Here is a 509,814-nt window from a genome sequence, read left to right as displayed (position 1 = left end):
TCCAGCTGTAACCCAGAATACAGGCTCTCCTTCATGGCATGGAGACTAGACAGGGAAACAGATCAGACAAATACGGATATAATCACAAGAGCCAGGTGCCACAAAGGAAACTTATCCAGAGCCTAGAAGCAAGCCTATTCGTTTTTATTCTAATAAATAAAATAGTGGAGAGTTAGCTGTCGGGTGGTACCTTATTCAGACACAGTGGCCAGAGGAGGTGACTGTGATTATGATATTCATGTTGGGACATGAACCTTGAGAAAGAATCAACCAGTAAAGAACCTGTAAAATAGAATCCTACATGGAGAATATAGCCAACTCAGACAGAACTAAGTCTTGACAGTGTGGGTAGTGTGGAATGCAACAGAATGTAATTGCAATAAAGCAGCCCCACTCTCGTTTGTGGTAGAATGTACCAACTTCCACTGACATTTCACTGGGTAAGAAAAATTTGCCTTGTGGGCTGGCGCTGTAGAATAGTAGGTTAAGCCTCCGCCTGTGGTGCCAGCATTCCATATGGGTGTTGGCTGAGCTGTTCTACTTCCAATCCAGCTCCCTGCTAGTGGCCTGAGAAAACAGTTGAAGACTGCCCAAGTGCTTGGGTCCCTGCACCCATGTCGGAGACCCTAAAGATGCTCCTGGCTCCTGGCTTTGGATTGACCCAGCTCCAGCTGTTGCAGCAATTTGGGGAGTGAACCAGCACATGGAAGATCTCTCTCTCTCTCTCTCTCTCTCTGTAACTCTGCCTCTCAAATAAATAAATAAATCTTTAAAAATAAATAATTTGTCACTTCTTCTGAAATTAAAAAATAAAAATTTGCCTGTCCTATCATACCCTAATGTGCACCCTGGAAGGCATCAAATGATGGCTCAAGTACTTGGGTGCCTGTCACTCACATGGGAGACCTGAATGAAGTTCCGGACTCATGGCTTCAGCTTGACCCAGGTCCAGCCATTGTAGGCATCTGGGGAGTGAAACAGCAAGTGGAAACACTCTTTTTCTCCCTCCCTCCCTCTCTCTCTTACTGTCCCTCTGCCTTTCAAATAAAAATAAACTTTTTTTTAAAAAAAGTCTGTAGGTTCTGCAGTGATTTGAGATCTAAGGTTTTCACATAGTAAAATTTCTGTGGGTACTTGTATCTATTTTGGACCATTGAATCTGTTACACCGATCTGTCTATTCATATGCCATACTGGAAGGAAGCAGGTGATGGCTCCATTATTTGGGTTCCCACCCACCTAGATGGCAAACCTGGTTTTAAGTTCCTCCTTGTGGGGAGCAACTGCGAGCAACTCGGACTAGACTAAGTTACTGGAATTAAGACTTATTCTATGCATCTGCTCTCCCACAATATGGCGCTGAGAAGGGAGTAACAGCTTCTACACAGCTGCCTCCAGTTCAACCAATAAACTGTAGGACTTGCTCCTGATTGGAGGAGAGCAGCGTACTCGGCGTGTGGGTAGCAGAGTTGGGATTGGTGGAAAAGGACTATAAAGGAGGAGAGAGACAACATGCACCAGGGAACATCTAAGGGGAACATCTCTCTGAAGGAACACCTGTGCAGCCCCCGAGAGAGCCGGCCGGCGGTGTGCCGCTCCCCCGCGGAAGTGGGGAAAGTGGCCAGGGGGAACCGCCCTTCCAAGGAGGTGGAAGGGATGGTAGCCAACCCGGGAAGAACCAGCAGCAAACCAGGGGAGGGCCGAGCAGACAAAAGAACAGTGCAGGGTCCTGTGTCGTTCCTCCATGAAGACAGGGAGCGACACTCCTATTAGCTTTGACCTGGTCCAGATGCAGCTGTTGTAGGCATTTGGGCAGTGAACCAAGGTATGGGAGTTCTAACTGTCTCCTCTTTCTCAAATGAATAAGTAATTTTAAAAAGAGTAATTTCACTGTCCTTAAGATGTTCTTCTCCATCTATTCATCCTGTCCTCCCTCCCTCCTAACTCTAGGCAGGCACTATTATTATTTTTTTTTGGCTCTATAGTTTTGCATTTTTTAGAATGTCATATGGTTGGAATCATGTAGTATTGACATCTTTCTCATAGTAATATGAACTTACATTTTGTCTATGTCTTTTTGTGGTTGTTTGCTTGCTTATTAGAAAAGCAGAATGAGGGAGAGGAAGAGGGAGAAGAAGATGGAGAAGGAAAGAGGGAGATATTCTATCCTGTGGTCATTGTCCAAATGCCCACAACACCAGGACTAAGCCAAGCCAAAGCTAAGAGCCAGGAACTCCATCCAGGTCCTGCACGTGGGTAGCAGGAACTCAAGCACTTGCTTTATCATCTGCTGCCCCCCCACCCTGTACAATAGTTGGAAGCTGGATCAGAAGCACATTATTTTAAAGATTTATTTATTTATTTGAAAGTTGGAGTTACACAGAGAGAAGGAGGGACAGAGAGAGAGAAAGAGAGAGACATCTTCCATCTATCTGTTGGTTACTCCTCAATTGGCTGCAACGGCTGGAGCTGTGCAGATCCAAAGCTAGGAGCCAGGAGCTTCTTCTGGGTCTCCCACGCAGGTGCAGGGGCCCAAGGACTTGGGCCATCCTGCAATGCCCTCCTGGGCCACAGCAGGGAGCTGGATCAGAAGTTGAACATCTGGGACTTGAATCGGCACCCATATGAGATGCCAGGACCCCTAGGTGGTGGCTTTATCTGCTACACCACAGCGCCGGCCCACTTTTGTCTTCTTTTTCTACTATCAATCATTCTCTTCATCTCTACCAACTCTTACATCTTTCAGTCAGAAGTCTGGCACTCAGTTTTCCCTTTTCTCCATCCCTGGCTTACAAAACATCTCTCAGTCGGGCTGCTCTCCTTCACATCTCTACGAGTCTCTCACATGCCTGAGTCCTGGGCCCTGACCTCAGCCTCTCAGGCCCAGGCAATAGCCTCCTGTTCTTTCTTTAGTGACTTTATCTGATCAAATCTGTTCAGCTACCATGGCAATCGTTCTAAAACACAAATCTTAGGGTGGGCATTTGGCACAGCAGTTAAGCTGTTGCTTGGAACACTCATGTTCCATGTCCCAGTGCCTGGGTTTGATCACCTCTGTTTCCCATTCAGCTTCCTGCTAATGCACACTCTGGAAGGCGCCAGGTGATGGCTCAAGTAATTGGGTCCCTACTACCTCCGTGAGAAACCTGGATGATTTTCCTGGTTCTTGGCTTCAACCCAGATGTTGGCGGGCATCTGGGAAGTAAATCCGTGGATGGGAGATCTCTGTCTCTCTGCCTTTCAAATAAAAAAAAACAGAAAACAAAATGTTAAAAAATAACATTTTCTCTTTGTCTTTTATTAGGAGAGACTCATGGAATGACTGGTTTGGGTTCAAAATTATATAAAATAATATATCCTTGCTTTGTTTTATTTATTAAATTTAAAAATTTTTCCTGTGTTTTCTTAAACCATCATTCTAAATTATGAGTATGCAGTTTGAAATCCCATGTATACTTCAACTGGACTACATTAACATTTACAGTTTGTTCAATAAAGTCCCCCAGTATTTCTACATAAATTATAATAAAGTCAAGTTCATTCCTTGAATTTATAAGTGATTTTTTTTAAAAGTTTTTTTTTTTTTATTTGAAAGGCAGATTTACAGACAACAAGGGAATTAGAGCTAGATCTTCTATCTGCTCGTTCACTCCCCAAATGGCCAAAATGACTCCTCTGGGTCCCAGCAACATGGGTGGGCCATTTTCTGCTGCTTTCCCAGGCACATCCGCAGGGCAGGGAGCTGAATCAGAAGTGGAGTAGCTGGGACTAAACCCAGCACCCATGTGGGATACCAGCACCGCAGGCTGTGGCTTAACCTGTTACACCACAGTGCCAGCCCCACAAAAAGGATTTTTAGAATCAAAATAGTACATCATTCCCATTGCATTTTATCTTAGAATTTTAACTGTATTTTGTATAAATCATTTAAAATTTCAATTCTCTTTCATGGAATTTGGAATCTTGAAGAAACTGTAAAGATTGGTCAGTCTCAGTAGCTTGCTTTATTGATAAGGAAACAAACACAGAGAGATCGAGGGCCTTATCCAGGCTTGCAAATGACAAAGCTAGGTTAAGAACACTAGCCTTGGATTTTCTGGTACCTTTTCCAGCATCTAATAGACAAGTGGTCAGTTGCCAAACTGCCTCCATTTCTCTTGTAAGAACAGCACTAGGAGATTGTAGTAAATTTCTTTATGGAGGCAGAACTAGTAGGATGCATACAGAATATGAAAGGGGATTTATTAGGAAAGTGGCTCACATGATTATGGTGGCTCAGAAGTCCCATGACTGGCTGTGTTTAGGCTGGAGATCCTGAGATTCCAGTAGCATGGCTCAGTCTAAATTTGAAGACCTCGGAATCAGGAAAGCCAATGGTATTACTCTCAGTTCAAGGTCAAAAGCTTCAGTACTCAGGCATGGAGCTGCCAGTGTCATTCCTGGTATTCAAAGTCTAGCAAGCCTGGAGTTCTGATGTTCAAGGGAGGGAATGAGCATGTTTCAGCTCTGGAGTTTGTCTCCAGGCCCTAAGCTGATTGGATGTTGCCCACCGATATTTGAGGGTGGTGGGTCCTGCCCACCTACTCTATTCAGACTCACACGCTAGCAGCCACCCCCCCCCCCAAATCCCCTGATGCAAAATAATGCACTGCCAGGTTTCTAGGAATACCTTACTTAATACAGTCAAGTTGACACCTAAAATTAACCATCAGAGAGTCATGAATACTCAAAAATAAACTAGTCCACAGAAACATAAGACTCAAGAAAGGTCTCTCGATTCAACTTGGCCTCTTCATGCTCCAACAAACAACTCCCCATAAGACTGTCCCTGACTTTCCAGTCCAGGGAATCCCAAGAACAAAAGCATTCATCAGTCACATGGCATGGTCAGAACTGCAGCATCTGCCCAGTGGTTCCTCTGCAGCTCCTTCAATGTTTCCTGACTTTTGGCTTCCCACGTTTTCTCCCCTTGACCACCAGAAAGTCCAGTTGCTAACTTAAGCCTCTGTGTCTCAGGCTCTCCCTTAACCTTGAAAGGAACGACCTCAGGCACATACGTGGCTTGTTATGCCCTGATTGGTCTTCCTTTCAAGGAGGTGGAGGTAGTTTGTGAGATGAGGGAAAACTGCTTCCTTGCCACCTGATGGTCATTTCTGATGCTGTGGGAAAATGAGTATCACTATAAAATCCAACAAAAATCATTCCTCAGTGCCATCTAATATTCATCCTATGCTTAAGTTCCTCGTTGTCTCAAACAAAATCTTTCGTGCAGTTACTTTGAATTAGGATCCAAACAAGGTTAACGTATTGTCTCTTAAGTATCCTTTATGACAAACGATGCTATTAAAAAGATTCCGTGAAGATATGGGAAACTTTAATTGCTGAGCTTTTTCCTGAGTGATTGTACCAGTTTCACTCTTGTATGTAGAGTTCATAAGGATTCTGCCTCTGACTTTTGGTATTGTCAGAAATGTTCTTTTGCCTATTTTACAGTCAGTTCCATTCTGGAAAGCAATGAGATGCGAGCCTGGTCTTCAAATATTGTATCATCAACTGTTTTAGATGTAAACATTTCTTACTCAGTGAGATAATGATATACTCCCACACAACCTGAAAGTCATTATGTTAGCTCCTGAGTATGTCAGGGTTTTTCTATTATATTTTAAAGAAGGAATAAAGAAGATAGGTAATTATGTGGTATTTATTTCCTAGGAAGGGTATGACTGGTACTGACTTTTTTCTGCTGAGATTCGTTTAATACATGTGAAACCCAAGGGACTAGAAATTGGTTTCACTCTGTCAGAATTCTTGTGACCACTTTTCTTCCTTATTAGTATCTGTCCTGGCATGTTTGCTGTGACGATGCCATAATGCTTTGTTTGTTGGGTCAGCTGATGTCACTTATTATACCTTTAGGAGATATCAGCTTGAGGCAAAGTGAAAAACTTAGATGGCAAATCTAATATTCTGGAACAATCTTCTGAAGTCGCAGGGATAAAGATCTCTGGATTTTTCTATAAGCTTTCCTCTTTCATTGGGATGTGTGGATTTTGCTCACTGTTGTAATATTAACAACACAAACAGGCTAACACCTGATATGCTTCTAGCTGATTCCTGGCTGCTAAGAGCATCCAAACATTTCTCAAGGACACAGTCATCCTGAACAAAAAGGGAGGGCCAGACCATTTCTGGCAGTAGAGTGGAAGCCTGGGAGACGGAAGCATATACCAGTATGACTTCCTTGTGAGAGATGAAGAGCAGTGTGTTTCATATTCTGCCATAAAATAACCGGCAAAAGATTTTAAAGACCTTTTCCCTTTTTGAACACATTTCACATAATGGAAGACCCAGAGAACAGAATGATATTTCTTAAGAGTGTCAAGAATAATATTCTACATTGCCTGTTAGAGAAATTTCTAAAAAGAAAGCCAAGGTCAATAAAACTACAGATTTTAAACTTTCATTCCTGTCAAGTAAAAACCTACTCAGTGTGTCAGCCACCTTAATATGTATCACGAGGTGCAAGCTTTTGGCTTCCATTTTCCTCTTATAAACCAATGACATCTTCGGTACCGGAATAGCTTTTAAAAACACAGCTTCTGATAAGTGTTGGCAGAACTGGTGCATTCCTAGAATAAATTCTGTATGCTCAGCTTTCCCCGCCCGAATTCAACCCTAAGTGGTATAATCACAAAACTCACGACCGCGAACTGGGCTGAAGGGAAGTCTAGACGTGACAGAAAGGATACGTGTTTAGCACAACGTGACACCGGTACGTGTGAAAAATACCTCATGCCTGAGGTCAAATCGCTCGTCAAATGTAGAGTGAGGTAACAACCGTAACTATTACTGATACACCTGAAGTTCAAAACCGAGGGGCTGGCGTAAAGAAGGGTAAACTGCACACAAAAGGAAAACTTCAAAATTCTTTTTTCTCTTTCAGGCAAGTTTCGGGCTCAACAAAACCAAGTGTCCTTGCCTTTAACGATCCGTGTTGCTCCGCTTCCCATTCTCATCCCACGGACACGGAAACTCGAGCCTCTCTTTTCCAAATTAGGAATGCGAGCAGCATTCCCGGTCCGCGAAGACCACAGACCAGCCAAAGGGGAAGTCTGATCTGGCCCCAAGGGTGTGAAAGCGGGTTTGGGGGTGGGGAAGAGATCTGAAGGGAAAAATCCGTAAACCTGTGGTTGGAAAAACAAAACGAAACAGAAAACACACACACACACACACACACGGACCCAAATATCATCAGAACCTCGCAGTACAGACGGGAAAATCAACAACCCAGGTCAAAACCGGAGCGGCGACTCCTTAGCAACTGATATGGGGGTGGCCCAGACGCAGACAGCAGCTGCGATCTAGGGTACCGACGAGCGCCATTTGCCGCGCCCCCATCCCTCCCTCGGGCGCCCGGCCCGCTAGCCAATCCCTGTACGCCATCCCCTTCCCAGCGGAGGCCCCGCCCCCGAGGCCGGGATGTAGGGCCCCCGCGGCGTGACGCGAGCACGGCGGCTCCGCCCCCTGCGTCTCCGGCCTCGCTGGCCTTGGGGGGATGGTTCCATCATGGCGTCAATGCAGGTGAGAGGAGTTTGCTGCATCTGGGCGGGCAAGGGAGCCGCCAAGAGGGTGCGAGTGTTCGGGCAGGGGCGGCGTCCGGGACTTGGGGACATCCGGGCAGGCTAGGGAGCAGGCCCTGTGGCCGGTTTTCCCCCAGACTCAGGGCGTTGGGAGGGGTGAGAGGCTGCGAGAGGAAGGGCGGGTTGGGGAGGGGGGGGTCCTCGGTCGGTCGTAGCGGACACCAGCCGGCCGGGAAGTTGGGGGGATAAAGAAGGCTTAAGGGAAGAGAGGGCAAAGTTCGGCGTTGGCTCCGTGGTGGTGGTTTCGGAGTCGCCTGTCCGCTCACACATTCACGGGGCCGCTGCCGGCCTGCCAGACAGCCCGAGGGATGCCTTTTCCACCCCGCGGTCCCCGGCCCCGCGGAAACAGCTGCGCTCGCCGTTGTCGCCTGGGCAGGGGCGGCCCTGAGAGGGGCTCAAGTGTAGGGGAGCCGACGAGGCGTTCCGGGGGAAGCTGGCTCGCTGCAGACTGCGCTTGGCGGCCTCTGCTCGGGCCTCCCACGCCCGGCCTCCGGGACTGCTCGGCCCCTTCGCTCTCTTTTCTCTTTTTGACCCTTAATCCTCCGCCCCGTGGGTATCTTCTCCTTGCATCGGCCGCGGCAGCCCCACGAGCATTCCGGCAGCAGCCCACTTCCTCGGACGCCGGCATCCTTTGCCGCCTAAGGTGCAGCCTCCTGAGGATCGGGTCCCTAGCTCCCTAACACCTCTCGGGATAGCTCGCCCTTTGCTTTTTTTTTTTTTTTTTTTTTTTTCCTACGATGCCCCACCCTTGCGGTCTCGAGGAGGCTACCGACAGCTCTTTGCCCTTCTTTCCCAGACCTTTGATGGAACCTTAATTTGCCGGGAGGCGGCTGTTAACCCGTGTCCTATCTACCTGACTTGGCAATGCGTGGTTTTCTGGTTCTGCAACTAATTTACTCCTTTTTCTAAATCAAGGGAGTTTTTTTTTTTTTTTTCCAGGCAAAGATGGCAACCACAATAGTAGTTTTGTAGCGATTGCCTGCATAATCTATAGCTCGCATTTAATTCACGGAAAAGATTAACAGTATCCAAACATGTAGGAAGCGAAGGCAGAACCATCTTCGGGAATATCACCTGAACTCTTTTTAGAGGTTTAATAACATTCCCTTAAGAAAGAGACCACGTTTTTCTTAGAAACATTTTTTTGGGGGGGTGCTTTTGTTTGTGGAAGAATAAGCCCATGTCTGTCTTCTCTGGTTCTTTTTTCTCATTTCTTTGCTAGTTGTGTTTTTCTGCCTTCTGTTTTCTGCATCTTCCTCTTTTTGTGAGTTTGTACGTGCGTGTGCCCCTCACATTTTCCTTCTATGCGTTTATGGTATCCCTTCCAGCGTGTTTTTCTCCTTTGCTTCTCCCTCTGGACTTTTCTGCAGAACAGAGAAGTTGTGTGTATTCTGTCTCATTGGAGAGGTGTCATGAAATGGGGTGTGTGTGTGTGTGAAAACAAGAACAATTTCAGGAAACGTTATACTTTACACTAGCCTCTGGAGAGACATTAGAGAAGTTTCGTCATTGGAGGCCAAAAAAGGAACTGTGGGACACTAGTTGAACAGTAGATGTGCTGTATGAATGCAGTAAGGTTTTTACTGTGTTAAGATTAAATATTACTTAAAATATTTAGATGTGTTCACTCTAAGATTAAATATTGTTATGACCAGTTTAGGATTATTGTCTGAGGTGAAAATATTAAGATTAAACTCATGATACTTGTGATATATTTGACAAAGGATAGTATTAGTTGGTTAGATTTAGACTTGAAGTGTTTGGGAAAGGCAGATTCATTTTTAAGAGATGTTGATAATCTTGAATTTTTTATGGTGACTTATGCAATGGGGAAAAAAATAACTTGGCAGTGCAGTGGGGTGTTTTCCCATGCCCTATATACTATATCACATCACCTTTATTTATTCCTTTGTGCTTAGAGGAATGGAAAACTGATGCTTCCTATTTTAGTGAAAAAATGAAATTTTGCCGGCGCCGTGGCTCAATAGGCTAATCCTCCACCTTGCGGCGCCGGCACACCGGGTTCTAGTCCCGGTTGGGGCGCCGGATTCTGTCCCGGTTGCCCCTCTTCCAGGCCAGCTCTCTGCTATGGCCAGGGAGTGCAGTGGAGGATGGCCCAGGTGCTTGGGCCCTGCACCCCATGGGAGACCAGGAAAAGCACCTGGCTCCTGGCTCCTGCCATCGGATCAGCGCGGTGCGCCGGCTGCAGCGGCGGCCATTGGAGGGTGAACCAACGGCAAAGGAAGACCTTTCTCTCTGCGTCTCTCTCTCTCACTATCCACTCTGCCTGTAAAAAAAAAAAAAAAAAAAAAAAAAAGAAGAAAAAATGAAATTTTAACTTTTTATTTGTATTAAAAAATATCTGATACAGATTTCCTGATAGTGTGTTTAACAGTATTGTAGTATGGTAAATCATACTTTTTTAAAGATTTATTTATTTGAAAGAGTTACACAGAGAGAGAAGGAGAGGTGCAGAGAGAGAGAGAGAGGTGTCTTCCATCTGCAGGTTCACTTCCCAGATGGCTGCAACAGCTAGTGCTGTGCAGGTCTCCCACGTGGGTGCAGGGGCCCAAGCACTTGGGCCGTCTTCTGCTGCTTTCCCAGGCCACAGCAGAGAGCTGGATAGAAAATAGAGCGGCCAGGACATGAACCTGCGCCCACATGGGATGCTGGCACTGTAGGCAGAGGCTTCACTAAATCATACTTTTTCAAACACCACACTCCTTTATGTGTGATTATTGGATGTACAAAATTTGTTTCCTGACCATATTAATAGCAAAGTTTAGCTCTTTGGAACAACTAGATTATGCATAAAACTACAACCAAATTACCAAATTTGTTCACTCAGCAAGTATTATTTGAGGGCTTGTTGTGTCAGGCATTTATCTGGGTGCTCGGGATACAAGATTTCTACCCTTGTGGATTCCGTAGTCTGTCTAGAGGGACAGAAACAATTTTTTTTTTTTTTAAGATTAATTAATCAGAGCATCAGAGAGAGAAAGAGGGATATCCTCCATCCACTAGTTTACTCCCCAAATACCTTCAACAGCCAGGTCTTGGTAAGGCTAAAGCCAGGAGCCGGGAACTCCATTTGTGTCTGCTACATGGGTGGTAGGAATCCAAGCAGTTGGGCCATCTTCTGTTGCTTTCTCAGGTGCATTAGCAGAAAGCTGGATCAGATGGAAGCAACCAAGACTTCAGTTTCAACTCCAGTATGGAATACTGGCATCCCAGGTGTGGCTTATCCCACTATGTGCCAGAGCTGGCCCCAGGAACAGAATATTTAAGTTAATCATGTACTATAATAATATGATAGTGCAGTGGAGAAAAAGCATGGAAGGAGGTTAGGAAGTTGGTGTTTTGGGGATTTCAGTTATAGTGGTTAGGATAAAATATGTAATAACACAGGATGCTCTGACCATGTCTTAATCTAACAAGCTTTTATTATTATTATTTTAAAAATTTACATCAGGATATTAACTGCTTCTGAAGAAGAGGTAATTTAAGCCCCAAGAGGAACTACATTTTTTAAAATAGGCCATGTCATGTGAATGTAACATGGGATTTGATTACTTGGTAAAAAGTCTTTAGGCAATGCAGTAAAATTAAATAAGGATAGTCTTTGAAATTCTTATTAGAGCATGTGTTTTTTTCACTCATTGTATTTAAAAGACAGAGACCTTTCATCTGCTATTTCACTCTTCCAAATACCCTCAGGAGCCAGGAACTCCCAGGTGGGTAGCAGGGACCCAAATACTTGAGCCATCATTTGATGCCTTTCCTGGGTGAGCATTAGCAGGAAGCTGGATAGGAAGCAGAATTATGACTTGAATCAGGCACACTGATATGGGATGCAAGGGTCACAAGGCATCTTTTTTTGTTTGTTGTTAAAAGAATTTATTTATTTGAAAGCATTACAGAGAGAGCTTCCATCCACTGATTCACTCCCCAGATGGCAGCAATGGCCAGAGCTGGGCCAGGCAGAAGCCAGGAGCTTCTTCTAGGTCTTATGTGGGTAGCAGGGCCCAAACACTTGGACCATCTTTTGCTACTTTTCCCAGGCTATGAACAGGGAGCTGGATTGGAACTGGAGCAACTGGGACAGGAACGGTGCCCATAGGGGATGCCAGCAATACAGGTGCTGGCCAGACCCTCTACACTACAGCACCAGTCCTAAGGCATCTTTTTTTTTTTTTTTTTAAGTTTTATTTTATTTATTTATTTGAAAGGTGGAGTTAGAGAGGTCTTCCATCTGCTGGTTCACTCCCCAAATGGCAGCAACGGCCGGAGCTGGGCTAAGCTGAAGTCAGGAGCCGGGAGCTTCTTCTAGGTCTCCCATGTGGTTGCAGGGCCCAAGGACTTGGGCCATCTTCTACTGCTTTCCCAGGAACATTAGCAGGGAGCTAGATAGGAAGCAGAGCAGCTGGGACCTGTACCGGCTCCCATACAGGATACCAGTCCTCCAGGCTGGGGCTTTAACTCGCTTCACCAAAGCGCCAGCCCTCCAAGGCATCTATTTTTAAGACTGACTTACCTGAAGGGCAAAGTGACAGAGATATCCTCTATCCACTGATTCGCTCCTCAAATGGCTACAATATCCAGAACTGAGCCAGACTGAAGCCAGGAAGTTCATCCAGGTCTCCCTAGTGGGTGGTAGAAGCCATCTTCTGCTGCCTTCTTAGATGCATTAGCAGGGAGATAGATTGGAAGCAGAGTAGCCTGAACTCAAATTGGCAGTTGAACCAGTGGCTTAACCTGCTGTGTCACAATGCTGTCTTCATCGTAACACCGACCCTGAGAGTGTACATTTTAAAGTTGAGGTTGTAGCTACTTTAATAGATTGCTTCAGTGCGTCTCTGCCTTCTTTTAGATAATGTCACACATAAATGTGGTTTTTGAATGGTGCGTTAGAGTGGATGTGATCACTGGAGGCTATAAGCATCTGGCCAGGCAATGCCTTCTGAAACATGTGGGATGTCTGTAATGCCTGTGATGCTAGGGAAGCTCTCCTCCATAATGTTGCTAGGATTCTTCATTATACAGTTCAAGGTGGTGATTTTCAGACTTCAGTGAGTCCTTTGAGACTTCTTTCCCTTGTTTTTATCTTTTTTTTTTTTTTTTTTTTTTGACAGGCAGAGTGGATAGTGAGAGAAAGAGACAGAGAGAAAGGTCTTCCTTTTGCCGTTGGTTTACCCTCCAACGGCCGCCACGGCTGGCGCGCTGCGGCCGGCGCACCGCACTGATCCGATGGCAGGAGCCAGGTACTTATCCTGGTCTCCCATGGGGTGCAGGGCCCAAGCACTTGGGCCATCCTCCTCTGCCTTCCCGGGCCACAGCAGAGAGCTGGCCTGGAAGAGGGACAACCGGGAAAGAATCCGGAGCCCCGACTGGAACTAGAACCCGGTGTGCCGGCGCCGCAAGGCGGAGGATTAGCCTATTGAGCCGCGGCGCCGGCCTGTTTTTATCTTTTTTTATTTCTTCCTACTGTTTCTTCCTAGAACAGTTCTGAATCACCAAGTAAGAGTTGTTGGATTATGCTTTAAGAAACCTTTTTTTTTTTTTTTTTTTGACAGGCAGAGTGGACAGTGAGAGAGAGAGAGAGAGAAAGGTCTTCCTTTGCTGTTGGTTCACCCTCCAATGGCCGCCGCGGCCGGCGCACCGCGCTGATCCGATGGCAGGAGCCAGGAGCCAGGTGCTTTTCCTGGTCTCCCATGGGGTGCAGGGCCCAAGCACCTGGGCCATCCTCCACTGCACTCCCTGGCCACAGCAGAGAGCTGGCCTGGAAGAGGGGCAACCGGGACAGAATCCTGCGCCCCAACCGGGACTAGAACCCGGTGTGCCGGCGCCGCTAGGCGGAGGATTAGCCTAGTGAGCCACGGCGCCGGCTTAAGAAACCATTTTTAAGAGAATGGTACACTCATGGTGACACTTAAAATTGGCAGGAGTTAGAGTGAAGAAATAGATCCACATTTCATTTTGGTGATTTCAGGAATCTTAAAATACTAAATGGAAAGTTGTTTGTAGCAAAGTTTAGTTTTGACATGGTAGACTGATTATTTTTTGGCCCAAACTTTAATCTCCAAATCGCAAACACATTATCCTATTAAAATGAATTTATGTGATTTAAAATATTTCTTAATAGTTTAGCAATATTAGAATGTTCTGTTTTCAGCTAAATCGTTCTTTTACTTTTGAGAGTTGGGGAGAAACAGAGCTCTTTCGTCAGCTAGTTCACTCTCCAAGTGCCTGCAACAGCTGGGGCTGAGCCAGGCCAAAGCCAGGAGCCCAGACTTCAGTCCAGGTCTCCCTTGTGGGTGGCAGGGACTCAAGTATTTGAGCTCCCACCTGCTGCATCCCAGGGCACACATTAGCAGGAAACTAGAATTGGGAACAAAACCACGGCTTGAACCCATGTACTCTGATATGAGACAGGCGTCTTAACTGCTGTACCAAACACCCAATCCTCAGCTAAATTTTTGAATTTTGCTTTGTGTATGATGTTTCTTTTTTCATTTTATAATTTTTTTCCGGTGACTCATTTCATGTTATGAAATACTTAAATACTTTGGTATCCTGGATTTGTTTTCCAGTTTTAGAATTTGGTTGTTTCATTTAGAGTTTTCTTAAGTTAGAAGTTTTAATGTATACCTGGTATACTTTTCTACATTGACACTCTGTAGATTTACTCACTTTAGATATGGACTACCGCTACATTTATTTATTTATTTGAAAGAGTTATGGAGATAGAGGGAGGGGGAGATCTTCTATCCACTGGTTCACTCCCCAATTGGCTGAAACGGCCAGAACTGTGCCAATCTGAAGCCAGGAGATTCTTCCAAGTCTCCATCTTCTACTGTTTTCCCAGGCAGAAGCAGAGAGCTGGATCAGAAGTGGAACATCTGGGAATTGAACTAGTACTCATGTGAGATGCCAGGACTGCTAGGTGGTGGCTTTACCTGCTTTGCCACAGCGCCGACCCCTACATTCTTTCTTAAGGTCTTAGAAATGCAGTGCATAATAGTTGATGTTTGTCAGCTCTGAAAGCAGTGACGTAATTGAGAGAAATATTTGAATTACCATCATGTGCTGCATTATAACATGTCCTTGACAGCCAAAATACAAAAGTGGTCCTATAATGCCTAATGAGGTTGATGTAGCCTCTTAGTTTGTATAAATACACTCTAAGATACTCTGTTAGCACAATGACAGAATTGCCTAAGGACTGAATTTTACATTGTATCCTCTTCATTAAGCAACACATAACCGCACTCTTGTGAATTCTATTGCTTACCTAAGCCTTAGACTTTTGATATAGGTAGATGCAAGGAGGTGGAGATAGTGAATGAATGTGTGCTTATTGTACAGAGGACTTAGAAATAATTATTTTGAATTATTTATAGCTCTACATTGCTTTTTACCTAAGTAATTGATAATAGTTATTGAGAGAGGTGGAATTTGGGCTCTTACTGACATTGCTTTTTTAATAGTTATGTTGCATTGACAATTAAATACTTTATAACTGTTAATGTTATGAAAGGTTGCAGTATAATCTGAAGTAGAAAAATGACTGTCATCTTGGAAACTGAGACCCACTGATTATTGGGAACCTGTGGAGTATGACTAGCTTTATATCTGAGAAGGCAAGCTGCATTCTGAATAATATCTGCATCTGGCTGTCAGAGTTTTTGAAGCAAGGGAAAAGGGAAACAAACAGCAGAGGATGGAATTTAGGGTGGTGTTTTTAGATTTATTTATTTAAAAGGCAGAGTTACAAAGAGAGGAGAGACGGCAATCTTCACCTACTGTTTCATTCCCCAGATGGCCGCAGTGGCCTGGACTGGGCTAGACAGAAGCCAGGAGCCTAGAACTTCAATCAGGTCTCCCACATAGATAGTAGGGGCCCAAATACTTGAGCCATCTTCTGCTTCCCTCCCAGACACATTACTAGGGAGCTGGATTGGAAGTGGAGCAGCTGGGACTCCAAACTGGCGCTTATCTGGGATGCAGGTGTCACAGGTAGTGGCTTAACCTGCTGCGCCACAATGTCTGCCCCATTTAGATTTTTATTTAACTTTTCATATCTCTTCTACCACTGGGCCATAGATTTCATGCAAACAGGAAAAATACTTTTCCTTTGTCCCTTAACTGCATGTACTGAGTACAGTAAACATTTGTCACTTGACACTTAAGCATTCCTAACTAGGAAATTCTGCGTTTGTTTAATTTCATTTCAGGGAAATATGTTAAGCAGTTCTGCAATAGTAAGGTTGAGTACCTATAAGGGAATAATGTAAAATTCCTATTTATAGAGGCCGGTACTGTGGTGTAGGTAGCAGGTTCAGCCAACATCTGCAGCGCTGGTATCCCATGTGGGCGCCAGTTCAAGACTAGCTGCTGCACTTCCGACCCAGCTCCCTGCTGATGCACCCAGTAAAGCAGCGAATGGCTCAGGTGCTTGGGCCCCTGCACCCATGTGGGAGACCTGGGGGAAGCTCCTGGTTTTGGTCTGGCCCAGCTACGGCCTTTGTGGCCATTTGGAGAGTGAACCAGTGGATGGAAGATTTCTCTGTCTCTCCTCCCCGCTCAACTCTGTCTTTCAAATACAAAATTTTTTTTTTTAAAAAAAGAATTCATATTTATAGATCCCAAAAAGCTGCTTCTTTTCTTGATTTGTTTGCTGTAACTTAAGTGTTTTTCAAAGTATTTTCATATTTTCTCTGGATTTTTATTGCACCCTTGTGGAAAGGAAAGTCAGATAACCTTATTATATTCTGCTAGAGAAAGAGTGATTTTTGGTAAGTAATTATTTATTTGGGTAAAGACTTACCTAAATTTACATAGTAAGTGAGTAGTGAAAATGGAATTAGAACCCATGCTCTGAAATCTGATGCTGTAGGTAATAAACATGAAGATGTTTAGTGTTGGGGCCTACATAGCAGATAAAGCTGCCACCTGCAGTGCCTGCATCCCATATGAGCACTGGTTCAAGTCCCGGCTGTTCCACTTCTGATCGGGCTTTCTGCTATGGCCTGGGAAAGCATTAGAAGATGGCTCAGGTCCTTGGGCCCTTGCACCCACTTGCAAGGGAAAGCCTTGGAAGAAGCTCCTGGCTTCTGATCGGCACAGCTGCGGCCGTTGCGGCCATCTGGGGAGCGAACCAGTGGATGGAGGACCTCTCTTTCTCTCTCTGCCTCGCTCTACCTCTCCTTCTCCTCTCTCTGTGTAACTCTGACTTCCAAATATATAAATAAATAAATCTTAAAAAAAAAAAGATGTTTAGTGTTAAATAGAAATCATTTGGATAATTATTTAACATTTCAATCAGGAATTAAATATTTACTATAATTTATATTCCTTTAAGAAAAAGGAAGTTTTTCTTTGAGCTTATAATATAAAATGATATATCAGCTTTTACTTTATTTTTTAAATATTTATTTATTTATTTGAAAGTCAAAGTTACACAGAGAAGGAGAAGCAGAGAGAGAGAAAGGTCCTTCATCCACTGGTTTGCTCCCCAGTTGGCTGCACCGGACGGAGCTGAGCCATTCTGAAGCCAGGAGCCAGGAGCTTCTTCTGGGTCTCCCATGCGGGTAGAGGCCCAAGGACTTGGGCCATCTTCCACTGCTTTCCCAGGCTATAGCAGAGAGCTGGATTGGAAGTGGAGCAGCTGGGACTCAATCTGGCACCCACATGGGATGCCAGCACTGGAGGCGATGGCCCTACCTACTATACCACAGTGCCGGCCCCATATAGATCAGATTTTAAAAGGAGATTCTTTTTGTGCACTGAACAAAATTGTAATGATAAATATTTAATGATATTTTAATTTTAATGATAAATTTTTAAAAGATATTTGTTATTTTCTTTTAAAAAAAGATTATTTGAAAGGCAGAGTTACAGAGAGGCCTCTAGAGGCAGAAAGAGAGAGGTTGGTTTTCCATTCACTGGTTCAACTCCACAAATGGCTGCAACTTTTGGAGTTGGCTGATATGAAGCCAGGAGCTTCCTCCAGATCTCCCATGTGGGTGCAGGGGCCCAAGGATTTGGGCCATCTTCTGCTTTCCCAGGCCATAGCAAAGAGCTGAATAGGAAGTGGAGCAGCTAGGACTTGAACTGGTGCCCATATGGGATGCTAGCACTGCAGGCGGCAGCTTTACCTGCCACGCCATAGCGCTGACCTCAAAAGATTTCTTTATTTTCAAGGAAAATTTTGTAAATGGAGTGATCTGGTATTTTATGGATATATGCTTCTGCTTAATATTTACCTAAATTAACACTTATTGGGTGAGTTTTATTGCACCTTTATATCAATGCTGTTTCCATTATGAATATTATCTGAAAAATACTTGTTTATGTTTGTCAGATGTTTTAAAAATTGGTAGCCTTTATTTGTGAATTTAGTTTTTGGATCGTAAACATAGTGCATGCCTTTGAATTGTTTTTATTCTGAGAAAAGACTCTAATTTAGTCATTTGCCTTTATAAAACTTCTGTAGAAATAACGCAAGATCTGGAATCTAAAGACCTGGGTTCAAGTCCTGTTTCACTACTTAAAAAGCTGTATTGTGGATCAGTCAGTGTTTAGTGTAGTGCTTAAAACAAGATCAGCAGAGAAATAAACATGTTTAAAATTTTTCTCCCCAAACCTACTTTATTTTGTTCAAAATATTTACGACTCTCTCTCTCTCTCTATATATATATATATGATTGAAATACAGAGAATGAAATCTTCTATCCACTGGTTGACTCTTCAGATGCCCACACAGCTGGAGCTTGGGCAGGCCAAAGCCAGAAATCCAGAACTCAATCCAAGTCTTTTATGTGGGTGGCAGGGACCCAAGTACTTGAGCCATCACCTTTTTTTTTTTTTTTTTTTTTTTTTTTTTTTTTTTTTTTTTTAATTTTTTTAAGATTTATTTATGTTGAAAGAGAAAAAAGGAGAGACAGATCTCCCATCCACTGGTTTACTCCCTAAATGGCTGCAACAGCCTGTACTTAGCCCGTTTCTTCTGGGTCTCCCATATGGTGGCAGGAGCCATCTTCCACTGCTTTTCCTGGACCATTAGCAAGGAGCTGGATTGGAAGTGGATTAGCTGGGACATGAACTGGCACCCATATGGGATGCTGGCATCCCAGGCAGTGGCTTAACCCACTGTGCCACAATGCCAACCCCAACTCATCACCTTCTTTCTCCTAGGGTGCTTGTTAGTAGAAAGCTGGGATCACGCGGATGTTTCAAGCTTTGTCTTAACCACTGCATCAAACAGCAGCCCCTGCCAAACCTATTTTCTGCATTATCCTCTATGTGGGGTGTGACAATTTCATTCTTCCCTTTTCTCAAGCAGAAACCTTGGGTTCATCCTACCCTGCAGTCAAACCATTGACGAATTCTGTCTGTTGTACCTTCAAAAATCTATCCAGAATCAACTCCTGGTCCACGCTCCTGGATTACTTTTTTTTTTTTTTTTTTTTTTTTTTGACAGGCAGAGTGGACAGTGAGAGAGAGAGACAGAGAGAAAGGTCTTCCTTTTTGCCATTGGTTCACCCTCCAATGGCTGCCGCAACCGGCGTGCTGAGGCCGGCACACCGCGCTGATCCGATGGCAGGAGCCAGGTGCTTCTCCTGGTCTCCCATGGGGTGCAGGGCCCAAGCACTTGGGCCATCCTCCACTGCACTCCCTGGCCACAGCAGAGAACTGGCCTGGAAGAGGGGCAACCGGGAAAGAATCCGGCGCCCCAACCGGAACTAGAACCCGGTGTGCTGGCGCGCCACAAGGCGGAGGATTAGCCTAGTGAGCCGCGGCGCTGGCCGTCCTGGATTACTTTCTAAATCAAATCATCACTTACCTAGATTGTCTCAACAACTTCATGACTGGTTCCCTGCTTCTGCTCTGGTCTTTTGTCTTGTTTTCAACCCAGAGAAAGATTCTTTTAAAATAGTCAAATGTCACTTCACTCAAAACCCAACTATGGTTTCCCTATCTTCTCAGATATTACCCAAAATCACTTTTAAGACTAAAAGGGCTTACTCAAAAAAAAATTATTTGAAAAGCAGAGTGGTGACAGAGAAAGAGAAACTGAATGGTTCACTCACCTAATGACCAAAGCAGCCAGATTTGGGCCAGTCCAAGCCAGGAGCTTCAAACTCTGTCGTGGTCTCACATGGTGATAGAGGCCCAAGTACTTGAGTCATCTGCTGCTGCCTGCACAAGGTTCATTATCAGGAAGCTGAAATGGAAACAGAACACTCCAGTGTGAGATGCAGCTGCTCAAGTTGCTGCACTCTTTCTTGAATTCCATGGAAACTGAAAGATCTAAAACTCTCCTGTGTCTGTCTTACTGGCCTCCTTGCTGTTCCTGCCTGAGAGCCTTTGTCCTTGTTTCTTTGCTCTTTTCTTATATGAATGGCTCATTTCCTTTTGTTACTCAGATCTGTGTTCAAGTGTGATTTTTTTTTTTCCCCAGAAAGGGCTTCTCTGACCACCTAATATAAAATGACTCTCCCATCTCAGCAGTAGCAATTCCTGTACCCTGCTAAATTCTTCATGCCCTTGACTTAATTAATTTGCTTATTTACTGTTTTCTGAATGTAAACCAAGGACTGACATACATGAATCTCTCAATAAAAGTTGAATGAGTGAAGGAATCCAGCCTTTGGGTCAGATAAAACTTGGATTTTAGTTCTTGTTTTGCCACTTAAGTGTATAGCCTTTCCTCCTCCTCCCTAACATAGGAATGATAAAACAATTGTATGGGGTAAGATTGCAGATTATTTCATTTTGTGGATCTTTGGAGTTGCTTGTGAATTATAATCTGTAGGTCTCCAGTTTAAATTAACTACCACATACTATTTTTCTGCCTGATTCCTAATCGGTCCGTTGGCAATCCATGGAAAAAAAAACCAGATTCCTTTTATCTTCGTGTGTCATATGAGGTCTCTCTGTATTTCCATACCATGGGGAAGAGGGTGGAAGTATGATTTCTGATTAATGTGTATTCTTTTCCAGTCCAGTGCTCATTAGCTAAGTAAAATCGGAAGCCTTCTAAATCAGTTCTAAAAAGCAATTTTTTCTTTCAGTTGAAATGTAATTCACATACCACAAAACTTAAGCCTTCTAAGTGTACAATTCCGTAGTTTTTAATCACTCAAAACTTCTGTTGAACATTCTCACCTCCCCAGAAAGAAACCCCTTATCCATTAGCAGTCTCTCCCAGTTTCCCCATTCCCCTAATACTAATGTATTTTCTGTCTCTATGGATATACCTGTTCTGGGCATTTTTTTTAATTGGAGTCATATGTGAGTGATTTATAACTAGCTTCTTTTACTTTTGGGGTCATTCATGTTGTTTGTATCAGCACCTAATTATTTTTTGTGGCCAAATAATAGTTCATTTTATAATTGTACCATACTCATAATTTGCTTATCCATCAGTTGACATTTGGACTTTTTCTTGAACCTAGTCATCAGTTGATAATTGGATAATTTTCACTTGGTTATTATGAATAATGTGTCTCTGCACATCCATGTACCTGTTTTTGTGTGGATGTATTTATAATTTGATTTAGCTATAAACCTAGGAGTGGAATTACTGGGTCTTATATATAATTCTAAGTCTATAGATAAAAAACCAGCTTTTTTCTCTTACTGTATACTCAAAACACTTAATACTTCTTTTTTAAAAATGTGTTTATTTGAAAGAGAGGAACAGGCAGAGAGAGAGAGAAAGAGAGATCTTGAATCCACTGGTTCACTCCCCAAATGGCCACAATGGCCAGGACTGGGCCAGGTCAGAGCCAGAAGCCAGGAGCTCCATCTGGATTTCCCATGTGAATGCAGGGACCTGAGTACTTGGACCACCCTTCTCTGCTTTCCCAGGTGCATTAGCAGGGAGCTGAATCAGAAGTGGAGCAGCCAGGACTTGAACTGGCACCCATAAGGGATGCAAGTACTGCAGGTGGTGGCTTAACCCACTATGCCACAGTGCTGACCCAATACTTCACTTCTGATACCAGATGTATGGGCTTTTCCCACACAAAGCAATTCTGGGTGCCCTATAATTCAGACACTAATCAGAGTTAATGCAGATACCACAGAAGAAGGCCTGAGTCCCCCAAGATTGTACTTTGCTTCAGACATCAGTCAGAAGTAGGAGGTTCCCAGTTACCACAACTTTTGTTCCAAGTTGGCTCCAAATTGGAGGTTTTCTTGATCCCCTTTCTTGGGTATGATACTTGTCTAGATGAGCTCGTAGAACCCCAGAGAACAATGTATTCATAATTGTCAGTATATTGCAAATGTTATTTTAAAGGGTCCAAATGAATAGCCACATGAAGCTTGTCATAGGGTAAGGTTCATTACAAGATTATATTTTCACTGGAAATTATTGACCTCAGAACAACAAAAATGGTGATAATAATGCTGTACATCTTTTAAAAAGTAAGTTGTTAAAATAATGTTCTGGGGCAGGTGTTAAGGCATAATGGATTAAGCCTCCGCCTGGGATGCCAGCGTCTCATATAGGCACCAGTTCAAGATCTGGCTGTTCCACTTCCAATCCAGTCCCCTGCTGATGGCCGGAGAAAGCAGCAGAGGATGGCCCATGTGAGAGACCCAGATGAAGCTTCTGGCTCCTGGCTCCTGGTGACCATTTGGGGATAGGGGCCAGCCTTGTGTTGTAGTAGGTAAAACTGCTGCCTGTGAGTCTGGCATCCCATATGGGCACCAGTTTGTGTCCTCACCACTCCACTTCCCATCCAGCTCTCTGCTAATGGGCCTGGGAATGCAGTGGAGGATGGCCCAAGTGTTTGCCACTCACATGGGAAATGTGGGTGAAGCTCCTGGCTTTGACCTGGCCCATCCCTGGCCATTGTGGCCATCTGGGGAGTGAAACAGCAGATGGAAGATCTGTCTGTCCCTCTCTGTAACTTTGACTTTCAAATAAAAAAAAAAAAGGTAAGCAATGCCTTTATTTTAAAGCTAGGAGAGACCCTATTGAAGACCAATAAAGTTATTAGAAAGAAAATCAGTAATTATGACTGGATGCTGGATGAATTGATAGTACATAAGTTCCTGAAGAGAGAGATGACAGAATTTCGAAAAGAGGAAAAGAACATACTTTGGCTGGGATTTAAGTGAAAAACCACAGATTGACCATAGGGACTGGGTGTGATAATGTTTTTGTTTTGGAGTTCAGCTAAAACTGAGAACAAGTTAGTAATTGAATTATATACATATTTAGAATTTTTGTTCTAAAAGGAAGTTTTTATTTTTAAAAAACTTTGGAGAACTTAGAGAACATGAGGTTGCATTTTATGTGTTTCAGCTGAAAGAAAAGTTGAAGATTTTTATTTAAAAATACTCCCCCAAAACAATTGAAGCTGATACAGGCTTAGATAATATTTTCATTTTCTTATACAGTTGTTCAAACTCTTTTAGGAGAGTTACCTTTAATTTCTTTTCATTTTTCATTTTTTTATTGTCATCTGAATTTTAATACTACCTTATGTTTATTTGTAACTTTAAACTTTCTAAATTATTGTTATATTTGTTGGCCTATCTCATTCTATTTTTAATAACAATCTGAAGTAGAGTTTAGTTATGAAGATACAGGTTATTTATCTAAAGTTGCATATTACAGGGGTACTTCATAAAGTTCACAGAGGAGCAGATGTTTAGCCTAGAGGTTAAGATGCCCAAATGTGGGGCTGGCGTTGTGGCATAGCAAGTAAAGTGCTGCCTGCGATGCCAGCATCCCATGTGAGCACCTGTTCAAATCTTGGCTGCTTTACTTCTGATCTAGCTCCCTGCTAATGCACCTGAGAAAGCAGCAGAAGATGGCCCAAGTAATTAGGCCTCTGCTGCTCACGTGGGAGACTTGGATGAAGCTCCTGACTCTTGACTTCAGCCTGGGCTAGTCCCGGCTGTTGTGCTATCTGGGGAGTGAACAAGTGGATAGAAGATCTTTCTCTCTGTGTCCTTTCCTCCTCCCCCAACTCTGCCTTTTAAATAAGTAAATCTTTTAAAAAGTAAATTTTTAAAAATGTCTGCATCACACATGTGAGTGCCTGGTTTTGCTTCCCAGTTCAGCTTCCCATGAACCCAGGCCCTGAAAGGCAGGGATGATGGCTCAGTAGTTGGATTCTTTCCACTCACATGGAGACCTAGATCACATTCATGGCTTCTGGTTCTGACCTTGATACAACCCTGTCATTGTAGGCATTTGGGAGTGAACCAGTCAGTGGGGGTGTACCTATGCTTTCTTTCTCTACCCCCCAACCCCCCTTTTTTTCTCTCTCATGCTCACAAAGAAAAGTTCATGGAAAAGCAGAATTAAAATATGAATTTGTCTTGGTGCAGAAAGTTTTTTAAATCCATGCATAGTTTTTATATAATATGTATTTTACTTGAACTTTTTGAAGACCCCTGTATTAACACCCATAGCAATCAAGGATTGAGGTTTCTAAGCTGCCAAAGCAAAATACCTTAGATTGGGTAATTTATTTATTTATTTATTTATATTTGACAGGTAGAGATATAGACGGTGAGAGAGAGAGACAGAGAGAAAGGTCTTCCTTCTGCTGGTTCACTCCCCAAATGGCCACTACGGCTGGCACTGCGCCGATCCGAAGCCAGGAGCCAGGTGCTTCCTCCTGGTCTCCCACGCGGGTGCAGGGCCCAAGCACTTGGGCCATCCTTCACTGCCCTCCCGGGCCACAGCGGAGAGCTGAACTGGAAAAAGAGCAACCGGGACTAGAACATGGTACCCATATGGGATGCTGGTGCCGCAGGTGGAGGATTAACCCAGTGAGCCATGGTGGCAGCCCAGATTGGATAATTTATAAGGAACAGAATTTTGTTACAGTTCTGGAGGCTGCAAAGTTCAAGATTAAGCCATTGGCAGATCTGGTAGCTTATGAGGGTTGGGGCCTCATAGAGAGCACCCTTTTAAAAAAAAATTCATGGCCTGCACCGCGGCTCAGTAGGCTAATCCTCCGCCTGCGGCGCCGGCACACCGGGTTCTAGTCCTTGTCGGGGCGCCAGATTCTGTCCCAGCTGCCCCTCTTCCAGGCTAGCTCTCTGCTGTGGAGGATGGCCCAAGTGCTTGGGCCCTGCACCCGCATGGGAGACCAGGAGAAGCACCTGGCTCCTGCCTTCGGATCAGTGTGGGGCGCCAGCTGCAACGCGCCGGCCACGGTGGCCATTGGAGGGTGAACCAATGGCAAAAGGAAGACCTTTCTCTCTGTCTCTCTCTCTCTCTCACTGTCCACTCTGCCTGTCAAAAAAAAAAAAAAAAAAAAAAAAAAAAAAACAATTGGAAGTCAGAGTTACAGAGAGGTAGAGGCAGAGAGAAAGAGATCTTCCATCTGCTGGTTCATTCCCCAAATGGCTGCAGTCACCGGAGCTGAGCCAATCTGAAGCCAGGAGCTTCTTCTCGATCTCCCATGAAGGTCCAGGGGTCCAAGGACTTGAGCCATCTGCTGCTGCTTTCCCAGGCCATAGCAGAGAGTTGGATCCGAAGTGGAGTAGCCCAGTCTCAAACCGGTGCCCATATGGGATGCCAGCACCGCAGGCAGAGGCTTTACCCACTACACCACAGCATCGGCCCCCGAGAGCACCCTCTGTGTGTATCTTCACATAGTGGAAGGGACAAACAAGCTCCCTCCAGGCCTCTTTTATACAGGTACTAGTCTGTTCACCAGAACTCTACCCTTGTGACCTAATTACCTCCCAAAGGTCCTGTCTCTTAATACCTATGCACTGGGGATTAGATCTCAACATGGGAATTTTGATGGGACACAAATGTTTAGACAATACTATATTCCTTATAGTATCTCCCTTATACTCCTAATGTTTGCATTTTACTTAATTTTGAATAATATGTGACATGCCCTAGTGCACCAACACATATTGTTTCTTGTGTTAGATTTGAAGTTAAAATTGTAAGCCATACCAAACTTTTCACTGGCATTGAGGACAGAATTATCATTTTATCTAAGACTTGTTGTATACCAAAACCTGATTGTAGTCTACATTGCATATTTACGACATGTGATTTGCTTTAGTAACTTATTTATTCGTATTAGAATTTCCAAAGGTAGCCTAGCCAAACCAAATCTGTACATTATAATTTGAGATCTTAAACAAAGATAGAATGTTCTTCTGAAGTAAAAAAAAAAGAAAGAAAAAAGGTTAGCTTAAAAAAAATCAACTCCGTTAGACTTAGTGTTGATTACTTGCAGCTTTTCATCTGTGATATAAAATCAAGAGAAGAAAGTAGACACTGAAGTTATTTTACTTCATTCTTAATTAAGGTTTCTTGGTAACTTAAATATTTTCTTTGGAGTGTTAATTTCCAGAAACACCAAACACATAAGTTGTAGACTAGCTTAAGTAATTAAGTTGTGTGTGTTTTTTTTTTTTTTTTTTTTTTTTTTTTTGGACAGGCAGAGTGGACAGTGAGAGAGAGAGAGGCAGAAAGAAAGATCTCCCTTTTTGCCGTTGGTTCACCCTCCAATGGCCGCCGTGGCCGGCGCCCCACGCTGATCCGAAGGCAGGAGCCAGGTGCTTCTCCTGGTCTCCCATGCGGGTGCAGAGCCCAAGCACTTGGGCCGTCCTCCACTGCACTCCCGGGCCATAGCAGAGGGCTGGCCTGGAAGAGGGACAACCGGGACTAGAACCCGGTGTGCTGGCGCCACAAGGCAGAGGATTAGCCTATTGAGCCGCGGTGCCGGCCTACTAATTAAGGTTTGATTCTGGGTTGTAAACCCTTTGTCTACTGGAGTCAAGCAGGTTTAGGGTACATATGTATTGAGATCATGGAAGAGAGCATACGCACCTGAAGAGGGCAGCTTCGTGGACAGGGAATAGTCAGTTTATTTGAAAGAATGGCAAAGAAGGACAGAGACAGAGATTTTCCATCTGCTGGTTAACTCCCCAAATGCCTGCAACAACTAGAGCTGGGTCAGGCCAAAGCAGAGAGCCAGGAACTCAATCCAGGTTTCCCATGTAGGTGGCAGGAACCCAAGTACTTAGACCATCATCTGCTGCCTTCCCAGATGTATTAGCAGGAAGCTGAATCAGAAGTGGAGCACTCTATACTTGAACCTACACTTTGATATAGGACACCAGTGTTGAAAGTGGCAGCTTAACCTACTGTGCCACAACGCTAGCCCCAAAATGACTTTTTATTAAAAGAAATTTTATGCATAATAATTATTGAAATATTAGAAAATATCAAGTATTAAAAAGAAAAACGTCACCCTAAGAAGATCAAGGAATGGTGAGATTAAGCAATGATTTTCATTTTTAAATATTTTGCTTTGTATTTTTTCACCTGTGTAAACGTGATGTTTACCATTGAGAAGACAATCCTTTGTAAAGTCTCTAATCCTAAATTCTAGATCTGACTGCTCTCCTTCAGTTATTTTGTATGTTTGCCACCTTCTTTTCTCCTTGATGCATATGCTTATGTTTTTCCTCAAAAAACCTCTTTTCCTTAAACACCACATTTATGCAATTACCAATGTGTTGCTTTGCCTCCCTTCATAACTAAATTCCAATAGCTTAAAAAAAAGATGCAACAAGGATCAATATAGTTTTTAAGTTGTAAGTGAAAACTTTAAGGCTTAATGAATATAAGTTGCCATTACCTTTGAACCCTCCTATGTCATCTTCTGATTGTGTCTCACTACTTCTGTTTCACAGTAGATTTCTGTCCTGGATTTCATGTTTGTCATCCTTTATTTTTCTTTAGATATAGAGTGCTTTGTTTTTGTTTTGTTTTGTTTATTTATTTATTTGAAAGAGAGAGGTAGAGACAGGTCTTCCATCTGCTGATTCACTTCCCAGATGGCCACAAAGGCTAGAGCCGTACGGATCCGAAACCAGGAGCCAGGAGCTTCCTCTAGGTCTCCCACGTTGGTGGAGGGACCCAAAGACTTGGGCCATCTTCCACTGCTTTCCCAGGCTGTAGCAGAGAGCTGGATCAGAAGAGGAGCAGCCGGGACTAGAACTGGCACCCATATGGGATCCTGGCGCTTCAGGCCAGGGCTTTAACCCACTGTGCCACAGCGCTGGCCCCAGAGTGTTTTGTTTTTGAACATTAAATAAGTGGAACTATACTGTTAGTATTCTTTCCTAACTTGATTTTTTTTTTAAGATTTATTTTATTTATCTTAAAGAGTTACAGAGAGAGGTAGAGACAGCAAGAGAGAGGTCTTCCATCTGCTGGTTTACTCCCCAGATGGCTGTAACGGCCAGAGCTACGCCAATTAGAAGCCAGGAGCCAGGAGCTTCTTCTAGGTCTCCCACGTGGGTGCAAAGGCTCAAGGACCTAGGCCATCTTCTGCTGCTTTCCCAGGCCACAGCAGAGAGCTGGATTGGAAGAGGAGCAACTGGAACTACAACCTGTGCTCATATGGGATGCCGGCGTTTCAGGCCAAAGCTTTAACCTGCTGCGCCACAGCCCCAGCCCCATCCTGACTTGATTCTTTTAACATTTTAAGATTAATCTTATTTTGATGGATGTAGCAGTACATTTTAAGTCTAAGTGGTATTTCATGGTATGAATCTATTAGTTTACCAATTTTACTTCTAACCTGTTGTGAACAGTGCTTCTTCAAATATTCTAACTCATGGGACCAGCAACGTGGGTCACTTGGTTAATCCTCTGCCTGTGGCGCCAGCATCCCATATGGGCGCCGGGTTCTAGTCCCAGTTGCTCCTCTTCCAGTCCAGTTCTATGCTGTGGCCTGGGAGGGCAGTGGAGGATGGCCCAGGTGCTTGGGCTCCTGCATCCGCATGGGAGACCAGGAAGAAGCACCTGGCTCCTGGCTTCACATTGGCGCAGTGCCAGCCGTAGTGGCCATTTGGGGGGTGAACCAACGGAAAGAAGACCTTTCTCTCTTTCTCTCTCTCTCACTATCTATATCTCTACCTGTCAAATAAATAAACAAATATTCTAACACATTTTCCTGGTGTGCATATGCATGGCTGTAGGAGTACAGATCATGGGTTATGGTCCATCTACTTAGCTTTACCAGATAATGCCATACTTTTCTAAAGTAGTTGTATTAGTGTGTATTCCAGGGATATCCTGTACTCTCCCAACACTTGGTATTATCTGACTTTTATCAAAGGTGTCATATTGTGGTTCTATTTTACATTTTCTTGAAAATAAAGAGTGCAATATAATTTTATGTGTTTGTGGGCCATTTATGTTTCCTCTTCTGTGAAGTGCTTATTCTTGACTTTCAATTTGACTCTCCTATATTGGTATATAGGAGTTACTTTATATGGTTCATTTCCCCATTTAAAGTTTAGGTTTTCTTTCTTCACTTTTTTAATGTGTCTTACAAATATATTGGTATTTTCTTTTTTTGATTGGCGCCTTTTGTTTCTTAAGAAATCCTTTTCTGAAATGGGTGTTTTGCCTAGTGGTTAGGATGCCCACATCCCTCATCATAGTACCTCAGTTCAGTTCCCAGCTCTGACTTCTGGTTCTACCTTCCTGCTAATGCAAACCCTTGGAGGCACTGCTGATGGCTTGAGTGATTATATTCCTTCCAACTGGGAGACCAGATTGTGTCTGACTCCCAGTTTCTGCTCACCCAACCCCAGCTGTTGCAGGAATTTGGGGAAGTGAACCAGCAGATCAAAGCATTCTCTCTCGTTTTTAAAAAACCTTTTCTATTCTGAACTCAATTTTTCTCCTATTTTAAAAATCTTCAAGTTGGACCTTTGATCTTTATGAGTTGAAGTAAAGATCCCTTTTCATTCTTTGTGAATACCCAATTATTTCAGTCCTGTTTCTAAATACAAGAGGGCTTCAGAAACTTCATGGGAAATTCACATTATCTTGTAATTCCATTCTTCCATGAACTTTTTCATTTTCTCTTGTATGTGTGTATTTCCATTTGGGTTTTCTTGTTTGTCCCATTGATGTATATGTGTCTGTACTTCACTGATTATTACAATTTATGATGTAATCAAGTTATCAAGCAGGGATATACTGCCACCTTTCAAATCTATGTCTTTTCTGAAGCCAAACATTAAAGAAAGTTAAAAATTTGCAACAATATAAAATAATGCCACTTTTCTCATAATTTTTGTTTTGAAAATAGTTACTTTCATAAAATATAGACTTCACTGTTAATTTGAAGCAATTATTAATAGGTTAACATTCAATAAAGATAATGTCAGTGGTATATATTAGGCTTTAGAAAGAGTTTTTGTTGTAGTCATTTCTTTAAATGTTACCCAAAAATGTTAATCTTTTTATTTATCCATTATAACTCATTTCTTGATCTTGCCAGGAAGGCCTTTTGGCATATTCAAACTTGGTTTGACTTTTTGAGTTTATATTTGTATAGGCTTTGGCATTTTGAGTTGAGGGAGCAGAAATCAACTGAATAGAATTTACAGTTAACCCTCTATATCTGTGGGGTTCCACATCTCATATTTAACCAGCCACATATCAAAAATACTAAAAATTAGAAATTGTGTCTTATCCCCTAAACAATCAATATAGTATAACAACTATTTGCATAGCATTTATATTGTATTAGGTTTTTTTTGTGTGTGTGACAGGCAGAGTTAGAGAGAGAGAGAGACAAGAGAGAAAGGTCTTCCTTTTCCATTGGTTCACACCCCCGAATGGCTATTATGGCCAGCGCGCTGCACCGAGCTGAAGCAAGAAGCCAGGTGCTTCTTCCTGGTCTCCCATGTGGGTGCAGGGCCCAAGCACTTGGGCCATCTTCCACTGCCTTCCTGGGCCACAGCAAAGAGCTGGACTGGAAGAGGAGCAACCAGGACAAAATCCGGTGCCCCAACCGGGACTAGAACCCGGGGTGCCAGTGCCGCAGGAGGAGGATTAGCCAAGTGAGCCGCGGCACCGGCCTGTATTAGGTATTATAAGTAATACAGAGATGATCTAAAGTATTCAGGAGTTATATGAGAATAGTACATCATTTTTCATAAGAGACTTCAGTATGTGGGGATTGTTGTATCCACAGTGGTCCTCGAACTAATCCACAGCATCTATGCAGGGCTGATGAAATGTTTCAGTGATTACATTTTTAGAGTGATTACTTTTTTTTTTTTTTTTGACTTATTTATTTGAAAGTCAGAGTTTGTGTGCTGGTTCACTACCCAAAAGGCCACAACAGCCAGGACTGGGTCATATGGGAGCTAGGAGCTTCATATGGGTCCCCCAGGAACTCCATTCAGATCTCCCATGTAGGTGGCAGGGTCTCAAACACTTTTCCCAGGCCATTATCAGGGAGCTATGTTGGAAGTGGAGAATACGAACTGGCACCATGTGAGATGCCACTGTCACAGGTAGTAGCTTAACCTGTTGCACCACCACGCCATTCTTGAGTGATTACTTTTTAAATCGCTTGTTTTATTACTTTGTCCTTATGTTCCCACATTTCACCTTTTGTGGGAAACTACTGTAGTGGTGACTTGAAAAGGCAACAGGGGAAGATGGGAGCAGATAGTATATTAATCTGAGCAGCACTTTGATGTTGTTATCTCCTTAACAACCATAGGGAAGAATAAATCTCAGTAATCCCTCATGTGCACTGAGTTGGGAAAAAAAGTTTTAGGAGAGGTCACATATCCTTGGCTGTTGTAATGATGGAGTAGAGATTCTCAAGTAATATATAATGACATACTAGAGTGTTAATTCAGTTTTCTGATATGTCCTAAGACCTTGTCATTGATAATAGTAAACTGGATAATTTGTCAGGTATTTTTTCTAAATTAACATGGTTTCGTGTCTCTTCATTTTTGTAATGAGGAAGGAGAGAAGGGGAAGTACTAGCTGGACTACAGAGCCACTGAAAAGCTAAGCTAGTTTTGAAAGTGTTAAATGACCTGTCTTCAGTGGTTTTTAGATGTTAGGATCCTTCTTACTAAACAGGAAAACTCACATGGGTCTCCTATTAGAGCTCAAATTCCTGTGCACTTTCCAGAGTTGAGCCAACGTGTTGAAGATTAGGTGTTTTCAAGGTTTGCGTCAGAGTTGACATGCTTCAAAACATTGGCTTTCTAAGTCTGGCCATTTTTGATGGATGAGTGAGATAAAGAAAATAAATTCTTTTGCTAGTAACTTTAGGTCATTTTTTGCCTAGAAAGATAGATGTCTGTGTACTGCTGTGGAAATTCTGGGCATTAAGTGCACATTTAATAGATTGACTAAAGTCATGTGTTTTAGGGTAGATGAGATAAAATAGGAGATAAGAATCATTTCAGTTGTTACATTTACTGAAACTTAATTGAAATTTTATTTTTCAAGTTTTCTTGTACCTAAAGGTTAGGAAAGTTAATTTTATAATTCTATATTTTATAGATTTTTTAAATGCTTATTTTTATACTTTAATCTTTCAAATCAAGATATGTGCTATTGGGGCCGGCACTGGCACAGTGGGTTAACGCCCTGGCCTGAAGCGCCGGGATCCCATATGGATGCTGATTCTAGTCCTGGCTGCTCCTCTTCCAATCCAGCTCTCCACTACGGTCTGGGAAAGCAGTAGAAGATGGCGCAAGTCCTTGGGCCCCTGTACCCACGTGGGAGACCTGGAAGAAGCTCCTGGTTCCTGGCTTCTGATCAGTGTAGCTCTGGCCGTTACGGCCATCTGGGGAGTGAACCAGCGGATGGAAGACCTCTGTCTCTGCCTCTACCTCTCTCTGTAACTCTGTCTTTCAAATAAATAAAATAAATCTTTAAAAAAGATGTGTTATCAATGCATGTCATTGAATAATTGGCAGGAATTTTCCTTTTCTAGTGTTGTATAAAATAATGGCATATCTTAGAATTGATGGCATGTCTCAGATTTGGGAGACAGTGGCATGTTTGTGATTATTTGTAATTTTCCCATACCTCACCATCTTAGGGACTTGCAGGAAGGATACTTGGCTGTGAACCACTAGAACTAATATCCTCTTCCTTCTTTCCCCCCATCGTTTCTGGGTGTTTCTCCTGCTTTAGTTACAGTGGTTCCCTTCTGCATTTATTTTCCATTGTGTAGTTACCTCAGTTTATAGCTGGCATTTTTACTACTGTCTGGGAAAGCAGAATGGTATTATCATGATTGATTTATTTTTTAATTTTCACTTATTTGAAAGGCAAAGAGACAGAGATATTCCAAGTGCTACTTTATTCCCCAGATCCTCTCAATATCCAGGGCTGAGCCAGGCTGAGCCGGAAACCCAGCCTGCCATCCAAACCTCCGACAGGAGTGGCTGTGACTTGAGCCTTTGGGATGCAAATCCAGGCATTCTGATGCGTGCATCCCAAGTGGTATAGTAACTGCTGCACCAAACACCCACCCTGCCACGATGGCTTTAAGAGCAGGTGGCTCAGTGCTTATGCTAGTGTTCTGTCTTAATGCTAGTGTTTCAGCTGCTTTTGTTTACACTTTGTCTTCAAAGTTAGAAGGTGAATATCTTCTCACAGTTAGGCTGCTTACAGTATGATAGCTAGATTTTTTCCAGGACAAATGCTTTGAGAAAGAGAATGACCAAGGTGGAAGCTGTAATGTTTTTTATAGTCTAATTACCTCTAAAACATTATAGTAGATCTTCAATGAAGATGAATTTTAATTTGTCTTTACATTCAATTCTTGAATGTCCACATTCAAGGAACTTAAACCTAGCTTTCCAGAAGAGCCAAAAGGATCATATGAGGCAAATTATTAGTTTCATTAGGAGGCACTCCTTAACTCAGAATACTAGCCCTGCTGTCATTATTGAGAATATGCAAGGTAGTTTACTCCCTACTTAGACAGCAAAGGGCTGGCATGAACTGTTTTTTTAAATGTAGTGACACCATTCCTTCAGTCAAAAACATGGTCCTGTGCATGCCTTAAATACTAGCTTGGTAATATTGAAATGAAGAATTGGAAGGTTGGCCCATCTCATGGTACTAATGGGAGGGGGCAGAGAAATTTGATATTATTACTGTCTAACAAACGCAAGGTGACATACCATCATTACAATATAGTGTAACAACTATTTACATAGCATTTATATTGTATTAGGTATTATAAGTAATGTAGAGATGCTCTAAAGTATTCAGGAGTTATATGAGAATACTACATCATTTTACATAATAGACTTGAGGATTGGAAGTGGAACAACCTGGACACAAACTGGTGCCCAAATGGGATGCTAACATCATAGGTGGAGTCTTAGCCTGCTATACCACAATGCTATCCCATAGTTACTTGGTTTTGAAGTCCATAAATTGGAAGCTGCTGTGGTTTTTGTTTTGCTTCATCATTGTACACTGAAAAAGAATACCCATCAATAACAAGGAAGAAGTGAATAATGAGAGTTGTGCAAATTAGAATGCAAAAAAGTTATTTTAGGCACCTAATATGTGGAAAATACATATTCTAGACCTTGATGTGTTATATTTTAATGTTGTGTAATATATACTGTCCATAACAATAACTTATCTTAAGTATGTACAGGTGATCCTATTTAAGAAATATGGGCAGTAGTTTGTAAACTAAAATTACTTAAAATTTTTCAAAGGCTTTCAAGTTCTCTGGAAAGCTTATTTGTGTATAATGACTTTCTTTTTTCTTTTTTTAATGATTACGGAGAGCTGTTTTTTGTTTGTTTGTTTGTTTTTTAAGTGGAAATAGCAGAGGAAGCACTCTAGGCTATTAAGACCTTGCAACTTCAAAAGATTAGCTATGAAGTCCTAAAGAAGCTGATGTTTTGTAGGTAACTAGCTACTCTTATAACCACTTTACAGTGTCAGTGTTGAAATATTTTGACAATAGATTGTGGGTTATAGGATAGACAATTTAAATTTTAAGAATTAGGCATATATGATAAGTACAAGATAACAGGGTTTGTAGAGGGAAAGGGATTGAGCATTGGAAGGAAGTTTAATCAGTGAGTTCATACTATAATTTATGTTATAAATTTCATGTTATAAAGGAAAAAAATTGCAAATAATTGTTGGTGGTCTTTTCTAGAAACGACTACAGAAAGAACTGTTGGCTTTGCAAAATGACCCGCCTCCAGGGATGACTTTAAATGAAAAGAGCGTTCAAAATTCAATTACACAGTAAGTGTTTAATATTTAAAGTACTTCTTTATTATTGACATAGTCTATGAATTTATGTTCAGATTTTTGAATTATGATATTTTCATATTGATCCCATTTTCGTACGTCAAGGAGTTAATATATTTAGTCCTTGCATTTACAGACTTAATTTCTTGTATCATGTATCATTATACACATTGTTGCAGAATTATAAAGCCTTTTTTTAAAAGCAGTATCTTTCGTAAGTTTTTGAAAATGACAGAGCAGCATTAAAAATTTTTGTCTGACTTTGTATGAAATAATCCTAATCTGTAATACAATGATTTGGTATGAGTTATTTAGCCACTTTTTTCTTCTTCTTCTTCTTTTTTTTTTTTTTTTTTTGACAGGCAGAGTGGACAGTGAGAAAGAGACAGGGAGAAAGGTCCGCCTTTGCCGTTGGTTCACCCTCTAATGGCCGCTGCGGCCGGCGCACCACGCTGATCCGATGGCAGGAGCCAGGTGCTTCTCCTGGTCTCCCATGGGGTGCAGGGCCCAAGCACTTGGGCCATCCTCCACTGCACTCCCTGGCCACAGCAGAGAGCTGGCCTGGAAGAGGGGCAACCGGGACAGAATCCGGCGCCCTGACCGGGACTAGAACCCGGTGTGCCAGCGCCGCAAGGTGGAGGATTAGCCTAGTGAGCCGCGGTGCCGGCCTAGCCAATATTTTAAAAATATTTATTTATTTATTTAGAAACAGTTACGGATAGAGATGTCTTCCATCTAATGAGTCACTCCCCAGATGGCCTTAAAAGCCAGGGTAGGGACAGACTGAAACCAGGAGCTTCTTCTGGGTTTCCCACTTGTGTGGCAGGGGCCCAAGTACTTGGGCCATCTTCTGCTGTGTTTCCCAGGCTATTAACAGGGAGCTGGATCAGAAGTGGGGCAACCTGGACATGAGTGGTGCCCACAAGGGTTGCCGGCATCGAAGGCAGCAGCTTTACTTCTATGCCACAACACTAGCTTCTGTCAAATTTTTAAAGAGACCATTTAGAGCTTTGAAGATAATAGCAATAATAATGAGTTATTTCTTCCCATCTTCCAAACATATTAACTGCATACTGTATAACTGCATACTGTATAGAAGGGTAACTATGAAGGTCTGACTGCGCAGTCTCCTTTAATAGATAAGAAATTTGAAATAATTGCTCCTCTATATTAACAACAACAACAAAATCTCTAAAAATATAAAAGGAGAGGCTGGCGCTATGGCTCAGTGGGTTAAAGCCCTGGCCTATAGCACCAGCATCCTGTATGAGCACCAGTTCAAGTCCTGGCTGTTCCACTTCCAATCCAGCTCCCCTCTTATGTGCCTGGGAAAGTAGTGGAAGATGGCCTAAGTCCTTGGGCGCTGGTTTCAGATTGACTCAGCTCCGGCCACTGCCACCATCTGGGGAGTGAACCAGCAGATGGAAGACCTCTCTCCGTAACTCTGTCTTTCCAACAAAGTAAAATAAATCATTAAATATATAGTATATATTTAATATATTATATATATGTATATATATAATAAGGAAAAGAAGCCAGTAAGATAGAAATTTCTGTAAATCAACTTGTAACATAAATACACCAAGTGAAATATTTATTGAATTCTAGATGCAGGGAGTAAAAGTGACCAAAATTCACATAATAGTGGAAATATTTATCCTTTCAGAAGGAAGCATTTTGGTTACCTTTGACTTTTGACATTTGAGTCCGCACCTTAATGACTAGAGCTCTAAGAACAGGAGTGTTGAGAATGTGTATATTGAGTGGATAGACATATTGAATTCTGAAATTTTACTACAAATCTTTGGATATATAATATCTTTAGAATATTGATGAATCTCAAGTGATTTTTCATTTGTAGCAAATAAATTTGAAGCTATTTTAAAAGAGTATGATAATCTATAAAATCAAACAAAATAGAACAGTCTGACTCTGTTTTTGCCCTGGTGCAGATTGAATCTCATTTTAAAAATTTGTTAATTTGAAAGAGACAAAGACAGGTTTCTCATCCATTGGTTCGTTCCCCAAATGCCAGCAATAGCCAGGGCTCAGCCAGGCTGAAGCCAGGAACCAAGAACTCTGAGTCTTTCATGTGTTTGGCAGGCATCCAACTACTTGAACCATCACCTGCTTCCTCCCCTTAGCAGGAACCAGGAATTGGGAGTGGAGATGGAACTTGAAACCAGCCACTCTGATACAACTGCTAGACCAAATACCCATCCTTAATCCCATTTTTATCTTTTTTTTTTTTTTAACCCCTCTCTGTGTTAATCCCCCTCGGAGTGTTCTGTAATAGTCAGGCCTTGTAAACCTCAATGAAGTCGATCATCCTCAGACTGCTTCCTTTTTTAACCTTTACTCTTTTTGAGGGAGTGAGGAACCACATTAACACAATGACTAACAAATTGTTAAAGCTAGGGCAGCATTTAGTCTAGCAGTTAAGATGTAGGTTGGGATGTTCACCTCAGGCCAGTGTCTGGCATCCCACGTGGAAGTGCATTTCAGATCCTGGCTGCTTTGCTTCCAATCCAGCTTCCTGCTAATGTGCCTGGGAAGACAGCAGAAGATGGGCTTCTACCACCTATGTGGGAAACCTGGCTGGAGTTCTTGGCTCCTGGCTTTGGCCTAGCCTAGCCCTCGTTGATGCAGACATAGGAGGAGTGAACCAACGGTTGGAAGATTGATCTCTGTCACTCTCATTTTCTCACTCTGTCACTTTGCCTTTCTAATAAATTAATTAAAGTTAAAAAGTCCACATCAGAGTACCTGGCTTCTGTTCCTGGCTCCGACTCCTGATTCCAGCTTTGTGCTAGACAGCAGTGATGGCACAAGTAATTGGGTTCCTCTCACCATGCAGGAGATCTGGATTTGAGTTTCTAGCTTCAACCCAGCTCAGTTCCAGCTGTTTGCAAGCATTTGAGTGAGTCAGTAGATATCTGAGAGCTCTCTCACAAAGAAATAAATGCAAAAATGTTTAAACAGTTCTCTGAAACACTGGTAGTCTGGTAGACTATATTAAGACCTTATAAAATGTGAATATCTTAACCTTTGAATTTATAAATATACCCTAAAACTCTTTTAAGAAGGGTACAAAGAGGAAAAGATTGACTTAGAACTAGATATATGCATATCAGTGTTACTAATTTTAAGGCTAATTTGGAAACAATGTAAATGTCAGTAATAGTTATAGTTAGGATATAAGGCAAAAATTTTATATAGTCATAATTACCTTGGCATGTCTCCTGTCTCAGTAAACTCAGTTTGTTTTCCAGAGTAAATTAGATAAATACTGAGGCTGGCATTATAGCAAAGCAGCTTAAGAGATGCTGCCATTTCAGAATGCTAGGTCAAGGCCAGCGCCGTGGCTCACTAGGCTAATCCTCCACCTAGCGGCACCGGCACACCAGGTTCTAGTCCTGGTCGGGGCGCCTGATTCTGTCCTGGTTGCCCCTCTTCCAGGCCAGCTCTCTGCTGTGGCCAGGGAGTGCAGTGGAGGATGGCCCAAGTGCTTGGGCCCTGCACCCCATGGGAGACCAGGAGAAGCACCTGGCTCTTGCCATCGGATCAGCGCGGTGCGCTGGCCACAGCGCGCCGGCTGCGGCGGCTATTGGAGGGTGAACCAACGGCAAAGGAAGACCTTTCTCTCTCTCTCACTGTCCACTCTGCCTGTAAAAAAAAAAAAAAAAAAAAAAAAAAAAAAAAAAGGAATGCTAGGTCAAGTCCTCCCTACTCCACTTCTGATTCAGCTCCCCACTGGTGCACTTGGGAGAGCAATGGAGGATGATCCAGGTACTCGTGTCCCTGCACCCACATGAGAGATCCAGAGGAAGCTCCTGCCTTCTGGCTTGGGTCTGGTCCACCTCTGGCCATTGCAGCCATGTGGGGAGTGAACCAACAGATGGAAAAATCTGTGTGTGTATGTGTATGTGGCTGTGTGTGTGTGTGTGTATGTATGTGGCTGTGTCTGTCCATCTCTCTTTCTCTTTAATTCTGCCTTTCAAATAAATATTAAAAAATTGAATAAGAGCTCTTTTTGTGTCAATACACCTGAGTTTGAGATTTTATGCTGTTTGTTTTTCGTTTTTTTCATGCCTGGATGAAAATTTGTCTCTGTCCTTTGCTAGTCATCTGATCTTGATTCTAGTGTCTTAACCCCTGAGTGTTAGAGGAGGGACTCAGGGTGTTAAAGCCCACTCAGAGTTGTTGGGAGGGTGAAGTATGCTCCTGTCCCACTACCTGCCCTAGAGGATGTTCTCTGTATTCCTTCTTCTGCTTCTCATCTTAATCCCTTTTATGTTAAGTTTTAAATTTGTTTTTTCTGTTCTAGGTGGATTGTAGACATGGAGGGTGCACCAGGTACCTTATATGAAGGGGAAAAATTTCAACTTCTATTTAAATTTAGTAGTCGATATCCTTTTGACTCTCCTCAGGTAATTGCCTTGCTTTTTAAATTTTTATTTTTAGTAATAGCAAAATGCTAAATTAGTGATTTTTAAGTAAAAATGTACAAAAGAAAATCATTATAAATACGTGGAATGGATTTACTCATTCTCATTTGTAGTATAATAAAGATCTTATGAATATTTCACTGTTGCTATTAGGGCTTTGTTGCACTGGTAGTTTCAAGAGTTTTAGATTGTTGCTTCTCTCTGGATATTAGCAGAAAAGGGTAAAAGTCTGACCTTGGCCTCTGATTTGTAGATGTTAGCATTTTGGAATAGCTGGAGGTACTTTGTGCTAGATATGGTGACAGAGTGACATGATAAAGAGGTGAGCACTCAGTTGGAAGCAGCACTTAGAATTTGCATTGACATGCTGTTTTTGCAGTCTTTTAGTATTGCAAGGACAGAGTGGTGCATTACCAGTGTTACATATTTGTACATCAACTCCAAATCTAATTATTGTAATTTAAGACGCAGTTTAGTCAGTGGCTTAATACTCAGTTGATAATGGTACTAGAGGAACATTTTTGAGAAGTATTTAACTTTGGTAAATGAATAATCAGAAATTGGAGAAAGGGAGACTCTGGGATAACTCCCAGGTTTCTGGCTTGGTAGGTTGGGTGAATGAGTTACTAGAAGTACTTATTCTTTAGAGAATTATTACAACAAAGTACTTAATTTTTAAATTTGAGGTTTGTGACATCTTTTGGCTAAAATGATAAGACTTAATGCTAAATCTGGAGTATTGTTAATTAATGGGAAGTCTGAAAAATGAACCAAATACCTGAACTGTTTCCCAGATACTTGAAATTCAGCTTGTTAGGTGCTAAAATAGGAAAATCATATTTCATTGCCATATTAAAGAATATATCAGACATAGCTGAATCTTTTTTTTTTTTTGATCATGTGGGAGAATAGTTGGATTTTAGTTTTTGTGATATGGATAGAGAAGAGAGATGTTTAAAGGCACAGGATTAAATGGATACTGACTCCTTGAGTTCTGAAGATTTCCTGTAAGCAGAAAACTGTTAAGGCTTTTTACCATTTTCATAAAAAGAAGTGAAGGGAGTTTACGCTGTCTATAATAGATCTCAGTCAACTATAATCAAAAGACAAAGCAAAAATCGTTCTTTCCTCCAGAGAATTACCTTCACTTGTTTCCTGCCTGCTTGTAAGTGTTATTTCTGGCTGTTAATACATGAAGTAATGAGGGTCTTAGACTCCATTGCCTTGTCACCTTCCATCTGTTTTCCATCTTACTTTCTGTTTGTTTGAAGGTATGTGAAGGAAGAATACAAAACACCAATTCAGAACTTTTGTCTAGGAGAATACTTGGAAAAGGTTACTCTAGGGGCTCACAAATTTTTCATCAGAGAAAAGATTTTTTTTAAAAAGGTGTATTTATTTTTATTTGGAAGGCAGAGTTTCAGAGAAAGAGGGAGAGACAGATATCTTCCATCTACTACTTCATTCCCCAACAGCCAGGAACCCCATCCAGGTGTCCTAAATGAGTGGCAGGGACCCAAGTACTTGGGGCATCTTGTACTGCTTTCCCAGGTGAATTAGTAGGGAACTGGATTAGAATTAGAAGAGTAGGACTTGAACTGGTACTCATGGGTTGCAAGAGGTGACTTAACCCACTGAGCTACAACACCGGCCCCAGAAGATAGGAAGTCAAGTCAAGTCAAAAAAAAAAAAAAAAAAAAAAATCCTCTAAACGTTCTTAATAGCATTTAATTCTAAATCAAAAGTCAAATGTCATTTTGAATTTCATCTTTTTTTTTTTTTTTAAGATTTATTTATTTACTTGAAAGTCAGAGTTACACAGAGAGAGAAGGAGAGGCAGAGAGAGAGAGAGAGAGAGGTCTTCCATCCACTGGTTCACTCCCCAATTGGCCAGAGCTGAGCCAGTCCGAAGCCAGGAGCCAGGAACTTCCTGTGGGTCTCCCATGTGGGTGTAGGGGCCCAAGGACTTGGGCCATCTTCCACTGCTTTCCCAGGCCATAGCAGAGAGCTGGATCGGAAGTGGATCAGCTGGGATTTGAACTGGCACTCATACGGGAATGCTGGCACTGCAGGTGGCAGCTTTTACCCGCTACATTACAATTCTTCCCTTTCCATCACTATTTTACAATTTTTTTCCAAATATTTTTGCAAATACTTTAGTCAGTTCACTCCTTTTTTTTTTTTTTTTTTTTTTTTAAAGGTTTATTTTATTTATTTGAAAGGCAGGGGTGGGGCAGGGAGAGAGAGAGAGATCTTCAGTCTGCTGGTTCACTCCCCAGATGGCTGCAGCAGGGCTGGGCCAGGCCAGAGCCAGGAGCTTCTTCGGGTCTTCCACGTGGATGCAGGAGCCCAAACACTTGGACAATTTTCTGCTGGTTTTCCAGAAGGATTAACAGGGAGCTGGATTGGAAGTGGAGCCGTCAGGACTCAAACCAGCACCCATTTGGGATGCTGTTGCCCATATGGCAGCTTAACACACTATAGCACAATGCCGGCCAGTGTTCACTCCTTTCTTACTTTACTATTAGTGCTGTAGTCCAAGCTTTTATCTTTCAGTTGGACTGTTATGTTAGCCTCTACTTATTTGTACTCCTTTATGTCTTCTCTCAGTGCCATTAGATGTCTTTGAAGACATAATTATCTCATTTTTTTCCTATACAACCTCCCTCCCAGCCCCCACTCTTAGCAGTAAAACATCGTAATGGTTCTTTATTTTCTGTTCAGTCATTGGCTTGACATGCAAGTTCCTTTATTGTCACCTCTGACGTAACCATTTCTACACACATTACCTCCATTTATAGTATTAATAATATTTATATCATTTTGTAATTTTTTTTTTTTGACAGGCAGAGTGGACAGAGAGAAAGGTCTTCCTTTTGCCGTTGGTTCACCCCCCAATGGCCGCCGTGGCTAGCGCGCTGTGGCCAGCGCACTGTGCTGATCCGATGGCAGGAGCCAGGTGCTTCTCCTGGTCTCCCATGGGGTGCAGGGCCCAAGCACCTGGGCCATCCTCCACTGCACTCCCTGGCCACAGCAGAGAGCTGGCCTGGAAGAGGGGCAACCGGGACAGAATCCGGCACCCCGGCCGGGACTAGAACCCGGTGTGCCGGCGCCACAGGCGGAGGATCAGCCTAGTGAGCCATGGCGCCGGCCCTCATTTTGTAATTTAACTGCCATTTTGATTTTATTGTCTAATAGGTTTCTTTTTTTTTTTTTTTTAAAGATTTGTTTGTTTATTTGAGAGGTAGATTACGAAGAGGCAGAGAGAGAAAGAAAGATCTTCTCAAATGGGCACAATGGCCAGGACTGGGCCAGGCTGAAGCGAGTAGCTTCTGGGTCTCTCACATGGGTGCAGGAATCCAAGCACTTGGGCAATCTTCCACTGCTTTCCTAGGCACATTAATGGGGAGCTGGATCAGAAGTGGACCTGCTAGGATTCAAACTATGCCCATATGGGGTGCCAGCACTGCAGGCAAGCAGCTTTACCCGCTATGCCACAGCGCGAGCCCCTGAAATATCCCTTTTTAAGTGATGACATTGAAGTTTTTTAAAATGAATTGTCTTGTTCATGGTTTAATAAACCCAAGGCTTTTCTCTCCCTTACCTCATTTTGCTAATTAGCTATAAGTACCAACATGAGGAAAATACCTGTTTATCCATGTAGCAGTTTTCTCTGAGGTAAAAGATGATATGTAGAACAATATCATTTAAGGCTCTGAGAGAGGTGGTTTAAGATTTAAAAGAGATTTAAAATTCTGTTTGAGACACCCATGTGCCATGTCAGAATGCCAAGATCCAAGTCCTGGCTCTGCTTCCTATTCCAGATTCTTTTTAATGTACAACCTGCGAGGCAGCAGCTGATGGTTCACTACTTAGTTCCCTGATAACCACATGGGAGATTTGGATTGAAGTATCCCTGGAATTGACCGATTTCTTTTCTACATCACTATTTTTGTACCTGTAAATGAGATCTGTAAGACTTTTACACACCTTTATAGTTTTTCTTTCACCTTTACCAATTATTAATTTCTCATGTGATAGCTCCCTTACAGTAAAAAAGCTATCTAAATACAATGTTTCGCTCAGTGATTTGCTTTAAAAGAAAGAACAATAACAACAAACAGTTTTCAGTTAATATGGGAATAGAGATGAAACATTTTTTAATTATTTTTCCCATTAATGTTTATCTTCCCACGTATGTTCTATTCCATTCCCTTGCTAGGGTATAGGTATATGGTTGGTTAGCTCTACATGTATTGAGTATATATTGAATGTAGGTACTGTTATCTGTATTTGAGAGATGGGGGAGAGTATAGGGATAAAAAAAGGACATTAGGCTTGCCTTTAAACAGCTTATAATCTTTTTTGACATTTGGATAGGCAGACATTTATTCATTCATTCTCTAGAAATTTATTGAGTAAATGTCATAGGAAAGACACTGTGCTCTACATACACTGGTAAATTCAGTGGTGACCAAAACTACAAAAACAACAAAAAGTCCTTCTTATTGAAGGTTTGCATTCTTGCAGGCAGATTCAGCCATAATAAGTAAAATAACTTCAGTATGGAAGATGGTGGGGGAAAAGGGAGGAAGAGAGATGAAGATGTTGAATATAGGGTAGAGTTGTCTGGAAAGGTTTCACTGACAAGGTGACATCGAAGGAGGACCTGAAAGGACCTGAAAGGAGTTGAAAGAACAGGTGAAGACAAAAGCAAAGATCCTCAGTTTACAGCACACACAGGAGTAGGTCCCTAGAGTGATGTATAAGAATGGGCAGTATAGGGCATAAGTTAAAGACTTAATTTGGCCTGGAGTATCCACCACTGATTGTAAAGAACAATGATCGTTGTTGTTGTTGTTTCTTAAGATTTATTTACTTATTTGAAAGTCAGAGTTAAACCGAGAGAAGAGGCAGAGAGAGAGAAAGAGAGATCTTCCATCCACTGGTTCCCTCCCCAGTTGGCCTCAGCTGCCGGAGCTGCGCTGATCTGAAGCCAGGATCAGAAGCTTCTTCTGGGTCTCCCACATGGGTGCAAGGGCCCAAGAACTTGGGCCATCTTCTTCTGATTTCCCAGGCCATAGCAGAGAGCCAGATTGGAAGTGGAGCAGCTGGGTCTCGAACCGGTGCCCATATGGGATACCGGCGCTTCAGGCCAGGGCGTTAACCCGCTGCATCACAGCGCCAGCCCCCAATGATTGTTATTGTAGTAATTTTTGACTTAGAGTAAATGGGGAAGGCTTTGGAAGGTTTTGAGCAGAGGAATGGTGTGATCCTATTGAAAAGGAACAATGTGGCTATAGCAGATAGACTGTTAATGCAAGGGCACAGGGAGACCTGACAGGCTAATTTGGTAATCCAGAAGAGAGATGCTAGCAGCTTTCTACAGAAGGGTAGCCATGGAAATTATGGAAGGTAGCCATATTTTGGACTTAACTTTAAAAATTGAATCAACATAATTGTTGATAGATTGATGTGGACTATGAACTAAGATCAGAGTCAAAGAAGACCTCACAATTCTTGGCCTATGAAATTGGGAGGATAATAAAAATAGTAATGTGCTTCGGGAGGAAAAGGAAAGGCAGTGACCAGTTTAGAGTAGACTAAGGTGACCTTTGAACTGCTTTAAAGATCAAGGGTAAGAGGAGTATGTGAAAAGTATGGGATAAAATATGAAAGGACCTGGCCTCTTCTGAGATATGTGAGCATATGCTCTTGTAGTTTTAAGTGTAAAATACATGGAGGACTGTAACTATAGCAGGAAATATGAGTGGAGGATTGTTTTGAGGCTGAGAGGGTCATGCACTCTGCGGGAGTTGGACATTGTCTCATAGGCATTGAGACGTGTGGTTAGTTTCCATAGAAACAGTGAAATCCTCAAGCTTAGTACTTTACCCTTTTGGTTTTTTCCCTTTCTGCCTCCTTCATATTAGGAGTTCTTCCTTTCCTTCATATATCTACTATTTATTCCTCTTTCTCCTGTCAAAACATTCTTTTTGAATGAGATAAATCTGAAATGCATCTTTATGGCCTTAAGTGGACCAGTTACACTTGGTTTTAAGCCTTTCAACTCTTAATTTTTGTTGAAGAAATTTTAGGTATTTTAGAAACAGGAAAAATATTTATTTTAAAGGTCTATATTGATGCTAAAAGCAGTGCTTAACACTTGCCATGATTACAAAGTTTTAGAAGTATTAGGGCAATGGGGCAGCACTATAGTGCAATGGATTAAGCTGCTGTTGTCTGCATGGGCACTGTTTTGAGTCCCAGCTGTCCAGTTCCGATCCATCTCCCTGCTAATGTGCCTGGAAAGCAATGGAGATGACCCAAGTGCTTGGGCCCCTTTACCCATGTGGGAGACTGAGAAGAAGCTCCTGGCTTCAGCCTGGCCCAGCCCTTTTGGCCATTTGGGGAGTGAACTAGCAGATGGAAGATCTCTCTCTCTCTCTCTCTCTCTCTCTCTCTCTCTCTCCCTCCCTCCCTCCCTCCCTCCCTCTCTCTCTGTCTCTCTCTCTCTCTCTCTCTCTCTCTCTCCCTCCCTCTCTCTCTGTCTCTCTGTCTTCTGTCTTCTGTCTCTCTCTCTCTCTCTGTGCTTCTGCCTCTACCTCTCTAACTCTGCCTTTCAAATAAATAAATCTTTATTAAAAAAAAAAAAAAGAGGGGCTGACTCTGTGGCATAGTAGGTTTAAGTCACTGCCTACGACGCCAGCATCCCATATGGGCAGAAGTTCAAGTCCCAGCTGCTCCACTTCTGATCCAGCTCCTTGCTCTTGGCCTGGGAAAGCTAGGAACATGGCCCGAGTGCTTGGGCTGGCCTCTCCACCCATGTGAGAGACCCAGAAGAAACTCCTGGCTCCTGGCTTTGGATGGGCCCAGCTCCACTCTTGAGGCCATTCAGGGGGTAAACCAGTGGATGGAAGACTCTCTCTGTAACTCTGCCTCTCAAATGAATAAATCTTTTTAAAAGAACCAAAGAAGTACTAGGACAAAAAGTGCTATTTCCTGTATCCTCTCAGTTAATGTTTCCTATTCATGCTTTCTTAATATATTCCCTTCTTTTCTTCCTCAAAATTCCCTTCATTGGAAAGATCCATAACCTAATTTCATGATATCTTCATCATTGCTTTTATTCTTGGTCTGATTCTCCCTACTCTTTCATGTAATGCTAGTCAAACTTCACAAAGTCTTGAATAGCAATTTTTATTGCCTTAAATGGTCTAGCATCTAGGATATCTGATGAAGTGATAAACAGTTAACCCTTTTCATTGAAATCTTAGGAGTAAAGCAAAGGGAAAATAAAGGAAAAGACTGGTAGGCTAGAGAAACACAGGTATAAAGAAAATAGTTGACATCCAAGGGAATCTTAATTTTGGTTTCCTTGTGTTTAAGAATTTTTTTCAGGGGCCAGCGCTGTGGCTCACTTGGTTAATCCTCCACCTGCGGCGCCAGCATTCCCTATGGGCACCAGGTTCTAGTCCCGGTTGCTCCTCTTCTGGTCCAGCTCTCTGCTGTGGCCCAGGAGGGCAGTGGAGGATGGTCCAGGTGCTTGGGCTCCTGCACCCTCATGGGAGACCAGGAAGAAACACCTGGCTCCTGGCTTCAAATCAGCACAGTGCCAGCTGTGGCAGCTGTTTGGGGAGTGAACCAACAGAAGAAAGACCTCTCTCTCTCTCTCTCTCTCTCTCACTGTCTATAACTCTACCTGTCAAATAAATTTTTTAAAAAATGAATTTTTTCTTCAGGGCCAGTATCGTGGCCAAAAAGGTAAAGCCACAGATGCTCTGCTTCTGATCCAGCTCCTTACTAATGGCCTGGGAAGAGCAGCAGAGGATGGCCCAAGTGTTTGGGTCCCAGCCACCCTCATAGGAGATCCACATGAGGCTCCTGACTTTGGCCTGGCCCAGCCCTGGATGATGCGGCCATCTGGGGAGTGAATCAGTGGGTGGAGGCTCGATCTCTCACTCTCGCTCTCTGTAACTGACTTTTAAATAAATAAATCTTAAAATAAAGAATTTTGTTTTTGTGATACATATGTACATGGTGGTAGTGGTAATTCTGTAGTATTAGGGAAAACTATTAGTATTGCTGCTACTCATACACGTGTGAAGACTAACAGGGAGAATTGGATTGAAAGCTATGCGAAAATCCCAATCTCCAGTCATTTTGTCAGATATTTATCATTCATGCTATACTGGTCATACTATGTTCTGTACATAATTAAATACCTGATTTCATTTTTCAAACTTTCCTTGTGTACTCTTTTTCTTGTAGTTACCGTTAAGCACTGTCAGCTGCCTGTGATTTTAATAAATGAAAACATTTCCCTCATACTGTTGTTGGATGTATTATAGATTAGCATATATAATTAAAGACTTTGTACTGCTCACTGCATGGATATGGTGTTTTGACCTCACTTGACACAATCTTAAATGACTCTGCATCTCCTAATAGTCTAAACATAGCGGTAGTTTGCATTCTTAATGGTACAATCTTACCACGTCAGTGTAAATATCGGTAACTCTAAGATTGAACTATTCTCAAACTATGTCAAATTCAAATGGTATTCATCCTTATTCTAGATTTTTTTTTATCATTATGGTGACTTTCAGTTTAGATTTTAGTGAACACTACATTCAGGGTTCCCCAAAAGTTACCCAGGAGTTACCCTGCTTAGAATTTTAGATTGGTTATAGAATATGCATGCTTACTCCAGAATTATAAATGGGTGAGCATGGTAGTGGTTAAGATGTCTGCCTCCCATATTGGAGACTTGGCTTTGAGCCCTGTCTCTGCTCTCTGGTACAGTTTCCTGCTAATGTGTACTTTGGGAGGCAGTAGGTAATTCTTCAAATACTTGGGTCCCTGCCACCCATGTTGGAGACTTGATTGAGTTCCCTGAGACTGACTTTGGCCTCTCGACCACCCCCAGGCTGCTGCAGGCATTTGGGGGAGTGAACAAAAGCAGATGGGCGTTCTCAGATCTCTGTGTCTGTCTCTCTCCCTGACTTTTCAGATTTATTAATTTAAAATAATTATAGATATGCTGAGCATAATTTTGTCTTAGCTCTCATTTGCTCTTTGAAATAAGCTGCACTGCTAAGGAGATGTTTGGAAATTTAGAGACATTTGAGGACTGATTCTAATGCAGACTCAGAACTTCAATATGATTCATGTACATTAGAGCTAAAATCCTTTTCTAAGTTTCAAACTTTATTTCCATAAAATAGTTTTCTTTTCCTCCAAGATTGTTTAGTTCATTTTACTCAGGTGGTTTATACACTGGGGAATGTGTGCAGTCTCTGGTTATAAACTGTTTATATGACAGTTTGAGTCTGAATTGGCAAAGTTCTTGTGGTTTAACACACAGTGGTCACGTGAGCTGATTGTTTTGTTTTTGATTTTTAAAATGAATACATTTAAATTAATTAATTTTTTTTTTTTATTTGAAAGGGAGACAGAGGTAACACCTGTCCTCTGGTTCACACTTCAGATGCCAGCAACAGCCAGGTGCCTAGAACTCAATCCATGTCTCTCACGTGGGTGGCAGGGACCCAAGTAGTTGAGCCATCATCTGCTGCCTCCCAGGGTGTGCATTATTAGGAAACTGGAATTGGGAAGAGAGCCAGGACTTAAACCCAGATCCTGGCATCTTAACCATTGCACCAAATGTCCAATCCCAGAGTTCTAGTTTTATTGCCTACTTGAGACTCCAAATTTTTTTTAACTCTAGAAACAATCTCTTTTTAGTTTTCAGAATCAATTTGGTTCCATTTTAAAAAAACTGAAATTTCACTTCTTCCTTTGGCTTCTGCTAAATGTTAAATAAATGGGAATGGAAATTGAGCTTGGTTACTGTCCCCCATAACATCAGGCAGAGAGCTAGAGCTACAAGGATTACTTTAAAACTGGCTGTGAAAACTGCCTACCAACCTTTAACATGAATAAACTGTTGAGAAGATTTTATTTCAGGAAGTTACCTCTGGCATGTAAAGTCAGCCTTCCCTTGTTTAGACAAACTTCTGAAATTCTATTTCTGGCAGGTTAGGCCCTAGGGGTTACTTATAATGTGTACAAATAATTAATTCCCTTGCTTTTGGTTGCCCAAAGTTTCAGACAGGCTGCATTTGCTTTGCATGAAGCATGTTGAAAAGCCTTTACTTTTTTATTTGTGATTGAAGTCTGATTTATTTCAGCCTCCTCCTACTTCATAACTTTTCTGTCTTGATTTTTGAGCTCTCTTCTCTGCTTATGTAGAATGTCTGCTACTTCTGCTCTCAGTATCTTCCAGTGCCACTCTCTCTTTCCTTTCTCTCCTGATTTCCTTTAAATTCATGCATACTTCATGGCTCTGATTGCATGATTAAGTATATAATAATTTCTCTCCCAGAAAAATACTACTTTCCTTCTGTTCTGTGAATTGGTTAGTCAAAGCATGTGGTGATAACCTTTGCATTTGGTTGTCAGTGTATTTTTCTTGTAGCTGATGATCCATAGATTCATTTTTTTCCCAAAGAAGATAAGTGACAGTTCTTCATTTTTTGGACATTTCATAACAAAAGCCTCCTGGAAAAAGTATCCTTCAAAAAACAATTACAGCCAGGGAATAAACTCTTGGGTATTGTTTGTGTTCTTAATGAAAATGTCCAATTAGTCAAATGTGTTTTCATGGCAAATGAATACCCTAAAGTAGAAACATGTTCTGTGGTACTTATAAGCTCCCATCCTAGACATCCACAACACATTTTAGGAATATTTAATGGATACAGTGTAATAAATTGTAGTTCATATTTGTGAAAAGTAAAGTTTTATTTTAAAAACTGATGGACAGACTTAAAGCTTGGAACTGTAAGACCTATGAGCAGCTGTTTCCTTTTGCAGAGCAGCACATTTTTAGCACAAGGTGAAGAGAGCACCAGCATTCATGGATGCAGTTGAAAGACTTGGCATGGTTAGCACACAACTGGTCCAAAGTCAGGTTCTTTTTGGGGTGTCTTCTGCATTCAGAGTAGGACAAGTTACTTGATTTCTCTTATTTTGAGACTTGACTTTTATTTTCCAGCCTTGTTTTAGCATTTTATAGTGAAGATTTGGGGTGGATGGCCAGAATTAAACAAAAGAAATGAAGAATGTGCAAATATGGAAAATTCCTTTTGCTGCCTTATATTAGTGTCAGTCAAGGAAATGAGTTCCACATGTTAGTGTATTTAAGATATTAGAAGACTCTTAACTTGTATGAAAAATTGCTTTGTTAATATGTAAAGGTTTGTAAAATTATAAAATCAGAATTATAGCTGCATATTTTAATTATCTGTAAAACCTTAGCTTTCTGTGGCTTTCCATAATATGTTTCATATTAAACCAACTTACTCTGACCATACTTAGTTCTCTGGCTTTCTTTTCTGCTTTAGAAAGAGGAGGGGAAAGGGTATGCCTAGGAACAATATGTAATTTATCAGTTTCTGTAATAAAACAGGATTCCTTTTTATTGATACCCTATCTTCAGGTATGAGGCAGTTTTCAGGGCTGAGTGGTACTTTCAGCCTAGTTTAGAAGCTGTTGCTTTATATATATATCACATTACCTACCTTTGAAAGTAGGACACTGTGTGTGTGTGTGTGTGTGTGTGTGTGTGTGTGTGTGTTTAAAGATTTATATTGTTTGAGAGTCAGAATTACAGAAAAGGAGAGAGAGCTTCCAACTGCTGGTTCACTCCCTAAATGGCTGCAATGGCCAGAGTCGGGCCAAGCTGAAGCCAGGATCCAGGAGCTTCATCCAGATCTCCCAGGTAGGTGTAGGGGCACAAGGATTTGGGCCATCTTCGACTGCTTTCCCAGGTGCATTGGCAGGGAGCTGGATCAGAAGTGTTGCAGCTAGAACATGAACCAGATGGGATGCAGCCACTGTAGACGGCAGCTAACCCACTGCGCCACAGTGCTGGCCCCCGATTTTGTGTTTTTAACTAGACTATCAAGTGATTTTTTCTTTTTTCAAATGACAAGATCAGGAGTTAGGAATTACTGCAAATTGCAAAATAAATGTAGTATTGTGATATAAAATTTGAAAGACTTAAAGTAGCAATCTTTTAATTTTTCATGTAAAAATAATTATTCTGGAGAAGGATATATATAAAAACATTCCTAATCATAAAAGTTATTACTGTTTTCTTTGAATTATTTTTGACTATGCTTACAGATGCTTTATGCCTATTCAAATGCTTAGATAGATATTTGAGAAACACTGTTAACGGTTTTTTTCCCATTATTAGGACAAAGGAAAAGGAGTAATGGATTTATTACCATTCAAAACAGTGCTGAAACAAGATAGAGAAAGGGAAAACTGTTAGAAGAATTAAGTAAAAGGAAAAGCAGAGATGAACGTAATTAGGAGAATCAGTCAAACTGTGTTTTTCATCTAGGAGCTTAATTATTGCCAATTAATGACTAGTAAGTTGCCCGTAAAAATGGATATGAGTTTAGAGGATGTGGAATATATGTATTATAGTGGAATATACATATATGGAATATGTATATATATATGTATTGTCATTTTCCTTTGCTTAGGTGCTGGCATTTGTAGCTGAGGTAGAGGTGATCCTAACCACCTGTGGTTCATATTGTTTCAAAATTGAATACTTTTTTGTTTGAAATTCTGGTGAACTTGGTTTTTGTATGCTGAGAGCAATGAGAGGAACCTGTAAAACTATTCTTATAAATGTAGTTGTCTTTCACTAGTCAAAAAATACCTAGTAATTTAGAAATTCTAATGGGAATTTATTAAAAGATAATTGAAATATAAAGTAACTTGGGATTTCCCCCGTACTACATGGTTATTCTTACAATGAAACCCATACTTAACTGAGAAAATGAGAATAAACAAATAGTTATTTATCTTGTTCCGGACACTGATTTTGGTTTGTTTTCATTTTGTTCTTAGAAGTCAATACTTATTACTTGTGTACAATATTTTCTTTTTTGGTAATAGAGAATATTTGAGTGTTAATAAAATTTTATTCTTTCTTAGGTCATGTTTACTGGTGAAAATATTCCTGTTCATCCTCATGTTTATAGCAATGGTCATATCTGTTTATCCATTCTAACAGAAGACTGGTCCCCAGCGCTCTCAGTCCAGTCAGTTTGTCTTAGCATTATTAGTATGCTTTCCAGCTGCAAAGAAAAGGTAGGACTTTTCAGAATTCCTACAGGTAATATTTCTTCTTTCAGTTTAGTTAGATAAACAGTTTTAATATAAAATTATTTTTATTTGATGAAAAAACTCATGCTTTTTATTTTATAATAGTAGGGAATGTCATGTTTAGTAATAAATTAGAAAATTATTTTGAATCTTTCATTCCAAATAGAAGTTTTAATGTTGAATGACTAGAAGTCATACTTAACTGTTTTACATTTTTAAAACAGGAAATGTCTGCACATGTTCTTAAATTATCTGAATTTTATTTTCATAGGCATGCATAGGGCAAAAGTATACAAGAAATTTTTATTTCCAGATTTCACAGTGGAAAGGCCCAGCCGCATCATAGCTTCCCTCTCTCATTTCCCAGCTCCTGCCCTGTCAGTTTCTTTTAGAAGATTTCCTATACTAATGGTTAGTTTGAAAGGAGAGCCAGTTTACCTGTAGAACTGTTAAGGATTTTCCTCCTGTTCTGCATTCCTAATCCACAGATTCTATGTCTGAGGGAGGTAGGAAAAAAGACCAGAAAGAAAAATCACATTAGTTAAATTTAGCATACCCTTTAATGGTGCCAGAACCCCTTATGTGTTTTTGGCATTCTTATTCCTACTTGAGGATTGGTGTAGCATAATATTCATGTATTTCTACATTTAATTTTTTTATAATTTATTTTGTTTATTTGGAAGGTAGAAAGAGATCTTCCATCTACTGTTTTACACCTCTGATGGCCACAATGGCCAGGGCTGGACCAGGCAAAGCCAAGAACCTGGAATTCCATGTGGGTGGCAGGGTCCCAAGTACTTGGAACATTTTCCTCTGGTTTCCCAGGTGCATTAGCAGGGAACTGAATTAGAAGTGGGGCAGCCAGGACTCAAACTGTGCACTGCAGTATGGGACACCAGTGTCTGAAGTGATGCTTAACCCACTGTGGCACAACGTGGGTCTCTAGTTTTTTTATAATTTATTTATTTGAAAGGCAGAGTTACAAAGAGAGAGGAAAAAGAAAAAGATATCTTCCATTTGCTGGTTCACTCCCGAAGGGCCCACAATGGCTGGGGCTGGGCCAGGCTGAAGTCAGGAGCTTCTTCCAGGTCTCCCACAAGGGTGGTAGAAGCCTAAGCATGTGGGCCATCTTCTGCTGCTTTCCCAGGCGCATTAGCAGGGAGCTGGATTGAAAGTGGAGCAGCCGGGACTCCAACTAATGTCCATGTGGGTGTTGGCGTTGCAGGCAGTGGCTTAGTCCACTGTGGCCACAGCACTGGCGCCAAGTCCCTGCATTTTAAAGCCTCTTCTTAGGGCAGGCATTTGATGCAGCAGTGAAGACTCCACTTGGGATGCCACATCCCAATTGGAGTCCTAGGTTTGAGTCCCACTTCTTCTTAGCATGCACTCAAGTACTTGGGTCCCTGCCATTTCTCTGGAAAACTGCTTGAGTTCCTGGCTCTGGCTTCTGATTCTGGCTTCAGCCTAGCCCAGCCTTTGCTGTTACAGATATTTGGAAAGAAAACCAGCACTTAGAATATCTTATGCATTTGCTTTCGCGCTCTCAAATAAAATGAAGTAAATAACAAATTTTAAAAATAAAAATAAATAAAACCCTTTTTCCCATGAAGTTTTAGCTTTGTATTCTGTTTAAAGGAGAAAACAAATTTGCCTTAGAAAGGAACCTATGTTGTGTTTGTGTGTTTAGCAGGCCTTCTTTTTCCTTTGTTCTCCAAGTTGCACTGCCATTTTTTATTAAATTTGTGTTTAGAGAACTTTTAAGATAGTGATTCATTTTTATTATTGCTTTTTTAAAGATTTATTTATATGAAAGGCAGAGTGACAGAGGGAGAGACAGATCTTTCATCTACTGATTCACTCCCCTAAATGCCTATAACAGCCAGGGTGGGGCCAGGCAGAAGTCAGGATCTGGGAACTCCAGCTAGGTCTCCTATGTGGGTGTCAAGGATGCAAGTACTTCAGCTATCATCTGCTGCCTCTCAGATGTGTTAGCAGGAAGCTGGATCAGAAGTGGAGGCAGGACTCAATTTGCCAGGCATTTTGATAATAGGATTTGTGCATTCCAAGCATTGGCCTAACCTGTTGCAGCATAACGCATGCCTTGTAGTTCTCTTTTTTTTTTTGGACAGGCAGAGTTAGACAGACACAGAGAGAAAGGTCTTCCTTCTGTTGGTTCACCCCCCAAATGGCTGCTATGCCCGGTGCGCTGCGCTGATCCAAAGCCAGGAGGCAGGTGCCTCTCCTGGTCTCCTACGCGGGTGCAGGGCCCAAGCACTTGGGCCACCCTCCACTGCCTTCCCGGGCCGCAGCAGAGAGGTGGACTGGAAGAGGAACAACCGGGACAGAATCCGGTGCGCCGGGGACGGGACTAGAATCCCGGGTGCCAGTGCTGCAGGCGGAGGATTAGCCAAGTGAGCTGCAGCTCCGGCCTTGTAGTTCATTTTTAAATGATAGGTTATTTAGAATCTGAAACATTTAGACTCTATTTCAACAAGTGAGTGTCTTGGAAAAAAGCAAACAAAACAGTTCTTGTTCAAATAATCATGGAAAATAATGGATTACATTATATTTCTTCAAATTATAAGATTAAGAGCCCTTCATATGCAATTTTATGTACCATAAAATAAAGAAAAAAATAGAAAATTGCACTATTATTTAAAAGACATATCCCTAGTCAGGAATATTAAAATTTGCAGAAAAAAATGTACCTGTGTATTGTTAACATCACTTTTTAACTTTCATTTCCTCTTTATTGTTGGTGTTTTTCATGCTACATTTTCAGGCTGTAATTGAGCTCTTATTAATCCCAAAGACTTTAGAAGCAAGTCTTCCTCATTTATTCCTTCCATATTTTCTTTTCTCACTCACTCCAACACACTCATTTTAAACTTTTATATGTACTACAGTACTACAGAGCAGTTTGCTCATAGTTTGCCTGTGCCTTATGATTATTAGCTTTTGTTTATATTTAAATATAGTAATTTACTATTAAAAACTGGAGAATCGCTATGCTCTTTCTATTTGTGAGGGTACTTCGAAAAAATTGTGGAGGGAAGGCAGCAAATGATGGATGCCCCAAGTACTTGCCTCACCCTCACCCCCGATACCCCTGTAGTAGAGCTACATGGAGTTCCTGGCTCTTTTTTTCCCTTCAGATTTATTTTTTATTTATTTGAAAGGCAGAGTGAGAAACAGAGATCTTCCATCCATTGGTTCACTCTCCAAATGGCTGCAACAACCAAGGTTGGGCTAGGCGGAAGCCAGGAAGCTGGAACTCCATCTGGGTCTCCCATGTGAGTGGCAGGGGCCCAAGTACTTGGACATCATCTGCTGATTTCCCAAGACCATTAGCAGGGAGCTTTATAGGAATCAGAGCAGCCAGGACTTGAACCGGCATTCTGAAATGGGATGCCAACATTGCAGCTGTGGCTTAACTCATTACACCACAGTGTCAGCCCCCAGTCCTGACTTTTGCAGCCATTTGGGCAGTGAACCGTCCCTCTCCCTCCTCTCTCCCCCTCCCTCCCTCTTTCTTCACTCTCCCTCCCTTTCTCTCTTTCTCTCCTTTCCTCTTTCTCTCTTCTCTCCCTCTCTTCTCTCTGGAAGACTGAGCTCCTCTCCTCTTCTCCCCTCTCCTCTCCTCCCTTCCTCTCCCCTCTCCTCTTCTCTCCTCCCCTCTTCCCTCTCCTCTCCTCTCCCTCCCCTCCCCCTCCCCTCCCTTCTTCTCCCCTCTCCTCCTCTCCCCTCCCCCCTTCCCCTACCTTCCCCCTCCCTCCCTTTTTCTCCCCTCCCTCTCTCCTCTCTTCTCCCTCCCCTCCCCTCCCCCTCCTCCCCCTCCTTTCTCTCCCCTCCCTCTCTCCTCTCCGCTTCTTCCCCTCCCCTTCCTATGCCTCCCCTCTTCTCTCCTCTCCTCCCTCCTGTCCTCCTCCCTTATTCTCTCTTCTCTCTCCCTCCCTTTCTCCCTCTCTCCTTTCCTTTCTTCCCTCTGCCTCCTCTCATTCTCCTCTCCTCCTCTCTCCCTCTCTCCTCTCTGGGAGACTGACCTCCTCTCCTCTCTCCTCTCTTCTCTCCCCTCTACTTCCCTCCCCTCTTCTTTCCCTCCCTCCCTCCCTCCCTCCCTTCTCTCTGTTGCTCTGCCTTTCAAATAAATAAATAGTAAAATTAAGTGGTCCTGGATAGTCAATAAAAAGTCTCCAGAAAAATTGAATTAAAAAATACTTATTTTTTGCAGAAAAATTTTGAAGTTCACGCATGGTTTTTCCATAATACACATTGAGAATCCATTGTGCCTCCTTCATCCTTCTAACCTTTGCCATTCTCCTCACATTGTATTTGTCTGCTACTAGTGTTTCTTGCATGATTAGTTTTAAGACTTGCCATGCTATATAAAGTATCAATAAATTTTTTTTTAAAGATTTGCTTATTTATTTGAAAGTCAGAGTTACACAGAAAGAGGAGAGGCAGAGAGAGAGAGAGAGAGGTCTTCCATCAGATGGTTCATTCCCCAATTGGCCACAACGGCCGGAGCTGTGCCGATCCGAAGCCAGGAGCCAGGAACTTCTTCCCGGTCTCCCATGTGGGTGCAGGGGCCCAAGGACTTGAACCATCTTCTACTGCTTTCCCAGGCCGTAGCAGAGAGCTGGATCAGAAGTGGGGCAGCCGGGTCTCAAACCAGTGCCCGTATGGGATGCCGGTGCTTCAGGCCATGGTGTTAACCTGCTGCACCACAGCGCTGGCCCCAATAAACTTTTTTTTTTTTTTTAAGACTTTATTTATTTTGGAGGGCAGAGTTACAGAGGGAAAGGGGCGGGGGGGGGGAAGGTCTTCCATCCACTGGTTCACTCCCTAAATGGCCACAACAGCCAGGACCGGGCCAGATGGAAGCCAGGAACTTCATCTGGGGCTCCCATGTGGGCACGTGCAGGAGCCCAAGGACTTGAGCCATCTTCTGCTACTTTCCCAAGCACATTAGCAGGGAGCTGGATCTTAACTGGAGCAGCTGGGACTGGAATCGGTGCCCATATGGGAAGCTGGTGTTATAGTCAAAATGTCTGTTAAATATACGATTTAACAAACTTTTATTAGATGTTTGCTGTTTTTACTGTGCTTAGTGCTATGTTATAAAGATGAGAAGGAAATGTGCTTCAGACTGAGGAGATACAGCTCCAAATAAGCTTTCAAAGGTCTTTTAGGTACCCACCTTAAAGCTCTGCTGTTAAAACAGGTCATCTGTGGTAGACTTTGGTCTGTGGGCTGTACTTAAACTCTGAATATACACGTCAGTTTTCACTAAAGGTATTTAGGACTTTGATTCAGTCATTTATTTTGTTCTAGTTCCCTTTTACAAGAAATGGTTCCCTAGGCTGAAGGCTTTCATTTGTTTAAAATTTATTTATTTATTTTAAAAGTCAGAGTTACATAGAGACAGAGACACAGAGAGATCTTCATCTACTGTTGAACTTCCCAGATGGCTGTAATGGCTGAGGTTGAGCCAGGCCAAAGCCAGGAGCCAGGAGCTTCTTCCAGGTCTCCCATGTAGGTGGCAGGGGCCCAGAAAGTTGGGCCATCCTCTGCTGCTTTTACCAGGCACATTAGCAGAGACCTGGGTCAGAAGTAGACCAGCCAGAAAGTGAAGCAGCATACATGTGGGATGCTGGTGTCACAGGCAGTAGCTTTACCCACTACACCACAGTGCCAGCCCTGTGGAAGTCATTTAAATGAAGTCTGTATAAAAAATAATGAAATCTATCAGTAGATTTCAGTAGATTAAATACTGATAATGGGACCAATGGCCTTTTAGTAATCTATCCTTTATTGTCAATGCCCTTATAATATTCTTACACTGCCCAGCCTTCCCAGCCTTGTATTCCGTTCCTGAAACAATTTGATAAAAGATGCCTGTCTAAACACTATGAAACATTTAAGGGCAGGAAAAAAAAATATCCATCTCTTGGTAAAGTTACTTTTTTTTTTTTTTCAGAACTGTATCTCCCTGATCACTTAACAGATTGGTTATATTCCAGACTTAAGCAAATAGAATGAGTGTTTTTATTCCTTCTTAAATATTTTTAAAGGCTGTTATAATTCTTGGCTTCTAAACAAAATAGATAAATTCTTGGCTTCTAAACAAAATAGATAAAATGAGTTTGAGATGATTTGCTATAATAATAGAAGTTTATTCCATTGTTCGAACCCTGGTTTAACTTTGCATGACAAACAACAGAGGACCATCTCTTCAAGGTAGTCAGGTATCTAATTACTAAATTTTCAGGAATTTTCTCAGATTATGCCAACAGAATAATCTTAGGATAGTTGTTGAACACCTTATGTGACAATGTTCCTTTTGTTAAATTAAATTACTATTAAATATTAACACAAACGTGAATCAAGTGTGTGAGTTTTAGTTACAGTCAGGTGGATTATTTACCTTCCTGCTATCTAGGTAGTCCTATTAACTTTGCTTTCTGGTTGGACCTTCCTGAAATAATATCTCCATTCCACTTCATTTTTTTTTTTTTTTAAGATTTATTTATTTTGAAAGTCAAAGTTAGGGGGAGACAGAGAGAAAGAGATCTTCCATCCACTGGTTCACTCCCTAGCCAGTGGAGATTGATTATTTGGGTCTCCCATGTGGGTGCAGTTGCCCAAACACTTCAGCCATCTTCTGTTTTCCTATGAACGTTAGCAGGGAGCTGGATAGGAAGTGGAACAGCCAGGAGTTGAACGAATGCGCCTGTGGGATGTCTGCCTTACAGGCAGCAGCTTTTCCCCCTTATGCCACAGTGCTGGTCCCCCATTCCATTTCTTTTGATTAGACTTAGAGGAAAGAATTCTCTTAGTCTCTTGTCTTTAGTAGGTTAGCTGAACAGTTGATGAAATCTGAAAAGATGCCTGTCTAAACACTATGAAACGTTTAAGGGCAGGGAAAAAAAATATCCATCAGAACAGTGCTGAGAGTAGATGAAAAGAAAACTAAAAGATAGGAATATCTATCATATTATCTCAAACCTTCCCTTGGTAGTTTTAATGTGAACTTAATATGTTTCCTAATCTTTGTAGAGTCATTTTTTTTTTTTTAAAGATTTGTTTATTTGAAAGAGTTACACAGAGAGAAGGAGAGGTGGAGAGAGAGAGAGGTCTTTCATCCGTTGGTTCACTCCCCAAATGGCTGTGATGGCCAGAGCTGCACTGATGTGAAGGCAGGAACCAGGAGCTTCTTCCAGGTCTCCCACACGGGTGCAGGGGCCCAGGGCCTTGGGCCGTCTTCTACTGCTTTCCCAGGCAATAGCAGAGAGCTGGATCGGAAGTGGAGCAGCTGGGTCTTGAACCAGTGCCCATATTGGATGCCGGCACTGCAGGTGGCAGCTTTACCCGCTACACCACAGTGCTGGCCCCAAGTCAAATTTCTTGTGTCTGGTCAGTATCCAAGGGTTTTCAGAAAGAACTCTGTTGTATTATCTACTTTCAGTGTTGTTGGAATCATGGCTTCTAACATAATTCCCTTGCAGAGCTGTCTTGTTTCTTGTATTGTTCTAGTCCAGAAAGGCCAAAATATGTTGTCTTTTTTTTCCTCTTATATTTTGTTTAGGAATGGAATCCTTTGATCTTTCCTCAATAATACTTTATTACACTAAAACAGTAAGACTTTGGAGGTGTGGAGATTTTAAGTTGTTCTTAGTTCTTTAGACAAACCTAGTTAAGTAGACTTTTCCATTTTAATTAGCTCACAGAAGTAGTTATTATTCCTACAGAAATTATAAGATACATGAAACTAAAATTCCTTTATCTTAATGCCATCAATTTTGGTTGATAGTCATTCTGTTAGTGATCCCACTGACTGCAGCCTAACCAGGACCATACACATACACCACCATCTCCTTTTAAAAACAATTTATGGGTCAAAAGTATATATTTCTCTGGCTATATTTATAGTTCTTGTTCTTTTAGTCATGCTGTTAGTGTTGACAGTGTTTTTTATGCTTTCTGTAATAATTGTGCATGAGCTTTTCCTCAAGCTATCTCCCCTGCAAGTTTTCTATGTTACAACTTCTTAGCTGTTTAAACTCACTTCTTTTGTTTCAGAGACGACCACCAGATAATTCTTTTTATGTGCGAACATGTAACAAGAATCCAAAGAAAACAAAATGGTGGTATCATGGTAAGCAGATTTAATTTGGGATGGTAATTGTTTTTGCATTTTGACTTGATATGTATCTGTTAGGACTTAGAAAAAAAGAGCAGAAGATATAATTGATCCTGTTTTTATGATATCAGTATGGAAAAAGTTCTTGAAAACATTGTAGGATATTTTATGGATGAACTATATACTACATTTTATTTTTATTTTTATTTATTTGAGAAGTAGAGAGACAGAAACAGATCTGTTATCCACTGGTTCATTACCCAGATGCCCACACCCATAACAGCCAGACTGGACTGGGCTGAAGCCAGGACCTCAATCTAGGTCTCCGTGTAAGTGGCAGTAATTCATTACTTGTACTGTTACTGCTGCCTTCTTTCCACATTAGGAGAGAGCTGGGGATAGGAGTGGGAGCAGCGTATCTAACCCAGTACTGATACAGTTTCTAAATCACTATGCTAGATACCTGCCCTTCAGTCTAGATTTAGTGGGCAAGCAAAATCACATCCATCATACAATACAACTAAAATCTAAAATTACGTTAACATTATGAGACTGTACCACTTTTTTTAAAAAATAAATTATTTACTCAAAAGAGTTAGAAGAGACACAGAAATTGTCCATCTACTGTTTCACTCCCCATATGGCTGCAGCAGCCAGAGTTGAGCCAGGCCAAAGCCAAGAGCTTCGTCCACGTCTCCCACATGGGTAGCAGGGGCCCAAATACTTGGGCCATCCTTCACTGCTTTTCACAGGCCATGAATGGCAGGGAGCTGGATCAGAAATGGAGCAGCTGGGAAACAAATTGCACCCATATGGGATACTGGCATTGCAGGTGGTGGCTTTACTTGCTACATCACAATGCTGGCCCCAGTCTGCTGTTTTTAAATTTTTATTTATTTATTGGAGAGGCAGAGAGAAAGACAAGAGAGATAATGATAGCTTTATAATTCAGAGCTGCTAGCATCTTTTCTGAACTAACCTTACAGCTTCCTCAAAGAAGTATTTGAAATGAAAACAAAACATTTATGTTCCATAATGTTCATTTTAAAGAGGAAATAAAACCACCCTGTGTGATTTTGTATACATAGAAGCATCTGCCTGTGTTTTCCTGTTTGTTTTTGTTAACCCAATACAAATTAGAACGGGAAAAACTGAAGGAATATGACCTTTCTCCTTTTCTATCCAATATGAAACTTTCTGTATCCTCACTTAAACTGAATAAATTATAAACTTAAGAGTTCTCCAGGTATTGAAATAAAAAGTGACCAGAGTCAATGAGGTAGTAATGCCATGCCAGCTGATACATAGTAGAAAGAGTGAAAGAAGAATGGTATTCTTGGGGCCAGTATTGTGGCATAGCTGATAAAGCAGCCACCTGCATCTCCAGCATCTTGTATGGGTGCCAAATCATGTCGAGGCTGTTCCACTTGTGATCCAGCTCACTGCTAATGGTCTGGGTGAATCAGATGAAGATGACTCAAGTACTTGGGCCCCTGCCACCAATGTGGGAGACCGAGATGAAGCTCCTGGCGCAGCCCTGGCTGTTGCAGCTATCTGGGAAGTGAACCGGTAGATGAAAGGTATCTCTCTGTCCCTTTCCATCTCCCTCTCCCCTCCCCCCCTTTCTCTCTAACTCTGACTTTCAAATAAATAAATAAATCTTTTTTAAAAAACAAGAATGCTATTCCTGAGAGACACAAAATATGAAAATTTGTGAAGTTAATGAGATGTATGACCTAGAAGAAGAAAGTAAAAAAACCCTTGAAAAAATGAAAAAATATTGAGATACTTTAATGAGAAACTACTTTTCTTAGGTATATATTATTTACAAATTTGGGGTTTAATGTAATTCAGTAAAAATCCAGTGGAATGATGAGGAAAGGTGCTGGAAAAGTTGGAGGGGGCCTGGGTTGTTGCTCTGCAGGTTAAGCAGGTGTGGGTCCCAGCTACTCATCCAGCTTCCTCTTCTCGTTCACTCTCTGTTACTCTGCCTGTAAAATAAATAAATAAATCTTTTTTAAAAAAGAAAAGTTCAGGGGGCAAGCATTGTGTCACATTAGGTTAAGATGGTGCCTGCGACACCTGATTCCCTGTGGACTCTGGTTCAAGTCCTGGTTGCTCCACTTCTGATCCCCCTCACTGTGGTAATGTACCTGAGAAAGCAATGGAAGATGGCCCAAGTGCTTGGGACCCTGCAACTTGTCTGGGAAACCCAGCTTGGAGCTCTTGGCTTCAGCCCAGCCATTGTGGCTGTTTGGGGAGTGAACCAGCAGATGGAGTGTGTGTGTGTGTGTGTGTGTGTGTCTTTGTCTAACTCTGCCTTTCAAAAAAAAAAAATGTTTGAAAAAATATAGATGAGGAGAGCAAAACTTGAACTACAAAGGGTAACAGAGAACAAAGTCTACCAGATGGTAAAACATATTAATGTAAGAGTACATCACTGAAAATAGAATTACTGTTACATAGGCCTTGTTGTATATAACATTTGGGAAATCCGTTGCAAGTCAGTGAGAAGGGGAAAGAAATAGTCATCATCTTAGAAAACTGGTAATTTAAGAAAGAAATTTATATAGTCACTTCATATAAAATGTTTCCTGTGGATTAGGTATTTAAGAAAAAAACAAACATTTTTTTTTAAAACAAACTTTAAAACACTGGACATTCTCTAGAGGGAGATTACTAAATTTAAAAGGAGCCACAAAAAATTTAAGTTATATGAAATTTTTAAATTTTTTTGAAAGCTTTTTTTTTTTTTTTTTTTTTTTTTTTTTTTTGACAGGCAGAGTTAGACAGAGACAGAGAGAAAGGTCTTTCTTTTTCCATTGGTTCACACCCCCCCCCCCCAAATGGTTGCCACGGCCGGCACGCTGCGCCAGTTCCAAGACAGGAGCCAGGTGCTTCCTCCTGGTCTCCCATGTGGGTGCAGGGCCCAAGCACTTGGGCCATCCTCCACTGCCTTCCCGGGCCACAGCAGAGAGCTGGACTGGAAGAGGAGCGACCAGGAGAAAGCATTATCATTATAAAGTAGTTTTGAGATTTATTTCATTTGAAAGGCAGAGTTATAGAGAGAGAGATCTTCCATCCACTGATTAACTTCCCCACATGGCCACAATGACTGGGGCTTAGCCAGGCTGAAGCCAGGAGCCAAGAATTCCATCCAGCTCTCCAATGGATGGCAGTGGCAGAAGTACTTAGACCATCTTCTGCTGCTTTCCCAGATACATTAGCAGGGAACTGGATCAGAAACAGAGAAGCTGAGACTCAGACTAGCGTTCATAAGGGATGCCGGCATCTCAGGCAATGGTTTTACCTGCTGTACCACAACACCGCCCCCATATGAAGTTTTAAATACTTTGAAAAATATGTGTACCTTATTAAAATTAAGACTTATTTCAAAGTTATCTAAGAGTAAATAACAACATAGGCAAAAAGTGCAGCTCATTAAAATTGCAAATTTAAGATTTTTGGAACTGTGAATAATTGAATTGGTAGGGTTTTATAAAATGAATGCAATATTGAAAGATAGTAAAGAGTAGAATACAGCTTTTATATCTGCTGGTGTTACATAGAAAATTTAGTGTAATCCTTTTTGTTTTTGTTTTTTTAAATTGATTTATTTATTCTAAAGACAGAGTTATAGAGGGAGTAGGGAGAGATCCTCCATCTGCTGGTTCTTTCCCCAGATGGCCACTAAGACCAGAGCTGGGCCAAGCCAAAGCCAGGAGTCTGCAACTCCTTCTGGGTCTCTGGCCCAAGCTCTTTGGCCATCATCTGCTGATTTTCCAGGCACATTAGCAGGAAGCTGGATCAGAAGCAGAGCAGCTGGTTGCTCATATGGGATGGTGAGGAAATATTTTAGCAGTATTTAAGAAGCTGAAATTTCAAGATCAAATCATTTGTCTCAGTAAACTGAGAATCCATTCTAAGAAAATAATTATTTTTTTTAAGATATTGGAATCTTTTTTCTCCCTCACCAGCCATGTATTGTGTTGTGATTTTAAATGGCTGAGTCTTAGAATTCCCCAGGAAAACAACACTACTAATGACTGTGGCATCCTATGAAGAACTTCGTCTTTGGTAATAGCATTAAGAGCTCCTGGTTTCACAGGAAACTAATACGAGAAACATTTTATTCATGAAGTGGTCAGTGGAGCACTATTTGTAATGTACACTCTATTCCACCATCTATTGCCTTTGCACATGCTGTTTTCATGGAATAAATCCTTCTGCACATATACACACACATACATTCACTCCATACCTGCCCCTCCCCCACACCTCTCTTGGGAGCTTCTTCATCAAAGTCTTGTCGAGTACTACTTTTTTGAGGAACCTGAAAAACGTTATTACTGTGCCCAAAATAGGGTTTTTAAGATATCCCCTCATATGGCTAGTCATTTAAGAGCTACTGTTTCAAGTATTCTTAGAAAAACAGGTTTCCAAATAGACTCATTAATAATCTAGCTTAAAGAATTCCTTGTAGGCACTGAGGATCCCCTAAAATATTTAATATGACCCTAATGCAATTAAATGGCTCTCTACTTCAATTTGCATTGAATACATACATTTATATTTATATTTACTTATATATTTGAATTTGAGAGGTGGAGGGAAACAGAGAAAGAGATCTTCCATCCTCTGATCCACTCCCCGAATGTCTGTAGGAGCTGGAGCTGATCCTGTCTGAAGCTGGGAACCAGGCCAGACTGAAGCCCAGTGGCAGGGACTGAAATACTTGAGCTCTCCCAGCTGCCTTCTGTTTTGCAGTAGTGGGAAGCTGGAGTCAGGAGGCTGAGCTAGGCTAAAACACCCACCCCCAGAGATCTTTTGAAAATGTCAAAATTGCTAACAAAGTAGTCATTCTGTTTCAGATCCATTCTCACTAGTAATAGAAACATTCCTCTTTTGTGTTTTTTTCCACAAATGTTTTTATTTTTTTATTTTTTTATTTTTATTTTTTTTTTTTTTTTGACAGGCAGAGTGGACAGTGAGAGAGAGAGACAGAGAGAGAAAGGTCTTCCTTTTGCCGTTGGTTCACTCTCCAATGGCCGCCGCTGCAGCCGGCGCACCGCGCTGATCCTGGCAGGAGCCAGGAGCCAGGTGCTTTTCCTGGTCTCCCATGGGGTGCAGGGCCCAAGCACCTGGGCCATCCTCCACTGCACTCCCTGGCCATAGCAGAGAGCTGGCCTGGAAGAGGGGCAACCGGGACAGAATCCGGCGCCCCAACCGGGACTAGAACCCGGTGTGCCGGCGCCGCAAGGTGGAGGATTAGCCTATTGAGCCACGGCGCCGGCCTCACAAATGTTTTTAAATCATCTCTTTTTTAAAACAAAACTTTGTAAGACATTGTCTTAGAGTGATGGATTTTTTTTAAATCTTCCCATAGTTGAAGGTAACAATTCTTTTTTTTTTTTTTTTTTTTTTTTTTAAGATTTATTTATTTGAAAGCCAGAGTTACAGAGAAAGAGACAGAGAGAAAATCTTCCATCCACTGGCTCACTCTCCAAATGGAGTGACCCAATAGCCAGGGCTGGGCTAGGCTGAAGCCAGGAGCCAGGAGCTCCTTCTGAGTCTCCCACAAAGGTACAGGGTCCCAAGTACTTAGGCTATCTTCCGCTGCTTTCCTAGTCTCATTAGCAGGAAGCTGGATCAGAAGTGGTACAGCTGGGACCCAAAACAGCATCCATATGAGATGCTGGCATCAAAGATGGTGGCTTTTACTTCCTACGCCACAGCACTGACCTAGTAGATGTTTTGTTTTGTTTTGTTTGTTTTAGAGTTTTATTTATTAATTTGAAAGAGAGAGGAGGAAAGAGGAAGATCTTCCATCCACTGGCTACCTCCCCAAGTGACTTTAATGGCCAATGCTGGACCAGGCCAAAATCAGGAGCCTGGAGCTCTATCTGTGTCTCCCATATGGGTAGCAGAGGCCCATATACTTGGGCCATCCTCTGCTGCTTTCCCAGGCCATTAACAGAGAGCTGGATCCAAAGTAGAACAGCTGGGTCTCAAACTGGTGCCCATATGGGAGGCTGGTATTGCAGGTGGTAGCTTTACCTACCATGCCACAATGTCAGCCCCAGTTTTTTTTTTTTTTTTTTTTTTTGTTAAATCAGAGAGGGAGAGAAAAACATCTTGAAAATCTGCTGGCGCTGATTCACTCTGCAGATGGTCCCAGTGGCCAGCACTGGGCTAGACTGAAGCCAAGAGCTTCATCTGGGTCTCTCATGTGGGTGGCAGGTGCCCAAATACTTGAGCCATCTTCCAGTGCTCTTCCCAGGCCATTAGCAAGGGGCTGGATTGGAAATGGAGCAGCTAGGACTTGAACTGGCATCCATATGGGATGCTGGTGTTTGCCCAGCTATGCCATAATGCTGACCCTGAGTAATTTATTTTTAAAATGCATGTTTTTTGAAAGTACAACTCTCTTACCCCACTGTTAGAGGGTATTCATAATTTTTCTTTCCTAACTCCCCAGTAGGAAAATTTGAAAAAGATAATCAGTTTTCAAGACCCTGTAATTCTGGCTTGTACAGTTGAAAGGATTTATGAAAAGCCCTTTATCATTTTGAATAACAAATGGGGGAAGGTCACATAGTGAGACCAGAAATAAGAACTAATTATTTAAAATAAAGTATAATTCATAGTAGAAATGGCTTTTTATACAGTTACACTTTTTAGCTATTATGGAGAAATCTCTACTATTACAGATGGGGCAGCTTTTGTGGTATAGCTGGTAAAGCCACTGCCTGCAATGCCAGCATCCCATATGGGTGCTGGTTCGTGTCCTGGCTGCTCCACTTCTGATCCAGCTTCCTGCTAATGGCCTGGAAAAGCAATGGAAGATGGCCCTAGTACTTGGGTACCTGCTACCCATGTGGGAGACCCAGAAAGGGTTCCTGGCTTCCACCTGGCCCAGCCCTGACCATTGTGGCCATCTGCGGAGTGACCCAGTGGATGGGAGATAGCTCGCTTGCTCTCTTTCTTTTTCTTTCACCACTCCCTCCCTCCCTCCCTCCCTCCCTCCCTCTCTCTCTCTCTCTCTCTCTGACTTTCAAATAAATAAATAAATAAATCTTTTTTAAAGTAATTCTTTATTTTTTTTATTTTTTTTTATTTTTTGACAGGCAGAGTGGACAGTGAAAGAGAGACAGACAGAAAGGTCTTCCTTTGCCGTTGGTTCACCCTTCAATGGCCGCTGCGGCCGGCGTGCTGCGGCCGGCGCACCGCACTGATCCGGTGACAGGAGCCAGGTACTTCTCCTGGTCTCCCATGGGGTGCAGGGCCCAAGGACTTGGGCCATCCTCCACTGCACTCCCTGGCCACAGCAGAGAGCTGGCCTGGAAGAGGGGCAACCGGGACAGAATCTGGCACCCTGACTGGGACTAGAAGCCGGTGTGCCGGCGCCGCAAGGTGGAGGATTAGCCTAGTGAGCCACGGCGCCGGCAATAAATAAATCTTTAAAAAATAAATAAATGATTTGGAGAGAGTGAATCTCCAAGTAAGCCCAGAAGTACCAAAAAAATAGTGGAGCATTTCAAGCTAACATCTTACCTAAATTAGTCTGGAGTTTGTTCAGGAATTCATTTTCCCAATAAACAAATTTAAATATTTTTTTTCTCCCCCCCCCCCCCCGTACAAGTAGTCATTTTTAGAAAGCCACTGAAATTTAATTCATCCTAATCATGAATTTCTTAGTCCAACCTCCAATCCTAGGTACAGATAAATTTTTTTATTTATATATAATTCTGTTTAAAATATCCTTGGTTCAGTGACTTACTGTGAGAAATTCTTATCTTCTGATATACTCTCTGCTCTCCTTTTTTTAAAATTTATTTCAGAGGCAGAGAAACAGAGACAGACAGGAAAAAAAGAGAGAGATCCCATGTGCTGACACCCATACCTCAAATGCCTGTAGGATCTAGGGGACTAAAATACAATGTAGGTCTTCCAGTGTGGGTGGCAGTAAGCAAACATCAGGATCTCAGAATCCAGTCTTGATACTCCAGTGTGGGATGTGGGCATCCTAACTGGAGTCTTAATCAGTAGGCCAAATGCCCACCCCTCTGTTCCTTTTTGAACCCAAAATGCATGAATCATTCACTTCATCCATTCTCTCTTTAAGGGAAAACTTAGTTCCATAAGTGAATTTCATGGTCAGTCTACAGGGGCTATGAAACAGAATTTTTTTGAACTTTCCCTTCAATTTTAAACAAATCATTTTCACTTTGTAGCATATACTGTCTTCTCCTTCATACATGATCAGAATAGCTTTCACAAGTATATGAATAATAAATTATCTTGGCATTATAGGTGAACTTGAACAGTCTTATCAAAAAGGTAATTGGATGTTCTCTTGTATAATATTAACTCATCAACTATTTTTGTTAGAACTTTCCAGATGTTGGCTTATCTTTTTTCTACTTACCTATTTTTGTCACAGAAGATCTTTGTTGTGCATGTTCACCTTATATAAAACGAGGATACCAAGAAATATTGTTCTTTCTTAACAATTCTCAAAGGTTTGATACAGAGACCAGCTTTCACGTGATTTGCAAAGCTAAACAAAAAGATTAGACATTGAACAAAGGCTGACTTAGAACTGGATAAACTCAGTAGAACATGTAGCAGTTTGGTTTCTAGAAACCAAGTGGAATTTTATGTCTCAGGTATCAAGTTCCACAGTCCTCTGAGTGATACAATCAGAATACTTGGGTCAGTGTATTTGTCGGGTGTAAGCAGAAATGTGAGGGAGGTTTTGGTGTAGATTAGTGTTATTGTTATATGTATTTTCCAAGGGGCTTCCTGGATACACAGTGTATTCATAAAAAGCAAAAGATCTGAAATTTCACTTCATCTCTTTTTTTTTTTTTTTTTTTTTTTGACAGGCAGAGTGGACAGTGAGAGAGAGAGAGACAGAGAGAAGAGAGAAAGGTCTTCCTTTTGCCGTTGGTTCACCCTCCAATGGCCGCCGCGGCCGGCGCACCGCGCTGATCCGATGGCAGGAGCCAGGTGCTTTTCCTGGTCTCCCATGGGGTGCAGGGCCCAAGCACCTGGGCCATCCTCCGCTGCACTCCCTGGCCACAGCAGAGGGCTGGCCTGGAAGAGGGGCAACCGGGACAGAATCCGGTGCCCTGACCGGGACTAGAACCCGGTGTGCCGGCGCCGCAAGGCGGAGGATTAGCCTAGTGAGCCGCGGCGCCGGCTTCACTTCATCTCTTATTACAAGAGAACTCTGCCAGCACACCAAAGCTAAGCTGCCAGATACCTGTGTTGAATTATTGAAAACAAATTTTCTTCAGCTTAAATTTGTGATCTTTCACATTATTTATTTATGTTCTCTTAAGAATTTAGTCACTGCTATCCTATTGTTTCTGTTTCATACCTTATATTGTTTTTGTAGATGTTTTCTTTAGCACATTCAAGTGTAAAAAAGTCACCCCATTCGTGTTCAGAGATCTTTGGATATAAAAAATTGTATTGATATGTGAGTAAACATTCCGTATTGTAAATTTGTTAGCAATGTTTTTTAGAACTATTTTAATAGTTTCTATACACTAAGGAATTAACATTGGGGTTGGCCCTGTAGCATAGAAGGTTAAGCCTCCATCTGCAGTGCCAATATCCCATATAGGCACTGGTTCAAGTCCCAGCTGCTCCACTTCTGCTTCTGATCCAGCTTCCTGCTAATGTGCCTTGAAAAGCAGCAGAGGACCGCTCAAGTGCTTGGGCCCCAGCACCCATGTGGGAGACTGGAGGAAGTTCTTGACTCCTGGCTTTGGCCCGGCCCAGCCCCAGCAGTTGCGGCCATTTGGGGAGTGAACCAGTGGATTGAAGATATTCTCGCTCGCTCGCTCTAACTCTACCTTTTAAATACATTTTAAAATTAATTAATTGATTAATTAAGGTCATACTTGCATTGGAATGGAAATACCTTGTGTGCCAGTTGAGGCAACAGTCCATTGCTTTGAAAAATCGATTAAGAAGCCGGCGCCGCGGCTCACTAGGCTAATCCTCCGCCTAGCGGCGCCGGCACACCGGGTTCTAGTCCCGGTCGGGGCGCCGGATTCTGTCCCGGTTGCCCTTCTTCCAGGCCAGCCCTCTGCTGTGGCCAGGGAGTGCAGTGGAGGATGGCCCAGGTGCTTGGGCCCTGCACCCCATGGGAGACCAGGATAAGCACCTGGCTCCTGGCTCCTGCCATCGGATCAGCGCGGTGCGCCGGCCGCAGCGCGCCGGCCGCGGCGGCCATTGGAGGGTGAACCAACGGCAAAGGAAGACCTTTCTCTCTGTCTCTCTCTCTCACTGTCCACTCTGCCTGTAAAAAAAAAAAAAAAAAAAAAAATCGATTAAGTTCAGAGAATACAGTTAAAAAAATTAAGGAACCTAAGCAAAATAGGTATATGAAATAGACAGTTCATCCTAACATAACAGATGGGCTGAGGGATTTGCCTTTGATTCAGAGCTAGAATCTCCCTTGTAAAATAGACCTGCCTCCAGTTCATTTCAGAAATTAATGAATGATGAAGTTTGACATAATAGGTAAAATACAGTGTTATCCTTTTAGGCTAGAGATTTGAGTATGATTAGTCTTAGTAAAAATTTAGGACCCAAGTGTTATAAAATGCTCTTATTATAGAGAAGTGATGTTGTAAGGAACTTCTTCATATTCCTAAGTTTGTTCTGTAGTCATAAAAAAATTCCAAGTTCCATGGTAATTTAAGATTCAGATACTTTCTTATGAAATTTAGGAGATATAAGCTCCCAGTGTTTTCTTAAAAATATTCTTATTTAAAGCATTATGATGAAATTAGGTATAATATTTAATTTATTATTTCAAATAGAACAAATAAACTACATCACTTTAAGGTTTGTATGAACTACTAATTTCCTTAAAGAGTAAAACTTGATTAGTTTATTCCTGTATAATAGCAGTTTGGAGTTTTTATTTCCAGGGATTGAGAGAGGCAATTATGTAAACCATATTCTTTTTGCTAGTGAAAATATTTCTACATTAGATTAATTTGTAGATTTTATTTATGCATGCTTAACTTTTTAATTCTCTTTTTTCTCCTTTTCTTAAAGATGATACTTGTTGATGATGCCACTGTTATCATCCTCCTAGCAGAAGATAGTCCTACTGAGAAAATGAGCACTTTGATCATTCAGTCTTTGAACTTTAACCTTTGACTGGAAGTGACCTATAGGCAATGAAGACTACTTCCTTTTACTGCATTTTTACTCGTGTGCATTCTGGGCGCATGTTGATCGCTGGTTCAGTCCAGGCAACTGACATGCTTTTATTAGTCATACAGTATCAATGCAGGTGTCAGGAAATGTCAAATATAATTCCATTTTTTATTTTTATTTTTTTAAGCTTTTGGAATAGTTCCAGGTCCTCATGTATTGTGCAATAACAATGACTTCCCTGGTGGTTTGAAGACGTTCATTGCCGGCAATGGACGTTGTAATAGGAAAAGTTTTCATTAGCTTCTGCCACTCGATGATTAATGCATGATAGGGCCTATGAAATGAACTTAGCGGTTATAGTGGGATTATAAATAAAGTGAGGGATCCAACATTACTTTGAAAGGCACCCCAACTGTTTATATTTGGATTCTATGCACTGTGATCCTAAGGTTAACAGCATGAATTAACATGCGTCTTCAAAGGACTGTAATGAAAGATCATTGCGTATTTATTTAATTGTTTATATCTGCTGTCAAATTGTTTTGACATGGAAGGTTTTCAAGTAACATTGGCAGAGAGGTACAATATGTTATCCCTATGGTGAAAATAAATTCATTTGTTGTATATAATTCCTCAATCTCTGAAGTAAAGGTGTGAGTAATATAGGGTATGAATGGTTTAATCAAGGCTTTATTTTGGAAGTAAGAGAAATGGCAGTGATGATTAAATTGCTGCAGTCCATAATTTGGGCTTGTTATTTGTACATTAAAGGTTTTTTTCCAAGTAGATTACACTCTGTTACTTCCTACTAGCCATCAGCATGAGCCCTACTGCCTAAACACTATTTCATTTATTTATGTTTGGAAAATCCATAAACATTTTTGTTTGCAATCTTGTTTCTTTTGTTATGTTTTAAGTTGTTTGAATGTTATAATACTTTAATTGAAAAACTTTTGTCAAGCTTTTTCTTGTAAATTTTCTTTACTTGTAAGTATCATCTTGTCTTCAATCCTGTATCCTAAAATAAGAAATACATTTTTGACAGAGGCTTAATGTTTTAACAAAAAGTGTGGACATTTTTATTTTAATTTTAGGCAAAAGTACACTATAAAATGGTGTGTTTGCTTATTTGTCTCCACAACCATACAGCTTTTTCCTGAAGGGATTTAGTTTGTTTTCTTGTTGAAAAGACTGTGCTTATAGCTAGATGAAATTTTTCTATAGAAAAAAAAGTTTGTTGAAAGGTCCAATTCTCAGTACCATGTAAGTTAATGATGCTACAACTAGGTTCTCTTTTTAAAAAGTGATTAATGTATTTTATAAATTACCTTTTCACATATGCAAAATCTGTTTCTACTACAATGTTATTTTTACTAATGCCTTATTGTTGCACTCTTTTTGAAATATCCTGCATTGAATATGTGGATCAATTTGGGCTTAACAGTAAAAGCCAATTGGCTGAACAGTTTGAAATATGTACCCCAGTAAAACCATCCAATCAATAATTGGTAAATAATATTTTAAAAATTGTTTTTAATCTCTGTATAGATGACATTTTGTAGCTTTGTACATGTTGTTAATTAAGGGCATATAATTTTACACTCTAAAAGTATAATTGCTGAACTCAGGGGTGGGTAGACTTCAAAATTATGTCTGCTGTAGAAATAACTTGAAAAAAAATTAAAACCATGGCCAGCCACCAAATTGTGGACACTGTTAGTTAATATTATCAGTTAGCAACTACCACTTTTTAAAAATTAGAAACATTTTTGTTCAATTTTGACTAGATATACATAAGTTCTCATAGTGATCTCAATCAATTGTATTAGTTGGCTGTTTAACCAAGATAGAAAATCTTGGAATTATTCTTAGTTTTTAGTTTTTAACTGCTTTTAATATGAAAATTGCAGCTATAAATTATATAGTTTCATATTTTAGAAAACTGGTCTAAACTACTGAGTGAACTTCATCTTTTTCCAGTTGGTTAGCGAGAAATCTCTCTCCACATTGCTGGTCCTCCTCACTAAAATCCTCTTACAAGGAAGTGACCTGTGACATTCATTCACCAAAGGAATTAATATACCAGGTCTACAATTAGCAATGCTATTAACTATAGATTAATAGGTCATATACAGCCTGAATTTGAGTTTTTTATAACAGTATTTTAACATACCTCTCTCTCTACATATAGATAACTATAAAATGAAGTAATGCAGAGGAAAACCAAATAATTTCAGTACATTTAATGTTTTAAAGAGAAGAAAATAAGATGAAATATCCTAACAGGAGTATCAACCATTCACAGTTCATAATCAGGTTAACATTCCTCCTTTGAAAAATAAGTCATTGAACACTGCTTTACACTTAGATTTGATTAATTTTATATTAAAATTATTAGAAGTCATCACATTATTAGAAGTCATCATTTATCTGACTCATTGCTCTGCAGAGGGCAGTAAATGGCTTTGTAATAATAAGCAGAATGTTTCTCTGTAATGTGTTGTTGAAAGACAACCAGAATACAAAGAAAATGTACATAGGAATATGCTACTTCCTCCTTCCCTGCTTTTCCTCCATGGGCACTAGGCCTACAGAGTTATGTTTTCATATCGAAAATAGGTATTCTCTTCTTATTTATTTATTTATTTATTTTAGGCCATTCTGCTGGTTTGCCAAATTCTGTTACAACAGTGATACATTCAGTTTCTTATTTATGCATGCTTAGTTCATGAACTTGGTGCCCTTTCAGAATTTTTCTTTTTTTGTCAAGTAGGGATTAATGCCATAGGTTTTAAAGAGAAAGATTGTTTTCAGTTTTTTAAGGAAAATTTTTAAAAATATATTTTATGGCCATTCTCAATCTTAAGGAGTTAATAATATTCACTTTTACTGGATTTACTTGTAATATGTAATTCTTCCTTTTAGCCCGCAGGGAAATAAAACATTTTTAATTCCCCAGAAGAAAGTGCTACAAATAGCTTTTATATAGTCAACAACACAATTGGAGAAAGATCTGAATCCTTGTTGTTTTGATTGGGTATATAAATATTTGGTATAAAGTAACTAGAGTAGTTTATTACACTCACCCTTCTGAAATTTTAAATATATGCAAATATATATCATTAGATTCCTGTGGTGGGTAATTCTTCAGATTCTAAAACAGTTATCTAGTGGCTGTTAATTGTCCCCAGATTGCATCGAAGATGAATTGACAAATAATGGAAATGAGTAGTGATAATGAAAATGGTGTGTAACTACATATTGTTTCTAGTAATCAAGTCTTATTTTTTAAAAAGTCTATTGTTTCTGAGAATTGAGATATTTAAAACTTGTTAAAACTTCTTCCTAAAAATAGAAGAGAAGAGGAGGTACTATGTGTTCAAAATTTTTTTAAATAAAGAATTCAGTGTCACTAGTTCTAAGCCTTTATGGTTACTGCTGCTTATATTTCTCAGATTCACTTTTATTCATTTTTTGTGCATACTTTAGCTTGAATGGCTATGGTTTATATTTATATATAATTGTGTTTGTAAGTTGGCTTTTAGAAAGAATGAAGGCTTAATTAACCATATATTACTTTTTGTTATCAAAATAGGTAGTGCACTATTTGGTATGTCAGTGCCTTTACTGCCTTTGCATGTTTGTGGCCTGTGGAAAAGGCGTCTTTTAGTCTGCAGCAACTAGTCCCAATCCTTTTCTGATTTGTTCAGTCACTGTGCTCTTTCTCCTTCCTTCCTATCTCTTCCCACAGATCTCTGAATGTGGATCAGTCTTCAGCGTTTTCCTTTTCTGACTTCTAAGTTGTGCTTTTTTTTTTTAAGTTGAGGAATCCAGAGAAGGAAGATTATTAAAATTACATCAGAAAGTTTTAAAAAACTAAAAAAGACTGTCCTACAAATAAAATACATTGAATTCCTGATATTCCCCTCATCAGTAGATTGTTAATTTTGTGAATAATTGACTCCTTCATTAATGAGCTGTTAGTTGTAATTTACTTCTAAAAAACTAATAAGAGAAATGTATTGACTTTTGAGTGGGAACTCTCCCAAAGCCTGATTATTGCTCAAATGAATTAAATTTTTTTTCCATTTAAAATTTTTAAGTCATTTTGAGTTGTGGAATTATTTTTCTTAAATTACTTGTAAAGAGTCTTGCTTTCTCAACATACATTTTGCATTAGTTTAAGCGTAGGATTATATACATTATCATCATTACAAACATGTGGGCTCTTAAATGTGTACTTCAAGCCCAGCCCTATCCTGAAAATTGAAAGTGTGGTTTTGACTGTGATACCCTGGGTAAGATGTTAATTGTAATTTTAATTCTCAAATGTTAGCACTGAGACTTGTATTTGGTAATGAGTTATCAGAATGCTATGACTTTTTTTTATATTGAAAAATGTTTTGTTGATAAAATAGGATCTGAAACTATTTTGAATGTATGGAAAGAACTCCTGAATAGAAGCTGTTGCAAGAACTCTGGTTTTACATGTTGAGTGAAAGAGTTCACTGGAAAACAGGATCCAGTTCTTGCTCTGTTTCTTGGCACATCCCCTATCTGATTTTCACAAAAGATTAATCCCATAATAATTCTAAACTGTTTTCTCAAAGTCAAAATCATGTTTTCAAAACATACTAGGCTTTGAGTTAATTGTGACATAACTTGTCAGATTTCAGGGCATATGGAAAAATTGAATAGACTTGCGTCTTCTAAAAGCTTGAAATAGGACTGTTAAGGAACTCAGTAGATTTTGTCAGGTATGAAAATGTGTCTTTTCGTAGTTAACCACAAATTGCTTATGTAAATTAAAATTGTCAGGTTTGAGGTAAAAAAATTATTTTAATGAATTGTTAGGTTAATTATATGGTAGCCAAGGATTAAGTACATGTTCAGGTCAAAATGAATTTTTCATTTCAGTTGGTACCATTTTTTTCTCTTACAATTCAGAAATAAAGATTGTGCTTGAGAATTTGAAATAGGGTGAATGTATGTATTTTATAAATTCAAGTTGCAAAATATGTAAAGCTATTACTTTTTAAATAGAATATAAATGTTAAGACAGACAAATCTGTTATATTTTTAAATACATGTAACAAACTTTTGTTAGTTGAATATAGATTACTTTGTGTGCTTTATGGAATTCAGTAACTTTTAATAATAAAGCAGTTGTCATTTGATTTTTTTCTGTAGACTTGAATACTAAATGGAATGGATACTAGACTTTGTAGTTTATAGTAATGTAAAATTATTTGCATAGTAGTTCCTCTTTATGAAAGATTTGTGATCCTTTAAGGATTATGGAAACATAACATGTCCATTTCCAAAATGAGTACAACAGAATGAAGCCTACAGCTGCTAATTTACAGATCCTGTCTACTTAATAGAATACCTGCTTTGTTTTAGTGGATCTTGATGCTCTAAGTCCTGAACATTTTCAATGAAAATGGTAATCAACATTTCAGAACTTCAAGTTGTTAATGAATGAGATCATTCTGTAAAATCTTCTGGTTGCTTTTCTGACAATACAAACAGATAAACTAATTTATTTCAGTGAATGACTTCTGAAGCTTCAAGAAAAGACAAGGAAATAAGCAGAGAAAGGGAATGTATCTGCAGCTGTTACCACAGCAGGAAGAAATTAAATACACTCTGCTATTTCTACGTTTTCTTTTCACAGGGACTACTTGCCTTAGGAGCACCTTAGTCTCATTTAAGCAGCCTTACTACCATAGAAACTGTTGTATCTGAGCAAGCTCTGTGCAGGTAGACTAGTGAGTGGTTAGATAAATGCAAGATCCATCTTCCTTTGTAATTTAATGGCACTTTTTCTTTTGATTATAATCCTTAAAATAATGTTTCCCTCACATAGTAGGTATGAATTTCCTGCTTATGGGTAAGTGATTGTGTTTCTAAAACTCCCCTCTATTCCTTAGTACTTTTCACACTAACATAACATCTTAACAAACAAAATATACATGAGCTTACTTGTAGGCTCGGATGACTCAGTAAGGGTTGTCTGTGTTTGTTTAATAATTTCCAAATAAGTGGTTCTGTATGTGCTCTGTTGGGAACCCATCTCACTATATTGTTTAAATTGCTTACGAGATTTTTTTGAAAATGTTTACCTGATAAATGGGAAATGTGTACGCTGGGAATACCACTGTGCCCTTAGTTCAGTGGAAATGTCTTCATAAAATTGAAATAAGAAACAGATTATCTTCTTGTGTCTATACCTTCAGAGACCTAATGTTGGTGGATATATATCATCAGGCAAGAAGCTAATATGGATGGTTATATCCTGTAGATATCCAGCTGAACAAAATTTTTATCGCCAGTCTTGCCCTGATAAAAGCATACTTCTCTTTCCCAGTTGTAGTTTAATGGTATTCCTAGCCAACATAGTTTATCCAAAACAAATGAGACTTTTTGCTAGTCCTCTCCCTGTCATCAGTTCCTGTTGAGCCCTTGTTTAAAAACACTCCTTATAGTTCTCCCTCCTTTCCAGTCCCCTTGCTGTCACACTCTTCACCTAGACCTGGTGTTTCCCAGGCTGCTCTTCAGCCGTCAGTAGATGTGACACAATCCACTTAGACTTGTTCTTCATCACTTAGACTGTTGTTCTTCCCTGTTTCTAAAAGTTTCACCATACATTTTTCTACCTGAAAGGTCTGTTCAGGTATGATTCAAAGATTATTATCCTTGTCCCTTCATCCCTCCTCACCCTCGACTAGCCCTCTATCCTGAACTCTAAGGACTGTGTCACTTTATATTTTTATCCCCAGTGCATAGCACAAAGGACCTAGTGTATAGCTTTAACAAATGTGTTTAACTTGATTATACCTGTATATTTATACTAGCTTTTTCAGAGAAACATAGTCAAGTGCCAGCCATTTCTTTTTAAAGATTGATGTATTTGACAGAATGACAGAGCTGGAGAGAGAGCTGTTCATCTGCTGATTTGCTCCCCAGATGCCTGCGACAGCCAGGGCTGGGCCAGGAGCCAGGAACTCCATCCCAATCTGCTGCATGGTTGGCAAGGGCCCAAGCACTTGGGCCATCTTCTGCTTTCCCAGGTGTATTAGCAGGAAGCTGGATTGGAAGTGAAGCAGCTAGGACTTGAACCCACACCAATAAGGGATGCTGTATTGCAAGCTGTGACTTAACCTGCTGTGCCACAATGCTGGTGCCCCAAGTGCTAGCTGTTTTGAAACATTCAGACCATCATCTGAGTGAAATTTTATAGCAGAATGCTGTACCCATTTTGTCCCAGAGTTTGAGAAAATATCTTTTAAATAAAGCCATTAATCCTTCACTGGTTTTGGCTTTTTCATAGGTTTTTGTCATATCTTTACCTTATGTCTGAGCCAAATTGTTAAAAATATTCACAGATGAAGAACAGAAATGTTTTAAACTAGATACATCTGAGGAGCCATCAGGTCATGGAGGTGGTGGGAGGTGGCGGGGGTGGGGGGGGAGAGCAGCATATTCCCAAATCTGTATATATTAAATGCATGGAGTTGTATTCCTTAAACAAAATAAATTTTTAAAAGATGGACACTAATCAGGTACATTTCTGAATACTCATATGCCAACAAAGAGGCAGATAAGGCAGTTTCTGGTTGTCAGAGAAACCTGTTCACAAACAGTACTTTCATGGCTTGAAAACTGTACTTTGTCAGTGGGTTTCAGGCAAAAACAAAGGTCTCAAGTACCAAAGAGCTAGGATGGGAGCTCAGAGGTCAGCTCAGAGGACGACATGACTGGTTCTGAGTGCACCAAGGGCAGGTGCTGTGAGTCAGGGTGAGGTAGAGGTTATTCAGTTTCTACTAGCAGAGAATGGACCCGCCAGCACTGCTTTATTCTTGGGGCATTTTTTTTTTTAACTGGGAGGAAATTGCTACAAAATTAAGAAGTCTGAACCACTATACCATTGTCCCATCAAGAAGATGAAGCTGGAATTCAAGTAGGGCCTCGCAATAAGCCTGATTCATATTTGCACCCTGGGGTTATTCAAGGGATATCAAGCCAAAATAAATCTGAGTACTAGAAGTGGTATTTTACAGAGCAGAAATCTGTCTCTAAAGTGTCCTTCTGAATTGAAGTGTGTCCTAAGAACTGGAGAAGAGACCCAAAACAAGAGGCCAACACCGTATGACAGTAGAGGAGTGCATCTGCAGGCCAAGGAGGAGCAGGTTGCTGGAAACCAGAAGGAGCTGGCAGAGACCCAGAAGGATTTTTCTCTAGAGAAGTTGGAGAGAGCATAATTCTGTTAACATTTTGATACTGCAGTGTAGCCTTCAGAACTGAGGTGGTTGTTTTTTTTTTTTTTTAAGTGATCCAGCTTACGGTACTTTGGTACCACAACCTTAAAAAATAAATACCATCTCTTATCTAGATCAGCCTTTTGGAGGCACAAAGTCCTACTTTCTTTCCCAGATGCCCTGAGAGCATACTTAATGCTATAGTGAGGAAGTGCTCTCCCTCAACGTTTTTGCATGATACATTTCCAAAGCATTTTATCATTCTTTTGTAGGGTCACAATTTGCAGATTCTTTAAAATGTGATAATGAAAATTGATCTTACTGTTTCTAATAGTCTAATATACAGAGTAGAACTTGCTGTCTGATTGAGGTCAAGGATTTTCAAGCTGTTTGTCAGAGCTTTAGGAGTTTTTTGCTGGGGACATTTGACTAATGTTGATGTTCTTCATAAGTAGGCATTAGGAGGAAGGGTTCGCTGCTTAAGCTTGAAAAACATACCTAAGATTGAATTCACTTTGACCGCCACATCACAGATTATTTTGATAGATAAAAGCCATGTCCTTTGCTTTGGTCAAATCATGTGATTTTGTTTGTTTTGATCTTTAAAAAATTACTCTTAAAATATTTCATCTTATTTGGTTCTTCCATTCTGTTGAGCATTTTCATTTATTTTCTTACTCCATCATGCTATACACTAACTCTCCCTCTCCTACTCAGTATCACAGCAAGGCATTTGTTCTGTTTTCTCAGTGTTTAAAGAAGCAGACTAGGCCGGCGCCGCGGCTCACTAGGCTAATCCTCCGCCTTGCGGCACCGGCACACCAGGTTCTAGTCCCGGTCGGGGCGCTGGATTCTGTCCCGGTTGCCCCTCTTCCAGGCCAGCTCTCTGCTGTGGCCAGAGAGTGCAGTGGAGGATGGCCCAAGTACTTGGGCCCTGCACCCCATGGGAGACCAGGATAAGTACCTGGCTCCTGCCTTCGGATCAGCGCGCAGTGCGCCGGTTGCAGCACGCCGGCCACGGCGGCCATTGGAGGGTGAACCAACAGCAAAGGAAGACCTTTCTCTCTGTCTCTCTCACTGTCCACTCTGCCTGTCAAAAAAATAAATAAATAAATAAAAGGCAGACTAAGTACGTGAGCCTATAGCAAACCACTTGGAATCCTCAGCTCAGCATGCTATTTAAATATTGTAACTACTATCTCCCTAATATTTCCCCATCAAACTTCAAACCACTGTCATGCAAGCCACCTTGCTATAGCACTGCATCAGAGGAAGGAGATGCTGGTTGTGGTACAGCTTGTGAGCCAAAGCAGGTCCCAAATGGTCATTCCCTTGGTTTCTATTTGAATCACTGAATCCCACATGATGCTTTAAATTTTCTGAAATTGGAAAGTACATATTCCAATCAAAAGTCCAGGGTAAGCATGGTGAGTATATAGGCACACCTCTCAGCTCTCCCTTCATGAGAAAGCTTCCTGTTCAGCCCCAAGCTCTGCTTTAGAGCCAAGGCCACACCTTTCCCAAGTAGTCCCCAAGCTATTTCTGCCTAGTGTGTGACTCCAATAGATCTACCCAATGCTTTAGCTCTCACAAACTTACCCCTCCCAAACTTCTTGCTTACCTAACCTCAGTGTATTGTTTACTGATTATCCAAACCCATATACTTGGCATTGGGTATGGTAGAAGAAAATGCCTTTGTGACAATGATAATGAAGACTCCATCCCTGGTGCATGTGGGGCATGGATCGTCCCTGCCAGCACTGTTACTATGGCTCAGTTGCTAAAACTTTTACCAACGGTGACTTGGAAGAATGCTGCATTGGAAGGGACCACCTTGGTCTCTGCAACAGACAATACAATGGTTCAGGCCTTTGACAAAGGAGAACAATAAATAATGAAATTGACAGTGACTTTTTAATAAATGGCATTGACCCCCAGTCTTATACTGCTTAATAATATTTTCCTTAATAATAATGCTGACAGAATTATTGTTGTAACAAAATACAATAGACTGGGTGGACAAAACAACCAAAATTTATTTTTCATGGTTCTCGAGGCTCCAAGTTTAAGAATGAGGTACCTACACGATTAATTCATTCTGAGACCTCTTCTAGTGTTGTATAGGTCATTGCCATCTCGCCATGCATTCTCCTAGCCTCTTTGTGTGCCTCTCCCTTACAAGGATGCCAACCTTATCATGTTGCCTCATCTAATTACTTCTCAAAGACCCCACCTTCAAACAGCACCACAGTGGGGATTAGAACTTTTTTTTTTTTTTGGATTAGAACTACATACGAATGGGGAGAGAGAGGGGACACAGCTAGTTCATAGCATCCTCTGAAAAGCTGAGGGCAATAGCAAACTATAGAAAGCCAAGAGCCAAGTCTGAATACCATAGGGCCTCTTTGGTAGCTAGAAAAAAAAATCAAGAAAAAAAAAAACTCATCTGCTGTAGGACAGCAGGAAAAGTTGAAGACCAAACTCAGCATGTAAGTCTTGAGCTTCAAATAAGTTTGAAGGCACAGCTGAGGCAGGTCTGCTATGCCAGGGTCAGGCCCTAGGTTGGCAAAATGGACACATGGGACAGAGACATCTGGGTAGATGACTCCAAAGATTCGGGCTCTCTTGACTCCTCTGAAACCTGAAGAGTTTGTGGATGTGGCCCATTCCTTCCTCCCCATGAGAAGATCCATCAGCTGCCCCCCCCCCCGCCATGCTCTGCTTCTGCCTCGTTCCCTACCCTTAAGACACAGCACAGGGGACATTGTTGTGGTATAGTGGGTTAAGCCACCACCTGCAATGCTGGCATCCCCTGTGGGTACCAGTTCAAGTCCTGGCTGCTCCACTTCCAATCCAGCTCCCTGCTAATGTGACCGGGAAAGCAGCGGAGGATGGCCCAAGTACTTGGGCCCCTGCACCTGTGTGAGATACCTGGATGTGGCACCTGGCTCTTGGCTTCAGCCTAGCCCAGCCTTGGCTGTTAAAACCCATTTGGGGAGTAAACCAGCAGGTGAAAGATTTTCTCCCTCTCTCTCTCTCTCTCTCTCTCTCTCTGTAACTCTTTCAAATAAATAAGTCTTGGAACAAAGCATACCTCACCTGGGACACCCTGGGCCTAATTATTGGAGATGTCTTTGCCCATTTTCTGTTGCTATGACAATATTCCTGAGACCCAGCAACTTATATAGAAAATAAATGTATTGCCCACAGTGCTGGAGGCCAGGAAGTCTAAAAGCCTGCTCAGTGTCTGGTGAGGGTTTTCTTGCTACATCGTAACTTGGGGGAGAGCATCACACAGTGAGACAGAGAAAGCATGCATTGGCTTAGGTCTCTCTTCCGCTTATTAGTCATCTCCCATGGGGACACCACTCTGATAACAATATCTAATCCTAACTTCCTCCCAAAGGCCCCCCCAAATGCCATCAATAGAGGAACTTGGGGGTTAGATTCTGACATGAGTTTGGGGAGGGATATTTAAACCATGGCAGGGGGAAAAAATACTCCCAAAGCGACTGCAATAATTACCAGCAGATACCTGCAGGAGCTGGGGGTATATTTGTGGGACTGGATTTTGGAAGTCCTTGGAATAGTAGGCTGGAGCAGGAGACTGGTAAGAAGAATGTGTTTTCTGGGGACATTTTCGTGAGCTATGGGATTTAATACCCTAGCAAGTTATCAGGGTACAAAATCCCTACTGAGGTGGGTTGTAGTAGCCAGGGGTGGGGGAACTGAGTCAAATTGCAATGCCTGAGTTGCCATTAGATAGGGTAGAGGAAGAGAATAGAAGCATCAGGAAGTGAGCACACCAGAGTAGAGGTTAGGTGAGATCAGAAGACTCCCCAGATCGTAATCCATGAGCAGGCCTACGGGACAACTGGTCATCAAGGCCATCAGTAAGGAGTTGATGAGGTGGATACGAAAATATTGAAGAAACTCAGTGGTGACTACCCCCAAACTTGAATCCTGGCTAGCAGTGGGGAAGGTGGAACAGGAGGTGGTGCATAACCATTAGATTCCAGGAGGTTTAATCATTGTAGTAACTGGCTAAGTCAGAGTTGCAGCCAAGGAGACTTGAGTTGCAAAGAATCCTCGAGAGAGTTAGAACACAGCTCACCAACAGGGCAACACAGAGGCAGCCAATGCAGGGACTTAGCACACTCAAAAGAGAGTGAGAATGGCTGCAGGGAGTCAGCTGAATAAAATTCCATAGTTGTACCATTTTCCCAGACATGAACAAATTTTTAGACTCAGAATCTATTGGCAAGAGAAGGTGCCATCCTCTGGAGAAGGAAACCTGCAGGCATAATCTATAATTAATGAGTGGCCAGTTCTCCCCAAGAGGTACAGATTGCTATGGATTTGGGGGATTATACAGTGAGGAAAGGAGAGCACGCATGCATTTCAAAAGCAGTTCAACACAGGGGACCTACAGTGGCAGCGTGGCTCCAGTATTAGAGAGAGGACAAGTGAGGCGCCAAGCAACGAAGTCCTTGGCAGTGGCCACCCGCAGTGGGTCTGCCAGCTCCATGGCCTCACTCCAGTTGTCCCTGCTCCTCCACACACCTTGCCTCCCCAAATACCTGGAGGTATCACTGGGATCCACATATACAGCATTTGAAGAAAACTTTACAGCAAACTCTTGGTCCGTGGGGTCAAGGCCATCATGTGAGGTAAGACCAAAAGGGAACCCTGGCTGTTTCTCCCCACTACTTTTTAAGTGCTGTGTAAATATGTTTTTAACTGCAAACTTCTATATCTAGGCAAGATGAAGTAACAGGGACTGGATATAAGGAACAAAGAGGACTGAAATAGCTAAAAAGCCAGATGAACTATATGAACTCAGTTTCCAAAACACTGGCTGTCAGACGAGGAAGGACAGTGGCCTCGAAGGAAGACCAATGGAGTGGACCCTATGACTGCTCCCCGCTTCCTGCCACGCAGTGGGTAGGGACACTGGATGGTGTCCAGCAGTCTCCCGGCATTGGGGAGACAAGGCTGGAAGTCCTGGGAGGACAGCTGGAGCCGTGGAGCCTGAGTACTAACACACAGGGGCGTGCCATGCAGATGGCAGCCAGCAAGTGTGGTTCAGGAGAAAGAACCGCCTAGAAACAGCCATGTGCAGAGGAGTTGGGGCTGTCCCCAGTCAGAGCTGAAACATTCGTTCATGGGCTATAGGCTGCACGGTTCAGAAAGGCATCGCTTTAGTAGCGAGAAAAAAAAGTACTCTTCAACTAAGCACTGTTCTGAAACAAAGCGAAGCTCGAGAGGAACACCCTTTCCAGGTGACCGGCTTGTACTGCAGAACCGAGCTCTAGAACTCACGTGTACGCTAGCTACCCCGCCCCTGCGTCCGACTGACAGCAAATGGACTAGGGCGGGACCCTCGTGTCCCGGAAGGCAGTTACAGGGTGAACTGTGTAGCCCTCATATTCAAACACACCTCCAGGGATGACCTTATTTGGAGACAGAGTCTTTACGGAGTTAAAGTTAAAATGAGGTCCTTAGAGTGGGCCCTCAGGCAATCTGACTGATGTCCTTACAAAAGGGAAATTGGACACAGATACACACACACACACACACACACACACACACGCATACATACAGAGAGAACAAATGTGAAGTGAAAATACAGACCGGGTGGCCAGGGAACAGGAAGACAGCCTCCACAGCCCCCAGGAGAGCTCAGGAACCCCTCCTTCCCTCCCGACCCCGCCCACACCTTGATCTTGGACTTGTAACCTCCAGGACTGCGGGAAAACAGGTTTTCATCATTTCAGCTACCCAGTTCGTGGCGCCTGTCATGGCAGCTCCAGCACCTGCTCTGGGTGTCGGTTTGCCTTTCCTGCCTGCAGAGTGTATCAGCCAGCATTGCTGTCTGCAGTCTCACAGACCCCAGGGTTTCAGTTGCACAATGTTCTGAGTTGCAAATGCACCCTTTGTATGCTGCCTGTCCACTCCGCAGAGCACTGCTTCTGACCAGGAGACCCGCTTCACAGCCAAGCTGCTGCGGGAACGCTCCTGGGGTCTACTGGCCGTATCACACACAGGGGATGTGTTCCAAGACTCCCAGTGGATGCCTGAAGCCACAAGGAATAATGAACCTTATTTAATGCCTTTTCCATACCAACTAAGCACTTAGCAAGCACTGTGGGTACGACTGTTGCAGTTAACAGAACTAGCCTAAGGGGTCGGGGTTGTGGCTCAGCAGGTTAACCCGCTGCTTGTGAGGCCTGAGTCCCGTATCCAGGGCCAAGTTTAAGGGAAGGCAGCGGAAGATGGCCCAAGTACTTGCGCCCCTGTCCACATGGGAGACCCAGATGAAGTCCCAAGCTTCAGCCTGGTCCAGCCTTGGCCATGGAGGCCATTCGGAGAACGAACCACAGGATGGGAGACTTCTGTGTGACTCTACCTTTCAAATAAATAAATAACAAATCTTTATGAAAAACTAGCATAATTTTCTGCCTTTCTTCACAATGTCACAAATAGAAGCCTTGTTCTTAGCACACATGGTTGCACCCTCGGCATCCCACTTTCATCTTTTCCGTTAAAGGAAGCATCTATGGATTCTTCCTTGTGTATATCTTAGCGAGCAGCATCACTACTCTCTTCATGCAGTAAAATCAGGAACATAAGCACAGTGATACTGACAACCAACCTGATAGCCAAGACAGCTACTAATTTACTAATGGGCAGGAAGCAAATATACAGTGGATACAAAGATGATTCATGGGGCTGGTGCTGTGGCTCGGTAGGTTAATCCTCTGCCTGCAGTGCCGGCATCCCATATGGGAGTCAGTCCCAGCTGCTCCTCTTCTGATCCAGCTCTCTGCAATGGCCTGGGAAAGCAGTGGAAGATGGTCCAAGTCCTTGGGCCCCTGCACCCACCTAGGAGACCCAGAGGAAGCTCCTGGCTCCTGGTTTCAGATCAGCTCAGCTCCAGTCTCTGTGGCCTTTTGGGAAGTGAATCAGTGGATGGAAGGCCTTTCTGTCTCTCCCTCTCTCTGTCTGTAACCATACCTCTCAAATAAATAAATAAAATCTTAAAAAAAAAAAAAAGAGATGGGGGCTGGCACCGTGGCTCACTTGTTTAATCCTCCGCCTGCAGCACCGGCATCTCAAATGGGCGCCAGGATCTAGTCCCGGTTGCTTCTCTTCCAGTCCAGCTCTCTGCTGTGGCCCCAGAGGGCAGTGGAGGATGGCCCAAGTGCTTGGGCCCCTGCACCCACGTGGGAGACCAGGAAGAAGCGCCTGGCTCCTGGCTTCGGATCGGCTCAGCGCCGGCCGTGGCGGCCATTTGGGGAGTGAACCAATGGAAGGAAGACCTTTCTCTCTGACTCTCTCTCACTGTCTATAACTCTACCTGTTAAATAAAAAAAAAAAAAAAAAAAAAAAAAAGATGATTCATGTCCTAGACAGTACAGAGCAGAATGGCACAAGATTTCATCCTGCAATTTAGAATGATGTGCAATTTATTTTTTAATTTTTAAAGGTGCATTTATTTATAGTTGAAAGGCAGAGATACAGAAAGAGAGATCTTCCACCTGCTGGTTCACTCTCACAAATGGCCACAACAGCCAGGGCTAGGCCAAGATGAAGCTAGGAGCCATAAACTTTTTCCTGGTCTCTCACATGGGTTCAGGGACTCAAGGGCTTGGTCCATTTTCTGGTGTTTTCCCAGGCACATTAGCAGTGAGCTGGATCAGAAGTGGAGCAGCCAGGTTTCAAACTGGTGCTCATATGGGATGCCTGTGTCATAGGCAGTGGCTTTACCTGCCAGGCCATAACACCGGCCCCCTATATTAAATATTAATCTGAAACTTACAGATTTGTTTTTGACAGTTTCACTTTTGTTGGAATTGTCCAAAGCTCCCAGCTTTGGATTGGCCCAGCTCTGGCTGTTGCGGCCATTTGGGGAATGAACCAGCAGATAGAGGGTCTCTCTCTCTCTCTGACTCTCTGTAACTCTGCCTTTCAAATAAATAAATAAATCTTTAAAAATATATAAAACTATTTATGAGTTTGCAGAATAGGATAACGATAACAGGCCAGTTGCAATGAATTATTTCCAGAATCTAACAATTCAAAAACAAAGGGCTGGAGGTGAAGTGATTATACGGTAAAAACTACGCAGATGCTACTAAAGGCTAATTCAAATGCATTTTCAAATTTTTCCTACTCTGATAAATGTTGGACAAGACAGGTTAAACAGGATGGTAACTGAAATAAATTTTTAAATGTATTGATGGCTTTACTCCCAACCTGTGTACTGATGGTTGTATGATTGTTCAGAATTTCTCTACAGACAAACCCTGCTACCTGCAAAAGTTAAGTGGCCTTTTTTCCCAGTCTTGGCTGGGATCAGCTTTAAGCCACATCATCAAACTGTCCTCACAAGGGTCCAGAGACACCCCCCCCCCCCAATTTCCTCTCCTCTATGAAATCCTCCCATTACCTGGTTAATGCTACTCTCAGGATCATTGGTTACTATTCTCACCCTGACTTTTATACTACAGTGTCTGTTTAAGTGTTTACAGCAGGTGATAATGGAAGGAACCAAGGCCTTCAGCAACGAGATGGTCAACCAAAGGCTGCTACAGGGATATACTCGGCTCCCCACCCAGGAGACAGCAGCTTGAGACATTGCCCTCTGCCAGCAGGGAGTAGCTCTAAAGACAGCTCATCCTCCCTCTACCCCTCCTGGACTTTTGGGACTAATGTAATTCCATACCACTCCTGCTTTATAAAAAACGAAGGGGTGGAATGTTAGGAAACTGGTGTAGTTTTATCTATGGTTCGATCTACACCCTGATTTACATCCTATGCCCTGGTTCAGTTGCCATGGCTGAAAGCCAGGTGGCCACAAGGCCCAACTACCTGTGCCAAGCTCCACCCCCATCCTAATGGGATTCCTTGCTCCTGCTTCCCTGCCTGCCCTCCGGCAAAGTTTTAAAAGGGCCTGTTCCTGAACACATGGCTCTCTTGGCTCCTCTCGTCTGCACTCCCCTCTCTCTTTCTCTCCTACTCTCCTTTTCCCTCTTTGTCCCTTTCCCCCCATTCTGCTGGGTTTCCCCCAATAAACCCTTTCCCTTAAAAAAAAAAAAGGATGCTAAATACCAGAGTTTGTATAAAACATAGTTATACTGCAGAGTATACATTAGTGTACTATACATTACTTGAGGATTATTTCATTCTTTGCATCAACTTATATTTTATAAACAATAACTATATGACAGGATGTATATTAACTAGTAACAAAATAACTTCCAAATTATTACTGTCATAATTAAGAATCGTATTTCAATCAGCAAATATTATTGAATAAAATATTAGGAGAAAGTGATTATGCACATATCAGGAAAAATCACAAAATGTGAGTTCACTGAGTGAACGGCTGGTGGTGCTCAGAAAATACTCCTGTTTGATTTTCAGATCTTGTGTCCAGATTTTAAAAAGAATATTTCCAGACGTTATAAACCTTTTACCTTGGCATCAATATTTAGGAACTTTTTAAAAAAATTATTTATTTATTTGAAAGTCATGGTTATAGAGAGAAAGAAAGAGACGGAAAGAGATCTTCCATCTGCTGGTCCAGTCCCCAAAAACTCACAATGAACAGCACTGGGCCAGGCCAAAGCCAGAAGCCAGGAGCTTCTTCCAGGTCTCCCACACTGGATACAGGGGCCCAAGGACTTGGGATACCTTCCGTTGCTGTCCCAGGCACATTAATAGGGAGATGGATTGGAAGTGGATTACCTGGGACTTGAGCCAGAACTCATATGAAATGCGCCGGCTTTACCTGCTATGTCACAGTGCTGGCCCCTAAAATAATCTTAAAAATAATTTTCCTGCTGATAACTTTATAAAACTTATAAACTGCGCTGGTGCTGCGCCTCAGTAGGCTAATCCTCCACCTTGCGGCGCCAGCACACCGGGTTCTAGTCCCAGTCGGGGCGCCAGATTCTGTCCTGGTTGCTCCTCTTCCAGTCAAGCTCTCTGCTGTCGCTTGGGAGTGTAGTGGAGGATGGCCCAAGTCCTTGGGCCCTGCACCCCATGGGAGACCAGGAGAAGCACCTGGCTCCTGCCATCGGATCAGCGCGGTGCGTTGACCACAGCGCACCGACTGCCGCGGCCATTGGAAGGTGAACCAACAGCAAAAGGAAGACCTTTCGCTCTGTCTCTCTCTCTCTTACTGTCCACTCTGCCTGTCAAAAATAAAAAAAATAAAAAAATAAAAACTTATAAACTGCAACATGTACAAGGCAGCAAAGTGCAAAGTAGACAAAGAAGACAATAAAAGCCACCCTAATTCTACTTCTGGGAGGTAACATTGTAAGTTTAGTATGGAGCCACGTATTTTTATATGACTATAGGAATAAATTTGGCATTATTTTGAAGTCAAGCACACACCAAAAAGCAACACCACATGTCATTACAACAACAATGAGATACCACCACCTCCTCATTGGAGTTAGCTCAAATCTCCCAGCATCGCAGACTTTCTGGAAGGTGGAGCAGCAGCCGAGGCATGACGGGCTCACGTGGGGTGAGCGTCCTGGGGCTCAGATCCCTGCCATTTTGCCTCCGCTGCAGTTACATTACTTACTCTCTGCAAATTGTTTCCAAATACTACAAAGACATAGCAACTATTTCTACTTACTTCATAGGATTTGTCATAAGATGTAAGTGAGCAGCAATGTATTAGAGCACTTACGGTAAGAGTATATGTTAGCCATTATTCATAAAGCACATTTCTCCCCCACCCGACACTCATAAAAAAGATTAATAAAAATTTCTCATTCTGTTTTATTCATCTTCTGCTTTAGTCTTTTAACTTCACTGTAATCATAGCATATTGCGGGGGCAGTGTTGTCACACAGTGGGTTACTGCACCTGGGAGGCAGCAGATGATATTCTTTTTTTTTTTTTTTTTTATTTTATTTTTGACAGGCAGAGTGGACAGTGAGAGAGAGAGACAGAGAGAGAAAGGTCTTCCTTTTGCCGTTGGTTCACCCTCCAATGGCCGCCGCTGCAGCCGGCGCACCGCGCTGATCCGATGGCAGGAGCCAGGATCCAGGTGCTTTTCCTGGTCTCCCATGGGGTGCAGGGCCCAAGCACCTGGGCCATCCTCCACTGCACTCCCTGGCCATAGCAGAGAGCTGGCCTGGAAGAGGGGCAACCAGGACAGAATCCGGCGCCCCAACCGGGACTAGAACCCGGTGTGCCGGCGCCGCAAGGTGGAGGATTAGCCTATTGAGCCGCGGCGCCGGCTAACAGATGATATTCTGAGTACGGAAATCCCTGCCACCCAGGTGGGATGGACTTTCTGGCTCTTAGATTCAACCTAGTCCAGCCCGGCTATTGTGGTCATTGGGGAATGAACGTGTGGATGGAAGATCTCTCTCTCTCTCTCTCTCTCTCTCTCTCTCTCTCTCTCTCTCTCTCCCCTCTTCTCATTTGGTGGGTCTCCCTCTCTGTCATTCTACCTTTCAAATAAATAAACTAATTTTTTAAAAGATTATCTGATTTATTTGAAAGGCAGAGTTACTGAGAGAGAGAGAGAGAGAGAGAGAGAGAGAGAGAGAGAAAGATCTTCCATCCTCTGGTTCACTCCCCAAATGGCCACAATGCCCGGGGCAGGGCCAGGCCAAAGCCAGGAGCCAGGAGCTTCTTCTGGGTCTCCCACAAAGGTGCAGGGGCCCAGGGATTTGGGCCATCTTCACTGCTTTCCCAGCGGAAGCATTAGCAGAGAGCTGGATCAGAAATGGAGCAGCCGAGACTTAAGCTGGCACTCATACGGGGTATCAGTTTTGCAAGCTGCAACTTTACGGCTTACACAATACCAGCCCCAGAATAATTCTTAAAAAAAAAAAAAAGGTACCAGCTAATGAGGTGGGCATTGTGGCACAGCAGGTTTAGTTGCCCACATTCCATATCAGAGTGCCAGCTTGGAGTCCCAGGTACTCTGTGTCTCTGATCCAGCTTCCTGCTAATGTACATGAGAGCAGCTGATGATGGCCCAAGTACTTGGGTTCCTGCCACCCTCATGGGAGCCCCAGATGGAGTTCCTGGTTCTTGGCGTCAGCCTGACCCAGACCAGTGGATGGAAGATTCTCATTCTCTCTCCCCTGCCCCCACCCCATCAGTCTGCCTTTTAAATAAATAAATAAATAAATACAAATATTTTTGTAAAATATGCCAGGCAATGTATCAGTCAGAATATGCTGTGGTAACAGATGACCCCAAAACTCCACTGACTCACAAGAGCAAAGGGTTTCGTTGTGTGTGTGCTTTTGCTCGTGGTAGAAATCTATCGTAGTTTGGTGACTTGGCATCTCCACTTCAGGACCCACACTAAAGAGCAGCTCCTTTTGGAATATGGCTGGAATTGTGGCAGATGGAAAAGAGCACTTGGCAGACCACGCACTGGCCCTTAGAGCTTTTGCTAGAAAGTGACTCATCCCTGGGGGCTGGCACTGTGGCACAGTGGGTTAAAGCCCTGGCCTGAAGCGCCAGCATCCCATATGGGCGCCGGTTCTAGTCCTGGCTGCTCCGCTTCTGATCCAGCTCTCTGCTACAGCCTGGGAAAGCAGTGAAAGATGGTCCAAGTCCTTGGGCCCCTGCACCCACCTGGGAGACCCAGAAGAGGATCTTGGCTCCTGGCTTCTGACTGGCGCAGCTCCGCCCATTTCGGTCATCTAGGGAGTGAACCAGTGGATGGAAGACCTCTCTCTCTCTCTCTCTCTGCCTCTGTCTCCCGGTAACTCTGCCTTTTAAATAAATTAATTAATTAAAAAAAATAATCTCCAGAGATGGTGCAGCTGGTAAAGCAGCCACTTGTGACACCACGTCTCATATTAGAGGGCCAGTTCAAGTCTCTCTCTCTCTGTCTCTGCCTCTCTCTATAACTCTCTTTCAAATAAATAAAATTAATCCTTAAAAAAAATTCATGTTCTTCAGATTGGAGAAATTTGCTTTTATCATTTCTTTGATAATTTCCTCACATTCTTTTTCTGTTTTTGGAATTTACAATAGAGAGAGATTGCACTTTATTGATTAATTCTCTAAAATTCTTTTCTTTTTTAAAAATATATTGTATGGGGCCAGCACTGTGGTGTAGCAGGTAAAGCTGCTGCCTGCAATGCCGGCATCCCATATGGGCACCGGTTCGAGTCCCGGCTGCTCCACTTCTTTTTTTTTTTTTAACTTTTATTTAATGAATATAAATTTCCAAAGTACGACTTATGGATTGCAATGGCTTCCCCCCCATAACGTCCCTCCCACCCACAACCCTCCCCTTTCCCACTCCCTCTCCCCTTCCATTCACATCAAGATTCATTTTCGATTATCTTAATATACAGAAGATCAGCTTAGTATACATTAAGTAAGGATTTCAACAGTTTGCTCCCACACAGAAACATGAAGTGAAAAATGATAGATGATTTTTTAAATGATGATGAAATCAGATCAGACCTATTGTCATGTTTAATCCCAGTGAGAGTCAAGTTGGGAATTGATAATTTCTTTTTTTACAGAAGATCAGTTTAGTATGCATTAAGTAAAGATTTCAACAGTTTGCACCCCCATAGAAACACAAAGTGAAATATACTGTTTGAGTACTCGTTATAGCATTAAATCTCAATGTACAACACACTAAGGACAGAAATCCTACATGAGGAGTAAGTGCACAGTGACTCCTGTTGTTGACTTTACCAATTGACACTCCTGTCTATGGCATCAGTAATCTCCCTATGCTCCAGTCATGAGTTTCCAAGGCTATGGAAGCCCTCTGAGTTCTCCGACTCTTATCTTGTTTAGACAAGGTTATAGTCAAAGTGGAGGTTCTCTCCTCCCTTCAGAGAAAGGTACCTCCTTCTTTGAAGACCTGTTCTTTCCACTGGGATCTCACTCACCAGCTGCTCCACTCCTGATCCATCTCTCTGCTATAGCCTGGGAAAGCAGTAGAAGATGGCCCAAGGCCTTGGGCCACTGTACCCACGTGGGAGACCCGGAAGAAGCTACTGGCTCCTAGCTTCAGATCAGCACAGCTCTGGCTGTTGTGGCCAACTGGGGACTAAACCAGCGGATTGAATACCTCTCTCTCTCTCTGCCTCTCCTCTCTCTGTGTAAATCTAACTTTCAAAATACATAAATATTAAGTGTTCATCAACAGTCAGGACAAGAGCTGATCAAGTCACTGTTTTGATTTGCATTTCCCTGATTGCTAGTGATCTTGAACATTTTTTCATGTGTCTGTTGGGCATTTGGATTTCCTCTTTTGAAAAATGTCGGGCTGGCGCCGTGGCTCACTAGGCTAATCCTCCACCTAGCAGCGCCGGCACACCGGGTTCTAGTCCCGGTTGGGGCGCCGGATTCTGTCCTGGTTGCCCCTCTTCCAGGCCAGCTCTCTGCTGTGGCCAGGGAGTGCAGTGGAGGATGGCCCAAGTGCTTGGGCCCTGCACCCCATGGGAGACCAGGAGAAGTACCTGGCTCCTGCCATCGGATCAGCGCGGTGTGCCGGCCGCAGTGCGCCGGTCGTGGCGGCCATTGGAGGGTGAACCAATGGCAAAGGAAGACCTTTCTCTCTGTCTCTCTCTCACTGTCCACTCTGTCTGTAAAAAAAAAAAAAAAAAAAAGAAGTCTATTGAGGTCCTTGGCCCATCTCTTAAGTGGGTTGTTTGTTTTGTTGTGGAGTTTCTTGATCTCTTTGTAGATTCTGGTTATCAATCCTTTATCTGTAGCATAGTTTGGAAATATTTTTCCCATTCTGTCGATTGCCTCTTCATTTTCCTGACTGTTTCTTTTGCCATACAGAAACTTCTCAATTTGACGCAATCCCAATTGTTAATTTTGGCTTTGACTGCCTGTGCCTCCAGGGTCTTTTCCAAGAAGTCTTTGCCTGTGCCAATATCTTGCAGGGTTTCTCTGATGTTCTCTAATAATTGACGGTGTTGGGTCATAGGTTTAGATCTTTAATCCATGTTGAATGGGTTTTTGTGTAAGGTGTAAGGTAGGGGTCTTGCTTCATGCTTCTGCACATGGAAATCCAGTTTTCCCAGCACCATTTATTGAATAGACTGTCCTTACTCCAGGGATTGGTTTTGGATCCTTGATCAAATATAAGTTGGCTGTAGATGTTTGGATTGATTTCTGGTGTTTCAATTCTGTTCCTTTGGTCTATCCATCTGTTTCTGTACCAGTACCATGCTGTTTTGATAACAACTGCCCTGTAGTGTGTCCTGAAATCTGGTATTGTGATGCCTCCAGCTTTGTTTTTGTTGTACAAGATTGCTTTAGCTATTTGAGGTCTCCTGTGCCTCCAAATGAATTTCAGCATCATTTTTTCCAGATCTGAGAAGAATGTCTTTGGTATTTTGATTGGTATCACATTGAATCCATAAATTGCTTTTGGGAGAAAGGACATTTCGATGATATTGATTCTTCCAATCCATGAGCATGGAAGATTTTTCCATTTTTTGGTATCCTCTTCTATTTCTTTCTTCAAGATTTTGTAATTCTCATTGTAGAGATCTTTAACGTCCTTGCTTAAGTTTATTCCAAGGTATTTGATTGTTTTTGTGGCTATTGTGACTGGGATTGATCTTAGAAGTTCTTTCTCAGCCATGGCATTCCCTGTGTATACAAAGGCTGTTGATTTTTGTGCATTGATTTTATATCCTGCTACTTTGCCAAACTCTTCTATGAGTTCCAATAGTCTCTTAGTAGAGTTCTTTGGATCCCCTAAATAAGATATCATAACATACTTTATCCCTTTTAGTATTTTTTTTTGTTCTACTTAATACTATTGGTTGAACTCCTTAATTAACACACAATTATTCTTAGGTGTTTAAATTTAACTGAAAAGTGATCGCTGTTCAATATAAGAGTGGGAATAAGAGAGGGAGGAGATGTATAGTTCGGGACATGCTCAATTGGAGTTGCCCCAAATGGTAGAGTTAGAAACCTGCCAGGGGATTCCAATTCAATCGCATCAAGGTGGCCTGTACCAATGCCATCTCACTAGTCAAAGTGATCAGTTTCAGTTCACAATTAATCATAATGATAGGATTAAGAGTCAAAGGGATCACATAAATAAGAGTAGCATCTGCTAATACTAACTGACAGAATTAAAAAGTAGAGAACGATCCAACATGGACAGCGGGATATACAGCAGACTCATAGAATGGTGGATGTCCTAAACAGCACTCTGGTCTCAGAATCAGCCCTTAAGGCATTCGGATCTAGCTGAAGAGCCCATGAGAGTCTTTTAAGCATGGAAAGCCAAGACACTCTGGCAAAAAAAAAAAAAAAAAAAAAAAAAAAAAAACCCTAAATGAAAGATCTCTGCAAGTGAGATCCCAGTGGAAACAACAGGCCATCAAAGAAGGAGGTACCTTTCTCTGAAGGGAGGAGAGAACTTCCACTTTGACTACGACCTTGTCTAAATATGATCAGAGTTGGCGAACTCAAAAGGCTTCCATAGCCTTGGCATCTCATGACAAGAGCCTAGGATGATTACTGATGCCATAAACAAGAGTGTCAACAACAGGAGTCACTGTGCACTTACTCCCCATGTAGGATCTCTGTCCTTAATGTGTTGTACAATGTGAATTAATGCTATAACTAGTACTCAAACAGTACTTTACACTTTGTGTTTCTGTGTAGGTGCAAACTGTTGAAATCATTACTTAACATATACTAAATTGATCTTCTGTATATAAAGATAATTGAAAATGAATCTTGATGTGAATGGGATGGGATTGGGAGCAGGAGATGGGAGGCTTGCGGGTGGGTGGGAGGGAAGTTATGGGGGGGAAAGCCACTGTAATCCAAAAGTTGTACTTCGGAAATTTATATTTATTAAATAAAAGTTAAAAAATCATAAATAAAGAAAAATAAATAAATATATTAGTGTCCATGGTGTTGGGCTGCAGCTTGGGTCACGAGCATCCCATATCAGAGCACCTGGCTTAAGTTCTAGCTACTCTGCTTCTGGCTTCCTACTACTAGACATCTTGGGAGATAATGGCTCCCGTACTTGAGTCCCTGCCACTTATGAGGAAGACTCAGATAGAGTTCCAGCCTCCTGGTTCAGCCTGGTCAAGCTCTGGCTGTTGTGGATATTAGGGAGAGAACCAGTGGATGGGACCAGCTCTCTCTGTCATTTTGCCTTCAAATAAATAAAAATAAGTATAAATAAAATGACTATTAAAATAAATTATTGTCCATTTCTTTGCTCATGTGTTTTTCTTTCAATTATTCTTTTTAAATATTTAATCCAGTTATTTTTAATTTCTAAGGATTTATTTTATCTATTTTTAAAAGATTTACTTATTTGAAAGGCAGAGCAGAGGCAGAGAGAGGCAGAGACAGAGAGAAATCTTCCATGTGCTCGTTCACTTCTCATATGGCCACAACAGCCAGGGCAGGGCCAGGCCAAAGCCAGGACCCAGGAACTTCATCTGGGCCTCCCATGTGGGTGCAGGGCCCAGGTATTTGGGTCACCTTGTGCTGCTTTCCCATGCACATTAGCAGGGAGCTGTATTTAAAATAGAGTAGCCAGGATATGAACCAGCGCCAATACAGGATGCTGGCCCTGCAGGCCACAGCTATGTCATGGCGCCAGCCCCATAAGAACTTATTTTATTAAGATGATAACTTTTCACAAAAGGCAATTCTTTTTTTCAAGGGCACAATGCACAGTTTATGAAAAAAATGCAATTAGGCCGGCGCCGTGGCTCACTAGGCTAATCCTCCGCCTGCGGCGCTGGTACTCTGGGTTCTAGTCCCAGTTGGGGCGCCAGATTCTGTCCTGGTTGCTTCTCTTCCAGGACAGCTCTCTGCTGTGGCCAGGGAGTGCAGTAGAGGATGGCCCAAGTTCTTGGGCCCTGCACCCCATGGGAGACCAGGAGAAGCACCTGGCTCCTGGCTTCGGATCAGCGTGGTGTGCTGGCCACAGCGGCCATTGTGGGGTGAACCAACGGCAAAAAGGAAGACCTTTCTCTCTGTCTCTCTCTCACTGCTCACTCTGCCTGTCAAAAAAAAAAAAAAAAAAGGAATTAAAAAAATTTAGACGCCCATGAGGTTTTCCCATTTAAACATTTTCCATGAACTTTTTTTTTTTCAAATATTTATTTATTTATGTATTTGAAAGGCAGTTACAGAGGGAGAGAGAGAGAGGGAAGGAGAGAAAGAGAAAGAGAGAGGGAGAGAAAGAGAGAGAGAGGTCTTCCATTCGCTAGTTCACTCCCTAAATGGCCACAACAGCCGGAGCTGCACCAATCCGATGCTAGGAGCCAAGAGCTTCCTCTGGGTCTCCCACGTGGGTGCAGGGCCCCAAGCACTTGGGCCATCTTCCACTGCTTTCCCAGGCACATTAGCAGGGAGCTGGATTGGGAGAGGTGCAACCAGAACTCGAATTGGCGCCCATATGGAATGCCAGCATTGCAGGCAGAGGCTTAGCCTACTATACCAGCCCCTCCATGAACTTTTTGAAGATTCCTGTGTTCTCTCAACACAGATTAGTAAATTCTTTAAGTTTCATTTCACTTTTTTAAAAAAGATTTATTTTATTTATTTTAAAGAGTTACAGAGAGAGGTAGAGACAGAAGAGAGGTCTTCCATCCACTGGTTCACTCCCCAACTGACCACAATGGCTGGAGCTGCACTGATCCGAAGCCAGGAGCCAGGAGTTTCTTATCGGTCTCCCATGTGAGTGGAGGGCCCCAAGGACTTGGGCCATCTTCTACTGTTTTCCCAGGCCATAGCAGAGAGCTGGATGGGAAGAGGAGCAGCCGGTTCTAGAACTGGTGCCCATATGGGATGCTGGTGCTTCAGGCCAGGGCTTTAACCCACTGCGCCACAGCGCTGGCTCCTCATTTCACTTTTTAAAGCAAACTTCTATTTCTTGCATTGCCTGTCTTTCATGTCAGTCCTTGTTATAATCTGAATGTTTGTGTCTCTTCAAAGTTCATATGTCGAAACCTAATGTCTAAAGTAGTGGTATTAAGACATGGAGCCTTCAGGAGATGGTTAGGTTATGAGAGCTCTGCCTTCATGAGTGGGATGAGTGTCCTCATAGAGAGGCCCAACGAAGCTTGTTCCCCCCACTCCCACCAAGTGAGACAGCTAGAAGGCCTGGCTGTGAAGGGAACAGGAGCCCTGAGCAGCCACCCAGGAGGCTCATGCATCGACCTTGGAATTCTCAGCTTCCTGCCCTCTGAACAATAAGTGCCTGTCATTTGTAAGTTGTCCAGTTTATGGTATTTTTTGTCATAAGCAGCCCCAATAGAGCAAGAGAGTCCATTAAAAAATCATTTTCACTTTTAGTCTTTGTTTTTTGTGTTAGTTGCTTTCTTCCTAGGCGCAGAGGCATTAAAGCTGACCAGAGTTCTCTGAGCTTGGGCATTGCTTTTTTTTAAGATTTATTTATTTGACAGTCAGAGTTACACAGAGAGAGAAGGAGAGGCACAGAGAAAGAGAGAGAGAGAGAGAGAGAGAGGTGTCTTCCAACTCCTGGTTCACCGCCCAATTGGCTGCAAAGGCTGGAGCTGTGCTGATCCGAAGCCAGGAGCCAGGAGCTTCTTCCGGTTCTCCTGTGCAGCTGCAGGGGTCCAAGGACTTGGGCCATCTTCCATTGCTTTCCCAGGCCATAGCAGAGAGCTGGATCGGAAGAGGAGCAGCCGGGACTAGAACCGGCACCCATACGGGATGCCAGCACTGCAGGCGGCAGCTTTACCCACTAAGACACAGTGCCGGCCCCCGGCATTGCTTATTAACATGGAAGATTTCCTGTGGTATGAGGAGGAGGAAGCCCGATTGTTGTTGCTGGGATACTCCAGAACTCATTATCTATAAACTGTTTCTCTGCAGACAACCAGGTTCTCCAGAGAAACCTCTAGCCTCTTGTCTAATTGTTAGCTACGCCTCCAGCAGCTGGGCAAGACTATTTATTGATTAGGATTGAATGCAATGTTGCTGAGTGCTGGTCTCTACCTGGTTTCCTTCTGTGGAGGTACATTCCTAGAGCAATGGTTCTCACAGTAAGGTACCTGGGATATTGTTGGAAATTCACAGTCCCCAGGCTTGGCATTTGACAAAGAAGTCAATGCTTCTGATGCCTGCATCCTCGATCGGAACACCTGGTTCGAGCCCAGGCAACTCCATGTCCAAGCTTCCTACTAATGTGCACCCTAGGAGGCAGCAGAGGATGGTTCAAGGGCTTGGGTCCCTGTTACCCATGTGGGAGACCCAGATGGAGTTCCCAGCTCCTGAATTTGTGTTGGTCTTACTCTAGCTGTTATGGTCATTTGAGGAGAGAAGCAGTGGGTGGGAGATCTCTCTTGCTCTCTCACTCTGCCTTGCAAATAAAAATGAGAATACATTTTTAAAAAAGGAAAATAATTCCCAATTTCAGTTCTACCTAAAACTCAGTCAGAAGCTCTGAGGTGGGGCTTAGAATTTTGCAAGGTCCTCAGTGATTTGGATTTACATCAAAGTTTAAGAACCACTGCCCTGGGACATTGTCCTTTTCTGTGTGGTAACAACAGGGTCTCAAGGTTCCAGTCCGAGGAAAGAGGAAGAGCAGGGAGCGGTTGAGGTGCAGCCTGTGTTTATTTCCCTCTGTTCGGAGCTGAGCTGTGTGGTCACACTGAGCTGCTATGGGGCCTGAAATGTGTTCCCCACCTAACCTCCCAACTGCCCAGCCACTCCATGCACACAGCGGTCTGGAGAGTGGAGTTTGGTGGGCAGTGAGCAGTGGTGAGCAAAGGGCTCAGGGCACTTCCATGGGATCTCCAGCAATCAGGCCCTTCACTCTGCCTGTGTTCCTGGGCCCTGGCCTTTCTCCAGAGTCAGTTTCCCCAGGGAATTAACTTCTTGTCTCCTGGTGCTGGGTGAGTGGGGGAAACTGAGCAGAAGAGAATTGCGTGGCTCTTTTGCTGTAGGAGTGGAGACTCATCTCATGGCTTCATAGTACAGATGCTTTGATCAGTTCTTCTGTCGTCAGCCCAATGCCTGGCCCTTCTAACACTAACTGGACCTTTTGCTCATGAGCTGCGCTGGGCTCCTCTTGCAAGGTCAGCTCTGTTTTCATTGGTTACTTAGGCTTCAATTTCTGGGAACATTAGGTTAGTTACTACCTCTCTGTTCACTTCGTTTTTCTTCTCTTTGTCTTTCTGTGCTGCTGCCTTTATTTATTTATTTTTTAAAGATATATATTTTTATTTATTTGAAAGACAAGAGTTACAGAGAGAAAGAGAGATCTTCCATCTGCTGGTTTATTCTCCAAATGGCCGCAATGGCAGGAACTGAGCCAATTAGAAGTCAGGAGCCAGGAGCTTCTTTTGGGTCTCCCATGCGGTTGCAGGGCCCCAAGAACTTGGGCCATCTTCTACTGCTTTCCCAAGCCATAGCAGAGAGCTGGATGGGAAGTGGAGCAGCCGGGATGAACTGGTGCCTATATGGGATGCCGGTGCTTCAGGCCAGGGCTTTTAACCCACTGCACCACAAGGTCGGCTCTTAGTGCTGTGCCTTTAAATTTTTGGGCTTCATTACCAGAGGATTTTGAAGGAATGAGAGATAAATGGATTTGTCCAGTCTGCCATTTTAAACAAGAAATACAATTTTTTTAAAAAAGATTTATTTATTTGTTTGAAAGTCAGAGTTACAGAGAAAGAGACACAGAGAGATCCTCCATCTGCTGGTTTATTCTCCCAGATGGCCACAATGACCAGGGCTGGGCCAGGCAGAAGCCATGAGCCAGGAGCTTCTTCTGGGTCTCCCACACAGGTGCAGGGGTCCAAGGACTTGGGCCATCTTCTTTACTTTCCAAGGCACATTAGCAAGGAGCTAGATTAGAAGTGGAGCAGCTGGAACTTGAATTGGTGCCAATGTGGGATGCTGGTCTTATCTGCCAGGCTACAACGCTGGCCCCCTAGAAGTACCATTCTGAGAAAATAGTTTCTGTATGTCATTCACATTGAGGAGAGCGGTTTACATCTGCTAGAGGATCTCTCCAAGGAAAGAGAACGTAAACCCTTAAAGCTGCACTGAAATGGTTAAAGGGTACACACTATCATTAATCGTGTAATTTAAGCTTAAATTAACAAAATACACTGTGAAAAAGACACATTGGATACTGAACTAACACCATCTTTCATTTTATCTTTAAGTAAGGATCAGTACACTTTTCTAGAAAAAGTCAGATAGTAAATATATTATTCCTTTTTTTTTTTTTCTATTTGACAGGTAGAGTTGTAGACAGTGAGAGAGAGAGACAAAGAAAAAGGTCTTCCTTCCGTTGGTTCACTCTCCAAATGGCTGCTATGGCCGACGCTGAGCTGATCTGAAGCCAGGAGCCAGGCACTTCCTCCTGGTCTCCCAGGTGGGTGCAGGGGTCCAAGCACTTGGGCCATCCTCCACTGCCCTCCCGGGCCACAGCACTGGAAGAGGAGCAACTGGGACTAGAACCCAGCACCCATATGGAATGCTGGTGCCGCAGGCGGAGGATTAACCAAGTGAGCCACCGCACCAGCCCCTCCTTTTTTTTTTCAAAGATTTATTCATGTATTCGAAAGACAGAGCTACAGAGAGAGGTGGAGACAGAGAGAGGTCTTCCATCCGATGATTCACTCCCTTAAATGGCCATAACAACTGGAGTGGGGCTGATCTGAAGCCAGGAGTCAGTAGCTTCTTCCAGGTCTCCCACGTGGATGCAGGGGTCCAAGCACTTGGGCCATCTTCCACTGCTTTCCCAGGCCATAAGCAGAGAGCTGGATCGGTAGAGGAGCAGCAGGGACATGAGCCAGCAACCATTTGGGTTGCTGGTGCCACAGGCAGAGGCTTAGCTTACAACACCATAGCACCGGCCCCTAATCTCTTCTTTTTTTAAAAAAAAAAATTACTTATTTGCTATTTATTTGAAAAATACAGAGAGAGAGAAAGAGAGAGAGAGAAAGAGAGGGAGAGAGAGGTAGACAGACATATTGCTCATCTGCTCGCTGACCTTCCAAATGCTCACAATAGTTGGGGTTGGGCCAGGCTAAAGGTAGGAGCCAGGAACTCAAACTGGGTTTTCCATGTGGTTGGCAGAGACTCAAGTACTTGAATTGCTGCCTCCCAGGGTGCACATCAGCAGGAAGCTGGAATTTGGGGCACAGCCAGGACTCAAGCTCAGGCACACTGATACGGAATTCGGGTCTCCCAAGCAGTGCCTTAACTGTTGTACAAAACACTTGGCTCAGGTCAGTGGTCAGTTAATTCTTCAGGAGAGGTGTAGGTCTTCTGCCTCCAGAGCTGGTGTTGAGACATCCTCCACGGTCCATTAACAGTTCTTTCAACAAGACATTTAAGAGTTTAGAATTAAGAAAACAGAGCTGCTAAACAATGGAGTTAAAGGCCTATACGATACGGTCAATGATGATGAAAGACAGAGAGGGATCTTACAGACAAAATCAATCATGCAATGATCTTTCTTTCTCTCTTTTTAAACCAGTAATCTTCCAATTCCTCACTGACTGCATGTTCTCTGTCGCATGTTACTTACTGCCTGGGTGTTTCCTCCAATTTCCACCTTATCTCTTCATCTCCTCTGCTGGAGCCACTGCTGAACTCATCTAAAGCGTTCCCTTTGACCTGGGAAGAGAGTAGAAACTGTTACTCTTAAATCTGATTTCTGCCATCCCCATAGCTCAGGTGTGTTTCTCTCTGCAGTGGGTAAGGAAGGTGTCAGGTGAATGAAGTCAGTGCTATGACTGCTGTAGATGCTGGCCTCACAGGAGCTGGCTGGTACTCTGCTGTGCCACAATGCAGCCCGCAGACTCCCAGGCTTGGTGGTGCCCTATCTGATACTGCATGAAATAAAGACAATATTGAGTTTAAAGCAATAAATGTATTAGTGAACACATAAATATGTTAGGTATTTTCAGAATGGCAGCCTAATATAAGTAAAGTATTTGGAAGTGTTTATTTCATGTGTTTATCCATTTCTCTGTAAGCCTCTGAGGACAAAGACTGCAGATTTTTTTTTTTTACATTGCTATATAGCCTTCAGCCAAGAATAGTACTTGATGTATAGCTGATATTCAGTAAATGCATGTGAAATTCAATAATCCATTCATCCCAGCCGGCGCCGCGGCTCACTAGGCTAATCCTCCGCCTAGCGGCGCTGGCACACCGGGTTCTAGTCCCGGTCGGGGCGCCGGATTCTGTCCCGGTTGCCCCTCTTCCAGGCCAGCTCTCTGCTGTGGCCAGGGAGTGCAGTGGAGGATGGCCCAGGTGCTTGGGCCCTGCACCCCATGGGAGACCAGGAAAAGCACCTGGCTCCTGGCTCCTGCCATCGGATCAGCGCGGTGTGCCAGCCGCAGCGCGCCAGCCGCGGCGGCCATTGGAGGGTGAACCAACGGCAAAGGAAGACCTTTCTCTCTGTCTCTCCCTCTCACTGTCCACTCTGCCTGTCAAAAAATAAAAAAAATTAAAAAAAAAAAAAAAGAATTAAAAAAAAAAAAAAAATAATCCATTCATCCAATAAGTATTTATTGAGCACTGGCTATGTTCTGTATAAACAAAGATGAGGAAATCATTGTTGTTGCCTTCAAGGAGCTTAAGGCATAGTGGAAAAACCACATAAATAGTTGTAGTGATAAGAACGTGTTCAGATGGAGATATAATGGAGAGTCACTGAATGATGGATGCTGGAGGTTACATGCATTTTATTGGAACACAGATGTCAAGAAAACGATGTTATAAGAAAGGAGAGGACGTGGCTGCAAGAGGAACTGCAGTTTGAGATTCTGCAGTCTGTCCCATTCAAATTGCTCAGCCCTAACCATGATGAATTTGAAAGCATTATCTTTTTTTCCTAATGGTTGCCTGAAATGGTGCCTGGTGCAGGGGTGTTGATAAATCCATAGCTTTGTGTGTGTGTGTGTGTTTAACAGGCAGAGTGGACAATGAGAGAGAGAGAGAGAGAGAGAAAGGTCTCCCTTTTTCCATTGGTTCACTCCCCAATGGCCGCTGCGGCCGGCAGACTGCGCTGATCCGAAGCCAGGAGCCAGGTGCTTTTCCTGGTCTCCCATGGGGTGCAGGGCCCAAGCACTTGGGCCATCCTCCACTGCACTCCTGGGCCACAGCAGAGAGCTGGACTGGAAGAGGAGCAACCAGGACAGAACCCGGCGCCCCGACCGGGATTAGAACCCTGGGTACCGGCGCCGCAGGCGGAGGATTAGCCTAGTGAGCCGCAGCACCGGCCCCATAGCTTTGTTTTAACCTGCTGCTCATAGATCTACTGCTCTTTAAAAAGCCATGGTTTTCAATTCCTATACCAGTATTTTATCTTAAAGTAAATCCTAAAATCATCACAGATTCACGCGTAGGTTTCCAGGTAACTTAGGTGTTTTTTTGAGGTACTGATGCTACTCACCTTGAGCAATGGGAAGTGCTAACTTCCTCTTGAATAATTATGACTGGCAAAATTTCATTTGGAATTTACCAATGACTTAAACTGTGTTATAAGAAAAAATTGGGGGCTGGTGCTGTGGTGTAATAGGCTAAGCCTTTGCTTGTGGTGCCGACATCCCATATGGGCGCCGGTTGGTATCACGGCTGCTCCTCTTCTGATCCAGCTCTCTGCTTATGGCCTGGGAAAAGAGTAGAAGATGGCCAAGGTCCTTGGGTCCCTGCACCCTCATGGGAGACCAGAAGAAGCTCCTGGTTTCTGGCTTTGGATTGGCTCAGCTCTGGCCGTTGTGGCCATTTGGAGAATGAACCAGCAGACAGGAGACCTTTTTCTCTGTCTCTCCCTCCCTCCCTCTGTAACTCTCTCAAATAAATAAATAAAATCTTAAAAAAAATAGAAAAAATTACATGGGGTTGCCACTGTGACACAGAAAATTAAGACTCCACTTATGATGCCAGCATCCCATTTGAGAGTGCCAGTTTAAGTCCCAGCTGACCTGCTTCTGATCCAGGTCTCTGCTAATGTTCCAAGGAAGGCAGGCGAGGATGGCTCAAGTGCTTGGGCCCCTGCCACCCATGTGAGAAACTTGGATGAGGTTCTGAGCTCCTGGTTTTGGCCTAGTCCAGACCCAGCTATAGGAGTCATTTGGGGAGTGAACCTGCAGATAGATCTTTCTCCCTTTCTCTTTGTTGCTCTGCCTTTCCAATAAATAAATATAAAAAATAATAGGGGCCTGTGTGTGGTGTAGCAGGTTAAGCCTGCGCTTGAGATGTTGACATCCCAAATGGGTGCCAGTCAAGACCTGGCTGCTCCACTTCAGATCCAGCTCCCTGCTAATGTACCCGGGAAAGCAGCAGAAGATGGACCACATGCTTGGGTCCCTACACCCACATTGGAGTCTCAGAAGCAGCTCTGGGCTCCTGGTTTCGGCCTGGCCCAGCCCTGGCCATTATAGCCATTTGGGGAGTAAAACAGCAGATGGAAGATCTTTCTGTCTTCCTTTCTCTGTAACTCTGCCTTTCAAATAAATTTTAAAAAATCTTTTAAAAAATAATTTAAAACAAGCCACAGCAGGGATAACATTTTTGATTCACTTTAATGAACTGAATTAAAGACAATATATCTGCACACTTTATAGTCACTTTCAAAAGCATAAACTCATTCACTTATTCCAAAATCATTTACTGTATATTTACTTGCGATTAGCTGCTGGGAGCACAAAAATGAACGAGACAGAGTTGTAGTAAGTTAGAGAGGAGAGTAACAAGAGAAGTGCACTGGCTTGCTCAGAGAAGTCAGGGAAAGCCTCTCAACGAGGGGATTTTTTTTAGTGATGTGAAAGATAATTTATCATCAGGTGAGAGGAAGATGGACTGCAGGGAGAGGGGATAGCCTACAGAAAGGACAGAGGTGAAAGGCTTGTCCCTGAGAGGGCCTGGTGTAAGGGGCTAGCATTTATTCAAAATACTCAAAAGAATTAGTCCACCAGGTGCGAGGCTTGAGCAGCTAGAATTCATTAATCAAGGAGCAATGGGAATTAGGGAGGGTGCCACAGTAAATTTGATGGAACTGACAGGGTGAAAAGGGGGAAGGAGCAAAGCCCAGTGCTGGGAGGAAAATGTAGCAAATAGCTCATGTGTACCACAGCCTGTCTCCCAGGCCTTAACAGGGGCCGGCACCTGTGGCAGTGGCTCAGACTCTGCTTGCGAGGCCTGAGTTACTGGCTGTGCTTCTAATTCAGCTTCCTGTTAAAGCACACCCTGGGAGGCAACAGGAGGTGGCCCAGGACCTTGGTTCCCTGCCACGCATGTGGGAGAGCCACAGAGTTCCAGGCTTCCAGTCTCTGCCTGGCCTACTCATTGCTGTTGCCAGCACTGGGGAAGTGACTCAGTGGGTTGAAGATGTCTGTCTCTGGGCCTTTCAGATAAATGAAAACGTTTTTATTTAAAGGTTTATTTTATTTATTTGAAAGGCAGAGTTAGAGAGAAGGAGAGGAGGGAAGGAGAGAGAGAATATCTTTCACCCGCTGGTTCACTCCCCAAAGGGCTGGGCCAGGCTGAAGCCAGGAGCCAGGAGGTTATTCTGAGTCTCCCACACGGCTGCAGGGCCCCAAGCACTTTGGCCCCCTTCCGATGCTTTCCCAGGCCATTAGCAGGGAGCTGGATCAGAAGAGGAGCATCTGGGACTCATATGGGATGCCTGCGTTGCAGGCTCAGGCTTCACCACCATGCCACAAGGTTGGCCCCAATAAAAACATTTTTAAAGACCGCTTTCTGTGTACCATCATGTTTACCTATTATCCCATTCAGCCTCCTCCTGAACAAAGGAATAAACTGACAATAGGGCAAGAAACAGGCCTTCGGCCTTCCTCTCATTTAACAAGTAGTGAGGCTCCTAAACACTGTTGCGTACTCTCTGCCTAGGTATAGATAGAGTTATTGGGCTGGTGCACATTTCTTGGGCAGTTAAGAGAAACTGAGCAGGAACCCTGGAAATAACATAAATGAATGTTAGTGAAAACATACAATGTAGTCTCTTTTAGACTTTTTTTTTTTTTCTAAAGACTTATTTTATTTGACAGGCGCAGTTAGAGAGAGGGAGAGACGACGGGAGCTTCCATCAGCTGGTTCATTCCCCAAATGGTCAAAGCCAGGAGCCAGGAGCTTCTTCTGGGTCTCCCATATGGGTGCAGGGCACCAATCACTTGGGCCACCCTCCGCTGGCTTTCCCAGCTGTTAGCAGGGAGCTGGATCGGAAGTTGAGCAGCCAGGACCCAACAGGCCACAAGCCAGGTTCTTCTAGACTCCTTCTATAATCAGGTTATTTTTGCAATTTACTTACTTGAAATGATTAAGTTCTTTGAGCACAAGTGGGTTAAAGTTACCTGCACATAAACATCCCACGTCCAGGGAGTAATTGGAGTTTTCTGGCACCCACGCCTCAAAAATCTGATCTAGGGTACCGTGTGAAGATGGTTCTCCTTTTCAGTTACATTTCTCCTTCATGGGACCACGTACGACTGGGGGGCGGAGAGAGTCACGCCGCACGGCGACCTCGCAGATCACCCGAGTTTTCGAGGCGAGACACTCCACTCACCTCCTCCTCCCCCGCCCCCTCCCCCCGTCTGGAAAGGTGCAGGATCCGCTAAACCCTGCGTCGCACAGCGGCGGCCGGAGCAGACGCGGGATGGTCGCGCGTCCCCGGCGCAGCCCAGGGGGACAGCCAGAGCGACTGGGGAAGGTAGGTCTCAGGAACGGGGCCCCGACCCCTGTCTGCAAACAGCAGAGGCCCAGCCGGGCGGGGAGGAAGCTGCCGACTGCAGGTGTGGAAGGGGCTGCCCCAGGCCCACCCTTAGCAGCCGAAGGGGCGAGGAGCCGCGCGTGCGAGCAAGGGGCTGCGGACGGGGTGCGCTCCCCACGCACTAGCTGGCCCGGCTCCGAAGGCCCAGGAGAACGGCCTTCGCCCCGGGGCCCGCGACTCGCGGTGCCAGCCCCGCAGCGCGCGCTGCTGCGCGGGGCCGGGCGGCCGCCAGGGGGCGGGAGCGGCGTCGTGAACAATGGCCGCGCTCGGGCGGGAGGCGCTGTGGGCCGCGCGCACGCGCGTGCGTGCTGGGCGCGGGAGCGGCTGGGCAGGCGGGGGCGCGCGGCGCGAGCCCGGGAGGGCGCGGCGGGAGCGCCGGGGAGGCGGGCGGAGGCGGGGGGCGGGGAGCCCGAGGGGTGGAAGCTGGCGGCGGCGGCGGCCGAGCGGGGTCAGTTCTCTGTAGTGTTTGCCAATGTTGGAGCCGTCTGCTAAGTGTCCCTGGCAAGAAGGTAAATACCCTCGTGGGGGGCGCGCGGGAGGCCCCGACTTCCGCCCCGCTGGCGGAGGAGGCAGAGGGCGCTGAGGAGCCCTGCAGGTCCGCGGCGCGGCGAACCCCGAGAAGAGCGGCCCCCTTTGCGGCCTCCCCTCCCCCGCGCCATCCCTCCCTCCTGGGGCTCGCTGGGGCGGGAGGGGGGAGGGGAGGCCTAGGGGGGCAGGGCCGGGGAGGAGGAGGTTGGGTGGGTGGGGGGGCGTGTGTGCAGGGGGTGGGACAACACAGGTGTCCTGAGGGGAGGAGCTGAGAGGAAGGCGAAGGGACGCGGCCAAGGGGGGAGGGGGTGGGGGAGGGCGCAGCGGGGTGGGGGTCTGGGGACCCCGGTGGGACTCGCCGGAAGACGGAACGGCGGGTGTAGCGGCGGGGTGGGAGAGGGCGGGGGAGGCGAGGGGAGGCCTGGGGAGGGGGCGAGGCGCGGAGGCAGGCCCTGGGGGTCTGCAGGGGGTGGGCCTGGGGGCGGCGCGGCGGGGCCGGGCGCGCCGCGGGGTGGCGGCGGTGGCTATTTCTGTAGAATGGGCAAGTGGTAGAGACGTAACTCGCCGAAACGGGGAAGGTAGGTGGGGCCGAGGGGACAAAATATATCCTATGACAGGCGAGTTCTGCTGTGGCTCTCACGCACTACTACCGTGAGGGCTCGGCTTAAAGGGGTAGTTGGCAGTAGTGACCTTGCCGGGGTGAAGGGACAAAGCTCAGTTGCAGAGTGCACGGTGCGAGGCCGGGGGCCGGCCGGGGACTGCGCCGAGGGGGGAGTGTTCCGCAGAGCCGCTGAGGAGGGCGCAGAGCTGGCCTTCCTGGGCAGGGGGCGGGGATAGTAATGGCCGTGGGGTTCTGGAAGTCCCTGGAAAGATGTGCAGCGTTTTGCGTTTGTGATTAGTTTCGTTTGGAAGGGGACCGTATTTTGTACTGGTGTACCCCTCCCTCCGAAACAAACAAACAAACAAACAAAAAACAACTACTTGGGCAGAGAAGGGTGTACCTGGGATTTACTGAAGGCTGTTCTCAAGTGGATCCTGCGAAAGGATGGAACCGATCCTGTACAGTACTTCACTGTTGGTTAAAAACCTTTATTACTCATATTTAACGCCTGACTTCACAATCTTGGGGAAGTTTTTCTGAGTTTTACTTGGCTTCTCATGCACGGTTGTATTGTAGAAAAACATGGTCCACACTTGAAATCAGAATTGTGATGGGCAGGCAGGATGGTAGCAACCTCATAGGAGAAAAGATTGCAACACTTTCCCAGCAGGAGATTTCTTCCCCGTCCTTGCTTTCCTAAGATGACTCAAATACACAGTTGTGAGTTGTGCCCTGCAGTGGAAAAAATCTTACTTCATAAAACCATCATAACCCAGACTTATTCTGCATCTTGATTGTTTTGTACTATGGCAAGTTTTTCATTGTTCAGTGTGTCTGTATTTTACTGAAAACCAGCGGTATCACATAACACTTGAATTGTAGATTTGCTGTGTTTTGCAGCAGGCCTGTATTAAATTTGTGAAGCAGTTATGCCAAACTATGTGGTGTATGTGCGTTTTTTTGTATGCTATGGTTTCAGCTGAAATCACCATTGCCTTACTTCACTGCACATCACTAAGTGATAATTAGCTGGTAGGCTGTGATGCATACTTCCTCACGTTTCAGTTTTTTCCTTAAAAACCAGTGTTTTGTATTTGTAAAAATGTCGCTGTATAATCCAGGTATGTATTGTTCATTTCAAATAGCATGTCATGTAGTTTTGGCATTTTAACTCTTTATTTGAAATCATTTAATTTCAAGCTTACAGAAAAGTGGTGAGAAGAATCCAAAGAACATCCCTGTAACTTGTACTCAGATTCACCTGTTACCACTGATGGAACAAGGCTCTCCTCCTAACAGCCATTTTGCTCATTTTTCATTTGCCCACTGTCACACATAGAAAGCATTTGTTTTTTTCCTGGACAATTTAATGACACGGCCCTTTGCTCCCAAATACTTCAGCATGGAATACCATGTAAGTTTTACATTTTAACTTCTTGACTTGCCTGGAATGAAGTTCTAGGGAAGTATGATCTTGAGAATAGAGGTGGGCATTTGGCACTTAAGACACCTGCATCACATATGAGAATGCCCTGGGTTCCAGTGTGGGCTTCTCTTCTGATTCCAGTTTCTTCCTAGTGCTCACCCTGGGAGGTATTAGATGACGTTGGCTCAAGTACTTGGGTCCCATAGGGGAGACCTGGAATGAGTTCCAGGCTTTTGGCCTTGACCTGACCCAGCCCTAGCTGTTGCAGGCATTTGGGGAGTGAATCAGTGGATGGTAGAGATAGCACTCTCAATCTCTCTCAAGTGTGTAAATTAAAAAAAGTTTAAGTAAGAATACAACAAAATCTACACTATTAAAAGTATAAACAAGAGAAGATGAATGATTTTCCTGTTTAGCCACTGAAGATTAGTTGGCTTTTTTTCTTTGTACTTAACTTCTTTACTCCTCATTAGTCTTAATCTCCTTTTCTTTTGTATTCTTTGCTAGGTAGCTGATTGTTTATATGTACAAGTTATAATAAAGATGGAAAATCTGGATACAGCAAAACCGAGTTCTTTGTTAATATTAGGTTGTAATTTGAGTTTGTAGTTTGAGACATGTACAATGTGATCAGTCACATAGAGATGTATTTGTGCCTCTCAGGGATTCAATGAAATATTAGAGGGACTGGTATTGTGGCACAGCTGGTAAAGCCATAGTCTCTGATGCCAGCGTCCCAAATCGGACTGTGGGTTCAGGTCTCAGTTGCAGTGATCTGATCCAGCTCCCTGCTAATGTGTCTGGGAAAGTAGCTGATGATGGCCTGAGTTGCTTGGGCCCCTACCACCCAATGAGAGACCTGGATGGAGCAGCTGGATCCTGGATTCAGCCTGGCATAGCCCCAGCTGTTGTGGCCTTTTGAGGAGTGAAGCAGTGGATGGGAGATCACTATATCTGTCCTCTCTGTCACTCTGTTTTTCAAATAAATAAATAAATATTTAAAAAAAGGATACAGGAAATCTCAAAGTGAGTCTAGATTGCCTTTAAAGGCAGAGGTTAACTTTTAAAGAATATTAGGGGTCGGCGCTGTGGAACAACCAGTTAAAACCCTGGCCTGCAGTGCCATGGCCCTGCCGGTTGAGTTCCAGCTGCTCTACTTCTGATCCAACTCCTGGCTAATGTGCCTGGGAAAGCAGAGGAGGGTAGCCCAAGTCCCTGGGCCCCTGTACTCACGTAGGAGACCCAGAAGAAGCACCTGGCTCCTGGCTTTGGCCTTGTCCAGCCCCAGCCATTGTGGCCATTTGGGGAGTGAACCAAGGGATGGAAGACCTTTCTCTTTCTGTCTCTGCCTCTCTCTAAAACTCTTCCAAATAAATAAAAAGAATATTACATGAGAGCCTAGAATCCTTATCAATTACAATTTGTGTATATGTGTATATCATTGTTTGAGTTTGGATAACTTCCCAAAATTCAATATAGGAGTCTTCTAGTTTTTTTTTTATCCAAGTGTTAAGTCCAACTTTGTTAAAAGAAACATTTTACCAAGGCTTTAAATCCAGCTTTACACTGATTTTTTTTAAAGATTTATTTATTGAAAAGTCAAGAATTTACAGAAGAGGAGAGGCAGAGTCAGAAGAGAGTGAGCTTCTGTCTGCTGGTTCACTCTCCAAATGGCTGCAACAGTCAAAACTGGGCCAGGCCAAAGCCAGGAGCTTCATCCAGGTGTGGGTACAGAGGCCCAAGTCCTTGGGCCATCTTCTACAGCTTTCCCAGGTGCATTAGCATTAGCAGGGAGCTGGATCAGAAGTGAAGCAGCCAGGACACGAACCAGTGCCCGTATGGGATGCTCAGGCAACAGCATCCCCAATACGTCACAACACTGGCCCCAAAGGCAAGTCTTTTTTTTTTTTTTTTTTTTTTTTTAAGATTCACCTGTTTCTTTGAAAGAGTTACACAAAGAGGAGAGGCAGAGAGAGAGAGAAAGAGAGAAGGAGGGAGAGTGAGGAAGGTAGGTCTTCACTCCTCAATTGGCCATAACGGCCGGAGCTGTGCCAATCCAAAGCCAGGAGCTTCTTTCAGGTCTCCCACATGTGTGCAGGAGCCCAAGGACTTGGGCCATCTTCCACTGCTTTCCCAGGCCACAGCAGAGAGCTGGATTGGAAGTGGAGCAGCTGGGACTCGAACTGGTGCCCCTATGGGATGCCAGACTGCAGGAGGTGGCTTTACCCCTACAGTGCTGGACCCTGCCCAAAGGCAAGTCTTATATAGTGAAGAGGACTTTGAAAACAGGTCAAACTGGATTTTAATGCTATCAATGTGTCCCAGCCCCTAGCAAAATGGGGATATATGACACCTGCATCTCAAGGTGATAAGGATTAAATGAGTTAATGTGAAAGTGACATACTATAAAACTGATAATTTTTGTTTTAGTAAATATTAGTTCCCTTGTTTTTCTAGACAAGTAGTAATATGGGGAGTTTTTCACTGGAATAGTTTGGGGGTAAGACTTCCTTCCTTATACTTAGGATCTTTGATAGGCTTTTAGAAGATAATAGAATTTTGGCTGAAATTTTAAAATTTTTCTGGGGTTGCTGCTTTAAAAAGTTAGAATGAAATACATTTTTAAAAAGCTTTTTAAAGGACAACTGAATTTATTTAGGGTAAGAAGTTTTGAATTGGTAGTTAGGGTCCCCCCCCTAAATTTTTTGTTTGAGAGGCAGAGTAAGAGAGAGAGAGGCTAGACAGAGAGAATTCCCATTCTCTTATTCACTTCCCAAATGCTCTCAACAGCTGGGACTGAGCCAGGCTGAAGCCAGGTGCTGGGAACTCTATCCTGGTCTCCCATGTGGAGTCAGGGACCCAGGGACTTGACACATCACCTGCTGCCTCCCAGGATGCATATTGAGAAACTGGCTTTAGGAGCAGACCTGGAACTTCAACCTGGGCACTTCAGTATGGGATGTGGGTGTTCCAAGTGGTGTCTTTTTTTTTTTTTTTTTTTAATTTTTCTGACAGGCAGAGTGGACAGTGAGAGAGAGACAGAGAGAAAGGTCTTCCTTTGCCGTTGGTTCACCCTCCAATGGCCGCCGCGGCCGGCGCGCTGCGGCCAGCGCACCGCACCGATCCGATGGCAGGAGCCAGGAGCCAGGTGCTTTTCCTGGTCTCCCATGGGGTGCAGGGCCCAAGCACCTGGGCCATCCTCCACTGCACTCCCGGGCCACAGCAGAGGGCTGGCCTGGAAGAGGGGCAACCGGGACAGAATCCGGCGCCCCGACCGGGACTAGAACCCGGTGTGCCGGCGCCGCTAGGCGGAGGATTAGCCTAGTGAGCCGCGGCGCCGGCTGCCAAGTGGTGTCTTAACTGATATACCAAATACCTACCCTGATACTTGGTTTGGAGTAGCTGCTAGTCTTAAGAATAGGGATAGTAAATATTTTTTGTTTTTCATATTGTCAAATAAGACATTGAAGTGAGAATTACCTATCAATTGTGGATGAATGCAATTCTAAAAAATTTACAGTTATTAATAGTAATGCCATTTTATAAATTATAAATAAATTGCCATTAATTATTGAGGATTATATATAGATTTGGCTTGTATAGCTTTTAATTTGTCAAATGGGCAAAATGTAATTTATAATAAGATCAGTGGGTTCGTTCTATCAGCAGATTCAGGTTGGACCTTTAACTTGGCATGAGCACAAGTCATCCTCAGTTTGCAGTGTCCTCTCTTCATCAACTGTCCTGCCCGTTTTAGTAGCTTGGATCCTAGAATTGCGTGTCCTTATGTGCTGAATGGATGTCACTGTAGGGCACTTTGGGGACATGTGAATAGGTTTCTCTAAAAGTACTTAATTGTAGTTGGAATAAACTGTTACTTGGAGCTCTTGTCAGAGGAGGGAGAGTGGACTTATGAAACCTCAGATAGTATGAAGCTGTATTTTGCTGATATGCTTTGATATTTTATCAGATTTTTAAAAATACAGGCCAGTAGATCTGACACATCTTCATAAAGAAGAAACAGGGTCCGAAAGTGCCACTGTGGGCATTCTAAATTGTCCACGGTGTGGTTGCAAATTATAATTTTTGCACTGACTGTAAATCTAACTTGTCTGATAAAAACGAATCTCAGAATGCTATCCAGTTACCTCTCAGTGCTGTTTATAGCTGTACTAGTGTCATATATTTTAACTTATACAGCTCCTTATACTTGTGAAGAAAAAGCTTATAGAATATTTAAAATTGTATGATCAATTTTAAGTGAATAGGTGTTCTTGTTTCTGTTGCTGCATAAATATCTTTTGTATATTAGAAGATTAGAACTCTAAGAAATGTACCCTGGTATCTTACTGTGCCTGCTTCTTGGAATCAGCCCCAGTGTTATCAGACTGTGATATGGAAAAATATGAGAAGGACTGTAGATGAGTACTTTTGACTTTTTGAGAAGCTTATGCCAAATACAAACAAAAACAAAACGATGCTTCGCGGAGAGATGGTGAATACTTAGAAGCAATGCTAAATTCTAAAAAGTAAGGGACGCTAAATTACTGAGAAACTTTTAGTGGTTTATTCATACTTCACCTTCCAAATGAATTCAATAAAAAAATTGGTTGGATTTGTATTTTTGTTTCCAATGTGTTTTTTTAAAAATATTTATTTTTGTTTGAAACAGACACAGACACCAACACATGCAGATCTTCCATCCTATGGCTCACTCCCTAATGCTTGCAATAGCTGGGGCTAGGCCAGGTTGCAGCCAGGAGCCTGGAACTCTATTTGGGTCTCAAATGAGTGGCAGGGGAGCCATTGTCTGCTACCTCCCAGGACTCCATTAGCTGGAACCTGGATTGGAATCAGAGGCACCCTAGTATGGAATGGGGGCATCCCAAGTGGTAGTTTAACCTGTGCCACAACACCTGACTATCGTATTTTAACATTATTTGAATAAAGCCACACTTTTTAAAAAAGATTTTATTTATTTTAAAGATTTTATTTTGAGAGTCAGAGTTACAGAGAGGGAGAGACAGAGAGAAAGGTCTTCCATCCGCTGGTTCACTCCCCAAATGGCTGCAATGGCCGGAGCTGGACTGATCTGAGGCCAGGAGCCAGGAACTTTTTCTGGGTCTCCCACGTGGGGACTTGGGCCATCTTCTGGTGCCTTCCCAGGCCATTAGCAGGGAGCTTGATTGGAAGAGGTGCAGCTAGGACAGGAACCAGCACCCATATAGGATGCAGGCACTGCAGGCAGAGGCTTAGCCTACTATGCACAATGCTGGCTCCAAAAGTTATACTTTTTAAAGACCTTAGCTCTGGAGTTAAAAATGTAAATGTTTGTTTCACAGTTTACGACATTCAAATTCTAGTGTTACTTATTTCCTCATGTCGAATGGGGAATTGATTTATTTTTGACCTGCCCAAATATGTTAATTAATATCCAAAGCACCATAGGAGTATTGAATTTTTTTATTTCAATTTGCTTGTATTTGCTGTTTATTATCTAGCCAGATTACAAAAATACCATAGCAGAAACATAGAGTTACAGAGAGAGGGAAAAACAGAAAAAAACTTCCATCTGCAGCAATGCCTGGAGCTGGGCTGATCTGAAGCCAGGAGCCAGGAGCTTCTTCTGGGTCTCCTATGTTGGTGCAGGGACCCGAGCACTTGGGCCATCCTCCAGTGCTTTCTGAGGCCATTGCAGAAAGCTGGATTGGAAGAGGAGCAGCTGGGACATGAACAGGCACCCATATGGGATGCTGGTGCCATAGGCAGAGGCTTATTAATTAGCCCATTATGCCGCAGCATGGGGCCCCAGGAGTATTGAATTTTAGAGTTGAACAGGGTTGTCTTATTTATTGTTGTATGACAAATTACCCCAGAACTTAGGCCTTAAAACAGCAAACATTTATTATCTCATTGGTTCTGTGGGTTAGAAATTTGGGTGCAGTTTGGCTCGGTTCCTGTGGCTCAAGGTGTCTAAGGAGGTGGCAGTGACATCAGAAAGCTTGCCCGGTGAAAGATCTGCCTTCAGATTCATGTGGCTCTTGGCAGAGTTCTGTTCCTTGGGGCCTCAGATTGTACTGGCTGCTGTCCGGAGCTTCACTCAGTCCTCTGCCATGTGGGCCCCTCCAAAGGGAGGCTCACAAGATGGCATCTGGTTTCCCTCAAAGCAGACAAGAGAGTGGGAGAAGGCGATATTCAAAACTTGATAGCCTAATCCTGGCATTGGGGTCTTGGTGTTTCTTTTGTATTCTACTTGTAAGAGGCTGCCCGCTGCAACAACTTGAGTTTAATTTTGAATGATTAAAAAAAAAAAAAAAAAAGAAGAAAAAGAATTTAATGATACACAAAGTAATTTGACCAAGGAGCCTGAAGAGCTTGGACTAAAATTTTTTTTTTTTTTTTTCCAGAGAAGTTTGTATTTGGGCCTTAAGCTTTTGAAAATAAAGTTTAGAGACATAGCATATGAATACCACTGTAATACACATGAAATACTCTATCAGACCCTAAAAATTAACATAAACTTTCTCATAGTCAACAAAATAGTGGCTGGTTGCCAATTTTATTAGATGGACTAAAATTTAAATTCACCATTACTCAGGCCTTGTACATTTTCTAAACTTCCCATTCCTTTAGGAGGTGTGAAAATAACTATAAAAGAAAATAAAAATTAATACAGGTACTGAGGACACTATTGTAAGAAGTATACTAAAAATGTTCAAAGTCATTTTGAATTGCTTTCGGTCTGTCATATTGAAAACATTGTGGCCAAATATTTCTCTGTGTGTGTGTGTGTGTGTGTCTTTATGTATGTATCTGAAGAATACTTGCTTCTGAGGGAAAATTCAGTATTTTACAGCATTCTACACAAGTGATAGAATTTAGTCCTTTTGCCGTATGTCCAGACTGTTGTTGCTTTGCAGATAATTTTTTTGAGGAAATGTATAATTTATATTTTTATGTATTTTTTTCCTCATTACAAGATCTTTGGATTTATTTGTCAATTTAGGTTTGCCTGCCCTGGTTTGGCATCTTTAAGGCTAGGAGAGATTTAATGTGTGAGAATAGGGGCTGGTGTTATGGCCTAGTGGGTAAAGCTGCTGTCTGCAACTCTGGCATCCCATATGGGTGGCAATGGCCGTTTGATTCCCGGCTGCTCCACTTTCTTTTTTTTTTTTTTTTAAAGATTTTATTTATTTATTTGACAGGTAGAGTTACAGACAGTGAGAGAGAGAGAGACAGAGAGAAAGGTCTTCCTTTCGTTAGTTCACTCCTCAAATGGCTGCAACGGCCGGAGCTGCGCCGATCCAAAGCCAGGAGCCAGGGGCTTCCTCCTGGTCTCCCATGCAGGTGCAGGGGCCTAAGGACCCGGGCCATCCTCCACTGCTTTCCCAGGCCATAGCAGAGAGCTGGATTGGAAGAGGAGCAACTGGGATTAGAACCGGCGCCCTTGGCTACTCCACTTCCAATCCAGCTCTCTACTAATGGTTTGGGATAGCAGTGGAAGATGGCCCAAGTGCTTGGGCCCCTGCACCCATGTAGGAGACCTGGAAGAAACTTCTGGCTACTGGCTTCGGTCTGGCCCAGCCCTGGCCATTGTGGCTGTTTGGGCAATGAACCAGTGGATGGAAGTCTCTCTGCTTCCGCTCCTACCCCCTCTCAACCACCCCCACCTAACTCTGATTTTGAATAAATAAAAATAAATATATTTTTTTAAAAATGTGAGAATAAACAAAACCAAGGGGAGAGTGTCAGCTTAGAAGGAAACAAGCTCAAGTATAGCAACAGGACGTACGTATAGGATTGTGACTTTTTTAGAATGTTGCACATGAAGGGTGAGTGTTTCTTGTAGCTATTGGGATGCTGCTTAGGAGGCTGCATCACATGTTGGAGTGCTTGGATTCAAGTCCTGGCTCTGCTCTCTCTCCAGCTTCCTGCTAATACACACACACACTGGGTGGCAGCAGATGATGGCTTGAGTGTTTAAGCCCTTGCCACCCTCGTGGGAGACCTGGATTGAATTCCAGGCTCTTGAGCATTTGGGGCATAGATCAATAGCTGGAAGAATATTTCAAGTAAAAATTAAATAAAAATAAAGTTTTATGTGAAATTTTAATGTGCACACTATTTTTATACTGATGACAATAGACTGACAACAGAGAAAAATAAAACAGCTAGGTAATCTTACTGTGTACTTTTTTCTATACCCACTAAAAGAGTACTTGTGTGTATTACATTGTTTTTAAAGTTTTTCAAGATTTTTATTTATTTGGAAGAGTTACAGAGAGAGATCTCCCATTTGCTAGTTCATTTCCTGGATGGCAGCAATGGCCAGGGAGCCAGGATCCAGGAGCTTCTTCCAGGTCTCCCACATGGATGACAGGGACCCAAACACTTGGACTCTCCTCCAGTACTTTTCTGAGGTATTAGCAGGGAGCTAGACTGGAAGTGGAGCAGCCAGGACATGCATTGGTGCCTAGGTTGGATACCAGCATTGCAGGTGGCAGCTTTACCCTCTATGCCACAATGCTAGACCTGTATTTCATATTCTTTAGGAGTAATTTATCATATGGCAGGTGGGAACAAAGCTGTTGAAACCATGACCTGAACAAGAGGAGTTTCTGTGACTTTTTTTTTTTTAAAGATTTATTTAGTTATTTGGAAGTAACAGAGGAAGAGAGAGAGAGAGAGAGAGAAAGAGAGAGAAACATCTTCCATCTGCTGGTTCACTCTCCAGATGGCAGCAATGGGCGGGGCTGAGCCAGGCCAGTCAGGAGTTGAGAGCTTCATCCAGGTCTCCCACATGGGTCAAGGGCCCAAGCACTTAGACCATCTTCTGGTGCTTTCCCAGGCACATTAGCAGTGAGCTGGATCAGAAGTGAAGCAGCCAGGTTTCAAACTGGTGCTCATATGGGATGCCTGTGTCATAGGCAGTGGCTTTACCTGCTAGGCCATAACACCGGCCCCCTATATTAAATATTAATCTGGAACTTACAGATTTGTTTTTGACAGTTTCACTTTTGTATGAATTGTCTTTGAACTTCAGAACCAAAGGGACCTCATTCAGCAACCTAGATCTACTTTATTCTGTAGGGTAGCCACTAGCCACATGTACTAATTTAAGTTCACCTTAAAGAAAATTCAATATTTTCTCTCTTGGTTGCACCAGTCACATTTCAAATGTTTAGAATCCATATGTTGTCGGTGGCTATTGGGTTGCATGGTGCAAATAGAAGACGTGTTCATCCTCGTAGGAAGTTCTATGAGGATCTGGATCCAATTCTGTTTTATATTTGATTTTAATCAAGAGCATGTGTTTAAAGTGCTAGTTGTTGAGGTTTCTAACTAACTTGACTTTCTTTCTGTTTTATTTTCCAGTTTTTGGAGCTGTGAAGGATACAACAGTTTAGGCACTATTGTCTTAACATGCTTCAAATAAATCAGGTGAGTTTGTGTTAAGATGTGTCTTGTGCTGTCATAGTGCTTTGGCCTTAAATTATGCAACATTTTAACTTAGCTTTCCTGTAACCAAAACCTGACCATTGCTTTATGGAGCAGTTACATACTATGTCATCTGTGAAGATCTGTGCAGGGCAGATTGTTTAAGAATTACAGTGATAGTCCTGAAAGTTGGTAACTTCCCAGTGTTTTCTGTTCTTGATGCCACATCCTTCCAAGACTTGATGTGTTCAGAAGGCTGGTGATTGTGATACAGCCTCAGTAGATGGCAGTTGCTCAGACTCAAAGAATTTCTAGGGAAGTAATTGTATCAGTGTGTTAAAAAAAGATTCCTTTTCTAGGGCACTGGAAAAGGCTGGAAGAAAGGGCTCTGCTAAATAACCTACAGCCCATAATATTCAGACTCCCTGAAAGATGTATTTTTCTTAGGTCTTGGTATTTTTCCAAGAACTTTATAATTTAATTTTACCTTTTCCGAACAAATAAGAGATTGTATCATAACTTTAATATTCGGAAATACTTCATTTTTTTGGTTGCAAAGAGAGAAGTCACTAAAATGGTTTTCTATAATTTGAGGAAGTAATCCTGCCTACCTGCTTCCCGCCCCGACATAGTCCTGCTCACCTCACCTTACCTGAGAAATGTCCAGTTCCTGTGTATCACAGGCCATCTCTAAGCAATGACTTCTAGCTTTATACTTGATGTGCCCCTCTTTTTTGATCTTTGAACTCATGTAGCAGTTACCAACTTGACCTCTTAACTTGAATGTTTTTGTGCATCCAGACTTGATGTGTGCCTAAGGAACAATCTAAGTGCTTCAGTTATTTTGGACTTTAAATTCCTAGTTGGGCAAGGTCATTCTGGCTGCTGAGGCTTTGTGCAGATTACCTCTGCCTGCATCTCTCTTCTACCCTGTGCTTGGCTCGCCTGACTCCAGAAATAACATACGTTCTCATAGCTCCCTGCCCTTTTATGTAATGACATCATGGCATTCACAATTACAGTCAAATATGTAGTTAGGAAACAGTCATTCTTGTGTGTACCTGTGGGTCATGCATCTGTGGATACAATTATCCATGAATTGAAAATATTTGAAAGAAATTGTGTCTGTAGTGAACATGTACAGACTTTACTTTCTTATCACTGTTCCCTAAATAATACAGAATAACAACTACTTTTTTTGAGATTTAGTATTTAATTGAAAGGCAGAGCAATCGAGAGAGAGAGAAAGAGAAAGAGAGGGAGATATGAATCATGAGATACCAAGAGCTCTTCTGTCTTTATTCCCCAAATGGCTGCAATAGCCAGGCCTGGGCCAGGCCAAAGCCAGAGCCAGGAACTCCATCCTGGTATCCCCATGGAGACCCATGTAAGGGCCCAAGAACTTGGTCTGTCTGCTGCTGCCTTCCTGGGCACACTGGCAGGAAGCTGGATTGGAAGTGGAGCATCTGGGACTCTTAATCAGCATTCCCACATGGGATGCTGGTATTGCAAGTAGTGGCTTAACTCAGCTCACTATAATGCCAGATCCTGTAACAACTACTTATATAACATTTATATTTTATTAGGTTTTCTAAGTGATCTAGAGATAATTTAAAGTATATGAAAGAATATTTATAGGTTTTATATGCAAATACTATGCAATTTTTAGAAGAGGCTTGAATGTCCATAGATTCTAGTGTTGTTAGGGGTCCTGGAACAAATCCACCAGACACTAAAGGATGATTTGGTTTAACATCTTTCTCCCTTGCTAGTGTGCTCCATGAAGACAGTGACTGCCTGTTACTGTTAGATTTGAATTCCCAGAGTCAAAAGTAAAAAATGTACATAGTTTTCATAAAATAACTGATTGAGTAGATGACTGCTGCTAGAATTATTCCTAAAGCCAGGAAATTTCCATTATTTTTGACAATAACTGTTAAACTGTATTGTCAGTTTTGGTATTATATGGTGTTTTTTTTTTATTTTTTTTTTTATTTTTTTATTTATTTTTTTTTTTTTGACAGGCAGAGTGGACAGTGAGAGAGAGAGACAGAGAGAAAGGTCTTCCTTTTTGCCGTTGGTTCACCCTCCAATGGCCGCCGCGGCCGGTGTGCTGCGGCCTGTGCACCGCGCTGATCCAATGGCAGGAGCCAGGTGCTTCTCCTGGTCTCCCATGGGGTGCAGGGCCCAAGTACTTGGGCCATCCTCCACTGCACTCCCAGGCCATAGCAGAGAGCTGGCCTGGAAGAGGGGCAACCGGGACAGAATCCAGCACCCCAACCGGGACTAGAACCCGGTGTGCCGGCGCCGCTAGGCGGAGGATTAGCCTAGTGAGCCGCGGCGCCGGCCCCGGTATTATATGGTGTTTTTTTTTTTGTTGTTGTTGTTACCCAATATCATTAACTTGAAATATCCTTTATACAAAGTTATTCTTTTGAGTTTTTTCTATACTAGAAAACTTCCTTATGCACCAAAAATTGCTTTCATAAAAGACATTGCTAATATAGGGTTAAAAGAATCTTCTTTTAATTTAATTTTTATTTTTTAAAGATGTATTTATTTATTTGAAAGGCAGAGTTACACAGAAGCAGAGGGCTACAGAGAGAGAGAGAGAGAGAGAGAGAAAGGGAGAGAGAGAGAGAGGGAGAGGGAGGTCTTCCATCCGCATGTTCACTCCCCAGATGGCTGCAATGGCCAGAGCTGTGCTAATCCAAAGCCAGGAGCCAGGAACTTCTTCCAGGTCTCCCAAGTGGGTGCAGGGGCCCAAGACTTTGGGCCATCTTCCACTGCTTTCTCAGGCCACAGCAGAGAGCTGCATAGGAAGTGGAGCAGCCGAGATGTGAACCGGTGCCCATCTGGGATGCCAGCACTGCAGGCGGTAGCTTTACCCATAATGCCACAGTGCCAGCCCTAAAAGAATCTTAAATGCAGTGTGCTCAGTGCTTTCTGTACCCTCATAGCTGCTCTCAAATCCCTTTGGAAGCATCAGTGGTGCTTTATGAGACTTGACTTGTAAATTGTAGTAGGTGTAAAGTTGCCACAAAATGACTTTCTGTGAATACCTGCCATTAATTATATGAGTACAAGTAGAATAATTTATTTCATATTCTGGTAAAGACAGATGGAAATGATCATTCATTTTATGCTAGACAAGTTCATTGAAAGCTGTAGTTTATGGATTAGTCCTAATAAGGATTTGTTAACTGGTGATTTTGCAGGTCATGTTGAATCAAGCGTTGTACACAGTTCTTGAGCAGTGTTCTAAATGCCCATATTCCCTGGGCTTTGGCTGGAAACTGTACACACTGCTCACAGATACTGAAAAAAGACATGTATTTCTAGAGTCACTTATAGACCCCTTTTGGTTATTTGATTATAAATTTCATTGCTCAAACTGTTCAAGTCTGAAGGGGAAAAGTTAACAGAATTAGAAATACTAGAAGCTGCAAAGACTTTGTCTTCAGTCAAGTTATTAAAGTTATTTTTGTTGTTGTTGTTTAAAAGAAGTATTTATTTACTTGAGAGGCAGAGTTTCAGACAGAGAGAGGAATAGAACAGAGAGGTTGTTTTTCCATCTGAGATCTGTTTTCCATCTGCTGGTTTACTCCCCAAATGGCCACAGTGGCAGAGCTGGGCTGCAAGCCAGGATCCAGGAGCTTCTTCCAGGTCTCCCACATGGGTATAGGGACCCAAGTAGTTGGGCCATCTTTCACTGCTTCCCTAGGCCATTAGCAGGGAGCTGGATTGGAGTGGAGCAGCCGGCACCCATTTGCCCGTGTCTCAGGTAGAGGCTTAACCTACTATGCCACAGCACAGGCCCTATGAGTGATTTTTATCTTTTGTTATTTATATGGTAACTGCTTTCTTATGAGAATGAGTATTTTCTGTTATATGCTTTTCAACCATGTTTCTAGGACTAGTATTAAATTTTTATTTGTGAAGTCTTTTGTTTTCTTAAAGTGCATGAATTACTATATACTTTTCTGGTGCTAACAGTTTCTTCCATGTATGTTCCTGAAATTAATTATAAACCAGGCTATTGACTACTAAATTATTTGACATTTTCTTTCAAATTAATTCTGCCTGATAATTTTTATAGGACGTGGGACTGTTCCATGTTCTGTTATGATAATGGCTCTTTTCTGTCCTGCTTACTGTAGAAAAATTAGTTGTTTAGATAAACCAAAAAAATCACAAAAAATTCCACTATTCTTTTACAGAGATATTCACTTCTAACATTTTGGGGTGTATACTTCTAGATTTTTTTCTATACAGGTATGTTTTTATGTGAATGTATGTTATTTTTAAAAACTGGGTTTATACAATATGTAATATCTCAAAATGACTTAATAATAACGTTAGTTTGGAAGTACTAAAATTGTTTTAACCAAGCCCTTATTGTTGGACAGATTTTTATATTGCAGTTAGTGCCACAGTGAATTTTTTCATATACATCTATTTTTACAGTTATTTTATGATAATTAATTTTAAGAAATTAAACACTGGTTAAAGGGACATCTGGATTTTAAAGATATTTGATGCTTAAATAAAAAAATACAAAATTATATCTACCAGAAGTGTGTGGGAATACCTGTTTCCTTTCATTGACAAGTTTTCAGTCTTTGTCAATCTGTCTGACAAAAAGTGGTATTTTTGTTTGTATTTCTGTGATTTGCTTATATTTGTTGTTCTTTTGTGGTTTGCCTTTTATGAGTTGTTTATATATGTCCATTGTCATCTTTCTTCCTTTATTTATAAATTATATCATTTAGATTATATACCTTGCTAAGCTAGTATTTAAAATTCTTGCTTTATGATTTTTCGTTCATTCAACACATAACTAATGGGAGTCTCATAGTTTGAGGGTACCCTAGTAGATAGGGGTTTAGTATATTTTGGGCCTTTCCTCCAAAGATAAATCGAGTCTCTGGGGAAAGGAGACTCACTTTAACATTAAGCTGTAAGAAATATGAATAACAAGGCACATGTACTGTGAAATCATGTATTTTTTTAAAGATTTATTTGTTTATTTGAAAGAGTTACACAGAGAGAAGGAGAGAGAGAGAGAGAGAAAGAGAGAGAGAGAGGTAGAGGGGTAGAGGTCCTCTGTCCGCTGGTTCACTCTCCAAAGGACCACAACAGCTGGAGCTGTGCTGATCTGAAGCCAGGAGCCAGGAACTTCCTCCAGGTCTCCCACGTGGGTACAGGGGCCCAAAGCCTTGGGCCATCTTCCACTGCTTTCCCAGGCCATAGCAGAGAGCTGGATCGGAAGTAGAGCAGCGGTTCTTGAACCGGTGCCCATATGGATGTTGGCACTGCAGGTGGTGGCTTTACCCGCTATGCCACAGCGCCAGCCTCGTGAAATCATGTTTTAAAATGAGTGACTAAAACAGTTTTTTGTGATTAGCTGGTGAGGCCGACTTGGTCTTCTGGGAGATTGGGGAAGTCTAGATTAGGCAGTTGCAGCATTGGGAGCGCCTGGCAGCAGGGACTTTATGGTCTAAGTAGTTGGTGGTTCCTTTGAATAAAATTTGGTAATAGATGTTGGGAACATGGAAGCCAAGAGCACACTTTCAGGCCTGGCTAAAGTAAAATGGGAGGACAGGCAGGACAAAACAGAATTTCAGTGCCAGGGGAGTAGGCGACCTGGCAAGAGCCAGGTATTACAGGAAGAATCAAAGTTGTTTTACTGTATAGTGTAAGGTTGGGGCATGACTGTCAGGAAGCAAAGGCCTAAAGAATATTGATGCTCATCTCACAGGTTTATTGTGAGGAATAACTGGGGTAACAGAGGCAAAATGCTGAGCATTGGTCTTGGTACCACTTGCGTTGCTAGTCATTTTATTTTAACTCAACTGTTGCTGTTGCTGCCTGACTCGAGATTGTTTGAAATGGAGTTGAAAGGCAGTCATGTAGTGAGTGCTTGAGTAAAGTGTTTGGAGGAATGAACCACTTGTTTCTCAAACCCAGGTTGGCTTTAATCAACTCTATTTTCTTGGCATAAGCACCAGGAGCTTTTTTCTTTTCTTTTAGAAGTTGATTCTACTACACTTAACTTTTTCCAAGTCTGGATTTGGAGTAGAATCTACAACCTTCCCAAAGTGTATAAAGGGTATAGTTAGTCTACTGTTGGGAATAAGAAGCATAGTAAGCGAAAGGAGGTTGAAGTGTGTTAAGAAGGACTCCTGCTTTCTGCCTCCCCCTTCCTCTTGTCTGCCTCCCCCCTTACTCATGATCGTTCCCTCTGAGAGTGCTGAGTTGTCATGTTGTGTATGACCAGCCCTTTGGAGCGGTCATGTGATGAGAGAGTGAGCCTTCCTGCAGGTAGCCAACAAGGAACTGAGGCCTCCAGGCAAAAGCATGTGCGTGAGCTTTCTTGGAAGTGGACCTTCCAGCCCTAGGCTGCTCCCCGCTGACAACTTTACTGCAGCCTCAGAACCACCTAGCTAAGTTGCTCATTGATTGCTGGCCTCAGAAACTGGAAAAAAAATGCTTTAAAAACAAAACAAAACACAACACTAAGTTGGAGGCAATTAAAACGTATATTTTTATTTGAAAGGCAGAGTTACAGAGAGAGAGGGAGAGGGAGTGGTGGGGGAGGATATATATAAATATATATATATGAGAGAGAGAAAGAATATGAGTGAGTGAGCATGGGTCCATCCTTGGTTAACTTCTCAAATGGCTGTAAAGGCTAGGGCTGGACCAGGCAGAAGCTAGGAGCCTGGAATTCCATCCAGGTCTCCCACATAGGTGTCAGGGCTTCAAGTACTTGGGCCATCTTGTGCTCCTTTCCCAGGTACGTTAGAAGACAGCTGGGTCAGAAGTGGAGCAGCTGGGACTTGAACTGGCGCTCACGTGGGATTCTCACATCATAGGCGGCTGCTTAACCTGCTGGCCCAGTCATTTGTTGTGCAGCAGAAGTATGCTCTTCCTCCTTGAACACCCTGAGAACATTTGAAGTGTGTAAACAAAAGTTTCAGATATTAGATGACGGGCAGCAGCAGCAGACTGTGATCCCCAGGAGAATTGCAAACCAGTGTGGTAAAGTCCTTCAATTGTACCAGCTTACAGTAAAGCGTAAGGCAATTTACCTACCAGCTGGGGTGTAGGGAGAAGGAACCAAAACAGCTTACTGAGATAAGGAGACAAAGATTAGAATTTGGGAAGGCCAAGTTGTGGTTAGAATTGTAAAGCAGAGTCCCTGACAGACAGGCTTGGGGAAGAGAGCTGGGGCTGGGAGAGTTCACAGTAAAAAGGATGCATGCAAGTGTGCGTGCATTCTGGAGATCAGTAGAGGGTTCTCAAGTCCCTGCTTCTGATTTGTAGATGCTTGACAGGACCACCCAGAGCCCGAGGGGAAAACTCCTGGAAAGCAATAAGAAAAACAATTTCCAGGGCTTATTATTTCCAGGATGGAAATAGTTTGCATTCCCACAAAACTGAGTGATAACATGGGCCCTTGGGAAGAGTCCTCAGATGGCTAGAAGTGACTCCAGATAACTTAACCATGTGCTAGAACACTATTTTATTTTATTTTTTAAGATTTATTTTTATTTATTTGAAAGAATCACAGAGAGATGTAGAGAGGTAGAGAGACAGAGAGATCCTTCATCCACTGGCGTACTCCCCAAATAAAACACAATGGCCGGAGCTGAGCTGATCTGAAGTCAGGAACCACGAGCTTCTTCTGTGTCTCCCATGTGGGTGCAAGGGCCCAAGGACTTGGTCCATCCTCTACTGCCTTCCCAGGCCATAGCAAAGAGCTGGGTCGAAAGAGGAGCACCAGGATTCAAAATGGTACCCATATGGTATGCCGGGGCCTCAGGCCAGGGCTTTAACCCGCTGTGCCACAGCGCTGGCCCCTAGAACACTATTTTAGAGCAGAGGTGGGGAACGTCTGTCCTGTAGGCCTTGTATGTCCTGCAGAATCATTAGGTGTGGCCCTGCCAAGGCAACCATGGGTGGAACATGAAATTTAGTGTGTCTACAGCAGGCAGGCTAATACTTGTTGATGATTTTGTATAGCCCGTGAATAATGTTCTAAATATGCAAATAGCCCATGGTAGAAAAAAGTTTCTGCACCCCTAATTTAGAGGAATAAAACACAATTCAGAATCTGTTGATGTAAAATTTATAGTTATTGTCATCTGTCAAAAACTAAAATGCTTGCCTCACCTTCGGTAATGGATAGAACATTCGGACAGAAGATCGGTAAGGAGGGACAGCCCTTGTGGCATAGCAGGTTAAGCTGCAACTTCTAACACCTGTATCCCATATCAGAGTTCCTGGCTTTGAGTCTTGGCATCACTTGCAATCCAGCTTTCTGCTAGTGTACAACCTGGGAGGTAGCAGATGATGGCTCAAGCATTTGAGTCCCTGCCACCCACATGGGAGACCTGGATGTCCAGCCCTAGCTGTTGTGGGCATTTGGGAAGTGAACAAGTTTATGGAAGACCTAACATACACTCACACACTCTCTCTTTTGCTCGCTCCCTGCTGTGCCTTTCAAATAAACATAAAATTAAAAATTGATCACTAGGAAGTTAGAGGCATTGAACAGCAGTATAAAACAATTAGACATAACATACTTACACAGAATATCCAGCAACAGTCAAATATTCATTCTTTTCAAGTATGTGTTCATAAAACATTCTGTAGAATATGTTAGATCCTAAAACAAATTTCAATAAATTTTAAGACTGAACTCATACGAATTATCTTTCCCAATTGGAATAGAATCAAGTTAGAAATCAGTAATAGAAGAAATACTGGAAAAGTAGTTAGCCCTCTGTATCTATCCATTCTGTATCTGTGGATTCAACCAGCCATGGATTGAAAAATTTGGAAGAATAATATTGCATTTGTACTGAACAGACTTTTGGGGATCATTAGTCCCTAAAAATACAGTGTGACAAATATTTACATCACATTTATATTGTATTAGATATTACAGTAATCTTGAGATAATTTAAAGTACTCATATATAAGAGGATATGCATAGATTATGTACAGATATTTTGTATAAGGGACTTGAGCATCAGAATTTAGTGTCCTTGAGGTGTACTGGAACAAATCTTCCATATTAATGAACAACTATATATGGAAATTAAACAACATACTCTTAAATAACTAGCAGGTTGAAGAAGAAATCACAGGAGCATTAGAAACAATTTAAAGGTGAATGAAGATGAAAACAATATACATTACTTGTTTGATACAGTAAATGCAGTGCTTAGAGGAAAATTTCTTTTTTTGTGTGAGAGGCAGAGAGATAGAGACAGGGAGGTGCCATCTGCTGGGTTCACTCCTCAAATGTCTACAACAGCCAAAGTTGGCCAGGCTGAAACCAGGAGCCAGGAACTCAATGTAGGTCTCCCACGTGTGTGTTAGGGGCCCAGACATTTGATCCATCATCTGCTAACTCCCATGGACTATATTGGTAGGAAGCCAGAATCAGGAGCAGAGCTGGCATTCAAACCCAGGCACTCTGATGTGGGATGTGGGCTTCCCATGTAGCATCTTTTTTTTTTGGACAGGCAGAGTGGACAGTGAGAGAGAGAGACAGAGAGAAAGGTCTTCCTTTGCCGTTGGTTCACCCTCCAATGGCTGCTGCGGCCGGCGCACTACGGCCGGCGCACCGCGCTGATCCGATGGCAGGAGCCAGGTACTTCTCCTGGTCTCCCATGGGGTGCAGGGCCCAAGTACTTGGGCCATCCTCCACTGCACTCCCTGGCCACAGCAGAGAGCTGGCCTGGAAGAGGGGCAACCTGGACAGAATCTGGCGCCCCGACCGGGACTAGAACCCGGTGTGCCGGCGCCGCAAAGCGGAGGATTAGCCTAATGAGCCGCGGCGCCGGCCCTCATGTAGCATTTTACCTGCTATGCTGAACACCAACCCATCAAAGGGAAATCAGTAATGTAAATACCTATATTGAAAAATAAAGAGCTCAACTAAATAATCCAACTTTATATTTTAAAGAAAGTAGAAAAAGGAAATTAAACTCAAAGCTTGTAGAAGAAAGTAAATAATGAAGATTAGAATAGAGATAAACGAAATAGAGAATGGGAATACAATGTGGAGAATCACTAGAACCAAAAATTAATTCTTTGAAAAGATCAACAAATTGACAAACTTTTAGCTAGACTGACAAAAAAGAACAAAGATACATATAATGACTGATTTAAAAAAATGGATTATACAGAATACTATGTACAATAATATGCCAATAAGTTGGACAACTCACATAGAAAGACACATTACCAGACTTACTGAAGAAGAAATAAATAACTGGGAAAGCGTTCCTGAGCAAGAAAAACCAAGCTGGAGGCATCACAATACCTGACTTCAAAGCATACAACAAAGTTAAAGTAATTAAAACAGCTTGGTACTGGGATAAAAACTGATACACAGGTCAATGGAACAGAACAGAGTGTCCAGAAATTTTTTTTTTTCAGAAATTAATCCATGTACGTGCAACCAACTGGTTTTTTAAAACGAGATCTTGCCTTTTGATATTTTTTAAGATTTTATTTATTTATTTGAGAGAGAGAGTTGTGGACAGAGAGAAGAAGAGACAGAGAGAAAGATCTTCCGTCAGTTGGTTTTCTCCCCAGCTGGCCGCAGTGACCAAGCTGGGCTGATCTGAAGCCAGAAGCCAAGAGCCAGCTTCTTCCAGGTCTCACATGTGGTTGCAGGGCCCATGCTTTTGGGCCTTCTACTGTTTTCTCAAGCCATAGCAGAGAGCTTGATTGGAAGAGGAGCTGGTGCTGCAGGTAGAGGCTTAACCCACTATGCCACAGTGCCGGCCCTACCAACTGATTTTTTTTTTTTTTAAAGATTTATTTATTTTTTCAAAAGAGTTACACAGACAAAGGAGAGGTAGAGAGAGAGAGAGAGGTCTTTCATCCGCTGATTCACTCCCCAGTTGGCCATAATGGCCAGAGCTGTGCTGATCTGAAGTCAGGAGCCAGGAGCCAGGAGCCTGGAGCCTGGAGCTTCTTCCATGTCTCAAATGGGTCCAAGGGTCCAAGGACTTGGGCCATCCTCTACTGCTTTCCCAAGCCATAGCAGAGAGCTGGATCAGAAGTGGAGCAACCGGGCATCGAACTGGCGCCCAAATGATGTGCCAGCACTGTAGATGGCAGCTTTACCCACTACACCACAGCGCTGGCTTCAATCACTAGCTGATTTTGATAAAAGTGCCCAGACCATCCAGCAGGGTAAGGATAATCTTTTCAACAAATGGTGCTGGCAAAACTGGGTCTATATATATAGAAGGACGAAATTAGCTCCATGTTTTTCATCACATACAAAGATCAACTCAAGATGGATCAGAGACCTAAATTTAAGACCTAAGACTATAAAGTTGCTGTAAGAAAATGTAGGAGAAACAGTCCAAGACATTGGTGTAGGGGATGACTTCCTGGACAAGACCCCCAAAGCACAAGCAACAAAAGCCAAACCAAACAAATGTGACTGTATCAAACGCAGAAGCAATGGAAATGATCCAGAGAGTGAAGAGACATCCAACAGAATGGGAAGAAATATTTGCAAACCACCTGTCTGACAAAGGATTAATATCTTGAAAATATCAGCAATTTAAAAAATTCAACAGCAACAACAAAACAGCCAGTCGAGTTGAGAAATGGGCAGATGACTTCAATAGATAGCTCTCAAAAGAGGAAATATAAATGGCCAATAAATGTGAAAAAATGCTTAATATCCTTAGCCATCAGGGAAATGCAACTCAGGACCACAATGAGATGTACCTCACCCCTGTCAGAAAGATTAAAAGCCAAAAGTCAGAGAGTAACAAGTGCTGGTGAGGATATGGACAATATTTATACACTGTTGGTAGAAATGTAAATTAGTGCAGCTACTGCGCAAAACAGTGTGGAGATTTCTTAAAAAAAAAAAAAAACAGAAATAGACCCATTATTGGGTATATAAGCAAAAGATCTGAACACAGTGTATCAAAATGATAACTATGGGGCCGGTGCTGTGGTGTAGCGGGTAAAGCCACCTCCTGCAGTGCTGACATCCCATATCTGCACTGGTTCCAGTCCCAGCTGCTCCACTTCTGATCCAGCTCTCTGCTATGGCCTGGGAAAGTAGTAGAAGATGGCCCAAGTCCTTGGGCCCTGCACCTGCATGGAAGACCTGGAAGAAGCTCCTGGCTTCAGATCAGTGCAGCTCTGGTTGTTGCTGCCACCTGGGGAGTGAACCAGCAGATGGAAGACCTCTCTCTGTGTCTCTCTCTCTTTTTGTCTGTAACTCTGACTTTCAAATAAATAAATAAATCTTAAAAAATAAAAGAGAGATATATGTGCACCACCATGTTTTTAGTAGCACTGTTTATAATAGCCAAAATTTGGAATCAACCAAAGTATCAATAATCAGATGAATGGATAAAGAAAATGTGGCATATATATACAATGGGATATTATTCAGCTATAAGAATGAAATTCTACACTTAACCAGCATAATGGATGCCTCTGGAGGACATCATGTTGAATGAAATTAGCCAGACCCAGAAAGAACATGCCGCATGTTCTCTTTTGTATGTGGGAACTAAAATTAAAAAAAAAAAAAAAAAGAGAGAGAAAGAGAAAGAAATGACTGTGTGTATCAGTATTGCTGCAAATATAGTTTTGTAAAACTTTGTTTTATACCTTTGTCAAACCAATGATTAAAAATGTTATAGTACTATAGTTTTAATGATTATGATTACTTTAACATTTACTGTATGTGGGTGAAATGGTCATTTTTCCATTGTTTATAGCCATTGTCTGTATTCCCACTAAACTAAGGTCCTTTTGCTTTTTACTTGTTAAACTTATTTTGTGAAATATTAAGCCTCTTTACTGCAATATAATTTTAAAACATGTTATCTCAAAAACAAAAAAAAAAGGGGCAAAGGAAAGAGGACTGGAGTGAGGGAAGATGAGGGAGAGGGGGAGGGAGGAAGGGAATATAATGTTCATAGAATTGTATCTACAAATCTCATTGAATCTGTTAAAAACTAATTAAACATTAAAATTTAAAATAGAAAAGAAATAAGCTGCAACAGACATATAACAGGTAAACAGATTGAATTAGTAAAAAAAAAAATGAAAAGAAATAAACTCCTCAACAAAGAAAACTCCAGGACCATATGTCTTTTCTGATGAATTTTACTAAACATTAAAGAAGAATTTATAGCAACTCCTCTGAAACTCTTCCAGAAAATTGGAGGGGAGAGAATAAGAATACATTTTCACTTGTTCCTTGAGGCTAGTCTTACCCTGATATTGAAACCAATAGTAGCATGAGGAAACTAGAGATCAGTATTTCTTATGAATACAGATGTGAAAATTCCCGAGAAAATACCAGCAAACTGAATTTAATAGTGTATTTAAGGAATAAACACCCTGGCCAAGTGGGATTTATCCCATGGATGAAAGCATGGTTCAACATAAGGAAATCAATTAATGTAGTACACCACATTAATAAAATGAAAGGAAAAAAGCACGCAGTGATCTCATTTGGAGCATAAACTGACAAAATCCAACAGCTGTTCATGTTAGCAGGGAACCCACCATTTCCTAGCATTCAACATTTATGAAAAGCCCACAGCTAACATCTAACTCAGTGGTAAAGGGCTAAAAGCTTTTCTCTTGTGATCAGGAACAGGATGAGGATACTTTTTCTTACTGCTGTTATTCGTAATGAGTGGAAATTATAGCCAGAGCAGTTAGGCAAGAAAAAGAAATAAAGACATGCAGATGGGAGAGGAAGAAGTAAAATTATCTGCATTTGTAGATGACACGATTCTTTGTGTAGAGAATCACAAAGACCTCCCCCCCAATAATCTAATAAACCAATTGAGCAAAGGTGTAGGTACCAAAAATAGTTACATTTCTGTATACTAACAATGAATAGTAAGAAAAAAAAAACCTTAATAAAATCTGTTTATAATAGCATCCAAAAGCATAAAGGAGTATACTCCTTTATGAAAATCTATACATTGAAAACAAGATGTTATTGAAAGAAATTAAAGACCTAAAGAGAAGGGGTCTTCAGAAAGAACATGGAAAATGCATACTATGAAAACCTGTGCATGGATTTCAAAATTTTTTGTACCAAAGTAAACTTACCTTTTATTTACATTTTTCCATGAGCTCCTTTTTTCTTTCTTTTTTTTTCTTCAAAGCTTTCTTTCAAGTCTGTGACAGAGACAAGGAGAGAGATTGGGCAGGATAGGGGGTGGGGATGGGGGTTGGGTCAGGCTGAAACCAGGAACCCAGAATACCATCCGCTACTCCTATATGTGTGAATGGGACCCAAGTACTAGGGCCATTATCTGCTGCCTTCCCAGGTGCATTAGGAGGCTGGATTGGAAATGGAGTAGCTGGGGCTTGAATTGGCACTTTAATATTAAATATTGGCTTGCCACATTGCTGCTGCTTAACTTAGTTTGCCACAGTGCCTCCCCGCCACCCACCCCCAACCAGTGAGCTTGCTCTTTTTCTACTACTTTTTATGCTTTTGTTTTGTAACTCAACTTAAGAGGCAGGGAAGGAAGGCAGGAGAGAGAGAGAGAGAGAGAGAAGGAGGGAGAAGGAGGGAGAAGGAGGGAGAAGGAGGGAGAATGGACTGGGGCCAAAGCTAGGAGCTAGAAACTCTATCCAGGTCTTCCAAATGGGTGGCAGGAGCCCAGTTACTTTAACCGTCATTGCTACCTCCCAGAATCTTCAATAGCAGGAAATGGGAGCTAGTAATTGAACATAGGTACTCTGAAATGGGATGCAGACATCTGACTGTTAGCCTAAATGTTTACCCTCACCCCTACCCGAGATTTGAAGTAGCCTCTTAAGTAGAAAGACATCTTGTATTCATGGTTTGGAAGGCTTAATACTGTTCAGATGACAGCACTATCCAAAGCAATCTATATTTTCATATCCTATAAAGATTCCTGTGGTAGAATTATTCTTAGGTGTTTAAACCCAACTGAAAATTGATCCCTGTTAAAAATAAGAGTGGGAATAAGAGAGGAAGGAGTTGTACAGTTCAGCCTGTGCTCCCTCAGACTTACCCCTAAGGGTAAAGCTAAAAACTTGCCATGGGAATCCAGATCCCATTAAGTTGGCAGGTACCAATGCCACCTTACTAGTTAAAGTGATCAGTTTAAGTTCATAACTGGTCAAAAAGATAGCATTAAGTGTCAAAGGGATCACATAAATAAGACCAGTGTCTGCTAATAATAATTGATAAGATTAAAAAGGAGAGAATGATCCAACATGGAAAGTGGGATACACAGCAGACTCATAGAATGACAAATGGCCTAAACAGCGCTCTGGCCTTAGAATCAGCCCTTAAGGCATTTGGATCTTGCTAAAAAGCCCATGAGAGTATCTCAGGCATGGAAAGCCAAGCACTGGCAAAAAATGACCTAAATGAAAGATCTCTGTGAGTGAGATCCTAGTGGAAAGAATGGGCCATCAAAGAAGGAGGTACCTTTCTCTGAAGGGAGGAGAGAACTTCCACTTTGATTATGGCCTTGTCTAAATAAGGTCAGAGTTTGAGATCTCAAGAGGCTTCTATAGCCTTGGCAGCTCCTGACAAGAGCCTTGGGTGATTATACATAAGAGGGTCAATTGTTGAATCAACAACGGGAGTCACTGTGCACTTGCTCCCCATGTAGGACCTCTGTCCTTAATGTGTTGTAGTATGAGAATTAATAGTAAAACTAGTCTTCATACAGTACTTTATACTTTGTGTTTCTGTGTGGGTGCAAACTGTTGAAATCTTTACTCAGTATAGAGTTGATCTTCTGTATATAAAGAAAATTCAGAATGAATCTTAATGAAGAATGGGATGGGAGAGGGCGTAGGAGATAGGATAGTTTGTGGGTGGGAGGGTGGTTATGGGGAGAAGAACTGCTATAATCCAAAAGTTGTACTTTTGAAATTTATATTTATTAAATAAAAGTTTTTTTTTTTTTTTTTTGACAGGCAGAGTGGACAGTGAGAGAGAGAGACAGAGAGAGAGGTCTTCCTTTGCCGTTGGTTCACCCTCCAATGGCCGCCGCGGCTGGCGCGCTGCGGCCGGCGCACCGCGCTGATCCGATGGCAGGAGCCAGGAGCCAGGTGCTTTTCCTGGTCTCCCATGGGGTGCAGGGCCCAAGCACCTGGGCCATCCTCCACTGCACTCCCTGGCCACAGCAGAGGGCTGGCCTGGAAGAGGGGCAACCGGGACAGAATCCGGCGCCCCGACCAGGACTAGAACCCGGTGTGCCGGCGCCGCTAGGCGGAGGATTAGCCTAGTGAGCCGCGGCGCCGGCTAAAAGTTTTCTATTAAAAAATAAATAAAGCTAAAAAAAATTCCCGTGGTAAAAAGGTTGATCTTCAGATTCATGTGGAATTGCGTTAGGCAAAAATAGTCAAAGCAATCTTGAAAAAGAACAAGGATAGAGAATTCATTCTTCCCAATTTCAAAACTTAATTATAAAGCTACAAAAAGCAGTATGGTACTGGCCTAAGGACTGAAATATAAGTATAGGCCAATAGAATTGACTAGAGACCATAAAATAAACCAATAAATCTGTAGGCAACTGATATTTGAGAAGAGTGCCGAGACCATTCAATGTAGAAAGAAGAATCTTGAATAAATGGTTCTGGGACAACTCGATGTTCACCTGTAAAATGATAAAGTTGAACCCTTACCTCACACCATAAACAAGGGATCTTTGCAACATTAATAGAAGGTGCATATTATGAAAACACTGTTCATTGATTTCCAAGATTTTTGTTGTATCAAAATAAACTTACTGGGGCTGATGCTGTGGTGTAGTGAGTAAAGCCGCCACCTGCAGTGCCGGCATCCCAAATGGGCGCTGGTTAAAGTCCTGGCTGCTCCACTTCCAATCCAGCTCTCTGCTATGGCCTGGGAAAGCAGTAGAAGGTGGCCCAAGTGCTTGGGCCCCTGACCTGTAGGAGACTCTGAAAAAGATCCTAGGTCCTGGCTTCAGATCAGCCCAGCTCTGGCTGTTGTGGCCATTTGGGGAGTGAACCAGTGAATAGAAGACCTTTCTCTCTGTCTCTCTCTCTCTCTGTCTGTAACTCTACCTTTCAAATAAATAAATAAATAAATAAATAAATCTTAAAATGAATCAGTGGCTGCCAGCGCCGCGGCTCACTAGGCTAATCCTCTGCCTTGTGGCACCGGCACACGGGGTTCTAGTCCTGGTCGGGGCGCCGGATTCTGTCCCGGTTGCCCCTCTTCCAGGCCAGCCCTCTGCTGTGGCCAGGGAAGGCAGTGGAGGATGGCTCAAGTACTTGGACCCTGCACCCAATGGGAGACCAGGATAAGTACCTGCCTCCTGCCATTGGATCGGCGTGGTGTGCCGGCCGCGGCGGCCATTGGAGGGTGAACCAACGGCAAAGGAAGACCTTTCTCTCTGTCTCTCTCTCACTGTCCACTCTGCCTGTCAAAAAAAAAAAAAAAAAAAAAAAAAAAAAAAAATCAGTGGCCTAAATATGAGAACTGAATACAAAACAAAAAGTATCCAAAATGATTCTTATTTTTAGGAACCATCCAAAAAAATTGTTGACGCACCTCCAAATGACATATTCAGAGAGCCAGTATGCTCAGCATCACTAGTGATCAGGGAAATGCAAATGAAAACCACAATGAGGTGTACCTACTAAGAAGGCTAGAATAAAAAAATCAACAATAACAAGTATTTCATGATGTGAAGAAACTGGAGCCCCTCATATAATGCTGGTGAATGTGTAAAGTGTTTTAGCCCTTGTGAAAAGTTTGACAGTTCATCAGATTAAAGCATAGTTGAATTACCATTTTGACATAGCAATTCCATTCCTGGTTGTAAAACCAAGAGAATTCAAAACAGGTGCTCAAATAAATATATGTACATGTATGCTTATTTTAGCACTATTTACAGTAGCCAGATGATGGAAACAGACCAAATGTCTATCAGAGGGTGAATGGATAAACAAGTTGTGATGTCTACATTTCATTGGTAATTATTTTTATTTAGCCATGAGAAAAAGCAGTGATCCATGCAAGGAAGCCTCAAAAACACTATGTAAAGTGAAAGAAGGAGTCAGAAACAAAATGTATCATTCTGTGTCTATGTATTTCTATGTATAATTCTATTTATATGGGGTATCTGGAGTGGGTAGTCAATAGAGATGAAATGAAGGTTGGTGTTTGCTTGGGCCTGATGTAAGGGGAAATGGGAACAGCCACATGCAATGGGTGTGGAATTTTCTTTGGGAATAATAAAAATGATTTGGAAATAGATACAGGATGCTAGTGCTGCAGAATATAGCTTTACCTGCTACACCACAGCGCTGGTCCCTATTACCTGTTTTTTGAAAAGGATTTATGGGGCCAGCGCCTGTGGCGTAGTAGGTTAAGCCTCCTTTTGCAGTGCATATGGGTGCCAATTGCTCCAGCTGTTCCTCTTTCTATCGAGCTCTCTGCTAATGGCCTGGAAAGCAGTGTAAGATGGCCCAAGTGCTTGGGCCTCTCCACCAATGTGTGAGACCCAGAAGAAGCTCCTGGTTCCTGACTTCAGATCAGCCCAGCTCCAGCTGTTGCAGCCATTTGGGGGTTGAACCAGCAGATAGAGGACCTCTCGGCCGGCGCCACGGCTCAATAGGCTAATCCTTCGCCTGCGGCACTGGCACATCGCGTTCTAGTCCCGGATGGGGCGCCGGATTCTGTCCTGGTTGCCCCTCTTCCAGTCCAGCTCTCTGCTGTGGTTTGGGAGTGCAGTGGAGGATGGCCCAAGTCCTTGGGTTCCGCACCCGTATGGGAGACCAGGAGAAGCACCTGGCTCCTGACTTCGGATCAGCGTGGTGCGCCGGCCACAGCAGCCATTGGAGGGTGAACCAACGATAAAGGAAGACCTTTCTCTTTGTCTCTCTCACTGTCCACTCTGCCTGTTAAAAAAAAAAAAAAAAAAAGACCTCTCTCTCTGTCTCTCCCTCTCTCTAACTCTGCTCTCAAATGAATAAATAAATCTTCAAAAATATATTTTATTTGAATGCAGAGTTACAGAGAGAGATCTTCCATCCACTGGTTTATTCCCCAGATGGCTGCAATGGCTAGGGCTGGACCAAGCAGAATCCAGGAGCCAGGAGCTTCATTTGGGTCTGTCACAAGGGAGCTTGATGGGAAAGTGGAGCAGCTGGGACTTGAACTGGCGCGCTATGGGATGCCAATGTTTCAGGTGGTGGCTTTACTTGCTTTGCCACAATGCTGGCCCTGATAATCATTTTTTTTTTTAAAAGATTTATTTATTTACTTGAAAGTCGGAGTTACACAGGAGAAAAGCAGAGGCAGAGGCAGAGAGAGAGAGGTCTTCCATCTGCTGGCCCACTTCCCAATTGGCCCCAGCGGCTGGAGCTGCGCTGATCCGGAGCCAGGAGCCAGGAGCTTCCTCCAGGTCTTTCACATGGGCTCAGGGGCCCAAGGGCCTGGGCCATCTTCCAGTGCTTTCCCAGGCCACAGCAGAGAGCTGGATTGGAAGTGGAGCAGCCGGGACTGGAACCAGTGCACATATGGGATGCTCGCACTGCAGGCAACGGCTTTACCCTCTATGCCACAGCACCGGCCCCTGATAATCATTTTAAAAATATTTATTTTATATATTTGGAAGGCAGTTACCTTGGTGAGGGTAGGGTAGGGGAGAGAGGAGAGTGAGGGGTGGAAAGAGAGCAAGAGCGATCTTCTGTCTGCTGGTTCACTCCCAAAACACCTGCAGTGGTCAGCATTGGGCCAGGCTGAAGCCAGGAGCCTGGAACTCCATCTGGACCCTCCATGTGGGTGGCAGGGACCCAAGTACTTGAGCCATTTTCTTTAGCATTCCCAGGCACATTAGCAGGGAGTGGGATTGGAAGTGGAGCAGCTGGGACTTGAACCAGCGCCCATATGGGAGAGAGGTGTCTGAAGCCGCATCTTACCATGGGCTCTTGTTACAATAATTTTAAATTGTACAGTTCTGTGGCATTGGGAACATGTACATTATTCTGCACCTGTCACCATCATTCATCTCCAGACCATTTTCATCTGCCCAGATTAGAACTCTGTATCCATTAAGTACTACCTCCAATTCTTCTCTCTCCCCAGGCCCAGGCAGCTATCTGCCCTCTGTCTCTGTGAATTTGATTTCTCCAAGTACCTCATATTACTGGAATCATAACATTTGTTCTTTTGTGACTGGGTTATTTAGCATAATGTCTTCAGAGTCTATACTTGTGGTAACATATATCAGAATTTCCTTTTTTAAGGCTAAATAATATTCCAATTCACATATGTGCCACGTTTTGCTTCTCTCTCTCTATGGACACATGTTGCTTCAGCCTTTTGACTGTTGTGCATAATGTTGCTGTGAACATTGATGTTTGAGTCCATGTTCTCTGTTCTTATGAATATATAACCAAAATTCTAATTGCTGCATCAGAATTTAATTTTTTTAAATTTAATTATTTTTAAAGATTTATTTATTCAAAGGCAGAGTTACAGAGAGAGTGAGAGTCGGGGGGCGGGGGAGAGAGAGAGTCAGGGAGAGACAGGAGAGAGAGAGAGAGAGGGAGAGAGGGTATCTCTCATTTGTGGTTTACTCCCCAAGTGGCCTCAATGGCCAGGGTTGGGCCATGCTGAAGCTGGGAGCCTGGATTTTTTTTTTTTCTTCTTTCTTTTTTGACAGGCAGAGTTCTACAGTGAGAGAGAGACAGAGGGAAAGGTCTTCCTTCTGTTGGTTCACCTCCCAAATGGCTGCCACGGCCGGTGCACTGTGCCGATCCGAAACCAGGAGCCAGGTGCTTCCTTCTGGTCTCCCACATGGGTGCAGGGCCCAAACACCTGGGCCATCCTCCACTGCCTTCCCAGGCCACAGCAGAGTGCTGGACTGGAAGAGGAGCAACCGGGACTAGAACCTGGAGTGCTGGTGCCGCAGGCAGACGATTAGCCTAGTGAGCCGCGGCGCTGGCTGGGAGCCTGGATCTTCATCCAGGTCTCCCATGTGAGTGTCAGGGACCCAAGTATTTGGGCCATCTTCTGCTTCCCTAGAGTATTAGCATGGAGCTGGATTGGAAGCAGAGCAGCTGGGGCTCAGAATGCTGGTCCTTATATTTAATTTTTTTTAGGAACCACATGTTATCTTTCATAACAGCTGCATATACTAATGGGCAAGAGCTTTACTTTGTTTAATTCTTACCAGTACTTATTTCCTATTTGGTTTTTTACTAATAGCCAGCCTAATAGGTATAAAGTAGTAGCTCTTTCTTTTTTCTTTTGAAGATTTTATCTATTTATTTGATAGGTAGAGTTACAGACAGTGAGAGGGAGAGACAGAGAATTCTTCCTTCCGTTGGTTCACTCCCCAGATGGCTGCAATGGCAGGAGCTGCCCCGATCCGAAGCCAGGAGCCAGGAGCTTCTTCCAGGTCTCCCATGCGGGTGCAGGGGCCCAAGGACTTGGGCCATCTTCTACTGCTTTCCCAGGCCATAGCAGAGAGCTGGATTGGAAGAGGGGCAGATGGGACTACAACCAGTGCCCATATGGGATGCCAGTGCTGCAGGTGGAGGATTAACCTAGTGCGCCATGGCACTGACCCCCTCATTGTGGTTTTGATTTGCCTTTCTCTGATGATTAGTGATACTGAGTATATTTTCATATGCTTAGTGGCCATTTGTATGTCATTTTTGGAGAGAGATGTATTCATGTCCTTTGCCCATTTTAATATTGGATTTTTTAAAATTGTTGAGATCTAACAGTTCTTGGTATATCATGGATAAGAATCTCTTGTTGTATATATACTTTGCAGAATAAGTGACTTTTTAGATAAGCAAACCTGAGGTAATTCATTTTCAGCTGATCTAAATCATAAGTTTTTTTTTTTTTTTTCCTTAAGAACAGTAAACACCTTTATTACATGGTGGAGGACTTGTTTGCCTTTCCAGGCCTTGGTTTTCCTCGATAGAACTCCAGCCCCTTGCCCTCTGCTTGGCCAACTGGCCAGGTCCTGATGTGATGCACGCAAGAAGCTTGCCCCGTTGGAACTGCTCCTCCAGAAGACCACTGGTGTTGGCATTCTTTTTCCTCTCATTCTATTTCTTCTGAATTTTCTTTGATTGTTTTTTGTTTAGAATTTCTCCACCTCAGGAGTCAGTGGGGCCCCCTTCTTGGCAGCCCAGGGGCAGTGCATAGTGGGCTTGTACCACTGTTTGTACGGCGTGCTGTCTATAAGCACGATGCAGTTCTTCACTAGGGTCTTGGTGCGGACCGGCTCATTATTGGAGGCATTGTAGACAGCATTGATGATCTTGTTTTACGAGTACAACACTCAGAGCCACAGGAGAAGTTCCCCACATCCAGCCTCAGGGCACGGTACTTGTTGCCTTTTCGCACTAGTACTGTATGTATGCACTGGGGGCCTATCTTAGTGTTGGCAGCCAGGCTAAGCAGCTTCTGCTTTTTTTTTTTTTTTTTTTTTACAGATAGAGTTAGAGAGGACAGAGAGAAAGGTCTTTCCGTTGGTTCACTCCCCAAATGGCCGCTACAGCCGGCACTGCGCTGATCTGAAGCCAGGAGCCAGGTGCTTCTTCCTGGTCTCCTATGCGGGTGCAGGGGCCCAAGCACTTGGGCCATCCTCCACTGCCCTCCCGGGTCACAGAATAGAGCTGGACTGGAAGAGGAGCAACTGGGACTAGAACCTGGAGCCCATATGGGATGCTGGCGCCGCAGGCGGAGGATTAACCAAGTGAACAACAGCGCCGGCCCCATGCTTCTTATGGTAGGGCTTTCTTTTGCTCCCTGTCTTGTGACGCTTGTGCCAGTTGTCCCAAGAGATGCCCATCACTCAGCAGCGCTGGCTGGAGAGAGTAAACTGTAAGGTTTTTTTGTTTTGTTTTGTTTTAAGATTTTGTTTAGTTGAAAGAGTTACAGAGAGAGGGAGAGACAGAGGGAGAGAGAGATCTTCTATCTGCTAGTTTATTCCCCATACAGTTGCAACAGATAGAGCTGGGCCAGGCCAAAGCCAGAAGCTTCATCTGGGTCTCCCATGTGGGTGGCAGGGACTTAAACACTTGGGCCATCTTCCGTGCTTTTCCCAGGCCATTAGGAGGGAGCTGGGTGGGAAGTGGAAGAACTGGGACATGAACCGGCAGCCGTATGGGATGCTTGTGTCATAGATGATGGCTTAACCTACTGCACTGCAATGCTGACTCCCAAGCCATAAGTCTTGAAGGAAAATATTAACGGATCAAAGCTTGAATCTTTGGAAACTACTGATAAAATATGGGATAAATATAAAATATATTTTCTTAGGTTTTAAGCTCTTTATACAATAATAGACAAAAGCAAAAATACTAACATTGTGTTGTGGCTTATACCACATGGAGAAATGAGTTGATGTCAGTAGTATAAAGAGTGTAAGTAGTGTGAAAAAGGGAAGTATACAGTTGTTAAGATGTTTATAGCATACATGAAATAGTGTGGTATTTATTGAAGGTAGGCTGTGTATATTTTAGAGCAATTGCTATAAAATGAAATAAAGGAAAATAACTAATAAGCCCATAGGAGGATAAAATGGCATGCTAAGTCTAAACAGTCATGAGGAAGGTAGGTAATGTTGAAAAAAGGAAGTTATAGATGGGACAAAAATAGCAAACAGTAGATTTAAATCTAACCGTATTATTACAACAAATAGAAATGAGGTAAACATCCAAAAAGGCAAAGAATGTCAGCTTGGAAAAGCAGGATACAAGAAACGCACTTAAAATGTGAGACACAGATAAGCATACAAAGATGGATGGAGACTTCTGCATCTGGTTCATGTAGAGTAACAGGGATGGTATTGACCTGCCTCTTTTTTTTTTTTTTAAAGATTTATTTGAAGACAGAGTTAGAGATCAATCTTCCATCTGCTGGTTCACTCCTCAAATGGCTGCAAATGGCCAAGGCTGGGCAGGGCCAAAGCCAGAAGCCCAAGGACTTGGGCTGCTTTCTCTGGCACATTAGCAGGTAGCTGGGTAAGCAATGGAGCAACTGGGACTTGAACTGGTGGCACCAGCATTCCAGGTAGCAGTTCAATCTGTTAATCACAACTCCCGTGCTCTCCCCCCCGCCCCAACTTCTTGCAATCATACCCTTCCTGCCCCTAAGACAAAATACATGGAAACCACAGTTCTCAGGACATTGGACACCATGCAGTGAGGATTGCTGATCTCTGAGAGATGAGAAACAAAACAAGCCTTACATTGCCCCAGCCTACGACATTCAGAGACTTCCCAGGATCTGGTGTAGGGAGTATAAAAACTAAGCTGTGGAGCCTGGCAGACTCTTGCAGCTGAGGAAAAATTGCTCCTTTGGAACCAACTAGCATATTAGAAATATAAGATTTGAAAGAAGCAAACTATTTCCTCATTACCGAAATGAAGCCCAGAACAATGTTCAGCAAGATTTATAGGAATAAAGACCTAGTCCAGAACTTGGTAAAATTTGTGGTGTGTGTCATTCAGAGATTACTGTGTGGAAATAAGCACGAAAGTAAAACCCACAATGAGGAGAATAATCATAACAGAAAATACTACATTAGCAGATCACATTAAAATCAGGTATTATAACTGTTTCATATTTTCAAAAATTTAGAGGTATAGAAGTACAAAAAGATATCCATCAAACCTGCATAGTTTTAAACTATACCTGAGATCAAAAATATACTAAATGAGATTAATGACCAATTGAACATTGCAGCAAAAAAAAATGATCAATGAATTTGAAGGCATAGTAATAGAAACCATGTAGAATGAAGCACAAAAAGAATAAAAAAATATGGAAAGCATCAGTGAGCTGTGGGACACCTTCAGGCAGCCAAATGTATGAATAATTAGAGTTTTCAAAGATGGCAGCATGCAGAAAAATGTATTCCAAAAAATAATGGTCAAAAACTTTCCTGACTTGCTGAAACCATAAACCTACAGATAAAGAAGTTCCATGAACTCCAGGTACGAGAAACAAAACAACTCCCAGGTGTATCGTATTCAAATGATTGATTGAATGCAGGTGACGAAGAGAAAATCTTAACAGTAGTCAGAGAAAGAGAAAAAAGAAAATGGTCATGGTATGTGCAGAGGAGCAGAGAAAAACACAAGATTTTTTTTTTTTTTCCAGAAGTAGTATAACCAAGAAAACGGTGGAGAAGCATCTTTATTTTATTTAAGCATTTAATTTTTAGTTATTTCCAACACAGAGAGAGAGAGAGAGAGAGAGAGAGAGGGAAGGAGGGAGGGAGGGAGGGAGAGGAATCTTCCATCTGTTGATTGACTCCCCACACACCTGCAACAGCCAAGGCTGGGTCAGCCTGGAGCCAGGAGCCTGGAACGCAATACAGGTCTTCCATATGGGTGGCTGCCTATCAGAGTGTGCATTAGCAGGCAGCTGGACTGGGAAGCAGAGTCAGGCACTCCAGTATGGGTTGGGATCATCTTAAGTGGCTGCGTAACTGCTGTACCAAAAACCCACCTTGAGAAGAATCTTTGAAGTACTGGAAGATGAAAAATGTTCTTTAGAAAACACTTTTTAAAAGAATTCTTTACCCAGCAGAAAATGTTTCTCTCTCTCTCTCTCTCTTTTTTTTTTTTTAAGATTTATTTATTTATTTGAAAGGCAGAGTTATAGAGAGGCAGAGGCAGAGAGGGAGAGAGAAGTCTTCTATCTGCTGGTTCACTCCTCAAATGGCCACAATGAAGCCAGGACCCAGGAGCTTCTTCTGGATCTCTCATGCAGGTGCAGGTCTACTGCTTTTCCAGGCTATATCAGAGAGCTGGATCAGAAGTTGAGCAGCCAGGACTCGAACTGGCACCCATATGGGGTGTCAGCACTGCAGGAGCAGCTTTATTGTTTGGTGCTGGCCCTGAAAATATGTTTCAGCAACAAAGATGAAGTAAGGATATTTTCTTTATTTATTGGAAAGGCATAGTGAGAGAGCAAGAGGGAGAGAGGGAAAGAGAATCTTTTACCTACTGCATCACTCCCAATTGTCTGCAATAGGTGAGGTGAGGTCAGGTGGAAGCCAGGAGCCGGGAACTCCTGGGTATCCCATGTTGGTGACAGGGTCCCAGGTAGTTGAGCCACCTCCTGTTGTGTCCCAAGGTATGCATTAGGAGGAAGTTGGATCAGAAGTGGAGGCAGGAGTCAAACCGAGGCATTGGCGATGCAGGCATCCAGTGTAGTGGCTTAATCAACTGTGCTACAGTGCCCTTCCCTAAGATGTTTTCTAATACACAAAACCTGAAGGAATTAATTACTAATATTCCCTAATAGGAGAAAATTTAATTCAATTTTTATTTACTTTTCATTTTATTTTGAAAGGCAGAAAGTGATCTTCTGCACATTGGTTTAAACTTGAAATCCCAGGCTGCAGCCAGGAACTTGGAACTCAACCTGGGTCCCAAATACTTGGGCTATCAGCTGCTCCCTCCACGGGTGCACTTTAGCAGGGAACTGGATCAGAAGCAGAGGTGCTGGATTTGAGTCAGACACTTTGATATGGGGTACAGGCGACTTACTTGCTGTGCCAAACACCTGTCCCTGAAGAAAACGTTATAGCAGACCTTCAGATATCAGGAAAGTGATGACAGATGTAAATATGGATTTAGGTAAAAGAAGAGCACTAGAAATCATAACTACTTTGGTAAATATGTAAGATTTTTTTCTTACTGAATCTCTGTAAAAGATAATTAACTTTATTTTCTTTTTATGTTTAGAAATAGGTTTGCTGGATCATATAATAGTTCTATTTTTACTTTTTAAAAAAGATTTTATTTATTTGAAAGGCAGAATGATAGGGAGAGACAGACAGATCTTCTATCTGTTGGTTCAATTCCCTAATGCCCATAACATTTGGGGGTGAGCCAGGCTGAAGCCAAGAGCCAGGAACTATGTACTTTTAGGCATTTTGGCAGGAAGCTAGATTGGAAGTGGAGGTGGTCATGATCCCAGGCACTCTGAAATGGGATGTCGGTATTCCAAGTTGGGACTTAACCCACTGCACTACAATGCCCATGCCACATAATCAACTTTCTAAAGCAAAACTATTAACAAGACAGGGTGGTAACAATAGCTTAATGGCAGAAATGGACAAATGGAGGTACAGTATTATAAGGCTGGTGGTGGGGTGTGCCTTGGGGCACAGGGGGTTAAGCTGCCACATGGGATATCCACATCCCTTATTGGATTGCCAGTTCAAGTCCTGGCTGCTCATCTTCCAACCCAGCTTCCTGCTAATGTGCCTGGGAAGGCAACAGATGATGACCTAAGGACTTCGAATCCTGCCGCCCATGTGGGAGACCTGGATGGAGTTCCAGGCTCTGGGGTCAGCCTGGCCTAGCTCCGGGAGGAATCTCTCCTCCCCTCCCCCCCTTTCAAATAATTAAATAAATTTTAAAAAATAAAATTAAAAAATTTTACTTGAAAGTGGGTTGTGACCAATTAAAGATATGTACTGTGTACCTTACAGCAACCACTGAAATAGTGAAGCAGAGTTATATGTAAGAAAACAAAAAAAGGAGGAGTTAAGATAGAATAGTAAAATTAATCTAACAGGAGAGAATGTGGAAAAAAGAAGAAACCAAAATGACCAAATATAAAATAGTAAGAGGATAGTCTCAAACTTAATCATTTGAATAATCATGTTAAATGCAAGTATTCTAAAAGCCCAGTTCAGAGGCTGGGTTTGTTTAATTGGATAAAAAAGCAAAATCCAACTATATACTTATTTCCAAGAAATATTTTAATTATAAACACAGATTAAAAGCAAAATATGGCCTGGAAAAGCAGTGGAAGATGGCCCAAGTCCTTGGGCCCCTGCACCCACATAGGAGACCCGGAGGAAGCTCCTGGCTCCTGGCTTTGGATCGGCTCAGCTTGGGCCGTTGGCAGCCATCTGGGGAGTGAACGAGCTGATGGAAGACCTCTCTCTCTGTCTCTACCTCTCTCTGTAACTCTGTATTTCAAGTAATAAAATAAATCTTTAAAAAAAATTAGGAGAACATAACAGTGTTGTGTTGATGCACCTAATGACAGTTTCAAAACACATGAAGCAAAAACCTGGTAAAAATGCACGAAGAAATTTAGAGATCCACTATCATTAGATTTCAGTAACTCCTTTTAATTGATATAGCAGGTATGCAGAAAATCATCGAAGATATATTAGACTCAAATTAACAGCCAGCGTGATCTGACCTGTTAAAAATTGCGTGTATAGAACACTTCAACTAAAAGAGCAGGATACTCCCAAGTCTGTACAGAACATTTACCCAGATAAACAACATGTATTCTGAACCATAAAATCTCTCTTTTTTTTTTTTTTTTTTTTTTTGGACAGGCAGAGTGGACAGTGAGAGAGAGAGACAGAGAGAAAGGTCTTTCTTTGCCGTTGGTTCACCCTCCAATGGCCGCCACGGCTGGCGCGCTGCAGCTGGCGCACCGCGCTGATCTGATGGCAGGAGGCAGGTACTTCTCCTGGTCTCCCATGGGGTGCAGGGCCCAAGTACTTGGGCCATCCTCCACTGCACTCCCTGGCCACAGCAGAGAGCTGGCCTGGAAGAGGGGCAACCGGGACAGAATCCGGCGCCCCAACCGGGACTAGAACCCAGTGTGCCAGCACCGCAAGGTGGAGGATTAGCCTAGTGAGCCGCGGCGCCAGCCACCATAAAATCTCAATGAATTAAAAAGGATTCAAGTCAGAAAGATTATTCTCTGAACAGTGGAATTAGAAATCATTATTAGAAAAATTATTGAAAAAAAAATCCCTGAGTACTTGGAATTAAATTAAACACACATGTAAGTAGTCAATGTTTAAAAAATAAATGAAGGGACTGGCGCTTTGGCGTAGCGGGTAAAGCTTTCGCCTGCAGTGCCAGCATCCCATATGGGCGCCAGTTTGAGTCCCGGCTGCTCCACTACTGATCCAGCTCTCTGCTATGGCCTGGGAAAGCAGTAGAAGATGGTCCTAGTCCTTGGGCCTCTACCCACGTGGGAGACCTGGAAGAAGCTCCTGGCTCCTGGCTTTGGATCGGCGCAGCTTGGGCCATTGTGGTCAGTTTGGGGGTGAACAATCGGATGGAAGACCTCTCCCTTCCTCCCTCCCTCCCTCCCCTTCTCTCTCTGTGAACTCTGACTTTCAAATAAATAAATAAATAAATATTTAAAAAAATGAAAAATGAAGTTAGAAAATACTTTAACAACAGTTGGCAATGTGACATTATAAGACAACACTAAAATAGTTCTTGGAGGAAGTTTATAGCATTAAATGTCTATATTAGAAAAGAAAAATGTCAAATAAATGACTTTAGTTTCTACCTGAAGGAAACAGATAAAGAAGAGCAAATTAATCCCAAAAGGAAATAGGTAACTTGAAAAGCCCTGAATTAAATATACAGAAATTATTATTAAAAATCTTCCTACAAAGAAAACTCTAGGTCCAATTGTTTCTCTGGTGAACAACAGACATTTAAGGAAGAAATAATATCAGTTTTTAAATGTATGTATTTATTTGAAAGGCAGTGTCACAGCGAGAGAGGGAGAGACAGAGATATCTTCCATCTCCTGCTTCATTCCCAAATGGCTGCAATAGTAGGGGTTGGGCCAGACCAAAGCCAGGAGCCTTGAACTCCTCCTTGGGTGCAGAGACCCAGGGACTTGGGCCATCTTCCACTGCTTTCCCAAGCACATTAGCAGGGAGCTGGATTGGATGTGGAGCGGTGAACACACGAAACATTGCCGTTATGGGATGCTGACATTGCAGTCAGCAGCTTAACCTGCTGTGCCACGACACTGGCACTACAGATAATTTTCAGAGTGAAAGCATTGTTAGGTGCTGGTGCTGTGGCGCAGTGGGTTAATGCCCCGGCCTGAAGTGCCGGCATCCCATATAGGCGCCGGTTCTAGTTTCGGCTGCTCCTTTTCCAATCCAGCTCTCTGCTATGGCCTGGGAAAGCAGTAGAAGATGGCCCAAGTCCTTGGGCCCCTGCACCTGCGTGGGAGACCTGGAGGAAGCTCCTGGCTCCTGGCTTCAGATCGGCACAGCTCCGGCTGTTGTGGCCATCTGGGGAGTGAACCAGCAGATGGAAGACCTCTCTCTGTCTCTACCTCTCTCTCTAACTCTGTCTTTCAATAATAAATAAAATAAATCTTAAAAAAAAGTTTAAAAAAAAAAGCATTGTTAGAGGCCTCTTGCAGGGAAGACGGGTGAGTGTTTCACAAAATTTGAAATGATGGAAATCTCCAGCTGCCTCTTCTATCTCTTTTTGTTTTCTAAAATTTATTTTATGTATTTGAGGGAGAGGGTGCATGAGAGAGACACAGATAGTTCTGACAGAATTGTCGTCCTCTGGTTCATTCCCCCAGTTGCCACAGTGGTTGAGGCTGGGCTGGGGCTGAAACTGGGAGCTGGGAACTCAATCCAGATCCCCCACGTAGATGACAGAAACCCAACCATGTGTCATTACCTGCTGCCTCCCAAGGGTGCACATTAGCAGGAAGCTGGAATCAGAAGCCGAGACAGAATTGAAACCCATGGACTCTGATCTGGAATGTAGGTGTCCCAGTGGGCATCTTAACTGCTAGACCAAATACCCACCCGATCTCTTGCCTTTTACGTAGAGTCCAGTGATAAAGGGCTGCAATCCAGAAACATCTGAATGTGGGAAAACCCAGCATTGCTTTACATAAGTGCTTTGCAGAGACTTCAGTTCCTGAGTTCCAGTTTCATTTTGTGAAGCTAGTGTAGGGTTCATATGAAAATCCAGGAAGGAGAGTAAATGAAATAAACTGTTTAGGTTAGTGAGTGACACTGCTTTCTTTTTTTAAAAATTTTTTTTTCATTTTATCTGAGAGAGAGAGAAATAGAGACAGAGATCTTCCTTCCTATTCAACCCCACTCCCCCCAAATGCCTGCAATACCTGGGACTTGGAATCAGGCATTCCAATATGAGATGTGCACCAAATGTTAATCTTGATGACATTGGTTTCTTGTTTTAACTTTTTTGTTGCAAGCAAGTGAACTTTTCTTTTCTTTTTTTTTTTTTTTTAAGATTTTATTTATTTGAGAGATAGAGTTACAGACAGTGAGAGGGAGAGACAGAAAAGTCTTCCATTCGCTGGTTCACTCTCCAGATGGCCAAAACTGCTGGAGCTGTGCCGATCCGAAGCCAGGAGCCAGGTGCTTCTTCCTGGTCTCCCACGCGGGTGCAGGGGTCCAAACACTTGGGCCATCCTCCACTTCTTTCCCAGGCCATAGCAGAGAGCTGGATTCGAAGAGGGACAGCCAAGTCTAGAACCGGCACCCATATGGGATGCTGGTGCTGCAGGCAGAGGATTAACCTACTGCGCCATGGTGCTGGCCTCAGCAGGTGGACTTTCTTTGGCTTATTTGGTTCCACATTTTTACATTTTTGTGCTGTTCATGGGGTACTTTGATGTTTAAAATGGCCCTGAAGCACAGTACTTAAGTACAGTGTAGTGTTTCTAAGCATGAGGACTCTGTTGTGCTTTACAGCAAGAATACATGACTAAGCGTTGTTCAGGCAGGAGTTGCAGTACTGTTACTTTTTGAGTTCAACAGTAGTATATAATAATAGGCGTTCAAAGAGAAATATGCATAAAACAAGGTTACATGTTGATCAGTTGACTGTGGCCAGGGGAACAGTGGTTTTCATAAATTCTCAGTTCATGGTTACGTCATAGAACCTATCTATCATTGACATATCATTTGTATGATGAATTTCAAAGTTGGAAGAGTATTTTATGAAAAGAATTACACATAATGAAGCAGCTGCAACGCTGAGTGGAAAAGGCAGGAGCAGGAGCACGAGAAGTAGGGATCACCATCATCTAGGTGATGAAGCAGAAGGTCCAGGTTCTGCAGCAGCAGGTGGATGATGCCAAGCAGAGGGCTGCGCACCACCAGGGGGAAGTGGGCCCAGGAGCAAGCTGAGCCTGAGGTCGCCTCCTTGAACCGTAGTAGCCAGTTGGTTGAAGAGCTGGACCCTGGCCGCTGCTCTGCAGAAGTTGGAGGAAATGGAAAATGCTGCTGATGAGCATGAGAGAGGTCTGAACAGTATTGAAAATTTGGCCTGAAAAGATGAAGAAAAGATGGGACCCCAGGTAAAGAAGCTAAGCACACTGCAGAAGAGACAGACAGGAAATATGAGGAGGGGCTTGTAAACTGGTGGTGATTGAAAACACAGAGGAATAAGCTGAGCTGGTAGATTCCTGTTGCTGAGATAGATGAGGAGATCAGAATGATGGAGCAGAAGCTGGAGTGTCTGAGTGTTGCTGAAGAAAAATGCTCTCAGAAAGAAGGCAAATACAAGGAGGACATAAAGATTCTTGATGATAAGCTCAAGGAGCCAGAGACCTGTGCTGAATTTGCTGAGATCAGTAGCAAAGCTGGGAAAGACAATTGATGATTTGGAAGATAAACTGAAATACACCAAAGAGGAGCTCCTCTGTACACAAAGGATGTTGGAGCAGACTCTGCTTGACCCCAGGCCTGCCCTGCTGTTGCTCCTCCCTCTGACGCTGACTGAGGCCAGCCTGCCCGAAGCTGACTCTAAACTGAGGGCTTATCTTGAACTGGAAGGCTGCTTTCTCCTTTTGCCACCCCTCTCTATCTTTAAACCCCTACCCTCATGTCTTTTTCACTGGCCTGTTGCTGCCTCTTCCCAGAGATTCCAGTGGGATTTGGGGCTGGACGCTTTTGGGAACAACATTTTTTTTTTTTAAAGATTTATTTATTTATTTGAAAGTCAGAGTTACACAGAGAGAGGAGAAGCGGAGAGAGAGAGAGGTCTTCCATCTGCTGGTTCACTTCCCAATTGGCTGCAACGGCCGGAGCTGCGCCAATCTGAAGCCAGGAGCCAGGATCTTCTTCCAGGTCTCCCACGCAGGTGCAGGGGCCCAAGGACTTGGGCCATCTTCTACTGCTTTCCCAGGCAATAGCAGAGAGCTGGACTGGAAGTGGAGCAGCTGGGTCTTGAACTGGCGCCCATATGGGATGCCGGTGCTTCAGGCCAGGGCATTAACAAGCTGCACCACAGTGCTGGCCCTGAGGACAATATTTAAGGGAGTATGAGTATAATGCAAGGTGTCTTTAAAAGTGTGTTGTGATATACACATTTTATAATTACCTGTTTTGTTGTTGGAGCAACCATTTTGTAGAAGAGTCAAAGTAGTCCACACTCTGAAGCAATAATCTAATCCTTTTTTTACGTTTTGAAGGTAATTTATCAGCTTAATGCATAGTGCCCTCTCCATAGAGGAGGGAAAGAGGGATGGGCCTGTGTTACTAGGAGCCAGAGAGAACCCAGGGAAAGACTCCACTATGGGGAACCCTATTGCTCTGTACAAAGTATCAGCCAAACCAGAAAGTGATTTTAGAGGGAGTTGGCCAACCCCCCCCACCAAAAAAAAAAAAAAAAAAGCCTTGTTGTTCAGGTTTATAGCTTCAAGATATGTTTGAACAACTATTCTTGCATTTTTTTCATCAGAAGTGACCAAGGGGCCGGTGCTGTGGCATAGTGGGTAAAGCTGCCACCTGCATTGCCAGCATATGGGCGCCTGTTTGAGACCCGGCTGCTCCACTTCTGATCCAGCTCTCTGTTATGGCCTGGGAAAGCAGTAGAAGATGGACCAAGTCCTTGGGCCCCTGCACCTGTGTGAGAGACCCAGAAAAAGCTGCTGACTCCTAGCTTCAGATCAGCCCCAGCCATCGTGGCCTTTTGGGGATTGAACCAACAGAAGGAAGATCTCTCTTTCTCTGCCTCTGTCTTTGCCTCTCTGTAACTCTGCTTTTCAAATAATAAATAAGTAAATAAATAAATAAATACATAAATCTTAAAAAAGTGACCAAATTAGACCAGTTTTTTTGTCCTGCCTCTGTCCCTTTCCAACAATTTGCAGAATGGATACCCCTTAGGTTGAGGTGACCACTACATTGCTTTCCTGCCTCCTTAAAATAAAGAAAATTATATTTTTACTCCTGATTTAGCCATAAAAACCTTATCTCACCATCCTTTGCTGGGTCTGAAGCTTCTGTTTCTAAAAGCACCATCTCACTGTGCTTTGTATCAGTCAGTGCTGGAGAAATCTTGAATAGCTTATGTACAAAACTTTGACAATTTTATATTATTTTGAAGCTTTGCTTCTCTGGGCTTCGGGACCCTGGCCAACCCTGCTGGCTAGAAGAGCAATTTGCAGTCTGGGCTGCTGGTGTGCTGGTTTTTCCAAGGTTTTTTCCCCACCCAGTCCCATTTTAGGTGAAGTTTCTGTGAGGTTTGTTGTGTATACATTCTGCAGCTTTTTTTTGGCTTGAAATGTACTCTCCTCTTCTTTGGAGTGGTCTCGTTGGGGCTGGTTGGGAGAGAGATACCAATAGTGTAACTGTTTTGAGACTGAATATTGATAATAAATGTCTTTTTGAAATAAAGAACCAGTCCCTCCAAAAAAAAAAAAAAGAAAAATATTCATAGATTTCAAATTTGATTTGAACTCCAGTAAACTCATACTTATATTGTAACCTCTGAACAGGATCTAGTTTGTGGCACTAAGAAGGATAAGGTATCAATTTGAAAAGAGCATCTATCAGAAAAACATAAATTTTGCTAAAATTGAAGCCAGAACAAATATCCAATTTATGGCTGAGGCTTGGGTTGAAAAATTGTGAAATCATCAATGTTTAACAAAAAGCTTATGGCAGGCAGTGGGGATGGTGGTGCCACTATTCCATATGGGCACCGGTTCATGTCCTGGCTGCTCCTCTTCAATCCAGCTCTCTGCTGTGGCCTGGGAAAGCAGTGGAAGATGGCCCAAAATCTTGGCTCCTGCCTTTGGATCAGATCAACTCCGGCTGTTGAGGCCATTTAGGAAGGGAACTAGTGGATGGAAGACCTTTCTCTGTGTCTCCCTCTCTCTGTAACTATGCCTCTCAAATAAATAAATGATAAAATATTTTAAAAAGAAAAGCTTATGGGGACAATGCCTCACAAAAATTAGCGGTTTCCAAATGAATAACTCATTATTTAAAGAAGGGAGAGATGATGTTGAAGATGAAGCCCATGGTAGACCATCCACATCAACTTGCAAGGAAAAAAAATCTTCCGGCCCTCCTTGAGAAGGACTGAGGAGAAGCAGTATCATCAATAAAGACATCTCCATTGGTTCAGCTGACTGAAACGTTAAAGAAGAGTGAACTTTTCACTTAATGGATTCCAAAACCTTTGTTCTCAGATCAGCTGCAAACAAAAGCAGAACTAACTAACTTGAAGCCTTTCATCCAATGGTTCACTCCCCAAATGGCCACAAAGGCCGGGGTTAGGCCAGGCCTAAACCAGGAGCCTGGAGCTGCTGCTGCTTTGTTTTGTTTGTTTTTTTAAAGATTTATATATTTACTTGTAAGTCAGAGTTACATATAGAGAGAAGGAGAGGTAGAGAGAGAAAGAGAGGTCTTCCATCTGCTGGTTCACTCTCCAGTTGGTCTCAATAGCCAGAGCTGGGCCAATCCCAAGCCTGAGCCAAGAGGTACCTCCAATTCTCCCACGAGGGTGCAGGGGCTCAAGGACTTGGGCCATGTTCTATTGCTTTCCCAGGCCATAGCAGAGAGCTGGATCGGAAGTGCAGCAGCTGGGACTTGAACCGGTGCCCATACGGGATGCCAGCATTGCAGATGGCAGCTTTACTCACTATGCCACAGCACCAGCCCCTTGGAGCTGCTTCTGAGTCTCCCATGTGGGTGTAGGGACCCAAGCACTTTGTCCATCTTCCTCCGCTTTCCTGGGTACATTAGCAGAGAGCTAGCTAGATCAGAAGTGTAGCAGCTGGGACTCGAACTGGCACCCATATGGGATGCTGGCGCTGCAGGCAGAGGCTTAGCCCACTGTGCCACAGCGCCCCCAAAAGCAGAACTTTCAGTGGAAATTTTAAATTAGTAAGAAAAAAATCCTGACCTTTTTTTTTAAATTGTAGCATCAGATGAAAGATGATTTTACACAATACAGTACTGGAAGACAAAGTACACTAGGAAGTAGATGTATTCTAGTCAATGCAGAAGACTGATCAAGAGAAAAGTTCATGGCAACAGTGTTATGGGATGCTCAAAGCACTTTGCTTGTTGACTTTCTGGAGGGCCAAAGACTGATAACTTATTAGGAGAGTAATTTGAGAAAGTGAAGCAAAGATTGAGCATGAAAACATCTGGGAAAGCTTCACCAGAGTCTTTTACTGTAGCAGTTCTCTTGCTTATTCCTCATCCTACAAGGGTGGTTTTGTGAGAATTTTGATGGGAAGTCAATAGGTTGCCACTTTGAAGTCCTGATTTGGCTCCTTCTGACTTTTTGTTTTCTGTTGACATGGTTAAATTCTTAGGATCCTTAGTTCTTCAGGATGGACTAGCTGCTTAGCATCACCACTTATAAAAGTGTCTTGAACTTAATGGAGTTTTGTTGCAAAATAAAATTTATTTTATTTTTTAAAAGACTTATTTATTTTGAAAGAGTTACACAGAGAGAACAAGGCACACACACAGAGATCTTCCATCTGCTGGTTCACTCCTCAAATGACTGTAATAGCCAGCTCTGGGCCAGGCCAAAGCCAGGAGCCAAAAGCTTCATCTGGGTCTCCTACATGGGTGGCAGGGGCCCAGACATTTGGGCCATCTTCCACTGCTTTTCCCAGGCCATCAGCAGGAAGCTGTATCAGAAGTGGAACAGGTAGGATACGAACTGGTGCTGGTATGAAATGCCAGTGTTGCAGGCAGTGACTTTACCTGCTATGTAGCAGCCCTGGCCCCAAGAAATAAAGTTTGTAGCTCTTATTTTTATCTTTTGAATTCTGTTTTCCATGAAGTTTTTGAAGTCTCCTCATATATCTTATTCATGGGTTGAAAACAACTTTATTACAGTGTTGATTTTTTCCAAATTAATTTACACATTAGAATTATACTACAGTATTTGCAGTCTTTTTTATAGAAGTGCACAAAATGATTCTGAAATTCATATAGAGTTTCAAGAACTTGAAGTAGGCAGAATAATTGAAAAGGAACAATGTGGGGGGCCAGTGCTACCTAACTTGAAGAATTATTGCAAAACTATACTAAAAATAATATTGACATTAAGATAGACAAATCCGTCAATGCATACAGTGGGTAGTACAGAAACAAACCCAGTTATAGTAGATGGCTGAGTTTTATTTATTTTTTTAAAGATTTATTTATTTGAAAGGCAGAGTTACAGAGAGGCAGAGGCAGAAGCAGAGAGAGAGAGAGAGAGAGAGAGGGAGGGAGGGAGGTCGGTCGGTCGGTCTTCTATCCGATGGTTCACTCCCTAGGTGGCCACAAAATCTGGAACTGAGCCGATCCGAAGCCAGCAACTTCTTCCAGGTCTCCCTTGTAGGTGCAGGGGCAACCGAGACTCGAACTGGTGTCCACATGGGATGCCAGCGCTGCAGGCTGCGGCGGCTTTACCTGCTACGCCAGAGCACCGGCTCTGATAACTGAGTTTTAAAAATGTGGCCGGCACCGCAGCTCACTAGGTTAATCCTCCGCCTTGCGGCGTCGGCACACCAGGTTCTAGTCCCGGTTGGGGCGCCGGATTCTGTCCCAGTTGCCTCTCTTCCAGGCCAGCTCTCTTCTGTGGCCCGGGAGTGCAGTGGAGGATGGCCCAAGTGCTTGGGCCCTGCACCCCATGGGAGACCAGGAGAAGCACCTGGCTCCTGCCTTCGGATCAGCGCGGTGCGCCGGCCGCGGCGGCCATTGGAGGGTGAACCAACGGCAAAGGAAGACCTTTCTCTCTGTCTCTCTCTCTCACTGTCCACTCTGCCTGTCAAAAAATAAAAATAAAAAAAGATGTATGTATTCATTTGAGAGACAGACATACATATAGACACAGTCAAAGACATCTTCCACCTGGTGGTCCACACTCTCAAATACCCAGAATAGCTGGGACTGGGCCAGACAGAGCCTGGAGCTGGGAACTCAGGCTGAGTGGGTGGAAGGGACTCCAGTACTTGAGCCGTCACCTGTTGGCTCCTATGATGTGCATTGCAGGAAGCTAGAATTGGAAGTGGAGCCAGGACCTGGAGTCCAGCCAATCCCATGTGGGATGCAGGTATTCTAAATAGCATCTTTTTTTAAAAAAATATTTATTTGAAAGAAATAGAGATAGAAACAGGGAGAGAGAGAGAGAGAGAGACAGACAGACAGACACAGACAGAGAGAAATAATAAGTAGAGATATTTCATCCTCTGGTTCACTCACTGATTGCCCACAACAGCCAGGTCTGGACCAGGCTGAAGTCAGGCTCGTGGACCTCAGTCTGGTCTCCCATGTAAGTAGCAAAGACCTAAGTTCTTGAACTATCATCTGCAGCCTCCCCAGTTGTATAATGGCAGGAAGCCGGGATTGGAAGTAGAACTGGGACTTGAACCCAGGCACTCCAATATGGGGTGCAGGAATCTGTACAAAGTCCCTATTTTTTTATTTTCAAGATTGATTTATTTACTCTAGAGACAAAATTACAGCTAAAGATAATGGGGGTGACAGACAAACAGGTCTTCCATCTGCTGGTCCACTCCAAATGGCCACAACGGCCAGAGCTGGGCCAATCCGAAGCCAGTAGCCAGGAGCTTCCTCTGGGTTTCCCACCTGTATGCAGGGGCCCAAGCACTTGGGCTGTCATCTGCTGCTTTCCTATGTCACTGGCAGAGAGATGGATCAAAAGTGAAGTAGCCAGGACTTGAACCGGTGCCCATATGGGATGCCAGCACCCCAGGCAGAGGCCCAACCTACTACGCCACAGCGCCAGGCCCCCAACAAGTCATATCTTAAATGCTGTGCCAAACATCCACCCTGGTAACTGAGTTTTTGACAACGTTGTAAAGATAATGCAGTAAAAGAAATATAGCCTTTCCTATAAATGGTGTTGTAACAGTTGGATATCAATATTTGAAAAATGAGGTTGGATCCATACCTTGCATCATATATGAAAACTAATTACAAATGTCTCCTGAACTCTAATGTAAAACCCAGAACTATGAAAACATGGAACATTTTTGAAACTTCAGTTAGGTGATGATTTTTAAGGTACAAGATCAAAAATTAATAAATTAGAATTTATTAAAATTACCTATTTTCAAAAGACATTGATAAGAAAATGAAAGGGGAAGCCACAAATTGGAAGAAAACCTTTGCCAAGTATGTACTTGATCATTGACTTCTAGCTAGAATATGTAAAGAACTCTTGAACAATATGAAAGGAGTCTGATTAAAAAAGGGTAAAAATTTGGATATTAACTTCAGTTCAGGAGATATATAGATGGCATATTAGTATATAGTTGAGAAGATGCTCAATGTCGTTTATTCCTTAGGGGAATACAAATTACACTTATTAGAATGGCTAAAGGTAGGAAGACTGAATATAGGAGTTCTAAATGTTGAGGACACATCATGTTTCACAGTATTTAACTCTCAAGATGGCTTCATTGGAAAAGTTGGAGACTGTAGGCCTGACATCATTTATGACCTGCTTTGAATCATATCCTGAGTATCTTCTGTTTTTAACGACCATGGTGGGAGTATGAAGACTCCAAAAAGTACAATAGCAATTAGAGTTTAAGACTTTCCTAGTATCATCCATTGACTTCTTTTGTTGCATAATTTTTAAGTGGAACTATTAGAAATATTCATTGTAAGAAAGCAAAACAATACAGTTCTTTAAAGTAGAAAATGTGAATTCCCTCAGTCCTGTTTTCCCTTTAATGCATGTACATGTTTGAGTAAAGATGATAAAAATAACATCAGACTATAAGCTACAGTAAATTTTTTCCATTCGGCCGGCGCCTTGGCTCAATAGGCTAATCCTCCGCCCGCGGCGCCGGCACACCGGGTTCTAGTCCCGGTCGGGGCGCCGGATTCTGTCCCGGTTGCCCCTCTTCCAGGCCAGCTCTCTTCTGTGGCCCGGGAGTGCAGTGGAGGATGGCCCAAGTCCCTGGGCCCTGCACCCGTATGGGAGACCAGGAGAAGCACCTGGCTCCTGGCTTCGGATCAGCGCGATGCGCCGGCCGCGGTGGCCATTGGAGGGTGAACCAACGGCAAAAAGGAAGACCTTTCTCTCTGTCTCTCTCTCTCACTAGCCACTCTGCCTGTCAAAAAAGTTTTTTTTTCCATTCAACATTTTGCAGTGTTTTCTCATATTAGTACTTAAGGTACTCAAATCAGTACCCCTTTATCTTTCAAACTAAATGTAATTTAGTCACATTTGTCAGTTACTAATGGATATCAAGCTTGTTTATAGTTATTGCTATTATAGATTATAATTGCGTATATCTTAAGTGAGTTTTATTTTAGTAGGAATACCTAGATGTGGAATTGTTTTTATAGACAGGTATAGTTGAAACTTCAGTGTTCCTCACCAAGAAGTTTGTACTAATATACCTTTGTACCAATTGAATTTGTATCGATTTCCACCCATCCTTGTCAAAACTTACACAATCACTTAAAAAATTTAATCAGTCTAATAGTGGACACCTGTTTTTCACTGGAATTTGAATGTTTATTTTTTTCAGTATTTTTAACAGATAAATTTACTCAGTAATTTTGTAAATTCCTGGTGTGTACATTTTACTGTTTTTATTTTAGTTTTAAGAGAGAGATTTAGGGGCTGGCACTGTGGCATAGCAGGTAAAGTTGCTGCCTGCAGTGCTGGCAGTCCCATATGGGTGCCGGATAGTCTTGGCTGCTCCACTTCGGATCCAGCTCCGTGTTAATGTGCCTGGGAAGGCAGTGGAGAATGGCTCAAGTGCTTGGGACTCTGCACCCGAGGGGGAGACCTGGAAGAAGCTCCTGGCTCCTGGTTTCGGCCTGGCCCTGCTCTGGCTGTTGGGGCTATTTGGGGAATGAACCAGCAGGTAGAAGATTTCTTTCTCTCGCTCTGTCTCTCCCTCTTTCTCTGTAACTCTGCTTTTCAAGTAAAATCAAAATAAATCTTTTTTCTAAGAGATTTATTTGAAAGAACTGGTGCCCATATTGGATGCCGGTGCTGCAGCACAGGGTTTTAACCTGCTGCACCACAGTGACAGCCCCTAAAAATAAATGTTTTAAAAAAAGGTTTATATTCATTCTTATAGATAGAATTATCTTTATGTGTTACAAGAATTTCTCCCCCAGCTTATAAACTGCCATTTAGTGGCATTTATCATGTATTTTTTCATTATAAAAGTTAAACATTTGTGTTGTGAACTGTCAGTTTTTCTCTATGGTTTCTAGGTTTCATACCTTGAGTGGCCTCTTATGTTACCGGATCATGACAGATATTTAACCAAATTGTCTTGAGTTTTTATGGAATTGTAACACTTTGTATGTTAAACTTCTTGTATTTATTTTTGTGTTCATATAAGATAGAAATTTAAGTTTCTTCCTAATAGATACTCAGTTTTAATAGAACCGTTCAGTGCCTGAGTAGTTCATTGGTGATTTTGCTTGGACAGCCTTAGATTAAGGTCTAACTCGAACTTACATGTTCTGTTTTAGTTACTGATGTGGAAAGATTGTCACATTTCCCGAAGAGGCAAGAAACTATAAAAAGAAAATCCCTTTTGACTTTTTTTCTTTTGCTTGGGGATTAGGATGAGTTCCCTTCACTACCAGAGAATAAATAGAGAACGATGATTCAGGAAAGAAGATGTAGACTGAGTCATTTCTGGGACCAGGGATGTAGTTTGTTTTGTCACTTTGCTAGTAATACCTATATCTGGAATATACTTACTATAAAAATATTTTAAAAATTTAAAAAATACCAAGTTTTGGTTTAGGAAACTTTGGTGTATTAGTGAATTTTAGTCTCTAAGTTTCTTCTGTTTCTTCCTATGTAGCACCTGTATTCTGCTGCTAATGGTCATTTGCATTCTGCAGGATGTAGTGTTTTATGTGCTTTCTTCTACATCTTTGCTTGGACTTTCTCTTGCCTTCACTTCTTACCTTGGTGAAATCTTACTTTGCTTACATAATCTAATCACTACTTACTAAAACCTGCTTTTCTGATTCCCATTCCCTAAAAATTCCCTGTAACAGCCTTATTGTGTCATTTAACCATATTGTGATTTACTGTATTTGTCTGTTGTGTGTATCTGTTTCTTTTATCAGATTGTGGGTTCCTTCGGAATCAGAGATTTTGCCTGTTTATCGAAAACTGTGAGCTACAGTATTTTGGTACAGTTGATTGATTCAAGTACTAGAGAGTCCAGGACATTTTGTAAATATGCAAAAATAGAATATATTAAAGAAATAGAATATAGATTTTGGTTGGATATGCAGATACTGTTGTTATTATTAAGTATTTTTACCAGTGTTTCTTATCAAAGTTGTAAGAAGTTGTAAATTAACAAATTTCACATCAATGAAAGTAGAATATTTCCTAACAGACATAGGAGAACTATTAAGTGTAATTTGTTTTCACAGTGGTAATTTTTTAGTGGAAGCAAACATAGGAATTTATAATAATGTCAATAAGAAAATATTTATAATTTTTAAAAGATTTATTTATTTATTTGAAAGGCGTAGATACAGAGAGGCAGAGGCAGAAAGAGAGGTCTTCCATCTGCTGGTTCACTCCCCAAATGGCCACAAATGCTGGAGCTGTGCCAGTCCAAAACCAGGAGCCTCCTCAGAGTCTCTGATATGGGTGCAGGGGCTCAAGGACTTGGACTGTCTTCTACTGATTTCCCAGGCCATAGCAGAGAGCTGGATCAGAAGTGGAGCAGCCGGAACTCGAACATTGCCCATATGGGATGCTGGCACTTCAGTTGGTGGCTTTACCCGCTATGCCACAGTGCTGACTCCAATGAGAAAATGTTTGAAAATACATGCTTTTCAAAGAATGCTAAACAAGTATATTTGTATGAATAAAATCAACTATTCCTTACAGAATTTTTAAACTAGGAATATTTTCACTTAGTCATGAAGAAACTCCATCCCCAGTTTAATATGTGATGATAGTGTAACAAGTAATTGTTTATAATTAGAATAATAATAGATTCCTAATCTTTGTTAGCAATGTCTTTATATCATCTCATTCAATCCACACAACTATGCAAAGAGATGAAAACATTTGTAGCTGTTTCACTTGTACAGGAAAGTGAGATTTTTAGTACTTTATTAAGGTCAAGGTCAGTAAGTGGCAGAGATAGCCAAACTGGCTCTTGATCCTCATATGGCAATTAATTTCCCCAAATGTAAAAGTCTTACATTGTGAAGGTTATTATCATTAATTTTATTTACTTCTGTGTAGTTTCCTACTTTTCCAGGAACCAAATTGACTTGAAGCCTATTTCAGAATATCTTCAGTGATGACACTCTTAGGTCTTTTGAAAATGTTATACATATATAATATTGCATATGCTGCTCAATTTTTGCACTGTTGTCTTTTCTAAAACATTACATATAAATTAAACTTATATGTTAAATTAAGCTTAAAAGTTTTTGTGTTTATAAGTTTTTAATAGATCAGATTTTATCATTTGATATATTTCATCCAAATTTTGATAGAATTTTAAAATTATTGCTATATCACTGGGTTCTCTCAGGTAGTTAATAGTATATATTATATTATAGTATATATATAATAGTATAATAATCAATTATGACTGTTTTCTAATTCATCAACTTTAAATGTTTGGATTTCAATTATGAAGCTTTATTAAAGTGGGCTCTTGTGTATCTATCAAACCAAAACTTCAGTCACACATTAAAATATGTTATTGGATTCATGTTACTTTTATGAAGCAGGAGGTCAAAATTGGTGGATCATCTGTTTTAAACCAGGTTATTAGTTAGTGCTTTCTTTTAAAGGATTTAGATGAGAGTTTTTAACTGAGCAAGGTTCGCGTAATTAGAAGCATACTACTTAAACTTGTTAATATACTTAAAACCTGTGCTACCTGTGCTATTAAACATTTTCATACCATAAACTTTGCACATTGTTATGTTCTTAACATTTTTTGCATCATAACAGCTGAATATGTAGCTTCACTGAATTCGGAAAGTTGCACAGTAATTGTGTAACTGCTGTTTCAGTGTTATGCACAATTTTCTAATTTTTACCAGGTTTGATATTTTCTCATTTTAGGTGAGTTGTCATTCTGCTTTTACTTTTTGGTATTCAATTAGCTGTGTTATTTGTTGCACCATTTAATGTCATGTTATACATGAATCAAAATATATTATAGCCTAAGTTCATCTTGTATTTTTTTATAGGGACTGACTTTGATTTGAGTGGGACATTTCATAGAGTACTTATTTAAATGATACGCAGTAGAATAAGTAAGCCCCTTTTAATTTACTCATACTGTCTCCAAAAGTAATAATTACTACTTTTTTGTTTATTTTGGTGTAGTTTGCAAGCCACTTCTGTTGGTTTAATTGTAGACTAAATTGTTGCATATAGTGGTCCTACAATTGGTTACTTAAATTCTCTTTATTTATACCCTATCAGGCATTTATGTAGTTTTCTTATAAAATAGCTTCTTAATCATAATGATCATGATCAAGTCCTTGTACCAAATTATTGTGCCTGTTAAGATTATTATTTAGAAGTTTAACCTTGCCATACAATGTTTGTAGATGACATTCCTAGAACCAACTGTTTCCATTCATTTTATATATTCTCCATGTATTGTGACTATAATTTAACTGAATAGGAAGTAACCTACTTGCATATTATGTGCTTACATTTTAAAATATTTTTGGCACTGGTTAATGGGACACACAAAACAATTAAAAAGCTGTTAAATGTGCCTATAATGGAGATGAAGGAAAAATATAAAATAATTTAATGTAGTACTAGGAATATATTCTGAAGTTGTAATATCTTGTATTTGCAATATAGTTTAGAAAACCATCCCATTCATTTTATTTTTTAAAAATATTTATTAATTTGTTTGAAAGAACAATAGTGGCAGAGGGAGAGACAGAGAGAGAGGAAGAGATCTTCCATCTGCTGGGTCACTCACCAAAAGCCCTCAATAGCTGGTGCTGGACTAGGCCAAAGCCAGGAACCCAGAACTTCATTTGGGTCTCCTGTGTGGATGGCAGGGACCCAAGTACTTGGGTCATCATCTGCTGCCTTCCCAGGCAAATTAGCAGGAAACTGGGTTGGAAACCAAGAAGCCAGGATTTGAACCAGCCCTCTACATGTTGTTGCAACAATAGGTTAATGTTCTATCATTCATTTTTTTTTAAAGATTTATTTATTTACTCAAAAGTCAGTTACACAGAGAGAAGAGAGGCAGAGAGAGAGAGAGAGAGAGAGAGAGAGAGGTCTTCCATCCGCTGGTTCACTCCCCAGACAGAGAGAGAGAGAGAGGTCTTCCATCCGCTGGTTCACTCCCCAGACAGCTGCAATGGCCAGAGCTGCGCCGATCTGAAGCCAGGAGCCAGGAGTTTCTTCCAGGTCTCCCATGCAGGTGCAGGGGCCCAATGACTTGGGCCATCTTCTACTGCTTTTCCAGGTCATAGCAAAGAGCTGGATCAGAAGAGGAGCAGCTGGGACTGGAACTGGCACCCATATGGGATGCCTGCGCTTCAGGCCAGGGCTTTAACTTGCTGTGCCATAGCACCAGCCCCGTCTGGCATTCTTTTTTTTTTTTTTTTTTTTTTTTTTGACAGGCAGAGTGGACAGTGAGAGAGAGAGACAGAGAGAAAGGTCTTCCTTTTTTTTTTTTTGTCTTCAATGGCTGCAGTGGCCGGCGCACTGCACTGATCCAAAGCCTGGAGCCAGGTGCTTCTCCTGGTCTCCCATGTGGGTGCAGGGCCCAAGGACCTGGGCCATCCTCCACTGCCTTCCTGGCCCACAGCAGAGAGCTGGCCTGGAAGAGGGGCAACCAGGACAGAATCCGGTGCCCTGCTGCCATTCATTTTTAAATCGTAGCCCCTCAACCTTGTGAGTTAAGTAGGGCAGATTTCTTATTCTCATTTTACAGAAAATATAGGTCTTAGTAAGTTTAGTTAAATCACTAAGGCCTGGAGTTTTTGCAAGGATTTCTTTTTTAAAAAATATAGTTCCTTAAAGATTTTTTTTTTTTTTTAATTTGAGAGGCGGAGTTACAAAAGAAAGAGAGAAAGGTCTTCCATCTGCTGGTTCACTCCCCAAATGGCCATAATAGCCAGAGCTGAGCCTAAACGAAGCCAGGAGCCAGGAGCTTCTTCCGGGTCTTCCATATGGGTGCAGGGCCCCCAGGACCTCGGCCATCTTCTGCTGCTTTTTCAGGCCATAACAGAGCTGGATCAGAAGAGGAGCAGCTGGGGGCATGAACTGGCACCCATATGGGATGCCGCACCTCAGGCAGAGTCTTAGCCTATACCACAGTGCCAACCCCCTCAAGGATTTCTTAAGACATAAAGAGAATACAGCATAAAAGAAAAGATTGATAATCAAAATGCATAGACTATCAACTTAAAAAAAGGACATAAGCAATTCACAGTGTACACCCAAATGATCTTTAACTTAAAGGAAGATGATCCTCACTAATAATATGTAAATGTAAATTAAATAATATTCAAGGGAAAATACCCCAAAACATTAGTGCAAAACTGTTTGTAAGGTATCACATTATCAAATAAAATACCTGACCACATTATATGCTTTTAAGCTTGAGAAGACGTGGGTAATTCTTACAGTCCCTGAGGAAGATAATTTGGTCATTTTGAGAGCTGTTTGGCTTCAGGTTTTTACTTTTGATGGTGAAGGATTGCAAACAGTGGAAATGCCTCAATAGATGAGTGTTATAAAAAAAAACTGCTGTGATACCATGATGGAAATTCTGTAGCAGTTAGAAGTGGTGCATCAGTTGGATAGAAGTTAAAATCTTAAAAACATAATGAAGAGTGAAAGTAAATTGTGAAATGATATTTATTATAATATTCTTTATGTGAAAAAACCCCACATACCAAGTCTGTGTATTTTTCATGAATATTACATATTTATTATATACATAAAAATATATTAAAAATATCCTTGAAAGGTATATGTTCTAAGTTCATGTAGTGGTAGTCTATGAGATAAAGGGAACCTAAGTGGTATGTAATACAAGTATTGTTTTTTGTTAGTTTGTTTTTAAAATAAGAATAAACACAAACATGGAAAATCTCAATTCCATTTCTGGGTATTAGGTGGGGGCATTTGTTCAGTTACATTTTTCTAACAAAGTGAAAAGTAAAAGAATTTTAATTTGCTTAGAGTTACCAAAAACTAGTTTTGGAGGAGCTAGTTCTTAGGATTTGGCTCTCAAGTTTACAGCTTTTTCTGTTAACATGCCATATCACAATGAGAATGAAAAGTGTCAAGATGAAACAATAAAAAAGTAGATAGAATTTAGTTTTATAGTAATAAGAATTAAGAGATTTATGTGTTTGTGGTAAAATTTTTAGGGGAAAGGAAAATTTTAAGAAATTAAAATTATAATCTTATTTTAAATCTTAAGGATGTTGTCTGAATGTATAAAGAGCAACTTTAAAAATTAGGAAAAATGGTACCTTAATTTATTGTTTAAAATGTGATACATATTTCTGTTGCATGTAATGAAAGATACTAGATGATTTGAATTTTAAAAAAAATCATGAAAATAATTTAATCCAAATATACAATCTGACATCATCTAAAAAAGTCAAAACTAGTTTTTCTTCCATTTTTAAAGTCATTCTTCACAAAAACTTTACAGCCTTTTTATTTACAGCTTCTCTCCAAGATAAAATGGCAAACCCCAAAGAGAAAACTCCAATGTGTCTGGTAAATGAGTTAGCCCGTTTCAATAGAGTCCAACCCCAGTATAAACTTCTGAATGAAAGCGGGCCTGCTCATTCGAAGGTAAGGTTATGAAGAGAGGTGGTGAGACATACTTATCAAACTGTCACTTATCATCTCAGGTGTTAATTGTGCTTTCTGTTTTGGAATGGGGGTGGGATGGCCTGAAGGCTTTTATTTCTATATTAACATTTTTAAGTCTGTAAACAATTTTGTTTCTTATTATGATTTATAAATCTCTTTCAGATATAATATGCTAACAAAACCTTAACAAACCAACATGAGATGTGGATATTTCATTTCTACTTTGTAAATTAAGAAATGCAGGCACAGCGAAGTTAAATGGCTTACTTAACAGTTTGTAAGTGCCAGTGCCAGCACTCAGATACATGCTCTTTAACTCCCAATTACAGTGCTCTTTCCATTAAACCACAGCTGTTAAAGTAGAAGTGGAAACAGCAAATATTGCAGTAGTTACCTATTCAGACGTTTTTTCCAGTGTCATGTTTAATTCTGATTCATCATTTATCGAAGTTGTATATACCAGTATTGTTATCTGTGCCTTCACTTGTAATGTTCTTTTAAGTAGAAAAATAATTTATATTCATTTTATTTTTTCTCAGCTGAAATTAACATTTTATTTAAAAAATGTTTAAAAGATTTATTTATTTGAAATATAGAGTTCCAGAGATGGAGAGAGGGAGAGACAGAGAGAAGGAGATCTTTCATCTGCTGTTTCATATCCTAAATATCACTACATCTGAGACTAGGCCAGACTAATGCCAGAAGCCAGGAGCCTCATCCAGGTCTCTGACATGTGTTCAGGGCCCAAGCTCCGGAGACATCTTCCGCTGTCTTCCTAGGCACACCAGCAGTGAGCTGGATGAAGCAGCCAAGACTTGAACTGGTGCCCATATGGGATGCTGACATTGCAGGGGGTGGCTTCACTTGCTATACCAGTACAGTAGTGGTGTAGCACTACAGTAATGGATAGTAGAACCAAGGGCAGCAGGCCACTGTAGCTTTTCCAATGTCACATACCCTGAACAGGGTCCTCTGAGCATTGTCTAGGACCTGCTGTTTCTCCTGAGTGAAGTCTGCATCAACATCTGTAATAGCACATTTCTCCTCAACATATCAGCTCTGGGCTTAATGTCCAGCTCTGCATTCTGACTGTTCACCAAGGTGGGTGAGCCCTTGAAGGCAGTGATGATGGCTCAAGTAGTTGAGCTCCAGCCCCACATTTGGAAGATCTACATTGAATTCTTGGGCTTCAGCCTGGCTCAGCTGCAGCCACTGCAGGCATTTAGGGAAAATCAACAGATAAGAGCTCTCTCTCTCCCTGTATCACAGCAGAACACATGCTGAGCTGTTCAGTCTAATCTCAGGATGGAGATCTTAGAGTGTTCTCTGAACACTTGTCCCTGGTGACTTGGCTTTCCAAGTGATGAGCAGCAAAGGCCTGATTACCATTATTACTCTCAGGAGATGGCTGGAATGGAGCTTCTTGTCTTCCATTTTCCAGCCTCTGAGGTGTCCAGGCATTCTTCTTGGGGCTCTCGCAGTGAGGGAGGTTCACAGAGTGACCAGTTTATATTTACATAGAGCTGTGTACACCTGTGTTTACATATATACATGTTACAATGAAATCAGTGCATTTATATTTTAACTCTTTTGTCTGTTTAAAGTCTCAGTTATGCATATTTTCCCTGACACATTTTAAGTGATAGATATTGGAAATTATGGTAGTAGTCATAGTTTTTTTGGTATGTAATATGGAAGGAATTGATTTTTTAAGAGTTGGTTAATCTTCAAAAAGCAGTTGGCTACTGAGTAATTTAATTCTTTCTTTGCACTTTTCTCAATGTAAGGAAAACAAGATGAAACTCAAGTTTGTTCCCTATTAGAGGCATTTATGAAGGGTTTGTGGGAAATTATTTAATTTGCTTATACTCTCTCTTACTCTCTTGCACTATCAGAGAAAATAGTTGTGGCCTTGGTCTACATACATCCTGACTTTATTTCACACCCATTCTGCTTTTAATGGTGATCAACTGTTTGCATTTTTCCTGAATGTTTCATGTTCTTTTCACATTTCTCTGCCTTTGCCCGGTTCGTGATGTCGTTTTACCTTTGTTCATTTTTGATCACTTACCTCACACATCCTGTCTGTCAGATGTTTGTGAAACCCTCTGATCCTCCACTGGGTCTCTGGTTGTAGTTGTTACTGTGTTACTGCAAAATGATTCGTGTTGTCATTACTTTGGTGCTAGACTGGGCTCATTTAGAGATACTTTACTCTTTTGCGTTTCCTGATTCCCATGGTGTATGTCTTTGTCTTCTCTTCTTTGACATTTCTAAACATTGCTCCTTGAGATGAGCCTCCAGCTTTGAATCTCCAGTCATCACACTAACTCCTCACAGCCCCTCGTGGTGGTTGTTTGCTGACCTCTGGCTGATTCTGTCACCTTTCTCAGCTCACTTTCATCTCTCAGATTCCTCACGTTTTAATTTTGGTGATTTCAGCGTCTAAATAGGTGATTATTTCAGCATGTTGGCTTTTCAGTTCCTTGAACGTCTCCAGTGGTCTTGGTTAGCCATTCTCCTTTAGCCACTCATTCCTGTAACCACATTCTTGACCTTCTCATTACTGATGATTGCAAGACACTTTATGAGTTGAAGTATTCATCTCTCTGACACTTACCCCCTAACTTTCAGATCACTCACTGTAATAATTTGACTTCCACAGTGCTTCTGTACCAGAGATCCATTAATTACACCTCCCTTTTACTATTCCTCACTTCCCCCAGCCCTCACATAGGTTCATACCCAGCTTAAATTCCATATGATTTACACGTCTGTACCCTCAATATTCTTTCCTCTCTTGGTTAGAAGTTCTTGCTTAGCAAAATGCTAGCCCCAGCTCTGAACTCTACCTTTTTTTTTCCCTTAATTTCTTTATTTTTTTTGAAAGGCAGAATAATACAGAGAGTTGGTAAGACAGGGTAAGATAGAGAAAGATCTTTCATCCACTGGTTCACTCCTCAAATGGCTGCAATGGCTGAGTCTCCCACACGGGTGGCAGAGGCCTAAGCACTCCGACCTTCATCTGCTGCCTTCCTAGGCACATTAGCAGGAAGCTGGATCAGAAGTGGAGCAGCTGGGACTCGAATTGGCACCCATATGGGATTCTGGCATTGCAGGCAGTGGCTTAATCTGCTGAGCCACAGTGCCAGCCCCTTCCTTTCTGAATTATGAAAGAACTACCTGTAGAGGCCAACCCATTTCACTGGTTGAGGGCCATTCCTCCAGTTTTGTTTACCCTGCCCTCCCCCACCCCCACTGCCCCATGTCTTCTGTGCCATCAAATTCCCCTTCAATGGATCATTGCTGTCAACATCTGGGTATACTATTAGTTTTCCCATCTTAATAGAAAACCTCTGGTTCCACTTCTTCCTCCAGCTGTAACCTTGTTTCTTGCCTCCTTTACACCAAAATGCCTTAAAAGAGTTGTCCATACTACCTATCTCTAATTCTTCCATTTTCCTTCTAGGCAAGGTTTTGTTCCCATGATTCTCACCATTCAAAACTGGTCAAATGAAGATCACCAGTGACCTCCTCATTAAATACCTCAATCACTTGTCAGTCCTAATGTGACTTGGCCTGTCAGCTATATTTGATAAGGTGATCTCTCCTTGTTGAAATACTTACTTTACTTAGTTTCCAGGACACTATACTGTGTATTTTTCAAATGATTTCACTGTCCACATTTCACAAATTTTCTTTGACTTTTGTTTCTTCCCTTGATCTCTCAGACCTTTTAATATTGTAAGATCACAGTGTTCAGACCTTGGACCTCTTCTTAGTCTTTTTTTTTTTTTTTTTTTTTAAAGATCGATTTATTTATTTGAAAGGCAGAGTTACAGAGGCAGAGAGAGAGAGAGAGAGAGAGAGAGATTCAGGATCTTCCATCCACTGGCTCACTTACCAAATGGCCACAATGGCTGGAGCTGATCTGATCTGATCCAAAGCCAGAAAAAAACAGAGAGAGAACACACACACACTCACACACACACACACACACACACACATCTATCCACTGATTCACTCCCCAAATGGCTGCAACAGCTAGGTCTGGACTAGGCTGAAGCCAGGAGTCAGGAACTCCATCTTGGATTTCCCACATGGGTAGAAGTGGCCCAAGTACTTGGACAATCTTTTGCTGCATTCCCAGGCACTTTAGCCTGAGAGTTGGAGTGGAAATGGAGCAGCTAGAATAACACTCCTATGGGATGCTGGCGTCATAAGCAGCAGCTTAACCCGCTGCACCCTTCTCACTCTTGATTTTCTCCCTTAGTAATTTTATATGGTCTTGTTGCTTTAACTAACTGCGTGCTGATAACGAGCAAATTTGTCTCCAGCTCATAGCTTTTCCCTTTGGAATTGTGCATCTGTTTGTTAACTGTTTCTACTTGAGTGTCTAGATGACATCTCAGACTAAGCACATCTCCAGCTGAGTTCCTGATCTCTGTCATGCATATGCCTTTTCCTTCTTTTTCTCAATATCCCCTATTTGAGTATTTTATTGATTATCTCCTCTGTGAGGGCAGTGCTTTATTTTTGTTTATTGCCCTTTTACTAGTGCCTAGAATGGAGCACATGGTAGGTGCTCAGTGAGTATTTGTTGAATGAAGAATGAAAAATTGAGTTACCTCTGTATGGAAATAACAATGAGTAAACTTTTTTGAAAGACAAAAAGAAAAAGTATTTCTTAATTGTAACTAAGAAGGGAATGGAGATATTTTAAATAGTACACTTTTAAAAAAAATTATTTATTTGAGAGGTAGAATTACAGAAAATGAGAGGGAGAGACAGAGAAGAAAGGTCTTCTATCTGTTGGTTCACTTCGCAAATGGATGCAGCGGCCAGAGCTCCACCGATCCAAAGCCAGGAGCCAGGAGCCAGTAGCCAGGAACCAGGAGCTTCTTCTGGGTCTCCCACATGGGTGCAGGGGCCCAAGGACTTGGGCCATCTTCCACTGCTTTCCCAGGCCATGGCAGAGAGCTGGATTAGAAGAGGAGCAACTGGGACTAGAATCGACATCCATATGGGATGCTGGCACTGCGGGTGGAGGATTAACCTACTGTGCCACCGTGCCAGCCCCTAAATAGTACACTTGACAAAGAATAAAATTTATTCTTTAAGGAGATATTTAGAATTAAACATAGGGAAAATTTTTGTTTGACGCAAGTATGTCATTCAAATTGTCTTTTCTATTGAATCTATTAATGGAAGATAGCTTTTAGAAGAAAAAATATTGTATTTTTATCTTTTCCTACTTTCAGGAGTGTGCATCTAGTAGTATGTGTCTTTTAATCGTTTGGTTGGAGCTTCCACATTAGCTATTCTATCCTAGTAATATTTTCTTTGCTTAAGTGAGTATATCAAATTGTTATTATTAAAGAAGTATGTTAGACCTTTGTGATTGCTACTTTGGCAGTGGGATTTTTGGTATTTAAGAATACTCATAGTTCTTCCTTTAAACTTTTCTTGATATTACTCTGCAGATTAAAAAATGAACACATTATAAAGTGGAAACATAATTTTTTAAAAAGATTTATTTGTTTGTTTGAAAGTCAGAGTTACACAGGTAGAGGAGAGGCAGAGAGAGAGAGAGAGGCAGAGAGGGAGAGGTCTTCCATCCGCTGACTTACTCCCTAATTGGCTGCAACAGCCGGAGCTGTGCTGATCCGAAGCCAGGAGCCGGGAGCCTCCTCCGGGTCTTCCCATGCAGGTGCAGGGGCCCAAGGACTGCTTTCCCCGGCCATAGCAGAGAGCTGGATTGGAAGTGGAGCAGCCGGGTCTTGAACCAGCGCCCATATGGGATGCCGGCACTTCAGGCAGTGGCTTTACCCCCTTCGCCACAGCACTGGCCCCTGGGAACATAATTTTTATATAGTCATGTACAAGTAGAAATCTGCAAACTAGAATGTACTGGAAGAATTCAGCATAAACATTAAAAGAATAGATAATGATGTTTTTTCTGAGACTGACGTACTGCCCACTGCACTATGGAGGCAACTTGTTTTTTCTTTTAAAGAAATACTCTGCTTCGTGTTTGCTTTTATGATTTTGGCCTAAATTATAAGTTATAATCCAGAGAAAGCACATGTTTCTAAGAGTCATTGAAAGAGTTCCAAGTCCGTCAGAGTTCCGTGGACTCACATTTCCTCTGAGGGGCACTGTTTATCACTGAAGTGAGTTCTGTTCATCAGGGATAGAAACACTGTGGTCAGGGGCTCCTTGACTCTGATATGCTTAACTTGTTAATTAATTTATTCTTACTTGAAAGGCAGAGGGTCGCAGGGAAATCCCCAGGTATCACAGCAGCCTGTCCTGGGCAGACTGAAGCCAGGAACCCAGAGCTCAGTCCAGGTCTCTGAAATGGGTGGCAGGGACTCAACCACCTGAGGCATCCCTGCTGCCCTCCAGCTTGTGCATTAGCAGGAGGCTGGAATCGGGAGCCACGCTGCACTCAAATTCAGGCACTCACTTAGGAGACGCAGGTGTCCTCAGCCGTGGCCTGTGTGCTGCACCAGATGTTCACCCCGACTGGTATTTAGGTAGCACCAATTAGAGTTAGCTCAGTGCCCCTGCTGGCTCCTGCATATTTAGGGTTTGGCAGAGCATTGTTGGCGTTACCTTAGGAAGGAAGAATTTAGTTTCTCCCTGAAGCCAACCTTACTCTTGTTTGATAAAGGAAGGCAAGGTTACGTGGGAACATTCTAGAGGAATCTGGAGGATTCTGGTTTCCCTAAGATTCCTTGGAAATCCTTTGCAAATTTTGGAGGACATTGTGAACTGGCTTGACATCTGTATCCTCTCACAACCCAGGTTTTGAAGGTGAATAGGTTTGTTGTGGTGAACGTGGACCCTACTGGGTCTCATAGATACTTCCTACTCCTAGACAGTCCCAGGGTTTCCTTGAGTTTTCAGGAGGTTTGGGGATGCCTTTTGCTAACTTGTTTTCTGAGTTCTTTGGCCATAGAACATCTCATTTAGCCTGTAGGTAATTTTTTGAAAAAAAGAGTACCAGAAAAATTGGCATTCTTAACTAATTTTATTTATTTATTTTTATTTTTATTTTTTTATTTATTTATTTTTTTGACAGGCAGAGTGGACAGTGAGAGAGAGAGACAGAGAGAAAGGTCTTCCTTTGCTGTTGGTTCACCCTCCAATGGCCGCCGCGGCCGGCGCGCCGCGCTGATCCGATGGCAGGAGCCAGGAGCCAGGTGCTTTTCCTGGTCTCCCATGGGGTGCAGGGCCCAAGCACCTGGGCCATCCTCCACTGCACTCCCTGGCCACGGCAGAGGGCTGGCCTGGAAGAGGGGCAACCGGGACAGAATCTGGTGCCCCGACCGGGACTAGAACCCGGTGTGCCGGCGCCGCAAGGCGGAGGATTAGCCTAGTGAGCCGCGGCGCCGGCGGCATTCTTAACTAATTTTAATTAATAACTAATATTAAGTTGTTAAGTCTGGATTCTTTTAGTGGAAAAAAGTCATCTTCATTCATGCATGTGTATCAGTGGCTTTAAGTGAGACATAAAATGTATTTTAATGAAATGAATTATTGTCTCTGGCAAGACAGATTTAAACCTAGTCATGGCTCATTAATTTTCTTGCAACATTAAATAATTATAATTATGGCAATTTTCAAAAACGCACACGCACAAAACCACATCTGCATATACCCTGTCCCCACACCTATCCCCTCCCCCTACTCCCACATACACTTACAGTAGTAGGTCTCATATTGACTGTTTATTTGAATCATCAGGGAGCTTCAAAAAATACTTATGCCTGAGTGTCATTCCTAGAAATTCTAATTTAATTGGTCTTGAGTGAGGCCCACTTGGAATTTTTTTTTTTTTTTTTGACAGGCAGAGTGGACAGTGAGAGAGAGAGACAGAGAGAAAGGTCTTCCTTTGCTGTTGGTTCACCCTCCAATGGCCGCCGCGGCCGGCGCGCCGCGCTGATCCGATGGCAGGAGCCAGGAGCCAGGTGCTTTTCCTGGTCTCCCATGGGGTGCAGGGCCCAAGCACCTGGGCCATCCTCCACTGCACTCCCTGGCCACGGCAGAGGGCTGGCCTGGAAGAGGGGCAACCGGGACAGAATCCGGCGCCCCGACCGGGACTAGAACCCGGTGTGCCGGCGCCGCTAGGCGGAGGATTAGCCTAGTGAGCCGCGGCGCCGGCCCACTTGGAATATTTTTAAAGCTCTGAAATGGACCCAGATTTGAGGGACACTGGCCAGAAGTTGATGTTTTCCGGATGGTGGAGAGTTTTCTCACACTCTGCACACCTTGATGGAATGTGGTAACCTGTGTTTACGTACTTTCTGCTTTCCTCTTTCCTCCCTTGGGTCTCAGAATCTGAACAATGAATGGCAACTCAAAATGATTAATTTAATGTTTACTTTATCTTCTCATTTTTTGACTTGACTTTTTTTTTTTTAATATTTATTTATTTATTTGAAAAGCAGAGTTACAGAGAGGAAGAGGGAGGTGGAGAGAGATCAGTCTTACCCCCAATGCCTAAGGCTGGGCCAGACTGAATCCAGAAGCCTGGAACTCCATCCTGGTATCCCATGTGGAGGCTCAAGTACTTGGCCATTGTTCTGCTTTCCCAGGTGCATTAGCAGGGAGCAGGATTTGAACTGGAGCAGCTGGGACTCTAACCATTGCTTATGTAAGACAACAACATTACAGGTGGCAGCTTAGCCTGCTGTGTCACAGTACAAACCCCTGACCCATTTTTCTGTCTTTATGCTAATACCATGCTAGTTGGTCACTAGCTTTTTAATTCTTGAAGTGTTAGGCCTCCAAGGGATTGTTCTTTTTCAGCATTGTTTGGCTGTTGTGTGTCCTTCCCATTAAGCATGAGTTTTCAAGTTACCTTTCTCATTTCTTTTTTATTTTTTTTAAAGATTTATTTATTTAATAGGCAGAGTTGTAGAGAGGCAGAGGCAGAGAGAGAGAGGAGTCTTCCATCTTCTGATTCACTCCCCAAATGGCTGCAACGGCCAGAACGAGGCCAATCCGAAGCCAGGAGCCTGGAGCTTCTTCTGGGTCTCACCAGTGCTCTTCCAGAGGCCCCACCTAAGTAACATTATTAGGGTAAATTGAGAAGTTTATTCACAGGTTCTTTGTGAATAAGAAAAGACTGCTGCTGACTCAAGAAATTCATTTGTGTTTTAGGAGTCCAAAACTAAATATATTTCATATTATACTACAAAAATACTTTGTAGTTTTTTAAGAGTTTTCTAAAATTTATTTTATTTTATTTTTTTTTTTATTCATTTGAAAGAGTTACAGAGAGAGGTAGAGCCAGAGAGAGAGGTCTTCCATCTGCTGGTTCACTCTCCCGGATGGCCTCAATGGCTGGAGCTGCGCCAATTTTAAGGCAGGAGCCAGGAGCTTCTTCAGGGTCTCCCACGGGGGTGCAGGGCCCCAAGCATTTGCACCATCCTCTACTGCTTTCCTAGGCCATAGAAGATAGTTGGATCGGAAGAGGAGCAGCTGGGACTAGAACCCGTGCCCATCTGGGATGCCAGCACTTCAGGCCAGAGCTTTAACCTGCTGCACCACAGCGCTGGCCCCTGTAATTTTTTTTTTACACTTTATTTCAAAAAACTTTTTATTTCATTTGAAAGGCAGAGAGACAGACAAACTCTGCTAGTTCAGTCCTCTAATGCCTGCAAATAGCTAGTGCTGGGCCAAGCCAAAGCTGGGAGCCCATAACTCCAGGAGGTCTCCCACATGGGGAGTAGGGCCTCAAGTACTTGAGCCGTCACCTGCTGCCTCCCAGGATTTGTGTTAGGATGATGGCAGATGAAAAGCAGAGTAGCTGGGACTCAGACTAGGTTCTCTGATGTGGGATGCAGGCATCCCAACTGGAGACTTAACCTGCTGTGCTAAATGAAATTCCCACTTCAGTACATTCTGATTTCTCTGTTGGTTGCTTATTTAATCATGGATTATTTAGAAATGTAGTTAGTCCCCAAATATCTGGGGATTTTCCAGAATCATTCGGTTACTGGTTTGTAATTTGAATCTGCTTTGGTCAGAGAACATACTCTGTGATTTGAATCCTTGGTATTTATAGAGGTTTGTTTTATGGCACAGAATATGATCTATTTTGTTACAGGCTGTGTGAGAAATTGAGAACAAATGTAGATTCTACTTTTTGTTTTTAGTGTTCTGAAAATGTCAGGTCGTGTTCATCGAAATTTGTTCAGGTCTGCTATATTCTTACTGATATCTGCTTACTTGTATTAGTTATTGAGAGGGTATTGAATCTGATAATCATTTTGGATTTTCTGTTTTCAGTTATAATTTGACCTGTTTTAGCTTCATTTATTTTGAAGCTGTGTTTTTTTTTTTTTTAAGATTTATTTATTTTTTACTTGAGAGTCAGAGTTACACATAAAGAGGAGAGGCAGAGAGAGAGAGGTCTTCCGTCCGATGGTTCACTCCCCAATTGGCTGCAACGGCCGGAGCTGCCTGCGCCAATTTGAAGCCAGGAGCCAGGAGCTTCTTCTGGGTCTCCCACGTGGGTGCAGGGGCCCAAGAACTTGAGCCATCTTCTACTGCTATCCCAGGTCATAGCAGAGAGCTGGATCGGAAGTGGAGCAGCTGGGGCTCGAACCAGCACCCATATGGGATGCCGGTGTTTCAGGCCAGGACTTTAACCCACTGTGCCACAGCGCCGGTCCCCGAAGCTGTGTTTTTAGGTGCCTTAATGTTTAAGATTGCTATGTCTTCTTGATTGATTTGATCCTTTATCTTTGTGAAATGACTGTCACCACCATTAGTAATAATCCTTACTCTGAAACGTGATTTGGTTTGTGTTAGATCATATTGCATATTCCTTACCCAAATTTCTTGGCATCAGGAGTGTTTTAGATTTTGGAATTTTTTAGACTTTGGAATAATGAGATATTTTGGAGATAGGACAAATATGAAATTCATTTAAGTTTTTGTAGGTAGCATATAGTTGGATTTTGGCTTTTTTTTTTGAAGATTTATTTATTTATTTGAAAGGCAGAGTTACAGAGAGGCAGAGGCAGAGAGAGAGAGAGAGGAAGTGGGAGAGGGAGAGAGAGAGGTAGTCCTTGATCCACTGCTTTACTTCCCAAATGGCTGCAATGACCAGAGCTGGGCTGATCTGAAGCCAAGAGCCAGGAGATTCTTCTGGGTCTCCCGTGCAGGTACAGGGGCCCAAGCATCTGGGCCATCTTCTGCTTGCCTAGGCCATACCAGAGAGCTGAATCGGAAGAAGAGCAGCCAGGGCTTGAACCTATTCCCATATAGTATGCCGGCACTGTAGGCAGTGGCTACCTGCTACAGTATGGTGCCGGCCCCAGTCTGTGGCTTTTTAAATGGGGCCATTTACACCATTTTGTTTTCATTTTCACAGCCATCCTATGTGTTTTTATGAGTCTTGTTTCACTAAAGAAGAAAATAGAATTAGAATAATTAATTTCTCAATGTTGCACATAGTAAATAGGAGACCCATTACTTAGTCTCCAGGCTTTCCATTTGAAAATACTGAACATTTTATTATAGTGGGAGTCTTAAGAGAAATCATAGAAAACTAGATATTTATTGGAGACATTTTTGTTTTTCAGAATGTTCATGTTGATGGTGATAAGAAAGGTAGCTTGATTGGGGAAGTCTGATGTTAAGGGAACTGCTTTAGGATGGTAAACAGAAAATTTGTTTTTCTATACTCTCAACACTGTACTTCTGATACCAGGTATGTGAGAGTTTCCCCTTATCAGCTGATTCTCAGAGTGCACCCACTGGGTATCCTGCAACTTAACTCAGTTATGATACTGACTGCCCACATGAGCTAAGAGCTCAGTCCCACAGAGCTACCCTCATTTCACATGTTAGTCACAAGTCTGACTCTTCCAAACTTCTGACTAGCCAGATATAAATTTTAATTTTCCAATTTATTGAAGAACTTGATTGAAGTTGAATGAATTGTTTGGTAATCGGATGCAGGAGCAAATGGAGAGAGACATGGACAAGAAAGACCACTCAGGTGTCTGGACTTAGACTGGGAAAATGGTGACATTTGGATGATTAGAAGGTAGGAAAGACTAGAAGACAGGAAGTGAAGCAGGGTCTTAGATTAAGGTGGTGACGATAGAAATTGCAAGGAACAGTTTGGAGATTTATATGAATGAGTCTTTTTTTTCCCAAAGCTTTTTTTATTTATTTATTTGAGAGGTAGAGTTACAGTGAGAAGGGGAGACAGAGAGAAAGGTCTTCTGTTCACTGGTTCACTCTCCAGATGGCTGCAATGGCTAGAGCTGTGCTGATCCGAAGCCAAGGGCCAGGAGCTTCTCCCAGGTCTCCCACGTGGATGCAGGGCTCAAGTGCATGGGCCATCTTCACTACTTTCTCAGGCCATAGCAGAGAACTGGATTGGAAGAGGAGAAGCCAGGACTCAAACCAGTGCCCATATAGGATGCCAGCGCTACAGGTGGAAGGTTAACCTATTGCACCACAGTGCTGGCCCCCGTGAGTGAGTCTTAAGAAGGCAAGGATAGGCTGGTGCCGTGGCTCAATAGGCTAATGCTCCGCCTGCGGTGCCAGCACACCAGTTCTAGTCCCGGTTGGAGCGCCGGATTCTGTCCCGATTGCCCCTCTTCCAGTCCAGCTCTCTGCTGTGGCCCAGGAGTGCCGTGGAGGATGGCCCAAGTGCTTGGGTCCTGCACCCTCATGGGAGACCAGAAGCACCTGGCTCCTGGCTTCGGATCAGCGCGGTGCGCCGGCTGCAGCGCGCCAGCTGCAGCGGCCATTAGAGGGTGAACCAATGGTAAAAGGAAGACCTTTCTCTCTGTCTCTCTCTCTCACTGTCCACTCTGCCTGTCAAAATAAATAAATAAATAAATAAAATAAATAAAAAAGGCAAGGATAAACAGGTTTTTAAGGTTTTGAATGATTGATTATTTAATTGAGAATAATTGATAGATTATTCTGGAGTATGAAGTGATTTTGGAGGAGACGGTGTGGGGGAGATGATGTTTTGTTTGATGTTATGCCTCTTGAGTATGGAAATTCCCAATGGTCAATTAGTTTTATTGATTATGTTTATCAAGGACAAGTTTGGAGACATGCAGAGTAAATTTAATATGCTTTGCTGATACTGTCAGGAATCTCATAGTCTAGTATTCACAGTAGATATTTGTTTTTTAGCATATGGGTTATGTATTACATATGCTGTGATGTAAGACATTTACATTTTATTATTTTGGTGGCAACAATCTTTGTTAAATCCAAACTTTTTTTTAAAGAAGTAGTTATTGAAAAGTCATTTTAAAATCAGGTAAATATATTAGGTATATGTTTTAAACTGAATCAGAATAAAAGAAAAATCAATCACTTTTAACAGGTAGCTATGTATTTTTGAGTTTAAAATGATGGTAAATATTTTCCAACTCTCATTTTGAAAAATCAAAAAAAAGAAAGAGTAATGAAGTCAGTACTCATATATTTTTCAGAGTCACTGTTCATTACTGTATTTGCCATGTTACTTTACTTCTTGCTTCTTCTATATTGACATAAATTTTTTCCTTGACCAATTTGAAAGTCAGTTCCAGCCATCGTGACACTTTACTCTTAAACACAAATCTATGTTATAAGACTAAAGACATTTTTCTGCACAACAGTGCTTCAGGAACTTTAATTTTGACTAAACATATGGAGGTTGGGTGGGTGTTTAGCCTAATGGTTAAGACACTTGTGTCTCATATCTGAGCACATGAGTTTGATTCCCAACTAGCTCCTGAGTCCAGCTCCTGATTGTAGCTTCTTGCTAATATAGACTCTGGGAGGCAGTTGTGATAGCTCATATAAGTGTGTTTCTGCCACCCTGGATTGAGCCTCTAACTCCCAGCTTTGGCCAGTTTCAGCTGTTGTGAGCACATTCAGGGAGTGAAACAGTGGGTCAGAGTGCACTTGCTCACTCTCTTTTTCTTTCTCTGCCCCCATCCTTTCTCTCAAGTTAAAAAATAAACATAAAAAAGAGGGATCCTCAAAAAGTTCATGGAAAATGTGTATTTATTAAAAAAAACTGCATGAATTTCAAAATATTTTGCCCCCAAATGAATTTATATTTTTTATTTTTTAAAAGATTTTTATTTATTTATTTGAGAGGTAGAGTTACAGACAGTGAGAGGGAGAGACAGAAAGGTCTTCCTTCCGTTGGTTCACTCCCCAAGTGGCTGCAATGGCCAGAGCTGCGCTGATCCGAAGCCGGGAGCCAGGTGTTTCCTCCTGGTCTCCCATGTGGGTGCAGGAGCCCAAGCACTTGGGCCATCCTCCACTGCTTTCCCAAGCCACAGCAGAGAGCTGGACTGGAAGAGAAGCAGCTGGGACTAGAACCGGTGCCCATATGGGATGTCAGTGCTGCAGGAGGAGGATTAAGTATGCCTAGTGTGCCACGGTGCCGGCCCCTTTATCTTTTAATTTGATTTCCTATAAACTGAACTGCCTTCATATTATTTAAAATGTAATTTTCCTTAGTCTGTTTTGTGCCTCTGTAACAAAACCAGAGACTGAGTCACTTATAAAGAAATTTATTTGACCTACAGTTTTAGAGATTGAGAAGTCCAAGACTGAGGAGCCACATCTGGTGAGGGACGTTTTGTTGCCTCATCCATGGTGGTCTGGACAAGTGAGTGCTAGAGAGCAGGAGGTGGCCAAACTGACTTTCACACAAGGCCTTTCTCTTGACAAGGACCCACTCCTGCCATTTGACAGTAATCATTTGTGAGGCAGACCGTGATGACCTCGCAGCACCGTTGCACTGGGGGTTAGTTTACCTTACATGAACTTTGAGGTTCATGTTCAAACCAAAGTATAATCCATATAGTCAGGTTTCTGTGGTTCTCCTCTTAATGTCCTTTATGGCTTTTACTCCCTGTTATAAATTTAATTAAGACTCATACGTTGTCTTTTCATTTCTCTCTAATATCTTTTAAGATACAGCAGCCCTCCTTCTTTCTGTTGTTTTTTTCCCTTCATAACATTGGTGTTTTTGGAGTCTAAGCCAGATGTCTTGTTGAATAGCCCATAAACTAGATCTGTTTGATTATTTTCCTATAATTCGGCTCAGGTTGAGCATTGTTTGCCAATAAGAATAATATGTAGTTGTTGATGTGTACTTCTCACTTGATCATTTTAGGAGGCACACAATTTCATTCTACAGTTATTGCTGATGCCAATTTCAATACCTTAGTTAAGATATTTTCTGCCTGATCTCCTTTCTTTATCTCCTTTCTTTAAAGGTTTATTTTTTATATTAATAAATAGCAGCATCTTAATATTGCAAAGAGATAAGCAGTCTATGGAGTAAAGCAGTTGTGTGGGTGTCTTGTAACTTGATTTTAGATTGTAAAGGTAAACTGTAAGTTTCAGGGCTCATATATTGTAGACAGGATGTAGGATGTGCAAGGGGAAGGGTGTATGGGAAGTGAGGATGGACAGGAACAAAATCTGTGCCATGCTGAAATGGGAGCAGTTGAAGGTTTTTAACGTAGTGGATGGTTGGGGTGATGCAGTTGGGTTTGAATTTTAGAATGATCGTTTTAGCTGCAATCAGTTAGGTGATAATTACATCTAAGCTGAAGATGGAAGCAGGCTGAATTCAGTGCATTATCATTGGCAGAGAGAGGAGGACAATTTAAGAGATATTTATGAGGTTAAAATGGACGGAATTTGCCAACTGGTTAAATGTTCATTGTGAGGATTGAAGAGTTTCTTGGTGATATACTAATTTAGTAGGATTGTATGTCTTTATTGACTACATTGTAGTAAGTTTTATGTTTAAGAAATTGTTTTAAAGAGTTGTTTATTTATTTGAAAGGCAAAGTTACAGAGAGGGAGAGTAAGACAGAGAGAGAACTTCATCTGCTGGGTCACTCCCAAATGGCCACAATGGCTGCAATGGCCAGGGCAGGGCCAGGCCGAAGCCAGGAGCTTCCTTCAGGCCTCCCATGTGGGTGGCAGGTGCCCAACAATTTGGCTTTTTTTTTTTCACTGCTTTCTCAGGCCAATAGTGGGTATCTGGATTGGAAGTGTAGCACTTGGGACATGAACAGGCACCACTTATTGCATTACAGGCAGTGGCTTAATTTTCTGCGCCACAGTGCTGGCCCCAGGAATTCAGTTTTATGAAAAGGTTATGGAGACAGGGCTTTTTGGCTTTTCTTACAGTTTCTCTTACTCTGTATACTACATTCACTTGTTTGAGGACTATTTGAATGACATTCACAATGTGATTCTATTTAGGGAAGAGAGTTCTTGATTTATTCTACTGAAAATGTATGTTTAGAGCTGCTCTTAATTCTTTGGGAAGTAAATAACAGAATTTGGGACTATCTCTTACTCTTTCTCAGAGTAGAATAAGAGCTTTTGTTGCAAATGATTTCTAAGGTCACTGCTAGCTCTAACATTCTGATTCTGTGGGGTATTTGTTTTTCTCTCAGATAGCCTCTTTTATTTCCTGGAAATTTTAAATGTTTTCTTTGTCTATTTATGTTTTTCTAAGATGTTCTCAGTGCAGCTGAGTCTTGGTGAGCAGACATGGGAATCCGAAGGAAGCAGTATAAAGAAGGCCCAACAAGCTGTTGCTAATAAAGCCTTGACTGAATCTACACTTCCCAAACCGGTCCAGAAACCACCCAAAAGTAATGTTAATAATAACCCAGGTACGGCACTGACTCTGTTCCTTCTGTTATGTTGTTGCATGCTGTATGTGCTGTTCTCTTTGTATTTCATTTATATAGTATGCCACTGCACAGCCAGCAGGTATTAATAGTGTGTGCCCTGCCTCTCAACAGCTGAATAATAGCTGAAGGTGAGAAAATGAAGAGGGTGAATGCAGTTATTTTTAAAATTTGCTTTAGTTGATATATAAAACACATTTTTTACATTTTAAATGACAAAAACATGTGGATGAAAACACAGAAAATAGTTGACAGTGATTTTTACAAAGATAGAAATGATCAGATTTTTTTTTAAACTTTTATTTAATGAATATAAATTTCCAAAGTATGGCTTATGGATTACAATGGCTTCCCCCCCATATCGTCTCTCCCACCCGCATCCCTCCCCTTTCCCACTCCCTCTCCCCTTCCATTCACATCAAGATTCATTTTCGATTATCTTTATATACAGAAGATCAGTTTAGCATACATTAAGTAAAGATTTCAACAGTTTGCTCCCACACAAAGTGAAAAATATTAGATGATTTTTTAAATGATGATGAAATCAGATCAGACCTATTGTCATGTTTAATCCCAGTGAGAGTCAAGTTGGGAATTGCTAATTTCTTCTTCTTCTTCTTTTTCTTTTTCTTTTTTTTTTTTTTTACAGAAGATCAGTTTAGTATACATTAAGTAAAGATTTCAACAGTTTGCACCCCCATAGAAACACAAAGCGAAATATACTGTTTGAGTGCTCATTATAGCATTAAGTCTCAATGTACAGCACATTAAGGACAGAGATCCTACATGAGGAGTAAGTGCACAGTGACTCCTGTTGTTGACTTTACAAATTGACACTCCTGTTTATGGCACCAGTAATCTCCCTATGCACCAGTCATGAGTTTCCAAGGCTATGGAAGCCTTTTGAGTTCACCGACTCTTATCTTGTTTAGACAAGGTCATATTCAAAGTGGAGTTTCTCTCCTCCCTTCAGAGAAAGGTACCTCCTTCTTTGAAGACGTGTTCTTTCCACTGGGATCTCACTCACAGAGATCTTTCATTTAGGGTTTTTTTTTTTTTTTTTTTTTTTTTTTTTTGCCAGAGTGTCTTGGCTTTCCATGCCTGAAATACTCTCAAAGGCTTTTCAGCCAGATCGGAATGCCTTTAGGGCTGATTCTGAGGCCAGAGTGCTGTTTAGGACATCCACCATTCTATGAGTCTGCTGAGTATCTCGCTTCCCATGTTGGATCACTCTCCCCTTTATTTATTCTATCGGTTAGTGTTAGCAGGTACTAGACTTGTTTATGTGCTTCCTTTGACTCTTAGTCCTTTCATTATGATCAATTGTGAACAGAAATTGATCACTGGGAATAAATATTTATTTATTTGGAAGAGTTACGCAGAGAGAGGAGAGTCAGAGAGAGAGAGAGAGGTCTTCCATCTGATGATTCACTCCCCAGATGGCTACATCGGCTGGAGCTGCGCCGATCTGAAGTCAGGAGCCAGGAGCTTCTTCTGGGTCTCCCATGTGGGTGCAAGGGCTCAAGGACTTGGGGCATATTGTACTGCTTTCCCAGGCCATAGCAGAGAGCTGGATTGGAAGAGGAGCAGCTGGGACTAGAACCGGCACCCATATGGGATGCCAGTTCTTCAGGCCAGGGCATTAATGCACTGCGCCGCAGCGCTGGCCCTGAAATGATCAGATTTTTAAAATAGGTAAAGTGTGTATGTATATATATATTTATTTAATATTATTAAATTATTAAATTATTTAAATATATATATTTGACAGGCAGAGTTAGACAGTGAGAGAGAGACAGAGACAGAGAGAAAGGTCTTCCTTTTGCCGTTGGTTCACCCCCCAAATGGCCACTACAGCCGGTGCACTGCGCCGATCCAAAGCCAGGAGCCAAGTGCTTCCTTCTGGTCTCCCATGTGAGTGCAGGGCCCAAGGACCTGGGCCATCCTCCACTGCCCTCCCGGGCCACAGAGAGCTGGACTGGAAGAGGAGCAACCGGGACAGAACCCGGGGTGCCAGTGCTGTAGGCGGAGGATTAGCCTAGTGAGCCGCGGTGCTGGCTGGTAAAGTATATTTTTAATAAAGGTATTCTTTACTTCAATAAAAATTATAAAATTAGCCATAAGCATCTTACCATTGTGCTTAATGATGTGAAAATTTAGAAATGGTTGATAGTTTAGACCACTTATGTATAATTTATTAAGAAATGTACATACAAAAAAATCACTCATGTAAAAATTGCTAAGTAAATAGCTGTTCTAATCTTAAGCTTCCAAGATTAATTTTTTTAAAAAAGTTCTTATTTGCATGTAATACCCACAGCATTATATAGCCAATGGGAAGAGACTTGTATTTGATATATTGCATTGATTGATAATATCAAGTTAATAAAGTCCCTAAAAATTGAGTGTATATCAGTCATATATCCATTTGTTCACTCATTTGTTAACTTTTTAATTCAATTCTGATCAATATTAATATCACCGTAGGCATTTTTGTGAAGGAGTTAAAGAAAATACATTTTGCCTGCTGGCAATGGCTCTCTAATCTATTTAACCTATTGTAGTCCACATGGGTAGGCTCATAACTGCATCATGCAGACATTTCTTTCTTCTGGGCTTGTGCTGGGTAGATGTGGTTTGCTCTTTCAAGGACTGCTATTTCCTGAACTCCATGAATTTCTATCCAACTGATTGCTGCATTCATTAATTTAGCTTAAATAAGCCAAGTATTATGACAATAAAGGAAAAAATTGTTTGTAGTTTGAAACTGGTAAGATGTCTACTTTTATAATATTTAAAACTTTGCATTGTTGGCTGATCATTATTACTCCACCATTGGCACTTCATTTTAGATACGTAAGAGATATAAAACATTTTTTATGTTTTATACCTTTTTCTGTGAAGATCTTAGTCTTGTACATAAATATGTAACTTGATGGTGAAGATTAAGTGTAAAGTGAATTTTAATAGTGTCAGTATTAAAAGTAGTGATAACTATGAACTGAAGAAGCTAAGGCAAGCTATGGGCCTTGAAAAGAGTAGGCAGGAATAGAGGAGAAGGAGGAATATTCTAACTGAGGATTCTGTGAGGGAAGATACTGAAGTAGGAATCTGGACAGTGGGTTCCATAAAAAAATTTATGTGATTTTTTTTTTAGAGCTTTATTTTATTTATTTGAAAGTCAGAACTATGAAGGGGTGGAGAGAGAGAGAGAGAGAGAGGGAGGGAGGGAGGGAGGGAGAGAGGGAGAGAGGGAGGGAGAGAGGGAGGGTGGGGGGAATCTTCCAATTATTGACTCCCCAAATGGCTGCAACAGCTGGGGTGGGGCCAGGCCAAACCAGGAGTCAAAGCCAGGTCTCCCATGTGGGTGCAGGGGCATAAGGACTTGGGCCATCCTCTGCTGCTTCCCAGGCAGATTAGCAGGGAGCTAGATTGGAAGTAGAACAGCCGGGACTCAGCTGGTGCCATATGGGATGCTGGAATTGCAAAAGACAGTCTTAGGGCAGGTAAATGACTAGTAAGAGATAAGACTGAAGATGTACTTAGGCAGTGGATTGTGATGGAGTTGAAAGCTAGCTCTGTGGGATCTATAGTTTGGGGATAATAATATTCATGACCAAATAGATGTTGCATTTAAATGCATTTTAGGAAATTCAGTTTCACATATGAATGGAAGGCAAGAAATACTAACAGCAAGATTAGTTGGGGAATCACTGCAAAAAGTTGTGGGTGAGGGAATAAAACAAAATGCAAGTGCTTTGAGTATTGTATGCATCACAGCCCCCACACACCTGGTCTCACTCCTGCTCTGTGAGACTGTTGGGAGTGGCATGTGGCGTGGAGCAGAACAGCTCTCCATGGCATGTAAAGTAAAGCAGGACCAACTGTTTGCCAACCTCTGGGTCAGGTCGCACTTTAGAGCATTATAGCAGGAAGTAACTCAGCAGGATTTGGAGGAAGAAAACAGAAGAGTTTACAAGACCAGTGGAGATGAGCATTTCCTCTGGTAAATGTTGCAGTGAGCTGAGGGGATGGAATGAAGTATAATGTTACACACAGGCAAGTGCACAGATTATACTTGTAGAGCTTGGTGCCCCAATGGCTTCCATCAGTTGTTTGGTTAAACAACTCCAAAGGAAACTACTGTTCTGATTTCTGCCAGATTAGTTGTGCCCTCTTGTTGAATTAATAGATTTGATTCTTTTCTGGGAACTTGTTTTTCTCAATATTATGTTTGCATGACACATCCATTAATGTTCCATTGCATAGCTATATCATTTATTTATTATACTATTGATGGATATTTGGGTTGTTTACAGCTAGGGATTATTAGAAATAATAGTGCTATGAATGTTCTTGTGTATGTATATTTCTGTGGAAATATACCCGGGGTTGAAAATGTTAGGTCATAGAATATGGGTGTGTTGAGGATCAATATATAATGTCAAATAATATCAATTTATTCTCTCACCAGCAGGAGAGCTCTCCACATTCTTGTCAACATGTGATCTCTTCTCTTTTCAAAATTTTAGCTAATATGCTGGAGGGCATAATAGTAATTCACATTTAATTTGCATTTCCCTAATAACTAATAAAGGTGTTTGTTGAAGCACTATGTGTCTGTTGTAGGGTAGCTTCTGTTAAGTGTTGCTTGGGATATTTTTCCCATATAAAAAAACCTACGTTGTCTATTTTAAGTTTTGTATTCTATTTTTTATTAACTTATTAGTGTTCTTACATATTCTGAATTCACCCTTTGTCAGGTATGTATATTACTAATATCTTTCCATATTCCTAATGGTGCATTTTGTTGATTGGAACTTTCTTATTTTAATGAAGGCTAATTTATTAGTTGTTTCTTTTCCTTTCTTTTCTTTTTTTGAAAAAAGAAATGCAGCTTATATTAGATTCTTAATAGCCCCCTTTGGACTAGAGAGAAAAATTACAGTTAAATAAAGGCACCTTGCTTACAAGCTTCTTTTGAAAATAAATATAATGAAAAATTAACTGGTATATATGAGAGCAGAGTAGCTAGAAAATAGTTTCATTCCCATCTCTTTGAAGATTTGAGAGAAAGGCCGGCGCTGCGGCTCACTAGGCTAATCCTCTGCCTAGCGGCGCCGGCACACCGGGTTCTAGTCCTGGTCGGGGTGCCGGATTCTGTCCCGGTTGCCCCTCTTCCAGGCCAGCCCTCTGCCGTGGCCAGGGAGTGCAGTGGAGGATGGCCCAAGTGCTTGGGCCCTGCACCCCATGGGAGACCAGGAAAAGCACCTGGCTCCTAGCTCCTGCCATCGGATCAGCGCGGTGTGCCGGCCGCAGCGCGCCGGCCGCGGCGGCCATTGGAGGGTGAACCAACGGCAAAAAGGAAGACCTTTCTCTCTGTCTCTCTCTCTCACTGTCCACTCTGCCTGTCAAAAAAAAAAAAAAAAAAGGCCGGCGCCGCGGCTCACTAGGCTAATCCTCTGCCTAGCGGCGCCGGCACACCGGGTTCTAGTCCTGGTCGGGGTGCCGGATTCTGTCCCGGTTGCCCCTCTTCCAGCCAGCCCTCTGCTGTGGCCAGGGAGTGCAGTGGAGGATGGCCCAGGTGCTTGGGCCCTGCACCCCATGGGAGACCAGGAAAAAGCACCTGGCTCCTGGCTCCTGCCATCGGATCAGCGTGGTGCGCCGGCCGCAGCGCGCCGGCCGCGGCGGCCATTGGAGGGTGAACCAACGGCAAAAGGAAGACCTTTCTCTCTGTCTCTCTCTCTCACTGTCCACTCTGCCTGTCAAAAAAAAAAAAAAAAAAAAAAAAAAAAAAAAAGATTTGAGAGAATAGACTTTCCATATGGCTTTGTAATGCAAGAATCCTGGAAGCTTCTATATGAAAAAATAAACAAAAATTTGCTATCAGGATGAGATGAGACCAAACAAAAGATAGAGCATAAATCTATAGTTGTAAAATACTTAGCAGAAGACTGGATACATACAGAATATAGCAGCTATATCATGGGCAAATGGGTGAAAGGTGCTGTACAAATGGAAGTACGTTTCCTAATTGGTGGGATAGGTATGCCATTGGCTGCTTCTTGGACTAAGAGTCTTTTTGTAAAAGAAATTAGATTTGCCATTTGAATGTGCCCCTCCGTGGTCAAAAATGAAATAAATTGTAGACATAATGTCCTATTGTCCCCTAGAATGTCAATATGTATTTTCTGAGTATATAGATACTTTCCTATCAGGAAATTGACATTGCTCAGAATTACCATTTACTACATAGACTCCAAATTTCGCTGATTCTCCCAATAATGTCCTTTTTAGGTCCAGTATCTAATCAAAATCATGTGCATCATGTGGTGTACATGCAGTTAGCCCCCCCACCCCCCTTTTTAAAGATTTTATTTATTTTATTTGAGAGTTAGAGTTACAGAGAGTGAGAGGGAGAGACAGAGCGAAAGGTCTTCCTTCCGTTGGTTCACTCCCCAAATGGCCACAATGGTTGGAGCTGCGCCGATCCGAAGTCAGGAGCCAGGAGCTTCTTCCTGGTCTCCCATGTAGGTGCAGGGGCCCAAGGACTTGGGGCATCTTGTACTGCTTTCCCAGGCCATAGCAGAGAGCTGGATTGGAAGAGGAGCAGCCAAGACTAGAACTGGTGCCCATATGGGATGCCGGTGCCGAAGGCAGAGGCTTAACCTACTGTGCCACAGAGCTGGCCCCAGCCCTTTTTCTTCATTCCACTTCAATCTATAACATTTTCTAGGTCTTATATTTTAAGATCCTAACATTTGTGGCCTTGATAATGATAATGACATGTTTGAATTGTACAGGACCACATACATAGTTTGTAGAATGTTCCTCAATTGAGTTTGTTTGGTGTTTCCTCAGGATTTATGCATTCTCAGCATATATAACACAGGGGTTGCCTGAACTCATCTCAGTGTTTCATATTAAGAGACGCCCAATATTGTTTTGTCCATGGGTGATGACTTTTGTTGTCATGGAGTAGCCTGTCAGACTTCTCTGCTGTAAAGTTATTGTTCTTAAATAGCAATTGGTATTTTTGAGGAAATATTTCAAGACTATGTAAATACACTTAAAAATATTCTGGTCCTCATCAAATTTTTTTTTCACCTGTCCAATTTAGCATCTAGTCTCAATTCTTATCTGAATCAATATTGCCTCTGAAGGTTGCCAAGAGTAATTTGTTCAATTCCAGTATTCTTCTTAGATTTGTTAGTTGGAATTGCATCCAAGAGTAGAGCTTTCTCTATCCTTCATTTTGCTGTTTGTTTATATCACAGTGGACTCTTGGAGTTTCTTCTACTTAATGAGTTTACAGTCTGTTACTGTCACCATCTATTTTGATGCTCCAATTACTCCAGGTCTGGCCAGTGGTATGATGCCTCCAAATGAACTTTTGCATCCGTCTGATGTTTCTCCATCATTCTTTGGACAGTTCTTGCTTTCTGGTTTAATAACGTGTCCTAGCTAATTTTTTTAAAAAATTATTTAAGTTATACATGTTTCATGTATTTCCTATATACAGATTTAGGAACAGAGTGATGCTCCCCCACCCCCTCACCCATGCTCCAACCCTTGTACCTCCTCTCTCAAATTCTCACTCTTGATTTTTATGAAGATCTGTTTTCAGATTACTTAATGATCTTATAATTAACCCTATACTAAGTAAGAGTTCAATAAATAGTATGAAGAAAAAAAAGCACTGTTCCTCAATGGAAGAGACAAAGGCTGTAAACAATCATTGAATCTCAAAATGTTTGTTTCACTCTAATACATTACATTTCCAGTACTCTTTTAGTTACCTCGGATCAGGGAAAACATTTGGTGTCTGTCTTTTTGGACTGACTTATTTCATTAAGTATAATGGTTTCCAGTTGTGTCCATCTTGTTGCAAAAGCAGGATTTCATTTTTCTTTTTTTACAGATGAGTAATATTCCATAGTGTGTGTGTATGTGTGTGTGTGTGTGTGTGTGTGTGTATATACACACACACACCATAATTTTTTTAAATGATTTTATTACTTATTTTATTTGAGAGGTAGAGTTACAGACAGTGAGAGGGAGAAACAGAGAGAAAGGTCTTCCATCCGCTGATCCATTCCCGAAATGGCCGCAACAGCTGGAGCAGGGCAGATCTGGAGCCAAGAGCTTCTTCTGGGTCTCCCATGCAGGTCAGGGGCCCAATCACTTGGGCCGTCTTCTACTGCTATCTCAGGTCTTAGCAGAGAGCTGGGTTAGAAGTGGAGTAGCCGACACTAGAACTGTTGCCCATATGGGATGCCTGCTCCACAGATGGAGGATTAACCTACTGCACCACAGTGCTGACTCACATAACTTCTTTCTTTCTTTCTTTTTTTTTTTTTTAAGGTTTATTTGTTTCTTTGAAAGTCAAGAGTTAGAGAAAGAAGGAGAAGCAGAGAGAGAGAGAGAGAGAGAGATATCTTCCAGCTGTTGGTTCACTCCCCAATTGGCCACAATGGCCAGAGCTGTGGTAATCTGAAGCCAGGAGCTTCCTCTGGGTCTTCCCAAGTGGGTGCAGGGGCTTAAAGACTTGGGCCATCTTCTGCTGCCTTCCCAGGCCATAGCAGAGAGCTGGATTGGAAGTGTAGCATCTGGGACTCAAACCAGGGCCCATGTGGGATGCCATCACAGCAGATGGCAGCTTTACTTGCTATGCCACAGTGCCAGTCCCATGGACCCCATAATTTCTTAATCCAGTCAACAGTTGATGGACATCTGGGTTGATTCCATATCTGATATATTGTGGTTGTACTACAGTAAACATGGAGGTACAGATAACTCATATGCTGATTTCTTTTGGTTTGGTAAATTCCCAGCAGTGGGATAGCTGGGTCATATGGTAGGTCTATATTCAGATTTCTGAGGTATCTCCATACTGTCTTCAACAGTGTCTGAACCAGTTTACATTCCCACCAGCAGTGGACCAGGGTATATTTTCCCCCACATTCTTGCCAGCATTTGTCATTCTTTGATTTCTGTATGAGAGCCTTTCTCACTGGAATGAGGTGAAGTCCTGTTAATAGTTTTGATTTGCATTTCCCTGATGGCTAGTGACCCCGAGCATTTTCTCAAGTGTCTGTTGCCATTTGAATTTCCTCTCTTGAAAAATGCATGTTCAAGGCCTTTTCCTGTTTCTTAACTGGATTGTTTGTTTTGTTTTTGTTGAATTTATTGAGTTCTTTATAAATCTGGATGTTAACCTTTTGTCAGTTGTGTAGTTTGCAAATATTTTCTCATTCTGTTGGTTGCCTCTTCACTTTGCTGAGTTTTTTGTTTTGCATTGCAGAAGCTTCTCAGATTGATATAATCATATTTGTCAATTTTGGCTTTGATTGCCTGCATTTCTGGGATCTTTTGCAAGAAGTCTTTGCCTATGCCAGTGTCTTGTAGAGTTTCCCCCCATATTCTCTAATAATTTGAGTGGGTTTTTGTGTAGGGTGTAAGGTAGGGGTTGAATTTCATACTTCCCCATATAGAAATCCAGTTTTTGCAGCACCATTTGTTAAAATGACAGTCCCTGCTCCATGGATTGATTTTAGCTCCTTTATCAAAAGGTAAGTTGGTTGTAGATGAATGGATTGATTTCTGGAGTTTCTGTTCTGTTCCATTGATCTACAAGTCTGTTTTTGTGCCAGTACCAGGCTGTTTTGATTATAACTGTCCTGTAGTATGTCTTGAAATCAGGTATTGTGATGCCTCCAGCTTTTTTTTTTTTTTTTTTGTATAAGATTGCTTCAGCTATTTGGGGACTCTTATGTTTCCATGTGAATTTTGGCATCATTTCTTCTAGATATGCAAAGAATGTTGTTGGTTTTTTGATTGGAATCACACTGAATCTGTAAATTGCTTTTGGTAGTATGGACATTTTGATGATGCTGATTCTTCCAATTCATGAACATGGAAGATTTTTCCATTTTTTAATGTCTTTTTTCTTTAATGTTTTGTAATTTTCATTGTAGAGATCTTTGACATCCTTGGTTAAATTTATTCCAAGGTATTTAATTTTTTTTTACAGTTCTTGGGAATGGGACTTTTTTTTTTTTAATATTTATTTATTTACTTGAAAGTCACAGTTACATAGAGAGAGAAGGAGAGGCAGAGAGAGAGGTCTTGCACTCGCTGGTTTGCTCCCCAATTGGCTGCAATGCCCAGAGCTGTGCTGATCTGAAGCCAGGAGCCAGGAGCTTCCTCTGGGTCTCCCACATGAGTGCAGGAGCCCAAAGACTTGGGCCATCCTCTACAGCTTTCCCAGGTCATAGCAGAGAGCTGGATTGGAAGTGTAGCAGCCAGGTCTTGAACTGGCACGCAAATGGGATGCCGGCACTGCAGGTGGAGGCTTTACCCTCTACGCCACAGTGCCGGCCTCAAGAACTGATCTTAAAAGTTATTTCTTAACCCTGACATTGTATATGTATACAAAGGCTATTGATTTTTCTATGTTGATTTTATATCCTGCCACTTTTCTGAACCCTTTTATGAGTTCCAATAGTCTCTCAGTGGAGTCTTAGTCCCCTAAATATAGAATCTTGTCATCTGAAAATAGGGATAGTTTGATTTCCTCCTTTCCAATTTGTATCCCTTTGATTTCTTTTTCTTGCCTCATGATTCTGGCTAAAACTTCCAGGACTATGTTAAATAGCAATTCTGAGAGTGGGCATCCTTGTCTGGTTCCGGACTTTAGGTCGCATGCTTCCAGCTTTTCCTCATTCAATAGGATGCTGGCTGTGGGTTTGTCATAAATTGCCTTGATTGTATTGAGGAATGTTCCTTCTATACCCAATTTGCTTAAGGTTTTCATCATGAAAGGATGTTGTGTTTTATCAAATGCTTTCTCTGCATCTATTTTAGATAACCATATTTTTAAAAAGGATTTATTTACTTATTTGAAAGGCAGAGCCATAGAGAGGCAGAGACAGAGAGAGAAAGGGGTTCCCCATCTGCTAGCCTGCTCTTCAAATGGCCACCATGGCTAGAGTTGCACCGATCTGAAACCAGGAGCCAGGAGTCTCCCTTGGGTCTCCCATGTGGGCGCAGGGTCCCAAGGACTTGGGACATCTTTCACTGCTTCCCAGGCCACAGCAGAGAGCAGGATTGGAAGTGGAGCAGCCAGGACTCGAACCAGCACGCATATGCAATGCTGGCACTGCAGGCAGTGGCTTTACCTGCTATGCCACAGCACCAGCCCCACCATATAGTTTTGTTCTTTGGTTTGTTAATGTGATGTATCACATTTATTGATTTGTGAATGTTGAACCATCCTTGCATACCAGGGATAATTCCCTCTTTTTTTTTTTTTTTTTTTTTTTGACAGGCAGAGTGGACAGTGAGAGAGAGAGACAGAGAGAAAGGTCTTCCTTTGCCGTTGGTTCACCCTCCAGTGGCCGCCGTGGCCGGCGCACTGCGGCTGGCGCATCGCGCTGATCCAATGGCAGGAGCCAGGTACTTACCCTGGTCTCCCATGCGGGTGCAGGGTCCAAGTACTTGGGCCATCCTCCACTGCATTCCCTGGCTACAGCAGAGAGCTGGCCTGGAAGAGGGACAACCGGGACAGAATCTGGCGCCCCGACCGGGACTAGAACTTGGTGTGCCGGCACCGCAAGGCAGGGGATTAGCCTAGTGAGCTGCGGCACTGGCCAGTAAATCCCTCTTGAAGCACATAGAACTCCTAATAGACATGACCAGAAAAAATCTTTACCACAACACATTGTAGTCAAAAGTTCCACAGTAAAATCTAAAGAAAAGATTGTAAAATATGCATGAGAGACATGCCAGATTACTTTCAGAGGATCTCCAATTAGACTCACAGGTGACTTCTCTACAGAAACCGTACAGGCCAGAAGGGAATGGCGAGATATAGTCCAAGTCTTAAAAGGAAAAAACTGTCAATCCAGAATACTATACTCTGCAAAGCTTTCAGTTATGAATGAAGGTGAAATAAAGCCCTTCCATAACAAACAGAAATAGAATTTGTCGCCACTTGTTCAGCCTTAGAAAAGATGCTTGAGGATGTGCTACATACAGAAACAGATAGATAGCCATTATTATGAATGTGAAGGCAGAACATCCCTCAGTAGTCCCCCAGTAAAAGAAATCCAAAGTAAACAATAGGAATATTTATGGAAAATGGCAGGACCAATTCATTACTTATCAGTAGTGACCTTGAATGTAAATGGCCTCAACTTTCCAGTTAAAAGATACAGACTGACTGAATGGTTTCAAAAATACTACCCATCTATTTGCTGCCTATAAGAAACACATCTTGCCAACAAAGATACACACAGACTGAAAGTGAAAGAATGGAAAAAGATATCCCATGCTAACTGAAAGCAAAAAAGGGCAGGTGTTACCATCCTAATATCAGACAAAATAGACTTTATTTATTTATTTTTTTTTTAATTTTTATTTTTATTTTTTTTTTTTGACAGGCAGAGTGGACAGTGAGAGAGAGAGAGACAGAGAGAAAGGTCTTCCTTTTTGCCGTTGGTTCACCCTCCAATGGCCGCCGCGGCCGGCGCGCTGCGGCCAGCGCACCGCGCTGATCCGATGGCAGGAGCCAGGAGCCAGGTGCTTTTCCTGGTCTCCCATGGGGTGCAGGGCCCAAGCACCTGGGCCATCCTCCACTGCACTCCCGGGCCACAGCAGAGGGCTGGCCTGGAAGAGGGGCAACCGGGACAGAATCCGGAGCCCCGACCGGGACTAGAACCCGGTGTGCCGGCGCCGCTAGGCGGAGGATTAGCCTAGTGAGCCACGGCGCCGGCCCAAAATAGACTTTAACATAAAAACTGTTAAAAGCGACAAAGAAGGGTGCTAAGTAATCATTAAGGGATCAATTCAACAGGAAGATTTGACTATAATAAATGTATACGTACCTAATTACCAGACACTTGCCTGTTTAAAAGAAATGTTAATGGATCTAAAGGGAGACCTAGACTCTAATACAATAGTAATGGGGGACTTTGACACCCCACTTTCATCAATGGACAGATCAACTAACAAAGTCAATAAAGAAATAACAGAGCCAATCGACACTATAGACCAAAAGGATCTAATTGATACCTACAGAACTTTTCACCCACAGTGCAGAATACACATTCTTCTCATTGGTGCATGGATCTCTAGGATAGACCATATTCTAGGCCATAAAGCAAATCTCAGCAAATTCAAAAAATCAAAATCATACCTTGTATTTTCTTTGACCACAATGGAATGAAGTTGGAAATCAATAACTCAATCTCTAGATCATATGCAAACACATAGAGACTGAAGAAGTGTTTGTAAATGAACAGTGGGTCATAGAAGAAATCAAAAAATTTCTAAAAACAAATGAAGTTGACAATACATCATATCAAAATTTATAGGTTACAGCAAAAGCAGTGTTAAGAGGGAATTTTATAACACTTGGTGCCTACAATGAAGAAATTGGAAAGATAATAAATGAGCTATCAGTGCATCTCAGGGTTCTAGAAAAAGAAAACCAAACCAAACCCTATATTAGTAGGAGTAAAGAAATAATGAAAATTAGGAAAGAAACAAAATTGAAATAAAAAAATAAAAAATATTAGTGCAACGAAGAGTGGTTTTTTGAAAACATTAATAAAATTGATACACCATTGCCCAACTAACTAAAAAAAAAAAAAAGAGGGAGAAGACCCTGTGGGGAGCAACCCGGACTAGACTGAGTTACTGGAATTAAGACTTATTCTATGCATCTGCTCTCCCACAATATGGCGCTGGGAGAGAAGTAAACAGCTTCCGCACAGCTGCCTCCAGTTCAACCAATTAACTGTAGGACTTGCTCCTGATTGGAGAGCAGCGTACTCGGCGTGTGGGCAGCCGAGTTGGGATTGGCGGAGGAGGACTATAAAGGAGGAGAGAGACGGCATGCACCGGAAACATCTATGGGGAACATCTAAGGGGAACATCTAGCTGAAGGAACACCTGTGCAGCCCCCGAGAAGAGCCGGCCGGCGGTGTGCCGCTCCCCTGCGGAAGTGGGGAATGTGGCCAGGGGGAACTGCCCTTCCACGGAGGTGGAAGGGATAGTAGCCAACCCGGGAAGAACCAGCAGCAAACCCGGGGAGGGCCGAGCAGACGAAAGAACAGCGCAGGGTTTAGTGTCGCTCCTCCACGAAGAGGGGGAGCGACATAATGGTGCCGTGACTCGGATATGAAGCCTAGGCAGGGTCCTGTGTCGTTCCTCCGCGAAGAGGGGGAGCGACAGACCCAAATCAATAAAATCAGAGATGAAAAGGAAATAGAACAACAGATACCCCAGAAATAAAATCATCAGGAATTATTGCGAAGAGTTGTATGCTAACAAATTGAGAAACCTAGAAGAAATGGATAGATTTCTAAACACATACAATCTACCAACATTGAGTCATGAAGACAAAAAACCTAAACAGACTAGTAATCAAGATGGAAACTGAATTAATAATAAAGACCCTCCCATCCAAGTGAAGCTCAGGACCAGATGGCTTCACTGCTGGATTCTCGGTCATCTTGTAGCTTCCTGGTCTCAGCCCTGTAAGCTGTTTCTTTATGGAGCCCTGATTGCTCATTGAACAAATGTTTATTGAGTGACTGTTATGTTCAAAGAACTTCTCTGTCTCTCTTTTAAGGTTTATCTTGTTTATTTGAAAGGCAGACTTAACACAGAAAGAGGGAGGAAGAGAGAAAGTGAGCTTCTTTTTGCTGGTTCATTACCCAAATGGCTGCAAAGGCTTGCGCTGGCAGATCTGAATCCAGGATCCAGAAGCTTCCTCCGGGCCTCCCACATGGGTTCAGGGGCCCAGGTACTTGTGCATTCCTCTGCTGCTCTCCCAGGCACATCAGCAGGGTTCTGGATTGGAAGTGGAGTAGCCAAGACTCAAACCGGCGCCTACATGAGATGCTGGTACCACCAGTGGTGGTTTCTCCCACTATGCCACAGCACTGGCCCCTTTCTCTCTTTTTAAATATTACTCATTTGAAAGAGTGACAGAAGAGGGGGAGAGAAAGAGATCTTCCATCCACTAGTTTACTCCCCAAATCTCCATAAGACCCAGGGCTGGGCCAGGTCAAAGCCAGGAACCTGGAACTCTATCCAGATGTCCTACGAGGTAGCAGGGGATCCAAGTACTTTGGTACCCTCTGCTACTTTACCAGGTACTTTACCAGGGAGCTGGATCGGAAGTAGAGCCAGTGGGGCTCTGATATGGGATGCCAGCTTCACAAGCAACAGCCTAATATGCTGTGCTACAATGCAGGCTCCATCCAGGAATTTTCCTAACTGCCTTCAGAACTGCTTAAAGTGTTAGTAATATGTTGCTCCTTGAAAACTGGTTGTGACATTTTTCTTTCAGCTTTTACATATAGAGGTGTAAAATTATCTTTATGTACATACATACACCTAAGTAGCCCTTTTGTATTTGTCACTATCAGATATAGAGATATCCCCTAATGTATCTATAACCACTAAAAATTGATGGTGTGTTTATACCTTATACATGATGGTGTGTTATAACCTTCTGATACATGAGGAGCCATGGGTAATGATCATCTTCATGCAATCTTTGTTCAGCTCTTAAGCACTGGAAGCCAGATTACTTAGTTAAGTGGAGACCACTCGTAGCTTTGAGTTCTTCCATGCGTGTTTTCTGTGGAAGTATTACTGTGCATGTAGAGAAGATGTGCTCATGCTGGGTGTCAGTATTGTTCTGTATAAAAGAGAGGAACATGCTTTGCTATAGGATTTAAGTATTTTTTAAAAGATTTTATTTATTTATTTGAGAGGTAGAGTTACAGACAGTGAGAGGAGGAGACAGAGAGAAAGGTCTTGCATCTCAGTAGTTCACTCTCCAAATGGCTGCAATGGCTGGAGCTGAGCCCATTCAAATCCAGGAGCCAGGAGCTTCTTCCAGGTGCAGGGGCCCAAGGACTTGGGCCATCTACTGCTGCTTTCCCAAGCCATAGCAGAGAGCTGGATCAGAAGAGGAGCAGCTGGGACTAGAACTGGTGCCCGTATGGGATGCCGGTGGTGCAAGTGGAGAATTGACCTACTGTTCCACAGCACCATAAGCCTTTTCATTATGACTTGTGCTTTTTTGCTTCTCTTCTACTCTGCTTTACAAAGATCAGTTTCTGACATTTTTTTGAAGAAAAAGTGAGTATGCTGTAATCTTACTTTCAAATGAGATATTTATATTAGATTATTATTTAAATGTTCTCTTTTATACAGAACAATACTGACACCCACCACGAGCACATCTTCTCTACATGCACAGTAATACTTCCACAGAAAAAACTCATGGAAGAACTCGAGGCTACGAGTGGTCTCCACTTAACTAAGTAATCTGGCTTCCAGTGCTTAAGAGCTGAACAAAAATTGCATGAAGATATAATACTTTTATCCAGTGTGAAATCCATACATCCATGCTAATGTTTGCCACCAATGCATTCCAACACATTAAATTCTCACTTAGAGGAAGCCATCTTTCAAGCTTCTTCCCTCCCATCCCGTTTGGATTTTAAGCTACTCTGTGTGATTATTGCAAAGTATAATTCAAAGTGCCATAAATCTTAGATAACTAACATGTTCATTATTATACTGAAATCTTTATGAAATTTAAAATTTAAGCTTTTACAGGCATAGACTGGCCTTTGTTTTGTTTTTTTTTTTTTTTTTTTTGACAGGCAGAGTGGACAGTGAGAGAGAGAGACAGAGAGAAAGGTCTTCCTTTGCCGTTGGTTCACCCTCCAATGGCCGCCGTGGCCGGCACACCGCGCTGATATGATGGCAGGATCCAGGAGCCAGGTGCTTTTCCCGGTCTCCCGTGGGGTGCAGGGCCCAAGCACCTGGGCCATCCTCCACTGCACTCCCTGGCCACAGCAGAGAGCTGGCCTGGAAGAGGGGCAACTGGGACAGAATCCGGCGCCCCGACCGGGACTAGAACCCCGTGTGTGCCGGCGCCGCTAGGCGGAGGATTAGCCTTTGTTTTTCAAAACAATCTTTGGGGGGCTGTTGCTGTGGCACAGTAGGTTAATCCTCCCCCTGTGGTGCCAGAATCCCATATGGGGGCCAGTTCTAGTCCTGGCTACTCCTCTTTCGATCCAGCTCTCTGGTTTTGCCTGGGAAAGCAGTAGAAGATGGCCCAAGCACTTGGGCCCCTTCACCTGTGTGGGAGACCTGGAAGAAGCTCCTGGCTCCTGGCTCCAGATCGGCTCAGCTCTGGCCACTGCAGCCATTTGGGGAGTGAACCAGTGGATAGAAGACCTTTCTCTCCTGTCTCTCCCTCTCATTATCTATAACTCTTATCTCTCAAATAAATAAATAAAATCTTAACAAAAAAATCTTTGGACAGCTGTTAAGGCAGTTTGTAATAATGTTAAGTATAAACCTACTCTGTGACCCAGTACTGCCACTTCTAGGTTTACACTCAAGAGAACTGAGTATATATCTCTCTTAGAAGATTTATTGTGAAGTGGTCAAAGTCACTTTATACATCATGGCCCCAACCTGGGAACAACCCAGATGTTCCTTTCAATAGCAGGATAAGTAAATTGTAGTATTTTCATTTGGTGTTATATACCATTCAGTGATTTCAAAAAGTTTAATGTATGCAACATTTGATAGATGAAGATAAAATTATTATATTGAATGAAGAAGACAGAAAATAGATAAGAAGAATAGGCAAACTAATCTGTCATGCCAGAAGTCAGAATGGGTAATCTGGGGAGATGAGTATTGATTGGAGAGGCTGAAGAATGTGATGGAAATGTTTATATCCTGATCTGAACAGCACTCATATGAATATTTATGTATGTAAGAATTCATTCAGATATATGCTTAAAGTTTGTGTATTTCTGTCTGTGCTTAACATTTTCTTTCTTTGCTAAAAGTGTATGTGTGAAATTAGGGATTTAGACTAATTAGACTTGGAATTCAGTATGTTAACTTATTTTTTCTTCTTCCTTTTTTCTCCTTTTCCCTTCTTAACCTTGATTTAGTTCTTAATCTTGTAATCTTTAGTGATTTTATATTTTTTTTTCAAAATGAGATAAGCAGTTTATTAACTTATAGATGCCAATTATGTGCATTTGTGGCAGGCTCCATTATCCTTTAATTTTTTTTTTCTTGAATGTTTTTGAGAGGCAGAGAGAAAGAGAGAGAGAGAGAGAGAGAGAGAGAGAGAGAGAGAGAGAGAGAGACACAGAGATATCCTTTCTGCTGGATCAAACCCCATACTACCACACTGGTGGGGGATTGAGGCTGAAGCCCGGAGCTGGGTGGCAGGGACCATCACCACCACCTCCCAGGGTCTGCATTGGCAAGAAGCTTCTTTTTTAAAATATTTATTTATTTGAAAGGCAGAGTTATAGAGTGAGAGAGAGAGAAGGTGAGAGAAAGAGAAAGATAGATCTTCATTTGCTGGTTCAATCCCAAAGTAGCCACAATGGCCAGGGCTGGGCCAGACCTAAAAGAGGCTAGCAGCTTCATGTGGGACTCCCACGTGGGTGGCACAGGTCCAAACACTTGGGCCATCTTCTGCTGTTTTTCCCATGCTTTTAGCAGGGAGCTGGATCACAAGTGGAGCAGCTGGGGATCTGAACTGATGCCCATTTGGGATGGCAGCATCCCAGATGGTGGCTTTACCTGCTGTACCACAACACTGGCCCTGGATGGGGACAGTGTAACTGGCTTTTTATTCTATTACCATTAAAAAAAAAAAAGATTTATTTATTTATTTGAAAGGCACAGTTAGAGAAAGAGAGGGAGAGACAGATTTTCCATCTGCTGGTTTACTCTCAAAATGGCCACAACAGCCAGGGCTGGGGAAGGCTGCAGCCAGCAGCCTGGAACTCTATGTGAATCTCCCACGTGGGAGGGAAGCCCCAAAGAGCTGCGTAATCCTCTGCCTTCCCAAGTGCATTAACAGGAAGCTGAATCAGAAGTGGAGCAGCTGGGACTCGATCTGGTATCATATGGGATGCCAGTGTCACAGGCCATGCCTTAACCTGATGCACCACAGTGCTGACCCCTGTTGTGGAATTTTTCAACTTTTGCAGAAGTAGAAAGCATGAAATAGTGAACATCCCCTATAACCCAGCCCAGCATCATTGATTATCAGTCCACTTTGGCCAATCTTGTTCTATTATGTTGAAGCAAATCTCAGGTATAACACTTCATCCATAAATAAATAATTCAGTAAAGGAATTGTCAAAAGGTCTGGACCATGTGTATTATGAAAAAACTATATGAATTTCAAAAAAATTTTTTGCAGCAAAGCTTATCTTTTAGTTCCATTTTTCATGAACTTTTTGAAATATTCTATGTGTTTTGAGAGCTACATACTGAATTTTCAGATAAGGGCCCTTAAAATTCTACAATATTATTTTAGTATATAATACAATTATTCTTAATATTAAAAATAGTTTAGAGTTCAACTTTTATTTGTCTAATTAAATTTTTTTACAGTTTTAGTTGATGTATAATAATTATATATATTTATGGTATGTTATGTGTTATTTCAGCACAATATATAATTGGTTCAGGGTAATAGCTTATCTATCATGTTAGGAATTTATCATTTTGGGGTCCAGCGCTGTGGCGCAGCAGGTTAAGCCACCGTCTGCAGTGAAGGCATTCTGTATGGGCTTTGGTTCAAGTCCCAGCTGCTCTGCTTCCAGTTCAGCTCCCTGCCATCTAGTCCAAGTCCCTGGGTCCCTGCACCCATGTGGGAGACCCAGAAGAAGCTCCTGGCAGTTGGCTTTGACCTGGCCCAGCTTCTGCTGTTGAGGCCATTTGGAGAGTGAACCAGTGGATGGAAGATCTCTCTTGTTCTGTTTCTCCTTCTCTCTCTGTAAGTCTGCCTCTCAAATAAGTAAATAAATCTTAAGGGGGAAAAAAAAGAATTGATCATTTCAGTGCTAGTGCTGTGGCATATTGGGTTAAGCTGGTACCCGTAGTGCCAGTATCCCACGCAGGTGCTGGTTCAAGTCTTGGCTGCTCCACTTCCAGTCCAGCTCCCTACTAATGCAGCTGGGAAAGTAGCAGAGGATGGCCCAAGTGCTTGGGCCCCTGCACATATGTTGGAGACCCAGTAGAAGCTCCTGGTTCCTGGATTTGGCCTGGCCTGGTCCCGGCCATTGCAGCTATTTGGGGAGTGAACTAGTGGTTAGAAGACCTCTTTCTGTAACTCTAAATAAAATAAATCTTTTTTAAAAAGTTAATCATTTCTTTTTGTTGGAATCATTAAAAATCCTCTATTAGCTGTTTTGAGGTATACAGTTAATTGTTGTCAACTATAGTCACCCTGATGTGTTATAGAACCCCTGTATCCATTAACCATCCTCTTTTCTTCCCCCCACCCTTGCCCTTCCTAGTGTCTGGTAACCATTTTGCTTTCTACTTCTATGAGGTCAGCTTTTTAAGCTTCCACGTATAAATAAATGTGTCTCATTTTTTTCATGTTGGTTTGTTAGAATCTAGATTGAAATGAGGTCCATTTACTGCTGTATTTGGTTGGTATCATCTCTTTAGAGTCCTTTAAGATACAGAATCCTTCTCTATCTTTGTTTTACCACACAGATTGTTTGGTTGAAGAAACTGTGTTCATTAGTCCTGTAGAATTTTCCACGTTCTTGGTTTTGCTGATAGCAAACTTGTGGTGTGTTTAGCCTGTTTGCCTAGCTCCTGTGTTCCCTACAAACTGATAGTCTGGAAGCTGTGTAATTTAGGTTTGATTTTTTTTTTTTTTTTTTTTTTTTTTTTTGGTGGCAAGACTGCCTTATAGGTAGTTTTGTCTATTTCCTATTGTGCTACATCAGACAGGCACTTACTTTCTTGTGTCTTATTTTGAGATTTACAAGTTTTACTTAGTGGGTCCCTTTATTATTAGCATGGTTCATTCATCATCAAGTTCCCTATCAACATCTGACTTAATGATTATTGCAGCAGCTCGCTGCATTGCCTAAAAGATATTTTATCGGCATTAGCAAAATGGTGATGTTTTGGGAATTATTCCTTCTGCATTGACTAGCTGAACTTCCACCCAGTACTCATAAATGAGTAGTTTTTCCCTCACCTGTTTGCTGTGAGTATAGTTTATTCAGGAAAAACAAGAGAGGTGCTTGGTTCTTTCCCTTTATTTATCATATCACTTTCAGATCTGGAATCAGCTGTTCTCCAAGAAATATATTTTTGTTGAAGTGGGAAATGATAGTTGTAAACAAAACTTTGGATGCTGCCTGTCCTCTTTGCTAATTTGGTCATTGCCTTTAGGCCTCCTAAGTTGACAGGGCTAGGACATACCTTGCTCAGGAGAACCTACATCATGAACTCAAATGTAAGACTACAGGATGTTACTGAAAGTTTTGATTTTATATTGTATCACCCATCTTTTATTCTAAAAATCTTGGTTTCTAACAGTGTTTATGTTATCTTATGCCTATTTATAAATACATAATAATTTCAGAGTAATAATACTGTTGTTACTAACAACATAATTACTGAATTATGATTTCTTTCAGGTGTTATATTTTTTCTTTAAGAAATAGAGAAATTTTGGCCGGCGCCGCGGCTCACTAGGCTAATCCTCCGCCTAGCGGCGCCGGCACACCAGGTTCTAGTCCCGGTCGGGGCACCGGATTCTGTCCCGGTTGCCCCTCTTCCAGGCCAGCCCTCTGCCGTGGCCAGGGAGTGCAGTGGAGGATGGCCCAGGTGCTTGGGCCCTGCACCCCATGGGAGACCAGGAAAAGCACCTGGCTCCTGGCTCCTGCCATCGGATCAGCGCGGTGCGCCGGCCGCAGCGCGCCGGCCGCGGCGGCCATTGGAGGGTGAACCAACGGCAAAGGAAGACCTTTCTCTCTGTCTCTCTCTCTCACTGTCCACTCTGCCTGTCAAAAAAAAAAAAAAAAAAAAAAAAAAAAAGAAATAGAGAAATTTTATTATATATTAAAGCTTTCTGAAATAATTATTCCTTGTTTGACTAAGGCCACAAGTTTGATTTATTGTTAATTTAATTGCTTTGTTTTGGAGATTACTTTGTTTCCATCTTGATTTAATTTTGTTTTAAGTAAACCAAAACATATTAGTAGTTATAGTTATGTTACTAACAGTATGCTGAAAACAGTTTAAGATTACTGATTTTCTTTTCCTTTAGTAACTATCTCATAAGTATTTTGCAGTGTTTAAAATTATTTGAAACAATTCTCTCTGTGGTTAAGTTACCAACTTGGTTAATAGTTAGATTCAGTTTAATTTTTCTTTGAATTTTGGGCACCATTTCCAATTCCTCCCCCATTTTGCTGGAATTGTTTTACTTCAAATTAAGTAGAATATTCACATTTTCAAGATAAAATCTATAAACAGTGTACATTCTGAGAGGGCCAGCTGCCATTTCTCCCTTTCTTTGTGCCTTTTCCCTATAGTTTTGTTTGTTTGTTTTAATTTTGAGTTTATGCCTGAAAAAGTTTAAAAGTTATTTTCATTTATACTAATCTATCAGATTTTATATCGATGTTTTTTCCTTTCTTCAATAAAAGATAAGGTAAAATACACAGTATTTGATAATTTGCTCTTTTTCATTTAATAATGTACCCATTACTGCTGAGGTATATTGTCTGAGGTGTATCATTAAGTAAAAGATTAAGATGTGTGTTATTTTTACTTTTTATAGCTTTGGTTGTTTTTAGTCTTTTGCTTTATTGATAGTGCTGCTCGTACATTTCTTAATATTTGATAGGAATAGATGAAATTTTAGTTTGAGGAAAAATCTGCAGGGAGCTATTCCTAGCAAATACTAAGAAATGTACGAGCAGCACTAATCATTAGATTAGTTCAGGAATTATTCATGACGCTGTAATCATGGCTAAAGTTGGATGCTTTATTACCAAAGTATAAATAAAAATATTCACAGATGATGTTTTTAATGATCAAATGCATGTACTTTCTGGGGTAAGTAGTGTTCAAATCCAGTGCTTTTAAAGGTAATATCCAAAGTAAACAATCTAAGAACTGTGTTTACTTTGTTTCAAATAGGATGATTATACAGTTGAAGTTCTGTTTATTAATGTACAGAAAATGCTGCAGAAGCCCCAGAGGAATTTCAGTAGATACTCTTTTCTTTTTCCTCTTTTGTTTACTTTGTGCGCTTTTGCAGCGAACCATACAGATGGGCAGTCCACTCTCACCTTCTTCCATGGTAATTGAATGTAGCCTAAAAATAGCGTGCATGATTTATTGTGAAAATATTTCACTTGTGCCTTTAATTTTTTTTTTTTTAAACAGGCAGTATAACTCCAACTGTGGAACTGAATGGGCTTGCTATGAAAAGGGGAGAGCCTGCCATCTACAGGCCATTAGATCCAAAGCCATTCCCAAATTATAGAGCTAATTACAACTTTCGGGGCATGTACAATCAGAGGTTTGTATGTCTTCTTTGGTTTTGTTCTTATTTTTTAATGAGCATTGAAAAATTTGTGAAACTCAGTATTCTTATCGTAAATACAATGTGAAAACTTGGGCATTTTGTATGGAATTTAGGTAAATCGGGTTCACAAAGAATATTTAAAATAAATTAAAAAAAAAAACACCTAGTTTTCAAGAACTAGTTCCAACTGAGTCGTGAAAATCCTGTATTTGTTCTAGGCAGGATCAATTTTGAGGTTGTCTCACAGTTTATAGTGCTGGCTACCCAGTTGACTTTCTCATTCTTTTACTAAGCAGAACTAAATTTTCTTGATTTGCCTTCATAATTAACAGACACGAGTGAGTGTATAATTCATAGGAAATTTGTTGGAAGAAGGAAGGATTTCCTTTGTCTTCCTGTACTTTGTGATAGTTACAAATATAACTTTTTTTTTTTTTAATGAGCATGGTGGAAGTTTCAAAATAAACTTTAGTGGATTTTTCTTCACTATCCCCCAATCATAAAAGTCATAAAACCCATTATAGAAGATGTGGAAAATGAAGAAAGGTAAAAAGAAAATTTAAATAATTTGCAATATAAAACTTAGCTACTGTTAATATTTTGATGGACCTTACATTCTTTTTTCTTTGTATAGAAATATATTTAACCAAATTTCAGTTTTTGTAAGTACTTTATGATGGTATCATATGTTTCTGGTACAACGTACAACTCTTTAATTGTACATCTTGAAGGCTTCTTTTCATTATTTTGTGTATGTGTTAATATTTTATTTGATGATTTTTTTACATATGTGTTTCCTGAAGTGATCACTGCTAAAATCATGATGCAGAACATCCCCTGAGCCCTGAGAGTGTCTTTGGACACCATGGATTTTGATAGCTTCTGCCCAGGAGTAACCCCTGTTCTGTTGCCTTAGATTCGTTGTGCCTGTTGCTGAATTTTCATGCATTTGGACTCAGACAGTATTTGCTTTGACTTCTTTAACTTCATAAATTTTTTTTGCTCTTTTTTGGTTGTTTTGAGATTCGTCCATGTTTGTTTATATGAGGGTTTTGTTGTGTTTAAAATTACTGAATACCCTTTCTTTTTATGAAGGTATCATAATTTGTTTGTCCTGTATTTGTTGTAGGTACCCTCTTTTCACTTAGTGTAGTGACCAGTTTATATCTTTAAATAGTCTTTGAGGAATATTTCCAATAGCTACATAATGCTTCCCATGGTAAGGTGTCTTTATGTTGTATGTCTAATTTTGATCATCTCAGTGTCCCCTCTGCCTCTTTTTTGTCTCTTACAAATAATGCCTCAAGCAGCCTGTTTGTACAAAACTTTATTCCCTTTACCGACTATTTTCTCAAGATGGATAACTCTAAAGCAAATATTGAGGTTCAGAAAAGTAATACATAGCACAATGACATTAAAGTTGATGCTGATTTCTAGCAGTACATGAGGAATGTCTGTTCTACTCAGTGCTGAGGTTTAAGAAGTTATATTATCTTGTTTGATAGTTTAAAAAATGGCATTTAAAAATTTCAGTTTTATTGACTGCTTGTGAGAGTGAACAATTTTTCAGATGTTTATTAATTGCCCATCCTTTTTTGATTTGTTTCAATTTGCTGAGTTTTATTGTCTTGCTTTGAGCAGTTTTCAAATGTTTATGTGTTGAGGGTGTTAGCGTTTAGTCTGTTTTATTTGTTGTAATTTTCCTGGTTTTAAAGATTTGGCTTTTAATTTTGTGTTTGTTTATGTGCTGTAGTTTTAAAATGTTTTATGGTCTAATCTGTTGATTTTTTAGATCAAATTTTCCCATTGCTTTTATGGCTAAGGTGTTCTTTTCCACATGTGTTCAGGTATTTGCTAATGCTTTTATATATTTACTGACCTTACAATATAGATACACAGGGAATTTATTTAGTCTGTTGTATAATCTGATAATTTTTTAGTAACTTGCTTGAAGTGGAAAAATTACCTTAATCGTAACCATGTAAAGCACACTCCTGTTTAGATAGTAAATAATTCCTTTGGGGTCTCTGAGAAACATTTGCACGATCTCTTAGACTTCTGCTCTTACGCCTTTCCTCCAGGAGTGCCTGGGAGAAGGTGCTGTTTGTTAGGTGCTGCTTGTGGGCATGTTCCTTGTCCGTCAGGGGTGGAAACCTGCAGTTGACTTCCAGTCCCTTGTTCCCCTCATGTAGTGCTTCTGCGGGATATGTGCCATCTCCTGCTGGCTAACTTCACCTAACCCCTCAATTTTCCTTGGCTCCCCTGGCATGCTGTTCCATTGCCATCCTCCTGCACAGCGTCTCTGCGTCTCACTACAGATCATCCGGTGACAGGCTGCCCAGCTGTCAGCCCTATGTGGGCGCTGTGCAGGAGGCACAGGGGGTGTATGTTTCTCTTATAGTTGTTGCACTTTCTATTTTTCTGTATAATTTATTCATTGTCTTTCATTTCATTCTGAGGTTACTCAATATAAATAAAGCTCATTGCTTGTTTGAGCACAATAGATATTTCTAGTCCCTTGATTAAGGAACACCAAGTTTATTTTATACTGGGAATTTTTTTTTATTTGTAATGTATTACAGAGAGTAGATTGTTGAGAGCATTTTAACATTTGTTGTATTCTGATACCTATATTAAAATTTTGCTAGAATTTTGACTAGTGAACCTTATTTCTTTTATATAAAAGAAATCTGGTACCAAATCAATGCAAAGCCAAACAGTAATCCCTATGTAGCACATTTTCTCATAGGGGAGGAAATAGGAAGTGGCTTGTCACTAAGAAAGTATCCTTTGAAAAAGGATCTGCTTTGCTTAATGTATGCTAGACTGATCTTCTCTATATAGGGAGAATCGAAAATGAATCTTGATGTGAATGGAAGGGGAGAGGGAGTGGGAAAGGGGAGGGTTGCGGGTGGGAGGGACGTTATAGGGGGGAAGCCATTGTAATCCATAAGCTGTACTTTGGAAATTTATATTCATTAAATAAAAGTTAAAAAAAAAAAAAAGAAAAAGGATCTGGGCTGGTGCCGTGGCTCACTTGGGTAATCCTCCACCTGCAGCGCCCGCACCCCGGTTTCTAGTCCCGGGTGGGGCGCCGGTTCTGTCCTGATTGCTCCTCTTCCAGTCCAGCTCTCTGCTGTGGCCCTGGAGGGCAGTGGAGGATGGCCCAAGTGCTTGGGCCCTGCACCCGCATGGGAGACCGGGACGGAGCACCTGGCTCCTGGCTTTGGACCAGCATAGCTCTGGCCATAGCGGCCATTTGTGGGGTGAACCAATGGAAGGAAGACCTTTCTCTCTGTCTCTGTCTCTCTCTCACTGTCTAAATCTGCCTGTCAAAAAAAAAAAAAAAAAAAAAAAAAGGAAAGGAAAAAAAGTATCTGGGGCTGGCACTCTGGTGCAGTGAGTTAACACCCTGGCCTGAAGCACTGGCATTCCATATGGGCACCGTTCGAATCCCTGCTGCCTCACTTCCGATCAGTAGAAGATGGCCCAAGTCCTTGGGCCCCTGCACCCACGTGGGAGACCTGGTAGAAGCTCCTGGCTCCTGGCTCCTGCCATCGGATCAGCGCGGTGCGCCGGCCGCAGCGCGCCGGCCGCGGCGGCCATTGGAGGGTGAACCAACGGCAAAAGGAAGACCTTTCTCTCTGTCTCTCTCTCTCACTGTCCACTCTGCCTGTCAAAAAAAAAAAAAAAAAAAAAAGAAGAAGCTCCTGGCTCCCGGCTTTGGATCAGCGCGGCTCCAGCCTTTGCGGCCAATTGGGGAGTGAACCAGCGGATGGAAGACCTCTCTTTCTCTGCCTCTCCTTCTTTCTCTGTGTAACTCTGACTTTCAAACAAATAAATAAAATCTTAAAAAAAAAAAGAAAAAGAAAAAGGATCTGAAGGAAGAAGGGGGATAAGCAGTGTCAGTGCCAGAGAAAGAGAACATTCACGTTAAAGAGACAGCATGTACAAAGCCACTGAAGCAGGAGCCTGCCCTGCACATGGGTGCCTCCAGCTGGAGGCTGGTATGGCTAGAGCAGGGTGAACCAAGGGAGAGAGAGGAGTTAGCGCATGAAGTCAGAGGAGGTGATGGGTCATTTGGTTTGGTTTGATTGTTTTTCATTTCTAGACTTTGTATTCAGAATGTTGACTTTTTTCCTTTGTTAGCAAGAATCCAGGATCTGATTCTTTGGCTGTCAAGAGGGATGCTTTTCTAAAGTAATAAATAGTGTGTCTTAGATCATGCCCATTAATGGATAAAGTGAACTGGATTTCTTTCAGATTTTGAGAGTTTTTACTGTTGTCTGCAGATCACAAAAAGGGTAAAAAGAAAATAGAGAAGTTTTGTTAAGCTGCTCATCCCTGTTTCACTTTAGAGATTTTCTCTGCTCACAAGAGGACAGACCTAACCATTACTCAGTAGGCTTTTTTTTTTTTTTTTTTTTTATTATTTTTTTTTTTTTGACAGGCAGAGTGGACAGTGAGAGAGAGAGACAGAGAGAAAGGTCTTCCTTTTGCCGTTGGTTCACCCTCCAATGGCCGCCGCGGCCGGCGCGCTGCGGCCGGCGCACCGCGCTGATCCGATGGCAGGAGCCAGGAGCCAGGTGCTTTTCCTGGTCTCCCATGGGGTGCAGGGCCCAAGCACCTGGGCCATCCTCCACTGCACTCCCTAGCCACAGCAGAGGGCTGGCCTGGAAGAGGGGCAACCGGGACAGAATCCGGCGCCCCGACCGGGACTAGAACCCCGTGTGTGCCGGCGCCGCTAGGCGGAGGATTAGCCTAGTGAGCCGCGGCGCCGGCCAACTCAGTAGGCTTTTTACAGTATTTCACACATGCCCTTAATTTGCTTATGACGAGACCTGAATAAAGCCAAAGTCAGAGGAACCTTTCTCTCTTCTTGTCAGATTCCAGGTTAATCAGTAGTATCTTCATGGCTGAAAATGAAAGGTTAAGAAGTTCAGGAAATAGTTGTCATTTAGAGGGATTTTGAAATGGTCTTTTCATTTTCTACTTAATATTAAATAATAATTAGTAATAATATTAGGTAATAAGTTAAAATTAGTAATAATATTAATAAGCAATATTAATAATTAGTAACATTAAGTAATAATATATTAAAATACTAACTACTAATTAGGTCCTCTCCCGCCTCCCTCATTCTTAGCTAATGAGATTTCTTCACTTGCACTCATTCAAAGGCCTAAGGAGACCTGAGTTTTTCCTTTGTTCTGTTTTATGATTGGATAGGTGGAGAAAAAAGTTATTCATGGGCAACCCCTGGATACAAACTGTATTTGAGAGTCACCAGTATCTTTTTGTTCCACCCAAGATTCTTGACTATGAGTAATCCAGTCTCATTTTTTTCTTTCCTTTTTTTTTTTTTGACAGGTAGAGTTAGGGAGAGAGACAAAGAGACAGAGAATTATAGACAGTGAGAGAGAGACAGAAAGGTCTTCCTTCTGTTGGTTCACTCCCCTATTGGCCGCTACGGCCGGTGCTGCGCCAATCCAAAGCCTTCGGATTGGCTCAGTGCGCTGGCTGTAGCGGCCATTTTGGGGGGTGAACCAACGGAAGGAAGACCTTTGTGTCTCTCTCTCTCACTGTCTAACTCTGCCTGTCAAAAAAAAAAAAAAAAAAAAAAAAGGGATGCTGGACCTGTATTTCAAAAATTAGGCAATATAAGCTGATGGATTGTTGCTGAGGATTGTAATTGTTGGTGTGCTGTTTATTTTCACATTGTTCAAACTGTTGATAAGAAGGTTCCTTGCTAGTTTGTAATGTACTTTAAAAAAAATTGGAAAAGAGAAGAGCTGATAAACACTGCATGTATATTCAGCTGTGCTTTAGTTACAGACTGCAGTTTTGGTTTCTGCCACTAGATGGTGCTTGTGCACTGGTAAAGCAACATGCAGACTGAGTGAGTTCACTGTGGTTACTATTCCAATGCCAGTGATTAACTGATAAACAAGAAGTTAAACCAAATGAAATTGCCCATATTTGGCTTATATATATGTGAGTTTCATATGGTTCAGCCTAATTGGATAAAGTCAGATACCTATACAGCTTTAAAGCGTCTTGGATACAGGAATTAATCATGAAGTGAGAAAAAGCAGGAATTTATTCTAATAGTTATAAATAACTTTGCCTTTTATATTCTTATCCCTTGGGTTGGGAAATATGTTCTTTTATCTTTGGCCATATGCTTTAAATGTAGAATGCATATCAAAACTTAAAAAATGGTTGTTCTTTATGGGGCTATCACTTTATAGGATAGAAAACTGGAAAGTAAGATGTAAAATATTTTTTCATATTTTTACATAGTATTAGAATATTAAATTAGGAATGTTTATCACTTGGGGGAAGTAACTCAGCTATCATAGCAAAGACATTAAAATACTTTGTCTTCTAAAAACTCTTATAAGCCAGAGAAGAGAATTTGAATAGGTTATCTGAGCAAGGGTGAGGCAGCATGAACTCAATCTCAGTTTCTCTCTCTCTCTCTCTCTCTTTTTTTGACAAGCAGAGTTAGACACAGAGAGAGAGACAGAGAGAAAGGTCTTCCTTCCGTTGGTTCACCCCACAAATGGCCGCTGTGGCCAGTGTGCTGCGCTGATCTGAAGCCAGGAGCCAGGTGCTTCTCCTGGTCTCCCATGGTGTGCAGGGCCCAAGCACTTGGGCCATCCTCCGCTGCCTTCCCGGGCCACAGCAGAGAGCTGGACTGGAAGAGGGGCAACTGGGACAGAATCCGGTGCCCCAACCGGAACTAGAACCCGGGGTGCCAGCGCCGCAGGTGGAGGATTAGCCTAGTGAGCTGCACCGCCGGCCTAGTATCAGTTTCTCTTAGGATTACAGATATAAAACTCCTTAACAAAATCTTAGTAAATTAAATCCAAAATTTCACATACTATGATTAAGTGGAGTTTATTCAAGGAAAGCAAGATTGATTTAGTATAGAATAACCAAAATAATTAATCATATTAACAAAATAAAGGAGAAAATTTATATGTGCATCTCACTAGATGCAGAAAAAGTATTTGATGGAAGCCAACACTCCTACAGAAGCTAGGAGTGGAAGAGCATTTCCTTAATCTGATAAAGGGCTTCTCTAAACAACTTCTAGATAGCATTATACTTTATGGTGAAAAACTGAATATATGTGCAGTCAATAACAAGGCAGTGGTATATACCCAGGACTTCTAGTTTACATTATACTTGAGTTCTGGGATATGCAATAAGAAGAAGTAGATGGAAGAGATATTAGACAAGAAGATATCAAGCTAATATTTCTTTGTATACACTGTGATCCTATATAGATATATAGATTCAAAGAAATCAACTGAAGACCTAGGATAAGTGAGTTCACCTAGGTCACAGATTGCATTGCCAGTTTATTATAAAAAAGGTATTTCTCCTAGTACTGTTGAACATTTGGAGAATTAAAATAGCATAAACATTCCATATTCAAGAATAAGTTTACCATATGTATAGCCTATATACTGAAAGCTATAACATTGATCAAATTTAGGAATTAAGGTCTACAGTTTTCTGAAGTTTTCTAAAGTTAACAAAGATGCAAAGGAATCTCTTTCAGCAACCTAGCAAGTTATTTTTTTTTAAATTAATAAGGCAATCCTGACATTTGTGTAGAGATGCAAATTGGATGAACAGTTTTGAGAAGAAAGAATTTAGAGGCATAACACTACTTGCTCTCAAGATTTGCACAATGGAGGCCAGTGCTGTGGTGAAGCCTGTGGCACTGGCATCCCATATGACACCGACTTGAGTCCTGGCTGCTCCACTTTCCATCCAGCTCCCTGCTGATGTGCTTGGGAAAGCAGCAGAAGATGGCCCAAGCCCATGTGGAGACCCAGAAGAAACTGGTGGTTCTTGGCTTCAAATTGGCCTAGTACCAGCTCTTGTAGCCATTTAGGGAGTGAACCAGTAGAAGGAAGATCTTTCTGTCCCTGTCTCTCTCTGTCTGTAACTCTGCCTTTCAAACAAATAAATAAATCTTAAAAAAAAGATTTACAAAATGTCACAGTAGTTTTAATAGATATAGAAAAAGGACAGAGGTGAGCAACCTGTGGTCCAGGGACCAAATCTACCTCTTGTGTTTGTGTGGCCTGTAGAATAAGAATGGTTATTATGTTTCTTAAATGATTGGAAAATGCCAAATGAAGAATGATATTTTATAAGACATGAGATTAAATGACAATGAAATTTAGTATATAAAAAAAGCAGTATGTAGAGTTCAGTCCTGTCTGTGGTTTGAAGCATCCACTAAGTCTTGGAACATTATTGTCTTCCATGGAAAAGGGAGCATTACTGTATGCAAAATAATTCACACAATAAAAGGATTCAGTACAGTAAGATGATGTAAAATGAACATCAATAGCCTTCAAATTCACAGGCAATAATCAGAGTATATAATGTTAAACTCTGTGGCAACAACAAAGAAGATGAAATACTGAGGAATAAACTTAGCGAGAAATGTGCAAGAATACATAAGGAGAGCTGTAGAGTACTTCTGAAGGACATAAAAGGATACTTCAACAAAATAAAAAGACAGTTTTTACTATTGCATAGGATGACTCAACATAGCTAATTTAAAAAATGCACTCAATCGGGGCCTGCGCTGTGGCGGATTGTGTAAAGCTGCTTCCTGAAGTGCCGGCATCCCATATGGGCGCTGATTCAAGTCCCGGCTGCTCCACTTCCAATCCAGCTCTCTGCTATGGCCTGGAAAGGCTGTAGAAAATGTCCCAAGCGCTTGGGCCCCTGTACTTGCATTGGAGACAGGAAGAAACTCCTGGCTCCTGGCTTTGGATTGGTCCCAGCTCCGGCCATTGTGGCCATTTGGGGAGTGAACCAGCAGATGGAAGTCTCCTCTCTTTCTCTCTGTTTCTGCCTCTCTATAACTCTGCCTTTCAAATAAATAAATCTTTAAAAAATACATTAAATGGGGGCCAGCACTGTGGCTCACTTGGTTAATCCTCTGCATGCGGCACTGGCATCCCATATGGGCACTGGGTTCTAGTCCCGGTTGCTTCTCTTCCAGTCCAGCTCTCTACCATGGCCTGGGAGGGCAGTGGAGGATGGCCCAAGTGCTTGGACCCTGCACCCGCATGGGAGACCAGGAGGAAGCACCTGGCTTCTGGCTTCAGATCAGCGCAGCGCCGGCTGTGGCGGCCATTTGGGGAGTGAACCAGCGGAGGGGATACCTTTCTCTCTGTCTCTCTCTCTCACTATCTATAACTCTAGCTGTCAAAAAAAAAAAAAAATACACTAAATGATGGGACTGGCATTGTGGCACGGTGGCTTAAGCCACAACCTGCAATTCTGGTATCCCATATGGGCACCAGTGTGAGTCCTGGCTACTCCACTTCTGATCCAGCTCACTGCTAAAGGCCTGAGAAAGCAGTGGAAGATAGCTTGGGCTCCTGCCACCCACATGGGAGACATGGATGGTGTGCTAGGCTCCCAGCTCCTGGCTTCAGCCTGGCTCATCCCTGGCCATTGTGGACATTTGGGGAGTGAACTAGTGTTTGGAAAATTTTTCTATCTCCTCCCTGCTCCTATAACTCTGCCTTTCAAATAAATAAATCAGTCTTTTGAAAAAGAAAATTTATTATCTAAAAAATAAAAACTATTAAAATATGCACTAAATGGCATACAAAGAATGAAATAATGAAGAATAAAGTAGAAATATAGGGAAAGAAAACAGTGCATCTAATTGAGTAATCAAGATCCTGATTTTTAAAATTGACAAAATGAACAATTATTAGCTGTTAAACAAGAAAACACAAACATGCAAAACAAGAATATCAAGGCAGAAATGACTACTGGCACAAGAAAAAATTTTACCCAATTTTAAGGCATTACATTGCAGTCCTCTGTGTTAATTAATTTGAAAACCTAGATGATTGCCTATATCCATGGGAAGGAGAAACAGAGAAAAGCACTAATGAATAAACCCATAAAAAAAAATCAGGTCCACATGGTTTCTCAGGGGAGTTGTGTCTGCCATAATATCAAATACTAGGTCTTCTACATGTTGGGTAGCATAAAAGTAGATTTGAGATGGAAGGGAAATTTCTCTGTCTTTTTATGAAACAAGTTTACATCAACAACCTCATAAGAAGATAGTACAGAGATGGAAATTACAATCTAATACCAAATATATAAGAAAAAATAAAACACTAGCAAATGGAATCTAACATCAGATTAATAATAATGTATAACTTATAGAAAGCTTTTTATATTGAATTTAATTCATTTGTTCTTTCATTTTTATTGATGTAATTGTTGAAGACTATGAATTTTCTTCTGATACTTGCTTTATGTGAGTGGTATTGATTCTGATATGTAGTATGTTCATTATAATTTTTCCACTATTGCTTTCCTAGTTTATATTTTCTCTTGCATGTAAAAATTATTTAATAAAATATTTGATTTCCAAACAGAAGGACCTTTTACTTAAAATTTTTTATTATTTTCTAGTTTGTTGTATTTTAAATCAAGACTGTAGTTTGTAATATTTCTATTTTTTGGATCTTGCATATACACTTTGGAAGAAGTATTAAGGTGTGAAGTTTGATAAATATACATAATATCTTTTGTGGGGTTTTGTTGCTTTGATCTTCTGTATCCTTTTTGTATTCACTTGATCTGTCTTTAACATTTATTTTTTTGAAAGGCAGAGAGACAGAGAGAGAGAAAGAGCTCCCATCCGCTGGTTTCTTCCCCAAATATTGCAACAGTTAGGGCTGGGCCATGCTGAAGCCAAGAGCTGGGAACCCAATCTGGGTTTCCTACATGGGTGGCAGGGACCTAAGTGCCTGAATCATGATTTGCTGCCTCCCAGAATATGCATTAGCAGGAAGCTAGAATGGAAAGCAGAGCCAGAATTTGATCCTGGACATTCTGACATGGGACACAGGCATCCCAAGTGGTATCTTTTTTTTTTTTTTTTTTTTTTGGACAGGCAGAGTGGACAGTGAGAGAGAGAGATAGACAGAAAGGTCTTCCTTTTCCGCTGGTTCACCCCCCAGTGGCCGCTGCAGCAGGTGCGCTGCGGCCGACACACCATGCTGATCCAAAGCAAGGAGCCAGGTGCTTCTTCTGGTCTCCAATGCGGGTGCAGGGCCCAAGCACTTGGGCCATCCTCCACTGCACTCCCGGGCCATATCAGAGAGCTGGACTGGAAGAGGAGCAACTGGGACTAAAACCCGGGGTACCAGTGCTGCAGGCGGAGGATTAGCCTAGTGAGCTGCAGCGCCAGTCATCCAAGTGGTATCTTAATGCTGCACCTAATGCCCATTCCTCACTTGATTTGTCTTGTACTAAGTGGTAAGATATAGTAACTTATTTTCAAGTGCCTCTGTCTGTATCTCCTTGCATCTCCTGTAGTAGTTGCTGTTGTCTTAAAGGTTTATTTATTTGTTTGGAAGGCAGAGTGACAAAGGGGAGAGATGCACAGAGATACCTTCCATCAACTGGTTCACTCCCCAAATGCCTGTAACAGGCTGGGTTGGGCCATGCTGAAGCCAGGAATCAGGAACTCTATCTGGGTCTTTAACATGGGTGGCAGGAATCCAAGTAGTTGGGCCATCATCATTTGCCTCCCAGGTGTCTTAGCAGGAAGCTAGATTAGAACCACAGGGTAACTGCTACTCAAACCAGACACTCTGGGATTCAGGTGTTTCAAGCAGTGACTTAAAACACTGTGCCAAAATCATCTGCCCCTCCTGTTGTTTTTGATTTGTAAAGATGGTGCTGCATTATCTGGTGCACTGTTATTCCTAAGTGCTATATGTTATTTGACAATTGCAGATTTTATCATTAAAAATATGCTATTATTGGGCTGGCGCCGTGGCTCACTTGGTTAATCATCTGCCTGTGCGTCGGCATCCCATATGGGCGCCGGGTTCTAGTCCCAGTTGCTCCTCTTCAGTCCAGCTCTCTGCTGTGGCCCAGGAAGGCAGTGGAGGATGGCCCAAGTGCTTGGGCCCTGCACCCGCATGGGAGATCAGGAGGAAGCACCTGGCTCCTGGCTTCGGATCCACGCAGTGCTGGCCTTAGCGGCCATTTGTGGGGTGAACCAACAGAAGGAAGACCTTTTCTCTGTCTCTCTCTCTGTCTATAACTCTGCCTGTCAAATTTAAAAAAATGCTTTTATTAATACTTTTAAATCTTATTTCCTACTTTGTCTGAAATCAGTATAACAATCATCACTTTCTTTTGTCTACCTTTTTTTAGTCTTTTTTGGTATCTCTTATATAAGGTATGTAGTTATATCTTGAGTTGAGACAATTAAAATCTTTTTCTTTTAAACTCAAAATATATTTAACCTGAGAACAAAGGCAGAATTTTTTGATAACCTCATTTGGTAGTTGGTTGACAGTAGGTGTTTACTGTAAATTAAAGGAGCTAAGTCTGCTGCTCTTAAGTTTTGGTAGAAATTTAAGTGCATGATAAGATGATAGCATTTTATAAAATCAGTAATTTGGGGCTGGTGCTGTGGCGTAGTATACTGAGCCTCAGCCTGCAGTACCAGCATCCCATATGGGTGCCGTTTCGCGTCCAGGCTGCTCCTCTTCAAATCCAGCTTTCTACTATGGCCTGGGAAAGTAGTGGAGGATGACTCAAGTGCTCTGTCCCCTGTACCCACATGGGAGTCCCAGAGGAAGCTCCTGGCTTCATATTGGCTCAGCTCCAGCTGTAAGAGCCATCTGGGGAGTGAACCAGCAGATGGAAGACCTTTCTCTCTGTCTCTCCCTTTCTCTGTCTGTAGCTCTGCCTCTCAAATACATAAATAAAATGTTTTTTAAAAATCAGTAATGTATCAGCAGAAGTGTACTGAAAACAACAATATTAAATTGTATTTTTTGCTCTTTTTGATTATATAAAATTAAACTGCTAGGTGAAACAACAGCAGGTATAGTTAATAGTTGTTTGGTATGTCTTAGTAATGCCATTTGAAATATGTTCCTGAAACTGAGAAACGAAATAGCTGTAATACATGTGTAACACATCCTATTGTAAGTCAGGTAGTAGTTTCTAGTTCTTTTCTTTCAGCAAATTGAAAGAGGACGTAATCAAGTTGTCAACTGCTACATCATTAAAAATAATTTCTGATGACAAATTACGGTGTAAGTTTTGACAGAAAAAGTTGAGTGACCTTGCTATAAGAAAATTCAGAGGTAACATTTCTTAAGGTAAATAATGTTTCTTAGTGTTTATGCCTAAAAAAACTGAAATAAGAATGCAATTGAGAAGCTTTCTCATTTTAGCAGTAAGAAATATTTGTTGAATGTATCAGTCTAAAAATAAAATGGCATGTGTATCTCATGAACTGTGTGGATTCTTGTCCATAAGATTTTACTTTTTGTGATAATCTGTTGATATTTGCAATATATATGTCATTTAGTTATCTGCTACTAATTGCATAATGGCTTATTGCACAAAATTTTTAAACTTATATGTGGTGGTCACAGGAAATATTAACATATTTTAATTTATATGCATATTTTTATATGTTAGAATCATAAAATGAAGAGAAAAACAGGTTAGGTACAAAATACCACATTGTGATGAAAATCTATGGAGACAGTGGAATAAAATGCAACTTCAAGAAGATAAAAAGCAATGAGAAAAAATTCCCAATATACTTAACATGGTGTTTATTTTAAGTTGATGCGTATTGACATCCTTTTAAAGGAGTGATGTACACTTTTATTTTAAGATGTCAGTATTTACAATAAATCAGAAACTTTATCTTTCGCAAATATTTGAGCTTCTAATAAAAATTTGATATTAAAATTTTAGACATAAAATATATAAGTATATATAATTTTTAAAAATCTTATGGAGATGAAGCCGGCGCCGCGGCTCACTAGGCTAATCCTCCGCCTAGCGGCGCCGGCACACCGGGTTCTAGTCCCGGTCGGGGCGCCGGATTCTGTCCCGGTTGCCCCTCTTCCAGGCCAGCCCTCTGCTGTGGCCAGGGAGTGCAGTGGAGGATGGCCCAGGTGCTTGGGCCCTGCACCCCATGGGAGACCAGGAAAAGCACCTGGCTCCTGGCTCCTGCCATCGGATCAGCGCGGTGCGCCGGCCGCAGCGCACCAGCCGCGGTGGCCATTGGAGGGTGAACCAATGGCAAAGGAAGACCTTTCTCTCTGTCTCTCTCTCTCACTGTCCACTCTGCCTGTCAAATAAAAAAAAAAAATCTTATGGAGATGAGCATTTAAGTTTGCAAACTGTTGTCTTGAACTTGTTTGAAAAGAAAGTAAATTAGAGAAGGCTGTTGCAGAATGTGCAGAAGGGGTATGTGTCTTTATTACATGTACAGAGGAAAGTTATGGTGGCTTGAAAATGTCTTGATAATTAGAAGACTCTTGAATGTGATAGTTGATCTTTTGAGCTCAGTAATACCCAAAATGGAAATTTTATTTTGCTTCTCTGATATTTAATATAATTCTTCCATTTAAAAATAAAAGATTTATCATCCTCTTACTGGCATAGTTCATCTAAAAATATTTATTTGGACCAATAGAGGGCAGCATGAATTTATCTATGGAAATAGCTTTCACAGTGTGTGAATGTTGTTGGGCCACAGGCTTGAGCATCATTTAACTACAGTGCAATTTTTTAGCTAAAATTAGTCTTTAATTTGGAATTTTTTTTTAACAAAAAATATGATAGCAGTATAAAACTGGGTGCTTCTTTGCTTTCTTCCTTACCTTTCTACCCCTGAACACATCAGAGCTTTTCTGATTTTTGGAAAGTTGTACAGCTTGATTCTAAACTTAATATTTACCTTGATTTTCAGCTGAAGAATTACCTAAGCCAGTGTTAAAAGTTGCTTCATGAGAAAAAGGATTTGAAGAAAAATTTGGGAAATGCTGCATTCTGTGTCCCTCCTAAGATTCTTACAGAAGCCATGAAGAAAGCTATTTACCTAAGTGGTCCCCAGTCCTGCCTCAACATCTGGCTGTCTTGGGAAGCTGTAAAAGTTCTGATGCCCAGGCTCTTTCTAGACTAATTAATTCAGGATTTGTGGTTGAGGCTCTGGAACACCAGTGTTTTTGAAAGTTCCCTAGGTGATTCTCATGTCAAGTTTTTGAAATATTGCTCTCCACCCACAAACACTGACCTCTGTTAACATCACGGATTAGTGTATGAGATATTGGTAAGTAGTCATAGAACTTCCGAGACAGGTAAAGTAGAAGCTAAAAGTTACTCAGCCACAATCCCCAGGGAATTAATTTGTTCTGGAGAGTCAGATTTCCTAAAGCTTTATAGGTTCACCCTGTTTTGGTAACCCAAACATAATTCAGTAATTTTGGGTAGAAGTTTTTCTGTAAGTTAGAGAATACATTTTTTATCATTAAACAGTAGATGCCACAATTGCGAACATAAAGAAGTCTTCTTACTGATTCGGGATCACCCTTAATAAACAAGCGTTATTGTGAGCCTTGTGAGATACATACATGACTTGTCGTTAAACCAGATACCCCTAGATATCTGTTGAGTACTCAGGTCTGCTTTTGATCACTTTCTAAATCATTCTTGGCAGTCAGATTGGCATTTAAAATTTTTTAAAAATTTATTTGAAAGGCTGTAAGATACAGAGACAGATACTTTATCTCTCTAATGGTTCACTGCCTAAATGCCTGCAACAACTTGGGCTGGACCATCGTGAAGCCAGGAGCCATAAACTCGGTCTGGATCTCTCCTGTGGGTGATAGGGACCCAGACACTTGAATCATCACTGCTCTTCAGGGTGCACATTAGCAGGAAGCTGAATCAGAAATGGGGCCAAGACTTAAACTCAGTCACTTTGGTTTGAGATGCGGATGCCCTAATGGCATTTTGAAAAAAGATTTATTTGAAAGGCAGAGAGAGAGAAAGCGAGAATCTTCCATCTGCTGGTTCACTTCCCCAAATGGCTGCAACGGCTGAAGCTGGGCCAGGAGCCAGGAGCATCTTCCAGGTCTCACACAGGGGTGCAGGGGCCTTAACAGTTGGGCCATCTTCTGTTGCTTTCCCAGGCATATTAGCAGGGAGTTGGATTGGAAAAGGAGCAGATGGGACATGAATTGGTGCCCGTAGGGGATGCTGGTGCTGCCGGTGGTGGCTCAATCTGCTATGCCACAGCCTTGGCCACTGAAGTATTTTTAAGTGTCCAAGTTAGAAGTAAAAATATGGAATGTATAAAATATTTGAAAAACTTGTATTTTACTTACCTAAGCTATTGCATCACTAACTACTCTTTCTTGTTTGATAACTTTAGAAACTGAATATTAGCTTCATGAGAAACTTCTTATTTGAAAAACAGAACATGAAAAAAATCCTTCAAACTCAACCCTTGTCAGAAAGGGTATAACCATTTACAGCTAAAGAATATGGTAATTTTAAAGGGAAAGGTTAAAAGTTCAAAGAATATGAAGGTATTCTGTACCTATTGCCATGCTGAGAGCAGTAACATGATTCAAAGGAAGTACGTGAAATTGCTCTTTAGGAATGCCTATCCCATTCATGGAGGTAAGATGATAACAGTCTGGGTGAGGGAGTCTACTTCCAAAGTTCCTGGAAAATGGAATTAAATAATACATTTATTTTGGTGCAAACAAATTTGAAATCCCATGCATAGTTTTTCATAATATGCATCTTCTGTAAACTTTCTGGGACCCCTTGTATGTGTTTTTCAAATTTTTTCTCCCCAGTTTTGGTTTGTCTTTTTACCCTCTTAACAAATGGTCTTTTGCAGAACATTTTAATTTTGATGAAGTCCATTTTATCTTTTTTTTTTTTTTCTGTTTGCATATGGCTTGGCTGTCACATCAGAATGTCTTCACCAAGCCCTACATCCCCATAGATCTCCTGAGTTTTCTTTAAAACCTATTGTAGACCCTGGGAGGCAGCAGTGATGGCCCAAGTAACTGTGTGCTTGTCTCCCATGTGGGAGACCTGAATGGTTTTCCCAGCTCCCGTTACCCTTGACCATGGTGGATATTTGGGGTTTGAAGCAGCAAATAGAAGCTCTGTGTCACTCAAATAAATAAATAATTAAGAAAAATAAATTGGCCATACTAGTGTGAGTTTATTTCTGGATTTCTATATTGTTCCCTTGACGTGGGATGTGTGTGTGTGTGTGTCTCAATTCCACACAGTCTTCACTATTGAAGTTATATGAGGTACTTCCAAAAGTTTGTGGACAATGAAATTGAAAGATAAGTTGATTTTAGTGCAAACATGTTTTGAAATTCTGGCATGGTTTCTTTATTTTCTCTTTTCTTTCTTCCTTCTTTCCCTTTTTTCTGTTTCTTTTTCTTCCTTTCTTCCTCCCTCCCTCCCACCTTCCCTCTCTCCCTCCCTCCCTCTGTCAGAGTTACAGAGAGAGAGGAAAAGAGAGAGAGAGAGAGATCTTCCATCTCCTCTTCACTCTCCAGATGGCTGCAATGGCCAGGGCTGGTCCAGGCCAAAGTCAGAAGCCAGGAGCTTCATCCAGGTCTCCTACATGGGTGGCAGGGACCCAAGTACTTGGGCCATCCTCTGCTGCTTTTCCCATGCCATTAGCAGGGAACTGGTTGGGAACTCGAACAGCAGGGAAACAAACTGGCACTCATCGGGGATGCTGGCATCCCAGGTGGTGGCTTTCCCGCTATGCCAAAACACTGGCCCTGTTCCCCCCCCCCCCATAATGTGCATTTTCCCTGATATTTTTGAAGATCTCTTAAGTAATAAATGTTAGTATAGAGTAGTTAGCTCAATTTTCAAAAATAAAATTATTCTGTTTCTTTTGTCATTTGATAGAGGTGTTAGGATAAGTCTTGTATTTTTACTTTGCTTCCATGTGTTCATTGCTAGAATCAGCTCCCTTTAAATTGTTTGTAATAGTTCGTTCATGCATCCTTTGACCTTGCTCAGCTCACTTGTTAATTCTGGATGATTTAGAACAATAACATTTCTTGAGATTTGTTCACAAACATTCATACCATCTTCAAATCAAGAATAGTTGTATTTCTGTCCTCTCTCTGATCTCTTTGCCTTTTATTTTCCTTTCTTGCCATACCGTGCTGCCTTAATCTTCCAGCACTATGTTGAATGATTGGTGGGAGCCGACAACCTTGTCTCATTCTCATTCTTTGATCATTAATTCTGATTTTAGTTGTGGTTTTTCTGTAAGATTTTTTAAATCAAACTGCAGGTATTCCTTTTTAAATCCTAGTTTTTTGAGAACTTTTGTCACAAATGGGTGTTGAATTTTATAAAGCTTTTTGCTGCATCAGTTGATCAGGTCATGTGATTTGTCTCTTTTTTTGCCTGTTAATATGATACATTACTGCAGTGCTTGATTTTGAGTATTGAATCAGCCTTTCATGACTGTGATAAAGGACACTAAATATTGGTCTAAGATTCTTTATATATGTTGCTGAATTTTATTTGCTAATATTAAAAATATATTAAGGGTTTTTACCTTTATAATAATAAAGGGTATTGTCTATAGTTTTTTCTTAAGTTTAAATTTTTTAAAATTGATTTTCAAGTATTTGAAGGGCAGAAGAGAGGAATACAGAGACAGACAGTGAGAGTGCTCCCGTGCACTGATTCAGTCCCTAAATGCCTGCAACAGCTGAGGCAGAGCTGGGCCAGGCCAAAGCAGGCGCCTGGAACTCAGTTGGAGCCTTCCACATGGTAGGCAGGGACTTTAGTACTTGAGCCAGCACCTGCTGCCTCCCAGGGTGTGCATTAGCAAAAAACTGGAATTGGAAGCAGAGCCAGGCACTCCAGTAAGGGATGGGGGTATCCTGAGCAGTGATTTAACTGCTGCACCAAATGTCGTCTACTATAGTTTTCTTTTTTTTTTTGGACATTCCTTTTTCTGATTTTTGGTATAAGTATAGTACTGCGCTCATAAAAGGGTTGAGAGGTGGCCTCTTTTCCGTTTTCTGGAACAGATTGTATAGAGTTGATTTTTTTTTTTTTTTTTTTTTTTTGGTTTGGTAGAATTCTTCTCTGAAACCATTGGGTTTGGAGATTACTGTTTCAGGAATTTTAAATTTGTGGATTTAATTTCTTGAATCATTATAGAGCTAGTCCCATCATCTGCTGTAACTGGGTAACTTGGGAAAGGTTGTGTATGTTGATGATTTGGTCCATTTTGCCTAAATTGTCAAGTTTGTGTGTTTAATTATTACCTTGATGTCCTTTTCATGTTTACAAGGTCTACAGTGACATCCCTGTTTCTTTCCTGATACTGATAATTTGTGTCTTCTTTTTTTTTTTTTTTTAACAAGCTTGTCTGGAAGTTTGTCAATTTTATTGATCTTTCCAGAATACCAGGATTTTGTTTTATTGCTTTTCTGTGTAGTTTTTTTCCCCCAATTTTACATTTATCTTCCGCTAGCTTTGGGTTTCTTTTTCTCTTTTTGGTTTTTGTTCTTGAGGTAGAAGCTTAGAATGTTGAGTACAGAGTTTTCCTCTTTCTAATGTATGCATTTTATGCCATAAATTTCTCTCTCTAGTACTTTAAGTTTCATCACATAAATTTTGTGTATTATATTTCATTTTGTTGTTTTTTTTGGACAGGCAGAGTTAGATAATGAGAGAGAGAGAAAGGTCTTCCTTCTGTTGGTTCACCCCACAAATGGCTGCTTCGGCTGGTGCTCTGCGTCGATCTGAAGCCAGGAGCCAGCTGCTTCCTCCTGGTCTCCCATGTGGGTGCAGGGCCCAAGGACATGGGCCATCCTCCACTACCTTCCCGGGTCTGGCGCCCCAACCGGAACTAGTACCCAGAGTGCCGGCTCCGCAGGCGGAGGTTTAGCCTAGTGAGCCATGGCACTGGCCTATTATATTTCATTTTCATCCAGTTTAGCATGTTTTAAATTTTTTCATTGCTACTTCTTCTTTGATCCATAGGTTATTTTAGAAGTATGTTGTGTAGTTTCCAAGTGTTTTGAGATTTTTTTCCTGTTAACATTTATTAATGATGTTTAGTCTGACCCATTGTGGTCTGAGAGTATATTCTTGTTCACTTCTTTTAAATTTGTTGAGTATTTTTGGTGAAATGTAGTTTTCAAAATCTGTCTGATTTTTCATTTTGCTTTGTTAGCTTCTTGCTTTCTTGTTATTTTCTGGGATACACCATGCAAGCTTTCTAAAGAATTGTGTATGATCTCACCTCCCAGAAGTGTTGCTAAAATTTAATACGGGTATATGTGTGTATGCAAATCATACTTGTGTATCCCTCTTTCACTTCAAAATGTGTTATAATAATTTCAGTGTAACTCTATGACATCTGCCCAGTTATTCTGCATGGTGTTCCACTGTAGTAATATACCATAATTTATTGTTGGTTTTGCTGTTGAGGTAGTTGCTACTCATCATGAAGTAATGGACAATACAGTAGCACAAATGACAGACCTGGGGAAATTTTTGAACACAAGAGTAGTTCTAGACTGCAGATATTCTCTTGTTTTGAAAAGTTACAGCAGTATGAAACATTGATTCTGCTTGGTAAGGCCCACCACTGTCCTTTCAGACTGACATTGTCGAAGGCCATAAGGACTTCTTTCTCTGACTGCTACCTCTTGGCTTGAAGCTGCTAACCCATGGCACATGTAGGGCTAACCTGTGGCACATGTAGCATTTTGCCTTAGATGGCTGACTGGCTTTTCAGAGGACATCTGGATTTAGTGCCCCACTTCACTAAGCCTCTGCCTCTGTATGAATGTTAAGCCCCCCACATAACCATTGGGTACAAGGGATTTCCTTCTGTGTGTGTGGTCAGTAATATTACATACATGGGATAGGTTGCTCTCTGTGTGTGCTATGCTGTTCAAGGGATATACCGATATCATGTGCAGAATATTTAATTGGAAATTTATGTGTATTCTGAATTTGGCTGGAGGAGCTTTCAGGTTTCTGGCTTTTGTTAATGGGCAGAGGTTACTGCCATGTACTGCAATGACAAAGAAGCAGATTTGGAGAGCAATTAAGACTTCAGACAGACTTCCCCCTAAGACATTCCAGAGGAGTTGTCATGTATGTGTTTGATACTGGAGACTACACCTTGGTACATAGCTGTAGAGTAGAAAGGGAAATGAACAGTAGCCTACGAGACCATACTGCTCACACCCATTTTCTCTTCAACCTCGTCGGCTTTTGTCCATCAGGCCACTCCACCCCAGCCACACTGGCTGATTCTCCCCAGCTGATGAGACATACTGCTTTTTTAGATGCATTTGTTTTCTGTTCCCTCTCACTTGGCAGGGTCCTTTTCTTGGTCACCCAAGCTAAATTGCACCTCACCTGACCTTGACATTCCCAGTTCTTTGTATCATCTATACTAGCCTTGTATAGCTAAAGCAGATAAAGCAAAGAGGAATAGTTGATGTGAGATGGAGCTAGAGGGGAGGCAGATGTCAGATTTCTGGGACTGTCTGAAGAAACTTGGTTTTCATTTTCAGTGTACTGAGAGGTTAAAGTTTTTTAGTTGGAGACCTGAAACATTTGCCTAGAAGAAGCAAAAGGAGAAGAAAAAAAAATTGTTACAGGGAGATCATGAAGGAGATTTTTGTGATAGAACAGAAAATACCCAAAAGCCATTTCATGATCTAGGCACTGGTCAATGTTGTAAAAAGAAGGACCAATAGAACATGATTCTGTTTCTCACTCAAGGAGTGAGTTTACATTAGAGAGATGATTTCAATCCAAAGGTAATTGCTTTGGACGAGGAAGGTCTTTTGGTTTAGGTTCGTTAGCTTGAATTTAGTATTTGAATAGTTTTTGTAGCATTACTGCTTACAATTAGTCTCATGATACCACAAAATTTAGAAAGAACCTGAAGGAATGTTTATCTAATCTCTGTTAGAGATTAGAAAATTTTCCAAAGTATGTTTTAAGGAATTTTAGGGTTTATTTATTCTTTTTGGTTGTTAATAAGTATAGCACAAAAGAAGTACTTGAGTAAGTTTGGACCATGCTAAATTAAACCAATAGAATTTTTTTACTTCAAGACTCCTCAGAACTTAGAATATCCTTATGTACATAATGAATCTTCTAGAAATCTATGTGTGTGTGTGTGTATGCACATATATAACGTGTAGCATTTCCCAGCTTGAATTGACCATGTATGCTGTTGTGTTAATGAATCCTCTGCTGCAGAGCAAACTTTAGGAAATGCTGGCCCATGTGATTTACTCAAGAGCTTAACCACTAGTTATAGGTAAGCTGTAACTTGAATACAGTTTTTGTAATTCTGTCCTTTGATTTTTCTAAGATATTTCAGTATTACCATATGGAACAGTGTTAACTATGAAAATGCCAGGATTCTTGTAGCCACATTTTAATACTATATTATATTTGAGGTTAATGAAGTTCTGCATTTGGTATAAATATAACTAATAACTCCACATAGCTCAGTTGGCAAATATTATATACAGTTAGTTTAATTCTATGTGAAGTTTATGACCTAGGAATGTGTAATGAAATAATGATTTTTGTCTTTTTATTGCCTCTTTTTGTAGCTTTGAAATATTAAGAATACTTTATTTTAGTTTTCTTACTTTTGGTTCAATCATTATTTTGGCAGATAATGGTACTTTAGAACAATATACAGGAAAAATAATGACATGGTAAAAATGTAACATTACTTCTATTATTAAAAATTGGAAAATATTTAGTAACCACTTAAGTGTATTTTTAGTTCAGAATTTGGCAAACCCAAGGGCCTAAAAACAGGGCTGCCTGTTTTGTAAAGCCCACAGTCTAAGGTTGTACTTCTAAAATAAATCACTGAAAAATCAATAGAAGAAGAATATTTTGTGATGTGAAAATTATATGAAATTCCGATTCCATGCCCACTAATAAAGTTTTGAGTATAGCCACACGTTCATTTATGTGTTGTGGTAGCTGCTTTCACACAACACAGCAGCATTGAGTAATTGTGACAAACTGTTTGGCCTGCAAAGCCTACAATATTTACTGTCTGGCTCTTTCTGAAACTTTGCTGACTCCTGGTCTATGTTAATGAGTAGCAGAGTTGAGAAGATTATAAGTTTGAGAATGTGAAAATAGGGAGGAGCTATATTTTATATATAACCAATTCTCTAACTCAGTATCTTTAAATAATCTCCATGTATTTGGCCTGCCTCAGGGTTTTTTTTTTTTTTTTTTTTTTTTTTTTTTTTTTTTTTTGTGAAAGATCCATGTTTATTTAGTTTTCTTCCTTTTTCCTCTTGGTCAGAGTTTGAAGAACAGAGTTTGAGTGGGGTAAGTGAACTGTGAAAATGACGTCATAGATGTCATTGGTAGCTAGGTTTATATAAAGCCTTGAGGGCCACTGTGAGCACTTGGCTTTTACTGAGGAAAATGTAGAACCATGGCAGGTTTTGAACAAAATGGTGATAGAGTCTGATGTAGCTTTCCAATGTACTACTTTGGTGACTGAGGGACCGGTTAGGAAGTTACTGTGGGAACCTACACCAGACATGAGGCTGTTTTGAAAATTTTGGAATTTTTTTGGCCCAAAATATTAGCTGAAAAATGATCTCTTTGGCATTTAATTTATACTTCTTTATTTTTGAATGAGGTTGAACATCTTCTCATATATATAGTTATTTCTATTTCTTTTTATATGAACTGTGAGTCTATGTCTTTTGTTTATTTTCCTGTGATTTAATTGTCTTTTTCTTACAGATTTATAGTACTTTTTTAAAACTCCTTATGAGCTTCCAGAGTATAACCAAGGATGAAATCAGCTCCCTCAAAATCTGGTCATGTCCAGTGTTGAGTACTTGGTGTCCACTCTGTTAACTAAGCACAACTCTCCCAGCATTTCTCCAGCTGGACCTTTGTGCATTCTTTCACTTTGAACCTGCCCTTCTGCAAGGCCAGATTTACTTTATTTCCATAGAGCTGAGACCTTGCTAGTCCAGTTTCTTCCCTTGGAATGAATGATTCCCTCTCACGTTGAGAGGAGTGTAGTAGTGTGTCACTCTTAAAGGGGACTGTAGAGCCAGTCTACCTTCGTTTGCAACCTTTTGGCCAACTCACTTTACTTCCCTGTTCTTTAGTTTCCCCACCTGAAAAAATGGAAATTAAAATGTTGGTACCTTCTAGGGCTGCTGTGGAAATTAGGTGATTTCTTGTATACACAGTGCTGGCTCATGAATGTTAGCTGTGGTCCCTCCTTAATAAATGTATATTGGACTCCTTTTAAGTACTGGGAATCTTGCTGAATGCCAGTCTCCAGGGCTGAAGAGACGAAGGCTTCCCATTTCCCTGTGTGTGAGCAGAGAGCATTCCCCTTTGCAGCCTTCCTGGAACAGCACCCCTGAAATAGCATGTGGATCATTTACTGCAAACTGTTTCCTTTGTTGAGAAATTTTGTGGTCTAATACAAGATTCTCAAGCATTTACAGGGGTGTCCTGGCCTTAAATTTCAGAGTAAAAGGATATAGTTATTTTGACTTTATTAGAATTATATTTTGATAAGCAAAGACTCAAGTGACAACTAAGATTAGATGTTTAGGTCTTCATCAACTTGACTTCATCATGAGTTCACCAGCTCCGCAGTGTTCAGTTTCTGGCTAGAATGTTGTATGCGTTTTTGGGGTGATTTAGCTTCCTGAGAGATCACCATGGGCATGCTCTTGTCAGTCTTGATCACTCTCCTGCTTTGGATTTATGAGAGTCATACAATCTTAGATTCTATTGCAAGTTTCTCTTCAAGTCTCAAAAGAAATGTCATCCTGTGCAAGTTAAGACTGTATGATCTTATTTGCAAGGCTTTCTTTTGTTCTCTTGAGTGAGTTTCTCAGGAGAATCACACACACAAAAATAATTTGTAGTGTTTGTTCAAGATACATTCTTCACTCCCATGTGAGTCTCAGATTTTCAGAATTCTACATGTTGGTTCTTCACGTACTTAAGCAAGCTCATACACATTGAGTTTGAAGGACTTGTTGGATTTGCTTGACATCCTGACTGTTTAAGAATGTTAGGAAGACTTCCTCAAAATCAGTAAAGGCACGGGATATTTTGTACTGTATTGAACTTATTAGTTGTCTACATAGTCCATTTTAAAACAAAGCTGTTTTGCCGGCGCTGTGGCTCACTAGGCTAATCCTCCACTTGTGGCGCCAGCACCCCGGGTTCTAGTCCCGGTTGGGGCGCTGGTTCTGTCCTGGTTGCTCCTCTTCCAGTCCAGCTCTCTTCCAGTGGCCCGGGAGTGCAGTGGAGGATGGACCAGGTCCTTGGTCCCTGCACCCGCATGTTAGACCAGGAGGAAACTCCTGGCTCCTGGCTTTGGGTTGGCACAGTGTGCCGGCTGCAATGCGCTGGCCGTAGTGGCCACTTGGGGGGTGAACCAACGGAAAAAGGAGGACCTTTTTCTCTATCTCTCTCTCACTGTCTAACTCTGCCTGTCCAAAAAGTAAATAAATAAATAAATAAATAAAGTTAAAAAATAAAGCTGTTTTATGTTCTGATCTTACTAAATCTAAATTAGTACTTTACATTGCTATCAATAACCTGTATATCTTTTTTTTAGAAAACTTATTTAATAAATATAAATTTGAAAAGTATAACTTTGGATTATAGTGGTTTTCCCCCCATAACCTCCCTCCCACCCGCAAACCATGCCATCTCCTACGCCCTCTCCCATCCTGCTTTTCATTAAGATTCATTTTTAATTATCTTTATATACAGAAGATCAACTTAGTGTATACTAAGTAAAGATTTCAACAGTTAATACCCACACAGACACACAAAGTATAAAGTACTATTTGAAGACTAGTTTTACCGTTAACTTGCATAGTACAACACATTAAGGACAGAGATCCTACATGGGGAGTAAGTACACAGTGACTCCCATTGTTGATTTAACAATTGACACTCTTGTTTATGACTTCAGTAATCCCCCTGGGCTCTTGTCATGAGCTGCCAAGGCTATGGAAGCCTCTTGAGTTCACTAACTCCCATCTTATTTAGACAAGGCCATAGTCAAAGTGGAGGTTCTCTCCTCCCTTCAGAGAAAAGTACCTCCTTCTTTGATGGCCCGTTCTTTCCGCTGGGATCTCACTCACAGAGATCTTTCATTTAGGTCATTTTTTTTGCCAGTGTCTTGGCTTTCTGTGCCTGAGAAACTCTCATGGGCTTTTTAGCCAGATCCGAATGCCTTCAGGGCTGATTCTGAGGCCAGAGTGCTGTTTAGGGCATTTGCCATTCTATGAGTCTGCTGTGTATCCGCTTTCTATGTTGGGTCGTTGTCTCCTTTTGAATTCTATCAATTATTATTAGCAGACACTTGGTCTTATTTATGTGATCCCTTTGATATTTAATCCTATCTTTATGATCAATTATGAACTTAAACTGATCACTTTAACTAGTAAATGGCATTAGTACCTGCCAACTTAATGGGATTTGGAGTCCCATGGTACGTTTTTAGCTTTACCATTAGGAGGTAAGTATGAATAACCTGCATTTCTAATGCAGTTTAATAAAATATTTTTTAAAGTTTTATTTATTTATTTGAAAGGCAGAGTTACAGAGAGAAGGGGAGGGAGAGACAGAGAGAGAGAGAAGTCTTCCATCTGCTGTTTCACTCCCCAAATGTCTACAATGGCCTGAGCTGGGCTGGTGTGAAGCCAGGAGCCAGGAGCTTCTTCTGGGCCTCCCATGTGGATGAAGGGGCCCAAGTACTTGGGCCATCTTTCACTGTTTTCCCAGGGAACATTAGCTGGGAGGTGTATCGGAAGTGGAGCAACCGGGACTCAAACTGGACCCCATATGGGATGCCAGTGTCACAGACAGTGGCCTTACCCATTATGCCGCAGCTCCAGCCCCAGTAAGATAATATCAGACCTACTATCATCAATTATTTCTGCACTCATTCTCTTGCATACTTTTTCTCTTGTCTGCCGCCTTTCTTATTGAGATGAAAATGAGGAACCTCACAATTTTTGGCTATTCTCTGATATTTCTGGGAAGATATAGGATCTTACGCGGTAATGTTTATACTATACATACATTTAACGATTTCAGGTGTTACTCTCATTCTGGTTTACTGTTTTTCTCAGTTTGAGTTTCTTGGGAGCTTATTATTCTTTATTTCCCAGGGTTTTTCTTGGCTTCAGTTACCAGGACCTTGACCCACTTGTTTTCTTTATTGCCTTATGATTTGTTGACATTCTCACGTTCTGTGGTCAAGATGCACTTCTTTAAAGATAAATAAGTTAGCAGACTCCTACACTGTGGTTGATTGATAGGTCACGGAATCGTCTATGTAGAATGTAACCCCAAACATGTAAATAAATGTTCTTTAAGACATAAGAGAATTTAAAAAATGGTAGTAACATTATTCATGATTTCACATTAAATTCTTCTGGAAATGTGTTTTGCTTGATGCTGTTGGTTTTTGTAGTATTTGAACTTCTCAGTGTGTCTTCTGTGCACTGCCTGGTATTTTGAAGTGCATAGGTGTTCTTGAATGATCAGTGATTCAAATATCAGGTTTCCTAGGGAGATGTGAAATGGTGTTCTCCATGGTGTGATACGAGCCCTGACAATGGGCATCACTGAGCTAATGAAATAAAAGGCTAGAAACCTGCTAGCAAAACTTCAGCCTTTTCTTGGAACTCCTGCAAACAGTAATAATGTAGAACTAGTGTCATGGCTAGTGGCTAAACTTCACTTTTTTATAGGAAATAGCAAAAAGTGCAGGGGGTGTTGAAGCATCATAGAAACATTGTGGAAAGTCTGAGAAGGCTGATGGGTTAGTTGCAGGAAGGAAGGAGGGCAAGCACACCGGGATTTCCTGGGCCCTCTGCATCTGGCACAGTGTGTAACATGCCCAGGTTACCAGCTACTAAAGGACTGAACTGGCCCTCTAACCCAGCCTAGGACTGCTTGCCCTCAGAGCTCAGGCTTTTTCTCCTATACTGCATAACTCATGTAAAAAATCTGTACTTGGGGACTATGAGCTTAGTAAAATATTCTTATTTCAGAATATCCTTGATAACTTTTTCCTAGCAAAGAATTTTCATATGATAAACATGTAATCTCTTCCCTATATCATGAATAGGAATAAATCACCATATCCAGAGCTCAGACTGTTAGCCTTTGAAGCTCTAAGTGTTACTTCATCTTCTTCCTAGGTGTGTAGTTAGACTGGATGTCAACATCATCTCTTTACCAATACTGCCTCACTTAAGTGTTGCCATGTTTTTGCCACAGGGCACATGGCACAGATAAAGAGGATCTGATGATCCTCAGCCTTGCATGCATCCTTCTCTAGAAGAGACAGTTCACAGGGACTTGCTCATGTGAAAACATACCTTAATTCTCTGCATCAGGACAGGAGAAGGGGAGCCTAGATAATGGAGAGCCACACAGTATGCCCAAGGTAGTTTTTATAGGAAAAAATTCATTTCAAATGACTGAAAATTATAAATTGTTTAACATTAATTCAGAGTACTTTTAATTCAAAGTACGAGAGTTTTCTGAAGGTCTCAGATACTCTGCTGTTTTTGCAAAAGTTGCTTTCCAAAAAATTAATTTATTTTTCTTTTATTTGAGAGAGAGAGAGAGCAGGAATAAAGAGAGAGAGAGAGAATATGAGAATGAGCCTCCATCTGTTGGTTTATTCCCCAAATGCCCACATTAGCCAGGGCTGGGCCAGGCTGAAGCCAAAAGCCCAGAGCTCAGTCTAGGTCTTCTGTGTGTGTATGGCAAGAACTCAGGTACTTGACCTATCATGTGTTGCCTCCAGGGTCCACATTAGTGGGAAACTGGGATTGGAAACAAAACCAGGCACTCTGATGTAGAATGCTGGGATCCCAAACAACATCTTAAGTGTTGTGACAAATGCCTGCCCCCAAATTTGCTTTTTATTGTATGGAAGGATCCAGGTAGTTGAGCCAGTGTTTTTTTGAAAGGTAGTGTTTGAGTCAGAAAATGGTATGAGCTCTGAAGTATCTATAGAAGTTCAGTAAATCATCTGGTATGCATTGTGCTGGAGCCCTGGAAGTATATAATGGTATTTCAAAAAGTTTGAGGAAAATGCATATTGTTGAAAAACTATAAATGGATTTTTAGATTTTTTTCCATCAAAATAAACTGTTTTAAGCTGATTTATCCCAGACTTTTTGAAGTACCTTAGTATTGCTGTTAACAGAAAAAAAAATTTAACACCCTTAAATTATTATCACCAGTAATTTGAAACTGCTTGCATTGCTTGAATTCTGAAAACATATTTCCATGTGGCAATTCCTGCTAACAAGTTTTATTTCTTCCTTTGGTTTTTGTGTTAAAATCTTGTAGGTTTTTAAAAAACATAAATGTCCTAATATTTGTGAGATTATGAAAGACTATGAAACAAAAAGATTATTCATTATATTAGTTCTGATGGTGGATGAGTGGATAAAAATGTATTTTACAAAATAATTGATTAAATATGCTTATTCCTTGACATACCTGTTTAGATTTTTAATTATAGTTTTTATGATGTGTTGCAGCTGATGTTTTCCTATAGAAGTATAACTCAAGATTTAACATTGAGTAACAGTGGGAAACTGGGATTTAGTATGAAAATATTTGCTTTATGTAAACATTTTTATGAATGCGGCTAATACATAAAGTGAAGTCAAGCTGTTAAAACAATAAACTGGGGAAATGCCAAGTAAATTTTTTATATTCTAATGAATATCTATTAACTGTATATTATCATTAAACCATATGTAAATATACAGCTAGATTCACTTGGTTTTGAATGACACAAAATATGAGAAGTATGCAGTAAGTATAATTACTGTTTGCATCTCCAAACAAAGCACATTAATCTTTCTGCAATACCGCTGATGTAATGTCTCCATGTTACTTTTGGGAGTATTTGCAATGGGCAAGCATCCAAAGTTGATAGTTAATTCTGATCAGCAAAAGCACTGGAGGAGAGGTCTGGGTTAAACATTGTAACAAAGCAAACAGTTTCTGAAGCTTTTGGAAGATTCCAGTGCAAACATAACCATCCATTTGAATCCTTTATTCTATACATCACAAAAGTACTTTATCCAAAAAGCTGTGTAAAACCTCTTTTAAAAAGATAATCTGTTGTGTTTATATTTCTTTCTTTCTTTTTTTTTTTTTTTTTTTGCTGTTACACATTAGCTAACATAAGAAATTAGAAAAGGAGTAAAAAGACTAAGGAGGGAAATGAATGCAAATATAGATAAATTAGAAAAAAAAAGAATGATAGAAAATTTGTGAAAGTCAATAAAATATGCAAATATTCTGATAAGCTAATATGCAAAATAATAAACTAGTAATAGAGGAGAGTACTACATATACTTAGGAAATCAAGATTCTCATAAAGGGCTAAATGGTGCAACTCATAATATAAGCAATTTCAGGATCTAGATGATTTTTTTAGGAAAACAGAAATTACCAAAACTGACCTCAGAAGAAAAGAGATTTGGTTGCTTCCTAAGAAGTAACAGAATAAATAGTCAAACGGTTAGCTACCACTACCTTCCCTCTGTTAAAAAAGCAACTAACCCAGTTGGTTTCCCAGAGAAATTTTAGTGAAACTTTGTAAAAGAGGGAACAAATTATTTCTAGTAATCAAGGATAACCTTGATTTCTAATTCAATGATGCCATTTTACAAAACAAAACAAGAGTTAGATATTTAGATCAATATTATTAGACTACCAATGTGAAAATCTTAATTGAAATATTGGCAAATAGTATTTGGCAATACCTTGACAGAAGACTAACTGTAACCAACTGAGATTTAGTCCAGGCATGTTAAGTTGTTTCATTATTAGAAAAAAATCATTGCTGTTTCCATTGATGCTGAAAAGACATTTAGGAAATAATTCTTGACCATCAAAACTCAATGCATCAAAAAGAATTGAATAATTCATTAATATTTTAAAATGTCTGTGCCTCGGAACACACATGCACATGCACATGCACATGCACACGCACACCACTACCACCTTCCTTTCATTTTACCCGAGCCCATTAGCCAGCATTATGTGTAATGGCTATATACTAGTTGTGTTCTAATTAAATAAGAAACAAGTCCTGAGTGTTCTTTATTAATTACCATTTAATATTCGTTTTGAGGTAGAGATTAAACTGTAAGATAAGTTGTGGAAGGAAATAGGAAAACCAAGATTTTTTGCAAATTAGATATGGTATTTATCTGGAAAGCAGTGCATGAACTAAAAACCTGCCAGGGCCAGCAAGAGAATGCAATAAGGGAGATGAATACAAAGTTAATATTCAAGAATCCAGAGCCTTAATATTCACCAACAAGGGAACCCCCACCAGGATGACAAGGAGACACTTCTTCATCTTTAGCATGCATAAGAGCCACCTGGACTGTTAGGTAATATGTAAATTCCTGAACTCCACCCTAAGAGTCCACCCAGTTAGCCCTGACTCTGCAGTTAAAAAAAAAATTATTTATTTTAGAGAGAAAGACAGGGAGTGGTGGGAGGGAGAAGGAGAGGGAAAGGGAGACAGAGACAGAGGGTGTGAGTGAACACACTCATATCTACCGATTGACTCTAGGAATGCCTGCATTGGCTGAGCTTGGCCAGTGTGAAGCCAAGGAGCTGGGGACTCGTTGTGGGTGGCAGGGACTCAGTGATGTGAGACATCACCTGCTGCTTCCCAGGGTGCAAGTTTAGGAAGCTCGAGTCAGCATTTGGAGTCAGATATTCCAACCCAGACTCTGGTGTGGGACACAGACATCCTCACAGCATCTTAGTGGGTAGGCTAAACTCTTGCTGCTGCCCCGATTTTGCATTTTAATATGTGTTCCAGACCCCACTAGGAGAAGGATTCTGATGTTTGCTGTGTGGGACATGTATGTTGAGAAATGCTGTCCTGAGGAGCTTCCTCTCACATTCCTGTGACGTTACTCCTTTTACCACTAGTTTCCACAGTGCCCTCTGTGGTGGCAGTCTTGACTTTCTTCTGACTCAGACAGGCATGCTGCATGTTGTCCTGCCAGGGACCCTTCTTTTCAATTACAAAGTAAAAATATGTTGAGGCCTGTTCTGCTTGTCAGCCACCACGTGGGCAGCATGACTTGCTGTTTCTGCTACACATTGTTCAGCCACATCCATTGGAGGGCAGGAAAGGTATCCTCTCACACCTGTGCTTTGTGAAGACCCTTCAGGATGGGTGCCACTTACCTAACCTGTCAAGTTCTGCATGACTGCATTTCACAGGAGTTTATCACTTACTGCTCACCACAACTACAGTCATGTGATGATCATGTACCTCCTGGCTTGAATGAACACTGAGCCTTGACAAAACTGTAACTGGTTACACCTAGTTCCTCTGATTCTATACTTGTACCCAGGAAGCTACAGAAAAACACACAACTGTGTTGATTTGACGTGCCCTAAAATAATATGCCACAATGAACACAGGGGCTGGCATTATGGCGTAGTGGGTTGGACCACTGGCTGCAGTGCTGGCGTCCCATATTGGCACCAGTTCCAGTCCTGTCTGCTCTACTTCCAGTCCAGCTCCGTGCTAATGCACCTGGGAAAGTAGTGGAAGATGGTCCAAGTGCTTGGGCCCCTGCACTCGTGTGGGAGACCTGGAAGAAACTCCTGGCTCCTAGTTTCAAACCAGCCCAGCTCCGGCTGTTGTGGCCATTTGGAGAATGAACCTTGGAGAATGAACCAGCAGATGAAAGACCTCTCCTCCCTCTCTGTTTCACCTCCCCAAAACTCTGATTTAAATAAATAAAATAAATCTTAAAAGTAATGACCACAGTCCTCAAGTGAAATTGGAGCACTGCCTGCAAGCCTACTCTGTTCTGGACAATTCATGCTTCTGTTTTCAGAGGTGACTTCTCTGCACTATCCAGTGGCCTGCCAGCTGTTCACCTGTTGCTGCTTTTTGGACAAGCAGTAGCAAGATCCTTTTAAATCATATCAGATTGTGTCTGCTTAATACCCTTTAATGGCTCTCATCATATGTGGAATTAAGTTCTGATTTGCTATTGGCCATTCCTGGACCTGGTTTCCTAACCATTGATTCCTTGACTCACTGCTTTCCAGGTATAAGGAATACTTAGTGTTTCCTCAGGGCCTTTGCACGTGCTGTCCTATTTTCTCAGTTTTCTTGCCTGGAATTTTGTACTCCATTCAAATCTATATTCAAAAATCACCTCCTAAAGGAGCCTTTGTTACTCTATTTCTTTATTCTGCCTTGTTTTTCTACCTAGCCCAACGTACTTGTTGATATGTGTATATGTATTTAGATTGTTATTTCTTGAAGACAGTCCCTAGGAACTAAAAATGGCCCTAATGTAATTCATATGTCCCCTCCCACCTCCAATCAGACAAGAGCAGGAAGGAGCCCAGGTCAGGTGAGTAGTATCCTAGAGTGTAGAAGAGAGGGGGTGCCTCTTCCTGCTCCTCTCTATTCCCACCTCCTGTAGTTTAATAGGCTCCTTTCTGGGAATTTACCAAGACTATAAATGGAAATAGATGGGATCACCTAGGAAGACTGTCTTGCCTATGAGAAACAGGAGACAGAACCCTTGAGAATATCTACATTTTAAAAGATTTTCTTCTCTTTTTTTGGTGAGATAACAATTCTTGTAAATGAAATTAATGATTTTAGAGTGTATACTTTAGTGGCATTTAGTATTTTGAAAATGTTGTGCAAGTGTCACCACTCTCTAGTTCTAGAACATTTCCATTGCCACCAAAAGAAACCCCGTATCTACTAATGGTTACTCTTCATTCCCCCTCCTCCCAACTCCCTGCAACAATACTGTCTTTATGAGTTTGTCTATTCTGGCAATTTCATCTAAGTAAACCATGTAGCAAATATACCCTTTTTTGTCTAGCTCCCTTCACTTAACATAATGTAAATTCATTCATGTTGTGGGATGTAGCTGTACTTTCATCCTTTTGTCTGTATAGTAATCCCTTGTATGGACATACCACATTTTGTGTACCCATTCATAAGTTAATAGAACTTTGGGTTGTTTCCACTTTTTGGCTATTCTGAATAATGCTGCTATGAGTTTTTGTTTCAACACCTGTTTTTGTTTTCTTGGATATATATTTGGGAGTGGAATTGCTCTGTTGTTCTGTGTTCAGATATTTGAGGAATTGTCAAATCTTTTCCACAGTAGCTGCACTGTCTTAGATTCCCACAAGATATGCAGAGAGTTCCCATTTTTCCATATCATTGCCAATACTTGGTTTGATTTCTGGGTTTTGTTGGTTTTGTTTTTTTATGAGAATTATCCTTGTAAGTGTGAAGTGGTGTCTCACTGTAGTTTGGATTTTTTTTCACTAATGGGAACATCAGTGTGGGGAGCAGCTCGGACTAGACTAAGTTACTGGAATTAAGACTTATTCTATGCATCTGCTCTCCTCTGTGGGGAGCTGCTCGGACTAGACTAAGTTACTGGAATTAAGACTTATTCTATGCATCTGCTCTCCTCTGTGGGGAGCAGCTCGGACTAGACTAAGTTACTGGAATTAAGACTTATTCTATGCATCTGCTCTCCTACAATATGGCGCTGGGAGAGGAGAAAACAGCTTCTACCCAGCTGCCTCCAGTTCAACCAATTAACTGTAGGACTTGCTCCTGATTGGAGAGCAGCGTACTCGGCGTGTGGGCAGCCGAGTTGGGATTGGCGGAGGAGGACTATAAAGGAGGAGAGAGACGGCATGTACCGGGAACATCTATGGGGAACATCTAAAGGGAACCCGTGCAGCCCCCGAGAAAGCTGGCCGGCGGTGTGCCGCTCCCCTGCGGAAGTGGGGAATGCGGCCAGGGGGAACTGCCCTTCCACGGAGGTGGAAGGGATAGTAGCCAACCCGGGAAGAACCAGCAGCAAACCCGGGGAGGGCCGAGCAGACGAAAGAACAGCGCAGGGTCCTGTGTCGTTCCTCCACGAAGAGGGGGAGCGACATAATGGTGCCGTGACTCGGATATGAAGCCTAGGCAGGACTTAGTGTCGTTCCTCCATGAAGAGGGGGAGCGACATAATGGTGCCGTGACTCGGATAGGAAACCTGACTCGGATAGGAAACCTAGAACGGATAGCAAACTTAGGAGGGAAGAAACGGGAAGAAGCAGGAAAATACCAGAGAGAGAGACTAGCAAACAGCCTAGGGAAAAGCCGGACGAAAAGGGTGCCGGAAGAAGCTATTGAAAGCCTAGGCATAGACTCGGATACGGACTACGGGGGGAAGCTGGGAGAAATCTCTAAGTCGAAAGCGAAAGTGAAAGCTAGAACAAACAGACTCGGATGCGGACTGTGGGGAGAGGCCAGGAGAAATGAGGGAGGAATATCGTTGGAGGAAAGCTTGGGGAAACATACCGGGTAGAGAAAAATGTTAGGGAAATTGAAGCCGCGGGGGGCAGGCCGAGGCGGATACGAAAGCCACTTTGGGATTCTCAAGTTAGCCCGGGAATAGGGGGCGAAAAGTTGAAACCAGAAGCTGAGACGCAAGCCAGGTTGGGATCCGTCTGATTAGCCCGGGGAGCAAAGGACGGGAAGCCAAACCGTGGGGCGGAGACGTACGCTGGGTTGAATTCGCCAGGCTAGCCCGGGGAACTTGGATTGAATGCTAGTGGTGGAGACGCAAGCTACGCTGTGTTACTCGCGGAAGCCGCCGCGTGCAGAGAGAGCACGGGGCGTGAATAGATAGGGAACGCTGGCGTAGGCCGTGGTTCAGACGCGAAAGGGTTAAGCGTGGAGACCGCGGAGCGCGCGAAGCCAAGCCGCGCAAAGCCGGGAAGCTGCGCAGATGAGAGAGGCGCGGGCTGAAGCGGCTCAGCCGGAAAGCCGCGGAGAAATAGCCTCGGGGCGGAGCCTGCCGGCAGGGCGAGGCGCCGGGAAGCTGCGGGGATAAGAGAAACAGAAGTTTTAGAAGTAAAGTGAGAGAAATAGGAATGCTGGAAGATAGAAGTGGAATGGGAGAAATAGGAATGCCCGGAGATAGAGAAATAGAGAAATAAAAAGGCCTCCCTACAACACTGCAATGTGAGAGCTTGGATTCGGTCTGCCTAATCAAGTGAGGCGATGAGCACCTGCGGGCAGCTAGCAGTTTATGCGCGCAGGTCACCGAAGACAGGCACGAATTAACATCAGTAAAGCTTCCCCACAATGCAACAATTAGGAGGCTTGGATTCGGTCTGCCTGATTTAAGGCGGTAAGCGCCAGCAAGCAGCTCGACCAGAGTATGAGCTGCAGGTCACCGAAGATAGGCACGAACCAACACTAATAAGTCTCCCCCACAATAAGGCAATGAGAAGGCTTGGATTCGGTTTGCCTGATAGGTCTTGTAAGTCCCCTGCAGGCAGAGCAGAGCATGCGCTGCAGGGCACCGAACACAGGCACGCATCAGCGCCTAAAAACCTCCTCACAACATGGCGAAGAGAGGACCCGGATTCGGTTTTCCTGATTGATAGGACTTGTAAGAGCCTGTGGCAACTCTAGCAAGTAGAGCAGAGTGTGTGCCGCGGGACACCGAAGACAGGCGCGTATCAACGCCAAAAAATAAAAAGAAAGGGGGATCTGTGGGGAGCAGCTCGGACTAGACTAAGTTACTGGAATTAAGACTTATTCTATGCATCTGCTCTCCTCTGTGGGGAGCAGCTCGGACTAGACTAAGTTACTGGAATTAAGACTTATTCTATGCATCTGCTCTCCTCTGTGGGGAGCAGCTCGGACTAGACTAAGTTACTGGAATTAAGACTTATTCTATGCATCTGCTCTCCTACAATATGGCGCTGGGAGAGGAGAAAACAGCTTCTACCCAGCTGCCTCCAGTTCAACCAATTAACTGTAGGACTTGCTCCTGATTGGAGAGCAGCGTACTCGGCGTGTGGGCAGCCGAGTTGGGATTGGCGGAGGAGGACTATAAAGGAGGAGAGAGACGGCATGTACCGGGAACATCTATGGGGAACATCTAAAGGGAACCCGTGCAGCCCCCGAGAAAGCTGGCCGGCGGTGTGCCGCTCCCCTGCGGAAGTGGGGAATGCGGCCAGGGGGAACTGCCCTTCCACGGAGGTGGAAGGGATAGTAGCCAACCCGGGAAGAACCAGCAGCAAACCCGGGGAGGGCCGAGCAGACGAAAGAACAGCGCAGGGTCCTGTGTTGCTCCTCCACGAAGAGGGGGAGCGACAATCAGCATTTAAGCCTTCAGTGGCTTAGGAGAGAAAACAAAGAATGAGGAGAAAGGTAGTGGTACTTTACAGTTTGCAGTCAACTCCTGGGTTTGCAGTGTCCCCTGAATTGCCTTTGATGACAGATGTCCTGCAAATGACCCTAGGCCTTCAGAGGTCTTGAGAATTTGCCAGACCTCTTTTGTCATTAGACTTAAGATGCCTGGGTACTCCAAGTCTGGCATGACTCCTCCAAGGTTTGCTGTTAATGCTTATGCAGGTTTTTGTGCTCGGTTCTCCAGTTGATTCAGATGCATCGTGGAGGAGAGGTTAAGAGTGTGGACTCTGGAGTGAGACTGCTTGACTTCAAATGCTAGCTCGGGTCGGCTGGCCTTGGGAAAGTTAGTTACTGTCTCTATTCTTCAATTCTGTAAAATGAAGTTGGAGTTGTTGTGGGAATCGAATGAGATTAGTATCTAAGTGCTTAGAATACTGACTGGCACATAGTAAGTGCTTTGTATGTTTTGGCCACAATTATGATAATGGGGATGGGGATGATGATTTATCTAGAAATCCATTTAGGGAAGGGGCGAGGATTGGTTTGTGTTGGATCCAAGGCTTGAGGGTGGTTATTGTGTGTTTACAATAATGAGGCTCTTTGATAACATGCTCTGCTTTCCATAGCCCTGACTGTGGTACTAGTGTCAGTGACGGAACAAGTTGTTTATTCTTCTTGGCGCAGATTCTGAATTCCATAAGTCATTCCACTAATTTATCAAATTTAGTTTTGAATACAAATTTACCTTTGTTTGGACAGGGACTATACTTGCTTCAATTAAATATTTTCTACTGATTTTGCTCCAGTGTGACCATATTAGTTTTACATGACTTGAAATTAGGAAATATTTATAATCTGTTACTCCAAAGAACCTTATTCTAGCTTATAATGCATATTTTTCTGTATTTTTCCTAGACACTTAAGGCATAATTGCATTAATTCTACAAATAGAACAGAATATCTTTACACCTCTTATAAAAGTTATTTTTGGCTGATCTGTGAATCTTTTCTAATAGTTTTAATTTTTTAAATTCCTTAAGAATTAGCACTCAGATTCCTTGAAAGGTACATTTTCAAAATTTATAGAAGTGAATAGAAAAAGAACCATCTCCTATCTAGACATTTTGTATATATATACAACTTTGAAAATGAGCCAATGAGTATTTTATAGCTTTATGATAAAACTTGTTATTTTTCTGTAGCAAGAAAAAGAATTTGGCTTAGTAGTGCCAAAAAGTGTACACAGAGTCAAAATAATCGACATGTCGTTTGAATTCTGTTTTGGCCTTTAGAATTCTTTAAACATAGATTCTGCAAATATTTTGCAGATAAAGTAAACTGAGATAGAAAGGTTAAGTGACAATTCTGTTTTCAGTCAGTGTTAGAATTAAACACAGAAATCCAAAGCCTCTCTTTATTAGATGAGAAGATAGCATTTTCGTGTATCTTGGGACATAAACCTGTAGAGGAGATAGGAATGTTTAAACTATGTTGAGATTTATGAATAATGCTTTCAAATCAAATGAGGTAATTATTTTTCAATTTTTAAGAGTTCTAATGTTATTTGGAATATGTCTTTCTCACCTTGTAAAAGTAGTACTTAGGAGAGTGGAGATGTTGGAATAAAGCAGTCACAGAATAGGAGGGAGGACAAATGGGTCTCAGTTGTTTAGAAAGATAATACAAAGTGAGCCCATCAAGAGGGCATTAAATGGAGCAACGTTAGGGAGGATAGCAAGGATATGTGGTGTAGAAAGTTATTATAACTGACAGTCTAATATAAATGAATGTAAAGTCTCCCCTTCACGCAAAAAACAAGACTCTGTAGGAATGTCAAATGTTAATTCAGAGGAACCAGATATACATCCTTTCTTTATTGCTGTATTGATTTGTAGTATCTCAAAGATAGGCCAAACTAAAAGATCTCTGAGATATGAAGAAAAGCAGCTTTTTATTTGCAATTTTGTTTATTTCTTTGCAAGCCCTCCAGTGGGTAGAGGGCAAGGCGGCATGGAGAAAAGCCTTGCAAACAGCTTTTGTAAAATTTAGACAGGCAGCATGGCACATGACGTCCATTGTTCCAACTTCTCACTCTGTGCCGTACAGACTAGCTGTGAAAACATGGGCTTTCGTTGTGGACTTCTGTTTGTTTCAGTGCCCATTCAGTAAAACATCTCTCAAGCCTTGTAGCAGACCTTTATTGAGAACCCTTGCCTTGTCTATGGCCATACCACCCTGAACGCACCCGATCACGTCTGATCTCAGAAGCTAAGCAGGGTCAGGCCTGGTTAGTACTTGGATGGGAGAACCCTTGCCTTAGAGTCTCTGACCTGCTGGAAAGGTAGCCAGTTTATCAACGAAAATGAGCACAAGTAGAGAAGGATGAAGAACATTTTTAGGACACCCCTTAAGAGTTTCCTAAACTCTGAAGTTAGGTAGACTTGTATTTGACTCCCTGCCACTCTGTTGGCCAATTTGTTACCTCTAAGAACGTCACACCAGGGTGCTGTGAGTATTTAATGAGAGATAAAGTAGAATCCTATACATAGTGCTCTGTGGAATGTATGTGGTTCCTTTCTTGAATGGAGTTTGAATCAATTGCCAAGTGACATGGGCCCATTGTGGAATGTGGTGATGTCCCCAAGTGGTGGCTGCCAGACCTTCAGTATGCGTGGAGTCACCAGGGCAGTCTATTTATTTATTTAAAAATTTATTTATTTATTTGAAAGAGTTAGAGAGAGAGAGAGAGAGGTCTTCCACCCACTGATTCACTCCCCAATTGGCTGCAATGGCCGGAGCTGTGCCAATCTAAAGCCAGGAGCCAGGAGCTTCTTCCAGGTCTCCAATGTGGGTACAGGGGCCCAAGGACTTGGGCCATCTTCTATTGCTTTCCCAGCAGAGAGCTGGATTGGAAGTGGAGCAGCCGGGACTCAAATTGGCAGCCATATGGAATGCTGGCATTGCAGGCAGTGGCTTTACCCACTACGCCACAGTGCTGGCCCCACCAAGGCAATTTAAAGTTCTCATCCCAGATACTCTGATTCAACAGATCAGGGTTGGAGAGCAAGGATCTGCATTTTCAACAGGCAAAAAGATGATTCTTTTAAATGTAGGATTATCCTTTGGAGACTGTGGGAAGGAGAAGCTATTTTACTCTCAGACTTTCGTATCCTGGATGGGTGAGTTTTCATGGCTCATGTTTGATGCTATTCACCATCGAGGTCTAAGCATTGGCCATAACATTCTACTTGAGAAAAATCACTTGAGAATAACTATGCTCGATTAGGAAAATAGACACTAATCTGTAGAGATGTATTCTCATTTATTTTGAGTACCTCACCAAAAGAGAGCTTAATATTTGACATAAATAAAAATAAAAAGAAGGAACTCCGTTAAATAAATCATGTCTCCCTTTAAAGTTAATCAGCTTTTTTTTTTTTTTTTTTAATTTGAAAGGGTTAGAGAGAGAGAGAAATAAAGAAATAAATATCAGTCTTCCATCTATCTGCTGGTTTACTTCCCAGATGGCTGCAAATGGCCTGGGCTAGCCAACAGCTTTGTGCAGGTTTCTCACATGGGTGGCAGGGGTCCAAACACTTGAGGTATCATCTGCTGCTTTTCCCAGATCATTATCAGTGGAGAGCTGAGACACCTACTGATGCCCATATGTGATGCCTGCATCGCAGGTGGTGGCTTAACTCACTATGCCACGGCGCCGGCCCCTTGTATGTTTCTTTTCCAAGGGAAATAAATATTTAGAGACCAGGACCTAACACACAAAAAACATCGTGCATCATCTTTCTTATAATCCAATCTGGATGCCATTAATGAGAGTGCTCTGGTTAATCTTAATTGTCATGATGCTATGAGAAGATATGATATATAAGGTTCAGTGCACGTGGGGTATATTATTAAGATAATTGTTAAGCAAGAGGATGAAGTGAAACAGGAATGAAACAAGTCAGGCATCTGTCTCAGTATTTCCTGTTGTTAATGCTTGAATATTTTACTTTTTAGGTTAAAAATAAAACATACTAACTTTCCCCTCTGATATTTAAACACCGTAGTTTATATGTATATCTATACTCACACGTATGCACATGCATATGTGTAGAGCCATATTTGATGACCAAAAAGGAAGAGGCCCCAAGGGCTCTTTAGTGTGCAATTAATATTTTGGTCAGAAAATCAGCAGATTGTTTCAGTATGGTTGTGTATTATGACATCATATTCCAGTAAAGTTATAATGAACAGAAATTTTGTTTGTCTCTGTGGCAAACCGAAATGAGTTTTGTAATTGTCAGCAGGCCTTAGTGATTATAGTGGCGCCCACTCCCTCTACTGTAGTTAAAGGTCTGTTAGCATTCCAGTTGAGGACTTCTATTTTCAGAAGTTTATAATTAATTGTAAACATTTGCTCTACAGTGAAAGCTTGCCATGTAAGATCTCAGATCAGGAGTAAATTTCTAGTTTCAAGTTGTCTGTTTTAAAGTTTTATAGTAGAACCAATTAAAAATATGCATAAAGTTCTGTGGAGTTGGGAAACTGAATTGTGTGGGACACAAAGTGAAGATAAGCGGCATTGTTCAGATTATTCTTGATATTTCTGCATTAAAGGGATTTAAAATAAATAGGTAATAGGAAATTGTGTGCTTTAGTACAAAGAACAAAATGATTGTTCAGTGCTTTTAAAATGTCTTTGAGTGTTAAAAATAGTCTTTCAGTGAAAGTGATTTTTTCTTTCAACATTTTTACATTTGCCAATTAAAAATGAGAATGTATGACATATAATAAAAATGCTTTTTCTTAAGACAAATTAGTAGGAAACTATAGGCCAAGAAAATTGATTTTAATTTAAAACACCAACTTTTTCTTTTTTCTTACTCTGGGTTTCTCCATTCGGTTTGATACCATTGATTATCCCTTTCCTTAACATTGTGTTGTAATTTCTGTTCTGACTCTGACTCTCTTTGATCTGCTTTGTGGCGTCTATTGTTTCCCCTGCACTTTGATCAGAGGCATCAATCAGAGCTCAGCCTTAGGCTCTGTTTTTGGTTCCTTTACACTTACCCTTTCCAGGTGCTTATCCTCTCATATGGTTTCCATTATTGCCTCTGGAATCTGCATCTTCAGGACTGATCTACATCTCTGGTCCTTCACCTTCAGTAAACCTTCATTGATTAGTCCCATCTGCCCAGTGAATTCTTACACTATGGGTGCTGTCCAATTTATCTTGGGTTGAATATAGAGCACCACTAGTTGAATGTCCAGTAATGATCTAAAATACACTAGGACCTCAGTTGGCTTTTTTTTTTTTTTTTTTTTTTTTTGCCTGGAAACAAACATTTTCCAGCACTGGAGTGATTTTTAACTTAATTTTTCAGCACTGCAATTTTAATTCCACCATCCTATCAAACTCATTCCTATTCATTTTGCTGAGTTACTCAATCCGGTGGTCTTGTTTCTCAGTCATCATTTTGCTTAAGAGTAGCATTAGCTACCAACAATCTATCCTTCCTTCTTGATACGCTTTTTCCCCATTTGGCCTTCAGAACGTGTGTCAGGCTTATTTGGTTTTCTTCCTCTCACTCCTTCTTCCATAGTTCTCATTGTCTTAAGGCTTTAAGTACCACATATATTTTTTTTGATTTTTTTAACTTTTATTTAATGAATATAGATTTCCAAAGTACAGCTCATGGATTACATTGGCTCCCCCCCCATGACTTCCCTCCCACCCGCAACCCTCCCCTTTCCCGCTCGCTCTCCCCTTCCATTCATATCAAGATTCATTTTCAATTTTCTATTTATACAGAAGATCAGTTTAGTATACATTAAGTAAAGATTTCAAAAGTTTGCACTCACATAGAAACACAAAGTGAAAAATACTGTTTGAGTACTCGTTATAGCATTAAATCTCAATGTACAGCACACTAAGGACAGAGATCCTACATGAGGAGTAAGTGCACAGTGACTCCTGTTGTTGACTTTTACAAATTGACACTCCTGTTTATGGCATCAGTAATCTCCCTATGCTCCAGTCATGAGTTTCCAAGGCTATGGAAGCCTTTTGAGTTCACCGACTCTTATCTTATTTAGACAAGGTCATAGTCAAAGTGGAAGTTCTCTCCTCCCTTCAGAGAAAGTACCTCCTTCTTTGAAGACCTGTTCTTTCCACTGGGATCTCACTCGTGGAGATCTTTCATTTAGGTTTGTTGTTGTTGTTGGTTTTTTTTTTTTTTTTTTGCCAGCCAGAGTGTCTTGGCTTTCCATGCATGAAATACTCTCATGGGCTTTTAAACTGGATCTGCATGCCTTAAGGGCTGATTCTGAGGCCAGAGTGCTGTTTAGGACATCTGCCATTCTATGAGTCTGCTGTGTATCTTGCTTCCCATGTTGGATCTCTCTCCCCTTTATTTATTCTATCTGTTAGTATTAGCAGGCACTAGACTTGTTTATGTGATCCCTTTGACTCTTAGTCCTTTCATTATGATCAGTTGTGTACAGAAATTGATCACTTGGACTAGTGAGATGGCATTGGTACATGCCACCTTGATGGGATTGAATTGGAATCCCCTGGTAAATACCACATATATTGATGTTTCCCAAAGTTTGTCTCTACCTTAGTTTTTCCTGAAGTCTGGACTCATAAAGACATCTTCATTTGGGCATCTAATAGATGCAATAATTTAACATCTCCAAAGCAGAGCTGCTGGTATCTATCACTAGCAAAGCCATTTTTCCCCCAATTTTCAGTGTCTCCATCTTGCAGGATAAACCCTGGGATCATCTGTGACTGCTCTTTAATATTCCATACTCAGTCACTAGATAAACCCATCATCTCTACTTTCAAAATTCATCTAGAATCCAATAACATCACTTTGTCACTGCTGCTAGTTTAGACCACCATCACCTTTTCCCTGGATTGGTACAGTAGCCTCCTAGCTTCCACCATCATTCCCTGACTTCATAGTCAGATGCTCCTTACCAGTGTAAATAAGGTTGTGTCTCTTCTATGTGGCATGTGGCCACTTCTCATCTCCTAGTTTTCTTTTCCTCATTCCCTCGACTCTATAGCTGGACAGGCCTCATCTTAGCGACGTGAACATTATGGCACTCTCCTGCATTAGGGCATTTGACTTGGTGTTCCCTCTGTCATAAGATGTATTGTCCTAGATACTTTCATGGCTTTCTGCCTCATTTACTTTAGGTCCTTACACACCTGTCATCTTCTCAAGTAAGCCTTTCTTGGCCACCCTATCTAAAACCCACCTCCCTGACACTTCAGAACCCTTTCCTCTTTATTTTTTCTTACATGGATCTCTTAACATGCCAGATAGTCTGCATACTTACCATATTGTCTGTCTTCCCCCTAAATGTGTGTTTTATTCGTTGTCGTAGTACCTTGTTATATAAAAGGCATCCCATTATAATTGTTGAATTAACAGATTTTTATTGCATGTCCTCTTAATTTTTTCTCCTTGATTTCTTCCCTCTTATTACAGCGTCTCCTCCCACCCAATTATTACCACTTTCTAGCCACACCTTGTTACCTCATTCTTATTAAACACCAACCTACCAAAATTTTCAATTTCTATTTAAATATATTTTGTTATGATAATAGGAATTTAGAATGGGCTTAAACTCCTGTTATCTCTTATGTTGGTTCTGATTTCCTTACTGCTTTGCATGGTACTCAGTTCATCTCATTGCTCCCATGTTTCTGATTATAAGTATCTTCTAAAAGCATAGTAATCTGCATGTTGTCACGTAAACAGGCCTCCTGTCTCTAGGCAGGAGTGGCTTCCCTGTCCTCAACAATATACCATTTGTCTCACTTCTGCCAAAATCTGAAAACTTACCAAGAAGTCATCTGCAATATCAATAATGTTTACTGGATCAATTGTTTAAAATTTTATTTAAGTTATCCAAGTTTCATGTATTTTATTATATACAGATTTAGGAATATAGTGATACTTCCCATCCTACCCTTTGTCCTACCCACGGTCCAACCTTTCTTCCTCCTCCCTCTCCCATTCCCACTCTTAATTTTTACAAAAGATTACTTTCAGTTTACTTAATGATTATAAAGTTAACCCTACACTAAGTAAAAGTGTTCAACAAATAGTATGAAGAAAAAAACAACAACACTGTTCTTCAACAGAAGAGACGGGGGCTGTAAACAATTATTGCATCTCAAAATGTCCATTTCACTCCAATACATTACATTTTAGGTACTCTGTTGTTACCTTGGATCAGGGAAAACATATGCTATCTGTTTTTTTCTTTTGGGACTGGCTTATTATACTAAGTATAATGGTTTCCTGTTGCATCCATTTGGCAAATGAATGGATTTCATTTTCTTTTCTTTTTTTTCTTTCTTTCTTTCTTTTTTTTTTTTAACAGCTGAATAGTACTTCGTCCTGTATAAATGCCATAATTTCTTTTTCCAGTCAACAGTTGGTGGACATCTGGGTTGATTCTATATCTGACCTATTGTGAATTGTGCTGTAATGAACATGGGAGTACAGATAACACTTTCATATGCTGATTTCTTTTGGTTTGGGTAAATTTCCAGGAGTGGGATGACTGATTTATATGGCAGGCCTATATTCAGATTTCTGAGGTTTCTCCATACTCTCTTCTTCTTCTTCTTTTTTTTTTTTTTTTTGACAGGCAGAGTGGATAGTGAGAGAGAGAGAGAGACAGAAAGGTCTTCCTTTTGCCATTGGTTCACCCTCCAATGGCCGCCACGTCTGGCGTGCTGCAGCCAGCGTACCACGCTGATGTGAAGTCAGGAGCCAGGTACTTATCCTGGTCTCCCATGGGGTGCAGGGCCCAAGCACTTGGGCCATCCTCCACTGCCTTCCCGGGCCACAGCAGAGAGCTGGCCTGGAAGAGGGGCAACCGGGACAGAATCTTGCGCCCCGACTGGGAATAGAACCCGGTGTGCCGGTGCTGCTAGGTGGAGGATTAGCCTATTGAGCCGCGGCGCCATCCCCATACTCTCTTCCACAGTGGCTGTACCAATCTACGTTCCCACCAACAGTGGATTAGGGTACCCTTTTCCCTACATCCTCACCAACATGTGTTGTTTTTTGATTTCTGTATGAAAGCCATTCTAACTGGAGTGAGGTGAAACCTCATTGTGGTTTTGTTTTGCATTTCCCTGATGGCTAGTGATCCTGAGGATTTTGTCAAGTATCTGTTGGCCATTTGAATTCCCTTTCTTGAAAAATGCCTGTGCAGGTCCTTTGCTCATTTCTTAACTGGATTGTTTGTTTTGTTGTTGAATTTCTGGAGCTTTTATAGCTCTGGATGTTAACCCTTTATCAGTTGTGTAGTTTGCAAATACTTTTTCCCATTCTGTCCGTTGCATCTTTACTTTGCTAAGTGTTTCTTTTGCAGCACAGAAGCTCCTCAGCTTGATGTAATCCCATTTGTCTATTTTGGCTTTGATTGCCTGTGCTTCTGGGGTCTTTTGCAAGAAATCTTTGCCTATGCCAATGTCTTGCAGAGTTTTTCTAATGTTCTCTAGTAATTTGATGGTACTGGATCAATTTTTGTTTAATTTTGTCTTCTATATCTACTTTTCATAGATTGATATATACTATTGTCTATAAATTTATGGACTCACATTTTATCTTTTACAAATATGTTGATGAAATTAAAACTGTATTAGGGTTAATAAGGGTATGGAACATTATATAGTTGGTGTCATTTAAAATGAAACAAATATTGTAGTTTTATTGAACTTTTGTTCTCATTTTTTTTTTTCTTATTTGTTTTTGTTTCTTGTTTTAGGTATCATTGCCCAATGCCTAAGATTTTCTATGTTCAGCTGACTGTAGGAAATAATGAATTTTTTGGTGAAGGAAAGACTCGACAAGCTGCTAGACACAATGCTGCAATGAAAGCCCTCCAAGCACTGCAGAACGAACCTATTCCAGAAAAATCACCTCAGGTGTGGTACTGCTGCATGAGGCAGTCTCTGTTACATACTTCCCCAGTAAGATTATTGGGAAGACAGATAAATGCACTTAATAAATAAAAGAGGTAATCTGTTCTGCTAGGGAAGAATACTAGAGTGATGATCTGCCGAGAATTTCTTCTCAGACTTCCTGTCTCCCATACTAGGTTCACGTGTTACTGCCAGGATGACTTTATGTTTGAGAACTTTGGTTCACCTCTGGAGTTCACTTCCCAGAAACTCATTTGGGATATGTATAAGAATCAGAAATAACATTCGTTTGTGTTGCATTAAAATGTTTTTTTTGAAAGGCTGAGACCTAGAGAGTGGGAGAGAGAGACAGACAAACAAACAAACAGAGATCTTCTATCCTCTGGTTCATTCTCCAAATGCCTACAACAGACAGGACTCAGCCAGGCTGAAGCTAGCAGCCAGAAACTCAATTTGAGTCTCCTAGGTGGGTGGCAGGGGCCCAACCATCATCTCCTGCCCCCAGGGTATACATTCCAGGATGCTAGAATTGGGAGCAGAGCCAGAACTTGAAACAGGTCACCACATCAAATGTGTTTGCCCCTGTGGGTTGCATTTAATACCACCTTTTTTGAGCATAGATAACATTCTGTTAATCTATAATTAAGGGATTTAAAGAGATGAATCCACTTTGTTTTACACAGGAGGATATTGCAGATCCTCTTGAGTAATCTTACCCATTCTCATGGCTTCAGCTGCTTTCTACATAGCCTTCAAAATAGCATCTCCAGTTCAGGCAGGTCTGATGGTATAGTCACCTTCTTATGCACTTAGTTATTTCAAACTCTACAATTCAACGTTTGTAATTCTCCTTTCTCCAAACCCATTGGTCTTCCTGCTTTGAGATTTATTTTAATGGAAAACTTTGGTGGTTTTTTTCTGCTTTATATATTTTCATTTTAACTCTTTGTATGTTTCCCCACTATATAATAAGCTTCTTGACAGCAGGAATACTGTCCCTTTATCTCTAATACTTAGACTATGTTTAGTATATGTGAGGTCCTCTAGAGATATGTGTTACAAAATGAATAAATGAGTTAATACCAGTGTGGACACAGAGCTCCAACATCCTGGTTTGGGTCCTGTGCTCTTTCTAGAACTTAATTTTCATCAATCAGGATATAATATGAGTGGGGAAATTGTGTGTGGGCAGGAGGGTGGGGATCTCTAAAATAGAACAGGGTCTACGGATGTAAGATAAACTCAGAGTAGTATGTGACTGAATAAAAGATTCCCAAAAGAGCATTAAATGCTTCTCCTTCAAGGAAAAAAAACTAAAAACCAAGTAACAGACTTTTTGTCAGCAAAGCTCTAGATGTACTGTGGTTCCACAGGAATGCATTAGATACAGTCTATGCTTTGCTGTTTCTTACTGTATTTTAGATAGACCGTCTTGATTATGGATGTGAAGTAATAATCTTGATTATGTGAGGTTTGTTGGAGAATCAAGATTCAGTGTTACCCTATTTTTTTTTATGATGTAGAATGGCGAATCTGGAAAAGAAGTGGATGATGACAAAGACGCAAATAAATCTGAGATCAGCTTAGTGTTTGAAATTGCTCTGAAGCGAAATATGCCCGTCAGTTTTGAGGTACGTGCTCACTAGAGACCTTCCAGTTTTACTCCCTGCTCTGGTTATTTTCAGTAAGCCAGCAACATTAACGAGTACGCTAGAGCTCTGCAAGAGTTCATGTGCTTCTTTATATACAATCCCACTGTCGTGAAATTGTACAGGTGCTAGGGAAAGTAGAAGTGATGGTAACATCATGGATTTCTGCTGATCTCTTTTGTCTTTTCTGTATTAAGATATTTGTATACATGATATTTCAGTTTTTATCCTGAAAGTTATTTTCTGGTATAAGATAATTTGTAGTACCCTGTAGGGTTTGATGTTTAAAAGGGGATCAAATTAAAAATATTCAGATTAATATTTAGTAACATACATGTTAATATCCAATTTCTTTTAGTTGGCTGAAGGCTAAAATATACTTAACTTTAATCTTAACTAATGAGTCACTGAGAGATAATGAAGCACCTCCCTATAACTGGAAAAATATGAGACATATGTTTATAAAATTGTATGAAACTTTATAGGCAACTTTTAAATTAACTAATTAAGTAAAGATTTACTTGAGAGAGAGAGGTACGTTATCCATTGATTTACTCCCCAAATGGCCTCAGTGACTAGGCTGAAGCCAGGGTCTAGGAGCTTTTTCCAGGTCTTTGACGTTAGTGCAAGGGCCCAGGTCCTTGGGCTATCTTCTGCTGCTTTTCTAGGCTCATTAGCAGGGGGCTGGATCAGAAGTGGAGCAGTCAACACTTGAATTGGCGCCATATGGAGTCCTGGCATCACAGATGGTGGCTTTGCCCACTATTTCACAACTCTGACCCTGAATGTCTCCCTTGTTAAGAAGTCACTAATTTCATGACTCTTATCTAGAAAGTAGACAGAAACCAGCTAAGTTTTTATCCTTCAGGAAGCTTCTTCTTCAAATTGTGTGACACTTACCTACTAGAAAGTTCCCACATCTGACTCATTGGCAGGATCTTCTGACCTGGAATGAGAGACTGCATGCTTTCCTTCTTGGATAGGGGTCTGACAAGTTACTAAATTCTAACCCGTCACAGACTGAAAGGAGCAAAATGAGGAAGGCAGTAAGAGTTGTTCTTTAAAGCCTATTGGTCCCAGAAAGAAATGATGGGGAAAAGGTAGAAAACCTATTAAAAGATGCTGTATAAACCCAAAAATTGTGGAAAATGGCTACAATGAATAGGTACAGACAGTATGGCAAGTTATAGAAGTCCTAGGGGACTTTAATGGGCCTTAGTACAGAATATTTAATATACACGATATGATCTAATGTACACAGTAAAAAAAGGTTAAGGATAGAGCATTCTCTATTGTTGGTAAAATATAGATGTTTTTCTAATTAAGGAGGATGTCCATCATAGTAGTTAAAATAAACAGCTTTGGTGTTTAAAGCAGGAAACCTAAATCACTCAGGAAGAATGCTTATGATGAATTCTTTATTCTTAATAATGTTATCAAGAAACTGTGCTGTTTCATTTCTTTTCCTGATTAGTACTCAACATTAGAAGACAGGATTTCAATATACTGTTAAGGTGAAATAACTCTGTTTTACAGATCAGACTTCTAAAGGAGGCTAAAGTCTTTGTAGTCAGGTTTTGGAAGGCATCTTTTCTCCAAACGCTGGCGTAGTTTAAAAGAATGCAGTAAGCAGTGTTTAAGAGCATTCAAAGCTAATGGATTCATAATTCAGTACTCCAGAAAGCTAGTTATTTTTATGTTGTCTCAGCCTCCTTTTTAAGACTGTGTCACAAGTGTAAAGATCTCTTTCAGTAAAACAGCCTCTGAGGTCTGTATCAAAATTTATTTTTATCTGTCAGCTGCCTTTATGAGACTTTCATAGACAGTTTTATGAGTTGTAACTACAGAGTCCTTGTCCCCGAGTAAGTTTTACTGTTACATAGGAGAAAATTGTATATGTACACAATGATATATAAATTGTCATTCAAGATGGCTTATGTAGTATGGTAGCTAATACCGTATTTTTATTCTTAATTTTATATTCTATAAAACATAAGGAAACCATAACTAGAATTGTCTATTTTAAAATCATAAAAGCAATTTTGATTATGAATTGAATGTGTTTGGTTAGATTTCTTTTAACTTCAATTCATTAAGCATCAGAAGTGTCAGAAATGAGTCGTCCAGATAGAGTACCTTCATACTAGCTTTTTAAAAGAGATATTGTAATTTTGGCATAATTCTTAATATCATTTTATGTGGATGTGAGTATCAAAAATAGAGTATGAGAACACATCTTAGTGCTTATGTGTTATTTAATATTTCACTTGCATTTAATAGGTTATTAAAGAAAGTGGGCCACCACATATGAAAAGCTTTGTTACACGAGTGTCGGTGGGAGAGTTCTCTGCAGAAGGAGAGGGAAATAGCAAAAAACTCTCCAAGAAGCGTGCTGCAACCACTGTCCTACAGGAGCTTAAAAAACTTCCACCTCTTCCTGTAGTGGAAAAGCCAAAATTATTTTTTAAAAAACGCCCTAAAACAATAGTGAAGGTAAGTACTTGTAAAAGTTGGTGAGTTTACCATGAAGTACTATCATGCACCTCATAATGACATTTTTGTCAGTGACTGACCACATATATGATGGTGGTCCTATAAGATTATAATGGAGCAGAAAAATGCCCATTGGCTCATATTTTTATTGTACTTTTTGTGTGTATTTTTACTTCTATCTTTTTTTTTTTTTTTTTTTTTTTTGACAGGCAGAGTGGACAGTGAGAGAGAGAGAGACAGAGAGAAAGGTCTTCCTTTGCCGTTGGTTCACCCTCCAGTGGCCACTGCGGCCGGCACACCGCGCTGATCCGATGGCAGGAGCCAGGTACTTATCCTGGTCTCCCATGGGGTGCAGGGCCCAAGCACTTGGGCCATCCTCCACTGCACTCCCGGGCCACAGCAGAGAGCTGGCCTGGAAGAGGGGCAACCGGGACAGAATCCGGCGCCCCAACCAGGACTAGAACCTGGTGTGCCAGCGCTGCAAGGCGGAGGATTAGCCTAGTGAGCCATGGCGCCGGCATTTACTTCTATCTTTTACTTACTGTTAAACAGTTGCCTAAAGTGTCCAGGACAGTGATATGTTGTACCTAGGTCCATGTGGTAGCTTCAATCCTAGGTGTGCAACCAGCTGTATTATCTGGGTTTGTGGAAATACACTGTATGCACCATAAGGAGAATCGCCTGGTGATATTTCTTAGGACATACCTTGGTTGATTAGTGATACATGACTGTGTTATCACAGCTGTGGATAAAAAAGTGTTCCTTAAGGCAAGTCCTTGCACCTGTAAATTATATACAATCCTGGAATCAGGGCAGGACATGTGACTATAAGTTAATGACAATTCTGATTTGTTTGATTGATTGATTGAGTGATTTATTTTTTCACAGTGTCCAAGATTTAAATCTGAGCTCAGGTCCAATTAGCTTTAAATAGCCCTGTAATTCACTGTTTGTTTGTTTGTTTCCTCCCTCCCTCCCTCCCCTCTCTCTCCCTCCCTCTCCCTCTCTTTATTTATTTATTTGTTTATTTACTTACTTACTTGAAAGTCAGAGTTTCACAGAGAGAGGAGAGGCAGAGAGAGAGAGGTCTTACAGTCTACGGCCATACCACCCTAAACACGCCCAATCTCATCTGATTTTGGAAGCTAAGCAGGGTCGGGCCTGGTTAGTACTTGGACGGGAGAGAGGTCTTCCATCCTCTGATTTGCTCCCCAGTTGGCCATAACTGCCAGAGCTGCACCAATCTGAAGCCAGGAGCTTCTTCCAGGTCTCCCATGTGGGTGCAGGGGCCCAAGGACTTGGGCCATCTTCTATTGCTTTCCCAGGCCATAGCAGAGAGCTGGATTGGAAGTGGAGCAGCCAGATCTCAAACTTCTGCCCATATGGGATGCTGGCATTTCAGGCTAGAGTGTTAACCTGCTGTGCAACAGTGCTAGCCCCTGTTTTGTTTTTTTTAAATATCTTTGTACCTGTATGTTCATCCAAATGATTATCTCAGAAACTTACAGTACTTTTTAAAATTTAAAAAGTGATTTTCTGTTGGTGTTACTTGTAATATAATCCTCATCATGACCTGTAAGGTGGATAATGTTATCTCCTGTTTTAAAAATTTTTGCAAAACAGGTTGAGAAAATTTGCTTACTTTTATTCAGCTGTAGTGGAACAAACTGAACTCTGGTCTCTCATCCCATGTCCTTTCTGCTGAGACCACTGCTTTACAGTAACTTCTCACCAGATCATGAAATGGTAGCAAGCTGCAGAGCAGTCACTGAGTAATAGTAATAGCAGTGACAGCAGCAGCAGCACTGTCTGTGCCAAGCAGGCCCCATGCTTTGCGTGCTTTATTACAGTTAATCCTCATAACATCCATTATGAGGTAGATGGTTATTATTTTATTTCCATTCATTCATGCGTATATACCTTGCCAAAGAAGAATACAGAGCACACAGCTTTTCAGGATGTTGTGTCTGTTTGTTTTATTGGATCAGATTTTATTTACATTAAAAGGAAAAAAAAAGACAAAAGTCAGAGGAATGAGCTGAGTTAGCGTGTAGAGCAGCACAGTGTCCGTGAGTACTCGATCTGCATGGAGCTAGAGCTCTTTCTAGAGAAAGCTTTAAGTTGTCAGTGTTTCAGTTATCTGCCAGCCTTACTTACTCAACAGATTTCTGATCAGGCTCTGCAAATCAAGGATTAACGATAAGAAATGTATTTATTTATTTATTTATTTATTTATTTATTTATTTGACAGGCAGAGTGGACAGTGAGAGAGACAGACAGAGAGAAAGGTCTTCCTTTGCCGTTGGTTCACCCTCCAATGGCCGCCGCGGCCGGCGTGCTGCAGCCGGCGCACCACACTGATCCAATGGCAGGAGCCAGGTGCTTCCTCCTGGTCTCCCATGGGGTGCAGGGCCCAAGCACCTGGGCCATCTTCCACTGCACTCCCTGGCCACAGCAGAGAGCTGGCCTGGAAGAGGGGCAACCGGGACAGAATCCGGCGCCCAACCGGGACTAGAACCCGGTGTGCTGGCGCCGCTAGGCGGAGGATTAGCCTAATGAGCCGCGGCGCCAGCCAGAAATGTATTTCATCTTTGCTGACTTTTCTTTCATTTAGATCGTGCAGTGATCTGGTGGAGGTTTTCTTTATTTAAAAACACATACATACATAGATATACAAATACATAAGAAACTTGTTTTTTTTATATAAAGGAATACTGATTTGACTTCATTTTGAAGAAAATGTGTGTTTAATGTGCCCTGATACAGCATTCTACATCATATGTAAGAACTACAGACACAGGAAAGGTAGACTGAAAGTAAATGCCAAGTAGATCCACTCACCACACACGCATCGCCGTGATGCCAGAGGCCTGGCTTTCATTCATGAGCTCTAACCACACAGCAGGGAGTAGGACTGAGCATGAAGAGCATGGCCTTTGGAGTCCAATTTGATTGTGAACCTGATGAGGTTACTTAGCTTTCCTAATCCTTCATTTCTTCACTTATAAAGTGAGAATAATCATTGTTCTTGCTTCATAAGATTGTTTTAAGTCTGAGTTGAAAAATGCTCAGAATACATTAGTAATTATTACTGATTATTAGTAGTAATAATGGAAATAGTAAGTACTCACTAAATATTAAGTAGTGATATTTTCTATCTAATTCTGTCACATTTCATATGTAGATGAATGTGTCCATGCTTTATTTACTTACATTTTTTAATGTATAAAATCTGTAGCTAACTATAAATCTATAACTTCCCCCTGCTCTTTTAAGCTAAGTCTAATCTTAATGAATTAAAAATAATAAGTTATCATGCTGGAGACAATCTGCGTTTCTGTAGTGGGATGAAAATCTGACTTTTGTTTTAAGTATAGCTGTTAGGAGCACATTATTGTTTAAGTAGTATTTCCTAGAAGTGGGGAACAAGAGACACATTTTGAATTCCGGGTTATTGGCTACTATTTACAGTCTATAAGCATCTTGTTCCACAACTTCCTTCCCATTCAGCACTCTGATTTCAGCTTAAAATTGGCCTCTTGAGGGAAACTACCCGTGCTCCTCCCCCACTTTCCTTGCATTTTGTCCTCACGTGCATCACACTTGGCATTATGTAAAATCAGCCTATTGATGTCCTCTGAAATGTGATTCTTTGTGGAAAGCAACATGCATATAATGAAATGGAATGTAGATAAATTTTAAGTGTGATGATCATGCTTATAATGTGTCAATAAATGGATCAGCTTGGAACAGTATCTTGATTTTGAGCATTTTCCTCACTTCCTTGTATGACTTACACATTTGTGGCCTTCAGTTCCTTATATTCAGTAGAAAAAGAGAAACTATTCGATGATTTGCCTTGGTTTTATTTAAAATAATAATAGTTTGTCTCATGTGACCCTCTTGATCACTCTGTGATGGACCTGTTATCCTCATCTTACAGATGAGGCCCTCTCTATTTAAGGTTATATATTTTTAAAAGATTTATTTGTTTTAAGGCAGAGTTTTAGATAGGCAGAGGCAGGGAGAAAGAGGTCTTCCATCTGCAGGTTCACTCCCTAGATGGCCACAATGACTGGAGCTGCACTGATCTGAGCCAGGAGCCAAGAACTTCCTCCAGGTCTCCCACACGGGTGCAGGGGCCCAAGAACTTAAGTTATCTTCTACTGCTTTCCCAGGCCATAGCAGAGAACTGGATTGGAAGTGGAGCAGCTGGGACTTGAGCCGGCACCCATATGGGATGCTGCACTGCAGGTGGCAACTTTACCCATTACGCCACAGCACTGGCCCCTTAAAGATATATTTTGGATCCAGTCAAGCCTGACTATGGTTCCCAGTTGAAACTGGTTATTCGTGTACCTCTTTCAGAGTTTGAGATTTACTCTGTAGTGTTACCCTGTAAACTTGTACGACTGCCCTGATAGTATCTTTGGGTTTATATCCTTTATTGTCTTTTTATTTTAAATGTAGTTTTCTTCCATAAGATAAGACTTCAAAGAAGTCTTTCAGTGTTATAGATAAGATTTCTTTCTTTTTTTTTTTTTTTTTGACAGGCAGAGTGGACAGTGAGAGAGAGACAGAGAGAAAGGTCTTCCTTTGCCGTTGGTTCACCCTCCAATGGCCGCCGCTGCAGCCGGCGCACCGCGCTGATCCGATGGCAGGAGCCAGGAGCCAGGTGCTTTTCCTGGTCTCCCATGGGGTGCAGGGCCCAAGCACCTGGGCCATCCTCCACTGCACTCCCTGGCCATAGCAGAGAGCTGGCCTGGAAGAGGGGCAACCGGGACAGAATCCGGCGCCCCAACCGGGACTAGAACCCGGTGTGCCGGCGCCGCAAGGTGGAGGATTAGCCTATTGAGCCACGGCGCCGGCTCTAGATAAGATTTCTTGTTCTCAACTATTACCAGACAATACTTACCAGTTTGTAGTTTGGTAATCTAAGACTTGAAGTCCAAGGAATAACTTAATTGTCAAGGTAGCAAGTAGTTAAAATGATGGAATTCTGAGAACAATAAAAATGACTTGGTTTCTTTATTTGATTGGATTTATGCATCTGATTCTTTGTCATTGGAATCCATGCCAACAACAATTTCTCTGGAAATTACAGACATTCTTATGAGAGAGTCAAATTAAACAGGAATGATGACAACATACCATTGGAAATACATATTTATTTGAACATCTTCATGTGCAAGGCGTACTCCTTCTGGAGCCAGACTGAAAGCTTGTCTTTATCTTTTCACTGGGCTCTTAGACTTACTAATTATCATTGCTATTTATTTCTCATTGTTCCTTCTTCACTCTCTGGATGACTTATTTTTATTTTGGGGCATATAAATTGAAGTAGAAACCAGTATTTTATTAAAAGCTCAAGATCTCCTCTGCTGTGTTGTCTCCCCCTACCTAACCACTGTGGTAGTGAAATTCTTGGTCTTCTTCCTCTTGGTCTTTCACTAGGCTGCTCTTCTTCTAGGGGTTCAGTACTCTCTTATGTTATCCACTGCCTATTAGACATCTTCATGTAATATTTCACAGGCATGTCAGACTCTTTCCAAAACTCATCATGTTCCCTTTTAAACCCCTTTTTCTTTCTGCATTCCTTAACTTAGTGGAAGTGACTGGCACCACCATCCATCTGCTGACACAAAAAGCTGGGAGTCATTTTTCACTTCTCTCCTACCCCTGAGATCCCATAAATCATTAAGTCTTTTTGGTTCCATTGCCTAAATATTTCCTCAGTTATGTCCTTTCTTTCCATCCCTAATGCCATTGTCTTGGTCCAGCTCAAAATCGTCTCTTGTCTCAACAGCTACAGTAAAGTTTTAATTGGCCTCCCTACAAATACTCTTGACAAATTATCTTTTAAAAAGTATAATATTTTGCAGACACTTGTCTGCCTGCCTGTGCCTCTCTTTTTAGTAGTTAAATGGTGCTCTTTGGAAAAAGTCCAAAATCCTAAACATAGTTTAAAAGACCTTGAAGGGTCTGACTTGGAGGCTGTACCTGTGGCACCTAAGTAGATGTTGTCAGTACTGACTCTGAGTACCAGTGGTTACAGGGGAAAGCTAACTCTTATGTAAGTTCAGTGTAACGTATAGTCTGTAGCATAGTGATTATCCTTAAATTACTAGCTGCATAAGAATAAATTTTCACAGGTTAGAGGAAAGTTTCGGCTACAGACAACATACAAACCTTCATTTCTAGGAAAAATATATGAAGAAAATTAGTTCACATGCAGAGTACTTGATTTACAAAGGGGTTTTGTATTTAAGTAGTAATGCATGCATAACATATTTATATTTATACTCTTGTATATGAATTGACAAGCATACTAATTAAATGGTAAGAGCGAGCTGCTGCCCAACTCAAGTGCAGAACATTTTTCAATGAGGTTGAAGCTCTGCATAAACCTCTTTTCAGTCGCATCCTCATGCTTTCTCCCACAGGCAACCACTCTCATTAGTTTTGTGTCACCGTTTCCTACCTTAGTCTTATTTTTCTTTTCTTTGTTTTAAAGATTATTTATTTGAAAGGTAGAATTACAGAGGGAGAAAAGGAGAGACAGAGAAATCTTCCATTTACTGGCTCACCCCCAAATGGCCACAACGACTGGGGCTAGGCCAGGCTGACACTAGGAGCCAGGAGCTTCTTTCAGGTCTCTCATGTGGGTGCAATGGGTGCAGGGGCCCAGGAAGGCATCTTCCGCTGCTTTCCCAGGTGGATTAGCAGGGAGCTGGATTGGAAGTGGAATGGCTGGGACTTGAACTGGTACCCATATGGTATGCCAGATTGCAAGCAGCAGCTTACCCACTGTGCTACAATGCCATCCCCATCCTGTTTGTTTTTCAAAAATACATTAGCTGGTTATATTTTTAAAAGAGCTTTGTTGAGGTATTAAACAGTACATATTTAAAGTATACTATTTTTGATAATATGCATACATTTATAAACCCATCTTAACTATATTTAATCTTCTGGTCCATGAACATCATGTGCCTCTATTAGATCTTGTTTAATCTCATCAGTGTTTTATAGTTTTAGTGGGCTTTATATAAATTATATAATACTATATGAGTTATTCTGTGCTTGTTTCTTTTTTTTTACTTATTATTTTTCTGAAATTCTTTCATTTTCATGCATGTAGCAATACTTTATTCTTTTTTACTGCTTATACCATTTCATTGTGCAAATATACTGTAATCTGTTCTTTTATCAGTGATCACTTAAGTTATTTCTAGTTCTTTTTTCTATTTCAATGAATGCAGCAATGGATATTTCTGTACATTTGAGCCTACCATACCTGAGTAACACTATTCTTTTTTAGAAAGGAATTTATTTATGTATTTGAAATGCAGAGTGAGAGGGAGGGACAGAGGGATGAGAGGAAGAAGAAGGGAGTGGAGGTGGGGGAAGAGATATCTTCTGTTTACTGGTTCACTCCCCAGATGGGTACAATAGCGAGGGAAGGGCCAGGCCAAAGCCAGGAACCAGGAACTCCATCCTAGTCCCCTAGATGGTTGTAGGGACCCAAGTACTTGGGCCATCTTCTGTGCCTTCCTAGGCATATTAGCAGGAAACTGGTTTGGAAGTGAAGCCAGAGCAATCAGGACTCAAAGCAATGCTCCCATATGAAATGTTGGTGTTGTAAGAGGCGGCTTTACCTGCTGTGCCACTACGCTCACCCCTTGGTAACATTTTTCTAGGGTGTTTATGTGCCTAGGAATAGGCTACTGGGTGATAAAATGTACCGTTTCAGGCCTTACTAGACATTGCCAAATTGTTTTCCAATTTATACCACAGTTGGTTTTATATAAGAATTCCTATTTTTTTCCCATTCTTAGCAGTTGGGGCTGTTAAACTTAAATTTTTGCTAAATTGGTTGGTGTGAAATAGTATCTCTCTGTGGTTTAACATGCATTTTCTGAATCCTAATGAGGTGGATTATATGTTCATGTTTCTTTCTGTAAAATATATTTTCATCTCTTTTGTGCATTTTCCTTTTAGATTGTCTTCTTAATACTTTTTTAGGAGTTTAAAAATATGTATATTTTAGATACTGGATATATATCTTTTTAGTTATATGTGTCCGAGATATCTCCTAAGTCATAGCTTTCTTCTATGTTCTATTTGGTATTTTTTTTTGAAATTTTATTTATTTTTTTATTTTTATTTTATTTTATTTTATTTTTTTTATTTTTTTGACAGGCAGAGTGGACAGTGAGAGAGAGAGACAGAGAGAAAGGTCTTCCTTTGCCGTTGGTTCACCCTCCAATGGCCGACGCGGCTGGCGCACCGCGCTGATCCGATGGCAGGAGCCAGGAGCCAGGTGCTTTTCCTGGTCTCCCATGGGGTGCAGGGCCCAAGCACCTGGGCCATCCTCCACTGCACTCCCTGGCCACAGCAGAGAGCTGGCCTGGAAGAGGGGCAACCGGGACAGAATCCGGCGCCCCGACCGGGACTAGAACCTGGTGTGCCGGCGCCGCTAGGCGGAGGATTAGCCTAGTGAGCCGCGGCGCCGGCCCTCTATTTGGTATTTTTTGAAGCGCAGGGGCATCGAAGCAACTATGTTATACTGAAGACTACTTAACTTTTAGAAGCGTACTTGACCCAACTTACCAGTAATACCCGTGAGCCTCAAACTCCATAGGAGTCTTAGTTACAGATATATTTTATGATTTTTGTCCCTAAATCTTCATAAATCACTCTGACTTATCTTCTTCAGTCATAATTTTGAGATATTGGGGTGGTGGGGCAAACCACTAGTTTTTTTTTTTTAAAGAACATAAGAACAAGTTTTATAAGCATATTTTGAGGCCGTTTCTTCAATTATTTTTTAGGCTGGACCAGAATATGGTCAAGGAATGAACCCCATTAGCCGCCTGGCTCAAATCCAACAGGCCAAAAAGGAGAAGGAGCCAGATTATGTTTTGCTTTCAGAAAGGGGAATGCCTCGACGTCGGGAATTTGTGATGCAGGTATTTCTAACCTTCATATTAGAATTTTAGAAAACTATTGAAGATTTAGAAATTTTCAAACCAGTGGTTAAGAAATGTATACTTACAATAGTTTTAATGATCTGTGATTACTTTAAAATTTGCTGTATTTGGGTGAAATGGTCATTTTTCCATTCAATTATTGTTTATAGCTGTTGTCTATATTCCCACTAAACTTGGTCTTTTTACTTTTTTACTTGTTAAACTTATTATTTGATGAAGTATTAAGCCTTTTTATTGTAATGTAAATTTAAGATATATTTTCTCAACAACTAAAAAAATAGAGAAGGAAGAAGGGTGGGAGGGAGGGGGGAAGAGGGACAAAGGGAGGGAGGAAATATCATTATATTCTTAGAATTGTATCTACAAATCACATTGAATCTGCTAAAAACTAATAAAAAGTTAAAAAAAAAAAGAAATCCCTATGTTGGAATAGCGATATAGTGGGAAGACAAACTTGGACTGAAAGCAGAAAGTAAAACTGTGTCTACACGTGAAAGCATTCATTCCCTCCAGGCCCACCTCCTATCAACTCTGTGGAAACATTCTAGTGTCAAGGACGTGTTAGAATAGACAAAGTGGGTTTTTGGAGGGTCTGTGAGTTCACACAGGTTATTTACCCCAGAGTTTATCATTTCATACCTATCTCTTGGCTTTTTGTGTTACATTTTCTAGCCACAGCCTTTGTCTGTTAACTACTGAGAATTGGAGACAAATGGAAATACAAGCAAAATTTAGAAGCATGTATATAGTAGATGGAGCAGGGCCAATAGCGTGAGTTGTAGGCTATCAGGAAACTTAGAAAAAGAGAACAAGCTGGGTAGCTAACCATGGTGGGGGATGAAGGACTCAGAATTGCTAAGGGATGTAACTGGTGCATTGTGTCACAAGAATGGTTGTGAGTGTATTGGCAGATGGGTGTGGACTGAGAATGAGGTAGAATGCCTAACATGCTCTCCTCTTCTAATCCTCCTTGTCATCTTCATTTGCCAATTTAAACTGCAGTGCTGAAGAGACCTTTGTTTTAATTTTTTATTATGAAAATGCCAAACATATTCACAGGTAGGGAAAGAATAGTATAATGAACCCCTAGTATGTCCATAACTCAAACCCAATAATTACTGAGGTTTTTGCCACACTTGATCTACCTATTGATTTTTCTATCCTCCCTCTCTCCCTTTTTCTCTTGAGGTACTGCAAAGCTAATTTCTAACTACATGTCATTTCAACCTTACTTCTTAGTGTGTATCTCTTTTAAAAACCTGAGTTTTTCTCACAGTAGATATGATTCATTAGAATCATCTAACATCTAGTCTGTTTTTAAAACCTCCTTATGGTCCTCAAATTGGTTTTAAAAATAATTGGTTTGTCAGATCAACTTTTTGTAGTCCAACCCACCTAAGGATCTCACTTCTCATTGAGTTCAGGTAAAATCAACAGGTATTTCTTAAGTGCTGATCATGTGGCAGACATTTTGGTTTGCACATGTGGTACCTCATATATATATATATATATATATATATATATATATATATGATGTCTCATATATATAACTTTTCATGCATAGCTAAGTTTTGCCTTTCCTTCTAATTTACAGTCTCCAAATATCTTTATCTCACAATACTCAACACAGTGGTTTGTAAATAATAGAGCCTTTTTTTTAAAAAAGATTTATTTTATTTATTTGAAAGACAGAGTTACAGAGAGAGGTAGAGACAGAGAGAGAGGTCTTCCATCTGCTGGTTCATTCCCCAGTTGGCTGCAACAGCCAGAACTGTGCCGATCCGAAGCCAGGAGCCAGGAGCTTCTTTCAGGTCTCCCACGCGGGTGCAGGGGCCCAAGGACTTGGGCCATCTTCCACTGCTATCCCAGGCCACAGCAGAGAGCTGGATCAGAAGAGTAGCAGCCAGGACTAGAACCGGCGCCCATATGGGATGCCGGTGCTTCAGGCCAGCTCTTTAACCCACTGTGCCACAGTGCCAGCCCCATAATAGAGCTTTAATAAATATTTAATGTATATTTGTTATCTACCTCCAAACTTAGAGCTTGTATTTTTGGCTTTTGTTGGAGATGTCAACTTATGTTGTAATCACAGATAAACTACTGCTGGGAACCCAGATAACAAAAGAGGAAGAATTCTTCTATGGTCAGTAAACATGTCATTGTCTAGATGTTATCTGGACCCAGAACAGCGTTCTAGTATTTTCACTTGGGAGAATGTAGTTACCATTTGCTATCTTACATTCTAACAAGAATTCTAGGAAGTTTTCTTTGAACCTCAAGCTTAAATTTAAAAAAAAATCATGTAAATTTTATACATATATTAGGAATATAAATGGGATTTGGCCTTTAGTTAAACAATCTCTTTTCTATGGAGTATTTTGAGTGCTCCTTTTGAAAGAGGAATTTAGAGTATCTTAGGCCAGCTTCAATGTTATGGGTATTCATAAACATTCTAGTTAAATGGGGACATTTGGCTGTGCTTTTAAATGTTTTCACACTGAATTCATATTGTTTTTTCCCTTTCTGGAAGCCCCAGTGGATTCATTACAGTATTACAGCAACTTTATCAAAGCAAAGGCTTTTGTAAACTACTTAAGCAATGTTATTATTTATTATAATTGAATGTGGAAGTCAAATATCTAGAGATAATATACTCATTTTTATCAATCATCAAAAAAGAAACTTTGTATGCTATAAAACAGATGCAGTGATTTCTGTTGATATACTAGATAAACAAAAAATCTGATGACATTATTTGGGAAGTTAGTTCCAAATCAAATTTCTTAAAGCTTTTCATTTTGTTGGAGAGAAGTATTTTGACTTTTCAGACAGAAAATTATGACTAAATTGTATACCAGCATTCTGTATGATTATTTATCATATAATACTACTTTTCTACCTTTGTTTAAGTTCTCCAGATTGTTTAGAAAATACATCAAATTTCATCAATTTTAAATGTTTTCAGTAAAAGATAATGAATTAAACTTTATTAAATACTATGTCAGAACTTTTTGTGTCTTTTTGTTTGTTTGTTTGTTTATGTTTTTGAGAGATAGAAAGCTTTCATACTCTGATTCACTCCCATAAAAGACTGCAGTGGCTGGGGCTGGGTCACAGCTGGTGTTGAGGCATGGCTCAAGCCAAGAGCCAAAATTTAATCCAGTCAGATGGCTCAGTCACTTGAGCCATCATCCCCTGCTGCCTCCTAGGGCCTTCATTGGCCAGAAGCTGGAGTCAGAAGTCAGAGCTAGAAATTAAACCTTATGTCCTAACCAGTATTTTTTTTCTTATTTAATGAATACAATTTTCATAGGTACAACTTCAGGAATATACTGGCTTTTCCCCCATACCCACCTTCCCACCCCCACTCCCGTCCCACCACCTACTCCCTCTCCCATCCCATTCTTCATTAAAATTCATTTTTAATAAACTTTATATACAGAAGACCAGCTCTATACTAAGTAAAGATTGCCGCACACACACACACACACACACACACACAATGTATATAGTACTGTTTGAGAACAAGTTTTGCAGTTAATTCTCATAGGATGGAGGTCCTACATGGGGAGTAAGTGCACAGTGACTTCTGTTGTTAATTTAACAATTAACACTCTTATTTATGACATCAGTGATCATCCGAGGCTTTTGCCATGAGCTGCCAAGGCTATAGAAGCCTTTTGTGACCACAAACTCCATCAGTATTTAAACAAGGCCATAAGCAAAGTGGAAGTTCTCTCCTCTCTGCAGAGAAAAGTTCATCCTTCTTTGATGGCCCCTTCTTTCCACTGGGGTCTCATTTACAGAGATCCTTTGTGTAGGATATTTTTTGTCATAGTGTCTTGGCTTTCCATGCCTGAAATGCTCTCATGGGCTTTTCAGCTACATCCGAATGCCTTAAGGGCTGATTCTGAGGTCAGAGTCTAACCAGTATCTTAATCACTAGGCCAATGCCTGCCATATGTTTCTTAGTTTTGGGAGAATTGGATTTGATTTATGTGAATGATTTAATTTTTAAGAGAAACTTGTTGGTGTTAAATTTATTGTAGTAAAATAATTAAGCTTCTTTGCAAATAGAAATGACATTTTAATGTAAAGTTCTTATTTTTAATAGTTAAACATTTGTGAGCTTTCTAGGAAGATGATTTATGAAATTTACTTACATATACTTCATTAACAAAGTGATATTTTTAGTAACCATTGTGTGTGTCAGAGAATGAAGGTCATGTAGCAGTGTGGTCTTTTCAGTACTAACAAATTACTTCGGAACAACTACTTACAAACTGTTGAACCATGTAGTTATAAAAGCTTGTGTGAGCAGTGGGTATTTGGCACAGCAGTTAAAATGCCAGTTCCAGTCCTGGCTCCTCCACTTCCAATATAGCTTCTCATTATTGCCTATCCTGGGAAGGTATTAGATGATAGCTCAAGTACTTGGGTCCTTGCTACCCATGTGGGAGACCTGGATTGACTTCTGGGCTCTTGCCTTCTACCTGATCTAGACCTGGCTGTTGGAGGCATTTAGGAAATGAACTAGTAGATGGAAGATCACTCTTTGTCTCTGCATTTCAAATAAAGTGATGGTGGTGTTGGGGACATAATATAACAAAAAAGCTTATGTGAGAAAAGAGGTAAATGAATGGGAAAATTATCCTGGGATTAATTCTAGAAATAAGTCTTGAATGTATCAAGAGTAGATCAGATGGAAATCTGGAATATACAGATAGAAGGTGAATGCAAAGGTAAGAATAGCATTACTGCTTCCAAGCCCAGGAGTAGGAGCCTGGAGCTGAAGGATATCAGTTATAGGTAGATAAATGAGAGTGGTGAAGCAGCAGAAAAATTGGATGAGATTGAGTGAGGTATGTATAGCATGTAAAAACAGATGAAATGTTTTATGCAGTTATATTTGCTCAAGTAATCTTTTGCTCCTGTTTACTTTGGCAAGCCTCAACTGTCAGAGCAGTAGAGGAAACTTCTGATGCACCTGACCCAAGTTTTTCGGTAACAGGCATTCTAGTAACGACGTAGGGGCTGGTGACACTGGGAAAGAAACCAACCACTAGAAAAAATAGCAGATAGCACAGGCAACTCTAGACAGGGATTCAAGCCTTTTATCCATAGAGCCTGTCTTGGTGGGGTCAGGTGCTAGCAAACGTTACTATGGTAGGTAACGTGTGTTCATCTAGCTCCAAGGATCTGCTGTAACTACTGAATAAGTGCTTTTCAGACTGAGGGCACAGATTACTTCTAACTTGTCACAATATGGTAATTTCTGGTTTCAGAATAAAGGCAATGAAGTATTTCAAAAACATTTCACAGATTTGAAGTGTGCAACTTGTGAGCATTGTTACAGAAATTCTATAATGTATACCTTTTCACAGTTTCACATTCTTTAAGAACTGTCATTTAGTTTGTCTTGACTAAAGCTGTGTTGAAGAGTACAGTTTCATATACTTTGCATTTTGCTCATGTTTGTTAAATATGTATCTTGTTTTAACCATTTCCTTTTATGTCCCCAATTCCTGAAAAGTGGTTGGTTCACTGAAGCTTAAAAGTAGTGATGGAAATAGTAACACAAATACAATGCTAAATAAAGGTGTAAGAATAAATGGCGCGGCCAGTGCCCCGGCTCAATAGGCTAATCCTCCACCTAGCAGCGCCGGCACACCGGGTTCTAGTCCTGGTCGGGGCGCCGGATTCTGTCCCGGTTGCCCCTCTTCCAGGCCAGCTCTCTGCTGTGGCCCGGGAAGGCAGTGGAGGATGACCCAAGTGCTTGGGCCCTGCACCCCATGGGAGACCAGGAGAAGCACCTGGCTCTTGGCTTCGGATCAGCGCGGTGCGCCGGCCACAGTGCGCCAGCCGTGTCAGCCATTGGAGGGTGAACCAACGGCAAAAGGAAGACATTATTTAAGACCTTTCTCTCTGTCTCTTTCTCTCTCACTGTCCACTCTGCCTTTCAAAAAAAAAAAAAAAAAGGGCAAACAAAACTCAAGTGTGGATACTAGATAGGAATCTGTTATTTTCTGGGAAAAGTGGAATAACTAAAATTATGATCTTACACAAGAACCAAAAAAGCAAAGTATGACTAGAAGTATCATGCCAAATATCTAAAACTAGATACTGTTGTACCACGTATTCATTCATCGCTGTAACAAAGTGTTCCTGTCACTGAGCAATCTTGTTAAAGTGGCATGAAGCTGTTGAAACCTTCTGATTTTGTTTTTTAAGCAAAGCACAGTGGCGTCTGGTAAAACAGTGTAGCTTTTCAATATGAATTGCTTGTTCAGCTTTCTTGCTCATTTTCTAACTGGCTTTTTGAAAAACCAATTTTTTTTAAACTTTTATTTAATGAGTATAAATTTCCAAAGTACAGCTTATGGATTACAATGGCTTCCCCCCCATAACGTCCCTTCCACCTGCAACCCTCCCCTTTCCCACTCCCTCTCCCCTTCCATTCACATCAAGATTCATTTTCGATTCTCTTTATATATAGAAGATCAGTTTAGCATACATTAAGTAAAGATTTCAACAGTTTGCTCCCACACAGAAACATAAAGTGAAAAATACTGTTTGAGTACTCGTTATAGCATTAAATCTCAATGTACAGCACACTAAGGACAGAGATCCTACATGAGGAGTGAGTGCACAGTGACTCCTGTTGTTGACTTAACAAATTGACACTCTTGTTTATGGCCTCAGTAATCACCCTAGGCTCTTGTCATGAGCTGCCAAGGCTATGGAAGCCCCCTGAGTTCACCAACTCTGATCATATTTCGACAAGGCCATGGTCAAAGTGGAAGTTCTCTCCTCCCTTCAGAGAAAGTACCTCCTTCTTTGATGACCCGTTCTTTCCACTGGGATCTCACTCGCGGAGATCTTTCATTTAGGTTTTTTTTTTTTTTTCCCCCAGAGTGTCTTGGCTTTCCATGCCTGAAATACTCTCATGGGCTTTTCAGCCGGATCTGCATGCCTTAAGGGCTGATTCTGAGGCCAGAGTGCTGTTTAGGACATCTGCCATTCTATGGGTCTGCTGTGTTATCTCACTTCCCATGTTGGATTGTTCTCTCCCTTTTTGATTCTATCAGCTAGTATTTGCAGACACTAGTCTTGTTTATGTGCTCCCTTTGGCTCTTAGTCCTATCATTATGATCAATTGTGAACAGAAATTGATCACTGGGACTAGTGAGATGGCATTGGTACATGCCACCTTGATGGGATTGAATTGGAATCCCCTGGTATGTTTCTAACTACCGTTTGAGGTAAGTCAGCTTGAGCATGTCCCGAATTGCACATCTCTTCCCTCTCTTATTCCCACTCTTATATTTAACAGTGATCACTTTTCAGTTAAGTTTCAGCACTTAAGAAGAATTGTGTATTGATTACAGTATTCAACCAAAAGTATTAAGTAGAACAAACAAAAAAAATACTAAGAGGGATAACATATAAAGTTGCTCATCAACAGTCAGGGTGAGGGCTGATCAAGTCACCGTTTCTTGTAGTGTTCATTTCACTTTAACAGGTTTCCTTTTTGGTGCTCAGTTAGTTGTCACCTATCAAGGAGAACAAGTGGTATTTGTCCCTTTGGGATTGGCTTATTTCACTCAGCATAATGTTTTCCAAATTCCTAACAGGGATCACTTTTCAGTTAAAATTTAAACACCTAAGAATAATTGTGTGTTAATTACAGAGTTCAACCATTGGTACTAGAACAAAAAAATACTAAAATGGATAAAGTATTACATTGTACATCAACCGTCAGGACAAGAGCTGATCAAGTCACTGTTTCTCATAGTGTCCATTTCACTTCAACAAGTTTCCCCTTTGGTGCTCAGTTAGGACTGATTTTGTTTGAGTTTCAAGAGTTAAGCCAACTTTGAATTTCTGGAATAAATCCTACTTTGTCATGATTCTTTTTCTTTTTATATACTTATTTATTATTTAAAACATAGCATCTGTGTTCATGAATGAAACTATTCTGTAATTTTCCTTTCTGTACTGTTTGTGTTGAATTTCAAAATCAAAGTGATACCTCATAAGAAAACTGGGAACTGGGCCCTCTTTTTCTGTTTTTGGCTGATTATGTGTATATGTGTAAGACTATCATAAATCTTCCTTAAATATTGGATGGAACTTACTGGAGAAAATCAAATTTCCTTGTGGAAAGGTTTTTGAAAATTGGATTTTAATTTCTTTATCTCTTATAGTCCTGTTTAGTTACAGGCTTAGTCTGTGGTGATTTTGGTAATTTATATTGTTTAGAAAATGTTCCATTTTATCTAAACATTTATCAGTTAGCTTAAAATTTTTCTCAGTCTTCCTTATGAATTTGTAATATTGCAGAAACAGTGGTGATCCCTTTCCTGTTATTTATGTCTTACTTATTTCTCGATTAGCCTTAACCTTTGGTTTATCATTTTGCTAGTGTTTTCAGGGAACAAGCTGTTGACTTTTTTAACTTCTCTGTTGTAGTTGGTTTTTTCTTTCCTCAATTTCTGCTCTTGTCCTTATTCTCCAGGTTTATTTTGCTGTTGTATTTATCACTTCCTGAGATGGGTGTTAGACCATAACATCTATAAGCTGTTGCAGCTTTTAGACTTTCCTTCAGCTGTGTCCTTCAATTTTTCATATATTTTCACTATTTTTTATTCAAAACATTTTCTGATTTCTACTGGGACTTCTCCCCCAGGTTATTTTCATTTATATGGTTTAATTTCTAAAGTCATGATTAATTGCTTGTTCAATCACTTAAATGAAACCAGTGTATAAAAACGAATCCCACTATAGTTGTGTATTTTCAATTTCTCCTTGTAGTTCTGTCCTTTTTTTCTTTATTAATTTGTGTCTTCTGTTTTTATTATTTCTTAGTGCTTGCATCTCTAAAACAACATGATGTAACTCATAGAATGTACGTGTTACTGTAAGGTGTTTGATGTATATTTAAATATTATACACATGTAAATTGCTCACAAAAGATAACTGTGGAATAGTTCTGTTGATAAAGTTACTATTTATTGGATAATTACTGATTAAACACTGGCTTACATACATTATCCTGCTTAATTTTCTTTTTTTTTATTTCATTAATGGAAAAAAATAATTGCTACCATGGTAACAAAATGGGATGCAAAAGACATACAACTTTTTTTTTATTTTTTATTTACCTATTTATTTTTGATAGCATTTTTAGGTTGTAAAAGAATGCAAGCCCATTGTAATGAATTTTAAAATTCAGAAAAAATGATAAGGAAGAGAATAAAACCCATAACTGCATCATCCATAAGCAGCTATCCTGCTTAATTTTCAAAACAACACTGTGAGGTAGTTGATACTCTTTTTTTTTTATTTTTTATTTTTTTTGACAGGCAGAGTGGACAGTGAGAGAGAGAGACAGAGAGAAAGGTCTTCCTTTGCCGTTGGTTCACCCTCCAATGGCCGCCGTGGCCGGCGTGCTGCGGCCGGCGCACCGCGCTGATCCAATGGCAGGAGCCAGGAGCCAGGTGCTTTTCCTGGTCTCCCATGGGGTGCAGGGCCCAAGTACCTGGGCCATCCTCCACTGCACTCCCTGGCCACAGCAGAGGGCTGGCCTGGAAGAGGGGCAACCGGGACAGAATCTGGCGCCCCGACCGGGACTAGAACCCGGTGTGCCGGTGCCGCTAGGCGGAGGATTAGCCTAGTGAGCCGCGGCGCCAGCTGGTAGTTGATACTTTTACTGATGAAACCCCAAAGATTAGAGAAGTTGAATAATTTGCACAAATTGGCACGGCTGGAAAATGATAGGGTTGAGTTGCATACCCCATTTTGTCTTGGAGTCCTCTGCTATTAACAACAATATTGTACTAATCTTTGTGTATCAGTTCTCTTCAGGGACTACTTTATAAATCTTTGTAAACTTGGGATGCATTCTGAACTTTATGATAAATGACATGGATATGAATGGAAGACTTTCCAATGTTTTAATTAAAATAAGGGATACTGAATATAGTTATAACATTAATTCATTAAATTTTAGTTTTCTGTTTTGACAAATAATACCAATTTAAGGTTTCAAAAAATTAAATGACATATAAATTTGTATGGATGAAAAATCTACTATCCTGAGATAACCCCTCATTGACATTTTGAGACCGTTTTCCCGTGTGTATTTTCACTTGTGTGTGTGTGTGTCTACATATATAATTACATAAATGGTGTCTTACTTACTGTTTTTATTTCGGACTGAATTGTTTTATTTTCGAATGCTAGGGAATAGAATGCATTGCTCTGTGAGGTAAGGAGTTCCTTTTTACCAAACTATCCTTCAGTGTTGTCCTTTAATCTTACCAGGTCAAGGTAGGCAATGAAGTTGCTACAGGAACAGGACCTAATAAAAAGATAGCCAAAAAGAATGCCGCAGAAGCAATGCTCTTACAGCTTGGTTATAAAGCATCGACTAGTCTTCAAGATCAACTGGACAAGGTGAGAGTTAAGTTTACATGTGTATGTTCTTTCTCACAGAATATTAAAATGATTAACAAATTCTGATCTCAACTGCTATTAAATTAGATGTCAATTTTTGTTTTTCTGGGATAGTATTCTGTATCTTTAAAGATAGCTTCTATAAGCATAAAATAGCATTTACCTGAGAGGTAAAATGAAATACTAATAGATGATTAATAAGTAATTATACTCTTAATTAACAAATACTAAAAATTTCTTACATGGTTGTACATATCCTATTACCAGTTTAATTTTTTTTAACTTACCATTTTTGGCCACTCAGTTGTTCTTGTCTGCAGACACGGTCTTAATTTGTGCCTTTTAAGAACAGAGGTTGTTAGCCTTTATTTTTGGACTACAGCTGAAAACATGGGAACTAAAAAATCTAACTTATCCCTTTAGGGCAGGGACTGCATTGGACAGACACTCTATAAATAATTTTTGTATTTACTTAAAATCTGAAGGTAAACTCAGAGAGTGTTTATTTTCTGCCAAGACCTGTGTTCGGGCCCCTGTTTCTTCTGCAGCAGTTAATGACATCATTAACACCCACCCCTGTTGCAAGAAGCAGAGAACCCCAGAGTCAGGACTTGGCAGATGACTTGGAAGCTCTGATTTAGTTTTATTCCATATAAGGTTATCATTTTCTTATCTGTGCATGTGTTAAAGTTACTTCTATTTGACATTTTATTTGTATGAAAATTCACAAAAAAAGGCTCAAGAGTAATATATTTTGACCAGACCATCTCACATAAGGATTTTGTGTCAGAGGTATTCTTTAGTTTCTACAGGAATGTACTTCTGAAATTTAGAGTAACAAACAAAATTATCTGTTTAAAAACATTGAGCTACACTATTCTTTTTAAGGCAGCTATGATTCTTTTGAAGGCTTAAGAAGTCATTTCTCTACATAGTATTGCTTGAGATTTTAACTGTTTTTATAACCTGACCAGTCAGTGCTTTTCCTTCTTTTAAAAGTATTTGTAACATGAAACCTAACATATGTTCAAGTTTCCCTAGTTCTTAAATTGATAGTGTATATGTTGTTTTAACTTAACACATTTATATTGACTTAAAACTGGTGAGTGATTTATAAAAATATGTTAAAGTAAATCCCCTCATAGACATTTATTTCTAACTTAGGTGAAAGCAAAACAAAAAAAGCAGAAAAAAGCAAAAAGCAGAACCCATTAATTTTGTTGATTTCATTAATTTGAGAAACATTTTTTGCATGCCTACTGTTTTAGTCAGTTTCTCCTGAGAAACGGAACCAACAGGATGCTGTGCTTGTATGTGCATGTGCACTCATGCTCACGTGCACGGATTAATTTGAAAGAGTTGGCTCATGAGATTGTGGAAGCTGGCTAGTCCAAAATCTGATGGGGGAGGCTGGCAGGCTGGAGACTGAAGACGGAGTTGCAGTCCTAGGCCAAAGGTAGTCTTCTGGAGACTGCTCTTGCCCAGGGAGGCCAGCATTCTGTTCTCTGAGGTCTTCAAGTGATCATATAACGTGCACCCACACTGTGAAGGGCGATCTGCTTTACTCAGGAGTCCACCAGTTTAACTGTACATCTCATCCCCCTCTCACAGAAGCACCCAGGATATTTGACCAAGAATCAGGGTGCTCCGTGACCTAGCTGGGTTGGCATGTGTGGTTAACTGTCATACCCACCAAATGCCAGACACTTAAAACTGAATTAACAAGATGACTGAAAACTCGGTCCCTCCATTCAAGGAACTGACCACCAAGGGTTAGGAGTGAGGAGTTTTTATCATAAAACAAAAGTTACAATACTGTGGTTCCTGGAGAGCACAAGGATGAATCTGGAAGTCAGGCGAAAAGAAAAGAACTTCAGGAATCATTCAGTGAGGCTTGAATGTGAAGGTTAGTTGATGTGGTTTGCATTCTTCAAACAACAGTTCTGTAAGTAATGGGGAGAATGGATTTGAACAGATTGACACTGAAGGCAGGGAGGTCAGTCAGGAGGCCAGCAGAGATCCTGAGGGTTTGAATTAAGACAATAGGTGGTAGAGAGGAGAAGAAAGACCCTGGAGCTGTTTCGGAAGCGTTGGTAGGTAAGATGGAGTAGCAGATGGTATGCACGGAGGATACCAGAAGAAGGAAGAGGAAAGGATAACTGCAGAAAGGAGGAGTAGAAAATGATGATGTAGTAGGTGGTAGTCATACCCTGTACAAGGATCAGATAAGAGAAGGACTGAAGATACTTACGGTTAATAAGATGTTCGAGGGGAGGGTTGGGGGTGATGCAGGCATTTGACTTAACAATTAGGATGCTGCTTGGGACACTGGCATCCCACATCAGAGTCCCTGGATGCAAATCCCAATTCCTCTCCTGATTCCAGCTTCCTGCCAGTGGGCAGTGGGTAATGGCGCCAGTGCTTGGGTCCTGCCACCCATGTTGGAGACCCAGATTGAGTTCCTGGCTACTGCTTTGGCCTGTCCCAGTGCTGGCTGTGACTAGCACGTCTCCCTGCCTTTCAGATAAAGAAATCTAGAAGAAAGAAAAAGATCATCTCTGGTGAGTTTAGCAAAAGCAGGTGTTTTTGGTTTTTTTGACAGGCAGAGTTAGACTGTGAGAGAGAGAGGGGGAGACACAGAGAGAAAGGTCTTCCTTTCCATTGGTTCACACCCAAATGGCTGCTACGGCTGGCACTGCGCTGATCTGAAGCCAGCAGCCAGGTGCTTCCTCCTGGTCTCCCATGCGGGTGCAGGGCCCAAGGACCTGGGCCATCCTCCACTGCACTCCCTGACCACAGCAGAGTGGTCTGGCCTGGAAGAGGAGCAACCGGGACAGAATCTGGCGCCCCAACCTGACTAGAACCTGGGGTGCCAGCCCCGCAGGCGGAAGATTAGCCAAGTGATCGCGGCGCCGGCTGCAAAAGCAGGTTTTTTAAAACCTATTTTAAATTTCTTTCTTTTTATTTACTTGAAAGGCAAATACACAGCACATGCGTGTGCACATGCGCACACACACACAGAGGGAGAGAGACAGACAGAGACAGAATCTTCCATCTACTGGTTCAGTCCCCAGATGCCTACAGCAGTCAATGCTGGGCCAGGCTGAAGCCAGGAGAGATGAACTCGATCCAGGTATCCCATGTAGGTGGAAGGAACTGCCTCCCATGGTGTGAATTAGCAGGAAGCTGGACTGGAGATATATTTTTTTATTTTATATTTTTAAAATAGACGAGACATGTGCATAGTTAAAAAAAATTCAAACATCACAGATTAAATTGTGAGCACAGTTTAGACTCATTTTTCCTTGAGATCCTCGGTCTCATACTCTTCTTTGACAAAGGCGTCTCTCGTAATAGCATTTGTATAGCATTTAAAATAGTGTCTGAAATGCAGTATCTTTTACATAAGGAATAAATAAAAATTAAATACCCTCATGAAGATATTCTGTGCTTACACATTAACATACTGTCACTTTGTAAAAAAAATCAGATTTACTGAAGAGTGCAGCTCAGTGAGTTTTGAGGAATGCATGTATTTACTCATTAGCCACCACCATAATTTTAATATCCCTGTGGTCCCCTACGCTAATCACCTGGTATGTGTTTGCCTTTTCTAGAATGGCATATACATCAAACCATATGTATACGTTTTTCTTGTGTGATTTCTTATTCCTTGGCATAATGCTTTTGGGAGTCATCCATATCATTGCATTTATCATTAGCTTGTTCTTTTTCATTGTTGTATTCTTCACCAACATTTGGTTAGGCTTGAGTCTTTATAATACAGCAGTTAGAGCATTCATGGACAAATCCTGACATGCATGTATTTCTCTGTTATATCCTGTAACAAGTGCATGTTTTACTTCATAAAATGAAGCCATTTTCCAGAGAGGCTTGCCATTTTGTACTCCTGCCAGCAGTATTTGAATATTCTTGTTGTTCCACATCCTTTCTTGTTCTTAATATTGTCAGTCTTTTTTAAAAGATTTATTTACTCATCTGAAAGGTGCAGTGGCAGTGGGATGGGGGAGAGAGAGAGGGAAAGAGAGATCTTCCATCTGCTGGTTTACCCTTCAGATGTGCACAGTAGCCAGGACTGGACCAGACTAAAGTCAGGAGCCAGGAATTCCATCAAGTCTCCAACTTAGGTGGCAGGGCAATCATCTGCTGTTTCCCAGGTGCATTAGTGGGAAGCTAGATAGAAACCAAGGAGCCAGGACTGCAACTTGCCCTCTGATATGGGACATCTACATTTCAAACTGCAATTCAACCCCCTGTGCCACAGCGCCCTCCCTGGCATTGTCAAATTTGTGTTAAAGATTTATTTATTTGTTTGAAACTCAGAGTTGCAGAGAGAGAGGGAGAGACAGATACAGAGATCTTCCATCCACTGGTTCGTTCACTCACCAGATAGACTGCAACAGCCATGGGTGGGACAGGCCGAAGCCAGGAGCCAGGAGCTTCATTGGGGTCTCCCACATGGGTATCAGGGGCCCAAATATTTGGGCCATTTTCCGTTGCTTTTCCCAGGCCATTAGTATGGAGTTGTGTTGGAAGTGGAGCTTGGAAGTGGAACAACTAGGACACAAACCTACATCCATAGGGGATGCTGGCGGCAGTGGCTTGTCAGTTTTGGTAGTATGTGTATAATGCCATCTCATTAGATTTTAACTTACATTTATTTAATAACTGATAATGATGGGTGTTTTATCATGTGTTCTTCCTTGAAGTGTCTGCTCAAAATTTTTACCTTTTAAAAAAGTTGGATTGTTTACTTTCTTATTGTTCTAAGGATACTTATATATTTCATATAAAAGCCACTTATCAGATACATGTTTTACAGTATGTTCTTCCACTGTGTGGCTTGTCTTTATTTCCATAATAATGTCATTTGAAGAGCAAGTGTGGGCCTGCGCCGCGGCTCACTAGGCTAATCCTCCACCTTGTGGCGCCAGCACACCGGGTTCTAGTCCCGGTCGGGGCGCTGGATTCTGTCCTTGTTGCCCCTCTTCCAGGCCAGCTCTCTGCTGTGTCCAGGGAGTGCAGTGGAGGATGGCCCAAGTGCTTGGGCCCTGCACCCCATGGGAGACCAGGAGAAGCACCTGGCTCCTGCCTTCGCATCAGCGCGGTGCGTCGGCCACGGCGGCCATTGGAGGGTGAACCAACGGCAAAAGGAAGACCTTTCTCTCTGTCTCTCTCTCTCACTGTCCACTCTGCCTGTCAAAAAAAATTAAAAAAATAAAAAAGAGCAAATGTGTTTAATTTCAATGAGTCTATGAAGTTTTTCTTTTGTGATTCATACTTTTTGGATGCTATCTAAGGAAATGTTGTCTATGCCAAAGTGGCAACAATTTTCTCCTATGTTTTTTTCAAGAAATTTTTTAGTTTTTGGCTTTATATTTAGCCTGTGATCTGTTTTTGATTTAATATTTATTCACAAGAGCCAGGTTAAGGTTGAGATTCCTTTCCCTATCAATTTTTATTTTCCTTTCTCTGTTCTCTTTTCTTATATTTAACTGTCCATCTGTTCTAGAAATATCTGTTGAAAATTTAATGCTGTTTTCCATTGAATTTTCTTAATCTGTTTCTGAATTCTGTATTTTGTTACATTAATCTGTATTTCTGTCTTAGAACTATTCCAGCTTTGTAGCTTTATTGGTGAGGGTTGAAATCAGGTAAAGTGAGAATCCAATGTTCTACACTTGTTTGGGCTAGTCTAGGTCCTTTGTGTTCCCATACAATTATGAGAATCAATTTCTACACTCACTCTCTCTCTCTCTCACACACACACACACACACACACACATGCATACACATGCACATGCATTCTCAAAGCCAGTTGGGATTTTGATTGAGATTGTGTTGAATATTTAGATCGCTTTTATGTAAACTGGTTAATGTTAATGTTGAGGCATTCTGATTCATGAACAGAATCTTTCTTTCCACTTATTTAGAGTTTTAAAAATATATCCTAGCAGTGTTCTATACTTACATATGTGTATATATAGATAGAAATAACTTACACATTTTTATTATATTTATCCCTAAGTTTCAATATTTTTTGATATTATTGTTAGTGGAATTGGTTTTTAATGTCATTTTCCAGTTCTTGTTTGCTATTTTTTTAAATTTTTTATTTTTTGACAGGCAGAGTGGACAGTAAGAGAGAGAGAGACAAAGAGAAAGGTCTTCCTTTGCCGTTGGTTCACCCTCCAATGGCCGTCTCGGCCAGCGCGCTGTGGCCGGCGCACCGCGCTGATCCGATGGCAGGAGCCAGGTGCTTCTCCTGGTCTCCCATGGGGTGCAGGGCCCAAGCACTTGGGCCATCCTCCACTGCACTCCCTGGCCACAGCAGAGAGCTGGCCTGGAAGAGGGGCAACCGGGACAGAATACGGCGCCCTGACCAGGGCTAGAACCCGGTGTGCCGACGCTGCAAGGTGGAGGATTAGCTTAGTGAGCCCTGGTGCCGGCCTCTTGTTTGCTATTAAAATAAATACATTTGATCGTATATGTTGGCCTTGGGTCTCACAACCTTGGTAAACTACCTTATCAGTTAGAGTGCTTTTTTGTGTGTGTGTGTGTGTTTGTAGCTTTGTAATTTTCTGCATTGATGAGCATATCAACTGTAAGTAAGGAGTTTTATTTCTTCCCAATCTATATTCTTTTATTTACAATAACTAGGATATCTAGTACAACGTTAAATAGAATCAATAAGAGCAGACTTCCTTACCTTGTTCCCTTAGGAGGAAATCATTCAGTCTTTCACCGGGATGGTTTTAGGTATTTCATAGATGCCATTTATCACATTGATGATATTTCCTTGTATTCTTACTTTGGTAATAGATGTATTTTTAAAAACATTGATAAAATTTTGTCAAATACTTCTTTGTATTTGTTAAGATCATAAAATTTTTCTGTTTGTTGATGTGGTCAATTTCATTGATTTTTTTTAAATGAGATAATATATGGTATAACATTAAATTTAGCACTAATTTTTTTTAAATATTACATTTTGAAGTCATAAAGAGAAATATCTTCAGTCTGCTGTCTCACTCCCCAAATGTCCACAACAGAGTGTGCCAGCCACAAGCCAGGAGCTCGAATCCTGGTCTGAGTCTCCCACCTGGGTGGCAGGGATCCAAGTACTGGAGCCATCATCTCCTGCCTCTCAGCCTATACATAAGCAGGAAGCTGGAGTCTTGAGCAGAGCCAGGATGTAAACCCAGGCATTCCAGTATTGGGTGTGTGTGTGTGTGTGTGTGTGTGTCCGTGTCCCAAGCAACATCGTAACCACTGCACAAACTTGCACCCCAAAATTTAACATTTTAACCGTTTGTAAGTGTACTGTTAAATGGCATTAAATATACTAACAATATCATGCAACCTGCCACCATCTATTTCTAGAACTTTTTCATCATCCCAAACAGAGACTCAGTACCCAGATGGAATGGAAAACAGAGGGAAGTTGGATAATGGGTCCCAAAACATAGTTAAGTAGAAACAGTAAGTTAGTGTTCCACAGCACAGTGGGGCAACTGTGGTTCACAGTTGTAGTATAGTCTGTATAAAGAACTAGAAGAGAAAACAAACAGAAAAGAAAAGGAAATGAAGATGCTGCTTAACATATTTGATTAGTTTATGCTGTGCACATACGTTAACATACTGCAGTATACCTCATAACAACATACAAGTATTACATGCAAATGAAATTTTTTAACATTAAAAAATACTTAACAAAAAAGAATGATTAGGGAAAAATATTAGAACATAATCCCCATAGGTAAGGGGTGACTACTATATTTGTAAAAACTTAACATTCTTGTGTGTTGATTTTATTATATCTGGATTATTTTTTGTTAAAGATTTATTTTATTTGACGCAGTCTTATCTATGGTGTGATCTACATCCCAGACACCATGCTAGGCTCTAGCCCCCACTGCCATTGCTGGAAGTCAGATGACCACATGGCCCGACCACTTGGCCCAACCACCGGTGTCAGCCCCACCCCCATCCTAATGTTCCTACTTCCCTCCCCGCCCCCAGGCAGAGGTTCAAGAGGACCTGTTCAAGAGCACGCGGCTCTCTCTCTCTCTCTCTCTCTCTGTCTCCCTTGCTCAGTCTCTTTCTCTGTCCTGCAATCTCTCTTTCTGTCTCTTGATCTTACACTCTCCTTCTCCCTCTTTTCCTTCTTTGCCCCTTCCCTCTGGTCTGTCAGGTTTCCCCACCAATAAACTTTTTAAAAAGTTTTAAAAGTCTTTTTTTTTTTTTTATTTGAAAGAGTTACAAAGAGAGAGAGAAGGAGGGGGAGGTTTTCCATCTGCTGCTTCACTCCCCAGATGGCTACAATGGCCGGAGCTGAGCTGATCAGAAGCCAGGACCAGGAGCTTCTTTCAGATCTCCCACATGAGTGTAGGGGCCCAAGCACTTGGGCCATCCTCTGTTGCTTTCTGAGATGCATTGGTAAGGAGCTGGACTGTAAGTGGAGCAACTAGGACTCAAATGGCTGTATGGGATGCCAGCGCTGCAGGCTGGTGCTTTAGCCTGCTGTGCCACAAAGCTGGCCCCCATATCTGGATTTTTTAATTTGTTGATTTATCTCCTGATTATGGGCCATATTTCCCTAATTCTTTTCATGTCTTAAAATTTTTATTAAATGCTGGACATCGTAAATTTTATGTAAAGAAAGGAGTGTTGCAGCACAGTGGGTTAATCTACCACTTGGGATACCCATATCCCATATCCGAACTCCTGAGATGGAATACTGACTCTGCCTTCTGATCCAGCTTCCTGCCATTCCTCTGGCTAGGCATCAGGTAACGGCTCAAGTACTTGGATCCCTGCCACCCATGTGGGAAAATTGAATGGAATTCCAGATTCCTGGCATCAGCCTGGCTGAGTCTTGGCGGTTGGAGATATTTGGAGAGTGAACCAACAGATGAAAACCCCCACCCCCATTCTTTCAAATACATAAAAACTAATAATAGTTTTTAAAGAAAAATAAATAAAAAAAGAAACTGTGTACTGTTAAACAATTACTTACCCTCTTTCTGTCTTTAGCCACTGACAACCTGTATTCCACTTTCTGTCTTTATGATTTGCTTTCAGTACCTCATATAAGTAGAATCATGTATTGTTTACTTCATTTACTAATGTTTTCAAGTGTTGTAGAATGTATGAGAACTGCATTCTTTTTAAGGCTGAATAATATCTCATTGCATGTATATACCACATTTTGTTCATCCAGTTATCTGTTGATGGACACTTGGATTCTTTCTACCTTTGACTATTGTGAATAATGCTGTTTTGAACTTGATATCAGGTATCTGAATTCCTACTTTCAATTCTTTAGGGTTTATACCTAAGGGGATCATATGGTAATTTCTCTCTTTAGTTTTTTGAGGAGTTGAATGCTTTCTTCACTGGCTGCACTATTTTACATTCCTATTGGCAATGTACATATGTCTCAGTCACATGGTTGAAAACGCTTTTTTTTTTTTTCCTCCAAAGAAACCTTTTATTTAAGGAATGCAAATTTCATATGTACAACTTTAGGAATATAGTAATCTTTCCTATCATACCCACCCTCCCAATCCCACTTCCATCCCTTTTCCCCCTCCCTCTCCCATTCCCAGTCCCAAGATTTATTTTCAATAAACTTTATACACAGAAGACCAACTCTATACTAAGTAAAGATGTCAACAATTTGTGCGCACACACACAATATAAAAGCTGTTTGAGAACAAGTTTTACAGTTATTTCTCATAGTTCAACTCATTAAGGACAGAGATCCTGCATGGGGAGTAAGTGCACAGTGAATCCTGTTGTTAATTTAATAATTAACATTCTTATGTATGAAGTCAGTGATCACCCGAGACATTTGATAAGAGCTGCCAAGGCTATGGAAGCCTTTTGAGTCCACGGTCTCGGTCAGTGTTTAGACAAGGCCATAAGCAAAGTGGAAGTTCTCTCTTTCCACTGGGGTCTCACTCACCAAGATCCTTCGTGTAGAATTTTATTTCATTTCTTTTTTTTTTTTTTTTTTTTTTTGTACAATATCTTGGCTTTCCGTGCTTGAAATGCTCTCATGGGCTTTTCAGCCAGATCGGAATGCCTTAATAGCTGATTCTACTAGTCAGATTGCTATTTATAGTGATTGTCATTCTATGAGTCTGCTGTGTGGGCTGCTTCCCATGTTGGAACATTCTCTTCTTTTTAATTCTATGTATTGCCATTACCAGACACTTGGTCTTATTTATATGATCCCTTTAACACTAAATCCTATCTATATGATCAATTTAACACTTAATATGATCACTTTAACAGTTAAGATGGTCATTATTACCACCCAGCTTAATGGGATTTGGAGTCCCATGGCAAGATTTTAGCTGTACCTTTAGAAGTATGAAGAACTATATAGATCCTCCCTTTCTAATTTTCACTCTCATTTTTTACTAAGATCTATTTTCTAAGATCTATTTTTTATTTTTTACTCTTATTTTTTATATATACTCTCATTTTTTTACTGAGATCTATTTTATAAGATTTATTTTTATATACATATGATTATGTTAATTAACTCTGTGTTAAGAGTTCAACCAATGGTATTAAGAAGGAAGAGGAAAAAAAACCTGTTCCTCGACAGTCAAGACAAGAGCTATTCAATTCATTGCTTCTCAGACTGTCAATTTCACTTCTACAGATTGCCTTTTAGGTGCTCTGTTAGTTATCACAGATCAGGGAGAACATGTGGTATTTAACCTTTGGAACTGGCTTATTTCTTTCTTTCTTTTTCTTTTTTTTTTTTTTTCTTTTTTTTTTTTGGAACTGGCTTATTTCCCTAAGTATGATGTTTTCCATATTCATCCATTTTGTTGCAAATGACTGGATTTCTTTTATTTTTTTAAAGCTGTGTAGTATTCCATAGAGTACATGTCCCATACTTTCTTTTTTTTTTTTCTTTTTTTGACAGGCAGAGTTAGACAGTGAGAGAGAGAAAGAGACAGAGAGAAAGGTCTTCCTTCCGTTGGTTCAGCCCCAAAATGGCCACTATGGCCGGCGCACTGCGCTGATCTGAAGCAAGGAGCCAGGAGCTCCCTCCCGGTCTCCCATGCAGGTGCAGGGTCCAAGCACTTGGGCCATCTTCCACTGCCTTCCCGGGCCACAGCAGAGAGCTGGCCTGGAAGAGGAGCAGCTGGGACAGAATCCGGCGCCCCAACCGGGACTAGAACCCTGGGTGCCGGCGCCACAGGCGGAGGATTAGCCTAGTGAGCCTTGGTGCCAGCCTCATACTTTCTTTATCTAGTCTTCAGTTGACAGGCATTTAGGTTGATTCCATATCTTAGCTATTGTGAATTGAGCTGCAAAAACCATGGGGGCGGGGTGCAGATAGCATTTTTATTTGCTGATTTCATTTCCCTTGGGTAAATTCCCAGAAGTGGGATGGCTGGTTCTTATGGTAGGACTATATTCAGATTACTGAGGTATCTCCAAACTGTCTTCCATAGTCATTTTACCAGTTTAAATTCCCACCAAGAGTGGATTAGGGTACCCTTTTCCTCACATCCTCACCAGCATTTGTTGTTTGTTGATTTCTGTATGAAAGCCATTCCAGCTGTTGTGAGGTGAAATCTATTGTGGTTTTGATTTGCATTTCCTTGATGGCTAGTGATCCTGAGCATTTTTTTCCACATTTGTTAGCCATTGGAATTTCCTCTTTTGAAAAATGTCTGTTTATATATTTGTATATTTATATGTTTGTGTTTATTAGAGATGTTCTGTATTCTTTTACTGTCATGTCTTTGTGTGATTTTTTGGCCTCAGGCTAATACTGTCATCATATAATAAGTTTGCAAGGATCCCTCTTCAATTTTCTTAAAGAGTTTGGTCCTCGTTTGGTATAAGTTATTTATTGAAACCATTGAACTTAACATTTTCTTTGAGGGAACATTTTTAAGCTACAAATTTAGTTGTTAAAAATGAATGTAGGACTTCCCATGTTATCCAGTTTTGCTCAACTGAGCTTTGAGAGTGTGAGTTTTTCAAGGAATTTGTCTATTTCAAATTTCTCTATTTTAATGGCTGCAGGATCTGTTGTGATACTATCTCACTGCTGCTATTGGTAACTTTTTTTTCTGCTTAATGTAGCTAAGGGTTTATCATTTTTAAAGATTCTCTAAATGATTGTATAAATCTATTTTTATAACCCCCATTTTATTTTTTATAATTTTTTATTTATATAAGCTCTAAAAATTTTATGTAGTTCATATATATACATATTTAGGAGCATAATGATACTTCTCACCCCACCCTCCCTCCTACACTCCTTCCCTTCCTCCTCCTCCTCTTCTTATTCATTCTTTTAATTTTTACAGTCACATACTTTCAGTTTATTTTATAATCATACGCTTAACCCTCCAATAAGTAAACAATTCAGCAAAAAGTAAGAAGAAAAAAAAAAAACACTGTTCCTCAACAGTAGACAAGGGCTATAAACAGTAATCAAATCTCAAAATGTCTGTTTCGCTTATATCTATTACATTTTTTGTACTCTACTAATTACCACAGGTCAAGGAATACATACGACATTTGTCTTTTTGGGACTAGCTTATTTCACTAAGTATAATGGTTTCCAATTGCATCCCTTTTGTTGTAAAATACAAGATTTCATTCTTTTTTATGGCTGAGTAGTATTCCATAGAACCTGTACACCACAGTTTCTTTGTCTAGTCATTGGTTGATAAACATCTGGGTTGGTTTCATATCTTAGCTATTTTGAATTAGGGTTTATAAATTTTTAAAAGTCATTTCAGAGACTATGTTTTAGTCTTATTGGTTTTATTTTTCTTTTTATTTTACATGCAATTTTTATAGTTTCTGCTCTTTATTTTACCCTTCCTTCATTTGCTTTGCTTTTAATTTTGTAAGATGAAAGCTGTAATTGTGGATCTAAAAACATTGTTTTTTAAGCATTTATTGCTATGAACTTTTCATAAACCCTGGTTTAGCTCTGTCCCACAAATTTTGACAAGTTGGGTTTTGGTTTTCATTCAACTCAAAATACATTGTAATTTTTTTTTTTTATTTCTTGCAAGCCCTATGTGTAGTTATTTAGATGATTGTATTTAAACATACCATCTTACTAGTTGTTCCTATTTTTCCACTTAATTTTGCTCACTTTTTTCTCTTTGGCCTCTACTGTGGTCTTATATGTTACTTTTTAGTGTTTTTGTGGTCTCCTGATATGGCCATACATTTTATTTTTCCACATGTATTTTTAAACATCTGTTCACCCATCATTTTTGCCATTTTCAGTATCCTTCATTCATTTTGGTCTATCCATATTTTTCCTAATACCATATCTCTACTTGTAGGACTTTCTTTAGTATTACTTGTGTTAACAAGTCTGTGGGCAGTGAGTTCTCTCAGGTTCTGTTTACTCTAAGAGTTTGTTTAATTTCTCACAAATTATTGTTATGCATGGAGTGGGGGAGGGACACGGACCTCCCTGGCAGCTGCTTTCCTCATAGCAGCCGGGATTTTCCTTAGCTCCCGTCATTTCCTCCAGCTGTGGGTGTGTGTCTGCACTCTGTTTTGGGTGCACGCGAGGGCCTTGTTCATCCTTGGAGACAACATCACAGACTTCTCAAATCATGTCCTACAGAGACATTGTGTACTTCATGAGCTGGCCAGGGTGGCGGTTGTGCCTCAGCTTACTCATTCTGTTCTCCTTGGGATTTTATTTGAGGCTCGCAGTCGTGGGATAGTGCAGGACCATGGCTGTTGCTGCAACGTAAATTTCACCTTAAGTTGTTGTTGTTGTTGTTTTTTAATTTGACAGGTAGTTAGAGAGAGACAGAGAGAAAGGTCTTCCTTCTGTTGGTTCACTTCCCAAATGGCCGCTACAGGAGGCACTGCACTGATCGGAAGCTAGGAGCCAGGTGCTTCCCCCTGGTCTCCCATGCGGGTGCAGGGGCCCAAGCACTTGGGCCATCCTCCACTGCCCTCCCGGGCCACAACAAAGAGCTGGACTGGAAGAGGAGTAACCGGGACTAGAACCCGGTAACCATATGGAATTCCGGCGCCGCAGGTGGAGGATTAACCAAGTGAGGCTTGGCACCGGCCCCCTCACTTTAAATTTTGAAAATATTTCTTCTGAATATAGGATTCTGGGTTTCCTGTGGTTTGTTTCTTTGTTTCGTATTTTAAAGATCAGGCCTCATGTCTTCTGACTTGCATAGTTTTTGGTATGAAGACTACTGTAATTCTGAATGGCTTTTTCTTCCTTTCCTCTCACAGCCTTCAGAATATTCCTTTCTTTATTCTTCAGTAATTTGGTTCTGATGAGTCTTGAGTTTTTTACTTGTTTCTGTCTTCTTTTCCTTCCTCACTTTGGCCTCTTCCCCACCCCCTCTATTCTTGTCTTTCTGTTTTGCTTTTTCTTTCTCCTCAGTGTGTGTGTGTGTGTGTGTGTGTGTGTGTGTGTGTTTTCCTGTTTATCTGGCTTGGAGTTTTCTAAGCATGTTGCATCTGGAATTTCTTGCCATTCAGTTATTTTACAAATTTTCTAACACTTCTAATTTCATTGTTTCTCTCTCTTCCCCTTCAGAGTTTCCAGTTGTATACTCATTACACATTGGTTTGTCTTATAGCTCAAGAATTTCCCGTTCCACTCTTTTTTACTTTGCGTCTCAGTTTGAATAGTTTTTATTGATTTATCCTCAAGATTGCTGATTATTTCTTCACCTGTGTCCAGTCTATTAATAAAGACATCAGTCTTAATTTTCATCTCTTATTTTTTTTCCCTTATAGTTTCTTTTCCTGATCTCCTTATTGGAACTCTTTATCCTCCTCTTCTAATGTGGATTGATGCAGAAATACTGTTTTTTTCTTCACCATATCCTGAAAATTCCTTTTGCATATCCTTTGTGGAGTTAGCTATTTTCTGGACAGTCTCCCTCATTCTTATTTTAACCCCCTTGTTTTGATGTAGTCTTTACTTCAGACTCTTCCTGGTGAAAGGTACATGGGATGTAAATTGTTGTTGTTGAGATACTATAGGTCTGACATATCTTTACATTTTCTACATACTTAATAGGTTTTTTTCTGAGATGTAACACTAAAGTGGAAATAAGTTTGCCACAGAGTTTTGAAGTCATTGCACCATTGCCTTGTACCTCCCAACATTGCTGTGGAAACTCCAAGGACTTCTGATTCTTCAGTCTAAATATGAAACTTGTGTCTTTCTCTCCTCCCCTTATGCTTTTATAACTCTTTTAATAGAAGTTCTTAAATTTTGTAGATAACTGCTGTGATGTGTATATTTTATAAATTATGTTGGACATTGGAAATTTTTTAAAAAATATTTTGTTTGAAAGGCAGAGTTAGAGGGAGATATTCAGAGAGAGAGAACAAGAGAAAGAGATCTTTCTTCTGCTGATTCACCCCACAAATGCCTGCCAACAGCCAGGGTTTGCCCAGTCTGAACCCAGGAGTCTATAACTCCATCTGGGTCTCCCATATAGGTGTTAGGGGACCAAGCACTTGGGCTATCTTCTGTTTTCCCAGGCACATTAGCAGGGAACTCAATCAGAAATAGAGCAACTGGGATTCAGACTGGTGCTCTTATGGCATGCCAGCATTGCAGGTGGAGGCTTAACCTGCTGCACCACACTGGAAGCCCCAGAAATTGGAATTTGAATCCAGAAATTTAATTCTTAGGTTCTTCCATGGACAGTTTCTTTTCTCTCAGAGTACTATTTTTTATCCTGGGATACCTTTCAGTCTTATAGATAGTCTTATGATTTCTTTTTTCCTTTGTCTTGTTTTCTAGGAGATTTCTTTAGCTTTATCCTCCAGTCACTCTTCAAAAGTTTTGCTTCACCTATTGAACTCTTCCTCATTCTTAGACTATTCCTTTTTATAGCCCTCTACTCTTGTTTAATGGATATAGGCACATTACCAGGGAGCTGAACCAGAAGTGGAGCAGCAAGTACTCAAACTAGCGCCCATACAGGATGCCGGTGCTGCATGCAGAAGCCTAATCTACTAAGCCACTGCACCAGCCCTAGCCCTTTGAATCTTGAATGTGGAAGCAAACAAAGCAGATTGGTTGACCTATGATTAGGGACTTGCAAGTTGGATCTCTAGAAGGCCGAACAGGTAGATAGTTGATAGCTGGAAGGAGAATGATACGGAATTCAGTGAGGCAGATAAGAAAGTAAACTGTAAATAGTGTGATAGGCTGGGAAAAATCAGAGATCAAAGGATGGAAGTTCAAGGAAAGAATGTTTATAGAAATAAAGGAGGGGACAGCACTGTGGCATAGCAGGTAAAGCCACTGCCTGTAGTGCCAGCATCCCATATAGGTGCTGTTTCGAGTCCCAGCTGCTCTACTTCCAATCCAGCTCTCTGCTGTGGCCTGGGAAAGCAGTGGAAGATGGCCCAAATCCTTGGGCCCATGCACCTGCATGGGAGACCCAGAAGAAGCTCCTGGCTCCGGCTTCGGATTGTTCCGGCTCTCACCGTTGAGGCCATCTGGGGAATGAAGCAGCAGATGGAAGACCTCTCTCTCTCTCCCTCTTCTTCTCTGTTTAACTCTGACTTTCAAATAAATAAATAAATCTTTTTTTAAAAAAGAAATAAAGGAAGTGATCAAGGTGTGAAATCCAGCTGTTCTTTGTGCTTTCCAGGAGACGCTTTCTTGTTAATAATTGCATTGCTCTTGTCCCTGGTGCTCCCCCTCATTAATATCTCCAGTGACATTTTTTCCCCCAAAGGAATCTTCTATTTAATGAGTGCAAATTTCATAAGTACAACTTAGGAATATAGTGATTCTTCCTGCCATACCTGCCCTCCCGCACTTTCATCCCCCCCCCCATACCCTAGTTCCATTCTCAATTAAGATTCATATTCAGGGGCTGGCGCCATGGCTCACTTGGTTAATCCTTTGCCTGTGGTGCCAGCATCCCATATGGGTGCCGGGTTCTGGTCCCGGTTGCTCCCCTTCCAGTCTAGCTCTCTGCTATGGCCCGGGAGGGTAGTGGAGGATGGCCCAGGTGCTTGGGTCGCTGCACCTGCATGGGAGACCGGGATGAAGCACCTGGCTTCATCTGGCTCCTGGCTTTGGATCGGCGCAGCTCCAGCCTTGGCGGCCATTTCGGGTGTGAACCGACGGAGGGAGGACCTTTGTCTCTGTCTCTCTCTCTCACTGTCTAGAACTCTACCTGTCAAAAAAAAAAAAAAAGATTCATATTCAATTAATTTTATACACAGAGGGCCAACTATATACTAAGTAAAGATTTCAACAATTTTTACACACACACACACAAACTGTGGCGCTTTTTTCTTTGGACCATGTGTAGATTAGTGGAGTGTCTGCTTTCAGTGAATGCCTGCTCCAGGGTGAAGGGTGTGTCTGAGGTAACACACCCAGTTTTGACATGGTAAATCTTTTTTTATTTTTTATCTTTTTTCAATCAGAGGGGAGGTTTGTTCTTTTCTGTTGGTGTAGATTCATCTTTGCTCCTCTCCTCAAAGGAGACCAGTGCCTGGGCACTAGCCCCAGCGGGTATATTATTCGTCCTCTCTGCCACAAGGACCTCACAGAGGATCTGTGCGGTTCCAGTATAAGCTCAGCTTCCCCGGCAATGTCCCTTGCCAGATAACCAGACCATGTGGAGCCTCCCGCAGGGACTGCCCCAAGTCCCAGCCAGATCCTGTGTCCTGCCACACAGCCTCAGTGTTTTCACAGTCCCGGCACACAAGCCTCCCACAGTCATGAGCACCCAGCCCCTTGTCTGTTCTCCCCACCAGACTCAGGAATCTCTACTTGACTGGGTTCTGGGCACAAACAAGAACTGCTGCAGCTGTTACATATGTCCAAAGTGGCGCCTATTCTCTATCAGCTTGTTACAGGATGCTGTTGCAGGGTGATAGGGGAGAGACTGGTGCTCTTATGGCATGCCAGCATTGCAGGTGGAGGCTTAACCTGCTGCACCACACTGGAAGCCCCAGAAATTGGAATTTGAATCCAGAAATTCAATTCTTAGGTTCTTCCATTGACAGTTTCTTTCCTCTCAGAGTACTATTTTTTATCCTGGGATACCTTTTAGTCTTATAGTCTTAGATTTCTTTTCTTTTCTTCTCTCTTTTTTTTTTCTCCTCTAGCTTGGCAGGTACTCTCTCCCCCACTTCCAAGCTGGGTTCCCTCTAGGTTCTTCCTGCTGCTTTTTTGCCAGTGGTTTGGGCTGTTGCATTCTGATCTCACCTAACTCTCCAACGATGGTGTGGAGACTCTGGGCTGTTGGGGTCCTGAGTTGTGCATGTCCTTGCTCTTCACGTAGATACACTGTGTCCCGCCAATTTGCATAGTTTCCTCTGCTGCTATCTCCCTCACTCTTTCCGCTTTTTAAAAACTATCTTTTCCTAGACTAGAGCAGTAAGCTCTCGCCCTAATCTGCCATCTTAATCCAAGCCCTCCAGTGACCTTTAAAAGAGTGAGCGCAGCAATTATGATGCCTTTTGGCTGGGGCCAGGGGGAGGGGGACTAATCTGCCAACTGTGACACCTGCATCCCATATGGGCACTAGTTCAAAACCCAGCTGCTCCACCTCCATCCAGCTGCTGCTAATGCACCTGGGAAAGCAGTAGAGGATGGCCCAAGTGCTTGGGCTCCTGAACCCATGTGGGAGACCCGGAAGAAACTCTAGGCTTCTGGCTGTCACAGCTGCAGTCATTGCAGCCATTTGGGGATGGAAGCTCTCTATTTCTCTCTCTTTCTCTCTCTCTCTCTCTCTCACTCTCTCGTCTCTCCCTCTCTGTATGTAACTCCTCCTTTCAAATAAATAAAAAATATATCTTAGAAAAAATAAAAGGATGCCTCTTGGGACACCACATCTCATCCGTAGTGACTGGGTTGAGTCCTGGCTCTACTTCTGAAGCTGTCTTCCTGCTGCCGCACACCATGTGGAACAGCAGATGATGGCTGAAGTAGCTGGGGCCCTGCAGCCCACACAGGATGCCTGGATTGAGTTCTGCACACCTGTCTTTGAAGACTGCAGCCTGGCTGCTGCGGGCATTTACTTGAGTGAACCTATGGATGGAACATATTTTTCTGTCTGTCTCTTTTCTCTGCCTTTCAAGTAAATGAAAAATAAGTTTAACAAAATGAAAGAATGAGAAATTTTGATGTTGGGCTAGCTATCAGGTGAAAATTGTATGTTGTTTGTTGACTGAAATTCAGTTATTAAGGTAACAAAAGAGAGGTAAGGGACAGAAGAAACTAGCACAGCTGAATAGAAGATATTTTATTAATTCCATTCATTAACATTGAAAATCCACTGGAGTCCTGTGTGAATGTATAACTGCTCCAGAGTTCCTGAAACATATATCCTTCTCTAAGGACCTAAACAGTTTTCAGCGATTTATTGAGTATAAACTGTGTTTTGGAGCTATAAATAAAATTAAGGGTAAGGAAGAAATGACCAAAAAAAAAAAAATGGAATATGTTATGTTTCTTTCTGTTCACCAGATTTTCACATTAAGGATTCAGTTGCATCCCTCATTTTCTCTTTACAATAGTCCTCTCCATCCTGGCCATCTGTACTTTTTGATCATTCATTTCCTTCCTTTCTTCCCTCCTTCCTCTCTCCCTTCCTCCCTCCCTCCCAAACCCAGTTCTTCAGTTGAATGTTTTTCTTTTCTTTCTTAGATGCACAGTTTATACTCAATTCATAACTCTTCTATTTATTCTTTTCTTCAGCTTCTTTCTTTCCTAGTAGTGAAGTTAATACAAAGGTGATGTGGTTATGGTTTTTTCCATTAGTAAGACCTGGGTTGTTGTCCTGGCACCTTTGCATTTTAACTGTGTGACCTTAGATTGATTATCAAGCTTCTCTAACTCTAGTTTGTGTCTCTGTAAAATTGAATGTTAATACTTTGTATCTTACCTACTATTTGTGAGGATAAAAATAAGGAGATCTATAACCATGTAGAACACTAGTACGTTACAACCACACTTCAAGTCTTAGCAGCTATTAGCTCCTGCTACCATTTGTCTGTTTCATGACACAGCATTCTCTGTCTTGTGAATGATGCCTGTGTTGGCATTTTCTAGCCAGAGGTTATAACAGTGATCTCTCAGGTGGCAAATGTGGAGGAAGGTAGGAATGTGTTTTAAAGAGGTACTAAAGGAAGAAAAAAAGATGCTTCTTGGTTCATAGGAAACTGCTGGGGTTTTGTTTTGTTTTGTTTTGTTTTTTGACAGGCAGAGTTAGAGAGAGAGAGAGAGAGAGAGAGAGAGAGAGAGAGAGAAAGGTCTTCCTTCCATTGGTCACTCCGCAAATGGCCGCTACAGCCGGTGCGCCGCGCTGATCCGAAGCCAGGAGCCAGGTGCTTCCTCCTGGTCTCCCATGCGGGTGCAGGGCCCAAGCACTTGGGCTATCTTCCACTGCCTTCCTGGGCCACAGCAGAGAGCTGGACTGGAAGAGGAGCAACCAGAACAGAATCCGGCGCCCCAATCAGGACTACAACCCAGGGTGCCGGCGCCGCAGGCGGAGGATTAGCCAAGTGAGCCGCGGCGCCGGCTAGGATTCTTTATTTTCTTTGCTACTATATCTTTCCTTGAGTCACTCTGCGATACGTAATGAAAATGAATAGGATAGAATTCAGTAAGAATACTTTTTTTTTTTTTAACTGAGCATTAGGAGACCTCTTGAGAGAATTGTATTTTGTGTTTGTATTTGGAATTAATTTATCCATGTGACCTTTGGCATCTGATAACAAAATGCTGATACAAAGTAATAAGCTTTTTTTCCCCTGGGTTACTTTGTATCCGTAATACTAGCTCTACAGAAAGAAAACATAGCCAATTAAAGTCACTTATTAATTTGATTAGAATACTTACTACCTCAAACTGTCAGAAAGTATCTTATACAAAAACAGAGATCATCTGGCAAAAGTCACAGTGCTACTTAAATGTTTTACTTAAAGTTGAGACTTCATTTTCAATTTTTTGTGTATGTTATTAGCAGTATTCATGTTTGGTGGTGCTTATCATAGGACTGTTCTGGAATGGACATAATAGCATTTCTGTTGATAATCTGACACTCTGGTACTTGTGATGATGATGATGATTTACTCTTTGAATAAGCATTATTTTTAATCACATACGTGGAGCCCATTTTTCATAATATAAATTTTCTATATTATAAATATATTACATGTATGTAACATATTATTAATATTACAGACATGCGTATGTGCAGACACATACACACACACTGAATATCAGGCTTTCTTGATGCCTAAAATTGTAAGCAGAAGGAGATTTAGAAATAGACTCAAATGTAGAAAAGGATAGAAGACATTGTACTGTTCACTCTCAGAGCCATTGTCCCAGGGTCAGAGACAGAGAGAATGTGAAGAACATGTACATGATACATCCTTCCTTAGCTTGGTTGAAGACTCAAGTAGATGTGTCTTTTTTTTTTTTTTCCTTTTGAATAAGCCTGTTTCTCTGGATTTAAATAATTTTTATTTAATCTCTCAGACAGGGGAAAACAAAGGATGGAGTGGTCCAAAGGCTGGGTTTCCTGAACCAGCAAACAATAGTAAGTTTTCATTTTTATGTTATCTGTACTTGGTGTTCATCAGTGGCTCAATGACCAAGTATCACTGGGTATTGGTGTGTTAAATGTTGGGAAGAGTACAGGGGAGTTGTGGTGTTTGCTTTTCTGAAACTGACAGAATAACTAGAAAACTATAATACACACACTCATATCCTTAATGTGGCTAAGTCCTTGCAGAGTACCATTTAACACACAGGTGATGATATTCTTTTTTTTAAGTTGTCATTTTTTTTGACAGGCAGATTTAGACAGTGAGAGAGAGAGAGAGAGAGAGAGGTCTTCCTTTCCATTGGTTTACCCCCAAATGGCCACTATGGCCAGCGCGCTGCGGCCGGCGCGCTGCACCGATCCGAAGCCAGGAGCCAGGTGCCTCCTCCTGGTCTCCCATGTGGGTGCAGGGCCCAAGAACCTGGGCCATCCTCCACTGCCTTCCCATATTGTTCTAATATAGAGATTATTTTGAAGTAGCACTTATCTATAAACTGATGATGCTGTCAGATCAATTGTTTTCAGTTCTAATTTATGTACCTGGGCATTTATATAATTATAGATAAAAGTTTTTATTCTATTATTTCACTTAACATTGCCATGAGCATTCTCCACATTTTTCTGTCACTAGAATTTTTAATATTTCATAAAGTCAGTGAAAAACTTGGTCAATCATGTCCCACTTTCTAATACTGTCAGATTGCCTCTCTTTTCAAATGTATATGATCGAGGTACTTTGCATTGGAGGTATAGACATTTTTCTTTAATATCTTACCCACCTTCTGTTGAAAGTCTGTGTTTTCACTGATTTGACCATTTTACTGTAAACCAATGAATCAAAATGTTCAGCCAGTGAAAATACTCAGGCTGCTCAATTCTAACACTGTCTCTCTTCCTCTTACAAATTCTGTATACTGAAAAAACTTAAATCTACAAATTGTCATAATGAAGGATTCTTAGTGTATGGTATTAACAACTCATCTCTTGATGTAAGTACGAAATAATGTAGTAATAAATCTTATCAAAATGTACTCATAAGAATTGAATTCTTGGATCTTCAAAACTAGCCTCTTGAAAAGAATATTTCCGTGAGGTAATGGTGTTCTTGGGTTACTTTCTGGGAGTAATTTAATGTGCCTCTGAGCTGTTGGACTCTGTACATAGGGGTGATGAATGTGGTGGGCCTAGCACACAGCCCTAGGAAAAAGTGGAATCAGTTCAGGATTCCTAGAGTTTGTGTTTTATTCTGTTGATGTTTGAATGTATTGGTTGATAATTACTTAGTAAAGAAATGTAAGAAGTATTAAATTGGTTGCCGTTTTCTGGAAAGTACTTAGCAGAATGCCTGTACATAATGAAGGCTGATTTCCTTCCATCTTGTCTGTCCCACTTTTGTAAAAGTGATATAATTCTGTGTAGGCTTGCATACATTCCACTTTTTATCTGTCAAATGCATTTAGCATATACAAAGTAACCAAAGAATGTATAGTTTATTCTTGAATAATTACATTTTGGCACTAGACATTTTTGGAAGAATATAAGCATTATGTATTTGAATATGGAAGTCTGATAATTATTAATTAGACAGTTTTCACATGAAACACACTGCAGATAACCTGCAGGCACAAGATATCTTGACCCTTATCATTGTATATTTGTTGCTTTCCTTTTACTTTTTTTAGCTTGCTAATGGATACTGGAACTCTTTTGTTGGTATGGAAAAGGTTATCATAGAGAGACCAGAGAGTTTAACTGATCAGAAGTGTGTAAGAATGCATAAAAGGTTTTCCTTAGACATAGAGTTAGCAGCAGTAAAGTTGTTGGAAGCGAGCTTAAAGCTTAACCAAACTGCTAACACTTTAGGAATTCTTCTGATCTACAGTGATACAAATTGAGAATTTGAAATAAAAATGTCTCCCTACACTTCAAGTAAAAGAAAAATGAGGTAAAGTCTCCTCTAAATGAAGAGTGGTGCTGCTTCCAGTTAGCAAAGAGTATCAGAGCTCCGAAATTTAGTAACTATTTCGTTTCTCTGCAGCTAGGGCTCACTGTGGGGTTCCTGGAGCCAGCTCAAAGCTGCTTAAATACATTTGGAAGAAGTTGGTCTGCTTAGGAATTGGTCATCCAGGTAATGAATCAATTACCTGAAAACTAATTTGAATTCATATATCATGGTGACATTGAGGTTAACTTCTCTTCTACTTAATCAGTTCCTGGAGCTAGAAAATGCTCTGAGAGCTGTCTGTCCAGTGAAGAATACCTTTGTTAGAAGTTTGCTGAGTTCTCTTGGGGTGGCATCATGTTGGGGAAGACAGGAATTTGAGATTGCCAGCACTGTCTATCTTGCTGGCATATTGTCTGACTGGGAACAGTTCATTTCACATCTTACTCTTCAGTATACTCTGTTAAGAATTACACATGTCAGTTTATAATGTCAAGAGCCTTCAGCTATGTCACATTTGTATAATTCTTAACCATCCTGGAATACCATCTGAAAAGGTGGCTTATTTGTGAAAAGCAGAATCATTATGAAGTGGCTCTATTCATTGTGTTTTCTTTGTTAAACTTTGCATTTCTTTAGAATTGTAATTTTGAAGATTACACTTCTTAGCCAACTATCATTTGGATAAATAGTATAAAATCAACTTGAGACTATAAGTACAAAAATTAAACGAAAGGAATCCAGAATTGGAAAAGGGAAAGGAGAGAGTTTTAATCTAGTATAGTTAGCACCTAACTATAAGTAGACAAAAAAGCGTTAATGTACATGTGCATTTAATTTTTCAAGAGGAAGATCTTTTTAAAAGATTACAGTCATAAGAAACTGCTAACAATTACTACTAAAGAACAGTTTAAATGGTTTTGCAAGTGATTGTGATTACATAGCCTGGTTCCTCAATTTATTTTCCTGGCCTGATTGCCTGCAGATTTAAAATATGGACCTAATTTTTTCATGCTTCTCAGGCTTTCTTCATTGTACTAAAATGCAAAGAAACTAGACGATTCTGTGTTTTACCCTTTGAATCACTGTCATAATTATATTGAAGTACAAGAACACATAACTCTGTAATGTGAGGTTTGTGTTAAATTTAGCATGGGGCAATTTTATGCTTGGCATACACATGAAAAGCTAGGTTTTTACAGATGAATGACTAACAAGTTTTTAAAAAGATCATGCATTTTAAAGATCTATTGACGGCTCATGGAAAACTTTGTAAAATATTTAGATACAGTTCAGTTGATAATATCTTTCTTTCATAGTCACATTCCATGTTTCTTATTAATACAGGGTTTTACTTAAAAACAGGTTCATTGTTTCTTTTTTTTTTTTTTTTTTTTTTTTTTTTTTTTTTTTTTTTTTTTTTTTTGACAGGCAGAGTGGACAGTGAGAGAGAGAGACAGAGAGAGAAAGGTCTTCCTTTGCCGTTGGTTCACCCTCCAATGGCCGCCGCTGCAGCCGGCGCACCGCACTGATCCGATGGCAGGAGCCAGGATCCAGGTGCTTTTCCTGGTCTCCCATGGGGTGCAGGGCCCAAGCACCTGGGCCATCCTCCACTGCACTCCCTGGCCATAGCAGAGAGCTGGCCTGGAAGAGGGGCAACCGGGACAGAATCCGGCGCCCCAACCGGGACTAGAACCCGGTGTGCCGGCGCCGCAAGGTGGAGGATTAGCCTATTGAGCCACGGCGCCGGCTCAGGTTCATTGTTTCTTAAAGGTGAACTCTAGCTTAATTCAAAATTGGACTAAGCTCAAAGTTATTCACTGGTATGTGCCGAATCCACCCACTAAAAGATTATTTGGAGGCATTTTTCACATAAATATTTTTCCATTAACCTTTTGAAAAGTTTTATTTAGCCCCTGTGAAATATGCTGGCTCTTCTAGGTTCATTACAGATAGCCCAAGACAAATCCTTTTGAGATGGGATAGAGTTATCATTGACCTTTTCAGGATCTTAATTGACTTGCCAGAAGTGTTAGCACTTGTGTCATGTGTATGAATTGTTGAACACCGTGCCTCCTGAAACTGAAGGCTGCACTGTTCCAATGCTGTGACGCTGGGACCGAGGGCAACATTTGCAGCCTCTGCTTTTTTCTCTTTCTTTCTTTTTTTATTTAAGGGAAGTGGTGTGAGGGCTATACTTTTAAGATAATACATTAATATATATTATTTCTTAAAATAGTGTTTTTTTTTTTTTTTTGACAGGCAGAGTAGATAGTGAGAGAGACAGAGAGAAAGGTCTTCCTTTGCCTTTGGTTCACCCTCCAATGGCCGCCGTGGCCGGCACGCTGTGGCCGGCGCACCATGCTGATCAGAAGGCAGGAGCCAGGTGCTTATCCAGGTCTCCCATGGGGTGCAGGGCCCAAGCACTTGGGCCATCCTCTACTGCACTCCCTGGCCACAGCAGAGAGCTGGCCTGGAAGTGGGGCAACCGGTCAGAATCCGGCGCCCCATCCGGGATTAGAACCCGGTGTGCCGGCACTGCAGGTGGAGGATTAGCCTAGTGAGCCACGGCGCTGGCCAAAATAGTGTTCTTTTAAAACAGTGATTTCTTTATTTATTTGAAAGAGTTATAGGCAGAGGGAGAGACAGAGAAGGAGAGCTTCCATCCACTGGTTCACTCCCCAAATGGCCATAATGGCCAGGGTTGGGCCAGGCTGAAGCCAGGAAGCTGGAGCTTCTTCCGGGTCTCCCACGTGGGTGCTGGGGCCCAAGCACTTGGGGCATCTTTTGCTTCTTTCCCAGGAGCATTAGCTGGGAGCTGAATTAGAAGTGGAGCAGCTGGGACTTGAACTGGTGCCCATATAGGATGTCAGGTGGCAAGTGGAGGCTTTACCTGCTATGCCACAACACCAGCCCTCTAAAAGAGTGCTTTCAGAGAGTTCCCTGAACTTGTGGGTCTCCCATAACAGAAACCATTTTGTAATGAGACAATTCAAATAGTTGGAACTAGTTGGATTTAAATATAAATTTAGTTTCATATGAATACATTTGAGTGATCATATTTATATTTAAATAGCTTAATTATTTATGTAGACGTAAGTACTGTGTTGCAAATGTAAAAGTGAGCGGGTTTGTAGGGGTTTGTAGTGATCTTACGTAGAGGATTGATGGGTTACTTGTGTGGTGCAGCCTGGAAGTGTTTGTTCGAAGTTGGATACCATGAATAGAGGGCTGCTCGGCTGGAGTGGTCAGGGGCAATAGCAACGTATTGCATATCTTCATTGCTGTCCATCTTAGACTGCAGATGCAAATGTTTTTCCTCACCTGAACAAACAAAGAGAGGTCCAAATGTTCCAGATAGCCTCTTCCTTTTATATTGGTGGCTGTGTGGGATTGGTGTGAAGTTATGACCTTCTTTTTTTTAAGACATTTTATTTATTTGAAGATCGGAGTTGGAGGGAGGAAGGGAGGGAGGGAGGGAGGGAGGGAGACAGTGAGGGAGAGAGAGAGAATCTTTTACTTCTGGTTCATTTCCCAAATGGCTGCAACAGGCAGGGCTAGGCCAGGCCAAAGCCAGAAACTTCATCCTGGTTTCCCACGTGGGTTCAGGGGCTCAAGCACTTGGGCTGTCCTCTGCTGCTTTTCCAGGTGCATTGGCAGGGTGTTGGATGGAAGTAGAGCAGTCGGGATTGGAACCGCTGCCCAAATGGATTGCAGGCATTTCAGGTGACAGCTTAACCCGTTTCACCACAGCATGGGCCCTAAGTTATTGCCTTTTAAAAACCACTGAATCTAGGAAAGTTAGAGGTGCTGTTAAGCTTTCTTCTGTTTTAATCATGCTGGTTATTGTTAAAGTCATAACTCATTTAAAGGATAAGTAATCTGAAAATAGAAGGCAAGCCTTATAGAGTAGCAGAGATAGCATATTTTTTCTGAAATATTCTCAGGAAATATTTAATGATTTTTAAGTTTTTATGATTTTTAAGTACTTGCCTGACATTTTTACACACAAGAAGAGATTTCAGATGAGTTTTTTTGAAAAAGTAAACCATGTGATTTACAGATGCATTTGTTCATCATACTGTGAGAGTGTGTTTAAGCATAAGAGCAGAGGGTGAAACCGTTAAGAAAAAGATAGATTTAGATACATAAAACTAAAAATGAATTCGGAGAACAGTATAAGAAAATAAAAACCTGAATGACAAACAGAAAGCATAAATTGTAGCATATATAGCAACTGGTTACAAAGAATACATACAGGTCAATTGAAAAAAAAAAAAAAAAGGCACCCTCCCCTCAATAGAATAATGACCAAAGGCATTCAGGAAACAGTTTCGAAGGAAAGACAATAAGTAGTGAAAAATTGTTCAACAATTAAGAAAGGTCAGACAAAATAAATGTGATATGATTTCGGATCCATAAAAATTGTCAGGGATTTAAAAAGAATTACACCTCTTGAGGAAGCCTGTCCTGACATGTTTGCTGGTAGGACTGGGAGTTACTTCTGCCTTTGTGAAGGGGGTTAGTCATAAGCACACAATGCTTAGGCCTACTTCTTTCTGAAGTGTCACTAAAACACTATGGAAAAATGGAAGAGATTAGTTTGCCATACTTAACACACACTGATTCTGTAATCAGAAAAAAAAATCTAGTATATTTAAAACACAGATACGCAAACTTTGGCCTGAAATACATACTCTGGATTTAAACATAAATATTGTATATCAGACAGCACAATTATCAGTCTATTAATATCTCTTGGGAAACCTTTCTGACTTTTTTTAAGCAAGAAGAGGAAATGTCAAGTCTGCCTGAAGTTTCATTTTCTAAAGTATAGAAATCTGGAAATCTTTATTCTAAGAGGTCTATGGGGATTAAAAGTATATACAGTTAGTATTTTCCAAAGTAGGACCAAGTCATAGTGATGAGAAACAAATTTCAGAAATTGAAAATTAAGAAGTACTCCATTGATTTTCTGTTATCAAAGACATATTGTATAATAAGTATAATGAGAACATAAGGGTAATTCTCATAATTATTCATTTATTTTTATCTAGAAAGGTGGCGTTTTATAAAATCTCAAAGTTAACAATTTACCAAGGAATGTTAAATTTTCCTGTTTTTTTTTTTAAAGAAAAAATTGGCAGTACTTGATGATGTACAGTGTTTTTAACCTTGTACCAGTTATAGGCATGATAGTAAAATAAATACCCACGAACCCAACACCTGTTGAAGAACTGGAACATGCCAGTGTGTTTACCTTCACCTTACCCCCTCATTCATAGTCTGCTGCTTACCATGCCTTCCCCAGAACACGGGCTCACCCTCTGTGGATTTTGCAAAGTTGCCCAGGCTCTATTCCTTATAGTTTTATTAAGTAAATATGAGCCTTTAACAGTATTTGTTTAGTTTTACTTTTTTTAACTTTAGGAAAAATAGCATCATATTATTTATTGTCTTCTTAGAACTTTCTTCTGCCCCATCATTGAAATTAAAGATTATTTTGTTACATATAGTGTTTCATCCATGCTGTGAATATTCCATAATGATATATCCTTTATCCTAATGGTTCACACTTGGGATATTTTTGATGTCCCAAATATTTTTAATATTATTATTATTATTATTTTAATATCTCATAGCTGAAATGCTTGGAATGTGTCAGATTTCAGATTTTTTTTAGGTTGAAGAATATTTGCATATACATAATGAGATATCTTGGGGATGATACACAAGTCCAAACACAAACTTTATTTCTGCTTAATATACATCTTATACACATAAAGATTAATTTTATACAGTATTCTTAGTGCACTTAATGTTTTGACTGCAACTTATTACCTCAGGTCAGGTATGAAATTTACCACTTGTGCTATTGTGTCAGTGCTCAAAAAGTTTTGGAGCCTTTCAGATTTGGGAGTATTTGGGTTAGATGTGTACAGTCTATACAAGCAATGTCATCATGAACACTTTTGAACTATTTACTGGCGGACAAATCTAAGAATTTCTGGGAATCCACTTTTGAGTGGAAAAGAAGCTCAGATGTGTAGGAAATTCTGGTAGTTTTGTAGTGGGAGAGCCCTTTAAAGCATACAGTTCTTATGGCCAGCAGTAGAAATCTTGTGTCACTTTTTTTTTACCTTTGATTTATTCTTGATAATGAATTTAATTGAAGTTGAGTTCAAATTCCATTATGTCATAGTCTTCTTTTAATTTTTTCTTTTCACTTGAAATTTAAATGAGAAAAAAATCAAGAAATGCAAAAAAATACAGCTCCCTGTACTTTCATCCTCATTAGAACAATTTCTGCCCTGACCTCCAGAGAACTTACGTTTGGGTACTTTCTTGTGTTTGTACACATGATAGGTCTTCAAAAAGTTCATGAAAAATGCATATTAAGAAGTATGTGTGGATTTCAAAAACTTTTTGTACCAAAATAAGCTTGCCTTTTAAAGCAATTTTCTACAAACTCTTTGAAATATCCTCATATTGTTCTAGAATCGTTCTTTATGTGTACAAGAAAATTCAAATAAGTATATAATCCCTTGACATTCCTGATAAGTGTGTTGCTTTGTGATTTTCTTTTGCCATTAAATGACATGAAGGTCCTTTCATCTTGAGAAATGTATATTATAGTAAAATAAACTTACCTTTTAATTCCATTTCTGCAAATACTTTTGAGGTATCTTGTGAATTTCTGTGTATGTGTCTGTCTAACTAGCTTCTGATTGATGGGTATATAGATCGTTTACAGTGTTATTCCATTATAAATAATACTGCTCTGTAAAAAACTCATACATGGGTCATTTAACATGTATACTAGTATGTCTTGGGGATAAATTCCTACAAGAGAGGATTACTAAGTTAAAGAATAAATGTTCTTTTAATTTTGATAGATGTTGCCAGATTACCTTCAAAAGACACTTTATATTTTATATTTATATTCCTACTGGCAATATATGGGATTTCCTGTTTTCTTGTAGCCTCAAGCAATATGGTATGCTAGAAAACTTTTGGATTTTTTGCCAATCCAATAATTGAAATTTAGTTTTCAGTATAATTTTATTTTGCATTTCTCCTATGAGACTGAGCATAGTCTTTGTGCATTTTTTAGCCATTTCTATACTATCAGTGATATAGTCATCTATTGACATATCATATCTAATTTTAGAATTGAATTGTTGGTCTATTTTTTTTAACTTGGTAGGATTCTGTATGAGCCTATATGTCGTTTTTTCTTTTTGCTGTATTTGAATGACCTCTTTTTTTATTTTTTGACAGGCAGAGTGGACAGTGAGAGAGAGAGAGACAGAGAGAAAGATCTTCCTTTGCTGTTGGTTCACCCTCCAATGGCCGCCGCAGCCGGCACACCGCGCTGATCTGAAGCCAGGAGCCAGGTGCTTTTCCTGGTCTCCCATGCGGGTGCAGGGCCCAAGCACTTGGGCCATCCTCCACTGCACTCCCTGGCCACAGCAGAGAGCTGGCCTGGAAGAGGGGCAACCGGTCAGAATCCGGTGCCCCGACCAGGACTAGAACCCGGTGTGCCGGCGCTGCAAGGCAGAGGATTAGCCTAGTGAGCCGCCGCACCAGCCTGAATGACCTCTTAAATAAGTTTTTCTTTTATAGTGTTTATAATCTTGGTATAATCAATACTTATTTTCCCATTCTGAGATTATAAAAAATTATTTTATTATATTCTGGAGTTTATCCAGTTTCATTTTTTTAAATTTTAATTCTTCGATCTATTGAGATTTATACTGAAAATATGAATCCAATTGTATTTCCACTAGATTAAAAATTCACTGTTACCATATACTGATTCTGTATTACTTATGTTTTATTCTGGATTTTCTATTTTATTCTTTTTTTTTAAAGATTATTTATTTTATTTGAGAGGTAGAGTTACAGACAGTGAGAGGGAGGGACAGAGAGAAAGGTTTTCCTTTTGTTGGTTCACTCTCCAAATGGCCGCAATGGTCGGAACTTCGCCAATCCAAAGCTAGGAGCCAGGCGCGTCTTCCTGGTCTCCCACGCAGGTGCAGGGGCCCAAGGACTTGGACCATCTTGTACTGCTTTCTCAGGCCATAGCAGGAAGCTGGATTGGAAGTGGAGTAATTGGAACTAGAACCGGTGCCCATATGGGATGCTGGTGCCGCAGGCAGAGGATTAACCTACTGTGCTGTGGCACTGGCCCCCTATTTTATTCTGTTCATCTGATTATTCATATACCATGCTTTTTTTTTAAAAACCAGTTTGCTGGTTTTTTTTTTTTTAAGATTTATATACTTATTTGAAAGAATTACAGAAGGAGAGGGAGGGGGATAGAGAGTGAGAGAGAGGGCAAGAGAGTGAGCAAGGAGAGATTGATCTTCCATCTACTGGTCACTCCCCAGATAGACACAGCAGCTGGGACTGGACCAGGCTGGAGCCAAGAGCCAGTAGCTTCATCCGGATCTCCCACGTGTATAGCAGAGAACCACAGACTTGGACCATCTTCTGTTGCTTTTCCTAGGCCTTTAGCAGGGAGCTGGAGTGAAAGTGCAGTAGCCAGGACACAAGTTGGTGCCCATATGGGGTGCTGGTACCTTAGGTGGCAGCTTTACCTGTTATGTCACAATGCCAGACCTCTTGTTGCAGTTTTAATCATTGAGTCTTCATTAAGTTTTCACATGAGTCACTTTAAATGTGAATGAAGATATGGTTGGTCTTTGATCCTCTTGCATATACTATATGGAGTACAAATAATTGAAAAATAAAAATCCCCTTGACATCATGAATAAGAGACAGAAGAGTTGTCAAAGCACTGACCATAGAGCACTGAAACAAGGAGTGAAAAACTGCGCTATGAAAGCTGTTAAGATTCAGGAATGCAGTGACAGTTTCCCTAAAACTTCTGTGTATGAGCACATCATTCATGCTTCCTTTATTCTAAGTGCTTACTGACTGCAGTATACTGTTTTAATGTTTCTGGTGATTTCTCTTTAAAAGATGATTTATTGATTTTATTTGAAAGGTAGTTACACACACATATAGAGGGGGGTGGAGAGAGAGAGAGAGAGATCTTCTATCTACTGGTTCACTCCCCAAATGCTGCAACAGTCGGGGTGGGGCCAGGCCAAATAGAATCAATTCCCACCAGAATTCTCATGTTGGTGACCAGGGTCCAGGTCCTTGGGCCAGAATTCACTGCTTTCTCAGACACATACAAGGGGCTGAATTGGAAGTGGAGCAGCAGGGACTCAAATCGGCACTGCAATATAGGATAAATGTGTCTTAAATGGTAGCTTGACCTGCTGTATTACAACATAATAAATAAAAATAGTTGTTTTTTATTTAAAAAATACATCAAGTCTCGGCATTGTGGCACAGCAGATTAAGCCACCACTTGGGACACTCTCATACCATACTGGAATGACATTTTTCAGTCCTGGTAACTGCTTCTGATCCCACTTCCTGCTACTGTGCCTGAGAAGGTGGCAGATGATGCCCCAAGGGTTTGGGCCTCTGCTACCCACATGGAAGACCCAGGTGGAGTTTTATATATATATATATATATATATATATATATATATATATATATATATAAAATATATCATAGTCCCTGACATTGCTGGTGCCTGATATTTGAACAGATGAAAGAAATACAGTGTGTTTTCCCTTTCTTTTCCACTGATACTCTTGTTGCTTAACAATGGGATACAATCTGAGAAATTTGTTAAATGGCTTTGTTCTTATGCAAACATTAGAAGTCTTGTGGGACCACCATGGTATATGCCTTCTGTGGATCACATGTTTTGTGGTCCATGTTTTGTGTGAATATAATAATTTGTATATTATAATTATACATCAATTAGCAACTCCCAGCCTGGTTGAAAGAGAATCCTAGACATTTAGCCATTATTAAGACCTCTAACTCTCAGCTTGGTGATGCTTGACTGAGTAGAGTAATGGGTGGGATTACTGATATTTCAACAGCCTTTTTTAAAAAAATATTTATTTTTATTTATTTGAAAGGCAGAGTTACAAAGAGGGATAGAGGGAGGGGCAGAAAGAGGGACATCTTCCACCCACTGGTTCACTCCCCAAATGGCCACAATGGTCAGGACTGAGGCAGGCTGAAAGCAGGAGCTAAGAGCTACCTATGGATCTGCCACCTAGGTGCCAAGAGCTTCTTCTGGGTCTCCCACCTAGGTGATGGGGGCCCAGGTACTTGGGCCACCTTCCACTGCTTTTCTCAAGCATATTATCAGGGAGCTGGATTGGAACTGGAGCAGCCATCAGTCATTAGACTCAAACTGGGGTCCATATGGGATGCCTGCTTCTTAGGTGGCGTCTTAACCCTCTACACCACAGTGTTGCTCCCCCACCCCCGATATTTCAACAACTTAATAGAAGTAAGTAATTTATTCTTAGTAGATTTCTTTGCTTTAGGTTAGAATTTTATTTGGATTCGTATTTCAGAAAGTTGTGAAATCTCAGGTTGTCCATCTTTGAAAGGTGATTAATTGATACTTAGTGAAATTTGTCTGACAGATCCATGAAACTTTGTGTGCATAGAAGAAAAACAATATATGGAGCCTTACATATGAAAGTTGGAGAATATCCAGCCTTTCATTTTGCAAACAGGAAAACTGAAACTAATGTGATTTTTATAATGTGTCCAAAGACATTCATTTAGTTGGAGGTAATGAAACTTGAACTTAGGTTTTCTGATTCCATGTTGTGTGCATTTGCCCCTACAGAATGCATTTATTTCTAGATAATATCACTTGCTGATCATTAAGGATAAAAGGCATTGTTTTAAAGAAATTCCACGGAAATTAAGTTTGCATATTTTTAAACGGATTTTTATATGTCATGTACCAGAATATTTTTGAATAAACACTTAGGATATTTTATAACATGGAAAATATCCAAACTGTTGTTTCAGATATCAGATTGATTTTTGGGTGGATTGTGTAAAAACACTAAATAGCTGAGAAACTATGTGAAATGTTTGTTTTAACCATTATTACATCAGTGGAACAGACATCTGCATTGCTTGATTTTTTTAAGACTTAAAAAACTTTAGTAATAGTCCATTTTTAAAAACACTCAACAGGCTGTTTGAGTGATGTTATTCAACTATATTCTTTTATTCCAAGCTTTCTGGTTTGTGTTAAGATGATTCATAGACTACTAGAACTGGAAGAGATTTTCAAGCTCCTCTAGTCTAATTCATTTCACAGGGTGTTTTTTTTTTTTTTTTTTTAAAGCGATAAAGAGGCTATCTGCTGGTCCAACTCAAGCCCAGATAGCTGAACCCCAGTCTGTTTCATTTGCTACTGTTACTATTGTGATCTTTATTTTGTCATGTTTTCTGTAATTATAGAATGTCAGACTTTTTTTTCTTCCTTCTCTAGTTAAAAGTTTAACTAAATATTTTTTGTTGGGATAAAAAACACATGAGATGTACTCTCAGTAAATTTTTCAGTGAACAGTACAGTACTGTTAAGTATAAGCACCATGATGTACAGCAGAGCTCCAGAACTTTTTCATCTTGCATGACTGAAACTTTACCCATTGCCCGGTAACTTCCCGGTTCCCTCTCCCCCTAGCCCATGGTAACCTATATTCTGCTTTCTGATTCTCTGGGTTTAACCAATTTAGGTTCCTCCTGTAAGTGGAATGATGCACTATTTGTTGATCTGTAACTGGCTTATTTCACTTTGCATAAAGTCCTCAAGGTTCATCCATGTAACATGTGACAGGATTTCCTTTATTCTTCAACTCTCCCTACTCCTAAAAAAAAAAAAAAAAGAACCACACTATTTTATTACACTGTGAGTGTACTAAGACTATTGGAAAGTTGAAGTGGGAGTAGGGGTACAACACTGGAGAACCTTTGGGGGATAGGGAAAGGATTTCCTTATGTTTATGACTAGTAATATTCTGTCGTGTGTACAGTTACCACTGTTTCTTTTTCTGTCCATCCATCCATCAGTGGACCTGTAGATTGTTTCTATCTCTTGGTTATTGTAAGTAAGGCCACTATAATTATGACAGTGTGCATATCTTTTTGGGATCTTATTTTCAGTTCTTTTTGGAGAAAGAAGTGGACTTTCAGGAACATATGGTAGTTCTAGTTTTGATTTTTTTTAGGAACTTTGTACTGCTTTTCATGGTGGCTGCATCATGATACATTCCCTCAGTTGTTAAAATTTCTGCACATTCTTGTCAGCCCTTGTTATTTTCTATTTTCTTTCTTTTTTTTTTAATGATCATCTTGCCAGGTATAAAGTGATATCTTAATGTGGTTTTAAGTTGCATTTCCCTATGATTAGTGCTGAATGAGTGCTTTTTCATATACTCATTGGCCATTTGTATATCTTCTTTGGAGAAATATTTATTTAAGCTTTCCTCATTTTTAAATTGTCTTTTATTGCTATTGACTTGTAGATGTTATTTATATATTTTAAAGGTTAACCCCTGTTTCAGATGTGTACTTTGCAAATATTTTCTTCCATTCTGGAGGTTGCGTTTTTACTTTGTTGTTTTCTTTGCTGTGTGGAAGCTTTTGTAGTTTGATATCTTACTTATTTTTGATTTTGTTACCTGCATTTTTGGGGTCATGACTAAGAAGTCACTACGAAGACAGTATTATGAAGCTTGTCCCTATGTTTCTTCTAGGATTTTTATAATTTCAGATCTTATGTTTAAGTCTAATCCATTTTGAGTTATTTTTTATGTATGGCATAAGATAAGTACTTGGGTTTATTCTTTTGCATGAGGGTATCTAGTTTTCACAATGCCCTTTGTTGAAGTCCTTTCCCTGTTTTTTTAGTCTTGGTACTCATATCGAAGATCATATACTTCCATTTCTTTAGGATTGGTTTCTTTGGGGTATGTTTCCCTGTTTCTTTATGTGTCTCATAACTTTGTGTTGGGAAGTACATACTTGAAAAAAAAAACAGCACCTCTCCAGTCTTGATGGAATAGCTTTGTACAGGGAAGACTCTGACCAGTCAGCTTGAATAAGATACTGGGGTTTTTGGAACCCTAAAAGAGGTGTAACTTCTTACAGGGGCTTGTCAGTTTCTTTTTCAGGAGTTGGGAATCTGCTTGCCCTTGGAGTCTGCAATAATGCCCTTCTCTAACAGCGAGCTGCTCTGTCTCCCCCTTCCTCAGCAGCCAGTTGGCCATCCAAAGTATGCAGGCTCCTTGTCAGCACCCCAGTTCAGGCCTTCTGGCAATCCTATAAAGAGCCAGACTGTAAGATGCACATTTCATTCCTCTGCCTTCCTCCTGAAGGAAAACCTCAGTTATGTGCCTTATCTGGATCATGCTAAGCTCTGCTAGTCACAGCAGACAGCCCCACTCTTAGTTTTCAGCAACTCCTGGGCATCCAGATTACGGCAGTTCTGTCCACTGCTCCTAGAAAAGTGTGACAAAAACCAGTGCCGGTGGGTTGTGGTGCAGGGAGTTGAGCCGCTGCTTGGGATGCTCGCATCCCATATAGAGTACTAGTTCAAGTCCTGGCCGCTCCACTTTGGGTCCAGCTTCCCAGTCTGTAGTTTATATTTTCATCTTCTTAAGGGTCTTTTACACAGAAAGTTTTTCATTTTGTTGGGATATTATTTATTTATTTTTGTTTTTATAAATGTGCTTTTAGTGTCAAATCTAAGAATTCTTTGCCTAGTCCTGGATCCCAAATAGGCTCTGTTTTTTTTTCCCCCTAGTAATTTTATATTTTGTGTTTAAGTTACAGCTCCTTTTTGAGATAATAGTTGTATAAAATGTGAGACTTAGGTTGAATTCACTTTTTTTTTTTTGCTTGTGAAAATCCATCTGCTTCAGGAACACATGTTGAAAAGGCTGTCTTTCCTCCATTGAATTAGTTTGCTTTTTCCAGAAATCACCTGCCATATTCATATGGGTTTAATTCTGAGTTCTCTATTCCTTACCACTGATCTATGTGATTAGCATTTTTGCCAAAACCAGTTTTGATTCCCATAGCTGTATGATGAGTCTTTTTTTATTTTTAAAGATTTTATTTATTTATTTGAGAGGCAGAATTACAGAGAGAGGGACAGGTAGAGAGAAAGGTCTTCCATCTGCTAATTCACTCCCATAATGGCTGCAGTGGCCAGAGCTGTATCAGTCTGAAGCCAGGAGCCTTTTCAAAGTCTCCCACATGGGTGCAGGGGTGCAGAGGCCCAAGCACTTGGGCCATCCTCTGCTGCTTTCCCAGGCACATTAGCAGGGAGCTGGATCAGAAGTGGAGCAGCTAGAACATGAATCAGCGCCCATATAGAATGCTGGCACCACAGATGGAAGCTTAGCCTTTGTGGCCACAGTGCCAGCCCCATGATGAGTCTTGAAACTGGAGAAATGATGCTGCTCACTTTGTTCTTTGTTCAAAATTATTTTGGTTATTCTTCCTCTGCTGTTCCACATAAATTTTAAAGTAATTTTGTCCCTACAAAAAATATTCTGGGAGTTTGATAGGTATTGTGTTAAAATTATGTATCCGTTTGGGGAGAGTTGACATCTGCTTTTTTTTTTTTAAAGAAAGATTTATTTATTTATTTGAAAGGCAGAGTTAGAAAGAGGCAGAGGCAGAGAGAGAGAGAAAGAGTTCTTCCTTCTGCTGGTTCACTCCCCAAATGGCAGCAAAGGTCAAAGCTGGACTGATCCAAAGCCAGGAGCCAGGAGCTTCTTTCTGATCTCCCAGGAGGGCTCACCGACCCAAGGACCTGGGCCATCCTCTACTGCTTTGCCAGGCCACAGCAGAGAGCTGGATCAGAAGTGGAGCAGCCTGGACCCAAACCAGTGCCCACAAGGGATGCTGGTACTGGAGACGACAGCTTTACCCACTAAGCCACAGCATTGGCCACGACATCTTCTGTTGCCAGCTTTTCCTTGCTGCTGTGTGTTTTGTCACATTTTCCTGTTTCTTTGCGTGTTCCAAAATGGTATGTTGGAGACTGGACATTTTGGGTAATATGTTCTAACAGCTCTGGATACTGATTCCTTCCCATCTTCTGGGCTTATCTTTGTGGTTTATTTGGCTACACTGCTTTGTGAATTTTTTTTTGTTTGTTTTACAGTGTGAAGCCTCTGATATTGCTTCCAGAGGGCACACTCCTTTTATTATTTATTTATTTTTAATTTGTTTGAGAGAGAGACACAGAGAGGGAAACAGACAGAAAGCAGGTTCCCATCCACTGGTTCATTTTCCAGATGCCACTGTGGCTGGAATGGGGTTGAGGCAAAGCGAGGACCTGGGAATCCAATCTAGGTTTTCACGTGGATGGCAGGGACTTCACAACCTGGGACACCACCTGCTGTTCCCCAGGGTGTGCATTAGCAGGTAGTTGGAACCAGGACTCTGATACGGAGTGCGAGTGTCCCAAACATTGTCTTAACCACAGTGCCACATGCCTGGCTCATGTTGCATTTTTGAGCATGCTCATCACTGGGGATGACAGTGGGTTTAGTAGGGCTCTCGATTACTGTCTGTTTCTGATCTCTGCTAAACTTTCTGCTCCTGTTATTATCACACTCAGCAGGCTCCATTAATTGCTGACCAATTGCTCTCTTGTTTTTATGAGACAGTCTGATAGAATTAAGTGGCTGTTGAGGTTGTTTCTTTGTGGTTTATTCTGACCCCAAGAAAACTAGCTGGTTTATGCTGTAGCTTATTGTTTCCATGAAATTATTAGGTTCCTGTGGATTACTTACTACCAAATTCTTCATGTTTCCAGGAGTGCCCTCAGGCTTGAACTTGCCCACATTCTGTGTCAAATGAACCCAGTGTCCTTTGGATGGTTTTTATGGATGAATGGTCTGTTCCTCTGGAGAAATGGAGATTTAGCATAGTGGCCCACTGCCCTTGATGACACTCCTTCCTGTTTTATGAGCATGAGCTTCGTTGGTGAGGTAGTCTTTGCTGTTCTTGGTTTAGCTTTTCTGTTGTGAAACCACATTCCCCAGGAACCATACAGCAGGATTTGGTGTCTTCAGCTTTGAGATGGGAAAAGTGAGAAATTTGGCCACTACTGTTTCCAGTGAAATTTCATATTCCTTGATGGCAGGTTGAAGAAACAGAGAGCTTCATCTTTTTAGCCACCGTAGGGATGAAATTGGCTAGCTTTATTAATAATGTTCCTTCCATTTAAGCTGCAACTGGTCTGAATGGGATCCTTCAGTAAACAAGGTGAATGGCTTAATCAGGGATTCCTCATGTTGGAGCTTCTGTTGAAAAGTTCTTGAATTCTTTGGAACACCTTTTGTAGCTCCCCTGTCTAGCACAGTGTGTGTCAGGGCCTTTTAAAGCTTCATACAAAGGCTTGGAATCCAAATCCTGGAATCCATATTCCACAGAATCCTGCCATTCCCAGATATGTTCTTACCAGCTTTTTAGTCTGTGGTGAGCCTATACATAGAATAGCTTCTTTCCTCTTGACTGAAAGAACATGCTTTCCTGGGGTTAGAATACATTCCAAGTAATTACCTCTTATTTAGAAACCTGAGCTTTTGTTGGGGAAATTCTGCATCCTCACTTTCCCAGATTCTGGGTTTAATGGATGCAGAAGAAATTAACCTTCAGGTAAAGGCTTAACACACAATAAAATGCATTGAAACAACTGTCTCATTAGTAGTCCTTGAGGCCTTTAACCATTCTGTACTTTCCATTTGGCCTTAAAGCATATGAGATAGGAATATCACAGGGAGACATGTATCCAAGAGTCCATGTTTGAGACACTTAATTAACTTTAAAGAAATACCTATGAATAGCAAATCCCTTACAAGCATTTAGACATAACTAAAACTTATGCGACATAATATCTGTTACTTAGCACCCTAAAACAAAGCGGCGGCCATTGGAGGGTGAACCAACGGCAAAGGAAGACCTTTCTCTCTCTGTCTCTCTCTCTCACTGTCCACTCTGCCTGTCAAAAAAATAAATAAAAATCCTCATTTAAAAAAAAAAACAAATCTTTGAGAACATGTTTTACCATTAATTGTAATACTGTAACACTTTTAGGACAAAGGTCCTGCATGGGAAGTTAGTACACAGTGACTCCTGTTGTTAATTTAGCAATTAACACTCATATATATGATGTCAGTGATCACCCAAGGCTCTTGACATGAATTGCCTAGACTATGGAAGCCTTTTGAATCCACAAACTACATCAGTACTTAGACAAGGCCATAAGTAAAGTGGAAGTTCTCTTGCCCTTTCAGAGAAAAGTACATCCTTCTTTGATGACCACATCTTTCCACTGGTTTCTCACCTATAGAGGTCCTTCATGTAGGAATACTTTTTATACTGATGACCTGGTTTTCTATGCCTGCAATGCTCTCGTTTGCTTTTCAGCCAGATCAAAATGCCTTTAGGCCTGACTCTGAGGTCAGATTGTTGCTTAAAGCAGTTACCATTCTATGAGTCTGCTCTGTGGACTGCTTTCCATGTTGGAGCGTTTATTTCTCTTTAATCATATCTATTATTATTATTATTATTAAACACTTAATCCTATCTATAAGATCACCTTAACACTTAATATGCTATTTTTACCATCCAACTCAAGGGGATTTGGGATCCCATGGCAAGTTTTTAAATTGTACCCTTAGAGGCAAGTCTGTAGGAATGTATATACAACTATACAGCTTTACAGTTTCTTTGTAGGACTTGAGAAGATAAAAACAGAGTTCTTTGTGAGCTTAATTATCCTTAAGCATGTGACTTAGATACTTTACATTAGCCACAATCTTGACACCTTAGAGTCTCCATTTGTTTACCAAATGGGGTCCATTATTTTACTAGCCCACTGGATTTTTTAAAAAATTTTTCTCCTTTTTATCATTATTATTAGTCTGAGAAATGCCATCCTAGACTGCCAGTCACTCCTGGGGTTTCGAATCTCAGGAGGTCAAAAGAATACCACCTGGTCCGAGATGAAATCTCAGAAGTCCTACCATACCTGAGACACTGAACCTCACAGGCTAAGAGAGTCAGTGTAAAGTCAAAACAACTATTCAAAATTAAAAAAATTAATCAAAATCAGTATTAAGGCTGTAATCAGCGTGCAACCAAAATAATAAGCTAAAGTAAAATCCCAGCATTAAAGCTGAACAGTGTGAAGCCAAAACAAAAAGCTAAAATAATAAACTAGTGTTAAAGCCAAAATAACAAACTATAATTTTAAAAAGAACCCATGATTAAAGTCACTGTTTGGCCGGTGCCGCGGCTCACTAGGCTAATCCTCCGCCTAGCGGCGCCAGCACACCGGGTTCTAGTCCCGGTTGGGGCGCCAGATTCTGTCCCACTTGCCCCTCTTCCATGCCAGCTCTATGCTACGGCCCAGGCGTGCAGTGGAGGATGGCCCAAGTCCTTGGGTCCTGCACCCCATGGGAGACCAGGAGAAGCACCTGGCTTCTGCCTTCAGATCAGTGCGGTGCGCCGGCCGTAGTGCGCCGGCCGCGGTGGCCATTGGAGGGTGAACCAACGGCAAAGGAAGACCTTTCTCTTTGTCTCTCTCTCTCTCTCGCTGTCCACTCTGCCTGTAAAACAAAACAAAACAAAACAAAAAAGTCACTGTTTATCAGGCATGTGGAAGACCATGGGGCCACCAACTTGGGGTAGAGTCTGTCGCCCATCTTCCTGTAAGGGTGGAAGGTACCATGGGGGCCACCATCTTGGTGACCTTGTATCCTTCATGGGGGCTGACTCTTGGCAACTTTGTGTTTTTGATGGAGGCCGCCATCTTGGGATGGAATTTCCACCCCCACAACAGGAGGTGCTCTGGCAAGTTTAATGCTCTGCCTTCCTGATGCTATTAGGTTACTAGGCAACCAAACCAGCTCCCCAGCCAGAAGCTACCAATTGAAAGTACACCTGATTTGCAAATCAAAGATACCAGGCAAACCAGAATTTTCAGTACTGTTTAAACCCATCCATAAAACAAAAAAATTTGTAAGTTTTAAAACACATTAAGAATAATTTGGGGGCCAATGCCACGGCTCACTTGGTTAATCCTCCACCTGCGGCGCCGGCACCCCGGGTTCTAGTCCCGGTTGGGGCACCAGATTCTGTCCCGGTTGCTTCACTTCCAGTCCAGCTCTCTGCTGTGGCCCAGGAAGGCAGTGGAGGATGGCCCAAGTGCTTGGGCCCTGCACCCGTATGGGAGACCAGGAAGAAGCACCTGGCTCCTGGCTTCGGATTGGTGTAGCACGCTGGCCGCAGTGCACCAGCCATAGTGGCCATTTGTGGGGTGAACCAATGGAAGGAAGATCTTTATCTCTGTTTCTCTCTTTCTCACTGTCTAACTCTGACTGTCCAAAAAAAAAGAATAATTTGGAAATCTGTATCTCGATGGACTTTCACAAACTGGCTCTCTGTGAAAATCTTTCTGGCACCATTTTGCCCAAACTTTATTAGCACTAATATCACAATAACAGTGAGAAACAATGAAAGGAAAAACCAATCTTTGCATTTCCCAAAAACTACAAGCACTAAGAGAAACCAAAAAGCCACCTAAGCTCTGTAGCAAAAATGCTGAGCATTCGCTAAAGGGGCAAAACTGCATGTTGTTTTGAATGAAAGGGCTGGCCAGAGCTGCAGGCAGGCAGAGCCACTTGGGGCAGCCGCTCCAACTCTGGCAGCCATTGGAGCTGAGCACAGGCCTCCTGCCAGAGACAAAAGAGGATAGCAGGGCCCACCCATCCTGTGCACTCTGCCCAGCACCCACTGGTGGGGACCCTGAGCTCTGAGTGGTGCTGCGCGGTATGTGCAGAGGCGCAGCAGGAAGTTGGTCCCACATGGTGTTTGTGCCACAGGCGACAGTGGTGGCTGCTGTGGGAGAGGCTGAGTGTGCACACAAAGGCGGCAGGGATGCCAGGGGCTGCTACCTGCTGCTGTGACAATGGCAGCAATGAGAACAAGTGCACACTGTTTCTCTGTGGCTGCAGGAGGGCCCCAGTGCACGTGCGTGGAGGTGGCGGGGATGCCAGGGACCTCTGCTGAGACAACAGCAGCAGTGGGAGGCGGAAGCAATGGCGGCAGCTGCTGGGCTCCTGGGTCTTGCTGGGGCAGCTCCTCCTGTCTGCTGATCTGTCGCCTCTGTGTCAGCCTCTGCCTCTCCCTCAAAAGCACACTGCGGCAGCACCTGCTGCAAGGCCAGAGGCGAGTATGCCCCGCCTGAGCAGGCCAGTGGCGTCAGCAGGAGGTGTGCCGAGCGCAGGCCACAGGCGGCGGTGGGGACAGCATCAGCAACTCTGGGTCCCATCTCGTTGGTGTCCACCTCCTCCCCTCTTGCAGGAGCTCACCCACCATGGCAGCAGGGGCTGAGCACGGCTGTGGTGGCAGTGTTGAGTGGGGAGTGAGGTGCGCAGCACTGGTGGCAGCGGTACCTGGTGGCACCCCGTCTGTTCCGGAGTCAGAAACCACCTCCTGCCAAGCTGCGCTGAGCCTGCCCGGCCATGATAGGCCACTCAGTGCTACAACCTGGTTCCTCATTTTGAGGGAAGCTGCAAATCCTGAGAGGAGGGGGATGTGGAGCAAAAAGATAAGCAGAGTCAGAAGCCATTGCTTACTATGTTGCTGCATTTTAAATCCATTAAGCAAATATTAATACATGGTCCCTTCATTTGGGGTCCCTTTGTGGTTGCCAATTGAAAGTGGAGGCCTTCACTCAAAATTTTATTAATTATTTTAAGATTAATATTTTCAAGGGTTCTTGCCATATATTTAGATACAAATTCTAAATATTGGCTGCTTATAAATAGACAACATGGTAAGTTTTTAGGATTTATTCAGTGAGAGAAATACACATGAACATGAAGGCTTTATTTAGGGGAGAAAGAACTCTAGAAACATAAGGTGGGTCCATACCAGGCAGAAAGCAGGCTGGGAGCCATGTGGAGCAAGTGTGCAGTTAGGTTCAGCCACAGGTAGCTTAGCTTGGGCAGGAAAGCAGAGAGCAGGCGCCAGAGACTGCATGCCTGGAGGCATGGAACAACAAAGGCAGGGCCCACCATGCTCCAGGCCTTTTATTCACTTCCAAAGGTTACATAGTCTGGCAGGTGGGCATACAGGTGAGGTCAGGGAGGGGCAGGGTGAAGACAAGTTCTCCAGCTCACAAATCTAATCAGTTTAATCCTATTTGCCTGCCTATATCAGGGCAGAGGGAGGAGGTTGTAGTTCAAATGCTAGAGGTCCTCACCAAGAGTAATTAGGGTTTCTTGAGTAGATATGCAATGCCTTCTGATGTGAAATGTAAAGCTAGACTAACTCTTGTCAGTTAAGGGTACAGTACTCCACAATACTGCTCTAACTTTGATACCAGCTGCAAGCTGGAAGTTTCCAGAGCCACCCTCATTTGTCCTTCTTTGATTTACTTTTTCTTTCCCCATTTGAAAGGCAGAGGAATAGAAGGAGGGAGAGGAAGGGGAAGGAGAGGAGATAGTGAGGGAGAGAAATCTTCCATCTGCTTGTTCACTTTCCAAATAGCCACAATAGCCAGGTCTGGGCCAGGCTTGCAGCCAGGAGCCAGGAACTCTGTTTCACCTCTCTCACATGTATGAAGGGGCCCAAATACTTGGCTAATCCTCCACTGCTTTTCCAGGTGCATTAGCAGGAAGCTGGACTGGAAGTAGGGCAGCAGGTACTGGAACTGGCCCTCTGATATAGGATGCCAGCATCCCAAGCAGTGGCTTAACCCACTGTACTACAGTGCTGTCCCGTCACCCTCACTTCTGAACAGCTGGCTACAAATTGTGGGTTCCTGCTAACCCATGAGGTTTGAGAGTTTTCCACAATGACTCACAACTCTCAAAAGTGTTATACTCAAAATTACAGGTTTACAACAAACAGGATACAAGTCAGAAGCAGCCAAAAGAAGAGACAGGTAGACTGAGATCAGAGGTGGTGCAGATGTGAATCTTCTTGGGTCTGCTTCCTTTGGATTCAGGGCATATTCTCTTGCTGGCACATGGATGTGAACACTGTAATGATGCACAGAGTAATGCTAGCTAGAGAAGCTCACTTCTGCTTCTAGAGTTGTCAGAGTCTTTATTGAAGTTTCATTGTGTTGGCATCATTGACTAAATAATTGGCCATGAAATTGATACCATTCTAAAGCTGTTGGAGATCAGGCTGCCTTCATGTGCATGTGGCTCCAGACCTTAACCCTCCAGTCGTTTGCTTGGTCTTTCTGACACAGCATGCTCCCACCTTGAGTCATCTCATTGCCATAAACTATCCAGGAGCTCTTCACTTTGTTAGCATATCTGCCGTGGTCCACGTAGTCCACCAGAAATAACAGACATTTTTGTTACTCGGGAAATTTCGAGGATTTAGATAACTCTCTCTAAAACTTGGGACAAATGCCCTTAGCACACTTACTGACATTTGAATTTTTTTAAAATTTTTTATTTAGTAAATATAAATTTTCAAAGTACAGTTAACGGATTACAATGGCTTCCCCCTCCCATAATTTCCCTCCCACTCACACCCCTCCCATCTCTCGCTCCCTCTCCCATTCCATTCACATCAAGATTCATTTTCAATTATCTTTATATACAGAAGATCGATTTAGTATATATTAAGATTTCATCAGTTTGCACCCACACAGAAACACAAAGTATAAAATACTGTTTCAGTACTAGTTATAGCATTACTTCACATTGGACAACATACTAAGGATAGATCCCACATGAGAAGTAGGTACACAGTGACTCCTGTTGTTGACTTAACAATTTGACACTCTTATTTATGGCATCAGTAATCTCCCTAGGCTCTAGTCATGAGTTGCCAAGGCTATGGAAGCCTTTTGAGTTCGCCAACTTCGATTTTATTCCTACAGGGTCATAGTCAAAGTGGAAGTTCTCTCCTCCCTTCAGAGAAAGGTACTTCCTTCTTTGATGGCCCCATTCTTTCCACTGGGATCTCACTCACAGAGATCTTCCATTTAGGTCTTCCTTTTTTTTTTCCAGGGTTTCTTGGCTTTCCATGCCTAAAATACTCTCATGGGCTCTTCAGCCAGATCCGAATGCCTTAAGGGCTAATTTTTGCCAGTTATGATTGTTGGGGAGTCCACGGATCTCTTCATCTCGTTATTTGGAAGTAGAACTCTTTGCTTTCTGTTGATTAATATGTTCTTTTTTTTTTTTTCTTTTTTTTAAACTTTTATTTAATGCATATAATTTTCCAAAGTACGACTTATGGATTACAATGGCTTCCCCCCCATACCGTCCCTCCCACCCACAACCCTCCCCTTTCCCACTCCCTCTCCCCTTCCATTCACATCATGATTCATTTTCGATTATCTTAATATACAGAAGATCAGCTTAGTATACAGATTAATATGTTCTTGACATGTCCCTCCGCCCCGTCCCTTCCTTTTTAACTTGCCTCTATCATATTTGACATGAGCTTCTCATGGGCAGTATTTTTTATTCCACTCTGTCATTCTCCTTTATATTTAGATCATGTATACTTAATGTAATTATTGATATGTTAGGGTTTAAATCTGTTATTCTAAATTTATTTTTTTTCTTTTATTCTTTTTTTTCTTTCTCCCCCCTTCCTCTGGGTTACTTGACCACTTTTAATATTTCATTTAGATTATCTAGAGTGTTTTCAAGTATGTCCTACTGTATGGCATTTTTAGTGGTGACCTTATGTTTCATAGTAGTGTCCTCTCATGCACAGGGGATACATTCCAAGACCCTCAGTGGGTTCCTGAAACTACAGGCGGTACCAGGTCCTATCTGTTTTATCCTGTATGACCTGCAGCATCGTCACGTAGTGCCAGAGTTTGTATGCCCTGCTGCCTCCTTTGCATGACTACTCTTGCACTTGGGGCCATTAGAAGTAAAGCAAGGGTTAGATGAACACAGGTACTGTAAACCCATAGCCACTGATCTGAAGACAGAGCCAGCTACTAGGTGAGGAGCAGCAGATGACATGTTCAGTGCAGCCATGCTGAATAAGGAGATGACTCCTGTCTGTGGCAGGATAGCATGGGACATTGCAAGCTATCATCACTACTCAGAACAGAACATGATTTAAATTGTAGAAATTGTTGATTTCTGGAATTTTGGGACTCCAGGTGACTGAAACCATGGAAAGTAAAAACTGGGTGAGGAGAGTACTGAATGTATGTAATTTGTCAGTTTACTGATACTGTTGTTTTCCAAGTTTGATGTGTAGAAACCTTCCCTCCCTTCGTGTCCTTCTTCCCCGCTCACTGAGAATATAATTGTCTAAGTGGTTTTATACATTTAGAACCACATCACGGCCGGCGCCGCGGCTCACTAGGCTAATCCTCCGCCTTGCGGCGCCGGCACACCAGGTTCTAGTCCCAGTCAGGGCGCCGGATTCTGTCCCGGTTGCCCCTCTTCCAGGCCAGCTCTCTGCTGTGGCCCGGGAAGGCAGTGGAGGATGACCCAAGTGCTTGGGCCCTGTAGTCCATGGGAGACCAAGAGAAGCACCTGGCTCCTGCCATCAGATCAGCGTGGTGCGGCAGCCGCAGCGCGCTAGCTGCGGCGGCCATTGGAGGGTGAACCAACGGCAAAAGGAAGACCTTTCTCTCTGTCTCTCTCTCTCACTGTCCACTCTGCCTGTCAAAATAAATAAATAAATAAATAAATAAATAAATAAAAATAAAAATAAAAATAAAAAAAACCACATCACACACCAGCATAATTATTGCTTTATCTGAAAAACAACAGTTAGAGAAAAAAATCAAGAGATGAGAGGAATACTGTTGTATTTGCCCATATTTTTTGCTTACATTTTTTCTTTCTGATGTTCCATGGATTCTTCTTGCTTTTATTTGCTTTCTGCTTAAGAAACTTGATTTAGCCATTCTATTAACATGTGCCTGTTGGAGGAAATTTTCATTTTCCCCCCACCTGAGGATGTCGGGATATCCCTTTCCTTCCTCATGTGTTTTTGCTGAATATAGGATTCTTGGTTGAGGGTCCTTTTCTTTGTCAGCACTTTATAAATACTGTGCTACTCCCTTTCGGCCTCTGTGGTTTGTGATGAGAAATCTTCTGTCATTCGAAATAGTCATTCCCCTAAGGTTAGGTTTTGTTTTTCTCTGACTTCTTTGAAGACTTTTTTTCTTTGTCTTTCATTTTCAGAAGTTTAATTATGATGTCTTGGTGTGGATTTCTTAGTGTTTATCCTACTTGGGATTTTACTCAGCATTTTAAATCTGAAGGTTTATGCCTCTTACCAGTTTGAGTTTTTGGCCATTGTTTCTTTGAATATTTTTCAGCCCCACCCACTCTGTCCTTTCCAAGAACAGAGGTGTCAGATCTTTTGTCCCAACTGGTCCTTGAGGCTCTCCTCAATTTTTTTCTGCCATCTTTTTCTTCTGTGTTCTAACAGTGATTTCTGTCTCTAACTTCTAGTTTGCTGGTACTTTCCTCTTTCTTCCACTCTGCAGCTGAAATCTGTTCACTGTGCCTTTTATTTTGGTTGTATATTTTAGTTCTAAAGTTGGTTCTTTTTATCTTCTGTTTCTTTTCTGAGATTTTCTATTTGCTGAGCCTTTCTCTTTTTTAGCCATTGAGAGCGTGTTTGTACTTGCTCACGAAGCATTTTTATCATGGCTGCTTTATAAAACTTTTGTTTGATTTTCCTAACGTTTCTATCTAGCTCACTATTAGCATCTTTTAAATGTTTTTTTCCCCTCATTCAGTTGAGGTACTTATGGTTCTTATATATAACTGGTGATTTTTTTAATTGAAACTTAGACATGCTCATATTTAAGACCTTGTATCTGTTTTTTGTTGTTATTGTTTGTTTGGAGTGTGTGTCTGTGTCTGTGTGAGAGAGACAGAGAGAGGGAGACTGCTCTGGCAGGTTACGTGAGGGGTGCCACATTATTTCTGCTAGCTGGAAGTACAAATCTATTACCCTGTTCTGCCTCCATTGGCACCCCAGGTCAGGGGCTCCTTGTTACTGCTGGAGGCAGTGAGAAGTCTGAGCCCAAGGGGTCTGCACTGATACCACAGTGGGATGACCTCATTCCTGCTAGTCCCTGGCTTTCCTTGGTTCCTGACCTGACAACCCTGTAGCCAGAGGGGCCTGTAGTTACTGCCAGGTGGGGGGAGGTCCAGGTCTCCCAGGTGGTCTCCACTGGCACCATGGGGGCAGAGAAGAAAGGCTCAGCTCCCTGCTAGGCCTTTTCTGACACAGCCACGGCTATATCACGGAAACTGGGGAGCTTGTTACAGCTATAATTAGGAGGGGGGAGTCCTCACTCTATTTTGCTGCCATGGATAAGAGTTTTCTGTTTGTCTATAAATTTTCTGTCTTGCTCGGTTGCTCCTTTCCTGTTCTTAAGAATATGTATTTGTTATTTTCACAAGGTAATTTTAAAAATTGGTAATACTTAATATTTAACTAACCAGCTGTATAGCCAGATGCCTGGTAGTGATCTCAACACCTGCCACTTTCTGGCTGTGACTTTGAGCAAGCCCTGTAACCACTTTGTGTATCAGAGCCTGCAGAGGTGAAGTGGAGACAGTCATGGTCCCTACCATCATAGCCAACATAGGCAAAGCATTCGAAGCAAGCTAGAGATCTCATGAGGACTGAGTCCGCTACAGTTGTCCTTGCTATCCCTGCTTTGTGAGTTGTTTGAGGGTATGGACTACGAGGAGATACTTGGGATCCTGGGAAGTAAATACGGTGGTGCTGTGTCTGTGCTCTGGGGTGCTCTCTTGTCTGTTTCAGTGTGCATTTCTTCCTGCTGAGGGAGCAGGTGCTGGGTCACATGGTACTCAGGGCATCCATTTCAGTCTTAGGGAAGTAGTCACTAATGGAGTTTTTCCATGAAGAAAGATAACCAGAGAGCAGTCTTTATTTTTCAAGCCACAGTGTTAGCCCATTTACATCAACTAATAATGGATAGTGCCCCAAGCTAGTAAGCTGCTCTCAAACTTCATTTTCACCACAGCAGCTTTGTCTTACTCGGTGGCAATACTCATAGTTCTGTTCTGCCTTTACCGAGAAATGTTGAACCTTGGAAACATTTCTCCCAAGTAAGCCAACTAAGTGAAACCTTTATTGTTAAAATAAATGGTGTGTGCGCTTCTTGGGAATGCCTGAACTTCCCAATTACCCACCTACTCTATTATTAGTCTGAGTCACGTACGAGGTTTTCTGCTCTTGTACATTCTAATCATTTCATACAGTTTTTCCTCATTTTTGACTTGTAATTATGTCTTCTATTCGAAAATTGCTCCTACCCATAGAACTATGCTTCATACGACCTAAGTGTTTTGCAGGGTTGGGGAGAGGGGTTGTTGATCCCTTTTCATTTCTGATATAAACTTTAGATTGTCTCTCCAGAAAGTTACGCATCACTGTGTGTAGCCAAAAGGTACAGTTTATTACTCTCCTAACACCCACTCACAGATTCTTTAGGGGCCCTTGGATCCCTATTAAAAACCCTGTGCCAGAGCTTTCTTTTATTCATCACTCATTTTGGACTCCAGAATTTTCTTATTAAAGAAAATTTCTAATAAAAATTAATGTAAGGTAAAAAGAAAAAGGAATTGTGAATTTAGTCACCAGTCCACGTTCCTAGCCTTCGTCATCATATACTTTTCACTTTCCTCTTTTAAAGAAAAGCTAACATTTCAGCCTGGGATTTGAAAATTGTCACTAAAACCTCTAGCTAATGTATATGTGTGTTCACCTTCCCTTTCCTGCCCCTACTGTCTCTGTGAGGTGTGCGGGGCTCTGTGTCACCACCTCCAGTCAGGCTTGTGTCCTGGAGTTGCACCTTTTGTGGGTCTTTCTCATAGAACTGCTCACCAAAAGCCTGAACTCTCTTGTTGAAAACTTCTTTCTCAGTAATTTTATTCATAAGTAGTCACCAAATTAACAATGCCTCACCTACATCATTATGTTAAATGTAAGGAGTAAAAAGGAGTAATAAAATCCCCAAATTAACAAAATCAGTGCTTTCCTATAACTCCGACAGCAAGAACAAGGTTAATTTTCACTATTGATGTCAGTGAAGCTCTTTGAGCATGCTTTCTTCATTTGTTCAATAATGACTCTCTAATTTTCTTTTTCTTTTTGATTTTACCTTTCAAGGTGACTCTGGAGTTCGCCTTAAAAAACAAAACTGCTGACAAATGATTTATGTTTAATTTTTGTCACTGTTTTGCTCTTACTCAACATGTTTCTTTTTTTTAATTTTTCACAAGACTTTCCTTCAAGTTTGGCAGTGTTGATTTTTTGACTGTGGTCTACATTTGGCTTGAAAATTAGGCAGCACCAAGGATGTTTTCAGTGAGTTTTGTGGAAAAGAAGCGGTTGGTCCTACACAAATCCTGACTCTTCCTTGGGCTCTCAACAGCAGGCAGCAGAAGGGGTGGGTTCTGTAGCTCACATCAGCCTGGTGGCTAAAAATGCTGCTAAGGACGGACCCTGCCTGTTCCTGGCCTCCACAGGCACCGCTGTGATGGTGCAGTGCACTCCTCTTTGCGTCATGTGTACCTGCTACTAATACATGACCTCAGGCTTCTCTGGGAAGGAGCAGGGTCACAGGTGTGAGGCTACCAGGTTCTGCTGTACTCTCAGGTGGACAAACGTTGAGCAGCTGGGCCCATCTACTAGGGGAGAGTTCCAGAAATCACTGGCCTAACCGTGATTTCCTGTCCTTGGTGGTTTTTTTTTGTTTTTACTTTAAAAGTGCACTAATGATAGATTCATGAGAAGTTGCAAAAATGATACAGAGAGCTTCCCTGTACCTAGAACTCAGCCTCTCCTACCTAAAGTTTATTACATTATCAAAACCATATAATTAATTAGACTACAGACTGTACCTGGATTCTACCGATTTTCATATAAATAGTTTTTTAAAAGAAACTTTCTATTATTGTTCATACTTTTTTTTGCATTTCCTATTTTAAACTGTCTATTTCAAGTTTTTAAGAATTTTTAATTATAATTTTTTGTTGTAAAACATCCACTGTGGCAGAAGGGGACCTTAGTATTACCAGGTATTGAAGTATTTTTGAATAAATTCAGAGTCCAACATTGTAGCAAAAATTCAGGCTGATTTATGGTGACATAAAGAAGTTTTTTCAAAATTTTGATGTAAAAACTGACAAATTCACTCTAGGAAGAAATAGCAATTTGGACCAATGTGGTAGCATCATCTCTCTTTCTGTATTGGCTTGCCCTACTGTTCCGATACTTCCAACACCACTTGCATAACATATATTTATTATTTATTTACATAAACATTTATGTTCTGCCACCCTTATGAAAGATATCATGACATGAGTGAACATTAAAAGGCAAAGTGCTCCTGAATTTGCTTATCTATTCATGATTGGACCTTTTTAAGGGAATCTCCAATCAGGACTTCTTATACGGTTCTTCAGCGAACACTGGAGGTCTTTGAAGATATTCCTGGAAGCTTTGTATGCCAGATGGGTCACAAACTCATTTGAGAGAAGCACAGATCTATTGAGCGAAAATACGTCGCAAGAGTCCAGTAGCCTGGCATTTCCTGTTTGGTGAGATGTGTTAGACTGTGGCAACTTTAGATGTTTAAAATGCTCATATATTTTAGTGAAGGCCATCACTGGAACATCTAGGGACAGCCATGACAACATGCGTCAACCATGGAGCCAGTTTGCCCCAGGCACATTTGGAGCTGGCTGGATGGACACCCATTCTTTCAAGAGGCTGCTTCATGTGATGGTTAGGTATCTTGGCTCCAGAGACAGACTGCCAGTGGTTCAGTTCTAGTGTTGCAACTTATTTCTTACCCTCTGCAGGCTTCAGTAATGCCCATTTGATATGGTTATTGTGGGAATTATGTAAGATAATGAAGTAGAATGCTAGAACAATGTCCGTGCTTTAGCTACAATGTAGCTGTGTATGGTGGTTACAAACCTACAGTTCCCAGGTGGAAACAGCAAAGGCAAAATCCAGGACAAAAGATAAGTGATGGGAGAAGGAGTTCAGGACCTTTTCAGATAAAAGGTGAATACAAATGTATGTAACCAGCGGAGTGAAGAGAATACAGTGCTTGAAATCCATGAGCAAAGAAACTGATCAAAGATGACACAGACCCTGGTTGGTTACGTGAGAAAAAGCTTATCCTGAGCAGTTATCAGTGACCCTGTAAAGTGGCAATGATTGTTTGGAATAACTGAAATCTGTTTTGGCAGAAGTGTGGGAAAGCAGGTTTAGTCACTTGCTACTAATAGAAATATAAATTGATGCAGTTTTTTGGGGAGACCTAATTGGCTTAAATAAGTTAAAAGTTCTTAGCTATGCATACCCTTAATTACTCTGATGTTACTTATATGTATTTAGACTATTAAAAAGCAACTTAAATTTCCAACAGGAAGACCCTAAATAAGTTCTGTCCAATTTCTATACTGTTATTGATATTCAAATTGAAAATCCTTAAATAGTTGACTGGATGTATCACCATGTTAGTGCAATAGTGTTTTTGTACTATTTCCATGACTGTTCTATTAGTTGAGTTCTGGAGAAAGAATCTTCTTTATTTGTAGGGAAAAAAAAGGATTTTTTTTGACCAGGCTTTACTGTAAAGTAGGGGAGCCTGAACTCTGTATGAGTTCTTACCCAGTGATGTAATGCCTCTCCTGAGTGTTGAGAGAGCGTTTTTGTTGCTTCATAATATTGCTGTTGGCAAGCCCATTGCTGCTGTATAATAACAGTAGTGAAGTAATGCTGTTAAGTTTCTTGATTTCTTAAATTAAATATAGAATTTAGAATTACATTTAAGTTATTCTTTAAGTAAAAATTATATGACATTTTATGTACCTAGTGAAAGAAATTAGTAATAATGACATTCCACTTACATGGGCAGATTTTTTACAGTTTTGAGGTATAATTGAAGTACATAAAACATACAATTTGATCAGTTTTGACATGCTTTTATGCCAGCGAAATACACATTTCCATCTTCCTAAAACTTTCCTTGTGTCCTTTTGCAGTCTGTCACTTCCACTAGCCCCATGCCCAGGCAGTTGCTGACCTCCTCTTTGTCTGTTAATAAGTGGCCATTAGTTTTCAGTAATGACATCTAATACCAAAATATGTAATGAGGCACTTTTGTGTTCCTGTGGGTGTGTGACATTAGTACAGTGTTTTTTTGGAGAGTAACTTGTTAATATAAAAACCTAATATGCTTATTGTTTAAATTAAGAATTCTGTTTAAGAAATAAATTTTCATGTGATCAACAATTTAATTATAAGAATGTTTATCACTGTGTTTATACTTGGGAAAAATTGAAATTAGATGTCCATCAACACAGAATTGTGGGCCGGCGCCATGGTGCAGCAGGTTAAGCCTACACCTGCCACGCCAGCATCCCATGTGGGCGCCAATTCTAGTCCTGGCTGCTCCTCTTCCAATCCAGCACTCTGCTGTGGCCTGGGAAAGCAGTGGAACATGGTCCAAGTGCCTGGGCCCCCTGCACCCATGTGGGAGACTGGGAAGAAGCTCCTGGCTTCTAGCTTTGGATCAGCGTAGCTCCTGCCATTGCGGCCACTTGGGGAGTGAACCAGTGGAAGGAAGACCTTTCTCTCTGTCTCTTCCTCTTACTGTCTGTAACTGTACCTCTCAAATAAATAAATAAATCTTTAAAAAAAAAAAACCACAGAATTGTTTCAAGAAATAGGTCCTATAATGAAATACTACGCCTTTTAAAATACTGGTAGAAGTATATTGTTTTGTAAACAGTATGATCATTGATACTCCTGTGTTTAACTAGTTTTTTCAGGTTAACAAGTAGAAAGTGAATAGAATAAAAAGAGCTAAAAAGCATCTTTAAAGCAAAATGTTAAAAGTAGTTCTTTCTGTCTCATGAGGTTTATCTTGTGTATTTTTCAGTGCTTATATTTCCCTTCAAAAATGTATTGAAATTTTTTCCTGATTATAAAAGACCAATACTTGCTAATATAGAGAATTTGAAAACCTATGCAAATCCATAAAGAAAATCAATAAAAGAAATTGATGTATTATTTTAAGCTATTTTAAAACGCACACACAAAACTCTTACATGTTTTAATGCCATCAGAATAAAGTTCCCTGGAACTTGGTCCCTTCCTTTCTACCTTCTGCAGTTGCCCGACTCCCTCGTCATGCTCTAGCGGTAGCAAAGCTTAACTAAGAATGGTGTGGAATTGTGTGTGTGTGTATGAGGGGTGTGCACACATCCATGCATGTGCATTTAAGCACGTCTGTACTAGCGTGATAGAAGTAAAAGTGTGTTGGGATCGAATAACCTGGAATGTTGGGAGAAGTGTGAATGCATCTGTGTGACTGGAGCAGGGAGTCTGTCAATGACAATTTAATAGATGAGGTTAGAGAGAGAAGTAGGAGGCAGAATTCTAAGGGCTTCCTGTGTCATTCTGAGAAGTTTCTATTCTACAGTGTAAGTGATGGGGAACCAAAAACTTTTTAAGTGAGAGAATGTTCTAATAAGAATCCCTGCACCCTCCTTCCCCTTACGATTATACCAATTCAACAGTAATTCATGGGCATGTTCAGTTTATGAGAAATCCAAAACCTAGGTAAAAGGCTCCTGCATCCCCCTGTTAAGCTTAAAACCAGCCACACTGAAACTCGTAGGGAAATTTGAGGTATCCTTTTGCTTTAATCCCTATCCCAGGCACAGTGATACACAATTAGGACAAATTCCCCCAGTTCTCACCTTCTCCCTGAGAAAGGGAAGTGGTATACCAACAGTCCAGAACCCCAGCTTTTCTAGGGGCTACTCAGAAGACCAGCTTCTGGTTGGCCTGCCTCAAGAATGCTAATGGGAGGTGGCATACTTCAGCCCACCTGGGACCAATGGAAACAGAGAAGACTAGTGGTCTCCATAGCCACTGCCCCCAGCCCAGCACAGAGCTAACAGTTGAAAAATGCCACCTCTCTATTTCTTTCTTGGGAAGCAAAAAGTGCACTGTGCGCCCAACAACCCAATTTATTTGGAAGTTTCCTGAAGACGTGGCTTCTGTCTTGCTCAGGATGCTGATGGTGCAGGCATACTCTAGATGCCTGGGGCTGCCAAGAACAAAAGTAGGTTAGACTAGCAGACATTTGCGAGGCCCACAGAGTCTCTAGCTAGGACGGTAGCTGAGAGTATTCTTCTGCAAGAGACCCGTCCATGAGGAGTAGGACAGGTGGCTGTTTTGTCTAATGTGCAGTCACATTAGAATCACATTAGGGCCGGCGCCGCAGCTCAATAGGCTAATCCTCCACCTAGCGGCGCCGGCACACCGGGTTCTAGTCCCAGTCGAGGTGCTGGATTCTGTCCTGGTTACTCCTCTTCCAGGCCAGCTCTCTACTGTGGCCTGGGAAGTCAGTGGAGGATGGCCCAAGTGCTTGGGCCCTACACCCCATGGGAGACCAGGAGAAGCACCTGGCTCCTGCCTTCGGATCAGCGCGGTGCCGCAGTGCACTGGCCGCGGCGGCCATTGGAGGGTGAACCAACGGCAAAAAGGAAGACCTTTCTCTCTGTTTCTCTCACTATCCACTCTGCCTGTCCAAAAAAAAAAGAATCACATTAGACAGCACAGAGAATCAAGGAATATGAAACAAATAAACAGGGAAATATTTTACAAACAAAGAAATAAGAGAAATTTTCAGAAATTGACTCTAATGAAGTGGAGACATACGATTTGCCTAACAGAGAAATAAAAATAATCCTCATAAAGATGTTCACTGAGGTCAGGTGAACAATGCATGAACAAAGTGAGGATTCCAACAAAGCGAGAAAATGTTAAAAAGTAGAAATCATGGAGCTGAAGAATGTAATAGCTGAGATGCAGAATTCACCAGAAGAGTTCAATAAATCAAGCAGAAGAAAGGATCAACAAACCCTAATTGGAAATTATGCAGAGAATGGGCTAGCCCAGTATTTCACAGTGCTAACAGTTTTTAAGGTTATGTAAAAAAGCTTGGTTATATAATAAACTTGGGAAACTCTTAGTTAAGTCAAGTTGAATAGATTTCTGTTATTCTGGGTTTCTCAGATTGTTTACTATGCTAATATGCATGTTTCATTCCCAGAAAGAGATGTGTGTGATACAATTTGTATTATTTTCCAGATATATTTGTCATGGAATATTATAGAGCAGGTTTTGGGCAGTGGACCCTGGGGAGAGTAGCAGCCATAAAACCTTTAGCAGTTGTTACAGTTTGCTTAGGTGAGAAATGTTGAAAGCTTGAATCAGAAGGTTAATGACATGAGAGGGAGGGGCAAGAGCAAACGAATTGAGTTCTGTCCCTGAGCACTGTGTGCAGGCAGTGATATGAACAATTTTAAAAGGTACACATGATTTCACTCCCCACCGAAATGCCTGCAGTGGCCTCCAGCTAGGGTAGAAACAAGAGGCTGGTAACTCGCTGCAAGCATCTTATGTTTGTGGCTGGGACTCAGTCACCTGAACCGTCACTGCTGCCTCCTAGAGTTTGAGCAGAGGCAGGTACCAAACCCAGGCATCAGACAGGGAATGTGGGTGACTTTTACCAGGCCTCTTAACTGTCAGGCCAAATGCCCACCCCCAGAGATATGTAATTTGAGTTACTAAAAACAGGCAGTTTGAAATATGGTTTAAAACTTCTCTGAGACAAATGTTTGTCAAAGGAAAGTGCTTCTCTCATAGGTTTCAAACCCTACCAACTGATGACACAGCCCCAGGCTTACTGCTGTTACTTTCAGACCATAGCCATGGCCTTGCTTAAACTAACTCATTCAAAGATGAAGTGGCAAATTATAGGATTGTTTGAATAGGCACAGTAACGAGTTGGCTGTGGGTGATTCAGAGGTGGTTGCCAGAAGTCTAGGCTGGACAGCGGGCAGAGAGATGGTGGTGGTATTAGTAAACTAAACAAGATAGAGACAGCATTAATTTTGGGAAGAGGATGCCTCATTACTTTCTGACACCTTTGTGACTTAGGGTTTTCTGTGGGGTGTTCTTGTGCAGAAGAGAGGACCCAGGAGGCCACTGAATATTTAGGTTTGTGTCTCCCAAGGAGTTTGGACTGACCCAGCTTTCATTTTGCCTTCTGTGCCCCAGTTGGCCGCTTTCCTGGAGTTTCATATGCCTTGTATGAGATATAAAATATGAAACTATGGGGAAGACACCTCACATTTCCAGGTTTTGTCCCCACTTTCCACGAATCAGTTTCCCTTGCCCTTCCTTAGTCTCCCTACCAAACTCAAGTTCCAGTGAAACTACTTCCATGGGGTTTTAAACATCTCGTTTTAGGAATATCGGAGCATAGGTCCTTTGCCTCTTAAGTGAAGCTGCAGTTGCCTCTGCAGTTCGGAGGAAGATGCTTGATTGGCAGTGCTCTCGCTTCTTTGTTACTATGCCGAGTGAAGCCATTGGGGTAATAATGCTGTAGCATGTCTCTATTTTCATTATTTTAAGTGTAATAACAATGTTACTTCATTTTATTTATAGCTCCAAAAGGAATTCTTCATTTGTCTCCTGATGTTTATCAAGAGATGGAAGCCAGCCGCCACAAAGTAATCTCTGGCACCACTCTAGGCTATTTGTCACCCAAAGATATGAACCAGCCTTCCAGCTCTTTCTTCAGTATATCTCCCACATCGAATAGCTCAGCTACAATTGCCAGGGAGCTCCTCATGAATGGAACATCTCCTACAGCTGAAGCCATAGGTTTAAAAGGAAGTTCTCCTACTCCCCCTTGTTCTCCAGTACAACCTTCAAAACAACTGGAATATTTAGCAAGGATTCAAGGCTTTCAGGTATGAATCAAAAACCAACCAACCAACCAATTCATTAGCACCAAATCCTTCATCTCTGCCCATCAGACGGCTCCTTGTTGCCTGCCTGTGTGGCCTGTGTGGCCTGTGTGCCACTGACATAGTAAATAATCTAGGAACACAAGGTCAGAATAAAAGAATCACGTGCACACGCCTCCCTCTCTCTCATCTTCAGTCTCTCCGCAGCTCTGTTGCTGCCTGACTCCTCCATTTCCTCATTCCCCCCACCTCCTTTATTTCCTTTAAGCATTTTTCACACTCTGTTCAGTCTTCCAGTTGATCCTAATTGGGTGCATTGCTCTCCTCACACTGTCTTCCACAAAACAAAAATTCTGTCTTCAGACATTTGGTTGATAATACTTCACACTCAGTTCCTTTCTCTTTTTACATGAAGATTTTTTTCTAAGGATGATTTTTACTTTCATAGCAATTTTGAATTTGTCATTCTTTTGTTAGTTATGATTCAGGTACACCATTAAGGTACACATCCTAGAAGCTTAGGAGTTCATTAAACTTGATATGTGACTGATAAGGAAATGCTTTTTAGTTGTTTAAGGCATAATAATGTGTATTTGTTTTACTGGGTCATGTTCTGAACTGTCTAGGTAGAGTAGCACCTGCCTCAGATGGTATCTGAAATTCTGTTTCACTTGGTAGTCTACAACTAGCTTATAGTTTAACTTAATTTGTGTATGTGAATTTGGGGATGGAAACCTTGCTCCCCCCTATTTATTCGTTGTTTCTTTTTGGAAAAAAAAATCACAAAAAACCAACACTCCTTTATGGAGCAATGAAAAGAATTGTTAACCCCAGGGAGAGGAAGTACATATGTCCTGGTTTCTTAGTTGCCTTGAAGATTATGTACTGAACTGTAACTGCTACCCTGACTGGATGAACTGCAGCTTGCTTGTGTGTTAGAAAGAGTATGTTGCCTCCTCAGATTTCACTGTTTTCACCACCCTTTCCATCTTAGTCTTATTCCTTAAGACCAAAAACTGTAATTTCCTTTAGAAATGCTTAGAAGATCTGTATTGTGTAGAGTGATCATGTATTTATAAAAAAAATTTACAAGTTTAGATTATAAAATAAGAAAGAAGATCACATGTTCTTTGGAGGTGTTTTGCATGTTTGGTTTCTTTTTCTCCCCTTCACAGAGCTCTTCTGATTCTTTCAAATCTATTGCCAGATAGTTGTTAGTGTTTTTAATTGGACTAATAATATGAAATTAAAGAAGCTGTTACCAGTTATTGGCTGTGTCACCTGAAATTTTAAATGCGTAATTTCAAGTTAACAATTTTAGAGTTTGTTTTGATTGTTTACCTTAAGAATCACAATAAATCACTGTTAAAAAAGAAAGGACTTTGATTCATATGAAGTGGGAACAGCTAAGTCATATTTAGCTTTGTCTATAATCTACATAGGCTGAATTAGCAATAAACTCTGGTGAAAATAAATTCGCTGCTTACTTTCAAATCTAGTCATTTAGAACTCTCTGAGAGTAACGCTGCATTTTTGTAGAAACAAAGCACATATTGTACTGTAGCTCTGACTTGATTTTTGCTTGGAGATGTTATTATTGTAGACACAATCTTGCTGCCAGAACACTTTCTATAGCTTTTTAAATTTGTTTTTATTTGTTATAGGCAATGGCAGTTATAATTTCCACATATCTTCACTTTAGCCAAAATACAGAGTTTGCTTCCCTCAGTAGAGGGCTGACTGCTTAGGCCTTTTAAAAAGCTTATGCTGAGATAATATACACTTATTTTTGGGCACGCTATGCATTTCCAGAGCTGTATACTGTGATTTTTACAGACTGATGAATATAAACAGATGGTTTAAAGACATTCCTGTGCTTCTTTGGCTGAATGGCCTGGTATTGATGTGAAATTCTGTATCGCTGATGAGTTGCAACCTGCAGCTGAGCAGTGAGCCACATCTCTGTGGGAAGTGGCTTGGTGCCCTGTCCTACATACAGCCCATCTTCATAATGTCGTGGTAGGAGGTTTCTCATCATTAGGAGTTTTATTTCTAAGCAACTTTCAGCTATATTTACCTGGCATAAAAACATGTAGATTGTTTCTGTTTCTCAAATGTTTTAATTGGCCTATAGTTTAGAAATTATAGGACCGGCTTGTAGCTTATTTTCTATTCTGTTACTTTTGGAATTAAAGAATAATAAATTCTTTTTCTGTGTTTCTAGGCTAGTACTTTTTTATTTTGTTGCACCCTAACAAGCTAATATTGCTTATTGAATATTGTATAAACCCTCCTTTGGCCTTCCTTGCCTATTGAAATTTGACGTATTCCTCCCTGAGCCACTGTATGTGACAGCTACATTATATTACAAAGTAAAAATATGTGACTGTATTGAAAGCAAAGATGTTTTAACTTTGAATTTTCTTATTACCCTGTCTTTACTTGAAATTTATAAATTGCAAGAAGATAATTCATTCACCAGAATATAGATGTATGTTCACATTCTTTTGTTTAAATCTGTAAAGTAAGTGAAATAACAGTTACTGTTGACAAAGCTGATTTCACAGAACAGATTGTGACTGCACACTTGTACATTTTCAGTAGTTCAGTAGTTTGTTTTACCCTTCCCCGGACTCAGCTGAAATTTTATATATTAAAAATAAGCATTTTTGGAGCTCTGCTATAAGTGAACTTTTGCTTCTTTTTTAAAAAAAGATTTAGTCTATTTATTTGAAAGAGTTGGAGAGAAGAGGGAGAGACACAGAGAGAGAGAACTTATTTTTACTTTTTTAAAATTTTTTTATTTTTTAACTTTTATTTAATAAATATAAATTTCCAAAGTACAGCTTTTGGATTACAGTGGCTTTTCCCCCCCATAACTTCCCTCCCACCTGCAACCCTCCCATCTCCCACTCCATCTCCATTCCATTCACATCAAGATTCATTTTCAATTATCTTTATATACAGAAGATCAATTTAGTATATATTAAGTAAAGATTTCAATAGTTTGCACCCACACAGAAACACAAAGTGTAAAGTACTGTTTGAGTACTAGTTATAGCATTAATTTACATTGTACAACACATTAAGGACAGAGATCCTACATGGGGAGTAAGTGCACAGTGACTCCTGTTGTTGACTTAACAATTGACACTCTTGTTTATGGCATCAGTAATCACCCTAGGCTCTTATCATCAGTTGCCAAGGCTATGGAGGCCTTTTGAGTTTGCTAACTCTGATCATATTTAGACAAGGTCATAGTCAAAGTGGAAGTTCTCTCCTCCCTTCAGAGAAAGGTACCTCCTTTGATGGCCCGTTCTTTCCACTGGGATCTCACTCACGGAGATCTTTCATTTAGTTGTTTGTTTGTTTGTTTGTTTGTTTTGCCAGAGTGTCTTGGCTTTCCATGCCTAAAATACTCTCATGGGCTCTTCAGCTAGATCCGAACGCCTTAAGGGCTGATTCTGAGGCCAGAGTGCTGTTTAGGACATCTGCCATTCTATGAGTCTACTGTGTATCCTGCTTCCCATGTTGGATTGTTCTTTCCCTTTTTAATTCTGTTAGTTAGTATTAGCAGACACTAGTCTTGTTTATGTGATCTCTTTGACTCTTAATCCTATCGTTATGATCAGTTGTGAACTGAAACTGATCCCTTTGACTAGTGTAATGGCATTGGTACATGCCACCTTGATGGGATTGAATTGGAATCCCCTGGCACATTTCTAACTCTACCGTTTGGGTCAAGTCCGATTGAGCATGTCCCAAATTGTACATCTCCTTCCTCTCTTATTCCCACTCTTATATTTAATGGGGATTACTTTTCAGTTAAATTTAAACACCTAAGAATAATTGTGTTCAATTATTATGTTCAATAAAGAGTTCAACCAATAATATTAAGTAGAACAAAAAAAAAGAACTAAAAGGGATAAAGTATTAAGTTGTTCATCAACAGGACAAGGGCCGATCAAGTCACTGTTTCTCATAGTGTCCATTTCACTTCAACAGGTTTCCTTTTTGGTGTTTACTTTTTTTTTTTTTTTAAAGAAGAAAGGTGTTCAGTAGTTATGTTAACTTCAGACTTGTCTGGTGCAGTCTGCTGGTGTAACTTCTGTACATTTCATAAAAACGGATTGGAGATTTCAGTCCTAATATAGTGTTTCAGACTTCCTTGTTATGCACCTTGATACTCTGATTATACTGCCACAGTGCTTTAAAATCATTCATCTTTTTAAAGAAAATATGGGAAAGACATTCTTGAGATGCTGTAAAGTGGAAGATTTTCTTTTGTATTGTACTTTACATTCTAAATTTTTACACTTTAATATGCTTTTGTATTATCATACTAGAAATGTCTTCACAACTAGTAAATACAAGGTTTTCCTTGGGTAAAATGCATCATTAGGATGATGGTTGGGTTGGAAATGAAATTGAGTTGCTTTAGTAAATTAACCTTTCACAGTGGATTTAACCTCAGTGTGCTGTTTTGTTCCCTTCCTTACAACCAGCAGTCACTGAACATAATCGTTTGTGAGACCTTCAGAGTAAAATATGACAAACTAGTTTTTTTTCCCCTCACATAAATAACAAAAGAAGTGTTTAGCTGTTTTAGTTAAACCATATTAATTTATCATTCAGAATAATCAAAGAATATTATATAGATGGGCTTTTCATTATTGTACATTTTAGATGATGGTGCCATTCTTGGCAAGATGGGAATAGCTACCGAAGTTAACATTTTTCTTCTCAAATATAATTTACTCTTGATATATTTGAACTGATATGTCTCGTTTTGTGAAATTTAATATGTGAAATTTAATATTTAATATGTAAAATTAATTATGATTATATTTGGCATTTTGTACTTATAGCCTTCTTTTAAATATGTTTTTTAACAATATATGATGTTGGTATAGATTACATTGAGATGGGGCAGGTTGGCAGTTGATTTAAGAATTAACTTTTTCCTTTCTCATCATCCCTATGCCACATGTTTTATAATCCATATATTTACTACCAAAGAGGCTAATTACAACTTATGTTTTTAAGAATGAGATGTCTTTTTTTTTTTTTTAAAAAAAAGGTCCAGTGTAACTGCAAGTTTGTAGATTTCCAATAGGAGAACAAAGAGAAACACATCATACATATACTAGAGGTACTTCAAATAGTACGTGAAATAATGAAATTGAACGGTATGTTTATTTTGGTACAAAAACATTTTGAAATTTATGCTTAGATTTTTCATTACATCCATTTCCATGAATTTTTTGAAGAACCCCTCATGTGAATAAATGTCAAAATACTTTGCACCAAAATAAATTTTTGAAGTACCCTCATACATACACATCTCCCAGTTAGAAATGTTTTCTCTTCTCTTTTAATTTGTCCTTGAAACATAACTTATGATGTCACTTTGCAGCCCAGCTTTTCATGTAGGCTGTTACACAAATAGTAGTCTATCCTGATGGGAAATCATTTAAGCTATAAGGAACAAAACAAGTTTGTGGGTTTTTGCATGGGGTCAACAAGTGTTCCTCAGATTTGAAGTTACTTCTTGAAAATCCCTCTTGAATTTGCCGCTACTACTTCCCAAAGACCCTGGAAAGATATGTATTTGGTATGTATTTGGACTCTCCTGAAGGTTTGTTCTTCCAATAGTGACCCTAAAATTTAGAATTGATCTTCGAATGGGAAGCCCAATTGCATGCACCCTGACTTATTGTGTTTGAGATCTTTAAACCTTCATATGCTGTCCAAGCCCCTGGGGGTAGCCAGACTAAATAATACATAATTGTACTTCTTTAGAAACTAGTGGAATTATGAATCAGCTTATTTTGCTGAAATTTTAACCTCTGTTGAGAAAAATACTACATTTGAAGAAAGAAATCATGATACACATAAAAATACTGTGACAAGTCACAATGACACAGGTAAGAAGCAAGCAGACTTTGAGTAAAGTGGTCCATTATTGCTACATAAACTTTTCCGGTTTGTATCAGAAGAAATTTCAACTCGAGAATTCTACTATTTGAAATTATTTGAAAATAAGACATTATTTTTCTTCTGATGATGGGCTGTGTTTCCTTTGACTAGAAAAGGTGTACGAAGATGTGATTTGTACTTTATTTTTAAATTTTTTTTTAGCTTTTGTCTTTTAGTATATTTGAAATAATCATTCACAAATTTAACCTATCCTTAAAAATAGGCACTGCTCATTTAGTATGATCCCATTTATGGTGATTTGTACTTTATGATGTAAGATTAATTGTAGTACCCATCAGGTGGCTGACAGCTGTGTACCTGAGCTCATTTTAAATCATGTTGTCATGATCCCTGCCTTGTCCTCTGTTCAGCTAATAACTGTATCTAAAGAGACACCTGTGCACACACACACACACACAAATGACAACAGCAAAAATGTCCTATGTATTATTCTCTTCTCACCCTAGGGACCTGCATGTAAAGGATTTTTGCACACTCAAAAAAGTTGCTTTATCATACCAGGAACATGCTTCATTTGTAAGGAGCTCTGTGGATAAGTAAGGGAAGGAAACTGACACTGCCTGACTTGTCTATCAGATAGTGAAGTAAGCCTTACATACGTTTTTCCCGTAAGAGTCTGGTACATTTTTGTTTACAAATCTTTATTTTATTTTGAACCACACGATTACATAATGTTTGAAGACTGATCCCTGCAGTAGGACTAGTGTGTAGTAGTGGTCCAGAGTCTTCTGGATATTGATTTGTTTTAGTAGCAAATTTTATTAATAAGTTTATTTCTGCCCTTATCTGTATATACAACTGAGTGAGAATCATTTAAGAGTCCTGACTCTTTTAAACTGTAAGGAACCTTTGGGGTTTTTCTGAGGTAAAATTTTGTATGTGTGTACACACATTTGGGACTATATAAGTAAAACGTTGTGTTATGAAATTATTAATTATTAGGTTTTAAATCATGATATATTTTAGGTTCTGGTTAGTTCTGTTTTTTTTTTTTTTAAAGATTTATTTATTTGAAAGTCAGAGTTACACAGAGGAGAAGGAAAGGAAAGGAAAGACAGAGAGAGAGAGGTCTTCCATCTGCTGGTTCACTCCCCAACTGACTGCAATGGCCAGAGCTGCACAGATCCGAAGCCAGGAGCCAGGAGCTTCCTCTGGGTCTCCCACATGGGTGCAGGGGCCCAAGGGCTTGGGCCATCTTCCATTGCTTTCCCAGGCCATAGCAGAGAGCTGGATTGGAAGTGGAGCATCCGGGATTTGAACCAGTGCCCATATGGTATGCTGGCACTGCAGCCAGCCCTAGTTCTGCATTCTTAACATAGTCACATCAAAAAGTAAAGTTAATGATCAGAGAAAATGGATCTTTGGAAACTTCAAAACTATTTTTATCTATAGCATTGTCATTTTTTTGAGTATAAGGGAAGTTCAGAATCAAATCTTAGATGAAATATTTGAGACCATAAGGATTATTGCTGGAACTTGATACCAATTCACAGCTTGAAAAACTCTTATGAAGGGAAAGGTAGATAATAGATGGTGAATTACGAGCAATTTTCAGTAATTTCAGTGTGTGTGAAGCATTAGATATAAAGTTGATTGGGCTGCAGAATGTTATCCTGTTGAATATTAGAATTAACTGAAGAACAGGAAATAGGATTTGGGTTTTTTTTTTTTTTTTAATTCAGTCTGGATAAATACTAAGTGCCTACAAATGCTGGGTAGGATGCTAAACACTAGGTACAAGAGGAGTTATGGTCAAGCTGAGGAATAACAGATAAATAAAACCAATATACAGAAGGTAAACCACTACCACAAGTTACACCCAACTCCAGGAATCACTGTTCAAACATTACACAACAATTTGATAGAAAACTTATTAGTAAAGATTTGTAGCATCTGCAAGAAATAATGGATGTAATACCTCCCGCACATAATTGTCAATGAGTGTGTAACCCAGTAAGCATTGAAGTCTGGTTAACAATATTATTAGAATAAGTTTTAAGGAACTCCAGGCAGGAGCAGCAAAGTACTGAAGATACCAAAGGGCAAGGTGTTTCAGAAAATGCATAAAGTGAAAGTGACTGGTGAGGCTAAAGAGATGCATGCTTTTTATTGGGAATTTGAATTGTTTTCACTGTTACACAGAGCTAACATTTTTGAAAAGGCAGTGACATGACTGGTTTACAGAAAGGTAATTCTTTAAGCCATATGAAAGATGAACTAGAGGATAGAACAGTAGAAGGAAAAATGAGAGTTGTTTTACATGAATCCAGGAGAGAAATAACAAAGACCCAAATAAGGACAGGGTTAGTGAGCATTGGTGATTGGGGTGTGTTCATGTAAGGTGCAGTTGAGAAAATCAAGTGATCTCTTGGGCTGATTTCTGTTTCGCCTGTGATCAGAGTGGAAGCTAGATTTACTTTGTGTTGGAGAGTAAACAGAGACTGTTTGAGGAATGGTAATAGGGGTGAGAGGTGTTTTAGACAAAGGTTTTTACTTGTAGTGTGGGCAAGATGAATAAACGTAGAGGAAATTCATGAGTTCCACTTTTGAATTTACTTATTTTGATTTTGAAAGGCAGAGAGACAGAGGAGAGATTCTCCATCCACTGGTTCACTTCCCAAATGCCCACAACAGCCAGCATTGGGTCAGGCCAAACCTGGGAGCCAGGAGCTCACCCGGTCTCCTCCATGACTGGCAGGGACCCAACTACTTGAGTCATCACTTGCTGCCCCCCAGGGTACCCATTAGCAAGAAATTGGAATCAAGAGTGGAGCTGAGACTCAAACCCAGGCACTCCAATATGAAATGTGGGTGTTGCAAGCAGTGTCTTAACTACTATGCCAAACGCCTCACCCCATGAGTTTCATTTTAAACACGTGGGATTTGAATTACCTGTGAGACGTTCAGTTGGAGTTGTCCAATAAACAGTTGAAATGGGTGTGTTGATCAGCAACAGAGGATCGGACACACAAACTTGAGAGTCTTCAGAATAGAGTTGAAACTGTAAAAGTAGTTAAGTTTGACCAAGGAAAGTGGACAGAAGCCTTGGAGAGATTCTTAGTGAGTACTAACATATGAGGGATTTATTTATTTATTATTTTAGTCTGTGTATTGAGCACCTGCCTTGGACCAGGTACACCTGTTGACACTGAGGGTACAGCAAGAATGTGACAGTCAAGGTTTCTGCTCTCAGCTAACATTAGATTCGGAATGTGTGGGAGGTGGAGGGTGACAAGTAGACAAGCAGCCAATTACATCTAAACACTACAAATTCAAATAGCATTAAGCTCCTGAAATAACAGTTACTTGGAAATTAATTATGATATAATTAATTGAGACTTATAAACAATAACAATGTCTTCAACTTTTGTGTCAAGGAGAACTACACTTTTTAAAAAAATTATTTATTTGAAGTAGTTACAGAGACAGACAGAAACTTCCTTCCGCTGGTTCACTCTCCAGATGGCTGCGATGGCTGGGGTTGGGCCAGGCGGAAGCCAGGAGCCAGGAACCAGGAACAACTTCTGGGTTTTCTGCATGGGTGGCAGGAGCCCAACAACTTGGGCCATCTTCTGCTGCTTTTCTCGGGCCATTAGCAGGGAGCTGGATCAGAAGTGGAGCATCTGGGACACAAACCAACACCCAAATGGGTGATAGCTTTTACCCTCTGTACCACAACACTGGCCCTGGGAACTACACTTTTAAAATGTTTAAATCAACATGATTGAGGTAAAATTTACCTACAACAAAACATTGTACAGTCTTATGCATTTTCAAAAAATGCATATAGCCATGTAACTACCAATACCATATAGCCATGTAATACCATCATACAGCCATGTAATTTCCAATACTGCAAACAAGTTCCTTGTGCCCCTTTGCAGTTGGTTTTTCTTACCTCCTTTGGTATCAGACAACCATAATCTATCCCTCCTGGCACTAAAGATTAGTTGTGCCTTGTTAGGAATTTCATATAAATGGAATTATACAGTATACAAAGTTTTGTGTCTGACTTTTTTTATTCAGTGTTATGTTCTTGAGATTCATGTATGTTTTATATAATGCCAGGGGATTCCTTTTTATTGCTAAATACTAATCCATTGTATGGATATCTACCACAACTTGTTTATTATTTACCTGCTGATAGATGATTTGGGTGGCTGTCAGTTTGAGGTCTTTATGAATAAAGCTGTTTGTGAACGTTCATGCACAAGATTTTGTGCAGACATGTTTCCATTTCTCTTTGAAAAATACCTTGGAGTGGAGTTACTGGATCACATGGTAAGTGTACATATAATTTTATAAGAAAATCTCAGTCATTACATTCCTACTAGTCTAGTCATGTTCCATCTATTACTATGATCTGTCTTATTCTACTGTGGGTAGAGTAGTATGTCATCTATCTCACCCATGACAAGTGATATGAACCTCTTTTTATGTGCTTATTTAGTTATTTGTGTATCTTTGTGAATGGTGTCCACTTTTTTCTTGTTGATTTATATGAGTTCTTTATATTCTGAATACAAGGTATTTGCATTACAAATATTATCTCTCTGCCTGTGGCTTGCCTTTTCATTATTTTACTGTGATCTTAGAAAAACAGAAATTTTCAATTTTGATGAAGTAAAAATGTCCATCTTTTCCTTAGGGTTTATGACTTTTTGATGTTACCTAAGAAATCACCGACTACCTCAAGATCACAGAGATTTTCTCTTATGTTTTTATTTTATAGACATTTTATGGTTTTAGCTTTTATGTTTAATGTTGATATCTACTTGAAGTTAATTTTTTGTGTGTGATATAAGGGGTGATATTCATTTGTTTTCTAGTAGAGTAGCCAGTTTTTTCAGTACCATGTTTTGTATTATGTTGTATTTTATCTACCTGCTATCAATATATTCTGTGTATCCTCAGCTTTTGCTACTTTGTGCTGAATGTGGGAATGTTTTTAATTGAGCTTAGGATTCATTTAGTTTAGTAGATCTATAAGACAAATTTTAAGCCACCTTTTTTTTTTAATGTTGTACCGTTTTTCTCTCTCCTCCCCTTTAACACATGTTAAAACTCTTGATGTTGTTCCATGGGTCTCTGAGACTGTCTTTATTTTTCTTTAATCTTTTGTATTATGCAGTTTCTGTTGATCATCTTCAAGTTTACTGATTCTTCCCTGAGTCTTCTCTAATTATTTTGGACCCCGTATAAGAAATTTTACATTTTAGTTACTGTATTTTTCACATCTAGCATTTCAATTTGAGTTTTTAAATAGTATCCTTTCTTTGCTGAGATTTATGTATACTTACATTTATATATATGTTTTATGTATACTTACATTTATATATATATTTATGTGTGTGTGTGTATTGGGGTTATATTTTCCTTCAGTTCTTTGACATCTTTACAATAGCTGCTTTGGGTTTTTGTCAGCTAACTCCAACATATGGTCCCAGTAGGAATCGGGTTAAGGTGGATCATCCTTTCCTGAGTTTTGCAGGTCTTTGTTTTTTGTTTGGAAATTGAACATTGTGCATAGCGTGTTGTAATGATGCAAGATCATCTCTTTTTCCACAGAGTGATTTTTTGCTTTTGTTTTTTTTATCTAATAGGTCAGTTGCCTGAATCAAAACTCTAGGCTTTGTCTTCCCCATGTTGACAACCCTTGACTGATATCTTCAGTCGTGTCTTTTGCCTTTCTACTGTGGCTTTCTTTCGTGAACTCCCCTGTGCCTACATAATGTAGCTGTAAGCAAATTATTTAGGCTGAGTTTGTGTCAGATTTTGGAGGCTATGCTTTTGGCCTTTCTTAGTTTCCAACATCACCTCCCCCACAACCTCCTGACTTCCAATTCATCTGCCAGCTTCAGACCCACTGATATTTCAGGATAGAAAAGTTCTAACTTTCTGTCATTTAAGCTGCATGCAAATTAGAAAGCGCACTCAGTCCAAAAAAATGGCAAAATTTCAAAGCTCAACCAGTTCTCACTTCTTTCTGCTATTTTGGGCCTTTTGGGGTCTCCTTGTGCATGTGAAGTTTAGCAACCAGCTATGATTTGGTTAGAGTTTATATTCAGATATATTCAGCGGCTCTCATATGCTTCTAAAATTTCTTCCCTAAATGTCTAGCTCCTCTGTCTGCAGCTGGTAGGACTGCAATTTTCTACCAGTACAAGTGTCGCAAACACTCAGACAACAGAAAGCTATCAACTCACAGTTCTTACTTCATCTAGCTTTAGTTTTTCAAAGGAAAACTCTGCCTCTGTATTTACCCAATTTTTTTTTATCATATCCACTGCCTTTGAAAGTTTTTCCTTTATTTTGTTTTAATGTCTGCAAGAGGCTTTATCCAGTGAATTCATTCTTGCATTACCAGAATCTAGAACTTTACCAGTTCGTTTAAATGTCTATTGAATTGGCCCACTAACGTACTGGTAATCTTGGCATCTTTCCAAAGAAGAGAATTCAAAGTAGGGGGAAAAACTGTAAGTTTCCTACATGTTATTGCATAATTGATTGTGTGTCACAATCACAATTATTGTAACTGATTGTCTTGTCATGTTCTGGAGACCAGAGGTATGACATCAGTGTTTGCAGGATTGATTCCTTCCAGAGCGTCTGAGGAAGAATCCATTCCATACCTCTGTTCTAGCTTCTTGTGCCTGCTGGAAATTCTTGATGTTCATTGGCCGGAGATTCATCATTCCAGTCTCCACCTCCATCGTCACGTGGTCTTCTCTGTGTCTGCATTTTCTTTGCTCTTGAAAGGAAACTTGTTATTGAATGTAGGGATTACCCTAATCCAAGATAATCTCATCCTGAAATCCTTTGTTTAGTTATATTTGCTAAGACTCTGTTTTCAAATAAAGTCACATTCAAGGTATTAGAGGTTAGCCTACTTGGGCATGTATTTTGGGAACTATTATTCAGATAAATGTAATCTCATGCTTTCTGAAATCTGTATGTTTATTATTTTCATCAAATTTGGGAAATTTTGACTAAATTCTCTTCAAATAACTTTTCTGTCCCCATGACTTTATTTTTGTAATTAAGAGAAAATTTAGTCTCAATTGATTCCTGTCTTATTATATGAATGTTCCTTTAATATAAATAACTGATATTAATAGAAAGACTTGTTTGTTATCTACTCTAATAGGCTCTTGGCTTTTTTCAAGTCACTTTAATCCTAAGATCACATTAAGGATTTTATTTATTTTAATTATAATTAGCTCTTAATAATACTAGAATTTCAGAAAAGTGGAAAAATAGTACTGTTTAAGGTTAACATTTATTGTTTTTTGTAATTTTAAAAATTTATTAGAGAGGGAGAGAGAATGAATGAATTAATTAGCGAATGTAATGGCTTGGTCTGGACCATGTCAAAGCTGGGAGCTGGGAACTCCATCCAGGTCTGCTACATGGGTAACGGGGACCCAACTATAGGTCTGCTACATGGGTAATGGGGACCCAACTACTTGAGCCAAACCTGCTGCCTCACAGGGTGTGCATTAGCAGAGGGTTGGAGTTAGGAGCTGGAGCTGGGTATCAAATTTAGGTACTTTGATGTGGGATGCAAGTATTTTAGCTGCTAGGTTAAACACCCACCAGTGCACAGTTCTATAACAATATAATATTAGTACAATGTCAGGAAGCTAACAGTGATACAATATCATTAACTAATCTACAGATCTTATTCAGATTTTGCCCCAAGTCTCTTCCGATCAAGTAATAGTTCTTTGTCTTTTCACTCACACTCTTGAAGAATATTGATCACTTATTTTGTAGAAGGATCTTGAATTTGACTTTTTGTAATGTTTTCTCATGATTCAATTAGGCCATGCTTCTTGATAAGTATCACAGAAGTTGTACTGTGCTCTTCTCAGCAATGTGTCTCTGTTTACAATTGTCAACAGTATTTCCTCCACGTACACTGAGAGCCACGTCAGTGTTAGATTTTTGCTTCAGATGTCCAACATAATTTATAAAGTTCAGGAAAACAAGGAAAGTCTGTTGTGTTTAGCAATATTTTTATTATTTTCTATGCTTGCTTTTCCTTCCTTATGGAGTTTTCAAGATTCCTGCTTTTTTTCATTTCCTTTGTTTCAAGAACTGAACTTTGGCCATTGTTTTAGGGTAAGTATGCTGGCAACAAACTCTGTTTCTTTTCATTTGATAATGTTTTGGGTTCCCCTTCAATTCCTTAAGGATATTTTTGCTGGATATAAAATTCTTTTTTCTAAAGATTTATTTTATTTATTTGAAAGACAGAGTTCCAGAGAGAGGTAGAGACAGAGAGAGAGGTCTTCCATCTGCTGGTTCACTCCCCAGATGGCCGCAATGACTGCCGCTGCACCAATCCGAATCCAGGAGCCAGGAGCTTCCTCCAGGTCTCCCACGCAGGTGTAGGGGCCCAAGGACTTGGGTCATCTTCTGCTTTCCCAGGCCACAGCAGAGATCTGGATCAGAAGAGGAGCAGTCGGGACTAGAACTGGTGCCCATATGGGATGCCAGTGCTTCAGGCCAGGGTGTTAAGCCACTGTGCCACAGCGCCAGCCCCATCTGGATATAAAATTCTGCAGTTGACAGTTCTTTCAACAGTTGAAAAAATGTGCCAGTTATTTCTGACACTGCTGTCATTGTAACTGTTTTACCTCCATAGTTCAGGGGATTTTTCTCTCATGGATTTTTCTGCTCCCAAGATTTTTGTTTTTAACTTTCCAAAGTTTCATAATATGTTTTTAAGTGGATTTCTTTATATTTATCCTGTTGTGGATTGCCTAAATTCTTAAAGGTGTACATTTATATTTTCTAATGAAATACATTAATAGCCATTATTTTAGATTCTTTCTCAACTCCACCCACTGTCTCTTTTCCTTTTTGATCACTGATGATACAAATATTAAATCATTTGTTATGGTCTCACAGATCCTTGTGAGGATCTGTTCATTTTTTTTTCTTGATTGGTTTTCTATTCTTCAGATGGGGGAATTTATTTTTTTCTAGCTTCTTCTGTCCTCTCCATTTTGCTGTCCATCTATTGAGGTATCTTCTGTTCCTTTAGTTAGGCTACTTTTTTCATTTGTTCAAGTATGTGTGTATAATTGCTTCTTGAAACTTTTTTTATGATGGCTACTTTAGATAAGTCTTATATCTGTGCTGTCTTGCTGTTGGCATCTGGTGATTGTCTTTTCCCATTCATGTTGAAATTATCCTGGATCTTGGGGGGAGTGATTTTCTGTTGAGATCTGTACATTTTGTGTACTATGTTCCTAACACTTCTGTTTCAGTAAGCTTGGAGTAGGGGTGCTACCCTATTACTAGCAAGTTCACATTTCCATTTATCTGCTGTTGACACCCTGGTGAGAGGAAGGGAACCTGTTACAACCTAGGGGTGAAGAATGTCCTGATCTCTGCAGTGCATCTCTTGACACCACTGTGGCAAAGAGAGGTGGGTGCCTCCTTGTTAGCAGGTAGAAAGTCCAGGAATCCAACAGGGATGAAAGTCCTCACTCTCCATTTGGCTTTCTCTGTTACCGCTGTAGGCATTGGGTCTCCTCATTATAGTCAGGTGAGGGTGAAAGAATAGACTTTCTGGTTAGCCTTTGCTGTTGTGCATAGGAGTGAGTATTCCATTTTTTCCGTAGTGTTTGCCTGAGGTAGGGTGGTTTTCTGTCTTGCTAGATTATTCCTTTTACATTCTTTTGGCTGAAGAGCATAGGGTGAGACTTTTTCTGCTCTGTTTTTCCTGTAGCCATTGGTATTGCCAGGTTTCTGGCTTTTCTGAAGTCTACAGATAGTCTTTCTCCTCTCTATTTTCTGAGTCCTCTTGTGCTTGTTTTATGTATAATATTCAGAGCTTTTACAAGCAGAATAGGGAAAACTAAAACTATTTCCTCTTGTCTGGAAGCACAAGTAATAAACAGTCTTTTCATCATGAATATAATTAGGTTTCAATAAAAATGTGTATTGTATGTTTCTAAAATTCATAATTCTTAAGTAGAAGACACTATATTTTAATATTTTTCAAAAATTTTTTTTATTTGAAAGAGTTAACAGAGAGTGTAGACAGACTGACAGACACAGACACACACATACACACACATGCACGCACAGGTCTTCTATCTGCTGGTTCTCTCCCCAAATGGCTGCAAGAGGTGGAGCTGAGCCGATCCAAAGTCAGGAGCCAGGAGCTTCTTCCAGGTCTCCCACTTGGGTGCAGGGGCCCAAGCATCTGGGCCATCCTCTGCTGCTTTCCCAGGCGCATTAGCAGGGAGCTGGATCAGAAGTGGAACAGCAGGCAGCTATATGGAATGCTGGTGCTGCAGGCCAGGGATTTAACCTGCTGTGCCACAGTGCTAGCCCCTTAAAATTTTTTTTACTTAGAAACTTTTTGTTTAAGGTATACAAACTTCATACATTTCATGTATACAAATTTAGGAACACAGTGATTCTTCTCATTCTGCCCTCACTCCCACTTTTCTTCTTCTTCCCTCTCCTAGTCCCATTCTTATTTTTCACAAATATGTGTTTTCAGTTAACTTTATACTCATAAGATTAACCCTAAACAACATACTACCTATTAGCTACTCTATTAGTTACCACTCATCAGAGAGAACATATGGTATTTGTCCTTTTGGGACTGGCTTATTTCACTAAGTATAATGGTTTCCAGTTGCATCCATTGTGTTGCAAATGACAGGATTTCATTTTTTTTTTAACCACTGTGTAGTATTCCATAGTGTACATATACCAGTACCCAGTCTTCAGTTGATAGACATCTGGGTTGATTCCATATCCTAGCTATTGTGAATTGAGCTGCAATAAACATAGGGGTGCTGATAACTCTTTCATATGCTGATTTCTTTTCATATGGGTAAATTCCCAGGAGTAGGATGGCTGGTTTATATAGTAGTTCTATATTCAGATTTCTGAGGTATCTCTATACTGTCTTCCACAGTGGCTGCACCAGTTTACATTCCCACCAACAGTGGATTAGGGTACCTTTTTTCTCACATCCTCACCAGCATTTATTATTGATTTCTGTATGAAAGCCATTCTATTTGGAATGATGTGGAACCTCCCTGTGCTTTTGATTTGCATTTTCCTGATGGCTAGTGATCCTGAGCATTTTCTCAAGTGTCTGTTGGCCATTTGAATTTCATCCTTTGAAAAATGCCTGTTTAAGGTCGGCACATGCTCACTTGGACTTACCTCCAATGGTAGAGCTAGAAATGTGCCAGGGGATTCCAGTTCAGTCTTATCAAGGAGACATGTACCAATGCCATCTCATTTGTTAAAGTGATAAGTGTAAGTACATAATTGATCAAAAAGATAGGGTAAGTGTCAAAGAGATTTCACAGATAAGACCAGTGTTTGCAAATAATGAAGGATAGAATTAAAACACAGAGAATGATCCTGCGGGGGAAGCAAGACACACAGCAGACACATAGAAAAGCAAATGCCCTAAACAGCACTCAGGCCTCAGAATCAACCCTTGGGCCATTCGGATCTGGCTAAAAGGCCCATGAGAGTCTCACAGGCATGGAAAGCCAAGACACTCTGGCAAAAACGACCTGAATGAAAGATCTCGGTGAACAAGATCCCAGCCAAAAGAACAGGCCATCAGAAAAGGAGGCACCTTTCTCTGAAGAGAAGAAGGAACCTCTCTGTGATATGGCCTTGACTAAATAAGTTCAGAGTTGGTGAACTCAAGGGGCTTCCATAGCCTCGATAGCTCATGGAAAGAGCCTCAGGTGATTACTGACGTCATAAATAAGAGTGTCAGTTGTTAAATCAACAATGGGAGTCACTGTGCACATTCTCCCCATGCAGGATCTCTGTCCTTAATGTGTTTTACTATGAGAGTTAACAATAACACTACTAGTCGAACAGTACTCTATATCTTGTGCGGTTGTGTGGGCGCAGTCTGTTGAAATCTTTGCTTAGTATGTACTAAGCTGATCTTCTGTAAATAAAGATAATTGAAAATGAAACGTGATGAAGAGTGGGATGGGAGAGGGAGTGGGTGATGGGAGGGCTGTGGGTGGGAGGGAGGTTGGGGGGAAGCCACAACAATGCAGAAGTTGCACTTTGTAAATTTACATTTATTAAAAAAAGAAAAATGCCTGATTAAGTCCTTTTCCAATATCTTTTTCTTTCTTTTTAGAAAAGTTTTATTTAGGCTGGTGCCGCGGCTCACTTGACTAATCCTCCACCTGCAGCGCTGGCACCCTGGGTTCTAGTCCAGTTGGGGTGCAGGATTCTGTCCCAGTTGCTCCTCTTCCAGTCCAGCTCTCTGCTGTGGCCCAGGAAGGCAGTGGAAGATGGCCCAAGTCCTTGAGCCCTGCACCCACATGGGAGATCAGGAAGAAGCACCTGGCTCCTGGCTTCAGATTGGTGCAGCGTGCCAGCCGTAGCAGCCATTTGGGGGGTGAACCAACGGAAGGAAGACCTTTCTGTCTCTCTTTCTCACTGTCTAACTCTGCCTGTCAAAGAAAAGTTTTATTTAATAAATATAAATTTCCAAAGTACAACTTTTGGATTATAGCAGCTCCCCCCCCCCCATAACCACCCTCCCACTTGCAACCATCCCATCTCCTACTCCGTCTTCCATTTCATTCTTCATTAAGATTCATTTTTAATTATCTTTATATACAGAAGATCAACTTAGTATATACTAAGTAAAGATTTCAACAGATTGCAACCACACAGATACACAAAGTGTAAAGTACTATTTGAAGACTAATTTTACCGTTAATTCTCATAATACAACACATTAAGGACAGAGATCCTACATGGGGAATAAGTGCACAGTGACTCCTATTGTTGATTTAATAATTGCACTCTTATTTATGATGTCAGTAATCACCCTAGGCTCTTGTCATGAGCTGCCAAGGTTATGGAAGCCCTCTGAGTTCACAGACTCAGACTTTATTTAGACAAGGCCATAATCAAAGTGGAAGTTCTCTCCTCCCTTCAGAGAAAGGTACCTCCTTCTTTGATGGCCTGTTCTTTCCACTGGAATCTCACTCACAGAGATCTTTCATTTAAGTCATTTTTTGCCAGAGTGTCTTGGCTTTCCATGCCTGAGAAACTCTAATGGCTTTGCCCATTTCTTAATTGGATTGTTTGCTTTCTTCTTGAATTTCTTGAGCTCTTTTTAGATCCTGGATATTAATCCTTTGTCACTTGCATAGTTTGCAGATATTTTCTCCCATTCTATCAGTTGCCTCTTTACTTTGCTGAGTGTTTCTTTTGCAGTGCAGAAGCTTCTCAGCTTGATGAAATCATATTTGTCAATTTTGGCTTTGATTGCCTGTGTTTCTGGGGTCTTTTTCAAGAAGTCTTTGCCTATGCCAATGTCTTGCAGGGTTTCCCCAATGTTCTACTCTAGTAATTTGAGTATATTGGGTCATAGAGTTAGATCCTTGATCCATTTTTTAAAAGATTTTTTAATTTATTTTGGAGGCAGAGTTGCAGACAGTGAGAGGGAGAGATAGAAAGATCTTCAATCCTCTGGTTCACTCTCCAAAAGACCACAATGGCCAGAGCTAAGCCTATCCGAAGCCAGGAGCCAAGAGCTTCTTCCTGGATCTTCCACATAGATACAGGGACCCAAGCACTTTGGCCATCTTCTACTGCTTTCCTAGGCCTTAGGCGAGAGCTGGATCAGAAGAGGAGCAGCCAGGACTAGAATCAGTGCTCATATGTGATGCTGGCACTGCAGGTGGAGGATTAACCTGCACCACAGCACCAGCCCCTTGAGTGGATTTTTGTGTAAGGTATAAGGTAGGGCTCTTGTTCTTACTTTTGCATGCAGAGATCAAGTTTTCCTAGCACCATTTGTAGAAGAGACTGTTCTTGCTCCCAGGATTGATTTTAGATCCTTTGTCAAAGATCAGTTGGGTGGCCTGCAGCGCCGGCATCCCATATGGGCACCAGGTTCTAGCCCCAGTTGCTCCTCTTCCAGTCCAGCTCTCTGCTGTGCCCCGGGAGGGCAGTGGAGGATGGTCCAAGTGCTTAGGCCCCTGCCACCCGCATGAGAGACCAGGAAGAAGCACCTGGCTCCTGGCTTCAGATCGGCGTAGCGCCAGCTGTCACGGCCATTTTGGGGGGGGTGAACCAATGGCAAAGGAAGACCTTTCTCTCTGTCTCTCTCTCACTGTCTATATTTCTACCTGTCAAATAAAAAAAAAAAAAAGATCAGTTGGGTGTAGATGTGTGAATTGATTTCAGGAGTTTCTTTCTGTTACAGTTGTCTACCCATCTGTTTTTTTTGTGCCACTACCAGGCTGTTTTGATTATAACTATAATTATGTCTTGAAATCTGGTATTGTGATGCCTCTGGCTTTGTTATTGTTGTGTAAGACTACTTTAGCTATTCAGGGTCTCTTGTGCCTCCATATGAATTTCAGAATCATTTTTTCTAGATATGAGAAGAATGTCTTGGTATTTTGATTGGTATCACAGTGAATCTGTAAATTGTTTTTTGTAGAATGGACATTTTGATTATATTGATTTTTCCAATCCATGAACATGGAAGGCTTTTCCATTTTTTATTGTCTTCTGTTTCTTTCTTTAATGTTTTGTAATTCTCATTGTACAGATCTTTGACATCCTTGATTAAATTTATTCCAAGGTATTTGATTATTTTTTGGTAGCTGTTGTGAATGGGATTGATCTTAGAAGCTTTTTCTCATACACATTGTGCATACAAAAGCTATTGATTTTTGTGTGTTAATTTTATATCTTACCACTTTACCAAACTCTTTAATGAGTTCCAGTAGTCTCTCAGTGGTGTCTTTTGGATCCCCTATATATATAGAATCATGCCATCTGCAAATGGGGATAGTTTAACTTCTTCCTTCCCAATTAGTATCCCTTTGATTTCTTTTTCTGGCCTAACGGCTCTGGCTTAAACTTCCAGGACCATATTGAATAGTAATGGTAAAAGTGGGCATCCTCGTCTGGTTCCAAATCTTAATTGGAAAGCTTCCAACTTTTCTCCATTCAATAGGTGCTGGCTGTGGGTTTGTTACCGATTGCCTTGTTTGTCTTGAGGAATGTTCTTCTATACCCAATTTTCTTAAGGTTTTTATCATCAATGAAAGTTGTATTTTATCAAATGCTTTCTCTTCATCCATTGAAATAACTATCTCATTTTTGTTCTTCAGTTGACTAATGTGATGTATCACATTGATTGATTTGCGAATGTTGAACCATCCCTGCATACTAGGGATAAATCCCACTTGGTTCTAGTTGATGTTCTTTCTGATGTGTTGGCTAGTATTTTGTTGAATATTTTTGCATTATAGATATTTATAAGGAAAATTGGTCTGTACTCTTTCTCTGTTGTATCTTTTTTTGTTTTAGGAATTAAGGTGACGCTGGCTTCATAGAAGGAGTTTGGTAGGGTTCCCTCTCATTCACTTGTTTTGAATAGCTTGAGAATAATTGGAATTAGTTCTTGTTTAAATACCTGATAGAATTCAGTAGTGAAGCCATCCAGTCCTGGGTTTTTCTTTGTTGGGAGGGACTTTATTACATATTCAATCTCTGTCTTGGTTACTGGTCTGTTTAGGTTTTCTGTGTCTTCATGGCTCAATTTTGGTAGGTTGTATGTGTCTAGAAATCAATCCATTTCTTCTAGGTTTTTATATTTGTTGGCATACAGCTCTTTGTAATAATTCCTGCTGATTCTTTTTATTTTGGTGATATCTGTTGTTAAATTTTCTTTTTTATCTCTGATTTTATTAACTTGGGCCTTTCTTTTCTTTTTTTTTTCTTTTCCTTTCTTTTCTTTTTACTTCCAGTTTCATTTTTTTTAAACAACCAGGTCTTTGTTTCACTGATCTAATATTTTGCAAAAAATACAATTAAGTGCCAATATGGTCTTAACTCTCTATAATGCTGCTGTAAAAACCCTATACACACAGAAAGGGAAAGATTTGTAAGGTCTTATCTTTGGTACCCATTTTTTGAAGTAATATTCAGTACATTAAATAGAATTCTAATACAGAAAAATTGGAAGAGTTGACCCTAATGAGAGAGGAGTTTGCATTAGTTTAACTTTGGTGTACCAACTACCAACAGAAGTGTAATTTTCTTTTAACCTTGAAAATGTTTTCCTTATTAAAAAGTTATTTCCTTTTAGTATTTATTTTTAATTTGTATGTGTCTCATAAATACAGCATTATGTACATAATAATTCTCACTGTGCCAGCCCTCCCACCCATTCTCCTCACCCTTCCTGCTCTCTTGTAAAAAGTTACTTCTTTATAAAGTACTCTTGATTTTAATGTGCTTTGTTTTACATATATAAATGAATGTACGTGGATATGTCAGAACATGAGTGCTCCCTACAAAAGAGAGGAAGCTCCTTTTGGTGGTACATATGAAATTGACTCTTAAAAATCACTTAGTTCTTTCCTTTGATGGAAATGTAAAACTGAAATAACTGTGTACACTTATGTGTGCATGCATATGTTCGTGTGTGTGCATGTGTGTGTAGATTATGTCCTAATTAGTTGTATCCTTAAGACCTTCACTGCCATGGTCAATGTAGACTAAAAAGCAAAGAAACATTTAGTGCTTTTGTCATGTACATGCTCATCACTCACAGTAAGAATGTCGTTAACTCAACAACAATGCTGACAATACATGTGTTTCTGCATTTGTCAGAAAAATTTTTATCTATGGCTTATATTAGAAATATATTTTTATACATTAGTGGCAGATTTTGGACATGAAATATGTCATTTTCAAAGCTTATCCCATTATTCCAAACCTAGAATTTCTTTTTTTAAAAAGCTTATTTATTTGAAAAGTAGAGTTACAAAGAGAGAGATAGATCTTCCATCCACTGGTTCGCTCCCCTAATGGCCACAACAGCCTAGGCTGGGGCAAGGCCAAAGTCAGGAATCTAGGATTCCATATGAGTCTCCCACGTTGGTGGCAGGGGCCGAGATACTTGGGCCATCTTCCATTGCTTTCTCAGACACATTAGCAGGGAACTGGGGCAGAAGTGGAGCAGCTGGGACTTGAACCTCTCATATGGTGTGGTGACATCACAAGCAGTATCTTAACCTGCTGTGCCACGATGCTGGCTCCAAACATAGAATTTCTAAGAGAGAGAGAATATAATTGCAAGTTGTGTCCCAGTCTGTAATGTGATTTCCTTCATTCATTTATTCCTGTCCCTTTAGAGGCATTAATGTCACAGGCATATTGTGTGCATGGTGAAACAGCTTACTCAACAACTAAAACACTGGTATGTGATTGAGCATGCTCTGTATATGTTTACATTTTTGTTAAGGAGTGGATATGTTATGAGTTATAAAAGAGATGGAGGAAAAGCTTAAAGTCAGTAAAAGACATTTACTAATGAATGTTATTAATATTTATACATTTTGTTATATCTTACTGCATTTTGGGACTGCGTTATAATTGCAATAAGAATATATAGTGTTTATTTTAACCAAGGGCCAGCCACCGTTCTAAATGCTTTTCATAGATCAGCTAATTTTATCTGCTATAAATTAGTTAATTAATTATATAGAACTAACGTAATGTAGATTTGTACTTATTGGCTGTAGCTGACCCAAATAAATAATGTAATTTACATGTCATCAAGTGATCTAAAAAATAGTTAAGAAATGTTTAATACCAATTTAATCTACTTATTTAGGTCAACAGTTATGAAACAAACTACTTCATGCCTTGCTAAGAATACACTGTTTTATGTCACTAACAATCTAGGTGTGTTGTACAGCTGGGGTGCAGACTGCAAGAATCAAGGATGTTTTGATTATCTTAGGATTTGTTGTTGAACTGTCACTCTTTAGCTCCTTGTTGTCTTGATTCTCTGTGCAGGGCTTCTATGCAGTAGCTCCAGTGGAATCACCACTGCCTACTGCTTGCTGTGCAGTCGGCTCCACGGTTAAGGAACCTGAGGTCTGCTAATCAAACCTGGGCTTTTCTTGACACAGTGATTGTGTTATGGATCTGATTTGAATGTACAAACCTTTATCTTTCATTAATGACCTAATGAGCAACTTGCTTTAAACATGGCTCTTTTTCAGACCCTCCTCATTCTTTGTCCCACAGGGGGTAGCCATTAAACATGTCTGACAGGCATGCAGTTAACCAGTTCCCTGCTGAGTTTTGTCAAATATTTAGTAGTCCTGCGACATCAAGGCACTTCAAACCAGCAGGAAACAGTGGGATTCAGCTCTTTTTTTTTTTTTTTAAGAGATTGGGTAATTTTAACTTAGGTGTTCCTTCGTATTTTCTAATGAGCATGAAAAAATTCATATACCCAACTTTTTATAATAAGTCATTCTAAGACTTATAGTATTTTACTTCTCAAGCTCTGGATAGTTGAAGTGGTTTGTGCCTGTCTCTTCAGGTAAAAAGAAGTCTTCAGACTGGCGAGATGAATGTCAGAATCCACAATAGAAGTATCTCGTCTGGGTTTATTGGATTATAAATCAACCTAGGAAATTTATGGTAGCATAAAAATTATTGCAGGTGTGAAAATTTCAAAGGAAGCCATGTTATTTAATTGACATTGAAATTTATGATTCATTTTTAGTGGAATAATTTCTGTAGTTTCATAAGAAAGAAACAAAATCTCAGTTTATAGTTGTTGATATGTTATAAATCTGTAACAAGTATGACAACCCTTTAAATACCAAAGTCAGGAGCTTATATTTTAGCATACCAAAAGCATCAAAGTGATATGATTCATAAATAATAAATCTTATGGTATATATAGGGAGATAACTTCAGTAATCTTCTAAGATTGTTCATTTTTATTTCATCCAAATCAAGGTCCTTGACGCTGTACACTGGAGTGTTTAGAGGTGCAGTGGCAGAAGCACACTGCTTTGTTCTAGCAGTTTGCCCAGTCAGTTGTGAAGATGTGTGCATTACAGACATAGTTAAATACTTTTGCCATTATTATTTCAACAGTGTTCTAAGATTCCTGATTTCTGCTAATGCTTTGAATCATAGGAAACATTTTTAGATTTAGAATAATAGATTTCAAAATGTCACATTTTTTTTTTTGGCTAGCGCCATGGCGCACTGGGTTAATCCTCTGCATGTGGTGCCAGCATCCCATGTGGGCACCAGTTCTAGTCCCGGTTGCTCCTCTTCCAGTCCAGCTCTCTGCTGTGGCCCGGCAGGGCAGTGGAGGATGGTCCAAGTGCTTGGGCCCCTGCACCCGCATGGGAGGCTGGAAGGAAGCACCTGGCTCCTGGCTTCAGATTGGCACAGCTCCATCCTTTGCGACCACTTGGGGAGTGAGCCAACGGAGGGAGGACCTTTCTCTCTGTCTCTCTCTGTCTGCGACTCTGCCTGTCAAATAAATAAATAAAATCTTTAAAAAAAAGTCACATTAAAAAAAAGTCACAGCTGTATGAACAGTCATGTTTTTATTTCTGAAAAGAAAATGTATATCTGAAGCAGACCATCTGAAACTTGTTTTGATAAGTCATTGATGAAGTTTGTAAAGTATGACTCTTAGGACCTTTTATCAACATTTTATTATTTCTCATTTAATTGGAAATTGGGCCCTCAAGCAGTGGTTTCATATATTTTTATCTGGTTTATTGGGCAGTCTCAATGCAGTGAGGGCATAAATGTGAAATGATGGTGTGTAAATCTACTCATTGCTTTCCTGTGTGCTCTGTCAAATCTCCCATTCATGGCCATTTATGATACCTTGGGCAGATCCCATAGTTTTGTAGTTATTTGTTTAAAAACATCTAGTGTAGTTCAGTGTAAAACCAAGTTCATGTCTCCCTGTTGCAAGCCATTTACTGTGGCTCAGGAGACTTAGAGGCAGAAGGGTAGACATCGGCTTCTCTCTCTGCTCTTCTCTCCAGCATCTTTGAGTGTCTGTGGTTGGTGGCTCAGAGCTTGACCTGATTCTGAGGCACCTTCCTCCACAACCTACATCGGCTTCATGGCCTTACTCCTCTCATCCTGAGTTGTTTGTAGGGAACTAAGGTAGGGGAAGAGGGTACCTAGCCTGGTTTCCATCTGCTGCTGGTTTCCATGTTGACAGTGTCTGTGACTTTCTTGAGGCCAAGGTCAGTTTCTCCCAGCTCTCTCCGGCCCTCAGGAGCAGCCATGTTTCCTTTGGGCTTTCCCAGTCCATACCACTGTCCCCCTGTGTTGGTGGGCATCACTTTGGTTAGCTTGAATAACTGCTTGGCTTCTTCTGAAATTCTCATTCCCTCCAAGAGCCGTGGAGATCCGAGGTGAGCATGTCTTCCATCCTTCTTGGTTTTTTTCAGGTACCCTATGTGCCTTGGCCTCTTTTAGCAAGCTCTCAGGTGTCTCTAGGCCTAGTCTTTATATATAGTTTATATTCTTCCAAAGCTCTAGGGGCACATATCAGACTCAGTCAGAGGGAGCCTGCAGGTTCAGTTCTCAGCAGACCGCCCACCAGGAATGGAATGTTATTCTTCCTTTCGTTCCAGTTCTCCCACTATCAGATGTTCTGTTAGAGCTGTCACAGGAAATACTGTATTTCTCCTAAGACTGGACAATCCAGGTGATGCCCTCCTGTTCACCTCCCCACCCCTTGTTCCTCTGTGTATTCTTTGTGGTTGGACCAATAGTGCTGATTCCTACAAAGGGGACCAGAGTAGAAAATAAGGCCTTAGCTTTAAATGTTGCCAGCCCTTTGAGCTCTTTTATTGTTGGTTCTGGGTTCTGGTGTCAATTCTGGGGCAATTGGAAAAGTCTCACTGAGATTAAGATCTCTCATGAGTGATTTTTTAAAGTTACTTAAACAGAATAGAGGTTATGTTTTGCTCATGCAAAGGTCAATCAGTGTGCCTTGTAGGACTGGCATGGTGAAGTCTTTAGGGACCTAAGTTCCTTCTAACTGACCACTCTACCAAATACAGGTTTTGGTCTTTGTCCTCATGGTCAAAGATGGTGATAATCTAGACGCCAAGCATCAGCTTTGCAAAATGGTTAAAGAAGAGCAAAGGGCGCACACCTGAAATCTAATTTTTAGAGTTTCCAGACCTGCCACAGAATTCTTTGATTCACACTCTACTTAGTCAGATGATCAATCAGGATTACATGAGGGCCCAGGAAGTGTGATCTTTCTTCTGAGCAGCCAAGTGCTCAGATGAGAATTACTGGGGCAGGGAGGGGGTTGTTGAAGGACAGCTTGCGTTCTCTAGCACAATGCTGGGTGCCACTACATCTTGGAGCTGTGTGCCAATTGTGCGTTCATCTTTCACATATGAGTCGCACAAGGGAGCTTCAGCAGGTTCCTGGGAAAACAGAACTAAAAGCTGGCATGCATTTTCCATGAACTATCTGAAACTTCCTAGTGTATGTACACTGACACTGAATGTCTGGAGGATGTGTGGAATTTTATTAGGTACTTGCAGGCTCACAGTGAATTGCGTACAGGTAGGAGAAAAGTTAAAGCCTCTTCAATAGTGGAGTGTAAACCACTGATGGAAATGAAGTTTAAAACCTATCTTTTCAACTGAAATCGTTGTATGTTTGCACTTTCTGCCTTTCGTTCTCAAGGAGAAAGAATAGAGCTGCATTGAGCCTGTTGACATGTAGGTGTGTTCAGTGTCACTCTGCGTCATGTCCTTCACGTGGGCTTTCAATTGGTGTCAAAAGGGTTATTATATTTTATTAAATTTTAAAAGGGCATGTTTTATAATAGCCCTATATCAGCCATAATACTTTAACTGTACCATAAATGGTTGTGAACTGTAGCTGTTACAGTGTCACCATTTATTGGCTTCTGCATAAACCTGTTGGGTGATAAGTTTCATTTTTCCCCATCATACTAAGCTGATGCATAGTAAACCACACTTCCACATTCTTGAACTCAGATACACTGAGCTTTCAGTTTGCTCAGGGGGTATAGTACAGTGAATTAAAACTGTCGTCAAATCTCTTTCCCCAAGGTTAACATGAAAAAATGTTTTTATAACAAAATCTTTACAGTACTTTGGAAATAAGGCTTTTATATTGACTTGATTTTAGTCTTAAACTGTGTTTTATAGATTCCCAGGAAGGATATATTTCTCCATCCCTAGGGAAAATGATGGCCATTCTCAGTAACCCAGCTGGTTTAGAAAAGTGGAATTATTCAAGCATTAGACTAGGATTTGTTTTGTGGTAATTTTCAGTTGGATCCATAGTAGACAAGACAGCATAAAGATGGTCCGTATTCTATTGCAAAGATCTGTGGACATTAGGCAGCAATTGAAAGAAAACCTCAGACAAGGACTTGATATGTGCTGTAATTTCCTTCCTCACAAATTCAATTTTCTCACCTAAGCCTTTTTCCTAAATTTATGTACATTTAACAAATTAAGCCAGTTTTCCTTCTAAATATGATTAGTAGGACTCCCATTGCGTTCTATGGGCATATTTTCACCAGTTTATCATAGAAGCAGTGCTCATGTGACTTTATTAACTTACAATAAGAAAAGATCACTAAAAGAACTTTTTTTGGAAGTAGATAAATGAAAGGATGGAAATTTTCTTAATGAGAAGAGGACTTATCCCTCCCATCCCCTTATCCCCTGCCTCTGATATAGAGGGTCTTACATGTGGTTTTAATCAAGGCTAGTTGTGTTTAAAGGAAGAATAATATTGTAGTAACTTTATTTTGCTCTGCACTTTACAAATCATTTCAGTTTAATTCTATTTGACTATAATGTCAAAAATTTCAAACGGTGTGATATAGTGATATATATATCACTATATATTATATATTTATATATATGTATATATAAAAAACAGTGATTTTGTAGGGACTATAACATAGAAAAAGAGGAAATGTCATTACCAATTAAGTAGCAGTCACATACTCATGGAGTCAAAGATGACTGACAGCTCAGGTTGGTAAAGTTCCATCAGAACCAAATGAACTTGACTTTTGCTTGTGCTTGAATCCTGTATGCATTATGCCTTGTGAACAACTTGACCTTAAAGATAGATGTAGCATTTAGTTCTGAATGGTTTTACCTAGCTATACATAAAGTGCTTTTTGTAGCATTTCCTAAAGTCCTTCAAAAACCTAAAAACAAACAAAACAAAAAACCCACTTAAGATGAAATTAATGGACTTTCCATAGATATAGCAGCATTTCAGTAAGGTTTGAAATATTTGAAGTGTATTCTGCACAAATTTTTTGAATTTTTATTGAAATCTAAACCCTTTGAAAAAGGGCCTTTTGCAACTGGCTCCCTCTTGAAAATCGTGTTCAGCAGATTGCGTGTGTTCTGTTATAGGTTCACTACTGTGATAGACAAAGTGGCAAAGAGTGTGTGACCTGTCTGACCTTAGCCCCTGTGCAGATGACTTTCCATGGTATTGGAAGCTCCATTGACGCCAGCCATGACCAGGTATCATGTGCCACTGCTGTTTTGCTGCATGATGGCCCAGCTAAGAAGTCCGAGGCCATCAGAGTGGAAGCTATGTGCACACATACAGCTTTGCTTTTCTTAATACACTTACCCACTAGCACCATTTCCAGACTTTTCCAAAGTTAAAATTGTCTTGGGAAACTGTTACCTTAGGAGACTTAAATTATTTTAGATTTCTCATTTGTAGTTCATCACTAATTTAAATGTGTAAGATTATTTTCTAAGAAAGAAAAAATTGCCCCACAAGCTACTTTTACTTTTAATAATCATATGTGAAATGAAGGATCCATAGAATAGTGTAACACTGGAGTCTCACTATAATATACTAACTTGGTTCTGCTGAAGAGTTTTTCTGTGACAGAATGAATGTCAAATAACCCTGTGAACATTCAGAACCATCAGCTTAGTCCCATAACGTGAGATGTTTTTGAAATGAAGTTCCAGTGTTGTTGTTTTTATTTCTAAAGTTTAATTTCTGAAGTGAAGCTGAAAATCTGCAAAGTACATTGTTTCTTCATAAACACATTCCTTTGATTGTTTAGATAGCAGCAAGAGATGACATCCTGTTTATAATATATATTTTCAATTAAAATAATCATCACATGAGACTAAACTAATGATCTAGGTCATAGAATTAGTTTACATGTGCCTAACCAGCTATGCTTTCTAAATTAACCATACAAGTTTAGAACTGTGATAACCCATGTTCACTTCCATTGTTGAGCAAATCTGAGGGCTCAGTCTAATGGTCTCTGACTAATATTTTTTTCTCCAGTTTGAGTAGTAGTGCCTCTTGCATGGAGAAAATAAAAGAATACATTAGTGTATCTTCTCAAACTCATGAATTATCTTCATCCAACCCAAACAGGACCTCAGATAATATTCTTAAGGGTACACCTCTCCATTGTGGGTTTCCACTCATTGTTTGTTGATTGGTGGGGAGATGCTGCGATGCTCGGGAATGAGCAGCTAGTTGGAAGTTAGAAAATCTAAGTTTCAGGAACTAACTGTGGCAGAATACAGCTGCATCTCCCTGGGTGGGTTCTGTCACCTCCTTGCAACTCTGTTTGTTAAATGAGGGAGTTGGGTTAGATGACTTATAAGATCCATTCTGGTACTACCGTTTTATGGTTCTGTAACTGATCTTCCTGCTCCTGGTTAGTGATCCTAACCAAAAATAAAGAGTTACTGCATGTTGATCTGGAGAGCCACTTAGAGATTAGTGCTTCTTGGGACTTTTAAAATTATAGCTACAGAGGAGATCTGAGGCACAGCCTGAACTCTACCTTACAGAAAGTATTATGTGCTCTGTGCATGTGCTATGTGCTAAGGATACATGGTGAGAATTTTAGAATTGGTTCTTGTTCTTCTGGAGCTTATAATCTAGCAACTGCACCCCTTTGAATTTGGCAAGTATGGCCATCTCTGTATCTGTCTCCGTATCCACTCATGGCAGAAACAAATGGCAAGAGCAGCATGGGATACCCAGCCTTCAAATTTCTGAGGCTGAGCAGAGAAAGAGTACACCAATGACCCATCCCAGACGTCTGAGGAGAGCAGCCCACTGCTCATGGAGGCAGTGTGTTGCTGTAGAGAACACTGGACTGGGAGTGGAAACTGGGCTCAAACTCAGCTTTGCCAGGAACTAGCTGTGGAACTTTGTATCTACTTCTTTGGAACCTGGCTTCCATTCTGTAGATTCCATTTATAGGACCTTCTGGAAAAAGGCAAAACTATGGGGATAGAAAACAGATCAGTGGTTGCCAGGGGCTGGGACTGTGGAGTGGGATTGACTCAAAAGTGTCATGAGGGATTTACTGGGGTTATGGACGTGTGCTGTATCTTGATCGTGGTGGTGGAAACACAACTGCACACATTTGTCAAACTCATAAACTGTGCTCTAAAAAGAGTACATTTGATTGGCTGTGGATAATGACTGAGTAAACTCAACTTTAAAGGAAAAGAAAGCTGGATTCATTGCTTTATCAGTTTCTAAATGCAGTACTGACCCCAAGGAAACGTGGAAGAATATCATCTCTTTGCCTCTCGTGAACTCTTGGGGGTGTTGGATCCACATTGAGACACACTGAATTTAACCTGTGGCCTGGTTTGGTGCTTGTCCAACTGCCAGTAATTGGGAAGGCCTGCTTCAGACTTCCTAAAATAGTAATTAGTCTCCAAAAGTGACCTGTGCTCACCCCTATCGGACTTCAGGGAAAAGGTCTGCAGGCCAGAGTTTCCCATTTGGGAGCTTTGAGTTCTCATTTAGACAGGGGCAGTCCTTCAGTCTGGGTTTGCTGGAGGTCCCCACGGTGCCTCTAACAGTCTGTTATATGTGTGTTTCCTTTACTCATCACAACAAATGTTATGTTAGAAATGTACATTGGTTTAGAATGTTTAATTGTCCAGAACCAAAATATAGTTTACATTCCCACATACTCACTTCTTTAGCACCTGTGTGCTAACTGTGAACAACTGTGTGGGAGAACTCCATTAGACTCTGGAGTTTACAAAGATAATGAATTTCAGTCTTAGTCCTTGGTAAGCCAGTTGTCTTGTGAAATTTAAAAACTGTTGATCTCAGGGTAGTTTCAATAATGAGTGATTATCATTATTTATGAATCACATAAAAAACACATTTAGATTGAGCTAGTGCGGACTCCAGTCAGTATTTTTCAGTATATCCTATGTGGAGATTAAAGTTACATTGGATCGTGTATATTACTAAAAACAAAATTCTTGGGAGCCAGTGTTGTGGCATAGGGAATCAAAGCCGCCACCTGCGATGCTGGCATCCCGCATGAGCTCTGGTTCATGTCCCGGCTGCATCACTTCTGATCCAGCTCGCTGCTAGTGGCCTGGGAAAAGCAGCTGAAAATGGCTTAGATACTTGGGCCCCTGCCACCCATATGGGAGATCTGGGTGAAGCTCCTGGCTTTGGCCTGGACCAGCCCTGGCCTTTGCAGAAAACTGGGGAGAGAACCGGTGATGGAAGATCTCTGTCTCTCTCTATTTGTCTCTCTCTAACTCTGACTTTAAAAATACATTAAAAAAAAAAAAGTATATATATATATATATATATATACTTTTTAGGAATAGCACAAAAAATGTTTTAGAAACCTCTGGATTGATGTAACTCATTAATTGTTCTTTACTCTCTTCTTTTGGCTTGATACCATTTCTACATTTTTCTTCATCACTTCATTTATTCATTTATTTGAGAGGGAGAGGAAGAGAGAGAGAGTGATTGATTCAGTTCCCACATGATGGTTCATTCCCCAAATAGCTGCAATTGGCCATTGCTGAAACAGACCACAACTGGGAGCTGGGAACTCAGTCTAGTCTCCCGTATGAATAACAGGGACCCAGTTGCTTCAGCCATCATCTGTTGCCTCCTAGGGTGCACATTAGCAGAAAGCTGGAACCAGGAACAGAGCCAGGACCAGATATGGGATGTGGGTGTCTTAACTGCGAAGCCGAGCACCCCCCTTCATCACTTGTGGGGATCACTGAGTACCTCTTCCTGTCTGCCTCCTTTACCTTCCAGTCACAGCTCCACAGTCTTCAGAGTCATAAACTTCCTTCCCCGGCTTTTTTTTTTTTTTTTTTTAATTCATCTTCATTTAGATTGTATCACAAGTGTCACAAAGGTTGGGTGAGTAGATGTAGCTTAGTAAAAGTACTTTAGTTTAATTCAGTAATAGTTTGCTGCTGTCTCCCTTTATGTGTTTAGGTAAGTCTGGAACTTGCTTGCTTGAAATAGCTATAATAATGAAGTAATAAGTCTACTACTTAATCAAGCACTCTAGAACTAGCCAAAGAAATGTAACATCTGTCCGCTAGACTTTACTGTATGTGCCTTCTAGTCAGCAAAAGCAAGATTGTCACGTAAATGACAATGCATATTTGACACAATACTTAGAATAAAAAGTTGACAATTTTACAAGGGAAAATAAACAATCACATTTTTATGTAATGCGTTTACTATATACTAGATACTACACTCAGCTTTTCATACGTTATTTTCCTTAATTCTCACAGTAATTCTCAAGAGTTTTTACTATAGCAAACTGTATTTGCTATACCACTTTTTAAGGTTTATGTCCAGATAGTAAAATTAAGTTGATCTTTTCTCAATCATTGTTGTGTGCTTTGAATAGGATTCAGGTCATTCCTCTCAACAAAAGGACAGTGATTAAGGGTAACAGTTTATAAATCTAATGGGTATTTCATTCTTCTTTTGATTATAAGTTCTGATTATAATTTATTTTCTGATTAATTAAGTTTCTTTACCTAATTATGCCATAAAGTCTTACAGTGATATGATATTTTAAGACTAAATGTAAAAAGGCCTTCTTACATATTATCCAAACATATTATCAAAACAATGGTATATTGCTTGATTGTAGACTATGTGCAGAACTTTTGCAGTATTAATTGGTCTTAAATAATATCTGTATTCCCTTATGCTTGTAATTATAGTCTAGGAGTGTTTCAGCCAGGATGCTTTTGGCTACAGATAACAGAAAACCTGACTCATTCAGGCTTAAATAATAAGGAACTTCATTAGCTCATCTAACAGGAAGTTCAAAGGAAGAGTAAACTTCAGGATTGTTTGATAAAGTAGCTCAGTGATGTCAGCAAGGGCTCAGGTTGTTCCCATATCTTGGCTCTGTCATACTACTCTTCATCCTGTGACTCACAGAAGGCCACAGTCGCTCTCTGTGTCACAGGCAAGACAGACACATCCAAAAAGAGACATCTGGTCTTGTGTCTTGGCCTAAGATATCTGAACTAGGAAACCCTCTGGCCGTCTTTCCTGCACAGCTCATAGACCTGGATTGGGTTGGCTGCATGGAAGAGAAATGACACGACTGCTGGTATAAATGCTGGGGTGAACTGGTTGTTGAGGAATCAACCACATAGACTATTACATAAGGGATAGAATGCTACATAAAATTTTAATAGCCATTAAACATTAAACAAAAAAATAGTTAAAATTAATTTTGATGTTTTATTTGACCCAGTATATCTAAAATATAATTTTTTTTTTTTTGACAGGCAGAGTTAGACAGTGAGAGAGAGACAGAGATAAAGGTCTTCCTTTTGCCGTTGGTTCACCCCCGAAGTGGCCGCTATGGCTGGCGCGTTGCGGCCGGCGTGCTGCACCGATCCGAAGCCAGGAGCCAGGTGCTTCCTCCTGGTCTCCCATGCGGGTGCAGGGACCCAAGCACTTGGGCCATCCTCCATTGCACTCCCGGGCCACAGCAGAGAGCTGGCCTGGAAGAGGAGCAACCAGGACAGAATCCAGTGTCCCGACCAGGACTAGAACCTGGGGTGCTGGCGCCACAGGCGGAGGATTAGCCTAGTGAGCTGCGGCGCTGGCCTAAAATATAATTTCAACATGCAATCAGCTTTTAAGATTTTGAGATATCTTACTTTTCTTTAATACTTCAAATTCAGGGTATATTTTTCAATAATAATACATTTAATTTTGTGTACCATCTTTCAGGTGTTCAGTAGTCACCTGTGTTTTGGATAGCACAGGTCAATGGGATGAAATCAGAGACGTTGTGTGTCTCCAGTCTCATACTTTGCTCTTTACTCTGCATTTAGTTTATACCCATACTTAATGCTCTTATGGTATTGGGTTACCATGTCTGTGCTGTCTCACATTTTTGTCTTTGCTTTCCTGGGTCTTTTCTCTTTGCTTACAGGAGAACTTTAATTTGCGTATTTATCAGATCCAACCAAGATGTCTTGCTGGTCAATAGGCCTTTTCCAAACAGAGAGAGAGAGAGAAAACTCTCCCCAAGTTGTGCTTAAGGAGTATTTTTACATTATCCATTGTTAACCCTGTTAGAGCCGTGTTTCACCTTGTGGCATTCTTGTGCTGTGGTGTTTAGGAGGCACTCAGTATGTGTTTCTAGGTTGGGATTAAATTGAAATGCAAAGAAAACTAGAAGACTTGGATTAGCTAGAATCATTTGATAAAATCAGTGAGAGAAACGGAATGTGTTTCTCTGAAGGTGGCCCTGTAAGGACAGCTTTTGTGAAAGGATCCACTCCTTCAGAAGGAGTCCACATGTACTCCTTCTGAGTACAATGTGACTGCCCCTAGGAATCCATATGTTGTCCATTAGTTCTTCCAAACTGTTCATAACTTTTAATTTTTCTAACCTGTCATGCATTTGAGGACACCCTGCCTGCATATGAGTCTTGGATTCCTAAGTTACCTTCTTCAGGTAGCAGGAGCTGCCTCCTGATTCCATCCTCTGTCACGTCGTATGCAAGTCAGTATTCACTGAATGATGTCATCCTTCATCAGTGCATTCCTCGAAATCTAGAGAGGCGCGAACATCACAGGTTCGAGCAATAATTACCCAAGACAAATAAAATGCCTTACTAATGTAGAAGACATGACTAGGTGGCATTGCCTAATGACAGATACCATGTCATCATCCTTGACGCAACTGCAGTGGGCCCTGGCTTTCTTCATGTTCCACAGACTGTACATTTTGAACTTCAGCTCTTTGCCTGCTCAGTATTCAGCCATAGTGCCATGTGCTGTGGGAGATGGAATGACTGGATGTAATGACTGTTAGTGGCAGCTTCTAGATGGCCCTGAAGCTGCCAGAATCCAAAATTTAACTTGGCTTTTGTTACTTTTTATGAATTAGGGTGCCAAAAGAGATAAATTAAAAAGGCTAATAAACTTTAGTGTTAGTTTTGGGAAAGTACTTTCATATTTTTTGGTTTTCATATTTCAAAATATTTCCTCCAAAACTTACCCCTTGACTATAGACCTGAAGTTTCTTCTTTATTATATGAAATTTCCATTTACACAAATATATTTTGCAGTTAAGGAATTCAGTCATACCTTCAAAAAGCATACTACAGCAGGAAACGTCTTCAGAAACTTCTCTCAACCACTGGATAGGTATTATGTATTGATTGATGTGCTGAAACTGGAGTCAGCACATTATGGCTCATGGGCCAAATCCAGCCTACCACCTAAACTAAGAATGGCTTTTACTTTTTGAAATAGTTGAAAAAAATCAAATCAGATTAATATTTCATGGCTTATGGAAATTACGTGGAGTTCAAATTTTAGTACCCACAAGTACAACCTTACTGGGACACAGCCATAACCACTGACTTAAGTGTTGCCTATGGCCACTTTCCCACTACAAGAGCCACATGAGTAGTTATAACAGAGGCTGCCCTGATTGCCTGCAAAGCCTAAAATATTTACTATTTGTTTCTTTACTAAAATACTTTGCCAATGCAATCTCGGAATTGGAAGGAAGACATTAGGCATTCACTTTGCAAATTTTGCTTCAAATGCTACCTTAAACATGGTCATTCAGAGTTCATTCTCTTTCAGAAAAGAGCCAGTTTCCTGGAAATATTGCCCATGTTATAGCACAATTAGACTTGACTGTGAATTTTGGATTTATTTACTCTACAATGGAAACCAATTTTATTCTCTAAGGGAATAATAAATAAGTCTGTCTTCATCAGTATTCATCAGAGCACTGAAAGGAAGTTTGCCTGTAGCAAAGGTCACTTCTGTCTGCTTGCTGGAATCCCATTTAGAAACACTTCATAAGCTGAACTGGTGTGTGTGTGTGTGTGTGTGTGTGTGTGTGTTAGGTAACAAGGAGTATTCGGTTGTTCCCATAGTGATTTTTTACTTCTTTCATTTCAGATGCATAAGCAGTTTCCAGGACCAACAGTGAGTTATAGGGAAAGGTAGTGGGAAGATTGAATATTATGTATTTTATAACTGACTCATAATTTCATTTATGCTTAGTGCAGCATGACCACATTTCTAAGAGGTTGCATATATCCAATGATATTGTGCACACAAGTGACTTATTAATTTGAGCTATAAAATAATTTTGGACTATAGTCAAAAGCCACGAACTTACTTACTGCTTTCTTTCTCCCATTTTTCCCCTTAAATGATGAATAACAGCTATTTTAATCAGCAAAAAGTGTGAAATTTTAGGTTAAAAAAACCTGACTTTTCCCAGCTACACAAAAAAAACTTCATTTGCTTATTTAATCTGTAGCTCAGTTTACCTGTAGCTCAGTGTCTATAACAGGTTATCTCTTTGAAGGTAATTTCATGTTCATGATCTCATAGAAGACAAGTTAAAGTATAAATAGAATCCAAAGTGTTTTCTAATAATTTATGTCAATTTTCAACCTTCCTACATGGTCCACATCAGTAATTTCTCAATTTTTATTCAGTATTCTAATTCTTAATGTCTCCTCTAAATTAAAAATATTTAGGAAGGAATTTAGTATGCCTAGTATTCTGTATATCTGTATTTTGAAGTTGGTTTGAAGATCATTGGGGAATTATTCTAAAAACTTTTCTGTTAGCAGTTCACACTAATGAATCATAACCAGATACATTATTAAACCAATAAATACCATATGTATATAATTGACTAAATGGATGTGAAAGTTATAATGGAAAACTGTTGCCTATATAGACTTTTTTAAAGTGACGATCAATGGAATATAGTTCCCTAGGCCACAGATTTGAGAGCCTTATTGCCCACTGGAGGTCACTTTTACAACCTAAAGAGTATTACCTTCCTCGTAAACTCAGATTATGGTGTTGTGTATGATTTATTACACTATTTAAAGCTGGAAAACAGTAACTTTCTCTCCCTAAGCAATATACCTTCAATTAAGTCATGCCTTTCCCCAAGTCCAAAATTCTTTTTTAGACAAACCGGTTACAGGTTATACTTCAAATTTTTTAATATTATTATTTTCATTGCTAACAGTTATTTGGCCTGCTCTCTTCATTTCTAAGTTGGCAGTTAATGCCTTTTTAGATCACATATTTTTAAAATACCCTGTGGTTAATTGGCTTCTTTTTTGCATCATCTAATGGAAGGAATTGAAGGCATTGTTAAACTCTAAAATACCTAACATCTTTGAAATTAAATTACAAGGGCAAGGTAATGATAAAAATTGTCTCTGATACCCTTTATAAATGGCACAGTGATACGCTACCACAAACCTGGGTTGGGTCACTGCTGTTTGGTTAGGAGGGTCATCATTCCACTAAGACCTACACTGATATTTCTTCCTCTAAAAGACTGATGTTCATGACTTTCACTCTGGTCCATCTAATATCACCTGCAGAGAGAGGTTATGCCTTCCCATAGGTTTCTGCTTTAGTAGGAAATATATAAGAAAATTTTCAACCTAGGAGGAAGGTTGCGTGTCAAGCAGAGTCTCCTTGCTGATATGTTTCTGTTTCCTAGATGACTCTTTGAGGGCATCCTTACCCATAATTTCCTCAATATCTGTCTGGCTGATCCTACCCACTCACCCTGAACTCTCAACTCCTGGCTACCTACTTGTTGTCTGCTCTGTTGGTTTGTCTTAGCTGACCAGTTCTTTTGTCATCTTAGATCTTGTCCTGCTTACCTGACTGTTGGCTTCTGACTGTCCACTCTTTTTGTCTGCACCTGACATTGCAGAGACTCATTGTTCTCATATTTCTCCCCAAATCTAAAACTGACCAAGGGTGACAGAATTTTATTTTATAGACAGTTTATTCTACAGCTGTTATAAAATTCAGATAATATCAATCTATTTGCTGGCAGAATTGATACCTGGTGTGTCTCTGATATTGTACCATGAGTTAAAATGTTTAAAGACTTTTATATCATGTGGCAAACAGTTGCTGCTTTACTTATCATCCCTGCTGTCATAGCCTCATGTCCATTTCTGGGATTTCCCAGAATTTCCTATTTTGTATTTCCTATCTTGTAAATAAAACCCTCAAATTGAGTCAAGTTAAAAGTTGGAGACAGAAGGTACAAAAAATAAAATCTTAAAGAGGGGTCGATGGGAGAAGTTGGAGAAACAAGACATATACAGAAGGTAATTGAGGACCAACTGCAAATTAATATGATTTTTGTATCAGAAATATTCTAAAATCTATGCATATATGAATATTGAAAGGCTGTGGAATATAGGAATGATGAAGAACAGAAGAATTCACTGAGTTAAGTATTGTTTAAGAGTTGATGAACCAGAAATTGAAACACAAATTGTAAGGGCATTCCACATGGGGTAAACTACATGAGAAAAGAGATTGGCAAAATATATGCAGAGGAAGAAAAACTCAACTTGGCTGGAGCTCCAAAAATAAATGATTTTACATGAGACCAAGGCAGTTGACCATATTCCTGAAAGCTAGACTTACCAGTATAAAATTTACATTCTGTGCATGTGTCTGTAAGATCAATATGGCAGCCAGATGCAGGAGTCTAATGGGGAGGAGAGCATCCATCCTGGAAATAGAGGAATGGATGCCAGTTAACTTGATGGGTATGACTCTGAATACAGTAAGAAAAGCAGCACTCCCCCTTAGAAACATTGCAGAGAAAGAATCAACAGACCTTGTTAACCAGCTGAGTAAGAAAACATGAAAAAAATCAGAGTGAGAGCTGCACAAATCCTCTTTTCAGCAAGCTGTAATAAAACTGAACAAAAATGTCAAAAACAGCAACTTTAGGACTCTGAAAGTTGATAGAAGGCATTCAACAAATTGAGAAGCATTCATTCATAGAAAAACTACTGAGTTTCATGTAAGAAAACTAGGATAGTGTGATGTTCCTGCCTGGGGTACTCCCACCCCACACCTCCAGACTCAGCACTATATTCTACAAGCTCAAGATGAGCCATAAAACCCAGAAGTTTCATTGAAGAAGTAACCTTGATTGATATTGATATGAAGAGAAGTATGAAGGCCTCATGCCCACCAGCAGTGTGAGTAACAGTAGACATGTTGGTAGAAAAAACATAAGAAAGGCAGTCTAGAGCTCAGTGAGTAAGATGACAGTCTGGATTGGAGGCAACAACAGACCATCAGGCTTGCCAGAAATTTATCAGGGAGATTTGGGGAAATAGTGCAGCAATGCTCACCACATATTCCTAGTTAACCAAAAGGCTTAATACATGTGTAGAAGAGATCAGAGAGGATTTCAACGCCTTGGATAACTGAAATTCTGCACATATGCAGAGGAGATACAAAAGGGCTTGGCAGAAAATAAATATCAGAGCAGACTTGAAAACTTTAACTTTTAGTGTGCTCCCTAATCCACAGATCCATTGGTAAAGGACAGAAGCTTTACTGGTTTAGGGCATTTTAGCACAGCCACTGACCATTCACTGATCACTCAGTTGTGAAGACACAGGAGTGAATCCTAGGGAGCCAGATTTAAAAATAAAAACAAGTTTTAAAATGGAGTAGAGATCATTTGTAGTCATGTACTATGAGTGAGATACATTCCACAGATTCAGATAAATTTATAAACAAGAAAACCACAGCAAGAACAACCCCGAAGGGAAAACATTGACATCCAGAATTACTACAGTGACAATGTAGTATCTAAAATTTCAGGGTTAAATAAAAAGTTAGAACATACATAAAAGAAAAAAGGGGGACCAATTCTCAGGGGAAAACAGTCACTGGGAACTGTTTCTGAGTGGACACAATGTTGGCCTTGTCAGCTATACTATGTTCAAGGAACTAAAGGAACAATGACTCAACAAGCAGAGACTCTCAATAAAAAAAATAGAGATTATTTTTTAAATAAAAAAGTCAAAGAGTCTAAAGTTGAAAAATACACGAACTGAAATGGAAAATTCATTAGAGTGATTCAACAGATTTGAGGTGGCAGAAGAATGGACATATGGACTTTCAGGTAGACCAAAAAAGTTATCCAGTTAGGATAGCAGAGAGGAAGTAGAATGAAAAAAGTGAATAGAGCCTTAGAAACTGTGAACAACATCAAGTTGCATATATTAGGATCATTATTTAGTTTGGTTTAACGTCTGAAAATCAGTTACTTCCTACACAGTATTTATAGAGACATAGCCCACACAAATATCTCAGTAGACACAGAAAAGACTTGAAAAAATAAAACATTCATTCCTAAGTTAAAAACTGAACAATCTGGAAATGGAAGGGAATTTCCTTAATTTGAGAAAGAACATCTGTGAAAAGCCTTCAGGTAATGGCTTAATGGTGAAAGACTGAATGCTTTTATTGCGTAAGATTAAGATTAAAAACAAGGCAAGAGTGTCTGCTGTCTTTACTACTCAACATTGTTTTAGAGAGTGTAGCCAGTGCAATAAGGCAAAGAAAAGAAGGAAAGTAAAAGAGAGAGAACGAAGGTATGTAGCTTGGAAAAGAGGAAGCAAAACAGTTAATTGCAGATGACATGATCTTGCATGTAGAAAATCCTAAAACACAAACACACCTATTAGGACTAATAACCAAGTTTAGTAAAGTTATGGACAGGATGCAATGTACAATCAATTGTATAAGTATTTCTGAATATTAGAAGTAAATAATCCAAAGTGAAAGTTGGAAGTCTACTTTGTTCATAAAGTATCAAAGACAATAAAAAAAAAAGGCTTAGGAAGCAACTGAAACAAGAGGTGGAAGACATACACAGAAAACTAAAACATTGCGGGGTGAAATTATATAAGATTTCAATATATGAGGGATATTCAGGGTTCATGGGTTAGAAGACTGCTGTTAACTTGGCAGTTTGCCCCTCGTGGACCTACAGAGACAGTGTAATCCCTATTAAAATCCCAGCAGGCTGCTTTGGGTAGAAATTGACAAGCCGATCCTAAAATTTACGTAGAAATGCAAAGAGCCCAAAATAGGTAAAACACTTTTGAAAATGAAGTACAAAATTAGAAGACCTATACTTCTCAGTTTTTTAAGTTTCACTGTAAGCTATACTATTCTAGTTAGCAGCATAAATATAAACATATAGATAAATAAAGTAGAGAGCTCAGAAATGAACCTTTGTATTTATGTTCAATCAATTTTTAACAAAACTGCCAAGGAAATCCAATGGGGGAAAAGATAGTCTTTTCAATAAATCATGCTGTAGATCATACAAAAAAGATATAGTTAGATCTTTACCTCATGATTCGTGCAAAAATCAATGATAAATGGATAATAGACTTAAATGTGAAACCTAAAGAAAGCTATAAAACTTTTGAAAGAAATAAGGTTATCTTTGACAATGGATAAATTTTCATGACCATGGATTAGTCAATGAGGTTTTTTAAAAAAATTATTTGGTTCAGTTGAAAGGCAGAAAAAGAATTTCAGAGATCTCCCAACCACTGGTTCACTCCCCTCATGTTCACAGTACCCAGGGCTGGGCCAGGCTACTCAAGCTGGAACCCAACCACTTGAACATCATCTGCTGCCTCCCAAATGCTCGCTGGCAGGAAGCTGGAAAGAAGTTGGGCTGGGGCTCAGACCCAGGTACTTCACTGTGGGCTCCCAAGTGGCATTTTAATTACAATGCCAAGTGCCCACCCCTGCAAAGAGTTTTTAGATACACATCAAATACATGATTCATTAATGAACAAATTGGTAAACTGGGCTTCAACAACACTTAAAACTTTTTTGCTTCAAAGACAAAATTAAAAATATGAATAGACGAACCACTGATTTAGGAGAAAATGTTCACAGATCAGATGTGTGTATATATACATGAGAAAGAGATTCATTATTAGAAAGGAAGAGTGACAGATAGAGGGAGAAGAGGAGAGAAAAATCTTCCATCTGCTGGTTTGCTCTCCAAATGCCCACCATAGCCAGTTCTGCACCTGGCTAAAACCAGGAATCAGGAACTCCAAATGGTCCTTCCACATGAATAGCAGTGGCTCAAGACTTGGACCGTCATTGCTGCCTTCCAGGTGCATTAGCAGGTAGCTGAATTGGAAGCAGAGTAGCTGGGACTTGAACGACACTCCATTATGGGATACAGGCATCCCAAGAAGCGATTTAACCTGCTATGTCATAATGCCCACCCCTAGATCATATACAAATAGCATCTATGCTATAGGCAACAAAATTAAAATGGATAAATAATATAGATAATTCACCAAAGAAAATACACAATTGTCTACCTAAGAGAATGCTCGATGTTGAGGCTGGCGTTGTGGAATAGTGGGTTAAGTTGTAACCTGCAATGCTGGCATCCCATGTAAATGCAGGTTTGAGTCCCAGCTGCTCCACTTCCAATCCAGCTCCTTGCTAATGTTCCTGGGAAAGCAGTGGAAGATGGCCCAAGTACTTGGGCTCCTGACATCATGTGGGTAACCGAAATGGAGTTCCAATCTCCAAGCTTCAGCCTGGTCCAGCCATTGCAGCCATTGAGGGGCCGGGGTGGGATGGGAGGCGAGGGGGTAGGTGAGACAGGAGGTCATCCAGGGAATAAAACCTCTCTCTCTCTCTCTCTCTCTCTATCCCTCCCTCCTTCCATCCCCCCCATCTGTAACTCTGCCTTTCAAGTAAGTATTTATAAAGAAAAAAAAATGTTCATTAGTGAAATGCAAAGTAAAAGCACAGTAAGATACTATTTCATACCCCTAAGATGATGTATAAAATAACAAAGGTTAGTGAGGACAGGAAGAAACTAGGACCTTCATGAATTACAATGGGGAATGGACAGCCCCTTTGGAAAATAAAAGTGAAACATAAATTTACCACATGCTCTAGCATTTTTACTTCAAGTTATCTACCCAAGTAAAATTATATTTGCATGCAAATATCAATAGCAGCATTGTTCATAGTAGCCACAAACTGGAAAGAACCCAAATGCCCACTAACTGGAGAATGGATAAACAAAATGTGTTACACTCATCCAAAGAATACTATTCAGCAATGAACAGGGATGATCTACTGAACTACTGGCAAGTATACCCATACTACAGCATAGATGAAAGCTCAAAAACATGCTATAACAAAGAAACCAGACAGAACAGACCACCTATTATATGATTCCATTTATATAAAATCTCCAGAAAAAGCTAATTATCTATAGAGATAAAAATGTTGGTGATTGCCTTGGCCTGAGAAAGGGAGCATGGACCAACTTCCATTGGCTAAGGGGAGGTTTTTTTTTTTTTTTTTTTTTTTTTTTTATCTTTTATGTAATGAATATAAATTTCCAAAGTACGACTCATGTGTTACAATGGCTTCCCCCCCCCATACCGTCCCTCCCACCCACAACCCTCCGGCTAAGGGGAGCTTTTTATGGTAATGGAAGTATTCTACCATGGATCATGGTGCCGTTGCACAATTTTCTAAATTTCTAAAACTACTCATCATGGATGGATTTTAGAGTATATAAATTATACCTTAATGAAAGATTTTTTTTTAAAATAGCTATATAAGTTTCAGTTATAAGGCCATTCATGTTCACGAAAATTTTTGTAAGCAATAATTTACTTGGGTCAGGGATATCAAGAAACTCTTCAGCAGCATCCCCCCACCCCCATCTCACCCTCCCCACCCCCCCCACCCCCGCCCTGGGAAGTAGGGGTTTGTATATTGCATACAAAGGTAGAGTGGAAAAACAAGTATCATGGTGAGTTGCAGGCCCAGGATTTCCACATCTCTGAGGGTCTTTGGCCGTCTTAACACTTGACTGTAACCTTAGCCTAGAGACTTGAGTTATCATACTCTCTCCAGCCTCTCTGACTTCTTACTGCCGATTTTCTTAGCTTTCGCTTGTGACCTGCCTCAAATTCCTCATATTCCTGTTCACCATTATTACTCTGCTCCAACTCTAGATCATCATGTTTTCTCCTGCCTGACCCAGGAAACTGATCCTGACTTTCGATTGTTCCTTTTCCTTAACTTGTTTCATTAATTTTTACATATTAAAAAAAAATCTCTTTTGCCATTTGGGTTGCCCTGGGTTGCACTCTAGCTCTGGAAAAGTCTTCCATACTGTCTCCAAAGGAAGATCCATTGTCCGAATCTTTTCGAGGATGATGATTTAGGTTTCTGACATATTAAATGTCAGCTCCAGCGATGATATTCAGTGCGTAACAGAAGATTTGAGAATAGAGGCCACATTGAGGTATTGGGGATAAAGACGTAGATTTGATATTTACCTAACTAAAAAAAACAAGAATGAGCCAAAACATGGGCCTTGTGAGAGGCTGTGGGTAAGTCCAGAGGGAATGATTAGAGCCCAGGAAAAAGCTAACTTTTTCACTAAAGAGTTACAAATTATTAACATATCCAGGGGCCAGCTTTGTGGCACAGTGGGTTAACCTGCTTACAACACTGGCATCCCATATCATAGCGCCAGTTTCAGTCCCAGTTACTCCACTTCTAGTCCAGCTCCCTGCTAATGCACCCGGGAAAGCAGCCAGTGATGATCTGAGTACTTGGACCCTGCCACACATATAGGGAGACTTAGATGGAGTTCCAGGCTCCTGGCTTCTGCCTAACTCAGCCCTGGCCATTGTGGCCATTTGAGAAGTAAACCAGAGGATAGAAGATTGTGTGTGTGTGTGTGTGTGTGTGTGTCTTCCTCTCTTTTTCTGTCACTCTGCTTTTCAAATAACTAAAATAAATTTTTGAGGAAGTATCCCAAAAAGTTTTATTTTACCTTCAATTCTCTGGGTTTATCATTATAATGAAAACCAATGGCTTGAGAGAAATCCAATAGACATGTCACAGACTAGTTTGAAAACTTACCTGAAGTTTTAAACTATAACATCCTCATGATGAAAGAAAAGTGTGTTTTATGATTTTCTAGTGAGAAACTAACTTCTGACTCTTAGATCTTAAAGGGAGATAATCCTTACACAAAACTGAAAACCTAACTTTGAAACTGCCTCGCCCACTAGGTGGCAAAAGTGAGCTACCAGAGACTAAAGAAGCGGCCTCTTCATGCCCTACATTGTCACCTCTCACCAAGTTTGCTTCCTGAAAACTGTGCTTTTGGAAAACGCAAGCACTGTCTCCAGTTGTAATGTACAATCCACATAACACCTGCTCAATACAGTGAAGAAAGGGTGAAGATATTCCTTGGATAGAGTTTTGGTAGCAGTATGAATGTTTTGGGACACTCAGCATTTTTTTTTTACATAAAATACTAACGGGAAAATTGCTGTGATCAATAACATTGTGTCCCAAGAGTACTTGGGAAACACTAACTATCGAAGGACTTTGAGCTAAGTTACCAACTCTGTTTTAAGTAAACTTCCATATCTGGTAGCCACTGGTAGGGAACTATCAGAAGTCATTTCTAAACTAGTGTCTATCGCTGCATGCTGCTTTCCGCTCTGGGCTTTCATTAATATAAAAGTGTCTGGGGATCTTATATAGGACTTGAAATATGCTTAAAAATAGCTTGAGACAAAAATAACACTTTCAAAATATGCTTGTCAAAGGTTTTCTTAATTAGAGTCCCCAATTTTTAATGTTGACATGAGTCACACTTTCCTTCCTCTTCTTTCTCTTTGTGTGTCCTTACTTCTGTCTTTTTGTCTCTGGATCTCTTTGACTATTGCTTTTATTCTGATAAACACTGAGTCCACCCAAAATTTGTATACACATACCAGGACTGTCAGAGTAATGAAGTTTGTGTGAAGGGTGGTGTTCTACAGAGTCAGAAACACAGTAAAACTGGGGGCACATTTCTCAGATGTCAGTTCAGTTTCTTCCCCTGGAGTACACACATGCTCAGATATTTGTATTGCATCACTCGCCAATGTGTTTTTATTTTCTAATAAAAAGGCAGCAAGTCATTTATTCATCTGCTCAATAAATATTTGTTCAGCATCCCTATGCGCCCCCCAAAAAAGTACTGTTGCAAGGTGTTTGGATGTTATGTTGTTATTTTAAATGAGTAATTTTCAAATTGTGATTCACTGTTTAGGTCAAGTCCATGAAAAGAAGTCCTGTTTTATTAATTCTTCCATTCTGGGCTTCTCAATTTATGTAGAAGATAGAACTCTGAAATAGGAATCATGTGTCATCCCAGGAAATGGTCCATGCTATTACTTTAAGCCTCATTGATTTGGAGGTTTTGAAATTTGACCACCTCAGTAGGGCAGTAAAAGACACAGTCAGTAAAACTTCATTGTAAAGCACTTCGGTGGACCACATATTTGTTATATTTTATGCCAAACGATAACCCCCATGTAGGCTTTGTGAGACAGTGTATCTTTTCACAGTTGCAAGGATGGCAAGGAAGCCTGTTGCTCAGTTCCTGGTGTCAGCTTTTTGATGGAGAGCTACCATCTCAGTTTATGAATGAGGCTGATCTGTAGTCTCACCTCCAGTGGAATTTATAATTGAGAGGTTAATCATCTCTATTGTTTGCTTTTGAAAGGAGGTTACAGAAAGCAGCAGTTTCTACTGATTATTTATTTTTTTTACAGCAACTGACCAAATAAGAATAATTCAGAATAAAAGATTATGATCATATGAAAGTTATTAATTCATCCTATAAATCTTCATTGAGTGCCTGCTGGGTATAGATGGATTTAAAGGTATACACAAAAAATATATGCTGTCCCTAAGAATTAATTATTGTGATAGGAAGAAAATCTATAATGGAAACAAAGTAACAACTGACCCATGAGAAACACAGAAAAATGTTTAGGGAATTTTAGGGATGGGGAAGGAATGATTTTGAGTAAGAAAATTTTATGTAGAAGGTGGCGTTTGCACGATGAACAAGGTCTCCTTCTGGGCAAGAGAGAAAAAGGCATTTAGAGAAAGTCATTTATGTGACAGCAGGGCTAGCGTGGGTCCAGGCACTGAGAGGGGAAGAGCAAGGCTCATTCATTTGGCACATCTTTTGGGTGAAGGATAGCATTGGTCTTTTGGTATTACTAGACAAAGAATCTGAGTTGTATCCAGTTGGTCAAGGAGAGCCATGAAAATTACAAGCATGCAAGGCAATTACGGGAAATGCTGGTACAGGACATATATAATAGTCATGTTCAATGAGAAATTATTTCACCAACTGAATTGGAGGAATACTTTTTTTCTGATTCTTCTACAATTCTGTGGGATAAATGTTATTAAAATGCTCTACTAGTGATATTATTTATTATGAAATGGCTCAAGTCATTCAATTTTTTTCTTAGTTAGGAACATATTTACTAAATTTTTATACTAAAGGGATATTTAGTCCTAAATACTAAAATATTGTGCAATAATGAAAAACCCTACAGCAACTTGTGAGTGTTAGTTCTGCCCCTCAATTACTAGCCCTAAAAAAAAAAATCCCAATTTTAGGAAAATATTTTTCACAAAATATATAATTTAAATTGTGGTCTTTTGAATGCCATTAGAAAGAACCCTGAGAAGCATCTCCTGTACCCACTTCTGTACACACACTCCCTCCCTTCAGTGGCCAACAGAAATGGAAACTGCTTCTTTTGTGTGTCTCTGTGGGATAATAGGGACTTTCCCAGGATTAGCTGCTCCTGGATAAGAAACAACAGATAATTGAAAACGTCTTAATTTACGTTTATATTTTGGTTGACATATGCGGTCCAAAAGATAAATTGACAAATGGTCTTAGCCAGTGAACAGTAATCTTATTAAACATGCTTTTGGAAATACTTGTTGAATTTTACTCTCATCTCCTCCCATTAAGGCTGAAATTGCGAATTCCATGGTAGGTAAGGAAGGACCAAAGCAGAGAGAGAAGATTTTTTTTCTCCTGGACAAACACGTTAAACCTTTCATAGAATATGCCCAGCAAACTCTGACCTGAGCTTTTACCTTTGGAAATTTAGAATCTGGGAAATGTTTTACTTACACATGGTGGGGAAGATTTATAGAGGAGTGAAATGTACTAGTATACTTTCATAGATAAGGCATCTGGAGTGTGTGTTTAGGGGGTTGTATAACATGATAGCCACAAATGTAATAGATATGTAAAATTTTAAGACACTGAATATAAATACTCAATTCTAAAATAGATAGTACTTTGTCGTTAGTGCCTATTTTCTTTGTATAAAGATGTATTTTCATTGAAAAGCCTCGTGTTACTCAACATAAATTTTGAAGACCTAAAGTACTTAGTTCTCTTTTTCTTACTAACTAACATTTTAATGAGGGTTCAATACTTTTATTAAGTAAATATCTGACTGGGAGGGTTTCTGCAGTTTTTTGTAAGTAGGCAAGTTTGCACAAAAGAAGTGTTTTCTTATTACCAAATTAGTTTACTTTGAAGTATCTGGCAGATTACATCAGTCTCTTATTTGAATTGGTACTACAGAAGACATCTATTGTACATTATTAGTGATGCAGTAAATTGGTTATTTATGTTTCAGAATCTAAGCAGAGTAGAATCTTTTGTGTTTGCCTTCGAAGATTGCTGTTATAATAAAACATTTTGAAGTGAGTAAAGTTGTCTTTTTGGTTTAGTTCATACACCATTGGAGAACTTAAATATTTTAGTTCTAGCCACACATCTCCTTGTCTAGTAGTACAATTTCCTTTATATTTTAAGGGGAAAGATATATTATTTGTGTAACCACTAATATTCACAGGTTGATCATATCATTAGCTTCACATTTAGGCTTCTAAGCAGTTGAATATAATATAATTGAAACATACTGTTCTGTTTTTATCATTGTTCTATGTTATAGTAATCTCCTCTTAGTGCCAGTAAGATCATATTGTTATTTTTATAATTGAAAATATAATTAACCGTTGTATCAGATCTCATTTTTGAACTTCTATTAAAAAACACATACAAAAATGATGAAAAACAAGACCAGCAATTTTTTTTTTTTACTAATCACTGCAGAAATGAACATCGTTTACTAAAGGTTTCCCACAATATACTGTGTAATCCAATACTAGGAACAATTTAACTATAGCAATAGCTAAACTTTTTTGTTTGTTTAGGGACTAAATAAATACCAGGCTGTATTAGCTTGACAGATAGACTGGCAGAATAGGTTTTGTTCTTTGTATCCTACGTAGTTACTAGACACAACATTTATATATGTTTTTTTTTGCAGACCATTATCTTTTTTTATTTTTTTTTAAGATTTTATTTATTTGAGAGGTAGAGTTACAGAGGGAGGGTGAAACAGAGAGAAAAGTCTTCCATCCACTGGTTCATTCCCCAAATGGCCACAACAGTCGCTGAGCCAGTCTGAAGCCAGAAGCTTCCTCTGGGTCTCCCACGCGGTTGCAGGGGCCCAAGCACTTGGGCCATCTTCTACTGTTTTCTCAGGCCATAGCAGAGAGCTGGATCAGAAGTGGAGCAGCCGGGACTAGAACCAGTGCCCATACAGGATGACAGCACTGCAGACGAAGGCTTAGCTCGCTATGCCACAGTGCCGGCCCCTCACATACATGTTGTTTAATAGGGAATCTCAGTAATGACCTCACCTGTGAGTCCCTGACTGGGGGGTGGGTGGGGGGGGGAGGATATAAAATAAAAGCCTGGGACCCTGACTAAGAGCAGCCCCAGAGAGCAGCCCTGTCTTGCCATGTGTCCTGGACAGGGCTGTTTCACTTCTGATCAGAGTTACCCCAACCATGTGGTCTAGAGCCCATCTGCTGGGTTACTTGACTTCTTCCAGGACTTGAGTTCCCAGCAGTTGGCATCTATCTTTATCTTCTCCAGTAGTTCCTGTCCCTCAGCCACTGATGGTTCCTTCATTCTAACATAGTCTTCCACCTCTACTATACCTTCCTTCTTGAGCTCCTATATTATTTTCTTTCCTAAGTTGTTGAATTGTTTCCACCTTCTCACCCCCTGTTCACTGGTAGACAATAGAAAGAATGCAGGATGACCTAATTCCCAGCCACCTTGGCAACTTCCCTGGCCATTGTCACCATTATCCTACTAATTGCCAAATACCAGGGCCCATGCGCAGCCCTGGTTCTAGTTTTGCCCTTCCTGTGGGACTGCTTCTCTCCTTCATGAACCTTCCTTTGCTTTGACTGACTTTTCTTTCCTCTTGGCTGTTTGTCTTCTGCTGTTGTACCCATGGTGTCTTGTGTCCTTGGTGTCTTGGTTCCTTTGGGGTCTTCTCCACTTTCATGGTTGCACATTGCCCACATTTTGATGCTTTCCTAACCTCTGTATTTAGCTGTGTCTCTTCATATCAATCGGTGTTCTCCAGAGAAACAGAAGCAGTAACACCTATATGTGTAGGGTGAGGGGATCGATAGATTTTAAATTGATGTATGATTGTGGAGGCTGCCAAGTCCAAAATCGATATTGGAAGTCAGCTGGCTTCAAACAGGATTGATACTGCAGTCTCTAGGGCTGGCCAGCAGATGGAAAGTCAGGCTGGATTTCTATACACAGTCTTCAGGTAGAGTTCCTCCTCCAGAATCCTCCGTTTTTGCTCTGAAGGCCTTCAACTGATTGGATGAGACTCTCTCACATTATGGAGGGTGATCTGCTTTATTAGTTAATTGATTGTAAATGTTAATTACATCTGGGGCCGGCGCCGTGGCTCACTTGGTTAATCCTCTGCCTGCGGTGCTGGCATCCTATATGGGCGCCGGTTCCAGTCCAGCTCTCTGCTGTGGCCCGGGAGGGCAGTGGAGGATGGCCCAAGTGCTTGGGCCCTGCACCTGCATGGGAGACCAGGAGGAAGCACCTGGCTCCTGGCTTCGGATCAGCGTAGCTCCGCCGTTGCGGCCATTTGTGGGGTGAACCAACGGAAGGAAGACCTGTCTCTCTCTCACTGTCTATAACTCTACCTGTCAGATAAATTTTTTAAAAAATGTTAATTACATCTACAAAGTGCCTTCACAGGAACATCTGGACTAGTGTTGGCCAAAACAGGTAAGTACTACAGCCTAGCCTAGACAAGTTGGCAGGTAAAATTAATCATCACACACTCTTACCAATCATCACATTCCCTCGTCAACTACAGGTTTATGCTTCATGGGATAGTTGGAAAATATATAGATTGGGATTTGACAATTGGTTCTTATCTACACAGGCTGGGTTATGTTGGGTAAGTTTGTTAACTTCCCCAAATAACAGTTCTCTTGTTTGCAAAAAGTCTTTGTTTCTGTCTTCCACATCAGCTCCATGCCTGGGCTACTTCCAGTTACACAAATACTAGATGAATGAATGAGTGCATAATAAATGCAAGGAGGAAAGGGGATTGAGGTTTTCCTAAAAAAATTTTTATTTATTTATTTGAAAGTCAGAGTTACACAGAGAGAGAAAGAGAGGCAGAGAGAGAGAGAGAGGTCTTCCCTCCACTGGTTCACTCCCCAGTTGGCTGCAACAGCTGGAGCCGTGCCATTCTGAAGCCAGGAGCCAGGAGCTTCCTCCAGGTCTCCCATGCAGGCGCAGGGGCCCAAGGACTTGGACCATCTTGTACTGCTGTCCCAGGCCACAGCAGAGAGCTGGATTGGAAGAGGAGCAGCCAGGCCTCAAACCGGTGCCCACATTGGATGTGGGCACTGCAGGTGGTGGCTTTACCTGCTACACCACAGCGCCAGCCCCCAGGATTGAGTTTTGATGTCACCTGAATGGAGAGCTAAAGTTTAGACTTCAGAATCAGATGAAAGGTTCTTCTTAACAAATTTCTCTAGCAGAAAAAAAAAAAGTAAATATGTGCACATAGTATATGTATAGCATATATGTATGGGTTTATATTTATTTATTGAATATATTTGTGTCTTTATCTGTTTATGGAATGACTGCAGACCACATTGTACACACACATAAACCCTGCTCTGAACACATGCTCTATGGCCATTCATTCAGCAGTTACTAAGTATCTCCTAAAAGCCAGGCTGTGTATGAGGCATGGGACACAGCATAAGACTTCCTCTGCCTTTGCCTTTATGACTTTCTTCATTCGTCTCTGACACATAGGAGAAAGTTGCTTGGAGGAGTCGTAGGTGACTGCAGCATAGATAGCAATAGTGTTTGCCTTTTTTTTTCTCTCCAATAATGAAGTAGTATGACAATGACAGTCTGGCTCTGCTACATTCTCCTTTAATACTATAAATCACGTAGAAAGTCACTTCAACTAATGTGATTCTATTTTATTGGCAAATACACAAACACAATATGTCTTCTGCTAGACCTTAAGGGCTCTGCATGTTATCATCTAGTAATGAGTATTGGTACATCAGTGTTTACTGTGTATAATGTTGAAACAAATTTTAGATATTTGTCAAAATGCCTTTTGTATTTTGACAAAGCACATGGGATGTTTTGTTCACTTCTTTTTTAAAAAATAAGAATTTAATTACCTAATAATTCTAATGATACAGAAACACTTGAGTGTACCCTTGCTAATCTGTTCTAAATCTGAGTGAAAAAGATGAAGTTCAAAAGATTACTATCAGTCCGGCGCCGCGGCTCACTAGGCTAATCCTCCGCCTTGCGGCACCGGCACACTGGGTTCTAGTCCCAGTCGGGGCACCGGATTCTGTCCCGGTTGCTCCTCTTCCAGTCCAGCTCTCTGCTGTGGCCAGGGAGTACAGTGGAGGATGGTCCAAGTGCTTGGGCCCTGCACCCCATGGGAGACCAGGAGAAGCACCTGGCTCCTGCCATCGGATCAGCGCAGTGCGCCGGCCGCAGCGCTCCAGCTGCGGCGGCCATTGGAGGGTGAACCAACGGCAGAGGAAGGCCTTTCTCTCTGTGTCTCTCTCTCACTGTCCACTCTGCCTGTCAAAAAAAAAAGAAAAAAAGATTACTATCAGGGAGAACATTTATATAATTTCCATAATATTTGGAATATCAAATTCATGAGCTAATTGAGATGATATGTGGTTGTCCCTTGGGATAGCTAATTGGCAGGAGGTTTGTTGCAATTGATAGTTGAAATGTTGCCCTCATGCAGATAGCTTCTACTGTAGTCTTTAAATTACTAAGGAACACTTCATAGCTAACAGATTATACATTTTTTCTCAGTTGGAGCCTGAATGTCATCTTTGTATCACCTTTTCAATGAATGTACCCTGTCCCAATAATAAGCTGCCAATAATTGATGATATCTATTATTGAATATTGATTTGCTTCTGCAGTTGTTCACTAATACAAAAAGTCTTTAATAGTCTTCATAGTTTAGTCTAAATGAAACAAACCTGAAATTAAATAAACTTTATCACTGTAGGTATAATCTTGGGTGTTTATTCATTAGAAAGCCATTCTTAAAATTCCTATTAACAGATAAAGATGTAAAGGTTCAGATTAAAGCCAAAATGTTATCATATAATATGAAATGGGAACTTGGAAATTATTCAATATACTTAAGCCAGTTTAATAGATGATGTAATCTACTTTCTGTGAGCTTGGATTTGGAAGGTAATGGCCAGCTCTTTCTTCTTAATGATCGTTCAGTGTTAGAAGAAAATCAGCTAGGATTTTAAAATGGCAGATAAGAAATTAATGATTCTTTCCTGATGAAAGTAGATAGTCCTTAGAAACATGTGATCTACAATTTTTATATCCTTACTGACTTTTATACTAATTCTCTTAACAGTATTTTAAACAAAATGGTTAAAAGTTTTATGTTTTGCTGTCTTTAATTTTTATTTTAAAATATTTCAAATAATACAAAAAGTATAAAGAATTCAGTGAGCCTACATAGATTTAATAATGTTTAACATTTTGCTATATTTACATGTAAGTGTGATATAAGCATGATAAATATGCTGTTTTTCTTGAAAGCAGATATATAAATACAATGTAGGATTGATGAAAAGGATCATAAAGCGAGGGAAGAAGGGTATCATTATGGTGAGGATATAATTCAGAGAAGGTAACATTTATAAATATCTAAACACCAACTAATATGGCATCTGCACATTTTTATCCTATGTATACACATGTGTGTATATATATCTATTTATATTAACTTCTCTATATGATAGAAAATGTGGAATTTGTTTTTCTGTGTCTGACCTATTTAACTTAGCATTATGATCTCCAGTTCCATCCATTTTGTTGCAGATGTCATGATTTCATTCTTTTTATAGCTGAGTAATATTCTGTCATGTGTATGTATGTATGTATATATATATATATATATATATATATCTGTATATATATACACCACATTTTCTTTACCCAGTCATCAGTTGATGAACAACTAGTTTGATTCCATATCTTTGCTATTGTGAATTGAGCTGCAGTAAACATGGGAATACAAATATCTCTTCCATATGTTGACTTCATTTCCTTTGGATATAGTCCCAGAAGTGAGGTAGCTGGGTCATATGGTAGATCTATTTTTAGTTTTTTGAGGAATTTCCATGCTGTTTCTACAGTGTCTGTACTTAGTTTGCATTCCTACCTGTAAGTATCAGGGTTCCCTTTGCTCCACATCCTTGCCAGCATTTGTGATATTTTAACTTTTGGATAGCAGCCATTCTAAATGGAGTGAGATAATACCTTACTGTAGTATAATAAGGTTTTTAAATCTAAAGGACTATTAGCAACTGTCTAGATCTGTGCTGTCCATTTTCTTAACCACTAGCCACATGTGGCTGGTGGGCATTTGAATTGTGAAATTGAAATGGTGCATTGGAAATCTATTTCAGAGACAGTATGAAAAACAAAGACTATAAAAGGTCTCAGTAATTGTTACTGATTAAATTTTGAAATAGTAATATTTTGGATTCACTGGGTTGAATATATCATTCAACTTCATTTTATCTACTTCGTTTTACTTCTTAAAATGTGGCATAAAATTATATATGTAGCCTGCATTATATTTCCTTGGCCTGTACTGGTCTAAATCAACACTTTTTAAAATAATATTTATCTATCTATTTATTTATTTATTTGAAAGGCAGAGAGACCGATATTTTCCATTTGCTGTTTCCCTCCCCAAATGCCTGCAATCACCATGACTGGGCCAGGCCAAAGCTAGGAACCTGGAACTCAGTCCAGGTCTCCCACAGGGGTGGCAGTGACCACTCCCTCCCAGAAATGCACGTTAGCAGGAAGCTGGAACTGGGCAGGGAGCTGGAACTTGAACCCAAATACTGAGAAGCCAGCATCCAAGCAGCATCTTAATCGCCACAGCAAATGCCTTCTCCTATATCAACACTTATTTTAAAGATGAGGAAACTGAAGCCCAAAGATGTAAAGGGACTTATCTAAACTTGTTCACCTTGTAAGTGGCAGAGCAGACACTCAAACCCAGGATTTGTGCTAGCTGATACAATTCTTTCCATTCAAGTGCTCTCCTTCCACTAGAGCAGTTAAGACACACAGAGATGAATATTTGTTCCAGAGCATATGTATCTAAGTATGGCTTCCCCCAAAGTGGCCAGTTTAGTGTTTTGGGAGGCTATCTATCTATGCTTATTTTTATTTTTTTTTAAGGTTTGTTTATTTATTTGAAAGGCAGAGTGACAGAGAGGCAGAGGCAAAGAGAACGTGAGAGGTCTTCCATCTCCTGGTTCACTCCCCAGGTGGCTGCAACAGCCAGAGCTGGGCTGATCTGAAACCAGGAGCCAGGAGCTTCCGCCAGATCTCCCACATGGGTGCAGGGGCCCAAGCACTTGGGCCATCTTCCTCTGCTTTCCCAGGCCATAGCAAGGAGCTGGATAGGAAGTGGAGCAGCCAGGACTCAAACCGGCACCCACATGGGATGCCAGCACTACAGGCGGTGGCTTTAACTGCTAAGCCACAACACTGGCCCCTCTATGCTTATTTTTTAAAAATAGTTATTTGAAAGTCGGAGTTACAGGGAGGTGAAGGGAGGGAGAGAATATTCCATCCTCTGGTTCACTCCCCAGATGACCACAATGGCCAGGATAGGGCCAGACCGAAGCCAGGAGCCAAGAGCTTCCTCTGGGTCTCCTACATGGGTGGCAGGAGCCCAAGCACTTGGGCCATTCTCTGTTGCTTTAACAGTCCATTAGTAGAGAGCTGGATCAGAAATGGAGCAACCAGGACTTGAACCAGCACCTATGTGGCATGCCGCTTTACCCACTTTGCCACAACACAAGCCCTACTCTATGCTTATTTTAGTGGTACATTCCTGATAGCAAATTTGTGACTTTTTGTGATGGACTTGATTTTTAGAAATAGGTACCAATTATTTGGGGGTGTCTGCTAAGTCATATTGTTATTTCTGAAACAAAGTGTTGGAAGTCAGCCTCCTGTGTGCATGTGTATGTATGATAGAAAGAGAACAAATAAATGCGCTGGAGATACAAAGAGAATTCCAAAGTGTAATTCTAAAACTCTGTTAATCAATTGTTACTTTCTTAGATCAAAATTCTTTTTTTTTTTTAAGATTTATTTTATTTATTGGAAAGAGTTACAGAGAAAGGGAGAGAGAGAGAGAGAGAGAGAGAGAGAGGCAGGCTTTCCATCCACTGGTTCACTCCCCAGATGGCCACAATGGCCGGAGCCATGCCAACCCGAAGCCAGGAGCCAGGAGTTTCTTCCAGGTCTCCCACGAAGGTGCAGGGGCCCAAGGACTTGGGCCATCTTCTACTGCTTTCCCAGGCCACAGCAGAGAGCTGGATCGGAAGTGGAGCAGCAGGGTCTCGAACCGGCGCCCATATGGAGTGCTGGCACCACAGGCAGAGGATTAACCTACTGCACCACAGCACTGGCCCCAATGAATATTCTTAAAATAATACTTATATATATAATCTCTTAGACATCTTAATCATAGTTATTTCATAGTCATATTTTTCATTTGATAAATCCAAGAAGTTAGTGTTAACTGTACACACACACACATACACACATAAATATATATATATATATATATATATATATATATATATACTTGGCTTTGTGAATTATTCCCTCAAGTAGTTTCTTATTTATCTTAAGAGAACCTATGTTAAAATCTGGGTAAGTTAAATAATGGGAAAAGTGTGAATTTTCATTGACATTTTATTTGAAAACTGGAAGACTCTGTAATGGTATGTTAAATAGAGAAGACATTAAATAAGGAATTAAATCATTTGGTAAAGTAACTGACATGTGTTTTTAAAAATAACTTGTTAGAAGAAAATATAAATACTTACGAAAAACTTCCTTTAACATTTCGTCCATTTCTTAAGCTCATTAAAAAATTCGCAGTTCCAGTTAAATGGCAGAATACTTTTACTTTACTTGATATATGGTGCTAGCTATTTGTGCACCTGAAAGGAAGAGTATATATATTGTAACAGCCAACAAAATGAAGATCTCCTTCTGAGGTCTGTGAAACAGTGTTTATAATATTAAGTAGCATACTCATTTTCTAAGTTATTAGATAGCAAAAGCATATTACCCTAGATAGCCTCAAATATTTTATATAGTAATATATTTGGTGCTTTGAATATTTGAAGGAACTAATCCCATTCTGACTTGAATAGATCATATTTCCTTGCATAATATTTTTGGGTTATGCCCAACTCTCCTAGAATGTGATATAAAATAGACTTATTGTTTCGATTGCAAATAAAAAGTCATGCCCAACAGGTAAATGGTCTTTTATCAATAGAATATATTAATTTTGAAATGAGGACAGAGCTTAGGTTTTTATTCTGGGTATTTGATAAAGAAGTCAGAGAATATAATAAACTACTCTAATTGCACTTGACCTGTAAGGTTTGCAGTGTTTTATGATTTCCTCATCTCCATTTTGTTGGCTCAACACAATTGGAAAGATTTGTTTTCCCCTCTATATGCATGTAAATAAGTAATCTATAAATTTTAAAGTGTCAGGTATTAACAAAACTTTTATTAAATTTACAATAATATTTTATAATAATGGTATTTCTAATAATAGTACAAGTGGCTTATTTTTTGTTGTTATAGATAACTTTTAAGGGATTTCTCAGTTTTGACTCTGTTACAGAGTTTTTAATAGAAGGTAGTATAGCTATTGCTGCACTCTCATATTGTCCAAGAACATGGAAAACTTTGATATTCAGATCAACTGATAAAACTGCGCTAACTTTATTTTATACTTTCTTGACGTTTGCCATTGATGGATACAAAAATCATTCAATTATTCTGTTTTAAAAGTTTAACTTCAAAGAGTACAAAGATACAGAATTAACTATAATAAAGGTGGAATATCCGTTTGGGAAAATGTTATTTTAAAAGACTATACCTGTTCATTGTAAATCACCAGCAATCATGCAAACACACATATACACAGGGGATATCTATGTATATCTACCTATCTATCTGAACATACCATTTTACTTAAAAACTGTTCAATCACCTCCTCAAAATATATGGTAGACATTTCATATTCCAATAAATATAAATGAATAATCATTTTCTCAGTGTTTTATTGTGAAATTTTATGACATACAGCAAAGTTGAAAGAATTTTATAGTGAAAACCCTTATGCCTGCCACTTAGATGGCACAATTAATATTTTACTGTACTTGCTCATCACGCGTCTATTTAAGTAACTCTCTGTTAATCCATCTCTTGTGAGATGCATTTCAAAGAAGGGCACAGATATTGGTATATTCCTTCCCACATGTGTCATTAACTTGAGTTCAGGATTTGTTTATGGTTTCTTCTCTTCTGAGACAGAACAAAATGTACAAATCTTAAGTGTACCAGTTGACAAATTCTTACTATATACTTAAGCAACTCAATCCCCAATCAAGCTATAAAACATTATCATCATGATAAGTAGTTCCCACAAGTCCCTTTGAAGTACATCACAGCCCTCATATCCTCAAAGACAGCTATTGTTCCAATATATTCCCACCACGTATATTATCTTTAGCTGTTCTGGAACTTCATGCACATGAACTCTGATAGTATATGCCCTTTTGTGCAATGCTTGCTTCTTTTACTCAGCACGGTGTTTTGAGGTTCATCCTTGTTGTGTCTATCCATAGTTTGTTTTCTTTTTATCGCTGAATAGTTTACTCTGTTGGTTCATTCTCTTTTTTTATAGTTACCTGAGCTGTTTCCAATTTTTTTACTATCATGAACACAACTGTTAGGGACATTAGTCTCATGTAGACATGTTTTCATTTCTCTTGGATCAATCCCTAGGAGTGGAATTGCTGGGTCATAGGCACTTGTAGTTTTTGTATAGGACACCTTTTGGCACTCACACCAAAGAAGTATGAAAATTTCAGTTGCCATACATCCTCGCTGCCGTTTAGTTCTGACCTTTTCATTTTAGCCTTGGTAGTGAGTGTGTACTCTAATCTCATTATGTTTTACATGTGACTACTAATCATGCTGAGTTCTTTCTCATGCATTTATTAATCATTTACTTATCTTGGTGAAGAGTCTGTCTAAATTTTTGTCTGTTTTAAATTAGACTGTTTCTCTTTTTATTAAGTTATAGGAGTTCTTTATGTGTCTCCTAGATAGCAATCCTTTGTCATGTATACTTTCCAAATATTTTCTTAGATGTGACTTCCTATTTATTTTCTTTTCAATGTATTTTCATGAGCAAGTTTTTAAATTTTGACACAGTCCAATTTATCAGTTTTTTTTTTTTTAATTTCGGGATTATTTACCTTTGTTTTAAGAAACTTTTGCCTGATCCCAGTTTGTAAAGATGTCTTACTTTGTTTTCATCTGAAAGCTTTATAGTTTTAACTTTTACATTTAGGTTTCAGGCAGACCTCGAGTTAATTTATACGTGTGGTGTGAGGAAGGGGTTGAAAACTGTTTTTTAAAGATTTATTTTATTTATTTGAAAAATAGAGTTACAGAGAGAGGTAGAGACAGAGACAGAGGTCTTCTATCCGCTGGTTCACTCCCCAGATGGCCATAATGTCCCGAGCTGCGCCGATCCGAAGCCAGGAGCCAGGAGCTTCTTCCGGGTCTCCCACATTGGGTGCAGGGGCCCAAGGACTTGGGCCATCTTCTACTGCTATCCCAGGCCATAGCAGAGAGCTGGATTGAAGAGGAGTAGCTAGGGCTTGAACCAGCGCCCGTATGGGATCCCGGCACTTCAGGCCAGGGCTTTAACCCACTGCGCCACAGTGCCGCCCCGGGGTTGAAATTCTTTTAAAAAAAGTTTTGTTTTTGCATATAGATATTTAACCATTCTAACACAGTTGGGTTTCCTTGATGTTTTTGTTAAAAGTCAAATGACCAAATAAATGTGAGTCTACTTCTGGGCTCTCTGTTCTGTTGCATTGGTCTGTTTGTTGATCCTAATGCTAATGTTACAATAGCTTTATGTTAGTTGAGTAACAATTTTTAATAGTTAAAGTTTTGCTATTATGTGTCTAAACCTTTGTTGTCCTACCAATTTAATTCCCAACTTTGTATTACCATAGAAAAATCTGCAATGGAAACTTCTGCACATATATCTTTCCCCACTTGTTGAATTATCTCCTTGGGGTTGATTTCTCTATGTAGGAATGCTGGGTCAGAGGATGAGTGCATTTTTCATTTTGATAGATAAATCCAAAATGTCTTTTACACCCTCACCCCCGTCAACCTTTGCATTAGAGTACCTGTTTCCTCATACCATTTGAAGAGTTAAACTTCCAAGAGGTAAATTTTAATAACAAGAGTTAGTGAATATGCACTCTGAGAGGTTTGTGTCTATGTTTGTGTGTGTTTATGAGATTGGTATTTACTTTTTTCCTAATATTTATGTCTGAATCATGTAGGAAGTATTTTCAGCACAGTACTTATCTAGGAAGCATCTTGCCAATAGGCAGTGATTGACTAAGCTTCAGATTCCATTTTATCTTCGGCTGGTAATGACCATGCACTGATGGAAGCAGTAGGTGAGGTTGATTAAGGTAATGAGTTCTCTGTGATTGTGGAGTCACCTCCGAGAACTTTCACTGAACTCTGTACTTAGGCTTTCCAAAACAAGTAAAAAATCCTTGAACAATAGAAAACAGTCTGGCCTCATTTAATGGATACCTGGTAATTTTCTGACATAATAGCAGCTTGTATGGCATAGTTTACAATGCCAATCTGAGTCAGTAACAATGAAATGCTTTATTATTTTTGTACTCTATATTTGTACTAAACTCCTAAATGTTGAAAATTGAAAACAAAGCTTGATACTGGGCCTCTTTTCACCCCACCCCCACCCTGACTACTCGGTGATGTGGGGAAGGAATTTCCCATTATCTCTATCTCTCTGTGGCTAGCTTAACAGGAAGAAAAAAAAATCACAACATGCCAAATCCGAAAAACAGTGAATCATGAGATTTTCCCAGTTCAATGGTTTTTTTTTCCCGTTAGTATTTTTACATTACTAAGTGAAGCCTAATCCTTGTTCATTTCTTGAGGATAAGTATAGTTAACTACTAGAGAAGGCAGCAAACAGATATTCTGGCCCTAACACATCAATAGCTAAATAGAAAGGGGCTTCATGGAGAAAAGTGAGATTTTCACAAACTTTTAGAAGCCCCCTGTATATGAGCTTTGGCAAATCACTTAGATCTCTGTAGGCCTCAGCTTCCTCATCTGTGAAATGAGAGATTTGATCGTTATCTCCAGGGTTCCTTGCTGTTCTCTCACTCTGTGTTCCAGGTTTCTAACCTTAGGATAAAAGTTTGTTTGAAAATCAGATTTTAAATATATAACTTAGCACTTTTTATTGTTAGAAAAAAGCAAATGTATAACATTGTTAAATGTATGTAAACCCCTTAAACTACAAATTCCCAACTCTTCATGCTGTGCCTTCCTAACCAGTGCCAGCACAGAAGGCTGGGATCATTCTTTTTTGTGCAAGTACACACAGAAATGTTAGGGGAAATAGACTGTGTGCTTGTTGGAGTCACCTGTTGAGATAGGCAACTATTGACAAGTCTGATTCATGGCTGAGTGACTGCTCTGCTAGCCTTCACATGATCCCCACCGAGCAAAATCTTTGACCGCCTGCTAAACAAGGTCTGTTTGAAGTTTCTTTTTAACATTTCCAAAACGTTAATTCAGCAGGATGTCTCCTCTGGGGTTCTCCATGTCACCAAATCAGCAGCTGTTGAAATCCATTCACTTCAGCATGAAATGTTTTCATAAGTGCTTTTTTTATTTGTGACAACAGCAAAGTAAATATCAGACTAAAATTCTACCTCATTCAACATTTACATGTGTTAAAACTGCTTCTGATTGTAGTTTATGTTCATAGTGTTTATTTGCAGGCAATACCAATGGACAGTTTTACTACAGAGGATTATCCAGTAGGCTTGTCTGCAAAATATAATGGGCCATGAATTCTTTTTTAAAATAATTCAAACATTCATCTTTGGATAAGTAAAAATTTACACTATGACTTTAAAGCAGAAAAATCCATGATTTTGTGATTATTTTTTGTCTCATAGCCAGTTTAGGGTATGAAGGTACTTCAGAAAGTTTGTAGAGAATGAAATTAAAACATGTTTATTTTAGTGCAAAAAATATTGACACAATGCATATGAGAGCTCTTCAACAACTTGATGGAAATGCATATTATGAAAAAACTGTGCATGCATTTCCAAGTTTTTTACACCAAAATAAACTTGCCTTTTAATTCCGTTTTCCGTGAACTTTTTGAAGTACCTTCTTACGTTTAAATCTGCAGATGAACTATTTGGTAGTTTCACATGGTGGTATGTACAAATGCTTTAAGAAGTTTCCCTCTTTAAAAGAAAAGATGTTGAGCATTGCGTGGAATGATTTAGTAGGATAAAGTAATGTAGAATTCTGGAGGTAAAGAACTAAAGACCAGCAAAACCCGATGGTAAAGATAAGGAACACCAGGTCTACATTGATACTACATTGTTTGATCAGAGCTGCACTCCCTAGAGCCAGAATCTTCATTGTAAGGAAGCGCCATGAATCTTTGATTGCAGAGTTAAACATGAGAACTGCTATGTTTTCTCAATATGAATTGAGCTAAATCTCCCTTTTCTGTTTATTCGGGTTTTAAAAGACTTAAGTGTAGTTTTATAAGTTCATTAGTCTGCTTCCATTTTTGAGATGCATTTCATCTCCATATGATCAAATTTCATTACAGGCAAAGAATTATCAGATCAACCCATTATACAGCCTAGCAGCATGATGTCTTTTCCCATCTACAGGGAGAACATTGTGTAAATCAGGCTCTCGAGTTTCAGTGGGAGGCAGAGGGTTGCACGGTGTCCATTTGTCAAGTTGATGGCCCCGCAGCGAGGTTACATTAGCTTGTCTTTGAACAGAAGTGAAATCTTATGCGAAGCTCCCCTTGCTGTCATTTACACTAACATCCATCCTCTTAAACCAAGGCCTCTGAGAAAAACAAAGTGATGGCACAATATAATCAGTCACTCAAGTTGTCTGTCATCTGTTTTCTTAAGGAAATGACTTTTAAGTTACTGGAGCAGAGAACTGTAGAAAATTAACAAAGGTTGTAGTAGTAAAAGTAGGTGGAATTTTTTTTTTAAAAACTGCAGATGTCTTTTTGAGAAGACTTTATATGCAGAATGCCAAAAAGGATTTTCCCCCCTCTCTTTCATAACGAATCTCATGAAATGTATTTCTTCTTGAACAATAGACCTACTGCTGTTAGCAACTGGAGTCTTTCTTGCCTAATGTGACTACATATTAATGCTCCCAAGAAACTTGGTGTGAAACCAAGTCTACAGAACTCAGCTTCAGTAGGTCCTCTGACAGCTGGGTTGCAGCCTTCAAGTTCTGAGCTATCCGAATTTCAGTTATGTAATGGCAAGCCTTGCATATAGTAGGCTGATCGAGGGTAAATGGTACTTTAAATGTGAGTTATTGGGATCTCATGACTTAATATTACACTTGGACAGTTTCTTTAAAACCCTAACTGCATTGCCAATGATAGCCAATCTGAGGCTGGTGATCAAATTTGCAGGTTTTATTTCCCTAAGCCTGTTTTATGGGCTCAAACACTCAGGTCATTTGCACCCTGTCTCTTTCATCATGAAGTCGTTAAACTCAGATTGTTAAACCAGGAAGATTAGCTGACAGACAACAGTACATTAGATTAAGACTGCCTTTGGTTGTACTTAACTATTTATCCATCCCATTTGGGTGGCATTTACAGCAAGCTGTGGGTTTTGGTGGACTTTAAGAGAAGTAGGAAGAGAATTTTAAAACAAGGAGAAATAGTCTGTTTTCAACAGTCTGATTAATATCATCTTCATTTGCTCCATCAGTCACTAAAATTGAAGACCTCTTGAAATAATTGGTCAACAAGCTTAAATATAGAGGAAGTCTCCCTTTTGTTTGCTTTGTAGACCTATTTATTTAGTTCCATTGTTATTGATTTCTAAAAAAAATAAAAATTTGAAAAAGTATTTGCTTCTGCCAAAAGTATTGCTGTGAACAGCACATTCAATCTTTTCTTAAAAGCTGTTCTAGAAAATCCCTTAAGAATTGGTGGTCAAAATTGAACCAGACTTCTTAGTGTCTGGGAAAAAGAATCTTAGATTTTTCAGAAAAGAAATACATGAGTACTTATTTTAATTACAGTTAAATGTATTGTGTAAACTGCTACTGTGATTAACCCTTCTGCCGCTGCAAGGAGTTATTCAGCGTCATGTTATAAGGAAGCTTTTTTATAGTCTTCCCTTTTGAAACATATGTGAACATTTGGAATTGGTGAACTTCTGAGAGACCCAGGAGATTAATCTTGATTAGTTTATTTTTCTCAGCAAAGATTTTGATAGCCTGCTATAGCTTTTTCCTCTTCTTCTTCTTCCTTTTTTTTTTTTTTTTTAAAGGATTCAGTATTTCCTCTGTTGAGGGGATGAAATATTGTTAAAAGCAACTCGTAAATGAAATAGTGAAAAACAGTTTAAGTAACTGAATCTCTCATTGTCAATGAGGAGACCTCAGATTTAAAAGACTGATCTTTACTTGCCCCTTTCCTCATATTTCTTCCCAACTTAACCTCAAGGTGATTTTTAGAGTTATGGCTTAATTGAGTGGTCATTTTACCTTTGCTTTGGAGCAATTTATTACTGCTTTATTTCCTTTATTACAGCTTTATTTCCTTGGGCCAGCACAGACATAAATGCTGGGCTCTGCGTGATCAAAAGCTATTTTATGATAAATTTAGTTTTCTAAATTGGAAACTTGAATCCATTTTTTACCTTTGAACATTTACAGCTGGATGCAGACATAATGTCGAAAGCACTGTAAAATTTCAGGGAAAAAATACATGGCTTTCTGGCTTTACTCCTATTACTTTGTTTGGAATTTGAAATTATGTTTATAAATTAAGGCAATTTAAATGTTATTCCCCACAGAATAATATATTCATATTACCCCCACTATGCTTTCAAAAGACAAAAAGTATTGATGGTAAATCCTTCACTCATTAACACATATTTCCCCTAACTGTACATCACAACACTGAACATAATTGACTTGAATTAGAAATTTAAGCCACACAAAATGTTTCTGGTTTGTAGTAAACTGAGTTTTTTTCCTAAAAAAATATGTAAGAAAGTTTGTATTTCAGAATCATTTATTCTCCCAAGTAAACCCATTATAATCAGGTTAAGTAAGTTAGGACCCATTGAAAAACATGAAATTAATTTTTATGTTATAGGTTGGACCAATGAAAATGTATATTCTAGTTTCTAAGTGAAGTTTAAATTCTCCTTTCCTGGGCCCCAAATGTTGATTTGCTTTTGCAGTATTGGTTGCTAAGCTATATCAGACTCATTTTTCCTGCGTTTATTTGAACCATTGTTCGACACTGATAGGAATGCCACAACATTGCCTTGTTGAGATAGATGTAAAGCTCTTAAGATGTGCCAAGGTGCCTCGTGTGGGCAATCTACAAGAAAAATGTTCAGTTTCAAAGTTCATGATGCAGCAGGATCAGGCAAAGTTGGACATTTAACTAACGCATCACAAGGTCTCGTATCACTCTCTTCATCATAGAGAAGGGCACTTCTTTGTGTTTAGGTGAAAAAAGAGAATGAAGGAATTTCTTCCATAATCACTGCTATGTTCAAGAGCTTCTACATTATTATGAAAATTCACAAGACCTCTCTTCACTTTCTTACTAGTTTCCAATGCTTATTCCATGTTTTCACTGGGGAAGGAAACACCAGATTCCCTCCATTCCATACTAATCAAAACGAGTTTACCAACCTCCACTTCTGCCATTACAAGCATTTTGTCGGAAGGCCCTTCCAAAGGAAGTATTGTTACATCATTTCCCCAACAGACATCGCAAAGAGCATCAGCAGCCTGATGGACAGGAGCGTTCTTGCCATCAGAATACGTCCTTGCTTGAATAAAGCCACAGGTAGAAGGGCAGGAGCTTTAGTGCCATTACCACCCCAACCCATTGTAGGAGTTCAGTGGCCAATAAGAAGAGGAAAACTTTAAATACTAGATCTGGCTTTCTGAGACCACTCTAAAAGATTCTCTTGTGTTTCTAGCTTAATCCTTTAACAAGCAGACATGAATAACAGTTTTCAAGAAAAACACACAGGATTTTCTAATATTAGGTGCCATTTTTGATAAAGTAGCTGTTTTACTTTTCATACAAATTTAATATGCAAAACTAGTCTCAAGGACTAGTTTTTGACATTGTCTCCTTGCATATAAAATGTGGTGATATTTCTGTATTTGTATTACAGTTTTACTAACCTGGGAAGGAAGTAATGTGGGTTAAAGAGAATTCCTTTGGATTCTTCAAGTGTTCATTTATTTAAAATAAGTTGCACAGGAACTTGTTTTCACTGAGAGATATACTAATAGCAATATTTAAATTTTCATATTTACTTTTAACGTTTCAATGTGTTATTTGTTCACTGACAAAAATTTAAGTGTTTGCTGATGGCAGGCCCTAGGATTCAGAGAGAGCATGTTTCTTGTATTCGTTGAGTTCACACAGTCAATACAAGGAAAGATATTATAATATATACTTAATTGGCATAGTTTAGGTTAGTTCCTTGTAGAAAGAGTTCTGGCTTCCTTCCTCCCAACCCTTTTTCTGTGTGGACTCCTTCAGAGAAGCCACGATCCTAAATGGTATATGCTAAACTTCTGTCAGCCTCTTCTGCTGTCCCACACACAGTCTTCAGCTTTGGGCGGACCACCTAATTTCCCTTCAGCTTTCCTGACTGTCTATTTTGCGCCTGCTTTTTCCTTAATGGACTGCCTTCTCCCTGCCTTTGCCCGTCATAGTTGGGCTGGTTTCTGACGTCGCATGGCAGGTACCGCCTCATCCAGAAGCATGTTTCTCAGGTTCTTGCACAGGCTCCGCTCCTGCCCTCCACTGGCCCTCTGCGCACTTTGCCCGTGTTGCTTGATGGCCCTTGGTAATTGGATTGCACACTCGTTGAGGGCAGTGTCATTGGCTCAGTGAACAGAATTGTATTCTTCTAAAAGGGCATCGATGTGTATGTTATATTAAAGTTGAATGACAATTCCGGAACAAGTGATTTGTTTCAAAAGTGTCGGAATGTAGTTCTTGAAAAGGATAGGCAAACAGAGCAACATTTTAAAAATTGCCTGTATACCAGTTGCTCAGTTTGAGAATGTGTCGTGGAATTCAAATAACAGGTACAGTTCTGGAAATAACAGCTGCCATGTTGTTTCTGCCCATGAGATTAGAATGTCTCTCTCTGAGTTTGGTCTTCAAAGAAGGATCAAGTGTAATTAAGATGCTAAGTTACCATAGTGAAGTATGGAAAAGATAAGTACCTTGAGGTAATTTCTCTTACTCTGTGGAGGCCAGTTAACAACCCTTACTTTATTAGGGAAAACTGTATAGTTCCTTTAAATTAACCCCAGTGTGCCCAGAGCCTGGGTTATGATTGCCATGTTGTGTTGAGTGATCTGTCAGGGCCACACAGTGAGCTAGTAGCAAAATGAAGACATCATCGGCTGTTGTTTCTTCCAGTGTTTAACAAGAGCCATAAACAGGGTCTCCTTTTCCGTCTGGAGCCATTTTATATAACTTGATTGTTGGTAAGCGGGACTAATATCCACTTTACAAACTGACATTATACACACTTTTATTGTCAGTGATGGAATATGGTGGATGTGATGGAACATTTTTAACACTCACTATATTGGAATTATTTATTTGCTGGGTTTTACACTGCAAAATTTTCAGGGTTTCATTTCCATGCTAAAAAGAATGTTTTAGAGATTGAGAATATCCAAATCTCTCTGACTTTTCCTCTACTGAATAATCACTTGCACTAGAAATATATACTCAAAACTAACACTTGTCTTTTAGTATTTCCAAGAACACTGTGTTAACTTGAATTAGATTCCAATGCTTTGCAGCAATTCTAGAAGCAGCCTCAGAACAATGCCTTCCTCCAAAGTCCCATACTCATGAATATCAAATTTTTAAAATTGTTTTTGTATCATGTCATTATGTTGGCTTCTAAAATCTTACCATTTATTAGTAATATCCACAGGGGCCTACTGATAGGAACACAGGGACTTGATGACCTCATGGTCACTGTCATCCCTGTCTCTGTATGAATTGTAGCTTTTGAAATTGTTGTAGAACACTAATCGCATGTTAAAATGAGCCTAACTCTGGACAAGGCTGTATTTTTCTTTTTCCTCATGAAAATGCTCCCTTGCTGACACTGTGGCTGAAACTAAATCCTTAGCATTTAAAAGAAAAAAAGCATGCAAGAGCAATGACTCTGTAAACACCCCTTCAGTCAAACTCTGATACCAAATATAGCACTGTGTTAGATGCATGTGGGCACGGCCTCAGAATGTCCCACACAGTTAATCTCCAAGTCCAGCATATCAATCACACCTCCTTCACATACCTGGCCTGGAGCCTTAATGGAATTCCTCCTCATTATTGTGGTGATAGCTTACTTCCTCTGTTTTTCCAATTGGCTTCTCAGTGTGCCAACTTCTTCAAGGAGCGATTTCTTACCTAAGCAACATTGTAATGTCGTAATATATGCTGACAGTTCATTTATACAGCCCTTCTTGTTCCAAATGTTTTTATGTCCAATTACTGAAATTTAATCAGAACAGATTGAATTTTGTCTAGATCGTGCAGCTTTGCTTAAATGTTAAATTAATAGTATATTACTGAAATATAAGATTTCAAACGTTTAAAAAATTTAATATCAAGAAAATTCATTAAACCTTGAGCTGATCACCTTTGAAATCACAGATAAGGGCTGTGTAAATGGTCACATATAAATCATATATTTTAAGAGGAGTTAATTTGAAATTATAACAAACCAAGTCAATGGTTGCTCGGGATTGTCTAGACAATGTGTCCGTGTTTTTTGTCTCCCCTGATTTTTTTCAAGCTCTTGTGGACATGCCTGTTGGTTTTATTTTACAGTGCTCCTCTCCCCCTTAATGTTATGCTGTTAAAATTCCTTCAAACCAAGTGGTTTTTTTTAATCTTTTTATCAGCAAGTTGAAAACACTTTTTCTATAACTTCATTTTTATACCACCAGAAAGAGATCAGAGAAGAAAGGCCGATCAGTCTAGTCTCCAGAGTGTTTCTTATGTAGGCTTTCACATTCTTCTGCTAACCACTGATTACTGTACGTATGGGGCTTTAAAAAATTCTTTTGTGAGGTACAAAGCAAATATTAAATATTATTTTTGATTCCAATACAAGGAAATTATAAGAGGTATGGGAGCTCTATTTACCATTCTTTGTAGAGAAAATTGCCAATTAAGCCAAGCCAGTTGGTGAAATGGTGGCTAGACCTCAGACCTGAGCCTCAGTGCACACACAGTAGTTGTCTAATTCATTAATGTGCGCTTGTGCGTGAATTTAAGTTTTATCTTTGAGTGATTCCAGTCAACGAATAAGCTATAAAAATATTGAAATACTCAGTTACTGCTATACGATAGGCTTTCTGTGTTACAACTGGCAAATGATTATTGAGCCTTCTGACTGTGAAAATAATGTTTCAGATAGTATGTAGCCTGTGAATATGAAAATGAAAAAAAAATGAAAGACCTATGTTAAAAATAAAATGCACACATAATGAATGAAAGCTGGTTGGATGAAATGATTTACTGGCATAGGGTGCTTGAGTGAGAATGGGTATTTGCACACAATCTACAAAGCACCAAAGACAGGACTCCTCTCCTTCCTTTGAGTTCCCTTCATACTTTGAAATAAGGTGTGCATGCTGAAATAAACCTATTTGTTTACTGTACAAATGCCTATTGAATTTTCCAACTGAGAAAAGGGGCTTTTTAAAGAGCATTGGTCTTTATCATCTTTCTCCTTTGTTCTTTTGAAGTTGTAGCTATGGTGGCCCCCAGTGGGGAATTCTCTGGAATTTGGAATCAGTTTATCTGCCAGTGCATCCAAACAGTCCCTGCCAGAGAAACCACAGGCAGTTGTTCTACTTGTCTGTAATGAGGTGTGTAACGCCCACCACCTGAGATTAGATGAGATAGTAAGTGTGCAGAGCCCAGTGCATCCCCATACCTGAGAGGAGCTTAACAAACCGTATTGGTCAGCAACAGCTGGAAGAAGCTTTCCAGGTATAAAAGCAAATTTAAGCAAAAGGAAAGAGAAACCCACCTGCATGGACAGCACTCAAAATCTGACTATGTATGTGCACAGACCAACTGCACAGTAGGGAAATTGCAGCAGAAAATGGTCCCCTTGCTGAACTAGACCTGCAGGAAAACCAGAGTCCTGCCCTACGGAGTTCTAAGAGGAGGGACATTTTGAGTTGTACCCTACTCTGATTCATCCCCAAGAGTCACTAGTGACATGCAGTGAAAATTCATTATGATGTTTCACAAGCAGTACCTCCCACCTTGAAAAATCGCAGCTGAAAATTCAAAGCAATAAATGTTTCCCCATATTCTTGAAATACAATTCTATATAAAACAAATTTTGGTTCTTTAGATGGTTATCGAACCTGTTACTGTACTTCAATCAGGCATACTAGTATAGAGCTAAGTTATGCAGAAATTGGCCTTTGATTGGGACATTATATAAATGTGGGGTTGCTGGGACCAGCATTGTAGCACAGTAGATTAAGCTGCACTTTCAACACTGGCCTCACCTATCAGAGACCCAGTTCAAGTCCCAGCCACATTGTTTTCAATCCACCTCCCTGCTAATGCACATGAGAAGGCAGAGGAAAATGGCCCAAGTGCTTGGGCTCCTGCCTTCTGTGTGGCAGACCTGAATGGAGTTCCTGGCTCCTGGGTTCAGCCTGGCTCAGACTTGGATGTTGCAGCCATTGCTGTCTGCGAATGAACCAGCCAATGAAAGATTCTCTGTCTCTGTCTCTCTCTGTTGCTCTGCCTTTGTAATTAAATAAATATATAAATAAATAAATCTTACAAGTGTGGGGTTGCAGAAATACCTTTCTAGGTAGAGAAAACTTTGGTTTATTCTCAAAACAAGCATGTGTGTTTGTTTTATTTTGATCCAGATATTCTAGAGTCATAAACTAGAAGGAACGCCAGACAGTGACTCTCAAGCCTTGGCATACCTCAGAATTCCAGGTATACTTGTACTTGTTGGAATACAAAATTCCGAGTTCCATCCCAGAAGTTTTGATTCCCCAGGTCCGGGGTAGAGACTGAGAATTTGCATTCCTAACAAGCTCCCACATGAAGCTGAGGGAACCCAGCCAGGAAAATCACAGCGCAGCGCAGTGCCTTGGCAGTCATCTTTTCAACCATAGACCCTTTTAAAGGCACTAATGCCGGGATTTTTGTCAGGAGCTTTCATGGAAATGATGACCTGTTCTGTGTACTTGGCTGTCTATTATTCACACTCAAAGATATCCCGAGAAAAGCAATAGAAACATGAACTGGCTTTATTAATATGAAACAATAGATTTTAGAGCAAAAAATACTACCAAAGATAAAGGTCATTTTAACACTAATAAAGGAACTGATTCATCAAGAGGATATAATCCTCAACATTTATGCACGTAATAACAGAGCTTCAAAATAAGGAAGCAAAAACTGATAAAACAGCAAGGAGAAATAGAGTAATCTGCAATCATTGCCACGTTTCAGCTCCCCTTGCTTGATAATTGCAACAACAAGTAGGAAACCAGTAAAGATGCGGCAGACTTGAACAACACCATCAACCAGCTTGACCTAGTTGACATTTCTAGAACACTCTGCCACACATTGTACGCATGGTTTTCAAGTACACGTGAGGCAGTCACCCATACAGGCCATACAGTGGGCCGTAACCAAAGCCTCCAAACATTTAAAGAAGTTCAAGTCACACAAGGTGTGTTCTCTACCACAGCAAAATTCAAGTACAAATCAACAACAGAAAATATGGTGGCTCCTCAGAAAATTAAAAACAGAATTGCCATATGATTCAGCAATTTGCTTTCTGGCTATATACCCCAAAACTGAAAGCCGAAACTTGAACAGATACTTGCACACCCATGTTCATAGCATCATTATTCACAATAGCCAAAGAGTAGAAGCAACCCCAGAGGCCATCAATACATGAACAGATTGTTTTTTAAAAAAAAAAGTTACACAGTTTTTAGAAGGAAGGAAATTCTGGCATATGTTTTCACACTAATGAACCTTGAGGACATATATGCTGAGTGAAATAAGCCAGTCACAAAAAGACAAATACCATAGGATTCCACTTGCAGAAGCGTGAGGGACCTAGCGTGGTCATGTTCATGCAGACGAAGAGCAGAACAGTGGTTGCCAGGGGCTGAAGGGGGCAGGAGGAATGGGAAGCTGGCGTCAGTGGATACAGAACTTCAGTTCTGGAAGACGAGGAGAGTTGTGGAGATGGCTACACAGCAGTAGGGGTGTCCTTAATGCCACTGAACGGTACACTTAAAAGTGGCTAAGATGGTAAAATTTATATTACGGATACTTTACCACAACCAAAACTAAAACAGAGATAACAGAGCAGCCCACACCTGACCGTGGTCCTGAATGTCAGTTCCTGGTCCACATGACGGGCGTGACAACAACATGAGTGTACAAGGCCTGTGTTTCTCAGGCCCGGCTCAGATACCTCCAACTTCTCCAGCAGAGGTCTCCGGAAATCCTCAGGGAGCTTGAAGCCAGGCCAGGCCTCGCTGCTGGGACAGTGCTGCTCTTAGATGGCTAGGTTTGTGCTTGCAGTTTTACAAAACTCAAACAAGTGCAATTTTTAAGCATTGGGGATAGATTTAATTAATTAATTAATCTAAGAAGAGAGAGCGCCCTCCCATTTGCAGTTTCTTTTCCTGCATGCCCACAACAGCCAGGGCAGAGCTGGGACAAAGCTAGGAGCTAGTAACTCAATTCAGGTCTCCCTAGAACCAAATTGCATTCCTAAGAAGCTGGAGTGAGGAACTCTAGCCCGGTATCCACCCAGGCACTCTGAACACTCTGATATGGGGTGTGGGTGTCAATCACTAGCCTAAAAACCCACCCCAGGTGTTTCTTAGGTAGCAAAATGTATATGGTAAAGTTATAAAGAAGCGTATCAGTGATTAACATGGAAAGCAAGGTGTGGTTCCCACCCATCTAGGAAAGCAGTGAAACGATAGGGAGGGCCCAGTCTAGGGACTTCTCAGGTCCTAGTGATGTTCTATTACTTAACCCAAGAGGTGGCTACACAGGTGTTCGGTGTATGTGTTTTCAATGAAACAGTATATATGCATTCTTTGGTCTGTGTTAGACTTTTTATAATGAGAAGTTTAAAGTATTTTCATTATTTAAATAAATACAGCAGTAAGTAGGGTATACTCTTAAGTTTATGATAGCTTGACTTTCCAATGTCACATTGAACTTCCTCCTTTTTGACTGTACATTTCAGCAAGGCTCATACTTCATTGGAAACGATGACTTCATTCTCTTCGTGTGTAAATCAAGTTGCTTGGCCTCCCTTCGGTATCCCACACTCCGGTATCCCACACTCCTCATTTGGTTCCCACACATTTTGTGTTTATTTGGCAACAAAGGCTTCTTAAAGTAAACTGACTGTATTTGAGTTTGTGATTACAATCTTTCACAGGCATTGCCTTTGATAAACTGCAAATGCTTTCAAATTGATCTTTTAGATGATGCCATCCTGTGGTTATATATTTGTTTTACATGCTTGATTTTGACAGTTCATAACTCACAGGTTGGACCCTCCTTTCTCCATGCATCTTGTGCATGTCATGATTCCAAATGCTGACCTATAGTCTTGTCTCCACAACAGAATCCCTCTTTTGTGTCATCACTAAACCTGGTACCTATCAGGAGATCTGTACTTCCTGTGGTTTATTTCTCTGTGTCTCCCATTTGGTTGAGAGCCCCCTGAGGTCAAAGAGCATGGCTTATTCCTCATCTTCAGCTCTCCCTAGCAAACGCACATGTAGAACACTTTGGGATATTGTACTTCGGGTGAAGAGAATGACATGAACAAAACCACAGAGGCAAAATGATGTTGTGTTCAGGGAGTGGGACTGTTGTACCTAACCAGGGCATGGAAGCCCTGGGAGGGGATGAGCAGAGGGCACAGGACTATAAAAGTAGGCTGGGCAGATGGAATTGACCCTTGACTGCCCACTTTAGAAGTGTGTAGACACTGGTGAGCAGTGGAGACGTGACAGTTGGATCTGTTTCTGAAAACTGACTGTGCAGAGCTGTGAGTCTGATGCAGTGGAGGAGAGCAGACAGGGAAACCAGTCCGGGGCTGACGCCAGCAGTAGAAGGGAAGACTGCCTGTGTGGGTGCCGTTGTTTTCTGAAGCTGTTTCTTTTAATACGTCTCTGTTCCTAAGGAGATTTTAAGAGAAATGGAATGCCTACAAAACTGTTCAGATACTTTGGAGTATAACATTTTATTTCAGATATGCACAGTGAGCTGTTCTTGTTGAGTCCACACACACAGTATTTAAATAGCTCCTTATTAGAAGATAACCCTGCTCAAAGATTTGATAGTTTCATTAATTACAAATTGTATTATTATTTTTAATATATGAATTTATGAGTCACACACACAGCTCCATCTATTAGATCACTCCCCAGATGTCCACAGCAGCAAGAATGGGATCCAGGAACTCCATTTAGATATTTTATGTGTGAGTGGCAGGAACCAATTACTCAAGTCATCACCACTGCCTCCCAGGGTCTGCATTAGCAGGAGTTTGGAGTCAGGAGCCAGAGCCAGGAGTTGAAGCCAAGCATTGCATCTGTGGAACACAGGTGTCTTTACCATGAGTGAAGCCAAACACCCCCCTAATACTTTTCAGGACTGATTTTCTTAAATACTTGCCTAGCCCATTTCTTTGCTGTATTACAAAACACTTTTTCTTTTATATAAAACATTCATTTTCATTTGACATAAAGTGCAGCACAAGAATTAAAGCTTCCTCTCATTGAGTGTAAGTGTGTGTGTGTGTGTGTGTGTGTGCGTGCGCACACACAAAGTAGATAAGGCATAATGGGAGGAAGACAGGAAGAAAGAAGGAAGCTAGACGAACAAGTGGAGGAATCCCAGCCTTCCACCAAGTGCAGATTCATTGAGGAGATTGCTATTCTGGTCCTTGCTTTAACTTACAGAGGAACAATTTTATTGGCTGACCCAGAAACAGTATCTAAAGTTCAACCTGCTAGGGTACCTTGGGGCTGGCATTGTGCCAGTTCCTGTCCCAGCTGCTCTGCTTCTGATCCAGCTTCCTGTTCATGTGCCTGGGAAGGCAGCAGAGGATGACTGAAGTACTTGGGCCCCTGCACCCATGCGAGAGACCCAAGGTGGAGCTCCTGACCTCCTAGCTTCAACCTGACCCAGCCCTAGCTTTTGTGACCATTTGGGGAATGAACCAGTGGGTGGAAGATTCTCTCTCTCTCTCTCTCTCTCTCTCTCTCCCTCTTCCTCCCCCCCTCCTCCTCTCCCCCTCCCTCTCTCCCCCCTCCCGCTGTCTTTGCATCATCCTGTCTCTTTGTCACTCTGCGTTTCAAATAAGTAAGTCTTTAAAAATTAAAAAAAAAGGGGGGGCTGGTGCTATGGCATAGTAGGTTAAGCCTCTGCTTGTAGCACCAGCATCCCATATGGGCACTGTTTCAAGTCCTGGCTGCTCCACTGTCAATCCAGCTCCTTGCTAATGGCCTGGGAAAGCAGTAGAAGAGGGCCCAAGTGCTTGGGCCCCTGCACCCATGTAGGAGACCTGGAAGAAGCTCCTGGCTCTTGTTTCAAATCAGCCCAGCTCAGCCCTTGCGACCATTTGGAGAGTAAACCAGCAGATGGAATATCTCTCAGTCTCTGTTTCTCCCTCTCTCTGTAACTCTGCCTTTTGAATAAAATAAATAAATCTTGTTTTAAAAAATTAAACTAAAAATAATAAACAGTTGGAAATTTGAATTTTTACTGATATTTGATGGTATTAACAAATTATTAAGTTTTTTAGATATGACATGATACCATGGGTTTTTTTTCCCAAAGTTTATTTATTGGAACTCAGGTAGAGAGAGATCTTCCATCTGCTGGTTCACTCTCCAGATGCCCACAACGGTCAGGGTATGGGTCAGGCTAAAGCCAGAAGCCTATAACTCCATCTGGGTCTCCTACATGAGTGGCAGAGATCCAAATACTTAAGCTGTCACCTGCTACCTCCCATGATGTGCATTAGTAGGAAGCTGGATTGTTAGCAGAGGTGACGCCATCCCAAGTGCTTTATCGTGGGATGAGGGTTTCTTAAATAGTAACTTAACCCATTTGCCAACCCTGGCTATATTTTTTAATAGTCCTTATCTTTTGGAGAGTAATACTAAAATACTTCCCAATGAAATGATAGAATGGTTGAAATTTACTTTAACTTAATCTAGGGGCTGGGGTTATGGGAGGATAGAAATGAAGTAAGATTGGCTGTAAATTAATGATTATTGAAGCTGGGGCCTGGGTTTATGGGAATTCATTCTGTTATTCTTGCTTCATTTGTGTATGTTTGAGAATTTTCCTAGTAGCTGCTTCTAGAAAAAAGGAAGAAGGTTCAGAGGGCAGGCGTTTGATACAGTGGTTCAGTTGCCTTTTGGGATGTCCACATCCCATATTAGAGTGCCGGGCTTCAAGTCTTGGCTCCACTCCTAATTACAGCTTCCTGCTAGTGTGCATGATGGGAGCAGCAGGTGATGGCTCAAGTACTCAAGACCCTGCCACCCACGTGGAAGACCTGGATTGAGTTCTTGACTCCTGGCTGTTGCAGGCAGTTGGAAAGTACACCAGCATATGGAAGGCTTCACTGTCTCTCTGCCTTTCAAATAAAGTGAAAACATGATTTTTTAAAAGTGATAAAAATATTTGGGCTGGCGCCGTGGCTTACTTGGTTAATCCTTTGCCTGTGGCGCCAGCATCCCATATGGGCACCGGGTTCTAGTCCCGGTTGCTCCACTTCCAGGCCAGCTCTCTGCTGTGAACCAGGAGGGCAGTGGAGGATGGCCTAAGGGCTTGGGTCCTGCACCCGCATGGGAGACCAGGAAGAAGAACCCGGCTCCTAGCTTCGGATCGGCGTAGCTCTGGCTGTAGCAGCCACTTGGGAGGTGAACCAATGGAAGGAAGACCTTTCTCTCTGTCTCTCTCACTGTCTAACTCTGCATGTCAAATTAAAAAAAATAAAATAAAAGTGATAAAATTACTTAAAAACATGATTCTCCATCAATGTCAGCTGTCTATGTTTCTGTCTAATCTATCCCCCTGCAGACTTTGACTTATTTAAAAAAAATGACTTTTTTTTAAAAAAAGTAATGATTTTGTTTAGATTAAGGAATTGAGGAGAAGACTTAAAATGAGACAGAAATGAGATAAACAAAATGCTTGTAAGCATTTCTGTGCATTTTCTATGGATGTATCATGAATGTGCCCATTAACTTCTAGGCAGCCCTTGTAAAACCAAGAATGCAATTGGGTTGCTGAATCATAATGCCATTTGCTAAATCAAGCCATCAAGGGACTGGAAATACACTCAGGTATATGGTTAGTATTGCCACTGTATAGTATTGTTAGTCTTGAAATGTATTGACAAAGTATGGGAGGTTAAAGGGAAAGACAAATAAACACTTCCTTTTTTTTTTTTTTTTTTTTTTTTTGACAGGCAGAGTGGACAGTGAGAGAGAGACAGAGAGAAAGGTCTTCCTTTGCCGTTGGTTCACCCTCCAATGGCCGCCGCGGCCAGCGCGCTGTGGCCGGCGCACCGCGCTGATCTAAAGCCAGGAGCCAGGTGCTTATCCTGGTCTCCCATGGGGTACAGGGCCCAAGCACTTGGGCCATCCTCCACTGCACTCCCGGGCCACAGCAGAGAGCTGGCCTGGAAGAGGGGCAACCAGGACAGAATCCAGCACCCCGACCGGGACTAGAACCTGGTGTGCCGGCACCGCAAGGCAGAGGATTAGCCTAGTGAGCCACGGCGCCGGCCAAACACTTCTAATATCTACTGTGTGTCAGGCATTATGCTATGCTCCTACATGCTGTCTTTAAGCTTTGCAATCCTTCTGTGACTCATGATTCTTCTTTGCATTTGCTTTTGGGGAGGGAGGGAGGGAGGGAGGGAGGGAGGAAGGAAGGAAGGGAGGAAGGAAGGAAGGGAGGAAGGAAGGAAGGAAGGAGAAAGATCCATTTATTTGAGAGGCAGAGCCACAGATAGAGGGAGAGACAGAGAGAGAGAGGTCCTCCATTTGCTGGTTCACTCCCCAGGTGGCTGCATCAGCCAGAGCTGGGCCAATCGGGAGCCAGGAGCTTCCTCCAAGTCTCCCGTTGGGGTGTAGGGGCCCGAGCACTTGGGCCATCCTCCACTATTTTCCCAGGCCACTGGTGGAGAGCTGGATTGGAAGTGGAGCAGCCAGGGCCCAAGCAGGCACACATATGGGATGCCAGCGCCGACAGCTTGTCCTCCTGGTGTCCTGGTGTCCCTCTGCAGGACTTCTTTCCATCTTTTCGAGCCCCGCCCTTGGTTGAGCACTGTCATGCCCGGCATGACTGGTGCAGCTGTTCCTCCTCTTCGGTCCTCTCGCACAGCCGCCAAGTCCAAAGCACAAGGTGGTTCAGTCAGTCCCCCACTGCAGTGCCCTCCCGGGAGTAACCCTCAAGCACTCCAGTTGTGGCTGCCAGTACGAAGTTAAGTCTCACATCATGACCCAGTACATATAAGTTTTATATTTTCTGTTCTTAGTCTGTTTTTGATCTCTTTTTGTTGAAAAAGTAGTGTTGGCTGAAACCCATGAAAGTGATTTCAGAGGCAACTCATCCACGAGAGCCTATCGTGTGGAGAGTGCTGGTTTTTCAGGCCTCTCACTGTCCTCTCTAACAAGAATGACAGGGCTCTTCCCCCTAGGCCACCTGCTCGTCTCTGTAACCTCATCCCCTCCCCTGCCACTGCAGGGCCCAGCTCTCCTGAGCCTCTTCGCGCTCTTTTCCAGACAGAGGTGCTCTCTTTTCCCGCCGACTGCTCTCTCCACACTACACTCCCATCTCCCTGCTAAATGCTCCCGGTCCTTCTGATGCCGGCTTCAATGTCACTTCCTCCAAGAAGTGGTCACACTGCTGGTATTTCTATGACGTGTTTAGCACATCTCCATTGCTATGCTAAACCCTCACATGGATTCTCTCATTGTGCTCCATTGGCCATTAATGAATTTCACCTTGCCCCTCTGCAGTTGTCATTTAGGATGGAATGATATCAATATTTTTGCTATTCTGCTCATGTCAGTTCTTAGAAGCCACTTCTTAGGTTGGCTGCTGTTGGGAGCATTTGTCTTCATCCATTCGCTGGACCAGTGGCCAGCAGGCCATTTCACGGTCCGAGTGCCATGAGTGATGTAATCATTTCTTCAGGCTTGAGATGAAAACGCGGCTACACTCCATCATCTGGGAGCCTGCAGACAAGGGTGCAGTGAGGTACTAACGTCTGTCTCAGTATTTTTATGTTGTCAGTTCATTCTCATCAGTGGCTGTTGTTAAAGCCTACTTTAGTCTCGTGTTTCCTATTGTTAGAAGTGCACTGAATCAGACCATAAATGTTTTACAGCTATGATCAAGGAAACATATTTTTAGTCACCCATACTATAAAGTAAGATGGTAAATCGGTTGAAAAATAGTGGATCTGTTTTTGTTCTCTAGCAAGTGAGTTAGAGTCATATGAATCTTGGCAAACAGAGTGGACACGGGTTTGCACAGTGTCCCTTCCAGCCGATCGTTACTCTTTACAAGTAGAGTGACCCACAGCAGGTGAGCAGTCCCTGAAAGGGTATCGTACGGGAAAACAGCCTCGATGTTCTCCAGGCAAGCTGTTCTGTGCCGCCACCAGGTCTAACTCAGGTGGAAGTCACAGGTATGTGGAAAAGCCTGTTGAACAATATTCTGGCTGCTCTGAGGTCATTTTGTGCTCTGATAATATGGATTCTTATATAAGAAAATAAAATTGCCCACATAACTCCACTGGTAACAGTTAACACAAAATTCTCAATGTAAAAGTATCAGTATTTTATGGAGAAAGTTAATATATGGGTTCCTAAATGGATGATAGCCAATTTCTAAAAATCAGTCATTTGCAAGAATACTTAATTTCTTGGCCCTGCTCCTTAGAATATCACAGTGAATAGTGCTGTCACCCTGGAACTTCATGTCATGTCTTCTCTGTTTAGTTGCTCACGATTCTGTGGGTCAACAGTAAAACAAAAGCCAGAAGTGAGAATGAAAAGTGCATTTAGAAGTTAGGGGACCTGGTTTCTAGTGCACTGTGTGCTTTTGCGTTTCTATATAGCCGTGGGCTTATCTTTTAACTTTTCTGGATGTCAGGTTCTGGATCCTTAAAGTGAAGAAGGAAAATTGTAGTAATTGTTTTCAAAGAAACCCCCTCTGATTCTGAATTAATATTAAATGAGACCCTGATCACACATCAATAGGAAGATTTTGTTTTTGTTCACTTAAATTTAATAGACAGTTTTGTTTCATTTTGCTAGATTTTTTCCTATGGAAAATGTGAAATCATCAAAGTTTTTAAGACATTTCAAAAATGGGACAAAATCTGAATTGCTAAAATATCAACCATCGAATTCACAGTATCCAGGCCTATTTACATTGACAGATTCATTCACTGAACCCATGGTTTACAGGAGAATTTATTGATATGTTCTGTGTCTCAGCCACTAAGCCTCAGAAGCGAGCTTAGTTTCTGCTCCTGACCTATGAGAGCCAGGAGGCTTGGAAACAGGTGGTATCAAAGCACCAGTTGTAGCAAATTGAATCCAGTCCTGTCACCCTGGTGGCTACACCACAAAATACTGTACTGAAGAAAAAGTCCATGATGTTTACTTGGTGAATTTTCACAAACTGGACACACCTGTGCAACCAGTACCCTGCTTAGAGACACACAGGCATCTCAGGGGCACCCCCAACAAGTCCCCGTCACATTCTGCCCTGCCCCCTTCCCACCCCGAGGTCACCACTCTTCTGTCTTCCAACAGTATGCTTGAGTTGTGCTTGTCCTTGACTTAAGTGGAATCTTACTGTAATTACTATGTTGTGTCTTATTTCATTCCCTCAGTGTTACATCTGTATTTGGGGTTGAGTGTAGTCAGTCACAGGTCATTCTTATGGCTGTATATATTCTATTACTTAACTGTCCCATAATCTATTTATCTTTTGTGCTTTGGGGCTGTTGTGAATAATGTTGTTATGTATATTCATATTTATATCTTTTGGTGTACATATATACCCATTTCTTTTGGGGAGACTGAACCTTTGTTATTTTAAATTTTCATTTTATTTGAAAGGCAGAGAGAGAGAGAGAGAGAGAGAGAGAGAGAGAGAGAGAGACTGCTGGCTCACTCCCCAAATGCACACAACAGTCAGGACTGGGCCAGGCCAAAGCCAGGAGCTGGGAACTCCATCTGGGTTCCCACATGTGTAGCAAGGACCCAAGAACTCAGATCATCAGCGGCTACTTCCAGGGTGTGCATTAACAGGAAGCTGGAATTGGGAGCAGAGCCAGTCCTTCAACCCAGGCCCTTCAGTATGGGATGCGGGAGGCACAAGTGGTGACCTCACCATTTTCGCCAGATGCCTGCCCTGTTCTATTTTCAACATAGCCTTCTTCTGCTCCCTTTGCATATAGACTGCTCATCTGTTGGATTGACTTAAGTTCAAACCAGCCTGTTTTTTCCATATTTTCCCAAGAAGCACACTCATTAAAATGAGCAGAACTCACCCTCTTCCATGAGCAGTGATAGAAACAGGTTGTGAACACTCAATCCCGAATGAGCGATACTTAGAGATAGAAAGTGGATGTAAGGCGTGATTTTGCTTTTGTTTGCTAACAGAGCAGTAAATTATGGGGAGAGGCTGTTGAAGGTCTTTCCATTCTTCAGGTGAGACAAACAGGGTTTCAGATTCAGCAAGGCCTTTGTCTTGCTCCTCTTTCCTTACCCATCACAGCAAGTTGCCAGTAATTATTCATGAAATAGACCCTCCCCTAGACTTGCTCACCCTACTTGATTTCCATTTTCTCATGAACTATCCCTTTTAATGCCCCTAAAATGTGCAGTTCCGATGTGCATGAACAGACATTTCAAGAGGAAGATGCCTGCTGACTTCAGGAACTTCATAAAGGCCTAGCCATTTTCACATACTCCTTTCCAAGCTGCCCAGGTTGTGAGATTTGATTTTTTTTTAGCCATTTAGGCTATATATACTGCAATAAATTTATTAAGTTAATAAATGATTTATATCAGAAATCATTCTTACAGACACTGTTTCACTTGCCTGTCCTGGCCACTCCCTGAGGTAGGCAAGGATGGTTGTGTGGACCACGGAGTGTCTGAAAAGTTGACATTCTGCCTTGCAAAGTGCCAGGCACTTGGTTCTAATCTCATTGTGGGCTACTGATTATTGCAGCCCCTGGAAATTGCCAGACTTCTTCCATCTCCCATCTTCTCTTCACCTCTCTGCCTCCTCCCCCTTGCCTGATGTCCTTGCCATGAGGACAAGGCAGCTAGTCAAGCACTGAGCTAAGCTTTCTCATGCTTGGAGCACCTTTGGATCCACCTTTTAATTTTACTTTCCAGCTAGCAAACACTCAGTTCTTTTGATGATGTTATATTAGAAGGTGTTGGGCCAGGCAGGGACTTGTCATATGGCATCACTGACAGATAGAAGCCTCCAGCTCTTCCTCTGTGTTCCAGGCCAGTGTTCAGATCACAAGGCAACACTAAGCTGAGGGCTCCCAGGGGCAGGGGATGCTGGTCACACAGTTCCTCAGGCTTCCTTGCATATTTCTATGCCTGAGGCCTGCAAAAGTGCCCAGCACATACGATGTGTGGTCCTGAGGCGTGTGGCTGCTTGCTCCCTAATGAAATCATGTGACTAAGACCACATCAACCTGCATGGGATGACTCTTTTTTGAAACCGGGCTGCACAGCCACTCAGCTGCCCTCTGATGTGTGGGCGTTCTATCACTTGACCAGCCTGCAAGGTTGTTTTCCGCAGAAATGTCACGTGATCTCGATTCTCAGAGAGTCTTAAGCATATTCTCCCCACTACGTGGCTTCTAAGTGTCCTGGAGATCAAATGTGCTCATTCAGACTGTAACACGCGGGATGGTGTTCTGAAAACACCCGCGCACCGTGGACCTCGCTGGCATCCTCGCTCGCAGATTCCTCCGGCGGCCAGCCCTGCCTGCGCTGTAACTCGCTCGGATGTGCAGAAAGACAGTTTTATGGAAGCATGCGGCCTCCAGCGTGCAGACGTTCACCTGGGCCACTGCAAATTTTGTGGCGTAGTCTCTGTCTTCCAAAAGAGCTTCGCGTCGGGAGGAGCCTCTGGTACTGGGTTTCCTTTCTTAAACTGGCTGCTGAGTCACTTCCCCCTCATAACCGAGCCGGTCTTCACCAGTACCTTGAATCACATCAGTTCTTTTTTAATAAAGCTCACTTTTATTGACTTGCTGTCTGCTTAATGAACTCTTCTTGGTGAAACAGGAGCTTCCTGGCACAGCAAATAAAACGACCCCTTATTCTGGCCAAAGGTGGAGTTCTTGGGTTTTTTTTTATGCTGAGCCAAATCGACCGAAATCTTTATTCTGTATTATACGGGCTTGGCTCACCTTATAAACTGAGTTCTTTTAACTTTGTACTGTACATTAAACAAAAATCTTTGGCGTATTCAATAGTATTTTTAAATGACATTTCAAGAACTTCCAAGGACAGTTCCCTGGGTAAAGCCAGTCATTATTTTATATTGTGAATAATTATTCCCTAACATATTGATATATCCCTTTTTGTGAAGGTTTTCTTTCTTTAAAAAAAAAAAAGATGTGTTTATTTTCTTTTTAAAAGTCAGAGATACAGAGAGAGGGATTGAGGGAGGAAGAGAGAGAGAGAGATGAATCTTCCATCCACTTGCACTTGGTCACTGCACCAGATGGCCACTATGGTCAGTACCAAAGCCAGGAGCCAGGATCTTCTTCCAGGTCTCCCACATGGGTGCAGGGGCCCAAGCACTTGAGTCATCTTCTGCTGCTTTCCCAGGCACATTAGCAGGGAGCTAGATGGGAAGTGGAGCAACCGGGATTCGAAAAGGCACCCTTAGAGGATGATGGCATCACAGGTGGTGGCTTTACCTGCCACACCAAACACTGGCCACCAGTGGTTTTTGAATAGTACACATTGGTAGGTAAACACACGCAGGACAAAAAAAAAAAAAGTACATTGTACTGAAGACTAAGCAAACCAAAACCACCTTATTTTAATTTTGGCCTGGTTTCTGCTTTAATAGGAGTCCAGCTTTTGTCTTGAATATACCCTCCCGGTCCTAGTCTCCCTCCACACCCACCCCGCTCAGTTACCACGTGTAATGCACACTTACCCTCCATGCTAATAATTAGTCCCTTAGCAGCACTGTTTACTTGGGCGTTACCCAACGGTTCAACTTTTGACGAAGCTTTATTTTAAACCCCATGTCATCTCTTCTTAGCACATCAGTTTTTCTTCTCATGTTTTGACAGTTTTGTTCTTCCCCACCCACCTGGAGCACACCATCACCTGTCCTGGAACAACACATGCTGATTAAGGCAAACTCGTTCTGGGTTCCCTACTGTGTCTTGGCGCCTGCCTCATGATAACAGGGTTAGCCTTTAGCTGGAACAACGCAAGCTCCTGACATCTGACAGATGTCAAGCAAGGTTCCCCTAATCTGAAAGCTCTCTTCCACTGGCCCTACCCTGTGATGCCCCCAAATATACCCATGTTATGTGCATCACTACTTTGCATTTTGCATCTGTGGTTAAAGTACTTGGGTCCCTGCCACCCACATGAGAGACCTGGATTGAGTTCCAGGTTCCTGGCTTTTGCCTGGCCCAGCCCTGGCTGTTGGGGACATTTGGTGAATGAATTAGTAGATGGAATCAATCTCTCTCTCTCTCTCTCTCTCCCTCTTTCTCTCTCTCTCTTTCTCCTCTCTCTGCCTTTCAAATAAAGTGAAAATAAATAATTTTTTAAAAAATGTTCAATAACCAAATGTCCTGCTTGGGGTTGCTAGAAACATGCCTGTATAGCATTGTCCCTGGTCACCAGTGCGAGGTTCTACTTCAGCATTTTCTCTTAGTAGGCTACTCATGCCACTATCTCTACTACTTCTAACTTACTATTTAGTTAGTTTCATTATCCTAGGCCTACTGCTTGGCTTGGTTAGTGTCACGATCTGTTCTTTCTGTCTTGTTAAGCTGTGCTGTTGCTGCTAGCTGTTGGGAATTGTGGCGCATGGTGACTAACCTGAAAGCCTTTCCTAAGTCCCTCCTGCCTTAAATTCTTCCCATCATAGAGGCCAATTAAAAGGAAGTGCAAATGTGATAGCCATTTTCCCAGATTCCCTTGCAGCTAGGAATAGCCTATATGGCTGAAGTCTTGCCAAGGAGACTTAAAGGGACATCAGCCCAGCAGCTCCTTGAGGAAGCTGGCTGACCACTTAATCCAACCCTGAATGTAATGTTGAAAAGCAAGTTTGAGCTTCTTCATTCAAAGGAGAGCCACTCCCCCACAAACACCTGTAGAAAACATAGCATTATCCTTGTACCCTCTATTTAAGAAGAAACTGAGTTCAGAGAAGCTGAGCATTGTGCCCCGAGTCACTGAGCCTGTGCAATTTTGCGAGACTTAAAACCAGGACTCCTTGCTTCAAATCAGGCAGTCGGGCTCCTCCAATTGCTTCATTCTACCATTGATTACCCTTGTATCAACTTTTTTTTTTTTTAAATCTGCATTTGATTTTGAAATTTGAAAGTCAGCATGCTTAGAAATTCACTCATAAACCTGCTCTGCCGTTTCTCCTTGTCCGCGGGTTGCCACTTGGCTGTGTCCATCAAGCAACCGTGCCGGAAGCCCAGCTGTCACCTGATTCTTCCCAGGTGCCCCGTTGGTTCTTCCTGTGAGTTCTTCCCCTGCAGGAGCACCCACTTGCTTTCTGCCTTCCTCAGCCCACATTCTTTCCGTTTCTTGACGTGACCAGGATAGAATCCAGGCAGCAGCACTCCCCCCCCCCCCCCCCCCCCCCCGCAACCTGTCTTTTCTGTCAGCTACAGAAGGTAGTGATCTTTCAGGTCTCCTTCTTTTGCTAAACGGGCCTCCTGCTGTGTCTGCCTTCCGGTCTTCTAAGGTCTGAGGCCTTCTGCTCAGCCCCCACCCAAACGCTCTTCCTAAGACGACACGGGAATTGGGTATTGGTTTGATTAGCAGAGAATGTCAGTCATCTACAGGATACAGCAGAAAGTGTGGCTTCGGGCCCACTGCTGCCATCATTCACGTTTGAGGGCAGGGCCGGTATCCTGTCCAGCCCTTGTTTTCCCGCCCGCAAAGGAAGTAAATGACATCTTCCACGCAGTTTGAGAGGAGACATAATTATTAATTCAGCGCATGTCTAGTGGGTCTGTATCATGGAACAAGTATAGCTCTTGAGCTTTGGAGACTTGAAGCATAGAAGGTGAGGTTTCTGCCCTGAGCCCACTGGTGGAGATGGACTTCTGTGCTCAAGTCTGTATTTTGTGGGCAACAGAAGTGGGCTTATTCATAGGAGCTCCACCTGGCAATTCAGAAAAAAGCTTCCCAAAGACTTTGTGCCTGAGCAGAGCAGGATGAAGAGGAAAAAAGGAGAGGAAGGCCATTTCAGGCAGGGGAGAGCCTAGGAACAGGGCAGTGGCCCACAGGACATGGGCAGAAAAGAGAATGGAGCAGGTGCACCCCAGTTATCTCTGCATCGCTGGCATCTGGCAAAGTGCCTACCATCAAGGGACATGAAAGTGGTGAATGGGTGGAGGGCTTTTAGGAGACCATGCGCAGGCCAAGACACAGAAGTAGAGATTGGTGAGGACTGTAAGGGAGACAAAGAGAAAACATTCTGCGATTCCAGAGAGGGTGGGGAAGTAGAGATGGCACCTTGGAGAAGACGGCTTTGAAATGAGCCTTCAAGGAAGGACAGAGAGATTCGCAGGGTGGCTTCCCTTTCTTCCCCTCTTGGATGTCACATTCTTCCATTCACCAACCTCTTGACACTGGCTTAAGTTTCCCTCCACCCCCTTTTCTTCCTGGCTTCCTTCCTGGATTATTTCTTTCATCCTGCCTAGAAACCTTCATCCCCTCTAACAAGCCAGAGGGGAGAAGGGCGTTGCTCAAGCCCTTTCACCCCTCCTCTAGAGGAATTTTATTACAAAGACGAGGGATATAATAGCTGGCAAAATTATTTTCTTTGAAGACCCAGAACTCTGTGAAAACAAGGAAGAACACAGATCTTCTAACCATGTTAAAATGAATGGAACATGAAAATAATCAAAGGTAACTTTGAGTCTGAAACCCAGAAAAACATTTGGGAGATTGAGCCATGGTATTTTGGTTGAAAGCTATGTAATGGTGCAGCTTGCCATTTGGTTTTTTGAGGTCTTAGAGGTGTACTATTCTAAAATGCAGGAATGCATCCAAAGTGTTTGGTGAATTCGTCAAGAGATTAAGAGAGAATTTGGACATAAACCCTACAACCAGCACACACTTTGTTTAAATGCAGGGGTGAGGAAATAGGCAACAATAACTAGTGAAAGGCAGCAAGGGAGCAGGGATATTAAGCCTAATGGTGGTATAATTAAGCAATACACATACACATGTGTGGACAGCCGCTTACAAGGATTGCGATTGAGCAAGACTGTGATGGATTTACAGAATTATTGGGGTTCGGTGTCAGTCACCACAAATTTGAAGTGTTCACACCTGGGGAAGGGTAGCAGCCCAAGGTTTAGAATGTTGTCCTGTGAAAGCAGAAAAGGAAGTTAACCACAGTAAACAAAAGGTTTTATGCAGCTACCCAACCATAGTTTCAAAGAGATAATTAGTATGAAGAAATAAAATAATAAATTATGTATTCTGATATGTCAACTAACAAAGATGAGTTTGCCTTTCTTTCCTAGTCAAAAATATTCTACTAAGTGAAATAAGAAGGATGAATTACATTCAAAGATGTCATAAAGGAACTGTGGTTTTTAAAAAATGCCATTAAATAATTGCTGAATTATCACTTGTGCTGAAAAATACAAACTACCCTTCCAGAAAGAAATGGAAATGTGTATTGTATTTTTAAACTATCGAATGCTGTTCTCTCACATTGCCCAAGCAGCTGATAAATACCAGAGTACTTTAAAAAGTTTGTGGAAAGTGGAATTGAAGTATTGGTTTATTTTGGTGCAAAAAATTTCAAAATCCACGCATACACATGTCTACAGAAAGTTCATAGAAATGCGCATGATGAAGAAACTATGCACGCATTTCAACTTTGTTGTGTGCCAAAATAAATTTATCTTTTAATTCCATTCTTCCACAAGCTCTCTGAAGTATCCTCGTGGAGGAGTCGAACCTGACCTGCTGGTGAGCGTGGCTTGATTGTTGGTCTCGTCTCTCTCCCACCCTGACTTTTCTCCTTTGCAGGTCTCTGCTCTTTGATGAACAAAGTTGTCTTAAAAACCCAAAAGGAAAAAACAGTATTTTCTCAGGAAGAGTAGAAAGCATCATGTTGGTGTTTATTCTTCTATTTGTTTTAGTTTCAGACATAAATTATGCTGGGAACATAGTGGCCTCTTCCAATGGCCAGTGACTTCATTTCAGCAGTGTCTTCTCAACGTTCTCTCACAAAAACAAATCCACACCTGTGCTTACAAAAGGGTAGATCCTCTCCGTTTCTGAAGGAGATCATTCTTATCTGCAGGTTGATGGTATAACTTCTAACTTCCCAGCTTCCTTTCTGGGAAGCATGTTTTTATAAGCTATGTTCAACTTGGATTCCTTTTTTTTTTCTAATGTTTCCTTTGATTCTTCTGTTTCCATTTTTTTTGAAGCTTTGTTTTTCAAAGTTTCCCTGCATTTTCTGAAACCCTTAGAGTGTTTCAAGAGAAGCATTGAGCTATTTAGGCTGCAGTTGTGAGTATGTGTGTGTATATGCGAGTGTGTGTGTGTGTGTGTGTGTGTGTAAATCCAATGCCGCCTGTGAAACAAATGTAGCATTGTATATTATATGGAGCTGCCTCTTTTGCTCCTTGAACAGAGCACCTGGTGTTACTGGTTTCAAAGAATATTTTGAGATTGGCAGTTGGAGTCTCTTCATAGAAGTGTAACAGCGCTTCCCAGAAAGCTTGAAAAATGATATTCAAAGTGAAGGAGAATAGAGAATAGGTGTCACCCTCTAAAAGACCAGGACGCAGCCGCAAGGGCCTTCATTCAGAGAGGATTCGAGAGAAAATGGAGACTTCTGAGAACCAACTTTATAGTTTGACGCGAGCTTAGAAGATCGGGTAGCCTCTCGAAACAGGGTTCTGCCTGATCTGTCTGCCAGCCTTTTCTTAAGAGCTTGTGTGCAAGAACAAAACACCAAAAAGAGAGCCTCCTGCTTCAGGCAAAATCCCAGAAAAGTTTGATTGAAAGGCTAGAAATTGCTACAGACTTTTGTAAAGTGTTGTTTCAGAAACCCCATCTCTTACTTAAAAAGTTGGGCGAAAGATATTTCATAACCAGTCTGGCCTTCAATGGAAAGGAAAAAAAAAATCACAAGGCACCACTTTCAGCACCACTAACCCCCACTTCCTCTTCTGCACACACAGGTTAGTGTGTGTGCACATGAAAAATGCTCTAAGTCAGTCCATGAGACCTACGGTGCTTTCCTTATCTCACCCCACATCCTACAGCTCGTGAGTGTTCCCTGCAGCTGCTCACTGAGCAGAAATCATTTTGCAAAAGTCAAACTTTGATTCATTCCAGATATGGGGTAAATCAGACAGAGGAAATTACCCTCGTGAAAGTCTTTCACAACTGGAGTGGATACCCCACCTCCTTTTCCTGAACATGCTCCCATGTAGGAAGAGTTCTGCATCTTGGGTTGCACATCAATAAATAAACGTTTAGCAATGTCGTGGGAAGAGTAGGAGACTAAGGCCTTGACCGCCTAGAAAGACTTAGAAACCTGAACTGTGAACATTTGTTTTGTGTCATCAGCTTACATAATAATTATAGTGATTTATTTTTCTATAGTCTTTCTTATGAAGTGATATCCTTTACGATCAAGTGCTCAGAAACTCATACATAAAGCATATTTACTCTACGGAACTGGCACGCATGAAGAGAAATAGCTATGAGGAATAAAGTTTTTCTGGACGACACTGTTATAAAACCTGTTTTTGATTTATTTTTCACCCATTTGAGGCACTCAGGAGAGAGTAGAAGTGAACCAGAAAAAGTCCAGCACACACACACTGCCCTCTATGAAGATCCTTTCATTGTCGAAGACCAGCATATTGCTTTGCCAAGGCACAAAGTCAGATCAACTTAGACAGGATTCATCTCATCACTCCCTCGTAAACATCATAATGGCTAAATATTTTTCCATCCTCACAACACCAGGAGTCAAATAGAGGTCTACCAGATTCTACTTCTCCATTGGGTGTCCATAGATAGGTGAACAGGCAGACTAGAAGAATGAAAAGGAACCCTCCCATTGCCAGCCAGTATGGCTGCCCTTAGGTTGCCTGTCTGTTGTGTGCAAACATTTTCAGAAAAGCTTCCATCACCATCATTGGCTGCAACTCTGGGATCCCACAGTTTTTATCACTAGGTGGGTCATAAGGAGCGCCAAAGGTACTCAAATAGTTATCTATCTTTTTAATACTGGGTACCATAAAGACATTGACTTAGACTAAAAGCACTGAGACTGATGTATGTTACCATATAGATAAAAGTTGAAGTTCAGGCCGGTGCCGTGGCTAAATAGGCTAATCCTCCGCCTTGCGGCACCGGCACACCAGGTTCTAGTCCCGGTCAGGGCACTGGATTCTGTCCTGGTTGCCCCTCTTCCATGCCAGCTCTCTGCTGTGGCCTGGGAGTGCAGTGGAGGATAGCCCAAGTCCTTGGGCCCTGCACCCCATGGGAGACCAGGAGAAGCACCTGGCTCCTGCCTTCGGATCAGCGTGATGCGCCAGCCGCAGTGCGCCGGCCGCTGCGGCCATTGGAGGGTGAACCAACGGCAAAGGAAGACCTTTCTCTCTGTCTCTCTCTCACTGTCCACTCTGCCTGTCAAAAAAAAAAAAAAGTTCATAGATACAGTCAAAAGGAGAAACACCTTTTAAATACTCTTTAGTTTTAAAATGTTTTATTGTTTATAAGGTAGATGTGAGCAAAACGTCATTGTAAATGGGGGAGGACAGTGAAGAAGGATTGAGAGGAGTTGACGTGGCACACTTGGATTAGGAAATCCCAGCAGACAAAGAGGCAGGGAATTTGAATTGACAAAGAGGCAGGGCTGAGCAGAGCTGACAGGAGCAATAGAGCGAGGGCTCTGCGCATTGAGTTCCAAGCACAGAGTTGTGGGGGACAAATCCAGTTCCTTCCCTGCAGGCTCTGCTAAAGAGTTCCCCTACATTCCATGGATGGGCTGAAAGCCCGAAGCCGTGTCCCTGCCCAACTTCTGCTTCTCCCCACTTCATTCTCCCCTCCTACACTGTCTCCATCCTCCTCCCACTTGCTGCCATGCTAATGCGTATGCTGCCTGTTGATCTCTTTGACTGCCACTAACATGACATGATGTAAGTGGCATTCCCGCCTTAGCAGATGGATGTGTTTGCAAATATATTAGAAGAAGTGCTGTGTAGCCTCCAAAGCCACCCCATAATTGCCATATTAGTTGTGACTCTGTAAGGTTTGTGATTGTATTTCAAACCAAAGAGATAGTACGTCTTCCACTGTTTATCTAATGTAAGTAGGCAGCAAGTCCTGTATTCCTCCTCTGAGCCTCATCTTTCACCTAACTACTTACTAAAACTAATGTAAGCACTACTTTCTAATTGAGTATCTCTTATCCGAAATGGGATTTTTTTTTTATTTTTGGAAAATAATCATGCATCACCTAACAACAGGAATAAATCTGAGAGCTGCATTGTTAGTTGATGTCATTGTTGTGGGAACAGTATAAAGTGTACTTATACAAGCCTACTACACAGTTCAGCTACGTGGTATATGCTATTGTAAATGCGACCCATCATTGACCAAAGCACTGTTGTATGACACATGACTATATCTGCATATACATAATGAGATCTCTTAGGAATGGGAACTAAGTCTAACACACAATTTGTTTATCTTTCACATATACCTTACATCCATGGCTTGAAGGTGATTTTATACATACTTTTAGTGCACCTGTGTTTTAACTGTGACCCTTCACGTGAGAGCAGGTTGGCATTTTCCACCTGTGATGTCATGTTGCCCTAACAAAAGTTTCAGATTTTGGAGTATTTTGGATTTTGGATTCTCAGATTAGGGATGCTCAGCTTGTCCCAGGAAACAGTGAAATGGTCTAGTGTTTTCCTTCCCAGGAGTCCACTAACCATATGTGCTGTGTCATAAGCATCTATGTTGCAATGAGAGCTACCCAGTGTTGCTTGCACATCTCGTGTATGCTGTTCACTGTTGCAAATACCTGGGAGCATTACCTCATTTGAGGATACTCATTGAAGAAAATGAGACTCAGAGAGGTAAAGTCTCCAGATTCCAGGTCAGGTTAGTCTCACTCCATAGCTTGCAAAATCACCCAAAAAACCTGGCACAGTTACTCAGTGAATGTTTGTTGAACTCAACTGAAAGAAAGAAAATACCCAGAGCAGGGATAGAGGAGCAGATATACCCCAAAAACGGAAGCTCATAGCTACATTTCAGGTTCCCAGCCCCAAGCTGACTTTAGTGTCAATAGTTGAACCATTGGACTGAATTGCTCTCCAAAGCATGTTGGAAATCTATGGAATTTGACTAATACATCCTAAGATAATATTAAGAATTTCAGAGCTCCTTATGATATAGATTTGAAGAATATGAAAATAAAGCTGTGTAGTGGCTGTCATCCTGAAAGCAAAGGTGTCGTCATTGCTGAAACCCCCAAAGCACTTAGAGCCCCCACGCTGCCTCGAGTCTGGAGGACTGTGGATCTGAGAGCACTCAGTGATTTAGCAGAGGACCAAAGTCATGCCTTTCACTTAAGCATTTTCCTCAGATACCTTTATTTGTAATTATTATTTAGACATCCTTTACTTCTGATGGTTTCCTCCCGTAGGTTTCCAAGAAAGATGAAAAGGAGTTCTTAAGGTAGAGCTCAGCCAATATATTTAAACTTGTTCAAAACTTCTCTCCTTCATAGTGATTTAGCACACATGTTTAAGAAGAACCAAGAGTCCCCCAGCATTGATTCAGTAATTTGTGCTGTCAAATCATGCCTCGCTTCTAACATGGAACAGGTGACCTGCACCAAACCACCTTAATCAAAATAACAACAGTGTCCCCCCACCCCGCTCTTCTTTCAGATCTTGTTTGGTTAAATATAGAGCCAGCAACTACTCTGCAGCTTCAAAGGGGACAGGGAGAACGTTTGCCAGACACATCACTTGTCAGGTACCTCAGGCTAAGACACTGAGAATCTCAAGAAGATAAGGATACAAAACTTGAATTGAGTTGGAGCTTGGGTTGGCAGCCACTGCTGAGCAGAGGATGAGGGTGCAGTGAGAATGCTGACCTGTGTGAATGGGCTAATAGAGGGAGCATGAGCCAGTGAAGCACTGCCCCAGATTCCTCCTGCAGCATTCCTCTGATCTCCATTGTGCATTCATGGCTGGGGCTGAGGACCCAGGAGGCAAAAGGAGCTGTGCCCCGCAGCCATCGCTCCTTCCAGAGACAGTGCCCGTCTGGAGCAAGTGAAGATGGGAGCCGAGCACAAGTATTCCTAAAGCATGTTGTGGAAATTCCTATCGGATGCATGTGTGCGGCAGCATACCAGGGCCCTCAGTAATATCCCCTGGGGTGTTGTGACAACAGCGTGGGTGTGATGACAGCAGCATGTGTGGGATGTGGCGCTAGGTGGGGGCAGAGCGGCCCGAGTCTGAGGCTCGGTTTTGATTGCTGTGGGAGCCCCTCACCTGGTAGGGCTGCCGAGTGACGGCTTCCCAGAGGGATCATCTCAGGGAGAGCCCGCGTCGTGTAGGAGGCCCCACTTCCTGCCAGGGACAGAGGGGAAAGTGCAGCCCCAGAAACTGCAGCACTCTGGACTGTTTCAGGTTGTCCCCTTCGAAAACTTGGATTTCCAGAATGGAGTTAGGGGTTTCTTGTTTCTGCATAGAAAATGTGTTCTTTAAAAGGTATCTCCATTCACGGCAGAAGTACGGCTTTTTTTATCCAAACCCAACCATACAGCCTATGTGAAGGAGCGTGTATTCTCTGTGTTTTAGGAATTAACTTTTCCATCTCAGGTGCAGGTTGTGGCTTCTCTTCTCGGATTATACACTCTCCAAGTAGGAGCACCCATTCTGTGTGGTTGCTCTTTTCAAACTGTATCTCTGCATCTGACTTTATAATATAAAAACCCTGCCAGTTAACATTAAATCAGCAGTTGTTAGTCATTAGAGAAAAATAAATACAGAAAACTTCATTTAAAAAAAGTTTTCAAAGTCAACATTTGATTACTTTCACAGAAGTAGCCTTCCATTCAGTGAACTGACTTGGTTAAGTTATTTGGTCATTGCAGGGAGCTGAAGTGATTAAAATGCTTTATAATGCACTGTTGTTTTCCATGAAACTCTAGTGTGGCCCTGTTCCCTGGCCACAGGAATGTAAGAACTTCTTGGCAAATACCCCGACTAGGATCGGGTGGGATGATGTATAATTAATGTCAAGTGCTATTGCCCTTCTCCAATGCCATCCACCCACTGACCAGCATCAACTTCTTCCTGTTCTTTCTGTATTCAGAGCTTGGTTTACACCACTTTCATTCTGAATATATCTGGATAAAATTCTAGTTTCCCCTTTAGAGAATCCACATAACAAGGATCAGGTTCATATAACAAAAGGCAATGTTCTTATATCTTTGTTAAATGTCTTCAGAATGAGCAAGACTTTTGCAGTTGGAGATAATATCCAAGTTAGTAAAGATTTTGGTTTAAAGAGCATTCTATAGCTACTTTTTAGGGGATTGTGTTTTGTGCCCAGTGTTTTAACTTCTCCTTGAGCCTTGCTTGACAAGTATTGGGAGGGAATGTCTGGCAACTGTTCATGAAACTGCAGCCTCTTTTCTCTTTCTTGTTTCTATAAACTTACTAGACAGGATTAAGTCCAAAGCACTGATAAAAAGGTCTTTGTACATTAAAAATGGAGGAGTTAAACGTAATATTTTTGAGTATCTTAGAACAATATTGACCTGGGATCAAAGTAAAAGCCATGAAATCCAAACACATTATCATGAAGCTCAGTTGTCAAATGAAGAAAACCATAATGGTGAAAATCAAAATTCCAAGTCAATCCTAGAGCCCATTTTATTTTATGGAAGTAAAAGCTGAGAATTTTAATGGAATAGTAGTTCTTTCAGTGAGGTTCCTAGGAATTTTTTTTTAAGTTTATTGAGAGAGGCAGACACAAAAAGGAGCTGCCATCCACTGTTTCACTCCCCAGATGCCCACAATGGCCAAAGCCAGGAGCCAGGAACTCATTCCAGATCTCCCACACAGGTGGCAGGAACCCAGTTACTTGAACCATTACCTGCTGCCTCCCAGGGTCTACATTAGCAGGAAGCTGGCTGGAGTTAGGAGCTAGAGTTGGGTGTAAGCCCAGGTACTCTGATATGGTATGTGGGCATCATAACTGGAGTTTTAACTGCTAGGCTAAATGCCCGCTCCTTGGGGAGGAAATTTGAAAGTCAGTTTAAGGGACAGGTGTTAGTTTAGTGGCTGAGATTCCTGCATACCAAATTGGAGTGCCTAGATTTGATACTCAGTTCCAGCTTTCTGCTTATGCAGACCCCGGAAGGTGGAAAGGATGGCCCAAGTATGGGAAAATTTATATACACACACCAGCCTGCCACCCACATAGGAATTCCAGATTGAGTTCCTGGCTCCTGGCTCCTGGTTCCTGGCTTCAGGCTGGCCCAGCCCCAGCCATTATGGACATTTGAGGAATGATATCGCTCTCTCGCTCTCGCTCTCTCTCTCTCTCTCTCTCTCTCTCTCTCTCTCCCTCTCTCCTCTCTTTCTTTCTCTCTGCCTCTCAAGTAAATTCTTTAAAATACATAAAAATAAAAGTCAAATTTAGGAATGAAATTTGATAGCTCTTAATGGGAATGGTACTCAGCAGATTGGTGTTAGAGGGCCCTTATATGCTCATATCCACTGTTAAAGAGCTACGACCTCAAGTCCTCAGTATCTGCCACCTACCTGCTGCCCAGCTTTCTGTCCTGAGACTCTCCTCACCTCTGCAAGATCCAGCTACAAAAGGGTTAATACCAAGTGCACCAGAGAGTTTCCATGACCCTGCCCCAGCTCTGGGTGGCACTGAGCTCTGCTTGGCCCATGCCCACGTCCTACCTGTTGTTAAGGTCTTTGCCTATCATGCCTGTGTTAATGGGCACTATATAAATAAAAACAGCCAAAATGAGGAATCAATAGAAATGTCAGACCAATACAAATATAGCAAAGAGAAAACTAAGAGGCTATGATTCTATGATTGGAAAACCAGATTGAATAAATTGTGAGCTAGGCCTTGGAATCATAGAGATGTGGGAGAAGATCAAAGTCCCTGAGTTTTTCCAGCCTGTTGCTTTGCTGATTCACCAGTCTGCAAGAAGGCTTTTCCTCCCCCACACTCTTATTTTAGCAGCTTATCTTTTTGGTACCAAATCACTTAGTCTGGAAAGTATAAAATGAAATTCTTTGATGACAACATTACAAATGGAACTATGAGAGAGTGCCTATGCATGAATGGTATATGTGACATGACCCAAATGCATGGGTAAGAGCTGTGGCTGATGGGGTCAGGGGCAACCTGGAGTCCACCCAGCAAGCATCCTAGGACAGGCTTGTTGGCCTCTATCCTAATCAGCTCTCTGCGGGCTCTGCAGCCTCCAAGGGTCTATAGTGGGACACCAACCTGCAGCCTATTGAGTTATTGATTGATGTTTAGATAAAGAAGACGGAACTGGTTTTTGTTGTTGTTGTTGTTGTTTGGGATATTGAGATTTCTTTCTGTGTGTTTCTAAGCTTGATTAGATCCCTTTAATATTCTTGCCTTTTTCCATTGGGAAATAGATATCTGATACACAGTGATCATTTCTGTGCCTTTAAATGCCCATGATGAAAAAGAAAAGGCCATTGAAAATTATGAGAAAAATCTTAATTCATGGCTATTATGTGCCCTGAGGAAAAATCATAGCACTTCAAAGAATTCCCAGAGCAAATTGAAGAAAGATGTCAGGGATAAATGTTTGCAAGTCAAGTAGCAATACATTTTTTTAATATCAGAGAACCAAAGATTTGGGAATAATAAGGACCTTGGTACTTGCTGTCATCCACTACACTGTGTGTAATTCACTTCTAAATACAATTTTCTGTATAATTCTTCAAATTTGAATTCAGCAGCACCTGTACTGCTTTCATTTTTTCAGTGTATTTCCACATGTGTTTGTGTATAAATTTTTCCATACTTGAAAAAAACATGTGGCCATAGGGGAAATGTCAGTGACTAAAAATGTAGGATTGTATGAGCCCAAGTCATCCACATATGAATGGTAGGGAGAAAATAATTATTTGAAAAGATGAAATGGATGGAAACTCCCCAAGTTCTCCAGATACAAGCTCCCTGCTCATTCCTGCCTTACATCTGGGACTGCTCTGCCCCTCTTCCCTTCTGTCATGGGAATGCCTGCTCCTCCCCCTCCCACTTCACAGTTTATTTCCTATTTCTTTACATCTTCCTCGAGGCAAGTACTATACTGTGCCCTTAGGAGGTATTTGAAAGATACTTGATTGAATGAATGATTAATAACTCTGGGCAGATTTCAGTTATTCTTTTCCCCATGTAATGTGAGAAGAGAGGTTCCATTTCTTACACTGGACTAATTTAGGTTCACCTATTTTGAATAGATCCTATTTAAAGTCCTCTGTCACCAACCAGAATGTGTTTTAAAATAGACCACAGTGTAGAGTTTACATAGCCATTTTGTGCCTAATCTCATGTAGTACATTTATTCACTCCCCACTTAACTAGTGGCATTTGATTCAACAATGCTGCATGCCAACAAGTCTGAAATACATGCTGTTCACAAATGTGCATGTTGTAAGAGTATTTGTCTAACTGCTGAACTTTTGAGTCTGCCCACTGGATTTAAAATAAAATGTGGATTCCTTTCTGACTTGGATTTAGTCATTGAGCCTATATTCTTAGACTCTAAAAATATCCAGTGAACTTTGCTTTGAATGATATGCTGAAACACTGAGCCACAGCTTCTCATCCATCCATCTGTCCATCTGTCTGTCCCTCCATCCATCCATCCATCCATCTGTGCATTCATCCAACAATTACTGAATGCCCACTGTGTTCTTGACTCTGTGTTGAGGCTCATGACGGGGTGAAGTAGAGAGACTTATGGTCTTATGCCTTATCAGTGCAATTAGAAGCTAAAAGAGATATATGAGCAAAGTGTTCTGGAACTGCAAAAGGCAGAACAACTCATTCAGGGGATTCAGGGAGCATTTTAGTGGGGGAGGGGTAGTTTAACTGCATATTAAATAGTAATGGCTTTTCAGGCAAAGATGGGAGGGAAGGGCCTCAGGCTCTGAGAATAGCTTACACAAAGCCACAGAGCACCCTAGGGGCCTGTTTCTGCAGGGAAACCTTGCACTCCTGGTTTGGGTTGCTCTGAAGTGTCCATGGGGACACTTCCCACACTCTGTCCAGGTCCAAGGAGGTCTGGAAGGGGCACTGGTATCTGCTGTGACTGGAGGGAACCTCCTGGTCATATTGCCCTTTGACTCCTGACCTTCCACTCCAGCTAAACAGCCCGTGAGAGACTGGTAGTTTGACCAAAGACCAAAGTTGCTAAACTCCCCCAATCTGTGCCACCACCTCCCCTTGCTGAAGTCCTGCAAGAGTAAGCTTCGCCCCCACCAGAGAAAAGGGAGTCTCAGAGCAGGCCCCAGCAGAGCAGGCAGTAGTCTTGGTGACCTGCAGCTTTGCTCAAGGAGATGGGATCCAGATGGGATAAGAGCGAGGCCCGTGTTCGGTGGGTTTGCCCATGGTAGAATTCCCGTGTCAAATTGCAAATGCCAAATAGATGAACTGGCTAAATGTTTCCATCTCTAGTTAAGGCTGAATCCTCTCTGTAGCATGAGCTGTCTTGGAGGTCCTGCCTACACTGTCCTCCACCAGCCTGGCGAGGAGTATTCTACCCACTCCACTGCCACACATCTTCCCACACTGACATCGCAGCCCTGTGTGGTCTGCAGCTCTCCCTGGGTGTCATTGTTCCCGGAAGCACAGTCCCATGCTGGCTTTACTATAAAGTCCTGTAAGCTCTGATCTGTGTGCCTTAAGACATGTCTACAGGCCATACATCTGTAATCTACGATACCAGCTCAGTAAACAGATAATGCTGAATTGACTTAGAAAAAAAAAATGCTCCCGATGGTCTTTTCCATGCGGAATACTCTAACTCTCTGCTCTTGAGAACTAATACAATAAACACCATTCAAGAAGAAGACATCATCGTGGATTATTATAGCTACTGTTGTGTTGAAGAAGAGGTGGGATGGCTAAACGATTGGCATGTAGTGTTAGAGCAAAGTGATCCAGACCTCCATTCCTGTGAAGCTAAATCCTCATTCCCCTTCTCAGTTGCTTCCACTGAATACAGGGGTTGAGAAAATATCCCTTAATACAGGTGCAAACACAAGTCACACAGACACCTTTTAAATCCATTTTTGTGGTGATAGGACCCAGAAGCAAAAATAAATATATGAGTTAAGGTAGGTTGGCTTTAACAGTTTTAAATGACTTTTAAATGACATAACAGTTTTTAAGTTGTTTTTTTCTTTATAGCTGTAAATGAAATAAGCAACCAGATAATCCAAAAAGAGGTGTTCTGCAAGCTTTCACAAATGTTAGGCTTGTCCAGCAGTTGTTATATCACAGTTACCATTTCATATTTTGACATGTAGTAAGATGCAACTTTATGACTATATGCTGGTTCACTCCCCCAAATGGCTGCAACAATGGAGTCTGGGCCAGACCAAAGTCAGGAGCCAGGAACTCCATCCAGGTCTCCCATGTGGGTGTGGAGCCCACGTACTCAGGCTACCTTCTGCTGCTTTTCCAGGCACAGTAACAGGGAGCTGGATCAGAAGTGGAGCAGCTGGCATGCCAGTGTCAGAGGCGGCAGCCTAATCCACTCTGCCTCAATGCTGGCACCAAGAAATCATTTTAATAACCTCTGTTTCATGGATAACCTATTAATCCAGGAGAACTAGTTTTTAGGAATCTAATATTCTAGGTGTTTTATTGTTCCTTGAGAAATGTGTTTAGAATTAGTTGGTGTTGAGTAAAAGGCAGACAAGGACTAGCAAGAGTGCCTCTTTGTTTCTTGCCTGTGTAGCCATGCATCTCATTGTGGACCGGAAGGTTAGTGCCTCAAAGTGGAGTCAGTGCCCAGCACTGGTGTTCCCATAGGAGGTAGATGGCTTGGTTGCTATGATCTACACTGAGGACAATTGCCTTTTGAAAAAGAGAGGTGGGCTGGGGCCAGCACTGTGGCACAGCAGGTTAAAGCCCCAGCCTACAGCGCTGTCATCACATAGGAGTGCCAGTTAGAGACCCAGGTGCTCCACTTTTGATCTGGCTCCCTGCTAATGTGCCTGGGAAAGCAGTGGAAGACTGCCCAAGTGTTTGGGCCCTTCACCCACGTGGGAGACCCAGAAGAAGCTCCTGACTTCAGCCTGGCCCAGCCCATCATTGCAGCCATTTGGAGAGTGAACCAGTGGATGGAAGACCTCTCTCTGACTGTCTCTACCTCTCTCTAACTCTGCCTTTCAAATAAAATAAAATAAATATTAAAAAATAAAATAAAAAGAGGGTAGACATTTGGCACAGTGGTTAAGACACAGCTTAAGACACCCACATCTCATATTGGAGTACCTGAATTTGAATCCCAGCTCCGTGCCCAATTCCAGCGTCTGGCCAAATCACAACCTGGAAGGCAACAAGTGATGGCTCAAGTATGTGAGTCCCTGCCACCCACCTGAGAGACTCAGACTGAGTTCTGGACCAGTCCCAGCTGCTGACTGGCTGACTATCCTCAGTCTGCCTGGGGAGCAAACTGCTTCTTTCTCATTCCTTGGACTCCAAGGAGTGTGTTTTCCGAATATATTTGCACCGTGGATGTAGGTGTGGAGAGTAAATGACAGGAATGCCGAACAAAGAAGGGGAACGCCTGCTTCTGTGGTTGGGGAAAACATTGCCTGATGGCTTTTACTTTCTCACTCAGACCCAAATGTTGGGATTAATAATTGCCAGCAGTGGTCCGTGGACACACAGTATTTTATATGCTGTGACAGGTGACTTTTGTCTCTACAGAAATGTGTTTTCCCATGATTGCCAACCTCTAAAAATAAAAATCATAGGTGTCTTTTATTTGCTTTTTACCTTTCTGCTTTGTAATCACATTTTAAAGGTGAGATATAGAGATTACTTTTTTTTTGTTTTTTTTTTTTTTTTTTTGGCTAAGAAACCTTCAACTGTGAGTCTTATCTTTGAGAATTATTCCTGTTCTTTGCAATTTTTTTTCCTTAAAGACTCCGAGTTAGAGCGGTTTGCTCACCACAAATAAAGAGCGCATTAGGTTTTAACAGCAGATCTAAATTAAAAACCCAGTAATGTGGAACAAATGGACCCCTAGTTCATTTCCAAACTAAAATCTTAGTTATGTTTTATGGTTTCTAACCCTGACTTCCTTCAGGTTTGCTCATGCTTTGAACTGTACCTCTCCTTCGGTGCTGTAAATTAGCTTGTCTCTGAGATACACGGCAGTTCTGCAGCCATTTCTGTGGAGCTGAAGTTGTCTGTCTTCGAAGACATCTTTACAATACTTGGAATTTGCTCAGAAAAGTAATAGCCAACTAAAAGATGTAAAACATAAATTTCAAGAAATAATCACGTTTGGCCTTTTATGTGGGGATGGAAAATAAAAGTGATTGAAGTTTGTGTGTGGTGTTCTGCGATCCGCGGCTCCCTCGCTACTGCCGTCTTTAGTCCCGCTCTCTGAGGCGCATGCCTTTCAGCAGCAGGAAGCAGCGAGAAGAGCAGAGCCCTGCTTAAAGGCCACCTCTGGCATGTGTGGCGGGGGGAAGCGGAAGGTCTCGGCTGTGGGAGATCAGGGGCTCCTCCTGACCCAGTCAGGGCTTGCAGGAGCGACCCTAGCAGGCCAGGCGCTGCAAATGCCCTTTGTGAGCAAGTGTCCGGCCGCTGTGTCCTCTGTCACAGAGCCAGCTCTTACAACCGGGCAGGGAAAGAGGTTGGAGAAGAGGCATTGGATAATCAGGGGAGACTCTAGAAGAAGGGAAAAACCCCACCATTGCTCTCTGTGAACCCGAAACTCTGGAAAGTGAGTCTTCTAGAAGCTCTGGGGAGCCACTTGTCCGCTGTGTCACCTGTGTGTCCTGGTTGACCAGGCCTGCTGCTCCGGCCCAGGCTGACTCCCTCTACCCAGCTTCTCCCTTCCACCGCAGGCCCTACCCTGGTGCTCGCGGCCTCCTGCAGAAGCCACTCTCTCAATGGAATTTGTTTTCCAAGCTCCAAAAGCAAAATTGCCGGGAGGGAGAAAGAAAACCAAAGCCTCCAGTCCCTGGGCGCCATGCCACCAAACTCCTTTCACTGCAACCCTGGGCTTTTGTGTGCCTTTGAAATAGACACGGTTTGGGTTGAACCTGCACTTCCTAGCATCTGGAGAAGAGGAGGCAAATATAGTATTTTTAAAAGGAACTTTCTGGAAAGTGTACAAAACCTGATAATTAAAAAAATAAAAGCCAAGCCCTCAGCTGCACAAACAGCCCTTGTTCTCTCCCAGCAAAGGTCTGTCAGGAGTGCCCACCTTCCTCTCCCGAGAAGAGCAATTAAGGAGGCCGGGAAGCATCGCTGAGCCCGTCTGTTTTCTGGAAGGGCCTTTTCAATCACCTCCTTTGATCTAGCTGTGAGGGTGGGAGGGGAGCACGCCCAACCTGCTCCGTGCCCCCGGCCCTAGTGGTAGGCTCCGGGTTAGAAGAGCCTTTTCTCTCCCTTAACCTATTTTTTTGAATCAGAGTATACACATCTGTCTTTATACCCAGCCGCTTTCCTGGCCCCAAACAAGTTCTCCGCGAGTTTCCCCAACCGAGCTCAGTGGGATCTCTGTCAGCTGCAAGATTTATGTCATCTCGTCCAGTCCTGAGAACCGTTCCTTCGGCTCTGCACATCTGGATCTAATTGGAAAGACATTAAGTGCACTGGAGAAGCACATTTCGGGGCAGTTCTTTATAGACACCCCTACGAAACGAGCTGACGGCCGCAGGTTCAAGTGGGATGAGCCGGGACGAGACGGCATCTCAGAAAGTGGGGCGCATGGGTTCAGGAAAGGGCTGCTGGGAAGGCCCCGCATGAGGGGGACTTCGATTTGGTGGCTCGGGCATAGAAACCTGGCCGTTTGCCCGCCCCATGCAGGCCTTGCCCCAGGGTACGCAGAATCCACACGTGATAGCCGCGTCCTCGCATGTCTATGTGAACGGCCGCTCCCCATGCCCGTGTGCGCTGGCAGCTGGGTGTGTGTGATACACAAACATCTTGGAGGAGCAGGAGGGTGGTTGGTCATGACAAATGCCGTCACCTTCTTGTGTCACTGGCTCCCTTCGGGCAGCCACGCCCCATGATGTCTCCATACCTGATAATAGAAGTTTCTCTTGGGCTTGGAGCAAAGACAAAACACACTTGTGTGTGCGCCTTCCACCGAGTCCCTCAATCACTGTGTCACCTCCTCCTGGCTTCACACGCATGGTCAGGCTTTAAGTGACCATGCCCAGGATAGAAGGCAGAGTCCCTGGGGTGGTCGGCGATGTACAAGTTTTCAGACCATGGCCCACATTCAGTAGGATAACAGAAATCTAAGAACAGTTGTCGTCAGAAGGACCCCTGGGTTTTTCTTTTCCTTACCTGGGGTGTATTTTGAAGCCTGGAACCTTCTAGTTGCTAAGGAGCAGCTTAACTTTTCTGAGGTCGTAGCCCCCACATTTAGTACTTGCTTCCCTCTCTTTGGGCTCTGCCTCATCTCACCTGTAGCTTTGGTTAAACAAAGTTTCCTAACCTTTCATGAACAAGCTGGTGAAACCCATGGACTTCTTCATAGCAGAATGTTTTAGAACTGCGTTTAAAAATACATAAGATTTCACATTATACTGAAATACAGTTATCAAAATATTTTATTTGAGAGGCAGAAAAAGCAAAGAAATCAAGAGATTTCCCACCCACTGGTTCACTCTCCCAAATGCCCACCGTGGCCAGGGCTGGGCCAGGCTGTAGCCGGGAGCCGGGAACTCAACCTGAGTCTTCCATGTGGGTGGCAGGGAACCAACCACTCAATCCCTCACCACTGCCTCCCAGGGTCTGCATTAGCAGGGTGCTGGACTCGGAAGTGGAACTGGCACTCAGGCTCAGACACTCTGGTATATGGGATGCAGGAATCTCAAGTAATATCCTCACCAGTGGCCAAATGCCTACCCCACCAAAATATTTTTAAAGTAAATTTGTGTTATAGTAATAGACATGTTTCTTTAAGACATTATTGTGAAAATCTAGCAGTTGGTCTAATAGGGTACTTACACTAATTCTAGTATTTTGCCTAAAGAAGTGCTGTTTCTGTTACATGTTAATGCAGCTAAAAAATGTAATCTCTTCTCTTTTGAACTTATGGAGCCCCGAATCTATGCCCCCACAGTTGGACCCTCTGGGTTAGAGAAAACGCCATTGGTTTCCCCACCTTGCCCCTTGGAACCTGGACATATCCCCCAGCCTTTGTCCAGGACTCTTGGGTCAAGGTATTTGGCCCTGCCTGCAGCCCTGCTGGGAACTTCCTGCTTCCTTTGGTACTGGTGGGAGGTGCCCAGGGGTCCAGGTGCAGGCAGTGACCCGGCAGAGCCCCCCAGGCCAGAGCACTTCCTCACTGTTAGTCCTTCTGAGCCTCACAAAACCAGGCAGCGTGGTGGTGCAAGAGGAGGCTATCAGCGGTGTGAGGGTTACAGACAGATCGAGGCAGTTAGGAGAGAAAAGCCTCATCCAGGCCGCGTGCCCCCTCCCTGCCGCTGCCGCCACTCGGCAGATGACTCCTTCCAAACACAGAGCACAAAACCTGCCACTGTCAGGGGCAGTTCCTGTGCGGCTAGGATCTGTGCTCGGGTAAATGACAGGAAGGCCCTGATTTGAGCTGAATCGAGTCTCTGTCCTGGCCCTCAACACCCCAGAACATGACTGTGTTTGGCGGTGGAGCCTTTAGAGAGGTGGTTAAGAGACCAGGATGCAGAGAGACGCCAGGGGCGTGAGAACACAGCAAGAAGCACAGGCGGAGTGAAGCCAACCCTGCTGCCACCCTGGTCTTGGACTCCCCACTCCTTCCACTGCGAGAGTAAATTCAGGGATTTTGTTTGTTTGTTTTTGTGTTTTAAGTATTTATTTATTTATTTGAAAATCAGATTTACACAGAGAGAGGAGAGGCAGAGAGAGAGAGAGAGAGGTCTTCCATCTCCTGGTTCACTCCCCAATTGGCCACAACAACCGGAGCTGCACTGATGCAAAGCCAGGAGCCAGGAGCTTCTTCCAGGTCTCCCACCTGGGTGCAGGGGCTTGGGCCATCTTCTACTGCTTTCCCAGGCCATAGCAGAGAGCTGGATTGGAAGTTGAGCAGCTGGGACTTGAACTGGGATGCCAGCACTGCAGGCGGCGGCTTTACCCGCTACATCACAGTGCCAGCTCCATAAATTCAGTTTTTTCAGTTACCTGAGCTGTCAGATTTCACTAAGGCAGCTCTAGCAAATGAATCCAGCCTGCAGGGCCTCCTAGCTCAAATTCCCTGCCCACAGCCCCTTGCCATCCAGGGATACCAGGATCCCTGTTCCCTGCACACAGAAGCCAGCTACAGCTCACATGGGCCTCGGTTGTGCTGGGCTTTGTCCCAGTGCCTTCCTCCTGCACCCTGGCTGACCCACTGCAGAAAAGCCTGGGCTGCCCCTCACCCATGGAGTCTTCCCAGTCCCCACCTGGCTGCTGGTCACTCCCTGGAGTACCCTCCCACTGGCACTGCATGTGGTGTTGGGGCAATTCTGTGCACTACACTTACCCAGAGCACCTCAGCATGGGGACTGTCTCCCCTTGTCTGTGTTCCTGCAACTCCCACCCAGATGTCCTGTAGATGTTGGCTGAACATGTGCACTGAGCTGTTCCCCTGGATGGATTCCTCCTGGCTCTGTCACTCACTCAACATGAGAAACATCATCTGGGGTCAAGGCTGCGTGGGGCATCTGATTCTGAAGCTTAGATGTGTCCCATGTCCTCTCTCAGACACAAATTCCCGATCAAAGAAAGGGCATTTTAAGACCCCATTTTAAGTCTCCAGGGACTGGCACTGGGGCATAGTGGGTAAATCTACCACCTGCAACGCTGGTATCCCATATGGCCGCCGGTTCGGTTCGAATCCCTATTGATCCTCTTCTGATCCAGCTCCCTGCTAATGTGCCTGGGAAAGCAGCGGGGAAATGGCTCACGTGCTTGAGCCCCTGCCACATGTGGGAGACCCAGAAGAAGCTCTGGGCTCCTGGCTTCTGCCTGGCCCAGCTCTGGCTATTTGGGGGAGTAAACCAGTTGATGGAAGATCTCTCTTTGTCTCCCTCTCTCTAATTCTGCCTTTCAAATAAATAAGTAGGTTTTTAAATAACAAACAAAAAAGACCTGTGTCTGCTTTCAGCTGTGTCTGCTTTCAGCTGTAATTCTTTCCTGCAATGGTTCTTTCCTACAATGGTTCCTGATCTAAGTCAGCATGATGTTGCCAACCTTTACTTTCCTGATTTAACCTCCCTGAGGCCCACAGCCAAGCGGGAGGGACTGAGTGCACAGCATTTGGCCCAGGCCCTCTTTGAGAAGGTTTGGTTACTCTGCACCCAGGTCAGCTCCGTGTAAGGTCAAACCAGGGAGGTGCTGGGAGTGGGTGTATGGCAGGAATGAGGAAAAGGAGTTGGAAGGGGTTGGCTGATAATCCCACCTCGGGACACTTGAGCCAGTGGCCATTATGGTGAAATGGCCCCAGCATGCGAGGCTGGAAAGGAAAACCTACCTGCTCAGGGATCCCAGGGGTGACCAGATTTGTCCTCTCGCTTCCCTTCTGGACGGGGATGAGGTGACCTTGCCACTGGAGATGAGAGGGAGTGGGCGAGCCAGCACGAGAGCACCTGCTCACTTCCAGCCAGTGTGGCTTCCCCACCAGTGGAGAGGGGAGGCCCAGAGGTTCCTTAGGGAGGCCCACCTCTCCGGCCTCTTCCCCTCCAGACCCTGGGGACATAGCTGCCCTTCTGATCTGTTTATTTTTTAAAAAGTTTTTTTTAATTAATTAATTTATTTGAAAGTCAGAGTTAGAGAAGGAGAGGCAGAGAGAAAGAGAGAGAGAGAGAGAGGTCTTCCATCTCCTGGTTTACTCCCCAGTTGGCCGCAATGGCCAGAGCTGCACCGATCTGAAGCTAGGAGCCAGGAGCTTCCTCCAGGTCTTCCTCTGGGTCTTCCCATGCTGGGGCCCAGGGACCTGAGCCATCTTATGCTGCTTTCCCAGGCCGTAGCAGAGAGCTGGATTGGAAGTGGAGCAGCCGGGTCTCGAACCGGCGCCCATATGGGATGCCGGCACTGCAGGCGGCAGCTTTACCATGCCAGAGCACCAGCCTCCCTTCCGATCTCTTTAAATTTTTTGCCTGACTCTCCCTCTCTGCCTTTAAAATTAAAAAGTAAATAAGTAAAAACTAGACAGAAAAGGCAGTCAGCACGCTGCTGGGGACACCCACATTCCGTGTAGGAACTCCTGAGTTTGAATCCAACTTCAGCTTCCTACTAATGCACTGGGAAGCAGCTCAAGTCGTTGGGTCCCTGCCACCCAGGACAGAGAGCTGGACTGAGTTCTTGGCTCCTGACTTTGGCCTGGCCCAGCTGTTGTGGGCATTTGGGGAGTGACCCAGCAGATGAAAGATCTCTCTGCTTTTCACATAAGTAAAAATAAACAAATTTTCAAAAGAAAAATTTAAATTTGCCATTACCCATAACTTGTTACAACTTCTTTAGAAAACAATATCTGTCAAAATTTCATATTTCTCTTATAGAGGTATTTGCACAAAAGTATGTGGAAGAATATCAATTATTTCTTTTTTTATTTTTTTTAACTTTTATTTAATGAATATAAATTTCCAAAGTACAGCTTATGGATTACAATGGCTTCCCCCCCATAATGTCCCTCCCACCCGCAACCCTCCCCTTTCCCACTCCCTCTCCCCTTCCATTCACATCAAGATTCATTTTCGATTCTCTTTATATACAGAAGATCAGTTTAGCATGCATTAAGTAAAGATTTCAACAGTTTGCTCCCACACAGAAACATAAAGTGAAAAATACTGTTTGAGTACTAGTTATAGCATTACATCTCAATGTACAGCACACTAAGGACAGAAATCCTACATGAGGAGTAAGTGCACAGTGACTCCTGTTGTTGACTTAACAAATTGACACTCTTGTTTATGGCATCAGTAATCACCCTAGGCTCTTGTCATGAGCTGCCAAGGCTATGGAAGCCCCCTGAGTTCACTGACTCTGATAATTTTTAGACAAGGCCATGGTCAAAGTGGAAGTTCTTTCCTCCCTTCAGAGAAAGGTACCTCCTTCTTTGATGACCCGTTCTTTCCACTGGGATCTCACTCGCGGAGATCTTTCATTTAGGTGTTTTTTTTGTTTTTTGTTTTTTTTTTTTCCCCAGAGTGTCTTGGCTTTCCATGCCTGAAATACTCTCATGGGCTTTTCAGCCGGATCCGCATGCCTTAAGGGCTGATTCTGAGGCCAGAGTGCTGTTTAGGACATCTGCCATTCTATGGGTCTGCTGTGTATCTCACTTCCCATGTTGGATCATTCTCTCCCTTTTTTTATTCTATCAGCTAGTATTTGCAGACACTATTCTTGTTTATGTGATCCCTTTGGTTCTTAGTCCTATCATTATGATCAATTGTGAACAGAAATTGATCACTGGGACTAGTGAGATGGCATTGGTACATGCCACCTTGATGGGATTGAATTGGAATCCCCTGGTATGTGTCTAACTCTACCGTTTGAGGTAAGTCAGCTTGAGCATGTCCCGAATTGCACATCTCTTCCCTCTCTTATTCCCACTCTTATATTTAACAGTGATCACTTTTCAGTTAAGTTTTAGCACTTAAGAAGAATTGTGTATTGATTACAGTATTCAACCAAAAGTATTAAGTAGAACAAACAAAAAAAATACTAAGAGGGATAACATATAAAGTTGCTCATCAACAGTCAGGGTGAGGGCTGATCAAGTCACCGTTTCTCATAGTGTTCATTTCACTTTAACAGGTTTCCTTTTTGGTGCTCAGTTAGTTGTCACCTATCAGGGAGAACAAGTGGTATTTGTCCCTTTGGGATTGGCTTATTTCACTCAACATAATGTTTTCCAAATTCCTAACAGGGATCACTTTTCAGTTAAAATTTAAACACCTAAGAATAATTGTGTGTTAATTACAGAGTTCAACCAACGGTACTAGAACAAAAAAAAATACTAAAATGGATAAAGTATTACATTGTACATCAACCGTCAGGACAAAAAAAAAAAAAGATTTATTTATCCTTTGACAAGCAGAGTTACACACAGAGAGAAGGAGAGACAGAGAGAAAGGTCTGCTGCTGCTGGTTCACTCCCCAGGTAGCCACAACAGCCAAAGCTGGGCCAATCCAAAGGCCAGGAGCTTCTTCAGGTCTCCCACGCTGGTGCAGGGGCCCAAGGACTTGGGCCATCTTCCACTGCTTTCCCAGGCCATAGCAGAGAACTGGATTGGAAGTGGAGCAGCCAGGACCGGAACTGGTGCCCATATAGGATACCAGCACTGCAGGCAGCATTTTTACCCACTATGCCACAGCACTGGCCCCAATATCAATTATTTCTGAGAGTTCAATATTATTTAAATATCTATTATTAGGCAACTGATTAAATAAATTATGGTACAGCCAATCTGTGAAATACTGTAAAAAAGAATAATAGAGCTACTTATGAAAGATGTCCAAGGTGTGTTACAGAAAAATGAGCAGATGATTCTATTTGAAGAAAAAAAACAAAAAGTACAAATATATGTACATAAGAATATAACAAGTATCTGAAGAAATGCACACCAAATGGTTAATAGTAGTTACCTCTGTGTTGTGCGATTGGAGTAATTTGACAGATGAGATAGTATGGGAGGCCTTTCTTTTGTTCCAATTTATTTTAGTTATTTGAAATGCAGAGCAAGCAAGAGAGGCAGAAATAGATGGACAGAGATCTTTTATCTGTTGGTTCACTCCCCAAATGCCTGCAACTCCTGGGACTAGGCTGGGTCAAAGCCAGAAGCCAGGAACTGTGTCTGGCTTTCCCAGATGGGTTACTGGGGCCCAAGCACTTGAGTCATCTTCCGTGATTTTCCCAGGCACATTATCAGGGAGCTGGATTGGAAGTGGAGCAGCCGGGAATTGAACTGGCACCCTGATATTGGATACCAGTGTCTCAAGTTACTTTTCTTTAAAGCCTTTTCCTTAAAAGCCCCTGGGAGGCTTTATCTTTAGATGTTTCCTAAAAGTTTCACAGTGAGAATTATTAATCTTTAAATTCAAAGTGTTATTTTTCCCAAAACACTGTTCTAATTTTGTCTTTAATTTTAATTTTGAAGTCGAGATTTGCAGAAAATTACAAAAATGTAGAGAGGTCCCATGCATTCTGCAGCCAGATTCCCCCAGTGTTACATTTTGCAAGGGTGTAGTACAGTAAGCTAACTGGGATATCAGCACTGGCAGAGTGCGTGTTGTAGTTGGAGTCCATGTTACCACATGTGTAGATCTGGGAAACCACCACCACAGTCAAGATACAGAACTCTGGGCCGGCGCTGTGGTGTAGTAGGCTAAGCCTCTGTGCGGCACTGGCATCCCTTATGGGTACTGGTTCATGTCCCAGCTGCTCCACTTCCAATCCAGCTCTCTGTTAATGGCCTGAGAAAGCCGTGGAAAATGGCCCAATTACTTAGGCCCCTGCATCCACATGGGAGACCCGGAAGAAGCTCCTGACTCCTGGCCTCTGGTTGGCCCAGCTCTGGCCATTGTGGCCATTTAGGGATTGAATCAGCAGGTGGAAAACCTTTCTCTCTGTCTCTCCCTCTCTCTGTCTGTAACTCTGCCTCAAATAAATAAATAAAATCTTAAAAAGAAAGAAAGAAAGAAAGAAAGAAAGAAAGAAAGAAAGAAAGAAAGAAAGAAAGAAAGAAAGAAAGAAAGAAAGATAGATAGATACAGAGCTCTTCCGTCACCACAGAGCTCTCTGGGGCTGTGCCGTGCTGTTCTCCCCCTCACCCCTGCTGCCCCACTTGGGTGTCCCAAGCCTTGCTCCTGGCAACCACTGATCTGTTTTCCATCTCTGTACCTCTGTCATTTCGAGGATGTTACCTAGATGGAATCAGCTACTCTGTGGCCTTCAGAGATTGGCTTTTTTCCCCCTCAGCCTGATGCCTTTGAGATCCATTCACGTGGTTGTGTGTTTCAGTAGGTCACTCCGTTTTATTGCAGTGTAATATTCCATGGCACAAATGCACCGTGGTTTATTTAACAACTCACCTTTGTGGGATATTTGGGTTCTTTCCAGTTCTTGATTATTACTCATAAAGCCACTATGAACATTTGAATGGACATAAATTTTCATTTGGGACTGTCGCTCCTCCTCTTCATGGAGGAACGACACAGGACCCTGCGCTGTTCTTTCGTCTGCTCGGCCCTTCCCGGGTTTGCTGCTGGTTCTTCCTGGGTTGGCTGCCGTCCCTTCCACCTCCGTGGAAGGGCGGTTCCCCCTGCCACTTTCCCCACTTCCGCAGGGGAGCGGCACACCGCCGGCCGGCTCTCTCGGGGACTGCACAGGTGTTCCTCTTAGATGTTCCCCTTAGATGTTCCTGGTGCATGTTGTCTCTCTCCTCCTTTATAGTCCTCCTCCGCCAATCCCAATTCGGCTGCCCACACGCCGAGTACGCTGCTCTCCTCCAATCAGGAGCAGGTCCTGCTGTTTATTGGTTGAACTGGAGGCAGCTGTGTAGAAGCTGCTTCTCCCTTCTCAGCGCCATATTGTGGGAGAGCAGATGCATAGAATAAGTCTTAATTCCAGTAACTTAGTCTAGTCCGAGTTGCTCCCCACAGGGACAAATGCCCAGAAGATTGATAGACACTTAGATTATGTCCTGTTTCTTAGGGACGTGCCCAGCAATGTTCCCAGGTGGCTGAACCATTCTACATTCCCATCAGAAAAGTGTGCGAGACCCAGTTTCTCCGAATCTCCTCTGTGCTATTGGGTGTGCAGCGCCGCTGTGCTCTCGCGGCTGCTGGGCTTGCACTTGACGTCTCCCTGTGTCTGTTTGCCATCCAAAAAGCCTCTCGGGTGTAATGTCTCTTCCTGTTCTCGTTAGGTGTTTGGTTTTTCACTGTTGAATTTTCAGGGTTCTTTGTCCATTGTGGATACTAGTCCTTTCAGAGATGCGGTCTGCAGATATCATAGCCCAGCTGTAGCTTGCATTGTTTTCATCCCTTTCCAGGATCCTTCACAGAACAAAAGTTAGCAGTGTGGACGAAGTCCACGTAAGGCTGCTTGCTGCCTCAGTCTTCTCCTTAGGATGAAACCTCTGCAGAGAGCCCTTTCTTCATGGTCCCTGAATGGTCGCACTGGGGCTCTTCCTATTTTATGTGGAAGCAAATGGAGACGGAATATGGCTCCGTATCTTTATAAAGCTCTACAGTCCTGCCCACTCATCTGTAACTCCTAGCTTCTTTCTCAGTTGATAAAAAATCTGGTTGGATCTTGGTTGTTTTTTTTATTCTTGCTGTTGGGGTTCACTAGAAATGTTGCCTCTGGTCCTTTGTCTTCTATAACCCATCCTCTCACTCCCCTCCTAGGAGTGAAGAGTGGGAGGGCTTTCCTCTCTAAAGGCTTCTCCATGCATGAGACACCGTGGGAATTCATCCACTGTTGGTAGATGGTCCCTGTGTCCTTGGAAAGTGTCTCCACAGAGAGGTCACCTTGGGCAAGCCGGAAAACTCGTCATTCCTTGGGTAATGAGGCACAGAACACCAGTGTTGGCATCTACAGGTGCGCTGCTGGACATGGTGAGCCAGGCGGCCAGGTCTGCTGAGGGTGAATGGAGGGAGCCTCCACTCCACTCCAGTGGTTGTGCTGCAGAGACCAAGACAAAGAAGAGCCAACTGCTCCCTGTAGCGGGGACTTAGTTTACTTTGGGCACAGACAGGCAGATTCCTCAGCAAGTGCCACAAGGCAGTAGCACGTGGAGTAGGGACTGATCAGACCTGCCTCCTCGGAGTTCTCCTCGCCTCACAGCTGGACTCATCTCCCACCCTCCCACGGAGTTAGCGGTGGTTGCATGACCAGGTTCTGGCCAGCAGACTAGGAAGGCTTTCAGTCCTCGTTCATGCTACCCTCCTGTGCACTGCCTTCCATTCTGTGTTCTGTCAGCTGAACGGTGGATAATGCTAGCCTGCAGAAGGGCAGTCACAAGGTGGGAGGGACCTGGGGACCTGATTGAGCAGGAACCACTACCAGGAGCATCCAGTTGGACTTTCCATGAACATTGAGATTCTGGGGGTATTTGTTCCACAGGTAGCTTACCTTGACTGGGACATCACAAGTCATTACTCTCTCCCGACTATAGAAAAGCTTCACAGAGAAGCTGTCTGGTTTCCCTCAGGGCTCATCCCGAATTCCATCTCAGATTCTGTGGATACTACTTCTTTTGCAAAGCAGGGTATTGCCTGGTTGCTTTTTTGTGCTAATACTCATGTATGTATTTTCCTCACTGGAAATATCATTTAACCCTTGGTTAATCATCTTCCCCGTTGGTTAATTTTACTCTGGTTAATAATACTAGCTATACAAAACACTAACATTGCACACTGTCAAATTCCTCCTAGCTTATTGCTTTATGAACCTCCCTCACCCTCCCCACAACTTTCAGCAAATTCTTCTAGCCTTTTGATAACTTAATTCATATCCTTTCCACATATTTATCCAAAGAGGCAGCTTTTTAATTTTGGCACGGGCACCCTCTTTTTCTCCTGGGCTTTGATACTACCAGATGCTAGAGGAAAAACATTCACAATATGCCTACAATCTATTTCAACATATAATTCTATCCAATTGAATGTCAGGCATTTCTAAAGAATGCTGTTGGTTGATATAATGTCCCTTGCCCAAGTTAAGGTTTTGATTTGAAATTGTATATTAGATTGCCTTGTGTTTGTTACATCTTGCCCCAAATTTATAAATCTATCACAGATTCCCTTTTCTATCTTGCCCTCTCCAAAGATTAACCTTCAAGAGTAGAGTTTAACATGATATCTTTAGAAAGCAAGAGAGAAAAAATATTCTGCTTTTTGAAAGGGAATTTAACCTCAGGCAGAAAAAAAATGCTGTGTCTTTTGATACATGTTAGGAACTGCCAGTTGTCACACATGCAGCTTAAAACGGATTAGGATTCCATCACTGATCGTCACATAAATTCTTACACTTAAAACTACATCTTCATTCGTAGCCAAGCAATAAGAAAAAAAAAAACTGTTTGGATATATTAGAATGTGTCAACCCTCTTAGAGTACTGGCAGTTTTTGGAAACAACTTAGAAGACGTTTTACATAAGTATTTGGCAGACTCATATCTCCAAAAGCATACTCGGTTTCTCATTTGGGTGGAGATTGGGGTGAGGGATTGTTTGTAACCATATTAATCAGACACAAACTTAGATCTCTTTGTTTGATTATATTGTCTTAGTGATGATGTTTTGTGGAAATCAGGATGCTAGCTTTTGGTTGCAATGGCTAACTTTTAAAATTACTTTTTACAAAGTTTCTACAAATTGCCAAACCAAGTGTGACATTGTTAGTTATGTGGGTTTTTTTCTTTTTTTCTTTTTTTGACAGGCAGAGTTTTACAGTGAGAGAGAGAAAGACAGAGAGAAAGGTCTTCCTTCCGTTGGTTCACCCCCAAAATGGCCGCTACGGCCGGTGCGCTATGCCGATCCGAAGCCAGGAGTCAGGTGCCCCCTCCTGGTCTCCCATGCGGGTGCAGGGCCCAAGCACTTAGGCCATCCTCCACTGCCTTCCCGGGCCACAGCAGAGAGCTGGCCTGGAAGAGGAGCAGCCGGGACAGAATCCGGCGCCCCAACCAGGACTAGAACCCGGGGTGCCGGTGCTGCAGGCAGAGGATTAGCCAAGAGAGCCGCGGCTCCGGCTTATATGCTTTTCTTTCACTAGAAAAAGTATACTTTGCTTCATTTTTAAAAATTTTTGTTTATTTTATTTTTTAAAGATTTGTTTATTTGAAAGTCAGAGAGAGTTACACACACAGAGAGAAGGAGAGGCAGAGAGAGAGAGTCTTCCATCCGCTGGTTCACTCCCCAAATGGCCGCAATGGCCAGAGCTGAGCTGATCTGAAGCCAGGAGCCAGGAGCCTCCTCTGGGTCTCTCACGCGGGCGGATGCAGGGGCCCAAGGGGCCATCTTCTACTGCTTTCCCAGTCCATAGCAGAGAGCTGGGTCAGAAGTAGAGCAGCTGGGTCTCAAACCGGCGCCCATAGGGGATGGTGGCACTGCAGGCAGCGGCGTTACCTGCTACGCCACAGCTCCAGCCTCATTTATTTTCTTTATTTGAAAGGCAGACAGACAGACACAGGGAAATCTCCCATCTGCTGGTTCACTCCCAAATGTCCACAACAGCCGGAGCCAGGAACTCAATCAGTCTCCTGTGTGGATGGCAGGAATCCAACTACTTGAGCCATTACCTGCTGTCTCCCAGGGTGTGCATAGCAGGAAGCTGGAATCAGGAGCAGAGCCAGGACTCGAGCCCAGGCTCTATAACATGGGATACAAGCTTTCCCAAGTGATGCCTGTACCACTACACCGAATACCTGCCCCTGTATTTCACTTCTTAAACTTTACAGTGACATTGCATCTGTGTCAGTTTAAAAAGTAATAAGGACTTTCAAAAAAACAGTTAAAGGTAATTCAAATAAGTCTCTTCCGAAGTTTCAATATTATAATTTGTATAAAAAATAAGCCTGCAACACAAGAGAACACCCACATTGGAGTGTGATACTTAACTTCATTTGAAAGACCAACATTTAGCAGCTGCTGGTTGCAGCTGAATAATCAGTCTTTAAACATCAAAGGAACTGTTCATCTGAGTGTCAATAAATGAGGGGAATAATCTGCTCTCTGATTTCCACAGAGAGCTTCTCCGAATTGATAAAATTGTGTATACGGAGTGGCTTTGAGGTATTCTGATATTCTTGAACACGGGCATTGTTTCTAACTGTTCATTCTTTTTTTCTTTCAAAGATTTAATTGTATGTATTTGAAAGGAAGAGTTACAGAGACAGAGGGATGAGAGAGAAAGAGAGAGAGAGAGTGCTTCTATCCGCTGGGTCACTCCCCAGATGGCTGCAACAGCCAGAGCTGGGCGCGTCAAAATCAGGAGCCTTGAGCTTCATCCCAGTCTCCCATGTGAGTGCAGGCGCCCAAACACTTGGGCCATCTTCTGCTGCTTTCCCAGGCACATTAGCAGGGAGCTGGATCAGAAGTGGAGCAGCCTGGACTCACACTGACTCCATATGGGATGCCAGCACTGCAGACTGTGGCTTAACCATTAAGCCACCCACTGGCCCCTCATTCTTTCATTCAATCAATAGTATTGATGGTGTATCTCCTATTCTAAAGGCTGAGTATTCAGCTATGAATAAAACAGATTTCTGCCCTCATGGAACTTACATTCTAATGGAAGACACAGATAATAAACAAGTAAGTGGTAAATATATAACAGAATCTTAGGGGCCAGCTTTGTGGTGTAATGACTAAAGCTGCTGCCTGTAAGGCCAGCATCCCATGTGGGCACCGGTTTAAGTCCCAGCTACTTCACTTCCAATCCAGTTCCGTGCTAATGTGCCTGGGAAAGCAGCAGAAGATGGCCCTAGAGCTTGGGCCCCTGCACCCACGTGGGAGACTCAGATAAAGCTCCTGGATCCTGGCTTCTGCCTGGCCCAGCTCTGGCTGGTGTAGCCATTTGGAGAATGAACCAGCAGATGGAACATATCTCTCTCTGTCTCTCTGTATCCCTACCTTTCAAATAAATCCCAACATAAAAATTTATTAAAAATTAGGCAGTGTGAGCTGTGAGAACACCAAGGTAGAAGAGGGGGTGATGTGACTCCCTTGAAGATGACATTTCGGCAGAAAACTAGATGAGTGAGGGGGCAACCATGTGAAGAGAGTCCCAGGTGTAAGGAGAGCAGGTTTGAGCCCTTGAGAAAGGAATGAACTCAGGACGTTCTAGGAAGAGACAAGAGGCCGGCATGCTGCAACTCTGTGGGCTTGAGGGAACCTGGTGGGTGGTGATGCTGGAGCTGTAGAGGGGGCAGGATCACACAGGGCTTTGGGCCATAGTCAGGAACTGGGGTTTTGTGCTAAGAGAAGAGGCCTCTGGAGGGTTTTGAGACCTGTGCTCATTTATGTTTTAGATACAACTCTGGATATGCACCAAGGATAGGCTGTAGGTGGGCAAGGATAGACACAGGGAGATGAGTTTGGAAGCTTTGGCTTGAGTTTCCCTGGCAGGTGACAGCGGCTGGACTAGAGCAGTAGCAGAGCAGGTGGTGAGAAGTAGGTTCTGATGTAAAGACCCAACAGAACTTGCCTTTGGGTCAAATACGAGGAATGAAAGAGAAAGGAACCAAGTGAGGCTAATTCCTAGGGCTTTTGCCTAAATGACTGCTTGAATGGGGCCTCTATTTTCTGGCAAGGAGTGGTAACATTCAATGGAGAAATCCACTAGACAGTCAACTGTGTGAACTCTGGGACAAGAGTCTTGAATAAAGATAGGAATTTGGGGTAATGAGCGTGTATAAGCCATCAGCCTCAATGAAATCAACTAGGGAGAGAATATCATTAGAGAAGATCAGAGGTCCGAGAACAGACGTTCAAAGTCACAAAGAGGCAAAAGCCAGCAGCCCAGGGGCCTGAGGACAGGTGGAGCAAGAAGAAAAGCAAGGGGGTGGGAGATCCCAGAAGTCAAGTGAAACCTGGCCGTTCAACGTTAGGAAAAAACAGGAACTTCCTGATTACCCTACGTTCATTTATAGGTTCTGGTTAGCCCAGTAGGAATCTGATCCTAACCTACCTAGATTCCCCATCTTGATAGGGTCTCCCAGTTAGCCAACCTAAAGGGCCTCACTGATGAGGTCAGTCCTGCTCACTCCAAGTCTGGTCACTCACCTGCCCCCCCGCTGGCCTTTCTGCCAGCTCTGCACTGTCTCAAGGACACAGTTACCTGAAGACCACAGCTCAGGGCTGAGGGAATGGATCAGAGAGGGAAGCAGATAGTCTCAGATCTGCCCCCAGACTTTTGCTGTCAAGACTCCATGGTTCAGGCTATCTCCAGGGCACTCGGATGATGTATTCTCTCACTGAAAGGTGCTACACCGCAGTAGTTAGGAATTGTGCTTCGGAGCTGTGCACCTGGAGGTTAAGCTGCTGGTTGGGCACTTACATCCCATTTTAGGGTGCCTGGGTTCGAGTCCCAGCTCTGCTCCCAATTCCAGCTTCCTGACCACGCACACCCTGGGAAGCAGCAGGTGGCTCAAGTCATTGAGTCCCTGTCACCCATGAGGGAAAGTCAGATGGAATTCTTGGCTCCCAACTTCTGCCTGGCAGAGACCCAGCTATTGCAGGCATTAAGAGAGAAAGGAACCAGAGGATAGGCAATCTCTCTCTCTCTCTCTCTCTCTCTCTCTCTCTCTCCCCCCACCCCACCCCACCCCATCCCCAAATAAATTTTAAAAACAAAACCAAAACGAATTCCATCCCAGAACGAGGCTGGCTAAGTCCAATTCCAGATCCACCAGGATCCAGGCATATGGCCTTGTACAAGTTACTTCACCCACATCTCAGTAGCGTCGTCTTTACCTTGGGATGAGAGTCAAGCCTGGTTGTGTGTTTACTATGAAGCTTAAATGGATTAGGAAATGTAAACTCCTTAGACCAGAGTGAGAGCTTCCTCAGCATAGGATGCTGCATCAGTCAGATGTTTCCCTGCCCAGTGTCGAATGGCTGGGAAGAAGGACGACCAGTCACTGAGCCCAGGTTTGTTTCCAGCTGCCAATCCCAGGATCTTAACCACTGCCCTGCCCCAGCAGGACTGAGAAAGCTGGAGAGAGTACTTAACAGTGACGTGCAGCAGGGTCCTGCAGCTGCCCTACTCGCTCAAAGAAGCCCACTGTGCTTGTGTCTCACCAGCCCTGTGTTCACTGAAGCAGCCGTGGGACCAACAGATGCTACAGCTTAGCGCCCCCCCCCCCACACACACACTGTCTGGGAGTCAGGTGTTAAACATTTATCAGCCCTACATGTGCCTGGCCGAACCTTCCAGGAAGTCAACACACCCAGCAGTCAATCCCTGTAGTGGGATTGTTCTCCTGATTCGGTCTTCTAAATGGAGATGTCGAGTAACAACAGAGGACACTTTTATTATTATTATTTATTTATTTATTTGAAAGAGTTACACAGAGAGAGAAGGAGAGGCAGAGGGAGAGGTCTTCCATCCTCTGGTTCACTCCCCAGTTGGCCACATGGCCTGAGCTGTGCCAATCAGGAGCCAGGAGTTTCTTCCGGGTCTCCCATGCAGGTGCAGGGGCCCTGGGCCATCTTCTACTGCTTTCCCAGGCCACAGCAGAGAGCTGGATAGGAAGTGCAGCAGCTGGGACTCGAATCAGTGCCCATATGGGATTCGAGCACTGCAGGCAGTGAGTGTCTTTACCCGCTACACCACAGCGCCAGCCCTCAAGAGGACACTTGCTCACCTGGCCCACACTGACACCCCTAACCGTGAGAACTCGGCTCTCCCCAGCCAACTGTACTCATGACACAGTACTGATCTCTACATGTCCCCTTTCCTATTACCCTTCTCACACAGTAGGTTGCAGTTGTTCACTGTGTGGCCTTGTTCATGTAGCAGGGCTGCCTCTGGAGTACCAGGGAGCTGAAAGATGACAGGGCCTCACATCCACCTACTTCCATGGAGGGATGGCCCCAGAGGGTGGGCGTCACCCAGCCTTCCCCCTGGCTGAACTCAAGGTTCTTTCCTGTTTTGAGCCCAGATCCATATGCCTGCAGCTTCCACCCTGTGGGCTGGGTCTAGACATTCTGGAATCAGGTGCCTCCCTCTCTACACAACTTCAGAATTGTGCAGAACACTTGCAGGGCTCCTCACTGCGGTCACCTTCCCAGCCACAACCCCTACCGCTCCTCTCCTTGGCCCCTGTGTCTGCCCCTCAGCGCCCGCCCCAGAGAGACAGCTCCTCTTTCGAAGTGTGACTGTAGCACTTCCTGACAGCAGTCATGGGTCATGTTAATGCAGCCGTTGTTCTGTGCACCTGTCTCCCTGCCGTGAAAAGGCAGCGGCTGACCCAAGAGGGAGACCCAGATGGAGATCCAGGCTCCTGGCTTTGGCCTGGCCCAGCCCCAGTCTTTGCAACCATTTGGGGAGTGAACCAGTAGGTCCCTCTCTCTTTCTCTCTTTCTCGCCCCCCACCTCCTTGTAACTCTGCCTTTAAAAATAAATAAATCTTAAAAAAAAAGAAAAAGAAAAAGAAAAGGCGGCGGCTGTGTATGTCGGCCTAGCGCAGTGTCTGGTTCGGTGCCTGATTCTCAACAAATACTTGTCGAGTGAATGGCCATACCCAGTGGTGAGTCAGATAGGCCCAGCCCTTCCTTCAAGGAGACAATGACAGCTTGTGACAAGGGCTAGGAGGAAGATAAACAAGGTGATGTGATTTGTGGGGGGAGGGGTGCTGGAAGCCAGGCCTGACCCGAGGTGGGAAGGAGCCCAACATGGAGGGCAGTGAGTGGGGGCAGGGCGGGACACTGGTCCCTAGGAACACTTCTGGTTTCATTCTAAAGCAGAGACTTAGGTGGGAAGTGACTTGAGCCAGTTGTCCAAAGGCTGCTTCAGGAGGTGTGGGAACCAGCAGGGGCAGCTGAAGGGCCCCTGACACCATCGGCGGTCTCTTCTTGAGTCCCCTCACCCACCCCAGGCCCCTCTCTCAGACCCTCAAGGTCTCCTCCTTCCGTGCAACACCCACCTGGACTCCAAGGAGAATTTGCCTTCAGATAGTTACACAGTGGTGTGACTTTCAGTCACGCTTTTTCTGTCGCAGCCGCGAGCAGCTGCCACAGGGAGGGTGGTGTCACACCACGCAGACGTGCTACCTTGCAGGTCCATGGACAGAAGTCCTGCACGGACTCGGGACCACGCTGTGCTGATCTCCCGAGGTCCCAGGAAGCGATCTGTTTCTTTGCCTTTTGCACTTTCTGGAAACCACGCCCACTCTGGTCCACGCCCGTCCTCACATTCACAGCGGTAGTGACACCTCCCTTAGACTCTGCTGCTGTCCGTGTCTGCCTCTGACCACAGCTGGGAAAACATCTCCAAGGGTAAGCCCTCGGATGACTAGATAGGGTCTGCGAGAATCATCATGATTCATCGTCTCTTTTTGTTTTTCATAAGGTTTCATTGATTTATTTGAAAGAGTTACAAAGAGACACACACAGAAGGGGGAGAGAGAGAGAGACAGAGACAGAGAGACAGAGAGAGAGAGAGAGAGAGAGAGATCTATCCACTGGTTCACTCCTCAGGTAGCCACAACGTCCAGGTTTGAGCCAGGCCAAAGCCAGATGCCAGGAGCTTTCTCTGGTCTCCCATGTGGATAGCAGGGCCCAAACACTTGGGCCATCTGCTGCTTTCCAGGCCATTAGCAGGTTCTGGATTGGAAGGGAGCAGCCGGGACTTGAACCGGCACCCATATGGGATGCCAGTATCCCAGGCAGCGGCTTTACCTGCTACACCGCAAAGCCGGCCCCTCATCTCATTTTAAGGCCCTTAATCTCACCTTTAAAATCTGCATTCTCTATGGCTGCTTATGCCGTGTAGAGAAACATTCAAGGGTTCCATAGAGTGGGGTATGCACATCATTAGGGCCATCATTTTGTCTACCCCAGGACTCTCAAGGCTCATGAAATTAATCAGTCAAATGCAGTCCATGAGCTGTTGCACTATCGATTGAAAACCTGACTCTAAAAGGCATCTTTGAAATGATCAAGGAAATTTTAATGTGAACATTCAGAGGTGGGGAACCTTTTTTCTGCCAAGGGCTGCTTGGATATTTATATAACATCATCCTCAGGCCATACAAAACCATCAGCCTGCTGTAGATTTATTGGATTTTGAGTCTTGCCAGTGATTGCCTTTGCAGGGCCAGAACAGTCTCCGCCCCGAGAGAAGATAGAAAGGATTTAGTGTTGGGGAAGCTTTTGTGGTACAGGGGGTTAAACTGATGCCTCAGATGCCCACAAACCCGGATCAGAGTGCCAGTCAAGTCCAGGCTGCTCCACTTCTGACCCAGCTTCCTACTAATGCCTGGGAAGGCAGTACATGATATCCAAGTACTGGTCTCTGCTACCCACATAGGAGACTCGGACAGAGTTCTTGGCTCCTGGCTTCAGCCTGGCGTGGCCAGGACTATTGTGGCCATTTGGAGAGTGAACCACTGGATGGAAGATCTCTTTCCCTCTCTGTTACTCCACCTTTTGGATAAATTAAGTTGTTAAAAAGAAAAGATTTTCTGTTAATGTTGTTAAGTGTGATAATGGCATATATCTTTATTTGATATTGGACTTGGAATATTACAGGGAAAAAATGGAGTGAGACACATAAAATGAGATTAGCAAAATACTGGTAGTTTTTCATCAGGGTAATAAGTTGAGGGAGCTTCATTCCACTATGTGTACTTTTGCAATTTTTATTTGTAAAATAAAAGGTAAAAATGTAAACATGTAGGAGTACTTCAAAATGTTCTTTGGAAAATGGAATTAAAAGATAAACATATTTTGGTGCAAAAGATTCTGAAGTCCATGCACAGTTTTTTCATAACATGCATTTTCCATGAACTTTTGGAAGATCCCTTGTGTATGATTTCAGAAATCTTTACATCAACATAAGCTTTTAGTGTTCAATTCCATTTGTTCATGAACTTTTTGAAATATCCTCATCCTATTTATATATATTGAACATATAGGGATATGCACATATATGTAAATTCCAGTGTGAGAGGACGGAGGTAAAGGTAAAGGTATAAGTAAAGGTCAAGGTCAAGGTCCAATCCACCTACCAGGATGGCCACCAAATGTCCAGAGAAAAGCATCCAACTTGCTGCATACCTCACCATCTGAGAGTCAGCAAGTCCCCTGCCTTGGCCATCGGTTCTGCTGGGACTTTATTTCAATAAAACCAAAGATTACTAATTAGGCAGAATTTGCAAGATGACATTGTTTGAGCATCACTGCTCCTTGCCCCTTCCCCTGCACCCCCTACCAACATGCAGTCCAGGAACATACTGCATGAGACTTGCAGGAAGCGGGGTGGGGGGTGGGGGTGCTGTCCTGCAGAGCCAGGCTCTTCCTGGGTGGGAAGGGCTGCCCGCCAGCCTGTGCTACCACCAAGGTCATGGGCAAAGCCCCAGTTTTGGGGGAGGGGTCCTCAAGGTATGGTTCCCAGCACCTCCTTTGTAAAGCTCAGATTGGCCTGGGAGGGGCAAAGTACTCCTTTGTAGACCTCTTGCCCTGTCTTTCTCACAAGCCAAGAAAGGATCTCAAATTCTAATGACTCGTGTAATTCGAGTGGGCCCACCTGGAGAACACAGGCTATTCACACCACCTTGGTGCTCATACCTTCTATCCACCTGGGAAGCCCCTTTGGCCAATGAGAGGTCTGCACAGACTGGAGGTTAGGATGTGGACATCTTTGGGGGCCATTATTCTGCCCAGTGTGAAATGCCACTCAGCCATTATGGACGCTCACCTTGGCAGCGTACTGAAGTGCCCAGCACACTGCTTTGATACACACCACTACAGAGGCGGGCGCTGTGGTGCAGTGGGTAACTCCACGACCAGTGACACCGGCATCCCGAATGAGATGCTGATGTGCCTGTGAAAGCAGCAGAAGGGGCTGGCGCCGCGGTGCACTAGGTTAATCCTCCGCCTGTGGCACCAGCATCCCATATGGGTGCCAGTTCTAGTCCCAGTTGCTCCACTTCCAATCCAGCTCTCTGCTATGGCCTGGGAGAGCAGTAGAAGATGGCCCAAGTCCTTGGGTCCCTGCACCCGCGTGGGAGATCAGGAAGAAGCACCTGGCTCCTGGCTTCGGATCAGCACAGTTCCGGCCATTGTGGCCATTTGGAGAGTGAACCAATGGAAGGAAGACCTTTCTCTCTGTCTCTCCCTCTCACTGTCTGTAACTCTACCTCTCAAATAAAATCTTTAAAAAAAAAAAAAAGAAAGAAAGAAAAAAAGCTGCAGAAGATGGTCCAAGTGTGTGGGCCCTTGCCCCCCATGTGGGAGACCCAAATGGAGTTCCAGGCTCCTAGCTTTGGCCTGGCCCAGTGCTTGTCGTTAAAGCCATCCAGGGAGTGAACCTGCAGATAGAAGATTCTCTCTCTCTCTCTCTCTCTCTCTCTCTCTCTCTTTCTCTGTCATACTACCTTTCAAATAAATAAAATCTTAAAAACAACAACAACACCACCCACGCCATTACCAAACAGATCCCAAGTGGAATCAAAAATAAGGAACAGACAAAACAGGGATTTGAAAAGGAGTAACACTGGGGAAGACATGGCAGTGTGGATCCTGCTGCTCGCGTTTGTTCTAAACACAAAGAACATTCCTCAGCCCCCTTCACCCTGTTGTCAAGTCAGCTGTGTGCCACTCTCAAAGTGGAGCTCCACTAACTGCCCGTCCTTAAGAGCCTGCCTGCAGAAATGGGGTGGTGACTAAGTCTGCCGCTTAACTGCTCAATTCTGGACAAATTCCTCAAATGTGAGAGTTAAAACACCTCTTTTCAGAGGCTGTCAAAAATCCACATATCCCGACCACCTGCCCTCTTGGTTTTTTCACAAGTAACCATCACCTTCGCAGGCAGACGTGCCTTTGTTCCCAATGTAAGCCATTGCATAAAGTACCAATTTTATGGAAATTACCTGAACTAATAGGATTGTGGGAGCATGAATGAAAAGTGCAGGCTATAATGAAATTGTTAGGAAGCAGGGCAGCAAGCAGGCTAATTAAAGCTCCAGATAATCCTTTTCTCATTTTTTAAAAGTCATATCGTTGATTCCCCTGAAGTGTACGAGACTAAGGATCCCATTGTAAAGGGATGAAATTTAGAAGTATGTACAAATCTCTTTTTGGTTTCTCTTCTATAAAAAGAGACATGGCACTTAATTATAGACCTTTCAGAGCAAGAAAAGGACAAGTTAGAACCGTTAAGCTTCACGTTCTTTGGACAATCAACCTTGAAGTTGACTGCAGCACCTTCTGGCTTTTCAGACATTTAAATGATTTAACGTGGAGGCCACCACAGACAGTGTTGGGAGGAGAAGTGAGGCGAATGCTACGGTGCACATGAACATGTTTGCATTTGAAGTCTGTCATTTCCTCAGGAGAGGAGGCTGATTTAATTAGCTGCATCCTTGGCTGCTGTGTGTGCTGTGAGCTCAACGCAGCTCCCCGGAAGAATTCTGCTCGATCCCACTTTAGGGAGAAAAGGAAAACAAAGCAAACCTCGCGCCCTGACGAGGTGAAGGCTGCGTTCAGACACCATGCATGGAGACTGTTGACTTTCATGGGAATGGCCTGTCATTCTGGGAATGAGGATAGGAAGTTGGTAGGAAAGTGATTGGGGGGGGGCGGGCATAAAAGGACTCATTGGGCCTCATGTGCAAAGATTCCATAAAGAACTGCGGGCCGTAAAGGGAGGGGTTAAAATTCAGATTTCCCTCAGGAAGATCTCCTCTGTCCCCCGGAGGGAGAGTGAGCTCATGCTGCTACTTTGTCACTGCAAGCTAACTCCTGCAGAAGGAAGCAGGGAGAGGAGGCACTGGTTTCAGCACTGTGCTGCTAACTGATGGACAGGAGGAAAAATTAGAAACAGCAGAAGTGAGTGGAAGGACGCACCTCTGTTCTGTGTGCACACACAGTCACACATGCGCAAACCAAGACCAACAAACAGGCATGGGAAGCATCTTATTGGCATCGTGTTTCTGGCATTGCTATAACTACGCACAAAACAAGCACTACATGAAATGGTAGCGACATCTGTTCTGCAACCTGTGGGGCTTTACTCACAAAACAGTTGTAAAATCTTTGGGGGACAAAAATATTTCTGTGTATCTATGCAGATGCTTTCCTTTAAGGGAAACACACACACACACACACACACACACACACATACACAAGTAGAAACAAGTGTAGAGCCAAAAAGTTAGGATTAAATACAGGAAATGTCACTCACTAGTTTAAGGTTCTTCTTTAATTTTTCTCCTTTGAAACCAAGCCACATTTATCACCTTGGATGCACTTTTATTTTTCATTTTTTAAAATCCCAGAACACAGTAATTGTCCTAAAGCTGAAGTTTGATTCTAGTTGGTAGGCTCCCACAACATACAAAGGATGCTGAGTGTGTTTGTTTTGATTTGCTGGGAAAACATTTTCTGACCTTGGAAATGAAGAAATCAGTTAGTCGTCTATTTGTTTATGGCCCAAGACTTATGGAAGGTCCGGGCAGTTATGTTAGTGTATCTTTGGAATTCTCTAATCCACAGTGTGTGGGAAGTGACACAACTTGGGTTGAAGCATCGTTCAGGATGTGCCTCATCAAGGAACCCAGGACTCCCCAGGATTAGTTTACATTTATCGCACAGCAAACCGTCTGTACTTAAGGAGTGAGCTGCAGACTGTAGGAACTGAACATCTTGTTATCTCAGAAAAAAGAAAATGTAGAACTTGCTTCTTAAGCAGCCTTCAAGTGTATTTTCCCGAATGCGGGTTATTTGATTTTTCCCTCACTCCAAACAAAAGTGTCTGTTAATATCATGTAGCATGTTTATAATACACTTTGAATTTTTAAAACAGCTGGCCTCTAGCAAGTTAACAATTTATTCAGTTAAGTAGTTTAAACATGAGGATTTTGTTGACTTTATCATCTTCTGGACAGGTTTGGAGATGTGCAGTAAAACATTTTTGTGGACTGTTACATTTTTGTTCGCAAATCCACTGCATTATACGTGGTTCTTTGAAACCACTGCTCTGAAAGCAATGGACCTCAGTTTGTAAATGGGTCTTCTTCAATGCGTCACCGTTACGGCACACATTGTGCGTAATCCCCCTAGTGTGGACCTTTTACTGCAGAAAGAAAAGCGAACCCATCTCCTTCCATGGAATTCTTTCGTCTGTGAAGTGTCCTTCCTGGGAAAAGAGTGGGTGATGAATTGGGGGCGAAGGTGGGAGAAGGGCCCCTGACTCCTCAGCTGAGCTCACGGCAGGCAGTGCAGGAAATGGCTCTAGAATGCTCTGTTAGTTGGAGACACCTGGTCCGCAGCCCCCACAGGTCTCAGCACAGACTGAGCTCATTACTCTCTGTCCATCACAAGCCTTCAGCCTCCTCTCTCTCTCTCTCTGTCTTCCCCTTCCTCCCTCCCTCCTTTTTTCTCTGCCAGCCCTTCAATAAAAGAAAAAGAAGAAAAGTGGGAGAAATTTAAGTCATCTTGTTTGTGGCCATTGGACACTTTTAAGTGACAAAGTAGCTACTAAAATCACTGAGTTTCAGCCAAATTTACGAGTGTCGCAGGAGCAGAGTGGAGCCTCCGAAGTCAGCCCAGGGCTGTGAGAGAGCTGCAGGTGGAAGTTGTGTGATCCCATGAGATCAAAAACCCTTTTCCTAGAACATGGAGATCACTTTCTAATAGAATGAGTTGGGAGGGGTCGTGAGAGTGATTAGGAAATAATGATATTGCAAGAAGCTGTGCCGAAGTTGAGTGGACCGAATGTGAGTGCTTCAGTTTGGAGGTGATAAGTGATGGGCTCGAGTTTGTACTTTGGATCCAGATCTCCACTGCGGCACAAGACCAGGTGGGTGACACCACATGGGTGGCTGACTCCTCCAGGCCTCTGTTTCTGTATGGGTAGGACCCACCTTGCAGGGCTGGGATACCTTGAGGCCAGGCAGGTAAGGGGTGTCCCATGACTGCGGTGGAGCGATGCTTACTCAATGGGAGCTTCTCCTGTGTACAGAGGTGGCCGTACATTGTCTTCTTTGTCACTTATAAACTAGAAAGAAGACCTGTCATATGTATAAGCTATTGTATTCAGAGTTATCAGTGAGACCGTGGGCTGAATGAGCTCATCAGATAGATAGGGGAATGTTATTTGGAAGCCTTTAGCATACCTGTGGAGAGAAACAGTCACGCAAGGATTGTGATAATCCGTTGGTGGTATCCAGTGAAAGAGCGCCCTAGCCATTCCAGCCTGTAGGACACCCTTTGCATGGTGACAGTCATTTTGACACTGCCCTGGGGACCTGCCTGGCATGTGGATAAATCATCCAGGAGATGTTGCAAGAGCTAAACCGAACCTGCTCCCTCAGCCCTGGCCTTGGCCTTGTCTCTGCCTCTCCCTCTGGATAGAAGAGGGCAGGTGCTGCAGGCGCTTGGACTCAGTGAAGCAGGTTGTTTGGTTCCTGGCATTCAGGTCACACTAGGAACCAAGTATTCCCAAGGCAACTGGTGCAAGTGGTCTACAATTAGCCTGCAGATTATTGTGTTAAGTTTCAAAAATTTGGAGGAGAGTTATTATTTTGGCCTTGTTGGGAGTAATACAGGAGCAGGAAACCTTGGGCTCTCAGGTTCACTCAAGACTATCACATTGCGGCCAGCGCCGCGGCTCACTAGGCTAATCCTCCGCCTTGCGGCGCCGGCACACCGGGTTCTAGTCCCAGTCGGGGCGCCGGATTCTGTCCTGGTTGCCCCTCTTCCAGGCCAGCTCTCTGCTGTGGCCAGGGAGTGCAGTGGAGGATGGCCCAAGTACTTGGGCCCTGCACCCCATGGGAGACCAGGAGAAGCACCTGGCTCCTGCCATCGGATCAGTGCGGTGCGCCGGCCGTAGCGCGCCGGCCGCGGTGGCCATTGGAGGGTGAACCAACGGCAAGGGAAGACCTTTCTCTCTGTCTCTCTCTCACTGTCCACTCTGCCTGTCAAAAAATAAAAAATAAAATAAAAAAAAAGATATCACATTGCAAACCTAGATTTCCCAGCACTCAGTGATCTGTGATAGTCCATCTAGGAAGAAGTTGATAAAAATCAGCATTCCTGCCAAAATTCATTAATAGTATTCAGTTCAATGGGTCAGGACAAAATAGCTGGTCGTTTGTTTAAAACTGTTGAATATGCACAGAACCCTTAAGCTCATGAGCCACACGACAAAGCTGGGGGCTTGGGGAAATAAAGTCAAGATTGGTCTTTGGAGCCTGGGAGTGAGTGGGCCTGGCTCTCAGCACCTCCGATGCCCAGAGAAGTCACACACCCACAGGGCCCTTCTCAGCACAGCCGCCCTTAGCACTCGCTTCAGGATATAAAAGACCTCAGAGGTCACCTAATCAAATCTGAATAGGAGATTTCCTCTGTGAATCCTTATATTTGTGGTGGTGGTTGGGGGCGGGGAGGCTGTCCAAAGCAGGGTGAATTTCATTTTCTTTTTTGAAAACAGCCAAACTTCACTGAAGCCAAGTCTACTGAATAAATAAATGATCAGGAGGAACAAAGCACAAATAAGGTGGGGCCATAAAATGACAAAACTGGTTTGCTCATCAAACCCGCAGAGCACTTCTGAGAGGTCATTCAGAGACACCCCGAGGAGCACCGCCAAGCTCATCCTCTCCAGGCTGGTGCTGACACGCAGACCAGGAGCTTTACTGAGACCATGGTGCCGGCAGGGCTGGTTCCTTCCAGAGTTGTGAGGGATCTGCTCCAGGCCCTTCTCCCAGCTTCTGGGGGTTTCTGCTGGAAATCCTTGCATTCCTTGGCTTCTGCTGCACCACCTGACACTGCCTTCCTCTTCACATGACATCTCCTGTGTGTGTGTGTGTGTGTGTGTGTAAAAGCTTCTCCTTTTATAAGGACGTCAGGCAAATTGGTTTAGAGGCCAAATTTACTATAGCATGACCTCTGTTTTTTTTTTTTTCTTTTTGGACAGGCAGAGTTAGAGACAGAGAAATGCCTTCCTTCCATTAGTTCACCCCCCAAATGGCCGCTACGGCCGGCACAGCCAATCCGAAGCCAGGAGCCAGGTGCTTCCTCCTGGGCTCCCATGCGGGTGCAGGGCCCAAGCACCTGGGCCATCCTCCACTGCACTCCCGGGCCACAGCAGAGAGCTGGACTGGAAGAGGAGCAGCCGGGACAGAATCCGGCGCCCCAACTGGGACTAGAACCCGCGCTGCAGGAGGAGGATTAGCCTAGTGAGCTGCGGCACCGGCCATGACCTCTGTTAACTAATTACATCTACAACAACCCTAACTCCAAATAAGATCACATTCTGAGGCATGGGGGTAGGGGTGAAGACTGCAACATACGGATTTTAGGGAACACGCTTCAACTCGTCTCAGTACCCTAGAGAGAGAGTCACGGTGCTCCCACAGCCTGCACCTGCTGCTGTGTAGCACGGGCATGGACCAAGGTCAGGAGAGCTGGGACGGGGACATTGACCTTCTCCCTGCAGGACTCCAGGTGTAGAGGTAATATTTTACATCCAGAGATTGAGCACAGCGTCTTCCCTGCCCAGGGAGCCCAGGCCAGGGCTGCAACACGCACATCCAAACTAGGGAGAAGATACAAAAAGAAGTTATTAAAATAACCTAAAGAAAAAGAAGGTTCATATTATCACTTTTATTTGGATATTGGAGTTAGGATTTTTAACTATGTTTTATTATTTAAAAATTACTTATTTATTTAAATGAGAGGCAGAGAGATAGATGTAGCATAGAGAAAGAGAGCTCTCTCATCTATTGGTTTTCTCCCCAAATGCTGGCAACAATCAGAGCTAGGCTTGGCCAAAGCCAAGAATCAGGAAGTCAGTCTGAGTCTCCCATGTGAGTGGTGGGGGTCCAAGTACTTGAGCCATCACCTGCTGCCTCCCAGGGTGGCCATTCACAGGAAGCTGAAGTGAGGAGCTACAGCTGAAAATTGACACCGCATACTCCAATGTAGGATTCAGGTGTCTTAACTGGCAACTTGACCTAGACCAAACACCTGCCCCAGGAGTTACGATTTAAAATCAGAAAAGGCAGGGGCAGGCATTTGGCATGGTTAAGTCACCTCTTGGGACACTGGCACTCCACATCACAGTGCCTGGGTTGGAGTTCCAGCTGTGCTCCCAATGTCAACTTCCTGGTAATGCCCAGCCTGGGAGGCAGCAGGTGATGGTTTAAGTACGTGGGTCCTGCCACACACATGAGAGCCATGGATTGAGTTTCCGCTCCTGGCTTCAGCCTGATCCATTCCTGGCCATCATGGGCATTTGGGTATTGAACCAGCAAATGGAAGATCTCTTTTTGTCTCTGTTTCTCTGCCTCTGAAGTAAATAATAAAAATTTAAGAAACAATAATAAAATAAAAGTAAATCAGCCAATAGACAAAATCCCGGAAAGACCAAGAGAAAAGAGAGAAAATAATATTTCCAGTGTTGCACTAAAACTACCCATGGATGGTTTGTGGCAGTTTTATTCATAAGCACCAAAAACTGGAAACAATCAACAAGTCTCTCAATAAATGAATGGATAAACACACTGTGGTACATCCATGCAATGGAATATTGTCCAACAATAGAAAGAAGTGAGCTGTCAAGCCACAAAAAAGACACAGAAAAGCTTTAAATGCACATTGCCAAGTAAAAGAAGCCAGTGTGAAAAGACTGCACACTATGTTTCCAGCTATGACGGTTCGCAAATGGCAAACTATGGAGCCAGTCCAAAGATCGGTGGTTGCCAGGGCTTCGGGGAGGGAGAGAAGAACAGGCAAAGCACAGTGGATTTCTAGGGCAGTGAAACTACTCTGTATGATCGCCTGATGGTGGACATGTTTGTCCAGACTCATAAAACAGACAACACAAAGAGTGAAGCTTAATGTAAGCTGTGAACTTCCGTTACTGATAAGGTTGCAACATTTGCTAATCACTTATAGCCAGTGTACCATTACCAATGCAAGTGGTTAATAAAAGGGGACACCACGCTTGGAGAATGGAGAAGTAAGGAGTAGATGGAAGCTGTGTACTAGCTGCTCAATTTTTCTGTAAACACAAAATTGCTGTTAAAAAATAATCCACTGGAGGTGGGCATCGTGGTGTAGCAGGTTGAGCTGCCTCCTGGGATGCCTGTGTCCCATATCAGACTGTTGGTTTGAGTCCCAGCTATTCCACTTCCGCTCCAGCTCCCTGCTAATGCCTAAGAGACAGACCAGGTACTTGGTGGATGGACCAGGTACCTGGGTCCCTGCCACCCATGTAGGAGACCTGAGTGGAATTTTGGGCTCCTGGCTTTGGCCTGGCCTAGCCCAGGCTGTTGCAGGCATTTGGGGGAATGAACCAGAGAATGGGAGATCTCTGCTTCTCTCTGTGTGTTTCTCCCTTTCTGACACTCTGCCTTTAAATAAGCATGTACTTCTTTAAAAAATAGTCTATTAGCTTAAAAATCAAACTTGAAAAATACATTCTGAGTAAAGACATTGACATGAAATCCTGCACTTAGCAATGCAGAAGGAGCCCTCCGCAGATAAAAGTTTGCAAGGGTTAGCTCTTTTTCAAAGGCAGCTGAGAAGACACAGATGACCCAAGTGTGAAGCAGCGGGATTCTGTGAGATTCAAACAACGCTGGCTGCTCACACCTATCTCAGACGCCACACAGCCCCTCCGTGGGACTCAGAAGCCATGGGGTGGGGGTGGGGAAGAAGAACCAAATTCTTACTCAAAGAAATAACAATTTGGAACGTGCACAAGAGTGTCAACAAGTTATGTAGATCTTATCAGCCTCGCATTTTTGGTGCCTCCCAGCTATCCAGCTAGGCTCCACCAGCCTGTCAACACCCTTCAGCATCCCACGCCTCCCTGGCCTATCAACACTGTGGCCGCCTGCCTCCCCAGAGCCCCCGGGAGCCCCGGCTCTCTCTCTTCCCCCCTGCTCTTGGGATCCCCGCATACCATCCCCTCGGAGTGCACCAGGATCTCTCCCTCTGCTTGACTCGGTCGGAGCTCGGTGCCTAAGCAATTAAACAATACTTTCACGCCAACTTGGGGACCAGGACTCCAGGACTCCAGTTGGAAGAATGTGGCGCCTTCCCATCCGAGTGAAGAGAATGTACAGTTTCAGTGCTGTGAGGCGAACTTTTAAGCAAGGCCAACACGGGAACATTTTAAGCTTATACTGGATATTTCCACATTTGCAGATGGAACATCAGGCTTTTACAAAGTTAGGGATGAGGGATAAGGCTCTCTGAGATTGTCTACCACCTCCTGTCTCCTCCCCCGCCAAGCAAAGCCTTCACAGTTCCGGTCATGTAATACGAGGGTACTTCAAGAAGCTCATGGAAAATGGAATGAAAGATAAGTTTATTTTAGTGCAGAAATATTTGGGGACCCATGTGTAGTTTTTTCATGATACGGATTTTCCATAAACGTCTTGAGGTATCCCATGTAGACATGAATTTCAGGTGTTTGCACCAAAATATAAATCTTTTAGGTTTGCTTTTATGCAAACTTTTTGGAGTACCTTTGTATACAGTGCTCCCCTGTAACAGCCTTTCACATGTAATTTTGCTAAGTGATGCAAAAAAGCATTTATTTAGACTAATGAAAGGGACTAATGTCTGAGGTTTGGTTTTTCTTTACAATTCTATGTTCCTTACATGAAACTCAGTGAACGCCTCTCCTTGTTTGATTTCACTTTTAGGCAGCTCTAAGTGCCTTGAAACAGTTTTCTGAACAAGGATTGGATCCAATCGATGGGGCAATGACTATTGAAAAAGGTTCTCTTGAAAAGTGAGTAAATCCTCTGGCACATTCTTACATTTGTTGCATTTTGTAACTGTACAAAAGCCATGAGCTAGATAAAAAAAAAAAAATAAGGTAAAACATCCAGACAATCATATCTCCATCCTACAGACTTACTCATAATACAATTCATGTCAATCCATGAGAAACAGCATAGAGGGTCCCATTCCCCTCCTGCGCATCTGTGACAGTTGTAACCTACTCGTTCATCAGGATTCCTGCAGTGCAGTGCCTTTGTCTGAGATATTTGTGAGTGCTGTCGACTATGGAGGGTTGCAGATCTTAGGAAAGAGGGATTTTTTACTTTATACTATTGCGCATTCTCTAGCTGGACCACTTCCTGAGGTTGAAGATTTTCTCTCACATCCCTGCTAAGTCGTGGGTACAACTGAGAGAACAGCAGAAGAGGCTGAAAGAAGGCGGCATTTGGCTTTTCACGTTGTTTTATGAAACACGAGCAGACAGGGCCACAAAAGCGGGGCTCCCAGGGGCTGCAAAGGCAAAACTGTGGCCGTGACAATTGTTTCTGAAGTTCAGTGCGTAGCTCTTGCCTGAGGCTTGAACATGCAGTCTCAGAAGGCACTGGATTTGGGGTCTCTCTAGAGACACAGTTTATGCTCACGAGATGGAAAGCCATTGTGTTCACACAGTGGAAACCAAACTCTTTCAAAGCAGTAATCATAGCAGGTGAGCTCTCAGAGCACACAGAGGAGACAGTTTTAGAGTTTAAAGACATAGGTAACTCCGGGGGTAAAAGCGAGCTAATGCCGATCCTTCAGTTAAAGGAGCATACCAAAAGCAAACCAAAACCAAAACAAAACAAAGCAGGATTTGGTCATTACATTTAGAAGGTGAGCGCGTGAGAAGAAAACATTTGGTAAACAGACACAGCATTTTAAGTTGTCTATAGATTGGCAACCATTTATAAGCTAATTTAATCAGAAACATTTCCACATGATCTCATCAGTAGACTATCTGAACATAAATATTGTTGTTTCACTTTAAAATGTCACTTTTGTGGTGACCTTTGAATCCCGTGTGCCATCTGCTAATAAACATGTCTGAAGATGTGCAACCCCAGAGCTCAGCTCTTGTTAATGTATTAATCTTTCAGACAAGTCAAGCATCTGCGAGAGAAAGCGGACAATAACCAGGCACACCCGGGCTCCATCGCCCAGGACTGCAAGAAATCAAAGTCAGCCATCTAGCAGCTCCCAGGACCCATGGCTGCCACCGCATCCTTATAAACCTGTCAGCACGCATGAGGGTGTCTGCGTTCAAGGAAATGAATGACTAATACCATTCTTTGAGTCTTATGTGAAGACAACACTATTCTAACACGAGAGATAATATACATGGTCCTGTTTATTCAACTGGGGGAAAATAAAACTTGGAGCATTTCCCTTGGAAGTTGAGATCAGATCGTAACTCATTCGCCCAGGGGCAGCAGAAATCTGATCCCGCTACTGGAGCTTAAAATAACAATTAATGGAAAGTGTTAGAAACAGAGCTAACATTTTCAGATGATTAATAGAGAAGTTGGGTTTGATTCTGTTGTTCTGATTGTTTTGGTCGTGCCACTTGTGTTCAGTTATAATTCTCTCCCTCTCCCGCTCCCTCACTCCCTCTTTTTCTCTCGTTTTAAATAATGCTTGACAATTTGAAAATTAACCAATGACGTGCTGTGGAATGTGATGGTTGTTGTCTTCATATAGAGTCGCACAGTTTCTCTTTTTATGCAAATCTTCGTAATCCTCATCCTGTATCAATATGAGTAACTTTAAGGTGCACTACGCAAAGATGTATGCAAACATGTTTTAAATCAGGTCAGATATTTGATGAAAAGTATGACATGATGTTAGGGACAACTAGTTTCAGTAGACTCCGGGAATTTGAGAAGCAAAACAGCCCTTGTGGGTGTTGCTTTCCATGATTCCATTAGCAGCCAGGGGGGCGTCTTGCCCCCTGCCCATCATGTTCCTGGGTTCCGCTCTGTCGTGCAGGTCGCGCCCGCCCTCATCCGTGTGTTGTGGCCACTCCCTGTTTGCATCCAGAGTGTGTTTCTAACTGCCTCGGGGTCAGAAGAGACCATGTCCATGGTGGGGAAGCCTGCTGGAGGAGCTTCTAGCCAGCCTCACTCTGGGCCAGCATGTTGGATTCCAGCTTGGGGCAAATGCAGTAAAAAAAAAAAAAAAAAAAAAAAAAAAAATGTGATCGGTTTCTGTGTGTAGTGTTGTTTTTGTTGTTCTTTCACTCCCTGGCTCTCATCTTTTACGTACCACCTCAGTGAAACCCATCTGAGAGGCCACCACCCGGCTAGTCATCCTGCCCAGCAGTGGCATCAGAGCAGCGGGCTGTGTGTGCGAAACTGCAGAGCCGCCTCCTGGAGACTCGCAGGCAGTCCCGTGCCTGGCCGGCCCACGTCATCTCATTGTTCAGGCTTTCTCCTTATTGATTTGCAGATGTTGTGCAATGAGAAAACACGGTATGGTCTAACTGCTCTGGCCCAATGTGACAATAGGAATGGAATATAATTATGTAAGATTTCACAAGCAAAACCACCACAAATCATGATCTGGCTGAGTCACACGCGACTGGAGAATAAACAAATAGCAACATAAGGAAATAACTCTCGGCTTGTGTTTAATGATTCCCATGTGAGGACGGCTGTCGGTATTGGGAGGGCTGGGTGCTCTGGGAGGAAACGGGTTTGGTTACAGAAAGCTGGGTCCTTGTAGAAAGAACAGCACATTGGGGAAGTTGGGGTTCAGGTGGGTCACCTGGGTTGAAGCATAGTCCTCTGCCTAACCCATGGGTGTAGAGGGCTCTAAATCATTCCCTTAGACAGCAACAGATCTTCATTCTGCTACGCCTTCACTACCTGAAGCTTCGCCCCACACATGAGGTCCAGGGCCAATTCAGGCGGGCTCACTGAAGTGGACTTCGGTTTACCCAACACAAGCAGCCCTACGGCCTTCTGCCGCTGACTTCCAGCTAGCTGAAGTGGGCCGGGCTGTGGGGGAGCGGTGAGCTCAGGGAAGAAACAAAGCTCGTGGGTTCTCATGACACAAGTATCTGAGCATCTGTCTCACATGAAGTCATTCTCCTAACTGATAGATCCCTGAACTCAACAGAGTGGTAGTGTGGGGTGGGGGTGGGGGGAGCTCAGCGGAGTGGGAATCTGCAAAGGCTCTCAAGGGTAGCCCTCCCCCCAGGATTCCAAACCCAGCCCCTCTACCTGCCCCAAGGGCCCAGGAAGGGCTTCAGATGCTGTCCCCTGCCGCCCCCACCTTCCCAAAGCAGCACTTCCTAGGAACGTGGGGTGTTCTTTGGGGCTGCATTACCAATGCAAATGATGGGTGGCCTGCCGTGCCTGGCAGGGACCCATTCCAAAGCGCAAGGTTATATATCATTAGAGGGGAAACCATTAAGTAGATTTATTGAAAGAATGTTTCTTCGGCACAAGGAGATCTTTTTGATGAAAAATGGAACTCATTATTCTTGAAAGGACACAGATTGACTTATCTCCTTTATCAATTACAGTGTCTGCTTTCAGCTTTTCTCAATCAGCACGGCTTTGTCGTCACTTCCCTGTGCTGAGGCCAATGTGTTTTATGGAAAAGGTTTGTTTTTACATTTTAATTGGAAATATAATATTGCCCTTTGGAACTCTGGCCATCCTTTCCAGTCCAACCCGCCAAAGATCAATGGTGAGACACCACCTCTCAGGCTGGGACAGACATGCCTCCCCTTCCCTGGGCTGACCCCTCTGCTCTCCAACAAACATTCTCAGTTGTGATGATTTTTCTTAACAGCTTCAACCAATTTCATGCCCCGTAAAATAAAAATAGACTAATGAAAAACTTGTCTTAGTAGACAGAGCATTTCAGGACTCCTAGTAACTTTGAAATGTGGTCCAGACCAACTGACCGGGGTTTCAATCTTCCTGTGGGTGACTTATCACCATATCTTGCCCAGAGTTTGGTTTGGACCTCTTCAACTCCAGAGGCCACTTGTTCCCACTGTGGCCAAGAATGATAGAGAACCTCATGGTTTTGCAGACAGAGCTGACAGGTCATTCGTGGTAAAATCAAGTGTGAATTTGTCTTTGGGTCTTGCGTAGTCTAACCCACCATGATGTGGGCACCTGCTGTGTAAAGACACATGAAGTCAATGAACACACAGATGATTTATCATGCAACACCTAGGGGAGAAATACATGTTAAACCTCACTGCCTACATGACACAGAGTAGGCACTCAGGATAATAGACGGCATTACCGTTGATAAGATCATTGTAGCTTCCCGCCAGGACCACTTATCTTCAATAAGGACATGGTAAATCCAAAAACCTCGCACTGACTTTAGGACTTTGGGATCCATGGAGCTATCCTTCCCCACCTTCTCATTTCTGTGTATGTATTCCTTCCCTACGCTAGCAGATTTAATTTCAGTTTGCATCTCCAGATGCATTCCTGTATTTCCACAATGAAAGCAAAGTCTTCCTTAGACCTGCTCAGACTCAGCTGTCTGTTTCTGGCAGACGTCACCCAGTTTCCATTTCCCCTGTAAGAGTCATTTAAAAGTTGCCTCGTTTGGGGAAGCTGTGCTCTTACCTTCTGACCTCTTACAGAAGCGAGCCTTCTGTGTATCCTCCTGACTGTACATCCCCAGCACACTCCGATGTGTGCTAGGAATTCGGAAAATAACTCAACAAACAAAACAGCTTCAGCCTGGAGAGTCTGTACTCTTGCTAGTGGGAAAGAGAGACAAGGAAATGAGCCCAGAGAGCAGGGCGTGGGCCATCTGTGTTTGAGGCTACTGTGCAGTTCACTTGCTGGTCTCCTTTGGTGAGCCACTTACTCATTCCCTCACTCACCCTGTGTTTGGGGCTCCATACTCTACTCTCTGGTGACACAGTGAAAAAAGTCCTGTTTCGTTGCAAGGAAGTTTTACTCTCGTCTGTCTTATGTCACCCCAGACATCTGCTGTGCTGATGCTTCTGCTTGGGTACTAGGTTTAAAGTCCTTTAAGGTCACCAGCACTCAGGATGCCAGTCAACTCAGTTTACTCCTCATCATTTCTCTTGGCCTAGGAATAGTGCTCACCTTAAAATAATTATTGCTCAGTAAGTGTCTGTGGAATAAATAAAACACCCAAAGAACCCTGCCACGATGGAGTCATCAGATCAAGCAGGTCGGTGGTGGCCTGTCTACATGGCCAGAGAAGTCTGGCCTTCTGGACAGAGCCTGAGAGCCTGTGAATGCATTTCTAGTTCTAGATCTGTTAGCATGCAGCATGGTGGCAGTTATTTTGCGTCTTCCTGTTTCAGCTTTTCATACAAAAACTGGGGATACGAATGTGCAGGAGTGTTGGTCTATTTTGAAACGAGTTGTGAAGTTAGAAGCGGTATTCCAGTTCAAGTCAGTGAATATTAAGGAAAGAGCAGTGGTCTATGAGCCAAGAGTCGAGGGGCCTGGTTCAGACACAGATGTGACCTTGGCAAGAGATGTAGCCTCCCTGGGCGTCAGCTCCCACCTGTGCTAAGTTGGCCCTGAGAGCTCTGCAGCTCCAGACTCCTCTTCCTGTTGGTGCCTCTTGAAGTATTAGTAGTGGAATGTGTCTATCCAAATGTGGCTCTAATCTTTGTGACTGTTTAATCAAATACTTGGAAGGGGAATACCACTCACGTGAATTAGGATTCTTTCAGTTGCAAGTTCTAAAAATCTACTCAAGCAGCAAAGGGAAATTTATCAAGTCAGAGCGGTGGCCCACAGAGCCTTAGGGCAGGACTGGAGCCAGGAAGACAGGCTGCAGGGAAACAGGAAGTGCGCCTCTCTCAGCGCCCCACCTTCTCTCTCTCTGCAAACCGAGTCCTGCTTCTCAAGTACACACAGCCGAGAACACGACTGCCGACAGAACCCGAGCTCGCAGCCACCTCGGGAAGCACTGAGTCCCTTGGACCTCACTTCCAGACCCTCAGGAGGGAGCCCCTGATGGGCCCACCCCTATAGACCGGTGTCCCAAGTCTGCCCCTGTGGAGCAAGGCAGGTCGTCATCAGAGAAGAGAGAGTCACTGCTTTGGGAGACAAGTCAGTGGACATCTGCCTCGACTACTTACTGCATTTATCAGGGCCACGGTTCGTTACAATCATGAGCCAAGTATTACTTTCTCACTTTCAACATAGTAAACAGTGAAGCTTAAATAACAGAGTAACATACTCCCAGATGTCATAGATTGGTCTCAGGTTTGTGAAGGCTGTAGTGTTTTGTTTGGTTTTGCTTAATCCTTTCAGTCTTTAGTTTCAAGGGCCTGATGAAGCACAAAATTCCTAAATGAGTCATAAAACTACCTAGAATAAAAAAAAAACTTTCCAGTGATCCCAAATTACTGTATTTCAAATAAGCCTCTTTCTGTTCAATGTACACAAGTAATGACAAAAACATGTAGGCAGTAGAGTCATCATTGTCTTCAGTGATGTCTATCAATCAGAAGGCTAGGATCACTCACCTGCTTTTGTTATCTTGAGTGTATTTTATTTAAAAATGTATTTATTTATTTGAAAGTCAGAGTTAAGAGAAAGAGGGAGAGACAGAGAGATCTTCCATCTGCTGGGTCACTCCCCAGATGACCACAACAGCTAGTGCTGGACCAGGCTAAGCCAGGAGCCTGCAGGTCCCTCCGGGTCTCCCACATGGGTGGCACAGACCCAAACACTTGGCCATTGTTCTGCTGCTTTCCCAAGCACATTAGCAGGGAGCTGGATCAGAAGTGGAGCAGCCAAGATTCACACGGGATGCTGGCATTGTAAGCTGCAGCTTAATCCACTGTGCCACAGCGCCACAAGGGACCCTCTGCTTTCTTCATCTACAGTTGGGAGGTATGAAGGCAGCCTTCGTCTCATTTTCTTTGGAATTTTGGTCATAAGTTATCAAGAAAGCCTCCAGAAGGAAGACTTGGTTATTTGAGTTGGTGGCAGAAGGCACATCATAGACAGAACCAAAAATTAGGTTAAAAACTAAAGGGATAGAGGAAGCCACGCTGCCATGAGAGAATGAGGGGAATGAGAAGTTCTAGAGAAAGCATTTGTGGTGGGAATAGACTGAATGTCCCCTACAGTAAGTCTTTTTTTTTTTTTAATTAATTTATTTATTTGAAAAGCAGAGTTACAGAGAGGCAGAGAGAGAGAGAGAGAGAAAGAGAGAGAGAGAAAGGTCTTACAGAGAGAGAGAGAGAGAGAAAGAGAGAGAAAGGTCTTACATCCTCTGGTTCACTCCCCAGATAGCTGCACTGGCTGGAGCTGCGCCAATCCGAAGCCAGGAGCCAGGAGCTTCTTCTGGGGTCTCCCACATGGATGCAGGGGACCAAGGACTTGGGCCATCTTCTGCTGCTTTCCCAGTCCATAGCAGAGAGCTGGATTGAAAGTGGAGCAGCTGGGGCTTGAACCGGTGCCCATATGGGATGCCGGCACTGGAGTAAGCAGTTTTACCCACTATGCCACAGCACTGGCCCCCTACAATAAGTCTTCAAAAGCCTTTTCCTCAGCTTCAGGATTGAGGGGTCAAAACCTTTTATTTCTCAGGGTGGGTATTTGGCCTAGTAGCGAAGACTTTGCTTGGGATGTTCATATCCCATAGCAGAGGGCCTGGGTTCTTGAGTCACAGCCCCACTCCTGATTCCAGTGTCCTGCTGAGGTGCACCCTGAGAGGCAGCAGGTGTGGCTCAGGTAGTGTAGTTGGGTCTGTACTATCCATCTGGTAGACCCAGATTGTGTTCCTGGCTGCTGACTTTAGTCCTACCCAGCCCAAGCTGTTGTAGGCATTTCAGATTGAAGATTTTTCTTTCTCTCTGTGTCCCTCTCTGCTTCTCAAATACATAAATAAACAAATAAATGAAAATAGAAAACCTTCCATCTCCTCTTGAGCCTGCCTCCAAGCTGTCTACCTGGGTAGCAGTTTTGACATTTGGCCACTGGAAATTCCTCATTCTCTAAATGCAGGGAAAAAGACTAATTCTCCTTTCACCAACTCACGATGATAAATATGCTCTCAAGTTTGGAAAAGGCCAGGCTTGGAGATGAACCCCAAGGAGAATTTTGCTGATGGCTGATCTCCGATAAGAATCTGTTTTGTTCTGTTTGTTTTCCCTTGGAGCCTGCGTTGCTTCCACAGTCCTCACAACACAACGTTTGACAACAGCTGTTGCTGCTATCAGCTCCACTACAGTAAATGCTTCTATCTTAGTCAAGACAAGTAGCCTGAAAATGTCTGGCCAAGCGTGTCTTGAGTTCTCACTTCGGACTTTAGCCAAATCCTACTCCACCCATCAGTGAACATGGATTGTGCCTCCATCCTGGACTTAAGTCATTGCAGGGAACCAGACGAAGCCTGGAGTAAGGTCTCTACCCTCAAAGGCTTCCAGCAACTGAGAGGATGAAATGGCAACAATACTGAGAGGATATGCAGGGAGACGAAAACAGATGCATGGACTAGGAATCGACTTCTGCTTCCTGCACTCCCACAGTGCTTATTAGAAGCATCATGGGGAAACTTGGGCTCATTTCCTAGGTTTTAATATTGAAAAGAATGTCTACCCTGGATTCTTGCTTTTCTAAAAAAAGATTTATTTTTATTTATTTGAAAGAGTTAGAGAGAGAGAGAGAGATCTTCCATCTGCTGGTTCACTCCCAAAATGGCTGCAATGGCTGGGGCTGTGCCAGGCGGAAGCTTAGGAGCCTGGAGCTTCTTCTGCCTCTCTCATGTAGGTGCAGGAAGCCAAGCACTTGGGCCATCTTCTCTGCTTTCCCAGGTGCATTATAAGGGAGCTGGATTAGAAAATGGGGCAGCTGGGACTCGAACTGGCACTCATATGGGATACCGGCACCACAGGCAGTGGCTTAACCTGCTATGCCATAATATAGGCCCCTCCTGTTTTATTAATCTGAAGACCTAGGCTAGCCAATCTACAATCGGGCTGTTGTAAGAATCAAATCTGCATGTTTCTTTTTTCTAGGATAAAGCCTAGTGACAGCTGAGGTTTTATGAACTTGCATCCTCTCCATAACTGCCACTCTCACCAGCAACAATCTCCCAAACTACCTATGCACACTCCTTACCCAACTTTTACAAAGTAGTGTAGGTATGGCTAAGAGTTGGGATTTCAGAGTCATATTTCCCAGGCTCAACTTTTGGCTTCAGACTAACTCCCACAATGTGTTTAAGTAAGTTACCTCAATTTCTCAAATTTCACTTTTCTAGCTATACAATGAGAATGGCTGTGCTGCTATATGGATTAAATAAATTAACTTTATGAGTTAATACACCTAAAGTGTTTTGAACTGTATGTGGCACAGAGTAAGCACTCAATAAACGTGAGTTATGACTGACCAAAAGCCAATCGATGAATTAGTCAATAATTATTGATCAACTACCGTGTGCCAGAAGCTGTAACTAGAAGCTAAGAAGAGAAAAGGACAGAGATGTCTAAGACACAGCCCTGTTTTCCATCCTGGAATTTTGGTTTCTCAAAAATGATTATATAACATGTACAGAAGTAAATGTGCCCCAAACTGAATGTTCTCAGAGAACTTATTAGACAACATTTCCGACAAAGGGATCCCACACTCCCTATACCTCCTACTCTAGCTTTTCCTTTCAGCTCCTTGGGGAGGCAGGGGACTATGATAGAAGAAACCATCAGTGACTCAGGAAGGTAAGCACAGCCCCCAAAGTCATAGAAACTAAGGCTGGTGAGACACCTCTAAAATCTCAGGCCAAAGTCGGACTGGACCTTTGTTAGTATATGTCTCTAAGAGGTAAAGACAAAGAATTGTCAATAGCCCAGTTGCTTCTGGCTAGTACAGGGAAGGCAGCTTAATTATTCCTTCTGATATATCTGATTAGAAATCGTGTTACCACTATAACAACCCTTTTATATTAGTTCTTAGTACACCATGTCAAGAAAGAGAAGTTGAGACACAGTAAATCTCACATAGTGGGCAACAAAAATTTATTTACAGCAGGATTGAGGTAATTAGGGTCTGAATGAGGACAATGGCCCTAGGGAGGGAGAACAGGAAGGCTTGGAGGTATAAAGAAGGCAGGCCTCAATCACCATGTCTATGAAGGGGTGGGATGGGGAAGGATACTAGGCTGGCGCAAGGGCAAGCAACAGTGCCCTTCACTAAGACAGGAAACACAGGAAGAACAAGCTGACTCTAGTTGAGTCTGCCTAGCCTGTGGGACATCCAAGAGAAGATCTCCAGTTGTCAACTGGGGATGTAGTCTTGAAGATCAGGAGAGACATTGAAGGTGAAGAGAAGGTATTTGTGAGCACCTGCATGGCTATTGGTAGTGAATTAATAACATTCCCTGGGTAGGCCCTGAAGAATTAGGGAAGAGCAAAAGACCAAGAACAAGACCCAAGAAGCACTGACATTAAGGGATGGGCCGAGAAGAGCTTATGATGGGATCTGAGAGGGAATTGGAGTAGGAAGAAGGTGGGGATGGTCAGGAGATGCCAACTGCCACAGTAAGGAAGTGAGTGATCAAGGAAAGGTGGAAGAGAGAGCATCAGATGGCAGCAAGAGGTCATGGATGCCCTTAACAGTCCTGTTCATGACAGAAGAGGAGAATGCAAGGAAGGAGACCTGACTCTGCTTTGGATGCGCTGGACATCTCTTCCGGCAAGGCCCTAAGCCCTTTGTTACACATTCTAGTGCCCTAGATATAGGGTCATCAGTTGACACAGCTTTTCTAGAGTTCAGTGTGGCAACGTGTATCCCGTATTTAGTGAAGAAATGATGTTGCTGTCAAGGACCTGCCCTCACCATCCAGAGACAGCACCTGCTCTGGTGCTGTTGGGGAAGTAGACGGAGCTGGTGGTATGGGATCTCGAAAACTAAGGAGTTCCACAGCAGCATCCTCCCTGGAGACCTGTGACTGGGGAGTATGTTGCCTGCTCCTGAAGATGGAAACTGCTAACAACTGGCTGATGCCCAGACTGTGGGTGCTGCCCCATAGATGTGCTCTGAGTTAGAGGCCCCTGCCCACCTTGGCAATAAGTTGTCCTGTACTCAGGGGAGCAGGTGATCTTATCTCTGTCTGTTTAATTTGCCTTCTGAGGGTAGGGCTGGCTCCCACTCCAAAGGAAGAGCTATGAAGCAGGGAGCTTTTAACTCCATTAGTCGTCAGCCTCATAGAAGCAACCTCAGCATGGGCTGCGTAGATTATGAGGATAGGGACTGTGTGGGCACAGAGCAGGATACATTGTCTTATATGGAAAGGCTATTAGGTGATTATGGTGGATTGAGGATGGCCGTAAATGACCACTCCTCCCATGAAGAAGTGGGGTTTATTTCCCCTCTCCTTGAATTGGGGCTGGCCCTGGAACTGCTAAATCAGTAGAACCTGTCAGGAACAATATCATGCCCATTTCAGGCCTAGCCTTCTGGATCTAGCTTCTTGTTTCCTCTCCCTGGGGCCACTCTTCCTTCTGGCTCTCTCCTTGGGAGCCCAGCCACCATGCTGTGAGAAGCCCCAGCCACATGAAGAAGCCATATGTGGGCACTTTGTTCAACAACCTCAGATGCGCTCCAAACCCACAGCCAGCATCAGCTGCCAGCCATGTGAGTGGGCCGTTTTGGATGTTCTAGAGGACCTCAGCCCCAGCCAACATCACATGGAGCAGAAATACCACCCAGCTGAGCCCAGTCAATCCACAGATTTGTGAGAAAAAAATTACAAGAGTTGCTGGTTTTGGACATTAGGTTTGGGAATGATTTGTTGCACAGTGTTAGATAATGAGAATAGTTTTCATTCATACTTTCCACACAATTTTAACCTAATTGCTAAAGTAAACTGACAAAAGTGAACCTTAAATTACCCATTGGCTTCCATCGCCACTGCAGAAAACCATTCCCACAATTCCTTTCAACACGCAAAAGAGGCTTGGAATTCCTTTGGCCTCTCTCTATTTTCCTTGTTGTAGCTGCATCCCATGGAGGGAATGTCTCAGGTATGGGATGCAGGCACAGAGGAGCTGGAAAAACAGAAGAGGGGCCTTTTCCAAATGAGTTAGTTGAGCCACTTGGGTTTGGAACCAATTTTACACAGATGGCTAAACACAACTCAGTAACCATTTTTGAGGTCAGTCTCTGTAGGAAAGTGCCAGGTGCCAAGACTAGGTGAGCCCAGATGGCTACATTCCCATCCTTTCTTGCATGGAAGGCTCATTCTGGGGACATGATATGACTCCTGATCACATTATGTGTGTGGTTTTGGCTTTGTTCCAACCTCACTGATTCCAGTCTCTGCAGCCTCCCAAACACTGTGTGCCCGGCTCAGCCTTGAAGTTTGCTCTAATCCCCCTCAAAGTCTCAGCCATCAGCTCCACCAGGATGGGACTATGACTTACTTTAGATTCTGGGCCCTCCTTGGCAAGTCAGGACAAAAAGACAAAAACCTGAAGCTCCTTTCTCTTTTTTCGTGGGAGTCCAGAGAAGAGACCAGATCTCTAGGAGAATGTGGTCCTAGGACCAGGGCTTTGAGCTTGAAATGAGAATGCCTTCAAAAGTTCTATTTCAATCACCCTTGCCCCAATTCCACTTTTCCTGCTGGGTTGTGATAATGGTTCAACTCAAGTAAACTCATTTATAACAGACAAATTTGCTTAATGCTCACACTATTGTTACCACACTTCCCATTTCAGACTTAAAGGAATTTGCAGCATGGTGGTTGTGTTGTTTTTATACTGTCTGGAATATAAATGATAGCAGGAAGACCCTATTACTAGGAAAAAATAAAATTAAACAAGGTGGTCTGGGGTGAGTTATGCTGTTATGGAATTAATTTCACATATAGATTTGGATGATCTCATAAACTGTTCTTTGGGTTGGCAATTTCACCCTCGTCTGCTAGATTGAATTATTTCCTCATAATTCAGAACCCCCTGCCTAGTCTGTAACCAAGAACACCTTGTGTGTCTTGGCTGGCATGAGCAGTAGAAGACAGATATCTCCAATTGTCTGTGAGCTGTGGGCACTGAGCTCAGCCGCACGTGCCTGAGGGACAATTGGAGATATTGTTCAGGGTGCATTGTTGCAATATTAGGTGGTGGTGGGGTGGGGGTGGGGTGAGACAGAGGTGGGAGGGAACCCCTTGAGCACTGTACCTGCCAGGTTGTTAAGACTACAAGGTCTGTTTCTGACTCGTGAGCTCAACACCCATCAAACAATGGGATTCTCCAAAACTCTGCAGCCTCTCAGAAAGACAATGGTCCTGTGACCAAGCAGGCAGAGCCTAGCCTGCCATGGCTTCTGACATCCCTTGTAGAGGCGCAGCACTCAGATATTTGGAGGACAAAACTGGCTTCCTTGGGGACACGAATCTCAGATCCTTTAAATCTGGCGGAACAGGCAGGCAAGAGAATGCCCCAGAAATAAAAACTGCAGAGTGAAGATGTCTCCTTTTGACCCTTCAGGATGCAACAAATCACCCTCCTAAGTTGCACCCTCTTTTCTTCTAGGTGGGAGAGAGTGCAATTTCTCTTAACTCAGCATGGAGCGAAATCCTCCAAAGGCTTACCATGACCTGACCTCTACCCCCTGGGTCAGAGACAGGCTTGCTGGGTATATATCACTTACTCCCTCTGAAATTTGCAAATAAAACAGCCATGTAAGATCTATTGCCTCATCAAAGACCATGGAAACTGATCCAGAAACCACCTTTGCCACTGAAATCAATGGCCTCCCACCTTCCAGGGCCTGTGGGGCCCACATCACCATCAGCCTGGCTGGAAGAGACTCACTTACTCTGCTCCACCCAGCCACCCCTGGATTTGGGCTGGCAGCTGTCAGTATAACCCTCTGAGAATAATAATAACAGTAATAATAATAATTCTTAAAGATTTATTTATTTGAAAGTCAGAATTATAGAGAGAAAGAAAGAGAGAGAAAGAGAGGGATCTTCCATCCTCTGGTTCATTCCCCTAATGGCCAGAACAGCCAGGCCATAGCCAGCAGCCAGCAGCTTCATCCGGGTCCCTCAGGTGGCTGGCAGGGACCCAAGGACTTGGACCATCTTCTGCTGCTTTCCTAACCTCTTGACCACAGCACCAGCCCCAAGAATTCTTCTTTTAGCTCGCACTCTAAAAACTCAAACTTTATTTTGAAAAAAGCTTTCCACTGGGCCATTGCTATTTACAGGGTGAACAACCATCCCAGTTTGCCCAGGGTGGAGGGGCTTCCTGGGACGTGGGATTTTAGTGCTGAAACCAGAAACTCTAAGCAAACTGGGGCAGTCCTCACTATGGGAGCAGAGGAAATGGAGATGGTTTCTACAATTCCACACGAGCTGCCTGCTAGCTGTGGACTGCAATTACTCTTTCCAGTCTCCAGTGTGGTTAGTTCTGAGGTTGGTAGCCGGGGACCCCATTTGAGCCCTTTTAGCAAGTTGTGAGGAAAGGGCCAAAGCCAAAGTCAATCGTGAGGGAAAGCCCCAAAAGCCTAGGTTATCCAAGTTGCAGGCCTCTATTTCTTCTGAGAGTGTGCCCCTCCCATGGGCGGCCCACGCACTCTACACCACCTGGAAAATCACACCAAGAGGCCAGTTGGGCGTGTTGGCAGCCAAAGCGTGTTGTAAGACGTGGGAGGGCTGGTCAGCAAATTCCCTCCTGCCTCGGGCCATCTGAGCATCTTTATAGGGTTCTCAGTCAGAAACCTCGGCTTTCCTCCAGGGCAGTTCCTTTGCTGAATCTGGGAAGGATACACAGATTATACGGAGTAGAGATGTTGGCTTTTGCCCAGAGGTGACTTCTCAACCAGGGCAGAATGGGAAAGGTTGAAGCACCATCTCATTCTTGCCATATGGAAGCCCCAAGACCCTGCCCGCCCATTTGGGGCCTGTTGCTTAGTGGACTAGGCCACTGAGGATGGAACGCGAGCTTCAAAGATGTTCTCTTTTCACTACCTTGGCTGAGATCCTGCTTTTCCAGCCTTCAGAACTGTAGGCAGTGCAGGGCGGGGCGTGAAGTTCCAACATAAGGGAGTTTAAGAAGCGGTGGGAGCAGCCACTTGATCCTAAGAGATTCCCTGCTCCATGCAGTTGGAGTGGGGCTTATGAACCAACTGGAAACCTGAACAGCGAAATTAAAATGTTACGGGAGCAGATTTGGAGTGACAGGTTCAGTTTTCCACAACTGGAAAAAATCACGCAGCCATATCTGGATTTCCAGAGCACTGTTTTGGGACTAAATTACAGAAGAGTCACTGTGCCCTCCAAGAGGAAGGGTGAGCATCTTGCACAAAACCTGGAGCACTCTAGTTTGATATTCAAAGATCTGAGCCCTGATATTATGCGACTCTCCTCTCCAGGTTCTTTCAACCAGGCTGATTGTCTGCCTCTTCCTTTGACTGTACCAGGCCCTGTCCTGCCTCTGTGTTTTCCTCCCCTACCATACCTAACATGTGTCTCCTCCTGACACCCTGTTCCCACCCTCCTTTCTGGGTGCCACTCAAGTACTGCTTCCTGCAAGAAGCCCTCTTGGATGCTCCAACCACCCCCCTTAGCTGCGGGAGAGCCCCATGCCCTATATGTTGCCACTTCAGTGGCCACATGTGCTCACCTGTCCCCCTCACCAGACTGCCGACTCCTGGAGGGAGTTTTCTGCATTTTCTGCATGTATCCAAGCAGGTCTGGTCCATGGAAGAAACTCAGTGGTGACAGCTGATGTTGTCTAATGACTGGGAAATCCTGAACAAAGCCGTGTGACGTGCCTGTACTCCATGGCTCAGTAGTTCCACTCCTAAGCATTTACCCAAGAGAAGGGAACCCCAAAATATCAATACCATGGTTTGCGCAGAACAGCTCTATTCACAATAGTTCAAAACTGGAAACAACCCAGGTGTCCATAAACAGGAAAACAGGATCATACAATGGAATAGTACTCAGCAACAAACAAGAGCAAACCTGTAGATACATGAGATACTACACACAAGCCTTGGGTGTGTTAAGCTGTGTGAAACTTTGCACAAACAGTGCATACTGTGTGATTTCATTTATATGGAGTTTTGGAACAGAAAAACTCATCTGTGTGATAAAAAAAGTATCAGAATTGCACTGACTTTTAGGTGGGAGAGTGGGGACAGTGACAGAGAAAGGGGCATTCAGGAACTCTCTGGAAAAATGGTAGTTATCCTGTGTCTCAATAAGGTTTCCAGATGTCTGCATTTGTCAAAGCTCAGCCACAACTGTCCACTCAAGACTTGTGCTCTTCCTCGAAGGCAAATTCATCTCAAAAGAAAAAAAGAACAAATGTAGAATATTAATAATGTGCATGTCAAAGAGTTCTGATACCTGTGATTTACTTTAAAATGCATTAGAAGAGCATTGAAATAAAAGAGTTGGGGACGGACACCTGCCCTCACTCCGATCCCAAACCCCTGCCCTTTAAAGCTGCCACTATTGGGTTGGAGGGAGGAGGGGGAGAGGAGCTGGAAGAATGAGTTTCTCTTCTGACTAGGTTTTGGGAGAGGAGGTGGTGTCCTTGGGGGACAGCAGAATTCCTGGGAGCCAGGAGGAGGACGAATGAGGTGGGAGTGGTGAAGTTTGCCGCTGGTGGAAAGGATCAGGTGCGAAGTAGCACTGGGGTCTCAAGGGACTGGAGGTGGAGGCCCAGAGTGAGGCAGGGCTGGTTGTGGGCTGGCTGGGAGCAGCATGGCTTACGGCTTTGATCTCCAGCCACTACCCAAAGGCCAGCCTGGTCCCTGGCACATACCAGGTAGGAAGGAATGTTTGTCGAATGACAGGCTGGCCCAGCTCACTCCATCCCTGGGCCTTCAGCCATCGAAGTCCAGAGTGAAATTCCTGGTTCAAAGGACTATCTTTTCTTGGGAAACATTGATAATCCAAACCACATCTAACCTCATTCTTCCTTTGATAGGGTAACTGGGCTGGCAGATCAGAGGAGAGCCATAGATTTGGTCCATCTGGATTTCAGCAGAGGTTGCAAACTGGCAGCCCTCGGGCTGGCTCCAGCCCACAGATGTGTGATGTGTTTTGTTTGGCCTCCCAGAGGGTGGATTTTTTTTTCTTTCTAAGCTTAGTTTAGCTGCCAAGATTTTAAAATCACATAAAATCTGGATTGTCTGCATCTCTTAAAACATTGGAAGATCTGGCAACCATGGACCTAAGTGGTGACACTTGGCAAGAAAGAGAGGCAGCTTCCTCTGGAGGCCATGCCACCACTGCCCACCCCCCACCTCACTCTTGTACCCTAACGTGCCCTCTGGGCATGGGCATCCCACCCTTGCATGTCATGTCACTTGTGTGACAAGAGGGAGAAGTCAAGGCGGACAGTAACTCTAAACCGACCTTCATACAATAAATACCAACTGAGCACAGTGTTTGGTTCTAAGGATATGGTGGAGAACAAAATGTTTTCTAGAGGAATTTGGATTCTGGAGGAGTACACAGACAAAAAAGAAAGAAGAAAGAAAAGAAGAAAGAAGATCCTTACAAACTGTAATAATTGTTACAAGGAGACAAGATGAAAGAGGGGTGCCATAGACCATGATGGGGTGGGGGGGACGTTCTGCCTTAGACAGGGGTGGGAAGTCCTCTCAGCCTGATGTCCTACAAGATGGGACATCGGGAGACAGAGCCGACCTGGAGGGGAGGCCATGGCTGGGGAGGTGCCTGGATTTCTCCAGGAGCTGAGAGAAACACCCATGAAGTCAAGAGTGTTTCAATGAGAGTGGAGCAAGGCAAGGTCGGAGAGGGGGCCAGTGGATGGGACTTGAACACCAGGTAAGAGTTTAGATTTTCTTCTGGACACAGTGGGAAGGCTCTGAAAGTTTGGGACAAGGGAGAAACACGATGTGCCAGCAAGAGGCGAGGGTGGTTTGACCAACAGAGGAGGAGAGGAAGAGAATCAAGTACAACTGAATGCATAGCTGGATGCAAGGGAAGGTAGTCCTGAAAATTCTATCAAATTTGTACCAGAAGAAAATTTGTGGAGGGATTTAGGCAAAGATTTCCCAGGATAATGTAATTTAATCTTGGTTTCTTTCAAAATGTAAGGTGTTTTCACATCCATGACGGCTTCCTTTGAGAGCAGTATATAACCTAAAGCAATTTACTGCTAACTGAAAATGTTCAAAATCCATATAGATTTTGCATTCTATTCCATAAGTAGCTGTACTCAGTCTGATTTTCAAACATTGTCGATGGCACAGCATCAAAGTATAAACAGAAAAAGAGCCAGGCGTCCCTCCCTACGTCACTGGCTAAGGCTCTGTCAATGGCTCTCAACCCCATCTGTGTATTAACTTTACCTGAGAAGTTTCAACAGATGCTGGAGCCTGGGCCGGCCTCCAAGAGGCTCTGACTGAATTGTTTTGGGGCATGACCTGGACACGCGGACTTCTAAAGCTCCTGGGTGACTGAAATGTGGCCACGGAGATCTGCTCCCTGGAGTGGAGGTTCTCCAAGTGTGGCAGCCACACAATCCGGGAACATCAGAAATGCCAGGCTCTCCGTATTCACCCCAGACCCTCCAAATCTAAAGTTCTGGAGCGTGGGACCCAGTGATTGACTTCTTGAAAAAAAAAAAAAAAAGATTTGGGGCCAGCATTGTGGTATAGCAGGTAAAGCCGCCATCTGAAGTGCTAGCATCCCCTATGGGTGCCAGTTCAAGTCCTGGCTGTTCTACTTCTGATCCAGCTCCCTGATAATGTGCCTATGAAAGCAGCAGAGGATAGTCCAAGTCCTTGGACCCCTGCATCCACAAGGGAGACCTGGATGAAGCTCCTGGCTCCTGGCTTTAGATCAGCCCAGCTCCAGCCATTGCAGCCATATGGGGAGTGAACCAGCAGATGGAAGATCTCTCTCTCTCTCTCTCTGCCTCTCTGTAACTCTGCTTTTCAAATAAATAAAATAAATCTTAAAAGATTTATTTGAAAGGCAGAGTGGACAGAGAGAAAGGGAGAGAGAGAGAGAGAATGAAATCTTTCATCTGCTGGTTCACTCTCCAGATGGCTGCAATGTCTGGGACTGGGCCAAGCCAAAAGCAGAAGACTGGAACTCCATCTGAATCTCGCACATGGGTGGCAGGAGCCCTAGTACTTGGCCATCTTCCTGCTGCTTTATCAGGTGCATTAGAAGGGAGCTGGATTGGAAACAGAGCAGCCTAACTCAAACGGGTGTTCCAATATGGGATGCCAGTGTTGGAGGAGGCAGCTTAATGCCACAATGCTGGGCCATTGGGTGAGGGAGAGCGAGGAGGTGCTGTCTTTTCTGTTTGCCAGATGGGCAGAGGGAAGCAGAGAGAAATGTGGTGATTTCCCAGTCAATGGCAAAGGAGGGTCCCAAACACAGGACTTCTGAAAGCCAAGGTAAGGGCAGAAATTCACAGCCACCACCACCTGCATGCTGACAGGTTTGATATCAGGGTAGACAAACACACTCTGGGTGTGTGGAACAGTTGGAGGGTCAGCAAACTGGTTCTGATCAGAGCCAGACAATAAATAGCCCTGCGGGCCCCACTGTCTGTCAAAAGCGCTTAGCTATGCTGGTGAACATGAATGTGGACATAGGCAGTACTTGAATGAAAGAGTGTGGCTATGTTCCAATAAAACTTTATTTACAAAAGAAGGTGGAGGGCTGGCTTTGGATGTCGGACTAGAGTCTGCCCTGGGTTTAGAGCGCAGGCCTGGGCCGGGCCCCTGTTGAGTACCCATCTCTCCACCCCTGTTATACATGAGGAGCTATGAGACCCTGCTGCCTCGTGGCCTAAAGCTAAGAAGTAGTGGGGGCTGAGACCCAGCTAGAGGAAACGGAGATGGCTTTTCTGGCTTCTCACCTGCATCTTGGGAGGGGAGGTTGACGGAATCCAAGGCCTCCATGGGTCACATGACCCAAGGTGGCAGGATTGGCCAGCCCATTCCCTGCAGGTCCTGCAGGGGCAGGGAACCAGTGAGCTTGTTATCCAAACTTGGTGGCTCATTCTTCTAAAAATTAACTCCATGGAAAATCTTGGAACATTATAATGCCACTGAATACAGAAGGAAAATAACAACTGAACTAGATAAATAGTGAGGAAAAGCCATCTGAGGTACCAGAGGGAGGGTTCCTGGCCGGGTAAAACACACTCAGTTTCAAACCCACAGAATAATTGCAGAAGTCAAAATCCCACGCACATTTAACCCTGTGATTTCTAAGAAACGAAATGCAGTTTGACAGAAATAGAGGGCCATCGCGTGAGGAGTGACAAATCAGAGCCTCATAGAATTTTTCTTGCTTTAAAAATTTATTTTGGGCTGGTGCTATGACGCAGCGGGTTAAAGCCTCAGCCTGCAGTGCTGTCATCCCATATGGGCTCCGGTTCTAGTCCTGGATGCTCCTCTTCCAATCCAGCTCTCTGCTATGGACTGGGAAAGCAGTAGAAGATGGCCCAAGTCTTTGGGCCCCTGCACCTGCATGGGAGACCCAGAAGAAGCTCCTGGCTCCTGGCTTCAGATCAGCTCAGCTGGCCATTGTGGCCATTTGGGGAGTGAATCAGCAGATGGAAGAAAAGACCTCTCTCTCTCTACCTCTCTGTAACTCTGTCTTTCAAATAAACAAAAATAAATCTTTAAAAAATTTATCTTAAAATATTTGCTTTAACACTTAAATATGTATGCTGCATGTATTCACATTATGCAGCTTAATGATATTATGGAAACCTGTGGCTCCATCACCAAAGAGCTAGGATGTCTGATAATGCACACACCTAACGCTGTCTCTCCACCCAGGGGCCCAGGTCTCCTCCACACAGGCAGTCATTGTCCTAAACATCAGGGTTTGTTGCTGCTGGTGTGTGTGCAATCATGCTGTGTGTGCACCTGCACAGTGTTCGGCTTACTTTTGCTTGTTGTTGAGTTTTATAAACTACTTTGTGTGGTCTCCTGGCTCTTTTTCTCTCCACTCCAGGTTTTCAAGATCTTTCCATGTTGGATACAGTTGCGGTACCTTCATGTTCACTGATGTATAACATTTGCATTACATGACTATGTTGCAATTTATTTATTCCTTCTTTTGTCAATTGCTGCAGGTTAGTAGTACTTAAAAAATTCTCAAAAAAATTTCCAGATTAAAAAAAATGTTTGGTCCCATTCTTGCACTGCTACTAAAAGTATGACTTCCCATTGCTTTAAACCAAGTATGTGTGTGCATGAGTATATATGCTTGTATTATACAATATTTCAAGCAGATAGCAAAGTCTATATGTTGAATTCCACAGATATCCATCACCCATCTCCAGTAATGATAAAATCATGACTAATGATTTTATTACATAATGTTCCCAATTCCCTCCCCACTGAGTTATGTTAAAGTGCATCTCAGATGTTATATTTTTTCATTCATACTTTAATGAGTATTTCTCTAAAATTAAGACACTTGGGAATGGGTATATGGCCTAGAGTTTAAAATGCTTCCTAGGATACCCACATACCAGGGTTCAAGTACCAGCTGTGTTCCGAATTCCAGCTTCTTGGCAGACAACGGTGATGGCTTAAGCACATGGGGCCCTGCCACCTATGTGCAAGATCTGAGCTGAGTTTCTAGCTCCCAGGTTCAGTCTGGTCTCACCCTGGCTGCTGCGGTCATTTGGGGAGTGAACTAGCAGATGGGCACTCCCTATGTCTATTTGGCTGTCTCTGTCATCTCTCTGCCTCTCAAATAAAAATAAAATAAAGTCACTTAGGGGCCAGCACTGTGGTGTAGCAGATAAAGCCGCCACTTGCAGTGTCAGCATCCTGTATGGGAGCCAGTTCGAGTTCCTGCTTCACTTCAGATCCAGCACTCTGCTATGGCCTGGAAAAGCAATAGAAGATGACCCAAGTCCTTGGTCCTCTGCACCTACATGGGAGACCCAGAAGAAGATTCTGGCTCTTGGCTTCAGATTGGCACAGCTCCATCCATTGCGGTCATCTGGGGAGTGAACCAGTAGATGGAAGATCTCTCTCTCTCTCTCTCTCTCTGTCTCTGCCTCTGTCTCTCTTCCTTTTGAATAAATAAATAAATAATAAAGTCACTTAGAACATAACCGACATATCATTGTCAATTCAAAAAATAATTCCCTCAATTATCTGTAAACTTTTTACAGCTTTTTTGGCTCAAGATTCACGGTGCATTTGAGATTTGATTGCTATATCAATTCTCTCAATGTACATTTTTTCTCTCTCTCTCCCTTTCCCTTATTTGTGGAAGAGATCAGCTGTGGGGAAAGTTTTAGCTGTTGATTATCCCTAGGTTGGCTTTAGGGCTTTTCATGTTTCCTAATTTTTCTTTTTGCAACTTATTCAGAAAATTAATTTTCCTATGTAAATTACCTGCATCTCTGGGCCTTACTGCACTAATGGCACAGGTGCAGCAGCACGCCTGTAATTACCAGCTACAGCAGGGGGCAGGTCTCAACAAGACGTTTTTGTTCTACGGGGTGGCCCTTGTCTGTCTGCCAGGCTCTGCAGAGGAGAGGGGTGAGGAAAAGCCAGGACCTGCTCCGGGGGTAGAGGATGGGGTCGGGGAGGGGGCAGTGCACACTCCCCTGACAACTCTTTCTCCCCGCCAGAGGCCATGCAAAGGTAACATCTGGATTCTACAGTGGGGTGCTGAGGAGGAGGACTGAGAAGCCCAATGCAACACTGCAGCTCAGCTCCCCTTATTTCTGGGGGAAGCGGGAGTTCATTCTTCACTCATTTACAATGAGTCACTCTGGCCTCGCAGGACGGGGTAGGGGTCATCATCAGAATTAGAATCAGCAGCCATCAAGAACAGGCCATACCCTGCCCCAGTGAAGTGGGCAGCCTCTGGCCCCGGGGACCTGAAAGCCGAGTGCCCTAGGAAGAGGTGCCGTTGAGACCCAGAGCCAGCACTGTAGGGTTGCTAACCCAGGGGCGCTGGGGCTGCAACCTGCCCAGCAAGCTCAGGTGCTCCCTGACCACACCAAGCAGCAAGGCTGTGGGGTTGGGTGGTCCAGTCATTCGTCAAAGCTGCGACAAAATTGAACTGTAGGCCGAGTGTCGCTCCCCCTCTTCATGGAGGAACGACACTAAACCCTGCCTAGGTTTCCTATCCGAGTCACGGCACCATTATGTCGCTCCCCCTCTTCGTGGAGGAACGACACAGGACCCTGCGCTGTTCTTTTGTCTGCTTGGCCCTCCCCAGGTTTGCTGCTGGTTCTTCCCGGGTTGGCTACCGACCCTTCCACCTCCGTGGAAGGGCGGTTCCCCCTGCCACTTTCCCCACTTCCGCGGGGGAGCGGCACACCGCTGGCCGGCTCTCTCGGGGGCTGCTCAGGTGTTCCTTCAGATAGATGTTCCTGGTGCATGTTGTCTCTCTCCTCCTTTATAGTCCTCTTCCACCAATCCCAACTCTGCTACCCACAGGCCGAGTACGCTGCTCTCCTCCAATCAGGAGCAGGATCAGCTCCTGCAGCTCACTACTCAAGTTGGCGAGAGGCAGCTGCGTAGAAGTTGTTACTCCCTTCTCAGCACCATATTGTGGGAGAGCAGATGCATAGAATAAGTCTTAATTCCAGTAACTTAGTCTAGTCCGAGTTGCTCCCCACAGCCGAGGGAAGAGGATGCCTGCACAGGAAGGCAGAGGCCTGTGGGGGTGTCAGTGGGCAGGATTGCAACGTAACTGTGTCTTCCTGGGAGATGGTGGCTGCACTGAACAGGGAAGTGAGGTTAGAAGGAGCCGTGAGCCCTGGAGCTCCCTCATTCTGCCTTTGAACTACACTGAAACAAGTTGTTCACATACTGCAAACCACATCCCTGACACAGGAAGCGAGGCTTGTAGGGGGAAGGGAGGGTTGGTCTTGGGCAAGAGCCGCGTTAAACCTTTGTGATGGCAGCTACCACATCCCAGGTCATAGGAGGCCTGGACAGTGCCTGCAAAGACAATGTCCATGACAGAAATTGCAGCTCCCACTCTGACATCAAAGGTGTCAAATTTGGTAAGGAGCATGCCATCAAGGGGCTGAGGTGTTGGAGCCACAAAATAGTCAGCCAAGGCTCTTCTGAACTTGACACTGGTCCTGGGCTTCACTGCATACTAAGGGCTCTCCTACAAATAGCCTCAAGTCAGGGATATTAACAGCAATGTTTGGACAGGGCAGTTGTCAGAGGGCTTTGTTTTACATGTGGCCAGCAGTGTCCACCAGCACCACCATCAAAGTCTTGGTTATAGGCAGAGACAATAGCTTTCATGTGATGCTAGCAGCATTCCGGCCATAACCTTTCCAAACAGCTGTGCCATAGTGCGGCCACCATTGCTCTTGGGGGGGTGTGGGGCACTCAGACTCTGGGTGTACATGCACAGCTGCTCCACCACCCTGGCATGAACACATTACAGGTGGTGAGGGGGGCACTGAAGCCATTTTCCAGTAGCCAGGAGGAAATCTGAGCTATGTTGGTAGACTTCTCCATGTCCTGGGCACCACAGAAGGTGATGACTAAGAGCACTGGCTGCACCATGCACCTGTGTGCCCCAGGGTGCATCTGCATGATTCAAAGGCTGCAGAGTCTGCATTGGAGATTCCTGCTTTGCTGGGGACGTCACCAGGCTGAATGCCTCCTCACTTTCCATTCCAGCTTGTTGGTAACAGATTCACAACATCAGCAAACACAGATAACCATGAGATGCTCCTGCGTCTTGTCCAGAGCAGATTCCTGTCTCGGATGGATCAAGGTGCTTTGGCATCCCAAGCATGCCACCCAGAGGTAGGGAGCACTCAGCCTGGGGGTTCTGAGTGGCCCCTTCCTCAACTGAGCGGCTGCAGTCCAGCTCCAGAAGTGAATGTGCCCATCAGGGCAGCCCCGGGAGTTCTGTGGGTGGAGAGACTACAGGATCCAGGACTCCCTTATGAACACAGCCTTCCAGTTCTCACACCCGGAGTGGTTCCTCTTTGCCCCCAACCAATTTTTTTTATGTTCTTTGCTTTTTCCTTGGACTTTCCCACTTGTGTGTCTGTCAGTCACAGATCTCAAAGGTTCCTTGGCTTTTTCATAGTCTTCACATTTCTTCATGGTGGCGAGAGCACGGGTCTCACTGCTCTCCTTTGCTTCACAAAGAAGCCTTGGGAAGTCTTGGACATGAACAGTGCCATTCGACAGACTTCCAGCATTTTGTTGTTGAAGCTGGGTGTGGTACTTGTTCCCAGAAAGCCAGTGCTGGTCATTCGTCTATCAGTTTATCTGCCTAGATGGTTGTTAGGCTCTTCCAAACACCAACCAGCCTCATCAGCTCAAACTACTTGTCCACTCTATACTTGATGTGAGTGAAGGAGTTGTTGCTTCTTTCAGGTTCCTGCAGTAGCCCAGTAGGAATCAAATGATTAAGGGGCCAGTCCTGGAAGCGCCAGAGCATGAGCATGTCCTTGGAGACAAATTCAAGTGCAGTGTCAGTAGCAAAAGAGAAGCTGGGACCAACACTGGAGCTCAGATTGCCATCACTGCTGCTTCCTCCTAGTTTTTCTTTTTTTAAAAAAAATATTTATTTACTGATTTGAAATGGAGAAAGAGAGAGAGGAACAGACAGATGTCCTATCTACTCGTTAACTCCCTAAATGCCCACAACAGTTGAGGCTGGGCCAGACTGAAGCTAGAAGCCAGGAACTCAATCTAGGTTTCCCACATGGGTGACAGGGACCCAAGTACTTGGGCCATCACTGCTGCATCCCAGGGCATGCATTAGGAGGAAGTCGGAATTGGGAGCAGAGCAAGATACCCAACCCAGACACCCCATTGTGGTACGTGGGTGTCCCAAGCAATTGTCTTAAGAGCTACACCAAATGCCCAGCCCCCAATTTTTCTTGGCTCATTATTCTTGGTTTCCTATTCATCTGACCATTTCTCCAGCTTCAGTTGATTTCCACGAAGATGTTCACGGCGTTTCTGCTCATGGTGTTAATTTCTGCTCCTCCATCTGTTCTTGTGCTCCCTGTTCATTCCCACATCTTTTCTGCCTGCCTTTTCTTACTTGACAGGCCTTCCACGTGACCTCTTTTGCTGAGTGACAAGAAGTTTGTCATTGTCTTAGTGCATTCGGGCTGCTGTACCGAGTGCCACGTGGGGAGTGGCTTATAAAAGATGGACATGTATTTCTAGAGGCGGAAGGCGAGGCCAGCAGGCCTAGGTTCTGGGGAGGGCCTGCTGCTGAGTTGCAGGCAGCTGTCTGTGTAGGGGCTCTTTGCGTGTCTTTGTCAGGGGGCACTAGTCCCATTCATGAGGGTGCTGCCCTCAGGATAAATCACTTCCCAAGGCCCCACTTCCCAACACTGCCTCCTTCCGGGTTTGGATGGCAACATGTGGACTGGGGGAGGGGAAGGCGTAAGCATGCCAACCACAGCTGCCACTTGGGCTCTCTTGAGCCTCTCTCCGGTTCCTTAGCGTTTTATGTTACCATGATCATTCTTCTAGTTCATTCGGGTTTATTTTGTTCTTTGTCTCACTTCTTCATTTAATTTGCAGCTGCTCTGTTTGCCTAAATACAAAAATTTCAGGCATAAATACTTTTTAAGTGGGGCCCTCCTTGTGGTGCAGGAGGTTAAGGTGTTGCCTGTGGTGCCGGCTGGAATCCCAGCTGCTCCACTTCCAAGCCAGCTCCCTGCTAATGCGCCTGGGAAAGCAGTGGAGTGTGGCCCAAGTGCTTGGGCCCCTGCACCCACGTGGGAAACTGGGATGAAGCCCATGGCTGCTGGCTTCAACCTGGCCCAGCCCTGACATTGTAGCAATTTGGAGAGTGAACCAGCTGATGGAAGATCTCTCTCTCTCTCTCCCTCTCTCTCTCTCTCTCCCCCTCTCCCTCTCCCTCTCCTTCTCATTAATTCTGACTTTCAAATAAATAATCATAAAAAAAAAACCTTCTAAGTAAAATTTTTTTCTACATCCCATAAGATAGGACATGTACTGTTTTTGTATTTATTTTCTTCAGATCTGTTTCATTTACTCTTAATTTATTTTTGTTATTGACTTCTAACTAAATTGTAGGGGGGATAATTACTAATTCCTCCTTAGCATTTATTGTGACTTGCAATATGAACTAATAAGCGATGGAGTTGTGTGGAGGGCTCGCAGTCTTGGGAGGCATCTGTACCCTCTGTGTGGCATAGCGTTCTCTCTGTGCCCAGTACACTCTTGCTATAGGAGCTGCTTCTATTCCGTTTCAACCAATATTTTGTCTGTTTCACCTACCAGTTATTAAGAAATCTGCCACCTTTATGGTGAATTGATAAACCTTGTATGTTTATCAATTTTTTAAAAAAGATTTATTTATTTATTTGAAATGCAGGGTGTCAGAGAGAGAAGGAGAAACAGGAGTGGGGGTAGGGTGAGAGAAGGCTCTTCCAGCCATTGGTTCATTTCCCAAATGGCCATAAACAGCCAGGATGGGGCCAGGCAGAAGCTGGGAGCCAGGAACTTCATCCAGGTCTTTCATGTGGGTGGCAGGGGCCCAAGTACTCAGATCATCTGTTGAGGTTTTTCACAGGTGCATTAGCAGGGAGCTGGATCAGAAGCGGAAATGCCAGGACTAGAGCCAGCACCCCAATCCCAGATCTGGTATTAATCCACTGTGCCACAATGCCGGCCCTCTCCTTGTTCTTTATAGAACCACATCCTTTATATTTGGATGATGAGTTATTTTGGTTCTTTCTCTTTTCTTTTTCCACTGTTATTCTCTCTCTTGGTTTGGATTCATACATTCTTTTGCATTTTTTTAGTGGTTTCTCTTGGAAGATTATAATGCTTTTCATCCTAGAAAATTTAAGCTATGCTTCTTCTATCCTGAATGAATGCAAGCATCTCACAACATTCCTCCTCCCAATTCACATGCTACTTTAGGTACAACGTTTACCCTAACCTTTTTATATAAAAAAAGTATTTATTTGAGAGGCAGCAGCAGCAGCAGCAGCAGAGAGAGAGAGAGAGAGAGAGAGAGAGAGAGAGATTGGTTCTAGCTCCCTATTCATTCTGCAAATGCCAGGACTGGCTCAGGCTGAGCCAGGAAATAAGAACTCATTACAGGAGTCCCATGTAGGTGGCAGGAATCCAACTATTTGATCATCATTGCTGCCTCCCAGGGTCTGCATTGGCAGGAAGCTGGGGTCAGGAACTGGAGGTGGGCGTTGAACCCAGGTACTCTGAAGTGGAACATGGATGTCGTAACCTCTAGGCCAAGTCTGACCCCATCCTGTCTGTAACCAAACAAGTTAGATGTATTGCGACTATTTTTACCATTTTTTTTTCAAGCGTGCACTGGTTTATTGACCAAACCTCACATTCCAGACAACTTGTGTGACAGGCCAGGAAACTCCTCCAGGCCTGTGGCAGCTGAACACAGTTCCTTGGTGGAAAAGTTTACTGGGACACAGCTCAGGCAGGGTTTATAAATAGGAGGCCAGCGCCTTGGAGGAGTCCTACATGGGTCTTCCGAAGAAAACGACTGGATCCCCCGAAAGAACTCCACAATCAAAAGGTGCAAAAGATGAAGAGACTCAGTGTGGCCCGTGATGGGGAGAGAGAGGAGTTCTGCAGCCACTGTGGGGTGAGGGCTATTCCTCTTCGGAACCAAGCCGGGCTCTCAGGGCCTCGGCTGGCCTACCAGTGAAGGCCTGAGGGTGGCGTCTTCTCATCTTCATTGCTTTCCAGGGAGAAGGGTGGGCTCCGGACATCAAAGTGGCAGCCATCAGGACTCTCAAAGTGGAATGTGCCCCACGTGTGCCCACTAGACGTTTGCAGGGAGTCGTGGCTGCTGTTCTGGGATGCAGGCTCCTCCCTGGATAACACTGGTTCCCTGCCTTGGCCTCGCACTGTTCCCAAGGTGCCAGAGAGGCTAAATACCCTCCAGTGCCACACCCGGAGCTGCGCGACGTCACTGCCAAGGTCACTGTCAAGGTTCTCCAAGCGGATGCGGTAGCACCCACCAGTAGACATGGGAATTCTGGGCTTCCCTCACGCCCGTGTAGACGGGGATGACAGCGACACGGATGTCCTCAGTTGTTTCCGGGTGGACACTGGAAAGCTCCAGCCAGGGCTGATTCTTCTCTTGCTAGGCCCGTAGTGTCTCCCGAGCCACAGAAGGAGGTGCTTAGTCTGGTCGTATAGAAGAAAACTTTCAAAGCGCTCCCGCTGGATGTAAACCTAATCACTGGAAGTGTAGGGCAGGCTGTCCTCATGGCTGACATAGTCCAGGCCTGGGATGGCATACAGGGCCCAGCTGTCATCATGGTTAGCCAGGGAGGTCACAGCTTCTGAGATCTCTGAGATCTACGTAGAAGTCACGGGCATCCTGGTAGTAAGTGTGAGTTTTGCCTTTCACCTCCTTAGAGCCAGGGCTGGGAGGGCTCTATGTTTCTCTGGAGGTGTAGAAGCCACATCCCTGTCATATAGCCGGGCCTGCCAGGGAAATAGGACAAGGCCTCGGTAGCCAAAACACTGTAAAGGAAAAGCTGTCCGGTCTCATTTTCCACTGTTTTTGCCCCTCAAACACTCTGACTGTTTCCAGCACTTTGCCCTCTGGTTGGTTTTGGGACGAGAGATTCCTCCGCGTTACCATGGTCGCCGCTTGAAGGAAGGCCCCTGCTACCCATGCCACACAGAGTGGCCTCGGTCCACTGTGCCCAGTCAGCGACCGGGACCACCAGCGACTGCCCACGGTCAGGGCCTGCAGGGCTGCACAACCTACCTTAGCCTGCCCAGTGCCCGTTTGGCTGCTGATGTGTTTTTACTATTATTTTAACACAGGCCGGCGCCGTGGCTCACTAGGCTCAGCCTCCGCCTTGCGGCGCCGGCACACCGGGTTCTAGTCCCAGTCGGGGTGCCGGATTCTGTCCCGGTTGCCCCTCTTCCAGGCCAGCTCTCTGCTGTGGCCTGGGAAGGCAGTGGAGGATGGCCCAAGTACTTGGACCCTGCACCCCATGGGAGACCAGGAGAAGTACCTGGCTCCTGCCATCAGATCAGCGCGGTGCGCCAGCTGCAGCACGCCGGCTGTGGCGGCCATTGGAGGGTGAACCAACGGCAAAGGAAGACCTTTCTGTCTGTCTCTCTCTCTCACTGTCCACTCTGCCTGTCAAAAACAAACAAACAAACAAACAAAAAACTATTATTTTAACACATGTTTTTCACTATATTTTCTCAGCATTTCTTTTGTCTCAAACTCCTTGTGGGTTAACTTTCCTTCTTGCTGAAGGGTAATCCTTTAGATTGAGATATTTCTTATTAAATGTCCTGTACAGTAGACTGTCTTGGAAAATACTCTAATTTTACCCTCATTCTTGAAAGAAAGTTTTGTTGGGTACTGAAATAGAAGTTATTGTCTCTAAAATATTTAAAGAAATTGGTCTACTGCATTTTGATCTCCACATTTGCCCTTATTTTTTGTTATTTTAAATATCATTCCTTGTGGATAATCTTTCTCCAATGGCTGCTTCTAAGATCTCCCATTTGTCTTTGGTATTCTACAGTTTCATTGTAGAATTGTGACTAGACATTGATTTCTTGCTGTTTTCCCAAATTTTATTTTTTAAAAATTGAATTAAAAGAAAACTTAAATACTAATACAATGAATGTCTATTTACTCATCTATATTCATGTCAACATTTTGCTACATGTATTTGACCTTTTTTTTAATTATTTGAAAGTAAGTTTAACTTTTTTCTTTTTTTAAAGATTTATTTATTTATTTGAAAGGCAGAGTTACAGAGAGGCAGAGGCAGAGAGAGAGAGAGAGAGAGGTCTTCCACCTGCTAGTTCATTCTCCAGATGGTAGCAATGGCCAGAGCTGTGCTGATCTGAAACCAGGAGCAGAAGCTTCCTCTGGGTCTCCCATGTGGTACAGGGACCCAAGGACTTGGGCCATCTTCTACTGCTTTCCCAGGCCATAGCAGAGAGCTGGATCGGAAGTGGAGCAGCTGGTACATGAACTGGTGCCCATATGGGATGCCAGCACTGCAGGTGGTGACTTTACCTGCTGAGCCACAGTGCCAGCCCCTGAAAGGAAGTATAGATCATAGGACTTCATCCTAAATATTTCAGCAGCCACCTCTTAAGACCGAATGTCTGTTACATGAACTTGATACTATTTACTCTATAAAAATGACCAAGAGTGGACTTTTAGCACAGTGGCTAAGTTGCCACTTGGGATGCCCATGTTCCATATTGCAGTGCCTGATTTGAGTTCTGGCTCCTGCACTTGTGATCCAGTTTCCTGCTGTTGCTCACTGTGGGAGGCAGCAGATGATGTGTCTCTGCCACTGTCGTGGGAGAGCCAGATTGATTTCTGAACTCCTTATTTCAGCCTGGCCCAACCCTGAATATTTTGAGTATTTGGGGAGCGAAGTAGCAGGTGAAAGATCTCTGTTTGCCTCCTTCTTTGTTTCTCTGCCTTCCAAATAAAATGAAAATAAACAATTAAAAATATTTTTAAATGACAATTCCACAGTATTAATATATAGACTGTATTCATAGTTTTATAAGTATTCTCAAATTTTCTTTTATATTTTTTGGTTTTAGATTAAAGACTTGATTAAAGGCCATAATTGGTTGGTATGTCTCATTAGTTTCTTTGATGTTTTTACAATTTGATTCTGTAATTTGCTTGGAATAAAATCCACCCATTGAAGTACGCGGTCTGATGCATGTAGCTCTATGCAGTTGAACAAATATCACCACAGCCAAGTTAGGGAGCCCTCCATCAGCCCTACAAGGTCTCTCATGGCTTAGTCAGTCTGTGCTCTCATGTAGATTCTGATCTCCATAGATTTGCTTTTTCTAGAAATTTCATAGAAATGTTTTATGTGGTCTTTTGTATCTGGCTACTTTCATCTAGGAGAGTGGTTCTGAGGCTCATCTGTCTTGTTGCATGTATCAGTAGCTCATTTGTTTTTGGTGGTGACTATTATTCCTTTATATGAATACAGCTCCCGTTGTTTATCCATTCGCTTAGTGATGAACATTTAAGTTGCTTCTGGTTTTAGGCTATTGTTTCCAGCTATCGGGCCCATCTTGTAATCCTTATGGACAAATTTTTCTTGAGTAGACAATAGTGACATTTCTGGGTTATATAGTAAGTGTATGTTCAAACTTAAAGGAAAAAAGTTGTCTTTGATAATTAAACTGTAACCTTTCTTTCATGACTGCCTGACATAAGATCTTTTAGGAGTTAATTAAATGAGCAACAGAGTACGTGATGCAACCTATTCTGTCTTGCGGCCAGTTTCCACTGCTGAATGCACTGTGAGGGCACCTCAGCTTGCTCATGTGAACACAGACTCAGAAGCAAGCCCAGCTTATTCTGAATTGCTTCTAAATCAGCTACTGGTTCTCTGACGTCGAGTTATTTAGTCCCCTGTTCCCCTCTTTTCTTACTATCTCAGGGCTATTATACAGAATAAATGAATGAAAATTATAAAGACAGTGTCTGGCACATAGTAAGTCTTACGGGTTAGCTTCTAATAATTGAGCCTGACGAGTCTCCCTCTTTTTTTTTATTTTTTTTATTTATTTTTTATTTTTTTACGAGTCTCCCTCTTAACTATTAACACTGGCCAGTGGTTTTGGATGGAACAAATATATATGCATAGGAAATCATGAGTTTCTGAGTTCTAAGACTATTTTTAAAAATATTTATTTATTTATTTGAGAGGCAGAGTTACAGAGAGAGAGAAGGGGCGACACAGAGAGAAACCTTTCATCCACTGGTTCACTCCCCAACTGGCTGCAATGGCCCTGGCCTGGCCAGGCCAAAGCCAGGATCTGGGAGCCTCCTCCAGGTCTCCCATATGGATGGCAGGGGCCCAAGAACTTGGCCATCTTCTGCTGCTTTCTCAGGCACATTAGCAGGGAGCTGTATCAGAAGTGGAGCAGCTAGGACTCGAAGTGGCACCCATATGGGATGCTGGTGCTGCAGGCCGTGGCTTTAACCCACTGTGCCACAGTGCTGGCCCTGAGTTGTAAGACTTTTAAAGAAGAAAGTGTCCTTGCTGAAACCAAAATTTACTTTTTGTTTGAAAAAAAATCTTCTGTGAAATCCAAATAATGCATAAATGAGTATTTTTAGAAAAAATCTTAGCTAAAGAGCAATACACAGGTACATGCACACACACATTCCGTCCTTCCCGTATTTTATAGCATGATGGATTTAACAAGAATTCCAAGTGTCTGAATCAGCTGCAATTTTCCTTTGTGATATCACTCGGTCTTTAGGTGTACCTTCATCACAGCATTTATTGTCATTGCTAAGGTGTTTGTTTCATCACCAGAGCGTGAGTTCTTGAAGAGCAAAGATTGCAGTTTTTCTTTAGTGCCGAGACCATAGCTGGTCCTCAATAAATCTTCATTGAGTATTTACTTGTGTGTGAATGACTGAATGCATATTTAATATGAGCAACCTCTAGAGACACCCATCGCCCCTTTTTGCCTGTGTGGGTGTTTTATTTTGGACTATTTCTGAAAGTCATCAATGAAGGAAATATTCCATGGTGAAGGTGGAAGAGATCAATGTTGACTTAGGGGGTAAACATATGTGAGCCTCAAATGTGTGTATGAACCTTGCTGTGGCATCTGGAAGAAAATTTATTTTCCAAAATAGACTCTCCATTACAGATAAAAGATATATTAGGGTTGACTGCCAAAAATCTGTTTGACCACAGGTGATTAGCCTAAGCCACTTTGCCTAAACCAAGTGGGTTATTCCATTCTCATTGCCAATGATAGTCAAGGCCTACCCATGAACTGTTTCTGTCTAATGAGACAGAAAAGGAAGCCTGCCAGAGGACTTCTGTAAAGTTATCACTCTCTTCTAAGAGAGTTTCCGGACAGCATCCTTCGTCCTGTGCACATCGTCTTACCTGGATATACACCTGGAATAACTGTATCAACAGCAGGAAGACAGAGCCAGTTCAGCAGGTGTGGAGGCAGCAGAAAGAAACTCGCATGCTGATGTTTGACGCTGGTAAGAAGTTGAAGCAGAATCCCTTGAATCCAGGTCCGCCTAGCCTTTTGTAAGATAATACTTTTCCCGATTGTTCAAGTCAGAGTTTTGTGTGCTTCAGACAAAGACACATTTGTTTAATTGTCCTAATGGTGTTTATAAGCAAGACTTTCTGTCGTACATTCAGTCCTGCTTAGCTCATCGCATTTAATTGGAATATCTCTTGAATCTCCTTTAATTGGAACAGTCTCTCAAATTTTCTGCCTTTCATGATATCAATATTTAAAAATAGAGAGAGAGAGAGGGAGGAGAGAAGAGACCTGCAGCTCAGTGAAATTTGCCTCCCTTTGGGCTTCTTTGGTGGTTTCCTCCTAAGAGATTCAGGTTACACAGTTTGAGCAGGAACATGACCTTCTGAGAGCCTCACACCAGCAGGGGCGGATACTGGGGGGCTAAACTTGATTCCATTGCTAAGTGTGATCCATTGCTGGCTCATTCTTTAAGAGTCTAAGGCCCAGATCTCAGGGGGAGAGAGAATCATCTTTCTTATGTCATCTGTGGGCCACATGGAGTCATTTCTGTGGTTTCTTGGATAGGTTTGAATCACAGTGCCCTTTGCTAACGAGATGGGTTCACAATGTACTATGAAAGCTGCCTTTGGGATAAGTGGAGACCACCCCCTCAAAGACTCAACAAGCTACTCGCTGTCCCTGGCCAGTGGGCAGCCAGAGGGAGAGGGTTCATAAGGACACAGGGACTTCTGGTGTTCCTTAAGGAGGCTGACCTTCACCCAGTGTCATTCCTTCACACCTGAGCAAGTTTAACAGTCCCGTTCCCATGGAGCCCTCCTCCAATGCAGCCCTGAGCTGTGCTTTCTATAAAAAGTAGCTGTTCCTTCATTCCCTCCACAATGGCTTCATTCTTACCTTATGAACCTGCTGTGTCAGTGCTCTCTCTTGATTTATGGAAGATTTCGAACTCCCCGAATAACTATCCCTTTTCTTTTCACGAAAGTTCATCTCCACAAAGACACTTTCATCCGCTGATTAGTCATGCCCCAGTGAGCCTGGCTAACCAGAGGCTGAATTATTGATGTGTTAGAGATGTAATCTCGAAGTCCTGGGACCGCTGAAGCAACCCCAACATGCCACTCGACAGTCGGAATCCCACAAAGTATGGCCTCCTTGAGCAGC

The 509,814-nt window shown here is 41.9% G+C and overlaps 2 protein-coding genes, 1 long non-coding RNA gene and 3 pseudogenes across 70 annotated transcripts; 3 read left to right on the top strand and 3 right to left on the bottom strand.

The window, feature by feature from the left end:
- Positions 1 to 7,548: 7,548 nt before the first annotated feature.
- On the top strand, positions 7,549 to 76,876 carry UBE2W (ubiquitin conjugating enzyme E2 W). Of its 19 annotated transcripts, none has more exons than XR_016235742.1 (7): positions 7,549 to 7,628; positions 34,633 to 34,724; positions 39,058 to 39,160; positions 50,238 to 50,963; positions 52,199 to 52,354; positions 60,452 to 60,527; positions 71,595 to 75,801. XR_016235742.1 is itself a non-coding variant. In XM_051844567.3 (7 exons), exons 1-6 carry the CDS (start codon positions 7,566 to 7,568, stop codon positions 67,753 to 67,755), a joined length of 558 nt encoding a protein of 185 aa, XP_051700527.2. In that variant the 5' UTR covers positions 7,549 to 7,565; the 3' UTR covers positions 67,756 to 67,765; positions 71,595 to 75,801. The 19 variants fall into 19 exon arrangements, 17 of the variants coding, with proteins under 17 accessions (XP_051700527.2, XP_089191542.1, XP_089191543.1 ...); XM_051844567.3 differs by lacking the exon at positions 50,238 to 50,963 and adding an exon at positions 67,640 to 67,765 and having other exon boundaries at positions 7,549 to 7,580; XM_089335416.1 differs by lacking the exon at positions 50,238 to 50,963 and adding an exon at positions 67,640 to 67,765.
- A 25,721-nt stretch (positions 76,877 to 102,597) lies between these two features.
- LOC138849927 (uncharacterized) lies at positions 102,598 to 108,451 on the bottom strand. The gene is made up of 3 exons (XR_011389137.2): positions 108,298 to 108,451; positions 103,503 to 103,591; positions 102,598 to 102,729 (listed from the first exon to the last, which is right to left on the bottom strand). It is a non-coding gene; the product is annotated as an uncharacterized LOC138849927 (long non-coding RNA).
- A 64-nt stretch (positions 108,452 to 108,515) lies between these two features.
- STAU2 (staufen double-stranded RNA binding protein 2) lies at positions 108,516 to 477,276 on the top strand. 50 transcript variants are annotated; one of them, XM_070075218.2, is made up of 19 exons: positions 109,132 to 109,222; positions 120,644 to 120,709; positions 124,927 to 124,981; positions 168,501 to 168,631; positions 185,190 to 185,349; positions 208,654 to 208,789; positions 221,855 to 221,994; positions 223,608 to 223,967; positions 255,804 to 255,963; positions 257,484 to 257,591; positions 259,890 to 260,102; positions 268,937 to 269,074; positions 279,422 to 279,553; positions 301,101 to 301,161; positions 303,206 to 303,295; positions 338,592 to 338,899; positions 368,179 to 368,292; positions 474,550 to 474,638; positions 475,765 to 477,276. In XM_070075218.2, exons 8-19 carry the CDS (start codon positions 223,957 to 223,959, stop codon positions 475,856 to 475,858), a joined length of 1,518 nt encoding a protein of 505 aa, XP_069931319.1. In that variant the 5' UTR covers positions 109,132 to 109,222; positions 120,644 to 120,709; positions 124,927 to 124,981; positions 168,501 to 168,631; positions 185,190 to 185,349; positions 208,654 to 208,789; positions 221,855 to 221,994; positions 223,608 to 223,956; the 3' UTR covers positions 475,859 to 477,276. The 50 variants fall into 50 exon arrangements, 49 of the variants coding, with proteins under 49 accessions (XP_069931287.1, XP_069931291.1, XP_069931286.1 ...); XM_070075179.2 differs by lacking the exons at positions 221,855 to 221,994; positions 223,608 to 223,967 and adding an exon at positions 165,025 to 165,090 and having other exon boundaries at positions 109,069 to 109,222; XM_089335413.1 differs by lacking the exon at positions 168,501 to 168,631 and having other exon boundaries at positions 109,109 to 109,222.
- Positions 152,484 to 153,642, top strand: LOC138849925 (uncharacterized; annotated as a pseudogene).
- A 21,148-nt stretch (positions 477,277 to 498,424) lies between the features above and the next one.
- Positions 498,425 to 499,719, bottom strand: LOC149126243 (signal recognition particle receptor subunit alpha pseudogene; annotated as a pseudogene).
- A 3,570-nt stretch (positions 499,720 to 503,289) lies between these two features.
- The window catches only part of LOC100342364 (polymerase delta-interacting protein 2 pseudogene), a 15,148-nt pseudogene continuing 8,623 nt past the window's right edge, over positions 503,290 to 509,814 (bottom strand).

This window comes from Oryctolagus cuniculus, chromosome 6, assembly GCF_051225735.1.
Source record: "Oryctolagus cuniculus isolate XC-2025 breed Fujian yellow rabbit chromosome 6, ASM5122573v1, whole genome shotgun sequence".
NCBI classification, from domain to species: Eukaryota; Metazoa; Chordata; class Mammalia; order Lagomorpha; family Leporidae; genus Oryctolagus; species Oryctolagus cuniculus.
The sequence above is the reverse complement of the archived record's forward strand: the minus strand, read 5'-3'. Positions and strand labels throughout refer to the sequence as shown.

What these genes read in the sequence shown, in the direction of transcription:
- UBE2W (XM_089335416.1), top strand. Translation starts at nt 7,566, where the DNA reads ATGGCGTCAATGCAGGTGAGAGGAGTTTGCTGCATCTGGGCGGGCAAG. An exon ending in GCAAGGGAGCCGCCAAGAGG is followed by an intron (nt 7,629 to 34,632) that starts GTGCGAGTGTTC and finishes GGTCTTTTCTAG; the next exon opens with AAACGACTACAGAAAGAACT. An exon ending in TTTCCAGCTGCAAAGAAAAG is followed by an intron (nt 52,355 to 60,451) that starts GTAGGACTTTTC and finishes CTTTTGTTTCAG; the next exon opens with AGACGACCACCAGATAATTC.
- STAU2 (XM_070075177.2), top strand. An exon ending in TAATGTTAATAATAACCCAG is followed by an intron (nt 185,350 to 208,653) that starts GTACGGCACTGA and finishes TTTTTTAAACAG; the next exon opens with GCAGTATAACTCCAACTGTG. An exon ending in TTCCAGAAAAATCACCTCAG is followed by an intron (nt 255,964 to 257,483) that starts GTGTGGTACTGC and finishes TTTATGATGTAG; the next exon opens with AATGGCGAATCTGGAAAAGA.